Here is a 454134-nt window from a genome sequence, read left to right on the forward strand (position 1 = left end):
CCATCGGGTTGCAAAAAGTCAGACAGGACTGAGCAACTGAGGATATACATAGCTTCAGCAGGTACTGCCAAACATTAGTCCAAAGCGATTTTACCAACTTATACTCCCAACAGTCTGTGTCAGTTCTAGTTGCTCTAAGATTGTCAATATTTTTAAATATAGCTATTCAGGCAGGTATTATACTTATTTTTTATATTTCAAATAACAGTAATCATATTTACTTCTATTGATTAGATAGAACAACTAGGAACAACTCTAGAAAGCTGGTGTTATTATCACCATTTTACAGATGAGGCTCTGAGTGGCTTAGGAGTTGAACAAAATGACAGGGATGATCCATAGTAGAAACAGAATACAAATGCAGAACTGCCTGACACAAAAGTCCCCGCGGTCCAGACACATCATGTTGCTTCTCTTCTGCCACATAATAGAGAGCAAGGCTCTTGTCTTATTCCTCTTGAGATGTGCTCTGTAGTGCCCAAGTAAGAGCTTAATAAGGGATTGTTAAATTAAAGGAACTGATGTGCAGGAAGAGGCTGGAGCTTTTGCATCAGGGAAGACCCATCTAGGTGTTCTAAATTCCAGTGACTGACCAGATTCGGTTGGAATCTGACAGGCTGCCCCTGGAATCAGGAAGCCTAGTTCCCTGATAAAAGAGAGAGACAGAGACAGAAGGAGAGAAGAGGGGAGGGAGACAGGAAGGAAGAGAAAGAAGGAAAAAGGAAGAAAGGAAAGAAGCAAAGGAAAGAGGGAAGAAGGAAGGAAAAATCACTACCTTTAGTCAACTTGGGCCACAGTTTCCTCATCTATAAAATGGAGATAATAATACTGCTCTGGCTAGTGAGAGAACAAGAGGTAGGGTTTTGTATTTGTAAACTGCAATGTTAAAAATTGATAAAATTTCTAAATCATAGCCATCATCAATGGGGCTTTATAAAATACATGGATTCTTAGGATTCAACTGTGGAGATACAAATTGGCTTGATCCAGGATGGAGGCTGAGCATATACATTTTTTAAAGAGCTTCTCTGGGTGACTCCAGGGCTTGGCTAAGGATAAAATTTGCCAGGGTTAACATATGCATTATTATTATTATCATTATTCTCTTTTGGGGGGTGGAAATGGGGAGACTCCTTCCAGAAGAGTCTTCTGTAAAGCACAGTGATCCATTTTAAGTCCTTGGATGAGGAACACTGTCAGTGTCTTTATACCCTGGCCATCTCTAGTCTGGAGTCTTAAAGGCAGGTTTGTGAGGGTGTGTATTAGGGTGTGCATGTGTTTTCAAGACTATATGCCTGGAAAGGGCAGTAAGGAGAAAAACAATCATGCAGGGTTTCTATATTGAGAGGAGGGCACTAGGGACAGGAAGAAGAATCAATCAAGTTCAGGGGGCTCAGGCCCATGGACTTTTATCCTTAAGAAACAAGCAAAAATGACCCCAGGCTTGGCTCGTGGAGGAGCTAAGCCTGGGGCTTGGCTGTTCCTGTCACCCTTTTTGGCCACAGTGTCAGCCCTGCCTGCAGAGCTGAGGAGGCCTGGAATCTAGCCTGGAATCCAGCAGCCATCCTTCTTCCTGTTAGTCCTCTGCATATCCTGTGCACCCAGGATACTGTCCTTCCTTGAGCAGTAAGAGAGGGTTAGAGCAGGGCGAAAACTACCTCTCCTACTCAGCTCCTGCCCAGGGCCCTCAGTCCCATTGACCTGCTCCCTGTCCAAGGCAAGCAGTCCATGTTTTGGGTTTCTTCCACTATTTATACTCAGGAGAGGGACCCTGGGGACCCCATGGGCCCAAGCTACTGCCCCTGCTCATCCTCGGGTGGGAGGGAGGGGAGGTCCTGCTTAGGCTCAGAGAAGGATGTGGGAGAGAAAAGAGGAAATAAAACAGAGGGCAGGATTAATGAAGTGGCTTCAAGAGCTAATAGTGCATTTACCAACATCTCCTCCTCTGACTCCCATCCAGGAGGAAACTGGCCACAGGCCTGAGCCAGGCTGTCCAGCTCCCAGTCCACCTTTTAGGGATCCCAAGGCTGGAAAGAGGCAGACAGCCTCTCAGATGACAGAGACAACCTCTCTTCTCTTACACTCCAATCTCTGGAAATGAGATTGGGGTCTCAGCCCCTCCTGTGCAGTGCAGGTCCTTCCCCAGAACTACCAGCTTCCAGTAGCCAGTGGAAGGTACATTATTTGGCAGTGTTTGGGGATCCTGCCCCCACTCCAGCATCCAACCGCAGGGATACAGCCCTGGCCACCTTCAATAGTCTCTTTCAGCCTGTACCCATCCCATGCCCTCCTCTCTCCCAGGCCTCCTCCCCAGAAGCTGACCTGGAGCTGGATTCCCAAATAAACAGTAACTAATTGGATTAGGAGCTGATAATATTGTTGACCTTTCTTAATGTCTGCTGGCAGTCTTTCCACCACACTGAGGCTTAATTGTATGGGGTGGGGGGAGGGTGGGGGACTTCCAGGAGTGAAATGTGACCCCTGTTAACCTCAGATAAAATGGGCTCAGCGTCTTCCCAACTGCCTGTCATCCCCCATGGAGCAGGAACACACACATGCTCCCACTCTCATCAAATAATTACACAGATGATACACACATGCATAGGCATGCATGCAGAGATGCAGACACACCCAGAGGCACACAGGCATCTCACCCAAATCCACACCTGACTTTGAACATGGATCCTACATGTACACAAGCCATACAAACATGTGTGCATGCAACATTACATATATGATAAACAAATATGTGCACATACATATACACAGTCGCAAAGACAACACCGAGATACATGTAGGCAAGTATAATTACATACTTGATACATAATAGGTTAACAGACACACTCATGAATGCGCACAGATGCACACACATACACTGACATGTGCACTTATACTCAGACATGATGCTGAATAAAATGAGCATGCACCGGACGTGACACGTGTCCACATGCGTGCATAGTGTGCACATACCTTTGCCCCCGGACAAGACAGGCCCCGCCAGCGCTCCACATAGATAGTCTGGCCCACCCCACACCCCATCTCTTTCACAATCTCTGTTACTTCCACTTTCTACTTGTTCCTGGGCTTCCTGGTTGTGTTTCTGGGGCCCTGTGTTTCTGGGTCTCTTGGAGCCCGGCCCGCCTCTTGTGAGTGTCTCCATCGCTCAGAACCTCTGGGGCCCTGCGGCTGCTTGGATCTCTCTCTCTGCTCCTGGGATGCCGAAGTTGAAAAGGGCCTGGCTGGCAGAGTGGTGGGGAGAACATGTGGAGAGAAGAGATTAGAAGAGCAGGGTATGGGCAAGGAGGGCAGAGAGGGTGGAGAAGAGGGTCGGGGGAGAGGACCCGGAAAGAGGGGAGCGGCGAGGGAAGGGGAGCGCAGGGCGGGGGAGGGGCGCCTGCCTGAGCACAGCAGATGTTGCCGCTCCTCGGATGGAGCTGTTAATGTAAGTGGAGTTTGTGCAATGGTAATTAGGAGGGCCCTCATTACCCTGGCGGAGCCGGCTGAGAGCCGATAAAGCCGAGGGGGAGAGGGGCCGACATCAGGGTAATGGGGGAGCGGGGCCGTTGAGGAGCTGGAGCCGAGCCGGGACCGCTCCACGCGCAGCTGGAGCCCGGCGAGAGGGCCGGGGAGGGGGGCGCGGACCGGGCCTAGAGCCCCCGGGAGGAGCAGGGGTGCTAGCGGGCGAGTGTTGCGAGCGGTTGCCTCTGCGCTGGCCTTGGTGCCGGCCGCGCTGGAGAGGGTGTCCTGGAGCGCGAGCTTCGAGGACTGGAGCTGCCTGTCTGCAAGGGGCAGGTGGTGAGGAGGGTAACAGGCAGGAGTGTCCGCCTCAAGTGCAGCCCTGGGACCGGGCGGGGTGGAGGGGGGTCGGGGGGCGGACATCCCCGGGGAGGCGGAGGGGGGGCGTGGACATCCCCGGAGGCCTATGCAGTATATTCTGAGACCCCTGGTGGCCGAACAGCGGTGGGGCCAGAGGGTGGGAACATGAAAGGACACCCTTCTCCTCTAGAGCCTCCCCTCCCCCTGCTCCAGTGCCTGGGGATCTAGGACTCATCCAAAGTGACCAAGACATGGTCTCTGGAAGAGAACAGCCAGGATGAGAATTAACATCTAGAAGGAATGGTCCAGAATGTTAGGTCACAGACTGGAGGAGACCAGCCAGCATTCAGGAGATCAGCATTCAGAGTTAGGGAGGAGTATAAACCCTAACTCTTGCCTCCTGGGAGTAGGGGAAGGTCAGTCCACCCCCCCCCCCAACCTGGTCCTCTCACAGGTCCTCTTTCCCTCCTTCCCTCTCTCCTACCCCTCCTGGTAACCTCCCCTCCGATGCCAACCCTAGGGGAGGGCCCCAAGCAATGAGCATGTTGAAAGCGGAGCCCCAGCATCCCTAAGCACCTTGCTTCCCTTGGGCTTTGCAGGAAGGGGAACGGAGGCAAGGGAAGCAGTGAAGTACCTCTAATCCCTAGCTGGGGACCTGGGAGCCCTTCCCAGACCTCCAGAACAGGGTCCAGGGTGGTGAGTCTGTTTTGCTATTTACCATCCAGGGATTTCCAGGATGAGCCCCCAGTGCTTTTCAGACTAAGGAGTGAGCAAGCTCAGTTTTCCTAGCTGACTGAGAGCTGTCTTCACAGAATGGGCCATTTTCACAGAACGGGCCAAGTCCCCTTCTCCTCCTGCTCCCCCCAGCCCAAGGCCAGACAACCCTGGGAAGACTTCCAGGAAGCAAGGAATCTGCCACCATGGCAGGGAGAGGGGAATTGTCGGGGGCCTCGCTTTCTCCATCGGAGGGTCCATCATCCCCTTCTTAAATCCCTTTTTCACACAGCCCCCACCTGCAGCTGCTTTCAGAAGCCCAAGGGCACTTGGGCTGCCACTTCGGTTTACTGACTTCCCAAGGAGTATATATTGCACCCTCCCCTCCTCACCCCCATTATGGAAAGAGTGGAACAGAGAAGGGGATTTTTTTCCCTTCAGGCTTTGAGGAAGGGAAAGGAAGGACCTGCCACTACCAACCCCAGAGGGAACCACGTCCCCCAGAGAACCAACAGGGATGTGGTGTCTCTGAATAGACCTGGGCTGAGGGGAGACCCCGATGCCCCTCCCCTCTTCAGCAGCGTGGCAGAGCAGGGGTTAACAGGGAGAGGCTGCAAGACTTGAGCAGGCGGTGGCTCCCGCCTCCCCCCTCCCCCCCAGAGTTGCTGACTCTTCCTTTTTGTTCGGGCTGACAGCGAGCACCTGGTGTGCTCCTGCAACAATATTGTTCCTGCCTCCCTCCCCCCAGCCCCCAGGCTCCCCTCTCTCCCCCTCCCCACCCGCAGGCAGCCTTCCCCTCCGTCTCCTCTTCCCCCAGCCCCTCCTGTCAGTGGCCTCCTAGGAGCACCCCCTCAACACAACCACAAGCACGGACCCTGCAGTGTCAATAAACACAACATATGCTGCCATTAATGTGAAAATCGTGCCCTCTACTCCATTCATCCCCTCAGCCTGCCCGCCCGCTGGGGGCAGGGGTAGGGGGGTTGGGGAAAGAAAGGTCAAGTGGGAAACATTAACTACCCTCTTTTTTTGATCTGCTTACCCCTCACCCCCACCTCCAGAGAGGGAGAGGAACTGGAGGAGCACGGATGGGAGAGGGATAGGGGCGTTCTGAGACCTGTGTTCTCCCCAAGTCTCCCAGATGGAAACAGGTGAGCACCCTCCTCCAGCCCACATGCCTCTTGAGCTTCAGGGGGACAGGAGTAAGGCCGCAGTCAGCCCTCCCACAAACGGCCACAGTTGCTGACAGGCTTCTCCTGGGGGCAGACATGGTCAAGGCGGTCTTGTTCTCTTGCAAGTCCAGCAATCATCTCAGCTCCTGGAAACCTTCTGTCTGTCTACCTGAATTATAAAAGACAAACCAGAAGGGTTCTCCAAGAGGGCTGGGCTTCAGAAAGCCCTTGTGAAAGGAGCCAAGTACCTCAGGTGGCTAAGGGAGTGGCCTGGCCTCAGTCTCCTCAACTAAATCACCAGTGCCAAGGCAGCAGGGGATAATAAAGATAAAAATAATACAATAACAACAGCTAACATGTATTGAAGGCTTATTTATGTACCAGACATTGTGCTAAGCACTTTACAGGCTTTATCTAATTTGTTCCCCAGAAGGCCTCTATAGGGAAGTTACAACTGATATCCCCATTTTACAGCTGAGGAAAACAGGCTTGCTTAGAACAGCTAGCAAGTACTGAGTACTCACTGTCCTCCAGACCCTGGTTGGAGTTTTCTACATATCATGTCAATGACCCTCTGAGGTTAGCAACGCTATTGGTGCCATTTTACCGAGGAGGAAACAGGCTCAGAGAGGTTCACTAATTTGCCAAAGTTTCACAGGCAGCAAGCAGAACTTGGCCAGGAATTCAGGTCTGTCTGACAGCAAAGCTTATACTCTTGGCCCCTACACATTGCTGCCTCCTTTCTCTTTTGTATTTTTCTCCATCTCCAGTAGCACCCACAGCACATACAACTCCCTCCCCCACCCAAGCTCACTCCCAAGATCAGACACATAGTAGGACAATGGCTTCCCAGTGGCGCTAGTGGTAAAGACACAGGTTCCATCCCTGGGTCAGGAAGAGCCCCTGGAGGAGGGCATAGCAACCCCCTCGAGTATTCTTGCCGGGAGAATCCCATGGACAGAGGAGTCTGGCATGCTGCGGTCCGTAGGGTTGCACAGAGTTGGAGACGACTGAAGTGACTTAGCAGGCACACATGCACAGGACAATGGGGAAGGAAAAGCCAGAGTTGAGACTCTCATTCTCTGCCCAGGTCCTCACTCTTTCCACTGTCACTCCCTGCTGTACCCGTCCAGCCTGTATGCTCACTGTCCCCTCACCCCCATGGCCAGACTCATTCTGAGGAGCCACTGTGTACAGGCAAAGTGCCCCTTTAAGCTCCCAGAGCACAAAGATATTGTGCTTGGCTCTACAGCTCCTCACTTCTGAGACTCCAGTTGCTTTATTGATACTAACTTAACACATCCCCCACTTCCCCACCCGACCTGGCCCAGCCTGACGGGCAGAAATCTGCTGCCTGGGCACCACCCTGACCTCTCTTTTCCTCTTTCATTATCCGCTCTGGGCACCAGGGAGCCAGCACCAAAATTAAAACAATAACTAAGCCCGAAGTGGACCCAGCAGCCCCCACTCCCACCCAAGGGAGGGAAAAAAGCCACAAAAACACCTGGAGAGGAGAATAATCAATGGAAGGGGAGGGGTGACCCACTCCCACGCCAGCAGCCCCCCGCGTGCCTTAACCCTTTATCCCCTGCACTGAACCAGGATTCCCAGACCCCATTCTATAAAGAAGCAGCAGTTCCTGGCAACTGTTCAGCCATTCAGTGCTTTGGGGTTTGAATAAACAAATCTGGGACAGTGAGGTCCCCAGAAACCCACAGTTAAGAAGGTGGGCTAAGACCCCTAGAAGCCAGTGTTACCATAAGCAAGAAGTACCTTCTTGGGCAAATTGCTGGAGAATTGGTTGATCACTTACTTAGCGGTGTGTGTCAAATGCTTTATAAAGTGCACTACCTAATTTGATCCACAACAACCACACCTATAGGCATTTTTGCTCCTATTTTCCAGATAAAGAAACCGAGACTAAAATGAAATGACTTGCCCAAGTTCATCTCAGCTAGTAAGTGGCAGAATCAAGCTTCAAACTTCTACTCCAGACTCTGTTTTCAAAGCCTACAACTTGACCATCTGGCTGAGCTTTCTGCCTGGACATTTTCCCACTGCTACTGGAGTCTGGGTTCTGGATAGACAAGTAGGCTCAGTTCGGGAATCTTCTGGCTTCAATATCACTGAAAGGAATGGAGATCAGTGAAGGCAGGATGCAGGTCTAGGCCTGCTGAGGCCAGCAGAGGGGGCTGCTGTAGTTGAGGTCAAGTGCGGGAGAGGGAAGCTGGAAGTGCCTATCCCAGGAAAGCAAAAAAGTGTTCCACAGGGCTCCCCATGCCCCCTGCCCCCTGCAGTGTCTATGGGCCAGCTGCCTCAACGGAGGGTGCCTTTCCCAGGGGAGGGGGAGGGGCAGAGTTAGCCCTGCTGAACTGTCCTAAATGTGGAGTTCTACACAGAGGACCTCCCCTCCTTGTCTTTCTGCCCTACATCTTCTAGAAAGAGTATCTCAGCTACTCCATCTACCCCACAGCAGGATACCCATATCCCCTAGCAGGCCCCACTGCCCCACCCCAACACACTCCAGCCTCTCAGCATCTTCTTCTTTTTAAAAAATACTTATTTATCTATTTGGCCGCACTGGGTCTTAGTCACACCAAGTGGGATCTTCAGTCTTCACTGCAGCATGTGAACTCAGTTGCTTGGCATATGGGATCTCGTTTCCTGACCAAGGATTGAACTTGGACCCCCTGCATTGGGAACTTGGTGTCTCAGCCACTGGACTATCAAGGAAGTCCCTCTCAGAGTCTTCTGACTGTCCACTTACCTTGTCATTTTTCACTTTAATTCTGCTGACATAAGAACAGAACTTTTCCAAAGGCACTATAACAGAAAACTGAAAGAAAGATGAGAAAAACTAACTCTTATGTCTAGGCACTGTTCTAAGGACTTTGCCTAAAACTTGCACTACAATCCTTAGAGATAGGTACCCCTGTTCTACAGACGGAGGGAAGGAGGGCCTGGGAACTCATAAACTGAAGCTGGGAAATGACATAGCTGGGATTTGAATCTAGGCAGTTTGCCCTTCTGTAACACTACTTTCCCCACCCCCCCAAAAAAGAAAATCTTCTAATGCTTTATTCTGCATTGGACTGTAAGTTCCCTAAGGGCATCTTGCCCGTCTTTACATTCTTATAATAGGGTAAAACATTGGGTAGATGTGCGTGTATGCTCAATCATGTCCAACTGTTTGCAACCCCATGGACTATAGCCCATCAGGCTCCTCTGTCCATGGAATTTTCCAGGCAAGAATACTGGAGTGGGGTACCATTTCCTATTCCAGGGGATCTTCAAACCTGTGTCTCTTATGTCTCCTGGATTGGTAGGAGGATTCTTTACCACTAGGGTCACCCAGGAAGCCCTAAACATAACTGGGACCTCCACAAAAGTGCACCCAGGGAATTCTAAGAAAATTAAAGGCCATGAGGACTGCCTGTCACACCCCACAGGGAGATGGCCTGATGCTCTCAGCCTTGGCTGTTCTGGGTGCTAGATCAGCCATGCTGACTTCCCAGTCAGAGGCAGGCTGAGCCAGTAGGAGAGCCAGGTCTGACAAGGTCTTCAGGCCTTTCCATAACTCTTCTCATTGCCTCACAGGTCTCCTTTGATTCTCTAGATACTGAACTAGTCTTGGCTTCTAAGTCCTCACAGTCCCCCAAATTCCTGCCTCTACCTCCCTCCAAAGACTAGTCACAAGGGCCCTTCATGGCCCTGACCTTCAGAAGTTTTGGCTCCCTTTTCCCAGTTCTCTCCATTCTGCCTTTTGTCCTGGAGCATATTTGTGGTGAGGGTTGGCCCTGCCCTTGGGAAGCTTAGCTCCCTCACACCGCAGCCTGGTTTCAAGCTGTCCTAAGGACAGATGCCCTGGTCCCAGGAGCCCATCCACTGCACACCTGCCCCCTGCCCACAGCTGCCCAAAGACTTTCCTTTGCCACCCCCTCAACACAGCCCTCTATTGTTGCTCTGTTCCTGACGTGAGCATTTCCTCCAAATCCCCACATTGCCTCCCGTGACCCACTTAGAATCCTAACTCTCCAGACTTAAAATAGAAAACACTCAACACAAGCTTTTACACTTCCCGCTACCAGCTGAATAAAGGCTATGTCCTTAGCAAAAACAATAACCGCCTATTACTAACAAAAGTTGCCCACCAATTCAGCACCTATGGCCATTCATTTGCTCAGCTCTCCCCAAGGCACTTCCTACCTGTACTCAGACTGTGTAAGTACCTGGGTGTCTCTCTGGGTATGGGACTTGTGTGTGACAATGTTCTGGGAACGGCTATTGTGTACTATGCTTTCTCTTCTCCTTGGGAAAAACTCTGAAGTGGCTGCTGGCCCTGGGCTCATCTGTAATCTGGGACATTGATCGGGGTTCATTGATAGCTGATTGTTTTCACACGTGACTCGGTCACATTCCTCTAATCTCCATCCTTCTGCTCAGTTTGCATGACAAGAAGCGGCCTCAGTGGGGAGAGGTCGCTCACCTCTGACCAGTATATAATTGGAAAAAGAAGGTCATTGCTGCCTTTGCTTCTGGGGCAGATCAGCTTCGTTCCATTTGTGTCATGAGCTCTTGCCAGCACACACTCTCAATGACGTGGAGACAATGGCTGTGCCCCACAATGGAGCCCACAGAGATGTGCTCAACACAAATCACGAGACCCACGCTTGCTCTCATCAAGACAGGCATGTACGACAACATACACACAACAGGGGCTCTCAACGCTGAGGATAACATCAATGACACACAGGACAACACGTGACATCTACACATAGAGGACACACAAAGAGATGCATGAAAACAATCCTTACTGATGACACAGGCGCCCAATGACATATACACACAGTGAGACACATATAGACATTTTGATGAGAGCAAAGAGCCCAGGCTGAGCTACCATACCAAACAGGAAAAAAATGTTCAATAGTCATTCCTTTCTTCCGGCAATGCCCCTATGGGAATATATCAGAATTACCTGGAGAGCTTTGACAACGTGCATGTTTCCAGGAACCCCTGCAGGCCCGTCCACACCCCTTACAATATGAGTGCATGTGGATCCACACGTTTATGTTGAAAAGCTCCCTCAAGTAACTCAGATACGCCCCCAGGTTTAGAACCATTGAACCAGCTCCCCTCTACTGGGTGTCAGAATTTGCCAGTAGGGGTGTGGGGCTGTATTTTATTTTCTCAGTTTGGGAAGGGACAGGCAGGAGCTAAGAAAAGGATTCGCCTATAGCCGGAAGATTAGGGGCCAAACAGTGGCCAGGAACTGAAAGAGTTAAAACTGGGCATTGATCCCGGCGACCTTGGCTGGCCTCGTTAGCGCCGCACAGCACACATAGAAGGACCCTTCGCGCGGGGACTGTCCCAGAGACTCGCCTGCGCTGCGCCGTTGGGTTGCGAAGGCCCAAAAATCCTACACCGACTCCGAAGCCGTGTCAGCTGCAGCCTTGGGTATCTTTGGGGAACCCTGGTTAGCCCCTGGTCCGGTGATCCAGCCCCCGAGGCACTTCCCCGTGCCATGCTGGGCACTGTAAAAATCAGAAAGTTGCTTCTGTTCGGGGCCCCGGGAGGGGCCGAGCTGCCCTACTCCCAACCCGGCCTCGCAGGGAGGCCTCCGGGAACGGATAGAGGGCACTGCGCGGGGACCGTGGGTCGAAGGCGCGGGTCACTTGAGCCCCGGCGAGGTGGCGCGGAGATCTGCGGGGACAGCACAGGGTCGCGCCGCCCCCTGGCGGCTCAGTGGCAGAGTTGAGGCTGGGGGCAGCGGGGGTCTGGCCGCTCCGGGACAGGTTCCTTGTTCCCAGAGACGAGCGGGGGAAGGATGTTGAAAAGACGCCCCCGCGAAGACTGTCCTGTCCCCCCTCACTTCCGCTCTCCCTCTGTCCCTTTCTCGATTTTATCTCTCTTCCTTCTCCCCCCATCTCGCCCACTCTTCCTGCCCTTCCCCCTCCCGTCCTCACTCCCTCTCCTACCTACCCGCCTTCCTTTCTCTCGTCCTTCGCCCGCCCCCTCCCGCCCCCGCGGGGCAGCGCCTGGGTGCGCCCGCTTGGCAGTTAGCCCATTAGATCTCGTACTATTGATCCGCTTCTGAGCTGAAGCTGACAGCCCCCCACCCCCTTCCCGTTCTCTCCTCGTCCCCATTCCTGTCCGCCCCCCCCCCCATCTCCAGGCGGTCCTGGCCTGTGCCTTCCCCCCCACTCAAACCCCAACGCGGGCTGCGCCGAAGTCTCGCCCTCACGAAGGACAAGAACAAATGTAATTAACGCGACTAGCGAGGGGGGTGGGCCCCTACCCGCACAGGCTCGAGCCGGGGTCCCAGCGGTCCGCCCCCTGCCCGCCGCCTCCCTCCCGCCCCCACGCTCCCTGCCCCCCGGAGCGGGAGCATTTGGGTTGAGCTGCGCCTGCCCTATAAATCCACATATAATTCTCGCCTTTCCTGTTCAGCTAAGGAAAATAAACGTGTAAGGCTGTTTCTGGGAGCCCAGCTCAGGGACCGCTCTAAATTCTCCTCTTATTGAGTCCGGGCTGGAAATCATTCAGTTCGGCGGCGCGCCCCCCACCCTCCCCAACCGCTTGCCCGCCGCAAGCCCGCGCCCGAGCCCGCGCCCGCCGCGCACACGCGCGCGCACACGGGAGGCAAGAGCCGGGTATATAAATATCTCCAGCTCTCCCCATAGCCGGGCAGATTTATTCCGCTGCCAAGCCTGCAGAAAATTGACTTGTTCATGGAGGCGGCTATTGACACATCACCGGGGGGAGGGTTAGGGGAGAAAGCAGTGGAGCCGGCGCCCCTCCATTATACGTTAATGTAATCAGCAGTGTGCGAAATGACTGCGCGGAAAATAGCATCACTGACATTTATATTAGAGGATATTGATGGCAGGAGCTGTGACCGCATCACTCTGCCTCCCGTTTCCACGGATTGACACAGGAGCCTCTTGTTGGCTCCATCCACGCTCGCCTCCCCTCCCCCCCACCCCTCCCCCTCCCTCGTCTTCTCTCCCTCTCTCCACCCACTGTCTCTCTCCTCGCCTCTCCCCCACCCTCCCAGTTCACTCTTCCAGACACTCGTTTTCCAAATAATTCTTGAGCACCTACTGGGTGCCACGTGCAGGGTCTCTCCCGCGCGCCTGTCTCTAGGTTTCTCCCTTTCTTCCCAACAGTGCCCTTGCCCTCTTTCTCCCTTCTCCCCAGCTCTGCCTCCCACTCCCCCTCCCCCTTCCCTAGCTCGGTGGTTGGACCGCTGCTGTCAAAGCAGATAGATAATTGAAAAATGGGCCTCACCTTTGCAGCCAGCAGGAGTGGTTCAGGCAGTTACGGCCGGGGTTACCTACTCCATCTCAGGCCCAGGCTCCAAAAGAGATTCTGAGGAAATTGGATTTTACATGGATGTTTTATTCGGGCAGAGGCTTTAGTGTATATAAATACAGCCGAGGAGGCCTTGGCGGCAAGGATGAGTGAGGCGAGACAATCCCGCCTGGGGCCTTGGAGGCTCAGGGGAGGCAGACAGGCCATGTGCTCAGCTCTGGGTCCCAGACCTGGACATCCGCACATTTCCTCTTCAGCATCTGAGACTAAAAGAGGTTAATGCCTCTGAACAGCTCCTCAAAAGCTGCCTTGGGAATTTTAAAAGTGTTTGATTGTTGACAGGACCATGTACTGAGAAAAGAAGGAAATATACTCAAGAAGTTTGAGGACTGATTCAGTAAATATTTATTGAACCCTTAAATTGGGAGGTATTGTGTTTGGGGTACATGAGTATGTTAGACATGGCTACTGATTTCAAGGACAGTTTGGAGAATGACAACCTGGGGTTTCAGGTTAGGGACAAGGAAGGGGAAAGATGTGGAAGTGGGTACTGAGATCACTTCTCTGATCATCCAATCACCTGAGAAGGTGATGGATGAAGAAGCAGAAGGGAAGCGGGTCAAGCTGGGGGATAGAGAGTCCTACCAGCTCTCCAGTCTCTCTCTCCTGGGCTGGTCAGCAGAGCTTCTGGGATGATTTTAGATAACTGTAGTCACCAAATCTATAGGCAAGTTCACATCCAAAATGTTTGCAGGGAATCTGATGAAATCCTTCGGAGGGCTAGGGTGATAGATCATCAAGGAGCAAGGTGAGGCCTTCCAGAGAGACCAGCTGCAAGGCATGAAGAGGGCCTGAGTGAGAAACCCTTTGTGGGAGACCTAAATTGAAGGTAGATAAGCCAGTGGGGGTAGGGGGGTGGGCATCAGACGACAAGGGAGGTGAGATGTGGTTGTGGGAAGGAGGGAGCAGATGCTTGGGGGCCTAGAATAAGGAATCTTCCAGTGTTTGAATGCCCCGGTCCCTATAGGAAGGCCTCTGTTTCAGTCATGAGCAGGGTCTTTTCTGTGCCTGGTCGGATCTCTGATTAGAGTCTGTGTGGTTGACAGCTGTAGCCCAAATCATTTTTGTTTCTTGAAAGAAGATCTCATGAGCCAACCCATGATTGAAGGACTGGTATTAAGGTGAATATAACCAGGCTGAATGATCACCGAAGGGCCAGGGGATCCTTCTGGGCTCAGAGCAGAGACGACAGCTGCCTTATCCCAGCCACATCTCTGAGAACTGGACCAGTCCTCCCCCAGATTCCAAAGCCCCCCTTCTTCTCCGCAGCCACATTGTTCTACTATTACATCATCAGCCTGCAGGAGTAGGACAGGTGCTGGATAGATCATGGCCATCCCTCCAGCTGCCCCACACACATCCTAGACACTTCCACATGGCATCTGGGAGCTCCAGTCCAGCTCTAGGATGGGAGTACTCTGGGGTAACCACTTCCTGTCTGACTTCTATTAGCGTCTTTCCTCTCTCCTGTGGATTACATTCACTCTGACAGCCTTGAGTCAGACACCCTTCCCAGCTATCAGGAAGCCAGCATTGCTTATACCTCCTCCTCACCTCTGCTCTCAGAGAACCACACGAGCTCATGTCTCCACCCCTCAGGTCTGATCCTGGTTTTGTCTTCCCTTCCTTGTGATTCATTTGACAAAAGATTCTGTGTCCTGAGATTCTGGTCTTACTCCTAGTCTAGAAACCCTTGAATAGGTTGGTGATGAGAATATAAGTGTGTGTGTGTGCATGTACCTGTGCTCACTTGAGCACTGCATGCCCAGGGCACAGGGGACGTCATTCATGGAGCAGGACTTGGTCTCACCCTGCCTTCCAAATTAGGGAACTGACATGCATAAGGAAAATGAAAGAGCAACCAGGGAAGTAACCTCCCACGGCAGGAAGGATGCCTCTCAGTCCTGCATGCCTTATCCAAATGGGATTCTGAGAAGTCATTCTTCCACGATCATTTGCTCAGTAAGCCATCAGAGAGGACCCAGTGACATAGGGGGGAGGGAGGGAAGAAGTTACTAGAAACAGCCATGTAAGACTCAGCCATTCATTGTGATTCAGAGCCTGTCCATTCCTTCTCCCTATGTGAGAAGGCAGCTGGAGACCGGGCTCAAAGGAGAATGGACCTTTGAAAGATAGAAAGCCTGTTTCCAGGGGGCAAAAGAAGCCATTAGGATCAGGAAGGAGGAGGTCTGGTTGGAGAAGCCAGGCTTCACAAAAGTGCGTTTCCAGTCTTAGCAACAAAGCCAATGTTAGCTATACGACTATGATGAGAATCACCTAAACCCTCTGGAATTCAGATCTCTCATTGGTTAAAAAAATGGGGGTGTCCTTTTCAGCTACAATTTCTGATTCTAAGCTGGTGAATGAATATGTTTGGAGAGCCCAACTTGGGATGAAAGAAGGAAGTTCACAGTTAAAGACTGAGACTTACAAAAGGGGTAAAGAAAGATAATTGTGGGGCCAGTGGTCTGAAATTGCTCAGAAAACTCTTCGGGGGCTGAGAACCTGTTGGAGCCAGGACAAGTACAGAGCAGGAAAGTGGACCAGGTTTGGGCAGAGGGGAAGCAGGGATAGATTCAGAAAGCAATGCCCCTAAATTTGTCTCAAGCCGATTCTCTGCTTAGAATTCAGCTGGTACAGCCCAGAGATCCAAGTAACCTGGAAGCTATTAACTCAAATGACAGGAATCTGTGCACTCTTTTATGTTTTGTACTTTGGAGGGTAAGGGGTTAGTTTGTTTCTCTGGAGTTACATAGTCTCTCTGAAACTATGAAGTTTCCTAGTTGAAAAATGTTGTTACAGCATCATGGTAAAGAACCCGCCGGCCAACGCATGATACACAGGAGACGCGGGTTTGATCCCGAGTCAGAAAGATCCCCTGGAGAAGGGAATGGCAACCCACTCCAGTATTCTTGCCTGGAGAATCCCATGGACAGAGGAGCGTGGCGGGCTGCAGCGCATAGGGTCGCAAGGATTCGGACAAGACTGAAGGGACTTAGCACGCAGGCACGCAAGAGCTATTAGGATAGAGAAGGGATCAGAGCGCCCCTAGTGGCAGAGCCTGGTGATTGGCAGCAGTAGTACCGCTTCAAGACCGTGCAGAGGCTGCAGGCAAAGTGAAGCAACCGGAGAGAAGCGGGGTGGGGGGTGGGGGGCACTATAAGTAACGGATACACCACCAGCCCCTCCCGTCTTGACTCGGAAGAAACAGGACAGGTGACCTGGGAAGCTTTGCAGCAGAAAACCGCCTTAGAAGATAATCCCCAGAGGGAAAATACTAGAAGCCCAGAGCACAGGAAGCTAGGAGCCAGCAGGCAGGGAGGAGAGAGAAGAGGGGAGGGAAGATATCCCTTTCCACGGATGTGCCTTGGCTCCAGCCCAGGCAAAGAGGGGCAGATTTTCTGTCTAGTCCCAAGCCCCTGCATCTGCCACCTTGTTTACCTCGTGCCTATTTATAGTTGCAGGCTCCAAGCCCGGCATGGGACTCTGCAATTTATGTGACTACAAACCTCCAAAGGGCACTGGATGCTGGCAGGGCATGGATAAAGACAGGGGCAGGCCTCTCAAGGTCAAAATGGCCACCCTCCCAACCCTGTTGACCTTACACTCCACTAAAGGGCAAGAGGTCATAAGACTAGGCGCAGGCAAGGAAAGACACAGTCGCCTCTTTGCCTCTTCCTACCCTGAGCTGGTTCAGTTTAGGATTGCAAGCAAGTTAGAGAGGACCTGTTTGGTTTGGTTTTCCCTTTGGGAGGTCGTTGGGAAGCTCTGTATGGGAGAGTGGATCTCATCAGGGGATGACTGATTTTGGAGAGAGTGGATGAATCTAGCCTTCTGGGAGGGAGGGGGAAAGGAGCTAGCTCTGCCACCCAACTCTCACCTGCCCATCCTCTTAACATCAGAAGGGAAGAAAAATCCTGATGGTTCAGACAGCAAAGAATCTGCCTGCAATGTGAGTTCGATCCCTGGGTTGGGAAGATCTCCTGGAGAAGGACAGGGCAACCCACTCCAGTATTCTTGCCTGGAGAATTCCATGGACAGAGGAGGCTGGCAGGCTACAGCCCATGGGGTCCCAAAGAGTCAGATACAGCTGAGCAACTAACACTTTCAGAGTATTCCTGGCCACTGTCTTCCTTCTGGGAAGGCCTTAGGAGGCCTGAGCCAGCCCACCTCTCACTGAGGACAGGGTATGCTGGTCTACCAGCGCCTAGGCCTTTGATCACCATGGGATTCTGCTCAAGCAGAATGGCCTGAAGCCTCCCTTTAGAGGCAACCACTACTCGGCCTCTGGCTGACGGTCTACTTCTTGTCTCTCTCCATTGCCTGATACCCTCCAGCCCCCCCATGTGTTCTCCCCTCACTGCTTCCCCCAAAAGTACCCCACACTGTGCATGCCAACTCTGCTCCCTCTGCTATCCCAGCCTCCTGATGTGCCCTCCCCCTCAAACCTTTTGCACTAGTCTCTACCCCATGATTTATCATGAAGTATGGAGGCTAGACATAGCTCAGCTCTGTGTGTGCATGTGTGTGCGTGTGTGTGTGAGTATAAGGATGCCTTGGGTAAGTGGACAGTCGTAAATCATAAGCCAAATGGGTATGAACATGAAGGAGAAGAGAGACCCAAAATGACCTTCTCCTCAACTGTTTTGTTATTTTCTCATCAATCTCTGGTCTGCTGGATAAATCTGAGGGGTTTTAGGGGGGAAGTGCCTCCTTAGAGCCCATGTGACCCTGTGGCCATTGCTGATCCTGCTTTGGTCTTCCCCTCCCCACCACCCTTTCGGGGCTCAGCTGCCTCAGGACTGGACTAAACCTGGTGGGAGGTAAGCAGAGCTGGGGGTCAGGGTTGCCCAGCTGGGATCAACCCACAAGCAGTGGGAGGGGCATTGAAAGATAATGAACCATCAGTTAATGGGGACTCCCTCTCGCCTGGGCCTGGCCTTGGTTTTGGCCTCAGAGAAGGATTGGTCTCTGGGTAAAGTAAGACTCCAGGGAAAAGAAGATGTCCTGGGGTATGGGCCAATTCTCAGACCTGCTCCTCTGACCTCCTTTCCCATTGCAGCCCACGGGGGATGTGAATAAGTGAACCAAGTCAAAGTCCTTTCTTCCTCTGAAGAGGGGAGTCAGGGAATGGAAGAGATTCCTGAGAGTCCCTTTTTGTTCACCTATTAGTCCCCTTTTTCTCTCATCCCTTCTGTGGAGTGAGGGTTGGGGAGTCTGGGAGATGGAGGTCAGGGGTGAGGACAGTGTCTGAGGACCTGGGGAGAAATCAGGGACCTGGGTGGGGATGGGGTTCAGTGGAGAGGAGCCAGGAGGAGGGGTTGGGAGGAGGACAGGGCTGGTCCTCTTGCCCTCTCCCAGAGGGAGGCAGCAGAGGACCATGGGAATTGCCCCAACCAGCAATCAGCAGTTCAGTTCCCTTTGTGTCTCCTGTCCATTGTGGACCCTATTCCAAGGGACTTACTCGGATGGAGTTTCTACAGTTCCAGTCTATGACCCTCTGCTGGAAAGAGATTTGGGGATGTCAGCCTGTTTTTGATTTGGTCGCCATAAGCCCCTCTATTCATTCCTAAGCAGGGAATCCTCTCCTCCTTGTCTAGAGCTTAGAAAATATATCTTTGTTCATTCCTCCACCTCCTCAACCTCCCCCAATTCCCTACCTCCCTTGGAGACCAAGATCCAGCCCTGAGTCACCACCCTGAAGAGGCCCACTCTATGTGAGGGAACTTCTCTGACTGAGCCTGCTGGGCCATGACCAGATGTTCCAGTCTGAGTGTCAGTCTTCCCTAGGGAAATTTGAATGAGGGTCAGGCCCACACACTCCTAAATTCTCTTTTTTGCTACCCACATTTAGGTAGTCACCAGGCCCACTTACCTGGGTATGAGGACCAAGTCAACCTGGAGATGCACAAGGGCAGCAGCTAGGTGGAAGAAATCTGAGGTATGACCTTGAGTTAGATAAAAAACCAAAGCCTCCCAGGGTAGAAACCCTCTCCCTCCTGCCAGCATAGCATTTCTCAGACTGATTGGAAGTTGGGGGCAGGGGACAGAGCACAGATGGGTGGGGAGGGCACTGATCAAGGAAACTAACATCTCAGTTGCTGGGAGCTTAAAGTGAGGGAACTAGAAGGAGCCCAGAGGCCTCAAAGTTACACCCTGAGGCAGAGAGAACATCTCCTAAGGGGCCACTTGAGCATGGGGTAGGAGCTAGAGACAAAATGGCCTTGGTTTGAGGATGGTCTTATCCAAAAGGAAGGTAAGACTGACCAGGTTTTTCAAGAAGAAAGAGGGCCAAAGAGTTTCTTTAGAACCCATATTCTGGGGTATGGGTGCCTGAGAGAATTGAAGACCTGAACTCTGGGGAGCGGAGCTGGGATCCAACAGAAAAGAGCGCGTATGTTTGTAAACCAGTACAGCAACAGAGAGGCAAAGTGGGGGAGTGGCAGGATGGCACTTTTCTCTCTCACTCAGTCTCCTGTTGTTGGTTCTAAGAAACCTGGGGCTCAGAGTGCCCATGATATAAGGCAGCTGGCACCTTACAGATCTCCTAGCCTAGACCTGTTGTTCAGACAGGGAAGGAGAAGCTCAGAGAAGAAAGGGAGACCCTAGTTCCCAGACTGTACCAGTGTCTTCAGTCCTGCTTGGCCATCTACCAGCTTCGTTCTCAGACCCCAGATAAACTTATCCAGTGGAACCCCAGGCTGATCTACCTTCCCATAGATTTGTTCCCAGATCAAATGGGTGGGTGGGTGCCCCCTGCCCGACCCACCCCACTGCTGCTCTGGGTTTAGATCCTTCCGGGTCTGGCTGAGCAAGGAGCCCTGGTTGGGAAATCTGCCTTCTCATTCCTCTTCCAGACTGAGGCTTCTTTGGGGCTCCCTCTGCAGCTTGACATGTCACTGTCTTTCTGTTAAAATGTCTTGCCCACTCTGCCTCTGCCTCTCCTCCTTTCTCTCTTCTCCTACCTTCTCTCCCCGCTGCCACCCCGCCAATCCCTCCCCTGGATAGAGCCCCTGAGCTGCTGAGATGAATCTCTGAAGCTCGTGGTTCTGGCCTGTGTTCCTGGTAATTGAGTTGTGGTCCCTGGTCGTGATGGGGTGGGGGGGGTGGAGTGGCTGCCTGTGGTCCAGGCCTCCTCCCACCATGCACAGGCCGCCTTAGCCCACCCCACTGGGATCCAGCAAAGAGGGTGAGGAGGAGGTGGTGAGGCTTCCTCTTCCCCAGTCCGCCTTCTCTAGCTCTCTGCCTCCCCCTCTACCCCCTCCCTGCTTCATCTCCAGCACAAATCACATGGTGACAGCCCCATCCAACCTTTGGGGAAGGGTTTGTAAATGTGTCTTCCTTAGCTCTGATCTCCAAATTGTTCCTTTTATTGCATTTGTCACGGTGAAGATTAAAGTCCCTGGGTGGCCTGTACCACAAATCACAGAGTCTGCTCAGGGAGCAACTGCAGGTTGGGAACCGATGGAGGGGTCCGGGCCCTGTTACCACCTGTATGTGTGTGTGTGTGCACGTGTGTGCGCACACACGCGTGTATGTGCACTCACAAGCACACACTTCTATCTGTGCTGTGGATTTGTACCCAGGAACAGGAAGATGTGTCCTTGATGTTGTCATTCTAAGCTGTTGGCCCCCTTTGTAGCGCAGCTTGTGACCTCTTCCTCAAGGCTGTCTTCCAGGATCACCCCACCCATTCCATGGTGAGCATCGCTGTCTCTCCTGTATCTTCCGTTAGGCAGGAGGGGAAGCTATGTTCACATCACAGATATTTCAAAATAGCCTTCTGGGTCTCTGGCCGCATCAGTCTCTAGATCCCATCCTGGCAACACTCTGAATGGGTCAAGGGCAGCTAGACCCAAAGCCTTCAAAGAATAGCAGACCTTACCCTGCCCCATCACCCCTAGACTCTGACATTTTTTCTCATAACTGGGACATAACTGGGTTTAGAGGGGACACAGCTAAGACAGAAGAGACCCAGCTGAGGGATCCAAAGGACAAAAGCTCCCTTGTACACACGCACTGAAAATCAGTCCCTTTCCTTCCCTCTTATGAGGTAGGCTTCCTGCCTGTCCCTCATGCACATTCATAACATTCAAATTTATGCCGTAATCTCCGCCGCTCCATATGTATGAGCCTTTGATGGGTGTTTGGGTTTATGGGATGCACCCAGCCCTCCGTTCTCTCGCCCGCCCACCGCCTCCAACCACTGCAAAGACGCTCGTACATAATTGACATCGGCAGATTCTTTCATTATACAAGATTTAGCATCTGCTCGGGGATCGCTCTCTCCTCACTCACTATAGATGACTTTTCCCTGCGTTTCCTATTATCAATTCAAATTAGCCCCATTTCCCCACCGACCAGTGCAGCGTTTACACTTGACAGTGAGGAAACAGCGAGGCTGTAATGGGCTTCTCAATTATTTAGGCCCAGTTAGGCCAGGACCCAGAAAGCCTCAACAAGGGGGTATGTAGAGGTGGGGTCATCATAGCAGGGAGAATAGGGTCACCACTTCTTTGTCTCTGTCTGGCCTTCTTATAGCCTTGCACCCTCACTTTCCACCCTGGGGAAGGCTTCCTCTCCCATCTGGGTCTCTAAGGGGTGGGGCAGTCCCTTGCTGTCTACCCACTACTCAGCAGCAGCTTTTCTCCCTCCATCCCACCTTCCCTATCTCTCATTCCATCCATATTGGCTCCACATGTGTACCTGATGGGCTACCAGCATAAACCAAAGAAGAGGTATTAGCAGCAGCCAGGTTCTGACCCTCTCCCCTTAAGATGTCTATCTTCAAGTGCATCTCTGTGAAGATCTGAGGTAGTGGGCTAGGAGTTCAGAGATCATGGCCAAAAAAAGAAACAGGCATCAGGGAAAGACATTGAAATCATGGCATGCAGCCCTAAGAAGAGACAGAAACACACCCAGAAATGGAGAGACATATGAGAGCCTAAGGGAGCTGACAGAGATGCCTCTGAGGCTTGGGGAGAAGGCATAGGAAAGCAGAAGGCCTGGGTGAAGCCCTTTTTCAAACCACGCTGGCTACACAGAGCTGTAATTAGGTCAGCGCTGCCCACCACTAGTCTGGCTAGTCCAGGCCCGGTCTCCTGTAGTAACTTGTGGTCGCCCTGAGCCCACTAAATGGCCTAAGTACAGGGCAGAAGCTCCAAGTCAGCGAGGCACTGGGCCTAGGTCCTAATTCCAGTCAACCCATCTCAAGGGGGTGGCCCTCACCCATCTCCTTGGTCCCTCCCCTCCAGCCCCCAGCCCCTCCCCTTCCCCAGCCCAGATCAGCTTCCAAGGACAGATGTGGGGGAGAGGAGATGGCAGGCAGGGTCTGAGAGGCCCTGGGATTAGAGGGGTCTTTCCCATGCTCTGCTTCTTTGGAATCAAAGAATTCCTCCATCTGATTGGATTTACCCTAAGTCACAGGCGTGTGGGACCTTCTTTCCCTCAGCAACAGCTGGAAACAGCCCTAAATATGATTAATTAGCACTGTAAAAAGTCCTGGACACAATTAAGATTTATATGTGTGTGTGTGTGTGTGTGTGTGTGTGTGTAGAGAGAGAGGTCAGGAGTGGGGGGAGTGGGGTGGATTACCAGCTACATCTAGTGCCCTCCAAGGAGAGTAGAATGACATTTCCTCAGAGACAGTCCTCTGACATCCATTTCAGGCAAGGGTCATTTTATCCGGCCTCCAGCTTCTGAGCAGATTAGCCCCTTTCGCTGTCCCAGGGGTACTGCTTGATTTTCTGCTTTATTCCTTGATAAGGGGGGGAGGGCGCATGGTTTCTGGGGCAGGTGCCTCATCTCTCTTCCCTCTACCACAAGCAGAATGTCCTCTGCCAAACCTCAGTTCCTCTTGCTGGGTCATTCTAGGGATCAGGGACATATGTGCAAATCTCAACATAGCTCCTTAGACACAAGCCCAGAGGGATGTAAAATAGGAACCTCAGAGGAAACTGAATAAATGAACTGCCAGCCAAGCTTCCTGCCCTGGGAGATATCTCACTTTCATCCTCTAAGACAGGACAGAGGTCATCTCTTTGGACTCCCCCTCCCCACCGCCCCCGCACCTCTAAGATGACAAAAGCTTATTCAGTGAGTCCTCTCCTGCCTCTTCTGTGATTTGGGTAATTGTTCCCAAAGATGTGACATCCCAGCTTTGATGTTGGTGATGATCAATGTTATTTATAATCCTGAAAGGGAAGGAGACAGGAGCACAAACAATTCCCTCCAGTGAATCATCTGAAAATCAGTTCTCAAGAATCTCTGAAGGAGCACTTGATTTTAATTTATTTTCTTTATTACAATGGATCAATAGTCTGTTTTGCTGAGATAACTGAGCCCAGGAAGAGGTTGCCTAGGTTCTGACACCGATGGCCAATGTAATGGACCAGAGGAGTGTGAAAAAGTCCCTGATTTGGCATCTCCTCTCAGAACCCTTCCAGGGTTAATGGCCTGAGTGCCTGGAGCCTCTGCTTTATGGCTGAGTCCCCAGCGGAGGGATCTAGGAAGGCTTAGAGCTGCTGAGTGGTCTTTGGGAGAGAGCCACCATGTATACTGATGGAGTTTATAACAAGCAGGGACCTAAACCACTGGGACTGTAATTCATCATCCTGATATCAAGGCCAAGGAGTATGTGGACACTGCTTGTCAATCCTTGGCCCCGATACAGGCTTGCTGTGAGGATCAAAAGCAAGAGGGATGTTCCAGGGGCCCTGCATGCATGTGTGATGGCTCTATCATAGGGGTCAACTGTGTGGTGCACTCCCCCACCATTTCCATTTACACCCTTTGGGCTTTACAGTGTATCACCATCAGGGAGAGAGGGAAGTGGGTGCAATGGGGGTGAGCAACAGACTTGGGTCCCAGTGGGCAAAACAAGGAGAAGGCAGAGGGTGGGAGATTGGCAAGAGGTGGGCAGGAAAGCAAGCTGAGGATGAGCAGCTCCTCCGTGAGTGTCCTATGCTCTGCTCCTTTGGGCCTGATGATGGTGTTTACACAGATGGCTCCATGTATCTTTGTAGCTTAGTGTGTCTCTGTATGTGTTGTCTCTCTACTCTTGTGTCAAAACTTTGTGACCCTATGGCTAGGGATAAGAGTGTCACCAGAAAGATCAAGAAACTAGGGAGTTATGCAATAGATCAAAATCAGACTTCCTTGGATTTGCTGAGCACAGTATTTGAAACATGAAATTGAATGCCTTTAGGAAAGGTGCCTTTGAGCCACAGATCCCACCACTCCCTATTGCCCTCCACTGGTTGCTTCACATTTATATCATCTGCCTGGTACTGCAGTCTTGAGTCTGTGACCACTTAAAAGGAAGGAGATATGCTACTATTGGTCCATGAATTGTCTCCTGAATAACTAGTCTCCTTCAGAGACAAAGGTTGGAGTCCAACCGCCACCAGATTTCCTGGAAATGAGGGTTACTGGGAACCACTCTTTTTTTTTTCTTTTCAGAGTCAGGAACACCTTTATTGAGGGAAGGAAACAAGTCTCATCTTTCTACGAGAGAGAGGTTCAAGATTATACAGGTGGGATTGGAATCCAGGCTGCATCAGTGGGACTCTTTGCACACTGCCTCTTCCCTTTACCAAGTCAGTTCTGAGCTGAAGTAGAGCTGAGACATGAGAGAGGTCGAGGGAGAAAAAACACAGAGACTCTGAGGGACTCATTTCAAGCTGGTGTGTCCTGGACATGGGCCTCTGCCAGAGGATGGAGGGGGATGGGATGATACCCTGATGGGCAGACTGATTGCTCAAACAGCCCATTCTATGGTCTCATAGGAAGGTAGGGCCCCCCCTTCCTGTCCAGTATCATATCACCACCCTGCTCCATCCTCCGTCTTTCTGGGAGACAGGCAAACTTGGGGGCCTAAAGAAGGGTAGACTTTTTTGTTCTCGAAGCTTAGAGGAGGTAGTTGGGAATGTGTGAGGCTTGATTTGGGTCTGGGGTTAGGACTTGCTCTTTGCTCCTGCTCCACCTTGGTAATCAGCCTTCCAGAACTCAGTGGATCCTATATGGTAAGGCCCCTGGGGGGACCAAAGTAGGATCAGATCTACCCCTGGGATCCCCCATTCAGCCAGCAGCTTCCAGAGTAGGAATCCTGATACAAGCCTTTCATTTGACTTCCAAGAAGCCTAGGATAGAAATGGGGAGGGACTAAAGGGTGCCTTAGAGGTTATGTAAGGGGGTAAGTATTTTGTAGTTATTTATTGAGCATTTATTTTGTGCCAGATATGGGATTGAGTATTTTACATACTATATCTCAATCATCCTCTGAGGAATGTATTACTTTCTCTTAGTACTCAGATAAAAGAAATTGAAGGTCTAGGAAGTTAAAAGCCACACAGCTATTATGTGGTGAATCTGATTAAATTTGAATTTCAAATAAACAATAGTGGTTTTTTTTAAGCATAAATACCCAAGAAAGCATGGGTACACTTTGCTAAATTTGTTGTGTATTTGAATTCGAGTTTGACGGAGCACCCAGCATTTTCTCTGGCAATTCTAGGACCTGCAACAGTCCCCCAGGAAGCCCTGAGGGGAACAGGCCTGAAGTAAAAGGAAATGCCAAGGACAGAGGAGCCTCCAAGGGGTCCGCAAAGGATTCAGACTCGACTTAGCAACTAAACAACAGCAGCAAATGGTGGTCTAAGCTTAATAGACTGCTTAGGCTGCAAAGACAGCCCTTTTCTCTCTTGCTGATTGTCACTGATGCCTCACAGAGCAGGGCAGGGCTTGGAGTCTGGGCTCACCTTCTGCCCCGCCCCCCTCCAACCCGCTCTGCACTGGGGGTGTCAGAGGTCACACCCCTTCATCGATCAGGAGAGATGGGCTGCTCAGTAGGAAGCGGCAGACCACAGGTCTGCACAGCCGGGAACCATGAAAGAAATTTAAAATAATTAAAAATTTCAAGAAATGTGAGATGGCAAAAAGGCGCTTAAAGCAGTCATCACGGGAAAAATTAAAACTCCAGACATTTATCATCAGGTTTCGCACTGAATTATACAATGGAGGTGGGGTGGGGTCCATTGGAGAGCCCGTTCAAGGTTTCCAGCCTCTGAAGGTCTAGCCCAGCCCTCCCTCCATGGCGGGCCTAGCTCTGGGCTGACCTGGCGGATAGAGGATGTGGGAGCGACTCCTGGCCCGCATCCCAGGCTCTCGCGCCCCGCTCTCCTCCCACCTTCCATCAGACCCCGTTCTGGGACCACACGCTGATCCTGCCCGGGCTTCCACTCCTTTTGGGGTCCTCCCTCCTCCGCAGGCTGAGCTCCGCGTGGCTCCACCCCGGGCTCCACCGCCTGCTCCAGCGCTCGCTCAGGCGTCAGCTCCGGTTCAGGCTTGGGCTCCCACTCCCGGCACGGCTGGCTCCGCTTGCTCGGGGCGTCTCCCTACTGAAGAATTATGTTGCATAAAGCAGCCGCCACCATCTTGAACTGGCAGTGAACTTTGCTTTCTACATATAAATACAGATAGCAATCACACCCCAATCAGCGCTGAGGCTTCAGGGCATCATCTCAGCAACTCTAACTTTCCCATTACGATAATGTGATTTTCACTCAGTCTATAATATCACCAGCCATGAATAAAGCAACTGGCTCTTTCTGTCTCTCTCCTCCCTCCCCCTTTTCTCTGCCTCTCTCCCACCCTCCTCAGTCTCTTTCCCTCCCTGGCGCCCTCCTCTTCTATCTCTCTCTGAAACCCCTCCTGGTGTCAGTCTCCATCTGTATCTCTGCATCTCTGAGCATCTCACCCTTCCTCTCCCAAGTCTCTCCTTCCTTCTCCTCTGGGACTCACCTTCCCTAAATACTAAAGACAGGGATGTACAGTCCTCCTGGGGCTCAGTAAAGTTCTGTTCCCCAGTTCTGCCATCATCTGCCTTTGCCTGAAGGTGAGAAACTCTGTGGGATTGGAGGTGGTGGGGGTGCCCTGCAAGGCTTTGGGAAGGTGATGAGATGGGGAGGGGAGGCCAGGACTTGGCTGTGTCCCTTCTCTCTCTCTTTCCTTAGGTAACAGGAAGGCTGTCTGTGAGGATTCCCATCAGGAACTGAAGCATCCAGCAAGGAGAGCTGAAAACTGCCTTCTTAGGAGAGAGTCCTGGAGGTCTTCTGGATACTGGGGGCCCCAAACCCAATCAGGTTCCAAGTGCCAGATTATTGTGAGTACATCCAACTGGTGAGAGGATACTCTAGAGAGGCCTGGGGAAAAGGAGAACCTGCCCAACCTTCTAGGGCTGCTTCTGAGTACCCTGTGCCGTGCACTTGGCTATTCAGCCTAGTGCTGCCTTTGCAGGACGTGTGTTAAAAGTCCACAGACAGGGGACTTCCCCAGTGGTCCGGTGGTTAACAGTCTTCTGCCTTCTAATGCAGGGGATGCGGGTTCAATCCTTGGTTGGGGGAACTAAGATCCCACTTGCCACAGGGTGTGGCCAAAAGGTAAAAAATAATAATAATAAAAGTCCACAGGCAGTCTTTATCAAGGTGTCAGCCACCTTGTCAGAGCTCCTGGAAAGGCCTTCTCTTGCCTTCGTGGACGTTCTCTAGGATGGTGGTAGTGCTAGTTAGGGGGTTGTCTGTGCTGGTGGTTCCTTTATCCATCCCCTAGGTTTGTATTCCAGTTCTTTCACCTACTAGCTTTGAGGCTGTGAACAATGCTCTTAACTTCTCTAAGCTTCAGTGTCCTTATCTATAAAATGAGACGAATTATAGTACCTATCTCGTGAACAAAATAATGTGTATAAAGTGCTTAACACAGTATTTTGGCACATTGTTAAATAAATGTTAGCTATTATTATTACTATTAGCAAATACTGGATAATGCCACATATATAAAGCAGTATATCATATAAATTATGAGCCTGGGTTTTTAGAGTCAGACTGAATTTGGGTTCTAGCTTAGGCACTTACCGGCTTTGTGACCTTAGAAAAGTCACTTAGCCTCTCAGACTCAGTTTCCTCATCTGTAACAGCAGTACTAATAGTCCCTTCTTCATAGTGTTGTAAGGGTTACTCAGGCTAATCTAGTGCTTGGCACAGTGCTGACATATGCCACAGGCTCTAGAAGTATTAGTGATCAAGGGTCAGACATGGCGCATTCAGCCACGAATGAAGCAAACACTGTGGTTGTTCTGTGGGTTATTCTCTGGGCCCTGACCTTTCCTATTGCTCTAGACCATTGATGGTCTTGATCTTTCACTTCTGTGGAGGTTGAGGGTTGGCTTTAATTTCCCTGGCTGTTAAATTTTGCACCTTTTCAGCTGCCCATCTAGCAGACAAGTGGGACTGGAATTCCTGCTTAGCCCCTTTGCTAGGTGAGAGTGGTGAGAGGAGGGGCTTTTGAATGCTCTGTCTCAGGCAAGGGTGACAGTGTCCTGAAGGCAACTCTGGGATGTGCTCCTTAAGGAGGGGATGACAAATTAGAATCAGACATCTGCATTCTGTCCATTTCTGTGTCACTAAGTGTTTATGGAGCCACATCTTTGCTTCATTTATTTATTTATTTTTGGTTTCTCCCAGAAGATTTCTTTGGATGCATTCCCAGCCTGATCTCAGTTGGAAGAAGGGAACGAAGACTCTGCTCACCTCAGCTGGGCCCTGAAGGCGAGACAGTCAGAGCTGCCAGTTCTGGGGCCTGGAAAGGCAGAACCAGAGGAAGAACCTAGGACCAGTGTCTGGCCAGTGGGTTATTTGGATCTCTTTGCTCAAATCTAGCCTCTTTGCTTGGCTCCCGGAGGAAGGAAGCTACCCTTCAAAATCCAGAGCCATAAGCCAAAGCAGTCTTAAACAAGTGTTTCAAGCCAAGGGAACTTGAACTTAAGAGTCTGGTCTCCTCCCTCCTCATCCCACTTCTCAAAGACAAATAAGATATAGTCCATCCCATCCATATGGTCACAATCCAGTGGGCAGGCATGAAAATAAGGAAGTAAAACAAGAGTGAGGGACAACAGAGACAACTACAGGCTGCATTGAGGATAAAAAACAAAGCAGTCGAACCTAACCTATGTTACCTGGTGCAGGTAACTCTTCCTAGAGGAGCTGGTGCTTCAGCTAATTTGTAAATGTGGGCAGAATAGAAGGGGGAAGGGAAGGAAGGGCCCATAAGGCAAGGGGAATGGCATATACAAAAGCCTTGAGGCATCAAACAGCATGGCTCATTTGGAGACCAGCTGTACAGAGGGTTGGGGTGGAGAGGTCACTCTGGGGGAGGCCGGGGGAAGGGGACAGATAGTAAAGGGCTGTGGGCAGTTGTGCTTTTATAGGGGAGGGCATTAGCAGTGGAATGATTTGCATTTCAGAAAACTAGCTCTGAAGAAGATGAAGAGAACGGAGAGGGGAATGTAGCCAGAAACAATGGAGGCTGGGAGGTCAGTAAGGAGGCTCCTACAGCTGTGCAGGTGAGCCTTATAAGGGCATGGACAGGACTGTGTCCACTGGTTGGAGGTAGGATATGATGGGGGAGAGGAATCCTGGATGACATCCTTGGGTAAATGATTGGGACTGATGGAGGTGGGGAACAGAAGGAGTGGAAGGGGTTTGGGGCAAAGGCAAAATACTGAGGTCTGATTGGGATATGTACCCACTTGGGGGATCCAGAGTACATCTCAGCAAAGATACCCTGGAAGTTACAAGGCTATTGAGAATAATTTTATCTCCATACATTTGGGAATGAAGATGTCTGGTAGGGAGTTGGAAACGGGTGTGTGGAATTCAAGAGAGAAGCCTTGTCAGGGTATATGGATTGGAGAGTCACCAGTATATGGATTACGGCCATGGGAAGGAGGTCAGCTACTTGGGAAAGACATGAGAAGAGAAGAGGGCCAAGAATAGTCTTGGGGAGTATCAACACTTAGAGGAGTGTGTGGTTTTCAACCTTGGCAGCACATTTTGATGAGCCAGGGAATTTGAAAAGCACCAGTGTCTGGGCCCCACCCCAGAACAACTAGATCTGAAACTCTGGGAATGAGCTGTAAAAGTTCTTCGTGCATGCGTAATAAGTTGCTTCAGTCCTATCGGACTCTTTGCTACGCTATGGACTGTAATCCACCAAGCTCCTCTGTCCATGAGACTCTCCAGGCAAGGATACTGGAGGGGGTGGCCATGCCCTCCTCCAGGGGATCTTCCCAATCCAGGGATCGAACCTGGGTCTATTGGTCTCATGCATTGGCAGGCAGGTTCTTTAAGACCAGCGCCACCTGGGAAGCCCAAAAGTCCCTCAGGTGATTCTAAAATGGAGGGAACCAGTGACTCAGAGGGAGGGCAGAGGAACACCGCTAGCAAAGACTGAGAAGGAATATTGAGGAAGAATTTTGAGGAGGGAGAGTTCAGATGATGCTCAGGAGGAGCATCAGATGATGCAGAGGAACAGCGGTTGAACCCTACCCAGCACTCATGCTCTATCGGGGACTTGACAGCCTCACTGAACACTCCCAGAGGCTTGATGAGGCAGGTGCTAGTATTATCATCACCGTTTTAGAGATAAGGAAACCAAGGCACAGGGATGTTAAGTACTTGCCCAGAGTCACACTACTAGTAACCAGAAACCAGCATTCAAGCCCAGGTAGGTGACTACTGAGTCTGTGCTCCTAACTGCTAGCCTACCTTTCCCTCCAAGGGTGAAGTGAGGTGAGCATTGCCGGGTTCTAGCCCTTAGCTGGTCCATACAGCCTTCCAAGGGGCCTGCTGTTATCTCTTTCCCTCTTTCTGTCTTTCTGTCCTTCCCCTTTTCATCCCTCCCTACATCACTAAGGCAGCTGCCCTTCATGTCTCTGGTCTTCCCCTGGCTGACAGGCCAGATAAAGCTGGTTCTCCTCTCTATTGGTGAGACCACACTGTCTGCCCCTAACTGGGTGGCTACAACCATGAGCACATGGCCGGTAGCCTCTTCATTCATCATGATGAGCTGGGCATCCTTTTTAGGTCTTCACAGTCTGGAAGAGGGGGGGAGTTGGGGTGATACAGAAGGAATAACGGCTCTGACAGTCCTGGGAAGTAAGTCTTTCAGGGGAGTTGATACTGTGATACGTACTGAGGAGGAAAGAGACTGGAATCCACGTTCACATGGAGGCAATATCAGCCTAGTCAGACACCTGGGACACCCCTCTGCACAGCTCCTGCCTGATTCCCCCAGGCCTGGAGGCAGTGGTTCTTAACCAGCCTGCATGTTAAAATGTAAAAACATACTGCAAGGACCACCTTCTGAACAACTGGAATCTCCAGGGGTAGGACCCAGGCGCTGATGGATTTTAAAAGGTCCCCAGGGGATTTCAATGTAGCCAGAGTTGAGAACAACGTCAAGAAAAGAGCTCTGGATAAGTGTAACAAGACCGTGCTTCTAACTCTCACTTTATCATTTCATAGCTGGTGATCTTGGATGGCCCATCAGACCTCTTTGAGCCTTAGTTTTCTTGTATCTGTAAAATGGGAGTAGTAACTCAACCCTGCCTACATTATACAAATTGTTATGTTGCTCAGGTAGACTGTTGAATGTAGTATATTTTGTTAATTATATAGGGCATTATATAAAAGTGAGGTGGAATTAACCTATACAGACACAAATAGATGCAGGTGTTCACTTAGCACACTAGGGGCACTTGAGTGAGAACGCATACACACGCGCGCGCGCATATGACAGACAGCAGTTGGTTGGGCTCTGAAAGCAGAACTGTGGTTCTCTAGACTTGGCCTTTTATGTTATTAGCCTTCAGAATATGCCATTAAAATGTGGAGCATTGATCTGGGGGGGGGGTGTGTGTGTGCACACACACAAATGTATGTGTTTAAATGATTGCTAAAGTGTGGCATCATTTGAGTCTGCCTGTCAGCCTATCAGAAACGTCATCTATAACCTTCACTGTTTGCAGTTTAATCTCCCCTGCCTCCTCGAGGGCCCTGTTCTGACATTTTAAACCCCATAAATGACAGTAGTGCTCTAAGCCATTTTGAAAAAAGCCAAGCATTTGGAAAAAACACATAGAGACATATCCCTAAATTCCCCTTCCTCTGAACACATGCTCACTCACGCTCATAAGTGGAATCACACACATGCTCATACCCTGCACTGGCCAATTTAGAAGAAGTCACAGATATGGGCCAACATAAGCACCAGTGCGTGATGGCAGGACACAGGTGCATGAAAGCCCAGTATCTGGGGCCTTTGTATGTGCTCCAGTGGGCACACAGCAAACACAGCTTTCTGCTCCTACCCTCAAGTCCTATTCATTCAAAGCTCCTTGGCTTTGAAAGAGAATTGAAGAATCCAAGCTCCTTGGAAGGCTAGTACTGGGAACAGTGGGATAACATGGGAGACTGAGGGGCCCCAAATCTTGAGTTTAGTGTTAGGCAAGGATGTATCAATACATTCATAGGTTTAAGGTCTCCACTCTTGGAAAGCCCGTGGGTACAAAGGGATAACAAGCAAATTGTATTCCACCCTACCAACAACCAGGCTTCCCTGGTGGCTCAGAGGTTAAAGCGTCTGCCTGCAATGCGGGAGACCTGGGCTCGATCCCTGGGTCGGGAAGATCCTCTGGAGAAGGAAATGGCAACCCACTCCAGTATTCTTGCCTGGAGAATCCCATGGACAGAGGAGCCTGGTGGGCTACAGTCCACGGGGTTGCAAAGAGTCGGACATGACTGGGCGACTTCACTTTCTACCAACAACCAGACAGCACACCACATTTGGGGAACTGGAATGAAAAAAGAAAACCCAGAGGTGCTTATTAAAGGGATGAGGATGTGAGTGTAAAAGGACAAGATGTGGTATAAGATGTTGACAGGAAGCCCCATAAGACAGGGCCCTGTCAGCTCCTGGCTGTATCCCTAGGGCCTGGCACTGGGTTTACCACGTACCAGAGGCTCATCAGTCCTTGAAGAATGAATGCCTGAAAGAAGGTGTAAGTACTAGTGTGAGTAAGTAGTAAGGGGAGTGTGTGTGTGTGTGTGTGTGTGTGTGATGGAACTGGGAATGGGGCTGGGAGATTGAATAGTTAAGGACAGTTTCTTAAAATAGATGACTTTTGCTCTAGGACTGAAGAGAGGGGCCCACATCACATCTAATATCCATTTGTTCCAGGGTAAGTGGCTGGCTTTTCTTGGTTTAAACTATCTCTGATTTTGCAGCAAGATCTCTCTACTCAAAGGCAAGACAGACTTTTTTCCTGTATGTGAGGAGTACGTACCAGCAGAGGATAGGGACTCTGGGCAGCTTGATTCTGAGGGGCTCTGTGGATTCCTCATGGTACAACTGGCTCCTATGGCCCTCCCTCCCCACTCAAGTCATCGTGCACTTTAAGGAACTTGTTTCCATGGCAACCAGTTAGTGTCAGAAAATGAGGGCTGTGACGTCAGAATGGGGGATGGGGTGAGAAACCTCCATCCCCCATGTCCCTGGCTCCCTGCTCAGTGTCTGCAGCCTTGCAGGGAAAGCTCCAGAAGAGACGAAGTACACTGCACTCCTGAGGAGCATAGGTTCTGGGTCAGGCAGGGCCCAGAAATAGGGACTGATTTGGATATTTGACTCACCTGGCAGTGTCTCTACCTGCCATTCCACTCCACAATGCTGGCAAGGCTGGGGGCCCAGTAGTGAGACAGTGTGGGCATACTTAGAAGGGTAACAATGATCTGGGACCATTGCCTGTCCCCTGGGAGAGAGGGATCCAGGCTTTCTTTATAAGGGGAGCTGTAAACAAGTAAACATGACATAGAGGGAAGGAAGTCTTGGTTGTAGGAGACCTGTCATCATACCCTAGGGATGGATGCTTTGGTCTACAGGAGGAAAGTACATACTTTAAATAGAAGAGTAGGGACTTCCCTGGTGGTCCCATGGTTAAGACTCCAAGCTTCCACTGCAGAGGCACTGGTTCATTCCCTGGCCGGGGAACTAAGATCCCACAAACCACACAGTGCAGCCAAAAAAACATTATTTTTTTTAATAAAAGAGGAAGAAGCCCAGCCATGAAGGCACCTAGAGAGTGTCAGAGAAAGAATTCAATGGGCACTTAGCTCTCTGAGTCTTGATGCAGAGAATGAGATGTAACAGAACTACAGCAATTTAAGCCCCTTAGATCCTGCTAGCTTTCTGAGGGAATCTGGTCTGTTTGGGAAGGTCACTCAAATCAGAAGATGAAAGAAAGAATCCAAAGAACCTTGTCCTTAGAAGAAAAAAGAAGGCTGGGTGTTCATTTACTGGACTTCCTGGCCGAAGTAAGTGAACCTCATCACACCAGCTGGGCAGGCCCTGCTGTGGAGATGATGAAGAGGACGACGACGATGATGATGATGCAAACAGCAGCAGCTGTGTTTCTCAGGGCACTTGACATTTTCCTCCTTGTGGTAGGCCAGTTGGCAGGTAGGGAGGAGTTGAATTGTCTGTAGGTTGGGTCTGAAAGTGGACTCTGGGGTGGAGATGGCTTTGCAGGAGATTTCCTGGGGAGCCCTTGGGATTATCACTGGAGCAAGGGAGGAACTGGAAAGAAGCAGGACTGAACTGGAGGAGAAGTTGGGTTGCGCTACTCAGAAAAGGCCTTAGTTGACTACGTGGAGAGCTCTGAGGCTGCAAGGCCCTTCAGAACTGTCTGGAGTAGAGAGAGGGGCTGGGCCTTCATATGGCTGGGGTGGCCAGGCACTAGACGCAGGCTGCCCAGGGGAAGGGCATGACCTTAAGCGAGACAGCTCTCTTTGGCAGAGACAACTCCAAGGAAAGCTGACAAGCCAGGGAGGCACCTGGAGGCAGTCCTTGAGGACTGAGGGAAGTGTGGCATTGCAACATGGCCTCCTCCACAGCAATGGCCATTTTTCCTTTTGAAAATGAGGAAAGGGAAGTTCAGAGAGATGTCATGACCTGCCTAGTCGTAGTGCAGTAGTACAGGCAGGGTTGGAGTTTAGTTTCAGCCTCGTAGACTTAGTCTTGGCTTCATGGAAAAGAAACATCAGTGGTAAAACTCCTCCATGTGACTGCAAGAGCAGATCATTAAGGGAAACTTGCTGAGCACCATGGAGGACAGGCCACTGGAGCTAAGGGTTCCCGAAGTGGGAGGCTAAAGGGAAAGCTCTCCACACTGTCCTTGGGCTGACGGAGTCAGGATGCAGACGGATCCTGAGCCAGGTCTCAGCTCTGCCAGGTCTGGGGAGCTTCCTCCCCCTCTGGAAAGGGCAGCTCTTGCTTGAGTGTGCTCAGTCACATCCAACTCTTTGCACCCCCATGGACTGGTAGCCCACTAGGCTCCTCTGTCCATTGGATTTTCCAGGCAAGAATACTGGAGTGGGTTGCCATTTCCTTCTCCAGGGGATCTTCTTGACCCAGGGATTGAATCCATGTCTCTTGCGTCTCCTGCATTGGCATATGGATTCTTTACCACTCTGCCACATGGGAAGCCCCTGGAAAGGGGAGGCTGTGCTTCTTAGCACAGAAGTCACAGACCTGGCTGATTTGGACTGTGAGAGAAACTTCCTGACAGTTGTGTTGAGCTGCTAGAAACAACTGGGGCTTTGAGAATATTATTCTATCTGCTTGATGCCTGGTCTCTGGGCCCTCAAGAAGTGGAATCTCTGAAGGTCTCCCTGGGAGCTTCTAGAAGGGGACAGAGCAGTCAGTAGGGGTCGAGTCATGGTCAACCTCAGCCCCAGGACCAACCAGCTGCATCAGGAAAGCCTGGCAGAAGACATTTGTTTGCTGAGGGATTGACAGTGGTGAGGAAAGGAGTGGGCAAGGTGACAGAAGGTGAGAGATACCAAGGCAGAGAGAATAGAGAGAGGACTGACTCTCTACCAGAACCAGCCATCCTGACAGAACCAAGGTGAAGGAATGCAGTCCCTGGGCTGAGCCATCTAGATCCCACTGAGGATTCTGGAAGTCTCTGAAGAATGTTATGAATATGTGTGGTTGGGGTGGGGCCGGGACAGGATCAGGTGAGTGTAGGAAGTAGAGTGAAGGGAGTCCACACCCCTCCCTTACCTGCACACTTGAACTCAGGGATCTATGGGCTGTGAATGACAATGGTTTCTCACAAGTGTCCCTGGATAGGAGGTGGGAAAGAGCCCTGAGCCATCACTGGGAAGACCCAGAGATGCAAGAGGCAAAGGGACGGGAAGCTGATGGCAGCTTGGGAGTTTCTGCCAGGGAATCTCACTAGGATCTGCCAGCCTCTCCCCAGTTGCTCTTTGCCCTGAGGACCATGGGTGTGTGCCCCCAGGACCTGGTTCTTCTTACTTTTCTGGAAGGCAAGAGTGAGTGGTCACAGTTCTGTCCAGGAGACTCTGTTCAGAAAGGGACTGTTGATTTTTCTCTTAAAAAACTCTGTCACCTCGCCCTTCCCCCCCCCACATTTCCCTTCATGACCTTGTGACTCCTCCATTAGGTCTCCTTTCTTCTTGCTTCAAGAAAAAGCCAGGCGGGGAGGGCTGGGGACCAGGGAGGGAGGCGAGCCGGCAGAGAGGCTGAGCCAATCGCGGGTCTGCAAGGTGCAAAGCAATCAGCGGAGCCGCTGGTGAGCGGGTCACTCAGTAGTGTGCACATCAGGGTGAAATCCTTTCAGCTCTTCGCCAAACCCCTAGTGAAAGACAATCAGGCTCGCTGTCACCGAGCTAATTCTGTCTATATAAAAGCAGTAATGAAATTCACGGCAGGATTACCCTCTCCATCCAATGGGCCAGCGTCGTGGTGACATATCTCTCTTATTGCCCGAATGTAACACACCATCTAATTTACGTCGTGTAGCGAGCAGGAATGAAATGTTCATAAAGAATTGCTGCATCTCGTCACCTTAACTGCGGCCCGGGGCTCTGAGGCATCTGTCAGGGAGAGGAGCAGGAGGAGGGAGGGAGGGCGGGGCTCAGGGAGCAGCAGCCAGGGGCAGGGGTTCTAGGGGTGGCTGTTTCTTAATAGGGTGAAGTGAAGGCAGAGGGAGGTGGGGCAGAGGTAGGGTAGGGAGAAGAGTGGGAAAGGGGGCCAATGGTGGGCTTTGGGAGAGACAGGGCTAAATAAGGGTAGGATGGAGTGGTCTATAGGGAGTGTTTGGAAGTCTGTGTGAGTCTGGGGAGCCAGAGAATCTGAGAGAGTATGTATGTGTTTGGGTTTGGGTGACTTTGGGAGGAGACATGAGTGCCTGGTTCATTGGGAAAATGACCCTCCGGGTGCCTCCCAGATACTGCAGGGCCCCTAGTAGTCTCTGTCATTCTCTGGTGGTGGAAATCCATCCACTTCTGAAGGCTGTCAGAACCAGACTCTTGGTTTGTGAGAAAGGAGACCTTTAATAGAGGTAAACAAGTAGCAGACAGACACCAGAGGCAAGTTTGCAAACCTAGGAGTCATCCTTGGCCCCTTGGGCTCCTTGTGTGCACTGCAAGACAAGACCAGCAGCCAGCTCTCTCACCTCCACTCTAAAGTGTTTCACCCATCCATCCTTTTCTCTGTCTCCACCACCCCAGTCCAAAGCCACTGCCATCTGTTGCCTACCTAACTCAGCACCCCACTGACTGGTCTCCCCTCCCTGCCCTCTTGCCCTCTCAGCTCAGCCAGGTAGTGGTCATCTCACTACTATCGTCTCTCAACTTGAAACCCCACTATGGTGTCCCCTTGCTCTTAGGACAAAGACTAGAACCCACGTCTCTGACTTTGCCCTACACCCTCAGTTTCACGCTGTGCTCCAGCCACGTTTGTCATTTCCTATAGTCTGAACGTGCCGCGTTCTAACCAGCCGCTGGGGCCATGCACAGGCTTCCTCTCCTTGGAAGATGCCTATCAGTGGCTGCAGCATCACCCCTGCATGACTTTAACTCCCACTCTCACTTCAGATGTCAGTCAAAATGTTGGGGCCTGGAGGAAGCCTCCTGTGACTACCCACATTTGGTCAGCTTGGCTTTCCTAGCATCATTTTCTTCCTGTACAATACAGACCACATACCTTAAAGAGAAGTTTCCTTTTGTGACCATCTGATTACAGGCTGGACTCTGAGCTCCATGAGGGCAGAGACCCTTATGCTTCCATCACCTGGTACAGCATCCAGGGACACTGTAGCCGCTCGATAAGTATTGTGGAATGAAGGCATGTGGGGCCTGCACAACCAGTATAGGCTAGAATCCCTGCTTCTTCCTTCTTCCATTCATTCAGCAAACATGTACTGAATGTCTCCTGAGTGCCAGGCACTGTCAGGGGCACTGTGGTCACTAGGCTAAACAAGCGAAGACACAGTCTCTGCCTCTGAGGACTGTGAAGTCCAGGGAGGGGGACAGGCAAGCACAGAAAGCAACCAGGGTGCTAAACATGCCCTGTGCTGCTTTACTCCAGAGACAACCATGTCCTGGGCCCGCATCAGAACCCGCATGAGGAGGGGTTGATCTTCCTGGGCTATACAAAATTCTCCCAAACTTCCCCTAGACACAGCTCAGACCTCTATGGGGGAAAAACCCTCAAAAGAAAACAAATTTATTAAAGAGGCATAACTGGATTTCTCTTACCAGTGCTAATAACAAGAAGCATTTATTAATTATGTGCCAAGCACTTCATCTCATGTAATCCTCACAATGACTGTGACTCCCACGGATTATTATCCCGGATTCACAGATGAGGAAACTGAAGCCAACTGATAGAAGTAACTTGCCCTAGAAGGTCACACACCTGGCACACAGTTAATGCTTAACAAATATCTATTGAGTGAATGAATGAATGAGAAGTTAATAGGTAGAAAGGACAGGTGTTAAACCTAGGCTTTCTGGCTCTGAAACCCATGGGCTTTTTATTATTTATTTCAGGCAACAAAATTTTGGGGCTCTCAGGCTCTGGTCAGTGTTAGAGAAATAATCTGAGGTTGGACTCTGAATCTATGCTTCCTTCTGACCCAGACCCTAGTCTGAACATCCATAGCCTTCCTGCAGATACACATGACACCAGATACCAGGCTTGGCCATGGCAGGAAGATTAGGTTTAGAGAAGACCAGACCCTACTGCCTCTAGGGAAATGCCCACAAGGCGAACCCTTCCCAATCCTGCTCTGTCTTCCTCCAACACCCCAGGCTTAGGTTAGCTTATCAAGAAGTCTAGGAAGAGGGAGTTCCCTTGTGGCCTCCTTGTTAGGATTCCGGGTGCCCCAGGTTCAGGCCCTGGTTGGGGAACTGAGATCCTGCAAGTCACTTGGTGGGGCAAAAAAAAAAAATCTTGAAACAGTATGATCAAAACAAACAAACGAAGTCTAGGAAGGGATCTTTGTGGAAGCTAAAATGTCATTCTTGTGTGTACATATCAACCACATCTTATACTATCTTGTGCCTAAGCTGTGTTGTCTTTTCCATTGATTCAGAGATATTTACTCACCAGGTGATATATCTCTATGTGGCATGTTGTGTGTGGACCTGTGTTCATGTATGTATACACATGTATCAGTAAACTCATTCTTGCATTAGCTCTCTCATATCCCAGTGATATCTGTTCTCTGTTTGAAGACAACTGAGTCTGTAACCTGAAGTTCCCTCCCCGAAAGACATCTGGGAATATGGGTCCCTGAAGCTGTCTTTCCCTCTTGCTTCTAGCCGCCACTCCTGAAAACTACATGACCTTCCAGCTACTGCTGGCAGGCCACAGAGTGAGATTGTGTGCCACGTGTTTCCTCTTATTTTGAGGAAAGTTCTGCTCCCTGGCAGTGGGTAAATGTCTCTTTATCAAAGAGCTAATGCATGGATGTATCATCAAAGAGATAATATATGCCTGGCACACAGTAATCTCTCGATTCATGTTAGCTATTAACATTATTATAGCTCATTTGTCCTCCCTGACCAGAGGGCGTCCCTCCTTCTCCCCTCAGCCCTCCTAGGGCTGGCAGTACAAGTAACCATATCCACTCCTTCCAGGGAGCTGTGTGAGGCTTGGTGCACTTACAAAGACCTCATGGGGTGAGAGGGCTCCAGGCCATTGTCATCTATATCTCTCAGTAGGACAAAAAATCTCACACACCCCTGGCAGGCAGGACTCAGTCATATTTTTAAGTTTCTATAAAATAAGTCTCAAGAGTATCTTTAGACATCGCACCCAAAACCTTAGACGTTTTTTAAGTCTTTTGCTGCACTGCTTGGTATGTGGGATCTTCATTCTCCCACAAGGGATGGAACCTGTTACCTCCTGCAATGGCAACATGGAGTCTTAACCACTAGACCGCCAGGAAAACTCAAAACCTTAAATTTCTTTTTAAAAAAAAAAAAAAAAACCTTAAATTTCTAAGACTCAAATTGTTTCCTACACCCATCTTCCTGCAGTTAACATCTTTCCTCCTAAACTGGACCTGAAGCCAGACCCACTGGCCAGTGCCCACCAGAGAGGAGCAGTGGCAATCATAACACATGATAACCTGAACTCCTTTCCTTTGGCCCAAGTGGCCTGTCCTTCCAGCTAGTGATCTGTTTTGTGGCTCTGCCAGGGGTTGACATTCTAAACCAGACCCACTTCTTCAGGTGAAGCAAGATATCATTCAAGTTGGATGGATACAGAGCATTCAGTAGCAGAGGCTGGGAAGAGTGGGGATGAAAGAACTCAACTATCCTAAAGAATCAGGATTTGCCAGACAGTATCTGCCCTTAAATTGGCATCAGGCATTCTTTTCAAGGTCCATGGAAACCCAGGGGTCTGTACCAGAAGTGAATTAAGGCTTGTTTGATTGTTTTTGTACAAGCAAGAGGGGAAAGGAAGATTCTATGGAACACATAAACTAGAGGAGATTGGTGATGGATTAAAAATTGGAATCCAACCCTGTCAATGTGTTTATTTGATTTCCACATTTTCCTCCCCCCTTTTATTCCCACTCTTCTTCCCCTTCCCCCAGACTGACATAAATGAAACCCTGATGGCTACTTCAACTGCAACCTTATATATCCAGGGAAGCCTGAGCGTCCCAGCTGCTGGCCGGCTCTGATCCTCTAAACCCAGAGAGGCCAGCTGGTCAGAGTTCTCAGGGATAGCAGACCCTAAGTGCAAATTTGGCTTCTGCTACTAACAGACTCTGATCATGACAGATCACTTAGCTTCTCTGGGTACTGGCCTTAGCCTCCTCCTCCCCTCTCCACACACCCCACCTCAGGTGATACTAAGAAGCATCCTGAATTTCTTGAAAAACGATTCTAGAAATTCACCTTTGTGTTTCCCCTTATAATTACCAGATCAGAATGTAGTCCCCATGAGGATTAGCAGGATCTTGGGTGGGCCAGTCCTCTTTGTCGGCCTGGACAGCTGTTTAGTCACCAGCCAGCAGGAGAGAGTGCAAGTGGGTGGGTGTAGCTCAGCCCTACTGCTGCGTGCAAGACCCATTGTGATAACAGCAAAGATAATTGTCCAGCTTCCTGGCTTGTCTGAGGGCTTTGTGTGTTCCCCTAGATACCATACGGTACAAAACTGTCAGCCAGCCTAGTGGGCTGCCATCTATGGGGTCGCACACAGTCGGATACGACTGAAGTGACTTAGCAGCAGCAGCAGCAGCCAGTGATTAGTAGTCTGGGCATTCACCCATGAGTCTCTAGGTTCAATCCCTGATCAGAGACTTAAGACCCCACAAGCCACACAGCATGGCCCCAAACCCAAAAAGCAATGTCAGCCCAAAGTAACCACCAGCATCCAATCTGTTTGGAGTTCAGTATGACAGCAAGGGGATGTCTAGTATGTAGATAAAACTCAAAGGCCCTCAAAAAGGAGGCTAATTGATAAAGAAATAGACATAAATTCTATTAAGTATGGCTCAACTCTTTTGCTCTCCAGGCCCTCCCAATACCAGAAACTTTATTTGGTGGTCATTCCCTGCTCAGTGTCATTAAATTCTCTGGTAATCTGTGGGGATGTGTAATTATGCTGTAGTTAGTGATTGTTCACTAAGTAAACCCTTGGTGTAGTTACCATGTAAGTCAACGGTATTTACAGGGTATTTTTTCTGCCTGTAACTCAAAGCCTTACCGAAACAAATTGGAATTGCCTTCTGGAGGCCATTGTTATAAATTACAGACCCAACATCTGTCCACATCTGCAATGTCTAGACAGCCTGTCTCAGCTATGAGAGAGGGGAGAGACGGGAAGAGACGAACGAGGGAAAGTGAGGGAGACATGAGGAGCGGCAGAGGGAAATCTCAGAATCACATAATTTTTCTCTGCAGAGGTTTGCCCAAATTGACTGCCGTGCTGGCTTCCGAAATGGATCTGACTCTTCAGAAGCTAACACCAAGCTCTGGAGGGTTCAGGAACTGACCATCATCCCTGAGTGGGTTGGCAATGCAACCGCTTCCTTTGGGCCACCTTTCTGTCCCCGACAGTCTCTCTGGTCACAGTGAAGCCTGGAAGTTACAAATACAGGAACTGATGATGGCCTGAGTCAGGAGAGCTGCCGTTTCTCTAAATTGCCTCCAAACCCTCACCCGGCTGTTCCCTGACTCTCACCCCCATCTGGCTCAGCTTTTGGGGGCAAGGCATTCACGTGCCTGTCTTTCCTGTGGTCCCTCTCCTGCACCCGCGATAAGGAGCCTGCCCGTCAGCTGAGTGATTGTATTTTTTTACAGTTCCTAGCACAAACCTTCTCATTTATATGTAAAGCAGCCATTAGTCATAGCTCCGTTCCCACACACTGCCTGATGTACAATCACATTTTGCAGCGGATGAGTCTTTCCACACAGCTGCTCTGCTATGAATAATCCGTCTCCAGGCCCATAAATCAGAAAAAAATCATGCACCTCGTTCGCCTGATCCTTACACAAAGTCATATATTTTACATGAGGACGAGCTAAATATTCATGAGTCTTAAAGGCTTTCTTCATAGGCACTTGTTGGGGTTGTTTTCTACTATTGGGGGGATACCAAGATTGTATTTAGGTGAACCAGGGATTTTAAAGAGGATAGAAGAGGGGAAGGAGAGGGAATCTGTGTGTGTGTATGTGTGTGTGTGTGAGAGAGAGAAAGATTGATGGAGATTCTAAGCTTATCTCTTAGTCTAGGAGTCATGTGGGACAAAGGGTGCTCATGTGAAGTCTTAAAAACATGATAAATACTTGTTCACCTGAGCTTCTATCCTGCTCAGAGCCATGAATATTGCCTCACATACTTTCAAGGTCATTTCATAACCTTTACCCTCTGACCTATGTAGCAATGACTCTGGCCCTTCTCTGTATGGGGTGGGGGGGGCCTGGGATCCCCACCCTGATTTGATCAAAGCAGAATGCGGGGTGAGAGACCAGAGACATGGGGAAGGAGCAGATATAAAGGGGACCATTCTGATGCTAACAAAGCCTGTGACCCACACGCAGCTTCAGGCCTTCAGCAATTTCCTGGGGTTTTTGTTTCCAATACATTCTGGTTCCAGAGAGCATTTAAGGTGGCTTTCCTGCCCCTGCCTGCTTTATCTCCATCCCCTGGTCTACCTCCCTCCACTCACCCTCTTAGCCCCCCTAGGCCCCGATTGCTGCAGTCAGCTCAGAGGGCCCATGCGCTCTGCCAGGAATACTCTCCCTGCACAGCTCCTTAAACTGCCCCTATTTCCTGAAATGCAAGTTTTGACCCCTTCAAGAAGCCTCCTTCCACTCTCTAGAGGACAGGGAGTGTTACTTGCCTGGCCGTGTAACCTCCCCCTGCCGCCTTCCCTAGCTAAACCACTCATCACACCCACTCGTCTGCTGGCAGGTACTTTTTCACTGTATTCTGGCATTCGCTCAGCATTTGTCTGTGTGTTCAGTGGCGCTGTCTGTCTGGCTCATTATGCTGTGGTCCGCAGTGGTGGTGATGATGTGTCTTCACTTCTCTGGGAAGGTTGAAAATTCTTCATCCTGGATTTCACTGACTAGATGAAGGACATATTTCTAGGTAGGTTTCTTGGATTTCGATTTGGAAACAAACATAAGCTCTCAGACCCTTTCAGCCTTCAGTGGATGATGATGGCTTGTGTTCCATTAGCTGTCCTCTGATGAAGAACTGTCCCCAAACTATAGTGGCACCCCTGTGGGGAAAATCACCTCTCTGTTTAATCACCTCTCAGGTTAGGCAAACTGAGGCCTAACCTTGGCAAATTACCTTCTCAAGTCAAATCAAGAGGCAATAACAGGACATTACAATTGCATCCAAATTAACTTTTATGATTTTGACTCAGGTCATCAAGTTTTTTCCACCCACCCCCATGCTAAAAGGTCAGACATCAAAGCCTTTTCTTTTTCTCCAAGTTCCACGGGCTTATGCACTCTGCTCCCCTTTGCTCCTCCAGCGCTCAACCCAGTCTCGCTAATGTTCAGAAAGAATTAAGTAAGAAACCTGCCAGAGAGAAGGAAAAAGTCCAAACAATCACAGATGGCCGGCTCGCAAATTTAATTTAAAATCATTCTTTATTATCCAAAATATTAAAATTAAAGCCATAATGCCCAAAGGAAAACACAGATTAAAACCCCCTATGTTTCACAGCCTTTTCCTCAGGGGGTCCCCGAAACACTGAGTAAGAATGCTTTGAGAAGAAAGCAGGCATGCAGGAGCAAAGAGCCAGCTGTAGATCACTGAGCCAAACTCTGGGTGACTGACCCAATCAGCTTCCCTTAAAGCCAAACACCAACTGTTTCATATGCAATTAATGATTGCCCTGGCAAATGAAAGTGCATCAAGTCATCACAGGCATCGTTGAATGAGGAGACACACAGCAGTCACAGGTAGCTCATCCCTGGCATCTACATAATGATATTACCAGGCTAATCTAGGCTCAGGATTTAATTCTGCAAAACACCATGCACTAAATATTTATATTCATACAAGGGCTATGAGGGAAAAAAGCCCACATGCTGCCTCTAGGCTCCCCATTTGTCTAGAATAAGCTGCTGGCTCATTTGCTGGGGTGTACGGTTGGGGGTCAAGGGCATCAGTCAAGTATCAGTAGAATTCTAGTGTTTCTGGCCCCAACTTCGCCGTTTGAAAAGGCTCATTGCTGGATTGGGTATTCAGAGATACCCAAGAGAAAGCAAAGTCCCTCCCATCCCTGGATATGTCAAAGCAGACACGGAGGCCCCCTCATGTATCAGTGAGAAAGCAGAGCAGATGAGAGTGTGTTCCCCTGTCTCTGGTGCAGAAAAATGAAAGTCTAGAGAAGGATCAGAGACTGTTTAGAATCATACCTCACAAATTTTATTTTATTTTATTTTTTTTTTCTCACAAATTTTAAATTGCAGATATAATTCCAATTCTTGGCACCACCATATCTGAACTATAAAACTGAAGAAGAGAGTTTCTCCAAATAATCACGAATAAACCAATGCTGATGGAAAGAACAGGTGTTCTCTTTGGCTTCTTGGATTTATCTCTATTTTTTCTATTGGATCCTAATTCTGAACCACAGTCCTTATTCAAATGTTTTTTGCAGTGCACTCCTGGGCCTGACACCTCCAGCATACAAGGCACAGGACCTAACGCAGCTTGGCCTCAGGAGTTGCCAGGATCATTTCCATGTCCATCCTGGAGGCTGCTCTCCTATCCCCACTTGTATCTCAAATCCAATTCTTTTTTTAATTGAAGTACAGTTGATTTATAATGTGTTGATTGCTGCTGTACAGCAAAGTGATTCAGTTATATGTATATGTATGTGTATATATATATATAATGTATTCTTTTTCATATTCTTTTCATTATGATTTATCATGGGCTATTGAATATAGTTCCCTGTGCTATACAGCAGGACCTTGTTGTTTAACCTTTCTATATATGCTGTTCTTTAGTCACTAAGTTGTGTTCAGCTCCTTTGCTACCCTATGGACTGAAGCCTGCTAGGTTTCACTGTCCACGGGATTGCCCAGGCAAGAATACTGGAGTGGGGTGTCCTTTCCTTCTCCAGAGGATCTTCCTGACCCAGGGATTGAACTCGTGTCTTCTGCATTGGCAGGTGACTTCTTTACCTCTGAGCCACCTGGGAAGCCCATTCTATTTACACCAGCTTGCATCTGCTAATTCAAAGTCCTAATTCATTCCTCTCTGCTCCCCTTCCCCCACCACCCTAGCAATCACCAGTCTCTTCTCTGTCTGTATTTCAGCTTCTGTTTCACAGATAGGTTCATTTGCGTCATGCTTTAGATTCCACATATAAGTGATATCATATGGTATTTGTCTTTCTTTTTCTGACTTCATATAACATGATAATCTCTAGTTACATCCATGTTGCTGTAAACGGCATTGTTTTCTTTTTTATGGCAGAGTAGTATTCTATTGTACATATCTTCTTTATCCATTCATGTGTTGATGGACATTTAGGTTGCTTCCATGTCTTGGCTATTGTGAACAGGGCTGTTATGAACATAGGGGTGCATGTATCTTTTTGAATTATAGTTTTGTCTGTGTATATGCCCAGGAGTGGGATTGTTGGATCATATGGTAATTCTATTTTTAGTTTTCTGAGGTGCCTCCATACTGTTTTCCACAGTAGCTGTACCAACTTACATTCCCACCAACGGTGTAGGAGGGTTCCCTTTTCTCCACACCCTCTCCAGCATTTATTTGTAGACTTTTCAATGATGGCCATTCTGATTGGCATGAGGTGATACCTCATTGTAGTTTTGATTTGCATTTCTCTAATTATTAGCAATGTTAAGCATCTTTTCATGTGCCTCTCAGTCATCTATACTTCTTCTCTGATCTCTTTAGGTCTTCTGCCCACTTTTCGACTGTGTTGTTTGCTTTATCTGTTGTTGAGTTCAAACCCAACTCTTTTCATCCAGCCCCCTTTGCCCTTTTTTCTCCTTGGCAGAAAATGCAGATGATGGAGACTGTTGGTTCCCTATGCACACCATGACTTGGAGCCTTCAGCAACTTTTCCAGGGCTCTGCATATTATAATCAAGATGAGATCAGCTAATAAAAATTACTTTGGTTACAATCCAAAGAGATTAACCAGCCTTAAGGGTTTCACGGCTATGCATTACACTTTTCAATTTTCCTACAATTAAGCTAACAACAAATAATATTGACAAATAAACTGCCAGATCTGCTAGCTGAAGCCCTGCCATGGCAAGCAAGAGCTGTTCTGCTGCTAAGTGATCGTCTAGCCATTGCCTGCTTGTCAGGTCCAGCCTGTGAGTTCCAACACGCTAGGGTCCTGGCACTCTAGCTCACGGATGAGGGGGCAATGAGTGAAACTTGTTGGTTTTGTTCTTTAAAAAGATGATAATCCTGACTCTTGCCCTCCTGACATTTTTGAAGAATTTTCCTTGTTTCCACTGATTTATCAACATCCTGCTAGAGAAAATCCAAGGTAAGGAGACCTATATTCTTATGAGGCACAACTACATTAACTCATTAATTAAGTCAGAGTCACAAATCCAGGGCCTAATATAAACTAGACCCAGCACTGATAAATTCTGGGGATAGGCCCAAGTCTCAATGAAAACCCTCTCCCACACAGATGCTGCTTGAGGTCTATGGAGGCTAGATTTCAGCCTTCCAGGTTGCCTGGGCATTGGAAACAATAGCAGGCTGCAAGATGTTTTGGCTCCTGTCTACAAAGCTAAGGCCCAATTACTTCTCTGGATATTTCTATTACTCAGGTTTGGAGAAGAAGAAAACAGGAGAAAGGGCTAGGAGAGGAGGACTACAAAGGGAATAAAGATCATTGTTACCATTTAATGAGAGCTTACCATGAGCCAATCACTGTGGTCAGTGCTTTCACTCAGTAATTTATATAATCTTCATAGTAATCCTATGAAGTAGACCCCCATTTTACAGCTGAAGAAATCGAGGCCTGGAGAAGTTAAATAGCAGTTCAGGAATTGAACCCAGGTTTTGGTTCCAGAGCTTATCTATGCTTTTTGCCACAAAACCAGTGAAAACTGCTGAACAATTATAAATACAGAAAATATATTTCTGTAACAGAATCTAAATTATTATTATTATTATTTTTGGACGGGTCTCAAAGCTTGTGGGATATTAGTTCCTAACCAGGGGTTGAACCTGGGCAAGCTGGGAGTCCTAACCCCTGGACCACTGAGGAAGTCCCAGCAGAGTCTAAATTCTGATCTAAGTTAGAAACAGGACATCTAGCCTCAAAGTCATACTCCCTTTGATACAATGTTTGATCTTCATCAAAATCAACAAATATATGGGACCTCTCTGGTGGTCCAGTGGCTAAGGCTTCACATTCCCAATGCAGGGAGCTTGGGTTTGCTCCCTGGTCAGGGGACCAGATCCTGCATGCTGCAACTAAGACCAGGAACAGCTAAATAAATAGATAATAAAAAACAAAAAACAAACATCTGACAAGAACCCAGTCTCCTGGGACAAATGGGACAGCGAAAGAGTGTTCTATTTCTTCAATTATGAGAAACAGAGGATAATCTTAAACTAAATCATCTGAGAAACTTGTTAAAAATGCAGATTCATGGGCCCCACCCAATCTTCTTGATCAGAATCTCTGAATAGGGGGCTTGTGAGGCTGCTATTTAAGAAGGTCTCCAGATGATTATTATGCATCCAAGAAAGGAAAATCATTGGCATGAACTATGAACACTGCCCTCAAATACATGCCAAGCCCTGTGCCCTGGCATCCAGGCCACTAATCTGACTGCAGGCAGTCCTCAGCTCCTTCACTCTCCCTCTGCCTTCAGTCTTTAATACCTGCCAGCTGCATTTCTTCCTCCCGTCTTTATTCTAATTCACCCTGGTCCCTGACATCTGTGCTCTGCCCTCCTCTCCTCACCTGTGTTTGGGTTTTACACCTGCCCCTGGCCTGCTTTGGCTTCTTTCTTTCTCTCTTTTAAATGTAATTTTTATTTAAGTATATTATACATACAGAAAAGTGCACAGGATAATAAGGTTACAGCTCAATGAATTTTTCCAAAGTGTATATACCCATGTAGCCAGCATGAAGTCTTTCTCTCTCTTTTTAAACACAAATTTGACTCTAAATAGCACTGAAGGGTAATTTAAGTCTTTAGTCTCTTAAAGGGACAGCAGGAAAGGGAAATTCCACCATATATCATTCCTTAAAACCTTCTTGTAGAAGCTTCTCACCACCAAAATCTCTCTGCCTTCTTCCCTTCCTTTCACAAGTATTTATTCGGCACCTACCATATTATGTGCTGGGTGCGTAATGATGAACGAGATATTCCTGGGTCCTGCTTTCATGGCACTTAAAGTCTCACAAGAGAGACAAATGAGACACAGAAAGGAAACAATGAATTGTGGACTTCCCTGGCGGTCCATTGGTTAAGAATCTGCCTGCCAATGCAGAGGACACGGGTTTGATCCCGGGTCTGGGAAGATCCCACATACCATGGGGCCACTAAACCTGTGGGCTGCAACTACTGAGCATGCGTACCACAACTGCTAAAGCCCGCTCGCCCTGGAGCCTGAGCTCTGCAACAAGACAAGCCACTGCAATGAGAAACCCATGCACCACAACTAGAGAGGAGCCCCAACTCACTCAACTAGAGAAAGCCTGTGCGCAGCAGCAGAGACCCAGTGCAGCCGAAAATAATAAAGAAAATGTACGTTAATTTAAAAAGTATAAATTGTGACAATTGCTCTGAAGGGATTAACTGGGTGCTCTGCGCACAGAGGACGCGACTGAAGCAACCTAGCAGCAGCAGCAGCAGCAGCTGGTGCCTGGTAGGTGAGGAGGTGAGGCAGGGGAGGAGGAAAGAGTCATTTATGAACAAACTATGAATGAAAAGGACAAAATGTGAAGGCAAGGGCAAAGGCCCTGGTGTGGGACACACCTTGGATCAAGGCAGGAATTCTTTCCTTTCCTTTCTCTTGGTGACCTCTCCAGCTGTCTCCTCCTATCTTTACAAATCTTTTCTTTTCCACCAGAAGCTTTCTACTTTGTCTGCCTCTTTTCATAGGAACAATTTACCATTTTCTCTCTTACAGCATAATAAGTGTTCATCAACCCAAACCCTGACTGTTTAGTGAGGTAGAGAAGGGAGGAAGAATGTGAACTTGAACTTTAATTTTTTTTTCTTTTTCTGGTTCCAAAAATGTTTGAACAGGATTTATCCACCCACTCTTTGGAATCAGCTCGCAGTCACCCTGTCGTCCCTGAACTAAGTCTGTAGGAAGCCTCTGAGTTGCCTCCTTTCTCTGGTGTCTCACAGTTATCACTGGGAGACTCACGGAGGAGTTCTGTTCAGGAACTCAGAGGTTTAGAATCAAGAAGTCTCATCAGTGGTTTTGGCAGCTACACTTTTTTGTTTCTGAGCTAACGCTGCCATCAACGATAGCCCTGGCATTAAAGGCAGGGGGCAGTACACTCTGCCCCAAAGGGTTTGGTCGTGAGCCATTCTAACAACGATGACTTGAATGAGAGTGTTACAAGCACAAAGAAACCTGAGAATTCAAGAGCAGCCCTCTGGCTCTGTCGTCTGGATTTCTTCCTGCCCATGTCAGTGTGAGGCCTTTGCACCCTCTGACCCTAGAGGGACCCTAGCAGAGCAAGTCCTACTAGTCTCTTCTCTCCTTTTCCACCTCCACCCCCCAGCCTATCCTCAGATCCTCTTACAATCCTGCCTGCCATGATCTCTCAGTTATCACTGGGAAACTCATCTTTGAAGGACTGCCTCAGTCAGACTCCCTGACAGGTGACTGAAGTGGGGAGAATGTTGGGAGGTGAGCCCTCATAACAAAGTAATTAGACCTTTCAAAAGCCCAGCTTTATAGTCCTTTTGGCTTCTCCAGCAATAGAGTTGTGATAGAGCACCTCCTTCTGTTAACTTCAATGTCCTGGAGAAGGTGAGTTAAATTAAAAACAAACAAAAAACTATTCTTCCATACAGAGATTCAAGTTAAGGCCTCAAAGCCAAATCTTGGTATACAAATTTTTTTAATGTCCTCTTTGTGTTCCAGTCCTTGACAAAATCCTGTCCAGTCTTTATCATTATTATCGCCACCATCTAACACTGACCGAGTTCCTGTCATAAGCTAGGGCCTGGGCAAACTGCTTTATGTGCAGGTTTTCCTCCTGGTCCCGCTAAACCTGGACTGCTAAGCCTGACCATGACAGTGATTCTGAGGGTCAACCTCCAGGGCTATGAATGAGGCAGACCCTCAGACTAGCACCGGCACCAGCAGGGAGAACCAGGGACCTGGGGGACAAAGTTTAGATGCCTTGCCCTCTGACACTTGGGACATGATTGGGACAGTTTTCTGACAGATATTGGTGAGTTGCATTTGGTCATGTGTCCACTTAACAACTGTGAGGAAGATATTAGCTTGGGATAGTGGAATTCCCACCATGGGGAAATGATAGCAGCCAGATAAAGACATCATCTGCTTGAAGGAATGGTAGTGATGGGATCTGGACAAAGGCCAGCTGAAGAGAAAACAACCCATACAAACCTCAAAATCTATAAAACAAGGGAGGGTCAAATAGTGTCTAACAAATTTAGGCAAAGAAATAAAGGAATTACAGCATGAAAGTCTGATTAATATCTGAAGCTGGGAAAAATATTCAGTAAACACATAAGCTATCTTCTTATAACCAAATGAATACTCTTTTTGTCTGTTCTGGACAAAGGTTTCTGATTTGGATACTATTGTTAATAAATACCAGACCACTTGACCTGCCTCTTGAGAAATCTGTATGCAGGTTAGAAAGCAACAGTTAGAACTGGACATGGAACAACAGACTGGTTCCAAATAGGAAAAGGAGTACATCGAGGCTGTATATTGTCACCCTGCTTATTTAACTTATATGCAGAGTACATCATGAGAAATGCTAGACTGGATGAAGCACAAGCTGGAATCAAGATTGCCGGGAGAAATATCAATAACCTCAGATATGCAGATAACACTACACTTCTGGCAGAAAGCGAAGAAGAACTATAGAGCCTCTTGATGAAAGTGAAAGAGGAGAGTGAAAAAGTTGGCTTAAAGCTCAACATTCAGAAAACGAAGATCATGGCATCCGGTCCCATCAATTCATGGCAAATAGATGGGGAAACAGTGGAAACAGTGGCAGATTTTATTTTGGGGGGCTTCAAAATCACTGCAGATGGTGACTGCAGCCATGAAATTAAAAGATGCTTACTCCTTGGAGAAAAGTTATGACCATCCTAGACAGCATATTAAAAAGCAGAGACATTACTTTGCCAACAAAGGTCCATCTAGTCAAAGCTCTGGTTTTTCCAGTAGTCATGTATGGATGTGAGAGTTGGACTATAAAAAACGCTGAGCGCCGAAGAATTGATGCTTCTGAACTGAGGTGCTGGAGGAGACTCTTGAGAGTCCCTTGGATAGCAAGGAGATCCAACCAATCCATCCTAAAGGAGATCAGTCCTGAGTGTTCATTGGATGGACTGATGTTGAAGCTGAAACTCCAATACTTTTGCCACCTGATGCAAAGAAGTGACTCATTGGAAAAGACCTTGATGCTGGGAAAGATTGAAGGTGGGTGGAGAAGGGGAAGACAGAGGATGAAATGGTTGGGTGGCATCACTGACTCAATGGACATGAGTTTGGGTAAACTCCAGGAATTGGTGATGGACAAGGAGGCCTAGTGTGCTGCAGTCCATGGGGTCGCAAAGAGTTGGACATGACTGAGTGACTGAACTGAACTGTTAATAAATGCATTTAGACTGTGGGTTAGACTACCTGCAGGAGAATCTGTATTAGTTATCTATTGCCACATAATAAATAACTCTCCAATTTAACAGCTTAAAATAACAGTAAATACTTATTATCTCATAGGGGTCAGGAATTTGAACAGTTTAGCTGAGTGCTCTACCCAGCATCTCATGAGGTTGTGTTCAAGATGTGGGCTGGGTTTGCAATAACCTGAAAGCTTAACTGTGACTGTTGGATCTGTTCCAAGACGGCTTGCAAATGTTATTGGCTATTTGGTGCTGACTGTTGGCAGAAGTTTCTTGCTCTATGGACCTCTCCATAGGGCTGCTTGGGGTTCCTCATAACTAAATGCCTTATTTCTCCCAGAGCAAGTACTTATTTCTCCCAGAGCATGTGAGTAAGGCAGACCCACAGTGTTTTGTATAACCTAGCCTTGGGAGTCACCCTCCATCATTTCTGTAGTATCTCATTGGTTACACAAATCAGTCCTATTCATTACAGGACGGATGTGAATACCAGGAGGCAAGAATTATTGGGGGTCATCATGGAGGTAGTCACCACCATACCTTTGTTCTTACAGTGTTCTATTTAAACCATTCACCTCAGACTGGGACTTAAACCCATGGGTGTCGGGACTCAAACCCAGCCAAAACCTTACTGGAGACTCTAGCCCACCGTCTTTTAATTAGAATCACTTACCTGATGTCTGGACTTACTGAGGCTCAGTTTCTATGTGTCAGCACAGAAGGAATTCAGTGATAGGCAAAGTGAGAAGCAAGAAATAGATTTGTTAATTTAGCACTCTTACAAGAAATGCAAGCAGGCAGGTGAGGAAGCTCTGCCTTGAGGATTAAGTGGGCTACAGTTTAATAGTCAAAGGAAAGGGAGAGGGGAAAAGACTGCCTTCTTCGAGTAGATATCAGGCTTACATCACTAGCTGCTCCTCTGTATCAGGCAGGAGAAGGACTGACTCTATGAGGTCAAACAAGGACTGTCATATTACTGTTGTTGTTGTTTAGTTGCTAAGTCATGTCCGACTCTTTTGTGACCCCATGGACTGTAGCCTGCTAGGCTCCTCTGTCCATGGGATTTCTAAGGCAAGAATACTGGAGTGGGTTGCCATTTCCTTCTCCAGAGGACCTTCCTGACCCAGGGATTGCATCCAGGTCTCCCGCATCGCAGGCAGATTCTTTACCACCTGAGCCACCGGGGGAGCCCCTCTACAGTTAGACAAGCTTGCTTCTTTCCACGAGGTTCCGATAACTTTCTTGAGTGATCAACTTACAGTGGTCTCCCAAAGCTTCCCAGGTTTCCCTCTCTATTTATAGACTCCTGCTGAGACTTCTACAGCTATCTGTATATCTATCCTATTTTAACCCTATCACTATCAGTTCAGTTCAGTTCAGTCGCTCAGTCGTGTCTGACTCTTTGCGACCCTATGAATTGCAGCACACCAGGCCTCACTGCCATCACCAACTCCCGGAGTTCACTCAAATTCATGTCCATCGAGTCAGTGATGCCATCCAGCCATCTCATCCTCTGTCGTCCCCTTCTCCTTCTGCCCCCAATCCCTCCCAGCATCAAAGTCTTTTCCAATGAGTCAACTCTTCGCATGAGGTGGCCAAAGTACTGGAGTTTCAGCTTTAGCATCAGTCCTTCCAAAGAACACCCAGGACTGATCTCCTTCCTAATGGACTGGTTGGATCTCCTTGCAGTCCAAGGGACTCTCAAGAGTCTTCTCCAACACCACAGTTCAAAAGTAGCAATTCTTCGGCACTCAGCTTTCTTCACAGTCCAACTCTCACATCCATACATGACCACTGGAAAAACCATAGCCTTGACTAGATGGACCTTTGTTGGCAAAGTAATGTCTCTGCTTTTGAATATGCTATCTAGGTTGCTCATAACTTTCCTTCCAAGGAGTGTCTTTTAATTTCATGGCTGCAGTCACCATCTGCAGTGATTTTGGAGCCCTCCAAAATAAAGTCTGACACTGTTTCCACTGTTTCCCCATCTATTTGCCATGAAGTGATGGGACCAGATGCCATGATCTTCGTTTTCTGAATATTGAGCTTTAAGCCAACTTTTTCACTCTCCTCTTTCAACCTTCATCACTATCAGGGGCACACAATTACAATTTGCCCCATTCCTTATGATGCTCACTGTTTTTTTTTTTGTGGGGGGGGCATACTATGTCTTGTGCAGGATCTTAGTTCGCCTATCAGGTGTCAAACCTGTGCCCCCTGCAGTGGAAGTGTGGAGTCCGAATCACTGGACGGCCAGAGAATTCTTGATATTCACCTTGATCGCTTGCTTAAAGTTATGTCTGCCAGTCTTCCCCACTGTGAAGTTACTCTTTTCTTTTTCGAATCATTAAGTATATTGGGAGTCATATCTCCATTATTCTTTGAGTACTTCCTTGTGTTCTGGCACAAAATTTTCTAGCTTCATCTTGTATTTTCCTTGTCCTAGCCCTGGAATCAGCTATTTCCCCAAGGAACACTAATTCCTTTTAGTGGAGAATGGTATTTAGAAGCTAAGATCTGGATGCTAAGTCTAGTTACTATTATTGGGTATTGCTGCTCCAGGGCTTCCCTGGTAGCTCAGATGGTAAAGAATCTGCCTGCAATGCAGGAGACCCTTGTTTGATTCCTGGGTCGGGAAGATCCCCTGGAGGAGGGCATGGCAACATACTCCAGTATTCTTGGGCTTCCCTGGTGGCTCAGTTGGTAAAGAATCCACCTCCAATGCGGGAGACCCTCGTTTGATTCCTGAGTTGGGAAGATCTCCTGGAGGAAGGCATGGCAACCCACTCCGCATTCTTGCCTGGAGAATCCCCATGACCAGAGCAGCCTGCTGGGCAACCGTTCATGGGGTTGCAAAGAGTAGGACATGACTGAGCAACTAAGCATAACACAGCAGCATTGTTGCTCCAAGACCCTCACAGTGGGCAGAGCTAGGGAATGTGTGTATACAATGTCTCCCTTCACTGCTGCGAGCTTCTTCCTCCACATGGAAGCCCTTACCATGTCACCTGGGCTCCAACACCCCATGCCAGATCATCTCTCAGCATAGACACCAACTTTGTTCTGTCCTGTATAATAGTTTTAGGACTAAATTGTTCAGGAAGAAGGTCCAAACTGAGCCCGTCTTGATTGTATATGCAAATTATATGAAATTTAGAGCTATTAATTGTTAACATTTATTGAGTACAGACTACATGCCAGGTGATGTCCTAAGGATTTTCCATGAATCCTCAGGCCAGCCCAATGAGATAGGAACTATTATGGTCCCCATGCTGATTAGGTATAATGAGGTTAAGTAATTGCCCAACGTCACATGGTTATTGGACTTTTAGAAGATATCCTTAAAAAGAGGAGGTATCCTGTGTCCTTCACAGCATTTCTCTGATGTAGGCCTGGAACACAGATACTGTACTGCTAGATACCCTCTTCGGAGAAGGCAATGGCACCCCACTCCAGTACTCTTGCCTGGAAAATCCCATGGATGGAGGAGCCTGGTAGGCTGCAGTCCATGGGGTCGCTAAGAGTCGGACACGACTGAGCAACTTCCCTTTCACTTTTCACTTTCATGCATTGGAGAAGGAAATGGCAACCTGCTCCAGTATTCTTGCCTGGAGAATCCCAGGGACGGGGGAGCCTGGTGGGCTGCCATCTATGGGGTCACACAGAGTCAGACAAGACTGAAGCGACTTAGCAGCAGCAGCAGCAGATATCCTCTGGGGACAAATTGCCCCCAGCTGAGAACCACTGGTCTAGAACAACAGTGATCGAATCTAAGTAAAGCTTCTTCTTGATTGTTTGTGCTAATGAATGAATGAAAGGGGATAAACATAATCCAGAAGGGCAGAAAATGCAAAAAAAAGTCTCTTTTCTCTGTGTGGCAGAGATTGCTGGTTGCCTATTCCAACATCCATTATAAAGGCATTTCTTCAACCTTTCTCCGCCAGCTCTATACCCCACCTGCCTTTGTACCCATACTCTCTCCCTCCATTTCTGTCACTGAAGGCTAATCCTTGCATCTAGATTTCACCATATTTTCTTCAGTTCAGTTCAGTCGCTCAGTCGTGTCTGACTCTTTGCGACCCTATGAATTGCAACACGCCAGGCCTCGCTGCCATCACCAACTCCCGGAGTTCACTCAAACTCACGTCCATCGAGTCGGTGATGCCATCCAGCCATCTCATCCTCTGTCGTCCCCTTCTCCTCCTACCCCCAATTCCTCCCAGCATCAAAGTCTTTTCCAATGAGTCAACTCTTCGCATGAGGTGGCCAAAGTATTGGAGTTTCAGCTTCAGCATCAGTCCATCCAATGAACACCCAGGACTGATCTCCTTCCTAATGGACTGGTTGGATCTCCTTGCAGTCCAAGGGACTCTCAAGAGTCATCTCCAACACCACAGTTCAAAAGCATCAATTCTTTGGCGCTCAGCTTTCTTCACAGTCCAACTCTCACATCCATACATGACCACTGGAAAAACCATAGCCTTGACTAGATGGACCTTTGTTGGCAAAGTAATGTCTCTGCTTTTGAATATGCTATCTAGGTTGCTCATAACTTTCCTTCCAAGGAGTAAGCATCTTTTAATTTCATGGCTGCAATCACCATTTGCAGTGATTTTGGAGCCCCCCAAAATAAAGTTTGATACTCTTTCCACTGTTTCCCCATCTATTTGCCATGAAGTGATGGGACCGGATGCCATGATCTTCATTTTCTGAATGTTGAGCTTTAAGCCAACTTTTTCACTCCTCTTTCACTTTCATCAAGAGGCTTTTTAGTTCCTCTTCACTTTCTGCCATAAGGGTGGTGTCATCTGCATATCTGAGGTTATTGATATTTCTCCTGGCAATCTTGATTCCAGCTTGTACTTCTTCCAGCCCAGCGTTTTTCATGATGTACTCTGCATATAAATTAAATAAGCAGGGTGACAATATACAGCCTTGATGTACTCCTTTTCCTATTTGGAACCAATCTGTTGTTCCATGTCCAGTTCTAACTGTTGCTTCCTGACATGCATACAGATTTCTCAAGAGGCAGGTCAGGTGCTCTGGTATTCCCATCTCTTTCAGAATTTTCCACAGTTTATAGTGATCCACCCAATCAAAGGCTTTGGCATAGTCAGTAAAGCAGAAATAGATGTTTTTCTGGAACTCTCTTGCTTTTTCCATGATCCAGCGGATGTTGGCAATTTGATCTCTGGTTCCTCTGCCTTTTCTAAAACCAGCTTGAACATCTGGAATTTCATGGTTCATGTACTGCTGAAGCCTGGCTTGGAGAGTTTTGATCATTACTTTACTAGCGTGTGAGATGAGTGCAATTGTGTGATAGTTTGAGCATTCTTTGGCATTGCCTTTCTTTGGGTTTGGAATGAAAACTGACCTTTTCCAGTCCTGTGGCCACTGCTGAGTTTTCCAAATTTGCTGGCATATTGAGTGCAGCACTTTCACAGCATCATCTTTCAGGATTTGAAATAGCTCCATTGGAATTCCATCACCTCCACTAGCTTTGTTCATAGTGATGCTTTCTAAGGCCCACTTGACTTCACATTCCAGGGTGTCTGGCTCTAGGTGAGTGATCACACCATCGTGATTATCTTGGTCATGAAGATCTTTTTTGTACAGTTCTTCTGTGTATTCTTGCCACCTGTTCTTAATATCTTCTGCTTCTGTTAGGTCCAGACCATTTCTGTCCTTTATCGAGCCCATCTTTGCATGAAATGTTCCCTTGGTATCTCTAATTTTCTTGAAGAGATCTCTAGTCTTTCCCATTCTGTTGTTTTCCTCTATTTCTTTGCATTGATCGCTGAGGAAGGCTTTCTTATCTCTCCTTGCTCTTCTCTGGAACTCTGCATTCAGATGCTTATATCTTTCCTTTTCTCCTTTGCTTTTCACTTCTCTTCTTTTCTCAGCTATTTGTAAGGCCTCCTCAGACAGCCATTTTGCATTTTTGCATTTCTTTTCCATGGGGATGGTCTTGATCCCTGTCTCCTGTACAATGTCACGAACCTCCGTCCATAGTTCATCAGGCACTCTATCTATCAGATCTAGTCCCTTAAATCTATTTCTCACTTCCACTGTATAATCATTAGGGTTTTGATTTAGGTCATACCTGAATGGTCTAGTGGTTTTCCCTACTTTCTTCAATTTAAGTCTGAATTTGGCAATAAGGAGTTCATGATCTGAGCCACAGTCAGCTCCCGGTCTTGTTTTTGCTGACTGTATAGAGCTTCTCCATCTTTGGCTGCAAAGAATATAATCAATCTAATATCGGTGTTGACCATCTGGTGACGTCTATGAGTAGAGTCTTCTCTTGTGTTGTTGGAAGAGGGTATTTGCTATGGCCAGTGGGTTCTCTTGGCAAAACTCTATTAGTCCTTGCCCTGCTTCATTCCGTATTCCAAGGCCAAATTTGCCTGTTATCCCAGGTGTATCTTGACTTCCTAGTTTTGCGTTCCAGTCCCCTATAATGAAAAGGACATCTTTCCTGGGTGTTAGTTCTAAGAGGTCTTGTAGGTCTTCATAGTGAAGTGCAAATCGCTCAGTCGTGTCCAACTCTTTGCGACCCCATGGTCTATACAGTCCATGGCGTTCTCCAGGCCAGAATACTGGAGTGGGTAGCCGGTCCCTTCTCCAGGGGATCTTCCCAACCCAGGGATTGAACCCAGGTCTCCGGTATTGCAGGTGGATTCTTTACCAGCTGAGCCACAACGGAAGACAATATTTGAAAATTAAAAAAATATATTTATAACTTCTTTAAACTGCTTGTCGGTGTTTAAATTGAGTTCATCTTATGCCTTTATCTATTGATTACTCTTCCTCTTGATTATGGATCACATTCTCCTACTTCCCACTACTATCCCACTTAAATAAACATAATCAGACCTGTTACACTACCCTAAATCCTAGAAGCTGTGTGCCTAAAACTAACGCCCCCCGGGGGTGAGGAATAAGGAGCACAAGCACAGGTAAGTTTACTCCTGTCTGCATCGTTTTCAATTAAATAGCGAAGAGACCGTGAAAAGGAGAGACTGAAGTTTCTCAAAGGCCATCAACTTTACAGGCTAAAATACCAGAGGAGCCCTCCCTCCCCTCCAGCCACTACAGAAGGCCCACACGAGCCCTCGAGACACCCAAAACCTGACGTGGAGCTGAGAGGTGCCTTGACGGCGGAAAGGGAGCATTATTCAATTCCCCATCCGAACTCCGAAGAAGTTCAGCTGTCAGACACCCACCCCACACCCCACACGGGACCTCCCTCAGCCATCCCCAGACAGCACAAAGAGCGCGCTAGCCGGGGCGCCGTTTCAGAGGCCGGGCCGCGCGGGAGGAGGAAGAGACGCGCGATTGGCCAGATTGATTGACACACAGGTCCTCTCCGCCCAGCGCCCGGAGAGTAGGTCTTCATAGAACCGTTCAACTTCAGCTCCTTCAGCGTTGCTGGTAGGGGCATAGACTTGGATACCGTGATATTGAATGGTTTGCCTTGGAAATGAACAGAGATCATTCTGTCGTTTTTGAGACTGCATCCAAGTACTGCATTTCAGATTCTTTTGTTGACCGTGATGGCTACTCCATTTCTTCTAAGGGATTCCTGCCCACAGTAGTAGATATAATGGCCATCTGAGTTAAATTCACCCATTCCAGTCCATTTTAGTTTGCTGATTCCTAGAATGTCGATGTTCACTCTTGCCATCTCCTGTTTGACCACTTCCAATTTGCCTAGATTCATGGACCTAACATTCCAGGTTCCTATGCAATATTGCTCTTTACAGCATCAGACCTTGCTTCTATCACCAGTCACATCCACAGCTGGGTATTGTTTTTGCTTTGGCTCCATCCCTTCATTCTTTCTGGAGTTATTTCTCCACTGACCTCCAGTAGAATATTGGGCACCTACTGACCTGGGGAGTTCCTCTTTCAGTATCCTATCATTTTGCCTTTTCCTACTGTTCATGGGGTTCTCAAGGCAAGAATACTGAAGTGGTTTGCCATTCCCTTCTCCAGTGGACCGCGTTCTGTCAGACCTCTCCACCATGACCCGCCTGTCTTCTTAGACCCTCCTATTTCTACCTCTAACCCCAGTGCTATCTCTTCTCTTCCTCCCTTGATAGCCATATATCTTGTAAGAAGAGACTCAGCAGTCTCCATTTCCTCACCTTTCCTCTTCAACTCACTGCAGCATGGCATCTGCCTCCCCCCATGAGCCACACTTGCCAGGTTTTCCTCCTGTCTCTCTGGTCACTTCCTGGGCTCCTTTTGCAGGCTCTTCTGCTCATCCTGTAAATCTTAACGTTCTTCAGAATTTCATCCTAGACCTGCGGTTCTTCACACTGCTTGCAGTTTTCCTGCATGACTTCATCCTTTCCTTCAATTGCCACCCATATGTTGAAGATCCCTATCTATAGTCCAGGACTTTCTCTTCAGCTTCAGTTCTGAATATCCAACTGCCTCTTTGATGTCTGAATCCATGTAGAAGTCTCACAGATATCTTGAAGCAATCTGTCAAAAAAAAACCAAACAAACCGTAAAAACTGAGTATCTTTCCACTACCTATTCCTTCTTTTCTGTTCCCTGTCTCAAAAAATAGCACTCCTCATTCATCCTGTTTCCTGAACCAGGTACCTAGAAGTCATCTTTGATATATCCTTTTAACATCATCCATGACATAGCTAATTAATCATCATGTCCTACAGATTCTATCTGTTCAACATCCCTGGAATCTATCTGCTTTCTTTTTTCATCACCTCCCTCATCAGACCTCCATCATTCCTCCCAGGAAGATTTCAGCCACCTCATAATCCTTTTCCCAGTCTCCAGCTGCAAGAGATTTTCTAAAATTACATATCGGGCCATGCTGCAGCCCTGCTTAAAAATATATATATATTCAGTAGTTTCTTGCAGCCCTCACAATAAAGTCCAAATTCCTTAATGTGGCGTCTAACCTGGAGTGAAAGTCAGGATATTTTATAGCTGGTAAGGCACAGGCACTGACCCAGTTGGAAGGAATGTCGGCCAGTCCTCCTGACAGTGTCCGTTGGCTGAATAATGGCTCGCCTACAGAGCCCCATGTTATTGTCTTCTGCGCGCTCATCTAGTGCCACCCTTCTTCTAAAGCCACCCTAATCTTGTTTTGGTTCTCAGACTGCACCATCAAATACGACTTGAGACTTCCCTGGCGGTCCAGGGGTTAAAAATCCAGCTGCCAGGGCTTCCCTGGTGGCTCAGTGATAAAGAATCTGCCTGCCAGTGCAGGAAACCTGGGTTTGATCCCTGGTCCAGAAAGATCCCACATGCTTTGGAGCAACTAAGCCCACGTATCACAACTATTGTGCCTGTGTTGTAGACGGGGAGCTGAAACTACGGAGCTCATGTGCCACAGCTACTGAGGCTAGAGCCCCTGCTCCACAACAAGAAAAGTCACTGCAATGAGAAACAACAAAGAATAGCCCCTACTTACCACAACTAGAGAAAGCCTGTGCACAGCAAGGAAGACCCAGCACGGCCAAAAACAAATAATGAATAAAAATTTTAAAAAATGCAACTTTGCCTGAAATGCTCTTTTTAGCAGCTTTACCATCACCCCACCCCATCCCCACTCCACAGAGCTGCCCTGAAAGGGATTGACTGCTCTATCCAGAAGAGAATGGCTTTGGCCTGTGGCAGTGGGTGTGTCTGTTGAGGGAACCCACAGTGTTAAAGATTCCTTCTACTTAGGCACAAAAGCATATAGCCTCAGTGGGGTTAGCAAACTTTCCTAAATAGAGAACTGACTGTTGATCTTTTATGAGGACAAGGCAGAAAGACGATGGTGGAGACAGGAAGGGGACATTCTTTATTTAGCTCCCAGCTAAACAGTATCTTTCCTACCAACTGAAATACAAATAACCTTCCCACCTCCACAGGACCTCTTGACCTAGGATTAAGCCTATCAGACACTCAAATACTTGATGGATATTTAATCAGTTGATCACTTTGCTTCCATTCAGCTTTGAGCATTGATTGGCTGTTCTTAGGGATTCCCTTGTAGCTCAGTTGGTAAAGAATCTGCCTGCATTGCAGGAGACCTGGGTTTGATTCCTGGTTGGGAAAGATCCCCTGGAGAAGGAAATGGCAACTGATTCTAGTATTCTTGCCTGAAGAATCCCATGGACAGAGGAACCTTGGAAAACAGGATTGTGGTGGTGATGGGGGGTGGGGTGGGGAATTGTTGAGTAATTCTAGATTTTGGAAGGCAAGGTAGGCTTAGAGGGGAATCTGGATAGCAGAGGTCAGCAAGAAGCACTGGGCATCTAGCCTCCAAGGCAACATCTCAAATCTGGCTGCAGATTAGAATCACCTGGGGACCTTCCAAAATTACCATTGCCAAGGGCTTCAGTTCAGTTCAGCCGCTCAGTTGTGTCTGACTCTTTGCTACCCCATCAACTGCAGCACACCATGCCTCCCTGTCCATCACCAACTCCCGGAGTCCACCCAAACCCATGTCCATTGTGTCAGTGATGCCATCCAACCATCTCATCCTTTGTTGCCCCCTTCTTCTCCCACCCTCAGTTTTTCCCAGCATCAGGGTCTTTTCCAATGAGTCAGCTTTCCACATCCACAGACTTATTAAATTAAGGGTAAAGCTTGGGTACCATTATTTTTTTATAAATTCCTCAAATGACTCTTATTTGCAATTAGGATTGAGAGAGCAATGGCGATGGGATGAACAGAAAGCACAGACATGTGTAGAATATTTCTAGCTCTGTCCTGCTATGTGTTATAAGTACAGACTGCAGAAGGTTAGAGGAGCAGAGTAGTTTAATGAAGGGCATGATCCTTGTGGGTTGGAGGTTGCCCAAAGTAAAATATACAGACTGGCAAAATAAAAGGGGAGCTGGTAGTTTGGTAACCCTGAGTGTGGCAGAGTAGTGTGATGAGGTGTATACTGTCCTGGTGTTTCTGTACTGCAGTTTGGCTCTACATAGCCCAATTAATGGAGAAGGCAATTGCAATCCACTCCAGTACTCTTGCCTGGGAAATCCCATGGACGGAGGAGCCTGGTAGGCTACAGTCCATGGGGCTGCGAAGAGTCAGACACGACTGAATGACTTCACTTTCACTTTTCACTTTCATGCACTGGAGAGGAAAATGGCAACCCACTCTAGTATTCTTTCCTGGAGAATCCCAGGGACAGGAGCCTGGTGGGCTGCTGTCTATAGGGTTGCACAGAGTTGGACACGACTGACGTGACTTAACAGCAGTAGCAGCAGCCCAATTAAATGTCCTTAATAGCCTATGAACCAGCAAATACGGTCTTAGGTGTGTATTCCCAAATATATTCTCATTCACAGAAGAATGTAGGAAGTTGATCACTGCAGTGTTATTGGGAACTGAAGTCTTTTTATTTGTTTATTTAGCTGCACTGGGTCTTAGTTGAAGCATGTAAATTCTTTAGTTGTGGCATGTGGGATCCAGTTCCTTGACCAGGGATCAAACCCAGACCCGCTGCATTAGGAGCATGGAGCTTTAGCCACTGGACCACCAGGGAAGTCCTGGGAACTGAAGTCTTTGCTAGGAGAGTGAATGGGTAGAATGTGGGGAATACACACCATTAGACTATTCAGTCAGAAGCATCATGTTTGATGTACATAACAATGTAAATGGATTGTAAAACCACAGCTACTAGGTGAAGAAAGTATGAAACACAATGAAGAAAAAAAAAAGAAACACAATGAGACACATAACAATATCACCTTTGTGAATTTAAAATTTAACACGGAAAACAATATCTATTTTGCAAAAATCATACAAACCAAAAGAATGCCAATCTCATTGGGCAATATTTTCATACTCTATGGATAACAAGGGCTTCCCTGGTGGCTCAGATGGTAAAGAATCTGCCTGCAATGCGGAAGACCTGGAGTTCAATCTCTAGCTTGGGAAGGTCACCTGAAGAAGAGAATGGCTGCCCACTCCAGTATTCTTGCTGGAGAATTCCACGAACAGTGGAGCCTGGCAGGCTACAGTCCATGGGGTCATAAAAGAGTCAGACACAACTGAGTAACTAACAACTAAAGTAAAATAAAACAAATGACTTATCAACAGAATTTTACAGTAAAGGATGTTAACCTCCCACCCAAACTGAACTCTCCTAGACAATCCTGCCTCTATATTTTCAGACAACATGGTCACCCTGCCTCTATGTTTCCTTTGTCAAGACAGCTCTGGTTACTAGAAAGTGTGAATCTGAATCTTGTGTCATTACAGTGTAGTTCAGTGAAAATAGCACAGGCCTTGCAGTCAAGCAGATGGGGTTAGAATCCTGATGATGTAATTTGCTGGGTGACTTGATCAAGTTACTTATCTCCTCAGTCTCACTTACTTCATCTGTAAATTAGGGATAATAATACCTGCTTTACAAAGTTACTCTATATTATAAATTATGAATATGAGATACCTAGTCACAAAGAGCTAATAAAGTGACAGCTGTTATCATCATCACCACCATCACTATTATTATCCTATCCAGTGGTCCTACTTTACCCTATAGAGCTATATACTATGCCTTTCAGTATTTTAAAATACTTAAATTTATTTGCCATGTTATTCTTAAGTGCTCTTTCTTCAGAGTAGTCATTTATCAATATTTTCTCTTTCGGTTATCTTGTCCTTGGCTGTGCTCCTGCATAAGATGTTTACAGAACATGGTGCCCATAACTGAACAAAGTGCTCCAGGTGTGGTCTTAGTGATTCAAAACAGAGTAAAACCATAAAACTGTATTCCCCAGACACTACTCTCTTCAAGCTGCCTAACTTTTAAACTTTAGCTTTTTTGGCAACCATATCACATACTGCCTATGAAAAGTTGCAGGTAGTTTTCATATGAATGAATTTTGAGTCTTCATTTTGCAATAGTAGTAGTAGCAGAACTTAAATTAAAAAAAAAAAAATTTATTCATTTATTTGCCTGCACTGGGTCTTAGTTGTGGCACCTGGAATCTTTGATTTTGGTTACAGCATGTGAACTCTCAGTTGGGGCATTTAGGATCTAGTTCCCTGACCAGGGATGGAAACTGGGCTCAGTGCACTGGGAGTAGGGAGTAGGGAGTCTTAGCCACTGGACCACCAGGGAAGTCCCTTAAAAAAAAAAAAATTCAAGAGTATAACTTTTAATTAACTTTATTATATATAGGTAATGTGCTGAGTTCTGAGAACATAGAGATGAGTAGGACAAAGTATCGACATACTAGAAATGTAAGTTCCATGAGAGCAGGACTATTGTGTTCACTATTGAATCCCCATCTCTTGGGCACAATTATCCGCACACGGTTATATGTGCTGTTTGTTGAATGAACAAATGAATAAAATATACAGTGGAAGATTTCCCTATAAACGAAAAGCTATTTCCCTATTTTATAAACTCAGGTATTTTGTACAAGCCTGTCACTTTTAGCACAACCCTAGTGTTTTCGCATTTTACGGTAAGCTGATTTCCAAAATAAATTCGTACAGTCCCCTTTAAGGCCAAACTAAATACTACATGCTTTATTTGCTCGATGGCCATTATATCCCACCATTAAAGACCTTTTGGAAGTACCCATTTAACCCTGAATGCAGGGCTTACATCTCAGGGTTAGCAGTAGCCGGCCATGGTTTCTGAGTGCTAAACACCCGAGAATATTCTGAGTCGAGTTCTATTAGACCCTGACTTATAGTGGGTTAGAATAAGGTGGAAGTATGGCGCGATGACTTAGAAAGACCTTGAAACTCTGCATTTCAGCATGAAGCTACTGCTAGGTGCCCATAGGCCAGGCGTCCCAGTCAAAATCCGTCCTTCAGACGCCAGACATAGGAATTTGGGGGGCGTCAGTTCTCTATAACAACAGTTAGGGAGGCCCTAGCGTCTCTGTCCTCTCAGAGCTTTTTCTAGTATTTGGGCTACAGGTGAGGCGCCGGTCGCCATCTTGATATCAATTGCCAGGCAAGTCGCCACTGGCGTCGCTCGGTAACCACGGAGACACCGATGCCCCTCCCGTTTCTCAGCTCTAGAGGCCGCAAACTACGATTCCCATACGCTGATCTTCTCTACTTGACGGTCAGTTGTCTAGATTTGGCGTGGGAGACACCGCGACCCTACCGCAGTGAACCGCGGGAGTTGCAGTTCGTAGTGTGGCGTCACTTTTTTGCTTCAGGAACCTCCAGAACCACAAATCCCGTGAGCCAGCGGGCAACACGCATGCGCAAAGGACACCTTGTCCTCCCTGGCCCCCCTGCCAGTGCCTGAGAGGTAAGAGGGCGGAGGAAAGGAAGAGGAGGCGGGATCCGGGCGCTGCGTTGGCTGCGGCCTGGCATCAAGGGGGCGGCCCCGGCGGAGTGCAGACCCAGTGGCCCCTGGCGATTATGGACCCGGCCGAGGCGGTGCTGCAGGAAAAAGCGCTCAAGTTTATGGTGAGGAGAAGGTGCAGGCCGGGGAACTGTGCAGGCGGTGTGTTGGCGGCGTCTCTGAGGCTCGGGCCTGGGCTGCCTGCCCGTTGGAGGAGGGCACAGCGAGACCCTGGGCCGAGGCCGGCGGCGGGGGCGGCTGGAGGGACGGGACGGGAGCTTCTGGGAGGTAGGAGGGGTTGCGGAGAGGACCCGGGGGTGGGGGCAGCAGCTCCGCCATCTTGTGGATGAGAGGCCAAGTGACAGCGAGAGCTTAATCGGGGAGGGGTCTCTGGGGCGCGCGGGGCCCTGGAGAGTAAGGGGCTTAGGGACAGTTACTGAAGAGCTGAGGAGGCCAGGAGGAGAGACGCCGTGAGGCCGCTGGCAGGGCCTTGCCGGTGTGAGGGTTACGGGTGAGGCCCTGGAGAAGAGGTGCATTCAGTAGTAGGGAAGGGGAACGCTGGACAGTGGGAGGAAAGATACTGGGAGTGGGAGGAGGGTGGGAAAAACGGGCAAGGCTGGATGTGGATGGATCTAAGGTAGAGCAGAAAGAGGACTGCTGGGAGACTTACAGTCTTGTAGAGTGAGGTGGGAGAGATAGCCTTCAGGGTACAATCCCAGCTTGGCCAAACAAACTAATGTTGGCAAACTCTGGAAAGAACTAGGCCTTACTTAGGAAGGTAAGGACTGGGGACGGGGATCTCGCGCTGTGATGACAGTCTTTGGGAAAGGGAAGAGGTTGAATAGATGCCAGAGTTACAGGTATCAGGAAAAGGGTATACATTCTCTAGTTTGAAAGAAGACAGAAGAGGTTCACTGGTTAGGGAAACCTAGGTACAGGAGATTAGGGGCAAAATTAATATCTAATAGTGTAAAACAAAACTTGATGCGATATCGTAGAGACAGTAAAATGTGGAGATCAGGTGCAGTATCACTTTCTGGGAATGGAAAGGCTATGCAGATTAGCATCCAAAGACCCATAAGAAGTAATAAGATCACTGGAGAAATTCAGGAGATAAAAGGGGGAATGCAGATGGTGGAGAATAATAGGAAATGTCAGGGTTAGTAGTTACTTAGGACTTTTAGGTTGAAGCACAGTATGAACTTGAATTTTGTGGGTGTGTTTCAATCCTTTGGAGTCTAATTCTTTAACTTTGTATCATGCTTTTCTTTTTTTGATATGTGTATGTTTAGCAAATGTGTATAGCTATTTGATGCATTTAATCTGATGCTTCATTTGTATATCCCAGATGTAAAACCAGACTTGGTGGTTACAGCTAAAGAATGATGGGATGCATAGACTTCTTTCTGTCTTAACTGGTGTCCATAGGGACCATTGATATTATTTTACAGTCTGTTTGCTTTTTCAGAAGTAATTGTAACCTGTCACTCCAAATCTTTATTTCTTTTGTTAGATAGTTGTTGTTTTCTCTTCTTGGCCTTAGATACCAAAACAAATCTAAACAAACCATGGACACTAACCTAATTGAATTTAGGCTTTAAACTGCTGCATTTACAAGAATATAATTTAAGAGTCTGGTCATATTTACTGTAACTTTATTTATTTTGTATTAGTGCTTTCTAAAATGCCTAACTAAAGTTCAAGTGTATCTTTAACAAAATACTATTAGACCTGAAGAAAGTTCTTGAGTTTCTGCCCACTGTTGAAATTCTAAAATATTAAGAGGCTTCAGAATTGTTTCGGACATCAGAAGTGAGACGAAGTTGCTTTGTGTGTACAGCCAGCTTCTAGATTTAAGTAAGAAAAGTGACAGCTGCTTATTTTTGTTTTGTCCTAATCTTGACACGTGTCAGATTTATGGAATAATGTGGTTTTAACAGATCATAAAGGGACCTTATGAGATCATCTTCTTTAGTCCCTGATAGACCTCAGCCTAGGAACATTTTCAACCAATTGATCTCTGCTTTGTACCAGTGAGTTGTTTTGATAATGGTCTCCTGATTGAGTTAAAGTTGGAGCTAGAGATGGCCATGAGTAGTTTGAAGCTTTTGGGACACCACACATTATTAAATGTTGAGTCAGTTTCCATAAGGAGAAACCAATTTTTCTTCAATTTTAGTTACTTTCATTTTTGACCTTGCCTGCTGTTATGGCTGCTGTTTGCGAGAAGGCCAGCTGGAAAAGGGTCACCAAGAATGACACCTTAATAACTGCAACAGAATGGAGAGTTAAAGATTTGGCATTCTTTTTCAGCTCAGTGCTGTGCTTAGTTGCTCAGTTGTATCTGATTCTTTGAGACCCCTTGGATTATAGCCCGCCAGGCTCCTCTGTCCATGGGGATTCTCCAGGCAAGAATTCTGAAGTGGGTTGCCATTTCCTTCTCCAGGGGATCTTCTCAACCCAGGGATTGAACCCAGGTCTCCCGCATTGCAGGTGGATCCTTTACCGTCTGAGCCACCAGGGAAGCCCTTTTCACCTCAGTAACAGTCTTATTATGAATTTAAGTCACAACCAGCCTTTGGTCCCATTTACCCTGTTATGTTTGTTTACTTAGTCATTTGAGATAGGAAGACACTTTATTTGTGCTTGCACCTGGTAATTAATGCACAGTACACATGGAAAAGACTATCCTTTTAATCATATTGAAATTTTTATATAGTATTTGGCTTTATTTTGTCCTTATCCTTTCCCTCAATTCTGAGGTGTGACTGACAATTTTTGTATAGGATGCCCTGATTTCTACAGTTTAAGAAAATATAAAATTTTGTTTAAAATAGCATGAAATGGATATTCTCTTTTATGAATTTTGCTCATTACTGTACTGATGTAGTAATTTGATTAATTTTTATAATAAAACCTTATCAGTGAGACCGATTCAGATTTGACCATAATTCATACATGGTCTATACTTAAACTTCATCTTTGAATATCTGTACTATATCTATATCTGTCTCTCCTTCTGTATTTTATCTATTTATATGACAAGTTGAGGGATGGATTTGAAATTTATTTTTAAATGGACAGGATAAACTGGTCTCGGGATCTTAGAACTAGGAAAATTTGACACATGGATGAAATAATTTCAAGATGTATAAAATAGTTTTTTTATTGATAGATAAGTGAAACAGTGTAAAGGTTAACTTGCTGTGTAACAAATATAAATCTTTTGTTGATTGGTGCATGTTCTGTTTTGCCTAGTGTTGGCTGGAATGTTCAAAATGGCCACAATCTCTCATGGCTGGCCCAAAATGGCCAGTTTCTCACGGCCAGCCACTGTCTGTGAGTTCAGCTAGCAATAAGGCCTTCTTGTCCTCCTTTCTCCACATGGCCTTCTTTTGGATTTCCTTAAAGCATGGTGTCTGGGTTCTAAGAAGGGGAGCATTCCAGGAGATAAGAAAGAAGCCAGCCAATTTTCTTAAGTCCTAGGTTTGGAAGTTGAGAATGTTGCTATTGGTCAGAGACAGTAAAGGCCGGCCCAGAGTCAGAGGGAGGGAAAATAATCTCTCCCTGTAGACAAAAAGAGTAGCATGCATGAACAGAGAGAGGGAAATTTCTGGGGGCCAGGACCTTTTGAGACTGGCTACCATAGATGCTGTTCTAGTTGGATGCTCAGGCAGAAAATACAGATGGGATCAGCCACATTTGTGGCTATTAACACTTGGAATGCTTTGGAGACCTCTCATTTTTGAGATAAACTTCTTAAAAAACTATCGTGATCTCCTGTATAACTTGTCTTAATAATGTTACTGTAGAGATAATACTGGATGAGTTGATATGATTCAGGAACTTTTATTTGCTTGAGAACCATATATATCTAAAAACAAGAAATTGCATTTTAAAATAAGTATTCAGATTTTTCACTGTGATGGACTTTTCTTTAAATCAGTGAGATTGATTACCAGCTGGTTGGATAACATTTGAAGCTAGTTCTTAGTTTGTCAGAGTTTCTGTATATTAATATCTCTTGCATGCATGCTCAGCAACTCTTTGCGACCCCATGGACTTCAGCCCACCAGTCTTTTCTGTCCATGAAATTTTCCAGGAAAGAAGACTGGAATGGGTTGCCATTTCCTACTCCAGGGGATCTGCTTGGCCTAGGGATCAAGCTCGCATCTGCTGTGTCACTTGCATTGGCAAGTGGATTCTTACCTGTTTTCAATTTAAATTAGCCTTCAGTTTCTTTTCTGAATACTCTTATATAGGCATTGGAGTATGAAATTACAAATTAATGATAATTCTTTGTGTTCATTTTCTTGATTCATGTTTGTGATAGATGTAGTAAGTTACTAGAAGTGAATTATTAAATGTGGAGTAAAAATTCTACTTTGAATGATTGCCAGAAAATTTTTATTGCTAAATTAGAAAGTGAACTTTCAAAGGAGACTACTTATTATTCTATATTATTTATGTATTGTTTAAATCCTTAAAGAAGGAAGAAGTTAAGAATTTTTTTCCCTTTCTAGAGGGAGATGAGACATGATGTAAGATCTTGATCATGTATAGATAAAATTACTTGTGGTAAATGGCATTACAACTTACAAAAAGAATGAATAAAGAAAAAATAATCTTTGTGGTATTAAAATATTTGAGATACCATGTGCTTTCTAGCAATATTTTAATATAGCGTGAAAGTGCTTTCTAAATGTTTATGATAAGAATTCATTGTGGATGAAGTAGAAAATATTTGCCAGTGTTTAACAGTCTTGGTCACTATAAAGAAAACTGCCTTCTTAATAAATCAAATTCATCATCCTAACATCAGCAGTGGAGGAGGGAGACCATCTCTATGGGAAGGGTCCACCTGATCGTACCACTTCAACTAGTATTTAGATTCACCTTGTGCCGAGGGAATTATCGTTGGATAATTTCCTTTAGTTTTCCGAAGTCTGATTGAAACTAAGCTAGAACATTTTATAGAAGACTCAGAGATAGCAACAGTGGACTAGATACTGAGAGTAATGTTGAACTAAGAATGTGATTTGTTCTCTGGGGCACTACCACCATCGTTCCTGGATTGCCTTTTTACGTGGCCAGGGTGGGGATGAGGAGCAGAGGAGCAAAAGTCACAGAACTGAGTTGGAATTTCTTCTTGATTTCTTTCTCCTTTCTGAGATTTGGCTCTCCTTTCAGGTATACTTGTTTTCCTATTCCCAGGCTTGTGACCTGATTCTGTCTGTGTCAATTATAGGATAAACACGGTAGAAATGGGAGAGTTTTGTTTATTTATTTTTCTTTGTTTTTGAAAAATATGATCAGCCATGAATAGCTAATATGTATTTATTTAGTGTTTACTAGTTTTACTAGTTTAGTGTTTACTACTATTCTGAATTCTTTACATATACTATTGTTTAATTTAATCCTCCCAATAATTCTGTAAGATAGATTCAGTACTATTGTTGCTCCCATATTTGGATAAGGAAACTGATTCCAGAGAGGTTAAGTAACTTGTGCAAAGTCACTCTGCTTAGCAAGAAGCCTGAGATCAAATCCTGGCAGTCTGACTTGAGACCGACACTGTATTTCATCCTTGAGGCTCAGAGAAACAGTGGAATATGATGGCATATTTCTTTGCTGGCCAAATGGGCCAGAGTGGAGAATTACTGTCCAGATTTATATACACATTTTCTAATGATTTGAATTATTAGGAAATGAAGTTGCCTCAGTATCATTGTATCGATTGGCTATTGCTGAGTGATAAAACCCCACAATATGTCACGGCAGTATAATGATAGATATTTATTCTCAAGAACATGTGGGTTTGCTGAACATTGGATGACATAGGCTGAATTTTGTTGGGTTTCTCTGGATTTGGCTGCTCACTCAGGACTGTTTCACATATTTTTCTGAGACTGAGACTGAAGAGACAGTGACTTCCCAGGCTGAGCTGTCCTCATAGCTATAGTAGAGGCGCAAGAGAGCAAGACCACTGGTTCAGATTCCTTTCAGTCATTGGTTGTATGGTACCTGCTGATATTCCGTTAACCAGAGTAAGTTACAAGGTCAAGTGAGGAGATGGGAAAGTATATGCTGCCCATAGAAGGAGTGGGAGAGAAAGCAACTTGCACAATAATCTACTCTAGTAATAATAATCTATAATAATCTAATATACTCAATTTGTAGAAGAATGGTAAAATGCTTACTCTTACAACTACTGTGTGGGTGCTATTCTGACTTTCTCATTTTGGTTGCTGAGTGACACCTAACGCAGCATATCTCTCTGTATTATGTTGTGTAGAAAAAGAGGTGTTAAAGAAATAATCAGAATCTTGACTTTAATCCACAGTGATAACCTGAAAAGTTCATCAATATCACAGTACTATTTTTCTGTACTTGGGAAAGATAAGGTTGATGTGTCTCCAACAGCATTTGTAACAGAAGTTGAACTGTAACAGAATTTGAACCAAGGTCATACATAGTGCCTTAGCAACTCCCTTGGTGTTAGGTTTAGAGGTCTTAATAACCCCTTCTCTGCACCTAAACTTAGGGCTGCAAGGATATTTTCTGATGTCTGGGAGACTTTCAGGCCTTCTCTGAAAAATTATGGAAACAGAATTGTAGCGTGTGGATAATGTTTTTGCAGCATGGATGCATAAATCCTTGTACCTCTCAGGAAGTATGGCACTAAACTGTTAATGTAGTTACTTGTGAAATGGTGGATTAAAAAGCATTACTTAGGTGGTTTTTCTTTTTCCTATGTTCCTTAATGTTTTCTACATTTTTGAAAGTGAGTATGTATTGTTTTTAATCAGATAAATTAAAATTTAATATATTGAATGTTTATGTTTAAACTTTTAAAAATGTATATATTTATAAAACAAGTACCCCAAACGAAGACCTGAACTTGGTCATGGAGTGCGGTATAGCAGGTATACTGGCCAGTGGACTGGCAGTGATGGCTTGAATAGACATCTCACTCACCTCATTTTGTTAACTGAAAAGTCTTAACTATTAGACTTGCCTATTTAAAAAGGATCTTTCTCTCTCCCATTCCATCCTCCCAAGTTCATTTTAAATTGTAAACTGCCATGAATAATGTTAACACAGTTGATAAATTATATTACTTAAACTGCTGTATATATCTAAAGTTTTCACTGGAAGTTTAGCTCTGTGGTTCTCAATTGTGTTGGAGCACTGCATTTTCCTGTTCAGGAGTACTTGGCAAAATTAGTGGACAACTGGAAATGAGGCCATGGCAGTTGGCCTGCACCACGATTTGATAAAAATATAAACATAATCTGAGTGCAAAACATTGTGTTACGTGTGGAGGGAGGCGGTTATGGGGGCAGGAGGAGATGAAGACACAAAGTTAAGTAAAACTTCTGTCTCCTCTAGAACTTCACAGTTGGTTGAGAAGACAGCCATTTATAAATCTCTCTTAAGGCAGACATTGGTAAGTGCCAAAGTAGAGGTGCAAAGTGCTATAGAATTTAAGGGAGGGGAAATTAGCCTTAACTGGAAAGAGCTTTGGAAGGTTTGAAGAAGAAAGCTTCATATTGGGTCTTGTGAAATATATAGATTTTGCAGACTTGTTTCTGAAGTGGCTGTTCCAAGAACAGGGAGTAGTTTGGGTAAAGGCTAGAAGATCAGGAGATGGTCAGCACAATGAGTAGATACACATGATTTGAACATAAGGTGCATAGCAGACAAGAAGGCAGAGATAGACTGGGAGGCTAGGGAGTTTAGATTGAATCCAGTTTGTATTCAAGAATAACATTCTAGTGTACTTGGTATATGTCTGTATAAGGTTTTACTGAAGTAAAATAAATATACTTTTTAAACAAATCATAGGTATACAGTCCATTGAATTTTTACACAGTGGTCACTTCTGCATAACAATTATCTAACACCTTTAGATTAGTTTTTGCCTTTACTGATATTTAACTTCATAGAAGTAGAATCTTTCCAGTGTATATACTAGTCTGGCATCTTTTGTCCCTCATAAGGAGATTCATTCAGGTTACTGTAAGTGTATGTTCATTCTTGTTGCTGTGTAGTACTCTGATGTGTTAATTCAGTTCAGTTATTTAGCCATTCTCTTGTTGATGGACGTTTGGGTTATTTCCAGTTTTTGGCTACTGTGAGTAATCTTGTACATGTCTTTTCTTGAAAATATGTACATATTTCTGTTGGGTATATACCTAGAAGTGGAATTACTGGGTCATAGGGTATTTTTATCTGTAATAGATTCTGTGAGTTTTTTTCATTTAATACTTTCTGCAGCACCATATTGGAGAAGGCAATGGCAACCCACTCCAGTACTCTTGCCTGGAAAATCCCATGGATGGAGGAGCCTGGTAGGCTACAGTCCATGGGGTCGCTAGGAGTCAGACACGACTGAGCGACTTCACTTTCACCTTTCACTTTTATGCATTGGAGAAGGAAATGGCAACCCACTCCAGTGTTCTTGCCTGGAGAATCCCAGGGACGAGGGAGCCTGGTGGGCTGCCATCTGTGGGGTCGCACAGAGTCAGACACGACTGAAGCGACTTCGCAGCAGCAGCAGCAGCACCACCACCACCACCATATGACAGTTCCAGTTGCTGTACATTCTTGTAACATTCACTTGCTATTGTCTCTCTTCACTTCAGCCATACTAGTAGGTGAATGATATTGTCAGACTTTTAATTTGCATTTCCTTAATAGCTACTGTAATCAAGTACCTAAAAAATTATTTAAGAAGGTTCTTCATTTTTTTACATTTATTGGCTATTTAGATATCCTCTTTTGGGTCTATTCAGGGCTTGGTCTTTTTTTTTGTTTTTTTAATTGCCTTTTTCTTATTGATCTGTTCCCTATATTCTGGAAAATACAGTACAGATCTTTCATCAAATATATGGTTCTTTTGTGGGAAAACAGTGTATTTTGTCTTCAAATTTTTTGATTTAAGGAATCAGTAAAAAAAGTCACAAGATTTTGTGACTACAAAATACCTACACAGGATTCACAGAATTACCAATTTTTTTCACTGTCCCACCAGTGCTTGAAAAAGTTGCACCCCACTGTTAGCACCGTCATTTTATAAATGAAAAAAGGAGCTTTTTAATGTCATAGAAATAGAAAACACATAATCTCAGAGTAAAGGAAACTCTTTGAGGTAGGGAGAATAATGTCCCATCCCCTGAGCCCCCATTCACAACAGTTGAATCCCAAGAACCTGTGAATATGTTAAATTACAGGGCAAAGGGGATTTAACAGATGAAATTTGGTTGCTAATCAGCTGACTTAATTTTTTTGCAATACCACGTGGCATGCGGGATCTTAGTTCAGTTCGTCGACCCAGGGATCCAACCTGTGCCCCCACCTGCAGTGGAAGAGTCTTAACCACTGGACTGCCAGGGAAGTCCCTCAGCTGACTTTAAAACAGGGAGATTATCCTGGATAATCCAGATTGGACCTAGTATAATCACAAGGGACCCTAAATATGTAAGAGGGAGGCTGAAGAAGAGGTCAGAGTGATGATATGTGAGAACACAATCCATTGCTGCTGATTTTGAAGAGGGGGGAAGAGAACCATGAGCCAAGGAATGTGAGCAGCCTCTTGAAGCAGGAAAGGATAAACTAAGCCTCCAGACAAGAACATAGGCCTGCTGAGGCCTTGATTTTGGGCTCAGAGACCCATTTCAGACCAAAACTATAGGACTGTCAAAAATTACTGTTGCTTTAAGCCACTCAGTGTGTGGTAATGTTTTACTGCAGCCATGGTGAACTAGTGGGGCTTCCCTGATGGCTCAGCGGTCAGAGAATCTGCCTGCAGTGCAGGAGACACTGGTTCAATCCTGGGTCGGGAAGATCCCCAGGAGGAGGAAATGGCAACACACTCCATTATTCTTGCTCAAAAAGTCCCATGGACAGAGCTGTGAACTACAGTCCATGGGGTCACAAAGAGTCAGACACAACTGAGCGACTAAGTGTACGCATGTGTGAACAGACACACGCACATACGGCAAACTAATACATCTTTGATAGTTACCCTAATTGGAGTGTGTGTATACATACTCCATATATGTATACATACATATAATATCACTATCTTTATTTTTAGTGTTTGCTAACTACCAGTGCAGTTCATTCTCTTTCTCCTAATTTTTTATTTTGAATCAACTCAGAATTACAGAAGAGTTTAAAGTACAACACAAATGACATTTTTTCCTGAACCATTTGAGGTAAGTTGTCACATTATCACCAAATGCTTAATGTATATTTTCTGCAAACAAGGACATTCTTTATAACACAGCCATCAAAATTCGGAAATTAATGTATTTCTGAATTAATTGCAGATCTAACCCCTTAGACTCCATTCAAACTTTGCCAGTTATTCTAATAATGTTCTTTGTAACAAAAGGATCTAATCCAGAATCACATATTGAATTTAGCTGTCATGTCTTAGTCTCCTTCAGTCTTGGAACAGTTCCTGTCTTCTTTACCTGCCATGACTGTGGCACTTTTGAAGATTATAGGCTATTTTGTAGAATGATCCCTCGATTTGGGTTTATCTGATGCTGTTTCCTTATGATTAAATTTGGGTCCTGTATTTCTGTCAGAAATACCACAGAAGTGTTGGCTTTGTTTTACTGATTGCCTCCTTTCAGGTGACACATAACATTTGTTTGTCTTGTGACTTTTTTTACTTGATTAAAGTGGCTTCTGCCAGTTTCTTCTTTAAAGACGTTTTTCTCTTTATAGTAAGTATATTATGGGAAAAGTACTTTGAAACCATGTAACTATCTTATTCTTCATCAGATTTTCAACCTATTTCCAACAGAATGGGTTTATGAATTCTTGTTTTATTTGATGGGTTATAATACTGTCATTATTTCTTTTGACAAATTGTTCCCTTTTTGGCCAGTGAGAGTGCTTTCAAACTATTTTCTTTGTCTTTTTGATGTAATTCTATCATTCTTTGAGCATTTCATTGTTTTCTGATATAAGATATTTTAGGCTTACCTTGTACTTTTTTTTGGCCCCAGCCGTGAAATCAGCGTTTTCTCTCTCTCTCTCTTTCTTCCCCTGGTTTCTTTTAGTAGAGAATGATATACAGAAGTCAGTATCTGGGTGTTAGGTATATACACTGCTGTGGGAATGTCACTGCTTCCAAGTCCTCTCACTGGACAGAGATAGGGAATATATGTATGTGTAAAGATGCATACACACACATGTGCACACACATTTATATTGCTTTTTAAATTTTATCTATATATTTATTTAAAACCACGAGTTCACATGGATATCTCCAAATTTAGTCTAACACAACAGGGTTCATTCAATAATTTCCTTTCTATAATTGTAACTCCCTTTTATGCTAGTAAGTTGGCTCTTATTATCCTCAACATATTTTCTTAATCTCCTCTGTATGTGACCAATCTCTTCTGTTGCTGCTGTTACTGACACCCATCATGTGAATGCCATCCTTACCTTATCAGGCTCCAAAATCCTATATTAGGCTAATGTCCCTAGCTCCCTGTTTGAACACCTTTCTCATTTCAGGCTCTGGTACTGTGCACTGAGTTGCTCTCCTCACTCCATTTGGACTCTAGCACCCTGTGCAGGGCTACCAAGGCTGCCATATTCCTGTGTAGACATTTTCTTTATCTTGCTGGGCTTCTGACATCCTTCTGTAGGTCACTGCAGATTCCACCATCCCATCTTATGAACCTAACTAAACTGAATAGATTTTTCATTTTGCAGAACTGACACTCTGTACCCATTAAACAGCTCTCCATTCCCTTTCCTCCAGTTTGTGGCAATCACCATTCTTCTTTGTTTCTGTGAATTTCACTATTCTAGATACCTCATTTATGTGGAACCATGCAGTATTTGCCTTTTTGTGACTGGTTTGTTTTTCTTAGCATAATATCATACATGTTAAGGCATGTGTCAGAATTTCCTTCCTTTTTAAGGCTGAATAATATTCCATTGTATGTATACATCACATTTTGTTTGTCCATTTATCTTTTGTCAAATACTTGGGATACTTTCACCCTTTGGCTATCTGTGAATAATGCTTCCATGAACATGGGTCTACAAATACCTTTTTAAGACCCTGAAATGCTTTATTTTCCCTTTTACATTTAGATCTACAGTCTGTCTGGAATTTTTGTGGTTGGTATGAGGTAGAAGACAGAATTCTGTTTTGTTTTGTTTTTCTTCTGTTGCATTGCAGAGTTACTTTTGTCATATATTACCTGTCTCTATATATGTGTGGGCTGTTTCCAGGACTTTTCTGCTCCAATGGTCTATTTATCCTTGTGCCAGTATCACACTTCCTTAATTACTCTATTTTTATACCAGTTCTTGATACTGGATATGGAATATCCCTGAGCTTTTGCATGTCCATCTATATTGGAATCAACATAATATCCAAAACGTCCTCCTGTGACTTTCATTGGAATTTCACTGAATCTATATGTAAGTTTGGGGAGAATTGAGATCTTAACATTATTGAGTTTTATAATCCATGAAAATGGTATATCTTTCTATTTTGGAGATCTGTAATTTCTCTTTGGAGGTCTTTTACACCCTTTGGTAGACATATTCCTAGGTGTTTGGTGTTTTTAGATGCTATTTTTTAAATTTAATTTTCTGTTTTTGCAGAGTGTAAAATTTTTAAAAATCTGAAGTCCATGGCCTCCATTCAATATAGACACATGGGAGTACTTTTTTCTGAAAGGTCTATACTTTACATCTGAATCTGATTCCTACTGGGGGCAATACAGCAAAGAAAATTAGAAGACCACTTTAGTTATTTGGCTTAGAGTGGATTAGACTAGGAACATAGAGCAAACAGTCAAGGAAGCTACCTGAAGGCTATGTAATAGTCTAGGCAAGAAGCTGTGTGGGCTTAAGCCGGGGCAGTCAATATGGAAAGAAGGAAAGATATTCAAGGAATATTCTGGAGATAGAATGAATAAGGTTGCCTGGAGTAGGATAGGAGAAAAGAAAAAAAAGAGAAGAATAAAATAAGACTTGTTTCAAGCAGTGTTAGTTGCTCAGTTTTGTGCTACTCTTTGCGACCCCATGGACTATGTAGCCATTCCTTTGTGCAGGGGATCTTCCTGATCCAGGGATTGAACCCGGGTCTCCTGCACTTTAGGCGGATTCTTTACCGTCTGAGCCACCAGGAAAGTCTTCATTTCAGGTATATTTAGGGCAATTAGTTAAAGGGAAGGTTGGGCTTCCCAGGTAGCTCAGACAGTAAACAGTCTGTCTGCAATGCAGGAAACCTGGGTTCAATCCCTGGGTTGAGAAGATCCCCTGGAGAAGGAAATAGCAACCTACTCCAATATTCTTTGCCTGGAGAATCCCATGGACAGAGGAGCCTGGCGGACACAACTGAGCAACTACCACTTTCACTTGCCATAGCAGTAGGTATGGCAAAACAGGTATTTGGTGGGTAAAAATATTGGAGTAGCCCTTTATTTTTTAATAATGAGACTAAATTTAAGATATTCACATAGATAAAAATGGGCAAAATAATACAATTTCTGGGATTTAGAAGGTAGAATGTTGAATGATGGGGTTTACTAGATGCTGTTCTATACTCTTCTGAGTATATGAAATTTTCCATAAGAAGAAGTAAGAAAAGAAAGATGTATCTAAATAGAACTGAAGTTCTCTGGACCACCTCTCAAATTCCTATATGATAGAAAGATCAGGATTCATCTAAATGTTGTGTAAGTTCATAATCATTGTCTGTTGTACTGAGAATAACATTTTAAATCAAAGTCAGCCAGATAAGGAGGCACAAAGCTACAGAAGTTTTACTTGTTGAGGTAGGCCAAGTACTTGGATATAGCTAGGAGCTGAGGAAAGGAAATTTAGCCAGGTACATGGAACATGGTACCTGTGGGCCATTGAAGCAGATCTGGGGACCCAGGGAAGTTTATAAGGGCAGGATATAATTTCAGAGGGAAAGAATAGTGACAAGGAATCTGGGTATAGATAGTCTGCTATCTGGGTATAGACAGCATCAGTGAGTACTGAAAAGAGACAGCAAGTCCCCTGTTTCAAGCTTGGGCTCAAAAATAGAACTGGAATACCCAGCAAGGAACTGAAGAAGTTGGCCTACTCATTAGTGCCCACTGCAGTAGCACTATACTTTATTAAGCATAAGAATTATCTGGAGAGCATGTTAATATGTAGTGCAGATTCTCAGCTCCTCTTCCATCCACTTTTGTAGGCCTCAAGAATGTGCATGTTTAACAGGCATCTCAGTGTTTCTGATAGAGTTATTTCTCTGATCACATTTTGACAAAACGTCTAGACCACTGTGTCCTGTCCAGTGTATCAACACAGAGGCAGTAGGGGAAATATTGTGACTACAACCAGCATAAAAGGTGAAGCCTTGTACATGGGGAACATAGCAGGAAGCAGCTGAGCTAACTGGATTCAAGTGTGGAGGCAGGTGGTAATTATTCTGTAGTTTAGTTCAGTTCAGTCACTCAGTGGTATCTGACTCTTTGCGACGTCATGGACTGCAGCATGCCAGGCCTCCTTGTCCATCACCAGCTCCCGGAGCTTGCTCAAACTCATGTCCATTAAGTCGGTGATGCCATCCAACCATTTCATCCTCTGTTGTCCCCTTCTCCTCCTGCCTTCAATCTTTCCTGGCATCAGGGTCTTTTCAAATGAGTCAGTTCTTTGCATCAGATGGCCAAAGTGTTGGAGTTTCAGCCTCGGTATCAGTCCTTCCAATGAATATTCAGGAAGGATTTCCTTTAGGATTGACTGGTTGGAACTCCTTACCATCCAATGGTTTCTCAAGAATCTTCTCCAACACCACAGTTCAAAAGCATCAATTCTTTGGCACTCAGCTTTCTTTATAGTCTAACTCTCACATCCATACATCACTACTGGAAAAACCAGAGCTTTGACTAGACGGACCTTTGTTGGCAAAGTAATGTCTCTGCTTTTTAATATTCTGTCTAGGTTGGTCACACCTTTTCTTCCAAGGAGCAAGCGTCTTTTAACTTCATGGCTACAGTCACCATCTGCAGTGATTTTGGAGCCCCCCAAATAAAGTCTGTTACTGTTTGCATCTTTTCCACATCTATTTGCCATGAAGTGATGGGACCAGATGCCATGATCTTAGTTTTCTGAATGTTGAGTTTTAAGACAACTTTTTCACTCTCCTCTTTCACTTTCATCAAGAGGCTCTTTAGTTCCTCTTTGCTTTCTGCCATAATGGTGCTGTCATCTGCATATCTGAGGTTATTGATATTCCTCCCAGCAATCTTGATTCCAGCTTGTGCTTTATCCAGTCCAACATTTCTCTTGATGTACTCTGCATATAGGTTAAATAAGTAGGATGACAATATACAGCCTTGACGTACTCCTCTCCCAATTTGGAACCAGTCTATTGTTCCATGTCCAGTTCTAACTGTTGCTTCCTGACCTGCATACACATTTCTCAAGAGGCAGGACGGGTGGTCTGATATTCCCATCTCTTTCAGAATTTTCCACAGTTTGTGGTGATCCACACAGTCAAAAAGCTTTGGCATAGTCAATAAAGCAGAAATAGATGTTTTTCTGGAACTCTCTTGCTTTTTCGATGATCCAGTGGATGTTGGCAACCTGATCTCTGGTTCTTCTTCCATTTCTAAATCCAGCTTGAACGTCTGGAAGTTCATGGTCCACGTACTATTGAAGCCTAGCTTGGAGAATCTTGAGCATTACTTCACTAGTGTGTGAGATGAGTGCAATTGTGTGGTAGTTTGAGCATTCTTTGGCATTGCCTTTCTTTGGGATTGGAATGAAAACTGACCTTTTCCAATTATGTCAGTTGAATCTCAATAAAACTGGAAAAAGTGAAGACAGAATGAGACAAACTTCATGGTGGAGGCTTGAAATCTTTTTGAATTCTAATTGATTAGTAATAAGTTGGCTTCTAAAAATAATTTACTTCTGGGTACTGTTTGCAGCTGGAGTAGTTGGTGAACCATAACGAAAGAAAAATTAGCAAGGTAATATCGTTTATAAGAGTTATATCTAGTAGAAGAACAATGGCAACATCCTCAAACGTGGCTATTCTAGCCATGTTAAAATCACATCACAATAAACTGGTTGTAGATCATTCTAACATTACTTTTATTGTTAATACTCTATGACCCTATCACATGTGAAGATAAATGACAACAGACTACTTCAACAACTGTTTTATACAGTTCTTGAGATAACATCTTGAGGTAATGTCAAGGAATGAAGGAAGAAATTTGAGGAATCACTGAAGTGTTCCTTAAAGCACTAGACATAACTGAATGGTAGGGAAATTTATGATGAAAGATTAGTCTCTTGTACAGTTACATAGATCGGAATTATTCTTTTGAGCAGAGTCCTCAGGTTGAGGACAGAGCCACAGGCTTGCTGGGTAGTGAGAAATTTTGTCTGAAAATGCCCTTTTATCTTCATCCCTTGGATTATAAGCACCATCAGCCACAGCATCTTTAAAATAGAGGAAGATGTATAATTGGATACAAGCAAAGGAGTAAATGTGAAAGGACTTTCTAGGGCTTAAGGATATGGTGGTGGTGATACTTTCCCACAAAACTCTAACACATAATAATTCACAGATTCCCAAGGTTTGTTGACTATACATTCTATCCCATTCCATTTTACTGTTTTAACATGTATATATATTCATGTCTGCTGTGTATGGCCAAAGAACATTTTTGGTCTTAGTTCTTTCTTTAAAAAAATTAACACTTAGTAAAATTAACTTTTTTTTTTAGTGTACAGGTCTCAAAATTTGAACACATGTAGATTCGTATATATTCATATAACCACTACTGTCAGGATATACAACAGCTCCATCATTTCCCCCAAAACTCCCTTGTACTATCTCCCCATCTCCCTAATTCCTGGAAACTGTGATCTGTTCTACCTCATTTTAGTTTTATTTTTTTGAGAATGCCATTTAACTGGAATCATACAATATATAATCTTCTGGTACTGACTTCTTTTACTCAACATAATGCCTTTTTGATGATTCATCTAGACTGTTGTATCTTTCGATAGTTCATTTCTTTTTATTGCTTAGTAGTATCATCAGTGGCACCCCACTCCAGTACTCTTGCCTGGAAAATCCCATGGATGGAGGAGCCTGGTAGGCTGCAGTTCATGGGATCGCGAAGAGTCGGACATGACTGAGCGACTTCACTTTCATGCATTGGAGAAGGAAATGGCAACCCGCTCCAGTGTTCTTGCCTGGAGAATCCCAGGGATGGGGGAGCCTGGTGGGCTGCTGTCTATGGGGTCACACAGAGTCGGACACGATTGAAGCGATTTAGTAGCAGCAGTTCATTGAATGGATTGTACCACATTTTGTTTATCCATCTGTTGAAGGACATTTGGGTTGTTTCCAGGTCTTGGTTATTATAAATAGAGCTGCTGTTAATTTTTTGAACATAAATTTTAATTTGTCTGGGGTAAATTTGGAGGGGAATTGCTGGGTCATATGGTTAGTGTTTGTTTAGCTTTGTAAGAAACTGCCAAGCTGTTTTCCAGAGTGGCTGTAGCGTTTTGCAATACCACAAGCAGTATATGAGAATTCTAGCTCTGCATCCTTGCCAGCATTTGGAATTGTTAATATTTTTTGTTTTAACCATTCCAACAGGTATATAGTAGTATCTTACTGTGGTTTTAATTTACATTTCCCTAGTGCATGCCTCAGTTCTTTTATTTATTTATTTGGCTATGGCAGGTCTTAGTTGTGGCATGCAGAATCTTAGTTCCCAACCAGGAGCCAACTTGTGCCCCTTGCAGTGGAAGTGCGAAGTCTAGCTACTGGAACACCAGAGACGTCCCTACCCTATACTTTTAAAAAATAAAGCAAAGTAAGTGATAAACAGTCATGATGATCATGATCATTATCAATCATTATCAGTAAAGAGATTTACTGATCTCTTGTTCTTGGTATAATTTTGAAAAACTTGCTTATTTAGGGAAATAATTTAGATAATGGAAAGGAGGTCATTTCCTTAGTAATGTATTTGTTTGGCCCCCTTCTACTTTTTTTCTCCTTTCTTCATAAATCATCCCAAGCAGAAGTTTGTATTATAAGAAGCAAACCAGATGATTGCTAGTTAAATGTTTAGTATTTTAATAATTTTATTTATGTATTATTTTTGATTATACTGGGTCTTCGTTGCTGCTCCTAGGCTTTTCTCTAGTTGCAGCTAATCTTCATTGCGCTGCTCAGGCTTCTCATTGTGGTGGCCTCTCTTGTTGTGGAGCACAGGCTCTAGATATCCGGGCTTCAGTAGTTGCAACATGTGGGCTTAGTAGTTGCAGCTTGTAGGCTCTAGAGCCCATGCTGAGTTGCTCCATGGCATGCAGACTGTTCCCGGACCAGGGCTTGAATCCATGTCTCCTGCATTGGCAGGCAGATTCTTATCCACTGTACTACCAGGGAAGTCCCTAAATGTTCAGTGTTTTCATTAGTTATTAGCTTAAGGTCAAATTTATTTAATGAGTAAATGTGGAAGAGTTACTTTCTTTACTCTTTGAACACATGCTTACTGATCATTGACATGCCACTCCCATTTTATGAAGCTGGAATGTAATTTCTTTATTTTTTAATGACCATATATGTTTATAATTATTGAATCTTTGTTTTGATATTAGGTGAGTCAGTACTTTGATACCAAATCCTCAGTTAGGAAATAGCCTCCTGATTAGAACTTGTTTTCCTAGGAAAATATAGTCCACTTGCAAGCAGTTTCTAGTAAGATATGCTGCAAAAATAGTCAAGTAGTGACTCAGGTTTAGTGTTGAGTGTAACTGAGAAAAGATGACTTAAGTAGAGGGACATTGACACATCTGTTTTTCAAACTGCAGTTAATTATAGTGATAGTTTATAAGATCTACTTCATTGTCTCCTGGAATCTTGCTTAACTTTACGAATTTTACATGATTTAGGTTAGAAATGGACAGTATAAAAGTTAGTCAAATGAATTAATCGAAAAGAATCTTGCCTTATCAAATCATGCTTCTATAGGTTTTTCATACCCTCCAATCATGTTAGGTGTGACATTTTGAAAATAAAGAATGATTGTTTCATTTTTTATCAGAGTTTGAGAATAGAAACTCCTTTTATGCAGGTATGTATCATCTTTGATTATACGGTAGTCTTCTGGATATCTCCCTCTACTTGACGCATACCAGCTGCATCAATAAATTGTGTGATCCTTGATGTGTTTGTATGTGGTCATATTAAGAAGTGTTTCTTAAGTATTCTTAAATGTGTTTTACCAATATTTTATGGAAAAATACTCATAATCTTTTGAAAGCATTCATGCTAAAAAGAATTAGAAATGGATGTTTATCTCATTTGGAACTCATTCTCTTTCAATGTATCTTTAAAGTGTAGGTATGAATAAGAATTCATACAATAGGATCAACTGAGACTTGATTTAAGTATATTACAAATTGTATATGGAAGCTTGCATAAGATGCTACATATTGTTTTTTTCTAAAGAAGCTTCTTTAAATGGTTCTGTTAAGTGTAGGAATGTTCTGATGATTATCTTTTTAATTAAAATGAGAAATCTTTGTTTAAAGTGGCATTCTTTTTTTACGGCCTGTTACAGTCTCTGTAACAATCATTTCTTAAGTCTGAACGTTTTATTTCCAGGAATCCATTTATATAAAACTATGTTTAGACTTAATTAAGGAACGATTCTTACAAAGCTTGTAAATAGCCAGGAAAAAAGGGACCGAAGATAAAACTGACATTCACATTTAACAAAATGATTGTTACAAGGTATGTAATAAGCTATAAAAATACGATAAATCTCTTTTTATAAGAGTTCATATTTTTTGATCCTTGTTTTCAAGGGTATTTAAGGAAAGCTCTGCAAAGTGACATCTGTTTTGCTGAATGGACTAGTGAGAACTTCTTTTGTTTCTAACTGATAATGGCAGGACTTCTACCTGTCTTCTTTGTGTGCTTTCTTTGAAATACATTCTAATCAGTTAAGATGGGGATGTAAATTTTATATTGTGCAATAGTGAAAACAAGACCTAGTTCTCATCTCACTTATACTACTTTCTAGAAATCAGAAAAAACTTGGGCAAGTTACTTAACCTCTGAGTCTCATTTTCCTCATCTGGAAATCAGTGATAATAATTCTCTTCCTGCTTCAAAAAGCTGTAGTGAGGACTAGGTAAAATTACACACAGTGAAAATAATTTGGAAGTTATACATAAGACTGTGAACATTCAAGCTACCTTTCTTAATCTAACAGTTCTGGTAGTAGTATTAATAGTAATAGTAAAACAACAACAATGGCAGAAGCTCAGTATGTACAATGTAGAATTCTAGGCACTCAACATTAACATAGTTAACTCATTTGATCCTCTCACCTTATTAAGTATGTATTGTTATTATCTCTGATTTATACAAGTGGAAACTGAGACACAGAGATATTAAATTACTTCCTTAAGAGCATACAGACAAAGCCTTTTGTGCACCAGGACCCAGCAGAAAGCAGTGACACCACAAGAGACTGACCCAGACTTGCCTGTGAGTGTCCAGGAGTCTCTGGTGGAAGTGTGGGTTGGCGGTGGCCTGCTGCAGGTCGGAGGCACTGAGACCTTTTGAAGGAGGTCGCCAGTATCTTCATTATCTCCACCATAGTTTGGCCTCAGGTCAAATGACAGGGAGGGAACACAGCCCCGCCCATGAAACAGAAAATTGGATTAAAGATTTACTGAGCATGGCCCTGCCCATCAGAACAAGACCCAGTTTCTTCCTCAGTCTTGCCCATCAGGAAGCTTCCATAAGCCTCTTATGCTTCTTCATCAGAGGGCAGTCAGAATGAAAACCACAATCACAGAAAACTAATCAAACTGATCACATGGACTACAGCCTTGTCTAACTCAATGAAACTATGAGCCATGCTATGTAGGGCCACCCAAGATGGGTCATGGTGGAGAGTTCTGACAAAACGTGGTCTACTGGAGAAGGGAATGGCAAACCACTTAAATATTGTCAACTACAAATTGACACTTACCAAGAGCATTGCCAATGACTGAACAACAAAGGCATTTGCCATCTGCCTCCGGAGATGTACCCATCCCTTACAGCTCAGTTGTTAAAAGAATCCGCCTGCAATGCAGAAGACCTGGGTTCGATCTCTGGGTTGGGAAGATCCCCTGGAGAAGGAAATGGCAACCCACTCCAGTATTTTGGCCTGGAGAATTCCATGGACTGTGTAGTCCACGGGGTCGCAAAGAGTCAGACACGACTGAGTGACTTTCACTTTCACTTTCTATGGAGATTGAACCCCATGCTGCTATAGCAGTTGACCTTCAACAATCCCTGAGGGAGTTCAGGGTGGAGTGAGGCACTCTGCTCCAGGGAATCTGGTGGGACAGGTCTTTAGATAGTTGGATGTTTTTAGAAACAGATTTTATGATCTCAATCCTTCCATCTCCTCATATCTAGAGGAGCACTAAATCCCTTCAGGGTGACGTCAGATCCTCATAACTAACAAAAAACCTTTTGTAAAATGAGTGCTTCATGGTATTGAACTCCCTCTTCACTGAAACCTTATATATTGACTTTCCCCCACTGCCGCTTTGGAGCAGTCTCCTGGAGCTATCTGAGATGCTGTCTCCTGGGCTGCAGTCCTTATTTTGCCCCAAGGAAAACTCACAACTCTCAAGTTGTACATCTTTTTTTAGTTCACAGTATTCTTGCCTTGAGAACCCCATGAACAGTATGAAAAGGCAAAAAGATAGGACACTGAAAGATGAACTCCCTAGGTCAGTAGGTGCCCAATATATGCTGGAGATCAGTGGAGAAATAACTCCAGAGAGAATGAAGAGACAGCCAAAGCAAAAACAACGCCCAGCTGTGGATGTAACTGGTGATGGAAGTAAAGTCCGATGCTTTAAAAAAGCAATACTGCATAGGAACCTGGAATGTTAGATCCATGAATCAAGGCTCTTGATGAAAGTAAAAGAGGAAAGTGAAAAAGTTGGCTTAAAACTCAACATTCAGAAAACTAAGATTGCAGCATCTGATCCCATCACTTCTCGGCAAATAGATAGGGAAAAGACTGACAACTGTGACACAGTTGTGCAAAGACTGTGCAAACAGTGACAGACTTTATGTTTTTTGGGGTTCCAAAATCACTGCAGAGGGTGACTGGAGCCATGAAGTTAAAAGATGCTTGCTCCTTGGAAGAAAAGGTGTGACCAACCTAGACAACATATTAAAAAGCAGAGACATTACTTTGCCAACAAAGGTCCATCTAGTCAAAGCTCTGGCTTTTCCAGTAGTGATGTATGGAGGTGAGTTGGACCGTAAAGAAAGGTGAGCGCTGAAGAACTGATGCTTTTGAACTGTGGTGTTGGAGAAAACTGTTGAAAGTCCCTTGGACTGCAGGGAGATCCAACCAGTCCATCCTAAAGGAAATCAGTCCTGAATATCCATTGGAAGGACTGATGCTGAAGCTGAAACTCCAGGACTTTGGCCACCTGATATGAAGAGCTGACTCATTTGAAAAGACCCTGATGCTGGGAAAGATTGAAGGCAAGAGGAGAAGGGGACAACAGAGGATGAAATGGTTGGATGGCATCACTGACTCAATGGACATGAGTTTGAATAAAATCAGGGAGTTGGCAATGACAGGGAAGCCTGGCATGCTGCAGTCCATGGGGTCGCAAAGAGTCAGACACGACTGAGCAACTGAACTGAACTGAAACAGGAGATGGCAATAGTGAACATTGAGATTCTAGGAATCAGTGAACTAAAATGGACTGGAGTGGGTGAATTTAACTCAGATGACCATTATATCTACTATTGTGGGCAAGAATCCCTTAGAAGAAATGAAGTAGCCATCCTAGTCAACAAAAGAGTCTGAAATGCAGTCTTTGGGTGCAGTATCAAAAACAACAGAATGATCTCTGTTCATTTCCAAGGCAAACCATTCAATACCTCAGTAATCCAAGTCTATGTCCCGACCAGTAATGCTGAAGAAGCTGAAGTTGAACGGTTCTAAGAAGACCTACAAGGGCTTCTAGAACTAACACCCCCAAAAGATGTCCTTTTCTTGAAAGTAGGAAGTCAAGAAATACATGGAGTAACAAGCAAATTTGGCCTTGGAGTACAGAATGAAGCAGGGCAAAGGCTAATAGAGTTTTGCCAAGAGATGCACTGGTTATAGCAAACACTCTCTTCCAACAACACAAGAGAAGACTCTACACATGGACATCACCAGATGGTCAATACCGAAATCAGACTGATTATATTCTTTGCAGCCAAAGATGGAGAAGCTCTATACAGTCAGCAAGAATAAGACCAGGAGCTGACTGTGGCTCAGGTCATGAACTCCTTATTGCCAAATTCAGACTTAAATTGAAGAAAGTAGGGAAGACCACTAGACCATTCAGGTATGACGTAAATCAGATCTCTTACGATTATACAGTGGAATTGAGAAACAGATTTCAAACTTCCCTGATGGCTCAGATGGTAAAGCATCTGTCTACAATGTGGGAGACCCGGGTTTGATCCCTGGGTCGGGAAGATCCGCTGGAGAAGGAAATGGCAATCCACTCCAGTACTATTGCCTGGAAAATCCCATGGACAGAGGAGCCTGGTAGGCTACAGTCCACAGGATCGTGAAGAGTTGGACACGACTGAGCGACGTTCCTTCACCTTCAGATCTGATAGAGTGCCTGAAGAACTATGGACAGAGGTTTGTGACATTGTACAGGAGGCAGGAATCAAGACCATTCCCAAGAAAAAGAAATGCAAAAAAGGCAAAACAGCTGTCTGAGGAAACCTTACAAATAGCTGTAAAAAGAGAATCAAAATGCAAAGGAGAAAAGGAAAGATATACCCATTTGAATGTAGAGTTCCAAAGAATAGCATGGAGAGATAAGAAAGCCTTCCTCGGTGATCAATGCAAAGAAATAGAGGAAAACAATAGAATGGGAAAGACTAGAGATCTCTTCAAGAAAATTAGTGATACCAAGGGAACATTTCATGCAAAGATGGGCTCAATAAAGGACAGAAATGGTATGGACCTAACAGAAGCAGAAGATATTAAGAAGAGGTGGCAAGAATACACAGTAGAACTATAGAAAAGAGATCTTCATGAGACCCAGATAATCAGGATGGTGATCACTCAGCTAGAGCCAGACATCCCAGTACCAAGTCAAGTGGGCCTAAGAAGCATCACTACAAACAAAACTAGTGGAGGTGATGGAATTCCAGTTGAGCCATTTCAAATCCTAAAAGATGAAGCTGTGAAAGTGTTGCACTCAATATGCCAGCAAATTTGGAAAACTCAGCAGTGGCCACAGGACTGGAAGAGGTCAGTTTTCATTCCAATCCCAAAGAAAGGCAATGCCAAAGAATGCTCAAACTACCGCACAATTGTATTCATCTCACACATTAGCAAAGTAATGCTCAAAATTCTCCAAGCCAGGTTTCAGCAGTATGTGAACTGTGAACTTCCAGATGTTCAAGCTGGTTTTAGAAAAGGCAGAGGAACCAGAGATCAAGTTGCCAACATTTGCTGGATCATCGAAAAAGCAAGAGAGTTCCAGAAAAACATCTACTTCCACTTTGTTGACTATGCCAAAGTCTTTGACTGTGTGGTTCACAACAAACTGGAAAATTCTTAAAGAGATGGGAATACCAGACCACCTGATCTGCCTCCTGAGAAATCTGTATGCAGGTCATGAAGCAACAGTTAGAACTGGACATGGAACAACAGACTGGTTCCAAATAGGAAAAGGAGTACATCAAGGCTGTATATTGTCACCCTACTTATTTAACCTATATGCAGAGTACATCATGAGAAATGCTGGACTGGATAAAGCACAAGCTGGAATCAAGATTGCTGGGAGGAATATCAATAACCTCAGATATGCAGATGACAGCACCATTATGGCAGAAAGCAAAGAGGAACTAAAGAGCCTCTTGACGAAAGTGAAAGAGGAGAGTGAAAAAGTTGTCTTAAAACTCAGCATTCAGAAAACTAAGATCATGGCATCTAGTCCCATCACTTCATGGCAGATAGATGCGGAAATGATTGAAATGGTAACTGACTTCATTTTTCAGGGGCTCTAAAATTACTGCACATGGTGATTGCAGCCATGAAGTTAAAAGACATTGGGAAGATCCCCTGGAGAAGGAAATGGAAATCCACTCCAGCACTCTTGCCTGGAAAATCCCATGGACGGAGGAGCCTGACAGGCTATAGTCCATGGGGTCGCAATGAGTTGGACACAACTGAGTGACTTCACTTTCTTTGGAAGAAAAGTTATGACCAACCTAGACAGCATATTAAAAAGCAGAGACATTACTTTGCCAACAAAGGTCCATCTAGTCAAAGCTCTGGTTTTTCCAGTAGTGATATATGGATGTGAGAGTTGGAGTATAAAGAAAGCTGAGTGCTGAAGAATTGATGCTTTTGATCTGTGGTGTTGGAGAAGATTCTTGAGAGTCCCTTGGACAGCATGGAGATCCAACCAATCCATCCTAAAGGAAATCAGTCCTGAATATTCATTAGAAGGACTGATGCTGAAGCTGAAACTCCAATACTTTGGTCACCTGGTGCAAAGAACTGACTCATTTGAAAAGACCCTGATGCTGGGAAAAATTGAAGGCAAGAGAAAGGGATGACAGAGGATGAGATGGTTGGATGGCATCACCGACTCAGTGGACATGAGTTTTACTCAATTCTGGGAGTTAGTGATGGACAGGGAAGCCTGGTGTGCTGCAGTCCATGGAGTCACAGAGTCAGACACGACTGAGTGACTGAACTGAACTAAAAGCATAGAGTTGGAGGAGTATGGCTTTGAAGAGTAGAATGAGTGGTATCAATCTTTTTTCAAATCCACAGAAAAATTGAGAAAAGTGTAATGATCTTCCATATATCCCTCACCTGGATTGACCAAGTGTTAACATTTGCCACATTTTTTGCTTCTCTGTACAACTATACTTCAAGACATCATGATATTTCATCTCTACTGTGCTTCTATTTCCTGAGAACACAGTATTTATCTTTCATAACCACAATGCACCTCAGCAGGACCCTACTGAGGTGATTTAACAGTTTAACATTTTATTTTTCAATATATTGGTGTTGTTCCTTCACTAAGTCCTGTCAGACTGTTTGCAACCCCATGACCTCCAGCACTCCAGACTTCCCTGTCCTTCACTCCCTCCTGCAGCTTACTGAAACTCATGTCCATTGAGTCAGTGATGCCATCCAACCATCTCATCCTCTGTCACCCCCTTCTGCTTTTACCGTCAGTATATAGTTTATGTTCACATTTCCCCCGCTGTCTCAGTAGTATTCTCTTTTATAGCCTCCTTTTTAAAAATCCATGATCCAATCACATGTTACACATAGTTATATCTCTTCAGTTCAGTTCAGTTCAGTCGATCAGTCATGTCCGACTCTTTGCGACCTCATGAATCGCAGCACGCCAGGCCTCCGTGTCCAGCACCAACTCCTGGAGTTCACTCAGACTCAGCGTCCATCAAGTCAGTGATGCCATCCAGCCATCTCATCCTCTGTCGTCCCCTTCTCCTCCTACCCCCAATTCCTGCCAGCATCAGTCTTTTCCAATGAGTCAACACTTTGCATGAGGTGGCCGAAGTACTGGAGTTTCAGCTTCAGCATCATTCCTTCCAAAGAAATTCCAGGGCTGACCTCCTTCAGAATGGACTGGTTGGATCTCCTTGCAGTCCAAGGGACTCTCAAGAGTCTTCTCCAACACCACAGTTCAAAAGCATCAATTCTTTGGCGCTCAGCTTTCTTCACAGTCCAACTCTCACATCCATACATGACCACTGGAAAAACCATAGCCTTGACTAGATGGACCTTTGTTGGCAAAATAATGTCTCTGCTTTTGAATATGCTATCTAGGTTGCTCATAACTTTTCTTCCAAGGAGTAAGCATCTTTTAATTTCATGGCTGCAGTCACCATCTGCAGTGATTTTGGAGCCCAGAAAAATAAAGTCTGACACTGTTTCCACTGTTTTCCCCATCTATTTGCCATGAAGTGATGGGACCGGATCCTATGATCTTCATTTTCTGAATGTTGAGCTTTAAGCCAACTTTTTTACTCTCGTCTTTCACTTTCATCAAGAGGCTTTTTAGTTCCTCTTCACTCTCTGCCATAAGGGTGGTATCATCTGCATATCTGAGGTTATTGATATTTCTCCTGGCAATCTTGATTCCAGCTTGTGCTTCTTTCAGCCCACCGTTTGTCATGATGTACACTGCATATAAGTTAAATAAGCAGGGTAACAATATACAGCCTTGACGTACTCCTTTTCCTATTTGGAACCAGTCTGTTGTTCCATGTCCAGTTCTAACTGTTGCTTCCTGACCTGCATATAAGTTCCTCAACAGGCAGGTCAGGTTGTCTGGTATTGCCATCTCTTTCAGAATTTTCCACAGTTCATTGTGATCCACCCAGTCAAAGGCTTTGGCATAGTCAATAAAGCAGAAATAGATGTTTTTCTGGAACTCTCTTGCTTTTTTGATGATCCAGCGGATGTTGGCAACTTGATCTCTGGTTCCTTTGCCTTTTCTAAAACCAGCTTGAACATCTGGAAGTTCACAGTTCATGTATTGCTGAAGCCTGGCTTGGGGAGAATTTTGAGCATTACTTTACTAGCGTGTGAGATGAATACAATTGTGCGGTAGTTTGAGCATTCTTTACAGTTGTGTGGTAGTTTGAGCATTCTTTGGCATTGCTTTTCTTAGGGATTGGAATGAAAACTGACCTTTTCCAGTCCTGTGGCCACTGCTGAGTTTTCCAAATTTGCTGGCATATTGAGTGCAGCACTTTCATGCATCATCTTCCAGGTTTTGAAATAGCTCAACTGGAATTCCTCCACCTCCACTAGTAGGAAGGATCATAGTGATCCTTCCTAAGGCCCACTTCACTTCACATTGCAGGATGTCTGGCTCTAGATAATCACCATCGTGATTATCTGTGTCGTGAAGATCTTTTCTGTACAGTTCTTCTGTGTATTCTTCTCTTGTGTTGTTGGAAGAGGGTGTTTGCTATGACCAGTGCATTTTCTTGGTAAAACTCTTATTAGTCTTTGCCCTGCTTCATTCTGCATTCCAAGGCCAAATTTGCCTGTTACTCCAGGTGTTTTTTGACTTCCTACTTTTGCATTCCAGTCCCCTATAATGAAAAGGACATCTTTTTTGGGTGTTAGTTCTAAAAGGTCTTGTAGGTCTTCATAAAAACGTTCAACTTCAGTTTCTTCAGCGTTACTGGTTGGGGCATAGACTTGGATAACTGTGATATTGAATGGTTTGCCTTGCAGACGAACAGAGATCATTCTGTCTTTTTTTTTTTTTTAATCAGTATTTTTTTATTATACATTGACATTGAAGTCGCTCAGTTGTGTCCGACTCTGCGACCCCATGGACTGTAGCCTACCAGGCCTTTCCGTCCGTGGAATTTTCCAGGCAAGAGTACTGGAGTGGGTTGCCATTTCCTTCTCCACATTCTGTCGTTTTTGAGATTGCATCCAAGTACTGCATTTCGGACTCTTTTGTTGACCATGATGGCTACTCCCTTTCTTTGAGCGATTCCTGCCCGCAGTAGTAGATATAATGGTCATCTGAGTTAAATTCACTCATTCCAGTCCATTTTAGTTCGCTGATTCCTAGAATGTCGATGTTCACCCTTGCCATCTCTTGTTAGACCACTTCCAGTTTGCCTTGAATTGCACTCATCTCACATGCTAGTAAAGTAATGCTCAAAATTCTCCAAGCCAGGCTTCAGCAATACGTGAACCGTGAACTCCCTGATGTTCAAGCTGGTTTTAGAAAAGGCAGAGGAACCAGAGATCAAATTGCCAACATCCACTGGATCATGGAAAAGGCAAGAGAGTTCCAGAAAAACATCTATTTCTGCTTTATTGACTATGCCAAAGCCTTTGACTGAGTGGATCACAATAAACTGTGGAAAATTCTGAAAGAGATGGCAATACCAGACCACCTAACCTGCCTCTTGAGAAATCTGTATGCAGGTCAGGAAGCAACAGTTAGAACTGGACATGGAACAACAGACTGGTTCCAAATAGGAAAAGGGGTACGTCAAGGCTGTATATTGTCATCCTGTTTATTTAACTTATATGCAGAGTACATCATGACAAATGCTGGGCTGGAAGAAGCACAAGCTGGAATCAAGATTGCCAGGAGAAATATCAATAACCTCAGATATGCAGATGATACCACCCTTATGGCAGAGAATGAAGAGGAACTAAAAAGCCTCTTGATGAAAGTGAAAGACGAGAGTAAAAAAGTTGGCTTAAAGCTCAACATTCAGAAAATGAAGATCATGACATCCAGTCCCATCATTTCATGGCAAATAGATGGGGAAACAGTGGAAAGTGTCAGACTTTATTTTTCTGGGCTCCAAAATCACTGCAGATGGTGACTGCAGCCATGAAATTAAAAGATGCTTACTCCTTGGAAGAAAAGTTATGAGCAACCTAGATAGCATATTCAAAAGCAGAGACATTACTTTGCCGACTAAGGCCGTCTAGTCAAGGCTATTGTTTTTCCTGTGGTTGTGTATGGTTGTGAGAGTTGGACTGTGAAGAAGGCTGAGAGCCAAAGAATTGATACTTTTGAACTGTGGTGTTGGAGAAGATTCTTGAGAGTCCCTTGAATTGCAAGGAGATCCAACCAGTCCATTCTGAAGGAGGTCAACCCTGGGATTTCTTTGGAAGGAATGATGCTGAAGCTGAAACTCCAGTACTTCGGCCACCTCATGCAAAGTGTTGACTCATTGGAAAAGACTGATGCTGGCAGGAATTGGGGGTAGGAGGAGAAGGGGACGACAGAGGATGAGATGGCTGGATGGCATCACCGACTCGATGGACGTGAGTCTGAGTGAACTCCAGGAGTTGGTGATGGACAGGGAGGCCTGGCGTGCTGCGATTCATGGGGTCGCAAAGAGTCGGACACGACTGAGCGACTGAACTGAACTGAATTCTGTGTATTCTTGCCACCTCTTCTTAATATCTTCTGCTTCTGTTAGCTCCATACCATTTCTGTCCTTTATTGAGCCCATCTTTGCCTGAAATGTTCCCTTGGTATCTCTAATTTTCTTGAAGAGATCTGTAGTCTTTCCCATTCTGTTGTTTGCCTCTATTTCTTTGCATTGATCGTTGAGGAAGTCTTTTTTATCTCTTCTTGCTATTCTTTGTAACTCTACATTCAGATGCTTATATATTTCCTTTTCTCCTTTGCTTTTCACGTCTCTTCTTTTCACAGCTATTTGTAAGGCCTCCTGAGACAGCCATTTTGTTTTTTTGCATTTCTTTTCCATGGGGATGGTCTTGATCCCTGTCTCCTGTACAATGTCACAAACCTCCGTCCGTAGTTCCTCAGGCACTCTATCAGATCTAGTCCCTTAAATCTATTTCTCGCTTCCACTGTATAATTATAAGGGATATGATTTAGGTCATACCTGAATGGTCTAGCGATTTTCCCTACTTTCTTCAATTTCAGTCTGAATTTGGCAATAAATCTCTTAATTTACAATAGTTCCTTAGTCTTTTTATTCTTTTCTAAAAATTTTAACTTTTTTTAAAATTGGAGGATAATTTTCTTTTTATTCTTGAAATTGACATTTTGGCAGAGTCCAGGCTAGTTTTACAGAATGTTTCTCATTTGAATTTGTCTGATTGGTATCCATGGTTAGATTCAGGATAAAAAAATTTGGCAGGAAATACATGTTGTGGTTTCTTTCTTATTGCATTACATCAGAAAGTACATGATGTCATTTTGTTCCTTTATTGGTGTTGCTGTTTGATCATTTTATTATGAAATCACCAGATTTCTCCCTCTTAATGGTGTATTTGAAATTAATAAATGCCCAGTGGAGCGAAACTTGGAAATTGTGTAAATAACTTGTTTTCCAACATTGTTTCCCCCAATAGTTATGACATCTACTGATGATGATTGTTCTGTAGTTTTAAAATCTGCCCATTTATTTTTAGGCAGTTCTAAGTGGTTTTTCTTTCTCTTTGAGTTTGAAATGGTGACTGTTTCCTATTTTGAGAAGATGCTGGGTAAACTTTGTCATTTTATTTTTGCTTTTGAACCTAGACTAATTAAAATATATTTTTAACGTTCTAATTTATAGGTTATATACTTTGTAATTTTTATCTTTAGTGGAGAACATTGCCAAAGCTGCTTAAATCATTGGGTTTAATTTTTAAAGGCTTGTGGTATAAAAGCTGTATCAGAAGTTCCTGGAGGGTGTGTATTTTCCATTCCGTAGGTCTGGAGTGGAGCCGCAAAATTTGCATTTCTCACTAGTTTCAGATGATGCCTCTGGTTCTGGAATCACAGGTTGACACTCACAGTGCCTTCTTTAGGCCTTTCTCGGCAATTTGCTTGTAATTATTTGAGTTTCCCCCCACTTGTTTGCTTTCTCTGGTAGACATGAGAGTAGTGTGGATATAGAATAGTGGAATTATTCAAAGTTTGTATTAGTTGATTTTGGTTAATGTTGGAAAAATTGTGGGAATTGGCTAACTTACTGAATAGGGTCTCATTAATCTGACTTATCCAAAATTGTGTTGTAATGAAAATGGCTATAAGCTGTTTTAAAACTTACTGTGGCATTTATGTTTGTAGGAATTTTCTTCACTTCACTTAATGAAACACTGATTCCTTACTTCTGACTGAATGAAATGTCCATAGTGGTCATTTTGGGCTTTCAGGACTCAAGTGATCCCTCCATATGTTTCATCAACTTGGTCCTGTTAAGTCTGTGCAATTAGTAAAGCAAGTAGCACATTCATTATGTCATAGAGATATTGTTGCTTCTACAGAATTTGGCCAGATGGTCCTCCTCCCTTTTTCCCCTATTAGAAATACTATAAATGTCAGCTTAATAGGAAGATGACCTTAATATTTGCTTCCTAGACTAAATCACAGCCTTGAAGCAGTTATTTCCTTCAAATAAAAAGTTTAATTTCACGCCCTGATTAGTGCTAGTACGTGCAGGTAGATACTCATTTTGTGCAGCTAAACTGATCTGCTTTTGCAAATTACTTGCCAGTCAGCAGAGCTATAATTTCTTATGAGTAGTTGGTAGTAAATTATAGTTCTTATTAGTATGGTTTATATGTGTGTGTGTGTGTTTTCAGTATGTGCTGATGAAGAAGGAGTAGGAATCAGTCACCAAACCTTGGCCAGATTAGGATTTGACTAGTAGCTTTTTTCGAAAACTGAGGGATTGATGAATTTGGACTGACAATTCTAATTAATTATGTAAACCAGCTAGAAAGAGTGAGATATTATTTTCAGTTGATGTGAAAATGTGCCCAGAATCTAGAAAGAGTGATTCCTGGTGTAAAAGAGTAAAGAAGAAAAATTCTCTTTTGTATTGAAAAATAGAATATATTGTAGTTAACATTTGAGTTTTAAAATTGGAAGGCACTATTGAACTGAAATTTTAACTGCTTAATTGAGGCCATTAAGTTAAAATATTTTTAATTTTAAAGTGAGACTGAATTTATTAAACTTGGATTAAGAAAAAATGCCAGCAGTCAGAAGGAGGCAAAGTTCTCCTTTTTAATAAGTGGCTCAGTTATTTACTTTAGGTGAGCTATCACTAAATTTGTGTGGGCTTTGAGTCTGGAGGGGTCATATGACTGAAAGCTTCATAACCTTTCTTGTTCATGAATCTCACTGAAAATCTTTTGTATGTCATGAGATAGTCCCCCTGGACATACACATGTATATACCTTTTCTACATGATTTCAAGAGGTTCAGACATCCTTGAATCCTATCCATGGGTCCTGATCTAGACTTATTTTAATTTTTACATAATGTATTTTAATTTAAAATTTGTTGTTGATTATCATTTAAACATAACTAGTTGCAACTTTTAATAAGGATGTGACTGTCAGGTCTGAGCTTCATCATAAAATGTCATTTTGAGAAGCTAATGGAATATCGAGTATAGTATTTGGTAGTGTCAGGAAAAATGGTACAGAAATGACTTGACTGGTGGTTATGAAAAAAATCCTACTGGAATTTCCTGTTCTTAATTTTCTTATTCCCCCAGCCACCCAGACAAGCAGTGACAATTTATCCTTGTGTATGATGATGGAATTTTACTTGTCAGGGATATATGGATAGATATACTTAAATCTTTTCATTGGTATCCTACTGATGTTCCCAGGCTCTTTCTACTTTTATCAGTTTTCTTAGAGAAATATTATGACCAAGCAAATTCCCAGCAAGGTCAGTGTGCCCTAGAAAGTGCATGTTACATTTAGGAGGTTTGGAATACACTCTTTTCTATCAAGGTGCACCTTAAACACTGTCAGCATGTCTAGTTATTTATAGTCTGCAGTTCTCAGAGGGCTTCGAAATATCATTTTCCCTTTTTCTTCATCCTTTGAAGTATCACTGGACATCTGTCCACCTACTTAGCTCATTCAAGAAACAGTGGTTTGCAGTCACTTTAGATCAGTAGTAGTACGCTTTGGGCAAAAGACCTTGTTTGGATCATAGTCTTATTTCTTGCTTTTATAAATGAGCAAACTGAGACCAAAAGAGGTCATGTAACTTGTTCAAGGTTACAGTTGACTAGAGCCCACATTTCCCTATTCAAACCCCAGTTGGTACTCTTTTGACTCTTTGTTTTTGTGGCTGAGCTTATGTTTCTTCCATTTGATGTGATTGATAGATAAATTGAAGTGTGTTTGTGTGTTTAATCTACGACTTCATTGTTGTTCAGCTGCTCAGTTGTGTCCAACCCTTTGTGACCCTCTGGACACCAGGGGGTCCTTCACTGTCTTCCAGAGTTTGCTCAGACTCATGTCCATTTAGTCGATGATGCCATCCAACTGTCTCATCCTCTATTGCTCCCTTTTCCTGCCCTCAATCTTTCCCAGCATCAGGGTCTTTTCCAGTGAGTTGGCTCTTCACATTAGGTGGCTAAGGTATTGGAGCTTCAGCTGCAGTATCAGTCCTTCCAGTGAATATTCAATATTCCAATGACTTTTTTAAAGAAAGCCTTTTCTATCCTAAGCTTATGAAAATAGTCTCATGTTTTCCACTAGAAGCTTGATTGTTTTGCCTTTTACATTTTAGAATGTTAATCTCCCTCACTCTAGAATTTATTTTTGTGTTTGTGAGGATGGAGTTTCATTTCATTTTTTTCCGTATGGACTTCCAGTGTCCCCCAGCATCATCTACTGAAAGATTATGTATTCTTCTCTGATCTGTAGGGCTACCTCCATCATAAATCATGTCCTTACATGCATTGGTCTGATTTTGGATACATTATTCTGTATATTGTTCTGTTTATTCCTGTATCAGTACCATGCAGCCTTAGTCACATAGCTCTGTAATAAGCCTTGATATATAGTATTTAACTCTTGATAGAAATCAAAACATGGAGTTATTTTTAAAATATTTGTTTTTGAATATGTGAAACATTCAGCACAGTACAAAGTTTAAAAAAAATACAAAAGGGTATATATAAAAAAATCTCTTTTACCCGTCTTTTTAGCATTTATTTTCCCTCCCCAGAGGCCACCACTTTTTCTTATTTTTTGGAGATTTGTTTAAATTAGATTCTATAAAGAGTTTTTCTAGGACCCACCAAAAAGACACCTGCCATGGATTAAATACTAAAATTTGAAAACCTTTGGCTAGGGAAAATGATTTTGGTTTCTGTTTTGTTTTGTTTTGTTTTTTAATGTTAAGAGGAAGTAGTGTATAATGAAAGAGCACTCTCTTGAGCCAGATAATTTAATAAGCATTTGACTCTTAGACAAATGCTGGAGTGTTTTAGCCTTTAGTTCTGTTTCTTGTCTGCACTTTCTTCCTATTTCTCACCTTGTAAAATGAGGGTAATGATAAATCGTACATCCTACTTCATCAAGTCAGTTTGAGGTCTTTAGTGTCTCCGTACAAATTTTAAGACTTTTTGATCTAGTTCTGTGAACAGTGCCATTGGTAATTTGATAGGGACATTGCATTGAATTTATAGATTGCCTTGGGTAGTATAGTCATTTTAACCATATAGATTCTTTTAATCCAAGAATATGGTATATCTTCCCCATCTGTTTATATCATCTTCGATTTCTTTCATTAGCATCTTACAGTTTTCAAAATACAAGTCTGTTGTTTCTTTGTTATTGTTATTGAGTCACTATGTCGTGTCCAACTCTTGAGACCCCATGGACTGTAGTCCGCCAGGCTCCTCTGTCCGTGGGATTTCCCAGGCAAGAATACTAGAGTAGGTTGCCATTTCCTTTTCCAGGGGCTTTTTTCCAGGGATCGAACCTCAGTCTCTTGCATCAATAGGCAGATTCTTTACCACTGAGTCACCAGGGAATTTCTTTGTCTCCTTTGGTAGGTTTATTCCTTGGTATTTTATTCTTTTTGATGCAGTGGTAAATGGGATTGCTTCTTTAATTTCTGTTTCTGTTGTTAGTATATAGAAATGCAACAGTTTCTGTGTATTAATTTTGTATCCTACAACTTGACCAGATTCATTGATGAGCTCTAGTAGTTTTCTGGTATCATCTTTAGGATTTTCTGTGTATATCATGTCATCAATTTTACTTCTTTTCAAATTTGGATTCCTTTTCTATGTTTTTCTCTGATTGCTGTGGCTATAACTTCCAAAACTATGTGAATAAAAGTGGCCAGAGTGGGTATCCTTGTCTTTTTCCTGAATTAGAGAAAGAAAATGCTTTCAGTTTTTCACCATTGAGTTTGATGTTAGCTATATATTTGTCTTCTGTGGCTTTTATTATGTTGAGGTATGTTCCCTCTATGCCTACTTGTTGGAGAGTTTGTGTCATAAATGGGTGTTGAATTTTGATAAAAATTTTTCTGCATCCATTGAAATGATCATATGGTTTTTATTCTTCAGTTTGTTGATGTGGTGTATCATATTGATTTGTGAATATTAAAAAATTCTTGCATTCCTGGGATAAATCCCACCTGTATGATCCTTTTAATGTATTGTTGAATTTGGATTGCTAGTATTTTGTTGAGGATTTTTGCCTGTTCATCAGTGATATTGGCCTATAGTTTTCTTTTTTGTGTGGTATCTTTGTCTGACTTTTGTATCATAGTGATGGTGTCCTCATAGAATGAGTTTAGGACTGTTCCTTCCTCTGTACTTTTTTGGAATAGTTTCAGAAGGATAGGTGTTGACTCTTCTCTAAATGTTTGATAGAATTCGCCTGTGAAGCTGTCTGGTCTTGGACTTTTGTTTGTTGGGGTTTTTTTAAATCACGGTTTCCATTTCAGTACTTGTAATTGGTCTGTTCATATTTTCTATTTTGTCCTGGTTCAGTCTTGGGAGTTATTCTTTAACACCATACACAAAAATTAACTCAAAATGGATTAAAGACCTATATATGACTGGATACTATAAAACTCTTAGGGGAAAACATAAGCAGAACACTCTTTGACATAAATCACAGCAATATCTTTTTTGATCCATCTCCCAGAGTAGTTTAAATAAAAATAAAAATTAACAAATGAGACCTAGTTAAACTTAAAACTTTTACACAGCAAAGGAAACTACAAACAAAATGAAAAGACAACCCACAGAATGGGAGAAGATATTCTTAAATGAGGCAACTGATAGGAGATTAGTCTCCAGAATTTACAAACAGCTCATGTAGCTCAATATCCAGAAAACAAACAACCCAATCAAAAAATGAGCAGAAGACCTAAATAGACATTTCTCCAAAGAAGACATACAGATGGCCAAGAGGCACAGGAAAAGATGCTCAACATCACTAATTATTAGAGAAGTGCAAATCACAACTACATTGAGATATCACCTCACAACGTCAGAATGGTCGTCATCAAAAAACTTACAAACAAGGGACTTCCCTGGTGGTCCAATGGCTAAGACTCAGCTCTCCCAATTCAGGGGTCCCAGGTTGTCTCTGGTTAGGGAACTAGATCCTGCATGCTGCAACTGAAAGATCCCTCATGCTGCAACTAGAGATTAAAGATCCCCATGCCACACCTGAGACCTGGCACAGCCAAATAAATACATATTTAAAAAATCTACCAAAGTAAATGCTGTAGAGGGTGTAGAGAAAAAGGAACCCTCCTACATTGTTGGTGGGAATGTAAATTGGTACAGCCACTATGGAGAATAATATCGAGTTCCTTAAAAAACTAAGAATAGAGCTACCACATGATCCAGCAATCCCACTACTGGGCATTTATCCAGAGAAAAACATGGTCCAAAAGGATACATGCAATGTATCATTGCAGCAGTGTTTACAATAGCCAAGAGATGGAAGCAACCTAAATGTCCATCAACAGATGCATGGATAAAGAAGATGTGGTATACATATGCAATGGAATATGAGCCATTAAAAGAAGGAAAGAATGCCATTTGCAGCAAGGATAGACCTGGAAATTACCATACTAAGTAAGTCAGAGAAAGACAGATATATGATATGACTTATATGTGGAATCTAAAAAAAAAGATAGAAATGAACTTTTTTTTTAAAAATGAGAGACCCAGTGTCAATCTATATTATAAAAAGCAGAAAACATTAATTTTGTTTTGAAATTAATTTTAATAAAAGTTTAATTTTTTCCCTGGCATCCCAAAGGATCATCTTGCCTACCTCCTGGCATAATACCTACATCCCACTTTGGAAACCAGCTGGTCTAACATAGGAGTAAGATGCCTTATGGTAGAATTGAGTTCTTTGCCTTTTTTTCACATTCTCTTCAAATTTCATACATCATTTAAAGGCATCTACATAAGAAAACTAATCTTTAAAACAAGCCTAGCCAGTGTAGTGCAGACTTCTTACACTGTATATCATATTCTTCTAAAACTAAATGTATGCCCTGGAATCCATACCTACGTCTTCCCTTATCCCAGGGTTTTAGTAGCTAAATTAAAGGCTTTATAAAGTATGGATTGTTTAGCTGGCAAATAGTTCCACGTCAATTCTCTGTGGAAAATTAATATTCTTGTAGGGCTAGAGGTGGAGATTGATGACTAAAGATACATTATAATTTCTTACTAAAGAAAGTGATTCTTTGATAACTTTTTTTTAAAATAATGTTTTCTTTCAACTTGGAATGGTTCAAACAGCAATAAAATTATTTTAAAGTTTTGGTAATTGGAGCTTTCATATCTAATTGCCAATGACTGATATAATCTTTAAAAATCAGTGCATTATACCTTGGAGTGTAGAAGTACATTTAATTCTCTTGTGTATATATAGAACTCTTACCCCTAAAAATTAATCATTTTGGACAAGATATAACATACTCTTGAGAAGAGTTGGTAGGGGCTTGTTCGAGTAGCCTGCAAGTCCCTAATGGAGTGTGTGGCTAAACATGTCAGATCAGGGCAGGAATAGTAGTTCCACAGGTGAGTTCCAGATGATGTGACATCAGTAGCTTAGATCTGAGTGCATGTCGGCTCACAACAGACTGTCTTGGTGACGAGGCCTGAGGTTCTCTTTTTGAAGGGTATTCTGGATGAGTCATAGCTGTTAACAAGAATGCTAGGCCACACATCACACATGCACAGGTAATTCACCAGTCCTGTCAACAAAGTGCATCACAAAAATTCAGTCTCAAGATTCCATGATTCCAACAGCATTAGCTCCTAAATTCACATTTTGCTCTATAATAAAATTATATTATCTTGCTTATAGCCTAGGACCTAGTGGCTTCAGCTAATTGAGGAGTCATTGCAAGGTAGCAATTACTTGGGAGTTTAAGCCTTAGAAGATCTTCCCTGGTGGTTCAGATGGTAAAGTGTCTGTCTACAATGCAGGAGACCCAGGTTCAATCCCTGGGTCGAGAAGATCTCCTGGAGAAGGAAATGGCAACCCACTCCAGGATTCTTGCCTGGAAAGGAGCCTGGTAGGCTACAGTCCACGGGGTCGCAAAGAATCGGACACGACTGAGTGACTTCACTTTCACCTTTTCAAGAGTTAGAAAGGAGGATTTTCTTGAGGTTCCCTAACTGTGGACAGTGACTTCAGCCATGAAATTAAAAGATACTTGTTCCTTGGAAGGAAAGCTATGACAAACCTCGACGACATTTTAAAAAGCAGAGGCGTCACTTTGCCAACAGAGGTTCATACTGTCAAAGCTAGAGTGTTTCCAGTAGTCATGAACAGATATGAGAGTTGGACCATAAAGAAGGCTGAGCACAGAAGAATTAATGCTTTTTAACTGTGGTGCTGGAGAAGACTCTTAAGATTCCTTTGGACAGCAGGGAGATCAAACCAGTCAGTCCAGAGGAAATCAACCCTCTGTATTCATTGGAAAGACTGACGCTGAAGCTCCAATACTTTGACCACCTAATGCAAACAGACACCTCATTGGAAAAGACCCTGATGCTGGGAAAGATTGAAGGCAAAAGAAGAGGTGGGAGGCAGAGGATGAGATGGTTAGATAGCATCACTGACTCTGTGGATATGAACTTGAGCAAACTGCAGGAGATAGTGAAGGACAGGGAAACCTGGAGCGCTATAGTCCTTGGGGTCACAAAGAGTTAGACACGACTTAGTGACTGAACAACAGCAACCAATACTATGGAAAGAAGAAAGCAGAGTTAGAGATGGGCTTTTGTGTATGATTTTAGCCCATTTGTTGGTTTCATTTTCACTTGAGTGTCTATCCAGGTTGCCTCGGATTGGAATCCGTTTGGTCCTAGATTCTCTCCTTTTCTGTCTGTATCCTTTGTGCTGCCATTCCCCTCCTCTCATCCCTCCTCTAAAAATAGTGTAACTACCCTTTTGCTCTAGCTGCTTTTAAAAAGAATTATCATTGTTTGGGTTTCTCATTTTCCTGTGTGGAAAAGATTCTAAAGAAAAGATATTGATTCCCTCATTATTTTAGCTCTTTATATTTGCCAACCCTCTCCTCTTTAGTCTTAAAAAAAAAACTGACTAAAAACTAAATTGTTAAGCTGTTATTTCAGAATTTGGTAGAGTGGATTTTAAGAAAACGATTGTGCTATGATCTTCAGGTTTGGTTAAATAAATCATCTTTTTCAGTTCACGGCAAACTACAAAATTTATTGAATTATCTCAACTGTGATTAAAATTAAAGTGTATCTTGTTACACTAATATGTGAAAATTAGTTCAATCCTGTAAAAATGCTACAATATTATAAATAATCTTTTATATGCCTGGAGGGAACTAAGGGGGAACTTAGTAACATTTGGATATTTTCCCCTCAAATAGTAATATTTCCATATTTTGTTTGTAAGCAATAAATATGTATATGTATTCATGGATATTTGTATTATGGGAGATTTTTTTTTTTTTTTTTTTTGGTTGTACTGCTGCACAGCTTGCGGGATCTGTTTCCTAACCAGGGATCAAACGTGTGATCCTGCAGTAGAAGTCCAGAGTCTGAACCACTGAACCACCAGGGAATCCCCACTATGTGAAAAATTTTAATGTAGCTTTGTCAGCTGATCAAAGGACTTAAAAGATCTGAATTTAGTTTTTTAATCTATTAAGTTAAGATAACCTTTTGCATATACAGAGTCCTGTTATTGCAAATGCTGGTACAATGAGGAGTAGTAACAGTTGATAGTTTTTTTTTTTAAACACACTTATGTCCTGACATGATGTTCCTAGTAATGGATATGGTGATCCACTAGCCAAAATACTTTTAAAAAATTTTATGTTGCTGTTTAGAATAATAAATGCTTTTCTTTGATCTTTTCTATGAATATCAGTTTTTGTAAATACACAATTTATACTGTAAGAGAACTTGAACTGTATGAACTTCTTCAGGATTCTATTAGCATAGAAAGCCTTGAATTGAAGGTAAAAATTTTAAAATGGCGTTTGCCTAACATAAAGCTCACTACTCCCAGCTCTGGTATTCCTAACAAATGATGTTGGATTACCGAGGCAAAGTATTCAGTATAGAACTGTATTCATTCTTGATTGTTCTACCTGGGACAGGTATTAATGGACACTTTACTGTAGCTCATAATTATGATGATATTGCTATCTTTTGCTTTGGTAAGTCTATAAAAGTAAGTCACTGTTAATGGTAGATAGTTTTTGGATTTCAGGTTTCAGGTATCGGGGTTGTTTTTTTTTTTTGAGGGGGGGTTAAGTTTATTTTTTGTATGATGAAAGTTCCTATCAAAAATAACTCTTTCCCTCAAAAGGTTTTAAATTTGGATTTTTATTGTTTAAATAACATTTTTATGTAAATTCTGTTGCTTAGTTTCTTCATAGGGAAATCCAGTGTCCTTAAGAATACAATCCTTAGAGAAAGTTGTTACATACTGGAGAAAGGCAGAATGATTGTGTTGTTATGGCAACACAAATGGAGAAAATGAAAACAGCACAGATAAGCTGCATCCTGTTGTCATAGCAGCCATAGTTGTGAAAATGATTAAAGCTGGTCTAGAAAGGATGTATTGCAGCCTAATCCATCGGAAGTAAGTAGTGTGAGAAAGGACAGGGAGAACTGATTTTAGACAAAAGTTAAATCCCTCTGGTGCTACAAGTTGCTAGTGTCACTCACTGCATGTAGACATATCTCTGTCCTTTCTAATTATATTTCAACTCAATTTTATTGCCTCAGATCATAACAATAGTATGAAGGAGAGAGAAATGAAATAACCATATGAAAAGCTTGTGAATAAAGATTTTTTTTTGGTATACATTTAAGAAGAAATTGAAGTCACAAAATTTTGTTAACTGAAAGTGGCTTTAAAGAAACAGTAGAATATTTCAGCTTTCTTCTCTTTCCCTCATTTTTCACCCAATTCTTTATTTTGTTTCTGTATCATTTTAGTCTTAAGTGTTGAAGTGCAACATAAATACCTAATGTTATGGCAGTTTGTAAAGCATCAAATGCAGCATTGTGACTGCAGGTGAACAGATAGGTTTGATGAATGATAAACATCTTGTAGGTGAAATTTATTTTAGCTATATCCTTCAAACTTTCTCTCTAATCAAAGCTTCTTAATTATTTTAAATGCCATTATTTCTTTCTCAACTTCTACTTGCCCACCGTAGCAAAATATTTCCTCCCAGTGAAGTGGAGACATGTTAGGAATGAAAGCTGTGCTCTTTGTTCAGCATCTGGCTGTTTGCACAGGTTTTGGCGGCAATGAAATCGGCCTCTCTGTGTGAAGAGTATTGATCTACTGCTTGGTGTAGGTATTGTGTAAAAGAAGTATCTCAGTAACAATGTGTTAAAGTGATTTAAGAGCAGTGTATATTACAAATGAGGTAGAGGAAGATGGAGTTCAGCAAGATTGGGCACATGCTATAAATATCCATAAAACAAGAGTGCTGGAGTGGGGTGCCATTGCTTTCTCCAAAAAACTGAGAGGTTGATCTAAAAACTGGGGTGTTGAAATTCCCATATTTCTTCCACATTTAATTGCAAATAGTTGAACACTATCTGAGGATGAGTACACAAATGCCATTGCCCTTTTGCCCTTTACTAGAGGTTTTTATTGGAGAAGGTAATGGCACCCCACTCCAGTACTCTTGCCTGGAGAATCCCATGGACGGGGGAGCCTGGTAGGCTACAGTCCATGGGGTCGCTAAGAGTCGGACATGACTAAGTGACTTCACTTTCACTTTTCACTTTCATGCATTGGAGAAGGAAATGGCAACCCCCTCCAGTATTCTTGCCTGGAGGATCCCAGGGACAGAGGAGCCTGGTGGGCTGCCATCTATGGGGTCGCACAGAGTCAGACACGACTGAAGTGACTTAACAGCAGCAGCAGAAGTTTTTATATTTAATATTCTTGAGTTGTATTCATGTGGTGTCTCATAACATGTCAGTCAGTTATAAGTTGATTTTCGTAAATAGGCTGTTTAAACAATGCTTGATTTTGCCTGACTAAGCAGAATCTGTCTTTTTGTATAGGCACAGGAAATAGGAAAAGATGGGGAAAGAGAAGAGAGAACTGGAGTTTTTGTTATGAAAGATCTGTAAAGTACCCGTTCCTTTTATGCTGTTATTTAGTAGTAGTAGGTTGCAGCACTGACTCTGGTTTTGGTGCAAGAGCCCCAGAGTGCACGGACTCTCTAGTTGCAGCCAGTGGGATTAATTGCTCTGAGGCAGGTGGGATCTTAGTTCCCTGACCAGGGATCAAACCTGCATCCCCTGCATTGCAAGGCATATTCTTAACCACTGGACTACCAGGGCAGTCCCTTGAAGTGCTAATTTTAAGATTGGTATCTGAAAGTGGACAGTGTCATCAGGTTGCACATTTGAGTCTTACTAGTTTGCATCTTGGCTTGTGCTAAATTAGATTGTGAGATAAGGTAGTTAATTTTCTCGGAAGAAAAAAATATTAGCTATATCCATCACTCCCCATTTCATAATTTTCTTGTCATATTTCACTTGCTTCAGAAATACTCATTTTGGAACCTTCTTGTGAATGGTGACTCTTAATGCTGATGTTCTGAACCTAAATAGAAGCGTGAACCTAAATAAGAATCATGCCATCACAGAAAATAAGCTCACAAACATCAGGCAATCAGATAGCCAGTTTATCTGTTCTTCTGCTAAATTCCGTAAACTGAATGGAGAGGGTAAATAATGTTCATTTTTGTTTCTTACTAGGGAACATGACAGTTGATCTTTGAAATGGTTATTTCTTGTATTATAGCTGCCAATTAGCCAGCCATTTGCAAATAGTGAAATAAACACACTGCTGAAAACAAGTTTCTTCTCTGTGGACCTGTGGTGCCCAGGAAGTCAGATGTAATATGGTTCCCTTTATTTATGTAGGCATTTATTCTCTTTCTAATAAGCAAGTAATTTTCCTTTCTCTACTCCTACACAAAAGTTAAATAAAGGAGTACCCAAGGAGGGCTGTGATACTTGGCTTGTAGTAGTTGAAATACCATTTGATATCAGGGGATCTTTTCATGAAGAGTTTCCCTCTCATTTAAGAAGAAAGATCCAGATAGCATTCCCTCTTGATCTCATTGCTACAGCAGACACATCTGTAGAGAAGGGGATGTTCCAGAAGTCCAGTGTGAAGATTTGTCTCCTCTCTCCACACTTGCCATTCAAACAATTTTACTTTGTGGTTGCTTTTGCTGTTTTTGCCTAGGAAGGGAGAGATAAGACTGTCAAATGGCAGCCAGTCTGCCCTAATATGTGGATTATTGACATGATACTGGCCTCTGTTGAGTCATAGCAACTGCTATGAACACATGTGTAAATTCCTATTGAAAAAAAGTGTTGCAGATGCCTTTCATCAAAATGGAAGACTGCTTCAACTTCTCTTTACTCCTCTAGTTGTAACCAAGCTTTTTTTTTTCCTTTTCCTCTCTTTTTGCTTTCTCCCTCCCTCCTTTTTTCAGAAATACATGAAATCTAATACTCCCAATGAGGACTCTGCTCATTTGAAGTCGTTGTATAGGCCAACCCCATATCATCAAAAATTGTTGTGTGTGATTCCCAGGCCTTAGCTGGTGGCCTAGTTATTTCAAATAGTATTTAATGCAATAAATTCTAGTGCAATAAAGGCCTTTGGACAGTCCCTTTGAACTTATTGCAGTGGGATTTGACTTGATTTTAATAAAATAAAATTCCAGTATAGCCAAATAATTTCTTTGTGGCGTGATTTAAAAGGTCTTTAAGTACAGGTATAAGAGATTGAGTTTGTAAAACCTGATCTGAGATAATTGCAGTTTTATTCTTACTGAATAAATGAGCACTTCAAAAATGTAGGAATTCTCCTTACTTAGCATAAGGTGATTTTTAATAATGTAGCAAAGAAAATGTAGGGAAACAACCTTACTTTTTGTACTGTTATGGGGAGAATAAAGATACCACCTGGCTGTATGCATAAATTTGTTTACTAAGTTGGTTGATTTCCTGTAATGGGTATTAAAAATGACTTTTCTGGTATAGAAAACATGTGGCATCAAGGTATTATTATGAGGCTATGCTGCCTGCTAATGTTGAATATTTTGTGTGATTTTTTTTTTTTTTAAATTTCCTTATTCAAATTCAATAATCTTATGGTTAAGTGAGCCATAGACCAACTATTTTGGACTTATGTTGATACAAATGAAAGAAAAACACAACACAAGCATTTGGTAATTAAGAAAACCAGAATGTCAATGTTAGAAATTTGATCATAGTCTTGTACTCTGGAGATCTTATCTCAAATCAGTGGCTTTTAAGATCTTTTGTTTTCTGTAGTGAAGCAGAATAGTGAAAATGTTTTTATAGAAAGTTATGAAGAAAAAAGTATGTATTAATTTGCTTTGGGTCATTCTAATCTCTCTGGTAAATTCATAATTAGGAAGGCCTTTTAAAGACTGTGTTCTAGTCTCACAGGTACACAGCTACTCCATATCTGGTGAATCTAAATTCATATGTGAGGAGGTTATGTTTTTTTAAAGCATATTATTTACACAATTCACTGGAATGGCTCCTTTGGAAGTTGGGTGGCTCTCTTATGTAATTACGTACTTAGTAACCATGCGCTACACAGCAGTAGAAATTCAAGTAAGAATAATTTACTGCTTATGCATAGTTATTAGAATTTTAAAGCATTTGTTTGTTCAAAATTCTAGTTTATCAGAGTGTTATATTTGAGTAATTGCATACTTAATAAATAATAATGAATAAAATTTACTTTAGAAAGCAGCCAGATTTGAATCCTAATGGTTCTAAATAAGCATCAGAGCTGCTTTCTTCTCTTCCCCTTCACCGAATTGTTTAAAGGAATTTCCATCCCTTTAGGCCACATTGTGTGGTGAAACTAATAATTTCTTTTTAAAAAAATCCATATTTAGATGTGTTGCAGATGGACTTAATAATAGAATTTTTTAGAATTTTGTTGCTGCAAGGTATTGGTAGAAATATTTTAATCTACTCCATTTTACCAGTGGAGACGCTGGGGCACATGGAAATTAAGTGAACTGCTCAAGATCTTAGAATTGGTTTGATGATAAATCTGCACCTTCTTCTGGATTAATGTCTTAATTCCTCAATTAGTGTCATGCCTGTTCTCAGTTGTTATGATGATTCAACAGTTCACTTCACCAGGGATTTCTCGAACACTTCGGTTGGACTCGCAGTGGACTTGGTATCCAAAGACTATAAGAATTGTGTGAGTTTATATGGGCTAGCAATAATGCTGTCAAACTAGTAATCCTTTACATTTAAATTCTTGATTTATGTAGTGTTTTCAATGTTTATAAATGTTTTAAAGTGTCTAAGCACTTAAATCGAAATTTTCTACTAGATTATAATCTCCTTTAAGGCAGGGATTCACTTTTCATAACGATCCAGTTTCATTTTAGAAGGCTTAAATTAAAAAAACATTATTTTTTGAGCACTGATGGCATTGTTGGAATAACTGTAGCTTCCCATGGTGTTTACTCTGGGGATAATACTCATTTTAGAGTTAGATTTTTGTTTTCATTGAATACTTTTGGTTTCCAGTAACAAGTTGTCTCATTTCGTCCTTAAGCAAGAAGGAGGATCTATTTTAAGGGTACAGAGATAGCTCACAGAAATAAAGGGGAAGATGTAAGGCACAACAAGGATATGGAGCCAGTACTGGAACACTTTTAGGGCTCAAGGCAGCCACGTTGTATTCCTGGGATAAACTTCACTTGGTCATGATGTTTAGTCCTTTTTATATGTTGCTGGATTTTATTTGCTAGTATTTTGTTTAGGACTTTTGCCTATATATTCATGAGAAATTTGTTGTTTTGTTGCTAAGTCATGTCTAGCTCTTTGCGACCCATGGACTGTAGCCCTCCAGGCTCCTCTGTCCATGAGATTTCCCAGGCAAGAACACTGGAGTGGGTTTCCATTTCCTTCTCCAGGGAATCTTCCTGACCCAGGGATGGAACTCCAGTCTTGTGCATTGCCAGGCAGATTCTTTGCTGCTAAGCACCAGGGAAACCCTTCCTGGAAAATACTGGTCTGCTAATAGCCATTCTTTTACTGAGTCTATACAATGAGTTAAAAATTTTTATTATTTTCAGTTCTTATATTTCCATTTGGTTCTTCTTTATATGTATTATTTTTTTGCTGATACTTTCTGTCTTTCCATTTCTTTCTAGTGTTTGCAGTGTGTTGTTGAAACATTTTTATACTATTTAAAGTCTTTGTCTTTAAAGGTAATTCAACAACTGTGTCATTTATTATTGGCATCTGTTGATGTGCATTGAGATCCTCCGCACTCTTCTTTGTATGCCTAGTAATTTTGGGGTTGTATCTTGGACATTTTTAATATTATAAGACTCTGAGTTTATTTAAATCCTAATATTGATATTTTTGTTTTATCAGACTCTCAACCCTGTTGAGTTCAGCCTACTAGTTCAAATAGCCATATGAAGGGTTGTGAGTTCAATATTTCTTCCATTTTTCAAGCTTTTGCACTGTTCTTGAAGTCTGTTCCATGGGTGTGCCACACTCAGTGGCCAGTCTGGGATCTGGAGGATAGTCTGTCTTGCAGTTCATTTCTTAGAGTCTGTGGCTTGCTGTTTTAGTCACATGTCCATGTATGTGCAGCTTGCAGGTGAGCACAGGAGTTCATAAAGCACTTTATGGGCTTGTTTTTCTGAGCTGCCCCCTCTCCATTATTGCCCTGGTACTGTCTAGTTCTCTGGGATTTCCTTTTTCAGTCCTCCTGCCAGAAAGCTGGGGCTTTATTTAAGCTTCTCTACCTGAATATGTTACTGCATCTGAACCTAACTGATGAGGATGGAGGTGGTTGGGGCAGGGAGCAGTGAGGTTTTTTTTCTCAGTCTTTTAGGATCAAAACTCCTCTGATCAAAAAGAGTTTCCTTAACTCGGAACTTTAGGCTACTATGGTGTCCTGCTTCTCCTGTGGTTTTCATCATAGTGCTTGGAGAGAACAGAACTTTAAAGAAAGAAGAATGGAAGATTTCCACTATTCTCCCTGAGTATTAGGATAACCCTTCTATACTTATTGGACCAGACCTACAGTGCTTCTCCTGGGTCTTTCTTTGTCTACACTAATAATAACCTACTTTTGGTTTTCAGAATGCAATCTAGGCTCATGGATACTGGAGAAATAAAAATTTTAAAGGAAAATTCGTTGTTGAGATCAGTGCTTGATGAAGTCATCTTCCCCAGTCTGCCTACTCCTGTTCACTTTTCAAGGAGTACTCAAGTAGCCGTACTATCCATTCTGTCCATTTTTAGTAGTTTAATTCAGTGGGAGATAAGAGGAGTGTGCTTTTTCCATCTTCCTAGAACCTGGACATTAGTTGAATTTTGAGTTGAAGGTAAATGGAGTCATAGAAGAAATAGCTGACCATTGAAATGTTGATATTGACACCATTGATAAACTCTAGATATGCAGCCAGAGGAACATAGTGAAAGTGGACTTATCAACATAAATGAGGAAGGTAGTTGTGCCAAAAAAGATGAAGATGTCCTAGGAGAAAAACTTCACCTGAAGGGCGAAGAAGTTTACATTAAAGGAACTTTCAGACGTATTTCACAACATTAAAAGTGCAAAGGATAAAACTGATCCAGACTTAGAGTGACAGGCATAGAAAAGATGCTTGCTTTGTATGTTTGTAGAAATTCTTGAATTCTGTGGCATGATGATTTTCATCAGTTTTTGAAAAATTTTAATATTTCTTTAAGGTTGCTTTTGCCTCATTTTTTCTTTTTCCTTCTAGGAGTCCAAACACGTGTATGTTTACTCTGTCACTTATATCTCTGACTTATTTTTGTTATTTTTCTGTCCTTTATCTCTGCTTTAATCCTGTGATTTTCTACTGACCTATCTTCCTGTTCACTAATTTTCACTTGCTTTGTTTCTAATCTGCTCTGCTGCTGCTAAGTCACTTCCAGTCATGTCCGACTATGCGACCCCATAGATGGAAGCCCACCAGGATCCCCCGTCCCTGGGATTCTCCAGGCAAGAACACTGGAGTGGATTGCCATTTCCTTCTCCAATGCATGAAAGTGAAAAGTGAAAGTGAAGTCGCTCAGTTGGGTCCGACCCTTAGCGACCGCATGGACTGCAGCCTACCAGGTTCCTCTGTCCATGGGATTTTCCAGGCAAGAGTACTGGAGTGGGGTGCCATTGCCTTCTCCAATCTGCTCTAAACCAATGTAAATAATTCTTTTATTAAAAAAACATTTATTTACTTGGCTGCTCCGGGTTCTTTGTTGTGGCGTGTGGGATCTTTAGTTGCGGCATGGAGTATCTCCTTCTCCAACCAGAGATCAGACCTGGGCCCCTGCACTGGGGAGCACAGGGGTCTTAGCTGCTGGACCACCAGAGAAGTCCCCAGAACATTTTCATCTTACAGAATTGAAACTCTATGCTCATTAAATAACAACACCCTCCCACTTCCACCCACCACTGGCAACCACCATTCTTTTTGAATTTGATTACTACACTTGAGTTATTTCTGGTTTTTTGGCTGTTTGGGTCTTTGCCCCACCCTCCTGTTTGGGGACATTTTATCTTTTTTACTAGAATTCTTAATTATTTTTATTGAATGCTAGACATTTTGAGAATCATACAGAATTTAGATGATATCTTCCTTCAGAGAGGGTTTAATATTCTTTTCATGGGCATATCCCTTTGATTCAGCCGAAGCGGGTTTCTTTCTGCTGCCCTTCCTTGGTATTGACTGAAAGCCTAATTTTTTTTGTTGTTGTTTAACCAGGGCACCTTGTCCTTGATGGGGTTTGTATTCCAATTTTTGGCTCCTTAGCACCATGAGATTGCCAAAATGTGCTTTCAACTTGGTTTTTCGGTATCTGGCTCTTTGCATTGCAAACCCTAGGAGTCAGCAAATGCCTCAAGGGGAATTGCGTGTCAGGTTAACCACATTTTTCTCCTGCTCAAAATGTGGGCCCCTAAAGTCTTGGCTGCATTTGCTGTTTTCTGATGCTGTCAAATCATTTTCTCTATTGTATTCAGGTTTTTAAATTTTTATTTATTAATGTATTTATGTAGCTTTTATAGTTGTCTTTTTCTGCATGGAATTTAGTCTGGCAATTACCACATCATTGTCAAAGGCAAAAATCCCAATATATATTTTCATTAATTAATTTTTCATATTATTTTAAGCATTCTCAAAGCTTAAGGAAAAGTTGCAAGTAAAGTGCAAATATCATTTTTTCCATAGGTTGTTTGAGAGTGAGATACTGATATGATGTCCAATCATTGTTAAATTCTTTGATTTGTTTCTTATAAACAAGAACATCTTCCTGTCAGTTCATTTCAGTTGAGCTGCTCAGCGTGTCCAACTCTTTGCAACTCCTTAGACTGCAGCATGCCAGGCTTCCCTGTCCATTGCCAACTCCCTGAGTTTACTCAAACTCATGTCCATTGAGTCAGTGATGCCATCCAACCATCTCATCCTCTGTTGTCCCCTTCTCCTCTTGCCTTCAATCTTTCCCAGCGTCAGGGTCTTTTCAAATGAGTCCGCTCTTCACATCAGGTGGCCAAAGTACTGGAGTTTCAGCTTCAGCATTAGTCCTTCCAATGAATATTCAGGACTGATTTCCTTTAGGATGGACTGGTTGGATCTCCATGCTGTCCAAGGGACTCTCAAGATTCTTCTCCAACACCACAGTTCAAAAAGCATCAATTCTTCCACGCTCAGCTTTCTTTACGGTCCAGCTCTCACATCCATACATCACTACTGGAAAAACCAGAGCTTTGACTAGATGGACCTTTGTTGGCAAAGTAATTAATGTCTCTGCTTTTTAATATGCTGTCCAGGTTGGTCGCAGCTTTCCTTTCAAGGAGCAAGCGTCTTTTAACTTTGTGGCTGCAGTCACCATCTGCAGTGATTTTGGAGCCCAGTAGAATAAAGTCTCCCACTTTTTCCATTGTTTCCCCATCTAATTGCCTGAAGTGATGGGACTGGATGCCATGATCTTAGTTTTCTGAATGTTGAGTTTTAAGCCAACTTTTTCACTTTCCTCTTTCACTTTCACCAAGAAGTTATTTAGTTCTTTGCTTTCTGCCATAAGGGTGGTGTCATCTGCATATCTGAGGTTATTGATAGGCAATCTTGATTCCAGCTTGTGCTTCATCCACCCCAGCATTTCACATGATGTACTCTGCATATAGATTAAATCAGCAGGGTGATGATATGCAGCCTTGATGTACTCTTTTCACGATTTGGAACCAGTCTGTTGTTCCATGTCCAGTTCTAACTGTTGCTTCTTGACCTGCATACAGATTTCTCAGGAGGCAAATCAGGTCGTCTGGTATTCCCATCTCTTAAAGAGTTTTCCAGTTTGTTGTGATCCACACAGTCAAAGGCTTTGGCGTAGTCAATAAAGCAGAAGTAGATGTTTTTCTGGAACTCTCTTGCTTTTTTGATGATCCGACAGATGTTAGCAATTTGATCTCTGGTTCCTCTGCCTTTCCTAAATCTACATTTTCCTGTAGAACCCAATAATAACCATAAAAATAAGGAAATTAGTATTGATATATGACTGCCAGCTAATCCACAGACTCCCAAGTTTTTCTGTCAATTCCAATAAATGACCTTTTATACATAAGGATCTAGTCCAGAATGATATGTTGCATTTAGTTATCATGTCTTCTTTAGTCTCCTTCAGAAGGGGACAATTCTTTAGTCTTTCCTTGACTTCCCTAACATTGACATTCTTGAGGATTACAGGACAGTTATTTTGTAGATTATGTTTCAGTTTGGGTTTTTCCGATGTTTTCTTATAATTAGATATAGGCTATATATCACTGGCAGAAATATCACAGAGGTGATGCTGTGTTCTTATTGCAGTCTATCAGGTGACACATTATTTTAATTTGTTTCATTATCAGTAACAATAATTATCACTTTATTAAGATGTTAAGTTTTTCTACTGTAAAATTACTGTTTTCCCTTTTGAAATATTATATGGGAAAATATTTTGAGACTATTTAAGTATCATATTCCACATCACACTCTTCAGTTTATTTTTTATATTACTAATTTGGATTTCTGTTTTATTCAGTATGTTATTATATTAGTTTGCAGCCATGAAATTAAAAGACACTTACTCCTTGGAAGAAAAGTTATGAGCAACCTAGACAGCATATTCAAAAGCAGAGACATCACTTTGCTGACTAGGGTCCATCTAATCAAGGCTATGATTTTTCCAGTAGTCATGTATGGATGTGAGAGTTGGACTGTGAAGAAGGCTGAGTGCCGAAGAATTGATGCTTTTGAACTGTGGTGTTGGAGAAGACTCTTGAGAGTCCCTTGGACTGCAAGGAGATCCAACCAGTCCATTCTAAAGGAGATCAGCCCTGGGATTTCTTTGGAACGGATGATGCTGAAGCTAAAACTCCAGTACTTTGGCCACCTCATGTGAAGAGTTGACTCATTGGAGAAGACTTTGATGCTGGGAGGGATTGGGGGCAGGAGGAGAAGGGGATGACAAAGGATGAGATGGCTGGATGGCATCACTGACTCGATGGACGTGAGTCTAAGTGAACTCCAGGAGTTGGTAATGGACAGGGAGGCCTGGCGTGCTGCGATTCATGGGGTCGCAAAGAGTCGGACACGACTGAGCGACTGAACTGAACTGAACTGAACTGAAATTACCACAAATTTGGTGACATAGAGCACATGTTTATTATCACACAATTTCTTTGGTTCGGGAGTCTGGGCATGCCTGATCTGGGTCTTCCACTTTAAGATCCCTTACAAAACTATAATGAAGGTATCGGCCATGGCTGAGGTCTTGTTTGAAGGCTTGATTGGGGAAAGAGCCACTTCAAGTTTACATGGTTTTTGGCAGAATTCCTTTCCTTGGGAGTTACTGGAGAGACTGGTGGCTCAGAGGTTAAAGCGTCTGCCTCTAATGCGGGAGACCTGGGTTCGATCCCTGGGTCGGGAAGATCCCCTGGAGAAGGAAATGGCATCCCACTCCAGGATTCTTGCCTGGAGAATCCCATGGACAGAGGAGCCTGGTGGGCTACAGTCCATGGGGTTGCAAAGAGTTTGACACGACTGAGCAACTTCACTTCACTTTACTAACTTCAGTTCCTAGCTGGCTGTTGACTGGAGGCCACCCTCAGTTCCTTGCCATGTGAACCTCTCCAGTGTGACTACTTGCTTCATCAAAGTATGCAAGCCAAGGAGACAGTGGAGTCTGTTAGCAAGAGAGAAGTTACAGTCTTATATAATCTAGATGCAAGGTATTAGGCTATTCCACACTCAAGGAGACAGGATTACTTAGAAGTTTCATGAATATCAGGAGGTAGGAATCATTGAGGGGCATGTTGTAATACTGGTATTACCTGCCAGTATTATAATCCGTTATCGTCATTATTTGTTCTGATGTTCAGTTTGTCCTGGAGTTAGCCTGTGAGAGCCTTTGCCCTGGCCCCTGTATCATCTTGCCATGTCTCCATCTTTCTTTGAGTACCACAGTAAGGTACTCTGCGCTTATCTTAAACTTTTCCTGCCCAAGTGCTGGAATTAGCCATTGTTCCACGGAGCTCTGATTCTTTTTAGTGGAGGGTGATATTTATAATCACTAAATGTGTGTGTGAGATCAGTGTACTCATTACTGTTAAGGTGTTACTATTACTACACCCTCTCATTTGATAGAGCTAGGGGGTATGTTTGTAGGTATATGTATATACATATACATATATCACTTAACCTAGAATTGTCTCTGTCTCTGATACAAAGCTTTGGATTCACAACATCTAGTTCAACAGCATAGAATTCACTCTAGCTTTCTTCATTTCTGTATCTGTAACTCTTCTCTGATGAGAAGTTTGGGTTTTTTATTATCCTTAATATTTGTTCTTTTTATCCTTATTATCCTTAATATTTGCTCTACCCCCTTCATTCAATGAATCTTCCCATATAACTCATCTCCCATTGCTGACATAGCTCTGTCTCCATTTCTCACCCAATACTCTGTATGGATGCTTTCCCCAGCCTTTTGGAATCTGTTTGCACTGGACTGCCCTTTCCACCCTTTCTCCCCATTGAGTCTGAAACTCTGTGCTGGGCCACTATCCCTCTACTCTGTGAATGTCGTCTTCTCTCTGCTTTGGAAACTCTTACTGCCCTGCCCTTCCCCGTCATGTGGACATGTCATCATCCTGCTCACTGCCACTTCAGTCCCCCATGTAGAAGCTCTCCTCACTCAGCTAGAGCTATAGAACTCCATGACAGGCCTGTCTCTTGTAAAGTTTATTTCCCTCATTCTACTTGGACTATGAAACTCTATTACCCCTCAGGGACACCTCTCTCACACTCACTTGGACTTCAAAAACCTGTATTGGGCCATTGTTGCCATTTAATTTATACCACTAGTTTGATGCCCACTTGGCTTGTACTCAATAACTGTCAAAATGAGTTTTTCAGGTAGGAAAGGAGTTGAGGGGTCAGTTCAGTTCAGTTCAGTTCGGTCGCTCAGTCGTGTCTGACTCTTTGCGACCCCATGAATCGCAGCATGCCAGGCCTCCCTGTCCATCACCAACTCCTGGAGTTCACTCAGACTCACGTCCATCGAGTCAGTGATGCCATCCAGCCATCTCATCCTCTGTCATCCCCTTCTCCTCCTGCCCCCAATCCCTCCCATTATCAGAGTCTTTAAGAGGAATCATTTTATTTTTTAAATTAAAAAAGTCTCACTAGTATTTTTACAACAAATGCTTTCAACCTAGTGGATTAGAATTTATGCAGAAGCCAGTGATACTGCATTTGTGTAGCACTTAACAGCTTTCCACCCATGCCATATTTTCACTCACATGTAAGAGGTTTATTTTCATGTTATATTTATGATTTCTGACCTTACCTACTCCATTCCCAGCCCAATACCCCAGAACCCACGGAGCATTTTTAGTTTATGTGTGTCTATCAGTGCTGCCATCATTCTTCTAGTCATTCCTTTGAAATCTTGGGGCTTATTTCTGACTTACCTTTCTTCGTTCCTTTCATTAGTCATTAAGTCCTGTTGATCTTCCGCTTTATGTAAGTTTGTCTTCTCTTGGGCCAGCACATTGTTAATTACCATGGCCTCTTGGGTGGGATTCCTTTTCTTTAGTTTCTGAGTCCAGTGCCCCTAAACCCACCTTTGGCTCTGTATTTCTTAATAAATGAGATAACTTCATGTCTGACTTTTTAAATGCCATTTTTGTGTGGCATCCTCCTAGTAGTCAGAGTATCTAGCTTTGAATCCTATATTTACCGCTTGTGTGATACCCATTCATTTTCAGTAATTTATTTAACCTCTCTGGATCTTACTTGCTGACCAGATTGTCTTACAGGTGAGTAAGATGATAAATTATGAAAGAGATTTATCCAACACACATACCTTCCAGCCTGGTAAGATCAATCTCAGTAAAGTAACCAGTGTTATTTTACCCGTATTCTCACTGTTCTATAAGCAAAAACTGTTTCCTTACATCTCTCTTTATGATAGGTAGCTTTTGCTGATCTCTTGACATTAAGAGCACTTTTATTGAGCATCTACTCTGATCAGATGCTGGAGAGTAAAGAAAAAAAAAAGACATGACTCATATCTAAGAAATACAGTCTGATAGAGGAGGCAAATGTAATAAATTTACATATAGAAACAGTGGAAACAGTGTCAGACTTTATTTTTTTTGGCTCCAGAATCACTGTAGATGGTGATTACAGCCATGAAATTAACAGACGCTTACTCCTTGGAAGGAAAGTTATGAGCAACCTAGATAGCATATTCAAAAGCAGAGACATCACTTTGCCAACAAAAGCCCATCTAGTCAAGGCTATGGTTTTTCCAGTGGTCATATATGGATGTGAGAGTTGGACTGTGAAGAAAGCTGAGCGCCAAAGAATTGATGCTTTTGAACTGTGGTGTTGGAGAAGACTCTTGAGAGTCCCTTGGACTGCAAGGAGATCCAACCAGTCCATTCTAAAGGAGATCAGTCCTGGGTGTTCTTTGGAAGGAATGATGCTGAAGCTGAAACTCCAGTACCTTGGCCACCTCATGCAAAGAACTGACTCATTGGAAAAGACTCTGATGCTGGGGCAGGAGGAGAAGGGGACGACAGAGGACGAGATGGCTGGATGGCATCACCGACTCGATGGACGTGAGTCTGAGTGAACTCCAGGAGTTGGTGATGGACAGGGAGGCCTGGCGCGCTGCGATTCATGGGGTTGCAAAGAGTCAAACACGACTGAGCGGCTGAACTGGACTGAACTGAACAAGTTCTACAAAAAAATGAGAGCCTGTGTCTGAACTTTTCTAAAAATTAGAACTTTAAACTTATATAGCAGCAATTGTGTGACACAATTTAGTACATTATTGTATTTTTCCTTGTAGTTACTATTTGTGAAATTATTGATTCCATGATCTACACTTCTTAATGGCTTCTCAGAACAGTTTGTAATGCAAGTGGCATTCGTGGAATCCTGTTCTTGGTAATGATGCACTTTATATTTTTTCTTTTGTACTTGAAGTTTTAGGTCCCTTATTTTAATTTTACCAAAACCTTGTGCATTAAGGGTAGGCAGATATGATTATCATATATGACACTTTGGTGAGTGAACTAAATTGGGATTCTTAAGAGGCAGGTTAATGAATTTGTATAGGTAGAGACTGAATATATTACATGATCTATGGAATACTATAGTTCTCTTGGCCTGAATTTTTTAGTTGATATAGTTGTGAAAAGGGAATTCTTCTATTCCATGGCTTAAGGATACATAAACTCTCAATGCAGCAATCTTTTTATTGTGGATTATTATAGCTTCTATTACTCCTAGAAGTTGACCAACAGGGACCTGAGTTTAAGGGATTTTGACACTCAGTTTTCATATAGTAAATGCTAAGGCCAGCCCTTTGCCTGCAGGGTGTTCTATCAGTAAGGAGAAACTGTGGCTTTTTCCAGGCAGCCAAATAAGGGGAAGAGTCAAGATTTTCAGTGTTCTCTGTGAAAATGAGTTTATGCTGTTGAACCTGATGGACCTTAGATACTTCCTCCTCAAAGCACTGCAGGCCCCTTGTTGCAGCATTTCAATCTCTTTTTCTTTGATTTTTCTTGATTCTTTCAAGTAGTAGAAAACATGTTTTAGGCATTAAAAAAAATACTGTGTATGTTTTTTAAAAGCTGGTAAACTCATTCAGTTGAGTAACAAACTTCAATTGTAATAAATTATTGTAGTTTTCAACCTTATTTTGAGGGTTGCAGTGGAGAGCCATTTGGAGTGAGGTTAAGTAGAAAGTGAGCTGAAGAAATAAACCTGTACTGTGTAGGGCTAGGTTTGTGTTAGAGGGAGGCCCATGTGTGATCCAAACTTCATTGTAATTTTTGAGATTGCAAAGGAGAAATATTTAAGGAATAGGTCATTCACAAGTTCTTTAACAGATAATGGAAGTTAAATATTTAAAAGTGAGAATATAGTTGCTAGATTGCAGTTTAGTTTGGAACCTACTTTTATTAAAAAATTGTTTTAAGTGTAGAAGGAAAGTCTTAGGATTTTCCATATTAGTTTGCAAGGAGAAACAAACTTTTACTGCCTCAACTTTAAGTAGAAAACTTAGGTGGGTTTTGGGCATTTTAAGGAGGATTATTTGTTCATTGTTGAAGGACAGAGAAAGTCATACATTTTTGTCAGAAAACTGACCAATCAGGATGACCCTGAAGTGTTTAGACTACATAAAGAATGGTAACCACAGTGGCACCCTTTTCCACTCTGTTGCTTATTGCCTAAATTTCTTTTGATTTCCTTTTTCATTTAGAAAATGCTGCTAAATGTGAAGATAGAAGGGAAAGAGGTAGAGTTAGAAATTATAGCCTATTCCATTAATTTTGTAATTATATCTTTTTTCCTCAGTGTTTTAAAGTGGCATTTACCAGTATGGGTAAGATTAATTGTTACAATACAAACCAATTTGAAAATTGGTTTTTAAATTGAGCTATAATATATAAAATCTTATGGTAATGTGCAGATCAGACTATATTCAAGTGTGGTTATCATACTCACACCAATTGTCTTGTAATAATCGGGAATGCATCCTCTGTGTGGTGTTTGCAATTTAATGCTATTTTAGAAATCACACCAGTATATCTAGTGACTTTCCTGGGTGTATGTGGCTTATTATTGATTATAGTTTTATTTGGGAATTTTAGTTTAGGGAGGTGGGGTAAAGCTCTTTCAGATTCTTAGTTTTTAGGAGTTCTGATGGATGATAGGAATGAATGAATGAGGAGAAGGACATTAGAATGAGTAACAGAAAGGACAGTTGGATAATAATTAACCAAGTACATACTGCAAAAATAACACAGAACCTATTATAAAATGAAGGAGACAGAACATTCAAAAGAGGAATCACTTAAAAGCTTACCAGGGAGCAGTCATAAATATAAATAAAAATGCATATTTTAATTAAAAAGTGGAGATCATGCACTTAGTTATTGCCAGTAGTATATGAGCCATCTACCTCTTCTGAAGGGAAGTCAGAAAAGTGACAGGCTATTTTTCAGTGCCTACTACATTTTCTTTCACTGTTTTCATTTTGCCTGTTAAAAATTCTCGCTTTATTTCTCTTTTCTCAAATTCAGTCCCTTCAGCGTGAACACTGTTCTACCCAGGATACACAGAACTTTTAACCACTTGATTAATAATATAGATTGTCTCATTAACAGTGAGAGAAAGTCACTACCAATGAATTTCTTTTCCATTAAAGATTTTAAATATAAAAGAATTTATGCTTGAGAGACTTATCACCAGAATATAAAGTATTTTTGTTTCTTTTGTTCATTGTTCTGTCCCTAATGCCTAGGACAGTGCCCAGCACAAGGAAGATATTCAACAAGTACTTGTCAGATAAATGACCAAAACATTAGATTTAGAAACTTTTAACGTCATCTTCTTAACAAAAATTACTTTGGCTAAGAATTTGGTGCTTCCAGTATAGAGTCATATTTTGAGTAAAACAGTGGTTCTCAAGGGGAAAGAAACTTTTTTGTTTATCCTGCTCTTCCTTGTTCTCTTCTCCCTGCTGCCTTCTCACAAAATGAGAATATCTGCTAGTGAGAACCACTGGATGAGACTGAAATTAAATAATTCTTAGGAGCTCCTGCTCAGTCATGCCTGACCCTGCAGCCCCATGGACTGTAGCCTGCCAGGCTCTTCTGTCTACAGAAATTTCCAGGCAAGATTACTAGAGCAAGTTACCATTTCCTACTAAAGGGGATCTTCCCGACCCAGGGATCAAACTGAGTCTCTTGCATCTCCTGCATTGGCGGGTGGATTCTTTACCACTAGTGCCACCTGGAAAGCCCCCAAATTCTTAGGAGACAAATAAGTAAATGGTAGATGCAGGCATGCACATGCATGGTCAGGGTGAAAGGAAGAAGGAAATTACAAGTTCAAAAGTATGGGGGTAAGATGTATATTTGAACAAAATATCAAGGTAATTCATTAGAGTTCCAGGACCAACTGGAAGGACAGAGAGGGTGAGTTGATGTAGGCAGTGGGAAAAGGTCAGATTAATAGAGTGCTTGAATTTCTAGGGAGCCTTGTGAATTATTGACGAGAGTGACACGATCACAAAGTGAAGACAATTCTGTTTAGCTGCTGTTTGTAAAGTGGATTATAGTTTGAGGTGAAGAAACATTGGAAACAAAAAGGTAATTGTTGTAGTAGTTCAAAGCAGTTTAGCTGTTTTGGTTGTTAAGTTATCCAGTGATGCCTTTAGTAGATACCTGTTTTTGAAGTCTGATGCCTCCCCTTCATGATCTAGGGTGGATAGAGGCAAGAAGAGTTCTGAACTGAAAAGCAGTAGGCCAGGATTCTAGTTCTTACTTCTCTACTTTTTAAATTCTGTGATCATGGATACTTAATTTCTCCTGGGCATCAATCACCTGAACTAAAAAATAAGAAAATAATGATCTGAAAGCTGAAGTCTAAACCAGTTTTTGAAGTCCTTTCCAGTATATCATCCTTGTATCAGTTATAAATAGTGAACAATGAATACCATATTTTGTTTCCTTAATATTTCCTCAGCTAAAGTGTTTTAAGAAGAAAGAAGTCCCATGATGATAATAAATAGTTCAAAGCTTATAATTTAAAGTTTAGTACTATGTGCACTGACTGTTGTACTTTAAAATGTTTTTCTGTTTTTATATGTGCTATGATCAGGTATTTAGTTTTTTAGTATTACTAGACTGTAATAGCACCCAAGTTGATGGACAAAGATTCAGCCTGGGATACATTTAGGGAAATCTAAAGATTGTAAAAATTCTTCTAAAAGATACAGTGTTTATAAGGAACAGAAGCAGTACCACTAATACTGTTTCATTAGTAATACTAGAACTCATAATTTCTACCTTTTTTTTGTTTGTTTTGAATATACTGTATGTATATTTACACTTACACATTATTTGTTTATTTATTTACAAGGTTTTAGGACCAGCAGCTTTTTGGGGTCCTCTTTTTCTGTTCTTGTCTCTCCTTGCTTTGTTGTTGTTTTCCCTTCTGTTTGGATTGTTTCTTGCCTCCTCCCTCCATCCCCCACATCCCCCTAAATCCATCTGGAAAGATAAAGAGGCAGCTGCTATGGTAACTTATGCATTTTGGTTAATGAATAGCAGACTAACAAGATATATAAAACGTATGCAAATTGTGTGGCGTTAGTTGCTGTCAAACTGTAGGGGTATAATACTTATTCTTTTCCTTCTTCCCACCTTCTTAAAATCCTTTTAACTTTCCTGTGATATTTTGTTTTCTAATTTACCCTTTCTAGTGCTGAAGTGGTACTATGAGTGATTTCTTTTTTCTGCTTAGTCTGCACAGTATTTCACTTTTGTGATGAGTTTATGGGAGATGAGTTGTGGTGCATAGAGAAAAGAATTGATTAATTGAATTAAAAAGTAGATTTCCTTTAGTTTCATACACAAAGAACAGGAATAAATTTTTGAATTAAATATTTTGCTTTTTGACCTATAACTTTTTTTTTCTTCCTTTTTTGGGCACTAGTGTTCCTTTTGAGTTTCCATCTGGGGTTAGAACTAGTGAATAGTATGTTTCTTGAAGATGTTTCTATCATAAAGGCAAGCTGCAACTGGAATATTATATTTAGCCAAGCTTTGAGAATTCCTGTAATCTGTGCCATCCTGTCTCATGCTGTCCCATCTCATAGTTGTCCTCTCTCTGCAGTGCTCTATGCCCAGGTCTCTGTGGCTGGGCTGCTCCAGCCTGGCGGACAGCATGCCTTCGCTGCGATGCCTGTATAACCCAGGGACTGGCGCACTCACAGCTTTCCAGGTACTTTCTCTGTCTCTGTGGGTTATTTGTGGGCATTAGTATATGTGTGTTAATTCATTAGTGTGTCTCTCCTTTCCCATCCTTTACTTAAGTTCGCTTTTCTCCTTCATACTGCCTGTATTTCACATCACTCAGTTCTCCTTTAATTTTTAATGTAGATCCAGACTAATCCACTCTTGAGACATTTTTGTTATGATTGGTTTGCCAAAATTGACAGAGCACAAGTTGATTTGTTGGTTTTCATGTTTAGTAGAAGTATGATAGTGAGTTTTAAAGTAATCTCAATAAATAACATTCAATATGTAATGTTTGCCCTGGACCTGCATAAAACCAATTAATATAATCAATCAATTAACTGCAACCAGTTGCCTGGGCACTTTCTTATGTTTTTCTTACGATTCCTAAAAACATAAAGTGCTCAATTCAGAGTGTCTCCTGGCTACTATACAATTATTTATGTGTGGGTATATGTATATGTTTATGTATCTATATGTGTGTATTTTACATATATAAGAGCTATGTTTGTTTATATCCTGATTACTAGGTCTAGTTTCAAGGTGGAAAGGCTTTCATGACCTTTGAGTATAGTATTCAGCTTGAGACAGTCCAGCTGGTCTTGCTTGGATCATCACATCCTAGTTCCCTTTGGCCTTTCTTTGAGGCCACTAGGACAGTTCCAGGATGTGAGAGAAAACTATAGAAGGAAAGAGGAAAACTTGTAGAGAAATATGTAAGATAGAGCTCGATGCCCATTCTTTATAGATTAGGGTATGATACATGGTGATTTTCTTGGTAGAAATGTCATTTATCTACCTTAGGTATTTGGAATTTGTATCTAGCATTTGGGCTTCCCTGGTGGCTCAGATGGTAAAGAATCTGCCTGCAATGCAGATCCTGGTTCGATTCCTGGGTTGAGATGATCCCCTGGAGAAGGGAATGGTAACCCACTCCAGTATTCTTGCCTGAAGAATTCCATGGACAGAGGAGCCTAGTGGGCTACAGTCCATGGGCTTGCAATGAGTCAGACACAATTGAGCAACTAACATTTACTTAGTAATATGTAACAAATTAGTGATTTAAATTTGTTTTTAACTTATGTAGCTCATATTCTATTACTAATTTCGAAGACAAGTTGTAAGTATCAAAATGCTTATGACTGAGTCTTAGTTAAAGGTTGGAGAACTTACGTAGTCTACATTCCTGACGGGTGCCAGCAGTTACTTACCTTTAATGATACTATTTTAGTGATAATGTTACTGGATATTTGTTCGTTCTTTGCAAAATATAATATATTAAACTTCCTTTGTCTTATGAGATACAATATGATGCTGTGCAGGCTTTAAAATTAGTTAAATCAGGACTTATCTACTGTTTGTCGCTAGTGGTATGATCTTAAGTTATTTCACTCTAAATTCATCTATAAATGGAGACTATAATTAGGGCATGCAGTAAATAGTTGCTGTTTTTATTATCCTCATCTTCATCATCATTAACATTATTGCTGTTAATGTTAGAAAATATTAATATCCTGAATATCAATTTATTTCAAATATCTTTTTTTTTTTTTTTACTATATATCATATTGATGAAGTTTCAGCGCTCAAGAAACTCATATTCTGACCTTTTTTTTTTTTTTAACCTTTTTGGAGTTGCAGTGAGTTTCATCAGAGTGCAGTCTGAGAGAACAGTCCCGATAAGACTGCTGTCACTTCAGATACCAGTTGTAAGGACACCTCTCTCTCTGCTCCTCACCTCAGATTTGATAATTCACTAGAAAGGACTCAACAGAACTCACTGAAAGCTATTATATTCAAGGTTTATTACAAGGAAGAGATACAGGTTAAAATTAGCCAAAAAAAGGGACATACAGAACAGAATCTGGAGGGAACCAGATCTTCCAGCATCTTGGATCTAGTTAGTTCTAATCAGTTTTTGTCACGTCCTAATATCTGTCATTCTTTTAAAGGCTGTGTCCTGCGCCCCCTTCCTTCTTGTTTCACTTAGAACAGGGTCTGGCAGATTAATAGGTTCTATATTATCAGAAACATGCCCAAAGGACTAGGTTTGGAAACTTTCAGCAAATACTGTTTCACCTTGCTATATAACATTACACTGTGAAATGAAATCTTACTTTGTTTTTATGCCTTAACCAAATTCTGTATCATAGCAAAGCCTACTCTGGGTTCTGGTATTGATGAGAAACTTTGCTTTCCCCAGTATTGCTATAAGTATGAATGTTTATTTTTCTTTTCTTCAGAGAAATCATTAAGTTTTATGTAGTAAAAATGGAAAAAAATGGGGTTATCTGCTGGCATTCTGTTAATTCAGTGGTTTTTTTCTGTCAGGTTCATTATACACAGGTGCTCCATATTGCTGATTGACTAATTGGCAGATATAGACTTTAGTCTTTCCTGTTTTCACTACTAGAACTATAACAGTCTTAGTACATTTGCATTTTTCTGGTTTGGGTTTTACCTTATTTGCTTATTTAGATTTTTATTTATGTAAAAATTACATGCAATAAAATGTGCACATCTTGTGTGTTCTTAGATGAATTTGAAAACTATAAACATTTATGTAACCTCACTTTCAAAATATAGAGCACTTCTATAATCTGAGAAAGTTCCTTTGTACCCTCTTCCAGTTAGTACCCGTGAAGTGAAAGTGTTAGTTGCTCAGTTGTGTCTGATTCTTTGTGACCCCATGGACTGTAGCCTGCCAGGCTCCTCAGTCCTTGGATTAGCCATTCCTGTCTCCAGGGGATCTTCCTGATCCAGGGATCGAACCCAGGCCTCCTGCATTGCAGGCAGATTGTTTACCATCTGAGCCACCTATACTTGTGTAACTTCATTTTTCAATAATCTGAAAAAATTCCTTTGTACCCCCTTCCAGTTATTATCCATATCCCATATGCAATTACTGTTCTGATTTGCCACCAAAGATTAGTTTTGCCTGTACTTGAGCCTCATATAAATGTAGTCATATAGTATACATTTTTTATATCTGTTCTGTTTTGATCAGCATAATGTTTTTGAGATTTATCCATTTTGTTATGTTTATCTGTAACTTATTCTTTTTTTATTGCTTAATAAATTCCATTGTGCTAATATACCACAGTTTTTCCATTCATCTATTGGTAGACATTTGGATTATTCCCATTTTTGTCTACTATGGCTAAAGCTATGGTATACAGTTTGTGCATCTTTTTGTGGACATGGGTATTTATTTCTCTTGGCTTAGTACCTAAGAGTGGAATTGCTTGGGTCGTAGAGTATTTTTAACTTTAAGAGATACATTTCAAGTAATTCTTCAAAGTGGTTGCCCAGTAGGAATACTCATTTCTAATCATGTTGCCAAACATCTTTGAGGAGGTGACTTAGTAATAGCTTCATGACATTTTTTTCTTTGAAATTATTGCATTCCTTTAGCAAATTTGAAGCACCTTCAAAATCAAAATTCTTTGACAATATAAAAGGAAGAGCTGTTGCCTAATTTGTTGGATTATCCTCAGTAATTCAGATGGAAATGGCAACATTGGGATGGTTTGATTATTGACTTTTCCAATCCACACATTTCAAATTAGTACAAAGAAGATGCTCTAAATATTGTTTAAATACAGTAGATTCTTTGAGGACTTGTTTATAGTTTGAACATATTTTCATTTTCGTCATTTTGCTTTGTCCTGGAAAGTCTATAGGTAATTAAGAGGATTTTTGTTGATTAACAGTGGGTGTATTTTGTGGAATTATTTGTTTGTCTTCAGCACCTGGTAGTCTTCTAACCTGTACTATTAAATGAGACTGAGCAATAGCAAATGTTTAAAAATAGCTGAGTAATTTGGATCCTTTATTTTCTTTAGACATTAAAGAAGAAGAGAAATTCTGACAATAATAATTTAGGTAGATTTATATGACCTTAGACTGTTTTGGTGTTACGTATAGCTAGTAATTTTAAGGAATTTTTGAGCTTGAACCATGTAATATTTTAATGTTAATCTAGTGTCCATTGTCAAAGGTTGAAATTGTTGAGAGTTGACTTCAGGAGAGATAATGTAATGTGTTTTACTGTTTAGGAATACTTAGATGTCAGGGAACTATATTCAATATCCTGTGAGAAGCCATAATGGAAAAGGATATATATATATATATATATATATATATATATATATGCATGCATAACTGAGTCACTTTGCTGTATAGCAGAAATTAACACAACATTGTAAATCAATTATTCTTTAGTAAAGTTAAAAAGAAAAATACTTGAAGTCTACTAAATCTTACCATCTATTATGTGAAATGTTAACATGGAAGAATGCTAGGGAAGTTAAGCATTATTCAGAGTATAGGTATATATACATATGGAAGATTTATTTTACATTTGAGGTTTTAGAGGAATATGGATTATCACACACACTGAATGTAAATGAGCACACAATTTTTTTTACAAAACATTACCATAGGAAAATTACCCCATGTCAAAAATGTTCACTTATCAAATCATAACTGATGCCCCCCATTATATATAAATCATCTCAGTAGTGTACAATTTCTGTTTAATAAAAAGTTCAGTTCCTTTTGAACACTCCCAAAGACATTCTATGGTATCATCACCTGATACCAAAACCACACAGAGTATCAAAAAAGAAAATTACAGGCCAGTATTTTTGATGACCATAGACACAAAAATTCTCAACAGAATATTAGGAAGCCAAATCCAACAATGCATAAAACCACAACCAAGTTGGATTCATCCCAGGGTCATAAGGATGGTTCAACATACACTGATCAATCAGTGGATACACCACATCAACAAAAGAAAGGATAGAAACCACATGATCATCTTAATAGACACAGAAAAATTTGCCTTTGATAAATCACATCCATTCAGATAAAAACTCTAGTGAAAATTGGTAGAGAGAGAACATGTCTCAACATAATAAAAGCCATTTATGACAAATCCACAGCCAGTATAATACTCAATGGTGAAAAGCTGAAAACATTGCTAATTATTAGAGAAGTGCAAATCAAACTAAAATGAGATGCCACTTCACATTTAATGACCACCATTAAAAAATCTACAAATAACAAATACCAAAGAGGGAATGCTCTTACACTGTTGATGGGATTGTAAATTGGTATAGCCACTATGGAAAACAGTATGGGGGTCCTCAAAAAACCAAAAATAGAATTGTCATGTGATCTAGCCATCCCACTCTTAGGCATATACCCAGACAAAACTATAATTCAGAAAGATACATGTACCCCTTTGTTCATAGCAGCACTGTTTATAATTGCCAAGCATGGAAATAACCTAAATGTCCATTGACAGATGAATTGTAAGAAGATGTGGTGTGTAAGAAGATATATTTTTATATATATATATATATATATATATATATATTTATATATACACTGGAATGTTACTCAGCCATCACAAAGAATGAAATAATGCCATATACAACAACATGGATGGACCTATAGATTATCATACTAAGCAAAGTAAGTCAGAAACAGAAAGGGAAATACGATATGATATCACTTATATCGTAGGTGTAAAATTAAAATATATGTAAAATTAAAATATAATACAAATCAACGTATCTGTGAAGCAAAACATATTCATAGGTATAGAGAACAGGCTTGTGGTTGCCAGGAAGTGTAGGTAGGGGAGGGAAGAATGGGAGTTTGAGATTAGCAGAGGCAAACTACAGATATGGGTGAATAAATAAGAAGGTTCTCTGTATAGCACAAGTAACTATATATTCAGTATCTTGTGATAAATCATAATGAAAAATAATATGAAAATATATATATATGCATAACTGAGTCACTTTGCTGTACAGAACAAATTAATACAACATTCTAAATAAACTACAATAAAATTTTGTTTTCAATGCATATGTTGACATTTGACCTATGTTTATCCTAGCTATACCCTTTACATAAGGAATTTGCATATAGTGACAAATCAAAAATGTTTTTGTTTGGTGGGGGGAACCCTACATTTTTGTCTGCTAATAAAACTAATTGTAGTAGAATATATAAATTATTTGGTAAATACGTAAACAAAAAAGTATTACTCATATTCCTGCTTTAAGATAATCATAAATCAACATGCTAGTTCCTTCAGTCTAGAATGACTTATCCATTCATGCTTGCATACACACACACATAGACATGCCCAGACAAATATAATTTTGTTTTAAAGTATATTTATTATTACCACTTTATTATAAAATTATAAAAGTAAAAATTTAATAATTACAAAAAATACAGAGAAATAGAAAAAGAAAGGATCTATTTTAAATGTCTTCCCAGGTATTACTATCTTACTGATACTATTACTTTCTGATTTTCAGCTCTGTTCTGTGCTTTATTAAGTTGTATGTTTGTCACCTGGTTATGTTGATTTTTATCCCTCTTTACCCCGTATAATTTTTAGCCATTTCAGATTCATAGTTCTCCAGCAGTACTGTGTCATGCTCTGTGTCTTGGCATATCCTGTTCTCTACCTGGAGAATGCTACTACTGAAAACACCTATCATCCCTTTCCCCTTGCCTCCCACTTTTATCTAACCTGGCTAATTCCTAAATTCCACAGTTCTGCTTACGTTGTTTCACCTCTAGAATAAAGGCCCTTACTGGTCTTTTTACCCTTCCCCACTCCCTTAACCTACTCAGAGCATATGTACCAAGGACATGCAATAGATACCTCTGTCATAAACACTGATACACTATTGTAATTTTTCAGTTTCTTGAGAGTACAACTATGTTTTGTTCATTTTTACATTTCCAGTGTCAAGCACAGTATCCAGTGCTTGGCACTTGAAATGTAAAAGATTAAATAACATTGATAGGATGGGAAAAGAGAAAGCCTTGAATTGATCGGAGTACCTGCACATACATACACATGAGTGTTCTATATTCAGAAAGCAGTTATGGTGATTAAACAGTCATCCCAAAGACTACATATTTACACAGAATAAAGGAAAACCTGTGGAGTCTGATTTATGGGCAGTCCTCAGATTTTATACATTTGACTTTTCTATGACTCTCACTATGAGGATCCCTTCTGAAATGGATTTTGTATACTGAATTTGGACTCTTGTTGATAGACAAATGCACATTTCAGGCTACTGGCACTGCCAGCCAGCTGAGTTCAGTTTCAGTGATGTCAACATCTTTATCTTCACAGCAGTGTGTGTTTGTACAATTATTTGACTATTTTATTGCATTTTACCCTTATTCTATACCAGAATAGATACAGGGAAAATTAAAATGATAGTAGTGATTAACAGTGGTTTACCGAAAGGATAGAAATCATTAGAGATAATACTGAAAGTGAGCCTTTAGTCTTGATTAGGAACAAAATTAAAGTGTATGTGCAAAATGTTGGATATTTTATTATACTATATATTATTGAAGCTCATTATTTAAAAGAAAGTATAATTATGAATTTTAAAACATTTTAGCTGACCTTGAAATTGTTTGTTCAGCTTCTGCTCTTTCAATTTATATATTTATTTAGAAAAGTTATAGATGACCTGAATTTGGTGTATTTTACTTTATGCTAGAAAGTCTGTCTTGGGAAGAATGACACCATTAGGACTGATTTGTCTTTCAAGATGCTTACTTGATTGTTTTTGATATTCTGCTTCAAGTTTTGTTTTAATATTCTGTTTCAAGAATAATGGATTCTTTCATTGCTAAGTATTTTGACATGTTTGTGATGTAGGTAATGTTCATTTACAGGCTGATGCGCAGCGTTGTCTAGTATTTGCATGTGTGCATGCTCAGTTACTCAGTCCTGTCCAACTGTTTGAGACCCCCATGGACTGTAGCCTGTCAGGCTCCTCTGTCTGTAGAATTGTCCAGGCAAGAATACTGGAGTGGGTTGCCATTTCCTACTCCAGGGATCTAATCAAGATCATCTTATTGTGAGATGATCAGATTTCCTTTAAAAAATTTTTTTTTCCTGATGGATCTGAAAAATTAAATTTTTCACTCCACCAAGAGGGCTTATTGGAGAGGGCAATGGCACCCCACTCCAGTATTCTTGCCTGGAAAATCTATGGATGGAGGAGCCTGGTAGGCTGCAGTCCATGGGGTCGCGAAGAGTCGGACACAACTGAGCGACTTCATTTCACTTTTCACTTTCATGCATTGGAGAAGGAAATGGCAACCCACTCCAGTTCTTGCCTGGAGAATCCCAGGGACGGGGGAGCCTGGTGGGCTGCCGTCTATGGGGTCGCACAGAGTTGGACACGACTGAAGCGACTTAGCAGCAGCAGCAGCAGCAGCAGCAGCAGCAGCAGCAGCAGCAGAAGCAGCAGCAGCAGCAGCAGAAGCAGCAGCAGCAAGAGGGCTTATTGCTTTTATGTTGAATAATGTTGGATTTTACACATTGCCCTGACTTCATCATGACCCCATGGCACAAGGGAGAATATAGGTACCCAAGGAAGTTTGGGGTCACCCCAATATAAAAGTAGCACAGACTGGAAAAATCAAGTTGATGAAAACTTTTTTTTGTTTTAATTTCCTAGAGGTTTATTTTTCAAAAGTAAGTATACAAGGAATTGTCCAAGGGTAAACGTCAAAATGCTTTATACGTAGTCTCTGGGCACATGGATTTATAGCAAATGGGATTTGTGGAGTTTTCTGTACCTTCAAATATTTCTATTGAAAGTGAAGTTGTTCAGTTGTGTCTGACTCTTTGCAACCCCATGAACTATAGCCTACCAGTCTCCTCTGTCCTTTAGTGGAAAAAAAAAATTATCACTTTTTTTTAAGTTGAACCTTAATTCACTCATTGTAAGTAGTATATGTCACTTAAATCTGTACCAAAGTGAAAGATATATGTAGAATACCCTACTAAGAAATATTTTTCTTTCCTGCCTTCTAACAGTGTTTGAGGTAGATATTTATATTTGCTTTTTCCTAAAGTGGAAACTAGGGTGTATCAAGATTAGTGACCTAGTTCACCTGAATATTAGGTGGGGTTTTTTTGCTCTTTATTTTTAATTTTTAAAAATTAATTTATTTTAATTGGAGTCTAATTACTTCACAATATTGTGGTGGTTTTTGCCTTATACTTACATGAATTAGCCATGGGTGTACACGTGTCCCCCCATCCTGAACCCCACTATGACCTCCCTCCCCACCCCATCCCTCTGGGTTGTCCCAGAGTACCAGCTTTGAGTGACATGCTTCATGCATCAAACTTACGCTGGTCATCTGTGTTATATATGGTAATGTATATGTTTCAGTGCTGTTCTTTCAAATCATCCCACCCTTGCCTTTTCCCACATAGTCCAAAAGTCTGTTCTTTACATCTGTGTCTCTTTTGCTATCTTACATAATAGGGTCATCGTTACCGTCTTTCTAAATTCCATATATATGCATTAATATACTGTATTGGTGTTTTTCTTTCTGACTTAATTCACTTTGTATACTAGTCTCCTGTTTTATCCACCTCATTAGAACTGACTCAGATACGTTCTTTTTTTCATAGAGCTGAGTAATATTCCACCATATATATGTATTACAGCTCCCTCATCCATTCATTTACCGATGGACATCTAGGTTGCTTCCATGTCTTAGCTGTTGTAAACAGTGCTGCAGTGAACATTGGGGTACACGTGTCTCTTTCAGTTCTGTTTCCTTGGTCTGTGTGCCCAGCAGTGGGATTGCAAGGTCATATAGCAGTTCTATTTCCAGTTTTTTGAGGAATCTCCATATTGTTCTCCATAGTAGCTGTACTAGTTTTCGTTTCTACCAACAGTGTAAGAGGGTTCCCTTTTCTCCACACCCTCTCTAGCATTTATTGTTTGTAGACTTTTTAATGGCAGCCATTCTGACTGGTGTGAGTTGGTACCTCATTGTGGTTTTGATTTGCATTTCTCTGATAATGAGTGATGTTGAGCATCTTTTCATGTATTTGTTAGCCATCTGTATGTCTTCTTTGGAGAAACGTCCATTTAGTTCTTTGGCCCACTTTTTGATTGGGTTGTTTATTTTTCTGATATTGAGCTGCATGAGCTGCTTGTATATGTTGGAGATTAATTCTTTGTCAGTTGTTTCATTTGATTATTTTCTCCTGTTCTGAAGGCTGCCTTTTCACCTTGCTTATAGTTTCCTTCATTGTCCAAAAGCTTTTAAGTTTAATTAGGTCCCATTTGTTTATTTTTGTTTTTATTTCCATTATTCTGGGAGGTGGGTCATAGAGGATCTTGCTGTGATTTATGTCAGAGAATGTTCTGCCTATGTCTTCCTCTAAGAGTTTTATAGTTTTTGGTCTTACATTTAGCTCTTTAATCCATTTTGAGTTTATTTTTGTGTCTGGTGTTAGAAAGTGTTCATTTCATTCTTTTACAGGTGGTTGACCATTTTCCTAGCACCACTTGTTAAAGAGATTGTCTTTTCTCCATTGTATATTTTTGCCTCCTTTGTCAAAGATAAGGTGTCCGTAGTGCATGGATTTTATCTCTGGGCTCTCTGTTTTGTTCCATGGATCTATATTTCTGTATTTGTGCCAGTACCATACTGTCTTAATGACTGTTGCTTTGTAGTGTAGTCTGAAGTCAGGCAGGTTGATTCCTCCAGTTCCATTCTTCTTTCTCAAGATTGCTTTGGCTATTTGAGGTTTTTTGTGTTTCCATACAAATTGTGAAATTATTTGTTCTAGTTCTCTGAAAATTAACGTTGGCAGCTTGAAAGGGATTGCATTAATTTATAGATTGCTTTGGGTAGTATACTCATTGATTCGTCCAATCCATGAAAATGATAAATTTCTCCATCTAGATGGGAAACAGTAGAAACAGTGTCAGACTTTATTTTTTTGGGCTTCGAAGTCACTTCAGATGGTGACTGCAGCCATGAAATTAAAAGATGCTTACTGCTTGGAAGAAAAGTTATGACCAACCTAGATAGTATGTTCAAAAGCAGAGACATTACTTTGCCGACTAAGGTCCGTCTAGTCAAGGTGCTGGTTTTTCCTGTGGTCATGTATGGATGTGAGAGTTGGACTGTGAAGAAGGCTGAACGCCGAAGAATTGATGCTTTTGAACTGTCGTGTTGGAGAAAACTCTTGAGAGTCCCTTGGACTGCAAGGAGATCCAACCAGTCCATTCTGAAGGAGGTGAACCCTGGGATTTCTTTGGAAGGAATGATGCTGAAGCTGAAGCTTCAGTACTTTGGCCACCTCATGGGGAGAGTTGACTCATTGGAAAAGACTCTGATGCTGGGAGGGATTGGGGGCAGGAGGAGAAGGGGATGACAGAGGATGAGACGGCTGGATGGCATCACAGACTCAATGGATGTGAGTTTGAGTGAATTCTGGGAGTTGGTGATGGACAGGGAGGCCTGGAGTGCTGCGATTCATGGGGTCACAAAGAGTCGGACACGACTGAGTGACTGAACTGAACTGAACTGACTCCATCTATTTGTGTCATCTTTGATTTCTTTCATCAGTGTTTTATAGTTTTCTATATGTAGGTCTTTTGTTTCTTTAAGTAAATTTATTCCTGAGTACTTTATTCTTTTTGTTGCAATCAGTACAGTTCAGTCGCTCAGTCGTGTCTGACTCTTTGCGACCCCATGAATTGCAGCACGCCAGGCCCCCCTGTCCATCACCAACTCCCGGAGTTCACTCAAACTCATGTCCATCGAGTCGGTGATGCCATCCAGCCATCTCATCCTCTGTCGTCCCCTTCTCCTCCTGCCCCCAATCCCTCCCAGCATCAGTCTTTTCCAATGAGTCAACTCTTCGCATGAGGTGGCCAAAGTACTGGAGTTTCAGCTTTAGCATCATTCCTTCCAAAGAACAACCAGGGCTGATTTCCTTTAGAATGGACTGGTTGGATCTCCTTGCAATCCAAGGGACTCTCAAGAGTCTTCTCCAACACCACAGTTCAAAAGCATCAATTCTTTGGCGCTCAGCTTTCTTCACAGTCCAACTCTCACATCCATACATGACTACTGGAAAAACCATAGCCTTGACTAGACGGACCTTAGTCAGCAAAGTAATGTCTCTGCTCTTGAATATGCTATCCTTCCAGGGAGTAAGCGTCTTTTAATTTCATGGCTGCAGTCACCATCTGCAGTGATTTTGGAGCCCAAAAAAATAAAGTCTGACACTGTTTCTGCATCTATTTCCCATGAAGTGATGGGACCAGATGCCATGATCTTCGTTTTCTGAATGTTGAGCTTTAAGCCAACTTTTTCACTCTCCTCTTTCACTTTCATCAAGAGGCTTTTTAGTTCCTCTTCACTTTCTGCCATAAGGGTGGTGTCATCTGCATATCTGAGGTTATTGATATTTCTCCTGGCAGTCTTGATTCCAGCTTGTGCTTCTTCCAGCCTAGCGTTTCTCATGATGTACTCTGCATATAAGTTGCAATGGTGAATGGGATTGTTTCCTCAATTTCTCTTTCTGTTTTTTTCATTGTTAGTGTATAGGAATGCAAGGGATTTCTGTATATTAATTTTATATCCTGCAACTTTACTATATTGATTGATTAGCTCTACTGATTTTCTGGTGGTGTCTTTAGGGTTTTCAGTGTAGAGGATCATGTCATCAAATTGATGAAAACTTCTACAGGTGATGGGAGCCTTTATGGAGGTACTGTCCTTACCGGAGAAATTCTTCCTGTGGGCAGTTAAGGTTCACCTGTATCCTCTGGAGAGGTACATATTACTTTCTTTATATTCCAAGATTTCGTTCTTGTTCCTGCAATCTTTGTGCTGAGTAGAGGCCAAAGTGCCACAAGAATTCTTTATGTGCAATTTAGGAATCATTATTGGTGGTTTGGTGACTGCACGGCCATTTGTACCTTCTTTCACCGTTGTGATTTTTTTATGTGGTAGTGTTTTATTGTCTTGCTGTCCTTCCTCGTGTTAATTTTTAGGTTTGCCATTTTATGTGGACTGTCAGGATGTGGAATCTTGGTAGATAGGCATCATTTAAGAAACTCTTTTCTTTGTCATTTTTCATGAAGAGAGAAACCCAGTTTATTTGTGTTGGCCTCATTGGGGGAAAAAAAGACCAATCTCTTGACTATTTAGCTGCGTAGGCCTCTAAGACTTGCAGTGCTTTCCTCATGGGCGGTGCCACACATACCCATGAGTTCTGTTTTTCCTAAGCATGATGTTCAGTAGCTGTCAGCTTTTCTATATTCTCTGGCCCAGTCCTCTAGAAACCAAGTCTATATTTTGAAATAGTTGTTTGGGCCTAGGATGTTGTAGATCATCAAAAAATGGGATTTTGCAGTGTACCTTCCCCAGCTGGGTTATCTGTCACTTGCTTTTGAACATTCTCAGGTATACCATTCAAATTCTCAAGACCTTTCTTGCAAATCTAGTATGTATGGCTTGGCATGAATTAAATTGGAATTCTGCATGCAGTAAAATTGGCATAAAAAAGAGTACATTTATTTTTATTTGTGATCCTTTAGCAAAAAATTCATGTTTTAGCCTGATTTGGTCTAATTTTTGTGGGCGTTGGAGATCATAAACAGCAGGAGTAGAGGGATAACTACTCTCTTCATGTTTCATATACACAAATATACATTTCAGTATTTAAAGCTAGTTTATACAAAGCTTTTGCATATGAACATGAGAAATTTTATATTTGAAAGAAAGCACATGATTAGTTTTACTAAAATATAGTTGCTGTTGTTTATTCCAGTTTCTGTCCTTTGCATGAGCTGTGTTTAGGGAGCCTGTTTCTTTACCGGTAATAAAGCACAAGGGAAATTTCTGATATAAATTAGTATATTTCCTCTAGACTTACATTGTCAGGTCATTAATTTTTTTTAAGCATTTTAGTTGCAGAATAGTGCAGTCCTTTGGGGAGAATTGGTAAAATGAGGATAAAATGGGTACAGGATTCCAACAGCTTGAAAATAACACAGTATTTGACCAATATCTCTTTTGTATTCCCTACTCTGGTTCTATTCCAGGAGTCTTGGAAATGTGCCTGCGGACTATTTACAGTGAGATTATAAAACTGAATCATGATTTTGGTGAATAGAAGCCAGAGCATGTGGCTCCAGCACCCCAGCTGGCAGTAAGCTCTCCCTAGGTTTATGAATGTAGTTAGATGGCCCCCAACTGTTTACAAGACAGCAGAGGTGAGATCTTTGATTGACAAGTCAGAAATGCATTAGATCATTCTCTGCCAGTCTCTGGTTCATGCTGTTAAAAATGTCAGCCTCCAAGTTTGAATGGCAGCCTGAGGGCCTTAGAAGCTTTTTGTTTTCTGAGATGGAAACACAAATTGGATGTGTGCCTGAGCGCTTCATCCTGGGCTGTAATTTCATCTTTTAGCTAAGAACCACAAGGTACATGAGCAAAGCACCCTGTAAACAATAATACTGTGGAAAAAAAAATAAACAAGGTCGTGTTTCTGGTACGTTGATCCGATGGTGTCCTGACCTCTATCACGTTGAACATCTCCACTCTGATTGCTGTTCCCTTTGGCATTACAATGAGAGAAAGAGAGACTGACATAGGAGGAAAAGATTTAAAGTTGCAGTGTCGTTGCACATTCCTTGTATTGGCTATGAAATATTGAACTGTCAGAATGTGACACTTGGTTTTTTAAGCAACCTTTCTTGTTTGAGGTGTTTGCAGTTCATTCCTTTATCCCCCGTTTGTCTGTTTTCATTGATAGGGTTGGAAGCAGTTGCCTTAAATGCATGAAAAGGGACAATGTTAAAGAGAAGTGGTGCTGATGGAGCCAACAAATAAACTTAACACTAGAACATAAATGCAGGCTGTGAGGTTTGGACAAAGGAGACTAAAGTTGGGTTAGTTGACTAATTTGTAGATTTATGGAACATACTCAGTTCTAAGGAGGAATCAGCTTAGGTCCTGGTTCTGTTTTTGTGGAGGCAGGAAGTTTGGAAGGTAGTAGTGTAAAGATAAGAAATGGAGTGACATAGCTTGTTAGGCTGATAGCCCACTATATGGCAGTATTGCCAGTCAAATAAAAATTAACCCAGCTATGTTATTTATTGCTCTGTTTATCTAAAGTTTTTGTTCATTATTGGAAGCCTTAAACTTTTGGGAAGAAGAAAATACTTTTTTTTTTTAAGTGGAGAATTCATGAATGGATAATATGGAAGAGCCATTACATTGGTATTAGAATAAGTTAGTGGCACATGAAAAGAAAATTTTCGTTGAAAAAGCCAAACCATAGATTTCTTGGAATTATTTTCTATTAATAGAAAGTTTCCTATTGCTATTTAAGTTGCAGTATATCTTAAAATAAAATTTTACAGAAACAAATTTGTTTTTTTTCATTCTACAAAAGCAGCTTTTTGACAGATACATGATGTGATTTTATCTTAATTTGTTTTGGGGATATAGACCTTACAGGTAAGGTTTTAAGTGAGAATGACCTTTTGGAATTCTTGTGGAATATGAAAAAATAGGAGTTTGTGTTGAAAGTACTTGAATTAACTCTTATTGATGCTTTTAAAGCACAGCTATTTAGCTTAGTCCTCTCCCTGTGCGGATGTGAAAGGCAGAAGCTATTCTCTATCATGAATTCATAGTGGAATGCACTGGAAAAATGGTGGCAATCATTCCTGACATTTCTTAATTTCCTGCTTTGAGGTCATGCTTAAAAGAGAGGAGATAATATTTGTAAAATGATGTCCTGCTCCCTTGTACCCAGAATTATGTCCTCACAAGGTACAGTGCAGAGAAAGCAGGACAAAAGGGAGGGATATTGAGAATTACTTACTGTTGTTTTCAGTATTGTTCTGTATTTTTAAAGCATAAATACTGATATAGATTTACATTTAAGCTATGAGGACCCAATATCTTGACTCGGTGGAGGATTTTTTAAAAAATCATTCTTCTAGAAATTGATTTCTCATTGGCTGATTTCCTGAGGATAAGTAAAAACAAACCATTCTTTCCAGTCTTGAAAGAGCAAGAGGAGTGCAAGTGCTTAGCTAAGAAATAAGACTAGAAATATGTACATTTATGGCATCTCCTAAATCTTAGCAGAGAGAAAGTATACAAATTTCTTCTTCCTTCCGTGTATTATTATGCAGCAGTCACTATCAAAATGCCTCACAGCCCATGGGCTTTTGTATAGCCATTCCTCCTTAATGATTATCTTTATTAAAGTCCAGATTTCCCTTATAAGCAAAAATCAGTATATTCATAGAACCATAGAATTTCAGTGTTGAAAGTGTGGTCAGGAGACCATCCAGTCACATACAGGAATCCTTTATGAAGTTTTCTTTGGCAAAGAGTCATCTAATCTCTGCTTGATCACTGCCATTATTGGCAAGCTGAATTTCTTGAGTCATCTTGCTTTCTTCTTCACTGTTGGTTCTTTTAGAAAATTTTCTCTCAAGGAGTCAAACTTCTTGTTCACCTGCTGAGTCTAATTTTACCTTTTGTATAATATAAAGTAATTGTTTTCTTTTTCATGTATTTCTGTGTTTGAGGATAGCTTTCATGTTGCTTATGTTTGCTGTTCTCAGACTGCATATTCCCGGTTCTGATAGCATTTCTTTGGAAAATGCTAATAATCATTCCTGCCATTTTCATAACCCTGTATTTTGATGGGGAGGGTGCTAATCATTCTGATTGTCCCTCCTTGTGAATGCATTCCACCTTGACACTGTCCTCGTAATAGTGTGGCATGCATAACTAGAGACAGTACTGCAAAAATAAGTAATAGTGTAGTATATAGTTTGAACATAATTTGGATTATGTAATTTAATTACTGCAGCCTAAAATTGAATATACTTCTTTGGTGTAGATAATGGAAAAATCTCTAGGAACTTAGCCTGAGTGTGTTTCCTCACCTCTTTGAAGACAGAAAAGCATATGTAAGCACTTTGACAAATGACATAACGTAGTGGCATATCTGAGTGATACAGGTATTTTAAACCTAGCTCCAGTTCCTGAAGATGGTGAACATCTGCTTAGAGGTATTGTAGAGCTCCACAATGCACTAATTGAATTACTTTTTTCTGGAGTTGCTGACTGCACTAATTGAATTAGAATCTGTGTGTGTGTGTATGTGTGTGTGTGTGTGTGTGTGTGTGTATAGCCAAAATAATTCCAACCTTAACTGAAGAGACTGTGAGATATGACTGATGGTGTGTACTGTGCTGCTATCTAATGGCAGTACATGGAACTACTACATGGTCTCCAGGGAAGACAGAATGCAGTCATCTGATCTAGCGTGACCTTAGTCTAACCCCATCCAGTTTAGTTCAGAAGGTCCCAGGATGTATTTTTGTAGTTCTCAATCTAAGAAGAAAGAATGTGATTAATTAATCTATGAAGAATTAAGATATATTTGTTAGGCATAAAGTTTGGGTTTTTTTTTACAAAATATTATCTCAAATATTCAACTGAATTAAAAGCTAATATAATTGGTGAAACAAATCCAAACGTACTGAGTCAGTGGGTCATGTTCTTTCTCAGTTTGCTTTTCATATGACATAAATGTAAAAAAGAATTACCTTTTTAAAATGTCTTAGCATAACAGAGGAGCTTCCTCGGTGGTACAGTGCACAATAGTGAAGAATCCACCTGCCAGTACTAGAGACACAAGAGATGCAGGTTTGATCCCTGGGTCAAGAAGATCCCTGGAGAAGGAAATGGCAATCTGCTCTCATATTCTTGCCTGGAAAATTCCACAGACAGAGGAGCCTAGTGGGCTGTAGCCCATGGGGTCGCAAAGAGTTGGACACAACTGAACAACTGAGCACACACAAAGCATTATAGAAAGTAATGAATAGGGCTTGTGTTCTTAAGTAAAACTTCTTTACAGTTGTCAAAATACTGAGGTCAGTCAATTTCAGGGTGTTATCAAATTTTACTATATATAATTATGCTTACATAAAATTTTAAAATTATTATAGGAAATAGTTTAATTATAGCAGTCTCAGAGTAAGTTCTCCAAATTTCTGCTGCTCTAGTTAGTTGTTTAAATTTTAACTTTATTATAAATTTGGGCAAGTTTGAAATTCTCAGAAGTGAAGTAGGCAATTTTCTTCCTTTTCTAAAAACAAAGAACTCATTAGTCACAATTTAATTTTTGTAAAACATCATGAAAATATAATTCTCCACAACTATATAAAGCAAATACACTGGGGAGACCTCTGCTAGAATGAACTGTATTTTGATTCAGTGTAACTTGAGGCATCAGTCAGTTCATTCGCTCAGTTGTGTCCAGCTCTTAGCAACCCCATGGACTGCAGCACGCCAGGCTTTCCTGTCCATCACCAACTCCTGGAGCTTGCTCAAATTCATGTCCATTGAGTCGGTGATGCCATCCAACCATCTCATCTTCTGTCGTTCCCTTCTTCTCCTGCCTCAATCTTTCTCAGTATCAGTATCTTTTCCAATGAGACAGTTCTTTGCATCAGATGGCCAAAGTATTGGAGTTTCAGCTTCCAGTGAATATTCAGGGCTGATTTCTGTTAGGCATTCTAACTTATACAATATTGCCTCACACAGAAATACACGTTTGATTGCTTGATTTGTAGAGTGTGTATGTGTACCTGTAATGCCACTTCAACAATGGAAGAGTGCTGTTGGATACCTTTCTTATATAAGTTTCAATCTCATATATGGTCTTCATTATTAAAACAAAAAGTAAGTTTTACTGTTCCAGTATTTTGTAGGCTAGTTTGGTTTTATTGTAAGATTGAGCTACTTAGGTTTCTGAGCTATACAAATAGCATTAATTAAAATGACTAAAAACATGCTAGACACTCCATCTGCTTTTAAGGGCATTTTACTGATTTAGAAAATATATTTCGACATTATGTAGATCTAAATCTTTACAAATAACATTGCCACTCACAACTAGCCTTAGTTCAGTTTAATTCATGTATTGAATACCTTCTGTGTGCTGGGTACTGTACAAATTACTGGGCATAAATTAAGATTCAGACCCTGTCCTCAAGGAGCTTATAGTTATTTATTAGACATTCATTGAGAGCTTATGTACCAGGCACTATGCATATAATTTGTGGGGACTACTGCTGCTTCCCAGGTGGCACTAGTGGTAAAGAACCCACCTGCCGATGCAAAAGACTGGATTTGATCTCTGAGTCAGGAAGATCCCATGGAGGAGGGCATGGCATCCCACTCCAGAATTCTTGCCTAGGGAATCCCATGGGCAGAGGAACTTGACTATAGTCCATAGGATCGCAAAGAGTCAGATGCAATCGAAGCGACTTAATGGCATGCACTGCTACGAATAATCATTCGTTTCATGTGTTTTTCTCATTCGTTGAGCTAGATAAGGTCTGGCTTAGTAGCAGCTCTAAGGAAGCAGTATACCTATTTTCATATCAGATATAGTTCATGTCAGCAAAAAAAGACATCTTAAATGATTTTCTCTTCTGCCTTTACACACCTTCCAAGGGAGCAGTGATGTTTTTGATAGCTTTACATGTAGCTTTAAAAAGAGATGGGTAACATTTATAACAGTGCCTCCTGCTGGTAGATCATAGATGTTCAATCCTGTTGTCTCTAGAATTTGTAGTGCCCACGTGCGGTTTGGTTACTTCAGGGCTTCTTCTAAGGCCGTTAAGTGGGAAAGAGTCTATTGCATACAAGGTATAAAGTGCTTCTTTAAACAGTCTATTTCTAGAACTTAAATTGTCCTGGGACCAGGTCTTGATATAAAAATTCATAGAAGCCTGTTTTTCACAGAGTGTGGTAACTCCTTGCCTAGTGCTGTAGTGTTAAAATTCACATTGGCCAGGTTGTTCTGTAAATTAAACACTGACAGCTACCCTCAGGGGAACAGCCAATGTATTTATGATGATGTGCTGATTACACAAAATACACTGCAAGCAGAAAACAGCTGCAGAGAACAAACCTCTTAAAAAGAATACAATTACAAATAGCACCCTCAGTATTTCTAGTGGTGAGCGTAGAATACAGCATGCTAATGCAGGTTTCTTACTTAGTCTGCCTGAAAACAAAAAATCTGAAGGAGGTAAGTTAAATTATGGTTGGTTGCACATGTGGTGCCAAGATTAGCAGTGAACAAATTCTGTTTCTGAAGAGCACAGCTATGTGTGGAGTAGTTTTACCCACCATCCCCCCATTTTTGTTAGTATGGTTTATTAGTGGTTTTCTTATATATATTATAATAGAACATGGCCTAGAGGTGATAAGGGTTCTGGACATTTGAAGGCTTCTATACAATGAATTGAGCAGGAGAGTATCAGAATTGTTTTTAAAAAATTCAATAGAAATTTCATGTTAGAGATTGAATGTCAACATTTTGTTTGAAGATGGACCACTATATTTTCATTGTTATTAATGGTTTTGAAGATGTTTGCCCTTGGAATTAATAAAAGGAGTCATGAGTCTGAATCTATGGTAAGATCTCAGATTTCTTAGATTCTCTTTTTCAAGAATTTGATGTTTTAATACACTGTAGTAACTGTGCGATTACATATTTTTAGGAGAATCAATTCTCAAGTATGCCCCCTTTCATCCCTGCATGTTCCCAGTGGTGTGCAGACAGGTAAGATTTTTTTTTAGGAAAAAAAATTTGGGTTTCCCTGTTTGAGACTCTCTCTGTTACAGTTCAGGGTCTGTATCTATAAAATATTTCAATCACTGACCATGCTAGTTTCTGTTTAAATCAGAAGAAAATATGTTGATCTTCCAAGACATAAATTTACTCAAGCCATTGGCGAGGTATATAGCAGGAGGATATAGTGATTGGAAACAGTTCACTTCACCCGCCTGAAACTAAGAATCAACTCTTCAGTATATGGATCACTGGTATATAATAATCGACTATTATTGGTCTGTCCATTGGTCTCTTTTTAAATCAGTTTGGAACCTCCTGCAGTTATTTTCTTGCTCTGCTGACATCAATCCCATGTGGCAGAGGAGTTGTGTATAACCGCTTTGGTTTAATCAATAGAATAATTGATAAACCAGATAAGATTTAAACTGATTATAGCCCCAACAGAATTCCCCAGAGGCCTTGGACTCTCTTAATTTTGACATGTGTGTTGTGTACCCTGAGGATGAAGTGCAGTTTGAATTATCTGTTTTTATTTGCTTAATGACGGGGAGGGTGTTAAAGTCAAATGTTTAATTAACCCAGCAATGGGCTGCGTTGTCACTTACACACAGCTGATTGAGATATCTCATGGAGAATACTGAATAGGAATGATAATGTGGCACTGGGACGGAAGATTGCTTTTTCAATCCATTTGCTGGGTCACTGCTTTGAATGTCTTATTGGATGAAAGGCATTCAGCCTGGAGAAAAAATTCAGCATTTAAGTACGTTTTGTTCTCTTCTCCTACTCTAACCCCCCTGCCCAGAAGTTAACTAAAACAGATATGTTCTAGGTTTAATAAGCCATTCATGTACTAGTAGGAGACCAGGGTAGTCAGTAGCCTGAAGCTACACAATTTCCCATGGAAACGGAAAAATCCTAGTAGCCTCCAAGGTATTCTAAATGTGAACTCTTTTGTCCCTTACATCCCTTGTCCCTTGCCATTATTGTGGAGTTGTCTTTGGTCACTTGTCTCTTGTCTCTTTCTTCAGTGTTTGTGTAATGTGCAGCTACCTCTAGGGCCACAGGCAGACCTTTTCCTCCTAAAGAAGCTTATTCTCCAGTACACTTTTGCCATTCACGCAGTTAGGTTCTACTTGGTTATATTTCTGATCAAATATTTAAAGAGATGAAAATGTGAAGCATATAGATTCTTGTTCCCTTTGCTACTGCTATTATAAAACAGTTGGTTCCAGGTATGTTTTATCTGTTAAGAAGCAGTTTGCTTTCTATATGGACTAAAATCTAGGCCAAGAAGAATTCTGATAGCCCACACATCAAAAATGCAGTTTAGGCAATTGGAGTTTTAATGACTTGCTGCCCACAAAAAATTTCTGACTAGCTTTGTAATCAATGTAAAATTCTTTGGAGGCATATTGAGCAAAACTTAAAAAAAATTTTATCATGGCTTTTCTTTGTAGTTCTTGTGTATCCTCTTTCTGTCCCCTGAAGATCTAAGCCAGGAATTTACTAATTTTTTTCTTTGCTTTAGTCGTTTGTATTCCAGAAAGCACAATAGGGAGAAGGATGCAAGATTGATTTTTGTGTGTGTATATGTCCTCTTGAAAGCATAGTCTGGGGCATGACTACTTGGCGGGGGGGGGGGGGGGGGGGATTTACTGAGCAACAGAAGCATGCAGCTAGTTTTCAGGCGCAGGTTGGACTTTTGCAGGTCAAGGCAGACCAGACGAATAGCTTATCTTAAGGGACGCAAGTAATAGACCAAATATAGAACAGCTATTTCAGGAATCATGTAGGTCATTTAATTATCCATTATGATTGAGTAGCTAATGCTCTTTTGGCAATTACATGACCTCTGTTATTCCTGAAACCTTTCCAGGCCCCCATGGGTCGAATGACCCACCAGTCAGTGCTTGCAGACTATTCCACTCAAAAGGAAAAGAGATTCTGGGAGCTACCGGCATTTAGAAATAGCTGTGCTTTCTTTACCAATCACTGCCCAGAATATTCTTTGTATTGTAGTCAGTGATCAGCAGCTGGTTTTGAAGTCTGTTGTTCCTTCCTTGTCTGCAGGAGCACGAGTTACATTGGTTTCCACAAAGGGCAATTGTGGCAAGCAAACTTTAATACCAAAGTTGGTTATGATGGTATTCAGTATACAGAATATGATGGTTTACAGAATAGTACTGGTTCTGTACTACAAGAACAAGTGCTGCAGTATTAAAACTAACGTTTAGTATTTGTCAAACCAATTATTCATTACAAAACTCCGAAGTTCTGGTGATTTTTTCATTCCATAGCTCGACAGAATACCATTGACAATACTAATAATAGATTTAAGAGACTGTTGATTAAATTAGCCTGGTCTGAATTGGTTAATCATTATTTATTCAATTAAATAATCATGCTTATATGTGAAATCTAAAAAAAAAGAAAATGATACAAATGAGCTTATTTGTGAAACAGAAGTAGACTTACTGATATAGAAAGAAATTCATGGTTACCAAAAGGGAAAGGGTGGTGGTGATAAATTGGGAGTTCAGGATCAACAGATACACACTACTATATATAACATAGATAAATGACAAGGATCTACTGTATATAGCACAGGGAACTATATCTAATACCTTATAATAAACTATATGGAAAATAATCTGAGAATATATATATATATATTTATGTGTTGTGTGTATTTATATATCTATAACTGTATCTGAAGAACTTTGCTATACTGTGAAACTAACAACATTGTAAGTCAACTACTCTTCAGTTTAAAAAAATCATGCTTAAGTGATTATCTGATTTTTAAAATTTAGATGCTGATCCAAAACAATAATTCTGGAACATTTAGGTGAATGTTTCTGACTTATTTTTATTTCCATTCTCTAACATTCCGTAGGCTTAAGAGAAAATAATTTTGTTAGAATAACATATAACCATATCCTTTAAGTGGAGAACATTTCCATTGTTATAGGAATAGTCTTCTATTAGAGAGAAAGAAAAACCTTTAAAATTTTGTTAGACACCAAAGAGCATTGTTTAAAACAACAACACTAACAACTCAACAATATATGTGTGTGTTTGTCCCTGGGGTAGTAAAATTTGCTCTCTTCCCAAATTTCTCATGTACTCACTCCAGGTTAATCAGCTTTTTATTTTGTTGTTTGGTAATATTAACAAAAAACTGAGGACATGAATTGATATTTATAACCTTTGACCCTTCAGAAATAGAAGCCTTCTCACTTAAATTTTAAATCCTTTAGGCCAATACTGCCTTGGTGTATGGCTTAAGACCTGTAAGAAGGTAGTCGTTGTGGATTATATTAGTTTTTTTCTGTTTAAAAACATATTTTCCTCATTATATATTAATATATGTATGTGTGTATATATTCCTGTAATGGAGATGAGCAGAAAATGAAAAGCAGAATTTACAGTTAAAACAAAAGTTAGAGCTTAAACTCAAGTATCCGAATAAGGAGTATAGTTTGTCTACTTGGCATTTTAAAAGGAAAGCAAAGGCTATAAAGCAAAATGTGATGTTTGATTTCTTATTGGTAAGTTTCTATTCTTTAAGGCATACCCTTCAGGACCTATGCTGAACCATGTTATTCACCGTTGGAAACCAAAAATCTATATAAGTCAATGAGTGGAAATGATATTTGCAATTTTAAAGACCTGAAAATTCATTATGACTTCGTATAATTAGTGGAAAAGCCTACAGCATAACAAACCCACAGAATAATAATTTCTTAGTAATAAGGGAAAAAAGTGATTAAATAAGGGACGATGCACAATAGAAATATACACCTAAACATAAATCTTAACCTAGCCCATTGTGGTTTCCACAAATTTACTTATTTACTTGGGATGGTTTTATTTTCACTCCAAAATGGATAGGCATTTTGGGGATATTATAGTTTATCAACTTTAAAGGACCCCTAAATTTCTTTTACAATATTGTTGAATTGTAATAAAATGAGAATATACTAAAGCAGGGAAGACATCCAAGGTGATGAAAGTCATTTAGCAGGAAAAAAAACTCAGGAACAGGAATGACAGAAATAACTTTTGCAGAGAGAGGGATTTTGGCATACATCGTAAGGGTTCTATAGTTCTCAATCCCATTTTGAGAAATCAGAAAGATCTGCGGAATGCAGATGTCCTTGAGTTACAAAAATAACCAGATGTCCTTATTAGTAGAAGCAAATGTTTGCCTCTTAATTCACACAAAAGTATATGCATAGGGTCTCTGGATGAAATGTTGTGTAAATATGGCAGCAAAGAAAATTGTGGTGTGAAAGGATCTGTCCTAAACATATAAGCATAAAGGTTCTATCTTGAAAAGGAAAACAAATTATTTCAGATTCATGTAGGTTTAAAAGTAAGAGAAGTAAATTAAACTATTTATACTTTTGTTCACCATGATAGGTGGGTTTTTATTATTATTATATATGCCTTTTAATCCCAAATACCCCTGCTGAATTTTTATTCATTTTACTGTACTTGTTTAGCTACTTTGTACCTTTTCATTGTGTTTTAAACAGTAAAACCATATGCATGAAACTCATTTTTTTCTGAGCAAATGATAGTCGTCTTGGTTGCAGTAGTATATAAATGCACCCTTTGCAAGCCTATTGGGATTTTTAAAATATTAAGCCATATTGTTAGAAATAGATGTGGTTTGGTGACTGTTAAGCAGAATAAAGTATAAAAAAATTACTTGTAAAGGCAAGGTATGAAGTTTTTCTGTTTGTTTTTAAATCAGGCCTTTAGAGTCAAAAAACCCTTTAGCGTTTAAGTAGACTATTGCTTCTGATGTGGAGCATATTAACATAATTACAGACTCTTTTATATAGTACTCATAGTTATTGCTAAGTTAACGTTCAAACCTTTGATTAAGAGGTCACAAAGCTGAATGTGTTCAGACAGCTGTGTAATATCTCTCCTGTTCACAAAACAGAACTGTTCTGGCTTTTTTTTTTTCTCCTGTTTCTCATATTTATTGATAGAAATCTTTTGTCCTATACTAGCTATTCTTTTAATGGTGAAATATTAAAATGCTGTATTATGATACATTCTGTAACTTGAAAGTTAACAAAAGCAGCTCTGCTCCTTCATCTCCTTGCCTTGTCACTCCCTGGTGCAGCTCTCTCTTCCATCCTTCTTATCAGAGTATCTCAGTGCTTAGTTGAGCTTGTTTATCTTAAAAGAGCAGGAGGCAGGCTTTTAGGGAGTAAAAGCTGCATGTTCCAGTATAACAGGCACCAATGCTGTTTGACTTGAAAAACATTTGATCTCTTACATTAACAGCCATGTCACTGTAATAGGACTACAGCCGGGCTGTTGTTCAGTTTTCTATTATTTTAGCTTTGAAATAACTGTTAGAACTGCTCCAAAATCTCCGTGTTTAAAATTATATATTGGCTGTCCCTCCAGGACTCGTAAGTAAACAAGGTGATGTGTGTGGCCAGAGGCAACATATTTTGTTAGCTTTGTTTTAAATAAGAACTTTCCCTATCTAAAGGTGGTTTTTGTCTGATCCCTGATAGTGCGGCATGACTTTGCTTTTGTAAATTTGTGTATCTTTAAACAGATCATTTTTGGTTTTTAATGTGTGTGCTCCGTAACTATTAATTATGAACTTTAATATTTTTCTCAAATAATGAAGCATTTAGTTTTCTCATGAAGCTTAACTTGCAATAACCCTGCACACTTTCCCTAAGTACAGCAGTTTGTGCAGCAGTTGTTGAAAATGGGCAAGCAAGGATTTAAGGGGTATTATGTTTGTTAGACTTAAATATTATTTCATTTTATTTTAAAATATTCAGTTCTTGGTAATTTCTGTGACAGAGATTGTTTGTTGGTTGGAATCAGGTAGCAGTATTTAAAGAACGGAAAATAAAATTTGTAAAATCGGGTGGTTATTCTCTTCCTTTTTAAGAGTACCTCACATTGTAACAGCAATAGAATGGCAGCTTATTGTAGTAGTGGTAGAATGGCAGCAGACAGTTTACTCCTTCCTTTTTTCCTTCCTCTAACTATCTGTTTTCAAGAACCTAGTTTGTTTCCCTGTTCTAATTCATTTCTCATATGATACAGCATTGCCAGACTACCGGGCCCTTTCTTTGCATTTTACCTAAAATACATATATCAGCCAGCACAAGCATAATTGGTTGAAAGGCAGCCATCTATCTGAGGAGTTCTTCTAAATACTGAATGTGTCATGTGCTTTGACATGACATATCTGTAATATCTGAATACAGAAAGCACTTTTTGCGTTAGCTGTAGGTGTTGAAGCAGTAGTGTGTTTTAAGAATGTGAGCTGTGCAAATTCTAGCTTGTGAGGTAATGACAAGTGTTTGCCTGCATAGACAATATATTTTTCCCCTTGAGGTACCCACACACCTAGTTTCCCTCAAGCTCATCATCTCTGTCAGGTTAATCAATAGGCACCGTATGGCAGAGGGTCAGTAATCAGTGTCATCGTGCCTTTAAATCGTGTTGAAAATTTGCTTAAAGCCTGGGCCAATTAACATCGAGATGATGAATGGATGGGAAGATGGGAAGAGCCTGACGCTCAGGGGCTTTGTGAGGAGGAGATGCTCAGCTGTTGAGCAGCAGACACCAGCGAATAAAATCAGCCATTCATGTGAGCTCAGTCCACCCACTCTTAATGATAATGTCAATCTAGCAAAATATATACACATTGGAGTTGTCACGAGTTCATAAATCAAAGGAGTTTGTCAAAGGCATTCAGATTAACGAGGCAGCAGCAATAACAAGTCAAATTTGCATAGAGAATTGCTCGAATCTCAGTAAATTATGATCCTGTTTTTCATTTGATTATTTGCTAATGTCTCAAGAGGGAGAATGATTATATTAGCATGCAAAATCTACTCCAGAAGTAGAAATCTGAGGTATAGAAGACCAGCACACTATGACAATTAATCAGTTTCTGCATACTAGCATAAATGCACAAGGCCCAGAAATGAACTTCTTTTTTATTATTATTTCTCCTTGCCACTGATCCAAATGGTTCAGCTTGACAGAGACTTTATATTGCTTTAACAGTGTTTTGAATTGTGCCTGCAGGCAAGACATAGTTATGCAGCTATAACCAACCTATCCATCTGCCAACCAGATTGGAATTCTCCTATCCAAGGCTTCCATTAACCCCCACTGACAGCTCCAAACAGGATTAAGAATTTGGAAGCATAAAAAAATAGTTGTTCTTTGCAAATATACACAATCCCTTTGCATTTTGAGAAAGGCTGCATCTGTGTTTTATAATTAGTGTTGGACAGTGTAGCAGAGGGGAAAACCTACTTGGTGTCTTTTGGACTTTTGTCACAGGGAGTAAGGTGGTACTAATGGAAGTTCTGTGTTTGGTTGCCCCCGAGAGTGCTTTCCATTCCATCCAGTTCCTAATACTGTGCTTGGATTGGTGTATTACTAGAAAATATCACTTCTGGGAAACTTTAACTGGTGGATCTTGTTGAAGTTGAGCAACATAGGGAGGCTTTGAAGTGGCTGTGGTTTAATAGAATATGTCAAATGATAAACATGCTGGGGAAGCAATGTGTGTGAGAACATGCCAGAGAATGTTATCTTATGAGGACACTTGAGGCCCTCCCTAAAACTGATCCTAGAATAGTATGCTTCAACTTCTGAACTTGACCTAAGTTTTCTCCATTGTATCCTAGAAGAATTAATTAAAATTTGTTTAAACACACAATATACACACTACACCCGCCACCCCCAGACACACCTTTTTTTGTCACCTTTCATTGAATAGTTTGAAAGACTTTTATCCATGTAGCTAACTCAAACTTGCAGAAGGATAATTGTTCCTATTTTTGAAAATTGCAGGTCATATATATTTTTGGAGGTTATAATTAGTTCCAAATCATATAATAAGATAATGAGAAAAATATTAATCCAATTACTGATTTACAGATCAAGCCCATGCATAATATAATGTTTGCAACTAGCTATAGAAATTGGCCTCAAGATTTTTCTCTTTACATGGGTTATCATTTTACATAATGATAAACAACTGATTCAAAATCAGAGTTTTAATTCACCACAATTTGCCTGCTTTGCTAAAATGATACAGTTTTTCCTGGCTATAGAGACCATTGAATTCTCCCAGTGAAGAGTTGTGGCATAGGTGGAAAACATTACTTCTAGTTTTAGAGCCGCTTATTTTATTTATAGCAGATGTCTTTTCAAACAGGCTTAGGCTGTTGCACCATCCAACCTTGAGCAAGATGCTTACTCAAAGATTATTATGAGCCATTATGAGTGGCTTGACTTTTCATCACTGTGTAAATTAGTTTAGTTTTTTATTTGATTATATAATCAACTCTTAATTATCCATGTCATCAGGAGTTGTGTGTTCGAATAGATAACTGAAAACAGTAAATAAGCCACTTACTAGGTAATGGAGAATATTGCTCCATCCATAAACCTCTGAAAAGCTAGGAATGCTTTACCAACTGAAGAACTTTTCCTTCTTAATGAAGGGTTGGCAAACTTTATTTGTAAAGGATCAGATAATAAACATTTGAGGTTTTGTGGTCCGTAGGATCTCTGTCCTGACTACCCACCTCTGCCATGGCAGTGTAAAAGCAGCCACAGATAAATGGTAATAAATGAGGATGGCTAAGTTTCAATAAAACTATTTAGAGCAGGGGCTTACAAACTCCTCCTGTAAATTATACTGGCATTAAATTGATAGAATGATAAGACTGTAGTTGACTCTCACTTTGAAGTTTCTCTGCTGTGGAAACCATTTTTAAAGCTAGCTGGATGGTGTGGGTGTAGGGTTTCAATTATATATTAAGACCTTATTATCTGTATATTATGTAATGTGTTGGGAGGTAGAGGGAACTGCTGGGGTCCAGCCCCGGGGTATCCAGGGAATTCGAAGCGGGGACAGAGTTGGCAAGGAAAAACTGTTTATTTAGAAATATAAAGAGAGATTAGGAAAGAATAGTGTAGTAGGAAAATTAGTGGAGAAAAGAGGCTGAACAACTTGATTTACGTGGAAAACCAATAAAGTTCCAAGACAAGGAACTTGCACCGTCTACGTAGGCCACCGGCGCCCACTTGAATATCAGAGGGTGCCCTGCCTTGGGCTCCCTCTCGTATGGGTCTTAGAAGCCAGGGCAAATAAGTAGACACGGTGAGCCTCCATGCTCCAGATGGGAATTCAGCCAGAAAAGGGAGAAAAGAACGACATGGGGGAGCCAAGCATTGGTGCCAGACCCACAACTTTATTTTCAAAAGTAGCTTATATACCCCAAGTTGTACATAAAGAAATAATGGAATATGCAGAGTTATGCAGGGGCAGCAGTCCTGACCCTTATTGAGACCAGGCTTTCTTTTTGCATACCTTCCTGTATACAAAAGGTCTCAGGTGGTTTACATTATCTTCTGGCCAGGGGACCTGTTAACATTTTTATGGCTCTTTTCCTAGATAAATGTCTATCAACCAAAAAACTCTTTTTCCCTTGAAGTGTTTTTTTTTTTAATCTGCATCACCCTCAAAGTACTAAATAAAGTTACATCCCTGTAGAACAAAGGTGCAGTGGGTTATAACAAAGAAAGTACTTAACTCAAAGATCTAACGTTGCTAATACCAGGTCTACTACCTGTTTTTTCTACATGCCAACTATATCTACAAATAAAAGAGATGAAAATTTGGCAGCAAGTATTGGCTCAACAAATGAAACCCTTAATCAGTCCTATTCTAATGATTTTGACTCCTCAGAAGCGCCTACATTCCTAGGATCTTTTAAGCTTACTGTGCCTCTCGCGGTCGGGAGGCCACAAACAATCACATGCACAGCTGTAAGAGTCCGGCAGGCAGGCTAGAAAGCCATCAGAGGGGTTTTTGGATTGAAACACTCGTATTATGCCCAGGAGATTTGTTATCTAAAAGCTCTAAATTAACTTTTTCCAGAAAAAGATGGTAGGGGAACCGCCCCCTGTTAATGTCAGAAGAGTAGGTGGAAAGCATAACACAGTAAAGCAGGCAGACTCTGGTTTTGGGGGGTGGATGCTCGGGAACAGGGGGTCTCCTGAGGCTCGATCCCACCTTTGCATATGCCGAGCCTCCTTCCTCATGACCTTTGCCACAGGTGGAGTTCTCACGCTGGCTCCAGGCAGGGAACCACAAAGACTGTCCAGTAAGCTTTCAGTCTTATTGGGTACTTGAGAGTAAATACAAACATTCATCTATTTAAGTGCCAAACTGTGTGGACCAAATAAAAATGTTAAGAAATTTCCAGTAAGATAAGATGGAATAGTTGTATACTTTCTTAGAGGAGAAGAAGTTGAAGCTCATTTTAAAAATGGGTAGGACTTGAATTGATCAAGTAATTGTGTTTATAATTCTAGACTAGTGTTAATAAGGATCCTTCTAGCTTGGAAATTTCAAGACCAAATCATGTTTATGAGACTCTGAAGAGACTTGTTTAACTAGGGCGGAAAAAAGTAAAAGTATGTTGACGGAAATAACTTGATATAATGTAGCAGAAAATTCTGAAAGATCTTAAAAACCAGGCCTAGAACTTCATATTTGATTTCATGGAAACAAAGAGCCACTATAAATTTTTGAAGAAAAAATTAGTGGTGGTTAAGAAAGGTTAATCTGGCAATAGTGCTCAATCTAATAAACAGTTAAAAACTCATATTATGCTCTCAAGCTTTGTGGGAAAGATTGAAAGCAAAGGAGAAGAGGGTGGCAGAGGATGAGATGATTAGATAGCATCACTGACTCAACAGACATGAATCTGGGCAAACTCCGGGAGATAGTGAAGGACAGGGGAGCCTGACATGCTTCACAGTCCATGGAGTTACTAAGAGTCAGATATGACTTAGCAACTGAACAACAACTACTGGAAAGTGAAGGGGAAAAAGAAACTGGCCCTGCCCTGAAGAAACCTACAATGCAAGGTTGGGGTGGAAAGCTTGTTCATACAGAGATATAATAGAGAAATAAACAATGTTTCCAAATAGAAATAGAGTGCTAATTCGAGTGCTTTTCTTATTTTGAAGAATGATAACATGTAAATGGTGCAGGAGACTTTAATGGAAATCGGCCTAATTGTGGATGCTATCTGTACTAAGAAGTTTGGATTTATCCTGTAGGTGACAGAGAGCAATAAAAGGTTTTTAGCAGAGAAGTAGTCTTTTTAGAACAATGATTCCGACAGTAGTATATGAAATGGAGCAGATACAGATTTAGGCAAGGAGGCCAGAAGGCAATCTCAACAGTAGTAACACTGATAAGAGGAATTGGTGATCTAGAGTAAAATGCAAAACTAAGGTTAGATCTATCAAAATACATGACTCAAAGGAAAAATTGAAGACCTAAAATTGGTGTCAATCTATTTAAAGAAAAAAAAAGAAAAGGTGGGGATGGGAGGGATGAGTAAAAATTGACTCTGAGGATTTAAGTCTGGGATAGAAAGTTGAGAAGGAAAGAGCTAGCCTAAAGTGGGTGAGGATGGTAAAGAGTGCTTTAAATTTGGATATGTTGATTTTGAGATAGTTTTTTTTAATGTGATTCCTTTTTTCTTTTTTATTCACCTCCAGATTACTTCTGGAAACATTTTATCCAAAACACATAACATCCTGAGATCTAACACATGAGCATTAGTAATATTTCATTTGACTTTTACCTACCAAGTCTGTTTTACTGACCATTTCTGTTACCAAGTCTGCATGTCTGCAGCTGTTATAACTCTAATGCTTCCAGTTTGAAGTTAAATTCAAAGTTGTCAGTGAGGCTTTTATTCTGCCCTTAAAAATTCTAAACTAGTGAATGCTGGGTTAAGGCATAAATATTCAAGTTAATATAAAAGGTAACAAGTTATATAGTATAAATATTTTAATGCTAATATTTATACAGTATTGTTGCTCCAGGACTACACAAACATTCTGCAAATAATTTACTATAATGAAATGTTCCATCTGAGTGTTGTGAATGAGTTGTTTTGAGCAGTCAGGTTTTTCTAGTTGGCTCAAGGTTAAGTGGTAAAATACAACTTTTATTTTTATTGAAGGAATTATTTTCCCTCAGTTTATTTTTCATTTATCTGACTTCTGTTTTTCCATTTATTAACATATTTTCTTCTGGATTTCATCTGTTTGGTTAATTTTTATTTTGACATAATTTCAGATGTACAGAAAAGTTAAAAGAATAGTAAAAAATAAATAAATAAATAAAATCCCCTTATACTCTACATAGATTCTCCATATGTCAACACATTTGCTTGATCTCTATACATGAAGTGAAGTGAAGTGAAAGACTCAGTCGTGTCTGACTCTGCGACCCCATGGACTATACAGTCCATGAAATTTTCCAGGCAGCAGGTAACCCCTTCTCCAGGGGATCTTCCCAACCCAGGGATTGAACCCAGGTCTCCCATATTGCAGGCAATCAGTTCAGTTCAGTTCAGTCGCTGAGTCGTGTCTGACTCTTTGTGACCCAATGAACCACAACACGCCAGGCCTCCCTGTCCATCACCAACTCCCAGAATTTACCCAAACTCATGTCTATTGTGTCGGTGATGCCATCCATCTCATCCTCTGATGTCCCCTTCTCCTGCCTTCAATCTTTCCCAGCATCAGGGTCTTTTCAGATGAGTCAGCTCTCCGCATCAGGTGGCCAAAGTATTGGAGTTTCAGCTTTAACATCAGTCCCTCCAGTGAACACCCAGGACTGATCTCCTTTAGGATAGACTGATTGGATCTCCTTGCAGTCCATTATAGGCATATACATATATATTAATGGGCTTCCCGGTGGCTCAGTGGCAAAGAATTTGCCTGCAATGCAGGAGGTGCAGGTTCAATCCCTGAGTCGGGAAAATCCCCTGGAGGATGGCATGGCAGCTCACTCCAGTGTTCTTGCCTGCTGAATCCCATGGATAGAGGAACCTGGCAGGCTACAGTCCATAGGGTTCCAAAGAGTCAGACATGACTGAAACAACTTAGCATGCACACGTATATATTAATATCAATTTATTTATTATTTTTTCTGAGCTCTTTTAAAGTTAGTTGCAGACACATGTCCTTTTACCCCTAAATATTTTCATTGCATATTTCTAAGACCAAGGACATTCTTTAAATAACCACAGTACAAATGATGCAAATGAACTTATTTACAAGAAAAAATAAACTCACAGACATAGAAAACAAACCTAACCTAGGGTTACCAAGGGGGAAAGGGAGGAGGGGTTTTGGAATTTGGGATTAACACTACTACCGTATATAAAATAAACATAAGGACCTACTATATAGCACAAGGAACTATAGTTAATATCTTATAATAACTTGTAATGGAAAAGAATCTGAAAAAGAGTAAATATAAATGTATAGCTGAATCACTTTGCTGTGTACCTGATACACTGTAAATCAACAATACTTCAGTTTAAAAAAAAAAAAAAACAAAACACCCCAGTCCAGACTGTCGAAGCCAGGAAGTTGAATGTATAAACAGACTTTGGTACATCCATACAGTGCTACTACTTGCCAATAAAAAGGAAAGAACTGCTGAAATATGAAAGAACACAAATAAATCTCACAAATGAATGTATTTATTATGTTAGGTGAGAAGACAAACTCAAAAAATCACATACTATATGATTCATTGTATGATGCCCTAGAAAAGACAGAATTATTGAGACAAATAATAAATCAGTGATCCCTAGGGGAAGGAGTTGACTATATCAAGGGGAATTTGGAAGGTAATGTAACTGCTTTACATTTTGATTGTGATGGTGGTTATATAACTTTATGGTTTTCTCAAAACTCAGTAGAACTATACACCAAAAAAAATTGTTTTTCCACATGTTAATTTTAAAAGTAGAGAAACAATCAGGAAATTAACATTGATATGATGTTATTAGTTCATCTAATAGACTTCTTCCAAATTTTTCCAAAAACCTTATATCATAATGCCCACTCAATAACTGCCTGTCAAGAACAGATGAAGTAAAGGGTGGAGAAGAAAATTGTGGATATGGGCTCGATAGTCCTTACTCACCCGGTTAGGCTCAGATCACTTATTTTTCACTATATAATTCAGTGCAGAGGAGTTTACCATCACTTTTGTTTCAGCTCCTCCCCCCACCAAGTAACTTCAGATCACAGGCTATATTCAGTTTTCTCTTTTTAGTTTTCTTTAACCTGTAGCAGTTCCTTAGTCTTCCTTTGTATTTTATGACCTTGACACTTTTTTGTAGGTACAAACTAGAAAAATTCTAAGATTTCCCTCAATTCAGCCTAGTCTGTTGTTTCTCATGAGCAGATTGAGGTTATATGTTTTGGGCAAGGTTACCTCAGAAGTAATAATGTGTTCTTCTCAGTATATCATATCAAGAGGCACATAATGTTAAGGTGTTTTCTACCAGATCTCTCTTCTGTGAGGCTATTTTTTCTTTTGTAATTATTACGTATCTTATGTAGAAATATTTTGAGATTATGTGATTATCCTCTTATTTGTCACCTGCTAATTTGTATGAAAACTAAGATCATGGCATCTGGTCCCATCACTTCCTGGGAAATAGATGCGGAAACAGTGGAAAACAGTGTCAGAATTTATTTTGGGGGGCTCCAAAATCACTGCAGTCACCATCTGCAGTGAAATTAAAAGACGCTTACTCCTTGGAAGGAAAATTATGACCAACCTAGATAGCATATTAAAAAGCAGAGACATTACTTTGCCAACTAAGGTCTGTCTAGTCAAGGCTATGGTTTTTCCAGTGGTCATGTATGGATGTGAGAGTTGGACTGTGAAGAAAGCTGAGCGCCGAAGAATTGATGCTTTTGAACTGTGGTGTTGGAGAAGACTCTTGAGAGTCCCTTGGACTGTAAGGAGATCCAACCAGTCCATTCTAAAGGAGATCAGTCCTGGGTGTTCATTGGAAGGACTGATGCTGAAGCTCAAACTCCAGTACTTTGGCCACCTCATGTGAAGAGTTGACTCATTGGAAAAGACCCTGATGCTGGGAGGGATTGGGGATGACAGAGGATGAGATGGCTGGATGGCATCACTGACTCAATGGATGTAAGTTTGGGTGAACTCTGGGAGTTGGTGATGGACAGGGAGGCCTGGCGTGCCGCGATTGATGGGGTCGCAGAGTCGGACACGACTGAGTGACTGAACTGAACTGAACTGAATTTGTATGATGAGTCTTACCTGCATCTTTTAGTTACCCATAAGTAGAACTTAATTTAGCTTGATTGGACATAATTTAGACTTGGACATAATTTAGCTTGATATGACCAAGGGCAGTTGTGAATATTGCTTATTGGAATGCACCATAGTTAAAGATACAAGGAATAACTGTGCTACCGAACTAGGTGATGTTGGAGAGCACAGTCTTTGAGAACCACCAAGGTGACTATCAGGTATGTTGGCTGCTTAATCATTCCCGGCCATCCTCAAGACTGTAGAGCTATTAATTTCTTATTCTCTGGCTTTCTGGCTCTCCTCTTCACTCTGAGGTGGGTACCTTACTCCTTGCTTCTGATAACATGACTGTTTAATGTTACTACCTCTGTTTTAAGCAACAAAATAATTGAATTTTTTGAATTGATTGAATTGAATTGATTTGTTTTCTCATGGTGGATGGTCCAGTAAAAGTAAAAAATGATTAAAAGAAGTCGGGAAAAAGAGCAAAAAATGTTGGGTTAAATGATCTAAAAAAGAACTAGCTGTAACAGTGTTTTTCTCCTTTTCCTGCTTGTTAATGTTAAAGTTACCCTTTTTTTTAAAACAACAAAATAATATATATATCCTTTGCCCTGATGGGATGGAGAAGGGAAAGGAGCTCCTCTTCAGCTCTGTGTTCTGCTCTAAGGTAGTAATCATCCTTTAGCTCCCTTTATCTTTTAATACCTTAGACATTCTTATAATGCTCACTCAGTAGTTTCCCATCTAAATCAGGAAAAATAGAGGGTCAGGAAGAAGAAAATTGCTGATTTGGGCTAGATAGCCACTGAGCACCGAAGAATTGATGCTTTTGAACTGTGATGTTGGACAAGACTCTTGGACTGCAAGGAAATCCAACCAGTCAATCCTAAAGGAAATTAGTCCTGCATATCCATTGGAAGGACTGATGCTGAAGCTGAAGCTCCAATACTTTGGCCACCTGATTCGAAGAACTGACTCATTGGAAAAAACCCTGATGCTGGGAAAGATTGAAGGCAGGAGGAAAGGGGGATGACAGAGGATGAGATGGTTGGATGGCTTCACTGATGGACAGGGAAGCCTAGCGTCCTGCAGTCTATGGGGTCGCAGAGAGTTGGATACAACTGAACAACTGAACTGAACTGACTCATTGCATTAGGTTAAGATCACAGGTTTTTTTGCTAGGTAATTGCCATCAATTTTGTTTCATCCAAAGCACCTGTAGAGTAAAAATGTGATTTATAATGTCTTCATTATAACAGACTTTCACCAGAAAGTAATTAAGCTTCCAACTTTATTATGATGACATTTAAAAAAAAACAATTAATTTTGAAATATAGGACCTTATTGAACTAAACAGGTTTAGGTGATCTGAAATGGTATTTTATTTAAAGGAGGGTGTGTAACTTCATGGACTGGGAAGTAGTTACTTAACAGATTACAAGTTACTAAAATTGAATACTGGCTTAATTGAATACAATTCATTTGTATCGGAGAGTAAAAGTAGTTAGAATTCTGAAGTTATTGAGCCTCTATCCCTAGCTTGTAACATAACATTTTTTTCCTTTTCTTTGTATTGATTTTAGGGACCTTTAATGTAAAGTGATCATTACAAATGTAAAATAGCAAGTTAAACCTCATAAGAGATTTCTGGCCAGAAGGAATACCTTAGTGTGCTGGCCTATCAAGGTGTGACACAGAAGGCACACAGATGTTAGCCATAGAGGGCCTCTTGATACAAATGGAAAAAAATGTATACTATCTAAGTTTAAAACACCATTATGATCCTGTATTCAATTTCATACTTGTATGAAATTTTTCAGATAAACTCATGTTGGATATAATTTTTGGATCTGAAAGTAACTCTTCAGAATATGATGATTATATGTAATATAATGAGTAAATCAGCTGCACTTTCTAAAATACTAACATTACACACGTAATTGGATGAGAGCATGGCAACCTACTCCAGTATTCTTGTCTGGAGAATCCCATGGACAGAAGAGCCAGGCGGGCTATGTCCACAGGGTCGCAAAGAGTTAGTCACGACTGAAGTGACTTAGCACACACTCATACATGTAATTGTGGAAAATAGAGCCCAAATAGTGTGTATTTCAGTTTTCTGTATTTTGCCTTGCAGATAGTGATTTACATGTGTTGGTTACCAGACTTTTTTTCAGTTGTTTTTTAGTGTGGTAAAATACACATAAAATTTATCATCTTAACCATTTTAAAAGTATACAGTTCAGTGATATTAAATACATTCATAATGTTGTGCAACCATCACCCCCATTCATCTCCATAACTCTTCATCTGGTTAAACTGAAACTCTACCCATTGAACAACAATTCCCCATTCCTTCCTTCTCATAGCCCCTGGTAACCAACATTCTACCTTCTGTATGTATGATTTTGAATACTCTTAAGTGTGTTATGTCAGTGGAATCGTATTGTATTTATCTTTTTATGACTAGCTTATTTCACTTAGTATAATGTCTTAAAGATTCAACAATTTTGTGGTGTCAGAATTTCCTTCCTTTCTAAGGCTGAATATTGTTCCATTGTAAGTATATACTGCATTTTACTTAACCATTCATCCATCAGCGTACACTTGCATTGCTTCCATGTTTTAGCTGTTGTGGATAATGCTGCCACAAACACAGATGTACAAATATCTCTTTAAGATTCCCCCTTCAGTTCTTTTGAGTATGTACTCAGGTGGAATTGTTGGATCATATAGTAGTTCCTTTTTTAATTCTTTGAGAAACCATACTGTTTCCCATAGCAGATATACCATTTTACATTCCCCCCAAAGATGCACGAAAGTTGCAGTTTTTCAACAGCCTTATCAATACCTGTTATTTTTTGCTTGTTTGTTTTTGACAGTAGCCTACCTAATGAATGTGTGGTACCTTGTAGTTTTGCTGTTCATTTATGAAATGAGTAGTGATACTGAATATCCTTTCATGTGCTTGTTGACCATTTGTATATATTCTTGGGTAAATGTTCAAGTCCTTCATCCACTTTTGAATCAGGTGGTTCTGTTTTTTGTTGTTGAGTTTTTACAACATCTATATTCTGGATGTTAATTCTTTATCAGATAAATAATTTGCAATCTTCCCCCCCCTTTTTTATGGGTTGCCTTTTTACTCTGTTCATATTTAGAACTCTGAATTTGCTTCTAACTGAATTGTTATTTCCCTCTTTTTTAAGTATTAAACATCTCATTGACATTTTTTTTTTTCTCATTGACATTTTAGGGTCTTCTAACTGCTATTTGAGTTTATAGTGGCAAGAGTGGATTTTAACTGTTAAACCCTGATTAAATTGTATTGCTTTGAGCTAACTAAGCACTATTTTTAATAAAATCAAATCTGAGAAGAGAGGAAGAGAAATAACTAAATTTTTTAGGATCTGACTTAGAGAACTTAGACCAGTCAAACTTTACTATGGTTTAAAACTAATTAAGAGAAGGCAGTAATCCTTGCTTAAGTTGTTATCAGCTAAATATGAGTGAAGTCGCTCAGTCGTGTCCGACTCTTTGCAGCCCCATGGACTGTAGCCTACCGGGCTTCTCCGTCCATGGAATTTTCCAGGCAGGAGTACTAGAGTGGGTTGCCATTTCTTTCTCCAGGGGATCTTCCCAACCCAGGGATCAAACCCAGGTCTCCGGGATTGCAGGCAGATGCTTTACCCTCTGGAACTTTTTCGTGTCCAGTGCCAACCTGCATTTCTAAAGAAGGATAAACTAGACTCATAATGAATATGATCTGCTGGGCAGTGCTTAAATAAAGATGAAATACTTTCCCACCTAGGTCCCTACATACATTTATTTATATACATGGGCATATGTTTTCCTTTACATAAGTGTATGTCTATATGTATATAAATCTTCATATGAACAAATGCATAAATATACACGGTATTCTAGCTTACAGAATTAGAAATGTAATTCAGTTTACTCCCACAGAATAAGATTGAAGATAATGAGAACTGAATTAAAGCTTACTTTCTTTCACAGAATTCCTCAGAGAGAGAAGACTGTAATAATGGCGAACCCCCTAGGAAGATAATACCAGAGAAGAATTCACTTAGACAGGTATGAAATTCAGTCTTACTTAAAATAAAAAGCTACCAACAACAAAACAAAAGACAGGAAACCCTCAATTTGCCATTTGTTAAGTACTGGAGCTTAAATTAAGAATACTCTGAAGTTGGTCTGGCTCTCAAGCCATCAATTTCAATGAGTTAACATTGTTTTCCCAGTCATTTAAAAAATATCCTAGTTGTACAAGTACAGGGCAGTCAATTGTTTACACGTAGTGAAAACAAAATCAAAGGAAGTTTTCTTATTCAGGGAAAAATAACTTGAAATGTATCTTAAATGCAGATAGTAGAATAGTTTAAACCTTACTTTTTTTATTAAGATTCTTCATACACTAAAAAATAATAAAAACCAAAAGGGATCTGCCAGTAATGAAGTTAGCTCCTATAAGTCTGAGCAAATTTGTTTGCTTTTTCTGGAAGTAAAGGCCAATATTAATGACAACTTTAAAATAATTTTTACTCACCACAGTGCCGCCACTCCTCAAAGGTAATATATTCTTTGAAAGTTCAGTTCTGTGGTGCTCTGTTTTTAAAAACTAAAATGTTAAAAAAACATTTGGTCAAAAAATTGGTTCTTCTCACTGCCTGTAGCAACCTCTAACATCTTCCATCTCCCACTGGCAGCAAAAACAAGTTCTTACAGTGTTGCCAGAGAATAGGTATGCACAAATATTTATTTTAAATATAAAATTGGAGTAGATGAGCACCAGCAGTAGTAAAAATAATTTTAATTTACTTGCATCTATGGCATTATTCTAAGAAAAAGAAGAGATTGAATATTTGTGGAGCACCCACTGTGAACCTGATACTTAATTTTACTTAACCCTCACAAGAACCGTGTAAAGTTGCTAGATATGATTTCCAGTTTATAGATGAAGAAAATGGAGGCCGAAAAAGATTTGATGACTTGTTTAATTAGCAAGTCAGTGATTTGAAAGATCTCAGTGTTGCCAAAGCATTTTTACTTCAGCCCTCTACCTCTAGTCTGTAGACAGTGTTAATTTAGGGGAAAAGTAGTTGAAATTGTGACACATCATTCTTTTATTTATGTTAAAACAATTTTGGATGCAAAATTTTTTTATAAAAATAATTGTAAGTAGAAATGAATCAGTTCAGGAAGCTTTGTTAAATAGCCAGATGATCATCAAGCATTGATATTGTTCAGTTAGAGCTTTAACTCTTGGAGATAAACACCTGATCTGTAAATCTAAATATATAGGATGAAATTGAATAAGATAAATTTGGAAGTGGAAACACTCTGCCCACTATACAGAAACAACTGTCAGAAAACAATGACATGACAAAAAGTTTTGGCAACTTTATTTAAGCTAACAAACGAATTTTCACTCTGCAAAGTTATAAATTAATTTTAATAGGCTGATCCAGATGGTCCATTTGGAAAATGGATAGGCTGATCTGTTGAAAATTAAACTAAATTTATCTCTCTCATACTTCAAACTGAAGCAAGAGAGAGAATCGCGCCTATTAAGTCCAGCACATACAGATGGACCAGCAGGTCACACATGGGACTAATCTGATTCATTTAAAAAATAAATGCATACATTATTGAATCATTTTCTACTTGCAAGATCTGTTTCGTGCAGTGTTTGAAAAAATTTAATGTTTTTTTTTTCATTGCTTTTTTAGCAGGTTCTCTTTACCCCATCTGCTCTAATTTAACAACCGTTTTTTAGGTTTGTTTTTATCCTCCTAGTACTCCAAAATTATTTTTCTAATATCTGTCATTCAGTGTTGAGATCCAAGCTCTGGAGATTAATTAGGTCATGAGGCTTTCCCCCCTCCTTTCTTTGTAAAGGGTTTTATCTCTATTCTCTTTGTGAAGAGCATGAACTCAGTGTTCTTGGAAAGAGAAATGGCCTTTAGAAATGGGGAAGTAAGAGATCCTCCTGGGGCCCTCAGAGTCTTTTAGCTTCTGGGTGTTTTAACAGCCCCATGAATGCAGATTTGTAAATTTATTGCAGTGCCATCTGGTTTTTTGCTGGAACCAGATTACTGTTGGCTTGTGTCTGTCTATTGTGGTGGTCACTCCCTAGGAGCTTGCCCTCTCAATCTTAGGGATGAGTGATGAATAACAGGGGTCAATACAAGCGGGTCACAGGGCAGCTGTCCAGGACTGCTCTGAACTTGATTACCCCATCACTGAGTTTTTTAATGTAGGATATAGTATAGAAGCTGTTTAAACGCCCTCTTTTCTCTATGCATAGGACAATAATGAAATGCCATTTGCTCTCCCTACCCCACCTTTAGTCAAGTTATATAGATAAAAAGGTGTCAGAGCTGCCTTTTACCTCAGGTCGATGTAAGTAGGATTCGCATCATGTGGCCTAGTCCCTTAACCTGAGGTTCTTTTGCATACTATTTCTAATGGGGTTTACCACTCTTTAACCACTGATTTTGAAATACTTTTATGTTCTAATAAATTTAGTGTTGTTTTAAACTAATTTTAGAGCTTATATATATTATTCTAAAGTATAGTTTAATCATTGTTGGTAGCATATGAACACGCCTGTTAATTTAGAGTTATTTAACTGTTAGAGGAACTGGAAGAAGTATTATCACTACAGTTCTTACATTAAAAAGGTAAAAGGGAATATTATAAATAACTTTATACCAAAAATTTGGCATCTTTGATGACATGGACCAGTTCCTTGAAAAACACAACTTATACCAAAACAAGGTGAAACAAAATTTGAAGAGCCCTATGTCTGTTGAAAAAACTGAATTATCAAAAGGCCCACATAGTTTTCTGGTGAACTCTATCAAACATTTAAGGAATAAATAACACCAAAATAGAAAACAGAGTAGAAAAGAACACTCCCTGACTTGTATTATGAGGTTACCATAACCATAATTCTAAGACTTGAGAAAGACATTAGCAGAAAAAATATTGAAAGAGGAAGTCAGAAGACATTACTCGCTCTGTCACCAAGTTGTTTTGTATACCTGCTTTTCCATTTTATATCCAACATCAGAACGCAGTAGAGTTGGGAGGTGGGGGGGTAGGGGATGTAATTATTCTTTCAATTTTCTAAATTTCTGAATAATCTTCTGACCTCTTATTATTTTAAGTGTAAACTTCTATTTAAAAGATGTACAGAGTAGCTACAGTTCTCTTTTTACTTTTATTCCTAGAATGTGAAGCCCAGAAAACCATAGCAACTGTGTTCATAGTACTCATATCTGCAAACAAGGGCAAAGGCCTGAGAGGATACATGAAAGTACTCATTACTCTTTGAAAACATAGCCTTACAACATGCATACTCCTTCTTAGCTTCACATTGGTGCTAATAGGATCTGTCAACCCTGCCTTTCTCTGTAATTGAGTAAATTGTGACCTCGGTCTAATCCCTCCCCCATCCCCCATTCCCTTTGTGTATGTGTCCACTTACCATCCTGAGAACGTGGGTAGTGATAAATAAAGCATTGAGTAGAGCCGTCTCAACTCTTTGAAAGCAGCATGATGCCAGCCCTCTAGTTATATTTCTTTAAGTGTTTACGTTTTTCTGTATTCTTTCTCTTGTGTAGCTGGAACCCTGGGGATGCAAAGCCATGAGAGAGGCCAAGAAGCTAACAAAGTAGCTGTCTCCCTTGTTAGCTTGTTCCTTTATTCTTTAAAAACAAGATAAAAACCATCTGGCTCAGGGCATTACATTTTCCTCCCCCATGCACCTCTATAGATGCTTCACCTGCAGTGAGGGTTTACATTGATTAGGGAGGGAGCAGTAATTCAAGCTTCCATCCTCTTCAAGGATACTTTGCAGTCTTTAAAGGTGCTGACCCACTGAGTTAAACTGTCAAGGGAGGATAAAAAAGTATCTTCATCCCAGGAGGTAACAGCTGCCAGGTTTTCAACACCTTGCACGCTGCTGGAAAAATGTCGCAATTGTCAGCTGAAGAAAAATGACTCTGTTGTCATCTTCTGTTAATGACCGGGCCTTATGAAAGGAACTGCATAAGCCTTTTAGAAGGAATAAGTAGCTGTTTTCCTTTCCTACCACCCCACCCCTCCCCTAAATTCCTATGTTGTTCTAAACATTAACTTGAAGTAGATGCGCAGAAACCAGCGGTAAAGAACTTACAACAATCAGTGTAAGCATGGAGGTCTGACTGGCATAGCTCCTTTATACAGTTGGATGAGTAGGAGGAACAAGCACATCACTGACACAGAAAATGACATTATCATGTGTATGAACAAAACAACAACAACAACAACAAGTCATTCATAAGCCAGTGAACTGAGAGAAAACATACTGTATTTCTGCTCTTAGGAGGACAATTTGTTTTCAAGCAGCATCCAGATGGGTAAATACCACGACATTTCTTTTTCAGGAGAGCCACTTCCTTTATTAAAAAAAAAGAGAGAGAGAAACTCACTGAATTTACTTCCTTTAATAGCTCTATAGTGTGTATAATATGTAATGGCATTCCCTTCTTTCTGATTTGATTGATGAGGGGGAAAGGTTTAATGAAGTCCCTCATATCAGGCTGGCAGGTTTTTTTCCTATTTGTTTTAGGTTAGTCATTTTAATTGTATTGAGTAATTAGAAGGTACACACAGCCAAGGGAGCTTTGTTCTGATAATTGCTCAAGAAAACCCATTCCTTATCTGCCGTTGCTTTGTGTTAAGATATTTCTCCCCCTAGTGGAAATAGTAAGCACTTTGGCTCGGCAGTAGGCAAGGTGTAATTGCAATATGACAAACTGTGCTTCAGGGACTATCTTGTAAATACTTTAGTTTGGGGTTTGGCATTATTTCATTATATATGTATGTTTTTTCCCCTGTGAAACTTCCTACATCTTTTTTTCTCCTGAAGTGCTTTGGGCTTTGGATGGAAAAAAATTGCCTGAGATGTTTATTAAAAAAAAAAACAAACACAAAAACATAGTGCATCCTGGGTAATGTTTTGCAGCTTGACTTAATTTTAGTCATCTGTTTTAATTACCTATTTATAAAAATCTTTTGCATTTGTAGACATTATTTAATACTTCAGAAGAAGCACCTCATTTGAAATAAATAAATAAATTGTACTTCTTTTAAATAGTCCGTGTAAAAGACCTTAAAGGTAATTAATGTAGGTCTCTTAAGTAAGACAAAAGTGATCTTTCCAAGTCTGATGAAGTGATTTGTTTATTTAACTTCCCACTTTGGCTGAATCCTTCAGAGTCTAATAACTTTTTTGTTTTTTAAACATGGCTTTTGCAATTTGTGTCTTGCTACAAAAAACCCGTTTTCAAAAAGAAGCAATTTAATAATCAGCAGTCTTAAAATTACTTTGAGGAAGGAAGACTGTATAGGGGGTTGGCGTTTTGTTTTATTTTTATTTCAGTGTAATCATTCTTTGATAAATTGTGTAATCACTGACTTAGTAGAAAAAATATTATTGAACTCCTGGGTTGCAATGACCATAAAAAGTGTATTTTCATATAGAGACATAAGATACTGTGAATAAATTATAAAGGAAACAGTTTATATGCTGGTTGAAGTCCATATGGGCCCAATTCATTTTGTGTTCAGTGCTTAATCTGGTTGTACCATTAAAAAGGTAGGAGGGGCTATTGTACCCAGTTGCATGAGTCCTTGAAAAAAAAAATCTGCCATAAGAGCAACATGGAGTGAGGTCAGATGCAGCTTTGCATCTATTGAATGAGATTTGATAGCATCATTGTGGCATTTTTTCAGTTTCACCTTTCCTAGATGTCGCTTTTAGTTTGCTTTTTCTATCCTATATATATATATTTCTATATATATATTTGAAGGTCCCTGTATACTCCTTCCCACCTCCCAATCACTAGCCATTTTCATTATAGTATATCTTGTTTTGCTATAGGGCTGCTGAACAGATTTCTTAAGCAGCTTTTTGCAAGGTTAAAAAAATGCAGCCTGGTAACAAGTTTGTGTCATTTTAAATATATACCTTCTAGTAAATAAGGAGAAGTCTGGCAATCAATCCCTTTTAGTGTGTTATATGTTTCACCTGACAACTAAACCTTCTATTGATTAGCCATTACTTTGTTAGATAATCCTATGTCATTGAATCCATTGTAAAAAATTAAACTCTTTAAAATGTTTTACCCTAGCAGCAGTGTGAAAATTGAAAACTTGTTCAGAATTACAGCCTGCTTTTACAAAGCAGGTAGTTTTCAGCAAGGCATCTTACTGGTTTATGCTTATGTGCTTTATATGCTATATAAAAACGTATTAAAGTACTCCAACGCAAAGCTCTCTGCCTCTGGTTTAGCAATGAAGCTACCTTTTCAGATGTTATGTGGAGATAGAACCTATCTTGCCTGTGGCTGTTATACTCACTAGTTTATTTTAGCTGAAAGGAGTCTTATAATAGTAAAATACTGAAAGTAAAATATTTGAGTCTTTGGCCTTTTGGTTTCAGACTGATCTAAGGACTCTGACCAGTTTTGGTTTACTAATCTAGGTGACTTCCTTTGGAGAAAAAGATGATCATATACCCATTTTACAGATGGAATGTCTAGAAAATAAAAACCTGTATATATTCTTGGTCTTCCCAGGTGGTGCTAGTGGTAAAGAACCTGCCTGCCAGTGAAGGAGACTTAAGAGACATGGGTTCAATCCCTGGGTCAGGAAGATTCCCTGGAGTAGGGCATAGCAACCCACTTCAGTATTCTTGCCTGGAGAATCCCATGGACAAAGGAATCTCTCAGGCTACAATCCATACGGTTGCATAGAGTCAGACATGACTGAAGCGACTTAGCATGCATGCACATCCCTACTCTGGAAACTCCTACAAGTTTCCAGAATCTAACTAATGTTCCCCTGAGTTGTATTATACTCATTTCTGAGGGTAAAAAAATTTTGTAGAAAAATTCATTTTCTACCTGCCATGACTTTTTTTTTCCCCAGAAAAATAAAATAACATTTTTATTAACTGTTCAAACCTCTAGTACTTTATCCCCAAAATATTAACTGCATACTTTTATATTTTCATTGAAATAAATGTTTCATACAGTGAATTACATATATATTAATTGCATAAGTCACTGAATTTTTGACATCTTTTCAACTATGTAACCACCACCCCAATCAAGCTATAGGACATTTTCATTACCCAAGAAAGTTCCCTCCTTCTCCTTTCCAACCAGTTTCCCTGCCCACAATGAATCAAACATTGATCAGCTTCCCTGTCATAGATTAGTTTAACCTTGCTTGAATTGTGTGTAACAGAATCATACATGTTGGGGTCTCACTCTCACTCAGCATAATGTTTATGAGATTCACTATACTGCTATGTTTATCCAGTTCTTCATTCTCTTTTACTGTACAATATATTCCATTGAATAAATATACTACACTTTGTTTTCTTCAGTTGATAGACACTTGAGCTATTTTCATTTTTTAAAATGAAGTTGTTATGAATGTCCTTTAAGCTTTTTTGGTGAGCGTGTGTCAAATACTTTTTCATGTACTTATTAGCTATTAAGATCTTTTCTTTTGTTAAGTATTTGGGGGGGGGGGTTGCATTAAACAAATTGCGTTGTCTGTCTTGAGTTGCTCAGTTGTGTCTGACTCTTTGCGACCCCATGGACTGTAGCACACCAAGCCTCCCTGTCCATCACCAACTCCCAGAGCTTGCTCAAACTCATGTCCATTGAGTCAGTGATGCCATCCAACCATCTCATCCTCTGTCGTCCCCTTCTCCTCCGCCTTCAAACTTTCCCAGAATCAGGGTCTTTTCCAGTGAGTCAGTTCTTCGCATTAGGTGGCCAAAGTATTCGAGTTACAGCTTCAACATCAATCCTTCCAATGAATATTCAGGACTGATTTTCTTTAGGATGGACTGGTTGGATCTCCTTGCAGTCCAAGGGACTCTATAGAGTCTTCTCCAACACCACAGTTCAAAAGCATCAGTTCTTCAGCACTCAGCTTTCTTCATAGTTCAACTCTCACATCCATACATGACTACTGGAAAAACCATAGCCTTGACTAGATGGACCTTAGTTGGCAAAGTAATGTCTCTGCTTTTTAATATGCCATCTAGGTTGGTCATAACTTTCCTTCCAAGGAGTAAACGTCTTTTAATTTGGCAAACAGATGGGGAAATGATGCAAACGGTGACAGATTTTATTTGATGTTTTCTGAATATTGAGCTTTAAGCCAGCTTTTTCACTCTCCTCTTTCACTTTCATCAAGAGGCTCTTTAGTTCTTCTTTGCTTTCTACCATAAGGGTGGTGTCATCTGCGTATCTGAGGTTATTGATGTTTCTTCCTGCAATCTTGATTCCAGCTTGTGCTTCATCCAGCCCAGTGTTTCTCATGATGTACTCTGCATATAAGTTAAATAAGTAGGGTGACAATATACAGCCTTGGTGTACTCCTTTCCATATTTTAAGCCAGTCTGTCATTCCATGTCCAGTTCTAACTGTTGCTTCCTGACCTGCATATGGGTTTCTCAAGAGGCAGGTCAGGTGGTCTGGTGTTCCCATTTTTTAAGAATATTCCACAGTTTTGGTGATCCACACAGTCAAAAGCTTAGGCATAGTCAATAAAGCAGAAATAGATGTTTTTCTGGAATTCTTTTGCTTTTTCCATGATCCAGCGGATGTTGGCAATTTGATCTCTGGTTCCTCTGCCCTTTCTAAAACCAGCTTGAACACCTGGAAGTTCATGGTTCATGTACTGTTGAAGCCTAGCTTGGAGAATTTTCAGCATTACTTGCGTGTGAGATGAGTGCTGTTGTGCTGTAGTTTGAGCATTCTTCAGAAAAGGCAATGGCAACCCACTCCAGTACTCTTGCCTGGGAACTCCCATGGACAGAGGAGCCTGGTAAGGTTACAACCTATGGGGTCGCAAAGAGTCAGACACGACTGAGCGACTTCACTTTCACTTTTCACTTTCATGCACTGGAGAAGGAAATGGCAACCCACTCCAGTATTCTTGCCTAGAGAATCCCAGGGACGGGAGTCTGGTGGGCTGCTGTCTATGGGGTCGCACAGAGTCGGACACAACTGAAGTGACTTAGCAGCAGTAGCAGTTGAGCTTTCTTTGGCATTGCCTTTCTTTGGGATTGGAGTGAAAACTGACCTTTTCCAGTCCTGTGGCCACTGCTGAGTTTTCCAAATTTGCTGGCATATTGAGTGCTGCATTTTCACAGCATCATCTTTTAGGATTTGGAATAGTTCAACTGGAATTCCATCACCTCCACTAGCTTTGTTTGTAGTGATGCTTCTTAGGCCCACTTGACTTCGCATTCCAGGATGTCTGGCTCTAGGTTCATACCATCGTGATTATCTGGGTCATGAAGATCTTTTTTGTCTGTCTTAGTTCTAGATAAGAGACTTTTGTCAGATATGTGTTCTGAATATCTTCTTACAATCTGTATCCTGCCTGTTTATTCATGGTGTGTTTTTGATGAGAAGTTTCTGATTTTTGAATGAAGTTCAGTCAGTTAACCCTTACCTCATGATTATAAGGAAATTAACCCGTACCTCATGATATTCTAGATTTTATTCTAGAAGCTTTATAAAATTTAGCTTTTACCTTGAATTTTGGCCCATTTCAAATTAATTCTTAAGTGTGCTGTGAAATAGAGTTTGAGGCTCATTATTTTCCCCATACTTTTTTGGACTGAAAATTATTAAGATAGTTTGTTTCTTCCTTCAGTTTATTATTAACATTTTATTGTACTTATTTTCTGATTTATTTGCTTGGCTAGTGATTATAGTATTTATTTATTTATTAAAATACAGTTGATGTATTTCATACCATATTATAATAAGTTACAGGTGTACAGTATAGTGATTCACAGTTTTTAAAGGTTATACTACATTTATAGTTACTATAAAATATCCCCATACTTTTTTATTCACTTGTTTTGGAACCATTGCTGAAAAGACTTTCCTTTCCTCCTTTGAATTACATGAGTGCCTTTGTCAGAAATCAGTTGGCTGAACAAATGTAGTCTATTTCTGAACCTGGAAAGGAGGCTGCTTGCTGCTGTATGCAGAGCAAAGGGTATCAGTGGCTGAGGCACTGACCAACTCCTACTTCATGTCCCTGCGTGACACAGATGAGTTCAAGGTCTTCTGTTTTCTAGAGGTGTCTATCCTTGCACTGAACACTGGACCGTCTTAATTATTGTAGCTTTGTTAATTCTTGAAATCAGGTAGTGTGAGTCCTCCACATTTTTATTTTTAATATTGTTTTGGCTATAGGTACTTTACACTTCTATATAAATTTTAGAATCATTAGAATTTCTATTAAAAAGAAGTCTGTGGGGTGTTGATTTGGATTTTTTTTGAAACTGAAATATCTATTTGCATAGAATTAACTGCTCAGTGATAAGAGTCTTCCAGTGTGCAGACATGTATCTCCATTTGTCTTTTAAAATTTTTCTAAGCAATTTTTTTCTTCAGTTTTCAGTGTACATTTTGTGAATGTAATTTGTTAGATTTATTCCTAAGTATTTAATGTTTTTCAGTGCTATTATAAACTTTTCTCATTCTCTAATTGTTGTTAGAGTATATAAATGCAGTTGGTTTTTACTGTTGTCTTTGTTTCCTATCATTTATGAATAAAGAGAATTTTTTTCTTTTCCAACTTACTTGCCTTTTGTTTCTTTTTCTTTATTTGAATTGCTAAGGCCTCCATATAATGTCGAATAGATGTGGTAAGAGGACATCTTTGCTTTGTTCCCAGTCGTGAGAGAGTTTTAAATAGTCTTTTCACCGCTAAGAATGATGTTAGTTGAATTTTTTTAGATGCCCTTTGTGGAATTGAAGAAGTTCCCATTTATTTCTAGCTTGCTGAGGTTTTTTTTTTTTATTTTTTTAAATTATAAATTGGTGTTTAATTTGTCAAATGCACCTCCCATTCTATTAATATGGAGAATCACATCAGTTGACTTTGTTAAGAAGTTTTGTGTCTGTGTTCATAAGGGATATTAGTTTGTAGTTGTTTTTTTTTTTTTTTCTGATATCTTTGTATGATGTTCTTCTTCCTTACTGTTTAATAGAAGTCACCAGTAACACTGTCTGGCCCAGAAGTGTTACTTTGTGGGAAGATTTTTTTTTTATTTATGTGTAATGTACTGTGCTTAATTGCTAAGTCATGTCCGACTCTTTGCGTCCCCATGGACTATAGTCCGCCAGGCTCCTATGTCCATGGGGATTCTCCAGGCAAGAATGCTAGAATGGGTTGCCATGCCCTCCTCCAGGGCCTCTTCCCAAGCCAGGAATCAAACCCAGGACTCCCACATTGCAGGCTGATTCTTCACTGCCTGAGCCACCAGGGAAGCCATTTATGTGTAATAGTTTCTAATAATTTCAACTTCCTTAATAGTTATAGAGCTGTCTGTTGTTAATTTAGTTGCTAAGTCATGTCCAACTCTTTTGCGACCCTATAGGCCACTAGGTTCCTCTGTCTGTGACTGGAGTGGGTTGCCATTTCCTTCCCCAGCGGATCTTCCTGACCCAGGGATAGAACTGCGTCTCCTGCATTGGTAGGCAGATTCTTTACCACTGAGCCACCTGGGAAGCCCCTATAGAACTGTCTAGATTTTCTGTTTCTTATTCTGTCAGTTTTGGTCATTTGTATCTTTCAAGAAATGTATCCTATTTTATTCAACAGATTGTAATCTATTAATATCTTTTATTTTAATACTCTTCCATTTTGTCAAATGAGAGCCCATTTAGGCTGGCATCTGTGCCCCTATGGTATATGTCCATCATTTCCTGAGTATTTCCAGGTTCGTCTTGTATTTACTCTGTCCATTCCAGGAATCAACCATTTCTCCAGGGAGCTATGGCTCCTTTTAGTGCAGAATTGTATTTAGAAGCCAGGATTTAAATGTTAACATTTATTTTATATCTGTATTATATATTTTGAAAACCATGAGTTCACATTGATATCTCTAGTTCCAATACAGTGTCAACAGAGTTTGTTTTAGGCTTTTCCCTTTTCATATTTGTAATTCTTCTTTAATGGTAAGAAACCTGGTTTGAGTTTTTTCCTCTTAGCACTTTAAAAAATCCTGTTCCTTGGGAACTCCCTGGTTGTCCAGTAGCTAGGACTTGGCGCTTTCATTGCCAAGGGTTCAGTTCAATCCCTGCCACGAGGTGCAGCATCCCCTGCAAAAAAAAATAATAATTGTATTCCTTTGTCTTCTAGACTTCATTGTTTTGGGTGAAAAATCTGCCATTATTTACGTCGTTGCTCTCATATATATGGCATCCCCTTTTTCTTTGGCTGCTTTTAAGGTTTTGTTTTTGTTACTAATTTTAGTTGTTTTCACTGTCTTGGACCTAGGTTTTATTTTCTGATATTTAGGGGGTTTTTGTATTTAACCTTTTGGGATTTACTGTTCTTATAGTAGCAAGCCAATAGTTTTCACCAAATTTGAGAAATAGTTGGTCACTATTTTTATAACTTTGTGTGCCCCATTTTTGCCTCTCTTCTGGGTCTCCAATTCCATGATATTAGATCATTGAAAATTGTCCCACAGGTGACTGAGACTCTGTTCTTTTTTTTTCCTTTTACCCTTTCTATTCTTCAGATTATTTAGTTGATCTGTTTTTGAAGTTCATTGGCCTTTTTTTCTGCCATCTCCAACCTGCTTTTAAGCTCATCCAGTAAATTTTTAATTTCAGAAAACATATTTTTCCATTCTAGAATTTGTTTGGCTTATTTTAGTTTTTTATTTTAATGGTGAAAATTTCCATCTGTTTACTCACCGTAATTGTATCTTTCCTTAAGTTGTTGGACATATTTGTTATAGCTTCTGTAGAAGCTTTATGAACTGATTCCCATAACTAGATCATCTCATGGTCATTTTCTGTTGATTTCTTTTTCTCTTTATTATGGCTCCCTTTTCTTCTTCTCATGTCTAGAAGTTTTTATTGTTTAGTGGACATTATAAACAATACATTGTGGAGACTCTGGTTTCTTTTATCTTCCTGTGTTTATCTTACTGGCTCATCACTGTGACTTCATAGAGTCTTGTTTTTATGTTTGTTAGGGCAGGTGTGTTTTGGTTTTGCCCTTAGTCCTGAGGCATATCCCTTAGTCCTCAAGACTTACTCTTTAGTCTGAATGCAGGGTCTTTCTAAGCTTTCATTAGAAAGTTTGAGATACTTATAAAGCTCCTCTAAACTCAGATTCAAAACCCGGTATCTCCTCATGGGCAGCAGCTGGAATCTCTTCTCATATCTTTCAGTCTTCTAGCTATTCCTTTATTTTGGAATATTTGGAGTCTCTCATTCATGTAAGTAGTTTGAAGGTTAGCCGTAGATTTGAGAGAAATTTATATGCATGTTTTGATGCTTCCACCCTGCCAGAGGAAGGGCTGGCTCTTTCTGTTTTCTATTTTCCTTCTCAATTTCGAGCCACTGTGGCTGCCCTGAGCTCCCCAAGCCAATAGACTGTCTTTCTAATTGAATTTTTAGCCATCCTGCATCAAATAGCCTAGTGAGTACCCTCATGGAAAAAGCACGTAAACATGGATCTTACTAAGTGTGATTCTCCTCTTTCTCAATCCTCTTCTTCCCCCAATTTCCGCCTACTTTTTGGTCAAGCTGTAGTGCCTTTGTTTGTTTTGAAAATTTTTTCCATGGTTTATAACTGTTATCTGAGAAAAGTTAATTTAATACAAACAAACATCTCTGCCATTATTGGAACTAGTACTCTTTGGCTTAAAGTTTTATTTTATTTAGTATATACCAGTTGCTTCATAAATGTCTTAAGAACACAGCTTAAAAATTGTATTGTCTGTACATGAATAGTTTGTGGTATTAGCAATGTGAAAGAAGTACTGAACCCTGAGTCCAGATGTACATGTGCCAATACTAATGTCAGATGTACACTAATGTCAGATGATCCAGTTTATTCTTTTAAAATATGTGTTTGAAATAATTTTAACTTAAATAATATAAGAAAAAACAATTAAGTAGATAAATTTTTTAAAATTTAACTTGTTTAAATGGAAACTCAAATGTGTAATGTTATTTTCTCTATTTTCTTAAATTTTATTCTTATCTATCTGCTCTTTTCCAAAGAATGATAGTTGACCAACAATGAATTATTTAAAATATCTGTGTCCATTGCTAATATAAATAAGTACATAAATGAATAAGCAGACAAATGGAAGAACTCATAGCTCTCCCTTCAGAAGAATCCCAATTAATTAATGTAGAAGGAGAGAGAAATTTAAAAGTCACCATTAGGATGCGACAGTAAAAATGACCATAGGCAAGATCCAGCGGTATGCTAAAATTAGCATGCAAAAGTTGAAGCAGAAGCAAAATATTTGCAGTCTTAAAGTATTTTCCTCACTATATTTAGTAATTTCTAAATGAAAAATGTTAAGCTAATAATAGAGAATCTTGTTAGATACAATCTTAGGCAAATGGTCAAGGTTAACATCAGTATTTCTGAATACTCAGCAATGTACCTCCTGACGGTGCATTGAGAAGAGCACCTCACCTCTGTGGTATCCTTCCCAATAATGTACAACCTCAGTCTGATCTTGAGGAAACATGAGACAAACCCAAACTGAGAGACATTCTGTAGATTAATCAGTACTCTTCAGCAGTGTCAGAATCATGCAAGATAAGCAAAGACAGGGAAATTGTCACAGATTAGAAGAGACTACATGGCAACTAAATGCAATATGGGATCTTGAGTTAGATCCTGAACGGAAGAATATTAGTGGAAAAACTGGTGAAAGTCAAGTAAGTTCTTAACTTCATATTGTACCAAGGTTAATTGGTTTATTTTGGTAAATATTCTCTGGTTGTGTAAGACTTCAATGTAAAGGGAAGCTGGGAAAGGCTGTACAGGAACCCATATCTATTTTGCAACTGTTCTGTAAATCTAGAATTTTAGAAAATTGATATTGTCTTATTATTGATTATGAGATCACCTGTGTCTTAAGACTTTTCTCTTTTAATTTCAACACATATGTGTATATCAAGAGTTCTCAGAGTATTCTTAGACCAGTAATGTTAACATCAGCTGGGGACTTGTTAAAAATGCAAGTCCTCAGAAGCTCCAGGGATGGGACCCAGCAATCTGTGTTGTAACAAGTCCTCCAGATGATTCTGATGGGCACTAATGTTTGAGAGCCATGACTTGTACTTTCAGTAAAAACATAAGACTAGAAGGAAACATTTTAATCAATATATTGGCCAGTTATATTACAATAAAGTATCAGTTCAGTTCAGTCACTCAGTCCTGTCCAACTCTTTTCGACCCCATGGACTGCAGCATGCCAGGCCTCCCTGTCCATCACCAACTTCCGGAGATTGCTCAAACTCATGTTCATTGAGTCAGTGATGCCATCCAACCGTCTCCTCCTCTATCATCTGCTTCTCCTCCTGCCTTCAGTCTTTCCCAGCATCAGGGTTTTTTCCAATGAGTGAGTCAGTTCTTTGCATCAGGTGGCTAAAGTATTGGAGTTTCAGCTTCAACATCAGTCCTTCCAATGAATATTCAGGACTGATTTCCTTTAGGATGGACTGGTTGGATCTCCTTGCAGTCCAGGGGCCTCTCAAAAATCTTTTCCATCACCACAGTTCAAAAGCATCAATTCTTTGGTGCTCAGCCTTCTTTTGGAGAAGGCAGTGGCACCCCACTCCAGTGCTCTTGCCTGGAAAGTCCCAAGGACAGAGGAGCCTGGTGGGCTGCAGTCCGTGGGGTCGCTAAGGGTCAGACACGACTGAGCGACTTCACTTTCACTTTTCACTTCATGCATTGGAGAAGGAAATGGCAACCCACTCCAGTGTTCTTGCCTTGAGAATCCCAGGGACAGGGGAGCCTGGTGGGCTGCCGTCTTTGGGGTCGCACAGAGTCAGACATGACTGAAGCAACTTAGCAGCAGCAGCAGCAGCAGCAGCCTTCTTTATAGTCCAATTCTCACATCCATACGTGACCACTGGGAAAACCATACCTTTGACCAGACGGACCTTTGTCGGCAAAGTAATGTCTCTGTTTTTTAATATGCTGTCTAGGTTGGTCATAGCTTTTCTTCCAAGGGGCAAGTGTCTTTTAATTTCATGGCTGCAGTCTTTTGGAGCAGTGATTTTGGAGCCTGAGAGAAAGGTCTGTTACTGTTTCCATTGTTTCCCCATCTATTTGCCATGACATGATAGGACCAGATGCCATGATCTTCATTTTTTGAATGTTGAGTTTTAAGCCAGTTTTTTCACTGTCTTCTATCATTTTCATCAAGAGGCTCTTCAGTTCCTCTTCGCTTTCTGCCATAAGGGTGGTGTCATCTGCATTCTGAGGTTATTGATATTTCTCCCAGCAATCTTGATTCCAGCTTGTGCTTCATCCAGCCCGCCATTTCTCATGATGTACTCTGCATATAAGTTAAATAAGTAGGGTGACAATATACAGCCTTGACATACTCCTTTCCCTATTTGGAACCAGTCCATTGTTCCATGTCCAGTTCTAACTTGCTTCTTGACCTGCATACAGATTTCTCAGGAGACAGGTAAGATGGTCTGGTATTCCCATCTCTTTAAGAATATTCCATAGTTTGTTATGATCCACACAGTCAAAAGCTTTGGCATAGTCAATAAAGCAGAAGTAGATGTCTTCTGGAACTCTCTTGTTTTTTCCTATGACCCAACGGATGTTGGCAATTTGATCTCTGGTTCCTCTACCTTTTCTAAGTCCAGCTTGAACATCTGGAAGTTCTTGGTTTATGTATTGTTGAAGCTTCGCTAACCAGCGTTTTTGCTTTCTTTTAATTATGGTAAAGTACATGTAACATTTACCACTTTAATTAGTTTTAAATATGCAGTTCATGGTATTAAATACATTCACGTTGTATAATAGCCACCACCACCCATTCCCATAACTTTTAACATCCTGTAAAACTGAAATGCCGTACTCACTAAACAGTAACTCCCTATTCCTTCCCTCTCCCAGCTAGTTGAAACCACTATTTTACTTTCTGTCTCTATGATTTTGACTAGGTGGAATCATGCAGTATTTGTCTTTTTGTGACTGGGTTATTTCACATAGCATACGATCCTTAGGTTTCATCCATGTTATAGTGTATGTCAGAATTTCTTTTCTTTTTAAGACTGAATACTGTTCCACTGTATGTATGTACCACATTTTGCTTATGCATTTATCCATCAGTGGACATTTGTGGATCTTAGCTATTGTGGATAATGCTGCCATGAATGTGGGTGTACAAATATCTCATAAAGACTCCACTTTCAGTTCTTCATATACCCAGAATTGGAATTACTGGATCAGATAGTAATTCTGTTTTTAATTTTTTGAGGAATCGCTACTGTATTGTTTGTTTTTTTTCCCCCACCTTGGCTATACCATTTTGCATTCCCACTAACAGTGCATAGGGGTTCCAGTTTCTCCACATTTTCACCAACACTTGTTTTCTGGTTTTGTTTTCTTATTAATAACCATCCTAATGGATATATGATGGTAACATATTGCAGTTTTGATTTGCAGTCCTCTCATAATCAGTCATGTTGAGCATCATTTCATGTGCTTTTTAGCCATTTGTATATCTTCTCGGATAATCTCTATTTTGCTTCCCTGGTGGCTCATATGGTAAAGAATCTGCCTGCAATGCAGGAGACCCAAGTTTGATCCCTGGGTTGGGAAGATCCCCTGGAGGGGGGCATGGCAACCCACTCCTGTATTCTAGCCTGGAGCATCCCCATGGACAGAGGAGCCTGGTAGGCTACAGTCCATGGGGGTCTGACTAAGCACAGCACAATCTCTGTTCAAGTCCTTTGCCCATTCTGAATAACTGACACCTCTACCTTTCATATACAGTGAAGTCACTACTGCTCACATACTTGTTCATGGCACATCAGTGGCACTTTTGGGCTGTCGCTTTCTTTACTTCCCCATGTCTGCCTTGTCCCTCAGCTCCCATAAATCTAGAATTTACACATAGGATCTATTTGTGTGTTGATTTTTAGAAATGGGGCAGAATTTGAAAACTGCATGACAGTATTTCAGTACCTAAACTTATTTCAAAAAAATTCTCTTTGCAGACATACAACAGCTGTGCCAGACTCTGCTTAAATCAAGAGACAGTATGTCTAGCAAGCACTGCTATGAAGACTGAAAATTGTGTGGTCAAAGTAAGTAATATTACACATTAATATATGTTATGTCACATCATAACAATGGTTTATCTATAGATATCTTTACTCAGTATTGCTATTAAAGAGTATTATAGAATGGTTAAAAAGAATACAGCGAACATTGTTAGGTCCAAAGCAGATTGCAAGTTGGAGTTTCTATCTCTTCAGTCGCATCAGCGTTTTTTGATTGTGTTCTCTGGTCACACCTTAGTCTAATTCACATTTGTTGCTTGACACTAATTATGGTTTATTACAAATAAGATTTGTGTGAGACGTCCCTAGCAGTCCAGTGTTTAAGACTCCAAGCTTCAACTGAAGGGGGCACAGGTTTGATCCCTAGTTGGGTAACTAAACATTCTACATTTCAGTTCAGTTCAGTCACTCAGTTGTGTCCAATTCTTTGTGACCCCATGGACTGCAGCATGCCAGGCCTCCCTGTCCATCACCAACTCCCAGAGCTTGCTCAAACTCATGTCCATTGAGTCAATGATGGCATCTAACCATCTCCTCCTCTGTCGTCCCCTTCTCCTCCTGCCTTCAATCTTTCCCAGCATCAGGGTCTTTTCAAATGAGTCAGCTCTTCACATCAGGTGGCCAAAGTATTGTAGTTTCAGCTGCAGCATCAGTCCTTCCAATAAACACCCAGGACTGATCTCCTTTAGGATGGATTGGTTGGATCTCCTTGCAGTCCAAGGGACTGTCAAGAGTATTCTCCAACACCACAGTTCAAAAGCATCACATCTTCGGCGCTCAGCTTTCTTTATAGTCCACTCTCACATCCATATATGAATACTGGAAAAACCATACCTTTTCTAGATGCATCTTTGGCCAAAAAAAAAAAAAAAAAAAAGATTTGTGTTAAAAAAAATACAATTATTTTCATAAGTCCATTGGTGGTTTTAAAATGTAATTGAGTATAGAGTATACCTTTGTAGGACTGTGAAATATACTATAGAAAATCCAGTTATTTTATATCACTATTAATATTTATTGAGTAGCTATTGATGAATATATTGCTTTGGAGGTCTTGATCTGACTGGACAAGTCTGTTTAATCATGCATATGGAGCTACTTGTTTCTCATGTATAAATGTTTACTGTATCAATAGACTAGATACAAAAAATAATCTTAGGTATTAGAGTTCTTACAATCTAATAATTGTAACAACTATGCCTCAAGTTTTCCATCTCTAATTACTCAGGAACTTTGACCTAAATTTAGATATCAGCCATTTTGCTTATTCCAGAAGTAAGTGAAATTCCCATATGGGCCCTATTTCCAGACTTTTACTCTATCTGCAAAATTACTGCCTTTTATAACTATTCAGGAATTTGTCACTTTTACAACACTCCCAACTTTAATTAATCTATTGTATTATACATTCAGGCTTGTCTGTTACTGTTATTAGGGCCAGGCTTCATATCATGTGTCTGCATTCTTTGCTATAAAACTTGAAGGATGGCAATATTTTTTATTTTGTTTTATTTCTTAAAACATGAAGTAGTTTCAGTTGGTAAAGGACCTACTTTATCAACTGGAAATATATCATACAAAATATAACCTTTGAGAATGAGCCATAGAGAAATGTCAAAATTTATTAAAAATTATGGTGAAATAGGTAGAATTAATCAGTTAAGTTCATAAATTAAAACATCTTAATGATTTACCATAAAATCTGAATATTACAATTTAACATTTATTTTTTCAGTCATATAGTCACAGCCATCAAGTGCTGATTGACCCTGTTTTATATCCAGCATTTGTACATTGAGATGGGGGACCAATAATTTGGGCCTTTGAAAATAATCTTTTTATTTTTGGCCATGATGTTTTCAGTTTTCATCACAAGTGGGTGACTTCTGGCTAAACAAGGTAAAATCTTAGCATGAGCACTGATCCAAGGACAGGGTGATGATTTTAATGAGTTTCATTGAGAGCTGGCCAAGTGAGCATCTGTTCCTTTTGTTTTCTCACTACTTTGTAAGCCAGGATCTCTAAGCTACGTAGTTATGTTGGTGTATGTCTGTATGATGGTTTTTTCCCCCCACTCCTATCCTCTACTTCAGTGGTGCATGTAGGCACAGTGGCATAATTTCTTCTATGCTCTTGGGTGAGGAAATAAGTTTGCTCATTGCTTCTCATCTGTTTTTGTTGCTCCCAGATGGTGACCCTCTCATCCCATTCTTGCTTAACATTACTCTGCCACCTATATCCTTTAATCATCTTCTTAAATATACTAGTTTAATAATGATTTCTTTATTTCCTGTTGGAACCCACTTAACTTTCTGGTTCCTTTTATTGACACACATCTTCATCTTTTGTTTCATTGCTTCCGATTCGAGCCAAATAATCAGTTGGTCAAGGCCAATAAAAACATGTAGCTGAAAAAATTTCTTTCTTGCAACAGTTTCCAGTGAGGTGCAATAACATGGGAATAGGAAAAGAGTTTTCCCTTTTTTATTTACATATATTATGTGTATCTCATGATTCTTTGCTGCTGCTCTTGGCCTCATGTATTGCTTGCCCTTTGGAAAATAATGAGTTACCATTATTTTTGTAGGTCTGTAAGCTTGTCCCTATTTCATGCTCTTCACCTTTAGCCCTTAACTGATAGTTTCACCTGCTGTACTTGATATGGCTGTGGTTTTTAACTTGGTACCAGTATCTATTATTGATTCAGACTGTGCTCCACAGTGGCCTTGAATGTCCAATCATCTCCAAGGAGAGCAGCTATAATACAGTGATATCAACCATTTTTGTCCTCTAGTTCAAAACAACTAATTCTGATAGGAGTGACTTTGGTTTGGGTGGAGATGGTAATTGAAGTCTAAGATCTTACTGAATACTGTCTATATGAGTTTTAGAGAAGATATTAATACCAGTTAGTCCCTTTAAATATAGCAATACTGTTAGGTTTGGACCCCTAACCTAACCTATGGATGCGACTCTTCTTTGCCAGGGGTATCTTAAAATACATGTTTTATAATAGGTCTATGAAAAGAGATCCTTAGTCTTCTTTAGAATACAAGAAAGTAAAGTTGTAAGGCAAACTACAGCTACTCTGGGTTAATCATAATCTTTGAATCTCTAAGAATGAGTCTTAAGAAAATATTTTAAGATAAAAATTATGAAAGAGACATTTCATAGTATAACTTAATCCAAGTAATATTTGGAGGCATTGAGATGTTTTTTATTTCTTCCATAGCCTTCCTTCTTACTAATTATAGCCCTGTAGTTCATGAGATTTGTGTTTGGAACATGATAAGCTCTGTGTTTATTGTAGCTTTAAATGGACAGTCATTATTGACTGCCAACTTAGTCTTTAAAATCAATAATCATGTTGTACCTAATTGTCAGCCTTTGTGATGTTTTTTAATTGGTAAAGAAAGCTAACTGGAAAAATAAAGAACATAATTTTTATCTTTTTATTGACTTTATTTAATTATTGAAATTTTTTGGTTTCAGGCTTTTCCATAATACACCCTTCCACACACACCACAGTTAAAACTGAGTTGTTTTGAACCATCTGCCTAGATTTCTGCCTAGGTCAGAGAAGCTCTGCCTCTTTGTATTTAGAAAATAAACCCCTTTCACAGTCCTTTGTAGATGTGTTCTGTATTATAGTAGTTGTTGTTTGTTGTTACTGTTTTTACTTCAGACTAATAATCTTTTTGTAACTGACTGAGACAGAAAAATGTGATGTTCCTTTCCACTCACTCCAGATTTTGATAGAAGACTTGTTTTATTTATTTCCAAAATTATATCCGCAGGAAACAAGCTGTTTAAATTCAGATTATGCTGAAGCAAAATGGTCCTGGTATGAGAAGCAACGTGCTGTTTTACGAGCACAGAGTCCCTTTTCTCATAACTGATTGATAGTAAATATTTTCCTGAAGAATTATTGCCAACCATGAACAGTGCAACTGTTTCACTTTTTTTCTGTGCTACTTGCTGTACCAGCCATTGTCGGTAATTAAGATCTACAATTCACAATGCAGACGTTTGCACTTCCTCTGGGTCTGTGCTATTTATAAGACATTTCAGCTGTTCAGAGTTTCTTTTGAGTTTTAAACTACATGTTAACAGGCTTCTTTAATATACTGTTCCACAAGTAGCATGTCAGATGGTTTGTTCTATGCAGAAGCTCCTCTGTTGGGTCTAAAGAGTAGCTTTGTGGAGAATATATTGAGATTTAACCATATCACTGAGGCGGATGTGATTGGAAAAAGTATAAGATATACATATTATAAGTAAAGTATTATAAAGTGAAGTATAAGCATTACACATTAAGCTCATTGCTGTTTTAAACAGGCAGGAATTAAGTTCAGAAGTAATATTTTTTGTCTTTAAATATTTATATGAATTTAATGAATGCTAATGGGGGTGACAGAGAAGTGCTGAGAAATACTAATACAGTGACTTTTCCAAGCTCACTTTGAAGTAATAATAATATCAAGGACCCTCATTATAGATAAAGAGTGTGTGTATTTGGTCTGACTAAAGATACGAGAATATATAACCTTCTAGATGTGCATGATATTTAAGAATACAAACACAGGGCACCAAAATGGATCAGCAGATTGACTGCGCATTTGCTGTGTAATCAGCTTTAGGGATCCTAAGTAGCATATGCCACTGGAGGAGAAACTGTAAACAGGAATCCTGATCTGTATTAAAATTGGTAAAATTCTAAGTCATTTTCAGCCATTTCAAGAAAGTTAATTAAAAAGAAAAGTCAAGACACCAGTGAGAATCTTCATGCATTATGGTCTAGAGTAACAGTAACTACTTGCTACCTGAACTCATTGTTACACAAACAAGAAAAAGAAACTGAAAGCTGTCAACAAAATATGTTAAACTTTGCCCTAAGTGGGGATCAGCCTGACTGTTTTTAAGCCTGAATTTAGAGGCATTGATTCTGCACATCAGCCACCAGCATCTTCCGCAGAGCAGAGCTGCGGAGAAAGGCAGGATAGGGGTTTCAAGAGCTGATTTCTTGATGGCTCCTTGAATAGACTGAACTTATAACAGAGCTTTTCCAAGGCAGTTTTGTTTGCCAGAACCTAGGCTTTCTGTAGTTCTTTTGAACTCTAGTGTTTCTGTAAACTTTTTCCCTTCAGTGAATTGTTTATGAACCATTTTTTAGATAGCAGCAGTGGCTCAACTGTTGGGAACCACTGATATATCTGACTGAGGCACTTCAAGATGCTAGAATGTATTCACATTTCTATCTAGCCAGGGTGCTAATAAGATTGAGTTTGTCTTTGTGGGTTGATCTAGATTAGCATGAGATGAGCCCAGTCAGTGTCTCCCTCAGTGAAAAAGGAAAGGTTGGGAGAGAGCAGGAGGAAGGAAGGAAGTTTTTCATCAAGAACTGACTGCAGTTTTGCCTGCTGATGCATGTCGGATCACCCGCACGGAGAGATCACATGGCTTCTCCAAAAGTCAAACGATCAATTCGCCTCGTTTTGGCTCTGTACTTAATGCACAAACAGTGCGATCTGCGGGGCTGTAATTGCATTGTTAGGGCCAAGGAACAAGCCTGTGCCTTTTCAGCAGACAGCTGGCAGGGAGAGAGGCATGTTGTTAGGAAAGAGAGAGGCAAGGCAAATAAAATTACTGCTAACGCTCAGAGATCGGCAGGAGTCCTACTTGCCTAATCTTACCGGTGGGAGCAAGCGGCTGTTGTAATCCAATTATAGCAGCATAAGCAATTTGTTAGACACTCCGCATAATGTAACAATTTCCCAATAAACTCTGACTTGTAATAACGTCGGCAAGAGTCCGCATAAATCTGCCCGAATGGTGGGGGCTGGAGCGTTCGGCTGGGGGCTTGTAATTGGCGCCATCAGCACGTTTTGCGGAGTGCAGTATGGTGCAGTCTTTTAGTGCAGGAATTTTAAGGAGAAAAGCATGGCACACGCTTCTTAGAAAAAGAAAAGTGGCCATTAAAAGGGGAGCAGCAAGAAGGGCATACTCTTGCCTTCACATTACCTAGGAATCTCAGTATAGAAAGAAAACAGGAGGAGGCCATGTTTCCTTCTAATGCTAAGTGGGGGAGAAGGGGGTAGAATGTGTGGATTAAATTCCTTTATTTAAAAGGCATCAGTTTCTGTTATTTAAACCCTCCTTCTCTAGCACCTCCCCCCACCAAATGCCTTTCAGGCAGCATTTAGATAACATTTTTACAAAATGTTCTTAGCTAGGCAAGCCTAGAAATGCCAAATTAAAATATATTTTGTTCTAGAGTTTAGCATTTTCTTTACAGCAGGAAAATATATTTTCTTTATGCCCAGGACAAATCTTTTAAATATATTATCTCATTGACTATCAAACCTTTGTACAGAATTCTGTCTTCTGCTTTAAGAAACATCTCTTAATGAAGGGTTTAAAACACAGATGATTGTTTGCTTAGCTGGCTTTATTATGCTTCTTATTTTCTAATTCTGAAGTATATTGTGAATTTCTATGATACTAGGATTAGTAATCTTTCTTGTTGAACACTTACATTGTATAAGAATACAGTTTTTATCCTTTAGACCTATACCTGGATGATCATTATAGAAATCATTTTGATTCCTAAGTCATAAAATTACTGTTTTAGAAGAATATTTGTTGTTGTGTTGTGCAAAGTAGAACCTCTGTTATTTATTGATTGATGAGCATTTGTAGTCACAGAATAGAGTTTCTTATTATACAGGGTATAGGAGATGAAGAGTGCTCACATATTCGAGTTAATAGATTTTCATGCTACTGTGTGTGTATTAAATGTTATCTACTTTCTTGTGTCAGCCCAACTCTTCATTGTTGTTAATTTGTGTCAAAACCAAGCTTATGAAATAAGTACAGGATTCTTCAAAATATCGTGTTGCTGTGGGTATTATTACAATAAATATTTACTTTCAGTATAAACATTTCCTTCTAGAGAAGCAAATGCCGCCTTGTTTGAATGGAGCTACATCAATAAACTGCAGTGCCTCTAATAAAGCCACTCAGTGTCTGAGTTTAACTAATGGCTGATTTTCATGGCTTTGACAGTGAGCTGTGTGCATTATTTTCTCCTGATATTGTAAAAATAATGAGAGCAAATTAGAACAATCAGTTTACACAGATAGCTCCTGATTGGAGGTGATGGGCAATATGGCAGCAGGTAATCCATCTTCGGGCTCCTGTCACATTAACTTCAGCAGTGTGAAAAGATCAGGTGGGGTAAGCAGGGATCCTGCCCAATCGGAACACTGAAATTAATGAGAAGAGCATTGTTCTGTGATCAACCTTTTAATTAGCAAGACTGGAAACAGAGGGAGTGATGAAGGCAGCACCACAGCTGCACAGTGCCAGGCACAAATCCTGAGGAGGAAATGAAAAAAAACAACTTTGGGTTTTACATCACACGTTTGTTGTAGTATATACAGGCATTGTGTTTCTACTCTAGAGCTGGTTTAAAACTTTAAAAAATACTACCTATACACTTGAAACTAATATAATGGTATATGCCAATTTTACTTCAACTCCAAGAAAGTAAGAAAAGGCTGCCTACTTTCCAAAGTATTGTCACAAATATGGTTGCTATATTAATGATTTATAGATGATAATTCTATCAGGGTTCATTGAGAACTTTGATTACTAGTACACTTTCCCCGGCATTTCACTCTGGCTTTTAACCTTTGATTTTTTTTAAAAAATCAAGTAACCAGAGAAATTAAAACTTAAAAAGGTCTACCTTGTCAGCCTCCCAACATTCCACCCCTCCAATATAGTTTTCCTTGCAAGTACCATATGGGTTTTCTGATTTAGAGGACTTGTCATTTTTAATTGTTTATGAGAGGACCCTCATCCAGGTGTAAGCTATGGCATGTTTAAATTTTATTCCTTTCCTGATTCTGTTTATTAGGAAATTCACTATTTGGTTTTTTTCACTATGCCATTGACATCTTCGTGTGGGGTGGGGGGACTGTGTTACTTCAATTTATATAATTGAGAATTGAATATCAATGAATGGTGTTTATAAGAGGAAGAGGGAGGAAAAAATCCAGGTAGTAACTGAAACTAAAGGCTAGTTCATCCACTTAATGTTCACTTTTACTAAAATAGTAACCTTGCTAATCATCCCTGAAATATTAGGAAATATGGTATAAGACTACAGAAGACGTTAATGAGCCAGATTTTCTCTAGCAAATCACCACCCATTTTCTTGGCTGCCTTTGGCAGGCTTTGACTTTGGGAAAATAAACAAGGCAACCAGCATTTGCAGTATTTTAGAATTTGTATCTTAAGTTTAGTGATTTACTGTAAAAGCAAGTAATACAGTCTATGTAGATGAATCCAGTTATCTCCCAAAGATACATAAATATGTTTTCTTGATATTAATAGTTGTTTTAGGGATTTATTTAAAGTAATAATACATAAAAACTAGTTAACAGGTACCCGTCTGAGTATAGAATTAACAGAAAAGATCCTATAGTATGAAATATTCAGGTTAGGTGTAAACTAATTTTTTTTAGGACATAGTTAACAGGACTTTTAAAATAATATATATAACTAATGGAAATTCATTATTGCAGCCCTATAATACTGTACTTGCAGAATGAGTCCCTGATATTCTACTTTGCAAAACTCATAGAACAAAGGCCCTTCACTTCCTCCTAGTACCCATCCCCCTACCCTCTAAAAATCTTCAGTACTGCTCTTGCAATTCTGTCAAATACTTGATTTTTTGTTTTAATTTTTTAAACAATAATGAGCTTTTCCTGAAAATATTCAGTAAGACTTAAATGTATCGGTATTTTAGGATCAGTCACTTAATACTAAATAGTCTTTAGAACTTACCCCCCCCCTTCACTGTCTGAGAGATCTGTGCTATTGTATATATTAATATGTTAAAGCCCACTTGTTAGAATTTTGCATAACTTTTCTGCATTCCTTAATCTGGAAGAGAGATTTTTATTCTTATAGTTTTATGGATTTTTGTGGTTTTTCATTCTCCTTTCTCCTAGTTTGACAGTTCCAAAAGCCTTAGGTTCGTAAGCTCTCCATGAATAAGTATGTTCTTAGTCATATGGTGTAAATAGATCACTTATAAAGCTTGTGAAACTCGAGCTCTCCTTTTGAACCTTTCAGTACTCATGAGCTCAGTATTCATACATGCAAAATTTTATTCTTGTGTCATGACTTCAGTTTCTTGTAAGGCAAATGAGCTATGAATTTAAATGACCATACTAAGTTTCTACAAAAATTAAATTGTATTTTTCCATTTTCCTACAATTGTGGAATTCCATCTGACCTAATGACCTTACCATATTTGTTCTTGTTGTTAGAGCTCTTTTCCAGTAAGATTTAAGATCAGTGTTAAAATATATGTGTTTGTGGTTTTGTTGTGTGTGTGTTTTTTTTTTGAGAGCATCTTGTTTTGTTTGTTTACACTGGTAATAACAGAAATTTCTAACTGACTGAATGACCAAGAAACTCTCTTTTAATTTCCTTACAAAGAGAGAGTTGCCAAGTCACCTTAAATTCTACTAATCCCAAATCTCATCAGTAGGGTTTGCTTCAGAGAAAATTTCATTAGTCTAGTCCTTTGTAGCTCACCTGATACACCCTTATTTAAAGTTCTTATGTACAGAACCAGTTGTATCTCTGATGCTACAATAATCTTTTCGAAATTCCTCATCACCCTCAGTTATTAGTTTGGGATTTATTCCTACATAAGGAGTATTTAAAGATCCATTTTCTTTTTCTTGTATCTTCAGAATGAAGATATTTTTACTTTTGCACTACTCTATGCAAACGTAAATGCTTATTACTCAGTAATAATCACCTACCTTATAAATACTGGTCTTTAAAGGACTGAAGATGACCTCATGTCATTGGATTTAGTATCAGTGTGGTAACTTTAGTATGAGTTCGGTACAATCAGTTGAAGGTGGTAACCTTACCTTAGTAATTGTTTTATCAATAGAAGTTGTTTTGGAATACAAATCTCATCCAAATTTCTGCGTCAGGATTTACAGTGTAAACATATATTGTCAGTCCTTTTACACCAAGAACTTATTTTTCCTGGTTAAACTTGGTAATTAGTTTTATCAGCTAAAAGAAAAAAAAAAGTCCCTTCAAAGTCCAGGCTCAGTGTGATTATACTTCAGTAAATAGTTTTTTTTGTAAGCATGCATGCTTTTAGACATTTGGGTGATTATAAAGACAGGATGAGGGTATATGAATTAATAGTTGGACTTTGAATTTCTTGTATGTTTCAGACAGTAAAGAGGAGGCTTGGGACAGTGAGTAATTAAGAAACAGGTTCATCAAAAGCAAATGAAGCAAAAAGCAAACAAACATGACTATTCTGTGTGTGTATGTGTATATAAAATCTCCCTAGGCATTTTCTAATGGAAAGGATAGAAGTTTTTGATAGTTAAGATTGACATATAAATATATGTAAGAAGCACTTGCTCACGTGGAGCACTAAGACCATGATAAACAGAAGTGTTGAAATACTTCTAGAAAAATGAACATGAATTTAATTATGTTTTATACCTCAGACAGTACTTCTTTAACTTTATCCACATTTTCTTGGAATATCTAGTAACATAAGAAATTTAATTGTAAAGATTAAAAGAAGCAAGAAACAAAACTTGGGAGCAAGCCTAAAGGGAAATAGAGAGAAAACCGTGTTTAAAGAGAGATGGTTCCTACAGTGTTAACTATGGAGTGTGTAGCGTGACTCTGTAATGGAATATCATGGCAGGGGGTATAATACTGTAAATAAGATGAATATGCCACTTGTGGATTAATGGGCAACCTAAAGAGTGGCTTTATTTACATCTATGTGTGAGGTTCATTTCCAGTTTGTGTATTTTTTCTTATTCTTATAGTTGACATACTTAAAATCTGATGGATTAGGGAACTTAAAAAAAAATCAGTTTCCTTGAATCTTAATATGTGTGGGTTTGGGGCTTTTTTTTCTTTTTTTTGGTAGGATTAGTATAGTGTTTTTTGTCTTTTGGTTTTTTTACTTTAAATTTGATAGGTTGAAGGAATTTTCTTTTTCCTCTAGGTAATTCTAGAGAAGAGGTAGGTTCTGAATATAAGTCCAAGAAATACAACTATTTTTTATGTTTTACATTTTGGTAAGGAATAGGTGTAGACATCATCATATTACAGATTATAGTAGATTCCATTTGCAATAATAAAAGGATATGGGTTGTTTTTCGAGGATTTGAGTACTGAGAAATGTAAATGTGAATAGATCTAGCCTGGACACTAGGAGCCACTGTCTCAACATTATAACATGAGAACATACGATAAAAGTAGATCCTAAGTGAGAGCTTTATATAACTAATTTTTAAAATTTGTTTTATTGAAGTACAGTTTATTTACAAGTTTGTGTTCATTTTTGCTCGATAGCAAAGTGATCCAGTTATACATAAATATACATTCTTTTTCATATTCTTTTCCATTATGGGTTATCACAGGATATTGAATATAGTTCCTTATGCTATATAGTAGGACCTTGTTTATTCATTCTATATATAATTGTTTGCTTATACAAATAATCTTTTAGTCAGCTATTTAGGTTGCTCTTGGTTTCCAATTAATGCTATTATTTAGTTCTCTTGAAACTTCAGAAGTTTGAATTTTAGAGTTTTTACTCTGCTTCTCCTCAGTTGAAAATATATAGTAGAAGTTACCTGTAAAAGGCAAATTGTATGCAAAAATAAATTGCCGTCAATGTAGAGTTTGAATAGAACTAATTTTAGCTCGTGGAAGGTAGATTCTCAACTTATATTTGTTGAGTCTGATATATATTATTTAAAGTATTAAAATCCAGAGATTATGTCATCAGATTTGACAGCCTTTTACACCATTATTTATTGAATGTTTACAGTGTGCCAGACACTAAGGGTTAAGGGTTTTATATACACTCTAACTCAAATCCCGACGACAACCTCATTAAGCATACACAATCCCATTTTATATATAGATTAACTATAATTGAGAAGTATTAAGCAATTTACCCAAGATATGTTGCAAAACTAGAATTTGAACCCAGACTATCTGACCCCATATCTGTGTGTTTTCAGTCACTGTGTTTAGTGTTTTAGTACATAAAAATTAGGCCAGATGAAGCAAATGTGTGGGGATTTTCTAAAAAGTTCTCTGTGGTGCCTACTAAGTGTTAGCAATTTATTAACAAGTACCCATGATTTGGAAAACACAGAAGTATGCAAATTGGTTCTGTAAAATCATGATACAGTAATACATTTTAGGTTTGTGTTCTCCTCTTACACTTACAGTACTGATATTTTCCTTTTCAGCATTCCATATGAGATAAAAATTTAAAATACGTCAATTAGCAACCGCAAAAAAGATAAAACTATTAAGTGAACCTTGTAATCTCCTCTTACTATCTGGGCTTTTCTTTTCAGGCTTTTGATTGTGTGTAATAAAACTGTGGCTTAATTAATGCCAGGGTTCTGAAGCCTTTGGATGCCACGAAAGAGAGTGAAGCGCAGAAATCAAGAGGCAGCATCAAATAGCTTTTCTGTTGTGTTAATTTAGATCTGTCATTCTTGTTCTAGTTCATGATATATGGCTCCCAGCAGATATTAGGTGAATTAAAAGAGAAGCAGTAGTGGATCCTATCTTAGGAAAAACACAACTCATGGTTGAAGCTCTCAGTAGCTTAATGAATCACTGTTTTCAGATAATATTTCACCCCTAGTTTGAGCTGCCCTTGGAGTGAATGTGGCCGTGTTATGTGACCAGCAGACATGATGCAAAACCAAAGTAAGTGGTAACTTGGCATCGTGGCTTTGTGGTGGTATGTGCAGGAAAGATCCAGTGCTGACATCCATGCTGTACTACTGTTTTTGGCAGAGCAGTGCTTGTGTGTAACCAGAGCATGAGAGAGGAAGTCATACTGACTTGTATTAATCTCCATTTAAAATGCTAACAAAAAAAATGATAACAATTTCCCTTGGAAATTGCTAAAGTTTCCTATGACTTTAGACATACTTTTTGAGGGATCTGTATGCTAAAAAAAGGTTGATAGGAAATATTATTTCTTATTATAGCTCAAAAATGTTGTTTCTTTAGTATGCAAAATAATGAATAACACATAATAGTCTTGGCTAAAATGAGTTTACTTTAATTCTTTATATTCTCTTCTTTTTAATTCTCTCTCCTTGATTCAAGGAACTTATTAATTAACTGGTTTTATATGTGTATTAATTTTAACCAGAGTGTTGATAAGCAGTGTTTCTTTCAGGGAGGGGAAGATTTAAAATCCAACAATGAAAAACGAAGCCCCTTTTATTTCTGGCTACAATCCCAGATGCTGTGTATTATAATCATTGAACTTTCAGAGACTGCTCAAATTCCGCCTGAAATGTGTAGGATTGCAACATCATAACTAAATTATACTTTCTGGCATATCCAAACATGAAACAGACATTCCTGAGTGGAAACATTGATAACATAATTTCCATTGGTTAAGGTCTCAGTGGAGAAGGGAATTTACAAGCATGGGAAAAGAATACAGGCTAATTTGAATAGCCTCTATTGTCCAGGGGGTTATTTAATGCTAATAAATACTTGTTTTAGAATGGATGGAACTAGGTTAAGTGTTTACAGCCAAACCTTCCTCTTTTCCTCCACTGAAGAGCAAGGTTCTCCTAACACTGACCTACTTTGCTCTTATTTGGTACTGTACGTACAATAGTTGCGAAGCCATGAAGAGAAAAATTGATGCAGATTAGAAGAATTTTTTAGTAGGAAGTGCTTGGTAGCATGCTTCTTTGTTGGTGAGACATAAATGTTGCCACAAATTATGAATAAATGCTCCAAATTCTCTAATATTGTAGCAGTTATAACCATTTTTAAGCCTCCTTTCTAAGTAGATATTTCTCTCCTGGCTTTCTGTATTGTGAACTTTACAAAACTGGCTTAGGCAGCCTATTAATTATTCATACCGTAGCAACAATTAAAGCAAATTAAAAATAAAAATCGCCATATTGCATTTAACCGTGGGCAGCACCAAACTGTGTCAGCTCTGTAAGGGCCTGTGATGTTTACTTAGTTAAAAGTGCTAGAGGGAGCTCTAACCTTGTTCAGAGTAGTGGCATATGGGAACAGTTGTCTGTATGTGGCCAAAGGGTCGTAAGTGAAAATAGAGGCTAAAGCTGTGCCATGGCAAAATTTTAAATCTTTTTTATAGAACTCCCTGTTTCCTTTATATCAGAAAATAAGGGTTAGGACTATGTATCTGTAACCAAACAGGACTTTATGCACCCTTATTTCTCTTTTTATGAATACAATAAGCTGTTTCCAATACAGTATTCAGGAGACCCTGAGGTTGGCTCAGCAAACTTTCACAAAGTGAACATATCTGTATAACCACTAGCAAGATTAAAAAAAGGAGGAGGAAGAAAGGAAAAAACCTGTACCAGAAACCCACTCCTGCCTTCTTTGTCATTCCCCTCCCAAGGCTAGCCATTCTCCTCACTGCTTAACATCATGTGTTAGTTTTGCCTGGCTTTGAACTTTGTGTGAATGGCATCATTCAGTGTATATTCTTTACTCTCTAACTTACTTCCCTCAACATAATGTTTTTGAGAATCATATTATTGCATATAGCTGTAATTTATTTATTTTTGTTGATGTGTAGTATGTCATTATGTAAATATACCAAATATATGTGTCCATTCAGATTTTGATAACTACAAAATTTTTTGGTATTTATCTTTTGGTCAGTATGTGCAGTGAATACATGTATTCTGTTGTATGTGTCACTAGGAGGGAAATTAGAATTTCCTGACTGGTGGTACCAATTTATACTATCTCCAGCAGTTAATGAGAGTTCCATTAGGCACTTACATATAGCAAGTCCTCAATATATTTGTTTAAATGAGATAACTCAGTATACACGAAAATTCCCTAAGTTGTAGTTTTCTCACCCAGAGCCTTTGAGCTGTTCTTACAGTCTAATCACATCTTAAATTTTCTTTTTTTTTCTCTTCACAGTTCTATCCCCAATCACATCAGCTAATGGTGGCCAGACAAGTTAGCATATTTTAAAATATTCCAACGCATATTTCCCTTTCCTGGGGAATTTGGTATGGAGTTTCAGTTAAAATTTTACTTTCAAAGTTTAATGGGCCGGTCCTGATACAGGCTGAATTGCTGAGATGGTTTCTACATACCAGCAAATGATAATGATTACCTTTATTAGGCATTTATGTGCCAGACCTTATGCTTAGTGTTTTATACATAGTCTCCTTTATTACAGTAGCTAATATATCACTTTGTCCTTGAGGACACTTGATGGCCTTTGGAATCCGACAGAAAAAGGTCTCTAAGATAGAGCTGGCTCTGGGCTAAAAGGCTGAAAATTAAACCAGCAGAGAGCAGCAGCCATCAGATCATGACCACTATAATCTTGATAGAAAGCATTAAGAGAATCCCAGTAATTTTTTCGATATCTATTTGCAGACTCTTCATGTAGCCCTACTATTTTGATTTGGCCCTAAATAAGACAAATTGATGTATTAAATTGATAAAATATTTTATCTCCTTGTGAAATAAAGGAATTTTTAATAGATACATTTATTTATTTAAAATTTTCTTGAACACTGTAAATACCGGGAATTATAGAGGAAGATGGAGAAGGGAATGGCAACCCATTCCAGTGTTCTTGCCTGGAGAATCCCGGGATCAGAGGAGCCTGGGGGGCTGCTGTCCTTGGGGTCGCACAGAGTCGGACATGACTGAAGCAACTCAGCATGCATGCATGCACTGGAGAAGGAAATGGCAACCTGCTCCAGTGTTCTTGCCTAGAGAATCCAAGGAACAGAGGAACCTGGAGGGCTGCAAGTCTATGGGGTCACACAGAGTGGGACCCGACTGAAGCGACTTAGCAGCAGCATAGAGGAAGATGGATGGGGAAATAAAAGAGTAAATTATGAAAGAAGTGAGACACATTGAGACACAAAGTGTCACAATATCATTAAGTCTTCAGATCTGTGTCAGCCCTGAGAAAAGTTATACCATAAAGTTTTAAATTCTTAACTATGGTTAAGTAAAGCAAAGTAAAAGAATAGTAATGTTACCTGCGTAACAGTCACACTCAGAATGATAGCATTTCTTTGCATTAAAAGCTCAATTGTTGCAGGAAAGTTTGACTTACTCTTGGGATTTTGGAGTATATTGCTTGACTGAATAATATTATGAAATATACTTCTTTTTGCTTGAGGTATGTTTTCTTAAACTCTAATATGTTAGCTTTTTAGTAAGAAAATGTGAAGAATGATTCTCTTTGTAAATGTATTCCCTCAGTTCTATTTTAATTTACATGGAACTGAACCGTAAACTCAAAAATAAAAGCCAGACTGAGCCTCAGATTATTCCATCCACCCACTCATTTTATAGAGATCCCAAACAGTAGAGACTTAGCCAAGATTACATAGCTAATTAGTGATGGGACTAGGCCACCGTGCTGTCTAACTTTTGCTGTAGAGCCGTTCACATGTGACTCAACTATAAGAGAACTTTTTGTAGTGGTTTGTTTCCAAAGCATGAAATTTCCAAAGCCTCTGTTTATTCCTTAAACAGAAAATGGAAGTAGAGTGCATTTGGCTCATAGGAAAACTTCACTGAAAAAAGTTGTTACCCTTGTGTTTCATATTTATAGTGCTGCATGTGAGCTTAAGCCACACCTAGGTGAAGTGAAAAACTGTGTAGTAAACCAGGAAGTGTCTTTACAGAAATTTTCTTCCTTTAAGAAAAGCCAAGTTCTGCAAAGAAAAGACCACAATTCCATTTCTTAAACAAGCTTGTAAACAGTATGGAAGTAACTATCTTCCTGATTTTCATTTTCTCATCCCACCTTCACTCTTAGTAAACAAACACAAAATCCCTGGTAGAGATTTGTTCCATTTAGAAAAGAAAATTTTTGTGACACTCAAGATTCAGTATTTTCTCCAGAACACCAAAAATCTGCAGTCTCTGGCCCATGAAACCCCATAAAAATAGTGCCCATGTGGGGGAAATATAAATAACCTTCAGACAAAATCACACAGTAATCGTTTTTCTGCTAATTTTTGAAAGAAAACGAGGGTGAATGCTGATGACAGCTGGAATTTCAGTCTGGTTTCTGCCCTGTCTTTGCTGATTACTAAAATGAAGTACAAAGTCTGAAGGAAGCAAAATGTACTCTATACCCTACAGCTTGGAAGAATCATTCTGTATTTACTGAAAAAATCAGAAAAGTGGAATTTCAAAATTAGGGTACTGTGTTGAGAATCTTGTTACCATGCTAATAACTTCCTTATTGTTTTTCCCTCACTAGATTTGAGTGTTGTGGGAATATGTTTTGGCAATTGCTCTGAAAGATTGAAAATGAAAAAAAAGTCAAATGTTCAAATGTCTTTTATTTCATATCATGAAACATATTTTGAAGTCTTTCCTTTGCTCTTTCCATTCTTCTCCAGTTGTTAAATGTCACTCATTGTAAGTTCAATTTTACTCTCATTCTTGAATTTTTACATAGTAATATTTTATGTATTTTTTAATATAAAAATGTTGAAACTAATCTTAGAAAACAGTGGATTAAAGTTAGCATACTTACAGACAAAGCATCAATGTAGTGATAGTAACATTCTTATTGGTAAGAGAAGATCCAAAATATCAGTTTAGAAAAACTATACACTTAACACAACAACTGCATTTTGCAGTCTGATCTGAAATCTAATAACTTCTGTGAATTTGAGCAAGTTATTTTGATCACTTCTGCTTAAAAAAAAAAAAAGCAGATGCTACATCCAAACTAAGCTTTTTCTGGATAAATTAAGAAGACAATTACCCACATATTCCAGAGATAAATGTCTTTTGTCCCTTGATGCTCCAAGGGTTATTAAAGTTTTACCTGCAGATAACCAAGACTTCCAGAAGTTACAAGTCATTTACTTCATGCACTGCAGCTAAGAGGCCTGTGCTGCTGCCCCATAGGATTATTTCTTGCTGCATTTAACATGCATTAACAAGCATTTGGAAGGAGTTGAATTTCTTCGAGAAAGCTGAGTTGGCTTCTTGAGATCCTATCCCAAAAGCCTTGTATTTTCTTAATCCAGGTTTTAGATGTAGCTTCTCAAAGGCTTTCTTCAGGAGCAAGTTTTACCAAGTCATTGAGACCTTTTTATTGGACAAAAAAAAAAAAAAAAAGTAAGGATTAGTGCACAAAAAGGAGGAGGATAGTTTTTTCTTCTTTATTTTAAATTAACTGTATTTTCCTGTGTCCTTTTTAATTGCATTTTAAGTGTGTCTCTGTGTTTCTCTCTGGCAGCCAGTGCCTCTTGTCATTCCCTATCGTTTATTGGTAGAAATTAGCTTTCTGATGCTAAAATAAAGGGAGGATATGAGGGGGAAGTCAGGGAGAAGACTCTTAGTTAAAACTTTCTCCATCACAGAAATTTTATTTTGGTACTATTAACATTATTTAACATCCAGATAAGCAACCTCTATCTGAGGAAGTTTACAGAAAGAGCAACAAGATTCCAGACAGTTGAACTTTATTACTCTGCCTGAAACATTAAGTAGGGATTTAGAAAAATAGTTTTTCATCCCGTCTCCCTCTTCATTTTTATTGTGTGGGAGAGGACCTTTTTGCCTGACAGGCATATTGTTTCTCTTAGGGCAGGTGAACTTGGTAATGCTAAGCCCCTTTTGCATTTGGTTTTATTTATTCCTTTTCTCCTCAACTCTCTTCATCTCATCCCTACTTTCCGTCTCTCCCTCCATCTCTTCCCTAGCCCCTCATCTCTTTCCCCTTAGCCATTTCTTCCTACCCTTGTCTAACCTTTCCTTTTCTTTCCTGTCTCTCTTCTACCCACTCTCTACCCATCCCCAGTCACTTTCATTCCTCTCCTTTCTCACCTTTCCTCTCTTCCTTGCTTGCTCTGTCTCCCTCCTTCCCTTCCCTTTCTTCTCACCCTTCCCCATCCTTCTCACTCCTCCTCACCCCCTCCCTCCTCTCTCCTCCTCTTTCTCCTCTCCCCTGCTTCCCACACTTCCAGTCACTTAAAATTCTATATCTTATGGGATCAGATCTTGACCTCTCTGAGGTGTTCAGCAAAGGAGATAAATTTTGCCTATTCTAATTGATTTGATGTTATAGACAAAGAATTCTCTAGGTGACATAGAAACACTCTCTCAATCAAATAATGCATTAATAATTTTTTTAGACCAAAAAGATACATACCCACCAAAATGTGCATATTGTTTATTTGTTGATGATGGAAATTACGGGCCATTTTTATGTTCTCTGTGCTTCTGTATTCATATTTTCTAAAGTTTGTTATAAATGCTGCTTTAAAAAAAAAAATCAGTCTTTCTTTGCTTGACCCCAATAATCCTTATTTAAAGAAAGTAAAAACCAAAAAAAAAAAGGAATCAAATTTGATCCTCTGCTGAATGTGAATTTGCCGTTTTAATGTCAGTCTTCCTTTCAACTTTCAAAATGGTGGCCCCTTGATTGCAACATGTAGCCTTTAGCTCTTGGTGATAACATATCAGATAATGGATTTTAAAAACTATCTCACAAGTTAGGCTTAAACTCATAAGTCCTATAAGACCTTTTGTGCCTTTCTCTACTTTTCCCAGAATTTAGTTCATATTTTGTTTTATTGGTAATATTTCTGTAATGTGAGGGTGGTCAGCATAATAGACTTAGTGATTTACATACAGATTTGTTTTCAGTTTTGAGGGATAGAGGGTCTGACATTGATGAGCAGGTATTCTATCATTGTTACACCTCATTGTTATACCTTGTCTATTTTCCTTGCTACTGTTGGCTTAAAATTCATACTGTACTAGGCCATGGTACCAATTTGTTCATTTAAATGTTAAAATTCCAAATTCAGATTCAAATTTGACCAAAAGGAGAAAAAAAAAATCCAGACTGTTTGCTTCTCAATTGGCTAGCTGAGGTATGGAAGGTGAATAATGTAAGTCTAGATGAAGTGCTCTAGACAGTTATGCATTTCCTAGCTATAGTATACTTGTTTCAGAAAGGGTTAAATGGTGTAGTTAGTAAATGGTTTTCTAGCTGCAGGGGTTTTTGAGAAGAGATCTAAGAATTCTACAGTTAATTGGATTCTTCAGGCATGGACTTATGGTCATTGAAAAAAATTTGAGTGAGTGAAATTCTCTCGCTTTGCTCCTAGATATAGTTCATACAGTGTTTTATTATTTTTTAAGGATTTCATGCCTATTTGTGCTGGTTGAACATTTTATATGATAAACATGACATTTTAAAAGATTTTACACAGTATATTCCCTTGCTTTGCCCTTCTCCCTATTTTTTTCTTCTTCCCTCATTTCCCCGAGTCTGCATCACTGGTGCTTTTTCTCATTTTTCCCCATCTTGTGAGCAAAGTTTTAACAGTATGTAGAAAGTTAACTGCCTGGAGTCTTTTAAATATAAGTAACACGCAACCAGTAATAAGCTGTCGGTTGTTGTGGGGTTTTTTTGTTTTTTTTGTTTTTTTTTTGCTGCCTGCAAAGAAACATAAACACAGCGCTCATTTCTGGCAGGTTTTTACTGTCAGAGTTTCTCCTATTATATTTATCTTACAATTTGCCAGGGGGTGAAGTTATTAAGTTTTAGCAGCAGCCATCGATCAAGTTCACAAGTTAACACGATAAAGGCTCTGTGCCGCTCCGATCCGGGGAAATGATGATCCTCACTCGGTAATTAACTAAATGAGAAAGTTAAATCTTACTTGAGAGCTGGGAGAGATGAAAGAGAGGTGTTTGTCAGTTTCTCAGTGGAAATTAGAAGCAGTTTTCTGCAATTCCCTAAGCTGCTGCTCTGTCATATTTTACATAAGCACTGGGAAAACGTCTTGTAATTAGTGCTGTCATGGAGGATTTTTTTTTTTTTTTTTTTTGCTGAAGGATGTTGGAATAATTCATTAGATTATCAAGAAAGGCTTGTGTCCTGAAATGATTAGCACAGTGAAATTTAAACCATTAACGATAACAAGTTTAGAGCTTGCTGCAGTGCAGAGGCACCCGGGGTATGTCTGTGCCTATTTCAATCATTTCTTATAATTAAACATTATGTCCTTTTTTCCCCCTCATCACTAAGACCCATCCAAAAATCCTTTTAAGGTGGCACTATCTACATCAGTGGGTTTACCAGCCTTGGAGGTGTGCATAGTTAGTAGCTATAGTAATGCAGCAGTAAATTAAACTGCTGTGAGCTTCTTGGTTTAGAACAAAAGAACCTATCACCCTGGAAGCTATGAAGTTCCATGAGAGAAACCACTGCAGAAACAAGAGCCCCTGTTTGAAACCTAAAAATGTCAAGTGACTATCCTATCCCTTTAACTTCCTCAGAAATCCGGAAATAATAAAAATGGCTTTGTTGTGGTTCTGGTAAATTTTTTTATATGGCTTTTCCTGTAATTAATAGGGAAAAAAAAGACTGCTAAGTGTCCAGTCTTTAATCATATACTGGGGCATTTATGAGTTCATTTTCTGGTGAGTTTTATTTAAAAGAATTGGAGTGATTGCAAGCTTTTCTTGTTGGTTATTAGAAACCAGTCAAATTCATAATGTGAACTTTCCTTCTGCTGACAAATCTGCCCCTTCCTGTCTTCCATGTTCACTAATCAGATCTGACATATTTATGAGTTCACCCAATATGTAATCATATTTAGTAGAAGCTGTTACAATATTAATGGAATAATCCTACTGAGAAATGTGATGTTTACTCCTGTTGAAATGTTTGTCCCATTCTGTACCTGTAGTCACCATTTTCTTTTCATTTGCACTCTTACCCCTTGCCCCAAAAGATAGTAGACTACTTCTTTGGTCACTGAAAGTTATAGAGATTTTTTTTTTAAGTGGAAGTGTTAAAAGTGATGGTTCTACTTTTGAGCATTTGTTATCTTTTACTCTGCATGTTCAATTTATGGCCAAATTCTCTCCGTTTCTCTTGAAACTCTCTTGATAAAAGATGCTCAAGTGCCAGAGAGCTCTACCAAGCCTTCTAAGAGTCCCTTTCTGTTTTCTACCCTAGCTCTTTGTAAATTCTAGAACTGTTCTGGATCTCTCTGTTGTCACCATCTCCATCCTTAGGTATACTTACTTATTCTTTCAGTCCTAATCAAAATGTAGACAATATCATTTCCTCTTAATTTAACCAAGAGAGTATTGACTTTTTTAAGAGCTGTTTTTACAGAGAAATCAAGGGAAAACAATAAGAAAAAGAACTTTAAACCAAAGTTTTTATATCCTTATTTAACTAAAGCCTGGCAGTAGTCAATAGAGAATAGTATAGACCTTAAAAAAAAAATCCTCCCCCCCCCCACCATCCCTTGCAAAACTCTTGAATTTATTTTATTTTTTTCTTGTTTCTTCTGCCTACAAGGAGCAAGAACCCTGGTTTTGTTCCTATCCAGGTTGATGTACCAGATTAAATATTTGAAGGATTGGCCCTACTGAAGAAGTAAATCACTGTACTGAAGTAAATGAGTATTATAACCCAGATTTATCATTCTCAACAGGGCTTTTCTCCTTCTTCCTCTCTTGTAAGGGTAAAATAACTTTCTTCTAAGCACTTCCTAATCTGCCTTTTCTAACCTTAGCCATGACTGCTTCTTGCCTTGATTATGTTATCAGCTCCAACTGGTCTTCCTTCCTCTGCTTTCAACTTGCTCTTCTTATTCTCTCCTCACTGCCCTAGATGCCCTGCCCCCTTCTCTGTGTGATACCTAGTGTATTTCTAAAGGGTAAATCAGATGATGCCAAATTTAACTACCTCAAAACTGCCAGGGGCTCTCCTTTACACTTAACAAGAAGTCCAAACTCCTTACCTGTGACCCAGAAGTCCTTATATGATCTGGCCCCAGGTCACCTCACTAACCTCATTTCCCACCACTTTCTCCCTCATTCAGTTTGCCCCATCCATACCAGCTGCCTTTCTTTTTTTCATTTGAACACACCATTGACTTGTTCTTCCTTCTGTCGGGAAGGTTTTTTCCCTATATCTTAGTAAGGCTTGACTCTGATCTTTCAGGTCACAGTTCAGACATTACCTACTTCAGTGTCATTGCATAAACACCTCAGTTAGGGTATTTTTTGTTACCTTGTTTTGTTTTCTTCACAATACTAACTGGTTTCAAGATTAAAATATTTATGACACATTCTCCCTCTACTTCTTGCCAGAGAAAGTAAAGAAAAATTTTGTCTACCTGTTCACTGGTTTCGCTAGCACCTAGAAAAGTGCCCAGCACAGACCAGTCACCCAATAAATGGTTGTTAAAATTACAGTTATTGGGGGGTAAAGGAGGAAAGGGATAAATTGCAAGATTGGGATTGATACATGCATACTACTATATATAAAATAGATTACTAATAAGGACCTAACCATATAGCACAGGGAACTCTAGTCAGTACTCTGTAATATATGGGGAATATGTGGGGGAAAAAAATCTAAAAAAAAGTGAGTGTGTGTGTGTGTGTGTGTGTGTATAGCAGATTAACTTTGGTAAACACTTGAAACTAATACAACATTATAAATCAACTGTACCCCAGTAAAAATTAGATAACCCAGGGTGGCACAGGGCAGGCCAACCTAGGCCAAGCCATCACTATGATCCCACCAGGGTAGATCTGTGTCCTCTCCCTGTATATGTGGTAGGGGTTTATGTGGGATGGGTCTGCCTCAAGTAGGAGCAGACTGATAAGAAGTCTAGTGGGCCAATTATGTCCACACCCCAGTTCAAGCTGGCTGGGTGGAATGTAGACAGCCCAGGCAGTGCCCTTCTACCTGAGGTTTATCCCAAGTCCTTCAGATGTATGTCTTACCTCCTGGGTGCATATCTGAGCAGACACAGGTCTGTACCTGACCTGAGAGCAGAAGATCAAGTGGACATAAGCAGTGATAAGATGGTGCCCTGGCAGGGCTCTGATGCCTCTGGGCAGGGCCAGCTGCTACACTGTCATTGCAGAGCCCCAGCCCAGAGATCCGTGAGGAGCTGCTTGATGGGGACACCCAATCCATCTGCCCAAGTGGGGGGCCCATGCACCATACTGCCACCAAGGGCCAGCACAGGCGCCTGTTGAATGTGGCCGCTGAGGGTTCCCCAGAATCAGGGCCCAGAGGTGAACAGGAAAGGCCTTGGGCCGGGACACCACCCAGGCTACTCCCCAGGGTCCTGTCCTGGGCTCACAGAGAGCATAACACATCTGCTCCCACGTGTAACACTGTGTCAGCCTTCCCTTGAGTCAGCTGGAAGGCCTGGAGCCCACTGAGGCAGAGCCTGAAGCTCCGGCAGGAGACCCACTGGGCAGATGATGATTTCCCACTTGGGCAGGGAAAACCCAGCTGCTCCTGCAGGAGACCCAGAGCCAGGTCAGACCCCTGGGGGCAAAACAGGCTCTTCAACCACCATCGCTGTCGCTTCTGATCTACACCATGAACTGGCTACCCCACCCAAAACTGACTTTCCTTCCTCAGTCTTTGTGTTTGGTATGTTGTAGTTTTATCTTTTTCTTCCCCATTATTTACAGCACTCTGTTCTTTATGTTTTAAGTGTAAAGCAATAAATTTTAAACATTTTCCGTTTTTTTTTTTAAAAGGTTGTAGATTGATAACTCTGAAGTTCCAGCCTTAGTCAAAATTCTTGTTCTATCCCTCTTAGGCTATAGCCTGAACCCAAGCACAACTGTTGCCTACTTTATACTTATCTTCATTCATTCATCATCTTAATCATTATATCCCTCCCTCACTCCACCCCCCAACCCAGGGTTTCAATGCCAGAGTCTTTCCTTGGAGCCCTTCTGAAGACCAAACCGAATCCTCAAATATCATTTGCATCTCTTTAGTCGTCAATGTTATTCTCTTTATCTAGTCCTTGCACCTGCAATTCCAAATGTTGTCCTATTACTGGAACATTTTATTTTCTCTACTTAACATATACCCTTCCTTGTGATTAAAGCAGGGTTTATATACAACTAAAAACATCTGTCATCTTACCATTAAGTTCAGCCAGTCTGTGCTGCATCTCCCAACATACACACAGTGCAGTTAGCAAAGTCAGCACATTTAGTGTTGCCGAGGCAGTGGTTAGGCTAGTTGGTATCTGCAAGTGTGTATTTTTCCTTCCTGGCCCAGGCAGAAGCTTCAGAGAAATTCATGGTAATTTTGAAAGTGATGCTTTAATATATTTTCAGGGAAGGAAATGTTAGCCCTTGGCCTTTGAGGACTAAGCTGAGAAGAGTCATATAAATACTTAAGTCCTTTCATTTTGTGTGCTTGTCACCTGACAGCTTCTTTCTTTCTTTCTTTTGGAGATAACTGTTCATTGTAAACAGAATAGCAGAACAGGAGATGTGCAGGGTTGGCAGAAAGTTAGTGTTACCATTAAACTGAGATTGTTTGTCAGCTTTCCTAGACGTTTGAACAGTAGTGGTTGAGTCATCAGGCTTTTGCTGGGAAAGCCAAATCAATTCTATTGCCACAAGTAACCATTACCCTCTCTCCCACTCTAATATACAACCTTTTGATTTTTTAATAATTGAACTTTTTCACTGTACCCTGGTGGATTCTCTGAGGTTCCCAAATTGAAATTTTGCTGCATTTACTTTAGGCATTAGTAGAAAAATCTGTAAGGGAGAGTGATAGAGAAAGGAAGCTTGATAACAAAGGCCTTTATCTCCAGAATTCTCTACAAATATAATACCTTTGTTATGAATTAAGTTAATATTACAATGGCATTTATCCTTAGGAATACCCTATACTTAGAAGTTTAAAAGTCTATTTTCATTTTAAATAATCAGTTTTATGAATTTTGGTGAATGTATACACCTGTGTAACAGTCAATCTATAGAACATTTTCATTCCATCCAAAACTTTACTGGTGCCGTTACCCAATAAATCCCATCCCCACATCTAGTCCCAAGCAACCACTGTTCTGTTTTTATCATTATAAATTAGTTTGTTATTCCTAGAGTTTCATATAAGTAGAAACATAAAGTATATACTCTTTTTGTGTCTTATTTCTTTCATTCAGCATGTTTTTGAGATACATCCTTGTCATTTGGTATATCTGTAGTTTGCTCCTTTTATCATTGAGTACTGTTCCTTTGTCCCCTTCATGGATCACGGCCTTGTCCTGGTGAAGGGGCTTGCATAATTCAGTGAAACTATGAGCCACGCCATGCAGGGACACCCGAGACTGATGGGTCAGAGTGAAGAGTTGTGACAAAACATTTCCTCTGGAGGAGGAAATGGCAACCCCACTCCAGTATTCTTGCCTGGAGAACCCCATGGGCAGCACAAAAAGGCAAAAAGATATGACACCAGAAGATGAGCCCCCCAGGAAAGGTGTCCAATATGTTACTGGGGAAGAGCAGAGGGCAATTATTAATAGCTCCAGATGACGTGGCTGGATGAAAACGGAAATGATGCTCAGTTGTGGATGTATATGGTGGTAGAGGTATCTGGTGGTAAAAGTAAAGTCCGATGCTGTAAAGAGCAGTATCGCAAAGGAACCTGGAAGGTTAGGTCCATGAATCAAGGTAAATTGGACGTGGTCAAGCAGGAGATGGCAAGATTGAACACTGACATCTTTAGGAATCAGTGAACTATAATGAAAGCTGAATGCCGAAGAATTGATGCTTTTGAACTGTGGTTTTGGAGAAGACTCTTGAGAGTCCCTTGGACTGCAAGGAGATCAAACTAGTCAATCCTAAAGGAAATCAGTCCTGAATATTAATTGAAAGGATTGATGCTGAAGCTGAAGCTTCAGTACTTGGGCCACCTGATGCAAAGAGCTGACTCATTAGAAAAGACCCTGATGCTGGGAAAGATTGAAGGCAGGAGGAGGAGGGGACAACAGAGGACGAGATGGTTGGATGGCATCACCGACTCAATGGACATGGGTTTGAGCAAGCTCTGGGAGTTGGTGACAGACAGGGCAGCCTGGCGTGCTGCAGTCCATGGGGTCACAGAGAGTCGGACACAACTAAGCAACTGAACTGAACTGAACTGAGCTTTAATGGATGGAAATGGGCAAATTTAATTCAGATGACCAGTATATCTATTACTGTGGGCAAGAATCTTTTAGAAGAAATGGAGTAACCCTCATAGTCAACAAAAGAGTCTGAAATGCAGTACTTGGGTGCAGCCACAAAAGTGACAGAATGATCTCAGAGTTGTTTCCAAGACAAACCATTCAACATTATAGTAATCCTCAAGTCTATACCCCAGCCACTGATGCTGAAGAAACTGAAGCTGACTGAGTCTATGAAGACATAGAACACTGTCTAGAACTAACACACACACACAAAATAAGATGTCCTTTTGATCCCTGGGGATTGGAATGTAAAAGTAGGAAGTCAAGAGATACCCAGAGTAACAGGCAAGTTAGGCCTTGGAGTACAAAATGAAGCAGGGCAAAGGCCAACAGAGTTTTGTGAAGAGAACATACTGGTTAGAGCAAATACCCTTTTCCAACAGCAAAAGAGATGCCTGTACACATGGACGTCAGTAGAGTTAGTACCAAAATCAGAATGATTATATTCTTTGCAGCAGAAGATGGAGAAGCTCTATACAGTCAGCAAAAACAATACCTGGAACTGACTGTGACTCAGATCATGAGCTCCTTCCTGCAGAATTCAGGCTTAAATTGAAGGAAGTAGGGAAAACCACTAAGCCTTTCAGGTATGACCTAAAGTAAATCCTTTATGATTATACAGTGGAGGTGATGAATAGATTCATGGGATTAGATATGGTACACAGAGTGCCTGAAGAACTGTGGACGAAGGTTCATAATATTGTACAGGAGGCAGTGACCAAAACTATCCCAGACAAAAAGAAGTGCAAGAAAGCAAAGTGGTTGTCTCAGGAGGCTTTAAAAATAGCTGGGGAAAGTAGAGAAGTAAAAGGCAAGAGAAAGAGAAAGATACACTCAACTGAATACAGAGTTCCAGAGAGTAGCAGGGAGAGATAAGAAGGACTTCTTAAATGAATAATGCAAAGAAATAGAGGAAAACAGTAGAATAGAAAAGACTATAGATCTCTTTGAGAAAATTGGAGGTGTCAAGGGAACATTTCATGCAAGAATAGGCATGATAAAGATAGAAATGGTAAGGACCTAACAGAAACAGAAGACATTAAGAACAGGTAGTAAGAATACACAGAACTATACAAAGGTCTTAATGGCCCAGGTAACCACAGTTGTGTAGTCACTTACCTAGAACTGGACATCCTGGATTGTGAAGTCAAGTGGGCTGTGGGAAGCATTACTATGAGCAAAGCTAGCGGAGGTGACAGAATTCTAGCTGAGCTATTTAAGATCCTAAAAGATGATGCTGTTGAAGTGTTGTACTTTTATGTCAACAACTTTGGAAAACTCAGCAGTGGCCATAGGACTGGAAAAGGTCAGTTTTCATTCCAATCCCAAAGAAGGGCATTGCCAGAGAATGTTGGCAGAGAATTGTGTGGCATTACCACACAGTTGCTCTCATTTCACATGCTAGCAATGTCATGCTGAAAATTCTTCAAGCTAGGCTTCAACAGTATGTGAACCAAGAACTTCCAGATATTCAAGCTGGATTTAGAAAAGGCAGAGGGACCAGAGATCAAATTTCCAACATTTGTTGGATAATAGAAAAAGCAAGGGAATTCCAGAAAAACATCTGCTTCATTTACTACACTAAAGCCTTTGACTGTGTGGATCACAACAAACTATGGAAAATTCTTTAAGAGATAGGGATACTAGACCACCTTACTTGCCTTCTGAGAAACTTGTATGAGGTCAAGAAGCAAGAGTTAGAACCACTCTTTGCCACATCAACTGTGAGAATGAAGACCATTCTCAGCAATCAGACTGTCGACATCCCAGAAAATGTTGACATTACCTTGAAGGGACGGACAGTTATTGTGAAGGGCCCCAGCGGCACCCTGCAGAGGGACTTCAATCACATCAGTTTAGAGCTCAGTCTCCTTGGAAAGAAAAAGAAGAGGCTCCATGTTGACAAACGGTGGGGTAACAGAAAGGACCTGGCCACTGTTCGCACAATCTGTAGTTGCGTACAGAACATGATCAAGGGTGTTGCACTGGGCTTCCATTACAAGATGAGGTTGGTGTATGCCCACTTCCCCATCGACCTTGTTCAGGAGAATGGTTCTCTTTTGGAAATCCAAAATTTAGGGGGTGAAAAATACATACGCAGGGTTTGAATGAGGTCAGGGGTTGCCTATTCAGTATCTCAAGCCCAGAAAGATGAGTTGATTCTTGAAGGAAATGACATTGAACTTGTGTCAAATTCAGCTGCTTTGATTCAGCAAGCCACCACAGTTAAAAACAAGGATATCAGAAAATTTTTGGATGGTATCTATGTTTCTGAAAAAGGAACAGTTCAGCAGGCTGATGAATAAGATCTCAGTTATCCTGCTGCAGAAACCACAAGATGGGAGATGGTTCTGTGGACTCAGTTGTGATATTTTAAAGAGGCAATAAAAATTCTTGATTTGAAAAAAAAAAAAAAAAAGAGTTAGAACCAGACATGGAACAACTGACTGGTTTCAAATTGGGAAAAGAGGACATCAAAGCTGTATATTGTCACCCTACTTATTTAACTTATATGCAGAGTACATCATGTGAAGTGCCAGGCTAGATGAAGCTCAAGCTAGAATCAAGATTGACGGGAGAAAGAGCAATAACTTCAGATATGCAGATGATACCACCCTAATGGCAGAAAGCGAAGAGGACCTAAAGAGCCTCTTGATGAAGGTGAAAAAAGAAAGTGAAAAAGCAGGCTTAAAACTCAGCATTCAGAATACTGGCATCCAGTCCCATCACTTTCTGGTGAATAGATGGGAAAACAATGGAAATAGTAACAGAGTTTTATTTTCTTGGGCTTCAAAATCACTGCAGATAGTGACTGCAACTATGAAATTAGAAGATGCTTGCTCCTTGGAAGAAAAGCTGTGAGAAACCTAGACAATGTATTAAAAAGCAGAGACATTACTTTGCTGACAAAGGTCCATATCATCAAAGTTACTGTTTTTCCGGTAGTCATGTACAGATGTGAGAGTTGGACCATAAAGAAGGCAGAGCACTGAAGAATTGATGCTTTTAAACTGTAATGTTGGAGAAGACTCTTGAGAGTCCCTTGGATAGCAGAGATCAAACCAGTCAGTCCTAAAGGAATCCACCCTGAATATTCATTGGAAGGACCGATGCTGAAGCTGATGCAAAGAGCCGACTCCTTGGAAAAGACCCTGATGCTGGGATAGGTTGAAGGCAGGAGGAGAAGGGGACAACAGAGGATGAGATGGTTGGATGGCATCACTGATTCAATGGACATTCAGTTCAGTTCAGTCGATCAGTCGTGTCTGACTCTTTGCGACATGAGTTAGAGCAAACTCCAGGAGACAGTGAAGGACAGGGAAGCTTGCTCCAGTTCATGGGGTTGCAAAGAGTTGGACACAACTGAGCGACTGAACAGCAGCAGCAGCAACACGTATGTTGTCAGATTTATTCCTGAGAATTACACGTTTTTTGATGCTACTGTAAATTGTATAGGCAGTTTTTTTTAATATATATATTTTAATGAAATTAGTATAGTGGCTACCCTTCGAGGGCTAGTGACTTGAAAAAAGGAGCACAAGGCAGAGTTTGTGACCAAGGCACTAGTTACACAGTATGCTCACCTTGTGGAAATTCATCAAGCTATATACTTAAGATTATGTACTTTTATGTATATTATATATTATACTTCATTAAAAATTAAAATAGAAAAGATATACTACCCAGTGAAATAGAATGATATATTTTCAAAAAAGAGAAAGAAAGCATAACTCCAGCAGTGTCATAAATTCATGAAGAGTGTCTGTTTACTGAGCACTTTACTCTGTGCCATGTGGTAAGCTAAGCATACTTTTCTTAGATTATTTTGATCTTCACAAAATCCCAGTGGAATAGATTCTGTAATTAGCCCCATTTTACGGATGAGTGAAACAGAGACTCAGAGAAAAATCAAGTTATTTATTTTATGTTACATAACTGGTAATTGAGGAGCTAAATTGAAGCCAGGTCTTTCTACTCTAAGACCAGTGCTCTTAAAATAATGTGGTATGGTATAGTGGTAAAGGGTAACTCATTTGAAGTAATAATGGGTCTAAGGTGTATGTCTTTCTGCCTGCAGTGAAATACTCTGTTTTAAGGGGTGGTGACTAGAGTGTATTACCAGTGGACAGTTTGCAAATACATGAACTCTCAGTTTATGCTTCATTTCTAATAGTGTTTTAACTCCCATTTATGATTGAGTCATTGAAAGTATGAGAAAGTCTTGACTGAACTTTAACTCCTGCAGTGGGATAATCAATTTGTGAAAATCTTCAACACTTGTATCTGTTAATAGTCTAATAGCCACTGATCAAAGCATGAATCCCATTATTTTAGTAATATCTGGTTTGTTTACAGTATAAACAGAACACTTTCATTACCTTTCTGATTATTGTTCTCTGTGACTGACATTTCTGGTCTTTATCCAGGATACAGTACTCTGGCATCCAACTCCAGTCTGTTTCTCCCTTTAAAAGACAAATATATAAAAGATGATGAGAAGTTTTGGTTGTTGGAATGAGAAGTGGTGTTTGGTCAAGCTTGCAAACCCACCTGTTTATTAGCTTTCAAACTCTTACTCCATATTTCACAAGTTTTCCTTTTCCGAGATGCACACGAATAGCCTACACAAAACAGCCCAGAAGTCCCCCAATGCCTGTTTCCAACAAGGTTCTTATTAATCATTTTTGGTCTTATATCATAGATGAAAATGGTATTTATGCTAGAAAACATCCAGCTCTGTCTATACCAGGGCTTGCTGTTCATAGTGTCTGTTCCTTCTGTATAAATAGAATGGCTCATGCCATTCCTTTTTTTTTTTTTTTCATTCCTTTTTAAAAAAAATTTTTTTTCTGTTTATTTGGCTGGGCTGGGCCTTAGTTGTGGCACTCAAAGATGTTTAATCTTTGTTGCAGTGTATAGTATCTTTAGTTGTGGCATGGGAACTCTTAGTTGCAACATGTAGTATCTAGTTCCCTGACCAGAGATCCAACCTGGGCCCCTTGCATTGGGAATGTGGAGTCTTAACCACTTAACCACCAGGGAAATCCTGCTAATGCCATTCTTGAAAATATAGAACTATCACAGTATTGTTAACTGGCTGCATCCCAATTAAAAAAAATTTTTTTTAATAAATAAATTTAAAAATAAAACAGATGCTACAGGAGATGTTTATTTAAGCACAGACAGACAGCTTCTAGAATCTGTGGTGGTTCTTTGTGGTTATTAAAATGTATCAGTAATATAATCTAGACCCCCCCAAAAAGGAAATATACTTTCATCTATGTATTGAGAATCATTTGTAAAGAGGCCTATGTGTAGGAGTTAACCTGTAGAAATTAAACCAAGGCTGTGCCTTTAATAGCAGAAGTTGATTATCCAAATTTGGTACAGTTTGATGGCACATTCAATATGGCAAGAACTCCATAGTAACTCAGGTCTTCTTGCCACATTGGGACTTCTTCAGACAAATATGCCAAAGATCCATCAAGTTAGTTTGAAAAGTATAAGTATCTAGCTGTACCTGCCACTTTGTGGTTATCCTCTAAAGAAAATCAACTTTCTTTAGAGTAGCAAAATTTTCAGTTGATTTCTGAATCTTCTCCTAGTGTTCCCCAGCTTCAAACTTGAATATAACCTTTGTCTCTCCCCCCACCCCAACCTCATACCCTATATGTCCAGTTGATCAGCAAATTCACTTGACTCTGCCTTCAAAATATGCATTGAATCCCAGTTATTTCTCACCACATCTATAGCTACCACATAGTCCATAGTCCAAAAGATTGTTGTCTCTTCTGTGGATTACTGTGAAGTAGCCAGGTAATTAATTAGTCTCCTGATTTCTATTCATGTCCTCTACAGCCTGTTCTCCACATAGCAATGATCCTTTTAAAAGATTTCAGATCATATAATGCTCAGGCTTCTAGGTGCTTCTCCATGTGATCTCTTCCTGCATAGCTTCTCATCCTCTCCAGGAGAGAAGCCGCAGTTTTTTACATAATGGCTCAAGGGTCTAAGGCAGAGTAAGCAGAAGTTGCCTAAGCCCAGAAGTCCCAGAATGTTACTTTCTCCTCATTCTTTTAGTCAAAGCCCAGACTCAAAGGCTGAGACAAACTACTGAGGAAAAACAGAATTCATGTTCAGGGAGGGAGGGAGTCCTTTGTAACCAAATTGTTACATTGTGTTTTTTTTAAGTGCTACATAACAAATTACCACAAACTTAACAATTTAAAATAATACCTGTTCATTAGCTCACTGTTCTCTAGGTCAGAAATCTGATATAGCAAGACTGGGTTCTCTGCTCGGAGTATCACAAGGCTGAAAGCAATGTGTTGGTCTGAGTTGAGTTCTCATTTAGGGAAAGAAATCTCAGCTCGTTGATGGCAAATTCAGCTCCTTGCCTTTGTAGGATTGAGGTCACCATTTTCTTATATTTTTAGCTTGCTATACCTACTATAATGTGAGTTATTGGTGGTAGAAACTATGTTATTTTTGTTAAGTGTTGTATTCCTAGCACCTGGGACAGTGTTTAGAACATTATAGATGCTCAATTAACATTTATTGAATGAACCAGTTAATATTAAAGACTTTATGGCATATAATTTTGATGACAACAGGATTTGGGAGGAGTGGGGAAAAGAAAAGGGTATATTGAGCATTGATGTTATTTAAGCTTTATCTCTAAAGGTACCGGGGTCTCAAATTATTCATTGGCTTTTCTTTGCATGGAGGATTTCTTACTTAACTATTAAAAAATAAGTTGTGAGTAAGTAATTGTATAAATGCACACTAACAGGTATATACAAGAAAAAGCCAATTAGCTTTTTTGCTTGCTAGTCATAACATGCTTTCATTGGTTTTCATCTGTATATCTCCAAATAATGTTTTCCTATGAACTTTTGGAAATGGATGCCTTGTCATCCAACAGTATTCCTGATTTGCCAATTTACTGTGGTTATTTCTGTGGCTTTTTCCATATAATTGCTGTTTGCAAACATCCAGTTACTAATAAAATAACAGAGTGAGTTCCATCAAACAGACAAACATAACATAGCATGCCAGACTGGAAAATCATATAATTTCCCTTATTTCAATACTGACTGTTATATGTTTCTTTCAATCCACCTCTTCTGCAGACAAAACTTGCCAATGGCACGTCCAGTATGATTGTGCCCAAGCAGCGGAAACTCTCAGCAAGCTATGAGAAGGAGAAGGAACTGTGTGTCAAATATTTTGAGCAGTGGTCAGAATCCGATCAAGTGGAATTTGTGGAACATCTTATATCCCAAATGTGTCATTACCAACATGGGCACATAAACTCATATCTTAAACCTATGTTGCAGAGGGATTTCATAACTGCTCTGCCAGGTATGTGTACAGGTGTTTGTAAGGCGTTAATTTGCCTGAAAGATGTTACACTAGTAATCATACTGAATCTTCAGTTCTGTTTCTATTTAAAAAATCTTTGTTGGCTTGATTTTTATGAACTATTTTAATAGTACCTTCTTGGGATATAAGTACAAAAAAATCCAACTCTTAAAAGAGACTCCTTTTTCCCCTCTCTTCTCCCTGTCTCTATTCACCCTATTTTTACTCACATGTAGGTTTAAATAACATCTTTTCTGAGGTATTATCTGGTTTGAGATGTGTCTTTTATAGTGTCTTAGTTTTAAGGTATGTTAACATATTTGAATTTCTTTGGGAATTTATCAACAGAATATTTACTTTGTATGAATGAATAAGAAGCATTTTTTATCGAATATTTTAGAAAGAAGTGTATCTCAGGAGCCTTGTTGTGATATTAAGTATGTAAATTCCAGGCTTTACAATCTCACTGCTTAGTAACTAAATAGCTGTTATAAACTATTGCATATTTTTTATTGTATGTTTTTTAAAATGTATTTGTGCATACACACACACACACACTTTTGAAAGTGCTGTGGTTGTTTCACTGAATGCTTAATGGTGATCTGGGATACTCCGTGGGCATCAGTATTTGGGGAAAATGATGTATCAGGAAAATATAAGGTTCTCACCCATGTTAAAAGTCTGTTTTTTTAAAAAAGTAGTACAAAAATGAGTGAATTTCTAAAATATAGTCGTATCTTTTTTTTCAGATGTTTCCTGATTATAGCACTTACTGGAAATTTAGAAAATTCAAAAATGTTTAAAAAGTAAAAACATTTTCCAGAACCCTGCCATTCAGAGAGAACTACTAGTGTGTTCTTAATATTTTTCCTAGGTGTATATATTTCCCTCATAAGTGTTTGCAACATTTTTATTCTTACTATATTCTCTTAATGTGTTTTCCTAAGTGTTGGTTCTTTTAAAAAACAAATTTTTATAGTCATGTATATTATTTATGATGGTTGAAACACATATTATTTAAACCCTTTACTGAGCAGTTCAGTTCAGTCACTCAGTCGTGTCCAACTCTTTTCGACCCTATGAACCACAGCACGCCAGGCCTCCCTGTCCGTCACCAACTCCCGCAGTCCACCCAAACCCATGTCCATTGAGTTGGTGATGCCATCCAACTATCTCATCCTCTGTTGTCCACTTCTCCTCCTTCCCTCAATCCTTCCCAGCATCAGGGTCTTTTCCAATGAGTCAGCTCTTTGCATCAGGTGGCCAAAGTGTTGGAGTATCAGTTTCAACATCAGTCCTTCCAATGAACACCCAGGACTAATATCCTTTAGGATGGACTGGTTGGATCTCCTTGCAGTCCAAGGGATTCTCAAGAGTCTTCTCCAACACCACAGTTCAAAAGCATCATTCTTCTGCGCTTAGCTTTCTTTATAGTCCAACTCTCACATCCATACATAACCACTGGAAAAACCAATAGCCTTGACTAGACGGACCTTTGTTGGCAAAGTAATGTTTCTACTTTTTAATATGCTGTGTAGGTTGGTCATAACTTTCCTTCCAAGGAGTAAGTGTCTTTTAATTTCATGGCTGCAATCACCATCTGCAGTGATCTTGGAACCCAGAAAAATAAAGTCAGCCACTGTTTCCATTGTTTCCCCATCTATTTGCCATGAAGTGATGGGACCGGATGCCATGATCTTAAGCCAACTTTTTCACTCTCCTCTTTCACTTTCATCAAGAGGCTTTTTAGTTCCTCTTCACTTTCTGCCATAAGGGTGGTGTCATCTGCATATCTGAGGTTATTGATATTTCTCCTGGCAATCTTGATTCCAGCTTGTACTTCTTCCAGCCCGGCGTTTCTCATGATGTACTCTGCATAGAAGTTAAGTAAGCAGGGTAACAATATACAGCCTCAACGTACTCCTTTTCCAATTTGGAACCAGTCTGTTGTTCCATGTCCAGTTCTAACTGTTGCTTCCTAACCTGCATACAGATTTCTCAAGAGGCAGGTCAGATAGTCTGGAATTCCCATCTCTTTCAGAATTTTCCACAGTTTATAGTGATCCACACAGTCAAAGGCTTTGGCATAGTCAATAAAGCAGAAAGAGATGTTTTTCTGGAACTCTCTTGCTTTTTCCATGATCCAGCAGATTTTGGCATTTTGATCTCTGGTTCCTCTGCCTTTTCTAAAACCAGCTTGAACATCTGGAAGTTCACGGTTCACGTATTGCTGAAGCCTGGCTTGGAGAATTTTGAGCATTACTTTACTAGCATGTGAGATGAGTGCAATTCTGTGGTAGTTTGAGCATTCTTTGGGATTGGAATGAAAACTGACCTTTTCCAGTCCTGTGGCCACTGCTGACTTTTCCAAATTTGCTGGCATATAGAGTGCAGCACTTTCACAGCATCATCTTCCAGGATTTGAAATAGCTCAATTGGAATTCCATCACCTCCACTAGCTTTGTTCGTAGTGATGCTTTTAATGCCTACTTGATTTCGCATTCCAGGATGTCTGGCTCTAGGTGAGTGATCATACCATCATGATCATCCGGGTCTTGAAGATCTTTTTTGTACAGTTCTTTTTTTATTCCTGCCTCCACTTCTTAATATCTTCTGCTTCTTTTAGGTCCCTACCATTTCTGTCCTTTATTGAGCCCATCTTTGCGTAAAATATTCCCTTGGTATCTCTAATTTTCTTGAAGAGATCTCTAGTGTTTCCCATTCTGTTGTTTTCCTCTGTTTCTTTGCATTGATCCCTAAGGAAGGCTTTTTTATCTCTTCTTGCTATTCTTTGCAACTCTGCATTCAAATGGGTATATCTTTCCTTTTCTCCTTTGCTTTTTGCTTCTCTTCTTTTCACAGCAATTTGTAAGGCCTCCTCAGACAGCCATTTTGCTTTTTTGCATTTCTTTTTCTTAAGAATGGTCTTGATTCCTGTCTCCTGTACAATGTCACGAACCTCCGTCCATAGTTCATCAGGCACTCTATCAGATCTAGTCCCTGAAATCTGTTTCTCACTTCCACTGTATAGTCATAAGGGATCTGATTTAGATCATACCCGAATAGTTTAGTGGTTTTCCCTACTTTCTTCAATTTCAGTCTGAATTTGGCAATAAGGAGTTCATGGTCTGAGCCACAGTCAGCTCCTGGTCTTGTTTTTGCTGACTGTATAGAGCTTCTCCATCTTTGGCTGCAAAGAATATAATCAATCTGATTTCAGAGCATTTAGGTAGTTTAAAATGTTTTTTCCATTATAAACTATGCTGTGGTGGTATTCTTGCCTGGAGAATCCCAGGGACAGAGGAGCCTAGTGGGCTGCTGTCTATGGGATCGCACAGTGTTAGACATAACTGAAGCAACTTAGCATCCATGCATGCATTGGAGAAGGAAATGGCAACCCACTCCAGTATTCTTGCCTGGAGAATCCCAGGGACAGAGAAGCGTGGTGGGCTGCCGTCTATGGGGTCGCACAAAGTCAGACGTGACTGAGGCGACCTAGCAGCCACAGCAGCAGTAGTGGACATTCTTATTCATCTTTTGGGCATCCTAGAAAAAAAAATACCAGAAGTGGGATTCCTATATTAAAGAACTATGAACATTTTTAAGGCTTCTAATACATGTGCTAAACTATCCTCTAAGAAAACTATACCAACTTAAACCCTCTCTCAAACTGCATTTTACCACTTTGTTTAATCTTTGCCAATTATATCTTTTTAAAAATTTGTTTTTCCAAAATTGGAATTTAAATTGCCCTTTAAAACAAAAGAAATGCCTATTTATATCTTTGAAATAAACATTTTTAAGTTGAATTTGTACTTACATCTTCTGTTAAGTAGAATAGATTTCTGCCCATTCTTCACTCATTGGATTTTATTTTAGCCATAGGCAAGCAGTTTTCTTTGTGCAATCTGTGTGTACCTCATTATTGTGCTCTCCCCAATCACTGAGACATGTTACAATCTCTAGCATATACCACTAAGAATTGAACAGGAGATGATTAGACTTGTGTATTCTTTGCCTAATACTGATCTCTGATGTATATCTGCTGACCACTTTATAAGATACTAAATCATCAGTCTAATGCTTTATGGGCACTTTAGCTTATGAACCTACACCATCTGGCTACATTTAGTAAACCAAACTACTTCAAAAAATGCCTGTAATCCATTAATGTAATGGGTTTGTTTGGAGTGTTAGGTGAAATTACTTCCAAAGACTTATTACAGGGACATAGTGAAAGATCAGGAGCAATTTGATGCTAGCCACTAAAAACACAGGAATGCATTTTGGGAACTTCTGATAGTATAGAAAAGTTCAATAAATTGAACCATTACTGTATTATGTATGATGAACTAATTATTATATCTTTAATTGACTTATAGTCATGTTTCTTTAATAAGAATTAGGTGATGAATGCCTCCATCTGCTTGTGCTTAAATATGAACATGTGATGCCAGCCAAACAAGATCCATTTAATGCTTTCTTTTCCAAATCTGTTGAAGAATGTGACTGACATCCATATAATTTTTATAATTAAAATAATGTTTAAGCACATTTAGATTGTTGCTAATGGCATCCAAATGTATCTTTGTATGATTCAGGGGAAGGAAACAAAATGAAATGTGATATTATCTCTCTTGCTTGTTAAGTTTGTGCCTAAGGTAATCAGAGTATCACAGAATCTTTCTGCACTATATAAGTCTTTAGCAAATCTCTGATATGTTACCTTAAAGAGAAATGACTTTGAATATTTTTTCTCTCACTGTGAATTAGAACAGCAGCCAAAAGTTCTATTAATATGAACATCCTATTTTATGGGATCTGTTCTTCTGAGGCCCCAGTATAGATTTGGGTAATAGAGAATTTTAATTGGGAAGCCCACCCAGTTTACACAATCCAAGATCTGCTTCCCCTGTTTTTCTCTGTATATCCTACAAAAACCGTCTCTGAAATTTCTAAGTTGTCTATTGGTCTGGGATTTTTTTTTTTTTTTTTTGGGCCAACTGTCATTTAGGCTTTATAGCAGCAACTGTTCTCAAATATACTTTTTAAACATCTAAAATTAAACTCGAACTTGGATATACCTCTCGGTCATTCCTCTTGGGATGTTCCTATACCAACCTGTATTTTCTTTTTCTCTCCTTTCTGCATGCCCAGAATTCTATAGTCCAGAACATTCTGACTTAGTGCCTCTCCCACAGTACATTTAAAGGATATTTCTTTTACTGAACAGCTTTGGAACTGCAGCAGTAATAGAAACAGAATGAGAAATGGACCTAATATAAAGAATTGGGGTAGAGATGGGGGGGTCTGAATCACAGAGTTTGAGATACCATCCATAGAACATCCCCTAGTGCTGAAATCCATATAGATAGATGTGAATTGTTTTCTGGAATCCTTTTTATTTTTAATGTCTTGGGGGGTTTGCTGGTTGTTAGTTTTCACTTCCTTATCTAAAGGAAGATGGAAAATACTGTTCATTTCTGTAACCTTATAGAAAAATTATTGACACTCATTTTAGCCAAGTCTGTTTGAAAAAGAAACTGGACCACACTAGGGACAGTGATGTGCCTTCATAGCAGAATAAATGCTGTTCCTGTTTAAAGGACTTTCTGTTTAAAAAAAAAAAAATCATTCACCACCATCCATGTCTTTTTTTTTCTTTGCCTCCTCTCCCCACCAAAAGCTCGGGGTTTAGATCACATTGCTGAGAACATCCTGTCATACTTGGATGCCAGATCACTATGTGCTGCTGAACTTGTGTGCAAAGAATGGTACCGAGTGACATCTGATGGCATGTTATGGAAGAAGCTCATCGAAAGGATGGTCAGGACAGATTCTCTGTGGAGAGGCCTGGCAGAACGAAGAGGCTGGTGAGCCTTTTAACATTCTTACTCTTTAGAGAGCTACAGGATCTGGCCTTTCACTCTACGGAATACAGTATTATTGGGAACCAGCAAGACCACTTATCTTTTGATACACTGATTTTGCTCTTTTATAGCAAAAAGTGTTAAATAGTTGTTCATGTACTTGGCAGTTTTTCTTTTGACCAGTCACTCATAAGTGATATAATAATGTGTTAATGCTGCTTTGCAAGAAACGATTAAAAAAAAAAACTACCAGCTCTCCTCTTTGACTGTTTTCTTTTTCAGATTTTTTTGCCTTTAGCCTTTGCCTGTGGTATTCTATCAACTTTGTAATCAAAATTATTTTTATGCCCAACTAGAATAAGAACTCAAGCCTTCAGAAAGAGAAGAAATTGGAATTTAGTATAAATCATTGTTTCTTTTTAAGACTCTTAAATTTTCTCAAGATTTTTTACTGCTTAATCCTGAATCCTGTAAGACATTATGTAGTTACCAGCCTGAGAGCAACAGAATTCCCCAGTTTTGTTCTTGTTCTTTTAATGTAATGGTACCATTTCTTTAGAACTTCTGGAAGATGTCTTCTATATATAATTTTCTCTTGGATGATTCTCTATAATGTCATTTTTAAAAAGTTGGGTGTGAATACTTCATAAATAAAATAAAGGTGGTGACATATTAACTATTTTAGTTGATAGTGATGCACCAGCAGGCATGTGTATGCTCAGTGATATCCTGAGCAATTAATTTCATGAGTTGTTTATCTTGGATCATGAAGAGATACAGAACAGTTAAGAATGGAGAATCAGCTTTTCTTAACAATTTTTCATAAAAGTATAGTTGGCTCCCTTTTTTTGCATCTTTTAAATTCATTAATGTACAATAAATATAATGACCTCCAAATATTATACCAAGTAATTCAAGAGATTTCTGTCATTCTGGCTATTAGAAGGTTTTAAAATTTCTCCCAAATTCAATTAAATTAGGAGGCAAATACCAGGGAATTTTTGGCTATAAAAAATTGCATAAATGAAAATATATTATTATTTCTCCTTCCCAAGTATGTTTCTCTTACTTTCACTTATTTCACTGTATGGAAGAATGGAAACCTTATCTTTGATAACTTAATTCATACTTTGGAAATAAACTATATTGTATAATAAAGTAAAAGACTATATAGGTATATGCCATTCAAAGTCTATCATTTTTTTAAGCATGTCAGGACTAGCCTTAGAAAGGAACCAGTTGCTTACTTGGGAAAATTTTAGGGCAACTAGGAATATTCCTCTACCCTTCGAGGGGTGGGGGAAAGAAAAGAAAATCTTCTCCAAATAACTTCTGACCCAAAATTTCACTTGTAGAGATGCATTCTCATAGCTTATAAAGGTTTTGTTCCCTGTTAAAATGTACTTTGTTCCCATTTGGACTGTAAATGACAATAAACTTTTATCAGATGTTGAGACTTTACAGTCTCTTTTTGAAGTCAGGGAGAGTAAGAAGTAGATGGGCAAATCTTGACAGATATGTATGAAAATACCAAAGATAAAAAGCTTCAGAATTATGCTTAGGGTTAATTAAACCCTAAAAGAGGGTTTAAACCCTTAAAGAGGGTTAAAGATCTCTTATGTTAGTTACACAGAAGAAAAAAAAAAGATCATTGAACAGGTGGCTTCTTGGCCTTTTAAAAGGGTATGTAAATGAAGGTATAGCTGAGAAATAATTTAGGATCAGCACTAATTATCACTCTTTCTCCTATCTCTTCAACCACAGAAACCCATTCCTACTCTTTTGAGTATCCTTTAGAGTTCTGACTGTATTCCTTTGTCTTTGGCCATATATATCACCTTAGCTTGATATAGATCCCTGAGATTTCAAATATTTGTTCACCCCATGAAGACTGCCTCTATTATCCCCTTGACAGTATGTGGCTGCTGATGTTTACGTGTTGCCTTTCTTCTTGTGTTAGTAGTTCTTCCTCACTTTAAAAAACAATAGTCTGAAAAAAAAAACAACAATAGTCTCTAATCACTTTTTCATTTTTCTCTTGCAAGTTGTCTTACTAAGCCTCCTTTGTCAATAAAGCCTTTCTGTTATATTGCCTCTCCCCAAATGCTGTCTTTGAAAACTTCTTCCATTTCCTTCAACCAAAAATAAATAAATACAGTTTTCTAAAAAAGCTTTGAGTTTAATTTCTACTCTACAGTTGTATTTTATATCTAGATAAATTTGACAGTCTCCCCCTAGGACGTGAACTCTTATTTTCTCTCTTGAATAATACTGAAGATGCTCTCTCCGCTTAGTAATGGTAACTCTTAAAAGTGTAATAAAAGACCACTTGGGATAAGTCCATTTTCTTAATCAGCAGATCACATTTTATGATAACATTCTGAATTTAATATTTAGCATTTATCATGTTCTCACACTCTTAAAAGTACTAGGCATTTCACATAGAAGTGGTCCCTGTTGTCAGAGAGCTTCCATCGTGAAAGGTTTTGACTTATAAAATAGATATAGACTGAACAACCAGTTTTCAACATTTAGCCATCCTTTTTTGTAGCACCTTTAACTTGAAGAAAGTCAGATGCTTTAGCATGGCAAGATAAATACAGTGGGATAGAAAATGAGATCAGAGGTTTACAGGATTTCTCTTTCCTGAGAATGTAGAGGAGTTTCATCGTATATTAAAAAAAAATCCTGGGGTCCCTGTATGCAATTGCCAGAGGCTAAAAAGAAAATAAGAATGAGGAATGGTGAGCTTTGAGAGACAATACAGTAGTTAAGAGTGTGACCTCTGAAGTCAGACTTAGATTCAAATCCTAGGTCTTCTCATTAGCTGTGTGACCTTGGACAAGTTGCTTAGCTTCCCTGACATTTGATTTCTTCACCTGCCAAATGAATATAGTTATTCTTAACCTCATTAAAGGATGTCGACATTGAAACTATTAAATTGTAATTATTAACCAGATTTTGGGGGGGGGGCGGGGGGCCCTTGCTATGGCGGCTTATGGGATCTTAGTTCCCTGCCCAGGGATTGAACCTGGGCACCTGGTAGTGGAAGCGCTGAGTCCTAACCACTAGACCACCAAGGAGTTCCCTAATAACCAGATTTAGGACCTCTTCATTCAAAATTTGTTTGCCTACAATGTATTTATAGAATAATTATTGTTTAGAAAACTGTATCTTTAAGCCCTAATTATTTCCAAATGTGTCTTGTTTATCCCTTTCTTTGTTTTGGTGTATCATGCTTCTTGCTCCTATTATAGTCCCTTTAAAAAGACAGTTATTTTAGCCTCTCTGCTGTGGATTTCCCTTTCTGTATCAACACAGAAGTCAGAGCCAGCTAGCTTCCTGATAGGAAATTTTCTCAACTAATTTTCAAGGTGTATAATAGGAAGAGGGCAGGGGAGAAGTGCTCCTGGAGACATTGAACAATTAATTATATTGTAATGCAGCTATAGAGGGAGGCGTGGATGACTGGCCCAGAGAAAACATGATTTCTCTGGTGCCAGGATTACACTCAGAGGCATTTCTGCCTGTCTCCACTTTGCAAGGCACAGTGCCAGTGAGAACAGCAGTTAGTACACCCATAGTGGGGTTTACTAGCTTCCACACCGTGTTTGGTGGGTTCTTAACTTCAGGATGAGGAATTAAATTTTTTACCCAGCAGGAAGTGATTGCCATTTACTGATTTTTTTTTTGTAGCAAAGATCTAGCTTGGGATATGAGTATTCCAGAGATGTGCTGTCATAAGGAAGGAGATGCTAACAAATGTTGCTCACTGGAGTCAAGGAAAGGCAATAAAATCCATGTATGTATGTACATAGCCAGGAACACACCTGTGAAAGTCGATTTTGTGCCTTAGACTTGACAGCACAGTGCTCTCAGGCATTTTTTTTTTTCTGCTTTCATACTTGCTGCTGGACACTCCTGTGATCCCTTTGTTTTCTCTTGAAATTGCTCCTTTTAAAGCATTCCAGCAGCCTGGGTGCCTGAGTCACCAATACACCTTTCTGCATATAACTGGAGACTAGTAAAAGTTAACTCTGTGACACAGGCATTCCTGCTGCCCACAATGCTAGGCTCCACTACACTGGCACAGCTTTACTCAATGAAGGGAAGTCTGTGGGGCATGTGCCTAGTTCAGTGTTTGTAGTTATCACCACTAACAAAATTTTCATAAGGTAAGGCCAGTAAGCCTGTCTCTACAGAGGCCTGATAGTCAGTAGATGAATTGTGACTATAAACATTCCATTTGTCTATTGACATAATATTCCTGAAGGCCTGACACTCTGATGTCCTACACTAGAAATCATCATGTTTTACCCAAAAGCAAATCATTGTTGGCAGAATTCCTTTAGCCCAGAAAGTTGCTCATTAACATGGGAGCAACTTTCAGGGAGTTGCTCCTGAAATCGAGTTTAGCTTCACACTTCTCCAGCCTAGTTATGGAGATTATATGGAATGGTAATTGTGAAAATGCTTTGAAGAAATAGGAAGTACCTTGTAAATGTATAGGGGGGATATGATTTTTACTGAGAAATATTTGTTGTGTTTTAGGGGACAGTATTTGTTCAAAAACAAACCTCCTGATGGAAGTGCACCTCCCAACTCTTTTTATAGAGCACTTTATCCTAAAATTATACAAGACATTGAGGTAAGAATCTATGTATATTTGGGTATTTGCCAAATACTAGAGAATCATCAACATTCTTCAGTAACAGCATTGTTACAGCAAACCCATTAGGGTTTATTGATGTGGGTTAAAAATCAATTTCTTTACAAGTGAATAGGGTAGGTAAAATATAGTAAATAGCCAGGCAAAAAATGTAAAGCTTTTGAAAATTGTTTATTGATAGATAAATAGTTCAGAGAGAGAATATGATAATAGCAGTGGAAATGTTTAAAAGTTGCACTTATAAACCATTATTCAAATATCTTCTGAATTGAGTCTCTGTGGAAGTTCACTGGTAGAAATGCCACCTCAAATGTAAGATGAGCACTGAGTAGCTAACCTCATGTGGTTCATAGCTTCCCCTCTGTTGGCGAACAGTCTCTCTCCAGAAGGTTTATTATTTAGTCGAACAAGTTATATACAGGAGAGTTCTAGGAAATAAATCTTTAATTACTTTGCAAATGAAAAAGTGTTTTACAACGTTAAATAGAAGCTTTTCTAAAAAATGCCGTAAGTTCTGCATATCCAGTAAAACACTGAGCATCTAGTCCTTTCCTAATTACTACTTCTTTACCATTCCTTCTTCTCAGACAATAGAATCTAATTGGAGATGTGGAAGACATAGCTTACAGAGAATCCACTGCCGAAGTGAAACAAGCAAAGGAGTTTACTGTTTACAGTATGATGATCAGAAGATAGTAAGCGGCCTTCGAGACAACACAATCAAGGTGAGGTCTCTTCAGTTATGGGGAGGTAGCTGAAGGGGTAAGGATGACCACAGTGTAAAGCAACCCAAAGCATAAACTCTAAACGATATTTCCAGAAAGTGAAAGTTTTAGATTATTTCCAGTCCAAAAGCCAAAATCATTTCCTTAAGGGAAAAATGCCTGCTTCTCCCCAGAAACTCATACATATGGATAGTGCTAGGGTTAAATTCTCCTTGAAGTGCACTGAATGGGCTGTTACTCTTTTGGGCCCTCACATAATTATAGGCCAACCCTGTTCCTGAATGAAAAGGGTCAAGTCTGCATTATACTGAAGCCACATATGTAGAAGTGCTTAGCTCTACCTGCAGGAAAGAGTGCATTCCACACTACTCTGGGCTTTGATTGTTTGGGGGAATCAAATATATAATAGAGCCTGCAAGTCTCTGCACCACCCCATTATCATGGTGATCAAAAGGATCTTGTTTGCCATCCTAGATCTGGGATAAAAGCACATTGGAATGCAAGCGGATTCTCACAGGCCACACAGGTTCTGTCTTGTGTCTCCAGTATGATGAGAGGGTGATCATAACTGGGTCGTCGGATTCCACGGTCAGGTAGAAACTTTCAGATGATCTTTTGAACTCTTGAGATATCAGATTCACTCTGTTCTGCCTTAGATAGTGATTTTGTTTGTATCTGCATGAACACAATTATGAAACTTCATAACCAAAGAAGAATAAGCAATCAGCTCCCCCCATCACTGTGTCAGTCTAGAACTGGAAGACTTGATTTAGGAATGGTTACGGTAAGTTTACATTTTTGTACATTTAAGAAACTACATATTATGTTTTTGTTTGGGGGAATCATGTAGTATAGAAACTTGGTAAACTTTGCACTTTTTACAAAAACCACCTCACAGGGGAATGACATGAATGGAATGAAGCCTTCCTTTCAGGTGGTTATAACTGTAGTACAGGCATGCATTATCTCCTTTAAACTGTGTACAGGTGAGCAATACTCTCTCTTGCCAGCCCCTCCCCTGCTGTCCCTGCAGTTTTTAATTGCAAGCTTCACTCTGGGAGGGGCCTTCAATTTCCAGAGGCGTTAGTGATTTGATGACACAGCCATTATGCTGCTGGAGTCCAGTGTAGCTTGAGTTCTGGGTACCAGCAGAACTGCTGGAAACCTCTGTTAGTAATTTTGCCTTGAGCTAAAGGATTTAGCAAACATAATGCATCAAAAGTAACTTTAAAAAAATAGGGAGAAAAAAAGCAGTTAACGGCATTGTTAGATTCTCTGAAGTTAAATGTTTACCATTCCAAATTATCCTCTGTGAATAGAAAGGGCTATTCGCATTTTCTTGTCTTTTGACTTAAAGGCATAGCAAATTCAGTTCATAGAGTTATCAGCATTTAACATTTATTGGTGCTTGTGGAGTGCCTTAAGGAAGTTTAAAGATTGTAGAGGCTAACATCATTTATTGAACAAGGGAAAAAATGATTTTCAAAGAGAGAGGGTTAAATTGGAAAAAAAATAAAATGTATTGTAAAAAAACAAAGTAAGTATACAAAATGAGTGATCAAAGTAAAATACACCTTCACAAAAATTTCTCAAGCTATCTAAGGGTCCTGCACTCTGCTGTGAAGCCCATATTTATATTGGGGTGGCTGGTCTTGATCCCTACACTCATTCAGAGCACAGAAATGGGGCCTTATGTTTAGAGTCTAGGTAATTTTACGCCTTGATCTGTGTGGTGAAAACTAAGGCCCAAGGCCATCAAGCTCAAATCCACAGTACTAAGTCAGTCTATTACAGAAGATTCTTGGCCTGTGTCAGTTCTAGGACCCGAGGGCTATTTGTGGGACCACCAACGCTGCAGTTATTAGCAAAATTCCCACCAGTTTAAAATGTATCAGATTAAATGTCAGAAGGTTTATGATAATCTTGAAGTTTGGGAACAATTTGCTGGTGATGGTTGCTGCACCCTCATTTCAGCACCCTGCAGCTAGCCCAGATTTCAAGTTGTGTGTCTTAAGGATTGCATACTGGCAGTATCCCATCCCCTTCCTCTTCCCGCTTTCCCAGTCCAGTCCTCTAACTATCACTTCCCCATGGTCCATTAGTACACTTCACCTCAGCTCAACTTCAGAGCTACAAAAGGAGAGTAAGGTATACCATTAACTGGGAGAAATAGGGTGGGAGTGGTGGGCAGTGAGGTAATCCAGTACTTAAAATAGATTGTAGCATGAATTTCACCACAATCTCAGATAACCGTAATATTTTTGTTCCAGGGTGTGGGATGTAAATACAGGTGAAATGCTGAACACATTGATTCACCATTGTGAAGCAGTTCTGCACTTGCGTTTCAATAATGGCATGATGGTGACCTGCTCCAAAGACCGTTCCATTGCAGTATGGGATATGGCCTCCCCAACTGACATCACCCTCCGCAGGGTACTTGTCGGACACCGAGCTGCAGTCAATGTTGTAGACTTTGATGATAAGTACATCGTTTCTGCATCTGGGGATAGGACTATAAAGGTAATGAGGCATTTTTCAGTAAGTCCCCACCTTAGAGTAGGGGAGTTCATATGGATATCTTCTCAAGGACAATTTTATATTTAACCCTCACTGTAGAATACTTAATATTTATTTAAATCAGATACTAGTTTATGTAATGAATCAGATAGATCATGTGACAATTTGGGTTAGGTTTTTATTCCTGTAAATAATGGTGAGTATGAAAAAGGCAGGGGTAATTTTAGGTTCAAGATTTGTCTACAAGGCGAGATTGACCCCATAAGAGTACATCAACCTGAGGATTTCTCATATGATAGCAACCAGCTACAAATTAGCCCTATATTACTGTGAATTAAACTTGTCATCTGGGATTTGACTTGGATTGGTTTAAGACATTGAATTTCCCCTGCTAGTTCAGTCCCATTTTCTGCTTCCCTAAAACTGCAGTTGCCATAGATTTTACTAATAAAAGCACCAAATCAACTGCCAAATGCCATTTCTGTTTCAGGTGTGGAACACAAGTACTTGTGAATTTGTACGGACCTTAAATGGACACAAACGCGGAATTGCCTGTTTGCAGTACAGAGACAGGCTGGTCGTGAGTGGCTCATCTGACAACACAATCAGGTGAGCAGCAGGTGCCCTTGCCCAGAAGGGATCGCTATTATCCTGCCGTTTATTGTTTGTGCACAGACCAAAGGAATTGTCAACTGTGTTCTGTTTATAATAAAACATTTTTCAGTTTTCTGTGGCTTCTTACAGGTTAAAAGTTTGCCCCAAGCAGAGAGACGGCACAGCAAAGCCTTTTGTTGATGTGTTTCCTTCCTGTAATAGTTTTATCACCAGATAGACCTATTTAAAAGGAACTTCTTGAATGAGGAAGTGAGCAAGAGAAATAAAAATGGAGGTTGAAGGCCCTTCTCTAAATTTCTCCTGTCTGCAGTTGATAAGTGCTAATAAACAGCTAAAGGGCTTTTCTCTTTGCCAGTGTTTTTAAAAAAAGAAAATAGATTTGTTCCCCTACTAGAAGTTGTACAATTTTGGGTTTTTTAGCATTACATAATGGGCCAGGGACCTACCAGTCTTCGAAATTATGAACAACTTATGAAGAATCCTCAAATTGAAGTACTTTTCGGTGTTTTCCCTTCATGAAAATGAATGACACACATATGCATAGAATTTGAAAGATTTATCAACCCTCTCCTCTCCTTCAAAGAAGTGCTAAGGGAATGAAAAAGCCATTGAAAAAACGACAGACAGACATTGTTATATCTAAGGAAATTAGCATTCCTAGAAATCATGTGGATTGGTCAGAAGGCATACATAATTTAAATTGGTATATAAAAATTTTTGAGAACTTACTTTGCATTTCTATTATATGAGAAAAACTGTCCTGAACAGTGGGGTGAAAGCTGAGGGTGTCCTCAGTGATAGAGGTACACATATTTTGTGAGAGCAGGATGTCACCGTTCCTGTATCTCATTGTTATTTAATTGTGGTTTCCAGAAATATTATGTTTCTTGGCTTGGCCCTTTCCTTCTTAGGCAACTGTGTACATTAAATTCATCTTTTATATTCCTTGGTGACCCTGATTATAGGTTTATATGAAGCTTGATGCTTTAAAAATATTTACAACATATTTGAACTTAAATCGTACATTTTTCTGCTTCTATGGCAGAAAGTAAATAAATTACACTGAAAGTAATATATTTGTATATGAGTGTTGATTGGTTTTTATATTTTGGATATTTTAAAAGACATACGATGTATGTTGTTATAACATTCCAAGCTTAGAAAAGAATGCATGGAAATTCACTCCACTCAATGTTCTCTTTCAGATTATGGGACATAGAATGTGGTGCATGCTTACGAGTGTTAGAAGGCCATGAGGAATTGGTGCGCTGTATTCGATTTGATAACAAGAGGATAGTCAGTGGAGCCTATGATGGGTGAGCGTGCTGACAGGGTTTTTAAAAGTTCTCTTAATCCCCCCTGCCTTAGAATGTTAAACATAGCCTTTTCTTGTCTCCAAAAGATTATAGATATCACAGAAAGAATCTGATACAGTATTCTTGTGTCTAATCCATATATTCACATCTCCTTTGTTCACTCTTTTCCAAATAATCTTCGCAGTCATTTAATTATACTTGTTTGCTCATGATTTTCATTAGTATTTTGGATTTTTTTTCATATATTTATTTTGCCCTATAAAGCAGAGAACTGGATAAACCCTAGTATATCAGGATATGGATATAAAATAGTGACTTGTTAATAAAATTGAAATGTTGGAGGATAGTATCTTTGGAGGGGGCTTAGTATACTGCTGGCATTTCAGTCACAGTGCATTAAATAATCTTTACTTTCCTTCAGTCTACTTTCCAGTGGTTACAGACTCCGTTCATGTTGTGGATGGATCCCACATCCAGCGACGCTAATGAGCACATAGTATATTCTTACAAGAGAGAACTCATTTATGAAATGCTCTCTGTCATTTCTTCTCATCAGGGTGCCTGATGTGGAGGACAGGAAGGCCACAGTTCAAATATTGGCAGCTTTTTAAAAATATCAGAAACTAACTTACAACTTTATCTTAGTTTACGAGCTGGCTATACTTGATTCATTAAGACGACTCAAGCAGCAGTAAGTGTTAACAGACCCATTTCCTCTGCTTTGAGTCAGCCGTCACTGTCAGACCCTTGGGAAGTTGTTGGGGGTATGACTACATGTTTCAGCTAAGTCCAAGGCTGTATTTTTCTTACTGCCCTGGTTTTGATCTGTACCCTTTTCTTGGGTTTTGTCTGTTACTTACCTTGAGGATACAGGACATAAAATTGATTCATAGAAGGGCTAAACTTTTCTTATTTAAATATTGCTTATATCAACTCAGAGTCTTACATGGACCCCAGTCCTCTGATATGTGTGACCTGGGCCACTGTCAGAATTGACCAGAAAAAAAATGCCTCAGAGTTATAGGTTTCTAGGTCTAAGTGATCTCATCTACTATTAAGAGTTCTAATATATAAGAACGCCTTTTGGCCCCAAAGTATGGTGTGACTTCACTGTTCACTCTCTTCAGTTTGTTTAAAGCTAACCTATTTCTTGTTTTTAGGTTAATCACATACATTTTCCCCTTTTAAGACTTAATAACCTCTACCCAAGAATGAATGCATGAACTGAGTCTCCAAATCAAAAACGTTTTTATATATCCTGTGAGCTGCATTTATCGTATCAACTATCTTCACCATATATATTTATTGCCATGACTTCTTGCTATTTTTCTTGTGTCCCTTTAATTTTGCTCTTTATTAAGATTTTGGTCCCCTTTTTGATCTTTAGAAAAATTAAAGTGTGGGATCTTGTAGCTGCCTTGGACCCTCGTGCACCTGCAGGAACTCTTTGTCTACGGACCCTTGTGGTAAGAGCCTTATTGTTTAGAGGGGTTTGAGGAGCAGGAAGGAGAAGAAATTAACATAGATGTGCTGTGGAATACAGATCTGGATTTGATAGTTAGAACCTCACAAAGTCTACTACTAAGTGGAAAGGCAACCAGTACTTGACAATAAAATATGTTTATATAGCTGCCTTTCATCCAAAAGTGCTTTAGAGACTGTGTATGGAGAAGAATGTGGCAGCTGTTCAACAGCTGCACAGCAACTCTACACAACAGTTTAGTACAGGAAGTGAATAAGAATTCTGTATCCACTAGAAACAGTAGGGGGTACTTGGGGAGAGAGAACATAATGACTCAAATTGGAACCTGTCCAGAATCTGAGGACCTGCACACCTGTGCCTGCAAAAAGTGCCACGGGAGGCTGCATGAACCCCCTGATCCGCCCCTGAGTTCACTTCCCATTTAAGGAATGATGCCTCCAGCAATTTGAATCCTGTCTCTTTTATTCTCTTACACCCCCTGGCCCAAACATCTTGACATTTGGAGAAAGACATGACTTAGAAGGAAGAATGTCACCTCGAAAGCACCAAGTTCTTTTTCGTGGTGTTAGCCAAAGGCCCAGATCAGAAAATGGCCCCAAGGTTTGAAAGCTGCTTCCATGACAGAAAGAGTAGGTGGGGTATCATGGAGGACAGAATCTTCTGCACAACTCAGGAAAAGATGAGAGCAAGGATTTGAAGCCCATCCTGAATCCTGCCTCTCAGCACTTTAGGCAGCCTCTGCTCTGGAAAAGAGAGTGATACTTTTGTCTTCCTTGTTGAATGTAAAGCTCATTCTTTTAGCACTAGACCTGTTTTACCTGCATGATTCACATACAGTTTTTTTTACTGTAGACGTTCATTTGATTTTTGAACTATAATTTACATACAGGAAAATTTGTTCCTTTTTTTCGTGTACTTCTATATATTTTGCATAGAAATTTGCAGTTTTGTAAACCCCATACTCAAGAACAGTTTCATCACCTTAAAAATGATACCCCTTCATATTAATCCTCTCTCCTCAACCCCTAGCTACTATCCCTGTAGTTTTGCTGTCTTATAAGTGTCATATAAAATTATATTAATGTAGCTTTTGAAAAGAATTTTATTTATATTTAATCGTGGCTGTGCTGGGTCTTCACTGCTGTGTGGGCTTTTTCTCTAGTTGCAGCGAGTGGGCTGCTCTCCACTTGCGGTGCTCAGGCTTCTCATTGCTGTGGATTCTCTTGTTGTGGAGCATGGACTCTAGGCACATGGGCTTCAGTAGTTGCTGTGCGTAGGCTCAGTAGTTGCGGATCCCAGGCCCTAGAGCACAGACTCAGTAGTTGCAGCACACAGGCTTAGGAGCTCCACAGCGGGTAGGATCTCCTAGACCAGGGATCAAACCCATGTCTCCTACATTGGCAGGCGGAGTCTTTCCTGCTGAGCTACCAGGGAAGCCCATATTTATGTAGCTTTTTGCATTTTTCTTTTGTGTCACTTCTTTTGAGATTGATTCACATTGTTGCATGTGTTAATACTTTGTTCCTTTTTATTGCTGAGTGGTATTCCCTTGTGTAGATGAACCAATTTCTTTCTTCATTTACCAGTTTAAGGACATTTTTGGAATGTTTTCAGTCTTTGTGATACTGAAAACATCCCAATAGAGGCTTTTGTGTGAACGTTTTTTTCTTTCATTTCTCTTGGGTAAATACCTAGAAGTATGATTTCTGAATATACATTGAAATTTAAAAGGAACTACCAAGCTATTTCCCAAAGTAGCACTTGGGGAAACCATTTCACATTTCCACTAACAATGTGTCAATGTCCTATTTTTCCACATCCCTGACAGGACTTGGTTTTGTCAGTTTTTAAAAACATTACAGCTACTTGGGTGGGTATGTAGTTTTAATTTGACTTTCTGTGATAGCTAATGGTATGAGAACATCTTTTCCTGTGCTTATCTTCTTTTGAAGTGTTTTCAAATCTCATCCTCATTATATTGAGTTGTCTAAGTTTTTTTAAATAGATTAGTTGTGATATAATTGACATACAATAACATGGACATATTTAAAGTAAAATGCAACTTAATAAATTTTGACATATATACAAACAGTGACATCATGCCAACCAAAGAGTGACTATATCCTCATGCCCACAATTACATAGTAATCCCTCCTTCCCTTAACAACACTGAATCTTCTTCTAAATAAAGACCACTTATTTAGGCCTTTTTAAATTTCTCAGCAACGTTTTATAGCTTTCAATGTAAAGGTTTTATATGTCTTTTGTCATATTTATCCATAAGTATTTCTTATTTTTAATGCTATTATAAATTATATTTAAGATTTTTCATTTCTGGATTGTTCATTGCAAGATATATAGATACACTTCTTCTTTTCCAATCTGCATACTTCTCATTTTTCTTTTTTTTGTTGTTGTTGTATTGACCATCAGTACAGTGCTCAAAACAGTTAGTAAGAATGGATATCCTTATCTTTGGGAAAAGGTATTTGGTCTTTTACCATTTTATATAGATATATGTTAGCTAGGATTAGGAGATTCCTTCCAGTTCCTAGAATACAGAGCTTTTATTAGGAGTGAATAGGGTTTAGTTGGGAGAAGGCAATGGCAACCCACTCCAGTACTCTTGCCTGGAAAATCCCATGGACAGAGGAGCCTGGTAGGCTGCAATCCATGGGGTTGTGAAGAGTCGAACACGACTGAGCGACTTCACTTTTCACACTCATGCATTGGAGAAGGAAATGGCAACCCAGTCCAGTGTTCTTGCCTGGAGAATCCCAGGGATGGCGGAGCCTGGTGGGCTGCCGTCTATGGGGTCGCACAGAGTCAGACACGACAGAAGCGACTTAGCAGCAGCAGCAGCAGGGTTTAGTTAAATGCTCTTATGTGCATCTGTCAAGTTGGTCAGTGTGGTTTTCACCTGTATTCTGTTAATTGTTATGTTTTTGAATATATTGAGTTTTGAATATTAAACTTTGTATCACTACAGATCCCATAGACATTAAAAGGATTATAATAAAGGAATGCTATGAACAATTCTGTGCCTTCCAAACTGATAATCCAGATGAAATGGACCAATCCCTTGAAAGATACAATATTCCACAACTTAGGAAGAAATAATCATTCTGGATAGACCTAGCCTTATTAAAGAAATAGAATAAATAATAACTGTCCAAAACAGAAAGCACCAAGCCCATATGGGCTCACTGATGAATTCTACCAAATGTTTAAGGAAGAAATTATACCAATGCTCTATCCTTTCCTCCAAAAGATAAAAGCAGTGTGAATATTTCCTACCTAATTATGTGAGGCTGGCATTACCCTAATCCTGAAACCAAACAAAGAAAACTACAGATATGTCTACCAATATGTCTTATGAACACAGATGATCATGTATCTCATGAGCTTATTTACATCTTGTAAAGAATGTAAAATAGTGCAGCCTCCATGGAAAACAGTATGTATGCTTAGTCGCTCAGCTGTGTCCGACTCTTTGTGAACCCATGGACTATATAGCCCACCAGGCTCCTTTGTCCATGGGCTTTTCCAGGCAGGAACACTGGAGTGGGTAGCCATTCCCTTCTCCAGGGGATCTTCCCAACCCAGGGGTCGAACCTGGGTCTCTTGCATTGCAGGCAGATTCTTTACCATTTGAGCCACCAGGGAAGCCCAGTTCCTCTGTGTGTGTGTGTGTGTGTGTGTGTGTGTATGTACACAGAGAGAGAGAGAGAGAGAATAGAATAGAATATTATCCAGCCTTAAAAGAAAGGAAATGCTGTCATACGCTACAACATAGATGAAACTTGACATTATTCTAAGTGAAACAGGTTTATACCTGCTTCTTAGAGCCAGTTGTTAGATTTTCATGAATTCTGCAAGCTGGTTGAACTCAAGATAGCTAGCTTGAAATTAGCTAGGATAGAAATTTTTAGACTGTAAAATGTGGAAATGCTTTTACAAATTGGGGATAGTTAATTGATAAATACATACCAACACAGTACTGCTTATTGCTCATCAGCCCTTGGCCTATGATTGTAATAGAATCCTAGAGATACAGAGAAGAGGATGAAGCCTGAGAGGTACTGAGGAATGTTCTCATTGAGGCTAAAGTCTAGGAGAGTTAGCAATGAGAAACTTGTGTACTGTTTGACATGTGTCAGCTCCAGTGAATATTACTTTGACTGTATATGAAATCAGCTACCCAATATTTGACTTTTATATCCTGCCTTTAATCCAGATTAAGATTTTTATTTGTATTCTTGAAATGGTCAAGAAGACTATCAGCTTTAGCCTTTCTATAGACTCCTTTTGACATGTTGCTGAATTTGTGTTTTTTTTTTTTTATTTTGAATAGTTCAAAAGTTCTGTTTCTGCTTCTTTAGGAGCATTCTGGAAGAGTTTTCCGACTCCAGTTTGATGAATTCCAGATTGTCAGTAGTTCACATGATGACACAATCCTCATCTGGGACTTCCTAAATGATCCAGCTGCCCAAGCTGAGCCCCCCCGCTCCCCTTCTCGAACATACACCTATATCTCCAGATAAATACTCATACACTGACCTCAGACTCGCCCAGGTATGAAAAAGAATTGTGTACATAGCACTGAGGGTAAGCAGTGGAACACTGGCTGTAAGGTATTGTGAGTTCATGGAGCCTTCTCATGCCCTTTCTAATTCCAAGTCCTATAATACAGAAACTGACACCACGAGACAGGGCTGGGCTGCACACCGGATGCTGCCCTTGATTGAGGTAACCAGCTTCGGTCCTTAGATAATTCTTGAGCTAGACCTCGATGATCCAAGTGTAGTAGAACTAATATTCCTGCCTCAGTCACCTAGTCGCATTGTTAAGGAAATAAAATGAGATTTAAATCAGTTTCAAAACTAAGAGTATTGACCCCAAAGCCTATGGCTTTGTAATTCCCAGATTACTCTAGTACCTACAGTGGAGACCCTTTAACCCAAGTAGATAATCTGATGTTGGAAAGAAAAGAATCCCTTGGCAAAATAGCACACAAGGCTGCCTTCTCATAGCTCTTGTCAGTGTCATTTGATTATAAAAGGTGGCTTTTCTCCATCCCCCTTATCTGCATTCCCTGCCCCCTCCAACTGTTTTTTGACCTTGGAAGTAGCTCTGGAGTTGGTGAGAATTCCGATATTCTCCCACTCAAGTCTCTGTCCTGTCTCTGGGGCAGAAGAAGATCCTAATGTTCATCTTAACCTATATCCCTGGGACACTCAGATCATACCTGATGGTCCTGAGCAGGTCAGATATAGGTCATCACTGGTTTGGGAAAACTGTACTAGCTACTGGGAAATATTGCCATTATTGTGATTTCTCATTTCCTATACTTGCCTCTGTTCTTGTGGCAGAAGCACACATTCAGTACACTCTTATGCATATCTTTCTGCAGTGGTTCTTCTGAACAGAGTGTTTTAAGCCTTGCTTCATTCAGTACTCACTTCTCTCACAGAGGATGTGGCCGCTTTCTCAGCCAAGGCACAGAGGCTAGCCATGTGCCCTTGGGCAAACAGCTTCCCCTAGCCTTAGTTTCCTTGAGAATTGTAATACCTACCACGCAGAGCTGTTGTGAGAATCAAATGTTATGCGTAGAAACCTTAGTGCTTAGCACAGTGCCTAGCACATAACAGATTCTCAATAAAAAAGTAACCATTAATTAGTAGCAATATTGAAATTGTCATATAGGTATCCCTTCCTTTTGCCAAAATATTATCCTCCTCAGATTTCAGTGGCATTTTGGCTCTTGATTGTTTACATTTCCTCCTTTGTCTCACTCCTGAAACTTAGACATCCCCTAAGAGTCTGTCTCAGGCTTTTCTTCCTTACCTGAGTTCCTTTCTTTGGCTCCCTTATCTCTCCCCAAAGCTTCAGCTCTCATCTCCAATTTGTATGTGTAGTCCCAACCTCTGCCTTAATCTCTAGGCCACATTTCCAGTCACTACCTACACACCTGTCCTTGACGGTACCAGGGGCGCTTCTGGGGCACACATCTAACACTCAAGCTCTCTCCTCATCTACACTACCAGTGCCCTCCAGCCAAGCAGCCAGAGAGCTTCACCCTTCTCCCCCACTTTTTTTTTTTAGTGGCATACTGCATTCATGGCCACTAAGGCCGGAACCTCAGAGCTGTCCTCACCTGCTCTACCATTATAGGAAGCAGGTGGAAGCTCAGTGCTACACCCACCATAGTCACTGTTAGTCTCTAAACATGAGTCACTCTGCATGAGCACTTAGAGTCCTGAGCCTGTCAGTGAGCCCTGCTGAGCCCCCAGACAGGCCTTGTAGCCTTTGACAGAAACTCCTGTGTGGCATGGACAGAGAGCAGGTATTAGGAAGGACCTCTGAGCCTTTCTCCCAGTTGACAGCTAGTTTAATATTATTTTCCTCTTAGAGAAAGTGAGAAATTCAGGAAAAGGGACTAATGACTCTGTGCTCTGTTTCCACACAGGACTCATTAAAGTTGCGGTATTTAACATATCTGCCAATACCAGGATGAGCAACAACAGTAACAATCAAACCACCACCCACTTTCCCCGGACTAGCTGAGGAGCGGGGCTTTAAGACTCCTATTGGGACACAGTTGGTCTGCAGTCGACCCGGGATGGTCTACTCAGCACAGCTGACTTCTTCCGTGCTGCTATCAGAAGATGTCTTTTATCTTTTGTGAATGATTGGAACTTTTAAACCTCACCTCCCCTCCTTCTTTCCCCTCAGCACCTGTTTTTTCCTCATTTGGTTCCAGACAAAGATGACTTATAAATATATTTAGTGTTTTGCCAGAATCTCTCTTGCTTTGCTGTTAAGCAGAAGAACTAGTTTCCCTGTGTAGCCAACTGGGAGAGAGCCACTTCTAGGGGACGGGAGATGCAGCTTCAAGCCAGACAGCACCCAGTGTCTCCCTGTAAACTGCAGGCATGCCCAGCACCCAGCAGGACCTGCCCCAGCCCCACTGTGCTTAGGAGGAGGCAACTGTCCGTGTAGGCTCTGGGGCAAGAAAGAAAGGAAACAAGAATATACACCCTGGAAGATCTGGGCCTCTTTCCTTCCATCTCTTTCTCTGTTTCTGTCCCTCTTGCTCCCTGCTGTCCCACTCGCCTTCAACATGTTTCTCTGCTCCACCTGAGAAGAAAAAGTATGAAGAAAGTATCCTCAGTTATCATGAGGCAAATGAGGAAATGCAATACTTAGAAGAGTTAAAATGCTCTTCAGTCAAAATTTCAAACCCAGGTTTTGGCCACAAGTGACCCTTTGTGGCAGCAATGGATTCTCAAACATGGGACTCATCATATTTGCAACTCTTCTCTCTTCCCCTTGTTACACACCCCACCCCCACCCCCGGAAGGGAGGTGGCAGAAATTTCCTGGGCTCCATCAATGGCCACATCTTTTCTGGACTCAGCAGTCTCCTGGATTCCATGTAGAGTGTGGAAAGGAGTTGCTGATTGCATTTCCTCTCATTAACAATTAGATGTGTAATAAAAAGCATTGTACTTCATCTTAAATCACTGCTAAGGCTCAGCCTACAGAAAGAACTGAAATGGCCGGAGCCAGTTGCTCGGTACTTTCTGCATAATGCTTCGCATCTCTGATTTCTCTATCAGGGCCTGCGAGTACCCAAAGCACCTGTCTCTTTGCCAAGACCATGATCAGACTAGCTTACCAGGTGGTCAGGACTAAAAGGTGATGATGTCTTTTTCACTTAGGCCAGTAAATATCGTCCCTCAAAAATCAAGCTAATCATCTCAGCCTTGCACTGCAGAACTTTCCTTCTGCTTTTCCAAACCTGGTATATATAAAAGGCAAAGCTGCCAGAGAGAGAGAATCAGGGTGAAGTTTGGCATACAGGGTTTATTAATGGTGCAGAAACTGCCTTCTCTTTACTTTTCTTCCTCCTCCTGGCCTTATTTTACTCTCCACTCTCCCCAGCCAATAAAATTTCTCTGGCAGTTGGTGAGCAACATAAACAAATGAATTTCAGCAAGGGCCAAGGCTGACCGGTAGGAGCTTCAGGTGATGGCATGTGTGCCCCCAATCCGGGAGCTCAGGGAGTACTATCCATGTGTGCCCCACTTGTTTCCAGGTCAGGAGTGGGCCTGCACCAGCCATTTCATCGGACACAGACACACCCATCAACAGCCGCAAGGCCCAAGGCAGTCTCAAGGGTCCCTTGGAAGCTGAGTTGACAGGCCCATTGTTTCCATTACTAATCAACGCAGTTAAGTAATAGAAAAGCCTCTTATAACCAGCTGCTGTAAAATTTCAGTGGGAGCCTGTAGCAGGTGACCTTTAGACAGGCCACTTTAGTTCAGCAAGGGAGGCGGGGAGAGAGAAAGCCATCCTCACTCTTCCCTCTGCTTTGCCAGAAGGAATCCTCTTTCCAAAATGTGCCCAGACTGAATGTTTTTGCATAGTGAGAGGCAGACTGTGCATATGCATTTTCCCTTTCCCGCTTTATGAGTGCTTTTAAGCTTTTAGTAACAGGTTATAGAGAGAAAATATTTTCCAATGTAATGATATGTCATTGCCAGGGAAATATTTTCTGAGTATAATTCCCTTACCAACTACCCACATGCTAGAGAAATGTCTTCTATTTAGCCACTATCAGGGTTCCTTGTCTATTGTCTTGACTATTAATGGATTTTGATTGATTAAGGATTTTCTATAGATGAGGCAGAGGGCTGACCACCCTGAAAAACACCCAGGTCAGGCACTAAAGAGGCAGTGGATTTTGACCTGTTTCAAAATATTGTCCAGTAGCCATAACTTTACCAGCCCTTCTCTTATATGCTGCTATTCAGAAGTGGAACTGTGGAATAGTCATTGGTGCCCAGGGTTTTGCTCGCCCATCTAGGTTCAGTGTAAGGTATGTTGTTTCTAAGACCATTTTGGGAGCTTGTCCAGTACATCATAAATGTGATCAAGAGTGGACCCTGCAGTCTGGAGCCATGAGCTCCATCAAGGATATTCTGCAAGTTGTCCTCTGCTGCTGTTGGAAATGGGAATGAAGTTAAGTGGTCTGAAAAACTTGCGTTAGTCACATTTCTCAGCTCTGGGGGTCATTTACCAGTTCATTGTAGAAGAAATAATCAGGTAAGTAGAAGTTCATTTCCAGAGAAGGTAAATCCCACTTACCATCTCTGCATGATTTCAGTGGGAATTGATTATCACTAATCCCCAGCTGGGCTAGAATAAATGTAAAGTTTGACCTTTTTAAAAAGGAAAGAGAAACAAAGTCTTAACACCACCAAAGAAATGGTAGAAAAGGAAGTGAAGGTGTCTCTGGGCTCTTCCCCATTGTAGATTAGTCTCTTCTCACTAAAATTCCAGTGTGGGCCTGCCAGCAACATTTCATAAAGATAGAGGAATCGTGTTCAGAAGCAGGCGAGAGCATGTGCATGCCCCTGCACCGGTTGCTCTGTGGGCACTTGTGAGTTCTCTGTTCATACTGGGGCTTCTTGGACAAAACCAGCATGCCTTGCTACATGTGTGTATTTCCATTGCTGAGAACATCCTTTGACTTCCCTATGTGCAGTTTGAAAGTTGACATGAATTGTGAATGGGAGGCCTTTTACACTTGTCTCTTGGCAAAATTCTTTCCAATGACTCTTCACCAGAAATTTCAGAGACAGACTCTGGAATTCTACTGACAAGTAATAAAGTCTGGCCCTCATAACTTGTTTTGGGGAAGGATCCTGGGACCCCTGAATCATTCTGTTTTCTGCTTGAGTAAGAAAAATCCTTTTTATTTTTCTTTTGTAAAACCAAAAGTTGAAGAGAAGAAAATATGCACTCTTTCCCATTTCCTGGTACCCACTGGTTTGAACAGCTGTGGTTACTTAGCACTTGGTTATATGTGGAAAGTCAGGGCTTTGGGTGGAGTGGCCGGGGAGATATTAGAATATTAATAACTAGGGCAACGTTTTCTTCCCTAGAGTTATAGACTTTTGTATTGTTGACCTTCTTGGCATCCTACATGGTGAAACCTTCCTGCCTAGAATAGTTCAGGCCAGAGAGGCTAGGCTGCAAACTTGGTTCTGGAGGAATCCAAGGTTCTTCCAGGTATAAAAGGGGATGTTTAGATGCCCACCACCTGTCTGATGATCAGGTTTGCCATATGACTTTAATCCACATTTCTGATCTCCTCCTCCATTTCTCTGAGTTCAACAGACTGCCCACGATCTGGAGAACATGAAAAGGTGCCCTTGCTTTTCTTTGCTTTCCTCTCTTCCCTTCTAGAGTAACCCTCACTTCTATCAAGTGTACCCGAACCTGCAGGCTGAGTTCATCTCCCCAGACTTCATACACACAGCTGATCGCTGACAGACCACAAGCCCCTTACATTATCCACAGACTCAACATAATCTGTGCCAAAAAGACAGCCGTCTCTTAGTAGAATAAAGCTAAGTTTCGCTTCTTGTTATTTTTACCTGTAGTTCATTTGTGACTTTAGAATCCTTGAAATTGAGGAGAGAAACCAAAAAAGTGTGATTATGGCTACCTGATTTCAGGTGGAACTTAATGCATTGATATCCAGAAACCCCTTCTGTTGGAAATTGAGTACCCATGATCTAAAGTTTCCTGGAGGTGGATGACATCTGCCAACATCTCTCCAGCCCACCCTTAGCTTCCGATTGGTTCTGTGGTTGTGTGGGTGTTCAAAGGTCAGTGCAGTAAACAGCATTATGAAGCATCACCTCCCCTCTGTCCCTTTCCCTTTCTTGGACATTGATGGGGGAAAAAAAAGGTTAGATCTCTGGGTACCAAGGACACTAACACTTTCCCAAATCAGTGATCACTCAAGCCCAATGCAGACTGTTCTGAGGGATGTTCACTTGACTCCAGCTGTGGGGCAGGCCTGGCAACAAGTGGGAGCCTCCCTGAGAGCTTTTGCTCAGCCTTTGTTCTCTAGACTCTTCAGTACCGACTGCTTTGACTTTTGTGATTATGTTATGGTGATGTGTAGTCAATGTACTGATATGTTCACAACCTAGAATCATGATAATATAGTGTGTTTTTTTTTTAACTGTTCAGAAAAAAAAAGGTAACTTAATTACAAATATAAGATTAAAGTGAATTTTCTGGGTGTCTTGTCTCTTTACCCCAACATCAAAAGGACAATGACTTTTTCAATATAGAAATTGAGGGAGTAAACAGAGACCTTTTAAAGAAAATCTGACATGAAAAAACAACATTGAGAGGAGTCAGGGCCAAATGGTATAAGTAAATGTGGGGACCCAGGCATACAATTAAGTGTTCCATGTTGAATTAAAGCCAAGGTGATGTCTAATTTGGGAGCTGGTCACCATAGTGGCCTACCAACCTGAGCCCAGAGCTTAAGTTTTCTTCTGCCTCATCAGGTGAAAAAAACTTGGGTTTCCCCTGCATCTCATTTGATCGATTTTGAGATGGCAGAGCTCACATTTGGGAGCAATTTCCAGAGAGATTCCAACAAGCTATAAAAACTGGGTTTGACTGGGGAAACACCCTTCTTCCCTTCTTGAATCAAACCTAGGGGAGTGGGTACCAGGTTGCAACTAGACCCCTCACCTTGTCCCTTCTGGTGTCGTAAGCAAGAACTTTGGCAAAGTTAACCCATCCTTGTTTTGTATCTATGGGCTTTTAGTGGTGATCCTGCCTGCCTGAGCCAGGCTCCCTGGCTTGCGGTCCCTGGATTGACAACTGCGGTCATTACAGCCTTCTTGGGCTGTTAGATGACAGGACCGTGGTGCCGAACTATTCCCTGCTAGAACAGGAGCATGTCAGAGCATCAGGTGCACCGTGACGTTGTGCAGATGAGGGATGTGAGGAACAAGAAAAGGAGCTCTCCACACTGCCGAGACCACACTGGGGTCTCCTCCCTGAGGGTGAAGAGAGACGAGGAGGAGTCAGCAGAGACCACTGGGGCCACTGGCATTGGCTCAGTGGTCGCTTGTAGGCTGGACGTCTGAGCCCAGAATTGGGCAGAGGCTGGGCCTCGAGGGTTATGGGTCTCACCTTGAAAGCCAAGTCAGATCATTCCCCACAGGAAGACATGTCTAGGGCTCACCTTGGAAGACACCCTGAAATCAGTTTCCTAAAGCAGTGCTGGGCCTGGACTCCCTCTCCCCTTCAAAACCTAAAGCTCTGCCACCATCAGCAATGACTAGGGAGGAGACCTCTCTTCATCCTGATTGGCTCTTGCCAATTAAGAGCATTTTATTAGTCTGCTAATTAAAGGTACTTTGTTAGCAGCAGGAGAGGCCGGGTGGGTGCCTGGTGAGACGAAGCAGAAGCCAGGAGAAATCGTTTTTCCTCCCCCCCACGGAAGCAGAGCCTCTCAGGGAACCCTCTCAGTCCCCCAACCTCTCCCGCTGCGCCTACCACACCCTTTGCTTTCAATTAGTGACTCTGAGGGGAGTGAGGTCATTACCAAGCCCAGGTGGAGAGCCCTCCCCTGCCTCAGGCCAAATGAGGCCTTGGGTAGGGGAGGCTGTCCCAGTCCCCGTGTGCCTGCGTACCTCCTTTGGTGCTTTGGAGCCAGGGCCCAAGAAAGGAGAAGCCCGCAGATTGTGTTTGTTCTCCCCACTGAGGAGTGGCCCGTGGGTCCCCATCACTCAAGACTACTGCTAACTTGGTCACATGGTGTGACTCTCTATGCCCTCTTCCTCACCAAAGTCTCAGCAGGTGGCTAGGAAATGTGACCTTCCTATCACTTTGCAAGTGCTGAGCCCACTTAGACCCAGAGTGGGTCCAGGAAAAGGGGCTGAGGATTTTTCTAGCCCAGCCATGCAGACCCTGAGACTCCTCTGGTCTGGGACACTTAACCCTGCCTGGCCCAGCTCAATGCCAGGAAAGTCTTCCTCTAGTAAAGAAGGAGGGCCTGGCTATGACTTAGCACCTAGGGCCTGGTATGCAGGGTCAGAGTTACCCCCTAGCCAGGACCTTCCCTGTCCCATCTTGCTGCCCTCCTCACCCCCTCACTTAACTGCAGAATTAGCACGAGCCTCAGCTGGGAGGGCAGATTTATGGCTGGGCCTGCCTCCTTCCATTTAACCCTAGGCCGGCCCGGGCTTCAGACACTAAATTAGATTTTTGACAATTAGAGAGACTAATGGGCACATAGCCATCCCCAGAGCCAGATATCCAGCAAGGCCATCCTTTAATATCCACCACTGGCCAGCCAGCCCCTCCCTGGCCACCCTCCTCTCTCCCCTGTTGGGTGTTTCTCTCCCATGCCCAGCATCTCTTTGCCCAGGCTCTAAATGCACTTCAGAGGTTTCTCTGGTTCATTCTCCCTGCATTTCTTACCCTCTCCTTCCCACCCCTCCACGAGTACCAGCTCAGCTCTGGGGCTCTGCCTCTCTTCACCCTCCACTCACATTTCCTCTGCCTTCCCAAGGGCCCATCCCTCTGCAACCTTTCTGTTGGCCCCTAGCAGACCACAAGCCCCTTGAGGGCAGGGGTTTGTGTCCTACCTGTATCCAGCATGCCTAGCAACCAGGGTGCGTAATGTTCATCATTTTTGGGGCCCATCTCCCTGCCTCCTCCATCTGAGTCCCTGAGTCTCTAAGGCGTGCCCATGCTGCCCTCCTGGCTACAAGCCCAGCCCTGGCTCTGGCCTGGGTCGTCTTCAGCGTGGGCTGAGTCCTCTTTCCTTGCAGCACCTCAGCTCTGGCCAGTCTTGGGCTGGGTGGGTAATGAGATTGCAGTAAGTGGTGCTGAGGGTGGAGGGGAGCTGCTCACATTCACTCAGGCAGACTCATAGCTCTGTCAGGCTGATTGGTCCTGAGTGGAGGCACAAACGGCCCCCCATGGACACACTGAGATTGGTTATAAAATTACAAGCATTTGTTCTGCTGTCAGTAGCCTTCCCTCCCTCCCCTCTGCCTGCCTGCCTTGCTCCCCACCACCCCTCACCCAGCCCTCTCTCCCCTGGGGTCATCCCATACACCCTGAGGGACCACCAGAGGCCACCATGGCAGATGAAGCCAAGAGGCTAAGGCCACCAAGCTCCCCATCCAGGCTGGCCTTCTTGCCTTGGCCCTGGGATTATCACAGCTCAGGCTGGCCTCAGAGTGACCTGACTGTGCTCAGGGTTTCCTAGTCTCTGAAGGTAAGTGGAGGTGGGGGCCCCTGGCAAACAGTCCTTGGAATCCAGATGCTCAGATCTCAAGTAGAGGAAGATGTCCCAAGCTCAGGCCTTCCTGAACAACCAGAGCCCACAACCTTTGAGGGGGTCCAGGAGAGGGGTGGGGGTGGCTGGGAGCCTTTCCTGCTGAAGGCAGGAGCAGCAGAAGCCAGGGTGGTGGGAAGGGTCCATCTCTCTTCCCTTCATGTGGTCGGTCCCCTGCCATATACCCTAATCCCCAGGTAAAGACAAACCAGCGCTCAGGACAACCCCAATCCCTGGAGCCTGAGCCAGGCCTAAAAGCCCATATGCCCACCAGACGCCTGCTATGGTTACCCTCTGCAGAATTCTGGCCCTTGTACTCACCCTCTATGGCCAAAGGTCAGTCAGTCCTTCTGACCTTCACAGGAGCCTGGTTACTCCCAAAGCAATTGTGTCATGAAACCTTGCCTTGTGCTCTGGTGATGCAGTCACAGAGATACCTACTCTGTACTGGCCCTGCTCCCCCGCCTGACAGACACAACAGCCTGTCCCTCTTACTCTGGCCTCCCTGCCTCCTTCCCACCCTGTTTCCTGCAGCAAAGCCTCGGGCCCTGACCCTTTCCTGCCCCCACAGCCCCAGCCTCAGTCCCTGTCTGTCACCGTCCTGCTGGGAGGCACCAAGGCGCCCTGTGACCGGGTGCTGGGTTCCCCAGCTCAGAGTGGGAACTTTAGGGAGCATCATCTCCTCACTGATGCCTACAAGGTGCCTTCCTGCCATCCATCATTCATTCTCAGCCCAGAATGTATTTGCTGTAATTACATCTTTAATTAGGGTGATGATGGCTCATTGTTCACCAACAATGATGGATCAGATCCTCCTGCTTGCCTTCCTCCCTCTGTCCAGCACCCTCCAGGTCAGCTCTCCCCCAGTGCTGGGGCCGAGAAAGATGCACAAGAACCTGCCCTCTCCTAGGGACCACCAGATGTCTCCTTGGTCCAAAGTGGCGGGGTTGGGTGGGGTGGTGCAGGCCAATATTGCCCGCATACACGCATGCCACCATCACCACCCCAAGCTGGGCCCTGAGCTACACACTCCTCATCCAAGGAGCTGACAAGCACAGAAAATCTCACAACTCTTAAGTGTAAGATGTCTGAGTGGGCGGCCCTAACTCCAAGCTCCCGGTGCATTAACCAGGGTCTCTGGCAAGATCTCCACTCCCATACACTTGCACCCACTCAGGCTGCAGGCCCAGGTTCATGTGGTGGCTGTTCCGTGACTGTTCAGGGAATGAACAGATCGATCAGTGAAGGGAGATGTGCTCTGAGAGGGTAGGGCTCAGAGCTCCTTGTTGGAGGCCATGGGCTGGTGGGAGTCCTTGGTGAGCAGAGGGGCCAGCATGGAAAGTGAAGGCCCTGGACCCTCCAGGAAGCCTTATGGGTAAGACCCTCATGTGGGTTCAAATCCCAGCTTGGCACCTCCTGACTGACTGTATGACACGGGGTGAGTCTCCTCACTTAAGACTCAATTTCCTCATTTATAGAACAGATATAAGAGTGGTACCTACCTCGTGTGATGGCTGCGGATTCCCAGAGACACTGCATGTAAAGTGAAGAGCCTAGGATAAGGTGGTGGCAGCTGCAGGGAAAGTCAGGGGCTCAGCAGCTGAGGGGAACCCCTCTTTACTGCAGCAGGGTAATGGCACCGGGAGCTGGGAGGTTGCCTCCATCTTGGTTTGAGGAAGGCCTTGCCCATTCCAGGCACTGTTGGACACAATGGCGGGGGTGGGCAGGGCTGAGACGAGGCTGGTGTAAGATTAGGTGCCCAGTAGTTTCACAGGACATGCATACTGATAGAAACTGGCTGACCTCTTTTCAGAGCCTGATAGCCAGAGAGGCTGAGACTGCAGGCCCAGCAGGGCTTAACCTGTACCTAATCTTTAAGGGAACTGCGCTTCAGGAACGTGGAAATGGGAGATAGCTAGGGTGGGACCTCTATCCCTTCAACCTTTCAGCTCTAAAATTCTTGATCCCCCGTTGGGGCCCTGTCATCTCCCACAGAGCTTCCCCACTTCCAAGGGTCACCTCTGCATTCCCTCTTCCCCAGTGACCCTCTCCACCCTGCCGGGCCCACCTTTCCCAGGGTGACTCTAAGGCCCAGGCTGGAAGGATGAGCCATATGTACCTAGTGTTAAGTATGCGCAACATTACATATGTATATTGGAGAGTAAATAACCCCAAAAAGCGCCTTGTAAATAGACTCCAAGTTTATCCTTTATTAATGAGGCACCGAGTGCCCTGCTGTTTTAGAGCAGCGAGACTTTCATAATATCAAAACCTAAATTACACTTGCGTCTCTCATCCCAGGGATGAGCATCTTTTGGCTCCAATTGCAGAGTGAGTAAGCAGGGATCCCTCCCTGCCTGCCTGGGATTTGTTGGCACCTTTCTTCGATTGGAGGGAGGGAGAGAGGATGTACACACGCGTGCCTGCACATGCACACACACACACACGCACACACACACACACACACACCAAGTTCCCTAGAGAGCTTTGTGTCTAAGGCCTCAGGGTCCAGTGTGTGAAGGCAACCTGGGATGCTGGCTTTTCATTTCATGTACAGAGTTTATAAGATCAAGGGGTTATCCCAGGCTCTGGGGCATGGAAGTGGGGTGGATCACTATACAAGCTCTGTGACCAAGCTACTCCCTATCTTTTAGCTTCAGTTTCCCCATCTGCAAATGGGGATGATAATAGCTTCCTCCTAGGCTCGTTGTGAGGACTCAGTTAATGGGTCACAAGTGGGGTCTGGTGTAGAGCAAGTCCTTGATAAGTGTGAGCTGTGATGATGATGAAAATGACAGTCCCCTCTTTGGAATGGGACACCAGTGTCTTCAACTCCTAGAACACACCACATATGGGGTCACAGAGTTTCTTATCTTGGCACCAAGGTCCTGCACTGACCAGGACCCGTCTCACCCTTACACGTGTGAGACCTGACCTTCCAAAGGCCCCCAATCCTGAGCTCAGCTGGGACAAGGAGCCTGGACCCTCTTGTTGCCCCCCATTTCTGAAGTCCAAGGCTCTTCATGGACCCCTTGGGGACTGTGCCTACCCCACCCTAGTCCTAGACCAAATGGACTAGCTGGGCAGGTGGGCAGGAGGGTGCTGTGTGGACAGGATTTACAGCCTGGCCGGCCAAGCTCCTGGTGCTCTGGTGGGCGTCATGTCAAATCTGTCCCATTATATGGACAGTTGAGTTTAATAGTCATTGTGTGCTCGCTCAGAGCCCAGCAAACATCGCGGGGCGACACCCCCTCCACGCAAGCCGCCCGCTCCCCAGCCACACGGCCCATCCGTACAGTAAATTAAAAATATGAATCACTTCTCCCCACTGCCTCCCCAAACGCTCATCTTGTCAGCCTCTATGTTGCCTTCATTTGTATTACCTTAATTTAATGTTAATTATGGTCTTCATTTACAAGGAACAAGCGAGCCCTGCTCTGCCAGGGGACCTTCCCCTACCCATCCCCCCTCAGCCCAGGAGGGAGAGGCTGGGGGAGAGGAGGAATTTGGGGGGCTACAAAGGAGGAAGGAAGGGAGTTGGGGGAGGGCAAGAGATGAGATCTGGGCCATCAGTGGCTGATGGCCGTTCAGGGAGGGACTAGAAAGACCAACCCCGTCCCTCCTCCACATACCCTGTCATCAATCATTTATTCATTGAACAGTTATTTATTGAGCACCTAATAAGTGCCAGATAGCCATAAACAGAGAGATTGAGCGGGGTGGGGCTGGGGGATCTTCCTCCATAAGAAGTGCTACCGGAGTCCCCTTTGCCATCTGAAGTGAATGTGCTGGAAAGCAACATCAGGAAGACATGTCATGCATGCCCCAGGGGGCTGGTACCTCGCTCAGCCCAAAGGGCTCAGGACACTCCACCAGCAAGGGATCTTCTCTTTCTTCCAAGTTCTCCTCTTGGCTACTAGTGCCATCCCTACCCCAAATTGCTTCATACTCTTTCCAGGCAGGAAGTTCTTTCTGAAGTCTTTCCTGAGTCCCTCTTGCTTCAGACCATCCTAGGCTCAGAGCCTGAGTGGGGTCAGGAGTGGAAGGGAGATTCCCAGGCTACACTGTCTCTGGAAGGTTGGGAGGCAGGCATGGTGGGGATCACTACTCCTCACCCCACCACTCACCACCCTTACCACCCGGTGACCCCACCACTCAGCCCAGCTGACTTGCTCAAGTTTCCGTGTCTGAGAGGCCTGGGAGACCCCCTGTGCTCTACACTCTGCCACTGGGACACACAGTCACATGTAAGCCTGTAGAGCCTGTGGGGGCACGATAAATGTTGGTGGCTCCTTTCACACGTGTGCACGCAGGGAGCTGGCCCAGGGCCACCTGCACTCGAGCTGCCATTAACCACGAACACCAGCCCCTCCCCCCAAGCACTCGTCTCCTCAAGTGGGGAAAAGGATCTCCAGCAGGGAGTATCTGCTTGACAGATGAGGCTGTTCTGAGTGTGTGTCTGCCTGTGTGTCCGTCTCCAGGGAGCCTCGATCCACACACACAGGGACATGTGTCTCCCCAGGTTCGGTGTGCCTGTGTGTATGTGCAGGAGCGTGTGTCCAGCAGGCCCACATGCACGTGTGCGCGCCTGTGCTCCTGTTCGCGACCCACCTCCTCCCCCCGCCCCCCCTCCCCCCCGCCCATCCCTGCCTGTCAGCGGCGCTGATGACATTGGCTCAGAGGAAAGTGATGACAAATGCCCGTTATCAGCGAACGAGGCCAATGACAAATGGGCGGGCGCCCGAGCAGCCCCATTACGCTGTAATAACAGAAGATGGATGGCCTGGCGCCCCCCCCCCCGCCACCCCCACCCCTACCCGCCTTCGCCGGTAACGGGAGCCGATCCGGCTCCGCCCGCCCGGGAGGGAGTCGAGCGGCCCGCTGGGCCGCCAATCACGACGGCCCGGAGAAGCCCAGGCCCAGGCTCCCCAAGCCGGGAGCCCACGAGGCTGCCTGCGGCGGAGGAACAAAGCAGCTCGCTCGGCGGAAGCAAGCGGTGCACGGGGTGTCCGGCCTGCCCGCGGCCAGGACACGCAGCTGTGCACACACATGGTCTGCACACGCGCCAGCGGCCTGCGTCCTTGCACTGTACACCTGCAGCTCCTGTCTAGGCACAGCCCCCACGTCATGGGAGCACAGACACAAGCCTTCATGCTGTGCATGGGCAGATGTCTGCCACCCAGAGCCAGGTGCACCCACCAACACAAATCCACGTACACACAGCCATGCAGACCCCTGCACCGGCAATTCATGTACGCAATGACAGAAACCTCTATGTCTGTGCACACGTATGCAGCTAACACGCCTCCACATGGATAGATATGAAAATACGCATACACAGAAACAGAATCGCTCATGCGTTGACATAAACCCTCACACTGTCCACACAATTCAAGAACTCCAAACATACCCACGTGCCAAAGATGCCCATAGCTGCATCAACAAATGTTAACTGAGTCCCTACCACGCTAGCGTCAGCAAGGTGCTGTGGAGTTACAATGACAAATATGACACCATCCTTGGCTTCTAGAATTTTAAGTCTACTAGGCATGGCAGACAAACGGCTGTGAGCAAAGGCTGAAGATGATTTGTGTTTTGACCCAAGAACATCGTTTGTGATGTGAAATTTCCCAGTGTGAGATTTCCTCCAGGAAAATCAGAAAGTCTTCCCAGAGAGGTGAATAAAGGAAGAATGAATTTTCCAAAGGAATTGAATTTGGAGGGGGAAAAGCATGGAAACCAGAAAGTGTAGGGATTGTTTGGGGCCCAGTGTTTGCCTGGCCAATAGTCCAGGCAAATAGCACTGAGTGTGGTTGGAATGAAACTTCCCAGAATGGCTGGGGTTATAAAGAGGCTGGAGCAGGGAAGAGGCTGTGACAGTACCACCTGAAAGACCCAGGAGGCTTGAGCTAATTGCTGACATAAAAAAGGAGAAGACCAGGAAGTCAAGGAGTGGGAAAGTAAGAGAATGAGAGGTTCCAGGCAAGGCTGTCTTCCTAGGTGTGTGACATGGGCCAGCCCAGGGGGCTGTGCATTTAGAAGAGCCCTGTGTGCCTGGTTTAATGCTCTGTCTTGAAATTATTTATAATTTTATAATAAAGAGCCTGAAGTTTCATTTGGCTTTGGGCCCTGAAAATTATATATCCAGTCTTGGAGCTAGGGATCTCTCAGGTTGATCAAGTAAGACAGAAGGAGCAGGTTGGGGGAAGACAGCAGTGAGTTTGGGGGATCAGGGAGTATATGAGAGCTTAGATGTGGAGTCAGGGGTTGAGATGATGGGTAGTGTCTCCCTCCCTGGGGTGGGAGTAAGTGCCTTGCATACGCCTCTGCCCAGGCTTATTTCTACGCTGCAGGGAGTCTACACACTGCTGCATGCCATAGGCATGCCTCCTGAAACTCACTTTTATACCCCCATGCTGGAATATAACATCCCCAGTATTGTTCCCATATCCCCAGGGCATGGAAAATGATTGCCACTCAATACCTGTTTGTTGCAAGAATAAGCAATCAAGCCCTAACATGGCGCCCCTACCCCATTACCACTGCCCTGTATTTCTTCCAGGGTTGTTCTGTCACCCTTTGCCTACTTCCGGGAAAGAGTGCCCTTGTTTCAGGGCTCCCTCATTTGATGTCTTCTTTGCAGACTGAGCTGGGCAGGAGTTAATGGTGAGCCTAGGACCCTGGGATGATGGGTAGGGAAGGGCTGTGATTTGGAGCCAGATAATCTGAATTCAAGTTTCAGCTCCTCCCTTGGCTGACTGCTCCTCTGTCTGAGCTTTGACTCTTCATCCACAAAATGGGACTATAAAGTGAAAAAGCGCTTAGGCCAGCACCTTGATGCTGACAGATAATTAAGGGAGATACATTCAGTGAGGCCAGGTATTGAGAGAGCTGCTTCCTTCCCCCCAACCCTGGTCCCCTGTAGTGCTGAAAATGGACTGGGGATCCAGAGGATGACCCAGGTGACCTTGAACAGGGAGAGGGGAATTGGCAGACTGCAAGGAGAATGTTTTGGTCTCCTCTCAATAAGAACCAGATGATGGAGATGCTGAGACTCAGGCTCTGCCTCCCACAACCCACCTTCCTATATGCAAGGCCTCAGACCCCATCAAGAGTCTCTAGGAAAACCCTCCCAGTGAGGGGCCTGAATGAGAGGCCCAGGGATTTAGCGAGAGGATGCCGGGAGGAAAGAGATGGACCAGCTAATGGGCCTCTTTCCTCCTCCCTCACCAGTTCACTTTTTCTGTAGCGTTATTGACCCCTCATTAGTTATCCATCCAAGGTCGCCGGGCCTGGCCCAGCTATAAATCATGGAGGCTGGAGGGGGGCAACTGGCAGAGCGATGGTTCTGGGACGCAGCGGAGAGCTCAGGCCTCATCACAGCCCAGAGCAGGCGCAGCTAGCCCCAGTCTTCCGCTAAGAGGGCTAAGCCCCTCTTCGTACCCACCCACCGACCCACGCCCTACTCCTCCCCTTCCTCCTCCCCTTCCTCCTCCCCTTCCTCCTCCTCCATCCTTCCCTTCCATTTGCTTTTACAGTGTCACTTCTTCCATCACTCACTCCTCTCCTCTCCCATCTTTTTCTACTTCCCCCAAGCTCTAGATTCAAGGTTGGCGAGGTCAGGGTAATCAATGGGGGGACGGGGCGGGGGCGGGGGCGGGGCGGGGCGGGGGCGGGGGCGGGGGCATACTAATTCCCTTTCACTGGGTCACCCCACCTGGTGCCCCAGTTTAGAGCTTCCGGGAGCAAGGACAGAACTCACGCAGGGGGAAACTGAGGCACAGAATTTCGACCTGAGGTGTCTGAGGAAGGGGGTCCCACCAGGTTCAGTATCAAGGTCACCAGTCCTGAATATAGAGACCTTACTCCCTTGCCCGGTAATGGGGAAGGTCTACCCACCCACGGAGGGGCGCGCTAGGCCACATCCCCATCGGGCACCTCTGCCTGAGGAGCGAAAGGCCGCGCAGTCCGGACACTTCCAGCCCCAGCTCCCACCCGGGGGAGTCGGAGAGAAGCCCCTGGGCGGTTCCTCCAGGGCACCTGCCGCCTTGTCTACCACACCCCCATCACAGGCCTTCGCACACGCCGGGCCTCTTGACCGATCCTCGCGCGCCCTCTGCTGGCGCCTTCCGGGAAGCGCGTCTGTCTGCCTCTATACCCGCTCCCTCCTCAGCCCAACACACCTGGCGGCGGTGCGGGCCCCACCCTGTCCAAACCCCGCCCCCGGCCTGATACCCGTTCGCGGTGACGCCGCCGCCCACTAGGAGGCCCGCTGGAGCACTTCTCTATCCCGCCATCCTCTGCTTCAGAGCAGCCGCTGCCGGTCCAGATCTCAGGGAGGCCTGTTTGTCAGATCCAGAGGAGTGGAGGGAGTGAGGGCCACCAGCAGGATAGAACTTGAAGCTTGGAGCGGAGAGAGCGTTTCTCTTGCTGTGGAGCCAGGCTCTGGAGGGGCATCTGAAGTCTGAGCCTATAGGTCACGGGGCAACAGGTGGGGCTCCTTCAGGGCATTTCTCTGGAGCCCTCCTCCACTTGGCCCTGGAACTTCCAAAGGTACTTCGGTGGGGGAGCGCGGGGGAGGCCCTCAAAGTCGGGGGACCTTGGTTCGAAGAAGCTCTGAGGTGGGGCCTGCAGTCCTTGGCCCCAGAGGTGGGAATCCGGGACTGTTTCCTGGCACAGAGTGGAACAGTAGAGGGCGTGACCTCTGGGTCCCTCTCTCGTGGAGCCAGGGCCTAAGGATCCTGGGCTTTCTCCCCATTAGGCAGCTTCAAGGAAGAGGGGCAGGCCAGGGGGTGATACTTTCCAATGGGGTGTCTGGTCTGGCAGGTAGGGAGGCCCTTGCCACAGTGGCCCCAAAGTTCTCCAGGAGAGCAGAGCCCATGGTCATGGTGAAGAGAGAGAATTCCACAGAGGAAGCCTGGAGCTGAGAGGAGGAGATTCTCAAGCCAGGCTGGGCCCCTGTCAAGCCCTGCCTACAGTCATGTGGGAATAAGTCACCAATGTGTGGAGCTATGAGGGAGGGGTCCGGTGTGTGGGGGGTGTAGGGGATAGGCCGGGCATGTAGGGATAGATGTGAGCTATAGAGCCAGGACCCTCACCCTCCAGCAGGGCTGGAGTTTAAGAGTCAGGGTCTCCATACTACTAAGTCCCTAAGGGAGGTGGGATGTTGCGGGGTAGGGGTCCCATCTCAGGACAATTGGGCCTTTGCTGATTCAAAACTCCAGTTCTCAGAGCTTTCCTAGTGGTCATGTGGCTCGGACTCCATGTTCCCAGGGGCCCTGGGTTCAACCCTTGGTCAGAGAACTAGATTCCGCATGCTGCAACTAAGAATTTGTATGCTGCAACTAAGGATTCCTCATGCTGCAATTATTAATAAAAGATCCTGCAAACTAAAGATTCTGTGTGCGGCAAGTAAGACCCGACACAGCCAAATAAATAGATATCTTTTAAAAATTCAAAAACTCCAGTTCTCAGGGCTAGGGAGTGTCCTTCAATATCAGCATCAGGAACCTCCACAGACTCTGAAAAGCTCAGGACTCTCTCCTTGGGTATGTGGGAGACGGAGGGAGAGAAGTTAACAGACAGTCCCGTTAGATCTGGACTAGAACTTTTTCCAGAGCGGGAGCCAGGAAAACCAGCTGGGCTTCCTGGGTCACAGAGATCTGAGACGAAACCCAGCTGTTCTCAATGCTGTGTGACTTAGCACAAGTGAATGAATCTCTCTGGGCCTCTCTTTCCTCATCTGCCAAATGGAAATAATACAAGTACCAATAGGGCTATTGGGAAGGTTATATGATATAGTCCACAAGCAGGGCTGGGTTAAGGGTGGACTGACCAGGCTCAGAGTTAATCAATAAATGCTGCTGGAATAACCCCAGAAATATGGTGCAGCTAATCCAGGGCTCCTCACTGGAAACTCTTTCCATAACTTTCAAAATGGCAATTGGTCTTCCTCAAAATTCACTAATGCTGGGATCTTCCAGTGGGAATCAAAAACCATCTTTTGCCAGCACCCACCTATGACACATGAATAGATACTTTTTGCAAACTGGTTTTGGGGGAAGAGGAACTCTGGTTTGAAAGTGCATTAAATTATCAGCCGGCCCCTACCCACATCCTAGAAGCCTCTGCCTGAACCAATTCCAGAGGCTCCTCCTGTTCTCCTCCTCACAGGAGGACCCATTCCTGTGAGGTGAACTTGCTACATTACACAGGGGTCCAGACTCTACCTGGAAGGACTCACAAATTGAAATGCTTATGAGGGTCTGGTCCCAGGTGAAACAACAGGGAGTTATGAGAACTTTGGAACTAGAGGGCAGCTTCAGTCAATTGTTGCCATGTCGGAATGGGGGGGCAGGGGGAGGGAAGTAGCATTAGGATAGAGCCTCAGACCTCTCCCAACTTTATCTCCCTCCCCCATTGTAGGACTCTCCTAAGATACCCTTCCCCTAAGCCCTGCATATTAGGTTTCTACTGCTGCACAACAAAAGTGATGACAGATCACAAACTTAGCCCCTAAAAACAAGACCCGTTATTTCAGAATCCTATAGACCAGAAGTCCAGGCAGGCTCAGCTGAATTCTCTGATTAGGGTTCTGCAAGACCTAAATCAAGGTGTTAACCAGGCTGGGCTCTTATCTGGAAGCTCTGGGAAAGATCAGCTTCCACACTTACTCTCTTTGTTGACAGAATTTGGCTCCTTATGGTTGTAGGACTGAGGTCCCCATTTCCTTGCTGTGTATCAGCTGAGGGCTGCTCCCTGGTCCTTGTACAAGTCCCCTTCTATCTTCAGAGCCAGCAGAGGCATGCTGAGCCTTCATGCTTTGAATCTCTTTGCTCCTTCTGCTAATAGCTTAATAAAACTTTTAAAGGGTTCATATTATTAGACCAGACCCACCCAGATAGTTTTCCATTTGCCATATGAGGTAACATAACTGCAGGAGTAGCACCTCCTCAGAGCTGAAGCCTCGACCCACGCTCAAAAGGGCAAAAGTCCCTGGGGTTTTTCAGAGAATCCTACCCACCACACCCATCTTCCAAGGTGGGATAGAAACAGCCCCCTGCCCCAACTTCTGTGAGACCCTGGGTCAGTAACCTCCCGTTTCTGGTCCAGTTTCCTCATCTATAAAATGGGGTAAGGTGGTGGATAAAATCTAAATCCCTCCCATATCTCACATACTGATTATGAGGCAAGAAGACAGAGCATCTGCCCCTTTGGACTTCAGGGGCCCCACTGCTCAGGATTCGCCTAACCCTTCCAGAAACACTCCTACAGGCCTGCGAAAGGGCCTTACCGGGAAAAGCAGTACAGCCACACGACAGGAGACCTGGGTTCGATCCCTGGGCTGGAAAGATCCCCTGGAGAAGGGAGTGGCTACCCACACTCCAATATTCTTGCCTGGAGAACTCTATGGACAGAGAAGCCTGGTGGGCTACAGACAGACCATGGGATTACAAAGAGTCAGACACGGCTGAGCAACTAACACGCACACACAGCAAAGCCAAGGTGCCCAGTGTAAGAGGCCCAGCCACCTAGCTGGGCTGGGCTGTTGGGAAGTGGCCACTTCTGTTGGCCAGAGAATATGGGTGTCTGTGAAGCCCCACAGACTAGAGTGGGTCCCCCTGGAGACTGCACAGGGCAAGGTAGCGTACACCTAGTTGATGGAGAAGAGGGGCAAAGACCAGGTCCCTTCCCCCTACCTCTCACCTGGTGCCGACCTTCAGAATCCACCTCCCAGATGCATCCTAACCGCTCCCAGTCTCAGCCTCTGGGTCTCCAAAATGCCTTCGTGGCCTCTTCCTGCCCCTCCCACTGAGACCCTGCTGGGCAGGGGTAGTTGATCCCAGCATCCCAGACCCTCTGGGCTATTCCTGCCCAGGGATGTGTCTGGGGTCTCAGGATTCTCTCCTTTGGGAGCCCCAGTCAATCACCCACATTCCCCCCACCCTCCACCCCTTGTAGTAACACAGCCCCTCTTTTCCCAGGCTCCCACCAAGGCATGGTGGAGGGGCTGGAAGGAGACCCACCCCAACTCTATCCAAGCGCGGAAGCTGGGTAAGAGGCGGGGAAATGAATATTAATTTATCATGATTAGGCAAATCCGGCAGGGAGAGCCGATTCCGGAGGAGGCTAAAAAGATGAATTTCAGCAATAAAATTAAATAAGGACGGACGGGCGGCCCCTCCTCCCTCCCGCTTTGCTGATCTCTCTCTTTCTTACAATTTATGAGGCCAATTATGAAGATGAGGTTGGAAGTTCCTGGAACTTCACTAAATGCAAACGGCGGTCCCTGCTGTTCCCATCAAATTAATTAACCGCGTGCTATTGATGGCCGCTCAAGGCTGACGCAGGCGGCCCGCCCTGCGGCCGCCTCCAGGACACAAGGACTCAGAGTCCAGAGCTCATAGGGCCTCCACCACCTTCTGCAGTCCCTACCCAGCACCACAGGGACTTTGGGGACCCCCGATCCAGCCCCAGGCCCTGCCCAGAGCCCTTGAGGACCCTGGGGCATGCACACCAAGGTCGAGATTGGTGGATACACGGACACACACCCAGCTTGTCCACACACATGTGCAAATGTAGAGTCATGAGCCTGCAGTACCCAAACACAGGCCCAGCAATGTACTTTAGGCGCACAGGCAAATGGCCCCACAGTAAGACAAGGGCACAGTGGCAGCATTGCTGAGGGAACCAGACAGAACCTGGTGGGTGAGGGCGGTAGGGCTCAGGGTGTCTTGCTGCTGGAGGAACACGATGTCTGGGGCCATTTGCCCGCTCCATCAGCACCAGGCCCCCTGGTCCAGCAGATGAAGGGTCAGAAGTTCCACAGTCACTCAAGCACCATGCAGTGGCCCATGGCCTGGTACCTGTACTGCCCACCCCCCCCATGGCATTCTCAGAGCCCTGCCCTCAGTCCCTCCACCACTGGGTCCTCGCCTTACCTCTGGGATGTCTTTCAGGGTGTTCCCTCTAGGCTTTCACTGGAGCTCAGCTTCTGCACTTACCCCCAGTGTAGGGGACCAAGGCTTGCAGAGCCCCTGGTTCAGACAATAGGGGCAAGGCCTGGCCCAGAGTCTCAGGCCAGTTTGGGGACTTCAGGCCTGAGGGTCCCCCTGTCCCAGAGCTCAGAGCAGTGCTGCTCAGGTGTTCTGGAAAACTATCTGGCTGGTGTCTGGACTGAAGGGCAGAGGGCTAAAGGTCTGGAGGCTGAGCCCCTCCTAGGCTTGGGGCAGCAGGTGCCCCAGCAGCTGCAGCTGCTGTGTGAGGTTGACCTCTGGATGGTGGGGGGTCTGGAAAGGGGCTCTCCTGTTGGGGGAGTGGAGAGGGAGTAAGGCCAATGTCTTCTCCAAGCTGTCGTCCCTCATCTGGGCAAGAGCCATCCCATTCTGTTCAAAGGGACACGAACTCATAACTCCCCTGTGGTGAAGCAGGACCAAGGGCTTGGGTTTCCCATTCCTTTACTCCTGGAGGAAAGGACATAGCTGGGCCTGCTCTCCTCGCCATGTCCACTCCAGGCCTGGGAGACCCTGGCCCTGTGCCCACACTTGCTTCATCAGGAACAGCCAGAACCCAGGAGGAGAGTTTGCCCTGGTCTTGTTCCCCTCCAGTGGCAGTGTTACCAACCTAGGCTTTGGGAAGAGATGGTGGTGGTTTAGTTGCTGTTGTGTCTGACTCTTGCAGCCCCGTGGACTGTAGCCCCCCAGGCTCCTCTGTCCATGGGATTTCCATGGGATTTCCCAGGCAAGAATACTGGAGTGGGTTGTCATTTCCTTCTCCTGGGAATCTTCCCAACTGAGGAATTGAACCTGGGTCTCCTGCATTACAGGCGGATTCTTTACCAACTGAGCTACGAGGGAAGTCAGGAAAAGATGAGGCTCCCAGGTTGGCAGGGTTGGGGCCAAGCAGCTCAGAGAGGATTGTGCCTTGGGCTCAAAGTGTCAGAGGGAAACTGGGAGCCTCAGACTGAGCACAGGGCAGCCCATCCATGAGGATTGGGCCCCCAGCTTTGCCTACCACCTGCCTTTCCCCTACTCCAGGCATGGGGGGAGGCCCCTCCCCTTCCCCACACCCTACTGCGCTTTCGGGGACCTCCTCCACCTCACAGCAGGGCCTGCTCATACCCACCATCCCTTCACTCACTTTGTACCAGGAGAGAACAAGACACACTCTGTGTACTGGTCCTCTATCACTGCGGTAACAAACTTCCACACACTTAAAGCTTAAAGCACCACCAAGTTATTACTAAACAGTTCTACTGTTTAGCAGTCTGACACAGGTCTCCCCAGGATAAAACTGAGTTGTTGGCAGGGCTGTGTTCTGTTATGAAGGCTCTAGAGTAGGATCCAGAGAAGGCGATGGCACCCCACTCCAGGACTCTTGCCTGGAAAGTCCCATGGATGGAGGAGCCTGGTGGGCTGCAGTCCATGGGGTTGCGAAGACTCGGACACGACTGAGCGACTTCTCTGTCACTTTTGATTTTCATCCGTTGGAGAAGGAAATGGCAACCCACTCCAGTGTTCTTGCCTGGAGAATCCCAGGGATGGGGTAGCCTGGTGGGCTGCCATCTATGGGGTCGCACAGAGTTGGACACGACTGAAGCGACTTAGCAGCAGCAGCAGCAGCAGAGTAGGCTCTGTTTCCTTGCCTCTTCTGGTTTCTAGAGGCTGCCCGCATTCCATGGCTGGTAGCCCCACTTATCTTTAAAGGCAGAAACATCACATCTCTCTGACCTTCCTTCCTTCATCACAGCTCTCTAATCTTAGCCAGGAAATTTCTCCACTTTTAAGGACTCATGATTAGATTGAGCCTATTGGCTAATCTCCTCATTTCAAAATTCTTAATTAAATCTGCACATCCCTTTCTTACCAAGAAGGGTAATATATTCACAGGTTCCAGAGAATAGGCCGAGGACAACTTTGGGAAGCCGTTACCCTGCCCACCGCACCTGTGGTCTGGCCTGAGACCACTGAAGTTCAGGGAGAGAGCAGTGATGAGCTGAGCGGGAGGCAGGAAGCAGGCCCGTGGGGCCTTTCCTCCTCATTAGGACCAGGTGGTGAGTGGTGGTGGTTTTGGGGTGCTCAGTTGTAAGATAGTATCTCAGTTCCCACCAGGGCTCCATAATCCAGTCTCCCTTCCAGCAGGATGGGGCACTGGGTTGAAAGTCTGCCCAGGAATCCACTTTGGGCTCTCAAGTGGCTGGTCATACCCTTTTTTTAGTTTGGCCTCAGAGAACTTCCCCCTCTGCCTAACTGGGCAGCCTTTCTCAGGACCAGAGTCCCTCCATTAGATCTTCTCCCGGGCTCCAGTGTCCCTGAGCAGCCCAGAGGACACTGCCCTGAGGGTGGGTCTCTCTGGAGGGGGTGGGCACTCTTCTTTTTAACCCATGATTTCCTATTGCCCTTGCCAGAATGTGGTACCAGGAATCTGCATGGTTTGAAGGTGTCTCCAGGATTCTGACTCTCAGGGTTAGGGGTGGGGGAGAACCTCCCCTTCCTTCCTCTAAGAGATGGCAGGATGAGGGGCCAGGTCCCTGCTTCCACACCCAGAAACCAGCACCATCCCTCCCTATGGTTCTGAAGACTTCCTGTGTATAGGGAGGGGTTAGCTGGCCAAGTTCTCCTGGGACCCACTGGTTCCTTCTTCTTGTCCTGGAGGCCCTGCTCCTCTGGGGCTGGAGAGGCTGCTGAGCAGGCTGGGCCACTCAAGTGAGAAGTAGCAGCATCCACATTTGGATGCAGACACCCCAGGCTTTGGGCTTCTGCCCGCTGCACCCCTTGCTAGGATAGTGGCAGGCACGGAGGCCCCAGTCTAGAGTAGACTAGCAGAGCACCTAACGGGCCAAAAGCAACCCTGACACCTGGGGGGGCCCAGAGACCCAGCTCTTCTTGTCCATTCCAGGCAGCTACACCTCCCTGTAGGAGAAGCTCCGAGAGGCTCACCTGCCACGAACGCTTGTGCTGTGTGTGTGTGTGTGTGTGTGTGTGTGTGCTCTGAGACCCCAGGGACTGCAGTCCGCTAGGCTCCTCCATGGGATCTTATAGGCAAGAATACTGGAGTGGGTTGTCATTTCCTCCTCCAGGGAATATTCCTGAACCAGGGATCGAACTTCCATCTCCTGCATTGGCAGGATTCTGTACCACTGAGCCACTGGGGAGGTTGCCCTTACGAAGGCTTCTAGTCCTCTGATGTGGCTTCTCTGATTGGTGCTGAGCTGTGAAAGGGGCCCCCCAGCCTCCATGGCCTTTGATTCCTTCCCTGACATGACCCATACAGGCAAGGCCCTGCAGCTGGGACTTCAGGGCTCTGAGCGAAAGTTGGGCCCATTCTAAGCTTGCTGGAATCCCGACTGAGATGAGGCCAAGAAAGGCCAGCTCTCAGTTCAGTTCAGTTCAGTCGCTCAGTCGTGTCCGAGTCTTTGCAACCCCATGAATCGCAGCACGCCAGGCCTCCCTGTCCATCACCAACTCCCATTCACTGACTCACGTCCATCAAGTCAGTGATGCCATCTCATCCTCTGTCATCCCCTTCTCCTCCTGCCCCCAATCCCTCCCAGCATCAGTCTTTTCCAATGAGTCAACTCTTTGCTTGAGGTGGCCAAAGTACTGGAGTTTCAGCTTCAGCATCTAGGAGTTTGCAATTAGACAGATGCAGGACTCAGGGCCCGCCCCTTCCCTGCCACACAGCCAGCACACTCTGGTGGATCCCAACTCTGGCCCAGGCTCCTCGCAGCCACCTTTTCTTGCCTCTGAGCAAGAAAACACTTGGTATGCCAAACCTTCCCACCCGACCACTCCCCTCACCAAATCTTTTCTGTCCTGTAAGCTCTCGCCTCCAAAACCACCCTGATACCCCTGGCTGGCCTCTCCGAGCTTCTCAAATTAAGCCCCTCAGCTCGACTTTCAGTCCTCTACCAGCCTGGCCTTCTGACTCCCATCCGGCGCTCAGCATCCTCTCTAAAGCAGGTTCCTTAGTTGTCCCAAGAGAACGGGTTACCCTTTTCAAATAAGCTATTTCCTGCCAAGTTGCCCCTTGCCTCCTCCGGGCAGCACAGCCTTCCCTGACTGTCTCAGCCCTGTCAATGTCTCAGCCTTGTCAATGGCACACAGGTCACCATTTAGTTGTTCCTAATGAGCCTTGTTATATTTAAAACTTTTCACTTTCACTGAGCCTTGTTACATTTGTTCATATCCTTAGGTATTTCCTATTCTAGGACAGGGCCCACAGGACAAGCTGATGGGTAGACAGGCAGTCCTAATTCCCAGCTCCATGAATCCTCCCTCTTAATGTCCACCTCTACTCCTTTCTGAGTTGTTTAGGAGCTGACTCAGGCCTGGCCTGGAGAACTGTTAACTTGCCTGGGTTCCCATTCACCTCCGATCTCTGTCCCTACCCGGGAGAAAGGCAGGCAGAGGCTGCAGCAGCTCACAGACACACAGGCAGGCTGAATCTCAAGTGCACTTTATTGGGCCTCTGGGCCTTCAAATGCTGTCCTCGTCGATCCTGGGGTGCCCCCTCCCCACACTGCCAGCTGCACTGCATGGGAGGTGGGTGGAGGAAGCACCTCTGGAGTGGCTCGTTTGCTCTGAAGGGTCTTGGGTGATGCTGGGCCACAGTATTGTGTCTCTCCCCTACAGCCCCCATCCCACCCCCAGTAGCTAGACCCTCCTTGGGGTAGAGAAGTGGGGATGCCTGGGCCTCCAAAGCAGGAAGCTGGCACCAAGCCAGGTACCAGTTCCTGCCTAAAATGGGGCAGGGGGCCATGTGCACAACTTCAGGGGCAATGGTGAGGCAGACAGGGTAACACCTGACCCTGCTGCAGAGAGGGCCAGGCCGTCCTGGGAGCCAGGCTGGCCCTTCCCAAGCCCAGAGGAGCCAGTGGTTGGCGCAGTGAGGTTCAGCCTGCTGAGGCTGGCTGAACGGCCAAGATGGGCAGCCAAGTCACCAGTCCCGCTCGGCAGGTTCTCGGTAGGGCAGGCCTAAGAACCTGAAGACATCCTTCTCAGTGGGGGTGGGCAGCACTTGGCCAGAGCCCACCTTGAGGCCTTGGGCACTGCGGACCACAGCTGTGCTGAGGGCATGCTCTGACAAGCTCATGCCCTTGGTCTTGGCCAGAGCCCGCATGGAGCGGTTGAAGTGGGCAGAGCCGGTGAAGTAGAGCAGGGCGCAAGCGAGCTCGCTGTAGGGAACGACGATGATGTCTAGTCGTCGGTGTCGCCGCCCTGGCCCCGGGAGCTGGCACACACCCAGGTACTTCTGCTGCTGGCCGTTCTCCTCGTGGCTCACCAGGTCATCCGTCAGGAACCCTGGCCCAACACAGGAGGGCGCTGGCAGAGCAGGGAGCCAGGGGCTGGGCTGCCCAGCCCAGGGCCGTCTGACCTCCCAGGCCTCTCCTGATTATCCCTGGGTCCTCTGTCCCCAGCCTGTCCATTTATTTGTAGGCTTTCTTCAGGCCTGTGTCCTTTTCTATAGAATATGCATAGTAATTCCTCCCCATGTCCCCCCGCCGCCCCGGCTACACTGGGGGCATGGAAAGATCCAATGAACCCTTGACCTGCAGCACCTCTGGGAGGTGTGAGGAGCTGATTCATCTCTTCCCTGCAGTGGCTCTGGCCCCAGGGGAAAGGTGGGTTCTGGTGGAGCAGCCTCCCCTGCTTCCAGCCTAGAGATGGGAACTTTGAGGCTCTCCCGCCTGGGGGCCACCCTGCCCCTGCCCACCTGCTCACCTGGGGGTGGGGCTTATACCTTGCTGCCGGAGGCTGTCCAAGAGGCGGCTGAAAACGCCCTGGTGAGAGCGGCCATCCGGGTGGGTGAGCAGCACGTCCATGTCACCACAGGTTGCCTTTCCCCGACGGTATGAACCACATGCCACGCACAGCAGCCCGGGGTTGAGGGCCTGAGCTGCTTCCCGGACCTGGGAGAGGACAGTGAGGAGGGTGAGGGCTGTGGGCCTTCCCTGTTGGAGGAGCCCACACACGCCTTGGGTTCCAAGCTAATCCCTGGATGCAAGGTCCAGCCTGAGGGAGAGAGCCTCAAGGAACAGAAGAGGAGCTCCATCCACCCTGGGGAGCAGTTCTCTAGCCTTGCCGGGACAGAAGAGAGGAAAACACACTCACACCACTGGGTGCAGCCCGGGGAGAGAGAAGGTCGTGCTCAGATTCTGAGGGAAGCTGTGGCTCTTTCCCTCTAGAGCTCTTCAAGAGCAGACAGACATACCTTCTCTGGGGTCTGCCCCAACCCATACACCCAGGTGTGTGAAGCTCCACTGAGTACAGAGGGCCAGGTGCCAAGGAGCCCTCAGCCAGGTCTCAGCAGCGCCAGGTATCTTTGGATTCAGAGCTAAATGCATAGTGTGTGAGTTGGGGCTTGAAGCCTGACAGGTGGTTGGCAGGGTGCCCCTGGTCCAGGCCTCTGGGGAGATAGAACCCAGAAATATAATTGCATGTGTAGGGAAGGAAAGGAGAGAGCAAAGAGGGAGGGAAAGCTGAGCCAACGGCCACATCCTTACTTGGAGAAATGGGGCTCGGTGTGGAGGGAGCTGAGGCAGAGGGATCATGGTACACTGAGTGGGGGGGACTGAGGGAGGTTAAGCCCATTAGTCTCCACACCAGAAACACTGAGGCCTTTTGTATGCGGATAGCTTCCCAGTCTCCACTGCAGGACACTGAGATTTCTGGGACCCTGGATACCTCAATTCTCCTGACAGGCAGGCTTTGCTAATCCCCTCAACCCCCTTCTTGAGAGAGTGGGAGGAGGCCTAGGATGAATAATCCCATCAAAACCTCCTAAAGCTGGAGACCTTAAATGGAGAGAGTGGGCCCTTCTGTTCCAGTGGGGAGCCACTTCTGTTCCAGTGGGGAGCCACTTCTGTTCCAGTGGGTTGGGGCTGGAGGCTCTCTGGGGCATTCTCTGTGCCTAGATACCGTGGCTGAGTGACAGGTCATCACTGGCACTAAGGCCCAGTGATGGGTGGACAAAGGCGCTTGCCTGTCCATTTCACACCAGCCTCATAGTCACGTGACTGGGAGAAGAGCTGGAGGGTGATTTCAGCTAAGCTGGGCCAGTCTCCAGGGAGTCCTGCCACATTAGAATCTTAGGCCATAGTGAGCAAACCAGCCCCTAACCTTAACGCCAGCTGAACAAATGATACATCTCATGCTAAATGTACTCTAGTCTCCCTCTAATCTAGGTTTTACGTGAATTTAACCCCTAACCCAACTCTAAACCAAACCCTAATCTTGGCCAAACCTTATTTCTAGGACAATCATAAATTTTAACTAAAAGCATCCAACACTAAGAAAACTCTACTTCTAATTCTGGTCTAACCTTAACTTGACTCTGGATCTAGCTTTCCTCTAACCCCAAACCTAATCCTACTGGCATTGTGCTTTTACACCAATTCTAACCCAAACCTTGAACCAGCCTTCGGAGGGCTGCAGAAGGTATGTACTTCCGAAAAGAGGTATACAACTTTGTGCATTTTTACAGATTGTGGACAGAAAAGAGTCCATGATTTTCATTAGGTTCTCAAAAGAAGTTTGTGAGTCAAAAAATGTTAAGAACCTCTGCCCTGATCCACCCTACCCTAGCCCAGTTCAAATCCCAATATCTTCAAGTAGTTCTGACCGTAATCCAGCTCTGATCAAGCCCTGACATTAACCGAGTCCTAACACCATCTGGCACCTAAGCCAGGGCTAACTCTGCCTGATACCGAGACCCCTACCCCAGAGAGCTAGTGTGCAGCCCCTCCCTACCTAAGCCAACTTGCTCTTTGCCCACTAGTTCCAGTCTCCAGTGGCCCACAGCTTCCTCTGCCTGCTGGGCTCCCCCACTGAGGGATCAGGAGTTCCTGGCTTTGAGCCAGGCCCTGACCCTATAGCAGTGGCTCTCCTCACTGCCCTGGGACACCTGCTTACTGTCTGCTCAATCTCTGCAGCCTCCTCCCTGGGCATGCGGTCTAGGAAGTCATCATAATGCTTCAGGCCAATGGCCTGCTGGGTAGTCAGACAGGCGTGGTTTCGGATGTCTTCTAAGCTCCGGAAACCCTGAAATAAAGAAGCCAGATGGGAAGGCTATGAGGATCCAGAACCAATGAAGAGACAGTGAATAAGCAGACACAAAAGGTTTTCATCATCCCTAGACTCCAAGGAAAGCATGAGGCAGGAGCAAGCCCAGGGTCTGTAATCAGTGGGACTTGGGAAAGGCACGGGGCATGAAAGACACACCTCAATCCAGCCCTGCCCCAATCCTAAAACACTCATTCATCATCTCATCAATCTGGGGGTGATTCTGGGCATGGCTGGGTTTGGGAACCACTGTTCTGGATTCTCAGCCCCTAGGTCTGGTCTGCTCAGGAAGGCCCTTGTTTTTCTGAGGGACAAAGAAATATACTTCTTGTCTCTGCCTACACCACAGACTAACCCTCAAGGATACCAAACAGGGTAGTTCTGAGAGGCAAGAGAGGGATCTCCACGGGCCCTGGTCCCTTTGAGAAGTGATCCCTCTCTAGTCTGGGTTCATTTTCATCAAAGCATAGGGCGAGAGAACTGTGGGACAGGAGCTCTAAGATACAGTAAAACTGAAGTGGGGGCTAGGACAGGGTGTGACCTGATGGTACCACATCTGGGCAGTCTTGGTTCCAGCTCCCCAGATGTTGGAGAAGAGCTCTAAGACAGGCACGCTTTCGCTGATGTGGTCCAGCTTCCGCAGATGCCCACTCTCCAGGATCTCGACAATCTTCTCAGCCATCCGCTTTCCAATCCCAGGGATGCCAAAAGCCTCCTAGAGGAAGAGGAGGCAGAGGCAGGAAGGAAAGGTGAGAAGGAAGGAAAGGTGAAAAGATGGGAGGAGTAGAGTCAGCAGTGGGGAAACTGACTCCTTTAGCGGATGAGTAAAATCCACTCTGGTTGGTGGGCAACTGATAGCTGTGTAAAGCCTGGGCACAGCCGAAGATGAGAAGTCTGACTGGAGTGGGCTGGGTAACTTGTCTGCTGGTTCCCTAAGGGATGGAGCTCAGCACAGGCAGCAGAGGAAGGGTAGCAGTGATGATACTGGGCAGCATTACCACAGCAGGGGGGCCAGTGTGAGGCTTTACCCTGTATCGGGTCCTGCACTACATGGGTCATCTCTTTGAGTCCTCATGGGAACACTGTATTTGTTACTATTCTTAGTCCCTTTTTACTCATGAGGAGACTGATGCTCAGAGGATTTGAATAACTGGCTTAAAGTCAGGCAGTTAGTGGATAATGGGAACCAGAATTCAAACTCTGGCCTGTTGATCTTCAGAGACTAAACTTTTAAGCAACTTTTTTATTATAGAAAAACTCAAAAGTAAAAGAGTATACTGGACCCCACAGACCCAACACCCAGCTTTTATAATTATCAAGATTTTTGCCAAGCTGCTTTCATTAATCTCCCTGTTTTTTTCTTTTGTGAAAGTCCCAGCCATCAGAAAATGTTAAGGCCTCCACCTGACCCCCACTACAGAAGACCCCCACCCAGGCCCCCACATGTCCTCCCCTAGCCCCCAGGTACCTGGTAGGAGCTGACAGGCTTGTGGAAGCTCTTCAGGGCATTGATGGCCTTGGCATAGCCCAGGGCCCTCCACTTGTCTCCCTGAACGCTGTAGGCTTTGGCCAGTACTTCCAGCTTCTCTGTGATATGGGGGTTGTAGTTGATCGCCTTCTGGCTTGAAGGTTGTGCACAGACCCACTTATCCAGGCCCTCGGGGGCTGGACTAGGCTCATCATCTCCCTCAAAGGGGGTGGGGTAGCGGCCGCTGATCAGGGCTTCCAGATCAGCAGCACTAACCTGGGGCTCTTCCCCATCACTGGTTTCACCATCAGAGCTGGTCTTGAGATAGGGAAGAAGAGACAGTAAGTTCATGCTGCCCATGAAGAGGGCTCCTTTGAGGTGGGGGCTGAGTTTCCTAGTCAGACCCAAGTATGATGCTGGGTTTTCTGCAACAGACCTGGATCTCCTTAAGTGTGGGACCGTGTTCCACCTGGCTTCCTCTAGTGCCCAGACCTAGGATCCCCAGTGAAATGTGGTAGATAGGCAAATACAGGAGTGATGAATGTTGGGAAGAATTAAAAGACTTCTCAATAAAGACAGCCCTCCTCTCTCAGGGGCCTGGAACTTTCTGAACACCAGGCTCTCCCTGTTTCTGTGATCTAGTTCCCAGGAGAAGGGAGCCATGGGGGCTGGGAGGCTCCTGACCTGGGCTTGGATGCTTGCAACCGCATCTGTCCTCCAGGAAGGAGACACATGTCTGGTGAGAGGTCGGGAAGGAGACAGGGCTGTCCTGGGCTGAGCCTCACCAGCTCTAGGAGGCGTAAAAGAGACTTGGTCTGCCTTGCTGAGCTGTGCTTGATCCAGGTACCTGCAGGATGGTGATGGCAGGTTAAGACACCAAAGTCTCACCCCATATCTGTTTCCAATCCTTCTCGACTCTGAAATCTTTTTTTAAATGTGTCTAATTAAGACAATGAGAGTTTAATAGCTCAAGAAAACATTTGAGGAAAGACTAGGACCAGCCCACCTCTTGGGGGTGAAGATGCCGAATCCTGCTGTGTCCACCAGCCTTCTCTCCTGCAGGCACAAGCTCAGCCAGGCAGACTTCACCAGCTGAGCACCTGGGGGCAGCTGGGGCAGTCTAAGGAGGCGGAGGGCTCGCTCACAGTCCATGCCTTCATCCACCACAATGTGAGTGACCCCTGGGGCCTGAGCAGGGCATATCTGGCCACCATGCTGGACAATCTGCTTCTCAAAGAGTTCTGCCCGGGCTCTCCCAATGCCGGTGGGCACAACGTGCACCCGCAAGGAGCTCAGCCACTCTGTGGAGGGGGCATCCAGACGCCTGCTGTCATACTCTCAGACATGATCCGAATGAACCCTTCACAGTCCCCTTCCCCCAGTCATTTTCCACCCTGCCTTCTGGGGATTCCACCACAGTATACAGTTAATTTCCTCATGGGCTATCGCCTGATGTAACAGGCAAAGATTCTGATACGTCCTGTTCCCTGATGTAACCTAGAACTGTGTCTGGCAAATTGCAGGGAGCCTATAAATCACTTCATTTGATCATTTATTCTTTCAACACATATTAATAGACACTTATTATGTATCAGGCACAAGGCACATGCTTTGCTACTACAGGCCTCACAGTCTAATAGATTCCCCTCTCCCAACCCAGCCTACCATGTAAGTTTTTGCCATCTATTTGTCACTTTGGCTGCAAAATAGCATAACTCTGGGGACCTGAGAAGGATCCCCTCCCCTCACCAGCAGGCAGCTTCCTAGAGGAAAGAATCCTATCGGTCATTTCCTTAGGGACCAGGGAGTATTTTCTGAGTTATAGAGGCCTCGGCGTGTGGTAGAAGATGAAACAGCAAGTCACCTGTCAAAGACTGGGGACCAAGTTTAGGACAAGGGAGGTACAAACAAACCTGCAGGCTCTGGGTGGGCAGAGTCAGCTGTAATATCTGATTCTGGGCATGAAAGATGTAAGAAGCCTGAGGCTCAAGCACATGAGGGTCCTCAGGGTGGATCCACTCACCTCCTGCTTCTTCTCTGTCTTCCCTCTTGGGAATCTTTGCAAGAGTTTTTGATGATGGATTGGTGTGAATTTTCTTCCGCTTGGGAAATGCCTTCAAGATGCCCCTGGGGTCCATTGAGGTATGGCTGGATCCTAGCCTTTCTGTTGGAGGGTTGATCAGGGCAGTTGTCATGTGCAACCCAGACTTGGGGCTCCCCAACCCCTCTATGAAGGTGGGGTCTCTACTGACAACAGTTTGGGGACAGTAGCCAAGTTCCCAGGAGTCTCACAAAACCCAACTAAACTTGGCTTAGCCTAGCTCTACACATGGACAATGGAGCCTGGTGGGCTATAGTCCATAGGGCCACAAAGAGTCAGACACTACTGAAGTGACTTAGCATGCATAATCACCAGTCTTCCAGAATACTGGGGAAAATAAGAAGAGTGGAAATATCCAGGGAACTTTTGAAGGGGGAACAAATGACATCATGGGCTTCCCTGGTGGCTCAGATGGTAAAGAATCTGCCTGCAATGTGGGAGATGGGAGTTTGATCCTCGGGTCCGGAAGATCCCCAGGAGAAGGGAATGGCTATCCACTTCTTGCCCGGAGAATTCCATGGTCAGAAGAGCCTGATGGGCTACAATCCATGGGGTCCAAAGAGTCAGACAGCACTCAGCGACTAACACTTTCACTTTCAAAGGGTATCATTCCTCAGGGGGCTGCTTTGAAGATTAACTGTGCAGTATGTGCTCCTGCTGCATCCCACTTGCAAAAAGCTTTACGAAAACGAGATGCCAGACTAGGAACGGGCTCCATCTTTAGGAAGGACTTGGGCTTCCAAAAGGAGTGGGGATTGGTGGTAAGGGCGAGGGGGAACCTGTATATCTTTCTCTACCCCCATCACAGGCCCGCAGAGGAAAACGGGGAGGGTGGGGGTGGCTGGTGGAGTTTAGGGAACCGGGGTGGGGAACGCCCTGCACCTGCTCTGGTCTTGGACCTCTCGGCAGCGGGACGCGCAGGCCCGCAGCTGCGGGGAGACGCACGACTGCAGCAGGTGTGGGGCGCCTTCCGGGACTGGGGAGTCTTGGCCTCACAGCTGGGGGTGGAGAAGACGCTGGCAGGTGTGAGGCACCCGAAGCGAACCGCAGCTGCCGCGCTCCAGGGACTCCCGGGGTGGGGCTAGGGGAGCGCTGGACTGTCCGGATCCTGTCCTGAGGATTCCTCCCCACTCCCCAGATTTGGTACAGAATAGGGTCAACTCCGGACCCGACGGGTCACTGGGGATGGACAGGCATAACCCACTTACCAGAGCAGCCAATGAGAGCAGACGGAGGGCGCGGGGTTCGCGGGGTGGGACCAGGCCAATGCCCAGAACATCTTCCGGGTCATACGGAAGTGACCCTAGGCGGAATGGTTGCCATGGCAGTGGCCAGGCACGCAGCTCGTTGAAGGGAAGATGGCGGTGACCGGCTGGCTGGAGAGTCTGCGGGCGGCAGAGAAGACGGCGCTGCTGCAAGACGGTAACTGGAGGCCCCCCTCCCTCCCCCGAGAGCACCTTGTTCTTTTCCACCAGGGTCCAGCCCTCTGCGCTGGCGCCCCCGGGACGGGCCCAGCCCGGAGGGTAAGGCTGGAAGGTCCCAGCCTCCTGCCAGGGCAAGTTCTGCATTTGCAGATGAAGAAACTGAGGCTCATATAAATAAGGCGACTGGAACACCCTTCTCTGAACACCCCTAGTTTCCTCCACACTACCTCGCCCCTTTCTGCGTTCTGTTACTAATAAATAATCCTTTTCATGTTCATTATGTCATTTGCTTCTCAGCGCAGTCCCGAGAGGCTGTTTTCCACTGTTTTACAGAAGAGGAAACTGAAATCCAAGATTTTAGGTCGGCTGCAACTCCCTCAGTCAGTCAGTGGTAAAAGTGGACCCTGACCTGGGATCCCGTGAACCCCAGTCTGGAGATTCTATTGCTGAAAGCTGCCTGGTGTCATGGAGACGCAGGACACCTTCGCTGTAGTTAGGACTTTGCCTTTAATTTGGCGTGGGCTCCCCAGTTGGCCTCTTACATTTGAACCTCACTTTCCTCATCTGTAAAATGCTGTGAACTGATTATCTCTGTTATCTCTGAGGTCCTTTGCACTTGTAATGTTATGTTTGTAAGTGAACTTCTAAATGTTCCTTGGGTCTTTAAGGGAGACAAAGCAACGCCTCCGCCCCACTCCACCCCCTCCCACTTCCCCCATTCCTGCTGGTCCTGGAAGAGGTAGACACAGGGGTATGGAATTCTGACTTTCTTCCACCCTAGGATTGGCCAGTGTTTGACGGTCCCTTCCTGGACCCACTTGGCAGCCAGAATGAATTCGGTCTGAATTCATTGTAGCTTTCAGGAAATTGGCAGGGACTGAAATCCACAGGTAGAGGCCAGTCAAGAAAGCTTGGAAAGTGAAATCAGCTGGTCATTTGCTCATTTATTCAGGCAGCATTTAGGGATGCTTTTACTATGTGTCAGGTTGTGTGCTAGAGCAGATAGAAAAAGACATGTCTCAGGAGTTCCCATAGTGGTCAGGAAAAAAAAGGTAAATAAATGAGAGTGTATGTGTTAAGTAGAAGTTGGACTTTTCTATAGAATGCCATGAGAGCACAGAGGTGAAAATGGTTCTCTCAGGAAGATCTGACAGAACAGGTGATGTTCATGGGCCCTAAAGGATAAATAGGTGTTCGCTAAGTGGAGAAGAGGGGATAGTTATTCCACCAAGAGTAACTCACATGTGAAAATGCAGAAGTGTGCAAGTGTGTGGATGATTTCTAGGGGCATAACAAAACATTTAGTGAGGCTGAAGCCTTGACCCAGTCAGTCGTAATATCTACCTACACTCTGTCAGGTCCTGGGTGCTAGGATGCAAGAGTGAATAAAAGGTCCCTTTTCTCAAGGAGTGTTAAGGGGAAATGGTAGAACATGAAAAGAAATTGCAGAGAAGTTGGAGTTGTGATAGAGCTCCTTTGCCAAACTAAAGATTTTGAACATTATCTCATAGGACGGTGGGATTTGTTTTTATTGTAAGAAGTACATAACATATAGTTACCATCTCAGCCTTTTTTAAGTGTAGTTTTGTGGCATTAAGTATATTCACATGGTTGTGCCCCCATTGCCACTATCCGTCTCCAAAACATTCATCTTCAGCTGAAACTCCATACCCATTAACTACTGACGCCTCAGCTGAGACTCTTACCCATTAAACACTACTCCTCAGTCTCCTTATCTTTGGCCCCTGGCAATCACCATTCTACTTTCTATCTTCACGAGTTTGGTTACAGCACGGACCTCATAGAAGTGGAGTATACAACATTCGTTGTTCTGTGACTGGCTTATTTCACTTAGCATAATGTCTTCAAAGTTCATCCATGTTGTTGCATGTGGAAATGAGGAAATGTCATTTGTTGCATGAGGAAATTTTGATTTCCTCCCTTTTTTAAAGCTGAATAACATTCTTCCATTGTATGTATGAATATACCACATTTTGTTTATCGACTGGTGGGTCAGTGGACACTTGAGTTGCTTCCACTTGTTAAAAAATTAATTTTATTAATTTTTAGTGGAGTGTAGTTGCTTAACAACGTTGGATTTGTGTCTGCTGTACAGCAGAGTGAAATCAGCTATACATACATTCCCTCGCTTTTGGATTTCCTTCCCATTTAGGTCACCACAGAGCATTCTGTAGAGTTTCCTGTGCATACAGTAGGTTTTCATTAGTTATCTATTTTCGCATAGTATCTGTAATATATACATATGTCAAATCTAACCTCCCAACTCCTCCCCAGTCCCCCCTTGACATCCATACATTTATTCTCTATGTCTGTGTCTCTACTTCTGCTTTGCAAAAGCGTGTGTGTGTGCTCAGTTGCTCAGTCATGTCCAATTCTTTGCAACCCCATGGACTATAGCCCACCAAGCTCTTCTGTCCGTGGAATTTTTCAGGCCAGAATGCTGGAGTGGGTTGCCATTTTCTCCTCCCAGGGATCTTCCAAACCCAAGGATTGAACTGGTGTCTTCTATGTTAGCAGGCGGAGTCTTTACCACTGATTCGCATGGGAAGCCCTGCTTTGCAAATAACATCATCTATACCATTTTTCGATATTTCACATATATGCATTAAATACATATTTCCTCTTTCTAACTCCACTCTGTATGACAGTCTCTAGCTCCATCCAGGTCTCTGTGAATGACCCAGTTGTGTTGCTTTCTGTGGTTAATATTCCAGTGTCTAGATGTACCACAGCTGTTTTTTTAAAAAACATTTGAAACGATTTATTTCGGACTGTGCTGGGTCTCTGCTGCTGCGCGTGGGATCTCTCTATTGATAGTCACAACAGTCGCGGGCTGCTCTCTGGTTACGGTGCGCAGGCTTCTCGTTGCCGTAGATCCCGTTGTGGAGCAAGGCTTTAGCGCCCTCAGGCTTTATCAGCTGTGGCACCTGAGCTTAGCTGCTTTGCGACAATGTGGAATCTTCCCAGATCAGGGATCAAACTTGTGTCCCCTGCATCGGCAGGCAGATTCTTAACCACTGGACCACCAGTGACGCCCCTCTGCCACATCTTGATTCCTTCCTCTGCTGATGGACATCTAGGTTGCGTCCATGTCCTGGCTATTGTAAACAGTGCTGAGATGAACATTGGAGTACATGTGTCTTTTTGAATTAGTTTTTTCCAGGTATGTGCCCAGTAATGGGATTCCTGGGTCATATGGTAGTTCTGTTTTTAGTTTTTTAAGGAACCTCCATACTGTTCTCCTTAGTGACTGTATCAGTTTACATTCCCACCAACAGTGCATGAGGGTTCCCTCCTCTCTACCCCCTCTCCAGCGTTTATTGTTTGATGATGGCCATTATGACTGGTGTGAGGTGGTACCTTATTGTAGCTTTGACTTGCGTTTCTCTCATAGTGATGTTGAGTATCTTTGTTGGCCATGTATGTGCCTTCTTTGGATAAATGTCTATTCAGGGCTTCCATCCATCTTTTGATTGGGTTGTTTTTTGGCTATTGAGCTGCATGAGTTGCTTATATATTTTGGAGGTTAATCGTTTGTCAGTCACTTCGTTTCCAAATGTTAATATTTTTGCCCATTCTGAGGGTTGTCTTTTCATCTTGTTTATGGTTTCCTTTTCTGTGCAAAAGCTTTTAAGTTTAATTAGGTCTTTTTATTTATTTATTTATTTCTGTTTTTGTTTTTGTTCTTATTTATTTTTGTTTTTATTCTTATTACTCAAGGAAGTGGGTTACTTCCACTTTTTTTTTAAACCGTAAATAGCTACTGCCGTGAACATGTGTGCAAGTATCTATTCTAGTTCCTGCCTTTCACTTCCTTTAGTCGTAGGACAGTGTTCAAACAAATATTTCATCAACCAGGATTTTGGTAAGTTTTTTTGTGATATCACAAAACAACATTGTTTGTTTTTTCTCTCCCTAATCAAAACTTTAAAAAGAAAACAACAAACCCTAATGTGTGAATATGCCTTGTTAGACCACTCCTAATCAAAACTTTAAAAAGGAAACAACAAACCCTAATGTGTGAATATGCCTTGTTAGACCACTCCTAATCAAAACTTTAAAAAGAAAACAACAAACCCTAATGTGTGAATATGCCTTGTTAGACCACTCCTGGAGATCTGCCCTCCTGATGTGTCTGTGAGTGGGCAGAGGATATGGCTATCTGCCAACCAAGAATCACTTCTCTTGATAATGAGAACCCAGTACGCTTTTCCATAGATCATTATTTTTCCTGTTGAAAATTGTTGATTTATTCAATGATTGCTATTCCTGGTAATCCCATTTTATATTCACATACATGAGTGCATTTAGAACTGACTGAGCTATGAGGGAAGCCCTAAATATGTATTAGAATAAAGTATAGATGAATATTATGATCTTGGGTAAGGGAGGATATTCTAAGCACAACTTCTGGATAATAACCACAAGTGAAGTGAAGTCGCTCAGTCGTGTCCAACTCTTTGCGACCCCATGGACTGTAGCCTACCAGGCTCCTTCCTCCATGGGATTCTCCAGGCCAAGGGTACTGGAGTGGGTTGCCATTTCCTTCTCCAGGGGATCTTCCTGACCTAGGGATCGAACCCACATCTCCTGCATTCCAGGCAGATGCCTTAACCTCTGAGCCACCAGGGAAAGCTAATAACCACAAAGGAAAAAATAATTGACTATATAAAAAGTAAACATTTGTTTGAGAAAATCAGCTTTAAACAAAAAGGCAATTAAAACTGAGAATATTTGCAACATGTGTGACATGTGCTTACTATATACAAAGCTCAATAAGATTAGTAAGAAAAAGATGAATACTGAAATAAAATAGGCAAATCCTGAACATGTAATTCACTAGAAATATGAGCAATAAACCCTTAGAACACTGTTCATCCTTATAACCTTAAAGCCTCATACAGATACCCTAGTATGGTTATTAGAGCCTCGACTTTGGCCTCAAGTGAGTTTAAGCCCAGGCTATCATTTCCTAGCTTTATGACCTTGAACCAGTTATATGATCTTTAAACCTTAATTTTCTTTATTTGTGAAAGACAAGTACTGGAGGCACATAGGATTATCGTGAGGATTAAATGCAATAAAATATGGACAGCGCCTGGCCCATAGTAAGCACCGAGTCCTGCTGCACCGACGACCAGACTCCAGGGAAGGAGAGGGTCAGGCCAGACACTCTCAGCTACTCACACACAGCACCTTGCACCCGCCTCCTGACAGCACAGCCTCTGCCAGCTCTGTGAGCCAAACAAATGATTAAGGGTGGTGTAACCAAGAGGCCTATGGAGAGGCCCTGCAAATTTGGGGGTGAGTGTCCCCAGAGTACAAATTCGGAATGACTCGAAGAACAAGGTCCCGGGGAGTGAATGGACAGCAAAAGGCTTGGTGGACTGGATGCAGTTGCAAGTTTTGGCTAGTGGCTCCTTCAGCTGATTAAGGGCCTTGGGGCTCTATTCATCAGGAATACGCTGGATACCTGTCTGCTGGGCATTGGTACTGACTCACTAAGGAGCCTGCCTGTCTGTTTACCTATCTGTAAAAATGGGAAATTATCCAGCCACTTTTAAGAATATGCTTAGGGTTATACTACTGAGATGAAAGAGTTGGTCTCGGAGATGCCCTTGAATTCCTTTTTTTTTCTTTGAACATATGTTACTTTTGTTTTGGTATGAAATTGTTTTAACATTTGTTTTCTTTTAAATTTTTATTGGAGTGTAGTTGCTTTACACTGTTGTATTAGTTTCTGCTGTACAGTGAAATGAATCAGCTGTCTATATACATGTATCTCCACTGTTCTGGATTCCCTTCCCATTTAGGTCACCACAAAGCACTGAGGAGAGTTCTCTGTGCTATACAATAGATTCTCATTAGTTATCTATTTTATACATAGTATCAATAGTTTATATATGTCAATTCCAATCTCCTAGGTCATCTCATCCCCACTTCCCCTTGGTATCCATATGTTTGTTCTCTATGTCTGTGTCTCTATTTCTGCTTTGTAAATAAGACTGTCTATATCAATTTTTTCAGATTCCACATATATGTGTTAATATGTGGTATTTATTTTTTCTTAATTCTGACTTCACTCTGTATGACATACTCTAGATCTGTCTCAGTTCAGTTTAGTCACTCAGTTGTGTCTGACTCTTTGCGACCCTACGAATCGCAGCACGCCAGGCCTCCCTGTCCATCACCAACTCCTGGAGTTCACTCAGACTCACGTCCATTGAGTCAGTGATGCCATCCAGCCATCTCATCCTCTGTCATCCCCTTCTCCTCCTGCCCCCAATCCGTCCCAGCATCAGAGTCTTTTCCAATGAGTCAACTCTTCACATGAGGTGGCCAAAGTACTGGAGTTTCAGCTTTGGCATCATTCCTTCCAAAGAAATGCCAGGGCTGATCTCCTTCAGAATGGACTGGTTGGATCTCCTTGCAGTCCAAGGGACTGTCAAGAGTCTTCTCCAGCACCACAGTTCAAAAGCATCAATTCTTCGGCGCTCAGCCTTCTTCACAGTCCAACTCTCACATCCATACATGACCACAGGAAAAACCATAGCCTTGACTAGACGGACCTTAGTCGGCAAAGTAATATCTCTGCTTTTGAATATGCTATCTAGATTGGTCATAACTTTGCTTCCAAGGAGTGTCTTTTAATTTCATGGCTGCAGTCACCATCTGCAGTGATTTTGGAGCCCAAAAGAATAAAGTCTGACACTGTTTCCACTGTTTCCCCATCTATTTCCCATGAAGTGATGGGACCAGATGCCATGATCTTCATTTTCTGAATGTTGAGCTTTAAGCCAACTTTTTCACTTTCCTCTTTCACTTTCATCAAGAGGCTTTTTAGTTCCTCTTCACTTTCTACCATAAGGGTGGTGTCATCTGCATATCTGAGGTTATTGATATTTCTCCCGGCAATCTTGATTCCAGCTTGTGCTTCTTCCAGCCCAGCGTTTCTCATGATGTACTCTGCATAGAAGTTAAATAAGCAGGGTGACAATATACAGCCTTGACGTACTCCTTTTCCTATTTGGAACCAGTCTGTTGTTCCATGTCCAGTTTCTAACTGTTGCTTCCTGACCTGCATACAGATTTCTCAAGAGGCAGGTCAGGTGGTCTGGTATTCCCATCTCTCTCAGAATTTTCCACAGTTTATTGTGATCCACACAGTCAAAGGCTTTGGCACAGTCAATAAAGCGGAAATAGATGTTCGTCTGTCTAGGCCACTACAAATGGCCCAGTTTCATTCCTTTTTCTGATTAGTATTTCATTGTATTTATGTACCACATCTTCTTTATCCATTTCTTCTCTTCTTTCAATGAAAGATGAAGTGATGTTTTTTTATTCTTTCAATCAATATTTAGCTGAGCTGTTAAAATATGCCAAGTACTGTGCTTAGCGTTTGGGAAACCATAGATAGAGGGGATAAAATCCCTCTTATCTTAGTAAAGAGACAGGCACTAATCATCCAGAATTCACACAGACAGATGTAAGACCATAACCAAGGTAACCGCCATAGGGAAGATGCGCGGGCACTAATGTCATGTGCTGTGTGACAGGAATGGCATGGAGATGTGCAGAAGGCGGCAGAGTGAGGGGCACAGCTGGAGGGAGCTGCTGGTTGGGAAACCCAGTTCAGTAATCTGAGCACATAGGCCTGGCTTTAGGAACTGGGGAGAGAAACATAAATACGACATCATTCTTGAAACAGATACTTTTAAAAGTATCATACTATGTGATAAACGCTCCACTGTGGATGTGAATAAAGCTCCAAGAAGGCATAAAGAAATAAGTGATGAATTTTGCCAGGTGGCTAGGAGTGATAGTGTTAGAAGACTTCCCAGTACAAGTGACATTTCAGTTGGATTTTGAAGGGCAAGGAGGAGTTCAACAGTTGGGAAGAGTGGCTCAGACAGTAAAGAATCTGCCTGCAGTGCTGGAGACCCAGGTTCAATCCCTGGTTCAGGAAGATCCCCTGGAGAAGGAAATGTCTACCCACTCCAGTATTCTTGCCTAGAGAATTCAAGGACAGAAGAGCCTGGCAGGCTATAGTCCATGGGATCACAAAGAATCAGACATGACTAAGCAACTGACACTTTTTTAGAGCTATTGCTTGTAGAATAATCAGCAGAACAAGGACATGTTCAGGGAAAGCAAATGAGTCCCAGGACATGTCTTAAAGTAATGGTGGATGACAGTTGTCAAGGAGTTCGTGGGAGGCTCTGGGAAGATTTTTAATATGCCCATGGCTGTAGTGTTTCCCAGGCAGATCTCTGGATCTAAAGGCCCACGGCAAGAGGAAACCCAGGGGTAAGACCCTCTTTTGCTTTGTGCCCAGGGAGAAGAAAGGTGCATTATTTGTTCCCAGATGGGAAGGAAATGGCCGAAGAATATGATGAGAAGACAAATGAACTACTTGGTAAGTGACAGGGGCCCCCAGGGGCCCTTAGAAACACTTGGGGTGACCTGAGCACAGGTAGACAGGCCTAGCTGAGGCTTCAAGAAGCTCAGCAAGTACATGTGGGAGCTCGGCCAGACTGAGGCCCTTGAGGCAGAATTGTTCCTGAGAATAACCCGAGGTCAGGGCTGGACACCAGAGATGCAGTGGGTGTCCACTTGACCAGTGAACCTCACTCCACCCCCAGGCGAATGAGAGTTAACTCTTCTAAGGTGTGATTGGGGGTGTAGAGAAACCATTGGGAAAATCTTCACAGAGAAGGTAGAATTGGAAGTAAGCCTTGTGGGCTAAGTGAAGGCAGCTTTCCCTGCACTTTTTTGGCTCAATTTTTGTTTTGTTTTCTGAAACCACATCAGGAACGAGCAAGAATCAGAGGCAGCAGCTTCTGACCTTGCCTCAGAGGCAGCTCTGTTAAATATGCCCCTCGCCTTGGAGAATGTCTGCATCAAAGGGAGGAGGAGGGAGAAATGGTGATTATGTGGCATCATCGCTTTCATTCCTGCAGCCCTTCCTTTTCCTCTAAGAATAAGCTCATGAATAGAGGCTCCAGCTCAGATTTCTGGAAATTATTTGATTTGCTCATTCTCTGTTCTCAGGTATGCATAACAGCATTAACTGACTTCCCGAAGCTAGGTGGCTGGTTCTTTGACCCAGAGCCTGAGGCTGTCAGCAGTGGGAGTTGGTCTCTTTATTACGTTTCACCTGAAATGCTAAGACCAATGATGGAATCATGGGCTGGGTTATTTTCTTGTCATTATTCTTGACTTTAATTTCTTCCTGGGTCTGATGGACAGGTAGTACTGTTGAGGGAATTTCTTTTTCCCTTTTTCTGACAGCTCATAAATGTCTAGAACTGACAATATGGATCACACGGGTTTGCATCTCTTCGTCTCCAGTCTTAAAACGTGTGTCCTGCGCATGCTCAGCCGCAAAGTGAAGTGTTGGCCCTTCCTTATTATGAGCTGCTTGGGTTCCAGTCCCAATTGGTTTAGTATGGTGCTATTAAAAAATCTTGATGTGTTTAGCATATGACACTGATTTGGTGGAAACCAATACAGTAGTAATATCCTCACAATGCATTGTAATTTATAGCACTCCCAGGGGGTGACAGCCTTGGAATGCCTAACAGGGCATGAGCTTATGAAAGCAGAGGTCACGTGGGCTGACCAGCACCATCACCAGGCCAGGGACTAGCCACAGCTCCTTTCTCTGAGCCCCCAGTGGCACTCTCTTCTCCACACAGAGTGAATAATAAAGCTATTGCTGCTGTGGCTATAAAAACAAGTAAAACCCAAGGCCTCTTAGTTGTGCTTGGACAAAACTTGAAATGAAGAACAAGCCCAGGTTACTTCATTGGTAACATCCCACGTGAACCTGTCACTTTCCCTCGTGGCAGGTCAAGAAAGATGGTGGCCTCCTAACTCCTTTCTCTAGGAAGCAGAAATGGAGGTTCATAGGAGAACGTTGTTTGAGTAAGTCTACCTAAGGAGAGTAATGCTGTAACTTTTATTGGGCGTCATGCTAAGTGCTTTACACCAGCCATCTTCGTTACAGCTCAGTGTGGTATGTAGGTACTGCTGTATTCATTTTACAATCAGGAAAACTGCAGGTTTCAAGAAGTTAAGCACCTTGCTCAGAATCACATAGCTGGTTAGTTACAGGGCTTGGGTTTAAGCCTAGGTCTGTGTGATGAAGAGCCCATGCTTTTAATCCACAACAGCACACTGTTGGGAGTTGAGAATATTTCATTCTGTTTTGTTTTTTTAACTAAATTTTGTTCTCCTCAGAATGGCCCAAGTAAAGACTGGTGGGAGCAGGACAGAGATTGGGCAGTGGGGAACACTCCGCTCAAACCACTGGGCCCTTTGAACAGCTGACCCTTTTCTTATTCATCTCCAACCACCAACCCCACGCCTGCCAGCTTGCAAAATACTGTTTGTTTTTAATTTTTAAGTATAAATAATCCCAGGGCCTGAACTGACTTTCACTTGTGAATTTGTTGAAGCAAAATATGGACAGGGTTTTTGTGGCTGTAAATGGGAATGGTTTCCATTTTTTATTTTTTTCCAGCTAATTATACAAATTGGATAATTGGTCAAACTGGTTTTCTGTCTGAAAAACCCAGAAAGTAATTTATAGAGAGAATTACCAATAGTGCATCTGTTTGGGTCAGACCCCTTCCAGTCGGTGTTAATAACCATAGTAGTGTCATATTTTTTTCCTGCCCGCTCAATGCTATTCATTCCCACCCCCCACAATGAATGCTGTATGTGTATTCATAGAGAAAAGAAAACTGAAGGGCCCCATAACAATGATCGGAACATCAAACCAGCCCTAGAAGAACACAGCATGTCCAGGGGGGCCGAGGCTGAAGGGCAGGCCATCCCCCAGCGATTACATTCGGATTACCGGCTTAATCTGCTGTGGTATTTGACCGCCAGCCTAACCACCCCAGGCTGCATTTGGAGGATATTGAGCACTTTCATCCCCAAGCACTTCACCGGCTTTATAAATGACCCACTCGATTCCCTTCAGCCTCCTCAGGGATGGGACGTGGCAGCTGTTTAATAGCCACATAGCAATGTTGCAGTGTTTTAGGGCAGGAAAGAAGAACCCTGCATCCAGTTTAAGCTGCAGGGAGTATTTAGGAAAGGGGAATGTAATTATCCACATTGGAAGTGGGCCAGGGCTGGGAGCTCTGGGGAAGGAGGCCTTTAGGACCTCTACTTTCCAGCCCACCTGAAAGACGGGGCCTCCTTTCAGCAGTCAGGGACATCAGCCTGCTTCCTGCTGACTTAGGAAAAAGGCCCCAGGCGCCGCCTTCTTCATATACTCCCCATCAGACCCTTTACAGGGTCATTGAAAGTCTCCTTTCCAAGGACTGGCCCTGGCTCAGCCAGGAAGATATGACAGCGTCCCGGGGAGCTGCCCTGCACACACCAGTTTGGGTTTAACATATAATCAAATCAGAGTGACAGCAGGTGGAAACAGGCTTCTGCTGCCGCAGGAGCTGTCCTTGAGTTCAGGAACAAAGACAGGACGAGAGAGACAGGACGAAGCGTGTATTTGCCTGTGTGCATCCACGCCCACAGCCATGGGGGAAATAACAAGGACTTCACCAAAAATCATGTATTGGCTCTTATCTCACGGGGGAATGAGTACAGAGACCTTCTTCATATTCTAGCAAAGAATTTAACCCCAAGGTGTTAAAAACGGTGAAACAGCCAAGGGTCCAAGTTTTCTGTGACCTGAGTGGCTTTAAAGGCCAGCAGTAAGGAAACCAGTAGCTAACTTTCCATCTCCTTAGGGTCCTTTTGGGGAACGTGTCTGTTCCAAACCCAATTATTCCATAGATTAAAGAGTAGATCAGAATTGCCTTTCCTGGCCACACTGGCACTGTGCTTCAGGACACGTGATTTAACAAGGCCCATGATCACTGGACACCTCACTTGTCCAGCCTCAAATAATCAAGTGTTTTTCAGAAATTAAATTTTCAAATAATTGAAGCTTTTCTTTTAAATGCTAAAATTTTTAAAAGTTTTTTTTTTTAAACTAAAAATATCATATATGCTTTTGAATGTTTTTGAGGAGGACATTGCAACCCACTCCAGTATTCTTGCCTGTAGAATCCCCATGGATAGAGGAGCCTGGCTGGCTACCAGGTCGAAAAGAGTTGGACACGTCTGAAGAGACCTAGCACAGCACAGATAAATATTTATAGAATACAAGTTAGCCATTTACTAATGATTTAGATTCTGGTCTTGGAGTTAGGAGACGTGAATTTTACCTCTGGATTTTGCAAGTGAGTGTCTCTTTCTGAGCCTTGGTAATTCTGTATACTCTTCCTTGGAGAGTGGTAGCAGGGGTTGAAGGAGAGCAGGCAGGGAAGAATGCTGTTGCTCATTTGAAAGATAGAAGCATTGGACTAGACGCTTTCTAAAAGAACCTCCACCTTTAAGCTCTGTTTTGACTGCTCTTACATCAGGATCTAAGGATGCTTGTTTGCCCTCACACCAAATGGTCCCACATGCTTTTTAGTTCTGACTCTGTACTCTGTGAGCTATCCCATCATGCTGTTGTCAGTATGCCTGGGAAAAAATTAATTTCCTGCCTTATTCTACACATAGCATTTTATACATGTCCAAGTAAGAATCTGGGAGTGATCTTTTCTACAGTATAGCGTGAGATACATGGGTCTGTCACAGTAAGTCGCGCTTAGAGGCGTTTGTCATTTCTGAATTTGTAAGAAGGCTGCAACCCAGAAGACTGGCTTCCTAGTTAAGCAAGGTATTACGAGAATAGATTTGGATGTACTTCTAGTCACAGTCCAGTCACTTAAGAGAGAAGTATTTGTGAGGAAAAAAAAAAAAGTTGCCTATAAAGCATATTTCCAAGTTTTACTCTTCCTTATTAATTTTCATTATAAACTTGGAAATGTGTTTCTAGGGAGAGTTTCTGGCCCTGAGACGTAATAAAATCACATTGCAGAATTCAGCAGACCTTATAAAAGCACATATTCAAGGGAAAATCCTCACTTTACAGCATACTTTTGTGTTCAGCTTGTGTGCCTTACTTAGAGCAGGGAGGGTGTTTGGGGTTTGGCACAGCTACTCAGAAGAAACCCATCCTGAGAATCGCACTCACCCCCCGGCCCAGAAAAGGAGCAACCGCCACAGGACACCGGGTGCTTTCTGAGTTGTTCAGCTCCTCATGGCAGCTCCAGGAAGGCTGCTGGCCACCTGGGAGACCCCCATTGCCTCAGGGACGGAAGGAGCCGAGCGGTCGCGCTTGGGAAAGCCCCTTGTGGCCACGGGCATGCTGACAGCAGTCGGCTGTGACGACAGCAGTCGGCTGTGACAGGGCTGGGTGGGGTCCCTGAGCATCCCAGTGGGGCTCTCAGTGTCTGCTGCACTAGACTTTTCACTTAAAATTTCCATAAAAGTGTGGGCCTTACCGGAAAAAAACATTCTTATGCAAACATCTGGGCTGTAAAATAGAAATGATTATTTGCATTATAAAAGGATGATTCCACTCTATAAGAAATTTATGTTAGATCTTTTATAAATAATACATTTAAAATGTGGTGTGTGCCTAGAATTTCCTGTAAATACAACTGTGGGGATGTTATTTTAAGCCAGGTACACCTGAAATGAGTAAACTTCTCAATTTGGACTTTCTGAGTCATGAGACAAATCTGCTTATCAGCTTTCACACTCTTAATTCATTCTTCCCTTGCCTGTTTTTAGAAGGAAGAATGCACATCAACTCAGGCTTCTTGGGATCCATATTTTCCGTGTTACTAGTAGCCACCCTTTTCCCAACCTTCACATCATCCCTGTGCTTGAAGTCATACCTGGGGGTTTCTGAACTCCACTTGGCACCTTTCATAGCTTTGTTTTAATTCTTTCTGTCTGGGCACCCCGATCTGTTCTTTACAAATTGTCTAATATTGAAATGCTCTCCTGAGATTTCAGGGGTTGTGAGGTCCCTGCTCAGATGGATAAAGTTAGTGTGAAGGGTTGTCACTCCCACTTTTATCCATCACAGGATAAAAGTGATGTCAGTGATTCAGCAGAAGAGAGCAGAACACCTTTCCTCCCCGTAATCCCACTGCTTCCTTCTCTCCTCAGTGAGGAAGTGGCGTATGAAGAGTGCCCTGGGAGCCTTGGGCCAGTGGCAGATTGAGGTGGGAGAGCCAGCGCTCCCAGGAGCAGGGAGCCTGGGGCCTGAACTCATCACGGAAAGCAATGCCAATGTATGTCTGTCTGTCAGGTGCCTTGGGGAGGCTGGGGGAGTGGGCTGCTAGCCCTCAAGGGCAGCCACCATGTCTTGTTCACCTCCTCATCTCCAGTGTGCCCACCTGGACACGTTCCCTTGAATGGATACCCAAAGGGTTCTGGCTTAGTCATCCCAGAGCAGGGGCTCCAGGCTTCATAGGTCACAGCAGTGGAAGCCTCAGACGAGAGCTGAGGCGCTCCCATTGTGTCCCCGGGTAGAGCTTTGTGGAGGGAAGCCATCCCTTCCTACCCCTCTCCAAGAATAGTCCTTGAATTGGATTTGCCTTCTGCAGCCCATATTCATGCGCAAAGACACCAAGATGAGTTTCCAGTGGCGAATTCGAAACCTGCCGTACCCTAAGGACGTTTACAACGTCTGTGTGGACCAGAAGGAGCGCTGTGTTGTCGTCAGAACAACCAACAAAAAGTAAGTGGCGTGGTAGGCACCTGCCTACTTGTGTATGAGCAAGGTGGGGGTGGGGTTTGACCTAGGGTTAGGACTCAGATGGTTCCCCACCCCAGAGGATAGAGCAGCCTCCTCTTCCAGCTCTCAGAGAGGCAGAAGGGCTTTACTACAGCCCTAGAGTAAGTACTAAAAGCTGAAGGGCTTTCTCTCTTCAGCCCGTGAATACTGTAATCAGAACCAGCTTGAATATTGTACTCAGCTCCATCAGGGCAGGGAAATTTGAACAATGAGTGTCTGGTCCAGTACTTGGCGTATGCTGGAGCTCAGTAAACATTTGTTGGATGAATGAGGGGATGAGGAAATCACCCAGCCACTGACTTGCGATCTTAGGTGGTTCTGCTGTAAGGTTACTATGCCTTGACCTCTGGCTGGCTCCAGTCCATGATGAGCTTGGGGCTGGCAGGGAGCCAGAGCCTGGAAGGCACACCTGTCTGAGGTGGCAGTTACAGAGGTGTTTGGGAGCAGCAAACTTGATCCAACCCCCTAGGGGGGTGTCCCTCGAGGGACAGGGAGTGGGTGCTTCTTGGAAGTCTCTTGCATGATGTTTCAAAGAGGGTGCTCACGGCCCTTTTCCTCCTCTTCTCATGGTCTGCTAGGGGCAGGCAAACTTTAAGGTCGAGGGGACAGAAGGTAACCGAGGTGGAGATCTGATCCTGGCGGGGCTGCTTCTGGGCTGGTTATCTTGGAAATGCACTGATCTCGTTCGGGTTTCTGGAGCTCTGACTGGCCACAGAAGAGAAAAGCCCAGTAATGACTTGGTTGTGAACTGAGTCAGAGGGACTGCAGTGTAGGACCAACTCCCATGAAATAGATTTAGGGCATTGAGATGGGAGGTTTTATGAGTTAATAGTCCACAGACTGTGAAGCTACCCAGCATGTCTCATGGGGTGCTCAGCTTAGGCCAGAGATGCCCCCCTCTGGTTTACCTGGAGTAAGGAGGACCCAGTATTTGTCCATCCTCTCAGGCAGTGTGGTGCCAGCCTCCCCTCCCGTCTCTCTCAGGCCCATGATGCCACAGGGAAGCAGTGTGGTTCCCAGGCTCCCCTAGTGCAGCCCTGGGTTCACCCTCCTCTCTGACCCCCATACCCTATCACTTTGGCAGGGTTAAGGGGTGGGGAAGGGGTGGAGATGAATGAATTAATTTCAGGATTATTGCTGTACATGCAGCCAGCAGCCCCTAAAGTGAGCCTTGTCTATAAATATAAAGTCATAATAATAAGGGTTTGCGTTTGTAAAGCACTTTATAGCCCTCAGATAAAAGGCAGTTTATTCCTGTTATTGTTCTCATCATTAACAGGAGTCAGTGCCTAAAGCAGAATTTAGCAGTTTCAGACAACAGAGAAATTGCCTTTAGGAAAACAAACTCCATGCTTCAGCAAGCATTCCCTGGCGTCAGAGGCCCTGGGTCCAAACTAGGAACAAAAGTGCTTCTGATAGCACTTGAATCTGCAGCCCAGCAGTTTGTGGAGCTGGCTGCTGCCTCCCTTTTGTCCCCCAGAGGTCACTGTCGAATATAGATATCAAGCAAAAATGTGATTACCAAGGAACAAGAGAAGAGAGGCTAGCTAGCTCACCAGAAAATTCATCTGCAGGCCGGTCCTCTGGGTCCCATCTCCTGCACATATCCAACCATAGGTGGCACTGTTGGCCAGGCGCTCCACTCCAGCGCCCCGGGCAAGAGGAGATGTTGCTGAACTGCTCGGGGAAGCCAGGTGGGATGGGAGTAGTGCCTCCAGAGGGAGCAGGACCAGGATAGGATTCCCATAGAGGGGAGAAGAGTATGTGAGTGCTCACTTCAGGGCCCAGCCTGGAGCAGCACAGCCTCGGGACCCTCTGCTGGGAGGAAGGCAGGGGAGGCTGTTAAGCCCTCAACCGGCTCCTCCTGAGCCTAGTGGCACGTTCATTTTCTACTTGTAGTAGTAACATGTCCTGTACCTTTACTTCCTCTAAATATACACAACTCAATGGCTATTCCTTTGAGCAGAGTTTAACTTTTTCAAGATACTGTAAAAATTTATTTTCTGATCATCACACCATCCAGTGGTGGACAGGGTATGTATTTTTATTCTTGTGCTGTATATGAACGATTCCGTAAGAATATCTATAAAGTCAGCATGATGCATCCAGTAAGCATGACTTACTGGAGGGGATGGTGACGGTTTTAATGCCCAGGCCTCTGCAGTTTCCACCACACTGTGGCTTTTCTGATTTGATGTCCTTCACCTGAAGGTTCCATGTCTGCCCTGATTCTAATATTCTGGAATATGGTTATCAATAAAAGCCAGAGTCCCTGAAAAACTGGGTTTGCCACTTTTCTTGATGGAATTGATTCCAGTGAATTATGTCCTTGGCCTCAGGTAATAGCAAGAGATGAACCAGGGAAGGCAGAAGGTGCTTTTCTAGGATCTGATTGTGGCATCATCTGTTCCCAATAAGAATGCTTGTAGAGAGAGAAGGTTCTGAGCCTCAGCCTTAGAAGCTGGCAGCTCTAAGTGGAATGAGCTGGGCGTGGAGTAGGAGGATGTCAGCTTGAATCTGGCCTCTTCCACGTATTAATCATAGCATTTTTGGGGCAAGGTTTCCTCATCTATCACAGAATACTCATGCGTACATCATAGATTGTTTGGGGAATTAGAAAATTGTATATTGTACTCAGCCCTGTGGCCGGCCTGAGGAAATTGGAGCCTGAAGAGAGTTTGGCTGATTTGACATTGGTAATACTAACTCTTTGGGAGTGTTAATAGGCATCTCTAGAAAAAAGAATTCTCTGGTCAAATGTTAGGAAACTGAATTAAATGGGTTTCTCCTTGGTAGGACTTCTGAGGGCCTTAAATATGTCAATGTGCATTATAGGCAGTGGTGACCAGTTTGTCCGGAGTGTTGATGTTTAAGCAAGAAGGGAAGACACAGCCACTCTAAGGGACAGACTGACTACAGGCTTCCCTCGACCACTCTGGCCGAGCCTGTGTGCAGGTGTGCAGAGCACCCACAGGAGGTCTGTGGGGCCCAGCCCACGTGACTCCACGCCGTTCTGCTTCTACTTTCAGCTTCCTTCAGAGCCCCTCTCTCTAGGCCTGGTCTCTTGCACCCTTTCTCAGCTCACTGCAAGGGAGAACAGGTTGGGAAGGGACTGGGAATGGGAAAGGGAATATAGCAGAGACAGAGAGTGATGCAGTGCAGTAGGTCATCTCTGAAACAGAGTGAAGGAGCTGTCTTTTTGCACAGGTTGGAGAGAGGTACCAGGTTAGCCTGTTCTGTTCCCAGTGACTTAAAAGTTCATCTGAGGCAGCTATATTATTTGAGAAAGGAATCTGGAGGAAGAAACAGGCCCAGGAGTTAAGTGGCCTGCCCAGAGTCACAGGGCGGGGCCAGGAGTCTTCCTGAGAGCCCTTACTTCCACATACATCTTTGCACTTTTCCATTCAGAAAGGCAGGCCACTCCATGTTAGAGGGAGTGCTCAGGAGACCTACCTGGTGGTTGAATCCTGGGGGAGACCACCCCCCATCTCTGCCCCATCCTTGGAACCTAGACGGTCTGATCCTTTGAGGTGAGAATGGAGAGCTATAGAGGAGTCAGGAGGTTGAGGGGATTCTCACTGTAACAAGGGCATCTCCCTTCACCAGTTTTATGACGTGGACAAGATACCTGACCTGCCTATGCCTGTCTCCTCTTCTGTAAAAGAGGATGGCAGAAGCAGTCAACCCGAGAGCATTGTTCTGAGGAGTCAGTGCATGTTGAACAGTGCCTGGCACAGATTTAGAATTCATAAATGTCACCTCTCACATGTGGCTGAGACCGAGGATAGTGAAGGCAGGTGGGAATGGGGGTTGTTGCACATCAGCTAAAAGCCCAGGGACTACCCCACTATAAAGGCTTAGCGTTCAGCAGAAACACAAGATTTCAGGCAGCGATATGGCCTTGCTGCTTCTTCATCCTTAAAGCCCCAGTTCACAGCTCTGGGACACAGTTGACGCCTAAGAAATGTTTGCTGCCTGCCTAGGGCTGCCAGAGGCTGGGCGTTTGGACTTTCCTGGAAGCCCAGTGGGTCCCTCTGTAGTCCAGGCGCTGGTGAGGTGGGCCATGGTATTCTCAAGGCAAATCCCAAGGCAGGGATGGAGATAAGGGGGTGTGAGCTGTTTCTTGAGGAGAGAAAGTAGATGCCTCCTGCTCCCTTGAAGGCTGCCCATCAGGAGCACAGCCAGGTAGGCATTAAGGACGTACCACATTCTGCACAGCGAGGCCTTACACAGGCCCACTGAGTTCAGCTGAGCCGTGTGTGCCAGGCTGTGTCTCTCCCGCTTCTGCTGCTTGTGTATATTTGCAGGGAAGATGTTAACACTTCCTAACAAGCCTTTGTGTTCATCTAATCTCCGCTGTTTAACCTTTGACTCCCTCCCTATTATCAGTGTCTGCCACCTTTGCTGGCCAGACCAAGGGCCCCAGGAAGAGCCCTCAGCCTGGGCTGGCTAGGAGGAGGATGAGGCCGACATTCCATCCCAGTCTGCAGGCAGATGGATCGCCTTTCCCTGGGGCAGAGCTTTGGAAAATAAAGCAAACTTGTGGTGCCATTAGGATCCCCCAACCCCCACTCCTTTTGAACTGTCAGCCTTTAAGTAAACATTCTTTTCCTGCCATGGGTCCCAGCACCTTGGCGGGAGTGAGGAACCTGGGAGGAGAGGGGGCCCTGAAAGTCTTCACTGAACAAGGGATTTCAGCAGGGAGAACAGGGCAGAAATGCTGCCTTGATGTCAACTCTGAGTCCCCAGGGCATCAGGGCTTTTGAAGTGGACTGGGGGGAGCTGCCATAAGGACCAGGCCCCTCTGAAGTATTAAAAGCCCAGCCCTCTCCAGGCCCTCACTTGTGTGTGTGTGTACCTGTCTGCAGTGTTCTCTGCCCAGGCCACAGCCTTGTGGCAGCACTGATGCCATGCCCGGTTGACAGGTCTGGCAGCCACCAGCCAGAGCCTAGGTCACACTTCCACCAAGGAAAATGCCAGACGGGCCTGTTGCTAGAGATGAGGAGGCCATTCTTTGTGCTCCAATGTAATAAGACCAGGATTGGGGAACTTTAATCTGACCCTACTAACTGGCTGTGAAACCAGGCAAGATAATTCACCTCTCTGAGCCCAAGTTTCCTCTTTGGTAAAGGAGGTTAAATTTCCTGCAAAGTCCAGTTACAGACATTGTGGGTTGGATGTTGCTATCTGGGTGGTTGTTTTTGTTTAATTTTGGGTGCACCGCTCCACATGTGGGATCTTAGTTCCTTGACCAGGGATCAAACCTGCACCCCTGTATTGGAGGCACGAAGTCTTAACCACTAAACTGCCAGTTAAGTCCCAGGGTTTCCCTTCCGCCCCAACTAAAGGGATCATTCATGGCAGATAGATGGGGAAACAGTGGTTGACTTTATTTTTGGGGGCTCCGAAATCACTGCAGATGGTGATTGCAACCATGAAATTAAAAGATACTTACTCATTGGCAGGAAAGTTATGACCAACCTACACAGCATATTAAAAAGTAGAGACATTACTTTGTCAACAAAGGTCTGTCTAGTCAAGGCTATGGTTTTTCCAGTGGTCATGTATGGATGTGAGAGTTGGACTGTGAAGAAAGCTGAGCACCGAAGAATTGATGCTTTTGAACTGTGGTGTTGGAGAAGACTCTTGAGAGTCCCTTGGACTGCAAGGAGATCCAACCAGTCCATCCTAAAGGAGATCAGTCCTGGGTGTTCATTGGAAGGACTGATGTTGAAACTGAAACTCCAATACTTTGGCTACCTGATGTGAAGAGCCGACTCATTGGAAAAGGCCCTGATGCTGGGAAAGATTGAGGGCAGGAGGAGAAGGGGACGACAGAGGATGAGATGGCTGGATGGCATCACCAACTCAATGGACATGGGTTTGGCTGGACTGCGGGAGTTGGTGATGGACAGGGAGGCCTGGTGTGCTGCGGTTCATGGGGTGGCAAAGAGTTAGACACGACTGAGTGACTGTACTGAACTGAATTGAAAAGGATCATTAATCTCTGGACTGGCACCTGCAGATGAGGGGGACCAAGTATGATATGTGAAAATGGAGTGGGGTCTTATGGTCAGCAAAGTAGGCCAGAGCCTCAGAGATCTGGCTTCTGTGATGAGTCACATGGCTTTTTCTCTTAGGGAGATTTCTCCTTGTGGATTAACTTCCCTCTCTGGCCTCCAAGTGGAGTCAGTCTAACCCCTAAAAGAGAGAGAGGTAGCAGAGGGCCTCAGTAAAGTGCCATGTAAGTGCCAACTATCAGTCCCCAGCTCTGGAAGACAGCCTTAGATGTCCTTATTCTGTTCCTTGTTTGCAGACATATGTTTTCTTGGGGTGCTGAGGAGGTAGGGCTTGCCTGACCCAGTTGTGTTTCCCAAGAGGCTTCTTCCACTTGCCTCTGGGATTGTTAAACTTGAAATATGAGTCACTGTAACGCCTGGTCTAATCAAGGAATTATGACTGGACAGAAGGCCTTTCATTCTCTTCTTTCCAGGGTCACTAAGCTCTAAAATACTGGCCTTCTAACTGGCTTCCCTTCTTCCTCTTTGGCTGGGAGGTGGGGAGGACTGTATAGAAGCTTGGCATTAAAGGGCCTGACGCCCATCTGTGGGGGTCCCCATGTTGGGTGTTCTCACGGCCTCTTGGTGTCCCCACAGGTACTACAAGAAGTTCTCCATTCCTGACCTAGAAAGATACCAGCTACCTCTGGATGAATCCTCACTGAGCTTTGCTCACGCCAACTCCACTCTCATTATCTCCGTAAGATTCGTTCAGACTTCTTGGCCACTGTGTTAGGGAAAGGCTCCTTCTTTTGCCCACTTTCCATCTTACTCAGTTTCAGCCCCAACAACTCCTGGGGTATGCTTGCTAGGGAACAGGCCTCTCCAACAGAGTGGGATGAGCGGGTGAGGGCTCAGGAGACTGATTTTAAAATCACAGCTGGAACTGGATAGAGGGTGATGGGGAGGGGTGAGATCCACAGAACTGGGGCTCTAAAAGGTCCAAAAGCCTACCTCTACCCCCACGTGACCTTAAGCAAGTCATTCAACCTTGTAGGCCTCAATTCCCTCGTCTTTGAATAAAAGGGAGCAGGAGGATTTCCCTGGTGGGCCAGTGGTTAAGACTTTGCCTTCCAATGTAGGGGGCATGGATTCAATCCCTGGTTGGGGAACTAAGATCCCACATGCCTTGTGGTTTGGCCAGAAAGGGGACAGGGGGACCCTGAGTCTGTTGGGTGGAGGCTATGTGTTGAAAGGGGTGATATGATTGATTCATGTCTTCTCCTTGCTCCATCCTCAGTACCAGAAGCCAAAGGAGGTCCTGGTAGCTGAGTCAGAGCTGCAGAAGGAACTGAAGAAGGTAAAGACAGCCCACAGCAGTGACGGGGACTGCAAGACTCAGTAGCTGCCGCCTGAGCCTGACTTCTGACACTGGGTGGGTGAGGCTTTTCCTGTAGGCCTGTGAGACTTCGGGCTTGGGCCTTTCTGGCACAGGGGCAGCCTCTCTTCTCCCAGGAGCTGTCTAGGCTTTGTAAGAACTGGGCCTCAGGGCATTCCTAGCCCCTAGGCCGTGGTCTTCCCTCCTGAGTAAAGTAATTCTGAGTCAGTGTGTGTGTACTATCCCCTGGTCCTCCTCTGGTGCTTCTGCCCCTAGGGAGGGGGCTGGTGAGGACGTTTCCTTCTTTGCTAGCCTCTGGACCTTCAATGTAGAACCTTCCACATAAAGGTATGGGTCTTAGATGGAGAGGAGGATCAGGGAAGCCTGACGCCAGCAGGGCAGGGCCCCAACCTGTTTGCAGCCCAGGATATTACAACACTGGGTGTAAAGTCAGCATAAGGCTTGCAGAGCACTGGAGTGGGGTAGTGGAGGTCACTGCAGGCCAACAGCCGCCAGGAGCCTTTCCAGGCCCCCCCACCATAACCCACAGGTGACGCCTACTCCTCCACCAGGGCCAGGGGTGATGAGAGGCCTTCCTGGAGGAAGAACCCTTTGCTCTTTCGGACACTGAGCTGTGAGGCTGGTCTCACCCTTCCCTGGTGTGCCCAGCCCCAAGTTTGAGTCTCTTGTTCCTTTTCCCTGTGGTCTTGCTAACCAGTGAGGAACCAGACTGGTGAATAGTCAAGCTTTATTTTTACAAAAATGTACGTTGTAACATGTCTCAACAGCTAGTCTGAGGTTGGGCTGGCTCAGAATTCAGAATTTTGGGATTGCCTTTGTCCTTTCTTGGTTTCAAAGCAAGACCAGGCCGTAGTACTCCAGCCGAAGACCTTGGTCAAAGGTGGGGTCTGACTGATGTGGAGGCTGGTACCACAGGGTACTGGCAGCCTCCCCACTCCTTCTAGGGAAGGGGCCACCTGGGAAGCCTGGAGCACCTCACCTCACACTTGTGCTGAGCTGGCCTGCCTTTAAGAAGGGGTGGGCCTCTCTCTCCAGGCCAGATTCTTGCTCTGGCCAACAGGGAAGCAAGGCCCAGCTGAGTTCAGCTGAGAAGCAGTAGGTCCCATCTCTCCAACTGGTTCCTGGGAGGGACTGCACCCCTGGGTGACCCCAGTGCCCAGGAGTCAGCAGCCTTTATCTTAGGTGCCTGAGCACCGTGGTCACAGATCTGGGAACACAGGGAGGCCGGGGAGGAGGGGTCACTGATCCCTCCAGGCAGGAGAGGTCCCTGAGCAGCTGGCTTCCCTGGCCCACAGGCTGGGTTGGCTTTGTCATGGGTTTTGAAAGTCCAGGACACGGAGGTTGTAGGACAGTGCAGCATAGAGGTGTCTGGTGGTGAAGCGCAGGCAGTACACAGGACTGCTGAGGGGTGTCGACGTCAATGGGAAGGCCTGCAGGGGAGGGATGAGAGTGGCAAAAACGTCCCCACTGGGAGCTGGGGGAGCTCGAATGCAGGATTCCCAGGCCTGGTGCCAAGGGACAGGGGCTACTCTAGGCTTCCTCCCGCCCTCCCCAGGCACACCCACTCCCAGTGCAGACCTTGGCATCCATGAGGCCTGCCTGTGTGCGCAGGACACTTACATGGAGGCAGGCCCTTTGGCGGCGGTCCCACAGTCGCACGACACCATAGTAGGAGGAGCCAGTGGCCAGCAGGTGGTTCCCATCCGTCTGTAGGCAGTACAGGGTGCTGTCGTGGGGCTCCTCCCACTCCATGACACACTTCCTGTCCAGGAGGAGGTGATGCAGGGGATGTCTGGGGGTGCCCTCCGCCTCCACCCCAGCTTCCCCAGAGGCCTTAGGAAGCCATTCTGGTTGGGAGAAAGATGCCAAACCACCACATTCCTTTAAAACCACACTTAATGGGGGAAAGCCTCCTCAGTAAAGATCTCTTTCTCACCAAGTCCCTGACACCAGGCAGGCTTATGCCTCATTTCTGCATCACGTGGCTGCTGTGTGTCACCAGATTTCAGAGGCAAGGAAGGCCTCAAGAAAGCTGGGACAGAATGCTGAAGGACAGCACCCTGATGGCTCCCAAGGCTCTTATCAGGGCCTGGTGGCTACAGTCTCCCGGGCCACGGGACCAGGGCTGCCGAGGTGGGGAGTCTAAGCTTACTCTGACCTTGCCAGCTGCTCTCCCAGTCCCTGCTATGGGGTCTCTGTCCCTCTCCCTGGGGCACCAGGGCAGGGGGAGGTTCCCACCGCCTGTTGTCCTGCCCTGCACACTCACCGGGCACTGGCTCGGAGGTCCCAGTAGCGAACATAGGTGTCGTAGCCACAGGACAGGAGCGTGGAAGGGGACTCGTACATGACGTCCAGCACCCCAGCCCCTGGGGGAAAGTCACTGCCCAGGTGCGTCATCAGCTGCCCACTGGGAAGAGAGAAGGCAGGGGATGAGAGGTTGTCCTGCCTTGGCCCACACACATGCTTTTAACCAAGTGACATCAGTCCCTGGGCTCCTTCCTGAGCCAGAATTAAGACCCTCAGAGGAAGGGGGCCAGAGGAGGAGATGCCCTGGACTTCCAGCTTTCTCCCCTGTTCCCAGCCCCTGCCCCTCCCCCAGCCGATGCCTCAGTCAGCCATCAGCAGCCTCTCCATCACACCTGCACGCTGGCTACCCGCCACCCAGCCACTCCTCCTTGGGACGATGAATGGGCCTTGCCGAAGGGGTCGGCCCCCCTCACACACACATTTGGTTACTTTATATGTCTTGATCCTGCAGGTCATGCAGTTCTGAGCTGCCTGAGTCCAATGCCTTAATTCCTGCCTGTAATCTGGGGCTCAAACCTCATTGGGGATAAAGACCACACAAAGGGAGAAGGGGAGTCCCAGGAGATGTTAAAACAAGTAAACACCTTTGTGTCTGGGGAGAGAAATCGCTGAGAAAGCAGCTTAGCAGGCCGGTCCCTGGTGTTCCTGGCCCGGCTGGCCCCCGGCCTGGGGCTAGCACGCCTCTGTGATCACAGCCCCCAGCCTGCTGGGCTCTACCCTGCCCCCCTGCCCCTCCCGGTGGCCAAGAGCAGATTACTGAGAAGAACAATTTCTTTGTGACTGTGTAATTCCCTCCGTGACCGCGGCAGTGGGCAGACCCCTCGCCCTGATGCCAGACCCCTAGCAACCACCTAGGGGGGCCTCCTGGCCCTAGCAACTACCCCTCAACATCAAGTATACCCGCTAATCCCTGTGGCTATGGGATGGGTAGAAGCGGTGATTTTCTCAGAATGAGGGGAATGAAGAAGAAAGGGGCATGCTCCAGGCCCAACCCCTCACCTTCACTCAGGACATGCTGGGCTCTCCTGCATGGCATGACAGGAAAAACTGGGCTGTGGACACTACACAGGGACACCCAGGTAAGAGGCCCTGGCTCGGGTTGGGAAAGACTTTGTGGTCTCACCAGCCCAGCCTTGGCCAACCAGGTTTCACCAAAGCAGCCACGAGCCACATGTGTGAACATGGGCCTTAGCTCCGGTCCTTCCACCTCACAGACCCCGACCCTCAACCTCCCTTCTCCTCAGTGGAGCTGCCACCTTCCCTGAAGGAGGAAAGGAGGTGCCACAGGGTCTTTTCTGCCCAACTCTGCCTTTCCCTTGAGCACTGGGTAGTGAGGGCCCCCCCAGCAAGCAGCACTATTGCTGTCCAGTCAGGGCAGGGTTGGGGTAGGCCCTAAGTTGGCACTTCTGTCCCCAGCCTCCTTCCCAGGGAAGTGCTCTTCCTGTCTGTGTGCTGAGGGCTCAAGAGAGAAAGCCTTCTCCCCACGTCAGCATCTCCTAGAGATCACAGACCTCAGTGCCCAAGCAGGCCCGCCAGCCATGAGTCACCACTCCTGGGCAGGTCAGAGGGGCTGGGGTCCTGAGCTTTCTTGTCTCTGTCGTCCACTGGGTCTGGGCTGCTTTGCTCCACAGTTCTGCCCCCCCCCAGATTTGGGGGCCCTGCCCCCTCCATTAGTGAGGCCTTCAGGACTGACTGAGGAGCTCTCCCCTTTAATCTATAGAAGTAATTTCATGTTTGTCTGTTTGAAATAGAAGATGAAAGGCAGTGGAGATTGGGGGGCGTGAAGCCCAGCATGGCTCTACCTGCCCACCCCTGGTCCCAGGGTTCAGAATGAAGGAGAGCCAGGCACCCGTGGACAGAAGATCGGCAGCAGAATGACCACACCCACGCCGAGTTGCCAACCTGGACCCTGCCCAGGCAGGGTGGCATCTCAGCCACCACTGGAGAGTGTCTTGCCAGCCTGTGCAATAAGAAACACATAACCCTACCCTCTGCTGCTGCTGCTGCTAAGTTGCTTCAGTCGTGTCCAACTCTGTGTGACCCCACAGACGGCAGCCCACCACGCTCCTCTGTCCCTGGGATTCCCCAGGCAAGAATACTGGAGTGGGTTGCCATTTCCTTCTCCAACCCTACCCTCTGGGGAGACCCAAAGGCTGAGTGAGCACCAGCCCCCTGGAGACCAGGACAAGGCCCAAAAGCCCCTGTCTTGCCGGCCTGGCCTGGTCAGGGCCTGAAGAGTTTCTGCCACACTACTTCTCTGACCCCCTGAAATGGCCACACACACTTTAAATGGGCCAATAAAAAGATACAGTTTCTTTTGCCTCCGGGCCTGGGACCCTCCAGGCTCTGTTGTGCAGTACCTGTGAGGTTAAGTTCAGAGCATAAACTGACACACCAGGCTCTGGGAAGTGGCCCTGTCTCTTCAAATAGCAGCCCAGCGGTGCCACAGAAGCCCTGCTGGGGCTTTGATTTGGGAAAACAAACAGAAATGGCACCGTGGGCCCTTCGTGGCCCCCACCACAGGACCAATTTAACTAGAAAACTCTAGCTCAACCGCTCTGGTGGGGGGAGCAAGATGAGCACCACAATAGCCCCAAACTTTGGGGGGAAGGGGGGACAAAACAAGCTGTCTATCTCCTGGGCCCCTCCTCCCGGGCTCCTTTTCTTACTGCAAGTGTGTTCTTGTAAAAACGATTAGATTGCAATTTGTATAACGTGGTGACCCCCAAATTCAGACGTTTCACCCCTTTTCTCTGTAAAGAATGTTAAGAATGCCTCTCGGCCTCTCACTGTGGGGGGCGTGAGGGAGGGGTGCAGAGCCTTGGCTGTCGCACAACTTGTGTGGGAAAGGGGCTGCCGCTTAGAGCCTCAGGCCAAGACAGGAGCAAGGGCCAGGTCTGCACTATAGACACTAGACAAAAAGTCCCTTCCCTTCGCGCTCCTGCGCACAAAGCCAGGGCTGCCAGGAGCCACTGAGGGCTGCGGGGGGCGGGGGGTGGGGATCTCTACCCCAGCCTCCCCTTTGCCTGACTCCAGCAATTCTCTCTCAACCCAGGGAAAGATAAAGACAGATGGGGCCGCCCCTGTGAGCCTGACGAATGAGACACAGGCCGGAGAGGGCTGCCTGAAGAGACCTGTTCTCCAGGCTGGGCTATCTGCAGCTTCCCAGAGGAGCCCCGGAGTACCTGGGTAGGAAAAACAGCAGTGTGTGGCTGGATCCCAGACTTTGAGGTGGTGGGGCTCAGGTGAGGGCCCTACCTACCCTGCTGCCCAGGCAGCTCCACTGAAGCTGGAGGGAAGAGGGACCACAGGAACTTCCAGACAGGGAGGAGGAAATTTAAATAAGGCACCAATAGCAACCCCCCCCCCCAATCACCATCTTTGTCAGGACAGCTGACTGGAAGTAGTTGCTAGCCTTGAAGACCAGATGCCCTGTCTGGGAGAGGCCCTGAGCGCCAGGCCAGAGTTGGGCACAGGGAGGCAGTCCCTGGAAGCCCTCTGCCCCAGGCGGGGCTCTGAAGGCCAGGGAGCAAGGTGCCCCATTTCACTCCTGTGTGCTCCCCCACCCACCTCCGCGCACCTCCTTGTGGCCCATACAAAGTCCTCCTGTGCTGACCACTCTGAGGTAAGATACCCAGGCTCTCCTGCCTCACCCACATGTAAGAATGCCCGTGGCCCCCACACCATTTCCAGCCACTCTTAACACACTGGGTTCCTGATGCTGCTCCTTGGAGGTTCAGTTCAGTTGCTCAGTCGTGTCTGACTCTTTGCGACCCCATGAATCGCAGCACGCTAGGCCTCCCTGTCCATCACCAACTCCCGGAGTTCACTCAAACTCACATCCATCCAGTCGGTGATGCCACCCAACCATCTCATCCTCTGTTGTCCCCTTCTCCTGCCTTCAATCTTTCCCAGCATCAGGGTCGTTTCCAGTGAGTCAGTTTTTTGCATCAGGTGGCCAAAGTATTGGAGTTTCAGCTTCAGCAACAGTCCTTCCAATGAACACCCAGGATTGATTTCCTTTAGGATGGACTGGTTGGATTGCCTTGCAGTCCAAGGGACTCTCAAGGGTCTTCTCCAACACCACAGTTCAAAAGCATCAGTTCTTTGGTGCTCAGCTTGCTTTATAGTCCAACTCTCACATCCATACATGACCACTGGAAAAACCATAGCTTTGACCAGACAGAACAAAGGTCCTTGGAGGTTCTGTGGGTGTTAATTCCTGCATCTGTTTGGGTGTGAGGATACCCCACCCAGTATGTGTAACCACAAAAATTAAAAAATGGCTTCTAAAAAGAAAGGATGGAAGAGTGACAGTCTACCTTATCTTTGCTTCCCCTGAAGGTGTAATAAAGCTGGGCCTAACGTGGTCACTGAGAAAACAGGACAGTGTGCCCTCCTTTCTTTCCACCCTCTCCTTCCTTTTCTTGCTTTCTTTGATCAATAGTCATTTACTAAGCACCTTCTGTACACAAATCATTGTGCCTAATGGAGACTGCAGGGAGATGTGAGCTGAGACTTGGGCAGGGAGGGACATGGTCCCTTCCTTCATGGAGGGTAAGAAGTCTCATCTACCTGATTGACAATACAAGGGGTGGCTTGGCTGGTACAAGGAGAGAGATAAAAGGGAGTTTACTAAGGGGACAGATAAAAGGACATTTCTGTAGTGAGTGGCCGGCAGGGACAGAAGATGGGAAATGGCACAGGTGAAGGACCAACAACTGCAGAGGTGCAGGGCTGGGCCACCTGCTTTGGTGGGAGGTGTGGGTATGTGAAGGGAATAAGCTGACCACCGCGGGCCTCCAGGTGGGTGAGGGGCGGCAGTGGCCATCCTTGTCCAGCCCTCTGGTGAGGAGAGAGAGAGACTTTAGGAGGCAACCTCAGTTCTGTAACCGGGGTCCCAGATAGAACCGTGGAGACTAGGAGAAGCCCACTAAGGCTTCGCCAGCCCCAGCCCTGCCCAGTGAGCGGGAAGGGCCCTTTCCGAGCACAGGCCCCTCACATGCACGTGTGTGCGCGTGCACAGCTCCAGCACCCGCCTGCGCACACGTGTTCGGACACAATGGCTCAAAGGCCAGGCAGCCAGGCAGCCCACTTTGTACTGCTAACAAGAGGACCGTAATTACAGGAAGGGGCAGCCGGGCAGATAAAAGGATACAAAATTTCAACATCTGTTGCCATAAAGGGATAAGGAGAAGTGAAACGCAAAGTATCAGTTTGGTGTCAGCAGGCAGAGAGCCAATTTCAAAGAGTTCAGGGGGACAGAGGGGACAAGAAAGAAAAAGGAAAGGGGTGGGGGAAAAAAGAAAGAAAGAGAAAGAAATTACAGGGTTCCTTAAAGAGGTAAAGAAAAAAGAAAATGAAAAAAGCTGTCAGTAATACTTTCAAAGGAGAAGGCACATACTTAAAGAGGGGCAATTCCCATAATCACCCTGACTGAGGACCAGGCCCCCCGCCCCAGGTGGAGGGTCAGGGGCAGAGACAAAGCCACACCTGGGTGGGATGGGCACTAACGGTGCCCTCAGAGTGGCCCAGCCTGAAGTCAGGACCCCAGTTTTTTCTGCAGACAGAAAGGGGTGTAGCCGGGCACCCTTTGTCATTCCAATGCTGTAGGATGCCATGACGTGTATCTCCCATGTTCAGTCCAGGGTTCCAAGATAAGTTCCAGGCCACATGTTGGCCAACAGGGTGACCCTATGAATGCTCTAAGGGTCAACATCTCCAGCCACAGCGGGGAGGATCAGGGAGTGCCTCGTGGTAGAGGTCTATTCATGCTAAAAAATGAGCAGTGTTTCAGTAGGCAGAGAGAGGGTATTTCAGGCACAGGGGTCAGGTAGTAAAGCAAAAGCCCAAGGGGAAAATACATGGTGTCTGTCACAATATGTGAGAAGCTTCTCTGCCCCTGCCTCTGTTGAGAAAGAGGAGACTTAGGGGCTTTAGGATGGAAATGGAGGGAGTCATGGGGCACCAAGGATGATGCTGGCCAGAAGGGGAAGGGGAGATGAGGTGGGATTATGCAGGGGTGTGAGTCACACACATACTGAGCAGTGCACTACCTAGCCAAGGACTGAAACCCTCAGTGCCCTAGGAGGAGCCAAGTCACCAAAACCCACCCCTCCTTTCTTCCTTACCCAGCAGTTCCTGGCTGGCTTGGAGCTACAGCTGGCCCCCTTCGGAAATCTCCAGAGCTGAGTGAGACCTCAGGCTTCTCCATCCTGGTGCCCACGTCCCCATTGCCTCATCTCAAGGCACCAAGGCTAGATCCAGCTCAAATGCACCTTGGTAAGGGCAGAGCCAGGAGAAGATCTGTGTGTGATGTCAGGCCAGTCAGAACCCCTACCCACCCCAGGGTCTTCCAGCAGCAGGAGGTGTGCCCCACACAGACACCACCATTCCTAGGGCAGAGCCAAGGGCCCTGAGCAAATGCAGACAGAGAACACTAGGTGGGCCTTCATTTCTCCAGACTCAAGGTCAGGAACAGGATGACTCTGGCACAGTTCCGCAGGGCCTAACTAGGGATACCTCAGTGGCGGGTGAGTAGCAGGGTCAAGACAGAGCCCCTGGGGGCCAGGGATGGCCTGCACACCATCAACCCTTGGAAAGAGGAACACTGGCACATCCACACTGGGGGAAGGACTCTTATCTTTCTTCCCATCTGGTTTACACAGGTTAGAAATCTCCTGCCGCTGGGCCCAGCCCATGGTCCACAGCTCTGAGAGAGAGGCAGGAGAGGAAGAAGAGTGGGGGACAGCCAAGCTCCCTGCCATCCAGGCAATGTCTTGGTGCCCACGGCCGCTCTCAGACCGGTGTGCTCCAGCTAGCACCTCGCTTCCTCACCCCGCCAGAGCGAGAACAGGCTCTAGGAATCCTGAGGCACAGAGGGCTTGAGGGAGCCAGGATGACCTTGAAAGAGGTCCTCAGACACCGAAAAGCAGCTGAGGCTGCCTGAGGACCCATAGCTGAGGCACAGATGGAGGAGGGCCCTCTGGTGCCCAGCAGGTGCCTATGCCTCCAAGGCGTGTCCCAGCCCCCACCACTACCCTGAGGGCAGCCTCTGGAGGGGCCATGCTCTGAGCAAAACTGCCCTCCAGTGCTCCTCCCCCAAGGCTGAGCACACACATAAAAGAGAAAATACCGGCCCTCCTCAGGTTTCAGCGGTGACAGGTTAAAAGCAAAGAATCCACCCAGCACTGAGCACCGCCCCGCCACCGGAGTTCTGCCTGCGATGCTGCTCCACCTTCCAGATTGGCCTGTCAGTCAGGCTTTGGCATTATTGAAAGATCAAACTCTGTCCTGCCTGTTTATTACCTTAATCCTATTTTCTACATGGCTTTATTATCTGCTTGGGCTTCTTTGGGAAAGACAGCTACAGACAGTCGTTCTGTCCATCCATTTCCTCCCACCAAAAGTGGATGCCTCCATCAGGGCATCTTCCCCCTCAGTCCCCGCACCACTGGTCCTCAAGCTTCCCTGAGGACGGAAGAGGTGTTCAAGTAAGGCCTGGCTCCTCAATGGTAAGGAAAGGAGTCTGGGAGCCAGAGGGCAGACAGGTGAAGCCAAGCAATGCCCAGGGCAGCCTTGCCTCAGGCTGGCCAGAGGGTGCAGGGGTATTTGTTGTCTGGCTCCAGTGAGAACTGAGGCCATAGCTGTTTTGTACCCATTCTCACTTGGGTCCTTTCTGGGTTCTATACAGGCCAGTGTTTAGTGTTAGTGAGGTCTAGGGGTTTCATAAGAGGATGCTGTTGAAGGAGCTGGTACCTTAGAACTCCATTCTGACCGCTAATCTCTGCCCCAACATACCCCCACCAAGGCAACCACAGGCAGAAGAATCCATTCAAAGGTTACTCAGCCTTCCAGATACAGCTGGACCACAGCGGGGTGGCACACACCCTCACTGCCCCAACCTGTCTGCCATCCCAGGCCTGGGTCAGTACTGATGCCAAGCATACCCAACAACGTGACTAAATAAAACTGACTTTCAGCAGAAATGGCTATCTCTGTGAACTCATCAGTGAAAAAGCAAACTATCTAGTTAGAAACAGGCAAACATGAGCAGACATTTCACCAAAGAGAATATATGGAAGGCAAATAAGCACATGAAAAGATGTTCAACATCATTAGCTACTAGGGAAATTTGAATCAAAACTACAAATAACACATCCATTAAAATAACTCAAATAAAAAACAGTGACACTACCAGATGCTGTTGAAAATGTGCAGAAACTAGATCTCTCAGACACTAGAGTCAGAATATAAAGTGGTAAGATACTGAAAACAGGTTGGCAGGTAAAAAAAACTAAGCACATACTTACCAAATGACCCAGCAATTGTTTTCCCAGGCAGTAATTTAAAAAAACTGAGAACGTGTGCCCACACAAAAGCCTATACACAAATGTTCAACAGTCAAAAAACAGAACAGCCCAAATGCTCTTCCCTGGGGGAATGCTGATTGATGGGGAAAGAAACTTTGGTATATGCACGCCAGGGAATACTACTGAGCAAGAAGGACGAGAGCGCTACTGACGCATGCAGCAACTTCTGCGACTCTCAAGGGAATTATGCAGCACAAAGGGGAAAACCTCCAAAGATTACAAATTACATCTGTACTACATACATTATTTCATTTATATAATACCTTCAAAATAACAAAATGATAGAGATGAAGAACACCTAACTGGTTGCCAGGGGTTAGGAGCAAGAGGGAGGGGCAGAGGATGCGTGCAGCTATAAAGGTGTATAGGAGGGGTCTTTGTGCTGATGGAACAGCACAGTTCTGTATCTTTATTGTGGCAGTAGTTACATGATTCTACACATGGGATAAAACTGCAAAGAAATTTATACTCACAAAATAAGTATAATCAGATAAAGGTCTGCAGACTGTACCAACTATATCTACCAACTTGCTAGGTTTGATATTATGTAAGATGTTACACAGGTACCTTGCCTTCCTACTTTTGTAACTTCCTATTAATCTATAATTATCTCAAATGAAAAGCTTAAAATTAAAAAAAAAAACAAAAAACAGAGTAGCAGGTAATCAGATAGGAATGTGTCAAGCCTGCCAAGGCAGAGAACTGTAAATAAAACCTGGGTGTATTTTAACTGTTCTTTATTGTTCTTCTTAGGAATCTGTGGGCACTTCCAAAATTCCTTTATTTTAGAAAAATCATCTCTGAGGATAGATAAAATTTTTTAGAGCCACATAGTCAGGCACTTCTTAGAGAAGAAGTATCATAAATCCAAACTGTTATCATAAGTTCTACATAAAATTAGGTACCTATTATAAATTACTCCAACAGTTTCCATAAGCTAACAATTGATCCTATGTGAGAAGGTGACACAGTGGAGCCTGTCGGGTTGTGGGGCAGGGTCCTTCCAACCTCCTCCTGTACCACTCGGGCAACTGAAATGGGCTGGCTTGGGTAGCTCTTTCCTTGGCCTCCCAGCTGCTCCAGCTCCACCCACCCTGGAAGCCATGGTGGGCTCAGGAATCTCTTACCTGTTGAGGTCCCAGATTCTTAAGGGTGAGAAGTGCCCACAACAAGCCGTCCCTGTCACAAAGGAGCTGCCAAACAAAAGGAGAGCAGAGTCAGGTCTGGCTTGTCAGAACTTGTGGCGGAAATGGCTACACAATTGGAAGCGCTGTGCTCATTCTCCAGGGCACCATGGGGTTAAGCCAGGATGAGAGAAGCAGCCCGAGAGCCATCAGAGAAGTGGGAAACCATATGCAATCAGAGTGATGGCTGTAACCTCCCAGAGCTGCTTGGCCAGAGGAGCCAGGGGTTCAATGGCAGCTGAGTTTGCTGCTCAGACCTGGTTGGGTGATCTCTGCCCACCATAAGAATGGATCTCTAAATGTGCAACTGAGGCCAAGGGAGAGCAAGCCTGCTGGTCTTCAGTTATATGAACACAAACTTCATGATGCCACACGAGTAATTGTCTCCCTGTAACAGGTTGTTGGGCGCTGGAAGCTGCTGCCCTGGTCAGAGGTGAGGGAGGCTGTGCGGCTTTACTGAAGGTTTTAAGACCTGGGGAATATGGCAACGTGATACAAGCACAGAGCAGGCATAAAGGCACCAAAGTGAGAAAAGGCCAGCGATGAAAGGCAGGTGATAGCATGAAAAGGTGAGTGTGGGAGACCAGGGAGTGTGAGGGCTAGGCAGTCAGGACTGCCGTGGGAGTGGGATGAAAGTCAGAGTTTAGAGGACAATGACAGACATTGCCAAGAGGCAAGAGAGAAGGAATACTCTGACCATACTACTCATACTTAAGAGCCTCTCTTAAACCCCTAAGAAGCTCAACATATATAATTTGCAGTTTCATTTTAAATGGAGGCCCAAACCCAGTGAGAAGAATCCATTCAATGAGCCAGGCTGGCCACAGTACTAGGACTAGAACTTGAACCCATGTGCCAGACCACTCCTTTGTCAGAGGATTTGGAAGGTGTTGGGAGGGGGAGCCTGCAGGAACCCTGGGCTTGAAAATCTAAACTGGAACAAGAGAGCTGAAAGCAGTTATGTCACTTAGGAGCCCTGGGGCAGGGAGGGGCCATGTCCCTACATGTCTGGGCTCGGAGGGAGAGACTGGACATATTAATGACACGTTAGCACTGTGGGGCAGCAGCCTATTGGCCCTGGCCCTGCCCAGCACCTGTGGCTCTCTGATCCCAAGCATGTCAGTGGGGAGATGGATTTCCGCAGTTGGGGCTCTGAGAAGCCGATGGCTTTGGCTTGGTGGGGGGTTGGCCTGCTAGCTGCTGATAGAGGAGATGTTAGGGCAGGCACTGGGCAAGCCACTGATTTACAATCAAAATTGCAGGGCAGGGGTTTGTGTTTCAACCCGAGGCAGACAAAAAGGCCACATAAACCACCTTGGACCATCCATGCCTCAAATCAAGACTTCTCTAGGGACATGCTCAGTCTTCCCAGCCTCCTATCAACCTATAGGCATGCCAGGAGCCACTAAACTAGAATGGTATTCTAAAACAGTCACTCTGTCATGCTCCAGGTGACACCCAGCCTGGCATGCAGCCACTGGACACTAAAGGCCCAAACTACAAAGCCAGGAGGTGTCATCCGCACTTCCCTCTCCTACCCACATTTCTCTCTTGAGAGCAATCCAGTAATAACTGGCAAAGCTAATTACCTTGGGTTGGAAACATAATAGCCCTTAGAAATCATTCATGCACGCAATGGGGCTCTCCAGACTTTTGAGAAGTAGGGAGCCAGGTGAGGGGCACCAGCACAGACACACAGCCTCTTAAGGAGGCCTGAGGCCTCTGACTGGCCACAGGCCTAAATCAGCATCAAGGTAAGTCAATGGAGAAGGAGAGGAGGCGCCTCCACAGCTCTGACTTCCCAGCAGCGATGGGAACCCCTGCCCCTGGATTCCTGTCCTCTATTCCTGCCCACCCACCCCTGACCCTCACCTTTTGCCTCCAGGAGGAATGCCTCTCACCTTCATGTCCATAAGGACCTTTCTTAACTGCCTGGATATAACAACTGTGAACATTTCTTTCCAAAAGCTGCCCTTTTCCCTTGCTTAACCATGTAAAGCAGGAAGGAGATAGAGGAGGGAGAGTAGAGAGTCCCTCTGGCATTTATGAGGGCCTAAGAGTTTAATCAAATTTAACACTCAGTCAAAACAAAACAAAAACAACCATGTAAGCAGCAGTTAAGCAGATTTGGAGCCAGGTCCTGCTTGGAACGTTCACCAAGATTCACATCCAAACCACAGGGACTGTCAGCCCCCCGAGGGACAGGGACGGCCAGCCCTACTCAACAGGCAGAAGCAGGACCTGCTGGCTGCTCAGCAGCCTGACAGGCCTTCCTCTTGAGTCCAGCCACACCCTGACCTCGCCTGCATGAGACAAACGGCATTTGAGGGGCTGGCTTCCTACTTTGTTTTGAGATCAGGGCTGTCTGGTGGCTCGCGTGTATTCTAGCGACCAGCACAGTGTGTGGTGCCAAAGAGATGCCCAGAACAAATCCACAGACTTCAACTGAAAGGGCCTTCCAGAGTCTACAGCCAACACAGCAGAGGAAGCTAGTCATAGGAGCTGTGAAGGGGGTCCCTCTGCTTCTTAGAGGACTAATTCCCAGATCTCCAAGCTCAGACCTGAATAACACATGACACAGTGTTGGTACAGTGAAGTTGTACAGTGAAGCACAACCAGATAACAGATGAGAAGAAAGGAGCATGACAAGGCTATATATTGTCACTCTGTTTATTACATTATATGCAGAGTACATAATGCAAAATGCCAGGCTGGATGACTCACAAGCTGGAATCAAGATTGCCTGCAAAAATACCAACAACCTCAGATATGCAGATGATACCACTCTAATGGCAGAAAGTGAAGAACTAAAGAGCTTCTTGATGAGGGTAAAAGAGGACAGTGAAAAAGCTGGCTTAAAACTCAACATTCAAAAGACTAAGTTCATGGCATCTGGTCCCATCAGTTCATGGCAAATAGATGGAGAAAAAGTGGAAACAGTGACAGATTTTATTTTCTCGGACTCCAAAATCACTGCAGACAGTGATTGTAGCCATGAAATTAGAAGATGCTTGCACCTTGGAAGGAAAGCTATGACAAACCTAGACGGCGTGTTAAAAAGCAAAGACATCGCTTTGCCAACAAAGGTTCATATAGTCAAAGCTGTGGTTTTTCCAGTAGTCATGTATGGATTTAAGAGTTGGACCATATGGCTGAGTGCCAAAGAATTGATGCCTTTGAATTGTGGTGCTGGAGAAAACTGTTGGGAGTCCCTTGGACTGCAAGGAGATCAAACCAGTCAATCTTAAAGGAAATCAATCCTGAATATTCATTGGAAGGACTGATTCTGAAGCTCCAATACTTTGGCCACCTGATGTGAAGAGCCAACTCAATAGAAAAGAACGCTGGGAAAGATTGAAAGCAAAAGGAGAAGAGGTCGGCAGAGGATAACATGGTTAGGTAGCATCACCAACTCAATGGACATGAATCTGAGAAAACTCCAGGAGACAGTGAAGGACAGGGAAGCCTGGCATGCTACAGTCCATGGGGTCACAAAGAGGCAGACACAGCTTAGCAACTGAACAATAACAATAACCAGCAATACCTAAAAATGTCAGCACACACATGCTCTTACACAAATGCATATACTCTCTCACCCTGAGGGTCTAAAAGTCATTCTGACTCCACAAACTCTTCTCTTTTTGGACCAGAAAGTCCTTATCAGAAGCTAGCCTTCTACAATTTCTCATCCACTCTATAAAGTCGCACCCTGCCCAGATGCCCAAGCTACCTTACTGGCCCCCTGGTCCCAACTTAGGAAAACCTGGCCTCACAGAGATCATCCATAGGCCCAAGAAGAAGACATAAGAGCCCTCACATCAGAGAGACCAAGAGAGTTGGGAGTTCTGGTAGTCAAGTTGAGGAATAGAAAATAACAAAATACAGAAGAGAGGAGAGGAAAGTATGAAGGAAAATCAGTCGGGTGCAGGCAGGGTGCTGCCTCTGCCTTAGTCTGGCCGCTCTTCACTGCCCTAGGAAGTGACTGAGCGTTTGCTGTGTGCCTGAGTCCGCAAACAAAGCCTCCAAAGCACCACTCTGCCTGCTCCTGGCCTGAGAGACGAGGACACTGAGACACCGAGAAGTGACAGACTTGACCTCGCTCACACATGGAGCGATCAGTGGGGCCAGAATCTGAACCCAGTTAGTCTTAATTCCAGAGCCCAAGTGAGTTTACACCCTGTGCCCCTAAGTTCTTTCCCCAGCACCTAGGATAATGCCTGCCACATACTGACAACTCAAATGCTTACTGAATGAACGAATGGACAAGTGAACAAATGACTCCACCTGGGAGAAGAAAGGAGAGACGGAGGGGCTCCGAGGAGGGGCAGCAGAAGGGTGTGCTCGGCAGCTGTGCCCCGTGGCTGGCCTGGAGCTGCCCAGCTGGCCCAGGCCCCAGCCGCCCCTGCGCTGGGCTGACACACTTTGGCAAGGGAGGCCACCAGAGCTGTCACATCATTCACCAACATGCCCATCAAGTGTATTCAGTTCTCTTCAACCCGCATTGGCATTTTAATTACTGTTGGGTAAACTAATTTGTACAAATGAAGGCCGGGCTGCCTAATAGAATATGCAAGCTCTCTGACCTCTGACAGGCACTGACACGAGATACAAAGGCCGCCGAGGAAGGCTTTTTATCTGAGCCTTATTACTCTCTATTACTCCAATTAGTCAGGCTCCAGTGCTCCTAATTGGAGGAAAAATTGCAATTAAATCAATTTTTGATGGGCTGCAAGTGGGCTCCCGAACCGCCCTGCTTGTGAAACACTGATATTATAGCAGCAAAGGTCACAGGCTTCATCGGCACCTGGGTGCCCCCCGATTTCCCCTGGCCCCCTCCTAAAACGCCTCAAGGAAACCCCTGCCCCTCCATCAGCTCGGCCAGCAAGGGTGGGAAGAGGGGAGTCATTAGAACATGTCAGGTCTCATTGCTGCTGCCGCCATCTGCTAACCTGCGCCATGGACATCATTATAGCGGCTAAGTCCCAAAGCATGAATGCAGTGCGAAGGTCACACAAACTCATCGGGTGAGGCTGGGCCAGAAGCAGAAGTGCAGCGACAGCACTGTGAGGGAGGGACCAGCGGAGTGGGGACAGGAGGCCAACAGAAGCCAGGAAGAGGACAGACATAGTCCTGGGCAGGCGAAGGGTGAGGCAGCCAGATCCCAAGATCCAGTCAACAGGACACCCCAGGGGAAGGGAAATAGATGTATTTAGGAGGGAACAAAAAAGAGAGACAAAGAAATCTTGTTCTCATCAGCAAACATCCACCTTGCAGTAGGGGTACATACACCTGAATGCTCTATAGACCAGAAGGCTGAGAGTCCCATCAGTGATGGGGTCAGAAGTACAACATGAGGCCTACCATCTATAGCAGTGCCTGCCTGTAAAGGCTGGGGAGGGAGTGCCCAGAACTAAAGCTTAACCACAGAGGAAAAGGTAAACACAACTTCGTTCACCAAACTAAAGGATAACAAGACCAAGACGCCTCTCTGAAACTTGAATGAGTAAAGTTTAAGGCAAATGAAAAGAAGGTCCATTTCACATAGCATCTGGCATACCATTACCTCAAAGAGATGGCGCAGACAGAAAACAAAAACTCAAAAGAAGGTTAGCCAACTTCACGGGTGATTGAACCAAAATGGATTAACAGGGAAAGAAGGATGTGCCTTGTCTTCAAGGGGTCAAGACCAAAAATATGTTGAATAAATGCTGGTCTATCTACTTAATGGAATATTAAACAGACGTTTAAAATGATATTCCCAAAGAATATAAACAAGATGTTTTATAAGAAAAAAAAAAGAGTAGGGTACGAGCAGCATTAATGGAACTATTTTAAAACAGCTTGAGTGGGGAAGTTAAACACAACTTTGTTGATCAAACTAACGAATAATAAAACATGATTTTTAATTACAAAAGAGGGAAGCATACACAATGGGAGAAAGGTCAGTCTCTTCAATAAACAGTGTTGAGAAAATTGGAGAGCCACTTGCAAGAGAATGAAACAACTATCTTATACTGTACACAAAAATTAACTCAAAATGGATTAAAGACTTGAATGTAAGACCTGAAACCATAAAACTCCTAAAAGAAAACATAGTAGTAAGCACCTTGACACCACTCTTGGCAATGATTTTTTTTGTATCTGACTTCAAAACAAAAGCAACAAAAGCAAAAATAAACAAGTGGGAGCACATCAAGCTAAGAGACTTCCTCAAAACAAAGAAAATCATCAACAAAATGAAAAGGCAACCTACTGAATAGGAGAAAGTATTTGTAAAGCATATATGCAACAAGGGGCTAATATCCAAAATACATAAAGAACTCACACAACCCAATTGCAGAAAGCCAAACAATCTGATTAGAAAATGGGCAGAGGACCTGAACAGACATTTTCCCAAAGAAGACACAGAGATAGCTAGCAGGCACATGAAAAGATTCTAAACACTGCTAATCATCAGGGAAAATGCAGATCCAAACCACAATGAGATCACCTCACATCTGTTAGAATGGCTGTCATCAAAAAGACAAGAGATAGCCACTGCTGGAGAAGATGTGAAGAAAAGGGAACCCTCATGCGCTGTTGGTGGGAATGTAAATTGGTGTAGCCACTATGGAAAACAATGTGAAGTTTCCTCAAAAAAGTGAAAAATAGAACTACCATTTGTTGTTCAGTTGCTAAGTCATGTCTGACTCTGCAACCCCATGGGCTGTAGGATGCCAGGCCTCCCTGTCCCTCACTATTTCGCAGAGTTTGCTCAAGTTCATGTCCATTGAACTGGTGATGCCATCCAACCATTTCATCCTCTGCCTCCCTCTTCTCCTTTTGCCTTCAATCTTTCCCAGCATCAGAGTCTTTTCCAATGAGGTGCCTGTGGCCACAGTATTTGCATTAGGTGGCCAAAGTATTGGAGCTTCAGCTTCAGCATCAGTCCTTTCACTGAATATTCAGGGTTGGTTTCCTTTAAGATTGACTGGTTTGATCTCCTTGAAGTCCAAAGACTCTGAAGAGTCTTCTCCAACACCACAATTCGAAAGCATCAATTCTTCGGCACTTAGCCTTCTTACGGTCCAACCCTCATATCTGTACATGACTACTGGAAAGACTATAGCTTTGACTATATAGACTTTCGTTGGCAAAGTGATGTCTTTGCTTTTTAATATGCTGTCTAGGTTTGCCATAGCTTTCCTTCCAAGAAACAAATGTCTTCTGATTTAACGGCTGCAGTGACCATCTGCAGTGATTTTAGAGCCCCAAAAGAGAAAATCTGTCACTGCTTCTACTTTCTCCCCTTCTATTTGCTATGAAGTGATGGGACCAGATGCCATGATCTTCATTTTTTTAAATGTTGAGTTTTAAGCCAGCTTTCACTGTCCTCTTTCACCCTCATCAAGGGGCTCTTTAGTTCCTCTTCACTTTCTGCCATTAGAGTGTTATCATCTGCATATATGAGGTTGTTGATCTTTTTCCTGGCAATCTTGATTCCAGCTTCTGAGTCATCCACCCCGGCATTTCACATTATGTACTCTGCATATAATTTAAATAAACAGGGTGACAATATACACTCTTGCCATACTCCTTTCCCAATTTTGAACCAGTCAGTTGTTCTGTGTAAGGTTCTAACTGTTGCTTCTTGACCTGCATACAGGTTTCTCAGGAGACAGATAAGGTGGTCTGGTATTCCCATCTCTTTAAGAATTTTCCACAGTTTGTTTTGATTTACACAGTGAAAGGCTTTTATGTAGTCAATGAAACAGAAGTAGAAATTTTTCTGGAATTCCCTTGCTTTCTCTATGATCCAATGAATGCTGGCAATTTGATCTCTGGTTCCTCTGCCTTTTCTAAACCCAGCTTGTACATCTGGAATTTCTCAATTCAAGTACTGCTGAAGCCTAGCTTGAAGGAAGAACTACCACATGATCAAGTAATTCCACTTCTGAGTATTTGTTTTTTAAAAAATAATAATAATTTGAAAAGATATATGCACCCCCACGCTCACTGGAGCCTTATTTAAAATAGCCAAGATATGGAAACAACCTAAGTGTACACTGGTGGATGAATGGATAAAAAGATGTGGTGTGCATATATATAATGGAATACCACTCAGTCAGAAAAAAGTATGGAATCTTACCATTTGGGGCTTCCCTGGTGGTTCAGACAGTAAAGAATCTGCCTGCAATGCAAGAGACTCATGTTTGATCCCTGGATTGGGAAGATCCCCTGGGATTGGGAAGAGGGCATGGCAACTTACTCTAGTATTCTTGCCTAGAGAATACCATGGGCAGAAGAGCCTGAGAGGCTAGAGTCCATAGGGTTCCAAAGAGTCAGACATGACTGAGAGACTAATACCCACTTGCCATTTGTGATATAGACAGGCCTTAAGGCATCAGGCTAAGTGACACAGGTAAGACAGAGAGAGACTAATACTATATGATTTTACTTGTATGTGTAATATAAGAAAGAACAAAATGAATCAAAACAAATGAAAAACCAAGTTCACAGATACAAAGAACAGACTGGCAGTTGCCAAAGGGAAGGAGGTAGGGGACAGGAGAAATGGAACAAGGGAGTCAAAAGGTACAAACTTCCAGTTATAAAATAGATAAAGTATGAGGATGTAATATACAGCATGATGGCTACAGTTAATAATACTGTGTGGCATATCTGAAAGCTGCTAAGAGAGTAAATCTTAAAAGTTCTCATCAAGAAAAAAATGATCATTAACTATGTAAGGTGATGCATGGTAACTAGACTTATGATAGAGATCATTTTGCACTGCATTCAAATATCAAACCATTATGTTGTATATGTGAAACTAATATAACGTTATACTTCAACTTTTAAAAAAACAGCCTGTGAATAGAAAAAGAAGGAGTGGAATGAAACTCACTAAAATGCTTCAAGTGACTGCATATGGGCAACAGAGTAATTAGCAATTCTTTCTTCTTTTAAATTTTATTTTATAAATCTTCTTTAACGAGTATGTGCTACTTTTTAAAGGGAAAAGTGTATTATTTACATCTTATAAGAGAAAACACAACATAACTGAACATTCCTGCCCACTGACTCATGGCCAAAAACAAGTGGACCCAATAATGGGCTACCTGCTGAGACAGGTGTCAGCAGCGGCGGCCCTGCACACCTGGGGCTGAAGCTGTGGGACCGGTCAGTGGCCCAAGGCTAGGACAGAAAGCCACAGGCCAGCAGGGAGGGCCTCCTCTAGCCCCTTTCTCCCAACTCAGCCCTGGCCAGTAGAGAGCAAGCCTGGCCCTGACTCCCACCATGGGCAGAGGCCTGGAACACCTGTCCTGTCTTGTGTGTCTCTCCTCTCTCTCACACACACACACCTCAGGCCCCTCTCAGCCCATGTGCATCCGAATAGGATGGTCCAAGTAAGCCACCTAGGTCAGGCTCTGCAAAGTGTCCAGGGGCTGGGGCTCCCCAGGCTCACCCTCCTGATAAAGACTCTAACAAAAGCAACAGAGCAGGCTTTCTGCTTTCCCACAGAGGAAATTCCTCTATGGAAACACATAATGCTCATTTTCCATTTTAACTGGTGGTAAAAGGGCAGCCTGGCCAAGGATATAAGACCCTGGCCCAGGCTAAACAAGAGGAGGCTTGAGGTATAGAGGCTGCTCTTCCCAAATGCACCAATTCCACTCAAGAAACAGAAATTTACAAACTTGAGCAATGGAAGGGCAGAATTAACAGAAAAAATTAACTACATCAAAAGACTCACAGTACAACGGAATAACATACATTCAATCTACTGAATTTATTAACAAGACACATTGGAGATGTTTCTACAGTCTATTTTCTATCTGTACAGCCTCTAAACAAAAGCTTCGTCCACCCTCAAGAAGAAACGGCACTATATTCCAGTGCTAAAGGAAAAACTGACCGGGTCAGACTTCCTGAGAAATGATGAATATTGATCCACAAAACTATGTACCTAACAAGAGACATGAAAAAAGACATACACGTGGTCGTTATTTGTGGACACTAAAACTGTTTACCTAGAAAATCCAAAAGATTCAACTAAAAGTACTGCAAGCAATTTCAGATGGCTTGAGGTGGATGGCACACTGTGTGTGACAGCGGAAAGGAGAGTGGGGGGCTTCCCTGGTGGTCCAGGGGCTGAGACTCTACAACTCCAATGCAGGGGGCCAGTTCCATCCCTGGTCAGGGGACTAGATCCCACATGCCACAACTAAGAATTCACATGCTGCAACTAAGGATCTTGCATGCCACACAACGAAGAGTGAAGATCTCATGTGCTGCAACTGAGATGCAGTACAGCCAAATAAATACATATTAAAGAGAGAGAGAAAGGAGCGGGGGCTCAGGACTGCTGGCTCTCCCACCTGGTAACCATGGGATCTTGGATGAGCAACTAACTGTGCTCCAAAGCCCAGTTTCTTTAACAATAAAACAGAAATATTAGGACTTACTGAGAAAATTATATGGGATAAGGTGCTTAGAGCAATGTATGGCACACAGTAAATCCCCACAGATGTAAACTATTAGGCACAAGCAATCACCGAACAAAATGAAATTAGAAATCCATTTGCAAAAAAGAATTAAGAAACTGTAAAATAGCCAAGAATAAATCTAACAAAAAAAAAGGCGAAACAGAAAGAAACAAAAAACTAAGACAGCCCCATATGAAAACTCTATTCTATCCTTTACTAATGGACACAATTGCCGAGTGAGTGGAGAGGTGCATCATGTTCCTGGGTGAGAAGCCTCCAACTGTCAGTTCTCCCGTCATTAGCCCATAAATTCAATACAGTCCCATCCAAACAAGATTTTTTACTTAATCAGCTGATTCTAAAATTCATAGGGAAGAGAAAACTTATACAAGAGCTAAGAAATATTTTTACAAGAACAATGAGAAACAAATCACTTGACTAGATATCAATGCTAGAAGAGACAACTAGATCAATGAATCAGAATAAAGAATCCAGAATCATACCCATATATTTGTAGGGAATCAGCAGATCCTAAATGTGGCATTTTAAAGGCAGTGGATGAAGGATGAACTAATCAATAAATGGTAGAGAAACCATAGGACATGCATTTGGCAAAAATAAAATTAGAGCCCTAACTCACAGCAGACATCAATTCCAGATGGACTGAGGACATAAACATTTTTAAAAACTACACAAAAACCCATAAATGTGTTAGAAGAAAATATAGGAAAATAGTTTTACAATCTCGAAGTAGTGAAGGCATTCATAAGACAAAACTCGGAAGCCACAGGGCAGAGATGACAGAACTAATCTTCAAATTACAAAAAACTACCCAACAGCAGACACTGCAAACAACAGGCTGAAAGGAATTACCAAATATATGTAGTAGTCAAAAGATTAATACCCAGAAAATACAAAGATACTCTATAAACCACAGGGGGAAAAAAAACAGATGAATGAGCACAAATTTTCAGTAAGTAATATATAGCAAAAAAATATACCTGCCCAAAAAAATACATGAAGTAATGTTGACCCTCCTAATAATGAAAGAATTGCAAATCAGAAAACAATGAAAAATACCTAGAGCAAATACCTAGAGCATTTACCACACACCAGGTACTATATAATTAATTCATTTAACCCTCAGAACATTCCTACTGGGACTTCCCTGGGGGTCCAGCTGTTAAGACTCCAGGCTTCCACTGCAGGGGGCATGGGTTCCTTCCCCAACTAGAGGAACAAAGATCCAGCATGCCATGCAGGGTGGCAAAAAAAACCCCAACAAACCCACATTCCTACATTTTTGGTGATATTTTTCTAGATATGATAATGGTATTATAATCGTATTTTAAACAATCACTATCTTTTAGACTATCCACTGAAATATTTACTTATATGCCTGATATTTACTACAGAATAATACTGGAGGGCAAAGTGTGTGAGCAATACTGATGAAACAAAATTGGCCAAGAATTGATTATTCTACTTCTGCATGTTTTGAAATTTTCCATAAGAACAAAAAAATTAAGTCACTATGAGGTATGTACTACCATTATCATCCCCCTTTCACAGATGAGGAAATTAAGGAATAGGGAGGTTAAGTAACTCACCAAGTCACATAGCTAGCAGGTGGGAAGACTTGTGATTTGACCTCAGCCAGTTGGGCACCAGAGTCCAGTTCTTAATCACTATTCTATACCCACTACCAGAATTGGATATCCTTTTTTACCCTCCAGAAAAACAAAAAAAAATTTTTAATCTGATATTATACTGATAAGTATTGTACTGATAAGTATAAGAGGAAATACATATGTATATACTGTTTGTGGGTAAGTAATCTGATACAGTCCAAGTGGAGGGCAATTAGGCAGCATCCAAAAACTTTTAAATGTACTTACCCCTCAATCCGGCAACTTTATTCCTAAGTATCTTCCTTAGAAAAATATCTTACTATATGCACAAATAGGCAAGTACACAGATGCTTCCTGAGGCACTATTTGTAATAGCAAACCATTGGAAATAACCTAAGCGTTCATCAATAGCAAGATGGCTAAGTAAACAACGGTGCAACCATATTTTTCTGAATTAGAATGCAGCAGTAAAAAGAATGCATTCTGACAGCAAAGGACCTCTGAGCCACATGGGTCCCAGAGGAAGAATTCAAGTTACAGAATACATGCGTATTGTGAGCCTAAAACTAAGCAAAACCATGTATTTGTGTAAAGATCTGGAGTGACATCTACAGACTTCCTACAAAAAGGAGAAGAATGAGGGGAAGGGCCACAGGAAAAGAACCTTTTTAATATTCTCATATATTTTTATATAATTCTATATAATTTATATATTTTAAAACTTTTTACAAGTGGAACATATTTATATATTACTTATCTAAAAAATAACATAGAAAATAAGAGATTAAAAGGAGGATGATAATAAGAATATTCATTTTGAAGTTGCCTGAAAGGACTGCATATTGCTGGTGCCTGAGTTCAATGTGATTCTGAACCCCAGACAAACACAGTCCCATGGCTCCTTCCTAAACCTGGCTGACGCCCTTTGACAGGGACCATTCACCTGGAGGGCTTCTGAGTGATTAAGGCCTGAAACAGTTGCCTATGAGAATTCCACAGTTTCCTCTCTGCTCTCATATAATAGTATATATCCCCTAAACTTCTGTTTTATAAGCACTTTCTCTGTAGAGAGGTTAACAACCAGTTTCTTCAAGCAGGAGAGCTACTGAACTCTGCTGGGAGCCTATCAGGGGTCAAAGCCATGGCTTACTCCACCTCAGTGCCCTGTACTTACTAGGTACTCAAATGACTAACACTGCTAAGGCTAGCTAAGCACAGAATTATTTCCAGCTTCAAAACAAATCCACTCTCTCCTCTTTCCTCTAGGCAGTCCATTTGTCATCATGGTAGTGGTCAGGCCCAAGGACTGGGTCACCAGGCTGCTAACATCTTCTGGGCTTGAGTGGCCCACGTGGTCTGGTGATTCTTGGGGAGACTAAGGCCAAACAAGCTCTGCTGTTTTGTCAGGGTTCCTGATGAGATAATCATGATGGTGTGATCATTCACCTAGAGCCAGACATCCTGGAATGTGAAGTCAAGTGGGCCTTAGAAAGCATCACTACGAACAAAGCTAGTGGCGGTGATGGAATTCCAGTGGAGCTATTTCAAATCCTGAAAGATGATGCTGTGAAAGTGCTGCACTCAATATGCCAGCAAATTTGGAAAACTCAGCAGTGGTCACAGGACTGCAAAAGGTCAGTTTTTATTCCAATCCCAAAGAAAGGCAATGCCAAAGAATGCTCAAACTACCGCACAATTGCACTCATCTCACACACTAGTAAAGTAATGCTCAAAATTCTCCAAGCCAGGCTTCAGCAATATGTGAACCATGAACTTCCAGATGTTCAAGCTGGTTTTAGAAAAGGCAGAGGACCCAGAGATCAAATTGCCAACATCTGCTGGATCATCGAAAAAGCAAGAGAGTTCCAGAAAAACATCTATTTCTGCTTTATTGACTATGCCAAAGCCTTTGACTGTGTGGATCACAATAAACTGTGGAAAATTCTGAAAGAGATGGGAATACCAGACCACCTGACCTGCCTCTTGAGAAACCTTTATGCAGGTCAGGAAGCAACAGTTAGAACTGGACATGGAACAACAGACTGGTTCCCAATAGGAAAAGGTATACGTCAAGGCTGTATATTGTCACCCTGCTTATTTAACTTATGTGCAGAGTACATCATGAGAAACGCTGGACTGGAAGAAGCACAAGCTGGAATCAAGATTGCCGGGAGAAATATCAATAATCTCAGATATGCAGATGACACCACCCTTATGGCAGAAAGTGAAGAGGAACTCAAAAGCCTCTTGATGAAAGTGAAAGAGGAGAGTGAAAAAGTTGGCTTAGAGCTCAACATTCAGAAAACGAAGATCATGGCATCTGGTCCCATCACTTCATGGGAAATAGATGGGGAAACAGTGGAAACAGTGTCAGACTTTATTTCTTTGGGTTCCAAAATCACTGCAGATGGTGACTGCAGCCATGAAATTAAAAGACGCTTACTCCTTGGAAGAAAAGTTATGACCAACCTAGATAGCATATTCAAAAGCAGATATTTCTTTGCCAACAAAGGTCCGTCTAGTCAAGGCTATGGTTTTTCCAGTGGTCATGTATGGATGTGAGAGTTAGACTGTGAAGAAAGCTGAGTGCCAAAGAATTGATTCTTTTGAACTGTGGTGCTGGAGAAGACTCTTGAGAGTCCCTTGGACTGCAAGGAGATCCAACCAGTCCATTCTGAAGGAGATCAGTCCTGGGTGTTCTTTGGAAGGACTGATGCTGAAGCTGAAACTCCAGTACTTTGGCCACCTCATGTGAAGAGTTGACTCATTGGAAAAGATCCTGATGCTGGGAGGGATAGGGGGCAGGAGGAGAAGGGGACGACAGAGGATGAGATGGCTAGATGGCATCACCGACTCAATGCAGATGAGTTTGGGTGAACTCCAGGAGTTGGTGATGGACAGGGAGGCCTGGTGTGCTGCAATTCATGGGGTCGCAAAGAGTCGGTCACAACTGAGCAACTGAACTGAACTAACTGATGAACATAAGTAGCTGGCATTTGAGTAGGGGGATGAAATGGAAGGAAGATAAGAACCCCTAGAACCAGCTGTGACTCACAGAGAGGAAAACAGAGCTCAACTGGAGAGCTGCACAGATAAACCAGATACCAACTCAACAGTTTCATTTAAAAATCTGATTGTTCCTAAACATGCCCACGTTAACAAACCACAGAGGGACTCTGAAACTTAGACTTACTTCAGATGTAGGCAGGAACATTAAATGTTTATAACACGAAGAGGGATGAGGACAGGTCAAAGAGGACTGTATGGTGTGACCTACAATCATGAGGTCCTATGTCCTTGACCCACGGTCATATTTAAGCCCAGTGATGGCATTCCCTAGAGACTAATTGGCCTGGTTCTTATTTTTATTCTCAACATCACATAAGCACCAATGTGGCATATTTTCATGTGGCAAGCATTAAAATATAATCAAGACCTTCTAGAAAGAGGCTCTCTCAGAGGAATCAAAGGGCAAGAGAGCCCACCCACACTACCTATAACCTGACTGCATGGCATTTCTCATCCCCTGGCCTCATAACTCTGATAGAGCTTAAAATGAAAGAGGCCCTAATGACTTTCCAAAGAGAGGCCCACAGTGACATTAAGTAAGCTGAAAAAAAGGGAGGCAGAGTGTGCGAGTGTTGATTTATGGATTCACCACTACCATCTGCATCCTTGGACCACTTCTATTCCATCAAAAACAGAGAGGAGAAGCAGAGATGAAGCTCTATACTCCTCCACCTAGCCTGATTGCTGTGGCATTTTCCACCATTACCCCGAAGGCCACTGGTGATGGAGGAGTGGTCAAGGAGTGGGAAGGGCATTTTACTTCTATCATGGAGGTGGAGAGACCAGTATCATAAACTATACACAACAGCGCTATAGAAACGGGATCCATGAAAAGAAGAAAGGAGAGGACTATGTCTATGTACACAAGAGGAAAAACTGATTCCTCAAGAAAGTCTCTATTGTAGAGGAGGTACACCAGTAAACCCTGGTGTGCAGATTTAAGCAATAATTCTCATGTCAACTCCTTCCCTGTGATGAGAGACACCAAGGGCCCCAGAGTCCTCAGGCTGGCACAGACTGAGGCTTACTGTACAGGGGGAAGTGGAAATATTACACAGCTAGAGATAGGAGACAGAGAAGGCAATGGCACCCCACTCCAGTACTCTTGCCTGGAAAATCCCATGGACGGAGGAGCCTGGTGGGCTGCAGTCCATGGGATCGCTGTGAGTTGGACATGACTGAGCGACTTCACTTTCACTTTTCACTTTCCTGCACTGGAGAAGGAAATGGCAATCCACTCCAGTGTTCTTGCCTGGAGAATCCCAGGGACGGGGGAGCCTGGTGGGCTGCTGTCTACGGGGTCGCACAGAGTCGGACATGACTGAAGCAACTTAGCAGCAGCAGAGATAGGAGAAAAGTAAGAATACTGAGGTCTTTCTCTGCAAGTCTTTCATTACAGGGCTTCTCAGGAAGGTGAAATCCCAAAGGACTTCCTTGTTTCCAGATTAGTGGGCAGCACCAGGAATCTTGACCTTGAACTTTGTTCCTCTCCAAGATTTCCTGCCCTCTAGACAACGGCACTGAGGAGGAGAGAGGCGGGAGTCTGTGTGCTCCATTCTGTTCTGCTGAAGTCCTGGAGTCTATCTGGCCGCCTGCTAGTCGTTCTCTCTCGGAGGCGGCCCAGTCAGGTCTGTGCCATCCCAGGACTTGGCTCCCATCTCTCTCTGCCCCACTGGAAGGGTCCTGGGCCACTGCACATTTGTCCAACCTCATGTGTCTGCAGTCCGGTTTTTTCCCCCACGAATACATGAGAAAAGTGGCAGACTTTTCTAAGGACACCATCAACAGCTTACAGAGGGAGGAACGTCTAATCAGCAGAGCAGTAATGAAGTGAGCAAGAGGAGGTGAAAGCCAATAACGCCACAGTTCCCTCCAGACTGACTGTGAGAGCTGGCGGCCAAGGTGCTGAGCTGCTACCATCCACATACACGCTAGTGCCATCACCTAGACATTTGGGACGGGCAGTCAAGGAGTAGTTTGCCCTTTATGAAAACAGCAGACACTGACTGCTCTGTCTGCCCTGTATGCTCCTTCCACACAGCTGATTCCTAGACTTCCCATATTCTTACATAATCTCCCTCCCTGGCCAGTTAACTGGTCAAAGGGTAGACAGCTGACCCAAGCAGGGCCTGTGAGATTTCTGGATGTCAGTCCCTCTCCATGACTTAATCCATGAGCTGCCAAACTCAGGAGCTCTTGGCAGCCTCTGGAATAAGCTGGTCAACTGGGAAAAGGAAAGGAGCTGCGGTCCAAGCAGAAACAGAGATGAGCACTAGAGGCATAAGTCCTGGCAGACTGTGGGCTCTGGGTCCAGGACTCCCGATGCTGGACTCGTGCTCTTCCTTTACTTGATTGTTCAGCTTTGCCCTTGGATTTATGAGCCAAACATTTCCAGTTTTATTCAAGTTAATGTGAATTTGGTTTCTGTCACTTACAACCAATTTGTCCTGACTGCTGTAGAACTTCAATTCAGTAGCCACTGGGCTTCTCACCCACCTGAATGTCCTCACTGACAAATAAGCAAAGGGCTTTGCCAGGCATCTGCTGGACACCTTGAGGTCTAGCTAAGAAGAGATGCCTCATCCATGAAATCAATAGCTGGCAGGCCTGCTATGAGAGCAGATGACCAGGGCAATATGGTCTGGCCTCGAACTTCACAAAGGGGATGATGTGTTTTCCTACATTTAGGCCCAAAGAGAGTGCCAGGGAAAAAAATTCTACACTCCATGCAGAGGTGGGTGGGGAGACTGTCTGCACGACAGCAGATAACAAGGATACTGCTTGAGGCAGGGGGTTACAGTTTCTAAGGAAGAAAGCCCTATCTTCAGAGACTGGGCCTCTGGGGTTTCTTTTTACAAACTGATGAGAGTAAAAATTCTGTTGGAAACCACAAGGCTCACTTTGCCAGGACAGAGTCTAGGCCACTCTCAGACCCTTCCATTTTCAACAACTATGGGGCCAGGAGTCTGAGAAATAAGCAATCTAACAATACTTTCCCGGCACTTATCTGACTATAAAGACACACAAAATGACTGAAATAGTGATGAAAATATAGGAGTCAATTTTACTATTTTCTTTGTGTATGTTTGAAATTTTGAAAGTTAAAAAATATACACACCCTTAATTAAAACTTTGAAACCACCAGCAATTCCTTTGTTACAACTTTTTAAAATCCCTTTCCCATCTTGACCCAGGACCAGTAGTCCTAAAACTAAGGGGAAAATAAATCTGACCCTAAGAGCAATCTCATATATTCCACTGTTAAATCCCTCTGAGTAACAAATTCCAAAAAATGAAGAAGGAACCAAGCAGAAAACTCACACATGTAAAATTAAACCCACATATACCTAAAGTAGTCCTCCTAAAACTCTTTTTTTCTTCTGTCCATGCCACACAGCATGTGGGATCTTAGTTCCTTAACCAAGAACTGAACCCATGACCCCTGCAGTGGAAGCTCAGAGTCCTAACCACAGGGGCCACCAGGGAATTCCCCCTCTCACTCTTTTTAATGAAGCTAGCCCTAGGTTTAGAAAGACATTTGAAGTCATTAGTCAGAAATTACATATCAGGAAACCAAAGCCCATTCATGGTCAACCACATTCTGGAGCATGAAATAATAAATGATATCATATGTTGTATAAAAATGTTATAAACATCACTAAATATTGCATGAACAGACACATATGTGCACGTTTATGTGTATCTGTATCTATCTATTTAACTCTCTATATATAGTAATATTAGTCATTCAGTCATTGCCCACTTTTTGCAACCCTATGGACTATAGCCCACTAGGCTCCTCTGTCCATGGGATATCTCCAAGCAGACATACTGGAGTGGGTTGCCATTTCCTTCTCCACTCTCTATATATACCTATAAGAAATTTGAAGCAAAACATGACAAGCATTTGAGCTTTGGGTTCCTCTAAAGACCTATCTCCTTACAGATAGTTACTGGGTGGAGCCAGACACAGTGAGCAGCCCCTCATTCCTGCTCCTCTCCCAGCTACTTCACACCTACCCAAGACCCCTAAATTCCACCCAGCCCTGGCTCTCCATAAACCTCACCTTCATGCTCCTGCTCAGGACTTTGTCAACAGCCACACCTCCCCACTGCCAGCCTCTAGGCACCAAATTCTACTTCCTAAGGCCCCATGCTAGGGAAATAACTTGGCATATTTGTTTTCTGGGAAAAGTCAACCCTTCAATGTTTCATTTCACCTCTTTGGAACACTGGAATAAAGGCCAAACACATCATGAGCCACAGGGAACCACTGGGGCCAGGGCAGTACCTGACTCAATGCCATGCCCACCATCAGCGCCACCAGAACCTCCCTTGAAGTACCAAGATGTGGGGTATGGTACCTACCCACTTAAGCCACATGTAATACACATGTGCATACATACCTGTAAATTACCAAATTACACACTTTTGATGTATAAGTCTGCTGCCCCCACCAAGATCAGATCAGATCACCTTATCTTTCCAACTTGGGCTTCTCCCTTTGGAAGAAGAAATTTGACGGGAGCGGTTTTCCCACCTGGAGACTCCACTATAAGCCATATCATCCAAGCCAGATACCCAGAAAGCACGTGCCAGCCCAGGTCACTGATTCCTTTCCTGCCGAGTCACCACACCTCACCCCAACCCAAGCAACATGAGGAAGAACACTGAGGAGATTAGCGGGTCTTATCCTTCACCCCCTGCTCCGACCATTCCTAGCCCAGGGCCAGTGGGTGGCTGCTGGCCATTCAGCCCTCAGTTGCCGACTATCCGAGGCGGAAAGCTATTCTGTGGCTCGACTCCCAGGTGCTGGTATTTGGCTCCTGGGAGGAAAGAGAACATGGGCCCAGTCACAGCCTTGGGAAGGGGTGCCTGCCCAGCTGGGTTGCCTTGGCCTTGCCAACAAAGGTAGACACACACGTAGTCAGACAGACAGACACACAGCCTGTGTTTGCTCCTTTTGGTAAGGAGGCACCCAAGATGCTGCACACATACTCACACAGCTGCACCCACTGTTTGGTGTTTCTACTGACGAGAATGGTCCACAGGCACAGGCACACCCCATACATACAAATACCCCCGTGTGCCCACTGCACCCCACAGGAGCCTCTCTCCTCAGTCTTCCTAGGTACTTGTGATTTTCAGCCGGCCCAGGTGTTAAGCCCCTTCCATTCTCTTCCCCTTTGGGCCTGTCCCTCCCTCTGCCCTCCCACGGTAAGTGCTTTCAGGCCACACAATGAGTGGGAGGAGGAGAAACACTTCTATTGAGGAAGGCGTTTTGTTGTTTCATCCCTAAGGGGGGCTGGGGTAGAAGAGGAGGGGGACCCACAAAATTTCTAATAAGCAGTTTCTCTCCTCAAAGCTAAAATGATTTTCTTTAATTGCTTGGTGGGAACAGTTTATTGTGGGGGTCTCTGCCCTCCTCCCCCCCAGCCTAATTGACTTACTGAAGTTTAACAGGGGCTTTCACCTGGAGAGACTGCAATTACTCCCCCCACCCCACATTCGTACCTGGGCTCTCCCCACAGGGGGCCTTTGTTCCCCCTAAATACTGCAGTGACACAAATGTCCTCAGCAGCAGGGGAACACAGGGAAGTGGTAATTTTCAGCCCAACGCAATTAGCTGAGGGCTTTTCAGCCTTCCCCTTGAATGGTGGGGAAACTTTCGGCATGTGGGAACGGTGAGCTGGGGCTGCTCTGTGCAAGTTAAACAAAAGAGGCCTCTGAATTGAGCCCCGCAGTGAGCCAGACCAGGGCTGTGGGGGCAGCTGGGACTGGGGCCTGGACAAGGGACCCACATCATCAACCACCCTATCTGTGTCTTCCAGTCAGGGCCAGTGGCCCCAAATAGCTTTCTGGGAGGCAGAGGTATGCAAGACTGGCACCACAGCTCTGCATTTACGAAGCAAAGAAGAAGGAAACAACGTGGTGGATTGAGCTGGGGCAGGACAAGAGGGGCCAGAGGGCTGCAGTGCTGTGTCTCTCCGGCTTTCTCAGAGGGCCCGGGGCTGGAGCTCACATTAGATTTTGGGTCTTCACAGACACCTCAGCTTTAGGGAGAGACTCTGCCAGGAGATAGGAGACTAGGACTCCTCTAACACTCTGGTCCACTACTGCCGCCACAGCAGCCCTTACCTAAGCCCAGCTAAGCAGAGGAAAGCGAGTCCTCTGCTTGCGGGTAGCTCTGAGGCTAGGGAGGCACAGCATGAAAGCAGAAGCTCAGTGCCAAGGCACCCCCAGGCCAGAGAGTGGGCTCTAGCAGTGGAAGTAACGACGCAGGCCTGCCAGCCTCTCACAACCTGCCCTAAAACAGCCCTGACCCCAGACCTAGGAGAGAGAGCAGCAGTCCTCCTTGAAACAGCAAAAACATGAAAACTAGAAACAGAAGGTCTGGGTGACAGATGAGCTGCGATCCACGCAGGAAAGAGCACACAGGCCAGGGCAGGCAGCGCTGTGGGACCAGGGAAAGGCCAGAGCCGGGCCGAGCAGGCCCGCATTCAGGGCCAGATCAGCTGCTCACAAGCTGTTTGACCTGGCAAGCCTGTACCTTCTGGAGGCCTCACATTTCTTGTCTGTAAAATGGGTAACAGTTATACTACAGTGTTGTGTTTCACTTTTCACAAAAGCAACACAAAATGTTTGTGAGTTAGCATCTCTAATAAATGTATCAAACAGGAACCAGAGAAGCTGTTCTGGTTGAACAGAGGTGAGGGGTAGGGGCTGAGCCTCACCCAGGTGGCCTCCAACCTTCCTGCCTTTGACGCAGACCTCAGAGCCTTGCCTGGAAATCCCAGAACCAGATACCCTGCAGGCCCGCTGCACTAGGACCCCTCCACTAGTAACAAACACTGCGACCCAGCAGAGCTTGGACTGACGAGCTCCCCATAGCGTAGGCTGCTACTCTCTGTGGCCCTGCCTCCCAGCTCCCTCCAGTCACACCCATAGAAGTAGGATCATGGCCCATGGGGATTTGCCATCAAAGACCTCACTTCATAGTCTGTCACAACCCAGACAAACTACATTCAGCGGCTATCAAGTCTGGGGCACTTGGAGCAGTTCAGTGTGTGGCTTCTAGGCAGCAGTCAGGTCAAACTTTTTACCTATTTATCCAACGTTGAGACCTAGCCACAAAAACTGCTACCATGAAATGCCACCCCCACCCTGCTCCCTCACTGGCCTGGACTGGCTCTTAGGGACTAGAGCTAGCTCCTGCCTCACTCCCGCCTCCAGCCCCACGAAAGAAGCTCCAAGTGATTCTCTACAGGAGTCTCCAAAGCAAAGTGAGGCTAGTCCAAACACCTGCGGTTCAGAGGCATGAAAGCAGAGCCTCTCCTCATACCCTAGCACCCCTGGAACAGTCTCCTCCTTCTGGGAGCAGCCCATCTCGATGACCTGCAGGGTACAGGCAGGCCTCTTCTGCAACACAACTGGCTCAGCTCCAGTCTCATCAAGCCTAGACTCTGTATCTTCCTCTCCTCGGCATCAGTCTGGTGTCCCACCTGCACAGCCACCAACCCCACTTTGGATGGATGCTCCTGCCTTGAGACTAACCAGTACTCTCATGCAACAAGGCCTTGCATGGGCAATTCCTAAGCTGGACGCAGGAGTAGATAGGGGCCTCATTCTTTCAACAATTACCCGAAGGCTATCCAAGCCAGCCCTGTGCTAGGAATTAGGATGTTCAAGAAAACCAAAAAGCTAAAACTTAAGGTCCAGTCAGAGAGTTAAGTCTTCAATTCGCTTTTCTATTTAAATTTGAAACAATTCAAGACAATCAACAAATTCTAATCCCAAATGACAGCAAGATCCTTATGGGCCAAGAAGCAGACAGGGTAGCAGAGTAGTTAAAGGCCATGAGCTCCAGAGTCAGAAGCTGGGACTCAAACCCAGGTATGAGTTAATCACCGGATGTGACTCTGAGCCTGTTAATAACCTCTCTTAGGCCTCAGTTTCCTTGCCTGATGATGGTGACAGTACCTATCTGGAAGGATTAAGTGAGATATAAAGTGTTTGGCATAGTGCTTGGCATTTCAGCTTGCAGGCATGTCAGTCATTCTTGTCCTCATCATTATCGCCATCTTGGGCTAGGCATTAGAGAGGCACTGGGGACTCCTGATCCAGAAATGGCCTAATGAAAGGAACCTGTATCGTTTCCATCCAGAAGCACCAGAGGCTAGGTAAGAAGAGAGACTTCCGGTTCCCTGTCCCTGTCCTGCAGACTACCCCGGAAAGCTACTGTCATGCTGATGACAGACAGGACAAATTTAACCTGGCTAGGGCAGCAGGAGACCTTGAGCCAACCAGGGGCCTTAAAGGGAAGGATTGGAATTTGCACCCTCAAACTGACCACAGACCCCTTAGCCTCTCCCTCGCTCCCCCTCACTCCCTACCACCAGCCTCCTGGCTGGAACGCAGGGGCCCCTGTGCCAGAAGGCCCAGGCTGGCAGGAGGCCGGGAGGCACAGGTGGTTCTCAGAGGAGATCCCTGAGCTCCAGAAAGCATTTTCCCCACAGGCCCAACAAAGCTGGGGCTTGTTGTTGGTCAAGGCGCCTTTGCTTGTCTGGGCTACAGCCCAGACGGTGAGGCGGCTGGGGCAGGCCAGGGGACTCAGGGCTGCAGGGTGTGTATGTGGCAGTGGTTGTTGGGGGGGAGCAGGTCAGCCAGCCGTTTTGGCACCAGCTGCCTCCTTCCCTGGGTTTCTCACTTTGTTCAGCATGGCAACCCAAAGGAGGCTGGGGAAAGCACTTTTCACTACCCAACAAATAAAGACACAGGGAGACGGAGAAGGATGAAAGGTTTGGGGGTTAATTTGGTTTGGGGGTATTTACATGGTTTTAAAAAATAATACAAGTTTTTTCTGCGATCCAATTAATTTCAAACCCAGGATTCAGATGATGATAGCCAACAGTGATCCCACAGCACCTAATTCATATTATCCCTCTTCTGAGACTTGAAGTCCCAGTGGAGTGAGAGGTGGTCCCAAGAGGCTAGGATGGATGTTTTCTACCTCCTGGTTGGGCACGGTTAGGGCTGGGGCACAAGCATGGCTTCAGTCAACCCCATTACAAAACTCAGGGACTTTCAGCTCCCCAGGTCCACAAACACCCATGCAGTCCTGCTAATCAAGGGTATACGTGGCTTTCCAGGTGGAGGTATGACACCAGCGACTGCAGAGCCCACTTATTCCTAAGAATGGTCCTCCTGGCCCCATGCCTGGGCAATGGACACAGGAGATTTCAAGATTCCAATAGGGACCTGAACTTACCTGCTTCCTTCATTATTTCCAAGAAAGGAGCCCTCACTCACAGGTCATTCTGCCTCAGCTGGCTCCCTTCCACCTGCCCCAGAGCCCTGACTCCAAGCCTTCCTTAGTCCTACAGCCTAGAAGGGAGAGACTGTTCTCACTGGGTCTTTGACAAAGGAGAGTTTTTCACACAGGAGTTTGAGGAGACACTGGGCCTGGGAATCCCCTCCCCAAGCCGCTGCCTGCTATCCCGTCCAATTGCTGAAGTTTAGCTCAACCCACTCACACCACATGCCCAACTCTTGCTTTGGAACAGATTTCTTTCTGGTGGCATATTTTTTTCATGTATTTTTGAAATAACAAACTATAAAAACTATGGGTTCTTCTCTTTGGAAAAACATTAGGATTCTAAAAAGCTCATTTGATTTGAAGTTTCCTCTTTCCCACTAGGCTACTTGGGATGAGACAAAAACCTTTCAGACGAATGCAAAGACATGACACAGATTTGCAAACACACTTGACAGAGGTATGGGTTCCGGATTTACTGGCTGGATGACCCATCTCACTTCAGATTTTCATTGCTACATGGAACCTGTGCCACGGATGGGGTACTACTGGCTGCTGCTGACTTGAGGTATTCTCAAGTCAAAGGTTTCGAGAGAATCCCTTTCCCCTCCCCTTCCTTGCTCCTTCTGTGGAACAGCCAAGGAGTCTAGACCCTTTTGATGAGGCTGCTTGGAACCCTCAGATCAGCTGCTACCAGTCCAGTCCTGGGCCTCTGCTACCTCAACAGCTCCTGCCTCTTCTGTGTTCAAGCCGTGTTCTCCCACACGACCACAAGCATCCACTGTGACTTGCTTGAGAAGCACACATCTTCTTCCAGAAAACAGCATTTCCTTGCACTCCACTCCGCCATCAACAGAAGGAAAATTCACAGAGAAGGAGAGTCACAAAAAGAAGACTGGGCAAAAGATAACCTGAACAAAAAAATAAAAACTTCAGGAAACACAGTGATTGCCAGAAACTCAATAACTAGGTCCAGAGCTTCTCCTCGATGCTCTAGGGAGGAGAAAATGATGAAACCCAATGGCTTGAAGAATTCATATAGGATTTCCCTGGTGGTACAGTGGATAAGAATCCACCTGCCAATCCAGGGGACACAGGTTCGATCCCTGGTCCGAGAAGATCCCACATGCTGTGTAGTGACTAAGCCTACGTGCCTCTAACTACTGAGTGCATGCTCCGCAACAAGAGAAGCCACCACACTGCACACTCATTGCAACAAGAGGAAGCCTATGAGTAGCAACGAAGACCCAGGGCAGACAAAAATAAAGTTTTAAAACCAGAATCCACATAAATATACACTCGCTTATGTTGAGCTGTCTTCTTGAGGTGACTCTGGCCCAGGAGAAGCAGTGACATCAACACAAAGTAATGAAGGTTAGGGCAGACGGTTCCCCGTGGATCATCTCAGGTGGTTTGTGCTTGCGGGTGGGGGCACCCAGAGACCAGGGAACCTGCCTGACACCCTGACATACACTTTACAGATGCACAGGTTCAGAGACAGGTGGCAGAAGTATACACACAGCGCCACAGAGAGAAGGGCACCGGACCTGTGTCCCAAAATTAAAAACCTAGCACTGGCTATCTACTATTCAGTTCATTTTCATTAAGGGCTAATTGATTTCTCTGATCATCTCCTCTCCTTTTCTTTGGAAAAGTGGAAAGTACACAGAGGGAAACTTTTCCCTTTTTGTGGGGAGGAATGGGGAAAAAGGGAGGGGAGAGAAGATAGAAATAAGCTGCCTCCTACAGGTGCTCAATGAGCTCATAAATTATCCAGTCACCTGGAGAAAGAGATCAGGCCTACCCACCACAGAAAGACATCCTGTGTATTTAAAGTCCCAGGAACCTCAGGGAGGTTGGACTTAGGCAGAAACCTGTGGATTAAAAGCAAAAGATGGTTTGAGTGGAAAAAAGCAAAAACTCCAGTCCTTTGATGAAGTCACAAGCAGCATTGATTCTAAATGAGATTTTTGTACTCCTGCTCTTAGGACCCCAGCCATTGCAAAAAACTCTCCCATGACCAAAAACACCTTTTCTCAGCTTCCCTAAGAACACTGAACACCAGATAATCTGATTGACTACCCAGAACCTAGACAAGGTGTGTCTTTAATAAGCACCCTAGACCAGAGTTTTCTTGGGGACTGATCATACTTAAGACATGAGCCCTGGGGAAGCAGCAGTAGGAAAAGGAGTTTTAAGGCCAGGCTGACTGACTTAGATAATCCTCTATGGACAAGGAAGGACCTGCCTAGACAGAAGTTACTGTGCATCGAACCAGGTCCAGTTAAAGGCCAGCGTAGCCCAACCCGCTCCTTCCCTGGCCCCAGAGAGGAAGCGTCTATGCTTTCTAGGGAACAGCAATTATGGTGAACCATTGCACTGCATCTGCATTCGGCCACTCTGTAATTTCAGTACAGAAGTTAAGATGATCAAATATCAGGTCTCCCAGGACAGCAGGGTTTCTGATCAACATTTTTCTTGTCATTCCAAATTCTTCAGTCTCAGTTCCAGAACTGAGGTCCCCACCCCGACCAGGGCTTTTTCGCCTTATATTGTCAAGGAATGAGGGAGGACTCTGAGCAACCTCCACTGGTCCATCTCTCCCTCCACCTTGCTCCAAAGCCTGCTTGAAATTCCAGGCACTCTACAAAGTTCTTAAGAGCAATTCTTGCCTATGCCTCCAACCTAAATACAATTACACTTTTTAAAGGGGAAAAAACAGTCCAGGGAATCCCCAAAGAGGCCTGCTGCAACTCTTCCCTTTATAGTGAAACTTAATAATGAAATGCTCTGTGCTCCAATTAGTAAGAAATGCTCGTTTTCTCCAACTGAACACCCTCTATAGATATATCTAATTTGTTTCCATGCTTCCCTCTCTCTCCTCCATCGAGTTTGCATTTAAAGGTTATGATCTGTTGGTGCCTCCCAGCCAGGCCCTGGCAGGACAACCTGGGGGAAGTGACTGTGTTTCCTGTAACTGTGGAGCCCCTAACACCCGACCATCCCTAACACCCCTTCCCTTCATCATCACATCCATACACACAATCTGTCTCCTTCAGGCTCTTTATGAGCTGTCCTCAAAGGAGAAGAGAAGGGAAGGGAGGAACAGCATTTGGGTAAGTTAAGAGAAAAGAGTTAAAGGAAAAGAGAGGGGGTGGGTATTGCTGTGTGTCTGTTTCTCAATGAAAGAAATGTTTTGCCATGGGGTAACCAAAAGCTCCTTAGTGATGGGCCCCATTGGGACTCAGGCCCCTCAAAGGCCTTGGAGCTCCAGCTTCTTTCCCCTCATCAGGCCTGGCGTGTGACTGGCACCAATCCCCGAGACAGTTCAATGGGTTGCCAACAGTAGCACAGAGGAGTCCCTGTACTCGGGAACCTTGGCAGGATGCCTCTCCAGGGCCACCTCATCTCAGTGGCCAGCCCACATCTCTGCCTTCTGATCATATGGAAAGTGAGGACACTGTCCCTTTCTAAAACCTGATTCCTAAGATGAAGGCCACACCCTCAGGGCCATACCAGATGCCAGGACCATGGCCTGGCCGTGGGTATGGGGTGAACAGGTCCTCCCCCACCAGCTCCCTGACTCAAAGGTACCCCAAAGTTTCCCTCTCCCCAGAAGTACAACACACCACAACCAGGCTGAGCTCCCAGAGTCTCCTCTCTTCAAATTATGCATAGGCATCCAGCCAAGTGAGGAGCCCAGAATGGGTAAAGACCCTCTCCCCCAGCTCCCAGCACTTGGCTATACTCAGCAAGGCAAATGGTAAAGACCAAAGACATCCTGGTGGACCATCCCTAGGGGGTCTACCTGTGATGGGGCCCCAGGCCCTCTCACCAGAGAAAATGCCTCCATTCTGTCCTTGCTTTCTAGGGATTCTCCCCTTAACTGCTGAAGATGAGCATTTGAGATCTGTCGATGCTCCCCCAGACACTTTTGCGTCTTTTCTGCCCAGTCCTCTTCACCCCTGACCCTTCCCAATTGGTGGGTCATCATCTGCAGCAGCCTGGTGCTCTCTGAGCACCCCTCTGCTTGCCTCCACCTCCTCTGACCCTGACATGGCCCTGCCCTGGCTCCCTGAGACTCACAATCTGTGCTTCTGCCAGGCTGTCACAAGGCGGGTATAACTCACTTCAAGCTGGCAGCCTTACGTGGTAGAACTAACCACCCCCCTCGGGGGTGGGGGGGAGGGCAAGCAAGCAAGCGTGTGCCTGAGCATCCCGTGGTACTCTTGTTTTCCAGGCACCCCACGGTGGTCTGTGACAGACGCATGGATGGGGGAATCCTCTGCCAGCCAGAGCTGGCATCTCACCCTACCTCCCAAATCTGCCACTAGCCTCCGGGGCCCAAGACCCTCCAAGAAGAGGAGGCCTTGCAAGACAAAGACCCGAGCCCCCCCAGCCTGGCCTCCCAGCCCAACACAGGCCCGCATTAAAATCAACACTCCGTGAACACACAAAACTGACAGGGCAAAGGGGGAGCACACATCGGATACAAAGATCGGGCTCTCAGGAGACGCGGCCTGTTGGTCTCCCATGTTAGCTCCAAGTGACTAAGCGCAGGGTGGGAAAGAACGCATTGCCGCAGCCTGAGCGCCCGCCTGGGCTCCAGATTCGGTGGCCTTTTCACGGGGAAGATGCCTCTGCCTGGAAAAAAAAATGCAAGCATTGTGTGGGGACCATTAATGCATGCGCCTCTGCACATTCCTTCGAGAAGCAGGAGCACACTAGTCCCTGAGCCCCCAGCCCTGTGCCCCCACAATTGTACAGGCTTGGAATACACTGCACATGCCACCTGGTTCTTCCCCCTAGGCCCCCGGCCCTGCGAGCGGTGGGAAGGGGCCCACCAAACACCCTGGCTTCATTGTGCCCCAGAAAGAGGGGACTAATTACTCGCCTACACTCCGGAGTACCCAGGGAGAAAACAGAGGCCAGTGGGGTGGAGACGGTGGGAAATGGGGGTGGGGGGCGCTTGAAGAAGGGAGAGAGAAAGCCACAGGATACATTTCAAAGTTTCTCTAGCAATTTGGGGGTGGGGGAAAGAAAGCCTGGTCCTGATGTGAAATCATACAGAGGTCAGGGCTGGGTCTCCCACCCTTGTGAGAAAGTGGTGAATCGGAGACGGTTTATCAAACGATCATTTTTTTCTTTTGAAACTGGGAGGCAGCAGCTTGGACAATTCTGCAGATGTGCTTGATGAGTTAGGGACAAAAATGGCCCTTCTCTGCCCCCTCCTCCCCTCCTTCCATAAGGGCTCCCCTCGGGGCTGGCTTCTCCCTCCACTGACTCCCGGGCCCTCCCCTCCCTTCCTCAGTGGTCAGCTGAGACCCCCACCCACTGCTTGCTTTTGTATTCTTGGCCTTTGGACACACTGACAGGGGCCTTTATGAGACCCCAATCAAGACCCCCATGTCACAGGTACCTAGTAGAGACACCAGACCTTTTCAAACAAGGGACAACAAGGAAAATCGGCTGGCCCATTGTTTCTCCTCTGTGCTAAGTGAGATGAAAGGGGCCCGCAGCCCCCTCCCCACAGCCCGCCTGCCAATCACCTCTAGTTATTAAGGTCACAATGTGTAAATTCTTTTGACCCGCACCTAATCAAAGATTCACCGGCCCTTTCAAACCCGACTGGGGAGGAGGGGAGAGATTCCCTCCCATAAACCCAGCAAACGCTCCCTCAATAAAATTTCTCTGATTCTTACTTTGCTTCCCATCTCCACCCCCTCGCTTCTCCTCACTCCGCCCTTTTCACCACTAGCTTCAAACACAACTGACAAGCCCCTGGAATTACTACCTTCAAAAACCCAAGGAGGATTTGAAAGTTTCTATTTAAAAAGAAATAGAAAAGAAAAAGAGAAAGTTTTTGGACAGGCGTAGCTGCCCAAGCAAGACCAGAGCCTGGGCAGTCCCATGGCTCTAATGCCAAATCTCTCCAAATGGCCAAGTGGTCGATTGGCTTTCTTCTTTCTCCAAATTAGCCTCTCTTGCTTTGCCCAGAATACTACTACACATGGAGAAAAAAACTGGGATGAAGGATACTCTCTCACAATGTCACTCAGCATCACCAGCTCAGTTGTTGACCCTCCCAAAACTCAGTTTACACTGAGTGGTTTTGTGAAATGAGGTAAAAAATATTACCATGCCCAAAGTAGGCAACCCTTGAGGAAAAAACATAACCACAGGGTAGAACAATAGAGAACAGAACAGGAACCAGAGGAAAGAACTTGAGAGAAAGCAAAACTTAGGACTTTTTGTGGGATGAAAACTACAAAAGGCTTAAATTAAGCAAGGAGAATAAACTGCTTGCAAATCTCCATCAATCAGTATCAAGTTATGCCTTTTCCTCTTCTCTCTCTCCTCTGTCACTTAGAACAGGGAGGCAGCACCACAAGCGAGTATGGCGCATTCACGGAAGTTGCCCCCAAACCTTCTGGTGCCTACCGTCTACTCTTGGGGATGCCTTGTCCCTCTCCTTCTCCCTCTGCTTGTACTTGTCCACCTGCCTCTGGGAGCAGACGTTTTGCTTCTTGGTTTCCTCCTGCCCAGCTGTCTTTAGTTCTCTCTGAGCTCCCCTTTTGGTGCTAATCCCTCCTGTTATTTCAACTGCTATCTCCATGCTGAAGCCTCCCACATCTTAACCCTGTGTCTGAGCTCCAGGCCACCGCTCCTGGCTGTCTCTGGCCAAGGTTACTGACTATCCCTTCACTGCCTCAAATGGAACTCCATCTTCTCAAAGCCCTGGGCCCCTCCCGCCATCAGGTCCTCCTGCAGGTCTTTCTCCCACAAGCAGTCGTGACCACCTACAGCATTTTTCCTGTTTCTCTTGAATCCAAGGGTGTCTCGGTGTCCCTGGGAAACCAGCCCCTCACTGCTCACCAAGTGCACTCCCATAAAGTACTCAAACAGCCTCAGTTCCCCCCACTCCAAAGTATCCTACACACTGTTGTTGTTTAGTCACTAAGTCCTGACTGACTCTTTGAGACCCCATGGACTGTACAGCCCACCAGGTTCCTCTGTCCATGGGATTTCCCAGGCAAGAATACTACAGTGGGTTGCCATTTCCTTTTCCCAACCTAGGGATCGAACCCATGTCTCCTGAACTGGCAAGTAGATTCATTACCACTGAGCCAGCTGGGAAGCCCCATTCTATATATACTGTACCACCACATTAATCATTTAACTGCTTCAATCTGGGCAAAAATCTTTCATGGCTCCCTATTATCCTCAGGTTAAAGTTAAAACCTGCTCTCCAAAGCCTCCAAAACCAGGCCCCAAAGCTCCCCTCCAGCCATACTACCCACTACTCCTTTACACAAATCCTGCACCCTAGCCAGCCAAACTTGTCTGCTCTGAACGACATTCCTCATCCCTGAGTATGTCTTTGCTCATACCAGTCCCCTTGCCTCAAGTTCCCTTCTGCCACTTGATAGAGCCATTGGTTAAATTCCATTTCAAACTCCATGTCATCCAGGAAGCTCTCCTGATTTAACAAAAAAGCTCCTGCTTTTCTCTGATTTCCTATCAATAACCTTGACAGTTGATGGCACTCACACTGCATATATACTGAAATAAGCTGCTGAGTAAATACATTTTCTTCCCAACTGGAATATAAGTCCCTGGGTAGTAAAAACTGTTTCTTGTGCTTCATGTTCCCCATGTATCCTTGCACATGGCAGTATTCTTGATACATCTACAAGGTGGACACTCAGTGATATGCATTACATAGAGAAACACTTCCAAGTTTACACTGTCTTTTTTTTTAATTAATTTATTTTAAATGGAGGCTAATAACTTTACAATATTGTGGTGGTTTTTGTCATACATCAACATGAATCAGCCATGGGTGTACATGTATCCCACCATCCTGAACCCCACTGCCACTTCCCTCCCCACCTCATCCCTCTGGGTTGTCCCAGAGCACCAGCTTTGGGTGCCCTGCTTCATGCATCAAATTTGCACTGGTCATCTATTTTACATATGGTAATATACATGCTTCAGTGCTATTCTCTCATATCCAAAAGTCTGTTCTTTACATTTATGTCTCTTGCTGTCTTGCATATAGGGTCATCATTACCATCTTTCTAAATTCCATATATACACTGAAAGTGAAAGTGGAAGTCGCTAAGTCGTGTCCAACTCTTTGGGACCCCATGGACTGATTATACAGTCCACGGAACACTGGGCCAGAATACTGGAATGGGTAGCCATTCCCTTCTCCAGGGGATCTTCTCAAGCCAGGGATCAAACCCAGGTCTCCCGCATTGCAGGTGGATTCTTTACCAGCTGAGCCACCAGGGAAGCCCAATATATATTACACTGTTGTTGTTTTTTCTTTAAATATTCAGTATCTTAACATTTCTTTTCCCACAAAAGGTCCCAGGTATCAGTTCAGTTCAGCTGCTCAGTCGTGTCTAACTCTTTGCGAACCCATGAATCACAGCACACCAGGCCTCCCTGTCCATCACCAACTCCCGGAGTTCACTCAGACTCACGTCCATCAAGTCAGTGATGCCATCCAGCCATCTCATCCTCTGTCGTCCCCTTCTCCTCCTGCCCCCAATCCCTCCCAGCATCAGAGTCTTTTCCAATGAGTCAACTCCTCACATGAGATGGCCAAAGTACTGGAGTTTCAGCTTTAGCAACAATCCTTCCAAAGAAATGCCAGGGCTGATCTCCTTCAGAATGGACTGGCTGGATCTCCTTGCAGTCCAAGGGACTCTCAAGAGTCTTCTCCAACACTGCAGTTCAAAAGCATCAATTCTTCGGCGCTCAGCTTTCTTCACAGTCCAACTCTCACATCCATACATGACCACTGGAAAAACCATAGCCTTGACTAGATGGACCTTTGTTGGCAAAGTAATGTCTCTGCTTTTGAATATGCTATCTAGGTTGGTCATAACTTTGCTTCCAAGGAGTAAGCGTCTTTCAATTGCATGGCTGCAGTCACCATCTGCAGTGATTTTGGAGCCCAAAAAAATAGTCTGACACTGTTTCCACTGTTTCCCCATCTATTTCCCATGAAGTGATGGGACCAGATGCCATGATCTTCGTTTTCTGAATGTTGAGCTTTAAGCCAACTTTTTCACTTTCCTCTTTCACTTTCATCAAGAGGCTTTTGAGTTCCTCTTCACTTTCTGCCATAAGGGTGGTGTTATCTGCATATCTGAGGTTATTGATATTTCTCCTGGCAATCTTGATTCCAGCTTGTGCTTCTTCCAGTCCAGCGTTTCTCATGATGTACTCTGCACATAAGTTAAATAAGCAGGGTGACAATATACAGCCTTGACGTATACCTTTTCCTATTGGGAACCAGTCTGTTGTTCCATGTCCACTTCTAACTGTTGCCTCCTGACCTACATATAGGTTTCTCAAGAGGCAGGTCAGGTGGTCTGGTATTCCCATCTCTTTCAGAATTTTCCACAGTTTATTGTGATCCACACAGTCAAAGGCTTTGGCATAGTCAATAAAGCAGAAATAGATGTTTTTCTGGAACTCTCTTGCTTTTTCGATGATCCAGCAGATGTTGGCAATTTGATCTCTGGTTCCTCTGCCTTTTCTAAAACCAGCTTGAACATCAGGAAGTTCACAGTTCACATATTGCTGAAGCCTGGCTTGGAGAATTTTGAGCATTACTTTACTAGCGTGTGAGATGAGTGCAATTGTGCAGTAGTTTGAGCATTCTTTGGCATTGCCTTTCTTTGGGATTGGAATGAAAACTGACCTTTTGCAGTCCTGTGACCACTGCTGAGTTTTCCAAATTTGCTGGCATATTGAGTGCAGCACTTTCACAGCATCATCTTTCAGGATTTGAAATAGCTCCACTGGAATTCCATCACCTCCACTAGTTTTGTTCGTAGTGATACTTTCTAAGGCCCACTTGACTTCACATTCCAGGATGTCTGGCTCTAGGTGAGTGATCACACCATTGTGATTATCTGGGTCATGAAGATCTTTTTTGTACAGTTCTTCTGTGTATTCTTGCCACCTCTTCTTAACATCTTCTTCTGTTAGGTCCATACCATTTCTGTCCTTTATCGAGCCCATCTTTGCATGAAATGTTCCCTTGGTATCTCTAATTTTCTTGAAGAGATCTCTAGTCTTTCCCATTCTGTTGTTTTCCTCTATTTCTTTGCACTGATCGCTGAAGAAGGCTTTCTTATCTCTTCTTGCTATTCTCTGGAACTCTGCATTCAGATGCTTATATCTTTCCTTTTCTCCTTTGCTTTTCACTTCTCTTCTTTTCACAGCTATTTATCAGACACCCATTTTGCTTTTTTGCATTTCTTTCCCATGGGGATGGTCTTGATCCCTGTCTCCTGGTACAATGTCACAAACCTCCGTCCATAGTTCATCAGGCACTCTATCTATCATATCTAGTCCCTTAAGTCTATTTTTCACTTCCACTGTATAATCATAAGGGATTTGATTTAGGTCATACCTGAATGGTCTAGTGGTTTTCCCTACTTTCTTCAATTTAAGTCTGAATTTGGCAATAAGGAGTTCATGATCTGAGCCACAGTCAGCTCCTGGTCTTGTTTTTGTTGACTGTATAGAGCTTCTCCACCTTTGGCTGCAAAGAACATAATCAATCTGATATCAGTGTTGACCATCTGGTGATGTCCGTGTGTAGAGTCTTCTCTTGTGTTGTTGGAAGAGGGTGTTTGCTATGACCAGTGCATAATGCTGCAAAAGTAAATGCAAGGAAGGACATTTCCAGGGAGATGGAAATATTCTAAACTGACTGTGGCTGCACAACTCTATAAATCTGCTAAAACTCATGGACCTGTACACTTAAAATGGGTGAACTTTATGGTATGTAAATTATACTTGGATAAAACTGTTTAAAATAATAAATAAATACAGATCCATGCATCCTTAAGTAACTGTGTAAGGGGAAAAGGAAGGATTCTCTCTATTGTTACCTGATACTGAAACAGATATTTAAATGAAATTTATGTTTTTTCTGGGCTTCCCTGGTGACTCAGACAGTAAAGAATCCACTTGTTTTTTTCTATTAGGCTCATTATAACAACAACAAAAAACTTAAATGCAAAAGAGTAAAAAGAAAGTAAATGTTAGCAGAAATCTACCACATAAGAAATAACTGAAAAGATAGTCAAATAATTATCATACTACTTTGTGACCTTTTTTCATTCAACACTATGACATCTTTGGGAGTCAAGAAATATATTCATCTCTATATCATCCTTTTAATGGCTATATAGTATTCTATTGGGTTAATGTACCATTTAATATTCAACCTCACATTTATTAATAGATATTTATGTGTTCTTAATATAAATCTTTTTGTATGCATCTTGCATACTTGTTTGATTATTGCCCTAGGATAAATTTCAAGAAGTGGAATTTATGTAAAAGCATCCATATTTTTATTTTGATACTGCCAAACTAATGTATTTTTTTTTCTTTTTTTTTGGGCCACACCACATGGCACATGGGACCGTAGCTCCCCAACCAGCGATTGAACCCACACCCCTGGCACTGGATATACAGAGTATTAACTACTGGACTGCCAAGGAAGTCCCCAAACTAATGGAATTTTAAAACTAACATTTCCTCTCCTTAGCCCTAGACCTGCCATTACCAGCTGGCAAAGAAGGATTTTCTTGGCCACAAATCTCTAATAAGTGAAGAATCCTTTCAATAATCTTTATTTTTGTGCTAATTTTTTGTTTTTATTCTCAACTCCAGCTTCCCCTGGATAGTACAGAGACTCAAACTGGCCAGGAAAAGTAGAGTGCTTCAAACACTTTAACCCATGTGTCCCTCTTTCTCGACAAATGTCACAAATCTCACCTTCATGCCCAGCTGACCTTTCTCTTCTCTTGGGTCATTTACCATAGTACCCCAACTCCAGTCCCTCACCTGGTCTTCTCTCATTCAGGCCCAAGAGGAAAGGGGTCCAGGCTTGGCCAGGAAAACTAATGCTATCACTGCAACAAAGCAAAAAATAACAAAAGCATTCTGCAGGAGTAGAGCCCTCAGGAGAAATGGAGACAGTGGGTCATATGCTCTGAGCTAGGCCCCTCTACAGCCCCAGCAGGCCACAGAGCAGTGAGTTCAGGGTGAGGAGCATGTGCTAAGTGATGGCTGAGTAAACCTGGACAGCGTCCTATATGCAAACAGTGCTTCTGAGACTCCATAGAGTTTTGATCAGGCACTACAGGACTCATCCAGGGTCAGACTCAAGATAATCTCTATCAAAATTTCCCAATCAACACAGAAAGGAGAGATGGCCACTTCTGATGGCCTCAAGCAGAAAGGGGTCCATTTCACTTTACCTTGCAGGTCTCAGCTTTTCCTTCTCACTCTGTTCAACCAACACACATCACATGTGCAACAAGCCACACACAAAGGAAGAGAAGCAACTCCCACAGGTGCACAGTGGCCTCTACTACTAGCAAGTATTTATTCTTGGAAAGCTTATCCTCCACACTGCCTTCCAGCCTCTCTGTGTGTCTTCCTGTCTAGCTCAGCTCCTAGAAAGAAGCCAGTATGAACCGTCACACTTTGCTAGCATAATGCCCTGCCTATGCCCACCTCTAGCACCACCGAAGCATCAAGAAGCAACACAGACATAAGTATCTCCATCCTGAAGCCAAAAGTCACACCTCTCTAGATGGGATAGATTAAGCATGGAAAATCAAGAAAAGAACAAGGCCTGGGGACCCCATGTTCTGCTTCACCAAGCTTACCCCTGATATTTAGAGGATCAGGGCCTTGGCTTTCACGCCTTCTCAGAGCAGGCCAGCTCCTGCCTTCAGCAGGTGTGCTATTTGTGCCCCAGGACTGGCGTGCACACTGCCTAAAGTGCACCAACTTTAGACAGGGCTGCTGCTTCCAGGATCCTATGAAAACCAAAATATTCATACTCCACCGTGACCACTATGACCATTGTTCGAAAAGCTGGATTATGGTTTTGCTGTCGGACGGTGCAGAGGAGGAGACAGCAGTGCAGCTGAGCAGGGATAGAGACAAGTCTGAATCCAGTAACATGGAAAAGGTGTGGTGGGGGGAGGGAAATCACAACAAAATATGATTTATAGTTATTTTAATCTCCTAAAAGCTTCTCTCTCAATATTGAAATTCTCTTTTGCAAATTAAGGCCCTGCTGAAGATTCTAGATGTTACCACATCCCAACTGGCACCCCACCTGCCCCTCCTATGCTTTTTCGTGCCCCATTCATGTTTTAAATTTGCATTGCAAACTATGAAAAAGGAAAGCTTCCGCAGAAAGCAATTTCCTGGGCCAGCAGCTCTTGGACTAATATTCCCTTTGCAATTACCACGGCTCCTGCATGTGTGTGCTCCCCTCCTTCCTCCCACCAGCCCACCCCCCAACTCCCTCCCCCTTCCCTGCCAGCACCTTCTACCTGAGCCAAGCCTATCTGACCAGCACCACAGACAGTGTCACAAGCGAACCCCTATGAAAATGCCCTGGCCAGAGAGAGGAGCAAGAACCAGCTGGGAAAAGGGGCAAGGATCTTGGGTAGTCAGCTTAACAGAACACCCCAGAAGCACAGAAGTGTCGTCTGTAGTAGAAGGCTCATAACTTATATAAAACAGGAAATAAAGACCCTGCTCCCAAAAGTTAACAATCTAAACTTCGAAAAAGTCCTGCTTAAGAAACTACTAGAGGCACAAGGATTAGCAGATATCCATTTCACACAACTGAGATCTTTCAGTAACAGTGTGAAGGAAGAGCAAAAATATTTGCTGGCTTACTGAGGTATAAGTGCATCCTTCATTGTTATCCTATGTAGAAATTCAGCCTAGCAAAATTCAGAATCAGCACAGATCTTTTTGAATCATAGCATCTTTTTTTTTTTAACCTCTTCGGCTGCACTGCATGTCAAGTGAGATCTTAGTTACCCAACCAGGGATTGAAACCCCACTCCCTGCACTGGAAGGAGGGGAGCCCTAACCACTGCACCACCAGGGAACTCCATGAATCATAGAATATTTATAGCCAGTTTTCCACATGAATACTGTCAACATATCTCACTGCTAGTGGTACACAGTTCTCTTCCTTGATGGTGTGAGGAAAATATTCCAGTTCTTAAGTTCCAGGCTCCTAACCCCCCCAAAGTGGGCTCTAATAATGAAGTTCATTCTGATAATGAAATTCAAGAGGCTCACGGATGCTGGCAACGGTCATGGACAGCAGAATGCCTGTTCTTGGGTCTTGAGCCCACGAGCAAGGAGAGTCACCTGGGACTGTCCTGAACTCAGAGAGGGAAAGAAACACAACTGACTATGCGGACTACCACCTGGAAGTCCCAGGGACCAGGACTCCGGAAGATGGAAAAGTGATGGGGAGAAGACATCTTTTCAAAAAATTTGCTTTAAAATGAAAGGAAAACAGGGAACTTAAGTCTTGACTCCAAATTTAAGTACTGAAATCTGCCCCAAATGGCCTGAGAGCCACCTATGAGTAATTACAGGAAGATGGGGTAATCCTTCCACTTCTGACATGACCCCTCAATATACAAAAAACACATTATTAATCCAGCCACACTCCCATCATTCCCTTTTTCACTCAGACCCAGTGCAAAGCCCACTCCACCCCCTAGTCTACTTATAAGAGTGAGCTCCATCGGATCAAAAAACTAAAAGCACAGATATTTCATGAAGATCCCTCTTTTGACTGACCTGAGTGTTGCAGCTAACAGGTGAGGAAATCTTAAATATACGAGTGTTATCATGACGAGACCACTGGAACGGATCACTGCTATAAGTCAGACAAGGGCTAGAAGTTTCCGCCCTACCATCAGGTTCCTCTTTAGCCTTGACAGATCAAACTCAAGCCGAAGCAGGCTACAGAGATCAGTTCAGTCTCCGAGCCAAAGGTCTTCACAGTGAGGGACCAAAGCTGCCCTGGCTGGGCCTCTGCCGGCCCGTGTCCCAGATTAATCACCACCAGGAGGGGCCTGGACACTAGGCTGCAATCTGAGCCCAGCAGCACCTGCACAAGGGTCACCCTGGCACCTCCCTCATCCCCTCAGGCAAGACTCCAGGGCATGAAGGTATCCACCTGCTGACTACAGGCAGGCCAGACACTTAGCCATCTTCAACCCCACAGGTAAGTCACAGGCAGTTCAAGTTAGTGCAAGAAGAAAGAGAGATGTACAGACTCAAGGAGTGAAGTTAAGGCTCCAAGAGAAAGAAAATTCTCAGCCTCTGAAGAGAAAGACTTCAATGCCCCTCTCACCACTATCTAGGGAGAATATTTAGCTCGAGATCAGTGGTAAGCAAACTAAGACCTCAGAGGTTATGAACTAATGAGATGCTTCATGTTTGGGGCACATTCTCATCATTTATAGACCAACAGGAGGGAGGGAGAACAGAACAGGGATTTTTCAAAACACCCACAAATGCTACCAATATGCCCATGTAAAGGAAACTTAGACATAAGTTAATTCACCCTGTGAGGGTGCAGGAGAGTTTCCTCTGAATGCCAAGACCTCACAGAACAGTTTCCTTAAAGGATCTAAATCAGGACACTATTTCAAACACATGTTCACATACAGCTAGTGACTACGTGTGATGTGTGTACACATGTCTGTTCATGCTAGAGCATACTTTTCAGGACCAATGGACCATATTATATATTCTCCTCAGAAGGCAATTTGCTTTATATTGTTGCTTCTTAAGTCTACTGGGGTAGGAGAAAGTATTCTTGAGACTCAAAAAAAAAAAAAAAAAAATCAAAAGGAGGAAGAGAAGCCCGGAATATCTGTATCTTAGAACGATCTGTCCCAGGCCCCAACTTGTGATATAAGGAGAGGCCACTCGGATGGATGCACCCTTTTCCACCTGCCTCATGCCCCAGGGAAGGAAGGGTGGGAGAGGTCCAAGTCAGATTGAAGTGTGTATCCCTTAAAAGAGCAGAGAAAAAGCACAGGTCAGATAAGAGGAGAAAGAGCTCCTACACAGCGCCTTCATTTGAAGAGAAACACCCACATCCTGACTGTTACACCTTGTACCTCCAGAGCTCCATCTCCAGGAATTCCCTTTGAACTCCCGCTGCAACCCAGAGTTAGGATAGAGCAGTGGCTACAATTACAACTTGCTTGCAAGGGGTTGGGGGTGGGGGAGAACTCTGCATTTGACGGGCCATGAAAGGTCCCTGCCTGTAAAACAGACTGGAAAACAAACCCTTAATTTAAATGTTAATGAAAGTGCTGTTGGGACATCAGAGGGTTCCCGGCTGCTCAGAGAACAGCAACACCAGCCCCAGGATTTATGGCTCCCCTTCCCCCTCCTGCCTCCCTCTCTGCCTCATCACCCACTGAAGTTTAAAGAGTAAAAAAAAACAACTAATTTTAACATTAACTCCGTGCTTCCACCTTGGGATGTGATTGCTAAATTATCTGTCGGCAGAACACTGATCAAAGGTGGAAAAACAGAGGCACATTGCACACATAACCCAGAAAAGTCAGCCGCAGCTAGGGAAGGAAAATTGCCATCTTTCTTCCTGACGCAGGAAGGGCAGAAGCAATAGCGGTACAGGTAGGGACTGGAGCTGGAAGGTGCAGGTAGTAGCAGTGAAGGAAGACTGATCCCTCCCACCTGTTGTGCTCCCCATTTTAGACCTTCGCGCACCACCGTCTTTGCTAAGTTTGACTGGTCTGTCTCTCCATCAGACCATGCCGTCTAGTTCACTGTTGTTTCCCCAGGGTCTAGCATGCTATAATGCTTAAGAAGTATCTGGAGAGAGAAAGAGAGATCAGGACAGGAGGAGAGAGACAGCGACAGACACAGAGCAGAGAAAGGAAGAATGGAACACTGAGACTGAGGGATGGAAACGTATCTGTAGCAGGGGCACAGCATCCCACTTTCTGCAGCAGCCTCTGCTTCTAGTTGCAGTGTTTCATTTCAGCCAGTTCTTCACAACTGAGCCAACCTTCCTGGCCAGGGAAGGAGTAGCTCCCACAAACGGGGTCTGGGCCAGCCAGGGCTGGTTGGGTTGCTGGTCTCAGGCCAGCAGCTCAGCACATGAGTCTCTCTGTGCCCAATATGCCCTGGGTAGTGGCAGAAATCCAGGGTCATGAGGAAGTGAAACCCACCCCTGTGGCATTTCATCCATGCTACTGATGGATATGTCTGTCGGAGAGGCTTGGCTTAGCACAGGCAATGAACTCTAGGGTGGCAGGCACTGCCCTGAGATTCAGCAGGACCAGACTCCAATTCAGTTGTTTCCCTATGCTGGTCTCTTTCCAGTATTAGGTCATCTTAGGCTGGACCAGTGGGCCCACCAAGCTTCATGGAGAGTTCCCGTCTTTCTCCAGACACCCTGCTACCCCTTCCAGCCATGCCAGGCTCTGGCCTGTCCACACTGTCTTTGTGTCCCTGACATTCTCATGCAGGGCACACCTGTAGGAGACTCCCTCTAGTATGCTCTTCAGCCTGGCAAAGGGGGACCCTGAGCCCCTCCTTGCTGACAGAAGGTGCCCTTTCCTGAGCAAGCCCCTGACCCTGGGAAGGGGGAAGAGACAGATCTTGAAAGCTGTGGGCCAAACCATCAGGATGATCAGCTACAGTGTGAAACACAACGTCATCCATCAGTCTTTCTTCAGGTTATCAAGGTTAGGGATCCCCTTCGGGGCCAGCTCTTTATCACCAACTAGCAAAAGCAAAACTCAGGGACACAACATTTACTTTTGATTTGTCTTTCGCTAAAATCACTGAGTGAGTTAGGAAGCCTAGGGCCAAAGGATTGTTGAACCACTGGGAACCAAAAGAATCTAAACTGAAAGTTGGCTGCCTTTTTTTTCCCAATCTTTCAAACCTCTCTGTCAGAGAAAACTCCAGATGCAATTACCTTTCACTAAAGAAGGGCGTATTTCAACAGGCTGGTGAATGTGTCTGCCACACACACAACACACAGTAAACCCTGTAGCCACTGGGAACAAACACCCACTCTCCACAGAAATCCACCCGCTTACCGAACAGTACACAGTGATGGCTTTCCTTCCAGACTCTCCCTCACCTCTGGGAGAAATGAAGCAAGAAGGGGCAGCTCCTCCATCAAAAGCCCCCAGAGGCCACAACTCACTTTACAAATTTGAATCGGTACATTTCATGCAGACTTGGACTAATCCCCCAAAAAACAAACAGGCCACCACAGCGAGCACAGTTACACAAAATTATATTTTATATTTAATAACACAGCTATGTCAAGTTTCTACGCCTATACCACTCATATGTTTCCCTAATGACAGAAACAAGAGAGAAGGGATTAAAACCCAAGTGTCCTGGGAAGCCTTCCTGACCACATGCACTCATATGATAGCAAGAGTTGTTCAGAAATGGGGAAAGGATTCTGCTGAGCATCTCTGTTTTCTTGGCGGGCAATAATAAATACGGTGTCTGCAGAGGAAGGAGGAGCTGTGGGCGCCTGTCTCTTCCACTCCTCGGCAAACAGGGCGATAGGGAACCAGACTCATTTCACCGCCAGGGTGCCTCCCAACCAGCTTGCAAGGGCCCCTGCGCACTGAAGACCCATGTGCACTGGCACTCCTGGGGTGAGCGCTCACAGCTACTCAAGTGAGCTCAGCCTTGACTGCATACCGCCTTCCTCCCCTTCCCCTCTCTATCGCAAGCTAGCCTCCAGAAATGGAATGTTCCCAGGTCCCCACTGAGCCTTTCAAGGGCCACAGCTACTGTGCAAGATTCTGGTGGGTGAAGGCCCTGCGGTGACCCAGAGGCCTGATTCATGGCCCTCCCTGAGCACTACAGCAAGTGGCAATAGGCTGGAGACCAGAGCCTCTTCAGCCCTATCCCACACGCACCCTTCCCTGAGCCTCCATTTCTCCATCTGCCAGGAAGGGGATGCCCCTCTCTCTTCCTCAACTAAGACACACTAGTTTCAGGTGAATGTGAAAGCCATCACTGTGTACTGTTCGGCAAGCGGGTGGATTTCTGTGGAGAGTGGGTGTTTGTGCCCAGTGGCTACAGGGTTTACTGTGAGCTGCGTGTGTGGCAGACACATTCACCACAGTCAAGCGACCATTGCAGTTGTGTCCCCATCTTTCCCCACCACTGAGGAAGACCCTTGGGAGAGTCACCCCACAGCAAGCGCCCTGTCCACAGGGCACACAGAGGCAAGGGAGTGAGGAAAAAAGTGATGGAAAATAGAAGGGATAAAATCGAGTCTTTAACAGTTATTCATTTCCCTACTCTGAGTATTTACTATATTCAGCTAGAAATAATCTTTTAATAGCAATATAATGCACTGCACATTTTAAAAACTCTGCTTTTCTGTGATACTCATGGAAAAGTGCTCAGAACTCCATGTGACCTCAGGAGATGTATTCTGAGACCAGCTCCACAATTACACCCAGACACGTGCCCTTCCACCTCCAGCATCTCACTTCTGTTCCATCTCAACCTGTCCTCTTTGCACTCATCACAGAGTTCCAGACTAGGCCTCCTCTACCGAAAGAGAGCTACATCTATAAGTCACAAATCCTAAAAACAGAGTCATTAGTGTTGGTGCAAGAAGATGTTATTAGACGTTGGTACAAGGAGGGCATGTAGGAGGAAGAGGAAAAGGTCTTTGCCTACTACCTTGAAACTTACTGGCTTTCCTTCTGTGTTTTTTGAGTACCTAAACATGGCTCTAAGCACATGACTGGTATTAAATATCATCCTCCAAGAGTGTTTACAAATCAAGAACTCAAGGTCAAGGAAGGAAGGAGACGTTGACATTTGGACACGGGACAGAATACCTGCTTTCTCTCAGTCATGAACACCTCAAATTAAGCCTAGGGCTTGAGGTTTCACATTTCATGCTACAAGTTTCTAAGTACACACACAGGAAAAGAAGGCAGATAAGTCCCAGCATCAAAGATAAACACGATGAATAGCTCGGACAAGTTATTTTAAATAGAAGAAAGAGAATGAGATGTGCTGGGTCTCCCAAATGACCAGGTTCCTTCTCACTACACCAAGGAGCAGTAGGGGAATGAATCGTTGCCAGGCAGGTGAGGAGCACCTGCCCTGGAGGACGGCTGCTGCCCACCTGCTCCTCACTCAGGGTTCATGGCCACATCACATGAGTGACACTGATGACCACACTCAATAGGAAAGGTGGCCGGGAGGGGAACAGAAGGCAGCCATGGAGGGCAGGAACCCCACGGGGGGAAAAGGAGAGGAAAGAGACTCCTGCTAAGTCCTCACCTTAAGAAGACCGCAAAAGAGCAGTGTGACTCCATAAGGGCCTGGAGAAGCCTGAGGGAAGTGTGAGACACGAGAGCAGTCAAAGCCGCTAAACAAATGCTTTACCAGGCAGGAGATATTCTGGCTGACAAGACTCTAGCCCTTTAAGCTTTGTAGAGTATTTTCACATTCATTATTTCAGATCATCTTCACAATAACCTAGGATTATGAAAGAAATAGTATTCATATTTAACAGATGAGGAAACCATGGCTTCAAGCATTTACCCAAGGCCACTCTGCAAGCGGCAAAGCAGAATTCCAGATTCGCAGAGCAGGCCCTCCACCTAGGAGGCAATGTCCTTCCAGACTGGGAAAATGGATGAGTTTACTGAAAGATTCAGATTCACTGACACAGTAAGAAGAAATGGATCTAATGCTAAGATGAAAAATCCCTATCCCAATATATTTTGGAGGTAAGACAAAAAGCAGCAAAGAGAATACCAACATATGCTCTGGTCATTTAGTACAACAACAATATCCCAAATGCAAACTACTTTTTAAAATAGTCCAAAACATCATTTGTGGACTTGGGGAAAAGTTCAACTCAATAGTGAGTGAAGGAATCATCCCAGGGCAAGAAAGCACACCAAGAAAACAAGATGTAAGGACACCAAGAAGACTCTTAAGGAGACTGTAGGAAAACATGAGACCTCAGTTTTCAAAGATGGGGCCTATCAAGGACTTGGCAGAGGGTCTGGCATAGAACACATGACTAATAAATGTTAGCTGCTGGTAGCAGTGGTGGTTATAGAGCAGAGCTAGTAATATTAAGGAGCTAGATCTTTCCTCAAATCCAGCTTCTAAGTTGTGGCCAAAAAAAACACCCAAAGTCAGTTTATTGTGATCAAAACTGCTTAGTGACTAAGGCAGACTCTGTCCTCAACCTCTCTTATCAACATCATCTTCAACAGCTACCACGCTCTATCCTGTTAACAGGTAGCCTAACACACTCCAGAGGAGGTGGCAGAAGTAGAGGAATACGAAGATGGGGACACTGGGGAGCCTGTACATGTCTCTGGCCTATATCCACATGCAAGAAGCACATGGGCCATCTCCAGCCTGAAGAGTATCCCTCCACCACCAATCATACCCCAGCCCACCCAGCTACTGTAAGCCAGCATAAGTCCTCAGGTAAGCACCAAGATGAAGTCACCAGCCCACCTGTCACTTCCCGCCCTTATAAATATCCAGCCCACAGACACCCAAGCTTGGCTAACTGGCTTTAAAGGGGGCAGCGTTAGGAAGAAACTGAGGAGGGGCCAGAGCCCAACAGCTCCATTTTCCACCCTTGGCTCCCACACATTTAGGCCTCTCTACTCCCTGCTGCTCTTTCCTTCCCTTTTTCTGAGGATTGCTAGAATGATTTGTTCTGAACTGCGACAGGTTTATAGGTTAGCCGACACCTTCACTCTGTGGAATTTTAATTAACTTCTCTCATCGTCAATATGCTAAGGAACGGGGTCTCCATGCTCTGAGGTCAGCAATGTGTTTCAGGTCCTGCTATATCAGCCGTCAAATTGAAGAATTAATGACGTGGCTAATCGGCTCTAATTCTTTAGGAAGAAAAAAAATTTGAAAGAGCTGTGGAAGGGGCAGGAGGGGTGCAGCCTCCTTGGGGTGAGAAGAAAAAGGCTGAAGGGGCCTGAGCAAAGAGGGGGACCAACTCTCTCCTAAAACAAGTGACTGACTTAAACATGACGCTGGAGAGTATCAGCCCTACAGCTTTCCCATTGATCATTTGGTGGGGAGTGAAGGGTAAAGGAAGTGGGAGAAGACACCAGGTAAACACTCTGATAGAGCAGGTGCATAGAGGGTGTCTATGTATCCTGCTTGGGGAAAGGCTCTGCCTCGGTTTAAGAAAGCCTAGAAAGCAGAAGTCAGGATCCAAAGCTCACTTCAGTTCAGTTCAGTTCAGTCACTCACTCATGTCCGACTCTTTGCGACCCTAAGAATCGCAGCACACCAGGCCTCCCTGTCCATCACCAACTCCCGTCCACTGACTCACGTACATCGAGTCAGTGATGCCATCCAGCCATCTCATCCTCTGTTGTCCCCTTCTCCTCCTGCCCCCAATCCCTCCCAGCATCAGAGTCTTTTCCAATGAGTCAACTCTTCGCACGAGGTGGCCAAAGTACTGGAGTTTCAGCTTCAGCATCATTCCCTCCAAAGAAATACCAGAGCTGATCTCCTTCAGAATGGACTGAGTCATGGGTAAAACTAGACAAACACCAGCCAGGCCAAAGGGTAGGATAAAGCCATCATCAAAATTGGCACTTCTGCTACAGTTGTCAATGAATCTACTCCATAAACATGACTTTGCACACAAGCCCAAGTGGACATGGGCCCCAAGCCTCTCCTGATGACGCCCACCTGCCTTGTAAAATAAAAGCATCATTTCACAGGACAAAACCATACCCCAAAACATCTCCCTTACCTGAGCAATGGGCTGATAGCAATGGACCAGACTCGGTCTTCAGTCTGGATGGTGTGTAAGCACTGCCCCAGCCGGCCTGAGGCCAAAGGCCATACCTGGAAACAGGAGAGGAGATGCTCTCGTTGGCGTTGCCTGGGATCGGGTGGGGGGGCTGGAAAGATGCACCAGGTGGAGTCCCTGTCCCAAGCGGGTGGGGGAATGGAGAATCTTTCTGTTCTGCACACACAGAGCCCTGGGGAGCACAGAGGGGCCTCTCCAGTTTCCGCCTTACCTACCACCTGGAGAGACGCCAACTCTGAATCCTAACCACCCTCTCACTTCCACCTGAGAACCCTTAAGCAGCAGCCAGTTCTATACTAGGGAATCAGTTTCACGTTCCTCAACTGGGATCTGACTGAGAAGCATTAGCAGGGGAGGCTCACCTCTCTCAGTAACCTCCCTGTGTTTGTGGGTTTTCCTTTTCCTATCTGTCACCAAGATTTTACTTTGGAGAGGTAGATAGATGGAAGAAGATCAAGGCCCAGTAAGAGAGGACAGAGACAAAATTAGAGTAGAATTAGAGAGACAGGAATAAAAGAGAAAGATCCAAGGGAAGGAAGAATGGAAGAAGAGGACTTCAAAGTGGGAAGGTGGTGTGTTGTTGTTTGTTTGTTGATAATACCCAGAATCCAGTGCTATTCATGTCAGCAGGGAATTTAGCACCTAGTGTCACCAAAAGTAGCAAAAAAGCTTAACTCTTTTAAGCTTCCATATCTCCTACAGGTTAAAAATATTGCTTGGAGCACATTATCTGGTCCCTATCAGTCAGGAATGTACATTAGCAGCCACTCTGGGCTTAACTCTAATCAACACTCACAGAGCCCTCTCAGTGGTCAGTGCATTTAGAAATCTCCCGTTAAGCACAAGGCCCCCTCACCGCACCCAACCCTAGATGACACACACAGGGGACTAAGCCTCTAACCAAACAGAGAGGAAACCTCAGATGTACACGGCTGTCCCCAGACAGCAACCGAGGAGGGATCCTGAGGAGGCAGCCAGACGGATCAGTGACCTTTCAGGGTCCCCACGGTGCTATAAGGGGAACACATGGAAGTCAGTCAGGACCTTAGATGGAAGAACTCTCAGGAGACATTCCTTGAGTTTACGGGGTAGGTGATGGAGTGGGGGTGGTCCTGACTTCTTAGGATCACATATCTCTTCTCTAAAAAGGAGAAAGTGTTTCTTAGGTTTTGTGTGTCTATGATAGGGGGAGGAGGGTGTGAGTTACTTTTCCCAACATAGGGAAAAGAAAATAAATTTAATAAGAAGATACTGAATGAAGAAGGGCAGAAAAGAAAGGTCAATAACACTTTTCCTGGAATGTCATGATTTTGGCTCATTCTTTTGGATCAGGTCACTTTGGTAGGAACTAAATGCATTTAATGTCCTCTTTCAGATCAGCTCAGCTTGGAAGAGAGAAGGATATCAGCCCTGGGATTTCTTTGGAAGGACTGATGCTAAAGCTGAAACTACAGTACTTTGACCACCTCATGCGAAGAGTTGACTCATTGGAAAAGACTCTGATGCTGGGAGGGATTGGGGGCAGGAGGAGAAGGGGACGACAGAGGATGAGATGGCTGGATGGCATCACTGACTCAATGGACACGAGTTTGGGTGAACTTCGGGAGTTGGTGATGGACAGGGAGGCCTGGCGTGCTGTGATTCATAGGGTCGCAAAGAGTCGGACACAACTGAGCGACTGAACTGAACTGAACTGATGCAAACTACTGAGGAGACAGGTTCTTGTTGGGGGTGGGTGGGGAGACACTAAAGACTGTGATTACAAAATCTATGAGTACGGCTCAAGGCCAGAATTCACTAGAGTCCTTCACTGAACAGGCTGATGGATCCCAGTGTGAAAAAACACAGAACTAAGTTCCTGGTTCTCAGGAGTGGCTCCAGCAGCATGCTGCAATTTCTCAAGCACAATCTAGGGAAAGTGGCCTCTTGACCTGCACCAGAAGCACACCATCCACCAAAACATGAGTATGCTGATCACATCTTAACCTTCAGTGGTCAAATCCAAACAGACTCATCCCTGGTGAAGATATAACTCAGTGGAAGTGGACATATAGACAGTCCTTTTATAAAACAACTGGCAATATGTATAAACACCCTTAAACTGACCAAAGCCTTGAACCCGATAATTCTAATGCTGAGACTCTATCCTAGGAAAATTATCCCAAAATCAAGAAAAACCTAATGATAAAAATATTCCCTGCAGCTGCATTAGCAGGAAGAGCTCCTAAGGGCTTTAGAATTAGACAAATCTGGGTTTGAACCCTAGTTGCTACTTATGTATCTCTGATGTTAGGAATATTTTATAACTTCTTAGCTTCAGTTTCCTCATGTATAAAATGGGAGGTAACGCCTATCTCTTGGAGAAGGCAATGGCACCCCACTCCAGTACTCTTGCCTGGAAAATCCCATGGATGGAGGAGCCTGGTAGGCTGCAGTCCATGGGGTCGCTGAGGGTCGGACAGGACTGAGCGACTTCACTTTCAGTTTTCACTTTCATGCATTGGAGAAGGAAATGGCAACCCACTCCAGTGTTCTTGCCTGGAGAATCCTGGGGACGGCGGAGCCTGGTGGGCTGCCGTCTATGGGGTCACACAGAGTCGGACACGACTGAAGTGACTTAGCAGTAGTAGTAGTAGTAGTAACGCCTATCTCTTAGGGCTGCAGTGTGGAAAAGTGAAGCTAAGTGTAAAGCACCTAGCACAGAAGCACCGTATTTGGCAGGCATTAGGCATCAATAATGGTGGTTCTTATTACTACAGGAAAAGCTAGATATAAACATCCAACAGGAAAAATAATAACTAAATTATAAGTTCCACTGTGAAGCCATTAAAGATGACCAATAATTTATAACAATAATAGAAAACCTTAAAAAATAAAGTAGACACAGCAGGGTATACATAAGATATACTATGTGAAAGTCGCACAATCGTGCCCAGCTCTTTGCAACACCATGGACTATACAGTGCATAGAATTCTCCAGGCCAGAATACTGGAGTGGAAAGTCTTTCCCTTCTCCAGGGGATCTTCCTAATCCAGGGATTGAACCCAGGTCTCCTGCATCACAGGCCAACCCAGCTATCAGGGAAGGAGTGCAAAACAAACTACAATGAGGTCTCACCTCACACCAGTCAGAATGGCCATCATCAAAAAATCTACAAACAATAAATGCTGGAGAGGGTGTGGAGAAAAGGGAACCCTCCTAAACTTTTGGTAAGAATGTAAATTGGTTCAGCCACTATGGAGAACAGTAGGGAGGTCTCATAAAAAAACTAAAAATGGAGCTATCATATGATCTACCAATACCACTGTGGCACAGATCCAGAGAAAACCATAATCTGAAGAGATATATGTACCCCAATGTTCACTGTACACTATTCACAATAGGCAACACATATCCACCGACAGAGGAAGGGATAAAGATATGGTACATTCATACAATGGAATATTACTCAGTCATAATACAGAAAGAAATGCCATTTGCAGCAACTTGGATGGACCTGGAGACTGTCATACTAAGTGAAGTAAGTCAGACAGAAAAAAGACAAATATCATATGATAATACTTGTATGTATAATCTAAAAAATGGTACAAATGAACCTATTTACAAAATAGAAATAAGAGTCACAGATATAGAAAACAAACTAATGGTTACCAAGGGGGACGTCGGGGGGAGGATAAATTGAGAGACCGGGATTGACACATACACACTACTATATGAAAAACAGATAACTAATAAAGACCTCCTATATATATAGCACAGGGAACTCTACTCAATGCTTTGTAATGACCTATATGAGAACAGAATCTAAAAAAAGGGGGATATAAGTATATGTATAACTGATTCACTTTGCTGTACAGCAGAAACTAACACAACCCTGTAAATCAACTATACTCCAATAATAATTAATTTTAAAAATAGATATATTATGACTATAATTATGTGGGAGAAAATTACAATAAAGAATAAAATGAGAAAATGAATAAATGTAAAGGGCTTATTAGCACAGTGCCTGTACATTCTATGTTATTATAAAACAAAAAAAGCAAACCTATGCACTGAAAAATACCTAAAAGATAAAAAATAAAAATAAAAAAAACAGTTCAAATGTCCCCTCCTTCATAAAATCTCCCCTTCCAAGTCAGATGTGAACCCTCTGAACTTAAAACTCTCTGGCCGTTTCCCTAGAGCCTTACAGCTTCACTAACCTGGCCACTTCCAACCAGCTTCATAGCTAGTGCATGCAGTCTCAGTGCCCCTTAAAGAAAGACCATCTTCTTCCCCTTTGAAGCCTCACATAGAGTAGGCACTTATCAGAATAAAGAAAAAAGGGAGAAAACGAACAAATGATCAGTCCTGCCCCAGACCCAGCAGGAATGTAAGCTACCATTTTATCACATCTCAGGATGGAGCCAGTCTCACTAAAGTCAGTCCAGAGAGGCAATCCAAGCTAAGTCACAGTAATTCTGAAACTTGGGTCAGGGGTCTACATATGTTTACAGATGAACATGAGTAAGTTCTTATGTAGGTTCAGGTTTTAGAAACCTGTAGAAGCAGCTGGAGAATTACAGATGTCACCAAAAAGAAATGGAGAGTCAGTTATAAAAGGCTAACTGTGGGTAACATGAAAATGGTCCAGGAAGATGAAGGTGGCTAAATGCAAAGATAACAATAGAAGGAGGGGACAGAAGCAGCTACTGAAAGCCAGAAAAGATGAGCTGGCCTAGAGGTCACTGGGAACCCCCAAAATAGCTGACTAGCTTCCTGGAGTTGAACCAAGGGAAGAATTCTGTCACTGACTAAAAAGAAATCTTCAAAAGGAATAGGAATGTACTATAGTGACAATTTGAGAATTAGAGTACTGATTTTAATGCTTAAAAACTCTAAAACACTAAATAGTTGTACTTAAAACATGAAACTAACCCAATATTCCAAGTAAAATTGCTGTCAATCTTCAACTGTAACCAGTCTATACCATGAATTGCTACATATGGTCATAAAACTTAGCTGCGCACTGCCCTGGGTGGCAGACTACAGAGAAACGGATGGACGAAACAGAGATCATTGAAGGTTTCCCAGAGGAACTTGAAGCCATGATGATACGATGCTAGAATGAGACAAGAATGTCTAGGTCACACATGTACAAACGGTTTCTAAGAAAATTGTCTTCTGAGAAGTATAGCAAAATTAAGGCTAGTCTTTTTGCAAGGAATGGTACAAAGATGGTGACCAATCAGAAATGTGAAATAAGTATGGGGTGGAGGATTCAGATAAAAGAAATTCAGTTTCCATGTTGGTTTGAAAGATTTTCTGAATTTTTCTCAGGCTCCCTGTGCTGATGAGCACATTTCTCGGACAGAATACAAAGTATAAGAAAAAAATCAGCAAAGGGAGGAGAAACTTCCTTAAATAGAAAGGAACATATTTAGTCCTTTTTACATAAATTAGCAACATTTTTACATGAAGGTATAATCAGTAAAGAGAACATGGAGTCAGAAGTTAGTAAAGACTGCAACTTCTCTCTCTTGAGTCCTCTGCCCCATGTGTCTTAGAGCCCCATTAGCTGACATGGACAAGCATTTTGCTCCTGTTAGCAATGTGGAGTCTCCAGACGCTGGGAAACACACAAGCAAGAACCTATCAAGCTTCCTGCACCATCAACTGAATTGTCAGCAAAGTTCCCACAGCAGCCCCAAAGGACCAGGCATGTATGAGCCCTGGCAAGGGATGGACACAGAGATGGAGAAAGTTCTTCTCTGTCTCACATGTGGAAGCCTATTTAACCCAGACATGAAGGAGCTGAGTCCATAAAGCAGGGGTCATGCTACTTATCAGTCTCATTCTGTTGGGCCTTGGCAGATGTCTGAGTTTCGACCAGGCAACTTGGCAATGACACAACAAACAATGCCCTCCTCTCATTGTCTTTCCACTGCTTACTAACCACATCACTCTCCGGAGAAGCAGTAAAAACACATTTTAATTATCAGCCCGATTCCTTATAAACAAGGTGGTAAAAAATTAACCTTCCCAAACACAGAGTGAGCAAAAGGTGGGAGATTTTAAAATAAAATATTGGGGTTAGAACTCAACCCACAAACTTGAGGAAACTCAGCTCAGGGAGGAAAAGCTGGCCAGGCCCTCTGTTTTTGAGTTCACGCCACATTTCAAGTGAGTGGCAAACTTCCCAGCCACTGTCCACTCCTTTCCCAGGCCAGCTGGCAGGGACACAGCCTGGCATGGCAAGCTGCACGCCAGAGGCACATAAGTGAGTTCTTTATTGTGCCATTCCCCTGCTGCCCCAACTCAATGCCCTCCACCAATCCTGAAACTCAAGCTCCTATCCACCCCCTCCACTCCCTATAGACAAGAGGGAATAGCACTATGTAAGGAGGAGATCTCACCTTGGCTGTCCTGTCTCTGGAGCCACTCACAATGATGCCCCCTTTGCAGTCCACACAGTTCACCTCCTGTACATGGGCCGAGTACTTGACAGTGAAGGTGCTATGAATCTTATGAATACCAATCTTCCCATCTCTAGGAGAGAAATAAGAAGCCAACCCCTGAAAGCCAATTAGTTTCTCTGCAGGAAGAGAACAAGTCTATAGAAACAGACCAAATCTCCAATGACTTCCAATTTGCTAAGCTTTAGGCAATTCAGCCCAATAAGGTGCTGAGTTTCTAGATATCTTTACTTCTTCAGTACACTTGGGGCTGAAGAAAGCTGAGAAAGAAAACAAATCTCCCCCTTGAGAGTATCAAAACCAGGTTCCCTTTTCATTAAAGGTTCTTCTTGTTTTCCTTTTCCAGCTTACCCTATTAAGTACCTGCTTTAAATGGAAAAAAAACATTACCCCTTCTTCTAGTCTCCCTACTCATCCTTTTGGAGTAGAGACAGAAAAGCCAGAGGCAGGCAGAAGGTCTCTGAAGAATACTGAGGAGGAAGGAAGGAGAAGCCTGCAGCACTTACCCTCCTGCACTGATAATATGTGAGTTGGCCAGCACGAAGTGGCAAACGTCCTCATCATGTCCAGCAAAGACTCCCAGGGGCCTCCGGTTCAAGCTGGCACCATCTGGGCGGAACTGATAGGCCAGGATGAAATTAGCCTGGGATATGTACAGAGAATCACCCTCTAGCTGCATCCAGGGCATCTGACTGCAGAGATGAAAAACAAAATTTAAGGATCATCAAGATATAGCAGGGAAATTCAACTTCAGTCTTTAGAAAGGCTGACCAATCCCCAACTTAGCATTAACTGTAAGGCTAAGTCTGTATCTCACTCCCCTCCTTCAAAACTACTACCTTCCCTTAGGCTTCCCTAGAAAACTAGAGTGATTAAGCTTTGTGGTGACCCTATCTTCTTTTGGCTTCCCTTGTGGCTTAGCTGGTAAAGAATCCACCCACAATATGGGAGACCTGGATTTGATCCCTGGGTTGGGAAGATCCCCTAGAGAAGGGAAAGGCTACCCAATCCAGTATTCTGGCCTGGAGAATTCCATGGACTGTACAGTTCATGGGGTCTTAAAGAGTTGTACATGACTGAGTGACTTTCATTTACTTATCTTCCTTGGAAAGTCAGAATAAAAGACCCATTAAATAGTCACTGTTAAAAGGAGAATGCTTGGGAGTTTCCTGATGGTCCAGTGATTAGGACTTGGTACTTTCACTGCCAAGGCCCCGGGGTTCAAGCCCTGGTCAGGGAACTATCCCCCTAGCTACCCACGTGAAAGTCAAAGTGTTAGTTAATCAGTTGTGTTTGACTGTTTGTGATCCCCATGGACTGTAGCCTGCCAGGACCCTCTGTCTTTGGAATTCTTCAGGCTAGAATACTGGAGTGGGTAGCCATTCCCTTCTCCAAGGGATCTTCCTGACCCAGGGATCGAACTCAGGTCTCCTGCATTGCAGGAAGATTCTTTACCGTCTGAGCCACCAGGGAAGCCCAGCTACCCATGGTGCCTAAATAAATAAATGGAGAATGTTTAAGACTTGAATTACTGGCTACCTACAGACTTCTTTTGAGTAGACAGAGCAACCCCCCTCAAAAAAAAGCAATAATTGAGGGGTGGGGAAGAGCAAAAAGAAACCTTCCACTCAGATAAAATAATTTTCTTTCATTCTGTGTCCTCACTGATCTGAAGATAAAGTGGTAAGTTTCAAGATTCCAAGACTCCCATACACACCTTTTTCCCAATAGATCAGTTAGGGTGTGATAGAGAAAAGAGAAGAGTGAGCCCAGGGAAGCCCCATTCCCTTGTCCTACTAGAGCAAAGGGGCTACTTTTAAGTGAAAGGAATAAAGCCATTTAGGAAAGGATGCTAATGTACAGATTAAATACCTAGATCCTCTCAGAGGATATCTAAGTTTCTGTACTAAAGCCTAAGTGTGGCAATGGCAAAACATAGCTCCAGAGCAGTGTACTACAGTTCAGTGACTACAGAGAAATGATTGGCTCTCACAGAAAGCTGATAAGAGAAATCCACAAACAGTTAAAAGATTCTAACCACAATCTGGCAGGAGGAAGAAACATTGGAAGCCACAGACCAGTCCCATGGCATGGAGTAAGCCTTAAAAACAAAGAGGACTCTGCCAGACACCATGCTCTCTGGTGGGGACTAAGCTCCTTTCCCAAGGTACATCTCCACAGCCTGTCTTACACCACAGCAGGGTCCTCGAGCTACCATGTCCCAAGCAAAGCATAGGGATAGATGATTCATCCCCATTTATAGAGACACCATCTCCCACTGCCAAGTCTGTCTGAGCAAACTGGGCTGTTTCTTCCCCAGACTCCTTAATACAAGCGTCATGGGAATGTACAAAAGTTCTGCAAATTGACTTGACGGACCATTAAATGCAGCTTGGACTTTGTAGCAACTAGTTTCTGCACATGAGGTTTTAACAAGTGTGTGCATATATTATATGGAACATGTATAGTGTACAGATGCCTGCACTCTCATTCATTACGCACATTCCTCTTCAACATACCCTTGCACAAGTTTGTGGCATACTCAAGTGGGCGACAAACAGAAGGGTTTGGAATTCATGTGTTTAGAGCCATCTGGTAAATAGCCATTTGCCCAGCACAAGAAACCAGGTTCATGCCAGGTGAACAGTGGAGAATCCCGGGGCAGCCTAGTAACCATTTTGTGTATTTATTTGCCACACTACTTGAAACCAGTCCAAAGAGACATCAGGAACAAAACCCTGATAGAGAAATAAACTCTTTCTTCTGGCAATAAAAGTCAAATAGGAAGCAGAAGGTAAAGCCCTTTGTCATACAAATTCATCTTTCTTCCCAAGTTTCTTTACCATCACCACTACCACATAATTCACAGGAACTCGGGTCAGTGAAAGCAGCAGAAGCTGGACACAAGCAACACCGGACACTCCTTCATCACATGAAGAAGCCTGCCTGGCCCTGTGAGCAGAGGTCCAGGTCAGCTGGAATGTGGAATCATGCTGTTCCCTGTCCATTCCAACCAATCCACAAGGAGTACTTTTTGGTGAGTAATCAAATAATAACGAATAATTTAGCATCAGTGAGGTATAAAATCTGTGGCATCAGCAGTGCCAAAGCCATTATTTAAATCTCCTGCCATTTTTTTCTAAGCTCTGCCTCCTATAACATATATATCCAAACCTTCAGATCCTATTTAGCTTTTTAATAAAAGTAGGGGAGAGCACTACAGGAAGCCAGGAGGGAAGGTGTAACTCCCTAGAGTAGAACTTTACAAAAAAAAAATTATAAAACAAGATGAGGTGGAGTATTGGCTTCATTTCTTTCTTTTGATGAGGTGTATTAACAGAGGTTACTTCTGAGTGGTAGGATTTAGATAAGTTTATTTTCTTCTCTTTTTCTTTTTTTCAAATTTCTACAATAAACATTTATTATTTTTATACTCATAAAAATACAGGCTCTGTTAAATTGAAGTACATTTGGGGGGGGAATCTTTTTTTTAATGTGAAAAAAAGTTGTCCTTCTGATGCCCCCTTTGTGGTGTTTAAAGAATCAACACTGGCTCATCACCCAAGTCAGGCACATTTATACTCCAGCTCGGACTAGATTTTTCATTCCCAGTATGCTTTTATGTCCCAGGGAGCTTTAAAGGAGTCAAGAGGCTACTTACCTGCATCTCCACTTCAGCAGAATCCCCTCTCGGCAGCGCCCCAACCTCCAGTTCTGAGATACCTTCACTCGTTCCTTTACTGGTACACTGGCCATCCTATGTCCAGACGGAGGAGATAATCCAGTCACTACAACTCACTGACAACCACAGAAAACTCCCTGGGCTTATGAGTCAGGACTCGGGAACATCCAGAAAATATCTGGATAGAAGTGAAGGGGTTAGGAGATATGAAAGAGGTAACTCTTCTCTCTCCACACTAGGATAATCAAGAGAGCCGAAAAGAACAGCCCGTGCTTTGCAGTGTCCAATAGTGATGCCAAAGCAATCTAACAGAGCGAGGGTAACAAAGAGTACTGGTACCTGGCTAGCCATGTGGAAAATATCCCTACCTCACACCATACAAAAAAATTAATTAAAAATAGACCACAGATTTAAACATAAAATCTAAAACTATAAAGCTGTCAGAGGAAAAAATATAAAAATAGCTTGTGACTCAAAGTAGACAACAGTTTCTTAAGACACACAAAGCAATAATACAAAAGAAATATCCAACAAATTAGATTTTATCAAAATTAAAATTTTCTGCCCATCAAAATGAATACACAAGCCACAGTCTGGGAAAAAGTATTCACAAAACATATATTTGACTGAGAGGTTTATACCCCCCAAATATGAGGAAATCCTCCTTGTATATGTATATATTTTGAAGTCTAACAAGGAACTCTCCTACATTCTTGGTGAGAGATGACAACGGTACAGCCACTTTGGGAAAAAGTCTGGCAGTTTATTATTGATCTAAACATACACCTACTATGACTTAGCAATTGAGGCTTTCATAGGGGCTCAGACAGTAAAGAATCTGCCTGCAATGCAGGATACTCGGATCCAATCCCTGGGTCAGGAAGATACCCTGGAGAAGGAAATGGCTACCCAGTCCAGTATTCTTGCCTAGAGAATTCCACAGATAGTGAAGCCTGGCAGGCTACAGGCCATTACTCAAAAGAACTGAAAACATATGCTCACAGGAAGACTTACACAAGACTAGTCACAGGACAGGTCTTCCCAGGATCCCATCTAGTACCCACATTGTATCTAGTTGTGTCTCCTGAGTCTCCTCTGGTCTAACAGTAGTTTCTCAGTCTTTCCTTATTTTTCATGATCTTCAATTCAGTTCAGTCGCTCAGTTGTGTCCAACTCTTTGTGACCCCATGGACTGCAGTCCATCACTGTCCTCCCTGTCCATCACCGACTCCCAGACCTTGCTCAAACTCATGTCCATTGAGTCAGTGATGCCACCCAACCATATCATCCTCTGTCATACCCTTCTCCTCCTGCCTTCAGTCTTTCCCAGCATCAGAGTCTTTTCTAATGAGTCAGTTCTTCGAATCAGGTGGCCAAAGTATTGGAGCTTCAGCATCAGTCCTTCCAATGAATATTCAGGATTGATTTCCTTTAGGATTGACTGGTTTGATCTCCTTGCAGTCCAAGGGACTCTCAAGAATCTTCTCCAACACCACAGTTCAAAAGCATCAATTCTTCGGCACTCAGCTTTCTTCACAGTCCAGCTCTCACATCCATACACGACTACTGGAAAAACCAAAGCTTTGACTAGACGGACCTTTGTCGGCAAAGTAATGTCTCTGCTTTTTAATATGCTGCCTAGGTTGGTCATAACTTTTCTTCCAAGGAGTAAGTGTCTTTTAATTTCATGGCTATAGTCACCATCTGCAGTGATTTTGGAGCCCAAGAAAATAAAGTCTGTCGCTGCTTCCATTGTTTCCCCATCTAACTGCCTGAAGTGATGGGACCGGATGTCATGATCTTCATTTTTTGAATGTTGAATTTTAAGCCCGTTTTTTCACTTTCCTCTTTCACTTTCATCAACAGGCTCTTCAGTTCCTCTTTGCTTTCTGCCATAAGGGTGGTGTCATCTGCATATCTTAAGTTGGTGATATTTCTCCCAGCAGCTTCATCCAGCCCAGCATTTCACCTGATGTACTCTGCATAGAAGTTAAATAAGCAGGGTAACAATATACAGCCTTGACGTACTCCTTTCCCTATTCGGAACCAGTCCATTGCTCCACATATGGGTCTGTTGCTTCTTCACCTGCAAACAGATTTCTCAGGAGGCAGGTTAGGTGGTCTGGTATTCCCATCGCTTTCAGAATTGTCCGGTTTGTTGTGATCCACAAAGTTAAAGGCTTTGGCATAATCAATAAAGCAGATGTTTTTCTAGAATTCTCTTGCTTTTTCTATGATCCAATGGATGTTGGCAATTTGTTTATTTTTTTGTTTTTTTTTTTTTGTTTTTTTTTTGGATGTTGGCAATTTGATCTCTGGTTCCTCTGCCTTTTCTAAATCCAGCTTGAACATCTGGATGTTCTCAGCTCCCATACCACTGACGCCTTGCTTGGAGAATTTTGAGCATTACTTTGCTAGCATGTGAGACGAGTGCAATTGTGTGATAGTTTGAACATTCTTTGGCATTGCCTTTCTTTGGGATTGGAATGAAAACTGAACTTTTCCAGTCCTGTGACCACCGCTGAGTTTTCCACATTTGCTGGCATATTGAGTGCAGCACTTTCCCAGCATCATCTTTTAGGACTTGAAATAGCTCAGCTGGAATTCCATCACCTCCACTAGCTTTGTTTATAGTTACACTTTCAAAGGTCTACTTGACTTTGGACTCCAAGATGCCTGGTTCTAGCTGAGTGATCACACCATCATAGTTATTTGGGTCATGAAGATCTTTTTTGCACAGTTCTTCTGTGTATTCTTGCCACCTCTTAATATTTTCTGCTTTTGTTAGTTAGGTTCATACCATTTCTGTCCTTTATTGTGCCCATCTTTGCATAAAATGTTCCCTTGGTATCTCTAACATCTTGAAGAGATCTCTTGTCTTTCCCATTCTATTGTTTTCCTCTATTTCGTTGCAATGCTCACTGAAGAAGGCTTTCTTATCTCTTCTTGCTATTCTTTGGAACTCTGCATTCAGATGGGTACATCTTTCCTTTAAAACTTTTAAAATTTCTTTTTATCTTTTGCCATTCTAAGAAGCAAAAAAAGATTCCTCCCTGTTGTGCAAACATGTATTTTTTCTAATTATGGCTAAGACTGAATATCTGGTCATGTCTGAAAGCCATTTCTTTTGCGAAATGCTGATCTATGTCCTTTGTCCCTTTTCCAATTAGGCTTATGGTCTTTTACTTGTGTGTTTGTAAAGGCTCTTTATATATTCTGTGATGTCAATCTTTTCCTAATTTACTATTTGCTTTTACTTTATAGTATTTTCCCATGCAGACATTTTGATTTTTATATATCCATTATTTCATGTCAATCTTTGCCAGAAATGACCCAAACTGATATGAATTTAATATGCAACAAAGTAAAGTAAGGAAAGAAATCACTACTTAATTAGGGCTGTTTGTATAACATCTCCCAGCCTTACTAGAAAGAAAGGAAAGAAGAAAAATATACATGCCTAGTAGAACAGACTCTAAAATAGTCAACTTTGGGTAGCCAACTTTGGGTGTTTTTATTTTTTTCTTTATGTTATTTCCCAATTTTTTTACAATGTAATATTTTGGTAAAGATAAAAATAGTCATTAAAATAATAATACTTTTGATAAAACTGGATATCAATAGAGCAAAAAATTCTCATCTCATATCATAATATGTATATTTTCCCAAAATGAAAGAGTAAATTTAAAAGATTTTAACTAGAAGGTTTTCAAGTATTTAAATTTTAAATAGTGTATAGAAGGAAAAAAAAAGAATAAAATGAAAGTAACATAGTAGGGGAAGGCTAACAATTAATGCTATGAGTACAAGTTTTATCCCTAAAGCTTTTAAGGGACTGATAAAAATCTATCAGGATAACAGCCTGTCTCCGATACCCAGTCATTAATATCCAATAGCAGATAAGAACAGGCACACAGTGTTCACATGATAAACACTGCAGAAACATCCTGAAACAATAAGAGTTTACAAACATGCACATTAAAACAATTAATCAAGTACCACCTCACATCTATTAAGTGGAAAAATCACATGCTAGCTTTGGTTTGATAAAAGGCTTTGGGTTTCTTTACATATTGCTGGTGGCTTGCTAGTACAGTCTTCCAGAAAGGAACTCTGTCAAGAAAAGTTGTTACAGGACAGCTTCCAACCCAGCATTCCCAACACTGTCCCACAAAGAAATAATTCAAAAGAAAAATATTTTTTACAAATATATTTATAGTTACAGCTATATATTAAGAGTTAAAATCTAGAAATAGCCCAAATGTCTATCTGTGGGGGAAAATGGTTTACTAATGCAATAGAATAAATATAGCTATGAGAAATGACAAATGTGAACACTGCAAAACATTCTGGATATTACTACAACAGTAGTGGTAATTTTAAAACAAAGTCTAATTTATAAAGATACTACATAAATATATACCCATAAATAGCTCAGAAGAGGTAAACAGATGGAGTTTTAGGAAATGAGTATTTCTTTTTAATATGCATCACATAACTGCTGATAGTTTGGTCTTTCCATTTTAACTTTAACCTTTTTATTGCGTTTCATTTAACTAATAGATTAAATGAAGTTGTGAGAAAGGCACAGAATGCAAATGTAGGAAACTTATCCGAGCCCCAGTCCTGCCTCTTACGACCTTGGTTACCTAATTTTTCTATTGTCCATTTTCTGCACATATGAAATAAGGATGGTATTTCATGCAATTGTGATGTTTTAAAATGACAATTAAAACAAAGTAACAGGTAAGTTACAAATCACTATGAAAAAGGTTATTTATTTTTTATATAGAGTAGTTTATATTGACAAATGGTGACATCACTATAGATAATCTAATAATCATTTATTTTTCTTCTAATTTAATTACATCTCTTAGAAATTATTCTTTTAAAGTCAGGCTGAATGATTAGGATTTGGGTACACACATGTTAAAGCTAAAATATATTACTGAATTCTTCTACTGGATGAACACAGTCCTCAGTTTCACATTTCTAGACAGCAATCTACACTACTGCTAGATGGTTAGAAAACTGAGGTTAGCTATAAACAATTTCCTCTTTCATATCTGGGAGAGACTTGGAGATAAAATTTAACAGCAAGTCTAATCTTTTTCATTAAGACTTTAATTGTTTTGGTCCATCCTGTTAACTGTCTTTTATGGTCCTCAGTTTTAGCTCTAAGTTAGTAGGTAAAGGTGAAAGCAAAAATTGAATATTCTGGATCATAGCAAGAAGGAAATAAGGGGGAAAGAATCAATATACTTCCTGAATAAGGATAAGGACAATACTTCTCTCATCTCCCTGGTCACTTAAATGCCATTTGGTGACACTTTACTAAAGGTCAAACAAAACACTGCCCTGAGGGCCTGATCACAGCAGCAAGAAACTTTCAAAGTTGAACTTTAGAAGCTGCTACCAAGCGGCAGGTGCAGGCATCCTCTCCCACAAACAACAACATAATCAAAGTACTTGGCTCTGGCCCTTCAAAACAAATTTCAGCTCTAAAAAAACGTTCCACTTGGCTTTCACTTGAGAAATAGTGAAAAACAGTACCACTTTGCTAAAAGCAGCTTAACGCAGCTTTTTTTAAAAATCCCTTTTGTTTGTTCAATTCTTCCTGATGGTTAATTTCCCTAGTTGGTGGCCAAATCATATGTATATTCTTACTGGCTTTAGCACCTGAAAAATCAGGAGGAATAAAAAAAAAAAATTCCTCTCTCTGAAAACAAGTAGCCCTCCCTCCCTGTGGGGACCTATCACAGCCTAGTTAAAGGGAGTTGGTAGAACAAGGCATCCAAAGAGATTGAAAAGACAGGAGCAGGTGCCCCTGGGAATTCAGCAGGGACTCTTGCTTCCCATCCCAGAAACACTCTCCGGTTGGCTGTTCCTTTGACAGTTAGTGGTATAAAGTGGGGGTGCTCCCCCCAAAATGATTAGTGCCCTGTAAATAAACCTCTGGCGCAGCTGTTAACGCATGGAGAAATCTCTAACCTGGCCCGTGGGCCTGGTGGAACTTCCATTTTCCCAGCCCTCTCTTCTCTTGCCTCAGGCTCATTTTTCCACTTGGCCCCCCTCCCTCTCAGCTTTCCGGCACTTAGTCACCATTATAGTTTGACTGCATTCCTGGGTGCATGACCTATTTTAAACAAAAACAACACAACATGCACCCACAGTAAGCTATCAGGCCCCTTAGAATCTTGGCAACAGAGAGTCCAGAGGGACAGAAATTAATCTAGGCAGTTATCTAGAGTTCCCTTTCATTTCACCTCTCCTCATTCACACTCCAAACCAAAAGCAAGTAAATAAACTGAATTTGAAGAAAAATGGCTGAGGGATGAAGGGGGCAGGTATGAGTATACTAGAGAAGTCATATCCACACAGTCTCTGAGATCAGAAACCTCCTGGATCACAAATCAATTTTCCTCTCTGGCTCATCATGAAGTTTGATTCCCCTTGATACCGTGCATGCTACCTACCTGCTGACTGACATGATTTCCATAAATATAACATCTTGCTGCTTTGGGAATTCAGGAGAGGAGGGTATCTGTCCACGAGCACAGAACAAGGCCATCTCAAGGGGCACTGGGCTAAGGAGCGGGGACGGGACTATGAAAAATGACGCCTAGGGCTTGGAGTTTTAATTCAACATTTTCTCAATTTCTTTGCTCTTTTTGCTCACTGGTAAGCAGATTTCCCCCACACAGCCTGTGCCTACCAGTGCTGCTACCAGGACTAAGACTTTAGCTTTAATGTATACACAAATATTTAAACAGTCCAAGACAAGAAGCTTCGAACTCTTCATTCATACCTATGTTAGACTAAATCCTCCAATGGCCTCAGGAGCAGAGGTCTATAATTAAGGTTCAAATTAAATCAATGAAAAACCATATATTGTGTTAAACTCTTATCCTTCAGACCAGGAATAGGGAACAGCCTCAACACCCAAGGTGAAGTGAGATTACAGAGAACATGCCCAGCATGACGACAGGACAGAGAGCACAAGGAGAGCATGGAGCAGACCCAAATATCCCTTGAAAGGCCTCCAAACGTCAGCTCCCCATACTCGTTCAACCTCACCTCCCAGGGCTTCACACTCCGCAACTGAACTCCCACCAAGCCATATCTCTTTTACATTCCTATCCCCATATCTTCTCCTATGTTGCCAGATCAGCCTACCTTTGTCCCCAACAAACGCTTACTTCCCACTTTGGGACCTAGTCAAATCCATCCATTCTTCAAAATCCAGCTTCAAGCTGCTACTTCCCTGACTCCTCCAACATTCTTCTCTCTCTCATGTGAACCCTTAGACTGAACCTACAGTAAACTTTGGCACTGTTAGCTTTGCATAGCTGTATGCCTCGGTTGTCCAATACAGTCATAATTTCCACAAAATTGAGTTTTAAAACTCTCAGTATTTCTAAAAATGGATCTCAACCAGTATGCTTCAGAGCAGTGATATACCAGGAACCTTAAATAAGTCTGCTATAAATTTTTTAATGATTTATAGACCTTATTTTCACTCAACCAAAGATCCACATTTTTATGAAAATATCTGTCAGACAAATTGCTGAGCCACAATATGGCTTACGACACAATTTGCTACAAAAAAAACAAAGACTGCATGTGCAGAGCAACATACATGAACTTAACCTCTAAAGATATAAGAGTACAAGGTCAGGGCAGTAAACAGTTCTACTCAGACATTAACATACCAAAGCAAGTAAATGGACAGGTTTTTCAACTTTCTGAAGCCAGCTTTTTTAAAAGAAGACATTCATCTTTTAATCCTTTAATGTACTATCAAAAGTTCTATCACACAAAAATATGTTTTAGACACAAAAGGTAAGAACCTTGTTCCTAGTATAATAGGTATTTTGATAGATACTGTCTAGGAACTGCTTAAGCAAGTTCTCAAAAGTACAGTTCTCCCTTTGGCAAGCCACACTTTCAACAAGACTTACAGATTTTCAAGAGCCTAGGCACATTACCTTCAAGCTCCAAAGGCCTTTCCTAAAAATGTACAAAATATCACACCTTCAGAAATTCAACCAAGGCCACCAAATTCTTATGCTAGAGAAGCTCAAGGAAAGGAATACGAGCAGATGAAGTATCTTAACGTGGCACCCACATGCCAAAGTTGTCCAAAGCAACGGGCATAACCCTGATTTTTTATGTGGGTTTAGGATTTAAGACCGTGTTCACACTCATTTCCTCCTGCTATTGGTCAACTTCTAAATTTGCAGGGCACTTGATCAGTGTTTGTATTATGCAAGACATTAGGAGATATTAAGCGGGAGAAAAAAGAATTTGATGTCCAAAACATTTTGGACAATGCTGAAACAAAAGTAAATAGATCTCTCTGGTACAGGACTTCCTTTAACTTACCAATGGGCACTGTGAGCTCTCAAGAGAGGGGATATGGAGCACAGCATTTCTCATACTCATTTAATCACAGAATCAGTTTTTCAAGAATCCCACAATACAGCTTTCAGAAAGGCTGATCTAGCACTTTCTAACAATAAACAATGGCAAGAAAGATGCCACTATTTTTTGTGAACAGGCCATCTTCTGAGTCATGAATCAGGCCAGACTCAGAAGTGAACTTGGTTCTCATATCATCACAATGACTTTTCCCTGGGCTCCCCATCTGAAATGTGAGGAATAATTATACTGCTCTGCTTCCCAGGGTTGGTTTTTTTTTTCTCATTTTTAATCTTGTGATTGTGTTGCATATTAATCACCAAAACAGGTTCTCAGTCCAAGTGGCCAGGCTTCAAAATCACTGGTGCCCTTGCAGCCTGGATGAAGAGATGGAGAAAACATGAACCAGACGCCACTCAGAACGTTTTTACATCACCAGTTTCTAGGCCATTATGATAAAGTCAAACCGCAGCCAAGATAAGGGATGAAGAGAGGCTCTCCTTTAGTAACTCACTTCTGGAGGGAGGCCCCTTAGTCACACACACCACTTGTATCTGAATCTTGACTCACCTTTTCAACGTGGACTTTCTAAACGAAATTCAAAGAAACACAGGAGGTCAGGGGAGATTCCCTGGATCTACAGGGAAGAAAGAAAAGGCAGCACCAGCAGAAGATTTCCCTTTCTCTACAGAGAAAGAACCCATTACAGAGCTAGTGAGCAGGGGAAATAGCTTTCCTTTCAGTGCAACAGCTTTCCAGGAAAAGTATCTCAACATATTTACTATAAAACAATTTAATTTCCCTGTCCCATCACCTGCCACCCCATCCTCATCCCTGCAAAAAGCCCACAGATTGTGGATTTCCTCTCATTCTTGGCAGAGTTACCAGAAGAAATATAATACCCCCTTCGGACTGCTCCCAACAGCTGCTGGAACAAGAGGGGGAGCTGGGGGTAACCTTCCAAAGCTGCCTCTAAAAATGACCATTCCCCCTGCCAAACCATGCAGTCAGTGAACACAAGACAGCCCTTTTTCTACTTTCTTAAAGGGGAGATCCCAAAAGCAAGTGTTCCCTGGCCCCAAATACTGGCCTTCAGCCCAACTGTCCTCCTCATCTTAACTCTAAGCTGGCACTTCTAATACCTAATTCTTCCTTAACATGCACTTCTTAAAATAATCATCTACTTCTCCACTAGCATTTTTGGCTAGTTTAACCTGCCAATATCCAAGTTAGGGTTCTTATCAAACTCCCACTCAAAGTAATATATCCTTGTCTCTGTCCACCTCCAAAATACTACATTCCTCAGGTGTGCATGCACACGTGCGCACGCGCACACACACACACATCTCCTTTCAGGTCAAGAACCTTCCTACAAAAACACCAAGGAACAAAGTCAGCAATGGTAAGGTTGCACTGTACCCCAGCCCTTTTCCCCTTCCCCAACATCATCTACACTAAATACACCTCAGTTCTGTCTAGAAAAGCCCCACTGCCAGGCAGCAGAGAAACTTCCAGTTAGCCTTCAGCCTCTCAGCTGAGACCACCAACAAAGAAGTTCATGAATGTCAACTGGGGGCACAGGCAATATCTCTCTTTGCTGAGGAGAAACTGGACAGAGCCTCCAGCATCATTCCCCAAAGGTGACAGCCGGGGCTGAGTGAAGACCGTGAAAACTGTACAAGAGCTGGGGGAGAAAATATAATGCAAGGAATGATTTGGAATCAGGGGCAGGAGAAGGTGGAGGCATGAACTGGCTGACCCCAAATGTCTTTTCCATCTCTAACTCCTATGATTCTTTGACCTCCAATTTTGTGCTGCGAACAAGGAATGGAAAGTCAACAGACGTGGTGATGTTTTGAAAGAGCCTGGCAGTCTGCTCTTGTCATTTAGTCGCCTTTGCATGTATTTTTTAAGGTGTCTCCATGCCCTGTCTTCATTTCACAGTTGTCACCTTTCTCAGCAATTTGAGCTCATGTCAAATACCAAAAAAGAAGGAGAAGAAGAAAGAATGTACTGGCAATTAATTGTGGGCTAAAGAGGGGCAGACACAGGGGCCCATTGGGTGGCCCAGACTTTCAGGGAGGGCAATGTGGACAATTTGGATATAATGAAAAACTGACTTCAAGTTGAGACAAGGGAGTCAAACCTCTAACAAGAGATAAATTCTTTCTCCAGACAGTCTCATACTCAGTTTTAGATACAGGTGAAACCTTTACATGATTCAAAATTCATAAACACATTCTTAATTAGAACAAACATCTTGCTTCTACTGATTATACCTTAAATTCTAATACTTGTTCAAATCTGAGCAAGACTGCTAAATAAAAAGGTCTTTTCTCAAGAATAAACCAAATCTTTGGATTTTCAACTTCATCTGATGGCCAACACACCTGAGATACATTCTGGAGTTTATCAAAAATCTGTTTCTGTAGATCAGAGTGTGGGGGCATGTCAATTTTCACTGGAAATTCAAAACTCAACTTTCTCCTTGTTTTTCCAAACAATCTCATCTTAAATATTCAAAAGTTATTGGAGCCTGGCCTCAAGCAGAGTCTACCTGAAATTCTCCCTGTTCCATGGTTCTGAGTTAGGACCAGAAACTAATTCAATGCCAGGGTTACTCGAGAGTTAAAGTTAAGCTGCCACACAAAGATAATCCTTTTCTATGTCAAACACTTAAAAATAATTTTTTTAATGTGTATGCTTCATCAGTAACCTCACTGCCAGTTTGATTTCAAGCAGCTCAAGCACAATCTTTACCTAAGATGAAGGGGCTAGACATAGAAAACTGAAAGTAAGAAACAGTATTGAAATACTTGCAGAGATTTCATTCCAACATGAACTATTTATCTTGTAGATTATGAGGACTTTGGGTTTCTCCATGATTCTGCCTTCAAAGTTAGAAGAGTCATCCCCTACTGTTTGAGTTTTACAGACTAGAAAGGAAATAAGCAGCTTCCATATTCTCACAGTCTTGAAGGAAAGTCTTCGAGTTTGCATTTGGAGGTACTGACTGCACTAGACCATTTCCTGTTTCCACAGGTGTATTGTTTTATTTATTTCAAATATGTAAACTGAACTCACTTTTATTAACTCACAAAACCATTCAAAACAAGGCCTTTCCAAAAAGTTGAAAATAAATACAGCCATATATGAAACCTTTCAATGAACTGGAGAACAAGAAAGTGATTGCTTTCTAGGTACCGTAGAAAGATGAAGGAGAGAGCCAAAGTTACTTTATGTTGCTGTTTTTTGAAAATCACTGTTAAAGCCTTAAAAGTAACCAGTGAGCAATGTCTTTTCTGTTCAGAGTTAGGAAACTTTATGCTTTCTGGGTCAAAAAAATGCTCTTAGGTGCAATCATTTTAAAACAAACAAACACACTCTGCTTATCTGTGTCCATCTCACCACTTTGGACGTTAATCATCACTGAAATAGATACCCCAGTCCCTCAGCCTCAAAGAGCTCCAAGCCTACAAGACCCTGGCTAAGGAATGAATGTACATGCCAGGGCAAACACCTCAGAGCCTGACTCCCTAAACACCTATTGTTAATTCTAGGCAAATCTATGACAGGCAAACGCAAGAGAGAACCCAGGTAATGCTCAAAGGATATTTGAAATAAAACTCAAGTTTGAAAACATACAGGACTTACTTTACGAGGGAGATGATCAAGAGAGGTAAAAGTATTTAAGATAAGACTGCAAAAGTATTTTTTAATAGATTTACATACATGGGTATACTTTTTTCTTTCCATTCCTTGCTTTTGTTAACTTACAGTGTCCAAATTTACAATTAGCACCTTTGCTCTTCCACCTGTCATACTGTCTAACTTCTTGCATTTAGCCTATATTATAAACTGACAGAGTTAAATTTCATTGTTTTGTTCTTGAAGACTGAACTAGCTTAGTTTTGCCTCTACTCTTTAGGGAAAACTTGCAAGATTGCTATATGAAACATTTCCTTGATTTTTATATTAAAGATATTTCTATTCCCCCAGGATTCATAGAACTTTCAAACAAAACTGATTTTAAACCAGATGACGGACTCAAACTGTCTTTGTGTCCACTTGAAAAAAAGAAAAGCTCAGGAAACCTACCAGTGTTCACTGGTAGGGCAAGAGGCCTAAAGGGAAGCAAATTATTTGTTTGTGGTTTCAAAGTGGCCAAAATGCCTTCAAGCACAAGTATAAGACCATTAACAAATCACAAGGAACCAAAGCAGTTCATCTTACTCAACAAAGCTATGATCAGTTAGGAAGAGCCAAACTGAATGGGACTTGCCCTGGGCCGGAAGGTCAGTAAACCTTAGCAGTTTGTGTTTCTGAGAATTCAGGAGGCTCTTCGGCAGGGAGAGCAGACCTAAAGCCTACAGCTTCTGCTGTCCTGTTTCCAAAAACATTCAGGACAGGTGAGAGAAATTCAGCCATGTATGTGTTTTCCCCCACCTTCTGTCTTTAGGCAGCCTCTCTCTGTCAAACCATCTCCACTTTTGCTATATACAGACTGACTAGAGGAGAAACCACGCAACTTGAAAGTTCCATTTTACAACAATTCAATGAGTGCCTACTATGTGCTGAACACTGTGCTATCACTAACACATCACAATGGTTAAGCCTTGTTTTACTGGCTATGTTACTCTCATTCTTTATAGATGATAAAACTCTGGGGCAGTGAAGTTGTGTGGCTTCTCATAAAATGAAGTTTTGTGCTTATATAAAACTTGTCCTACTGTCCAGTGTGCAGTTAATTAGCCCAAAATATGAACTACAGCCCCGCCACAATCCAAACATCCATATTTTCACTGAACTTTGGGCCCAGGCTCCCTAATGCCCTAAGATGACTGGGGTACATGCCATCTCCCTCCAGGGATGATAACAGCCCCTCTTGGTGGGTTATCGTGTCTCTGCAGCTGTCCAAAAACAGACCACACTGGTAAACATTCTCTCCACCTGCTGTAACACGCATAACATTCTCCCTCAACTCAGAAAACATGAACATGACCCTGCTCTTTATCAAGTGTTATGGTAAAACAACTTCCTAGAAGGCTGGCGATACCACATCCTAGGATACAGGCAAGAAATCAAAACATGTGGCTAAAAAAATAACAAAGCCAAATCACCTGGCAGTCTCAACGCACTTTATACTGTAAACTCATTTTCATTTTGTTATTATCACTTACAGAATGCACACTCATTCACATTATCTCCCAGAGCACTTGAAAAGGAAAGAAAAATAAACAAATTCTTTCATTTGTTCATTCAGTGTCTATAAGGAGGGCAGTCTATGGCCATACTACCTTGAAAGTGCTCGATCTCATCTATAAGGAGAGCAAGAAAGCCAAATTTTGCCATGGCTGGACTGGGTTTAGGTATTTCAGACAACTGCTCTTCGAGGTCAACTGATATGTTCTCTGAAAGAGTTTTTCATTATAAGAAATGAAGATGGGCTTCCCTGGTGGCCCAGTGGTTAAGAATCCACCTTGCAATGCAAGGGACACTGGTTCAGTCCCTAGTCTGGGAAGATCTCAAACCTGGCAGGGCAACGAGGCCCGTTGAGCCTCTGCTCTGGAGGACATGTGCAACAATTACAAAAGCCCTAGAGCCTGTACTCTGCAACAAGACAAGCCCATGCAGCAAGAGAGACCCAGCACAGCCAAAATAAACAAATATATGTATATTTCTTAAAATTCTTCTAACAAAATGAAGGTAACAAGACTTATATGCCCCCTAAATCCCAGAAAATCATTATTATCAACAAAAAAATCATACTAGAAATATAAAAGTTAAAACAATAAGGTTCAAAATTTCCAAAAAATTTTAGCAATCCTGGGCATCATTAATAATACCCAACTGGAAAACATACTGAAAAAGAGATTGCATCACACCAAAAAAAAAAAAAGCATATTTAGGAATAGTAACAGATATGTAGTTACTTTACAGTGAAATGCACAGAAACTTTTGAAAAGGCACAGAATTTTTTTTTAGCTAGGGGGCTGAATGAGAATGGAGATGTCACACTCTCACACACACACAAATCACAAATCCAACAAGGAAAATTTAACCCTAACAGATATTACACTATCAAAAGGCAACAATATTTAAAATAGAATGGAAATGGAAAAATACATCAGTGGAACAAAATAAAGTTCAGATATAGACCCAATATATATACATACATATATGTATGTATATGTGACTATATACACACATAGATATATAAAGTCAATATCTGTCAAAGCAAGCTTTCTAAAACAAATTATTTTGTCTTTCTAAAGGGAAAGACACGAATTACTTAACAAAAAGTTTAGTGGTAACTAGGTAACTGTTTAGAAAAAAAGAAGGTTGAATTCAGGGCCCTTACACCGAAAGAAAAGTGATATTGATGAAAGTGTTGACAATCAAAAAAAATCAAATTATAGGAAAACCAGCAGAATGTCAAAGAGAAGATTTATTATGTCTGTGGGAGGAATCATAAATTTCTCAGTTTTGGAAGGGGAAGGAAAGATTTAAAAAAATCACACAAAAACTAGCATATTCTGATATATTTAAATCTAAAACTTCTATAGGCTAAAAACAGTGAAATAAAAAGAACAAACTGGGGGAAATATTTGCATCAAAGATGACAGATTAGATCCTAATATCTATGACCCACAAGGATTGTAATCTAAGAGTAGTGTCAATACCCCAATAATAAATGGGCTAAGACTAGGAAAAGACAATGTCATAGGTGAAACAAACACAGGGGAAAATACTTATCCTGCTAAAGGAAGGCAAAATAACAAAACTTTGAGATATCATTATATGTCCACTAAAATAGCAAAGATTTTTTAAATTCTTATATGAAATCACCACTAGTGCCACTGTAACTTGGTACAATGCCTTTTTACAAACCATAACCTTTGACTCAATAATGCCAATCTTGAGAATTTATTCTAAGGAACCAATTCAAAAAGACATGTATTATACAGTATCTGACATATCTCAATAAAGCTGTTACCAAAAATGCATTGAATTATTCATTTCCTTGTTATCTATGACAGCAAAAAGCTGGATACAGCATGAAAGTCTAATATTAGAGGAAAGTTTTTAATCTCATAGTACAGCCCACAAACATTATGTACCTATTCTGCTAGATCAGTAGGATAGCAACTAAGTGGGGGAAGAAGTGTGCAAATGAAAAGCAATTTTTAAAACTGAACAGATGCCTAGAGGTGATGATATTATAACTTTTTATGTTTTACACCAACTTTTCTTAATGTTGCTATATTGTATTAAAACTATCTTAAAAAATTTTTTAATCCAAATTGGATGGAGTTGGGTGCAATCAGAAAGTTTTTACTCCATTTCCACACATTTTCTCCCCTTCCTATGTAACAGCTTACATGATTAAGTTCTGCATTCACAGGCTTCAGATCCTACTTAGAACAGGCCAAATTACAATACCATGCCTTCACGTACAGTCTGTACCTCATCCAACTCCCTGCCATAAGCAAGTACCCTTATTGTGTGTCATTCTGCCTCCATCAAGTCATAAATTATCGCTGACACTTGGACCAAGGGCCTTTTTTTTTTTGGAGTGTGAGCCCTTTTCTCCATATTTGATTTTATCAGAGCCCAGAAGCCTAACGGAGTGAGAGGGTGAATGTCCACAAAAACGTCCTGATAGACCACACAGGGGACATGAGTCCTACACCTGTATGAGAGGAGGCCTCTAAAGCCACAGACCAGCCGGGCTCCTCTGGCGCTGAGGAACCCAGGCGGTCAACGTCTGCGAAAAGGCACATTTAACAGCTGAAGAGAGTGCTTAAGATGGCTAATTGTGAGGAGCTGCCCACAGAGAGGGTGCTGACTAAGGGAGATGCTCTTGGGAGGTTTCCTCAGATGGAGGCCTCCGAGAGGAACTGGGTGCTCGGGAAGGGGACGGGTTTGGACCTCGGAATTCAGGGTACGACACGGCCCCAGGCCGACCAGGCCGCGGCGCCCCGCCCTTTCCCGGGACGCGGGCCGGCCTGGGGCGGGGAGCGGGCGGGCGCTTACAGGTCGGTGCCGAGCCGCGTGAAGCCGGAGTTGAGCGAGGCCCGGGCTATCCGGCGCCAGAGCAGGTCGCAGCTGGTGAAGCGCCGCAGCCAGCGGCACACCTGAGCCAGGCGGCCGAGGGCCTGCATGTCCAGGTAGGAAAAGATGAGCAGCAGCAGCTCCTCCGGCAGGCACAGGAGTGCGGGCCCCGCGGCTGGGCGGCAGGCTGGCTCCCGGGCCGCCGCCGCCGCCTCCTCCTCAGCCGCTGTCGCCATGGCCGCCCGTGTCCCCGCGAGGCGGCCCCAAGCCTGACTCCCTCGTCCCTGTGCTCTTGCCGGCCTGGCGCCCTCCCGCCTCCCAGTCCTGACCCTCCATTCCTCCTTCTTCCCCTCACTTCTCCCTTTGGCCTCCTTTCGCGCCCCTGCGCTCCCCTCATCTCCCCTGACGAGCCTTCTCGCCCCTTCCTCCACGCTTCCGCCTCTCTCTCCTGCCTTTCCTAGGCCTGCACTCGGTCCCGCCTCAGCCCCCAGCCCCGTTTCCTCCTTCGCCTGTGGCCGCTCCGGCTTTCCTTCCGCTCCGTTTCCTTTTCCGCCTTGCCCTGCTCCCGCTTTCCCCTTCCCCTTCCTCCGCTTTCCTCTCGCGGCTCTCCCTTCCTCCTGCAGTTTCCTCGTCTCCCCGCTCTCGCCCTCGCCGGGCCCACCGTTCCCGGGGGCCCCCACGCCGCCCTGGCTACCCATGAGCGGCCGCGGGGCCGGCCCGACGCGGAGCCAAGCCCGAGCCGCCGCCACAGCCGCCGCCCTGGGAGGAGGCGACACCATGCCGGACCGGGTCACATGGGGCGGCGCGGGCCGAAGCCTGGGCCCGCCCCTCACACCCGAGGCCGTGGAGCGGCTTCGTAGTGCGGGCGGGGTCGTAGAACGGCCCCCTCCCATGCCCCGGGCCGCCCCGAGCGTGTGCCGGAAACACAGCGTGAGTTCATCTAGCACGTGAGGCCCACCAAGCGCCTGGTTAAGACCGCCCGAGAAGCTTCTGCCTTCGAGCAGCAGCTAGTTTGAGGCCCTGCCCTCAAGAAGCACCCACTTGGGTGGCCCTCCCCCTCTCATACTCCTCTTCTACCTCGTCTGATGCCTGCTTTCCACAGGCCCTATACCAGGGCCTCATGAACTGCACCCCTAGAAGTTGGCAGGTTCCTTAGGCCAGGTTCTCACATTAGGTATATACCTCAGTTCTAGCAATGAGCTGGTATTTTTGACATTTTGGAAGACTGCAGTCCTCTAGGTCCTGCATCCACTCCCTGGTTATGGATAAGCAAGTGGTAAAGCTATTAGTCACCACCCAAGTGCCAGTGGATTCTCCAAGGTCATCCAGGAGCCCTTCCCCACACCATTCATTCCATTCACACTGCTACTGCTGCTGCCAAGTGGCTTCAGTCTTGTCCGACTCTGTGCGACCCCATAGACGGCAGCCCACCAGGCTCCCCCATCCCATTCACAAGGGTACCATTTTGAAGAGAGAGCTAAGAAAAGTCTACTGAAGTCCCATGCTGTCCCATACTGTTTCCTCTAGTCACATATGGCTTAGAGGCATTGAAAATGTGACTAGTCCAAATTGAGGTGGATTTTGAAGACTTATGCAAGATAAAGAATGTGAACTATCGTGTTAATAGTTTTATAATACATGTTGAAGTGATAAGATTTTTGATACATTGGCCTAAATATACTTTTGTAACTACTAGAAAGGTTAGAGTTATACATGTGACTTGAATTTGCGGCCCACATTTTTTCTATTGAACAGCACTGGGGAAGGCAATAAGATTTGCAGGTGGGGGAGGAAGATACCTATCCCTAAGTATCCTGTGCCTCAAACCCTAATAGTAAAAATTTTAGGGGTTTATTTTGTTTTTACATCTTAAGATCCATTTTCAGAAGAAAGAATGAATGAAATATCAACTCTGGAAATTATTCAATAGGTAGCATAAGGCAAGACCTAAGAGAGGAAGGACATTGCATTATGTCACCACAGAAGCATCATGTAACAAGGTCAGACCGGTATCTGGCTTTGCCCTAGAACTGCTTTTTGATCTTAGCAAAACAACAACAAAAAACCCCACCTATCTTGGCCTTTTAGTGTTCTCAGTCTGTAGTGGAGATAATGCCTCTGCCTTACTTTCGAGGGATAAATGAGATGATCCCTGTAAAATGCTTTGAACTCCTCTAAGAAAATTCTCAATAATAGTTACAGGTCAAATCCTGTTACAAAAAAATACCCTACAAAAGGTGTGTGTTTGGGGGAGGTACAACAAAGGCTTTGTGTAGAAAAAAGATTTCCAAACTCCAGCCAGTGGTTTACTTATTAAAAGCAATATTTGACATGACATTTCAGTACAACTGAAGAATTTAGACCATCTCTTAGAAATCATTATAAAGATATTTACTTATTTCATACTGTTAGAAGGCTGTTGAGGTAGGAATGCTGAATATTGAGGTAATATCAACTCAACATTTATTGATTTTGCTACAGTTGTATACTGTGAGCCACTCTGGAAGGAAAACAGATGAATATAGCATATGGTTCCTACATTTTGTCTTCTGATTGTGTTAAACATGTTTGTAATTTCTTACTGTTTATTTTTTTTTAACCATTTCTTTACACAGAGTAAAACTAAGTGATTCATCCACACTGTACCTTGTTTTCAGTAGAGGACTTGAAGGCACAGAAAATTGTTTAATTAAATCAAGTATTAAAATCCACAATCACACAAATGCAACTTATTCTTTATCCCATGTTGCCCTCATTACTGGAGAAATTAAACCATCACTTAAAAATATCACCTTCTTTTGCACCCAAACTAGAGATCAAGTGAGCTAAAATTTATGATTTACAAAATAAGCCAAAGTACTCACTATGCAGAAAGGCAAAGCCAAAATGGAAAATTGGCATATATTCTGTTATTTGGTGGTGATTTGGTGTATCCCTAAATTCCTAAGCTATTAAAAAAAAAAACCCTACAGTTTAGTTTCAACTCAGAGAAGCACCTAGAATTTTTCATCAACCCTCCCTCCCTCATAAAGCAAAAAAAAATCCAATGTGGGATTTAAACCAAACTTGAAAAAAACTACATCACAACAAACACTTTTAAAATTCTTTTTGGAGACAGATTATTTTAAAAAATCAGCTGGATGGGAATTTCCTGGTCGTCCAGTGGTTAGGACTCCATGCTTTCACTGCCCAGGCCCTGGGTTCAATCCCTGGTTGAGGAACTAAGATTCTACACACTGCATGGTACAGCCAAAAAAAGATAAAAAATCAGCTGGGACTGAAAAAAATGATTTGTAACAAAAGTAAATGCATATCTTCATGGAACACTGAATGGTATTTTATTATCAAAGAAAATAAACACGTTAATAGCTAGGAAAAAAAGAAAATAAAAAGAGTACACTGGACTTCAAGACATCTTTAGAAAATCATCAACTCCCTTGAAGTTTAAATCCAGGAAACAGTGAAATAATATGGGGGGGGCGGGGTTGAAATTTACATTTTTTAAAAAAAAATCTTTTCTTTATTTTAATTTGGCTGCACTTGGTCTTAGTTGCTGCATGTGGGATCTAGCTCCTTGTCCAGGGATCGAACGCAGGCCCCCTGCATTGGGAGTGCAGAGTCTTAGCCACTGGACCACCAGGGAAGTCCCTACCTTATTTTTAATAAGGCATTTTAAATTTAGAATTTGAATAATAAGTAAACTGTAAGCATTGGACTACTTTTAACTTAGAATGCCAAAAACATGAAATTCATAATATTCTATTTTTATTTTTTTTTACTCAAAAAAGAGAAAAGTTTTATTATTGAGTAAGCATTACACCATGCCTATCGCAGTTAATGACTAAAAAGATGTTAAATCAAAAAGAAATCTCACCCTTTTATAAAAAAATCTGGAACGCTTCACAAATTTGTGTGTCATCCCTGCACAGGGGCCATGCTAATCTTCTCTGTATCATTCCAATTTTAGTATATGTGCTGCCAAAGCAAGCACGCATAATATTTTAAAACATAAGACTCAATTTCTTTTTTCTACTTTTTAAATAGAAGATAGGTGATTTGCAATATCAATTCTAGGTGTATAGCACAGAGACTCAATATTTTTATAGATTATATTCCATTTTATTATAGAATATTGCCTATATTTCCTATGCTGTAAAATGTATGAGACTATGAATTTCACTGAGAATTCAGAAATACTAATATTAGTTTAGCTTCCCTAGTGGCTCAAAGGCTAAAGCGTTTGCCTGCAATGCAGGTAGACCTGGGTTCAATATTACTTTACCTTTAGAGAGGATTTTTAAGTTCAGATGTAAAGTTCTTTGTGTATGTCCATGTAACTGACTTGCATAGTAGTAATTATTGTTACAGGTATTTTATATGTTTAGGATTGTGAAAAAGCTAGAACTGTGTGTTCTGTACATTCTCGTAAACATAGATGACAATCTTAGGAAGGAGACTCCTCCCACATCCAATATGCCAGTGCCCGCATGCCTCTTAAGCCCTCAGGGCCCCAGCCTTTAACTTTAAAAGTAAGCAGATTTAGCAGGGGAATTATTCTGAGATGAATGAGAAAGAATGAGATTATTTTGTGAATGACATCTTAATAATAATAGCATATATTTATTGAGCACTGACTGTGTATCAAGCACTATTATAAGAGCTTTCCATGTATTGTCTCACTTATTCTTATCAATAACCACATAAGGAAGATACGATTAACCTATTTTTTTTTTTTGCAGAAGATGAAACTGAAGCATATGGTCACACCGTTCCTAAATGACAGAACAGGTATCAAATCTAGACATTCTAACCCCAAAGCTCCTGCTCTGAACTGTGCCTTCACCATGGTGGTGGTTTAGTCACTAAATTGTGTCCGACTCTTGCGACCCCATGGACTGTACCCCACCAGATTCCCCTGTCCATGGGATTTCCCAGGCAGGGAAACTGTGGTGGATTGCCATTTCCTTCTCCAGGGGATCTTCCCAGCCCAGGAATCGAACCTCGGTCTCCCGCATTGCAGGCGGATTCTTTACCAACTGAGCTACAAGGAAAGTCCTAAGCCTTCACCTTATACAACAGAAAATGGAATAGGAATAAGGCATTGAATTCAGAGTCTTCTAGGATCCCTTTCAATTAATATAGCCACACCTAATAATATACATTTCCTCTGACCTTCAGACAGGTCTGGTATCTAAATAAAAGCTGCTTCTAAACAACTAAAGTAGATCTTGTCCTTGTCTCAACTATTAATACTTTCTAAGGGTCAATATGTAGAATCCACAGCCTCTTATGCTTTTCATAATCTTTTTGCAAAGCTTCAAAAGGATTTGTAGGAACTACTGTCTTGCAAGAGAAGATATAACAAAAGTTTAGTAATTTCATCATTTTACTTCAGCTTCTACTTCTTTTGTTAAATTAAATAACAGTGTGTGTGTAGTATGTATTATATGAGCCTTTTTTTGTAAATGTGTCCCTATTTATATATATTCAAAAGAAGACTTTGTAGAATAATGCTAATAATGGTTATTTCTAGTAATGGAATTTTACTTTGTACTTTTCCCTGTTGCTTGATTTTTTTTTTTAAAGCAGCATGGATCACCTTTACAAAATCCATAAAGTCTCCCAAAAAGAAAATTAGTTGTTATGCATCCAAACACACCATGCAACAAGACAGTTGGAGAAGCCTAGATCATTGCCAGAGTTTTAACTAGCCACCTAAGTTTCTTCAAATTTTATTTCATTTAAAATGTGTCTCATGTAATAGTAAAATAAAGAACAAATTAGAGTATAAGAAGGAAGAAATGAGGACTAATGATAAATATATAAACATTTGAGCATCACATAAATAGAAAGATAGAGTCTAAAGTTTTGTTTTCAGAAATTATACGTCAGGTTCAATCCCCTTCAGTCGCTCAGTCATGTCCGACTGTTTGTGACCCCATGGGCTGCAGCACACCAGGCTTCCCTGTCCATCACCAGCTCCTGGACCCTGCTCAAACTCATGTCCATCGAGTCGGTGATGCCATCCAACCTCTCATCCTCTGTTGTCCCCTTCTCCTGCCTTCAATCTTTCCCAGCATTAGGGTCTTTTCCAGTCAGTCAGTTCTTCACATCAGGTGGCCAAAGTTTTGGAGCTTCAGCTTCAGAATCAGTCCCTCCAGTGAATATTCAGGACTGATTTCCTTTAGGATTGACTGACTTGGTCTCCTTGCAGTCCAAGGGACTCTCAAGAGTCTTCTCCAGCACCACAGTTTGAAAGCATCAATTCTTCAGCACTAAACCTTCTTTATGGTCTAACTCTTACATCCATACATGACTACTAGAAAAACTGTACCTTTGACTAGACGGACCTTTGTCGGCAAAGTAATGTTTCTGCTTTTTAATATGCTGTTTAGGTTTGTCATAGCTTTTCTTCCAAGGAGCAAGCATCTTTTAATTTCATGGCTGCCGTAACCATCAGCAGTGATTTTGGAGCCCAAGAAAATAAAGTCTGTCACTGCTTCCATTGTTTCCCCATCTATTTGCCATGAAGTGATGGGACCAGATGCCACGATCTTCATTTTTTGAATGTTGAGTTTTAAGCCAGCTTTTTCAGTCTCCTCTTTCACTTTCATCAAGAGGCTCTTCAGTTCCTCTTTGCTTTCTGCCATAAGGGTGGTGTCATCTGCCTATTGAGGTTATTGATATTTCTCCTGGCAGTCTTGATTTCAGCTTGTGCTTCATCCAACCCACCATTTTGCCTGATGTACTCTGCATATAAGTTAAATAAGCAGAGTGACAATATACAGCCTTGACATACTCCTTTCCCAATTTTGAATCAGTCTGTTGTTCCACGTTCAGTTTTAACTGTTGCTTCTTGTCCTGCATTCAGATTTCTCAGGAGGCAGGTAAAGTGGTCTGGTATTCCCATCTCTTGAAGAATTTTCCAGTTTGTTGTGATCCACACAGTCAAAGGCTTTGGCATAGTCAATAAAGCAGAAGTGGATGTTTTTCTGGAACTCTCTTGCTTTTTTGATGATCCAACAGATGTTGGCAGTCTGATCTCTGGTTCCTCTGCCTTTTCTAAATCTAGCTTGAACATCTGTGCTCAGTTCACATATTGTTGAAGCCTCGCTTGAAGAATTTTCAGCATTACTTTGCTAGTGTGTGGGATGAGTGCAATTGTGTGGTAGTTTGAACATTGCCTTTCTTTGGGATCAGAATGAAAACTGACCTTTTCCAGTCCTGTGGCCACTGCTGAGTTTTCCACATTTGCTGGCATATTGAGTGCAGCACTTTCACAGCAACTCCATCACCTCCACTAGTTTTGTTCGTAGTGATGCTTCCTAAGGCCCACTTTACTTCAGACTTCAGGATGTGTGACTCTAGGTGAGTGATCACAGCATTGTGGTTATCTAGGTCATTAAGATCTTTCTGTGTATTCTTGCCACGTCTTCTTAATATCTTCTGCTTCTGTTAGGTCCTTACCATTTCTGTCCTTTATTGTGCCCATCTTTGCATGAAATGTTCCCTTGGTATTTCTTGGTATCTGCTCAAATTTTCTTGAAATCTCTAGTCTTTCCCTTTTTTTGTTGTTGTTGTTGTTTCTATTGTTTTCCTCTATTTCTGTCAGGTTGGCAGTTTATATTCTGAAATCCTGTAAGAAATACCAAGATCTGATCTGTTTTCCTGTGAATCCACCATCTTTGTCATATTGAAAGATAAAATATATTTTTATTTCATATGAAACAAGTTAAAATATTGTTTAAAAAGTTATGTAGAGAAGACTAGAAGGAAATATGTTCAAATTGTAGAAATGGATGCTGATGAGAGGTGGAATTATGGAAAGTTCTTTCTGCTGTTGCCTTACCCTTTTCTATATTTTCTAAGTTTTCTGCAGTGAACATATATTACATAGATAATGAATCTTTTTTTAAAGAAAAAAACCTAAGAGGTGTTTGTACCTGAATGTACAAAATCATTTCATTCAATTTAAGCTAATTAATTTTAATATTTTTAAAAGTCCATTTACAAGTCTCCCACATAATTCCAAACAATTTGTTATACTTCACCTTCGAGGACATGGAGCACAACTACTCTCCCCACCGCACATACATACTCCCAAGAGGACTGCATGTGGTGACTTCCTTCCAAAGAAAACAGTATGTAAAGAGGAGAAAAAAAGAGTACCTTTCCATGGAGAAGGCTGACAAACACTATTTCAGCCAGGTGATCAACACCTGTTCAACATCATCAGCTGTAAGTCACATGGATGGTAGGTACCCTTGATACACATGATGAAAATGGTACTTTACCTCTGCGGCCATGCTCCCCAAAAGCCATAATCCCAGTCTAATAATGAGAAAAACATGAGACAAATCCAAACTGAAGGATGGTTTATGAAACTACCTGACCAGTCCTCCTCAAAAGTGTCGAGATCATCAAAAATAAGGCAAGTCTTAGAAATTGTCACAGCCAAGAGGAAACGAGTCATGACAAATAAATGGAATGTGGTATCCTAGAGCAGAAAAGAGAATATTAGGTAAAAACCAAGGAAATCTGGTTGGTCCATTAATCATTACAAATGCACAATACTGATATAAAATGTTGATAATGGTAGTATGTAAGAACTCTATTCTGGTTTCACAATTTTTCTGTAAATCTAAATCTATTATACCAAAATAAAGGTTTTTGTTTGTTTTTTGTAAAATTTATTTTACCCTTTTGTGACTTTTTAGAAAAAAATCTTGGCAAAACTTATAATGCACATGAAGGCTGTGTTTCCTGAGTTAGAAATTTATGATATTATGAAACCTATCTTGTCATCCCAAATGCAAAAGCAAGACATAAAAATATTGTCCCGTAAGTCATCTCCAACAAAATTTAAACTACTGCTTAAGACTTTTAATTATCCAAACTTATAGCTATACTGAAAAGGTTGATTTTTTCTAGGGTCAGATGTCATTCTAAGATACTGTTCTGACTTTACAACTGTGAGAAACACACATTTCCAAGCACCAATTTATGTGTGAAAGATATACACACGTACACAAAATTTAAGGACCATATGGCAAGTAAGGTAAGAGGGTGGGCAAAATAGAAATATCAAATGGGACTGTGGGATTGTGGGAATAAGAAAGCAGATTTCTAGATTTGCCAGTTCAGTAATGCTACCATTAGTTAGTCTGAGATAGCCTTATGTCAATAAGTGGTGTTCAAAGAAATTTTGAACAAAATGGAGGGCCTAATGCCATCAGCATTAGGATCTAAGATAATTCATGTTGACATCAGAATTTGTGATTTTTCTGATCTCTGTCAGAAGACAGAGTCATTTGGCAACAAATGATGGAATATACAAAACGAAGATGAAGGCAACCATAAATCTTGTGGAATGTTCTGGGAATTTCTTTAAATACATACATGTGCATGCATGGGTTTGTGCCTACTAAGTCGCTTCAGTCATGTCCGACTCTTTGCAACCCTGTGAACTGTAGCCCACCAAGCTCCACTGTCCATGAGGATTCTCGGCAAGAATACTGGAGTGGGTTGCCATGCCCTCCTCCAGAGGATCTTCCCGACCCAGGGATTGAACCTGCATCTCTTATGTCCCCTGCACTGGCAGGCAGGTTCTTTACCACTAGCGCCACCTGGGAAGCCCAAATACATACATAGATATGTACATAAAAATAAAGTTACCACTGAGATAGAATATATATAAATATGAGTTCTTTTTCAAGAAGAACATGATAAGTTCTAGGGAAAAAATGTTTCTTAAGCATCTTCAGCTCTTCTGGAAGAAAGTACAAGGTCAAATATACCCATCTTGTTTCTGTTTCTATAATTATTACTATTTAAGAATGCCTAACCTTCAGGTAAATTTTTTTCATTTGAGGCAATCATTACAATGACTAAAACCACAGGATATAATTTATCTATCTTGTCCTAGGTTTGGGGTCCTGTTAAAAATGTGAAAAACACAAAAGACAACTTTTCTGAAATAGCATGCAGTTACATTATTTTGAACAGATGGTGGGTTGTGTTCAGCTGTTAAATACAAACAAAAGTTTGGATGTGAATGGAATAAATATTGGTCTTATTTAATTTGGGGGATTTTTACTTTAGTTTTTAAAAATGTGTGTATGTGTGTATACACACACACATGCACATATACACTTATATATACATACACATACTATGTGAGGAGAACGATGACTTTTAGGCCCATATTTAAGTGTTATCTTTTGAGAACCTATGTCACTACTTTTAAAGAATTATATACTCTATACAATTGCTTTTTGCCCTTTCTCGTGGCAGCTGTTTTCCCCTTTCTTATGGCATCTTTCAAATGGAAAGATGAGTGAGAAAAATCCCCTACATTTAAAACCTACCATGGAGAGAAAAGCAGGAAGAAGTCCATAGCCCCTGGGGATCTTCCCAGGTTCGGCAGATTGACCTGAAAAAGGAGTACAACTTGAGTTCCTCCTCTAACAACACAAGCTCCAGTCAGAGAAGTTTCCAAACACATGGAGCTTAGCAAGACCACTTGCTTCTAACACAAGACAATGGCCACTGGACCACCAACTCTGTTGCCTCAAGTCAACACCAGCTCTCCTTCACAATAGATAATAGGCTTTCCACTAGAAGAGCTTCCCCATTAAAAAAAAAAAAGGCGGAAAGAGAAATTTAACTTCACATATGTGCTAGAAGCTCATAAATTAGGAGTAAAATGGACAGATGAAAAAGCTGAAACTGAAGTAAGTCTGACAGCAGAACCAAACAATAGTTGCACAGATGCCAGCCTTGGCAAGATGAGGTGAGGAGTTCAGGTCCCCACTGGGCCAGGGCCTGGGCCTGGGCCTCCGGGGGCTGTGGGAGCGAACAGGAAGTGGAAAGGAAATTTTGCCCAGGTGCTTATGCCTTCCTCAAGCATGACCAATCTCAGTGGATGTGTGGCATAACCCAGGATCCTTCATTTATCATCTCCTAATACAAATCAAAATTACAATGAGGTACCACCTCACACTGGTCAGAATGGTCATCATTAAAAGTTTACAGGGGGCTTTCCTGGTGGTCCAGTGGTTGAGAATCCACCTTGCAGTTCAAGGGACACCAGTTCAATCCCTGATCCAGAAAGATTCCATATGCTACAGAGCAACTAAACCCCTGTGCCGCAGCTACTGAGCCCGTGTGCCTACAGCCCATGCTCCCCAACAAGAGAAGCCACCACTAGAAAGAGTAGCCCACTCACCACAACTACAGAAATCTTCCATGCAACAACGAAAACCCACTATTGCCGAAAAATAAATACATCTACTTTTTAAAAAAGTTTACAGGGACTTCCCTGGTGGTCCAGTGACCAAGAATCCTTGCTCCCGATGCAGGGGCCCATGTTCGACCTCTGGTTAGGGAACTAGATTTCACATGCTGAAACTAAGAGTGCACCTAAACGGTGCACTTTAGTTGCTCAAATAAAGATGCCACAACTAAGACCCAGCACAGCCAAGTCAATAAAATACTTTTTAAATTTACAAATAGGGAGCTCCCTGGTGGTCCAATAGTTAGGACTCTGTGCTCTCACTGCCAAGGGCCCAGTTTCAGTCCCTGGTCGGGGAACTAAGATCCCTCAAGTTGCATGGTATGGCCCCACAAAAAAGTCTATAAGTAACAAATCCTGGGGAGGGTGTGGGAAAAAGGGAACCCTCCTACATTGTTGGTGGGAATGTAGATTGGTGCAGCCATTACGAAAAACAGCATGGAGCTTCCTTAAAAAACTAAAAATAAGAGTTGCCATATGATCCAGCCAACCCACTCCTGGACATATAGCTGGAGAAAGCTCTTAATTTGAAAAGATACATGCACCCTAATGTTCACAGCAGCACTATTTAGACATGGAAGCAACCTAAATGTCCACTGACAGATGAATGGGTAAAGAAGATGTGATATATACATGCAATGGAATACTACTCAGCCATCAAAAACAAGGAAGTAACATCATTTGTAGCAATATGGATGGAGGTAGAGATTATCATATTAAGCAAAGTAAGACAGAGAAGACAAATATCATATCATTTTTACTGGGCTTCCCTGGTGGCTCTGATGGTAAAGAGCCTGCCTGCAATGCAGGAGACATGGGTTCAACCCCTGGGTTGGGAAGATCCTCTGGAGAAGGAAATGGCATCCTACTCCAGGATACTTACCTAGAGAATCCCATGGACAGAGGAGCCTGGTAGGCTCCAGTCCATGGGATTGCAGAGTCAGACACAACTGAGCGACTTAACACACACATCATTTGTATATGAAATCTAAAAAAATGATACAAAAGAACATTTACAAAGCAAAAACAGACTCACATGCATAGAAAACAAACATGGTTACCAAAGAGGAAAGGGGGAGAGAGTGATAAATCAGGAGTTTGGGATTAGCAAATACAAACTACCATATACAACAAGGATAAACAACAAGGTTCTACCGTATAGCACAGGGAGCTATGTTCAGTATCCTGTAATAAACTATAATGGAAAAGAATATTTTATATATATATATATGAATCACTTTGCTGTATATCAGAAACTAAAACTGTAAATCAATTATACTTCAATTTTAAAAATTTGTAATTTCTCAAGATCTCTATCTCTCATACCACTCAACAGAAGGAGAAGAATCACTGTGATCAGACCCACAACTTCCTAGCTCTCCCAAGAGTTAAGGTCAACTGCATTACAGTTTCCTTGATTTGAGTCCTTAGTCATATATGAGCCTGTTGAACTGGTATTCAATTAAAGGTATATAAAGCAATATTTAACATTTTGTAGGTTAAGAAAATTAAAGTTAATATCAGTTAGAAGGAAATTCCCAATTCAGTATCCTATATTAACCCTCATAGGAAAATCAAGGAACAAAGGAATTTTAAATGTTGAAGCAGGTGTGATCCATGACGAGAACGAGAGGAAATAACAGTCTTCGTATCACACAACTCCCGTAAGTCCAGATTTCTTAAAACTATAAACTCATATTTCTTTAGATAATTTTTTTTAAGTTTTAAAGATTTTCAGAAATAAACATTTTTCAAGAGCCTTCCATGACACAGTTAATTAAAATCCATGTTACTTATTCAGCAGTGCCCACGGTAGAATCACAGAAGCAACCTGAGAGGAAACAAGCCATTGACAGAGAATAGAAATGTTTGGAACAAATGTATTTCAAACTGTTTAAATACATTACGGAACACCCATAGAATAGAACAGTAAACAAACAGCTGTGAAAAAGAGTGAGGAAGATCAGATGCAGAAGGGTAGCTGATAAACATCAAGGGAAAAACGAAATGCAGGAGTGTATACAATATGTTGCCATTGAGGGCTGGGTGGGAAACTACACTGGCCTGCTTTGACTTTTTGCGTGCTAGTGCTCTCTGGACAAGGACACAAAACCTTGCACCAGCGCTGGCTTCCAAGGAGGAGAACCGATTGGATACAGGATAGGGTTTCTTTTTACTACACGCTATTTCATGCCTTTTGAATTTTTAGACTATTAACTGTATGGATTGCCTATTGAATAATAAATATTATCTTTTTAAAAAGCTAGGGAATCTGTGGGTCTGATCATAGTGATTCTTCTGTCGAGTGGTATGATGAAAGTGAAAGAGGAGAGTGAAAAAGTTGGCTTAAAGCTCAACATTCAGAAAATGAAGATCATGGCACCTGATCCCATCACTTCATGGGAAATAGATGGGGAAACAGTGGAAACAGTGTCAGACTTTATCTTTTTGGGCTCAAAATCACTGCAGATGGTGATTGCAGCCATGAAATTAAAAGACACTTACTCCTTGGAAGGAAAGTTATGACCAACCTAGATAGCATACTCGAAAGCAGAGACATTGCTTTGCCAACAAAGGTCTGTCTAGTCAAGGCTATGGTTTTTCCAATGGTCATGTATGGATGTGAGAGTTGGACTATAAAGAAAGCTGAGTGCCAAAGAATTGATGCTTTTGAACTGTGGTGTTGGAGAAGACTCTTGAGAGTCCCCTGGACTGCAAGGAGATCCAACCAGTGCATTCTGAAGGAGATCAGTCCTGGGTGTTCCTTGGAAGGAATGATGCTAAAGCTGAAACTCCAGTACTTTGGCCACCTCATGCGAAGAGTTGACTCATTGGAACAGACTCTGATGCTGGGAGGGATTGGGGGCAGGAGGAGAAGGGGCCGACCGAGGATGAGATGGCTGGATGGCATCACTGACTCAATGCACATGAGTTTGGGTGAACTCCGGGAGTTGGTGATGGACAGGGAGTCCTGGCGTGCTGTGATTCATGGGGTTGCAAAAAGTCAGACACGACTGAGTAACTAAACTGAACTGATGAGAGATGGAGATCTTGAGAAATTAGATTTTTAAAAATTGAAGTATGGTTGATTTACAGTGTTGTGTTTCTGGTATACAGCAAAGTGATTATACATTTTCTAGCATATTTCAGAAATAATGAAAAAAATTACCTCTACCTTGCCTCAGAAAGCTACAGTGAAGGAGTTGGGGTGGGGGAGATGTTAACTAGGATATTAACCTAGTACCAGTGTTTGCTTCCAAGGAGGAAATATGTTAATTAGGATGTCAGAAGGTAGATCAAAATTAATACCCAGATTGTGAAAATATGACAATTACTGATGGAAGGAAAAAGAATACTCACTGCATTTAAGTAAGCAGGGACACATTAGGAAAAAGGACTAAACAGAGAAAATGCTGGAATTTTAAAAATTTTTAAATTAAACTTAAAATTGGTTAAATTATTAAAAGTCCTTTGTGAAACAAAGCTTCAGAATGTGGTACTATCATAGTAAAATATATAGAGAGATTTTTCAAATGAACCCCATCAGATCCAGAAATCAGTAAAACAATTTCCCTGTCTTAAAATGCTTACACAAACATACCCCTAACACACACAAATTCAGACACATACTGTAAGCAACACATAAGACCATTAAGACAAATCTAGACTTTTATAGCTATTTCTTTTTTAGGGGTCATTCTTTGCATTTTTACTGCCCTAAATTTCCCTCTTCAAGTCACAGCAATGCAGAATTGAGCTTTCTTTCTTTTTTAGTTTTGTTTCCAACCAAGTCTTTTGTACACTTCTGGAATTTAAGCCACCTATGTTACTGCTACTTATCTATAACACCATTGCTTTGAGGGATTAAAGCAGGTTTCTTGTAATACACTTAGATCAAGAGTTATCTGAGTTGAGAAGAATATTCTGTTTGAGTTGGGGCTGAGGAACCTTTATTTTTTTATTTTTTATTTATTTTTTTTTATCTTGAGTTGTTTTGATTTCCCCTGAGAGCAGTAATCTTCAGCAAGTGATATTTTTAAAAAGCCCCAAACACACCACAAAACATTCCAAGTGATTTTAACTTCTGAATGAGGTTGGGCTACCTGAGTGATTCTCTCTCTTCTCTTCTTTGGCAGAAAGGATTAGAAACCTCCACAGAACTTGCTCTCTATTAAAGTGGAGTGCTGTGCATTCATTGGCAAGAGGTGAATTGTTTTCAGATTACATGCGAAAGAGTGTGTGTGTTTCTTTCCCACATCAAAGACTTGGATGGAAGCAGTTCTGAGTATTGCCAGGGATGCAAGAATTGGTGCTAAAGTGATTAACAAAATTGCTTTCCTGCAAAAGAAGCACAAAACATTACCTAGGGATTAGAGGAGGAGAGGGCAAGATTAAAGGTGATGTTGAATTTTGGGTGGAATATCTTATCCATCTTTTTCAAATCATGCTTCAAGGATTCTGTGGCCCCTCCTTAAGGAAACTGAACAAATCAAAGTCTCGCTTTCTCAAGTTTTGTACATGGGGCACTGACAAGGTAAAATTAAAACTACTAACACAAGTGGCACTTACTTGTGACCTCCATATCTTTATCTCACACTGCAAAGACATTTTGAATGTATTTTATTCAGCACACACCAGCAACCCCATTGACCAAACATTCTTTCATTTGTAATTGGTTTTTGTGTCACCTGTTGGACTTAAATGCTAGGGTTTTATTGAATTTCTGAAGTTGTTTGGTTTTAGCAAATCTTGATTACTATTACGTTCCTTTTTGAACAGAGCTTTCACAGTTGAAACTTTCACCTAACCAAAATGCAAAAATAGAAAGAAAAAAAAAAAGCCATAGAACCCATATTCTAAATAGTGAAAGAAAGATCACACAGCAAACCTCAACAATTCCTAGTTTGGGATATTATTTTAAGGGGTCTCTCTGAAATGTACTATGACATTCTTTGCCACTTGTTTTCCCCACCCTCCACCCTCTTTCAAAAGCTGTATGTAGGCCTCCCTTCTTCCAAGAAGTCTTCCTGACTTTAGTGTCCCAGTCAGAGTCAGGCAGAAACATATAGGTACATGTAACTATTCTGTATGAATAAACGTTTTCTTCCATCTTGGTTTCTTCCTCTAAAACATTTAAGTCCAGGGACTTCCCTGGTGGCCTAGTGGTTGACTTCACCTTCCGATGCAGGGGGGTATGTGTTCAATGTCTGGTTGGGGACCTAAGGTCCCACATGCCTCCTGGCCAAAAAACCAAAACGTAAAACAGAAGCAATATTTGTAACAAATTCAATAAAGACTTAAAAAAAATTAAGTCTAAAAAAGGAATAAAACAATTACCTGGATAGGTAGAAAAAACATAAAGTTTAGTGTACTAGCAAAATAAATTCAGAGAAATATATATAGTATGATACTATTTACCAAAAAATTTACAAACCAGTATCATAATTCTTTAGGGACCATATATATTCAGGTGAAGGTAAAAAATTGGAACAGAATTATACACCTCAAACTCATGGTAATAGCTGCCTCTGGGAAGGAAGGTGGGAGATTTGGAGGGCCATGATGAGAGGGAATTTTCACCACATGTGTAATGTTTATTTATTTTAAATTTTCTCTTTAAAAAATTAAGATGATTCACTTACACATAGTTAGGGCATGAGAAGTGTCACTGAAATTCTGGTCTGAAAGACACGCCTAATGTATAGGGGCTTTTTTGGTCTGATACTATGTCTCTATAACAATAAAACCTGTTTCAAATTGATTAAATAATTCAAAATAGTTGTGACCTCTTCCTCTCTCACAATAATATCACCCTCATAAACAAATGACCTGTGGTGATGGAGTTTATCTTTGTGTGTATTCTGTAAAGAGTCAGAACACACTGTTGAGTCCTCGGTAAAAAGAATCAATAGGTGAATAAATAAATAAGCACTGTTTGCCTGCCACCCTGCATGCAACAGTTTGTGGACATTTTCATTTTGAAGTTGTTTCTCGAGGTTGCCTATGTGACTTCTTCGCTTTTAAGAACTTGTTGAGAACAATCATTTTTTTTATCTGTCTTTCCTTTGGGGTCCCGTAAGGTCACTGGCCATAAGATAGCTGTGAAATTTGACATTGTTCCAATTTAAATGCTTCACTCCAGCAAGTGCAAGACTGTGGATGCTTCAGTGTGGGGATTGCCATGGCCAGGCTGGTCCTGAGACTCGCCAGCCCTCCAGGCTTCAAAGCCTGTTATCCTTGATCTCACTAAAGAATGTTTTTGAATTCTATGTCCATCTAGTGGTTGCCTGCAAAGATCTACTTGGCTTTTTCTTTCTTCCTTTTCTTTCACACTTGATCAGTGAGATTCTGTTTGTGATGGGGGTTTTGCCCCCCTTGGTCTTTAATTCTTTCACAGGTGGTTTCAAAGTGTCTATCCTTAGCCCCTGCTTTCTATAAACAAGCAGGAATTCGTGAACTGCAGTTACTGATGGCTGTCCTCACGGAACAATTCTCTCACTTTGAAAACAGACTGTTTTGTGGACAGTAAAGTACAGTTCTTTTTCATAGATGAGATTAGAGACTTGAGGGGAGCCGGAAGAAGGGGAGTTTCTTCCCTTCTCTTTTTTTATTTTTTTAAACTGGAGAGCCTTTGTGTTGTAACTCATTTTAACAAATTCAAGAACTTATTTTACACTCAGTTGCACCTTTGGTTAAAGATGACTCGGCACTAAGTAGAAGATGCTGGAATTTGCTGATTTGGTCATTAATTCCAACATCTCCAGCATCCCAAGTGTAAGGTTAAGAGTTGAAATCAGGTGGTGACAGAGCCAGTGTGGTTACCTCTCTAAGGGATCAAATTATATCAATTCTACCTAAGAATGCTGATGTGCCACGGGAGGTTGACATTTTCTATGCCATTAAATATTCTTCAACAATATCATTTTAATGGCTGCATAGCATTCCACTGAGTAAGATGGACCACGATTTACTCAACCAATTCCCCAGTAGTGAAAACAGGTGTTTCCAATGTTTTGGCATTATAATGAGCACACCATACTCACATTCTTGAGTTTGCTGATAAATTCCTAACAGTGAAAATGTGGCCTTAGGGCGTATACATTTGTTGAAGCCTTGAAGATGAGCATTCATTTTAAAATTTGCTTTAAAAAAAGGGATTGGAGGAGAGAAGGAATTGCTATGGCAGCTACACACTTAAGATCCCAAGCAAACTTCTACTTAATCAGTTGAGAAATTCCCTCACACAGTGTAAGGAAGGAGTGGGCATTGTCTGTTAGCTCTCTAGCAATTCACCTTTCACCATTGACCTACACTGAAACCTTCAGCTTAGGAAAAGCATGTAGAAGGCTCTTACGGAAGGCTTGATTCAGTGGTACTCACGGTGCTATAATAGTCTGTGTGTGAGCACTTTCATCACTGTAGTTCACTACTGGATCCAGAACCAATCAGGATCTCTTTCACCTTGCTCATTATTGAAATTTGAAGGTGGAAATTGCTGAAGAATAACAATCAAGAAAATAAGTTCAAGAGGAGGAATCATTCAGGACTAATGACAAGGGGGTAGCTTTCTCCCTTCTGAACTGCCTAATTATTAGTTGGTATAGCCTATGCCTCCAGAGCCTTGAACTTTGAAATCCTGGATAAATATTAGATTATGTGGCTTGCTTGCTCACATACTTTGCCACCCTAGGCTTTGTGGTCAAACAAACCCCTTTGCCTTGCACTCAGTATTCTGGTTTACCCAGCCCTCTCTCTACCCTTAGTGCCCTAGCAGGAAACCTTCCTTTCCATCCAAACTGAAACTATGTGCTATGTTCCAAACATGCAGCATATATTCCAGAAGGACATTTGGGTTTTGCCCAGATAGTCTGGATTTGAGCACTGGCTCTACCATTTCTTTTCTAGGTAACCTTGGGCAACACATTTAATCTTACTGAGTCTCAGTTTCACCATCTGTAAATTTGGGATGGCAAAGCCTGTTGTATGTTAAACTAGATACCAGCATGTTAGAGAAGTTGCAATGTGGAGCGGGCAGAATTTGATAGGTGACATAAATGTCTTGTTTATCCTGGCCTCTAAGCATTTGCTCCCACCTATTCTCTTTCTGGAAAAGTTCTCCCACATCTGAATCCCACCCACTCCTCAAAGCAAACTCATGTTTTAGCCCTCTTGCAAGCCCTCCCATGAAAATCCTTAGTTGGTAAGACTCCCTGATTAGACTATTCATTCCACATGTCAGTGCTTCTAAATGGACTCTCTCCTAGGGCAATTTTCAGGGACTACTGATGCCAATTTTGTCCCAACAACAAGCATAATTAATGTATACTACTTTATGTCTACGTCAACAGAATGGATATTATTGTTATCATCATCTCTGTTTCTCAGAGATTTAGAGAAATCAAGCAATTTGTCTGAGGCCACAAAGCTAGCCTAGGCAGAACTGAAACAACTGAATTCAACTAGACTGATTACAAAGCTCATGCCCTTGGGACTTCCCTGGTGGTTCAGTGGCTAAGACTCTGTAGTCCCAATGTAGGGGGCTCAGGTTCGATCCCTGATCAGGGAGCTGGATCCCACATGCTGCAACTAAAGATTCTACATGCCACAACAAAGACCTGGCACAGCTAAATAAATAAATGTTTAAAAAAAAAAGCTCATGCCCTTGACCTCACACAATAAATTCTCTCTTTGTTGTTGTTGTTCAGTCGCTCAGTCATGTCCAACTCTTTGTGACCCCATAGGTTGCAGCACGCCAGGCTTCTCTGTCCTTCACCATCTCCTGGCACTTGCTCAAACTCATGTCCATTAAGTTGGTGATGCCGTCCAACCATCTCATCCTCTGTTGTTCCCTTCTCTTCCTGCCTTCTATCTTTCCCAGCATCTGGGTCTTTTCCAACAAGTCGGCTCTTCGCATCAAGTGGCCAAAGTATTAGAGCTTTAGTGTCAGTCCTTCCAATGAATATTCAGGGTTGATTTCCTTTAGGATTGAGTGGTTTGATCTCCTTACAGTCCAAGGGACTCTCGAGTCTTCTCCAACACCACAATTCAAAAGTGTCAATTCTTCAGCACTAATCCTTCTTTATGATCCAACTCTCACATCCATACATGGCTACTGGAAAAACCATCGCTTTGACTATACCAACTTTTGTCAGCAGAGTAATGTCTCTGCTTTTTAATACACTGTCTAGGTTTGTCATAGCTTTTCTTCCAAGGAGCAAGCATATTTTAATTTCATGCCTGCAGTCACTGTCCACAGTGATTTTGGAGCCCAAGAAAATAAAGTTTGTCACTGCTTTCATTGTTTCCGCATCTATTTGCCATGAAGTGATGGGACCAGATGCCACAATCTTCGTTTTTTGAATGTTAAGTTTTAAGCCAGCTTTTTCACTCTTCTTCCACTTTCCTCAAGAGGCTCTTCAGTTCCTCTTTGCTTTCTGCCATAAGGGTGGTGTCATCTGCTTGTTGAGGTTTTTGATATTTCCCCTGGCAATCTTGATTTCAGCTTGTGATTCATCCAGCCTGGCATTTTGCACGATGTACCCTGCATATAAGTTAAATAAGCAGGGCAACAATATACAACCTTGACATACTTCTTTCCCAGTTTTGAAACAGTCATTGTTCAATGTTCAGTTCTAACTATTGCTTCTCGTCCTGCATACAGATTTCTCAGGAGGCAGGTCAGGTGGCCTGGTATCCCCATCTCTTGAAGAATTTTCCACAGTTTGTTGTGATCCATACAGTCAAAGGCTTTAGCCTAATCTGTGATCCAGTGGATGTTGGCAATTTGATCTCTGTTCCTCCGCCTTTTCTAAATCCAGCTTGAACATCTGGAAGTTCTCGGTTCACGTACTGTTGAAGCCTAGCCTGGAGGATTTTGAGCTTGCTAGCATGTGAAACAAGTACAATTGTGCAGCAGTTTGAACTTTCTTTTGCATTGCACTTCTTTGGTATCCCACTCCAGTATTCTTGCCTGGAAAATCCCATGGACAGAGGAGCCTGGTGGTCCAAGGGGTTGCAAAGAGTCGGACACGACTGAGCGACTTCACTTTCACTTTCTTTGGCATTAGAATGAAAACTGACCTTTTCCAGTCCTATCTCTTTAACTGTTAATGGACATTTGTCTCTCTCTGAAGTAGTATTACTGTTGAATTTTAGGTCCTTGCCTGAAAAGAAAATGGTTGTGTTCTTGGGCAGAGTAACCACCTAGAGAAATTTACTTAGTGTTTGCAGAGGCACGAAAGACATGTGCATAATATGCCAGTTCTCAGGGAAATGTCCCAGGTGAAAACTTTGTATAAATTATTTCCCTGGGACTCAGACTGAAAACTGGGGCTTTGGTGGGAGGGTATCTCTTCCCTCATACAGCAAGTACTTACAACTCAGAGCAGCCCTCTTAGAAGTGGTTCCCCCACTGCACTTGCTGCCTCTTAGTTCCCCCCTGCCCCACCCCTCAAGGTTCAAGAGCTTCTGGTCAAGGGAATCACAGGTGATCTTGACTAGAAAAGACTGTAAGGGTCATCCTATCACTTTATGGTCCTCCAGCACACCGGCATATCTCCCTAGCTACACATTTCATTCTCTGACAGCTCAGTAGACATTCTGCAGACTTAGGGAAAGTGTGAGTCCCCAGTCACCTGTAATCCAAAGCAGAGACATGTCTTCAAAATACCCCATCACTAGGTCAGCAACAGCTTTCCATCCAGAGTGTTGGACTACTTATTGCAAAAATCCCTGGAAGCCACATGAATCTTGATTGGACTGTGTCTGTCAATTATGTTGATAGCAGTTGCTCATCTCTGCCTTGCTCCTGCCTTGGGCACTTGGGCATTAAATTTGCCAGTTGCTTCCGGATTTGTTCAATATACATGTATTGTGAACTACTTCCCAGGTACCTTGCTAGGCACTGGGGGATAAAAAGATAGGGGACAGAATCTTCTCACTTAAGTTTTTTTTTAACTGAAGTTGATTTACAATGTTATGTCAGTTTCTGGTGTACAGCAAAGTGATTCAGTTATACACACACACACACCTGTGTGTGTGTGTGTGTGTGTATATATATATATATATATATATATATATATATGACTTCCCTGGTGGCTCAGACAGTAAAGCATCTGTCTACAATGCGGGAGACATATATATATATATATATATATATATATATATGATTTTTCATATTCTTTTTCATTATAGGTTATTAAAAGATATTAAATATAGTTCCCTGAGCTATACAGGACTTTTTTGTTTATCTATTTTATATATAGTAGTTTGTATCTGTTAATCTCAAATTCCTAATTTATCCCTCGCTAGAATCTTCTTTTTCTCAACACTGTTTCCACTGAAAGCCACACTTTGTTACAACCGACAAACATCAAGTCAGCCCCAAGTCACACAGAGGCAGTTTGTGCTTGTAATCTTGCTGTTTTCTGAAACCAACAGGAGCATTAACATTAACACAGCAATGACTTAGTTATATCTAATTTCTCTGAGCCAAAAACAGGAGTTTGATCTCAATTCACATACTATTCTAGTAGAGTGTTATATGTACCATCAGACATAATATGCCTACATCTTTATCCACATTGTCTGGTAAAGCCCTCTCTCCCTTTTCATGAGGCTGCTACCTCTAATTCTCCCACACCCATCATTCTGTCTCAAACACCAAGACCTCAAAGATCTCTCCTCCAAAGATCTTAGCCTTAAGACTTACACATTTCCCCTTATTTCTCAACAGTACCCACCCCTCCCTAGATGTTCTTTAGCATAACATCAACTCAGTCAAATGAGTTCAACAAATATTTACAGAGGAGGAAGGAGGGACAGATGGGGAAGGGGACAGCTGTGATTACTGACCCATCCTGCCCCAGCTTTCCCTCAGAGTGGGTTTGGATACAAGCTCAAAGCAGCAATTAAGGTAAAAGTGTAATTTCTTATACTTTACTAGAAACCAGCAATGAACAATTGGGATTTGAATTTTTTTTTAACTATCACTTACAATAGCACAAAAAAAATTATAAATACTTAGGTATACAATCTATCAAAACATGTACAGGATCTATAGAAAGCCACAGAACACTGATCAAAGAAATAAAAGATGATCTAAATAAATGGAGTGAGATTCCATTTCAGAAAGTCAGTATAAAATATCAATTGCTTTCCTATATGCCAGGAATGGACAATTGGAATCTGAAATTTTTCCAAAGATACTATTCAAAAGTTTTGTTTCAGGGCTTCCCTGAGGCTCAGTAGTAAAGACTTTGCCTGCCAATGCAGGAGACATAGGTTTGATCCCTGATCTGGAAAGAACCCACACACTGTGGGGCAACTAAGCCTGGGCACCACAGTTACTGAGCCTGCAGCTGCAGCTACTGAAGACCAAGCGCCCTAAGCCCACGCTTCCCAACAAGAGAAACGCCCACAAGGAGAAGGCCACGCCCCACCACGGCAGAGCAGCCCCTGCTCACGGCAACTAGGGAGCAGCCCGAGCAGCAGTGAAGAGCCAGCACAACCAAAAATAAATAAATAAAAGTCCTGTTTCTTAGAGTCACTTGGTTCCGGTGATTAGCACATTAAATTGGTGGCTTAGCAATTTCAACTTGACTGCGTCCTTTAGTCAGAAATCCTGGGGTTATAGAGACCTTTCAAGTAGCAGCCCAGATCTCATCTTCAATTTTGAGTCAAAGCTGTCCTTTGAGGGATCCTAACCATCCCTGGATTCCTCTGAGGTACTATTTGTCAAGTCGTTTTTTTCCCCTCCAAGCCGCTTTCATTTAGGCAGCCACATCTTCCCCACAGGTCCCCATTCCTCATTTTCAAGTCTCCCTGCCTCTCTTGCCTCCAGCTGGCTACTGAACTTTGGTCCAGCACTTCCAAAGGCACCTCCAACCCTCCAGCAAGTCATCCTGCCTTGCGTCCTGTTTCCCAGCTGAAGTCTGGCTTCTCCATCCCTCAGTCTTCTCTGCCTCCAGCTCCTCCCATGCTCTTCCCCAGGGTACAGGTCAGTCCTTCAACAGTGTACTTACCATGTTTAGTTTTCTCTGAAACAAATATTTGCATATGTGAACCCCACATTTGCCATATGGTTTTTCCTACTTCCCAGCCAGTGGAACTCTCAATTTCATATATATTTTGGGAAATGAAGTTTTCCCCAGATGGTCTCTCTGAAGCACCAAAGCAAGGTCAGGGTTTTATGCATTCCTTCAAAGGTTCTGGGCAGAGGTTAGAATTACTTGTGTTTTCTTGGTCCCATCAGCAGTTATTTCATCAGTACACCTGATAATGGGACACAACCTGGCTCATTCTGAGCTAGAAACACACCAGTGTTTGAGGGAGATGTTGAGCTATAAACTGGTATCCCCAGGGAAGGGATAGAAACCTGCCCAGTTGCTCAAATAATTTTAAACCAAATCCCTTAAGAATATTTCCTCAGGGAGAGAAAAAGAGTATGAATATTAGAAAGATGATGAACCAGGTGTGCCGAAAAGGTTTCTTAGTCATTCTGAGCCCTAGAAGGGGGTGGGGGCAGCCTTACATCTCTACTGGGAAACATATTTCCCCCTTTTAAATCAGGAAAGAAAAAAAAACAACAACATAGCCCCAAATAGAGAATGTTTTCTTTTGTAACTGGAAGCAAACATCACTGATGGCTTTAACAGCTGCCTGCCAACATGGCCTGAGAAGCAGGCAAGCTCAAACATTTTTTGAGATCAACACATGTACAGACGTACAGTATATTAGGTCAAATTATAAATCCAGGAATAAAAGAACAAATAAACAAGTTTCAGCTTTCTCTAGGCTTTCTGAGTCCAACACCAGCTAAATTAGACTCCGAAGCAGAGAAATCTAGCTTCCAAGAAGGCAGGTCTCCCAGGAGTTCAAGTCAAACCTCCCTCTGGTAGGAAAAGAAGGTGCCGTTGTAGATTAACTGGCTGACGGCTGACCAGGTCCAGGCTGACGGCCCTGCCTAGCGGGGGCTTCCCTGTGTCTTAGCCTTACAGACCCTGAGGATGTCTGCCATTGACTTGATCTTTGACCCCAGTAAATCATTTAATATGCCATGTGCCTCTGTCCATATGTTCATGTTTGGTGTGATTAGGATGAGAATTCCAGCAAGTCTGGGTGTGCCACCCATTAGGGCTAAATCTCTCCCTTTGGAGCTTCTAGGAAGAAACTTGTGGACAGCTGCACTGCAGAGAGCCAAAGTGCCTGGACAAACCAAACTGAAATGCCTGCAGATAGTGAGACCAGGGTTGCCTAAACCGCAACTAACAATCAGAAGGACAAATCTGTTCTCTGGTTATCAAAATTGACACAAGACTTTTGTGATAGTTTTGCCTTAGCGCAAGAAAACCACTTAAGAGTCATAGGTGGCGGAGAAGGCAATGGCACCCCACTCCAGTACTCTTGCCTGGAAAATCCCATGGACAGAGGAGCCTGGTAGGTTTCAGTCCATGGGGTCGCTACTAGTCAGACACGACTGAGCGACTTCACTTTCGCTTTTCACTTTCATGCATTGGAGAAGGAAATGGCAACCCACTCTAGTGTTCTTGCCTGGAGAATCCCAGGGACGAGGGAGCCTGGTGGGCTGCCGTCCATTGGGTCACACAGAGTCGGACATGACTGAAGCGACTTAGCAGCAGCAGCAGCATAGGTCATTTACATTTATACATGATTCTATTATACTATGTCAATTTGTTTTCACCTGGGTCTTAAAGAATTTTCTACTTTAATATATGCAGATATTACACTTTTTTATAATAATAAAATGTTCTGTAAGTTTAAAAAAAAAAAGAGTCATAGGTGGGAAATACTGGATTATTCTTCAGATCCCCCCTCCTCTATACTAGTTAGGTGACCTTGAGCAAGTCCAGCAGTCCAAGGTTCTTTAGACATTAGGCAGTCATGAAATCAATGAAATAGACTAGAACTAAATATTTTTTAATGAAGTCAAGCTGAATAGAATAGAAAATATCAGTGTTTAGTCCACAATAGGTTAAGCTCCATTGTACATGTGTGGGAATGCATGTTTCCTAGAGTCATGATGAATAAAAATTTCTTACTGTGGGTAACAAACAAAAGAGCTTCCCACAGTGGCTTAGACCATGGGTTTTGATTTCTTCATCTAATGAATGAAAATCATTCACTTAATACATATACATATCTAGACAGTCATATTCATATACACACACACATATATGTATAATGGGCACCACAGTGTATCAGGCACAGTGGCATATGACCTATCTAGGGACGACAAGGCCATGTCCTCCTCAAGCCTCAGCTAGCAGGGAAGCCAGTCATAAAATAATTACATAACTGTTTAACTACCACTGTACAAAGAATGTGTGTAACACCAGGTTCCTAACCTGGGCTGTGGGATCAGAGCCAGCCTTCCTAAGGAAGTGACAGAAGGGGGCAGAGAGGGATGGAGGCAAAGAATGGGGGTGGGGGTGGGGGTAGCATTCCAGACAGAAGGCCCAGTAAGTGTGAGAACCTGAAGGTAGAACAATGTCAGCTCTGCCTCAACAGTTTCTACGAAGACCCCGTGAGATGACCATGGGAACACTTTGTAAACTGTGGAGTGTTATTCAAATGTGGTGGCTTATTGTTTAAAACAGTGGTTATAAACATGCCTTAAAGATGAGTTGAGGGACTTCCCTGGTGGTCCAGTGGTTAAGAATCCACCTGCCAATGTAGGGGATGTGGGTTCGATCCCTGGTTGCAGAACTAAGATCCCACATGCCATGAGGCAGCTAAGCCTCGTGCTGCAATGAAAGATCCTGCCAGCTGCAACTAAGACCCGACAAGCCTAAGTAAATTAATTAAAAATACACACACACACACACATACATATATGAGTTTAGTTTCAGCAGGCAGCCACCAGGTTGCAGGTCACCCTGAGCTGGTATGGCAGCTCTGTGATGCCGAGCAGGCCTCTGGGCCCCCACTACTGACAGCTGGCCCAAAACTGGATTCACAAAGCAGGCACCAAGGGGCCTGTGTGGGCTACTTACGGGGGCTGATTCTGGACTGGGTACCCTACTTCAATGGCAAGTTTGAGAAAAACGATGAATGAAAATGACCCCTCCCCTGGTATCTGGTGGTGGTGCCGCCTCCTTCCATCTGAGTCTCGAACAGCTTAGCCTTTCAGGATGGCCCTCAAGGAAATCCACAGCATGACTTAGACTTTCTGTGTGAAAATAGCTTTGGTGTGTGAACGCACACAGCATTAAGCCTTGCTCTGAAACCTGCCCACTGGGACAAGCTCACGCTGGGGCTTGGTTACCCTGACTGCAATCCCAGGGGCTTGGGTCACCGGGGAACTCTTTCAACTCCAAATTTAGGCACTCTCCCAGTAACTGGCAGAAATGGCTTGATTTAAAATGTTTAATATATAATACCTGCACAATATATAATACCTGTTTTTCTCTCTCACTGCCTTAGCAAATTACTCCATGACTTAGTGGCTTAAAACAGCAAACATTCATTATCTCACAGTAAATATATATATATATATATATAAATAAATACATTGAGCTTAGTTTCCTTTATTAATCCACTGAGTGGCTAGTTGAATAGTGCTTAATGTCAGATATGGTTCTAGATTCTGGGGTTACAGCAGTAAATAAGACGGGACTGCTGCCATGGAAAGATTCCCTTTCAGAGACAGAGAGACACTAAACACAGCAGTGATTTCAGAGAGCCGTAAAGTGGGGCAGAGTCATGGAGAACGATGGAGGTAGAGAAGGTGCTTTAGGTAGGAAAGCAGGGCTCTCTGAGGGGCTAACAACCAGATCTGAATAAAATGAGATCGGCCACATTCTGACAATGTGACCCTCACAACACCACCTAACATTTTAGCACTCGGTTTCCTCATCTGTTAAATAAGGATACCCGTACCCATCTCTTGGGATTTCCCTGAGGATTATCTTGCCTAAGATAAGGAACTCAAGGCCTCCAGTACAAAGCTGAGCTGGCATTAAGAGTCACTTCATTGCTAAATAATTGAGGGTCTAGTGATCTGTATTCGAGATATTAGGAATATGTTTAGAAAGATAGAATGACAAAGAGGAGAAAGTAGGTCTCCTATTTTCAGACCAGGCTGGACAAGCCCCTCAAAAGGAGTCATTCATGATCTTCTACTCTGTGCCAGCTGGGTCCTCTGAGAAGCAGACCCCAAGTGAGGTGTGGGAGCCCCTTGGGATGGGGGGCAGTGGTGTCTGTGAAAGGAGAAGAGAGAAGAGCAGCAGTGGGCAGGAAAAGGCTCTGGAGGAAAGACCGCTGGGCAGAGGAGCCCTCCACTGAGTGGAAGTGGCCAGGCCTCACACTCCCGTTACCCTCAGTCACTAGCCAGGTCCGTGAAGAGTGCGGACTTGGCTCCAAAAGACAGCCATGGCAAGTCCCTCCTTGAAGGGAGGTCTGGGTGGTACACCTCCACATCTGCCACAGACTCCCAGCCTCGCACCAAAGACTTTTTACTGTCAAAGGAACAGTGCTTCCTTGGGAAAGGAAAGTGAGATTTATTCTGACTCAGGGAAGGTTGCACAAAAGAAAAGAAATACAAGGACCAGAAAACCCTAAGCCTGATTTTATGATATTCTGCATCTGTTCAGTTCAGTCGCTCAGTCGTGTTCGACTCTTTGCGACCCCATGAATCGTAGCATGCCAGGCCTCCCTGTCCATCACCAACTCCTGGAGTTCACTCAGACTCGTGCCCATTGAGTCAGTGATGCCACTCTGTCGTCCCCTTTTCCTTCTGCCCCCAATCCCTCCCAGCATCAAAGTCTTTTCCAATGAGTCAACTCTTCGCATGAGGTAGCCAAAGTGCTGGAGTTTCAGCTTTAGCATCAGTCCTTCCAAAGAAATCCCAGGGTTGATCTCCTTCAGAATGCACTGGTTGGATCTCCTTGCAGTCCAAGGGACTCTCAAGAATCTTCTCCAACACCACAGTTCAAAAGCATCAATTCTTCGGCTAGGACGCCTGTAACCACCAGTTATAGAAAACTCAACTCAAAATGGCTTGAACAATAAAGAACATTTATATTATCATATGGTAAGTCTGGAGAAAAGAGGGTCCCAGGGTTGTTTAATTTAGAATTAAATGATGTCATCGAGTCACCATCTTGGATGAAGCAGTTTTTAATTCTGACATCCTCAGTGTGTCACAACTGTCTCCATTAGCACCATTCATGATTCCAAGATTGTTGCTATAGTTCTAGGCATCTCAGGTGGACAAGATAGGAAGAAGACAGAAGAAGCAGAAGAAGACAGGCCTTATCTTCCCAATGTCTTTTTTCAATCAGGAAATTCATCTCAGAATTACCCCCAGTGGACTTATCCTCATATCCCATTGGCTGGAATCTCATCTCCATCTGTACTCACATCACCAGTAACACCAATGGGATTGCCATGACTTGAAGACCTGGTGGTCCTGCAGGCCTGAGATACTGAAGTTAAGAAAGTTCTTTTACTTTCATTTTTAATATATGGCTTTATATACATATATAGGTATCATACATGTATACACATATATACATCAATTATGTTGAAATATAATCCTCATACTAATAGATAACCTTAACTGAAAAAAAAGATCATTAACCTTTTAAAAATTGAAATACATATAACATAAAATTTATCATCTTAACCATTTTCAAATATACAGTTCAAAGGCTTCAAGTGCATTCACATTGATGTGATACCATCACCACCATCCATCTACAGAATTCTTTTCATTTTACAAAACATAAACTCTGCACCTATTTTTTTGAGAGGGACCAACACAGCTCCCCACTCTCCACAGCACCCACTTTGATGGACTCCACCACAATCAAGGGCAGCTGCTGGCCCAGCCGAGGGCTCTTCTTCAGGCACTCACCAGAGCCTTTCCTGATGGGCCTCCAGCCTCCTCGGTTGAACTCATCTCTGCGTGGTGAGCTATGGGACCCTCATGCTGCTGACACTGCAGGTCAGCCCCACAGGATATTCACTCTTGGGCCGCCATGCCCAGCTCCAAGCTGCTCATCCTGGTTTGCCCTCCCTCTGTATCTATTCATCAATAACTACCCCCAACCCCTAGCAATCATCAGTCTACTGCCTGTCTTTGTGTCTCTGACTACTCTAGATACCTCATAGAAGTGGGATCATACAATATTTATCCTTTTGTATCTGGTTTATTTCACTTAGCATGTCTTCAGGTTCATGCATCTTGTAGCATTTATCAGAGTTTCTTTCCTTTTAAAGGCTGGATGATATTCCACTGTATTTATTTAACCATCATCAAAGGCCTGATACAAAGAGCCAACTCATTAGAAAAGACCCTGATGCTTGGAAAGATTGAGGGCAGGAGGAGAAGGGAGTGACAGAAGATGAGATGGTTGGATGGCATCACCAAGTCAATGGACATGAGTTTGAGCAAACTCCAGGAGATAGTGAAGGACAGGGAAGCTTAGCATGTTGCAGTCCATGGAGTTGCAAAGAGTCAGACATGACTTAGCAAATGAACAAGCATTCATTAAAGGACACAGGTTGATTCCACCTTTTAGCTATTGCAAATAATGCTGCTACAAACATGGGTGTATAAATACCTCTTCAGGACCCTATTTTCAATTCTTTTGAGTATATACCCCAAAGTGGAAATGCTGGATCAAATAATGTCTCTCTTTTAAGGAGCCACTGCACTATTTTCCATAGTAGCAGCATCATTTTTTAAAAAAGTTTTATTGGCTAAACTATTGCAAGTTATAGATATTATTTTGTGTGTGTGTGTGCCGAGTCTTACTTGTGGCACATAGGACCTTTAGTTGCAGCATATGGGGTATAGTTCCCTGACCAAGGGTCAAACCTGGACCCCCTACAATAGGAACTTGGAGTCTTAACGATTGGACCACCAGCAAAGTCCCAGGGGCTGTACCATTTTAAATTCTTGCTAACAGTGTACAAGCGTTCCAGCTGCTCCACATACACACCAATACTTGTTATTTTCTGGGTTATATCCATCTTAATGGGTTTGAGATAAGATTCCAATCATGGCTTTGATTTACTTTTCACTAATAACTAGTGATGTTGAATATCTTTCATGTGCCTGTTAGCCATTTGTTTACCTTCTTTAGAGAAAGTTAAACCCTTTTGCCCAGTTTTTAACTGGGTTGTTTGTTTTCCTGTTGTTGACTTGTAGAAGTTATATTTTTTGGATATTAACTCCTTGTCAGTTTTATGATATGCAAATATTTACTAATATGTGATTTTTTTAAAGGTTAAAAGCTCATACCATGAAACCTACTGCTTAGATTCAAATCCCAGGTGTGCCACTTACAGGTCTACGGGTAGAGGAAGGGTGAACAATCAAAAAATCTGGGGTCTGCCAACAAGGACAAAGGGCAATGACAGTTAAGTAGGCAAACAGCAGAGACCTTTACACAGAAGTAGATGTCAAAGGCAGGTAGGTATAGATGTAGCTTATGTCATTTTTCAAATTGAGAAGCATAAATGTCAAGTCATAATAGAAGATAATGTTTCACTGAGTCTCACTATGCCAGGTCCTTTATATGCCTAATCTCATTTCATTTATTCATTCAACAAGTATTTAATGAAAGCCTAATATGAACCAGTGGCTGATGAGCTAAAAACAAAATGAAGTAAGAAATCAGACATTGTGCCTGCCCTCAATGAGTTTAGACTTTGGTCAAAGAAAAAACTATAACAACTGCTAAGTGTTATAAAGGTTAGGTCCATGTTTCCTATGGAAACAGACTTGGTCAAGCAAATCAGAGAAGAAGTAGGTACAATTATTATCCCCACAGGAATGGAAGCTCTGTGAGGGCAGGGTGCTTGTCTGTCTTACTCACCAATACATCTCTGTTGCCTGGGACAATGCCTGACACAAAATAGCTCTCGGTAAACATTTGTTGAATGAAGGAATGTACCTTCATTTTACAGATGACGAACTCAAATCTCAGAAAGGGCAAGTAATTTAACCAAGGTCACAGTCCTAGATGATGCCAGGCAGTTAGCGCTGCTGCTTGAGCTTCTAACCTTTTAAAAAGTCACACATTTTAAAAAAGTAGAAAACAAAAACCCTGATTTGAAAATAAATTATTTGAAATAGCAGCATTATTTACATTAGCCAAGATGTGGAAATAACCTAAGTGCCTATCATCAGATAAATAGAGATGTGATATATATTAAAATGGACTATTACTTGGTCATAAAAATTTTAATTTTGCCATTTGCAATGATATGGATGGACCTGGAGGGTATTATGCTTAGTGAAATAAGTCAGACAAAGACAAATGCTATATGTTATCACTTAAATGTGGACTCTAAAAAATAAGACAAATGAATATGACAAAATAGAGACTTACAGCTATAGAGAAGAAACCAATGTCTACCAGCAGAGTGAGGGAAGTAGGGAAGACCAAGATAGGAGTAGGGGATTAACAGGTACCAACTACTATGTATAAAATAAATTAGCCACAAGGATATATTGTACAGCACAAGGAATATAGCCAATATTTTATGATGACTTAAAATGGAGTATAATCTACAAAAATACTGAGTCACTATATTGAACATCCAAAACTATAGTAATACAATATGGTAAATCAACTATACTTCAGTTTTTTTTCAAGTAAAAGGATTTCTTTAATTTCATCATCCCAGGCCTATGGAAATAAGTATTCTCTTCTTTGCCCTGCTGAAGCATTTATTTCAGACTTTGTACTGTAGCTAACTTCACACATAACTATCCAGGTACCATCTTCCCAGCTCCAAGCCTCCTTCTCCCAGAAAAATAGTAAACTATGAGCTGTTTAAGAGACAATATCTGAACATATTGCACTGTGAGGTGCTCAAGAATGCAGGCTCAGAGTTCAAACAGACCTGATAAGGAAGCCTGGTTCTGCCGTTTACTAATTATATGACCTTAGGTTCTTTATTTAACCTTTGTAAGTTTCTGTTTATCTGTAAAATGGGGATAATAATGCACCCTCACCTCACAAAGCTGTTGGAAGGATGGAGACAACTCCTACAAAGTACTTCAGGATAGGAATTGGCACAAAGTAAGAACGCAATAAAAGTTTGCAGATATTCTAAACTGGAAAAATACCAACATCAACACCCATCCCACCCCCAGCTGGAATTATATGGTGTTTTTTCTAGGGCAGGGTTGGGCTGGCTTCTGATACTTTAACTTTCCATCATTCAAAATTCCCTACTGGCAGCATTGCCCTGAGTCACAGTCTCTTTTGGAAGGAAAGGATTGACCAGTAAGTGGGTGCCCCAAGAGGGTTCCAGAATCACCAAGTTACTTTTCCCTCCCCAATTCTGAGGGTGGCGTGCCGCTTCTGCTCAGGCCTTGCCAATCCTCCACCTCTTCCTTTCTTTCTTCCCTTCCCTCCCTCCCACTTCAAACCCTGGGGGAAGAAAATGAAGAAAAGCACACCAGCCAAGAAGACTTTCCACTTCATTGTGTTTTCCAGCTAGACCTGAACAGACGTCGATCAATTCAGCCTGCTCTCACCCTCCCTCCTCTCTTCTCTCTTGTCCTTTGTGTGTGTGTGTGTGTGTGTGTTTCCCCTCTCTCAGACTATGTCTTCAGGCTTAGGAAAGAGCAGTTATCCTCAGTAGCATGAGGATACAAGAAGCTTCAGTTGCAAGCACAACATGATTATGGCGCTTAAAAGGCCAAGAAGCAATGGAACCCATTTGGATCCTTGGAGAAACTCCTCAGCTCAACCCCTTCTGTCCCAACTCAGGCTCAGCTGCAATGAGTCACGCAGAAACCTTAATCCCCCACTTCCTCTGGCCAAGTACCTTCTGAAGGCCACCTCCATCTCCAGACAAGGGGTTTTCATCCCAAGTTTGAGGAAATCAGGCCAGTTGGACCTGGAATAAATGAAGAAGAAGGAATACTCCTTTTCCATTTCAAAGCAGCCTAGTGGGACTTTTTTTTTTCCCAACAGGGTGACTCCAAACTGGCAGGACTTTCAAAGCTACAAATTTCCATGTTCCCAGCCCTTGCTAAAGGAAAATTTGCTGGTTAACTTGGCACGTGTGGAGGTTTGGGGTGCGCAAGTGAGAAACATTTAACAAATAGTTACCCCTGCGCTATGAATCAAGTTAGTCTAAACAAGATTCTCCCCCATCCCCATGCTGTGCTAGTTACCCTCCTTAATTCCTACCCCAGACATATGTTCAAAAATAACTGCTATTTATCAACTACCCAGTAAGTACCAGGAACTGAACTAAGTGTTTTATTTACTTATATTGACTTATTTTATCTTCACAACTATGCAAGATAGGAATTTTATTTATTGTTTCCTCTGTGAAGAACAGTTTAAGTAATTTCCCCAAACTCAATGGAGTTAATAAGTGGCAGAACTAGAGTTCAAATCTCATCCCCAAAATCATCAATGCAGAGTAAAAGACCCAGGCCAAAAGAAAAGTATTTACTGTGTGATTCCCTGCATATAAAATTACAGAAAATACAAACTAATCTATAGAGTGAGAAAGCACATTAGCAGTTGTCTGGGGATGGGGTGGAGGGAAGGATGAATTACAAAGGGGCATAAACTAACTTCGGGAGTGATGGAAATCTTTGTAATTTTGATTGTGGTGATATTTTCACAGATGTACACATATATCAAAACTGACCAAATTGTACACTTTAAATATGTGCAGGTTTGTGTACTTCAATGAAATTGAAGAAAAAAAAAATCACCAAAAATCTCATTTCTTAAGTCATTTCCACAGATGTATTTACCCTTTGATATAGTCATGGCATCCTGTCCCATCACCTCATGGGAAATAGATGGGGAAACAGTGGAAACAGTGTCAGACTTAATTTTGGGGGGCTCCAAAATCACTGCAGATGGTGACTGCAGCCATGAAATTAAAAGACGCTTACTCCTTGGAAGGAAAGTTATGACCACCCTAGATAGCATATTAAATAGCAGAGACATTACTTTGCTGACTAAGGTCCGTCTAGTCAAGGCTATGGTTTTTCCAGTAGTCATGTATGGATGTGAGAGTTGGACTGTGAAGAAAGCTGAGCGCTGAAGAATTGATGCCTTTGAACTGTGGTGTTGGAGAAGACTCTTGAGAGTCCCTTGGACTGCAAGGAGATCCAACCAGTCCATTCTGAAGGAGATCAGCCCTGGGATTTCTTTGGAAGGAATGATGCTAAAGCTGAAACTCCAGCACTCTGGCCACCTCATGCGAACAGTTGACTCATTGGAAAAGACTCTGATGCTGGGAGGGATTGGGGGCAGGACAAGAAGGGGACGACAGAAGATGAGATGGCTGGATGGCATCACTGACTCGATGGACGCAAGTCTGAGTGAACTCCAGGAGTTGGTGATGGACAGGGAGGCTTGGTGTGCTGCGATTCATGGGGTCGAAAAGAGTCGGACACAACTGAGCGACTGAACTGAACTGAACTGATAGGGCCTAGCCTAACTCTCTTCATACTGTTCAATGAAAAAGTTGGCTTAAAACTCACCATTCAGAAAACTAAGATGATGGCATCCAGTCCCATCACTTCATGGCAAATAGATGGAGAAACAACAGAAACAGTGACAGACTTTATTTTCTTGGGCTCCAAAATCACTGCAGATGATGACTGCAGCCATGAAATTAAAAGATGCTTACTCCTTGGAAGAAAAATTATGACCAACCTAGACAACATATTAAAAAGCAGAGAAAGACACATATTAATCAAATTAACAAAGATCAAACACAAAGAACAAATATTAAAAGCAGCAAGGGAAAAACAACAAATAACACACAAGGGGATTCCCATAAGGATAACAGCTGATCTTTCAATAGAAACTCTTCAGGCCAGGAGGGAATGGCAAGACATACTTAAAGTGATGAAAGAAAATAACCTACAGCCCAGATTGCTGTACCCAGCAAGGATCTCATTCAAATATGAAGGAGAAATCAAAAGCTTTACAGACAAGCAAAAGCTGAGAGAATTCAGCACCACCAAACCAGCTCTCCAACAAATTCTAAAGGATATTCTCTAGACAGGAAACACAAAAAGGGTGTATAAACCCGAACCCAAAACAATAAAGTAAATGGTAACAGGATCATACTTATCAATAATTACCTTAAACGTAAATGGGTTGAATGCCCCAACCAAAAGACAAAGACTGGCCAAGTGGATACAAAAACAAGACCCCTCTATATGCTGCTTACAAGAGACCCACCTCAAAACAAGGGACACGTACAGACTGAAAGTGAAGGGCTGGAAAAAGATATACCATGCAAATAGAGACCAAAAGAAAGCAGGAGTGGCAATACTCATTTCCGATAAAATAGACTTTAAAACAAAGGCTATGAAAAGAGACAAAGAAGGCCACTACATAATGATCAAAGGATCAATCCAAGAAGAAGATATAACAATTATAAATATATATGCACCCAATATAGGAGCACCACAATATGTAAGACAAATGCTAACAAGTATGAAAGGGGAAATCAACAATAACACAATAATAGTGGGAGACTTTAATACCCCACTCACACCTATGGACAGATCAACTAAACAGAAAATCAACAAAGAAAAGCAAACTTTAAATGATACATTAGACCAGTTAGACCTAATTGATATCTATAGGACATTTCACCCTATGAAACAATGAATTTCACCTTTTTCTCAAGTGCTCATGGAACATTCTCCAGGATAGATCACATCCTGGGCCATAAATCTAAACTTGATAAATTCAAAAAAATCGAAATCATTCCAAGCATCTTTTCTGACCATAATGCATTAAGATTAGATCTCAATTACAGGAGAAAAACTATGAAAAATTCCAACATATGGAGGTTGAACAACACACTTCTGAATAACCAACAAATCACAGAAGAAATCAAAAAAGAAATCAAAATATGCATAGAAACTAATGAAAATGAAAACACAACAACCCAAAACCTGTGGGACACTATAAAAGCAGTGCTAAGAGGAAAGTTCATAGCAATACAGGCATACCTCAAGAAACAAGAAAAAAGTCAAATGAATAACCTAACTCTACACCTAAAGCAACTAGAAAAGGAAGAATTGGAGAACCCCAGAGTTAGTAGAAGGAAAGAAATCTTAAAAATTAGGGCAGAAATAAATGCAAAAGAAACAAAAGAGACCATAGCAAAAATCAACAAAGCCAAAAGCTGGTTCTTTGAAAGGATGAATAAAATTGACAAACCATTAGCCAGACTCATCCAGAAGCAAAGAGAGAAAAATCAAATCAATAAAATTAGAAATGAAAATGGAGAGATCACAACAGACAACACAGAAATACAAAGGATCATAAGAGACTACTCTCAGCAGTTATATGCCAATAAAATGGACAACGTGGAAGAAATGGACAAATTCCTAGAAAAGTACAATTTTCCAAAACTGAACCAGGAAGAAATAGAAAATCTTAACAGACCCATCACAAGCACGGAAATTGAAACTGTAATCAGAAATCTTCCAGCAAACAAAAGCCCAGGTCCAGACGGCTTCACAGCTGAATTCTACCAAAAATTTCGAGAAGAGCTAACACCTCTCCTCCTCAAACTTTTCCAGAAAATTGCAGAGGAAGGTAAACTTCCAAACTCATTCTATGAGGCCACCATCACCCTACTACCAAAACCTGACAAAGATACTACAAAAAAAGAAAACTACAGGCCAATACCACTGACGAACATAGATGCAAAAATCCTCAACAAAATTCTAGCAATCAGAATCCAACAACACATTAAAAAGATCATACACCATGACCAAGTGGGCTTTATCCCAGGGATGCAAGGATTCTTCAATATCTGCAAATCAATCAATGTAATTCACCACATTAACAAACTGAAAAATAAAAACCATATGATTATCTCAATAGATGCAGAGAAGGCCTTTGACAAAATTCAACATCCATTTATGATAAAAACTCTCCAGAAAGCAGGAATAGAAGGAACATACCTCAACATAATAAAAGCTATATATGACAAACCCACAGCAAACATTATCCTCAATGGTGAAAAATTGAAAGCATTTCCCCTAAAGTCAGGAACAAGACAAGGGTGCCCACTTTCACCGCTACTATTCAACATAGTTTTGGAAGTTTCGGCCACAGCAATCAGAGCAGAAAAAGAAATAAAAGGAATCCAAATTGGAAAAGAAGAAGTAAAACTTTCACTGTTTGCAGATGACATGATCCTCTATATAGAAAACCCTAAAGACTCCACCAGAAAATTACTAGAGCTAATCAATGAATATAGTAAAGTTGCAGGATATAAAATCCACACACAGAAATCCCTTGCATTCCTATACACTAATAATGAGAAAGTAGAAAAAGAAATTAAGGAAACAATTCCATTCACCATTGCAACGAAAAGAATAAAATACTTAGGAATATATCTACCTAAAGAAACTAAAGACCTATACATAGAAAACTATAAAACACTGGTGAAAGAAATCAAAGAGGACACTAATAGATGGAGAAATATACCATGTTCATGGATCGGAAGAATAAGTATAGTGAAAATGAGTATACTACCCAAAGCAATTTACAAATTCAACGCAATCCCTATTAAGCTACCAGCCATATTTTTCACAGAACTAGAACAAATAATTTCAAGATTTGTATGGAAATACAAAAAACCTAGAATAGCCAAAGCAATCTTGAGAAAGAAGAATGGAACTGGAGGAATCAACCTGCCTGACTTCAGGCTCTACCACAAAGCCACAGTCATCAAGACAGTATGGTACTGGCACAGAGACAGAAATATAGATCAATGGAACAAAATAGAAAGCCCAGAGATAAATCCACACACATATGGACACCTTATCTTTGACAAAGTAGGCAAGAATATACAATGGAGAAAAGACAATCTCTTTAACAAGTGGTGCTGGGAAAACTGGTTAAACACTTGTAAAAGAATGAAACTAGATCACTTTCTAACACCATACACAAAAATAAACTCAAAATGGATTAAAGATCTAAATGTAAGACCAGAAACTATAAAACGCCTAGAGGAAAATATAGGCAAAACACTCTCCGACATAAATCACAACAGGATCCTCTATGATCCACCTCCCAGAATACTGGAAGTAAAAGCAAAAATAAACAAATGGGATCTAATTAAAATTAAAAGCTTCTGCACAACAAAGGAAAATATAAGCAAAGTGAAAAGACAGCCTTCTGAATGGGAGAAAATAATAGCAAATGAAGCAACTGACAAACAACTAATCCCAAAAATATACAAGCAACTTATGCAGCTCAATTCCAGAAAAATAAACAACCCAATCAAAAAATGGGCCAAAGAACTAAATAGACATTTCTCCAAAGAAGACATATGGATGGCTAACAAACACATGAAAAGATGCTCAACATCACTCATTATCAGAGAAATGCAAATCAAAACCACAATGAGGTACCACTTCACACCAGTCAGAATGTCTGCGATCCAAAAATCTGCAAGCAATAAATGCTGGAGAGGGTGTGGAGAAAAGGGAACCCTCCTACACTGTTGGTGGGAATGCAAACTAGTACAGCCACTTTGGAGAACAGTGTGGAGATTCCTTAAAAAATTGCAAATAGAACTACCTTATGACCCAGCAATCCCACTGCTGGGCATACACACTGAGGAAACCAGAATTGAAAGAGACACGTGTACCCCAATGTTCATCGCAGCACTGTTTATAATAGCCAGGACATGGAAACAACCTAGATGTCCATCAGCAGATGAATGGATAAGAAAGCTGTGGTACATATACACAATGGAGTATTACTCAGCCATTAAAAAGAATGCATTTGAATCAGTTCTGATGAGATGGATGAAACTGGAGCCGATTATACAGAGTGAAGTAAGCCAGAAAGAAAAACACCAATACAGTATACTAACACATATATATGGAATTTAGAAACATGGCAATGACGACCCTGTATGCAAGACAGCAAAAAAGACACAGATGTGTATAATGGACTTTTGGACTCAGAGGGAGAGGGAGAGGGTGGGATGATTTGGGAGAATGGCATTCTAACATGTAAACTATCATGTAAGAATCGAATTGCCAGTCTATGCCCGATGCAGGATACAGCATGCTTGGGGCTGGTGCACGGGGATGACCCAGAGAGATGTTATGGGGAGGGAGGTGGGAGGGGGGTTCATGTTTGGGAACGCATGTACACCCGTGGTGGATTCATGTCAATGTATGGCAAAACCAATACAGTATTGTAAAGTAAAACAAAGTAAAAAAAAAAAGCAGAGACACTACTTTGCCAATAAAGGTCCGTCTAGTCAAAGGTATGGTTTTTCCAGTAGTGATATAGGGATGTGAGAGTTGGACTATAAAGAAAGCTAAGCACCAAAGAATTGATGCTTTTGAACTGTGGTGTTGGAGAAGACTCTTGAGAGTCCTTTGGACTGCAAGGAGATCCAACCAGTCCATCCTAAAGGAAATCAGTCCTGACTATTCACTGGAAGGACTGATGCTGAAGCTGAAGCTCCAATGCTTTGGCCACATGATGTGAAGAACTGACTCATTTGAAAAGACCCTGATACTGGGGAAGATTGAAGGTGGGAGGAGATGGGGATGACAGAGGATGAGATGTTGGGTGGCATCACCGACTCGATGGGCATGAGTTTGAGTAAGCTCCAGGAGATGGTGATGGACAGGGAGGCCTGGCATGCTGCAGTCCATGTAAAGAGTCAGACATGACTGAGTGACTGGACTGAACTGAGCCTGACTCTGGTTCAGATTTTTATGCTGTCGTCTCTGGGTCCTGTTGGGGTAAGAGGACCTAGCTATTACTGGCTCTTCTCACAAGAAATGCCAGTTGTCAGGATTGTGATTCTAGAAACCTTTTGCTCCACTCACAATTAGACCTAAGATAATGTCAATGTGATGCTAGTGATGTTCCAAGCCTCAGTTCTCAAACTTTTTGATCTCAGGACCCTTTTCATTCTTGAGAAGTATTGAGGACCCCAAAGAGCTTTTGTTTGTGTGGGTTATAGCTACCAATATTTGCCATATTAGAAATTGAAACTGAGAAGTTCTATAGATAATTAATTCATGTTTTAAATAAATAAACTCATTACATATAAATATTTTCCAAAAAATCAGTGAAAGGAGTAGGATTGCTTTGCATTTTTGTAAATCTAATTTCTGGCTTCATAGAAGATATAATTCTCATATTTGCTTTTATATTTCATCTGTTGCAATATCACATTATTCTGGAAAATTCCACCATATACTGGTGAGAGAATAAGAGTGAGAAAAGCAAATAACAGTATTATTGTGAAAATAATTTTGACCTTGCAGACCCCTGAAAGGATCTGGAGGACCCATGGGGTCCCAGAGCATACTTTGAAAACTGCTGATCTACAGTGTTCAGAACCATAAAGTATTTATTCCAGTTCTTATGCTTCCACCTTCACTATTTTCCCTCTCCTATCCAAGACCTTGTGAAATCCTGAGAGAGGAAGAATCTGGGGTGTGAAGAGGCATCGAATGGAAAGTTGTATGAGTAGATCTCCTTCAAAGTTCTTTCCAGTCTGTGAGTCTGAGGCATGGGCTATTTTTCTTTTAAACAAAATCAAGAGAGCCAAAATCTCAGCAGGGACTAGTTGCAAAGGATGTGGGGACTAACACACAACCATGAAAACATCACAGAGATTCCTTGTGACCCCTTCACAGAAAGAGAAACAGCAGCCAGCCTCCTCTCTGATTTACCCCATAGTGGGTGTCAGAGGAAGAACCTGGGGTCCTGGAGAAATTTCAGGCAGATCTCAGCCCTTACCTGTTCCCTAATCAAGGGCCTGGTCAGGCTGAACCAGCTTTAGCTCAAACCCTCAATCCAGATAAAAACTCTGCCCCCTAATTCCGGGTTGCAAACAAGCCATAAGCTCAGGAGTCAAGCAACGGGAGGGTGAATATTGTTTCTTCTCCTTACTGGCCATGAAATCTTGAGTACAACTTTGAGCTTGGGTTCAACTTTTCTGAACCTCAGCTTCTTCATCTATAAAAGTGGAATATTTATCATATCTCTCTGAAGGTATTACTGTACAGATTCAAAGAGATAATAATATATGGAAGAATTCCAGCAGAGCTCCCGGCACACGACACAGGCTCACTCTTAGTGAATGTTTAACCTTGTTACAGAAAACAGAAGGGCAAGATGGAAATAGTCCAGCACCAGATAAGCCTAGGCTTGAACCCTAACACTTACTTTGGGCAAATCATTTCACCCACCTTGTAGAGTTATTGTGGGGGCTCATTGAAAGTGTCTATAGGGACTTCCCAGGTGGTCCAGTGGTTAACAATCCACCTTCCAATGCAGGGGAGGTGGGTTCCATCTCTGGTCGGGGATCTAAGATCCCACTTGCTGTGGGGCCACTAAGCCTGCATCTAGAAAGCCCACACCCTCAGGAACCCACACCCTCAACCACACTGCAACAAGAGAGAAGACTGCACCACAACAAAGAGCCCCTCACACTGCAACAAAGACCAAGAGCAGCCAAAATAAAATGGCTTTAAAAAATAGTGTCTAAAGATGGCCTGACTTCTAGCCCAAGCCCTATAGATAGTTGTGGTTATTATTATTGAATACTTGCAGCTGTGGCTGCAGAATTATTAATTTCCAGAAGGAACACTGCATCCTCAGGGTCGGCCCCTTTGTGGTCCAGCCCTTAGCATCCCTAGAAACAGGTGAGGATGACTGGCTCTCAGTCAGGCCTGACAGGACTTTTCCCAAAGAGTTAACCCAGGCTTCACTGGTTTCCTGTCTCCTAAAGATCCACCAAGGCTTCCCAGGTGATGCTAGCGGTAAAGAACCCACCTGCCAACGCAGGAGACATAAGAGGCACAGGTTTGATCCCTAGGTTGGGAAGATCCCCTGCAGGAGGGCGTGGCAATCCACTCCAGTATTCTTGCTGGGAGAATCCCATGGACAGAGGAGCCTGCTTGGCTAGAGTCCATAGGGTTGCAAAGAGTCGAACACAACTGATCGACTTAGAACACACGCAAAGATCCACCAATGGAGAATGCTGTATAGAGGCCATGAGATGACAGGAGAGCTAGTCTCCCAAGTCAGAGGGAACACAGATACTGCATGTAAAGAACACCCAGTAGAGAGGAGAGGCTGTACAGGAGCTCTGGAGTCAAATTCAGATTCAAGTCCTGGCTCTACCACATATTTACCAACAGCATGGTCTAGGGCAGATGACTCAACCTTTGTAAGGCCAGTGTCTCTCAGTTGTTATTGGAAATAATGATAATACCAATGCTAAATATAAAGAGCATTTAGAATAGTGCACATAGAAAATGTTGATTCACCTATTATCACTACTTCTATTGTCATTAGAGCAGCATTCCAGTATTTTAAAAACAACACAATGTGCAGCTCACATTCTCACCTAGACCATATGGTCAGAGAGGAGCAACACAATTTTGGAAGAAATTGCCTGTTTTCACTTTTATGTACTTTCAAAACTTTCTTTAGCAGGTTCTCACAACTAGGATAACATGGAGAACTTAACAAAGAGGAGGAAGAAGAAGAGAAATTTTAAAACTCAAGCTGAGCCCGGCTGCATCAGAAAGAACTAGTCCTGAGGCTCAAAGGACTAGACGTGTGACTGTGACATTTGCCCACTAGGCATAGTGTGTATGTGCGTGCTAAGTTGCTTCAGTCGTGTCTGACTCTTTTCGACCCTATGACCCAGGCTCCTCTGCCCTATTCCCGACCCAGAGGTCTAACCTTTGGCTGTCTTTACATCTCCAGCATTGGCAGGCAGGTTCCTTACCACTAGCTCCACCTGGGAAGCTCCACTAGGCTCAGTGGAACCACGGAAACCCCATCTGAAAGAATCAGCCCATCAGAAGGCACTCAGGTGAGCTGGGTCTTTCTGCCACTTGAGACCACCCCAGGCCCTGAGGATATGTATGACTTAAAGTCACACAGAAGCCCCAGTACCTGCACAGTAAGGCTCTTCCCTGAGGAGAAGCCCAGAAAAGAGTTGCAAAAGTGGCGGGGCGGGGAGAGGAGCAGCAGAACTGTAGAAAGGATGGAGGGACCGCAAAGGTGGGGAGACAGCATCAGGTGGCCTCTGGAATGAGAGCGATGGCGTTTGAGGTGTGGGTGGGGCAAGATGAGAAGGTATGAAGGAAAGATTACAGAGGGGATTGGTGGGGAACCTGTGGGGAAGGGTCTCCTGTCTTCTCCAGTGTGGGCTTGAAAAGGATAAGGCATGGTGACTGAGAACTCACTGAATGCTACTTTACATACCTTTAATCCTACGAGGGAGGTTGAGTAATTTGCTCATCATTCCACAGTGATTCATTGATGCAGCCAACTTTCCACCTCAGATCTGACTCCCAGATGCCTGGCTGTCTCCCGTGAGATGAGCCTAAGGGCCTCCCCAGCTCCACACCTGTACAAGAGGTGCACTGAGAGAGGAGACAAGGGGAGAGCGATGGCAGTGTGAGGAGATGAGGGAAGAAGGGAGCACCCAAGACATGGAAATAGAAGAGGACAGGGAGAGGATAAGAAAGGGAAGAGACTGAAAAAGGATGGGGCGAGAGGAAAGGGGAGAGGGAAGGGGGAACGATAGGAAAGGAGGAACCAGGAGAGGAGGCAGGATGCAGCCATAGTGGAACGGAAGGTTGAGCCAGAGGAAGGGGGAGAGGGATTGGGGTAGGGTCTTGGAGGAGTCAGAATCACCTGGAGTATAAGCCTAGGAGCTGAAGGAAAGGGGCTGGAGTTTAGTAGGTGTTTGTGGTTTTTTTTTTTTCCCCTTGCTGTGAAAGTATGGAATGTGGGGATCATTGATTATGGAGCTGTCAGCAGACTAGTCAGCTCAGCCAAGTGTCTGTTGGAGGGAAACTGGAACTGAGGGCAGACTCCTCATGGCCTCTATTGTGGGTGTCTCTTAGCCGAGGCAGGGTTACCATGTTCAGTTTATTGATGCGACAAGTATGTGTATGTGCCCAACACAGTCTTCTAGAGTTATTAGCAGTTTGAGTTGAAGTTCTTTTCCCTTCATGGAAAACAAGTTATGGAGGCGGGAGGTGATGGTTGATCTAAATAAATAAATAAATATATATATATATAGTTACTTATAAAGGATTTTCTTTTTTTCTGTAAAGCTCTAGATAGATCCTACAATTGATCTTAAAATTGTAAACTCAGAAAAGCAGATTTTTCTTTTTCTTCTTGGTTTTTGCTGAGGCCCTGGGCTTCAGTCTCTAAAAGAAAAGTTATTGGAGGAGGTAGGCATTCCCGAAAGGAAAAAGCAATAGAATATAAGTAACAAAAGGGAATGAAAGAGGGCTTCCCTGGTGGTCCAGTGGTTAAGCATCTGCCTGCCAATGCACAGGTTCGATCTCTGATCCAGGAAGATCCCACATGCCTTGGAGCAACTAAGCCATGAGCCACAACCAGAGAAGCCCAACAGCCTAGAGCTTGTGCTCCACAACAAGAGAAACCACTGCAATGAGAAGCCTGCACACCACAATGAAGAGTAGCCCCAACTCTTTGCAACTAGAGAAAGCCTGTGTGCAGCAACAAAGACCCAGCACAGCCAAAAAATAAATTAAAAAAAAAAAAAGGAATGAAAGAACCGTTGCATGCTACAACATGGATGAAACTTGCAAAGTTATGCTAAGTGAAAGAAGCTAGGGACAAAAGACCATACACTGTATGATTCCATCTCTATGAAATGTTAAGCATAGGCAAATTCGCAGAGACAAAAAAATATCCTGGTGGTTGCCTACAGCTGGGGGAGGCTGTGAGGAATGAAGGTGATTGTTAAAGGGTACGGAATTTCTTTTGGGGGTGATGAAAATGTTCCATAATTGGTTGTGGTGATGGTGCACAGCTCCATTTAATTTTAACATATTAAAAACCATTGAATTGTACACTTTCAATGGATGGATTGTATGGAATGTGAATTATATCTGAATAAAGCTGTTACCATAAAGAAAAAGAAAGAAAAGAAAAAAGGAGAGAGCAAGGAAGTAGAGGTGGAAGTATTTTATATCTCATGTAGGGGGCATAGTATGGATCAGCCTGGCTGGCATTTAAGGAAGCAGTTAGGAATAAAGCTGAGGCCCAATAACAAAGGACCTGGAACTTCATGTCAAAGAGTTTACACTTGGTCTTAGAGCCCTGAGCTGTCCACTAGAGTCGCCACTGGCCATATGAGGCTTAAAATGTGGCACTGCAAACTGAGATATGCAGTAAGAATAAAATGCACACCAGATTTTAAAGACTTAGTATGAACAAAAGAATGTAAAACCACTTTAATAATTGTAAATTGATTACACATTGAAATAATATTTTGATGTATTGGGTTAAATAAAATACATTATTAACCTTATTTTACTTTTTAACATGGCTACTAGAAAATTTCAAATTACATATGTGGCTCACATTACAACAGACAGCACTGTTATAGGTAGTGGGAAGCCATTGAGAGTTTGAGTCAGAACAAGGGTTGGCAAATGTTTTCTGTAAGAGGCCAGATGGTAAGTATTTTAGTTCTTGAGGGCCATACAGTCTCTGTCACAACTACTCAATGCTACCATTGAAGTGTAAAAGCAGATACAGACAATGTGTAAGCAAACAAGCCTGGTTGCATCCCAACGTTACTTATGAATGCTCAAATATGAATTTCATGTAACTTTCACATGTCATGAAATATTATTCTTATTTTGATTTTTTCATTTAAAAATGAAAAAGCCACTCTTAGCTTGTGGGCCATACAGAAACAGGCAGTGAGAGGCATGTGGCCCATGAGCCATCATTTACCCACTTCTGAGTTAGAGAGTTAAACTGAAGTCTCTGAAAATCTCTTGCAAGCACCATCACCATCGGTGCTCTCCCCACATACAAGCACACGGTGCCTGGAAAATTCCTTCTCCTTTGCAAGCAGCATGGATTCACATAACATTTGATCTGGAAGGGACAGCAGGGATCATGTACTCTTACTTTCTCATATTACTTTTGAGGAAACTGAGTCTCCAAGAGGTAAACTCATGTAAATAAGGTCACACTGCAGTGAAGAGGTTCCCAGTAATGGGAGCCACTACAAGACTATTAGGCTAGAGCTGGCAAAAAAGGATGGGTCTAAGGTCAGCTTGAGTACCAAAACCCTGTGCAGGGACTCTGCATTCTAGCTCATCCATCTACACACGCATCAGCTCTTTCACTCATCACTCATTTCTTGAGACAGTCTGGGCATCAGGTCCTATGTGAGGCTCTGGGGAACCAGGTCCAAATTAATTTGGACTTTGACCTTGAGGAACTCATAGCATTGAGGAAAAAAAAATATATATATATATATATATATGTGTATATATATAAACAGATACCCTGGAAGGGAAAGGGTAAGGACATCTGAGGAGGTGTGACCCAAGCAATGATCCAAAGGCCACATAGGACCAAGGAGAAGGTAGGAAAAGTGTTCCAAGAAAAAGGAACAGCATGTGCAAAGGCCTGGAGCCGACAGTGTGCAAAATACTGAGGGAACTGTAAGTAGATCACGGATGTGAAGCATTAAATAGGCGATGAAAGTGGGAGAGGTGAGCCCAGAGGTCAGTAGGACCCAGAACATGCAGATCCCCTGTTTGAAGTTGAGAAACTTGGTCTTGATCACATTAGGTGGTGAGGAAACACAGAGAGGTTTTACACAATGAAGTAACAGTCAGACTGAATTTTAGAAAAATCACACTGGCCGTTTGCCAGGCAGAGAGGAGAGAAAAAGATTCCATGTGGAGGGAACAGCCTGTGCAGGGCCTGGAAGAATGCAAGGACCAGTAACACGAGGGATCTGTTATGACTCAACCATGTAGTGCATGACAAGGAGTGAGAAAAGATAAACCTATGAAAGAAATTGTACAGATGCTGGAGGAGATTCAGATTCAGGCTGGGGAGCTTGGATCTGACTCTTCAGGTACCAGACAGAGGTAAGTCTATCAGGGGAATAAGCAGGAAGGTAGAGAGTATGGACTTAAGGTCAAGTCTTCCTAGCTCTTCCATTTATTAGTTAAGCCTCAGAGGTACAGCAGAGTTAATAAAGTGATGAGGATTAAACAAAACAATTTATTAAAAGTGTGTATCACTTTTTAGGAGCCTAACATAAAATAAGCACTCAGAATATTAATTCTAACACCTGTATATGACAGGCCATATCAAAGGGCTCTCAGTGCTATGTGAAGGAGGAATCTCTGCAGTGGGATATGCCTGAGCTCCTATTTTTTAACTCTAAATTTCCTTTTTTTTCTTTTAATGTGGAAAAATCACTGTGGGACCAGAGCTAGCCACATTTTAGTGGAGTTCTCTTTAAGAAGCACAGAGGAACTCATACACCTGCCTCTGGCACTATGTACTGATTTCTCTGAGCACAGAAACCCAGCAGCTCACTTTGAGATTGCTGGGCAGTTTCTCCAGGACCTGGTGACAAACTGTGAGTTTGTATAGTCCTTCCAACCCCGAGTTTCTGTGAATTTCACATTCATTTTAATATGCCTGTGTATGCAGAATAGTTTACATATCAAACATAAGAAAGGGAAAAATATTTTGCATATATATTTGTGTGCTGTGCTAAATTGCTTCAGTTGTGTCCAACTCTTTGCGACACTATGGACTATAGCCTGCCAGGCTTCTGTGTCTCTGGGATTCTCCAGGCAAGAGTACTGAAGGGGTTACCATACCCTCTTCCAGGGAATCTTTCTAACCCTGGGACTGAACCCATGTCTCTTACATCTAACCTGCATTGGCAGATCAATTCCACTATATTTATAAATGCATAGAAAAACTCTTCAGAGCTCAGTAACTGGTCTCTAGGACAGGTGATGGTGTGAGTAGAGACAGAGGTTGGGGGGAGACATACTTCCTACTCTTTTGTACCTTTTGAAGAACTATAGATGTGTATTAGCTACTTAAACAAAAATGCAAACTAGTACAGCCACAATGGAAAACAGTGTGGAGATTCCTTAAAAAACTGGAAATAGAACTGCCTTATGACCCAGCAACCCCACTGCTGGGCATACACACCAAGGAAACCAGAATTGAAAGAGACACGTGTACCCCAGTGTTCACTGCAGCACTGTTTACAATAGCCAGGACATGGAAGCAACCTAGATGTCCATCAGCAGATGAATGGATAAGAAAGCTGTGGTACATATACACAAATGGAGTATTACTCAGCCATTAAAAAAAATACATTTGAATCAGTTCTAATGACGTGGATGAAAATGGAGCCTATTATACAGAGTGAAGCAACCCAGAAAGAAAAACACCAATACAGTATACTAACGCATATATATGGAATTTAGAAAGATGGTAACAATAACCCTGTATGTGAGACAGCAAAAGAGACACAGATGTATAGAACAGTCTTTTGGACTCTGTGGGAGAGGGCGAGGGTGGGATGATTTGGGAGAATGGCATTGAAACATGTATAATATCATATATGAAATGAATAGCCAGTCCAGGTTCGATGCATGATACTGGATGCTTGGGGATGGTGCACTGGGACGACTCAGAGGGATGGTATGGGGAGGGAGGAGGGAGGGGGGTTCAGGATGGGGAACACGTGTATACCTGTGGCGGATTCATGTTGATGTATGGCAAAACCAATACAATATTGTAAAGTAATTAACCTCCAATTAAAATAAATAAATTTACATTTAAAAAATATAAATAAAAAAATATAAAAGCATTCCTGCTTTTCTATAAACAGAGGTATACCAGGTGCACTGTTGGCTTAACCTCCAGTTTTACTTTCCAGTGCCTTGTTTAGTCCAAAGACAGAGCAGTGAATGAGAAGGTGACAGCCTTGGTTTCTGTCCCCCACTGCAGGGCTTTGCACCTTTCTGTGACCCAAGCCTCCCAGCTGGGGAACAGGGAGAGTGGCACCCGCCACATTCCCCACAGGGCAAGCATTGAGAGCTGGCTATCTGCTGGTAAAGGATTTCAGGATCTGGGAATGAAAGAGAATAGATTAACACAAAATAGTCTTTGCTTTTTAACCCCACAAAGTTCTAAGGAAATCTAATATAAAGGCCTGAGATCCATTTACAGTTGCTGCACTAAAATGAATGTTAATTAGTGACACTGACAATTGTCATTTTCTTTGTAAACCTTCTTGATGGCTGGGAGTTGCAGGAATCTCGCTATATGAGCCTTCTCGCTTTGAACAACAAAGTCTTGGTGTGACCTACCTAAAACAGACAGGAAACCTGCCCACCTCAATTACAGGTCTCAGCTGGGAAGCAGGGCTTGGTGTCCACACAGTCTACCTGGATAGAGTTTGCCTAACTAGGTCGGGTGACTGTGGCTTATCTCTCGTTGAGGTTCTCCCTTCCTCCTCTCTCTAGTGCCCTCATCCAGGGTGGGATGCCCAGAGGTATTTAACAAAGGATGGCTGAACTAAGGGCTGGCTGGCTGGCTGACTTGAGAGTACCTTCTCTTTATAGACAGGGAAATGGAGGCACTCAGAAACACACTGCCTTGCATGAGTCCCATTATATAATGAATCACTGGTTAAGGCAAGAGTCCCGGTTCATCTCTTCTACTCTCTGAACAGAGAATGCTTGAGAAATTCCTGTATTTCCATCTTCAAAGTCAAGAAAATAAGAAAACCAGCTGTAAAACAAGACCCGAATCTAGACACAATCTGAGTAAATGACTAAGCCCCCATACTTCCCCAGATCTTAGTTTCCCCATCTGTAAGATAGAATAACAGTGTGAGTACGTTGATAGCTCAGGTGTTCCCTCCACTCTATACACAGCCCTGTACACACCAAGCACCCTGGACCGTCTCTTCCTCTGAACATTTCTTTAATTCCTTGAGTTTCTCAAGAGTTTCAAGGGGGCGCTGTGAATCTGGTTACCAGGCAGCCAGCAAGCTCTCCCTTCCTTGGAGCTGCCCAGCTGCCCTGTCTCCCTGCTGGTAACCAAGCCCTTGTCTGCCTTTCGAGCCACCCAGCCCTTTCTTATTGTTGCTGTCTGTTTCCATTTGCTCCTTTTATTCTCCAGGTTTTCCTTGACTCTGATGTTTTTCCCCCTGCTGCACAACAAGCCCTTCTGATCTCTGTGAAAGGCAAACCCGTGTCATTCTTCCAAATCATCATTGTATGACATGTTTTTATATCAGGCGGACAAAAGAGCTATTTGATCAGGGGGTATGGTGTGTGATTGTAAGAAATTCAGCTAGTCGGTGGCAACCATTGTTCCCCAAGCGGCTCCCTGACCCCATTCTGTTCCAGGAAAAACTCCCTGAGAGTGGCCTCTATTCATGGAGTCACACCAGTCCCCAGCCGCGCTCCAGGAGTGCGCTCAATTCCTAGCACTGTCACCGATAGCTGCCCGGGCCACCCTTTAACTCTTTCATCAGCATTAGGTTTCCAACCCCACAGCTGTTATCACGGCCATGAGCTCAGGGGGTTAGAGATATAGGCATGCTCTCTGCTCTCCCTCTTATCTAGGAGAAATTCAACCTTCCTTTGAAATGGTCATTTGGAAATTACCCGTCTGCTGCTTTCAGCGCAGCAGGCCTGGCTAGCATGCCCTGCCCTCCTCAGTTTTCCCCTGAGGATGGCCTCCCCAGGTCTGCCAACTCACAGGCCCAGCTGCTTTGCGCTGGGCCTCCTGGTATAGAGTCTGGTGGCACCCCAGGACTGTGTTTGATTGCCTGTGGTGGGGCCTCCAAGTCTTTGGCAGATTGCTAATTAGTCCCCTAAAGATGAAATACTTCCACACACTAGCAAGTAGTACTTGCTTGGTCTTCTCTCTCCTTCCCTCCAGTACACACGGGGCCCCTGTATGTGTAAGGCCTTGGGTTGGGTATTGTGCGAGATGAAACTATATAAAAATTGGCCCTGAGAACTCAACACATCACAGAAAATGAGACAAGTAGACGTGTATCTGCAGAAACAACCATCACATTTTCTCATTATTAACGCCATGCCGCTAATACAATGTGAGGTATACCCAAACTGGCTTCCCTTGTGGCTCAGTTGGTAAAGAATCTGCCTGCAATGCAGGAGACCTAGGTTCAATCCCTGGGTTGGGAAGATCCCCTGGAGAAGGGAAAGACTACCCACTCCAGTAATCTAGCCTGGAGAATTCCATGGACTGTATAGTCCATGGGGTTGCAAAGAGACACAACTGAGCGACTTTCACTTTCATACCCAGACTATCCTGGCCGAACTGCTTAGCATACAAACTACCCAACTGGTAATGCTCAAAACTACATAATTGTGGGCTATGAATCTTTCAAAAGGTCCAGGCTGCCCTAGTGTCTGGATCTTAGCCTTACATGTCTGCAGAACAGCTCAGAGAACACTGGAAGATTCTGTGAAACATCTTAAAACCTAATCCCTTTGGGATTTTCCTTATTATCACTGTGTTCATTGTATAGAGATGAGACACGGAGGGACTCAAGCAAAGCCAGTGGCTGAGGAAATACTCAAACCTACAGCCTGCGGTTAATTTTTTAATTAAGTTCTGCTTTTCTTCAAGAAGCTGGTAACAGATGAGATTGTCATCAGTTCTTTCTAACTACTATCAGGGAGTCAAGGAGCCCAAAACCAATAAAAATGCCCGCTCAAGAATCTAGAATCCTAAATGAAGCTCCTTCTCGGCTTTATCCCCCATCAGTGTTTCTGTGCCTGGAGCGCACAGAATGGCGTTTCCAGTAAGAAAATCTGAGTCTGGTTCCTCCATCTCAATTCCTCTTTGGCTCCAGAGCAATACTCACAATGCAATAGCTACAGTATTAACATCTATGAGCGCAGTGACCAAATAATTTGCTTTCCAAAGTACTAATTCTTGTCCCAACATAGATGAACCTTGAAAACATTATGCTAAGTGAAAAAAGGCTGACACAAAAGGCCACATATTGAACGAGTCCAAATATATGAAATGTTAAGAATAGGTAAACCTCTAGGAACAGAAAGTAAGTTAGCACTTTCCAGGGGTTGGGAGGAGGAAGTGAATGAACAGCTGATGTGTATGAGATTTCTTCCTAGAGTGATGAAAAAGCTCTGGAATTAGATAGTAATAATTGCACAACTTTGTCAATATACTAAAAACCATGGAAAAAGATAGCAGTTATAATTGCACAATTTTGTCAATAACACACAAAAAAACTGAATTGTATGCTTTAAAGGGATAGATTTTGTGGTATGTGAATTATATCTCAACTAAAGAGAAAAGATGGGGGAAAGGAAGAGAAATTATATCTCCACCTAAAAAAGAAAGTTTGTCATCCAAACCACTGTCAAGACATTGTGAGATATTAATAACTACTCTAGGATATATTGCATAAGCCAGGATATATTATCAGTCCATCTAGAGATAATCAACCTGATCCCTGGGTGCCACTTGCCTTTACGTCTTCCCTGAGGGATTTAAAAGTGGCCTAGAGTCTACCCAGACCAGGATTCTCTGGCCACCAAGCACCCATGGACCATGTGAATTGGTGTTTTCATTCTCAGCTTTTCTGCTCCTAAATTCCCCAGGCCATCTGAGATTCTGTTTCTTCTTGAGTGACCCTCCTCGTTCATAATAAGCTTTAAAGGTTTTCTCTACTGTGATATCTCGCCCAAGATTTATCCTCTCATCCATTCATTCATCAGACAGTTAGATGGTACCTCCTGAGTCAGGCAGTCAGTAAAGTGGCCCAGGAACAGAGATGAAAAATTCAAGTTTCCCTGCTTCCAAGAGTTCACTTTCTCCTGAGAAGGCTGACATTAAAGTGAAAGGAAGTAGAACCACTTATGAGATAGAAGAATGTATTGGGTACAAGGAGGCCCAAAGAAGGGGAGGGTTAACTCTTCCCGAAGGGGGGGTGTCTAGATGTCCACCACTCGACTCCCCAGAGGCACTGGGGATGGGCCTGAATGTGGCACCCCACATGAGGAAAGCAGCCTTTTCTGCCTTAGGTTTCCTTTCCCACATCCCCCCATCTCCGTGGTTCCTACCCCAGGGTGGGCCTTGGCCCCCAGCAGCACACTGGGTCACTACCATTCACAGCTCTGGAGCCTCTTTCCTGGGGTTGACCCAAACTCCAAACTCCAACTCAGACTCCCATTCTTGGGATGTCATCTGGATCTTTCCTTCCTAAGTGCATTGTGTTCTTGCCCACTTTTCTGCCCACTCACAAAGGCTTATAAGGTTAAGCCTCTTGACCAAGGTCACACAGCTGCTTAATAACAAAAGCCAGGCTAGAACCCAGGTTGAGTCCTGAAAGTGAAGTCCTTCTGAGCTTCCAGCGAGGGGTTTTATTTTCCTAACAAATTGCCTTTAACCAGGAGAGGGAAACCCCAGTCAATCCTAAGTCAGTTTTTTGTTTTGTTTTTCTGTTTTTGCTTTAGCTTTCAACCTAGGCCAATCCAGGGGTGTCAGGGTGGTCCTCAGTAAGTGATTAGCAACCCCCCTACCAGGGTGCATGTCAAGGTCTCAGCACAAACACCAAGCTGGAACTTCTGATCACTCATAGCCTGCATGTGTAACCCTAGGCCCTGTGCCATACTGCTCAGAACCCACAAGCCAATGGTGCATCTAACTAGGCAGAAGGAGCAATGGGATTTGTTCCCACCTACCACAGAAGAAAGGTTCACACTCGGAGGTGGAGGCAGAAAACCTGGGAAGTTAAGCACTTGGGTTTTAAAGCCAAACAAGTCTGGGCTTAAAGTGAAGGAAGGTGTTCCTTCCTTCTCTGAACCTCAGTTTCTCCAGTTGGAGAATGGAGGTAACTTATTTAGGGAATAAAATCTTCCTGGGGATAACCCTTACTGCAGAGTAGTGTCGTGAGGATGAAATGAGGTGAGGCATGTGAGCGTGCTCAGCCGCTATGTCATGTCCTACTCTTTGTGACCCTATGGGCTGTAGCACACCAGGCTCCTCCATCCATGGGGTTTTACAGGCAAGAAGACTGGAGTGGGTTGCCATTTCCTACTCCAGGGGATCTTCCTGACCCAGGGATCGAACCTGTGTCTCCTGCGTCTCCCCCATTGCAGGTGGATTCTTTACCACTGAGCCATCAGGGAAGCCCTGAGGTGAGGTATGTAAAGGGCTTATTTAAACAGTCCCTGGTAGATAGTAAGCACTTAGTTATCATTACTATTTTCTTTTCTAAAATTACTTCTAAATCTTTAGAGTTCAAAACTCGAGATTGTTGGTCAAGTCTCCTCATGTTTATAGACCTATTATCTGACCCATAATGGCAAGGTCAAACACTAAGGCACCCAGGTTGGACTTCATTCATGTATTTACCAAAATTTATGAAGTGCCTACTATATTCCAAGACTAATTAAGGAATTATAGTTATCAATAGGTAGTTATAGCTCAGTGTTATCAACAGAATAATGTGCGAGTCCACAAAGAATTGCCTGGGAGATACTACAGGGAGGAGGCAATTTCAGGCTTTGAAAGGCACACAGCAGTTCATTTAGGCAGAGAAAACAGCATGCAAGAAGACGAATGCATGGCAAGCATGGAGTACTTGGGAAATGGTCAAAAAATATGTATCGCTAGACTCTCCCACAAAAGTGGAAAGAGAGAAGTTTGGAAAGTTGTAGTCAGACTTGAATTTTATACTGTGGGCAAGTGGAAACAGGAGATTTTTGAGCATGCAGGTGACTTGAGACAATTTTTGGCTTTGTTTAGAAATTTTTGCTTTGGCTGCCTTGTAGTAGGAAGATTGCAGAATGAGGGGACAGGGTAGAGGGTTCTGGCCTGCTGCTGCTCTGGCTTCCAAGAGAAGGAGGAGTGGGTTTCTTCCCCACTTTTTGCGTATACTTTTGGTTCATGTAAATATCACACAGGTTGTGACGGACTTTCAAAGACTTTCGAATTCTATCGTTAACAAAATAGGGTTAAGGTGAATGCCTCTCAAAGTTCTTATTGTCAGTAGTATTCAAAACTGGTATTGATCTTAGAATTAAGACTTCTGAGTTTTACCTCAGACTCCCGGTTAATCAGCTGTATGACCTTAGGCAGCAAGACTCAATTCTTTAGTGCCTTTTGCCTTCAACCTTCAATTCTTCCACCCCAGAAATTCCCTAACAACCATGTTGGAACCTGTCTTAGGTCACTTTTTCCATTACATTCTGCTCTGCATTGTTAGTCATTGGTGTGCTTTGCAGATTGGAAAGACTAGAGACAACAGATCTGGCTACAAATCCTGGGTCAGCCACTGAGAAGCTGTGTAGCTTGGGGACATTATTTAACCTTGCTCAACTCTAATTTCCTTCTCTGTAAATTCGGAATATCGATACCTAACACAGCAAGTCATTAGAAGATCAATAGAACGAATAATTCAAATAAAGTATCTAAACACAGTGCCTGAAATGTTAAGCTCTCACTAAAACAGAAGCGAAGATAGTAAGAAGAGGTGGCAGGAAGACGCAGAAGAACTGTTCAAAAAAGAGCTTCACGACCCAGATAATCATGATGGTGTGATCACTCACCTAGAGCCAGACATCCTGGAATGTGAAGTCAAGTGGGCCTTAGAAAGCATCACTATGAACAAAGCTAGTGGAGGTGATGGAATTCCAGTTGAGCTATTTCAAATCCTGGAAGATGATGCTGTGAAAGTGCTGCACTCAATATGACAGCAAACTTGGAAAACTCAGCAGTGGCCACAGGACTGGAAAAGGTCAGTTTTCATTCCAATCCCAAAGAAAGGCAATGCCAAAGAATGCTCAAACTACCGCACAGTTGCACTCATCTCACACACTAGTAAAGTAATGCTCAAAATTCTCCAAGCCAGGCTTCAGCAATACGTGAACTGTGAACTTCCAGATGTTCAAGCTGGTTTTAGAAAAGGCAGAGGAACCAGAGATCAAATTGCCAACATCTGCTGGATCATCGAAAAAGCAAGAGAGTTCCAGAAAAACATCTATTTCTGCTTTATTGACTATGCCAAAGCCTTTGACTGTGTGGATCACAATAAACTGTGGAAAATTCTGAAAGAAATGGGAATACCAGACCACCTGACCTGCCTCTTGAGAAACCTATATGTAGGTCAGGAAGCAACAGTTAGAACTGGACATGGAAAAATAGACTGATTCCGAATAGGAAAAGGAGTACGTCAAGGCTGTATATTGTCACCCTGCTTATTTAACTTATGTGCAGAGTACATCATGAGAAACGCTGGACTGGAAGAAACGCAAGCTGGAATCAAGATTGCCGGGAGAAATATCAATAACCTCAGATATGCAGATAACACCACCCTTATGGCAGAAAGTGAAGAGGAACTCAAAAGCCTCTTGATGAAAGTGAAAGAGGAGAGTGAAAAAGTTGGCTTAGAGCTCATCATTCAGAAAACGAAGATCATGGCATCTGGTCCCATCACTTCATGGGAAATAGATGGGGAAACAGTGGAACCCGTGTCAGACTTTATTTTTTTGGGCTCCAAAATCACTGCAGATGGTGACTGCAGCCATGCAATTGAAAGACGCTTACTCCTTGGAAGAAAAGTTATGACCAACCTAGACAGCATATTCAAAAGCAGAGACATTACTTTGCCAACAAAGGTCCATCTAGTCAAGGCTATGGTTTTTCCAGTGGTCATGTATGGATGTGAGAGTTGGACTGTGAAGAAAACTGAGTGCCGAAGAAGTGATGCTTTTGAACTGTGGTGTTGGAGAAGACTCTTGAGAGTCCCTTGGACTGCAAGGAGATCCAACCAGTCCATCCTAAAGGAGATCAGTCCTGGGTGTTCCTTGGAAGGACTGATGCTAAAGGTGAAACTCCAGTACTTTGGCCACCTCATGCCAGGAGTTGACTCATTGGAAAAGACTCTGATGGTGGAGGGGATTGGGGGCAGGAGGAGAAGGGGACGACAGAAGATGAGATGCCTGCATGGACTTGATGGACGTGAGTTTGAGTGAACTCCAAGAGTTGGTGATGGACAGGGAGGCCTGGTGTGCTCTGATTCATGGGGTCACAAAGAGTCGGACATGACTGAGCAACTGAACTGAACTGAAAGAATATTTACGTGAACATACTACACACACATACACCCACAAACGTACTGTGGTCTTAAACATTATGAATATATTATCTTAAAACATTTATGAATGTGGGCTCAGTAACAATATGGATATGATACATATACCTTGATTTTCTTCTCTTTAAAAGGTAATGATGCTATCTTGACTCATCTGCACTGAACAGTTGGAATAAAATTGAAAAACACACCCATTTATAATTGCCTGTTTGATATCTGACTATTGTGTGTATGTAGTTTCTCCTACCAGACCATGAACTCCTCAGGAACAGGAACAAAATCATTGCTTTCCCTGTGGATGAGCGGTAAAGTGGAGCCCAGGTCTTTGTCCCAGGGAGTGGGAATAATCCTTTCTAAGGCCCACTTCCCACCTGAAGCCAGTCCCCAGGTTGGGAGGTGCCCTCCAGCCCAGTCCACCACCCACTCTCAGTTGCCTCCTTTGCTGACTGCACAGGCTCAAACACAGGCATCACAAAAGTTGACTTCAAGTTTGTCCTTGAACACAGTATCTTAGCCCAAGCCCCAATCACTAATTGGGGAAGCCAGATCCTCAGATGCCCAGATGTTGGGGAAACAAGCAGGGATCATCAGGGTCTCTCTAACCTCAGGGCAGAACCAGTCCTTGGTGTCGACCCTAGAGGACAGTCATCTTGGAAGTCTGAGTTAGGGGGGCTGCAGGCGAATGGCAAGCCCACAGCCTCTGACCAAGCTTCTGGCCTTCAGCACAGCAAAATGACTCCTGCTCAGAGCGCAAAGCTACCTGCCACTTGGCAGTACCCGACAACAGCCCAGTCCCCAGAACCCTGCCCCACCACCTTACCTTTGCCTCTTTCATAGGCCGAATGGACTTCAAGGCTCCTCCGGAACAAAACATCCTGCTGGGTTGGGATTCACTGTCAGCCGTCAGAGCCACACCAGGGCAGTCTGGTAGTTCAGCCGAGAGCCTTGCCTTTGCAAGGGACTTGGTGGCACAGTCACTGGACAGCCTGGAGCTGCTCTGGAGGTGGGAGAAAAGACCTCCTATTGGCTTCCAGAACATGCCAAGTCCCTGGCCCCCCGAGGTGCCTTCTAACCTACATATGAAGCCTTCTTCCTCAGCCCACTGAGGGCTTCTTCCTCAGGACTCTGGGCTTCCAGACAGAGTCGGGGAGGAACCCTCCTAACAACAAGAGCAGCCTTTTACTGAATGTCTCCTCTGTGCCAGCGCTGCTCCAAGCGCCTTATCTGGGTAACCCTTTTGGCCCTCCACCTGTAAGTAAGCACTGCTATGAATCCTGTCTTACAAATGAGGAGGCTGAGCCCAGAGCAGCAAAATCACTTTCACAAGGTCACCAGGATCCAAACTGAAGATACGACCTCTCATTGCATTTGTGCTATCATACACAGTGGCTTCAGGGGGAAGAAAGAGTTTATTTTGAAATTCACTAGGGTTCTTGAGCTTGAACAAGAGATTTTAAGACTTCAGAACCTGGTGTGGCAGAAAGCACTTAAGCACCTCAGAGTCCAAAAGTCCCGGGCAGATCCTAGGTTAACCACTAACTAGCTCTTTCACTTGAGGCCAATTGCTTAATTCGTCTCAGCCTTGGTTTCCCTGATGGTAAAATGGCAATGGTTGTACTGATCTTACAGGGCTATCATGAGGTTGAGAAGTAACACCTGCAGCACCCTGGCACCTGATGGATGCTCAGTAAATGGTCACTGTGGTTATTACTCCTTCCTCCCGCCCCTTGGGTTTGCTGGCAAGCCCGCCACTGACCGGCCCAGCGGCCCTCTAGAGTAAGTGGAAGCAGCTGGGAGGGGGCAGGGAGGTGGGGAGGGAAGGGGGCCGCTTGAGGAACTGCAGGCCAGCCCTGAGGGCCTCACAGGGGATATTGGCCCTGGCCACAGGTGCACCAATTACTCTCCCCTGGAAAGCCTGGGGGTGCCCTTCCCCCTCGTTTTCCCACTCGGCTCCGCTGACCTCTGGTTCTGCAGCCGGTGGTGGCAGCTCCCCAGCACCAGTCCGCTGGCTGGCCGTTCGTCTTCAGGTTTCACGGCCTCCCTGAGGCTCCCCGTGCTTTGCAAGTTTTCCCTCCCTTTCCCGGCCGCTTCCCGGTTAGCCTGGGAGCCTCTCTGTGGCAGCTCGGGTTTCATTCCTGGGAGCTTTGTTCCAAATGGAAGTTTCTGGTTGGGATAATCCCTGGGTGTGAGTGGTCAGTGCAGGAAGAGACAGGAGCCTCTCTGAGAGGCTGTGGGAACAGGCCCGCTTGTCCAGGTGCTCTGAGGAGGGAGCAGGGCTGAGGGGGTGGCCTGAGCCCACCCAGCCCTTTCTCTCTGGAGGGTCCTTGCCACCATCTTCCCCTGAAGGCCACAGAGGACCCTGCTGGGCTCAGGGCCCCCGTTTCCCTCACCACCTGCCCCACTGGGGATGTCAGGCATGGAGGGGGAACCTGAGGGGGTCCCAGCCCCTGAGCTGACCAAAGCAGGTATCGTTTACACCCATTTTATGAATATGCCTCTATACAGGTTTTCCTCAGGAAATAAGGTTCTGCCACTAAAGAATTTTTGAAAACAAATAATCTAGGTCAAATCTTTACCTTCTAGATGAAGAAATTAAGGTTCAGGAAAGAGGGGTTTCCGTGAGGATCCCACAGACACTCATTCTCAGCTCCCATCTTCTCTGTGGGCCTTTCACGACTCAGTGCTGACCCTCTGCAGCCCACGATATGGCAACCCCAGGCTTACTTGTCTGTGGACCCCAACACCGGGGACTGCCTGAGGCGGGGGTGGGGGGCGTGCCCTGTCCTTCTCTGAGCTCCAGTGACTCAACAGTCGGTCTGCATGGGACAGAGTTGGGGCTGAGAGGAGTCAAGCTGAGCTCCATCAGAATCTCAAGCTAGCATGGCCTCAGCCCCGAACCATCAACCCTCCTCCCAGAACCCCTTTCCTCGCCCAATCCCCGCTGTTCTCTGTCTCAGCCTTTCCCACACCTCACTGGGTCTGCCTGTCCAATAGCAGCTGTTGGCTCTGGAAGGGAAACTTCGGGAGTCAGGGGTCCACCTCACTTACTCACCGGTGCCTCCCAACTCTCGCTGTAACACCTGGCACAGAGGAAGTGCCCAGTGGACTGGCCCTGTATCCATGTGAGGCCCTGGGGAGGGAAAGAGGCCGGAGCCAAGATAAGGAGCCTTGATTGTTGGCGCTCTGGGTTTTCCGTGCGCTTCTCTTTGAATTCTTCCTAACTCCGGACAACTCAGACTTGACTCTCTCTCCAGCTTGCTGCCTTGGGGCTTAGGAGAGGGAGGCCAGGTCGGGCAGAGAAGCAGGGCGGGAAGCACACCCCACCTTGCAGGACACCAGCGTCTCTACGCCCTCACTTGTCCCGGTCTCCCAGCCCGGGCTTTTGCCTGGCGCACCTGCTGGGTGAGTGGAAGGGAGAGCGAAGCCAGATGTACGTGCTTGAAGGCCGCACCCTTCATCTCACCCACCTTCATGGCTACCCTTGTAGATTCTGCCTCCTCCCCCTAGCTCCTCAGGGTGCTGCTTGGATGACATCGTGGTGCACATCTGGGCTCCTAGGACCTTAGCCCAATGGGCCCTCCTCCAGAGCCTGTCCCCACAGCAGCCACTATGTATCAGGACACTCTTCAGGACCTCTTACACACTCCAAGTGACAACTCTAGAGGGTGGAGCCTGTTTCCCATTTTACAAGTGGGGAAACTGAGGCCTAGAGAGGTTCATTCAGTCAGGGAGCAACAAGGCCAGGATTTAACTTATCTCCATCTGACTCCAAAACCACAGCTGATTTCTGGCTGGTCCCAGTGCCATTTCTCCAAATTCCTTCTCTGACTTTGCTGAGGCTTGCGGGGTGGGGCTGCAGGTGCCTTATTAGTGTTAGTGGTCAGTGCAAACTCCAGGAGTGTTGGGGGGAGTAAGAGAAGGCTCCCTTCCTTTTCTCTCTGTTTGCTTTTGATGAAACTGCCCCCACCTGGAGGCCTGCTTCCTGGGTGGGCTCCTGGAAAGGGCCCACCACCACACCAGACCCCCGCCACCCTCACACACCTGTGCACATTCCCATCTTCCCAGTCTCCCGGGGGGCAATAATAACCATCCAGACACTGACTGCTTAGGCCCTGACCCTCCTCCCTAAGCACAAACTTTTAGCCTTTTGGTCATGGCTCACCTTGTCTTCAGCTTTTATCCAGAGCTCCACCTACCAGTCATGCCTAGCTCAGGAGTACCCCTACAAGTTACTCCCTCTTAGGAAACCCCTCTTCTACTCGGCCCAGGATCCCTCACCCCACCAGGGAGGATTGAGCCTGGATTAATGGAAGTGACTGGAACTTGAGCCCAAGGCAGAGAAGTCTGCCCCAACTCTCGGAAGCCCAGCATCCTACTGACCCGGCTATCCTATCAGAACTTTGATCAGGCAGATCCTACATGGTGTATTACCCACGGTGAATGTTTTATGAGCTTACTCTTCATTGCTGAAGGCTGCAGGAGGAAGGCAGAAGAGGGGAATGATACAGAAAACCCAGGGAGCAGCTAGGCAGGGAGAGAAGGTGGGAGGGGGTGAAATGGCCCAGTGCAGGTTATGCTGGGATGGGGATTTCTCTGTGAAGAAGGATCTAGCGAAAGTTGGTCATGTTCATGTCTGTCCAATTGAAATGATTAAATGTCGGTGGCTGGAAACAGGGAAGAGTCCAAGAAGGTAGAGTTTTGAGCCTGGCTGTTTGGCAGCTATGTGTCTGCGGGCAGACAAAGGGGCAGCTGGAATTTGGTGTTGGCCCTGGCTAGTCCTGCCCTTGAAAGTCACTGGCGGGGTCTCCAGGTAGTTGGCTTGGGTCTCAGGGCCCAGTGCCCCAGCTCCTCGAGGGCTCACCATTCCACCACACCCAGGCTCAGGCCCAGGTGTGTTCTGGTCCTCTGTACTCAAGGTAGGAGGAGCCTCAGACAGTGCTGAGTTCTGTACAGGCTTCTTCCAGGCTGACCTCTTGTTTGAGCATCCTCTGCCAGGCCCAAGCTAGAGCCCATCTGATTCTTCATGATGGGAGACCTGGCCTTAATCCCCAAGTGCCAAAGCTTGGGACCTCACTTGGCATAGGATCATGCCCTGACTCTCCTCCCCCCATGTCCTCCCCCGAGCATACCTAAGGGAGGGAAAAGGAACGCAGATCCAAAAATCCAACCAGTGACCCAAACTTGCTTTACTAACATCTGTCATCTGCATGGTTTCCTCTAGCATCTGCCAACCAGGAGAAGAGGGGCATGCATGAGGGTCAGCTGTAGGGCCTTCCCAGATGGACAGTTAGTTCTTGAGGGTCAGCAAGAGATCCAGATGGGGAAGGAGGGCAACCAAAGGGACCTTATCGGCACAATCTCCCACAGTAACATGGGACTTGGGGATCCTTCAGAGTTCTTGCCAGCTCCCCATCTGTCTTGCTACCACTTACTCCTCCTCTCTCCTCTGCTTTCTCTGGCTCTTAATTCCCCTTCACTCTCTCCTTTTAAATCCTCTGGTTGCTATAGAAACCCAACAGCAGGAAAGGAAGCAGAATCTGAGGAGGTTCTGAGACATCCATCCCAACAGACCCGCTTAGATGCTCGTTTGTCAGGTTCTGGAGATACTCATTTCAGCTTGAGAAAGTGGGGGTGAGCTTGTACTGGAAGCCTTGGACCCTCTTTAGTAAGACTATGATGTCCAGATGGGATCAGAGGGTCACCCATCCCAGGACCATCCTCAAGTCTCCCTGACCTTCAGGCATTTCCTAAATCCTGACCCAAGTCCCAGATGCAGAGAACCCCCAACCCGCCTTCTCCATTCAACAGCCTCCACATCTACTCTTACTTTATTAGTTGATTGCCTCAACCAATGTTAAGTGAATACCTACAATGTGCCAGGCATTGTTCTAGGCAGTAGATATTCATCATGAACTGAGTCAAAGTCCCTGGTTTCTTGGGAGGAATAGGCTGACCAAAAGAGAGTAAATAAATAAAACACAGAGAATGTCAGATAGTAATAAGTGTAATAAAGGAGAGAAAGCGGAGAAGGACAGCAGAGACCCATATAATGAGCAGTAAACCCTCCAGTAACCTAGAGGAAAAGTATTCCAAGCAGAGAGAACAGCAGTCAAAGGCTCTGAAGCAGATGGGAGCCTGGCTGGTTTGAGAATCTAGGGGGAGGTGTGACCCAGATGCAGTGGGTGAGAGGGAGAAAGGTTAAATCATTCAACTAGATAGATAGACCGGGGCCAGAGCGTGGAGACCACGAAGGCCATGGAAAGGAGTCTGAATTCAATTCTTGATATGGAAGAAGCAACATGATCAGATTTGGGTTTGGAAAGTCTGGTTACTGAGTACAGAAAAGATTGTGAGGGGAGATGAGAGGAACCAAGGAGAGCATTTAGGGGGCTGTTGCCGTAAGCCAGACAAGAGCTGATGATGACTTAGAGCAGGGAAGTGGCAGTGGATAAGCAGAAGAGTAGATGGGCTAGATCTAAGATGTGTTTTGGAGGTAACGGCAGTGGGATGAGAGGCAGTGGGAGTCCAAAAGAAGAGTCAAGGAGACCCCCAGGTGAAACCAACACCCTCTTGTTAGTTGGCCACTTTCTCCTGGCCCTGTGACTTGTCAGGGATAGGAAGAAACTGAGAGAGTGGATGACAACAAAACTCTATCCAAACCCCACTTAAAGCTTTGGGCTTAGAAACTGTTGCGCTTTTCCTATATCATCAGGACACACACCCTTTTGGTTTTCCTTCAACCTACCTCACAGGCCACAATATTTGCTGATTCTCCCCTTCACACTGACCTCTAAATGTTTGGAGGATACCGCAGCTCAGACTTGGCTTTCTCCTCTTCTCTAGCTATGCTCACTCCCTGGGAAATCCATTCCATCCCCTGGCTTCAAAATTTGTGTGTTGAATACTCCCAACTTTATATCTTCACATGAGACCTCTCCCTTGAATTCCAGACTCACATACAACTGCCTACTCAACACCTCCACTTGAATATTTATCTAGTCAGCTCAGACTTAACATATCCAAAACTAAACTCCTCTTCTCTCAAAATCATCCCCTTCTAGCATCGCCTCCATCTAATAAAGGACCTCTCCATCCTTTCAGTCACTCAGGTTAGAAACTTTGGAAACCCCTAGACTCCTCTTTTTCTCTCACAAACCACATTCATCAGCATTTCTCTACTTGCAAAAAAAAAAGTCCCAAACTCCAGCCTCTTCTCAACACCTCCAATCCCCTATCATCTCTCGTCAAGATTACTGCAAAAACTTCATAACTAATATCCCTTACCCCCCTACCACCTATACTCAACACAGCAGCCAAAGTAATCTTGTTACTAATAAAACTTAATTCAGATCATGTCTCTTATTACAAGGCAGAAACAGAGACACAGACGGTGAGAACAAGCATATGGATACCAAGGGAGAATGGGGTGGGGTGGGATGAATTGGGAGCTTGGGGTCAACACACATACCCTATTAATTCTATGTATAAGATAGATAACTAATGAGAACCTATTGTGTAAGCACAGGGAACTCTACTCAATTCTCTGTGACTTAAATGGGAAGGAAATATGAAAAAGAGGGTATATATGTATAGATACATAGGGGCTTCTCTGGTAGTTCAGATGGTCAAGATTCTACCTGCAATGCAGGGGACCCAGGTTCAATCCCTGAGCTGGGAAGATGCCCTGGAGAAGGAAATGGCTATCCACCCCAGTATTCTTGCCTGGAGAATTTCATGGGTAGAGGAGCCTGGCGGGCTATAGTCTGTGGAGGTGGCGCAGAGTCGGACAAGATTGACCAGCTAACACACACACATAGCTGATTCCTTTTGCTGTACAGGAGAAATTAACACAGCATGGCAAAGAAACTATACCTGAATAAAAAGTGTTCTTAAAAATTCAGATCATGTCCTGCTAGTGCTCAAAACCCCACCAGTGGTTTGCTGTCTCATGTGGGCTAAAGTCTTTTCAAGGGCCCTACGTGACCTGACTTCACCACCGCCTCTTGTACGTCTCAGCGCAGCTTCCATCATCCCCCTGCCCCGCTACACTCACACTGCACACGATGTACCTGGATCCTGCCTTCACTCTGCTCCAGCCGCACTGGCCTCCTTCCTCTCCCCCTAATGCTTGAAGCTTGTGCTTGCGGGTCCCTCCACCTGGATGGCTCCGCCCCCAGATAGGTGCAGGTCTGAGCGCCATCAGGTGTCTGCCTAAGCACTAGGTTTTGAGCTAGGTCTTCTCTGACCACCCTACTTAACATTGCCATGACCCTGCCCAGCCTTCCACACACATCCCCTCTGTTTTTCTCTGTAGTGGTTGTCAGGGTCTGATAAACTATATACTGTTTGTTCTCACTCCACTCTTTACCCTCCTGCTAGACTATGAGCTCCATAATAACAGAGGTTTGTCTCTTATTTCCAGCTTTGTCCCTTCTACCTAGAACAGAGCCTGGCACGTAATAGGCACTCAATGAATAGTGACTGGAATAAATGAATTACAGAAAGACCTGCAGTCCTCAAGAGGCAGCCTGGGTCTGGGAGTTAAAACCTGACTTTTTCATACTAGTTTTCACACTGGCTCTGTGACTTCTGGGCCTCAGGTTGTCTATATGTAGAAGGTGGAGAACTCCTGGGGTCCTTTGCTGCAGCAGCTTTCTAGAAGGATGCTTGGCCATAGCCTCACCAGTGGCCATTCAGCTGAGTGTAGCAGGTGGGGATGGATAGGACCTGGCAGAGTGAGAGGAGAGGCCTCTCATATATCCTTTCTAGTCAAGGCTTGGGTGGAGTTAACACTGGATTTGAAATGAAAGGCAAACTTCTAGCTTGGACTAGGCTAGGCTCTGGAAGCCGCAGGTAGGAAGGAATGGGTAAAGAGGTCCAGTCCTGCCTGCTGAGCGGGGACAAGCAGAGGCCTGGCCACCAGGCCTGCGCTCCTCCTTATGGAGAGCTGTCCATGTGAGGGCCTCATGAGAATCACTGCTGTAAGAAGAAGAGGAAAGGGGACCTGGGGAGTCAGGGTGAGGTGAAAGCCGGGAAGAAGGAAGACCTGAGGGGATCACCCAGACCCACGCATAGGCCCTCAGTGAATTCTGGTGGGCAGGCCTCCAAGCATGCCTCAGCCAGGCCCCAGGGCTCTCACAGCCAGCACCCACTCCAAGACAGAGCATCAGGCCTTTTGGCTGTGGAAAAGCCCATTCCTCCTCCCTTTTCTGGGCCTTGCAACAGCTCCCTGCTTGTTTTCCCCGAAATAAATGGGCTGAGCATATTGGGCCGGCAATAACCCCTTGAAATCAGTTGTTATCACAGTTAACAACCAGTTTGGCTTCAGTTCAGGCTGTTAACTATCAAACCACTAAGTGCCGGTAATGATTGATTCTTGGCCAGTTGCAGCTTGAGTGGGCTGTAAAACCCTATTAGTGAGGGTTCTGTGGAGGCAGCAATGCAAAGATAAACAAGGTGGTGGGTGCTCTGGCCCATCTCTGCCCCATTGCTCTGGCATCAGCTCCCCAAGGTCCCTTCTCAGGGGTCCTGCTGGGAGTCAACCCTTTCCCAAAGCCCCAGGCCACCTCGAGGATCAGGTCACCACCTTGCTGTCCAAGTCTACTCCTCCACCAGTCATCTCTCCCTTCTCCAGGAGTCAGGCCCAGCTCTCTGGACAGCCCACTTCTCCCTCGTCACAACCATGGCACAGTTCCACCCCGCAGCCCCGGAGCACTCAGGCATCCCTAGCCAGGGGGCTTCAGGGTAGCTTTGGCCTAGCTGGTGACCACCTTGGCCCAGCCTGGTCCCAGGATCACAGGCAGGGAGAGCCTGGCATTCCATCCACCCCCTGGACTCCCTCCCACCCTGTGGTTTCCCCCAGGA

General features: G+C 43.1%; 4 protein-coding genes, 1 long non-coding RNA gene, 2 other non-coding genes and 1 pseudogene across 30 annotated transcripts; 5 read left to right on the forward strand and 3 right to left on the reverse strand.

Annotated features, from left to right (window-relative positions):
- Positions 1–11039: 11039 nt before the first annotated feature.
- Positions 11040–31548, forward strand: LOC138427437 (uncharacterized). Of its 2 annotated transcripts, XR_011252004.1 has the most exons (4): positions 11040–11159; positions 18931–19017; positions 27089–27237; positions 28595–31548. It is a non-coding gene; the product is annotated as an uncharacterized lncRNA (long non-coding RNA). The 2 variants fall into 2 exon arrangements; XR_011252005.1 differs by lacking the exon at positions 18931–19017 and having other exon boundaries at positions 28595–28957.
- A 35300-nt stretch (positions 31549–66848) lies between these two features.
- BTRC (beta-transducin repeat containing E3 ubiquitin protein ligase) lies at positions 66849–249011 on the forward strand. Of its 14 annotated transcripts, XM_069566934.1 has the most exons (16): positions 66875–67050; positions 128138–128245; positions 148710–148771; positions 168009–168086; positions 186125–186214; positions 220491–220722; positions 226409–226595; positions 231144–231240; positions 231849–231986; positions 232461–232579; positions 234257–234506; positions 234994–235112; positions 236324–236434; positions 237822–237900; positions 242300–242492; positions 244387–249011. In XM_069566934.1, the coding sequence occupies exons 3-15, from the start codon at positions 148748–148750 to the stop codon at positions 242459–242461; spliced, it is 1686 nt and encodes a 561-aa protein (XP_069423035.1). In that variant the 5' UTR covers positions 66875–67050; positions 128138–128245; positions 148710–148747; the 3' UTR covers positions 242462–242492; positions 244387–249011. The 14 variants fall into 14 exon arrangements, with proteins under 14 accessions (XP_069423032.1, XP_069423034.1, XP_069423035.1 ...); XM_069566930.1 differs by lacking the exon at positions 148710–148771 and having other exon boundaries at positions 66881–67050; XM_069566939.1 differs by lacking the exon at positions 168009–168086 and having other exon boundaries at positions 66904–67050.
- On the forward strand, positions 215088–215776 carry LOC138427504 (large ribosomal subunit protein uL6 pseudogene; annotated as a pseudogene).
- A 20519-nt stretch (positions 249012–269530) lies between the features above and the next one.
- On the reverse strand, positions 269531–278105 carry POLL (DNA polymerase lambda). Of its 4 annotated transcripts, none has more exons than XM_069566948.1 (9): positions 277929–278105; positions 276643–276783; positions 275626–275920; positions 275304–275466; positions 274620–274937; positions 273693–273866; positions 273002–273130; positions 270831–270999; positions 269531–270391 (listed from the first exon to the last, which is right to left on the reverse strand). In XM_069566948.1, exons 2-9 carry the CDS (start codon positions 276755–276757, stop codon positions 270027–270029), a joined length of 1728 nt encoding a protein of 575 aa, XP_069423049.1. In that variant the 5' UTR covers positions 276758–276783; positions 277929–278105; the 3' UTR covers positions 269531–270026. The 4 variants fall into 4 exon arrangements, with proteins under 4 accessions (XP_069423049.1, XP_069423046.1, XP_069423050.1 ...); XM_069566945.1 differs by having other exon boundaries at positions 269531–270412; XM_069566949.1 differs by having other exon boundaries at positions 277603–277941.
- On the forward strand, positions 277715–306970 carry DPCD (deleted in primary ciliary dyskinesia homolog (mouse)). 3 transcript variants are annotated; one of them, XM_069566952.1, is made up of 7 exons: positions 277722–278142; positions 286501–286581; positions 292251–292375; positions 292691–292824; positions 299538–299640; positions 300181–300315; positions 304338–306970. In XM_069566952.1, the coding sequence occupies exons 1-6, from the start codon at positions 278079–278081 to the stop codon at positions 300283–300285; spliced, it is 612 nt and encodes a 203-aa protein (XP_069423053.1). In that variant the 5' UTR covers positions 277722–278078; the 3' UTR covers positions 300286–300315; positions 304338–306970. The 3 variants fall into 3 exon arrangements, with proteins under 3 accessions (XP_069423051.1, XP_069423053.1, XP_069423052.1); XM_069566951.1 differs by having other exon boundaries at positions 305642–306970; XM_069566950.1 differs by lacking the exon at positions 304338–306970 and having other exon boundaries at positions 277715–278142; positions 300181–300486.
- FBXW4 (F-box and WD repeat domain containing 4) lies at positions 300990–389365 on the reverse strand. 5 transcript variants are annotated; one of them, XR_011252037.1, is made up of 10 exons: positions 385962–389365; positions 369483–369578; positions 366328–366513; positions 365762–365894; positions 359303–359397; positions 341109–341268; positions 312086–312151; positions 302546–302686; positions 301900–302041; positions 300990–301709 (listed from the first exon to the last, which is right to left on the reverse strand). XR_011252037.1 is itself a non-coding variant. In XM_069566928.1 (9 exons), exons 1-9 carry the CDS (start codon positions 386870–386872, stop codon positions 301697–301699), a joined length of 1728 nt encoding a protein of 575 aa, XP_069423029.1. In that variant the 5' UTR covers positions 386873–389365; the 3' UTR covers positions 300990–301696. The 5 variants fall into 5 exon arrangements, 4 of the variants coding, with proteins under 4 accessions (XP_069423029.1, XP_069423027.1, XP_069423030.1 ...); XM_069566928.1 differs by lacking the exon at positions 341109–341268 and having other exon boundaries at positions 301900–301986; XM_069566926.1 differs by lacking the exon at positions 341109–341268.
- On the forward strand, positions 366988–367061 carry TRNAE-UUC (transfer RNA glutamic acid (anticodon UUC)). The gene has a single exon. It is a non-coding gene; the product is annotated as a tRNA-Glu (tRNA).
- A 498-nt stretch (positions 389366–389863) lies between the features above and the next one.
- LOC138428000 (U6 spliceosomal RNA) lies at positions 389864–389970 on the reverse strand. The gene has a single exon (XR_011252244.1). It is a non-coding gene; the product is annotated as a U6 spliceosomal RNA (small nuclear RNA).
- Positions 389971–454134: the final 64164 nt, after the last annotated feature.

The sequence above is a fragment of the Ovis canadensis genome, chromosome 22, assembly GCF_042477335.2.
Source record: "Ovis canadensis isolate MfBH-ARS-UI-01 breed Bighorn chromosome 22, ARS-UI_OviCan_v2, whole genome shotgun sequence".
Classification (NCBI taxonomy): domain Eukaryota; kingdom Metazoa; phylum Chordata; class Mammalia; order Artiodactyla; family Bovidae; genus Ovis; species Ovis canadensis.

Coding starts and splice junctions, on each gene's coding strand:
- BTRC (XM_069566930.1), top strand. CDS start 67,003: ATGGACCCGGCCGAGGCGGTGCTGCAGGAAAAAGCGCTCAAGTTTATG. Junction 231,987..232,460: donor TTCGAGACAACACAATCAAG/GTGAGGTCTCTT, acceptor TTGCCATCCTAG/ATCTGGGATAAAAGCACATT. Junction 235,113..236,323: donor TCATCTGACAACACAATCAG/GTGAGCAGCAGG, acceptor GTTCTCTTTCAG/ATTATGGGACATAGAATGTG.
- POLL (XM_069566945.1), bottom strand. CDS start 276,757: ATGGACCCCAGGGGCATCTTGAAGGCATTTCCCAAGCGGAAGAAAATT. Junction 275,467..275,625: donor GGCATCTTCACCCCCAAGAG/GTGGGCTGGTCC, acceptor ACCATCCTGCAG/GTACCTGGATCAAGCACAGC. Junction 270,413..270,830: donor GGACAGCCTCCGGCAGCAAG/GTATAAGCCCCA, acceptor CTGCTCTGCCAG/CGCCCTCCTGTGTTGGGCCA.
- DPCD (XM_069566950.1), top strand. CDS start 278,079: ATGGCGGTGACCGGCTGGCTGGAGAGTCTGCGGGCGGCAGAGAAGACG. Junction 292,825..299,537: donor GTCAGAACAACCAACAAAAA/GTAAGTGGCGTG, acceptor GTGTCCCCACAG/GTACTACAAGAAGTTCTCCA. Junction 299,641..300,180: donor ACTCCACTCTCATTATCTCC/GTAAGATTCGTT, acceptor CTCCATCCTCAG/TACCAGAAGCCAAAGGAGGT.
- FBXW4 (XM_069566926.1), bottom strand. CDS start 386,872: ATGGGAGGGGGCCGTTCTACGACCCCGCCCGCACTACGAAGCCGCTCC. Junction 366,514..369,482: donor CTGCTGAAGTGGAGATGCAG/GTAAGTAGCCTC, acceptor TCATCTCTGCAG/TCAGATGCCCTGGATGCAGC. Junction 365,895..366,327: donor CATATTATCAGTGCAGGAGG/GTAAGTGCTGCA, acceptor TTTCTCTCCTAG/AGATGGGAAGATTGGTATTC.